This window comes from Pleurodeles waltl, chromosome 12, assembly GCF_031143425.1.
Source record: "Pleurodeles waltl isolate 20211129_DDA chromosome 12, aPleWal1.hap1.20221129, whole genome shotgun sequence".
In the NCBI taxonomy this organism is placed as follows: Eukaryota; Metazoa; Chordata; class Amphibia; order Caudata; family Salamandridae; genus Pleurodeles; species Pleurodeles waltl.
In genome coordinates, this window is record NC_090451.1 from 550,634,397 (window position 1) to 551,211,112 (window position 576,716).

The following is a 576,716-nucleotide window of genomic DNA, read 5'->3' on the forward strand; positions in this document are numbered from 1 at the left end:
CATTGCGTTGAGTTACACTGCATCAGGTAGGGGTTACATGGGTGGAGCATGGACTTTCCCATGCATTCACCCATGTGTCCAGATGCCATACCAGATTGACTGAAAGCAGTAAACCTGGGGTTGCCCCAAAATGGTTCTCCTACTTGAGGGAGGCAAAACAAGGAGAAATATCTTCATTTCTCCTTGTTACTTCCTCTTTCTATGTGTGCTACATTCTGCAGAACAGATAGAAAGAGGCATATGCCTCCAAGGATTGTTTTTGCGCAATGAGGTATCTCTTCCTGCATAAAAACAATAGTGCCTGTAACGCAGGCACCCTTGTATCATGGCGCAAGTGTTCCATTGTTGGCGCTACGCTGCTTGAAGTGTGCAGTGCAATCAGAGAGGAGAAGTGCGCAATACCTTCGTAGATATGGTGCATTTCTGCTCTTTCCCTTTCATGCAATGCCGCCCAGTAAGTTGGAGTTAGTAAATCAAGGCCCATGTCCAAAGATCTTACCTGCTATATTGTTGTGAAGACTGATATCATAGTTGAACCGAAAAAGTAGGGCTCTACTAGATTGTGCGCGGCTAAAATGTTGTCCTTGGAATAAGACATAACTTTTGTTTCTATTTAGTCAACACGAAGAATTATTTATGGTGTGGTTTTTCAATGGAAGGCGAGTGGAACAGTCTGTACTGCAATGGTCTATGATCTATAACAGTAATAAAAAATAAGTGGTGCTTCTAAGAGTCTGCAGATAAAAATAAGAAGAGTTTGACGTATTAAAAGTTTAGAAGTTTGTGTGCTATTGTACGGTGCATCCCCAAGTTGTAAGGCAGCGTGTTGATGATTATCAATACTTATTCAAGGTGCCCCTGATCGGATATATTGGTGGCAGCACAACAGTAATAGTGGAAGGTCTGGTGCTAGCTGCTGCACACTATCAGTATGGTCCTTACAGCCATGAGTAGAAAGGAGATAGAAGTAACTAGGGCTCCTTATTTCCTAATTAATGCCAAAGAAGGAAAAGGAAGTAAGAGCGTGAAGAAGCATAATTTTGCAAATGCGAGTCAAATATTCTACATGGAGTCCAACTGTTGTAATGAGGAAGGGCAGCGGATCTCAACCTGTTGACTGCTGTGGACCCCTACTGAATCACTAATGGAATCCAGGGACCCTCACTAAATCATTTATGGAATCCAGGGACCCCCACTGAGCCACTACTGGAAACTGAGGACCCCGGGCCTGAGCAATTTCTATCATTTGAACCTCAAAACAATACACAAAAATACAAAAACAAGTATACACCAAACAAATGCTTAAATAGTGAAATATTTTGTTTAATTGACAACCAAATGTGGAAAACATATTCACATTTTCAATGTGGCTTCTTCATTTGTCTTTAAACTATTCATTTATTTTAAATTATTGATTATAATATTATTACATTTTGAAAAACATCTGCGGACCACCTTAAGAGGCCTTATGGACCCCCAGGGTCTCCGGACCACAGGTTAAGAACAACTGACATATGGTGCAACTAAGAGGCACTGCATATTTGCCAACATGTAGAAGATTGTACCACAGATGTGACACTTTTAAAGTTAGTGAGGTCGACAGTTAATTGTGGCTGGATATTAAAGTGTTGTAACACCAAGGTGACTGCAAGACAGTTGGCAAACAAATTTAATATTGTGGCTGAGTATCCTGTTATTGCCACCTGCTGTCATCATGGTACAAGACATAAGTGCAGCTTTACTTTTGTGTTGGTACTGTATAAATGCTTTACACATTGCCCTACATTAAGCCTATTTACTCTGTGCCATCCCTACCAGGGGCTGAGCTCAGATGAATATAGTGACTTTAAGGGTCAACCCTGACAAGGAGTATTATTCATTGAAGAGGCAGTTGCCCACCCCCAAATAATAATTCACTTTCTTACAAGCAGATTTTGAAAATCTTTGTTGATGTTTGCCCTGTGGTGCTTTGGACTCACCTTGAGCCAGAGTCGGAACCCTGAAGCCAGGCCTCTTCAGCCACACTTTCCTGACTTTTAGTTTGAGCATAGCAGCGTGCAAGCACTGATTTTCTGATGTGTTGGTATTCATGCGGGCTTTTAACCACGCCCATCACGTTCACTCGTTGGTGACTTGCCTTTCAAAAATGCTTTATCATTGGTAAATGCTTTACGTTTGTCCCTCCTTGGGGCAGTTTTGTTACCGCCTTGCAGATTGACCCTGTTACATGAATAATTGCACTTTTGCAGATACATTTGACTGTGAGCAAACTTCTTTTTCCTTGTGTGTTTCTCCTTCGCGCTCATGGCGGATGTGGCGCTTTGAATCGGCTCCCTTATGTCATCTGTTTTACATTTCATTGTCAATTTATGTCGCAAGAAAAGTCCAGTTAGGAATTTACATGCTAATAGCTATAACTCGAGCAAACACGAGACCCATTGCATTGCAAATGCTTGTTATCTGTTTTGTAAATTAATGATTTGTGATGGAATGCGCTTTGTAGCACTGTTAGTAAGACTTAAGTACTACACTCTCTCACGTGTAAGATTTCACTGTCGATACTGCACTCTCTAATGAGAATTCTCACGTCTTTTTTTTTTTATTTAGACTCACAGTAATGCACTCTCTCACAACTAAAATGTCACTGGTAGAACTGTCCTCTCACAGGGAATTTACTCTTGGTACTGTGCTTATCATTACTGCCTCACTAGTGAGACTTCGCTTGTAGTGCTGTCCTCTCTCACTGAGAATGGGCTCTCATTGCAGTCCTGCTCCATCTCACTAAAGACAGTCCACTTTCAATACTGCGGCTCTCACAGTGGTCACTTTGCCTGCCAGCAGAAAGGAACCCTGACATAAGTAAGGCTTTTCCTGAGTACTCTGCTCATTAGTGAAACTTCCCTGATAGTGTTAGGCCATTTTACAGACACTTCACTCAAAAACTGTGCCTTCACACTTATGGGACTTCACCTGCGGGACTGTGCACACTTTTTAGTGACCCTACATTCACAGTAATGCGCCCTCTCACTTGCAAGACTTTATCCGCATTAATGTGTAAATGGGTTAGTGAGACTTTACTCACTACTTCGCCCTTTCATTAATGAGACTTCACCAGCAGTACTGCGCCGTCTCACTAGTCACACTTGGCCTGCAGTACCGTGTACACGTATTACTGAGACCTCACTCAGAGTACTGAGTCCTCTCATTAGAGAAACCTCCTGCAGTGCTCTGCAGCTTGTCGAAGACCTGTACCCTTACATTACCGAAACGTCGCCAGCAGTAGTACGTCCACTCTTTAGTGGGATGTGCCCTACCGTAGTGTGAGCTCTCACTGCTAATACTGTACACACTTATTAGTGAGAAGTCACTGGTTCTTTATCCTATCACCAGTGAGGCTTTACTTGGAGCACTGCACCCTCTCACTAGTGGCACTGGGCGTGCAGTGCACACCTATCAGGGAGCGTTCCGTCAAGGTACTGCCTCCTATCAGTAGCGAAATCTCCCGCAGTATTGTCTACACTCGTTAGTGAGGCTTTACTCAGTACTGCATCCTCTCATTAGAAAGGCCTTCTTCACTTCCTTGCACACCCATTGGTAAGGCATCAGCCTGATTACTGTGCTCTGTCACTAGTGGGCTTCACCTGCAGCACTCCTCCCTCTCACTAGTGACACTTCGATTCAGTAGTGTGCACACGTGTTAGTGAGGTTTCACTCGTCTCTTTAGAGACACCTACTGCAGTGAGACTTCATACATTGATGCACTCTCTCATTGGAGAGACCTCTTCCTGCTCTACTGTGCACACTCAGTAGTGAGTTTTCCCTCGGTTTACTGTGCTCTCCTACAGGTGAGCCCCCAGCTGCAATATGGCGCCCTCTCGCTAGTGCAGGGCACGCTTAATGAGGCGTTAATATGTACGGCGCTTGACAGCTCCTTCACTACCTAGCACCTACGTTAGTGGGAGTTCTCTAGCAGTACTGTACTCTCTCACTGGAAAGACTTCGCCTGCAGTACTGCGCCCTCTCAGTACTGACACTTCGACGCAGTACTGAGAACACGTATTAGTGAGACTTTATTCAGTACTGCGCTTCACAGCTCCTGCGCTCCCGTGCACACTCATTAGTGAAACGTCTTCGGGATTAGTGAGCTCTTTTCCTGGCGAGACCTCACCTGCAGGGCTGCGCCCTCTCACTATTGACACTTGGGTGCAGTACTGTGAGCACGGATCTCGGCGTTGTTCGTCCGATCGCTGGAGGCCTAGCCTCACGCAGGGGAGGAGAGTGGGGCGCGGAGCTGCACTGAGTGCTTCCAGCGCGGCTGTGACCCGGGTTAATGAGTGAATGTCAGCGAATCTGGGCACAGATGCCGAGTGACCTCCGACACGCGCTGCTGAGCAGCAGCGAACAATACACGGGACAGCAATGTTCTCTGGTCCCAGTACACACAGAGCTGCAGAGTGCACGGAGCACACGTGCGCACAAGGCTTGGAAACAGTGTCAGACTGGCCAGAGCAGCAGGGCGTCCAGATCAGTATTAGACACTGAGTATATTGGAAGGACTGAGCAGCAGAGTGCACGGAACACAAGGTCGTGCAGGAAGTGTGCACAGAGAGGAAGTGGAGCGTTCCGAAGTGTGCAGACACAGCAGTTGGAGAGCAGTGTGCACTGATTTCTCAGGGAGCCCCAGAGCGCCGACCGTGCCGGGGAAGGGAAGAGGAAGGAGCTGCTCTGAGAAGCTCTTAAACTCCCAGCCCGGCTCCTCCCTTCTCGCACCGGCTGCTCTCCTGCATATATACAGAGACCGGCACTGCGTGCACAGCTCTCCTCTCACACCAGTCGGACCTGGGGCTGCTCGGGCGACCCGGATTTGCCCCGCACGAGGGACTGCTCAGCTGTCCCTGCACAGAAGGGTGGTCGCTGGCCCCGCCAGAGAGGGGCGATCCCCTGCCACGCCCCCTTGGATGGTCGCCTGGTCACTTGCCCTCTGTACCAGCCATATCTACCTGCTCCCTTTCTCCCCACCCCACCCCATTCAGCTGTGCAGTTCTAAGCCCACGTGTACTTACCTGCCCTTTCACCCAGTGTAGCTAGGTCACCCCCTCGCCCAGGTGTAGCCAACGCTCCAGTCTCTGTTACTCACCCTTCATCTGTGTGTTCCGGTCTCACTTCCATCCCCGGGGTGTACCATCTCCCCTGCTGCCCATGGTCGTTCTTAGGAGCCTCATCACACGCCCTTGTGCACTTACCTGACGTCGTCGCCCAGGTGGTGTTGCCATTTTAGTGCAGCGGCTAGTGGGGTTTAGCTGCCTCGACTTACCCTCAGTGTGTCGAGCAGATTCCCTCCCCCAGACGTACACACCTGCTTCCCTCCTGCCCCACAGGTGTGTTCGGCACCCCTTCCTCCGCCCAAGTGTACAAACAGAACTCTTTAAACTTCCCCCCTGCTGTTTCGAAGCCAGAAGTACTCACCTGGCCACTTTCACTCAGGTACACGCACCTGCGCTCGTATCCTTCCGTGGGCGCTCCTGCCCGCAAACACCTCCACTCTCCCTGAATGTAAATGCACTTTAAGGCGCCACGCCCTGCTCCCTGTGTACTTACCTCCTACCCACATGCACAGAGGTGTACTTGCCTGTAACCACTGTCCACGGTACACTAAGTTGCCTTAGCTTAGCTGCCTCCTGTTCCCAGGTGTGCCTTCCTGCCCTTCCTGCTCCCACTGGTACCAAGCCCCGTTGCCATGGAGGCAGGCTCCCTCTCCCTGGGGGTGCATGCCTGCATCCTTCTGCTCTTCGGCCTCCTGGCCCTGCTCAGGATGTGCAGCCCCGCCGCCCTCCTCACCCCGGCCCGCCTGCTGTACCTCGTGCTGTTGGTGCTGCTGCAGTGGCTGTGCCACACCTACCTGCCCCCCGCCCTGAGCATCGCCCTCCTCAGCGTGGCCTGCTGCGGGGTCATCGGCATGTCAGCCCCCGGCAAAGCGCTGCCCGTGGCCGGAAAAACGGTGTTCGTCACAGGTGAGAGCCACGTGTATATTATGCACCTAAGTTACTTATTTTGTAGTCTCCCATGTATGGCCAGTACCACTGTTCTGTACTGTGACGTTCTGTACACTGCATGCTGCAGGGGGTGTGCCACCGTTCTTTAATCTACCGCTCTGGGTACTCAACGCTGCACAGTCAACACAGCAACTCTTTCTGAAGTCCTCTGTGCGTCCCCTTCTGCACAGATATTGCTCGGGCCTGTAGGTTGGGTTCGGGCCTTTACCAACCATTATTGCCCTCTGTAGTGGCCTATAATTTAAATTCCTAATGCAGTTTCAAGACTGGCAATGTGGTACAGTACTCTACTGGTTTAGTCCGTATATTGCAGGTACTGCCCCAGCTCATTAGTGATTGGTACCTTTCACACCAAGTGTACTAACCATCGCTATTTGGTATCTCAAAGTTACATGTTGTTGCTCTACCACTTAGGATAGAACATAACCAGTTTAAATACCCGGGCAAATGGGCCTCTAGAGATGCTGTGTCTCCCTCTGAGAGGCCGCCTTGGAGAGAGATGTGAAACACTGGAGCACGCTGCCGCTCTCGATAGTGGGAAGAGCGCAGATGTTTAAAATGATTGCACCACCTAGGCTACTTTATGTCCTACAAAAAAAGCCCATGGGGGATCCAAGATGCCTTCTTCGCCAAAAATGATGCACTACTGAGGACACTACTGTGGACAGGTGGTCCCCTGCTTAGGGCATTGGCTGTGTTGTAGCATCCCAAATATGACGTCGGGGTAGCCCTGCTGGAGGTCGGAAAGTCGTACGAGGCATTTCAGGTTAGTGTAGTTAACAATTGGGCATACGTAGGAAAGGACGACACAGCCTTCGGGGTGGATGGACGGGGTATGGGCAAAGAGAGCTATTAACAGGCCTTATATGGGGGTAGACAGGGCCCCATGCCGCGGTCAGCCACCTAGAGGGCGATGGAGGTGTGGTGCTGGCTGAACAGAGAAATTAAATGGGTTAAGGGGTTGACCTAAAAAATGCCAGACTGGGGCTAACTGGCAGGCTGCAGGGTTTCCAGCGATGAGTCGGCCTCTCTAGGCTGGTTGAGGTATGGGATGTGAATGGTATAATCCCATGTGAGCACTTGCACAAGGAATATCGGATGTCCGCGACACAATAGCTCAGATATAGACAGCTGAAGCATGCTCTACAGGGTGCATATCCAGGGACAAGGCGACACAAGAAGAGCCCCGTTGGAATTGAGGCTATTGGAGGGCTCAAAGGCAAATTCATTTATATTTGGGACGCTTATGAGGGACACACAGGCAGCTGGTGTTGGGGCAAATAGGCAAGTTGCAGGCACAGGCTCCCAGACTGCCCTGCGGCCAACCCTGAAGGTGCTCTCATGCTGCTGGCAGCATGAAAGTAGCATCAGCATTGGCCTGTGCACCCTCGATTTGTGCTCCCCAACAGACTAGGAGCCTGTCTCCAACCTGGCAATGCAGCTCGGGTTGGAGACAGCTCAGTGCACATAATGGTTTGGCTGTTTTGAGATGGCTGTCTAGATCCATATGTGCACTGACAACAGTGCACATACCACTCCCCCTTGTGCCTGTCACCCCCATGAGCCCGCCCCTAGACTTGACGCTATTGAGAAAAATAAAACGATAATAAACATGCTTTATTATTGGTTTAATTTCCACGTTTTGTAGCTGCTGCTGCTGCTGGCAGGGGGGCAACACTCCTCGCCATAGTGGAGGAGCCACCGCTGCACGCAGGGGGCACTGGGGAAATTGAGGGAATGGTGGGAAATAGATCTGGGTGGATTAGAGGAGGAGAACCGGTGTACAGTGCCGGACTTCTCCTCTGAGGTGGTGAATAAGGCACTGTATGGGCTAATTCAGCTGCAAATCTTGCGCAGAGTGTATTGTACGAGAACCCTGCTGTATAGAATGGGAAAGGTAGGGGACGCGAAGTGCCTCCAAAATTGCGGGATACTTCTTTCACACCTTGTGGTGCTTCCCTAGGGTGCACCCTTCCTTGCAGAGGTGGCCACCTCACTGGGAGATGCAATTGGGCGACTAGTTGACATGCAGGCCAAACTGGCACTACTGGGGATATAAGAGCCCACAGATGCGACCAGATGTGCAAAAACTTTAGTGAATATCAGGTGTATGGGGGCAAAAACAGATATAGCCCAAAGATGAGGCAGTGGGATCACACCGAGTGTGCAGGATTGGGTGTCAGGGATGGACAGAAGCATGCAGATGGAGAGAGAGGTGTAGAAAGGCAGAGGCTGCCCGCAGAAGTTTAGGGAGATGTGGAGGGTCTGGGAGTCGGGCAGCGGCAGACGAGTAATTGTGGAGGGAAACCGGGACACCTTGGAGAGGGAGAGTGTGAGATGTTGAGCACGCTTTGGGGTGGAGGGATGGGGAGGGCATACGCAACGGCCTCGAGCCGAAGAGCTGGGACGTGTCTCTCAGCTTGAAACAGTGTTGCTGGAATGGGGACTGCATGTTTTCTGTTCAAGGTTTACTGGCTGTGGGGACTGGTGGGGAGCGGGAAGGTCTGCGATGGGGTCATGCTCTGCATGAAGTGTCATTGCATTGTTTGTTGACTGTTCCAAGTCACATAGCTTTATTCGGTTACTTTCAACCATAAAAGCAAACAACCAACAATTGAGTAAAAAAGAAAAAGAAGTTTAGTTAAAAAAGGGATAAGAATAAAATAGAATAACATATGTTCAGCCTTAAAACACATAAAATTACTTGCCATCAAAATCAAAATCAAAACGCACCTGACCCCCTAATATCTATCATTTAAATTAAACATGGGGTTTTATTTCAATCTTAGGTGCATAATTAAAATTTAGCAGCTAAAACACTTTTTCTTATGTTTTTTTTTTTTTTCCTTTTAAAATTTGTTCCTCATCATCGTTTTTCCCCAGGGAACTGATACATATATGCCAAGCAGCTACAATAAACTTGCTAACCGCACAAGATAGAGGGAGGGACGTATCTGTTGACTGTTGTCTATCTATAACAAACATAATGAAACAATTACAGTTTGTGACATGTGGAATTATCCACAGTTTTTCTTTGTACCTATGGAATTTCTCTTAGCTGGCACTTCAGGCAGAGAGAACATACAAACCACAAAAAAAGAAAGGAAAAAAAATGACTGAGCTAACAAGAGAAGTCTGCATTTCTGAGGTCACAGACATACCAATGGATGGAAAACGACACAAAGTTGTCATGTTTTACACAGTCCCACATACGTGTGAAAATTGTGATTTTTTAGAGAAGTTATCTCGCAAGAGGTGAACAACCAGAGAAAAATTCTACATTCATTTGCCCATAAGCACGGAAAAACAATAACATAGGTACATTTAAAGAGAACAGTTCTGCATACACCTGCTGCCTTGGTTTGGCCTAATTAAGAGAAATCTTTCTTGTAATTCACAGAAAAACTGCACAAGTAAAGGCAAAGGGAAATTTCACTAACTGAATAAAGCGTGAATATTAGGAACTGTGCAAAAGTTTGTAGCTGCGGAAAAAAACTTTGTAAACTCGATTGCATTGGGGGCGGAGGTCTTGGCATCAAATTCCACACGCTCAGGAGCGAGGTGCAGAGGAACAGAGGCTCTGGCGTCAGGACACAGATTCAGGGGACACAGGATGTGTATGAGAGGTTCAGAAGATCTGACATCAGGGCACACACACTGAGGAGCAATCTGTATGGGGGGATGGAAATACTGGCATCAGGCACACAGGCTGAGGAGCAATGTATATGGAAGGATGGAAATACTGGCATCAGGGCACTCAGGCTGAGGAGCAATGAATATGGAAGGATGGTAATACTGGCATCAGGGCACCAAGGCTGAGGAGCAATGTATATGGGAAGGATGGGAATGCTGGCATCAGGCACTCAGGCTGAGAAGCAATGTATATGGAAGCATGGGAATGCTAGCATCAGGCACTCAGGCTGAGGAGCAATGTATATGGAAGCATGGAAATGCTGGCATCAGACACACAGGCTGAGGAGCAATGTATATGAGAAGGATGGGAATGCTGGCATCAGGCACACAGGCTGAGGAGCAATGTATATGGGAAGGATGGGAATACTGGCATCAGGCACACAGGCTGAGGAGCAATGTATATGGGAGGGATGGGAATGCTGGCATCAGGGCACTCAGGCTGAGGAGCAATGAATATGGAAGGATGGGAATACTGGCATCAGGGCACACAGGCTGAGGAGCAATGTATATGGGAGGATAGAAATACTGGCATCAGGGAACTCAGGCTGAGGAGCAATGTATATGGAAGCATGGGAATGCTAGCATCAGGCACTCAGGCTGAGGAGCAATGTATATGGAAGGATGGGAATGCTGGCATCAAGCACACAGGCTGAGGAGCAATGTATATGGGAAGGATGGGAATGCTGGCATCAGGCACACAGGCTGAGGAGCAATGTATATGGGAAGGATGGGAATACTGGCATCAGGGCACACAGGCTGAGTAGCAATGAATATGGAAGGATGGGAATACTGGCATCAGGGCACTCAGGCTGAGGAGCAATGTATATGGAAGCATGGGAATGCTAGCATCAGACACACAGGCTGAGGAGCAATGTATATGGAAGGATGGGAATGCTGGCATCAGGCACACAGGCTGAGGAGCAATGTATATGGGAAGGATGGGAATGCTGGCATCAGGCACACAGGCTGAGGAGCAATGTATATGGGAAGGATGGGAATACTGGCATCAGGCACACAGGCTGAGGAGCAATGTATATGGAAGGATGGGAATGCTGGCATCAGGCACACAGGCTGATAAGCAATGTATATGGGAATGGCAATGATCCTAGAATCATGACCGGCCTTGACAGGGATGCTAAATGTTTCACATAGCTTTCTTGCTAGATATTCTCAGATATGTAAAAATATGTAAATACAGTGAAATTAGTAATAATAATTTGGATTTTTCCCCACTGAACTGAGAAATATGTGCCTATTCACTTTTATGTATGTAGATTTACGTTTCTCCTCCTGTACAATTCAAGGGTTCTGCAAAGTTCAGGAGAGGATACAAATCTGAAGGACTAAAGAAGAGGAGTTCTGCTTTTGAGTCATATGTGAGGGCAGGTATTAGACACCGTCCTTCTTAGGCTGAACGGTTCCCGGTGATGAGGGAACCAGATGCATTTGGCAGCCACACACTGTAGAAGGATGCTAGAGCCAACTACTTCCCTTAAATGCACCTACTTCCTGTGTGGGCTCCGTCCTTTGCTTTTACCAACCCGGTTATTCTTCGGAAAGTCCACTCATAGATAAACCAAGCATTTATTCCAGCCACTGTGTGTGTTGAACGCACCAAGGCCCTATTTGCCCAGGGCAAACCAGCTGCTTCTCTTGTTCACCCAGGACTCAGATGGCTTCTAGCCCCATCTCCAGGCCCTTTACCCCAGTCTTTACCTCCATCATTGGGTCTCGCTTGCACCGAATCACAGCCCCTCAAAAGGGAAGTAATTACACTTCCAATAAACACACATTGAAAACGTCAAAAGGTTTGTCTTTTGTACAATACTTGCACACAGAGGCACACTGGATGGGGTGCCACATGCACACAGATTCCCAACAACACGTTCAAAGGTCACCATGCACAAGGACAACACACATGCAGGCCCCAACCACAGTGATGGTGCAGGGAAAGCACAGCTCACATACATGCATCTCTGCCTGGCTTCCAAGTGAACTAGTGTCATGTGCCATGTTAGACCAGTCTTGGAAGAATTAGTGAAGCTTGACACTGGACCATGTTCCTCTGATGCTCAACCAGTCACGAGGTCGTCCATTCCACATAACACTCCTCCTGTATCTCCATAAGGATCTGAGCTGAACCGAAATGAGTTTTGCAAAGCACACAAATACTCAAGGGGTTCGTGGCCCTAGAGACTCAAAGTAAGAACTTCTGGATTTTAAAAAGGCCATAGTATAACATATCCAGGTTATGGAGAGGAGAGGGCGGGAGAAGGGCAATTCATTTTGAAAAAGCCAAGTCTTGACTTTCATCCTGAATAAAGCATGATTTGGCACAAATGAATGCAGCAACTGAGAGCCATAAAGCCAATCCTACAAAAAATCTGGACACTTTAGACCCAAACAATTTCATACATATTGCAGTGCTGGCAGACAGTGATCTGCAGCCATACAGCCCTCTGCGTTATTGTAACATTCTGGATCCCTATCGGCTCTGGTTCAGCCAGGCCATGGGCCAGAACCAGCTTCAGAACATCTGAGACAGCCTCACGAGGACTGCCAGCGACAGGAAGGGACCGTGTGGTTATTCTCAGTTTTTCCCACTGACTGCTTTTTGCTATAATATTCGACACCCTGCATGTATACTCCATATCACATGTTTGTGTTCTAACATTCTCCCTGCTCCTTCGTGCTCCTACAACCCCCCAGAGGTGTATCACATATCCTTTGCTCTGCTCCATCTGTGTGTACATACGCACCGACTCTTCCCCCCTAAAGCCTGGTGTGTTTTGATTTCCCCAGTCTCACGGCAGAGCAAACATATTTCGATCGCTCGGCTCTTCCTTAGGGTCGCCAGGCAGATCTCTAACTCTAAATTAATCCTGAGTGTGCACATTCCTAAGGCTCCAGATGGTGCTTTGTGCTTCTATGGCTGTTCTTGACTCTCCCGCTGCTGGGATTTCTTTGCACTAAACATGGTGTAACCAAGGGAGGTGTGATGTGCTTGCTTTGCCCGTGGGATACTCGGATGTGTAATATGTATCCATTACTATTTCTGGAAAGCAGAGATGTGATATTTGAATGCTGCAGTACTCTACACTAAAGTGTGATATGTTCAGTTGCCGCTCGCTGCTGTTGGTTCTTGTTGTGCCCCCAGCCTTCCTCTGCTTCAGATCTGGTCAGACATTACTCACGGGCTGTGACCCAGGACTGCTGCATTGCACCCGGTTGGGCCCGTCAAGCTTATCTTGCCTCTCTCCTACTGGATCGGCTACGTCTCCCGCCCCCCACACCCCCCAACACACTGCAACAGACTTGGAGCATAAGAATCAGGATTTGGGAATTACAGACGGGATACATGTGTACGGGGAAAATGGGAACGTGGGACACAGGTCAGGCCAGGTAGAAAATTGTTCAGACCCCAGAAAGGATTTGAGTACGGATACCTAGCTAGAGAAGGCGCCACCAAGGAAATGATCAGGCCACTCTGCTTTAAGCAAGCTCTGGGCTCAGCTCAACAAAACTATACAAGCGCTACAAGCAACTTCTTCCCGCCTGCCCTCCACTAGCAAAATCAACCATCAAGGATGGTGGGGAGTAAACAACCCTTAGGGCATGAGGTCTGGTGGATCCCCAAGCAACGAGCTACAATTAACCCCTGACCAGGCTAGGCGCAGGGTCAGAACATCTCCCCCTCTGTAGCACACCTTGCAGAGCCAACTCGCATGTATATGAGGTACACACAGGTTTGGGAGGAAGGTCGCTAGACCCCATTTATAGTGAAAACTCTTCACTCATTCTACTCCACACTGACTGACTGATCCAGGGCATGTGCACGGACACCCCGCCCACCTTGAGGCCCGTGGCCTTGGGCAGCTCTGCACCAAACCACAAGGGGTCCAAGGATGTGGCAAAGATGCGCTTTATAAAACATTTCATTTTTACACATTATGGGCCTGATTATGACCCTGGCGGACGGCGGAGGCCGTCCGCCAAGGTACCGCCGCTGAATGACCGCACCGCGGTCAAAAGACCGCGGCGGCCATTTAGACATTTCCTCTGGGCCGGCGGGCGCTCTCCAAAAGAGCGCCCGCCGGCCCAGAGGAAATGCCCCTGCAACGAGGACGCCGGCTCAGAATTGAGCCGGCGGAGTTGCAGGGGTGCGACGGGTGCAGTTGCACCCGTCGCGTATTTCAGTGTCTGCCTAGCAGACACTGAAATACTTTGCGGGGCCCTTTTACGGGGGCCCCTACCGTGCCCATGCCATTGGCATGGGCACGGCAGGGGCCCCCAGGGGCCCCGCGGCACCCCCTACCGCCATCCTGTTCCTGGCGGGCGAACCGCCAGGAACAGGATGGCGGTAGGGGGTGTCAGAATCCCCCATGGCGGTGCAGCAAGCTGCGCCGCCATGGGGGATTCTAAGGGCAGCGGTAAACCAGCGGGAGACCGCCGGTTTGCCTCTTCTGACCGCGGCCGAACCGCCGTGGTCAGAATGCCCTGCGGGGCACCGCCGGCCTGTCGGCGGTGCTCCCGCCGACCCTGGCCCCGGCGGTCTTAGACCGCCGGGGTCAGAATGACCCCCTATATCTGTTAAACTTTCAGTATTATACGTCAGGGCTGCGATCTCTTTCCATTGACTACTTCTCGTCTGTGGAAGTTGATCTGTTTCCAGGAGAATATTTGTTTCTGTGCGTGATCGGCCCCAACGGAGTGATAATGTCTAATTACTCCTCATTTTGTTCACTGGCCATTACACATCCATGTTTCCATCACCGTTTGGCTTACTTGGACCCCAGCCCATTAAAACAGCTGTCTCATGTCAGGTTAGCACGCTGCTCTGTTCTACCTCCAAATGCTCTATTGGTCATACAGCTCACTCAGATTCTTCCCATAAATATTACCTTTCATAAGTCACAGTGACACCCATGCAGGTACTGGTCTACTCGTCGTCTCCGCCATACACCCACGGCTCGCTTGTCAGGAGGGAGTGGTGTTGCTTTATTGGGTTGCAGGTCACCTGTCGCACAGGCCTTTGTGATCTCTGATAGGTTAGTCTAAGTTCTCTGTGCTGTCTTGTACAATTACAGGGACACCTTAGACAATGGCTGGCTAGTCCTTTCACAAGGAGATGTGCTTGAACTGGGAATACATGCAGTCCTCTGCCTCTGATCTTCCTTGAGAGCAAAATAGAAGAAACCATGGGATGTCCAATTACATTTCTTCTCGATGGGTCTTTTTTCATGCTTATACAGGACAGCATCCTCACAAAATAACATACCTAGAATTGCATACTCTAGCATCTCATTGAAAAAGAATGAGAAGATGGTAGTTCTCACCTCTTCTGTTTTTGACCGCAATGTACATTAATCAATACGAGTGAAGATGTGAGCTTCTGCACTGAAGGTGGGGCCAGGTATCTGATCTCCATATAGTCTTCCTGGGGACAAATGGAGAAGTGATTTGATTGAGAACTATTGCAACACATCTGCAACTGTCTCCAACAAGTAGCTCATGAGCTACTAGTAGCTATCACACTATCCATAAATAGCTCTCCTGTTTGTAACCTAGCCTACAAAAACGGAAAAGTTTATATTTAAAACAAACATGTAGACTTGTCTGATGTGGTTAGTATTAGAATTCTAATAATATTCGTAGCTCTCGATGATTTTCATCAACATAAGTAGCTTTTCCTACAAAAAAAGTTAGATACCCCAAAGCACAGACAAAAAAATCACACTGACAGGAAACTTAATTCTCCATTAGGCAAATTTACTGCTAGATAGTTCACAGAGATCCATTGATCTCTAGCAGCTTTGCAGTAACCGGAAAGATGGCCATCTGAATTAAGGAAATGAGTTGAAGTGACCTGGACAGAGAATCCATCAACTAAAGACATGGAATATTTCCAATCTGTTGTGTAAAAAGGAAATAGTTAAAACCATATGTTTTTAGCTGAGGATAGCGCTACCTGTAGTGATGAACTGAACTGGTGTAGGTTGTGTACGGATATCAGGACTGTGGTTGTAAACTTAAATCACAACACATTCTACAAATGCATTAGCACTACACTTGTGTTGTCATGAGTTTCCACAAACTTCATTGTATTGTTTAAGATGCCTTAATTAAATTTGTATTCCTTTTGTATTAGGGTCTATTAGGAGGCAACGAGGGTAATAAATATTTTAATCTATGTAACACAAAACATTTTATGTGGCATCCAACTAATAGTTGTAACCTCATAGTAGTTACAATAAACTATGTGGAACATAACTAACTTTTCAAGAACAGTGTTAAAGTAAAAATGTGTCATTACTTTTGTTTCGGAGGTACTAAAATTGTGTGTGATGCAGTGTCATACTTCTGTATACATTTTGTAATAAGGCTTTATCAGCAAATATACAAATACATTGAGAGTTATATTTGACATAAATATTTAGGCCTCTGTAGGGACAAGTGTCCTCGAGCTCTGTGGAAAGCCATACTATACTATCCATGCTGACTTTTTCTGAAAGATCCTGCTTTTATCCCAAGTGGACTCAAAGACTTTCAGCCTGCTTGAGGGGTTGACTGCTCACTAGCAAGTCATAGAGCTCTGTTGAAATGGAGGTGCACTCAAAGATTACTTTATTTCACAGAAGAGGGTGACTGCTAACCCCCTGCCACAGGTTATTCCCATGGTCCCCTCATGGGATTTCACCTGAACTACATCTCAATTACACAATGTGAAGTAATGGAGTAAACCGGGCTTTTTGCGTAGTAAAGTGAAACACTGGACATTAGGATTGATTATGCCAGTGTGAATTAAATTTCGCCAAAGCCTATTTTTAGCCATTTCCATGCAATTTTCCACCCGGAAGCGACTGGGTGAACAATTTGTAATGCAAGCTAATTCCACAAGTGTTGTAATCAGAATAGGAAGCGTAATTACCGTTAAAGTCCCTTCAAGATTACCAAGGCACTCCCAATGAGACAAAAAATCATGCTTGCCCTTTGTCCTGTAATACAAGGCATTGGTTATTTATCTGTCTCACCCGGAAGTGACACATTCAGTTCTGGTGCCCTCAGCGGCGCTGTTTGCCTTGTGTGACTACATGGCTGTATTCAGTACTATTACCCTGTAGTGCCTGGGTACATATATTTTGATTGTCCTACAGTGCGCTGAAAACTTCCCATGCCCACTCGTGGTTGCACTCAGTTAAATTGCTTTGCAGTGTCTTGGTTGGCTTGTGGTGGCCTGCTGTGGATGTATACAGTTGACTTATTCTTCAGTGGCTGTACTTAGTTCTGTTGTCCTGCTGTGGCTTCATGCAGTACTTTTTCCCTGAAGTGCTCTAAATATTATTCTGCTATACTCAGGTATATTGCCCTCCAGTGTGTCTGTATTCTACTACACAGCTATGCTTTGGTTAGAGTCATTAACGTTGCCCTTTAGCAGCTCTGCGTAGTTATACTGTCATGCAATGAGTGACTCTGTTCCATTGGCCCTCAATTGCAGTACTTTCTAATAATGCAATGCTATTACTTTTTTTACTCTACTCAATTAGTTTTCAGTTGCAGTCTTGTGATGACTTTATCCAGTTCCATTGCTAGCAGTGGCTGCGTACTTTTTGTCTACACCGCATTAGCAGTATTCTGGGTGTTTTTTGCTCTATTTGCAGATATGATGTTCTGTTGTACTAATCCTTATCACCCCGGGGGGACACTGCGCTGCTACAGCCCTGCTGAAGTGTGTGCCTTTCTGCTGTCCGGAAGTGGGTGGTCCCGTGGTTGTGTTCTGTGCAAGTTTAGAAGGGTGCAGTACGAAAAAGAAACGCCCGCAGCGGGCGTCGTCACTCCAGCGGCCCCTCTGCTGTCAGCGGCCATTGCTTTGCCCCGAAGAGCAAGCGTTACCTCCGAACGCCACGTGGGACTCATTCGTTAAAATAAAGCAGGAATGTGCCCAGGTGTTCCGGGAAGGGACAGGGCGCTCTTATTTGCATTTCTGCCAAAAGAGTGATTTCATCCATCACACGTCAATGTGACTGAACCTTAAATTCACTCACATCTCCTACAGATAAGCACTGGGAAACGTAATCGGTCTGCTATTGGTTGCCAAGTTTGCCAATGTATGTCAGTTTAAAAAAAAAAATATATAAAGGGATTACTTATTCTGTGCAAGTGCACATTGTGCAAGACATTACTGCTGTCACTCACAGTGAAGTTAGGCAATAGCTGACTTGTGCTGACCCTGGGTTCCATACTGTCTACTGTGGTGGACATGACCAAATGTGAATGACACTCTGACAGACCAATGGATGAAGGGAGATGGTTGAAAGTCTCTGTGAGAAGTGTATTATATATATAATAATATTATATATATAATAATGTTTACATCAGAGGACCCTATTAACAACCAAATGGAAAACAGTACACTAGGAGTATGGAAATAAGCTCCACTGAAGTTAAATAGTCAGAAAGAAAGTCCCTCAGGACGTGGTGTGCTTTGTGTGACTATTATTTACTGATTTTTTGTGGAATGTGTCTGTGCACTGACTGTGGTGAGTTTTTGTCTGCAGAAATGTAGTCCTTCCGACAAGGACCAACAGGGAAAAAGAAGAAGTTATGGCTCTGTTTTTATACGAACCCCACAATACACTGAGGGAATATAAAGCATGATTTCAATTAACTGTGTGCGGGTTGAGCGAACTGTACCGAGAAAATCCTGAGATGATTGAGAACAAAGAGGGCCTCTTACCACAACATTTCTCAAAATTGTTGCAGACAGTTCTGAAGAGGAGACTAACGAACTATTCCAACAATTCAAAGTCTGTCATAGTACCCAGCAACAGTACTTCCATGGGTTCAGTTTGGTCAGTAAGATTGTTGGGGGGGTGAGCTTCGGAGTTCCCAATAATCATGCTGCACATAAGGATCTATTTACTAGATTCTCACGTAGGGTAGAGCAGCAGCAATAAATGCTGCACTGCATGAGACACAGAGGGTAAGAAAGAGCCATATTTACAGAGATATGGCACTTCCCCTCCTCTCTCTAGCACTGGTGCCCAATCAGGTAGCTGTGCACCACGCACACACCTTTGCACCATAGTGCAAGGCTGTCTGCATGAGTCTGGCATAGGTTTTGTACAGGGAGGATACCCCCCAGTACAAAATGAAATGCTTAGACTAACTTTAAAAAGTTTCCCTCTTAGTATGTGTGCTGTGCAGTACACATGCTGTTGGAAAAAGTCAGAAAACAAAGAAGAAATAAAAGCATTTTGTCCTGATAGTGCCTGTTTGAAATGGCACAAAACTCTATGTAATTGTTTTTTAGTAAATATGGTTGTGCATCAAAAACGGGGGTGGTAGCATGGAAACACCCATGCACCACCCATGGAACTACTGCTTGCTGCTGAGTAATGCAGAACAGCTTTTTTTCCTGATTTGCCTTACTATCAGCAAAATGTTTAGTGAAAAACAAGTTTTGGACTGGGAAGTAAATTGGGGAAAAATATTTTGCATCGATTTGTGTCAGTTTTGTGATACAAACACAGCAAAATATCTTAGTAAGTATACCCCATAATGTTAAAATGCATTATAGGACAAGCAGGGGCACGAGAGGGGCTCCAATGGCAGTGAAAAGGGAGAGAAATGTGGATCGGTAGGGATACCAAATGAGAGAAAACTCATTACTTTGTGAAATAACCAACATTTTTATCATTTTTTTTCTAATCCGAGAGAGGGAGAGTGTATGTGCGTTTTAAGTCTGTGTGTGTAGAAACATCTAGTAAAAGTAACAGACACCTCACCATACCCGACTCAAAGCACCTGTACACAACTATTCAGCACAAAATACATTTATTAGGGAGGTGTAACACTCCAAACATCCTGCCTGAAGCTACGCTTCTGACTATTTCTCAATGGGTGTGAAGCTTCCACACGCCTGTAAGGCATTTGTGTGCTAGAAAATACTGGGTGTATAAAGAACAGTTGATGGATGGAATGTAGACCAAATCAAACATTCACCCCCAGTCACAGATCTGGGTTAAATCCATCAGTTTTTTTGCTCACCATGCTGTTCCAATTTGCACCTATCCATATGCAAATCAGTCTTGACCCTGTTCCCCATAGGAACAGTACAGCCCACACTGCCAGGCCAAGTCCTCCCTGAACCAAAAACAAGCATCCTGGGACCGATTTCGGGGTATCACCCCTCTTCAGCCAGGTTAGCTTAAATCTGGTGGCATAGTGAGCATGGGACCCACGTCTGGGCATACCCTTCCCACTTGGGGCAACAAATGCAAAAAGAAAAGTTGATGGACGGAATGCAGACCAAATCAAACATTCACCCCCTGTCACAGATCTGGGTTTAATCCATCAGTCTTTTTGCTCACCATGCCGTTCCAGTTTGGACCCAGCCATGTGCAAATCAGTCTTGACCCTGTTCCCCATGGGAACAGTCCAGCCCGAACTGCCAGGCCAAGTCCTCCCTGGACCAGAAACAAGCATCCTGCGACCGGTTTCGGCGTATCACCCTTCTTCAGCCAGGCTAGCTTGAATCTGGTGGAGATACCCTGAAACCGGTCCCAGGATGCTTGTTTCCGGTCCAGGGAGGACCTGGCTTGGCAGTTCGGGCTGGATTGTTCCCATGAGGAACAGGGTCAAGGCTGATTTGCATATGGCTGGGTCCAACCTGGGGTGGCATGGTGAGCAAAAGAACGATGGAATAAACCCAGAACTGTGACTGGGGGTGAGTGTTTGCATTGTTCAGCACTCCGTCCATCATCCTTTTGTGCTGATAATACTGAGTGAGCACACAGGAAAATTTATTTGTGCTACAGAGAAAGTAGTGCCTATTGGATGCAATATTTCCTAGGGGAAAGGATGGAAATCAAATATCCTATGTCAGTTCTGTGGGTTTCAAGGTTTGCAGCTGGTACACTGCATATAACCCCCCCCCAAGGCTCCATAAATGCCTTTAACACTCAGTGAGCAAGTTGGTATACTTATGAAACTGAATAAACCTAACCTACGGGGTGAATATACTATTTTATTTTAAAGTTGGATGGAAGCCATCGCCTGTATGAAGGGCAGCTGCTTCAAGCTCAACTCTGACAAGACAGAGATCCTCATCCTTGGACCGTCCATATGATCCACATCAGCCTGGGATGACTCTTGATGGCCGCCGACCCTTGGCACCCCCCCTCACCCCTACAGACCATGCACACGTCTTCAGCGTCATCCTGGACTCATCGCTCACCTTGACTCGTCAAGTCAACTCAGTCACATCCTCTTGCTTTCACACACTCCAATTTCTCTGGAAAATCTACAAATGGATCCCAAAAGTCTGCCACAAAACTGTAACCCATGACCTGGTTACCAGTAGACTCGACTATGGCAACCCCCTCTACTCCAGTACCACCCATCAGAACCTCAAGAAGTTATAGCACATCCAAAATGCCACCTCCATTCTCATCATGGACAGTCCCCGCCACAAACATATCTCCAATGACCTAAGAGACCTCCACTGGCTCCCTAATGAGAAGAGAACTAACTTCAAGCTCCTCGTTCACACCCACAAGGTCCTCCACGACCTAGGACCCACCTACCTCAACCACCGCATTACCTTCTACCTCTCCGCTCAGCTCAACAAGCACTAGCTACTGTACCCGGCATATGGAAGACCTCAGCTGGTGGGAGATCCTTCACCTACCTCACGGCAAAGAGCTTGAACACCTTGCCCCTGCACCTCAGGCAGTCACCATCACTACCACAATTCAAAAAGGACCTTAAAACCTGGCTCTTCAACTGAAGCTCAGAGGACAAGTCCCTTAGCACCTTGAGACCCTTACGGGTAAGTAGTTGCACTTTATAACCCTGATTTGATTTTATAAGTTCCTCCTTGCTGATGATATTCAGGCAGCTATTCTATAATAGGGAATTGTCAGTAGTTCTCTAAACTTTCCAATTTTCAGAAGCTTTTGTCAAAACAACCTGACTGCTTGATGTAGTGATTTAGTTCCCTGAAACCTCGCAAATAATTAATTGATACTTATGGTATCAATTCATTATTTTCAACAGATGAATAGTGCAATTATATTTATACTTATTTTTCTAATGACATTTATGTATTAAGCTAATCATCATATAGCTATGTATGTATGTATGTATATGTAAAGTTCATGGAGCAGATGCTGACTAGCTTCCAGCACGCCGGAGGTGCAACACTGCGGGTGCCTTCCCTAAACGCACCAAAATCTTCAAGCTCTGAAAGAATTTTGTGATGCACACAGAACTCCAGATATCAGGTGTTCAAAACCAGTTTATTCGGTCAGCGTGAGGAAAAGGTAATGTGTTTCGGTTGCACCCACAAGCTTGTTCACGTCATATCACGTCCATTGTGCCCACCCTCAGGAGGATGGAGGAAGCTGTTTGCTTTTGCTTGGCAGGAGCTGTGATAGCTCCAGCCGAACAAAAGCAAACATAACTCTGCTCCCAGCAAGCGGGAGCTAGAAAAGTGCTCCAGCTTGCTGGACGTGGAGTTGTTCCCACATGCATGGCGCTGCTGTAGGCCCTGTGGCCAACCCTTGTCATGCACAGCCAAAGGATGTGCATTGGCATGGGGTTGGGTGGTAATAGAGGGTTGGCTGCAAGCCATGCAGCCAACCTCTACCGCACATGGCCAAAGGCCGTGTGTAGCCTGGGGTTGGGTTAACATATAGTAATTAAAATTAGTTTACCTTAAAATAACCATAGAACTTCACTGAAAAAAACAAAAGTTAGAGGGATGTTATAGTTAAGAAATAGAATTAAAAAAAAATAGAAAGTGACAAAAAAAACAAAGGTTACAGGTACATTATAGTTAGGCTCACATTTTAAACTTACAAAACCATGGAAGTTCACCTGTTATAGTTAGAGTTATATTTAGTAACTATAACTTGTTTCCTAAGGTAATTATAAAGCATGCCCTAACTCTGTGCACTGCTAAGTACCCTGGATATTACAGCACTCATGACATGTTTTATAACATCATTGGTAATATCACTGAAACATTTGCAGCACAATTTTTGATGAGAAAACTGTGCACTGTGCATAATAGTTACCTTAGGGCATGAGTTATAGTTATTTGAAATAACTTTAACTATAACTGGGGAATTCCTATGGTTTTGTATGTTTAAAACGTGACGCCTATAAATAATGTCCCTGTAACCTTTGTGTTCTTTTAGGTGTCAGGGCTTTCCTTATACATAAGGTTGATTTCTGGGACTTCCGGAACACGGCCTGGACCGCTGCGCCACAGCTTCCACATTCCGAAAAAGTATTTATATATATATATATGGTTGTAGCCACTCTGTAGTTATAGTTGTGATTCACAGTCCCGGGTATAGGAATTCCCTGGATTTTGTTTATCTGTTGTGGCTGTAGTTACTTGAAATTTCATGGAATTTTAGGAAACTACTGCAGAACATAGTGATGACAAAGCTTTATGTGATTGGCTAATGACTGCCTTTACTAAAGTTAAAGGCAGTCATGTTGTTTAAAGTACACTTTGGCTGTGCTCTGTGGGCCCTTAGATATGGGTAAGTACTAGGTTTTATATTTTTTCTTACCTAGTACTACTTTATTAAATTGGCAAAGGTAGGGAAAATTATTTATTAGTTTCTATATTTTTTTTAAAATGTACCACTGTAGTTCCTAGGAAGTACATCATTACTAAAAAAAAAAGATGTTTAAAAAATTTAAATACACTATACTACACTATATTTTACCAATATAGTGTGCTACAATGTACTTTATTTTTTTTTACATAGATAGGCCCTCCTTACAACCCTGGCGGACGGCGGTAAAATTGATAAAAGTACTGCCAACAGGCTGGCCGTACTTTTCCCCATAATATGACATTGGCGACTTGGCTCAAGCCAAACCGCCATTCTATGACTCTGTCCTCCATGGCGGTAACAGCCGCCGGGCTGGAGACTTCAGTCTCCAACCAGACGGCCATCACTAGCCCACCCACAGGATTATGACCCCGCCTACGGCCATGGTTTTCGTGGCTTCCTTACTGCCACAAAAACCATGGCGGTAGGCACTATCAGTGACAGGGAATACCTTCCCTGTCACTGATAGGGGTGTTCCCTTCCCCCTCCCTCTCCCCAGGCTTCCCCCCACTACAGACCCACCTCCCAACATACACGCACCTTCATGCACCATCATAAACACTCATATACACACTCATGCCCACATTCATCCACGCATGCATACATCCATTCACACACACAGCCGCTGTGGGTGCTTGCAGTTGAGGGGGTGCATAAACACTAAGCAGGGCGATATCTGTCCTCCCCCAGAGACCCTGAACCTACACATACACGCCCTGCGGTCAACCCATGTGCATGTCACCTGAAAGGGTGGAGTCTTTCTTTTCAATATGGCTAGGCCCCCGATTCTTGATGTAAATCTGGCCTGTGGCAAGGTGGTATAAACCTAACTTCCCAAAAATTGACAGTAGGACCCCAGGAGATGAGTCTCTAGAAGAAGGACTATGTCTGTGCAGAGATGGCAGAGGTACTGTACTACCATCCTCTGACCTTGTTCCCCAGCCCATTAACTTTCCACTTTAAGACTGAAAAGTGTGGTTCAGCTAAAACCCTGATGTGTGCCAAGGGTGTGATGTCTCACAGTATTCATAAGCATATCTACAATGAGTCCCTTTGTGATGTGCGCACGCTGCTCTCTCTCTCTTGTGAACTAAAAAAAACATACACAACAAAGACCTGATCCCTCCCCGACTCCCAACACCAATCCAGAAGCACAGAACCCCATTCCACAAAAAAAAAAAAGCTACTCGCGAGACAAGTATGAGAGGTCTGTTGCTGAATCAACCCCCAAAGAACAGCAACCACCACAGATGCACCAACAAGCTCTTAGTCATTCTTGCCATGGCTCTAACACCACAATGCCCAACACATGTCTAAGCTGCCCTCCTTGAGGACTATTGGGGTTTAGCATCAAACGGCACCTGCATTTTTAGTGGCAATCTGGTGCCAACTAGTAATGGAGTTAGGAGAAGTGACTTTCTGGTGATAGTTTTAATTTTATTTTTTGTTGGAACGTACCATTGCCTAAATTGAAGGGGCTTGGCTCCTAAGAAGGCTTGAGTGTCTGAAGGGAGGGGATCTTAAAGAGAGTTAGTGTACAGGGCAAACACTGTACACATCAGTGCATGCCCACGTGAGAGTGGTTAATTCCTTACAAGACATCAGCAATTCACAAACTGTTCAGTTCAAAGCAATTGCTGTTCATAGTTGCTGTTTGGCCACTAATGTGGTATTGAGGGAGTGGAGTCTCCATTAAGGAGTTGTGCACGGGTAGAACAGCATGTGCAACAGGTACTTACCTACACATGTGTGGTTGGTTTCCCATAAGAGGTCGGCTAGTCATGAACAGTTCAGTACAGTATGAGTACTGTGCATAGTAGGGACTAGGCCAACTAAGGGGACTTGACTGTCTGAAAGGAGTGGGCTCTTCGTGAAGACTTGTGTACTGGGCGAAGTCAATGAGAATGGGCTTGGGCACTACATCTGATTGATTACCCACAAGAGGTTGGCTTCCTACAAAGAGTTTGGCACAGGACGAAGGCTGTGTATAGTAGGGGCTGAGCCACCTGAAGGGGCTTAGGTGTCAAGAGGGAGTGGGTTGTTCATCACCTGTGCCCACAGGAACTTGTGTTTTTTTCACTGGTCCCTTGATACTGCTTTGTGGCCCACAGTGGACCTCCATGTGATCACACGGGAGTCCAGCTGGACCTCATGGGGTCCATGCTAGATCCCAAAGGATTACCATGGGCCTGCTGACAGAAAATATTTCTTTTATATTTTTCTGGGAGGGGGATTTGAGGGGGGTCCCTTTGGTACTCTCCCGTAACTGTAAGGGGCCAGTGTAACGCTACCCTTCCTCGTATATCTTCTTTTTTTCCCCACTTTTAGCACACTAAAACTGAGTCACCTTGCCCTATAATGGCGACATCTCTGTTTGTGCTGCGTTCAGCCAAACAGATTGCTCAGTCCTACTGGACTGATACTGAGATGGCCAACAGGAAAAGAGCCTCATTGCTAATTAGATTGCTCTATTTTTCCAATTTACAGTACAGCTGGAGAAACAAAGGACTCCCGGTAGGACCAATCGTCCAGATATCACTAACTTTTTACATAATCTCACAAAAATGGCTGAACAAATCACAAAATGTTCACTTTCTGTGTAAAGATCTTGCTTTTTGCAAGATTTAGTGTAATTCTGTTAACCTGTATTTTTCTTAAATGCCCTGAAGTATGCAGGTTTGGGCTGTACATACACTATAGATGTTGTACTAGACCAGTTTATGACCACACAGTTTTCCAATTTGATGTGTGATGGTGCCGCACCAAGGGTATTTCATGGCGGAGTTTCACACGTCTGACTGGCACATCTGAATGATATTGCTGTTATAGAGACAGTCCTACAACTTGCTGCCAGTGCCTCTAAAAGGCTGACAGGATGAGCGCAGAGTTGAACAATACTCTATTATACTGGAGGCTGACAGACTGGTCCTTCTGAATGCAAACAAGACTGGTATTGAGTCACTTACAAGACAAGCTGTCAGGCTGGTGCCTCAGAAGGTAGTCTTTTTCCCCTATTCCAGGAACACCGAGACGGGGCAGGTGATGCCGCAAACTTCGGACAGGTCCCAACTCAGTAGGAACTCCGTTACTTGGTGCTTTACCTGATGCGGCCCATCCACTAGTATGAGGAGGGTCCCTGCATTGTACTAATACTCCTTATTATAGGTTATATTTACACATAGGATTAGGTAGTTTAGGTCCTGAAGAATCGCGTTAGATCCATAGGACATCAATAGCGAGAAACATGTTGACCTTCTGGTGAATCGTACAGGGGATCCTGTGCGTACAATTCCTAACCTCAAATTGAGTGAGGAAGTGAATAATATTTTGGGGAGCGTAGACTTTGTTCTTTTCTCTCCCCGCTCTTTGGTTTTAATCATGACAGTGGTTGGATTATTTAATAAAATTTGCCTAACCTCTAGTTATTTTTAAATAGAATTTTTCCAATCCTATACCCTATTCTTTCTAAACCGGGCATATATCTCAAAAGATCTCCGGCAAAGAGCCCCCCTTGAGGGGCCCGTCAGGCATTGCAGCGCCGGCCTGATGTGGAGCAAAGCCCGAGGATGAAGCATGTCACCTTTGGTGAGTGAGGGCTCTTGTTCCAAAATAATTAATTTTCCAGGGACCTGGCTTTCTTTCTTCTTTCTTCTCTCTTTTTTACGATCTTTTCCTTAGATCAGGACCCAATGTGGTTTTCCTGATTATACTTACGTTGTGGAACTGTGTATACCTTGTTTTTGTACAGTCTTTTTCCTTATTCATCCTTTTTCTTTCTCCGAAAGCAATTGAATCACTCTTCTTAGAGATCCCCTTGAACCAATTTTCCAATGCACATTCTGAACCTTTACCACCTTTCCATTATTCCACACACTCCTGCCATTCTATGTCTTGACTGACCATTTTCATATGTTCTGAAAATTTAGACTCCCCTGATCTTTTTATGCTGTGTTTCCTGACCTTCACATATCAGAAAACCCTTTGCATTGACTGCTTGGGCATCCTCAAATTTCTCAAACTGCAACTCCAAAATAAAGCTTCCTTTACACTCTCTGTGCCCTGGTCCGCACTTAACTCCAACATTCAAGGTTGTTTAATAATACAGACTGCAACCCTTCTGCCCATCTGTCAAAAATTGATTGTCACCACAACTCTCAGAGTATGGAGATAATCTGATTGAGTTCTTTAACTGTATACTTTACATTTGTCAATGTTGGCTGAACTCTTTATTTCAAGACTGTATCCACTTCTGTACAGTATCATTGCTCTGCAAGAAGTACATCAATGTTATCTAACCCATGACTGGATAGGATCAACTTAATTTCTCCAAAAGTTAGTTGAACTTCATTGTCTGTTACCAGACTTTAAGGAAAACTCTCTCTCTCTTTCAAAAACGACCATAAGAAACTTGATAACTACCTTGGAAGTTGCCTTGTCCATTCCTTTAAGTTCAGGCCATTATGCCCAGTGATTGATTATCACTACAGTTAGCTTCTGTTAGACCTGGCACCTCTTGGTGTGGTTTCCCTGTACTTTTAGCTTCGGACCTCCTGTTTTTGGATCCTGTGCTGTAGTTTGTTTTTGCTGGTTTTGATACCCTGGGCACTTTACCACTGATAACCAGTGCTAAAGTGCAAGGACTCTCTATCTAAATGATATTGGTAATTGGCTTTTGCATGATTGGCATATTTTATTTACTGGTAAGTCCCTAGTAAAGTGCACTAGGGGTGCCCAGGGCCTGTAAATCAAATGCTACTAGTGGGCTTACAGCACCGATTGTGCCACCAACATGAGTAGCCCTGTAAATATGCCTCAGACCTGCCACTGCAGTGTCTGTGTGTGCAGTTTTCAACTGCCAGTTCGACCTGTCAAGTATACCCACTTGCCAGGCCCAAAGCTTCCCTTTTACTACATGTACGTCACCCCAAAGGTAGGCCCTAGGTAGCCGCATAGGCAAGGTGCAGTGTATTTAAAAGGTAGGACATGTACTAGTGTGTTTTACATGTCCTAATAGTGAAGTACTGCTAAATTCCTGATGAGTCTTCCTGGGCTAGAGTGGGAGGGAGGAGCTGACACCTACACTTGAAAAGGCTGTGCCTGCCCCTCACACAGTACAGTCTCCAACCCCCTAGAGTGTGCCTGGGGCAGGGCAAGAAAGAGGCAGGGTCTTGCACACTACAAAGACTTCCTCTTTGACTTTTGCCTACTTCAAAGGCAGAAATGAGTATAAGTATTGGACTGCTGACCCCACAACTTTAGATTTACTGCTGGATCAAGAGGAACCTCTGCCAAGGAGAAGAGCCTCTTGCTTTGCTGTGTTGGTCTGCTGCTTCTGCCTTAAGAGGGAAGGTACTGGACTTTGCTTTCTGAAATGCTGCTTGTGACGTTTCTCCAAGGGCTTTGACTTAGCTTGCCCCCTGTTCTGAAGTCTCAGGGCAATTCAAATACTTAATCTGCCAGCACCTGGGCTCTCTTGCTGAGACTCCTACCCTGCCAAGTGGTGCCACATCCAGGCCCTGGGCAGTTGAAAGGAGAAACTGGTAAACCCAAAGTGAAAATCCATGCACCAGATCCGAGTGGCAAAAAAATAGATGCAGCACCTGCACAGAGGCTGAAGAAATCGACGCATCACTGGTGAAAGTGACTTATCACCAGTTCAGCGCAGATTCCTCAGAGGGTAATGTCCACGGCCACTGTGTCAATTTTCTTAGTTAACATCTCTCAGGAGTCTTACGTTGCAGCCAGTACCTCCCTGAGCGAGGGCTCCCAACCATCCGGTGCCCTTTGTTCATCTTCTCTGGGCTGCTGGGTCTTGAATGCATTGTGGTCCAGTCGGTTGGCTTGGGTACTCTTTTTCCCCTTGTCTCGGCCCATTGTCCCTTCAATTTCTGTAAGGGGGTGGATGCCTGAGGGTCACATCTTACCTCCATTATCGTACAGTACTCTTATGCTGGTGCTCTGGGCCAGGCAATAGTCCCTCTCCAGAGTCCTAAGAGCAAGAGAACATCGGGTGGATGATGGGCTGCCAGCTCGTTTTGGGTGCTATTGGGGTGGGGCCTCAATAGGCCCCAGGTGTCTCCCAGTCTTACCAGTAGTTGCGGGGGGTATACAGGCTGATGCCCTCGCTTAACACTTCACGGACAGCCCCTTTATCAGGCTGCCACCTTTCAAGACAGGCAAGGAGGTGATGGGTGCCACCCAAGGCCCGGTCTTTGTAGTCTGTTCCCGTCCAAGGTCAACCAGCAACTTTGTTCTGTGCGGCTGAGGTTTTTGCCAAGGGGGTCAGGCTGCACCCCCATGAAATATGCTGTCACTGCAGTGGAGCGCTGTAGGGGTATATGGACTCACTGTGGCTCTCCCCTGACTGGGCATTCTTCTCACAGTAGACCCACTGGTCTCCGCCCTCTGAAGATCTCATGGCTGGCGGTTCTGTGGCATCACTCGCATCAGCTCTGGGTCACGTGCTGTCTCTTTATGGCACTCCAACTCCCAACTTACACGGCCAAGCTGTGTGGCCGGATGCTCTCCAGAGGTCCCAGGTTGGTCTTGTTCAGGACTGCTCGCTTGGGGGTGAAGGATGCCGCCAGTCATTGTCGAAGCATGAGGTGCCATCTTGGAGGCAAGCTTTGAGATTGGTGCCCCAACTTAAAAACAGAACTTTACAGATTCCTCAGGTGTTCAGTCATTCTGGCCGCCTCCGGTTGCCGCTGCCCATCGCCAGTCAACAACAAGGGCGTCACCAGCCTATGGGAATCCATGATAATACATTCTGGTTCCACCGCCGGTCAGAGCTAATGACGGAAGAGTCATCTTGGATTGGCGTTGTAGTCGCACCCTCATGAAGTTAATTTCTTGTTTGCACTCCTCGGAGCACATGACCCTTTTTTCTCATCTTTCTCATCTGTCTGTCCTGACAGCAACCAACATAATAAATTTAGCATAACAATCGCCCAAACCCAGAAATAACCTAAATTGGTCTATGTCTTTGGGTCCCGATGCTTCCTTAACAGCGTTCTCGAGGTTTTTGTTTGGAGCCATACTATCTTTCTTATGGGTATGCTATAGATAGTCAACTAATTCTACCTCAATTTTGCAATTCACTTTGGTGTAGTTAGTATGTTATTCTCAAAAACTGCGAAAACCTTACAAAATGTGTTGTTGTGTTCTTTCCTGTCCTTCCCAAATACCAGAAAGTCATCCTGAAAGTAGACACAATTGTCTACCCCCTTAAAGAGTTTGTACATAATGCATTGAGACTCAGCTGAGGTGGAAATCAAAAGAATGGTATCCTTTTGTATTGATAGGTCCAAAGCACTCACCTCCTTTTTTTTACTCCAGAGCTGAAGTCCTCATGCAAAGCCACCTGCTGGTTGTAAGCTGTGAAGTCCAAAATGGTGAAAACAGTATCCCCATTCATCAACATCAACATTTTTCTAAAATTGTGTAGAAGGTGGTGTTCCACTCACACACATTTGTTTAAGTTTCCCAGATTGACATACAAACTATACTTTCTGTACCGTTTGTGCACAACCACTAGAGTTGATAACCATTCCAAAGACACAGATGTTTCTAAAACATCTACACCTGACAATCTCTCCAGTTCCACATTTAATGCTTCAATCACAGATTATTTTAAGGACACATTTATGCAACAAAACCAAAGTCAGTGAAAATACTCTAGGAAATATTTTGCCCTGCTACACAATCGGTGTATCCTAACAAACCATAGAAATTAAATTGCTGTAGCCTAAAACATGATCAGGATGGCTTAATGACATAATCGATTCTAGTTGTTATGGCCAACCCAAAAGGTATGATCCCTCTCTCGCTAAATATGTCCTGGCCTTGATTTCCCTTTATTTTCCAAAGTAGAGACAAAAAACATACCCCATTAATTACTTTGTTTCCATAGGTCATTAGCCTAATGCCAGGAACTGCTAATGTAACATAGGGCTATTTAGCCATCATGTTAAAGCCATTTAGTGTATAGTACCCCCAAATAAACCATGATGGATAAATCTTGTACCCCAATTTTAATCAACACATTGGCACACCCTTCTTTAACTTCCCCACTTCACTGGTCTCCAATATAAATTGTTCTGTAACAGTTTCTTTGACTTGAGATACTTCTCGTTTTTGTCCACCAATGTCCCAATTACTGGCCTTCTCAGTTCTTGACCCTCTAACTTTGTTTTTACACATCCTGGCAAACTGGTGCCTACACTTACAAATTCTTCAAATTTGACAAACGGCCAGACATGTCTTTTCAGTGAACACGTCTTGGATTTCAATATTTACAACTAATAGTGTTGTTTTCGATGAACCTCCCTTGTCTAAGTAGTTATAACTTCAGTTAGATCATTTCTCCTCACTTTTGGCGAAGCAGTATCGATGACTAATAACTTGTATATGCACACCCTTTTTAGGGTCGAGCCTGCGTCGCATGCGCTCACGCATGCGTATCGCTAGCGAGACGCTTTAGGTCTTAGAAAAGGGCTCGGAGCCCCGTCGACGTCACGTCAGTGTCTTTCATTGGTAAGTTGGCTTGCCTGGTAGAATCCGCTTCTTATGATTAGTGGAAGGCACGCATTCGTCATGCCTTTTCCGGGTGGTTAGCCCTCCTCGAGCGCAGCAAGCAAGTACAGAAAACCTGCGAGGCTCGCTGGGTTTGTAGCCTACTTTTTCTCTGTTTTCGCAGCGCGATCTCGCTGGGCAGAAGTCCAGCGCTTCGCATACTATCGACCTTGTTACTCAGTTAATTGCACTTTTGCCGATAGGTATTATTAGTGTGAACTGTAGCAGCGTGATCGCACTTTTTTTTTTTTTATTGCAAGAAAAATCCGGTTGGGGGTTTACAACTGTGAACAGCTGTAACTCTGACAAATGTGAGACCCTAGTGCATTGCAAATGCTTGTTGTCTTTGAGCGAATGCTGTCTCAAGCTCAACACCATTTCTTTAAATTGGTGAGCCATGGTTATTACATTATGTAATGGCAAATCATCTACATAGTAGTTTCCCTTAAAGTTTGGAATTCTTTGTTCCTTGTACCAATTGATCACGTGTCATTTGACCTTGAAATGTCTCATTAGATTTTGTTGCTAGAACGCTCAGCTCATTAACAGAAGAACTCCTAACCAGCCCATTAATTTTCTTACCAAAAGTATTTTCCCATAATTTTATAGCAGTTTCATATGTCATGTTCCTCTTCATCTTCCCCTAGTAGCGTTGCGGAAGATATTTGAACTTTTTTCTGGCCTCTGCCCCCAAATAATATTTTAGCATGAACAACTTTTGTTTAGCATAATACGTCTCCCCCTCCAGTTTCAACATATGCCTCGAACTCTTTGTGTCTAGTGGCACAAACTAGTGCTGTTAAATATATTACAGATATCCTGTCCAGAAGAAGTACATTCTTTGAACTGCATTGATCACTGGTTGCATGTGCAACCAGTCGGTAGCGTATGTATCACACTAAAGAAAGTAAAGAAATTCAGTGATTACATTATGCCCCCTACAGCTCAATGGTTAGACCTGCAGACCTTGATGCAGAAATCTGTCCTGGGACCAGGGTTCAATTCCTGCCTCAGCGGGTCTTGGACTCAATTTCCTCGGACCTGATAATTCTCCCATTGGTGCCTAATCTAATTCATGGGTCCCACTCTGTAACTCTGGGCAATAGCTTGCTTAACCTCCACAACGGCCCCAACAGCGCTGGGATGCCTGGCTTCACCTTGGAGGTTGCCCAGGAGTGGGCACCTCACAGGGAAAAGCCAGGAGGGGTTCCACAGCGGTATGCGTACAGCGCCTTGAGACCCTAACGGGTGAGTAGTGCACTATACAAGTACGAAGTTTACAGCCATATATGCAGTAGTACACAAACCATTTCCTTTAGTGAGTGTATCACCTGAGCATAAATATTCAGCTTGCATGCCACGCAGAAGGTGTGCGCATCACCGAACGTTGTGAGTATACCTCAAAAGTTGTCAAAAACATCAAGGATCTGCAGAGCAGACGCATTTGGTAAAATGATGAACTTACCAATTTACCTTAGGTCAAATGGTCAACTGACCTCTTTGGCAGCCTCCACTCAGACCATGAGTCTGCTCTCTAACACTATAACCTCTGGAGCCACAACTTCAGCCCAGTTCCATTGCTGACTCCTCCAGCAAGACTTAGCCCTTTCTGATGCTGGTTGCCATGCAATGGCCCACTTGTTTGCCTCACTGGAGACAGCCCTTGTGAAGGTTCCCCTTAGTGACCAGCTAGTCGCCCGTACATTACTTCAGGTTATGCAGCGTAATGGTTGCTATATTAGTTTTGTCCAGCGTAAGAGACAAGCTCTCTCCAAAAGAGTAGAGGTGGACCTCAAGCTCTGCTCTGCTGGTGGAGGTAACAGAGTTTTTTGCACTCTGCTTGGAGTGCGGAGTTCACCCAAAAACTCCACTAGGCCCACCAGCGGAGCGGAGCTCGGCATGTGTGCACTGCAGCCTAGTTATGGGCCACACAGCGCAAGCGCAGACTGTCTGTGCTTGTGCGGTAAAGCCCGTAACTGGGCTGCAGTGCGCACTCACCCGACGTCAATGGAGATGCTGTCTGGCAGCTCTGGAATGGATTCCGGGTGCAGGGCAGAGGGAGGCAGAGAGCCAGGCCACGGCGCTGGCAACGAGGATCCCCTGGGAGAACTCAGGTAAGTCATTGTTTTTCATTATGTGCACACTAGTGCATAAGAGGCCTGATACACCATGCTCCTTCGCTGTCTACAGCCCTGGCCTGAATTCAGGCCAGGGCCGTAGGCAGCCAAAGTTGCCATTTGAGGTCTCTTGCGCACCAGCCTGACCTGTGTGCCGTGAACACGGAGCAGGCTGGTGCACAACAGGCCTGAAAGAGCAGCTTTCACTGCCTACGGCCCTCCCCTAGCAGTGTCGGGGCTAACTGGGCCCGACACTGCTTAGAGCTTCCGAGACCGGGCGCATTCGGGAGAGGGTGCCACTGCGCGGCATACAGAACTACGCCTCCACGGAATTCCACTGAATTTTTTATAAACTCCGCAGAATTCCGCGGAGTGGAACTCCGTGAATTTCACCCAGGCCTACTGAAGAGGAGACCCATAACAACCGATCCAATTGGAATGCTGTGTTTGAATGAAAACATTTCACACCAGTGTTCCACTAGAAGGGATCAAAGTGCTAATTTAAGACACAGGGACTGATCACTTAACATTTCTGACTGGCGCTATTGAGGTAGTCCTTGCTCTAAACATCTTCTACTATCTTATTATCCTGGAGGTCATAAAGTGAGAGAGGAAAGTTTGTGTACATTTTGGTGTGTGGCATTTTGTTCTGTTCTGTTGTTTTTTTGTGCTACTCTTTTTTGTGTTGTAGTATTGCTATGTGCTTTTTGTTGTACTTCTTAAATTGTGTTGCCTTCTAATATAACTGTTTTGTTGTGATGTCCTATGTTTTAATTGTGGGAGGGACTATGTTGCTTTGTGTATGTCAATGTGTTATTTTTACTTGCTTACTTTAGTTACCCTGCTATATTTCTTGCAAATGCAGCACTTACCCTGAAAGTTCTTGTGACGAGGAACTATTTACCAATTTGCAAGGGGTAAAATAGCGGTGCTGCAGCTCTTCAACCATTTAAGACATCAGTCAGTATTTTGGCTGGAAATATAGCAGCACAACTGAACATGACAAATCGCATACGGAAAGAAACACAACACCACAATTAAAATATTACAGGACACATGGCAAAAAAACAGTTACAACAGAACTCAACACAACAAAAGCAGCACAGCGCAAACATTTACGTTGCAATAATGCAGCGCAAAACACAGTAGCACAAAAAACAGAGCACATCACCATCACAACAAAATGACATACAACTAATAATATGTGTAAACGTTCTTGTCACGCATTACCACCTCCAGACTCCTGATTTCATAATAAAGTGCTTGGAGCAAGCAGTGCTTTAATTTACCGCCAAGTACACAAAATAGCTCCAGCCAGAAATCTTTTGTGACCCCTCCCCCAGTTCTTGGAAAGTTTCCAGGTAGTAACTTTCTCAGTAAACTAAACCTTTCCAGCCAGCAGGGGAGGCGCGAGATGGTGGGAGCGGTCCATAAACAGACTCAGCCATTCTAACCTACGAGTAATGTCCATGGGGAATATCAGGTCGTGTTTCCTTTTCTTTGTGTTGCTTTTTCACGCATTTGAAGCTTTCCAGAAAAAGAATTGAGTCAGCCCCCAAGCACCGTCTGCAAGGGACGGTGAACGGAAGAGTACCCATCTGTACCTTGGGGGGAAAGGAGGGGGCAGGTTATTTAAAGTATTCAGAATTCTAAAAAAGCTGGACGTGTATTATTTTCTCAAAAAAATAATTTATCAAAAAAGATGCTGGAGTGAACAAGCTGTTCCCTGGGTTTCTAACAACTTCTCTGCTAAGTGGTGGTTTAAAAAGACCCGCACGTCAATTCACCGAAATGCCAATGGGTAGCAGGAAGTGACATCAGAAGCCCTTTGAACTTCAACTTCACATGCAATCACTTACACACACATTCACACACTAACTCTCATGTAAACACACACACTAACCCGCAAGCACGCACGCAACATACATTTAAAAGCATTTTTTGACTTACCTCAACTGCCAGGGAAGGTCATATTCCAGCTAATTGTACATCATGTTTTACTACACTAATAGTGACTAATAGAACATTATTCACTACTAGTGTAATAAAAAATGAGAAAAAACAGTGTGGAGCCCCAGCAGAGCCGTAAGTACTAAGGAAAAGCTGCCTCGATGTAGGAGGCTGGCCTGGCTTGTAGTGGGTACCAAGGGGTACTTACACTCTGTACCAGGTCCAGTTATCCCTTATTAGTGTGGAAGAGGTGTTTCTAGCAGCTTAGTCTGATAGAAGGTAGCTATAGCAGAGCAGCTTAGGCTGAACTAGGAGACATGCAAAGCTCCTACTATACCACTGGTGTCATATGCACAATATCATAAGATAACACAATACACAGATATACTAAAAATAAAGGTACTTTATTTTCATGACAATATGCCAAAAGTATCTCAGTGAGTACCCTCAGTATGAGGATGACAAATATACACAAGATATATGTACACAATACCAAAAATATGCAGTATTAGCAAAAGGAAGTAATGCAAGAAATGTAAAGTTACAGTAGATTGCAATAGGAGCACATAGGTATAGGGGCAACACAAACCATATACTCCAAAAATGGAATGCGAACCACGAATGGACCCCAAACCTATGTGAGCTTATAGAGGGTCACTGGGGCTGTAAGAAAACAGTGAGGGTTAGAAAAATAGCCCACCCCAAGACCCTGTAAGGTAGGTGTAAAGTGCACCTACAACCCCCAGAGAGCACAGAAGTCTTGATAGGGGGATTCTGCAAGGAAAACCAACACCAGCAAAGCAACAACAGTGGATTTCCGGACCTGATTACCTGTAAGAGAAGGGGACCAAGTCCAAGAGTCGCGACAGTGTCGAGAGTGGGCAGATGCCCAGGAAATGCCAGCTGAGGGTGCAAGGAAGCTGCCACCGGATGGGAGAAGCTTGGTGTTTTGCAAAAACGAAGAGGACTAGGAACTTCTCCTTTGGAGGATGGATGCCCCACGTCGTGAAGAAGCTTGCAGAGGTGTTCCCACGCAGAAAGACTGCAAACAAGCCTTGCTAGTTGCAAGGGTTGTGGTTAGGGTTTTTGGATGCTGCTGTAGCCCAGGAGGGACCAGGATGTCGCCACTTGGATAAGAAGACAGAGGGGGCGCCCAGCAAGTCAGGGAGCCCTCATAGAAGCAGGCAGCACCCGCAGAACTACCGGAACAGGCACTTAGAAGAGGAGTGAACCGGAGTCCACCCGAAGTCACAAAAGGGAGTCCCACGACGCCGGAGGACAACTCAGAAGGTTGTGCACTGCAGGTTAGAGTGTCGGGAACCAAGGCTTGGCTGTGCATGAAGGAAATCCTGGAAGAGTGAACAGGAGCCAGAGCAGCTGCAAATCACGCGGTACCCAGCAATGTAGTCTAACGTGGGGAGGCAAGGACTTACCTCCACCAAACTTGGACTGAAGAGTCACTGGACTGTGGGAGTCACTTGGACAGAGTTGTTGAGTTCCAGGGACCACGCTCGTTGTGCTGAGAGGGGACCCAGAGGACCGGTGATGCAGTCTTTTGTAGCCTGCGGTTGCAGGGGGAAGATTCCGTCGACCCACAGGAGATTTCTTCAGAGCACCTGGTGCAAGGAGGAGGCAGGCTACCCCCAGAGCATGCACCACCAGGAAACAGTCGAGAAAGCCGGCAGGATGAAGCGATACAAGGTTGCAGTAGTCGTCTTTGCTACTTTGTTGCGGTTTTGCAAGCGTCCTGAGCAGTCAGCAGTCGATCCTTTGGCAGAAGGTGAAGAGGGAGATGCAGAGGAACTCTGGTGAGCTCTTGCATTCGGTATCTGAAGAATTCCCCAAAGCAGAGACCCTAAATAGCCAGAAAAGGAGGTTTGGCTACCTAGGAAGGAGGATAGGCTAGTAAGAAAGGTAAGAGCCTATAAGAAGGAGTTTCTGACATCACCTGCTGGCACTGGGCACTCAGAGCAGTCCAGTGTGCCAGAAACACCTCTGTTTCCAAGATGGCAGAGGTCTGGGGCACACTGGAGGAGCTCTGGGCACCTCCCCTGGGAGGTACAGGTCAGGGGAGTAGTCACTCCCCTTTCCTTTGTCCAGTTTTGCACCAGAGCAGGGCTGGGGGATCCCTGAACCGGTGTAGACTGGCTTATGCAGAGATGGGCAGCATCTGTGCCCATCAAAGCATTTCCAGAGGCTGGGGGAGGCTACTCCTCCCCAGCCTTCACACCTATTTCCAAAGGGAGAGGGTGTCACACTCTCTCTCAGAGGAAATCCTTTGTTCTGCCTTCCTGGGCCAGGGCAGCCTGGACCCCAGGGGGCAGAAACGTGTCTGAGGGGTTGGCAGCAGCAGCAGCTGCAGTGCAAACCCTGAAAAGGCAGTTTGGCAGTACCCGGGTTCTGTGCTAGAGACCCAGGGGATCATGGAATTGTCTCCCCAATGCCAGAATGGCATTGGGGTGACAATTCCATGATCTTAGACATGTTACTTGGCCATGTTCGGAGTTACCATTGTGACGCTATACATAGGCAGTGACCTATGTATAGTGCACACGTGTAATGGTGTCCCCGCACTCACAAAGTCCGGGGAATTTGCCCTGAATGATGTGGGGGCACCTTGGCTAGTGCCAGGGTGCCCACACACTAAGTAACTTTGCACCCAACTTTCACCAGGTGAGGGTTAGACATATAGGTGACTTATAAGTTACTTAAGTGCAATGGTAAATGGCTGTGAAATAACGTGGATGTTATTTCACTCAGGCTGCACTGGCAGGCCTGTGTAAGAATTGTCAGATCTCCCTATGGGTGGCAAAAGAAATGCTGCAGCCCATAGGGATCTCCTGGAACCCCAATACCCTGGTTACCTCAGTACCATATACTAGGGAATTATAAGGGTGTTCCAGTATGCCAATGTGAATTGGTGAAATTGGTCACTAGCCTGTTAGTGACAATTTGTAAAGCAGAGAGAGCATAACCACTGAGGTTCTGGTAGCAGAGCCTCAGTGAGACAGTTAGGCATCACACAGGGAACACATACATATAGGACACAAACTTATGAGCACTGGGGTCCTGGCTAGCAGGGTCCCAGTGACACATAACAAACATGCTGACAACATAGGGTTTTCACTATGAGCACTGGGCCCTGGCTAGCAGGATCCCTATGAGACAGTGAATACACCCTGACATACACTCACAAACAGGCCAAAAGTGGGGGTAACAAGGCTAGAAAGAGGCTACTTTCTCACACTCGGTGTTTCTAGTACTGAGTTTGTCACCTCTGAGGCCAGGGATCAGAAAAATGAGTGGCAGGAGTTGCAAGGTAGGGTGACCACCCATCTGTAATTTTCACGGACTGTCCGTAATTTAGCCCTTCCATACATTGTCCATGATGAAAGGCTTAACGGACAGCATTTGTCCTTAATTTTAGCCTTTCAGTCAAAAAACAAATGCAATTAGGACAGTGTAGTTTCCTCAGCTGGATGGAAAGGCAGGGAGTCTCCTGTGCTCTGATCCCAGGGGATGGGCAGACAGATAAGAAAGGGGTCTTCCTTTCAGAGTGTCTCCTTCCCAAAAGAAATGCAAATGTGAACAACTGGTAAATCTGCACAGGGGTTTGGAATTCTGTATTGTCTTTAATCAGGACTCACTTGAAGCTTTCTGATGGCAAAGTATTTTCTTTTAGAGAGGTACTGTAAGGGTGTTCCAAGGTGAGCTGTGGATTGTGTGGTTTTAATGGACTGTTATAAAAAATGTTTGCACTAGGTATAAACTGTATATGATTGGAATGTGTATTTTGGAAGGGCTTTTTAAATTTATCTTAAATGTATTTGCACATTTTGAGGCAGCCTACAGGATCCTGTGTGTAATGCATATTTAAAATAAGGATTTACACATTCACAGTGCTTTTAGGGACCTCAGCACCTCATAGTACTAAGAAAGATTGGTAAAGCCAATAGGTCGTGTCTACGCAATAATTACTGGTTTTGCCAATGTGTTTTAGCCATGTTATACACCAGAGTGGCTGCTGTTCAGCAGGGCTGAAAGTTAGTAGCACAGAGGAGAATGGTGTGGAGTGTTGCAGAGTGGAATGGTGAAGAGTGGCCTAGAGTGTTAAGGAGTGGCAGAGAGTGTTGTGTGTAGGAGTGGCCTACTGTGGAGTCGCATAGAGTGGCATATTGTGGGGTGGTATACAGTAGAGTTGACTGGTGTGGAGTGTTGCAGAATATAGTGGTGTAGAGTGAAGTGGCATTGAATACAGTGGCATAGAATTCAGCAGCATACAATGCAGTGTCAGAATGCAGAGGCATAGATTAGACTGGCGCATAGTAGTTTAGTTTAGTTTCTGGACTTATAAAGCGCATAATTACCCTAAGGCATCCCAGCGCTAACATAACATGACTACTGCCAGAGACAAGGAAGATCCAGAAAATTAGCTACAAAAAAGGATAGTTTTGAGTTTCTTCCTAAAAATCTGTTCTGAGGGTTCATGACGGAGCTCAGAGGGAAGAGCATTCCAAAGGCGGGCGGCCTTGGTGGAGAAGGAATTGGCTCCCCAAGCTCTCTTGAACCGAAAGATATTAACATGTCGGAAGGAGGAAGATCTCAGACTTCAGGAGGGGACATAGATAAGGATCCGTTTTCTAAAGAACATCGGACCCTTATTATGGAGGGCCCTGTGAACAATGCACAGGGCTTTAAAGTGGGTGCGTTGCTTGATAGGGAGCCAGTGGAGTATTGAAAGAGCTGGCTTTGCAGACAGATGTCTGGGAAGATCAGTAAGAAGCCTGGCTGCTACATTCTGTACTGTCTGCAACTTCTTTATCACATAGGCCGGGGAACTGAAAAACAGAGAGTTCCCATAGTCAAGGCGGGAAAGAATCAAAGTTTGAACAAGGATTCTTCTATCTGTGGAGGGTAGAAGGTTAAAAACCTTCCTAAGGACTCTTAAGATACCAAAACATGTAGAAGAGACTTTTTTAGCTTGAAAATCCATAGTCAAGCGAGAATCCAACCAAAAACCAAGGCTTTTTACCTGAGCCTTGGGGGGGAGGAAGGTTGTTAAAAACCTCTGAGTGCGATGAGAGGGGGGAGGCTGGGGAACCATTACCCAACACAATAACTTCTGATTTTCCATCGTTAAATTTACGCTTGGATTGAATCATCCAGTCTCCAAATCCTTCATACAGCAAGAAAGATTGGCCGCGGATGAATCCCCAGAACTAGATAGTGATACCACAAGCTGGGTATCGTCGGCATAGGTGACCAAGGAAAAATTATAAGGAACAGTCACTTTAGCCAGTGGGAAAAGATAAACATTGAAAAGAGTCGGACTCAGGGAGGAGCCCTGAGGGACTCCACAAGTAAATGGAAAAATCTCAGAGAAAAAGGCTCGATCCAAAACTTGAAAGGATCTTCCTTTAAGGAAGGCAGAGAGCCAAGACAGGGCTAAACCTCCTATCCCTAATTCAGAGAGCCTGCAGCAGAGAAGATTATGGTCCACCGTATCAAAAGCTGCGCTAAGATCAAGTAGAATGACGGCAACGTAAGCCCCTTGATCCAAAAGTTGACGGGCTGACTCCGTCACTGTAAGAGAGCTGACTCCATATATTTAATATAATAAAATTCTCCAATAAAGAAGGATCCAGCTTAGGCTTTTTTAGAAGAGGCTTAATAATGGCGTGCTTGAAAGATGAAGGGAGAGAACCTGAAGATAAAGAGTGATTCAGTATTTTTGTGAGGAGGAACAACAATATCTGAAACCTGCGAGAGAATGGATGGGGGAGCGGGATCAAGGGGAGAGCCCGATTTTATTTTGAGGAGGAGGTTGGCTGTTACGGCATCCGTAAGAGGTGCAAAAGCAGTTAGTGAAATTCCAGAAAAGGTGGGGTCCATAGCTTGATCTTCTGATGACTCCTGGGGAAGAGAGGAAGAGAACCCAGAATATATCTTGATGACTTTATCATGGAAATAAGATGCCAAACGGTTACTATATTCAATGGAGGCCTCTGTGGGAGGGGCTGGCATAGGGGTTATGGTGAGTTCTTTAAAGATCTGAAAAATGTCCTTCTGTGAGCAGGAAGAGTTTTCTATTTTAGTGCCATAGTAGGTGGACTGGGCGGCTTTGATATTATGGTGATAGAGTCTGATGGATTGCCTATAAACTTCTTTGTCGGAGGGGCTATAATTCTTTCTCCAGATTCTTTCAAATTGTTTACATTTCTTTCTCAATTCTAATAAGAAAGGAGAGAACCAGAATTTAGCCTTATGGGATAGCTTATTGACTCTTGATTTAATAGGCAGAATACCATCCGAAGAGGAGGAAATCCACTTATCAAACGAATCTGCAGAGGCAGAGGCAGGAAAGCTATTGAACCTAAGGGAGGCTTGGAGAGCAGCTCGCCACTCACTGGAAACCAGCTTTGACTAGATGCGCCCGGAGGTTAAAGAGCTAGATTGCAGATCTCGCATGACATTATAGGGGAAAGAAAAAGATAGAAGGGAGTGATCTGTCCAAGTTAGAGGCAAAGGAGAGAGGGCAGTAAGATTAGGGAAATTGCTGAATATAAGGTCCAAAGTATGGCCTTTGATGTGAGTGGATCCAATTGCATGTTGAGTTAAGTCAAGCGCAGTGAGAGAAGCTAATAGTAATTTAGATTGAGGACAATCTTCAGAATCAAGATGGATATTGAAATCCCCAAGGATAGTAATATTAGGCGATTTACAAATGAGACTGGCTACAACCGCAGGTAAAGTGTCTAAAATGCGAGTCCCGGAGGCCGATAGAGAAGCATTCCAGAGAAAGTAAAAGTGGGGGACAGATAAAGAGAGAAAATTAAACTTTCACAGTCTGGAATGTCAAAGGAGGATGTGATGCACCTAAAGGTGTTTTTATAAATAATGGCTATACCGCCACCTCTTCCAAGGGGTCGATCCACGTGTGCTATAGAGTAAGTAGAGGGTAAAGAGTTGTAGATGTCCACTACAGAGTCATCACCCAACCAAGTTTCAGTAAGAAACAGGGCATCAGGAGAAAGGTCTTCTAAAAGAGTATAAATGTGTAAGGAGTGAGCTGGCAGAGAGCGACAGTTAAGCAACAGCATTTTGCTCATTTGGGGAGAAGGGGTGCCAGAGGGTAAGGAGACCATGTGAGGCCAAGAACAGCCAGAACAAAAATGAAAGGCGTGGGGCCCAGAAGTACCTAAAAGGGATGGACAAAACCCTGTACTTCTCAGTGCCTGGAGCTGCGAGGAAGAATAAACTAACCTATTTATAGTAGAAGGAGCAGCATCTCTGGGCTCTGGGCACTTCGGGGTGCAGACGGGCTTGCCTTTGGCGCGGCCGGTGGCCGGCCGGCATTAAGTGCACCAGGGAAGCCAATCGAGGCTCAGAGGACAGAACAACTAGACCGCTAACCAAAATGTCGGTCTAGCAAGTCCCAATCAGGAAGTAAAAAGCTAAAAAGACGGAGCTACCGCTAGCCACTGAACACGGGCTCCGATGCTCCAGTCGAGCAAAAACGATGCCCCCAACAACATAAATGTACCCCCAATAAAAAGTAATTCCAAGAAAAAATTGTCCTTTCTAAAAAAAGTAGCCCCGGCAAAAGAAAGAAGGTAAAAACATATAGCCTTCTAAAAACAGGGGAAAAACAGCAATATCAGTTAAAAACACACAATAGGGAAATTCAATTGGCAGCTAAAATAATGTATTATTAATAGAACAGGATTAAAAGTGCTCACAGAGTCCTGTTATGGTGCCCGACCGACGTCCGTCCAGCATTAAGTGCACCAGGGAAGCCAATCAAGGCTCAGTGCACAGAACAACTAGACCGCTAACCAAAATGGCGGTCTAGCAAGTCCCAATCAGGAAGTAAAAAGCTAAAAAGACGGAGCTACCGGTAGCCACTGAACACGGGCTCCGATGCTCCAGTCAAGCAAAAACGATGCCCCCAACAACATAAATGTACCCCCAATAAAAAGTAATTCCAAGAAAAATGTGTCCTTTCTAAAAAAAGTAGCCCCGGCAAAAGAAAGAAGGTAAAAACATATAGCCTTCTAAAAACGGGGGAAAAACAGCAATATCAGTTAAAAACACACAATAGGGAAATTCAATTGGCAGCTAAAATAATGTATTATTAATAGAAAAGGATTAAAAGTGCTCACAGAGTCCTGTTAGTAGAGTGCAGTGGTGCAGAGTAGAGTGGCATAGAGTGCAGTGTCATAGAAAGGCGTACAATAGAGTGGTAAAATGTACTATAAAGTGGTGTATAGTGCAGTGGCGTAGAGTGCAAAGTAGACTTGAGTGGCATAGAGTGCAGCAGTGTAGAATGGAGCAGAGTACAATAGCATAGAGTGGTGCAGTGCAAAGTAGAGTATAGTGCTGTAGGGTGCAGTGGCGTAGAGTGCAGTGTTGAAGAGTAGAGTGTGAGAATGCTGTGGTGTAGAGTGGCATAGAGAGTAGTGGCATAGAGTACAGAGGTACAAAGTAGAGTGCAGTGGTGCACAGTGCAGCTGTTTAGAGTGCATTGGCATAGAGTGCAGTGGCATAAAGTGTCGTGGGGAAAAGTATAGTGACAGAGTACAGTGGAGTAGAGTGGCAAACAACATAGTGGAGACAAACGTAGTACTGTGGAGTGGTGTAGAGTGCAGTGGTGTAGAGTGCAGAGTAGACTTGAGTGGCATGGAGTTCAGTGGTGTAGAGTGGTGCAGAGTAGAGTAGCATAGAGTGGTGCAGTGGAGAGTAGAATATAGTGCTGTGGATTGCAGTGGCATAGAGTGGAGTGATGCAAAGTAGAGTGGCCTAGAGTGCATTGGTGTAGAGTGTATTGCCGTAGAATGGAGTAGTACAGAGTAGAGTGGTGTAGAGTGCAGTGTTGCATAGTAGAGTGTCAGTGCAGTGGTGTAGAGTGAAGCAGAGTGGCTTAGAGAGCAGTGGCGTAGAGTACAGTGGTGCAGAGTAGAGTGCAGTGGCCTACAGAGCAGTTGTTTAGAGTGCATTGGTGTAGAGTGCAGTGGCACAGAGCAGTGTGGGGGCAAAGTAGAGTGGCATAGAGTGCAGTGGATTAGAGTGCCATACAATAGAGTGGCAGAGAGTGGAGTAGAGTGGTGCTTTGTATAGAGGCATAGAGTACAGTGGAGTAGAGTGGCGTACAATAGAGTGGCAGCAATACAATAGAATAGAGTGGCGTACAAGAGAGTGGTGAAGTGCAGAGTAAAGTATAGTGCTGTAGAGTGCAGTGGCATAAAGGGGAAAACAGTACTGTATGTTAAAAAAAATACTAATTACATTTTATATCTTTCTCATGTTCTTAAATTTTGTTTGTGAAATTTATATCCCAAATATTTTGAAGATTCTATGAGTACTTTAACACTTAGATATAGCTCAATTGCAAACTTTAAGGCATGGGCAGAGTGGGCAATTGCCTTGCACAACCTTGCAAGTGGTCTGGCCACTGCTAACCCTTCAGAAGCAGGAACAGCGGACCATTGAACCCGAACAGTTTGCCAGGGTGGGTAGGTGCTTCTTGCTCAACTACTTGACAGTGCCTCTTCTGTTTCTCGCCTATCTGCAGAGACAACTCCTCAGGTGCGCAATACCTTCCGATACTCTTGGTCGACCCACCTTGTCTGATTTTTGGAATTGTCCCACCTTGTTCTTCTCTTCCTTATTTATCCAGTTCTTAGCAACAACCCTTTGAATTAGTTATTGCGGATCTCCCATCTGATCCAGATAAAATCCTCATCTTTTATTGTCTTTGATTGGTAGTCTGGGCACACAGCTCTGAGATAAATGTAGAGTCCCGGACATACACTCTAGTGTCCTGAGACGACAGACAAGTTGTGGGTACCTCATATCCTGACATTAGGTGTGAGACTATTGCCCACACCATCTGCTTTGCCTCATAAATGTTTTTAGGTTGAAAGTCCCTTGGAGGTTTAGGTGAGCAAGATGTTTTTGTTCAACTTGTTTAAACTAGTATAAGGTTACTCACCTTAATGTTTCCCAAATTGTTTGCCATAGGTTTTAAAATGTTTAGAAACATAATCAAAAGTTTGCTGTTGCTTTCTCTCCAAGAAAGATTGGGTAGATTTGGGTAGTGGTGGTGGCCTTGACACAGTGCTGAAGGGCATTAGTTTACTACTGAACAAGGATGTTATATGACACATGAATGTGGCATACCAGGAGGCAATCACAAAAAGACCACAGTGAATAAATAGTATTTATGTAAAAAAAAAAGAGTAAACAAGTTCACTGATAAAGTACCATGGTATGGCCTCTCTTGGACGTGTCTGTAAAACTGACGTTTGTTGTTGAATTTTTGTTCTGAATTTTCACCCTTCGTCCTGAATTTTTGTCCTGAATTTTGACCCTTTGTCCTGAATTTTTTACAGTCCAGTCCAGAATTTGCCTTGTTGTCAGGTTGTCACCTTATTGCACGGACCAAACTAGCAGTCGCAGATGGTGACCCCTAAATGACGTCAATGGCTGGCACATTCGGTATGTTTGTTTCCAAACGATAGTAGTCTCCAGAGAGTTGGTGTAGACTCTGCGTGTATTCTCAACTCTGACTCATTTTCATCTGTCTGGAAAGGGGTTACAGTCTTCCTAGAGCCTTTTTGCCCGTCTCCAAAAATGTAAAAAGATGGACAGGCTGCTGGCTGGGCGAGTAGACAATAGCATGCACTAGAAAAGAACAGACACAGACGAGGTAATAGAGAAAAGGTAATGCAGCCTTACTGTTTACAAATAGAAAAGGGAACCAACAACTGACAAACATGCTGTGGTGTCACTGGGGGTGTACACAGGTAAATTAAAAAATTCCCACAAAAACAGAGAAGCTCTGTATCACTAGCCACTTTGTGCCTACAGATAGTTACTATCCCCAGTGGCAGCTCCTCCGCTAGGGTGGAAGAGCGTCATCCCTCTCCCCCCACCAGTAGCAACCTCTGAAAATCCTTTAACAAGGAAAGGATAATAAACTACATTTATAATCCTTTTCTTGTTAAAGGGTAGGGAATGTGGGGTGACGAGCAGTGAGGGGAGAGCACTGTGTACTCCCCTCACTGCATATGTATGTTTGGCCAGCCGTCTTGGGCCGGCCAAACAAACATGCGGGGTAGGCTCTCTTCAGCGCGGCACCACAGTTGCTGGGCTGGTGAGAGCTTGCACAGGCTCCCAGTCTGCCTGAGAGCACCCTGGCTGGACGCTCCCAGCCAATCCTGATGCTGCTCTGAGCCACGTCAGGATTGGCCGCAGGATAGGCTGGGAGTCTGTTCCTGCAGAGATGGAGGATAAGAGCGGCACACAGAGCGGCGGTAAGTTTTAAAAAACTTTTTTTATTTTTATGTTTTTAATGGCCCCCCTCCCCTACGCGCCGGTTGCCCCGCCCCCTGTGAGCTCCACAAGGCGCGACTGACTATCCCAGCCCCTTAGGAAAAGGTCAGTGGTAGTTCTTCTGTACCTCGACACTAGGACACAAGCAATGATAACACACAACAGAAGCTCCTTTAGGTCAAGCCAGAAACACAGCAGAGAGTGGCAGAATAGTACATGTAAAGATAAATGATGCAGAATGGTACTGCCTCTTGGAATCAGGAGTGAACTACTGTTCAAAAGCTATACAGATTTATATAGGTGGAGGCAAAATATAACAAAATAGTTTGAGGAACAAGTAGTGTACTTTCTAAAGCACTTAGGGAGTCATTTAGAGTTTGGAGGACGTGTACTGGGGCATTCCTACAATGTGAGCTATTTGGCGGCTTGGCATTACTATGGGACTGAAAAATGTTCTGGCTGTCCATATTTATACATTTATACACTTGTGACAGTAGTCTGGGAATTCTGGAAAAGAGTTCCATGTGCCTCTAGAGCTTCTCTTTTTTGGACACTTCATCCTCTTCATCAAGGGTCTTCACTTTAGAATCTGAAAAGATGCAGGGCTCTCCCTCAGCCAACTGTTCTGATTTGATGGAGAAAGATAGATCACTTTTTCATTGGCTCTCCAGGAGGATCTCTTGAGTATCAAACATAGAGTCCAATATTTGCTTGTTTGAAGCTCTGCTAAGGTTATGTTGACTTTCTTAACTTTATTGTGGCAACGGTCCAAGGTCAAGAAATATTCAAGGTAGTATGTGGACTCCATCTATCCCTTTAGAACTATGAGTTTCATTGCTGAAGATCTGAGATTATCCCATCAACAGTCCTTTAACGCTTGTTGCTTCACCCTGTCTCTCTTGCAATTGCTCTCTGTCACACATCATTCTTGATCTTTGGTTTCCTGCACTGCTCTATTCAGTGCCACCCGCTTCTTTACAGTCCTGCTTCCAACTGCTCTGCTAAATAATGGTGTTCTTTCCCCAATTAACTTCTTTCATTGATTTGTCTGCCTTTGAAGGGTACAGGAGGGTGTCTATCCCGATTTCAACCACGTCCTAGTTATCTTTTTCAAGATGTTCTGAAGCTCATGTAATGGACTGGCTGATAGTCAAGCCCCTCATTTAACACGGAGCCATCTTGACGGGGCTACTTGCTTATTAGCTAGATTCTTGACAAACCGAAGAACAGTTTGTGAGATTTATGTATGGTACCATTTTTATTTGAGCTGGTAACAGATTTTCACTGAAGAAACCTGCAGGATCAAAACATCTTGAAAGCGAGCAACATCACAAGCAAAGAGGTGGCACATGAGTAGTTGTCACAAACCACATTCCTCTGTAAAGTTTAGAAGCCATTAACCGTGCTCTCTTTAGAGGTTTATGTGGTGTCTTGTGTTATGTTCTGGAATCCGTCTGGATTCCAGAAAGGAATGTGTGAGAGAGAGCGAGGAGAAGGAACTCGCGGCAGAGAGGTGAAGGTTGAAAGTGTTGGTGGTTGGGGTCTTCTCTAGGTGGATAAATTGAATAAACCTTGGATAAACATTATGGATTTCTACGTGTGATCCTTTATCTTCGATCACCACAGTTTACTGCCCCTGATATGGAATCCCTGGCATGACATGTCTATCTTGGTCAAAATAAAACCTGGCAGAGAAGTAAGCGTGCAAGGTTTCAACTGTACTAAAAAGATTTAACAATATATCAGATTTTAGCCAATAACTATGTCAAGGCCAATGCATTCAGTGTTTAAATTGGTATCTTTGTTAGATAATTACACCACCCTGCATTAAGTAGCTCAACCAATTCACTGAACCCATCTTGTATAAGGATCTGAAATACACAGTGAAAGCTCTCATTAGCCAGAGCAAACAAGTGGAACGAATAGTGGGGCAGGGTCCATGACTTTGCATGAAACATATGTGCCAAGATTATACAGGGAAAGATGTTGGGTGGTTGTTTTGTAGGTTCTCATACAATATACAGATGCACAGAGTGCAATATGCTGTTTAATATTATTGTGGATTGTAGGAAAGCCAGGATTCACAAGAGGGGAAGCCTCAAGAGGGCCATGATGTCCCTTTCCTTCTTGAACAATGGCAATACACCGAATATAACCCTCAATGGATCTGCTTGTATGGTTTACATTATGATGTTTTTCATTTGTATTAATTATGAACTGCAATGTTAAACCATAATAGAATGCAAGGGGGTATAGCCCTGCAGTGAGATAAAATGACAATAATTAGGCCTTGTGTGCATGACACCCTGTTTTCCTATGCGAAGTGATTCTAGAATGGAAGCAGTATTGACCAGTAATCTCTCAGTCAACCACACTCTGCGGTGATAAAACATCTTTACACAGTAGTAATATATGTGAGACAGTGTTTATTACACTTGTATGAAATAACGTGTTAAAACACCTTAATGTATGTTTAGAAACACAACTGAAAATCACCTTGAAGTCCCGGGTTAAAGTGAAGTTATGGTTGGTTACAACACAAAACATATGAAATTCACCACCTCTGATGAGCTCCACAATCAATATCACAGTGGCCTTGTGAACCATAATTTACACACCAAATGCAATTCCCATGCCTTCACCCTTGATGTGTAAAACGCAATTACAAATTTCATAAATAATCGTACAGCTGAGATTACATATCACATGGTCCTTCGATGCTCCAAAAGAATGGATTATCAATTTACTATCATGCTTAATTTTGCGTATATTTTGGTACGTGATGACATTGTGCCTTTTGATGTTGTTACTTATTGGTATAAATACTGTGAGGTCATAACCAGTGCATTGGTTGTACAAATTAAGGTTTACGTGACAAATTTCAAGGGGTTTTTGTTTTTGTTTTGTAGGAATAACTTATCTTCTAGTATTGTTTCTTAAGTGACTTTTCTGAGTTGTTTTAATATGGGATATGTTGTTCTAAATAATGCTAAACATAACAGCACTTTAATCTTGTTTTTTCAGTGATTTTCTGTTTTTTTTTTATCATATACTACATACAACACCTCTGAAAGTTCACTCTAACTCGGTGTGTATAGCCTTTGTCTGTACACAAGAGTTGGTTATTTTTCTTTTAAAAAATATTAAGGATTTGCGGACCTGTTATGGTGTTTGTTGACTATTGCCAACTTGTGACCCTTATTGGACTGTAAGAGGGGTCCGAGAACCTAGAAATAGGTCCATGAACCCAGAAGGAGGTGCAAAAAGAGTCAAAGGCCCCTTTGCCATGCGTTTGCAAGCCAATGACCATGGTTCATGAATCTCGGAGGGTTGGCTGGGGTCCGTGAACACAGACAGCAACCCATGCAGTAAAATAAGCATTTTTTTACAGCCAGGGGAGGTGCTTTTGATTCGTTTGCACATGAGCCAAGGGATAATGGGTGCTCCCTTTGGTCCCTTACGGCTCCTTACTTTTCTTCTTTTCAGGATGTGGGGCCAAGTTCTAGTACCCGCTATTCGCGCACCACATTTTTCTTCAAGTCGTGGACAGCCAATCAGATTTTTCTAGGCTCATAGATCCAGATTTGGGTACATGAACCTGCAATCAAATTTTTGTATATTTCACAATTGAGGTTTTGAATGGTACTCAAACATGGATTCACAAAACATTTGCAAATTTTACATCTCTAACTTGATTGACAGGCCACATGAATTCCTGGCCCTCCTGAGGCACTTTTCTAGTGCTACCTTCTCAAAAACGACTGAACAAAGTTATTGTAGCCAAGTAGAGGCACTTCCTTCAGTAACGTTCTATCTTCATGCCAAGTTTGGTGTAATTCATTTCACCCATTTTTTCTACAGTGGATAGAACATATTTATGTGGGACTTAAAATATGAAATGTCACTTATTGAAATTCCTCCCCCATCCCACTGTTAGCCTACTTCTTGATGGCTCTGCATGAAACATTCCATTCTAGATCCAAATCGGATGACCTTTTTTTTTTTTTTTTTTTTTGTGCAGGTTGGTTAAAAATAAACCTTTCTTTAACGGAAAGTAACATCTTACCATAGCAATACAGATGCTGTAGAACCAGAATTGAGCCATTGAATATGAATTTATGAAATCTAGGATGAACTATAAGGAACAAGATGAAAGGAGGAGATCGGAGGTGAGTTCTGGTTAGAAGAGTCTAAAGGGAAACAGAGATAAACAATATGAACATAATGATAGACAGAGGTCAGAGATGAATGGGAAGAGTAATGATGGTAGAAAGCGATTACAGGTGAATACTGATGAGGCGCACTGCATACACAGACCATAGATGAGCTATAAGAAACAGTGTCGTGGAAAGATACTAGATAACAAAATAAGATTACGAATAGTAGAAAGTGGCCGGATGCAAACAATAATATTTGGGACGGTAGGAATGGAAGACAGAGACCAAAGGTGAAACATAAGGAGCACGAATAAAAGAGACATGAGAGGAATTATAGGAATATGGTCGATAGAGTGCGGAGATTAATAAAATGGTCAAGGATGAAGCAAAAGCAACCGGAGATGAGTGATAATAATGCAGAAGGATTACTGACCAGAGATGAACAATGAAGGGCGAGATTAAAGGAGCTCACAGATGAACGATTAGAAATGAAGGAAACAGACTGAAGATGGACATTAAAGAGTGAACCAGCGTGCACAGCGGTAACAGAGGAGCAGGGAAAACGGACATTTAAACATGAGAGTTTATGGGGTGCATGAATGGTATTGTCAGGAAAGCAGAGAGAGGAAAACAATGGCCCTGATTTAAGAAAAGTGGCGCCGCCCCCAGTGCATCACCACTTTTCTGGTGCCCCTTAGTGCCCCCCCTAATGCCACCATGAGTGTGCCGTATCTAAGATACGGCGCACCATGGCGGTGGTTACAGGAACTAGCGTCAACATTTTTTACACTAGTTCAGAGCTTTGCAGGATTAGCGAAACAAATTGTGATGCTAATCCTGCGAAGGCCCATCGAGGCCCAATGAAAACAATTTTATGCCTCTTAACGCCTGATCTGAGCAGGCATTAAAAGTGACGAAAAAAATCACGCTAAGAAATCTTTTAGATTTCTTTGCACCATTCCTCCCCCCCCAACTAACGGGGGAATGCCCCCTTTGCATACATTATCCCTGGCGCAATCATAATGTAGCTCAAAGGGTTATAAAGTGGCCCAATGCATGCATTGAGCAACTTTGTAAATTTGGCACTGCAATTTTAGCATCGTTAGGCCGCATTAGCGTAAAAAAAAATGACACTAATGTGGCACAAACAGATGCTAGAGGCTCTTAAATCAGCCCGATGTATTTTATGGTGAACAGTTAATGTAGATAGATCCGACAGACAAGAATGGTTTTGTTAATGAATGAGATAGAGCAGTCAAACTGAAGCTTGTTTTGGAGCTTTGTGTAGGTGTGAGATAAGTAGGAGGAAAATTATGTGTTTATTTTTTATGCCATGAGCGTCAGTCCCGAAGAGCTACAGGGCAATTTGCAATAAAACACTTTCCCATTAAAAAAGCCTAGTGCATTTAAAAAAAAATATCACCGACCTGTTAAATTCATCAAAGTGCCATTTAGTTGAAACTCTGCCTGACTATGGCACTTTGTTTAAATCATTCTAACAATAATGTTTTCCAGGTGATGAATGGACCGCCTAAAAAAAACTGAGCGATCAAGTCACAACAAGCACGGGCAATGCCACGCAATCATGCTTACCTTCACAGGGCCAGGTGTGCTCCACAAGGCAGCAAGGTGGATCCTAGAAGGAGAATGTGACCCCGGACACATCCATTCTTGTGGACATGGTGTCTGTTCTGTGGGGGTGCTATTCAGGTTGAGGCGAATAAAGGGAGCAGCGCCTTCCAAACCAGATATTAAATGGGATACAAACATGGCACCGAATACACTAATGGTTACTGCAAAGTGTCTATTAATTGCCTTGTTATATTTTTAAATTGGGGGATATTTACAAACATTTTTTATAATATACTGTGCTTCAAAGTATCTTTGAATTAAACTGTTTCTTCCAACAGATTTACATCCACAAATTGCATGCAAAAATTCTCAACCTGGTATAACCCTTAAAATCCTGCATGAAAAACTAACCTTCCATCACTTACTTTTTTTAAAATCTCCCTCTGCTTCTTTTTACCTTCTGTCTCTCTCATTTGTATACAAGTTACTCTAAAAATCTAATGCCTATCTGCCCTATCTGCCTTAACGCTCTTTGGACACCATAAATGTTGTTGTTGTACAATATTAATTCCAGCTAGTAACTGTGTCTCACCTAGCCCATTTCTAATGATCACATCTATGACAACAATTACCACAAAGAAACTGATGTGAATGCATGGAATGAGCATGCAAAATTAGACCCAATAACCAATGGACTGACCACTAACTAGGCTCTGGGTAGCATGCTACTCACTCTAACGCGCTTTGATGCCTCATCAGGAGTAGTAAGCGCTATGCAAATAAAATTTATAACAATTTATTTATAACATAAGCAGGACCAATTGGTTTTGTCAGTGATTGTTTACAATAGCCTTCTATGTCTGTCAACATGGATAACATAGCAACACAACAAGATGATGGACGGAGTGCTGAACCTTTTAAAACAAACACTCACCCCCAATCACAGATCTGGGTAAAATCCATCATTCTTTAGCTCACCATGCCACCCCAGTTTGGATCCAGCTGTATGCAAAGCAGTCTTGACCCTGTTCCCCATGGGAACAGTCCAGCCTGAGCTGCAAGGCCATGTCCTCCCTGGACCGGAAACAAGCATCCTGGGACCGGTTTTGGGGCGTCACCCCTCATCAGCCAGGCTAGCTTGAATCCAGTGGCACAGTGAGCTAGGGACCCATGTCTGGGTATAACCCTGCCTCTTAGGGTGAACATAGCAACACAAAAAGATGATGGACGGAGTGCTGAAACTTTTCAAACACTCACCCCCAGTCACAGATCTGAAAAATGGATATCATACTGTTGTATTTAACTGTCCAAGTCGGAATTGTAGTTATGATGTTTATTTTCTGTGCCAAAGTTCAGCGCCTCCCTCTTGCCAGCTCCTTGTAACTGCCACAATCACCGGAGCAATCTCGGAACCGTCAAGAGCTCACGCGCTGGAAATACATGAACCACATTACAACATATCTTCTTCCTTTCATTATCTAAACGAAGTTACTACAATATTGAATATTAGTATCTGTAAGGGTTAACAGAACAAAAATGTAACACACAAAATCAAAGAAACATATATTGTTATCTGATTGATACATATGTGGATAAATATTAACCTAACCATACATGAGGGTAAATTCAATTAATTAGTTTTTTACTTTACATAGTCAGCCAGATACGCTGGTGTTTTTTTAACTCTTTGTGGTCTCTCCTTCATTACTTCACCCCTGGATTCACTAAACTCTTTTTGTCTCTCTCTACCATCTTCAACACCACGATCACAATGGTCTGTAAAGCCAGGCACCATATCACCTGTACATCGAGTGTGCTGTGCAACGGGTTTCCTCTCCAGCTCATCAAACATAAATCCACTGCATTCATCACTGATCTCTTCTTCTGTAACAATGTTTTTTGTGTAATTACACTTAGCCACTCTCCTGAGATTCCATCTCTCACCATTGCTCAAGATCACGTACCAAGGATGAACTTCCTTGACTTGAAATGGACCTTTGAAGTTATTCATCCCTCTCACAATTCTCCCAGACTTAACTTTCACCCAATCACCCGGCCAAATTTTGTTCTTATTTTTTCCACCATCTGCAGAACTTCCACATTTATTCTCTCTTCCAGATGCTGCCACATTAACGCTAGCCAGTTCTCTCAACCAAAACAGAGTCAATTTAGAATTTGGTCTTCTACCCCTCATCATGAAAAAAGGTGAAAATCCAGTTGCACCATTAACAGTGGTGCGATATGCCCACACAACGTTCGCAACCATACTTTCCACATCCATACCACTAGCCAGTGCTTGTTGTATGGCCCCCTTAACCATCCTGTTGGCTCTTTCCACCATTCCATTCCCCTGCGGATTATAAAGTGCTGTCCTTGAATGTTTAACGCCACTCGATGATAGGAACTCTCTCATTTCATAAGAGGTGAATTGTGTACCATTATCCGTCACCAAACATGCCGGGCATCCTTCTTCCTTAAATATCTCAGACAAAACTCTCACTGTAGATGCTGTGGTTATCTCTGACATAAACTTCACTATTAACCATTTTGAATGAACATCCATCAAAACAAATGCAAACCTTGAAATGTGTTTAACTCCACATAAAGGACCAATGAAGTCCCCACATTCCGTATACTTGACCTGGATCCTCAATGTGACCTATCAAGGATTGTTTGCCTATTCTCAGACTCTTTTCACTGCGCACACACACATCACATCTCTCCACCCAGTGTACAATGTCATCGTCCATTCCTGGCCACCAGAAATTCTCTCTGAGCCTCCTCTTCATCAATGTTTGCCCTAAATGACCCTTATGGGCAATATTGAAGATTTTCCTCCTCACACCTACAGGAGGAACACATTTTTCACCACGAACCACAACATTGTCACCAACACATGAGAGTTCATCTAATATCTTACCATACGTCCATACATTTTTTGACAGTGTACTCTCTCTACGTCTACTACTCACTATCATTCTGATCACTTCCCTCATTACCTCATCACATGCCATGGCTTGACACCATTCCTCTTTACTCAATGCTCCCGACGACCATTGCACCACATCTCCAACACTTGCAACTAGATCCTCACAGTCTTGAATACCACTGTACACTTAACCAACAATTCACAGTCTTGTGATAGACGTGAGAGACAGTCAGCTTGTACATTTCTCCATCCCGGTATATACTCTACAGTATAGTTGTACCCCTGAGACCCTGCTGCAAGTCTAATTAGTCTGGAAGAACCTTTCTCAGCTCCACCTGGAGTCAACACCTTTACTAGAGGTTTGTGATCAGTTCGCAACTTGAATCGTTTTCCCCAAATGTACATTCTGAAATGTTCCATGTTCCATGTCGCAGCTAAAGCCTCCTTCTCTATTACAGAGTAGTTACGCTCCGTCGGTGTCAAGGAATGTGACGCAAATGCAATTGTTCTTTTCTTTGAACCATGCCTTTTTGATAAAATAGCACCTATCCCTGTGACACTACCGTCTACTGTAACAATCGATTCCTTTTCCCCATCAAAGGGCACTAGGATGACAGCTTCACAAATTTCTCTCTTGATTGACTCAAAACACAGTTTTTGTGTTGCACCCCATTCAAAGACCACACCTTTTCTCAATAATTTTTTAAGTACCTCCGTTTTCGATGCAAAATTCTCCACAAATTTGGAGTAATACTCCACTAAACCCAAAAATGACTTCAACTGATCTTTATTCACAGGATATGGTACCAATTTGATGGCTCTCAATAGATCTCTCTTTGGCTTCACCCCATCTTGCGACAATGTGTGACCCAGATATTCCACTTCCTTGGCTAGGAATATGCACTTCTCTTTTCTCAGGGTTAAACCTGACTTTAAAATTTTATCCAGAACCAGCTTCAGTGTCAAATTGTGATTCTCTACAGTGTCTCCAAAAATTAGCATGTCATCCTGCAAGTATATAACGTTCAGAATTTCTTTGAGTAAGTCATTCATCACCCTTTGAAAGACACTTGCGGCTGAACACAAACCAAAATCCATTCTGGTGAACTGAAACGTGCCTTCCATTGTAATAAATGTAGTTAAAATTTTTGATTCAGGATGTAACTTTACTTGATGATACGCATGCTTTAAGTTAAGTTTTGAAAAAAACTTTCCTCCTTTCAGCATCAAAACAAGCTCATTGGCATTTGGTAGAGGAAAATTGTCCATTACAACATTCTGATTCAAGCTTCTCAAATCGACACAAAATCAAAGTTTGCCATCAGCCTTCCTCGTTATCACAACTGGAGATACCCAATTTGATGCCTCCACTGGCTCAATGACACCACAACTTAGCATTTCACTTATCAAGTCTTTGACCTATCCTCTAGCTCATATTGGTATTCTCCTGACTTTATGCCGTACTGGGATCGCTCCATCTTTGAGGTTAATCTTGTGACAGTACCCTTTTAATTGCCCCATTTCCTCTCGAAAGACATCTTTTGCATCTCTGAGAATATCTTGCAATGTTACTTCTTCTACAACTAATATTTGCGTTTTAGCTCGAGGATTGATGATGATATGAAGATCATATTGATGGATCCATCCCAGGATTGGTGGACCTGATTCAGCTACATATACTTTCCCCTTGGTGCTCCTTCCTCCGAATTGGATATCAGCCATCATATAACCAATGAGATCTATTTTCTCGCCTTGATATCCACCAGGACTTATATCTCTAGGTAATAATCTTGCTTGTGGCCATTCAGAAGTGAACAATCTTCTTGGAATTATGGTATATAAGGATCCCGAACCCACCATCAATTCAACTGGTTTTCCTCGAATCACAAATTGCGCCTTGGGTCTTTGTTCCTTGGGTCTTTGTATTCCTTCATCCTCAACAGCCAATATTATGTCTGTACTTAGATTTGTCTCACACATGCTATTATCCACCTTTTCTTCCGAGAGTGTTGCCACTTTATTATTTTTTCTTAAACCGTGACACATTCTTGCAAAGTGATCCCTGAGCCCACATTTCCTACACTCCTTCCCTATAGCAAAACAAAACTTTGGTTCCGACGTGTGATTAAAACTTCCACATTTGTTACATCTCTTATTCTTTGTTTCTCTTATAGATTTACTGTTGCCGGTCTTAACTTTGTTTGAAAAAATGTCCTGTTGCTTGCTTATGACCGCTACTTCATCCTTTGTCTCCCGTTTTTCCATTGCTCTCATACAATACTCAGATTCTTCCACGACTTTTGCTATATCAATTGCATCCTTCAGTGTGGGATTCTTTGCTGCCCATAACCTCTCTTGTATTTTCCTGCTTCTAGATTGGACTATCAGTTGATCCCGAATCATTTCATCTTCCATCTGACCAAATTGACACTTGACCGCTAATTCTCTCAACCTAGAAATAAAATCATCTATAGATTCTCCATCTCTTTGAGGTTGGGTATACAATTTGTGTCGTCTCATCACAACATTTTGAGTCCTAGCAAATCTTAAATCTAATTTTTTCCGGGCGTCTGTGTATGCATCCACATCTACTTCATCACCCTGAACTGGTAAGTCTGAAAGATACTTATAAATGTGTTGGCCTTCTTTTCCTAGAGCATTTAATAAAATAGCTTTCTTCCTGCTAGGGCGAAACCTTTGACCATCCAAAGCTTTTAAGTAATTATCAAAAATATCCAGCCACTCCTCCGATTCTATTGCTGGCTGTCCTGGTACTGGCAAGAATGGAGGAGCTGCTGTGATTGTCGGCAAATCCATTTCAAAACTTAGTTCACAGTTAGATTTCCATGAAACCAAACTGTTTGTACATTCACAGCATTGGAATAACCAAATAAGTAAAACAAAAATGTTCCAAGGCAGTCAAGATACCTCACTAGGTACTTTCTTCTAATGTCTCTCTGATATTTCTTAGACCTTCCACTCTTTTCACAAGAGGAGTACTTAGCTAGGTACTTTCCTCTAATATCTGTTTTCGTCCTTAGTAAAATCGAGGCAGTATTTCCAGTGCCGACCCAGGAACTAGCACAAGTAAGAAGCTCTTGCACACAGCTCCCTCCGATCCTACCGCCTCCGTTACCTTCACTGTAAACGCAATGCCGTCAATGAGCTACCACACGTGTGGTTCGAATCTGCTGATACCTTGCCACACAACTTCTACAACCGGCAAGTCGTCGCCATAAAATGTTGTGATTAACTGTCCAAGTCGGAATTGTAGTTATGATGTTTAATTTCTGTGCCAAGGTTCAGCGCCTCCCTCTTGCCGGCTCCTCGTAACTGCCACAATGACTGGAGCAATCTCCGTGGTAACAGAACCTCAGAACCGCCAAGAGCTCGCGCACTGGAAATACATGAACCACATTACAACACAACACATACCTTCCACACTTCTGCTGCAGGTCTTCTGTGACTACTAGGTGGTACTGAAATGCAGCAAACTGATGTTCTTCAAACATGGTACTGTTTTCTTAGATGCAAAGCGGCATTCGGAGCAGGATAAAAGGCAAATATACCAATACCAAAACCACAAAGCTCCTCTGGATGGGTGAGTGGAACACAGAAAGGGCAGAAAGCAAGAAATCACAGCAAGGCAACTGAGAATGACACAAAAGCTATCCAATCTTGAACAAGACTAGGCTCCCTGGATAATTGAGACAGCAAAAAGGGTCAATTCTGTGCTTGCTTAGCTTTGCACCTACAATCTGCATCAGGCTCCTCATTTCTTGAGATTTATAGATCCCCAAGTTCTACATGAAAAACTATAAATCTCAACCCCACTCATGCTGATTATTCTTAAACATAGGACGAGGACGATTGTGCAATTTTCATGTTTTATTTTTATGTTATGTTCTGCAGTGGTATTATTCTATGGTACCCTTGAATGGTTTTCATTGGCCCTTTGGGTATATTTAGATTTTCTAAATATGGTTATACGTTGCCAGCAACAGACGTTTCCTGATGAGTGTTTTACAGTGTGAGAGCCACACCTTTAACTATTGCCTAATTGCAGTGGAATGTCTGAAGCGTACAGCATTTTTCTCTATTAGACCTTTGTACACGGGTTGCTCCAACTCCGGGGGTCTTCAGGACGGTGGGTGTCCATGTGTTTTAAGTCTTGCTTTCTTTGTGATCACTCTCACTTTGCAATAAAGTCTAGTTACGGGTTATCATCATGTAATCTGTGTTTTCAAGGGAGCATTGCGTGGCTGCTCCAACCATGATAGTATCTTGTACCATCCAATTAAACTCTAGTGAGTATGGCCAGTTCATGTGTCTATGTGGGAACCTCTATGTTCCAGGATCTAATATTCTAATATCCTTGTGTAAGAGTATTTCCTCTTCCAGGATTGGTGTGTTCACATAAGTGTACCCGGGAAGTCTGTAGGGACTGGCAGACTGTCCTGCTATTTGATAAGTTTTGTTTTGACCAATGACTTTGTGTTTCACCACTGCGCATTTTAGTTGCTCAATGTTCACCAGTAGCACATGGTATGTTTTGTTCAGTTTAGCCGCCTATGGGCTTTGACATTGCATTAGTCTGTATTCTGCCTATTGGCTTTGACATGGCATTAGCCATTACTTTCTGTATTCAGTTGAGCCGCCTATGGGCTTTGACATTGCATTAGTCATTACATTCTGTATTCTGCCTATTGGCTTTGACATGCTGTATCCAGTCTAGCCGCCTATTGGCTTTGACATTGCATTCCTATTGGCTTTGACATGATGTATTCAATTTAGCTGCCTATTGACTTTGACATGCTATTAGATATTCTGCCTATGGGCTTTGACATGATATCATATATTACATTTTGTATTCAGCTCCGCTGCCTATTGACTTTGACATGATATTATATATTGCATTTTGTATTCAGCTCCGCTGCCTATTGGCTTTGACATGATATTCAGCTCCGCTGCCTATTGGCTTTGACATGATATTATACATTGCATTTTATATTCAGCTTAGATGCCTATTGGCTTTGACATGACACTAGACATTGCATTTGATATTTAGGTTAGCTGCCTATTGCCTTTAACATGACATTGCATTTGATATCTAGGTTAGCTGCCTATTGCCTTTAACGTGGAGTTAGACACTGCAGTTGAGAATCCAAGCTGTATTTTTCCAAGCTGTGTTTTTGCACCAGATGAACCAAGATGTTTTGCTCTCACAGTAGACTAGACCTGATAAGAGAGAGTACATGGGTGTTGTTTTTTCTTCCCTTGAGCTTGGGAACAGGAGTAGTCTTGGAGACCTGGCCAGTCTGAGGGGAGGGGGCACACCTTTGTAACGAATGTAACAGGCTGCAGAGAGTCAGATTCGAATCTGCCGGACCTCGTGCTGGAGCTTGGCGCCAGCTGCCAGCATCCCGTGTGGGTAGATGAAACTCTTTCTCGCGGCTGACAGGGGTCATCAGCTTGCAGACCTTAGAAAGATGTAGCTGTAAATAGTTCCTACACGGTGAAGTATTTGTTTTGCTTTGCATTCAATATCTTATAAATATAACCTGCTGTGTATATTGCAAACTGATATATTTTGTTTGATTAACGCGGACTGGAAAGCTACTAATTCGTCATTCATATAACAACAATAAAAGTCTTCTTTGACCTCAGAAGTGCATTTCTGTTGTGTTATGTTAGTGCTTAGAAACTAAATAAGAGGAAAGCACTACAATTGGTACCAGAAGTGGGGCGTCGGTCATTAAGAGGTGATTAAGAAGGGGTTTGACGAGTTAGTAGATTTCTAAGTGCACACTTTAAAAGTGTAATTGTTTTTTTGTTGTTTGGAGAATTACAGAAATTGTTTTCTGTTTGGAGAATCACAGTAGCACGGCAGACCATGTCTGAGAATACATGTGTTGATGAACTGCCTGATGGTGCTAAGAAAAACTGTGAATTGTTTTCTGTTTGGGGAATTACAGAAGAAAATGCATGTGTAGCTAAAAGGCCTGATAATGTTTTGAGAAATAATTCCTGTTGTATATATGTAGAAAACGTGTCTTTTGGAAGTAATGATGACAGAAAGGTCTGGATACCTTTATCTGCTTACAGAGAAATGCAGGAGAAATGTAGGAAGTTGGAACATGAAAATAGGAATTTACGTGAGCAAATTAGCCCGACTGAAAGTTATAAAACTGCTGTTTTTGAAGAATCTTTCTTGTCCCATTCCAGTAATGAGGGGGTTGAGACAGCTCCGAGCTGCACTGAGTTTCTGTGTGAGCCAGGGTTTTTGGCAGACAAAATGCAGTAAAACGAAGGATTTTAGAGCAAGACACCCCGAGTTTCATTAGCTTGTTTGATTTTTGGAAAAAGAATAGCCCTCATTTGAGTGAAATCCTAACACTTTTGTATATGGTCACTGTGAAAAATTATATGCAGCTGCGCGCTTGTGATTTGGCAAATGAAATAATGCAGACTTTAGGTGAAGTATTTGTTTTGCTTTGCATTCAGTATCTTATAAATATAACCTGCTGTGTATATTGCAAACTGATATATTTTGTTTGATTAACGCGGACTGGAAAGCTACTAATTCGTCATTCATATAACAACAATAAAAGTCTTCTTTGACCTCAGAAGTGCATTTCTGTTGTGTTATGTTAGTGCTTAGAAACTAAATAAGAGGAAAGCACTACACAGACTCATCCTGCCTTCTCTTCCTAAATATTTAAATTACCTGCAGAGCTCAGATTTGGGGAGAGAGTCGAAAAGAGAGACAGCTGGTTGTAAACTCACTCATTTCTGTAAGAGTTTGGACTGGAAGCATATGGACATGAGGGTTAAAGGACTGGTTATTGTCAGTGTGCCACAGAACCCACAATGACACCCTCAGATGCCTGAATCTTAGGGCTACCATCCCTCTATTCCAGCTTCCAGTGTTTCTGCTCCATTGAGGACAAATTTGTCTGGACCTTTTGTATATTATGCCCAGAGAGGGCTGTATAGTCACTGAGAGCATGTTTAGGCACTACATGGAAGATGCAAGGTGCAGAATTATGCTTGTACTGTTACAGGAGCAATAATAAGTTGTCATTCTCAAAGCTAAAATCGCACAGCTCAGTGGACGGCCGACCCTGCTGTGCACAGTCTTCAGTTGAATGCAGCATGGGCAGGTGGCAGGGTCTGCATACCACCCTCTGCCGATGTCCCAACCCCTATCTGCACAGCCTTTGGCCATGGCTGTACACCACACTCTCTATAGATGCTTGATTCCAAAAGTTGCACACCTGTGAGGAAGCAGAATGTAGGACCAGGCCCTGTACCCAATGTTCCACAGGCACCAAACTTCATGGTACACATAAACATTGTTAACAATTTTGGGAACCATGCACCCCAGTTTTGATTTGCAGTGCCTTTCTAGTGAGTGTCACTACTTCGGCAGTATCGTCCCATGCAAGTTTTCTTGCACGCAACTGAGCTACCATGGTAGGGACACTTGCTCCCGTGAGCCTTAGGTAGGACTTCAAATACACAGATGGATCGCACTGGTTTCTGCAGTACTAGGCACTGGTGCCAACGATTCCACTATAAAATTAACTTGAAAAAAATAAATAAATAAACACAGGACATCCCTTTGGAATCCTATATGGGCATGGGGTCAGATTCTGCTCACCCTATCTTCTTATGAACCCTTTCAACTTTTTTTTTGAGACCCGAAGATTGAGTCCTTGAGTCCTGTAATGTTGGCCACAGCATTTTCTCCAGAGGTTGCAGTCAACCAATCAGACCTGTTGGTACTGCGGACTGCAGTGCTGAAATAGCTCATGGCAGAAAAAGCTACCTTGGCCAATCAAAATTCAGTATTTTATACTAGTTCCATTGATCCTTTCTGATTTAACGGTCTAGATAACTTTTTCCGAAGGTTAACCCCTTCATGCACACCACAGATACCTTTTTAAGACCCTAATTTCCCAAAAACTACTGGACGACTTTACTCCCACAAATTGACACAAAACTATCCATGAATGCCCCAAAGTGAATGTAGTTTGTTTCGGAGACTTTTGTTCAAATTTCTCAAATGGCACCAGAGTTATTAAGAAATCAAAAATGCCTTTCCTGTGAAAGCGCAGCCCTAACAATAACTACACTGGTGCTATCACCATCATAGTTTTAAATATATATATATATATATATAGATATGTATAAACAATAGATATTTGAATTTGAAAATCCATTTAAAAAATGGCACACTATTTGACGAGGGAATGTTTTCTCCTGTTTTCTACCGCATACTCACCAATGCGGAAGTGGATCTGCAAATCTGTGATGCTCTGATTGGCTGACCATTACAGAATTTTTTGTTGCTGCTACCATTTCCCAACATGGTGCACTGAGCACCACGTTGGGAAGAATATGGAGCGTGGAAGAGGGTAAGGTGAAAATACCCTGACTCCTAGACCCACATTGGTGTCCAAAAGAGACTCCTGGTAGTCAAGTAAATAGTAAAATTCAGGGACAATTCAGGGTTCACAAATCCAGCATAGGGTTAGTAAACCCTCTAAAAAAAGAATGGAAAAAGTATTCAATGCACTTCGGCTGTACTTTGCCAGAGACTACATTTTAGCTTTGGCCGCACATAATGGGTTGGGAGCAGGGCCTTCTACAGTCCAGTAACTGCTACCAATCCCTTTGTACAGCAAGGGTTGGCTACCTGTGGCCAAACTCTTGTGCAAACAATGAGGAGGTTTGTGTCAAAGGCCAGCCTTGTGGCTCACCCCAACGACATTCATAGTTGTGCCTGTGATAGTAGTAAGGATAATGTGACATACTATCTCACCTATAAGATGATCTACAGCATTTGTTAATGCTTCTGTGACATAAAGAGTGACGGCATGAGCATTGCATTTGGTTGAGATGTTATGCTTTGCCAAGCTGTTGTTTTAAGCTGCTGCGCTAGCCACAACTGGCGACAGTAGCACAGCACCCTTTTCCTTTCAACTTATATCCACAGCTGCACTTCAAATGTACTTTGAAAGTGAATTTCCCAGGTTTTTTAAGCATATATTATAACCCAAACTTAACCTTTGTTTCATATATATATATATATATATATATATATATATATATGAAATGTTCTTCCAAATGCGGCGTAAAGAGTTTCATCACCTGCGGCATAGGTGCAGGAAGACGCACCCCATATCCACCCAATATGCAATAGGTTTCTTGCAATGAAAAACAAGTCCACAATCCAGCAATCAGTGAAATCTAGTTTATTGATTGTGACACATATCTGCAAGAAATCTTCTGTGCCCAATGTAGGGGTCTTGCCAAAATGTGTTGCACTCAATAAATGAATAAATTGAATTGCACGGATTCCTGGAGTGCTGGCTAGTCTTTCATTGCGAGAAACCAGTTTTTGTGTGTGTGTGTATAAAATTCACTGGAAAAAAACAAAGGTTACAGTGATGTTAGGCTCACATTGTAAACATAAAAAACCATAGAAATTCACCTGTTATAATTATAGTTATCTCAAGTAATTATAACATGTGGCCGAAGGCAACTATAACTTGCGTTCCCGCCATGCACAGTTTTTTCATCAAACATTTTACTGAAAATATTATGTTGATATTAACAATTATGTTTTCAAAGATGTCATGAGTGCCATAATTTGTGGGGCAATTAGCAGTGCTCAGTGAGAGCATGAGTTATAGTTACCTTAGGGCATGCAGCCCACTGCGTAAAATTGTACATTTGCCTGCTTACAATTCAATCATTGCCCCAGGGTGGTTGTGGTCCCCTGGTGGGGGGGGGGGGTGGCCAGATATATTTATTTGTGCAAAGCGCCAGGGAGGTGGTGGACCCTGCATAATACTGTATATTGGCCATGGGGAGGTGGCAGTCCCTCGCGCTCTGGGTGGAGGCCCCCGCATTCAATAGGTGTAAAGCTCAATGGGGGTGGCTTTGGTAAGCCCAGGAGGGGGTCCGCTTGTGCCCCCCTCCTTAGTTTTTGTCATGCCCCTGAGACTTGGTCCACCCAGGACTTCATTAAAAGGGCAGGAACCACCCTTTAAAAAAAACAAAAAAACATTGGAAACATCCGCGGATCCATCTGCACATTTTTTCAATGTTTTAACAAAAAATGCTGTTAAGCCCTGTTGGGGTCCCTCTCAGACCCCAGCACCAGTGCTGAGGGTCAGGGTGTCCCTACCCTGGACCCTTTTCTCTTTTGTAATCCCCAACACTTCCTTGTTGAAGAGTTGACAGCCAATCAGATATCTGCACGGGGACAGTCAGATCCTCAGAGTTTCCACATGCCCAGATATCTATATTTTTTCATCTCTAATTTCTCCAAAACTACTGAACGTATTTATACCAAATTATAAAAGGTGTGCTTCCAGGACCAAGATCTAGCATTCTGCCAAATTTGGTGTAATTCTGTTCAGCGGTTCAGGCTGTAGTTGTGTTCAAAAATGTGAAAAATACAATTGACATAGAATGGGGAAAAAGTGTTTTGGGACCCCCTCCCCTTTTTCTCTGCCTTTGCTTGACGGATCTCCAATAAACTTTCAAGAGATCAGCTGAACTGACCAAAGTCTCAGTTTTTTAAAAATGTTGTGAAGATTCATCAAACGGGGCCAAAGTTATTGGCAAAACAAAAAATACTCCATCTATAGTAAATGGTAAAAAATGGTCCTGGCGACCGCCACTAAGTCATATAAATATATATGTATGTGTATATAAATAGATGTGGATATATATATATATATACATATATATATATATATATATATATACATGCAAAATACAAGCGAGAACTCTGGGTAGTTTCCATATTTAGGTGGAGAGCAGCTCCAATAAGGAGCACTCTACAACACCAGCGACACTCTAGATTTGCTCACCTCAAATGTCTATATATATATATATATATATATATATATATATATATATATATATATATATAGACACACACACATATAAAATGTAATAATTAATATATATAAATATATATATATATATATATATATATATATATAATTTTAGATTTAGGATTGTGCATAAGTAATTTAGGCAACAATTATTTTAGGGGAGCTATTTATTTGCATTAACTTGACTGACACTCAATAACACTAAAATATATACTCAGTAAATATTTTACTTTAAACCACACACATTGCTTTGCAGTTTGGAGTTGCAATATTTATGTTTGAAAATATTTATATTGAATATAGCTGTACAGAGTTTGGCTAAAAATTGCATATCTAAGATTTTCCATACTGCTTACATAAGTGTGTAAAGTTACTTATTTTAACAGATGGTGATATGATGTTAAAGATATATAAATCTATACTGCTCTGTTATTTTACATGCACTCATGTATATGCACAGCCACTTACGTTTGGTGTTGTTCTACCCTGGTGTGAAGGCATCAGGTCGACTTGCCCTCAGGTTAAGTAAGAAATAGGGACCACGGAAAGTTGGATATCAAGAGAGCTAATTACATGTTAAAAAGAGAAGATCATAGATTAATTTGTGAAGTGGGCTGCAGAGTTAGAGGTACCTGTGTAGACCATGCTAATCACATACGTAAAATAGTCGAAAGACTAGCTACAATTTCATCAAAGTAACTTTATTAAGGCATAACGGGGACATTGGCATGCAACATTTAGGACAAGTTGTCACATTTTGTTTGTCAGTTTCTACGATCATCATTGAAGTCTCAGTAAACCTGCTGCTGTGTAGCTCCGTGCCTCCCTGCTATGTCCTGTCTGTTGCATCAGTAGCTGCAAGGGGGTTTTCTGTTGATGGTCTGTCAAACAGGTGCAGCAGGCTTCAAGAGAAATAGTGCAGCCCAGCCTGGGTTATCTATCTGTCTGGTCAATGCACCTAGCATTCTCTCTGTTTCTCTGTGTATCTGTGTAATTATCCATCCATCCATCCATCACTCCTCATATTTTGCTTCAAAATCCATACCAATCTTCAATTTCTACCTTCTAAAATTTAGGTTAGCCGCTTCTCCAATGCAGTGCTTGCCTGATATAGTAACCTGTTTATCATGACAATTGATTCAAATTCATAAATCTCCACCTAGCTATATTCACTCTTTCTCCATTGGTTCCTTTAAAAATAACCTTTACATGTTTCTGTCACTTTTTCTCAAGTTAAGTTCTGCTCCAACTTTTTTAGGTCCTTCCTGGACCAGGATCTGGACATGGTCCCTAGAGCACATGTCTTGTTGAATCTTAGCCAGGGAGATAGGCTGTGGCAGAGAGAGAGTGTGATATATGCATGCATGCCCTTCCTTCGCTGAGCATAATTGAAAGCTTCAAGCAGTTGTGTCGTGCCCTCATGGATGGTAGAGTGAAAGACTAACCAGGACCTGTGCTCCACAGAACAATGAAGCCTGTGTGCAGCTGAGCTCGAGCACCTGCAAAGGATGGGGTGCAGAGCCTAGCTGGACGTTGGCAGTAAACAAAGGTAAGGCCAAAGAACAATTTAATTTACAATATAATGAAAAAAACTGAAATTCACTGAAAAAACATAATAGTAAGGTATAGTATTAAGATCATATTGTAAGGTTAAACGATAAAAGATAGAAATATTCATTGAAAAAACAAAGGTTAAAGTGACTTTATAGTTACTCATGGTAATAATAAAATTTAAAAAATCCCTCAGAAATTCACTGAAAAAAAGGTTAAAGTGACGTTATGCTTAGGTGAAAATATAGGTTAAAACATAACATTTTAAACTAAAAAAGAAAACCGTGAAATCACCAGTTATAGTTTACTGAGCTAACTAGAACTTGTGACCCCACCTTGGCCAGATTTTGTCGTCAATTAATCCCAGATCCCTGATATACCTCTATAAAAAATTGTTGTCCAGGGATTTTCATTTTTGATTTGTGTTTCTGGCTCATTAGAGAAGTAATTTAGGATGGGTAGACATTGCTGATCCAGGATGAATATTTCTGGATGACGTTTTTAAAAATGGCGGATGTGTTGAAGTAATGATGTAATATTTCAGGAACCATTAGACCTATATACTTCATTTTGGTGTCAAAACATAGGTTTTGGGGGTCAAGTAGTCTTGTAGAGACAGAAAATAACTCCCCAAAGCAACCCTTTCACCATTTTCCAAAATGGAGGATATAACCGAGGAAGAAGAGACATATATAGAAATGGAAAAATAATAATGGTCTTTAATCCTTTTATGTATGCACCAAACAATGTTTATGATCTGATTATGAAAAAAAGTAATGTTTATCACGCCTGTTTTAGATACATTTTCATACTTCACTTTGTTTGTTTCGACAATCGCTCATGGTACATTTGCAGAATTCTGAACATTTGAGAAGAGCATATCGACAGAAACATCTTTTTGTGGCACAGGTTTTGCAAGAACATGTACGTGTAAGTTCTGTGGGTAGAAGCTTTAGAAATGTTGTAGGTTTTAGCACCCCATCAATATCTCCCAAATTAAATTCACACAAACCTTTCTCTACATATGCATGATCCAAAACATTTACACATATTCTGATCAAGTAGGACACTCATTTAATATGTCCAAAAACCGAATACAACATCGGTGGAAGGTCATTTAGAAGGATTGATTTCTTGAACTCACTGTACCGAAGATCATCAAATGTGTGACAGTCAGGACTCTTTTTCCACACATGCACAAGGTGTTTTTCTACATCTATAAAGTCAAACTCTTCTTCTGTCTCAGCAAAACCTCTAAGATAATTCACAGGTTGAGCAGTTAAAGCTCCAAGCTTTGTTCCAATTTTTCTCATAGTATTATCACCCGTAAGAATATGTGATTTGATAAGAGCACCAGGCATCTGTGGGTTAAGTTTATTAAAGAGAATATAAGGCCCTCATTATGACTGCAATGGTCTTTTGCCAAGACTGCCGCAACTGCGGCCGCCGGAAGACCACCAGTGCTGGCAGTCTTCTGACTGCCATTTTATGACTGTCACTGGATATCTGCACTGCCGGAGGACGGATATCCGGCGGCAGTCATCACGGCGGTTGGCAACACTTAGGCGGCTCCACTGCTGGCACCGCCATACCAGAAAAAGACCACCCACAGAATTACAACCAGTAATTCTGTGTGGCAGTATTCTGGTGGTGTGGCGGTGCCGGCAGTGGAAGCACCGGGTGCCTTCCCCTCACGGAGGAGCACCTCGCCGGATGAGTTAAGTGTTGTCCGCAAGGGGAGGGGATGGGGAGTGTGAACGGGTGTGTGTGAGTGTCTGTATGCATGTCACGAATGTGCGGGGAGGGAGCGGGAGTGTCTGTGCGTGCATGCGTGTTTGCCTGTGTGTAAATGTGGTGATGGTGATACATGCGTGTATGCATGTGGATAGGGGGTGGGGGTGTGTGCATGGGTGAATGTGTAAGGGGTAAAGGGGATGTGAGTGAGTGCGTGCAGTTGTGTGTATGTATGGATGTGTATATGGTGAGTTTATGTGCGCATGTGTGATGTGTATGGGTATGTATGCGTGCAAATGGGGGTGAATGTTGTGAGTGTGTATGAGAGTGGGGGTGTGTGTGTATGATTGTGTGTGTTTGGGTGCATGCATGCGTGTGTGTGGAGGTGTTTAGGGGGTATCCCGGAGACAGGAACACAAGGTCCTGTCGTCGGGATACCTTTCCGCCAGCATTTTGTGCGATGAGACCGCCAGGAAAATGCTGGCAGTGTCCCTAGTCAGAATACCCCAGCGGTTATCTGACTTCCACCGGACTGAAGGTGGAAACCTCCAGCCCGACTGCAGGTGGAAACCTCCAGCCCGGCGGGCTGCGATAAAGCAGCAGGATGGGCAGGGATGTGGCTGTTTGTCAGTGGCCAAACCGCCGCGGTCGTCAAATGGCGGTCTGCACTGCCAGTCACAGGGCAGTGAGACCGACATAGCAGCCCTGGTGGTCCATGGATCGCCAGGGTCATAATCGGGGCCAAAGTGTCTTTTCTTGACTGTTCAATAACGTATCTATACCTCTGGCAATTCTTGTCTGATGAACATTGCAACAAATCTAAGTAGCACAATAATAACATCTGTGTCATTTGACAGTACAATGACTCGATTGGAACCATTTGGTAGAGCCCACTCAACATGTGGCACAACACAAAGGTCAGCTCCTTCCAATTTGCCATTAAGTTCTTGAACAGTATGTTCCATACCTTTTGAATATATCTCTGCAGGCGCCAACTCCTCATTGACAATCATTCCACTTGCAATGATTGGAAATTCAGTGTTCACTGAAGCATAAGCAATGTTTTGGCGAGTTAACATCTGCAAATCAAGTTGCACAGGTATACGTGTTGAGTTTTTGATGCAGGCAAGGTCAGTTGTTCCACTTGTAGACATTCGTCTGATTCTCTCACATTCTTTGACAGATAGTTCAGGATAACTGTCAACGACAATGTGCTTCTTGCAAGGTGAAAACTGACTTTGATATCTGTAGAACAGTCTGAATGACCTTTTCAAAGGTTTGCATGGATGAAATCTTGACCATTCGCAATTGTGACATATAGTCCACAATAATAGCAGTTTTCAATGAGAAGATCTTTTTTAATTGAAATTCTTTAGATGAAAGTTTTTTTTAAAGATCTTGTATGAATTTGTGCTTCACTGTCAAATAATGCATTTGTTGGAAAAAACCATGTGACAGAATGTCCTTGATAAATTCGCCCCTTTCTTTTGTTACGTCCAACTCTCTATGTGCTTCCGAAAGTTTTATTTTTTCGAGCCTGTTTTGTATCGGCTAGTTGGACGATACTCTTGCTATGGCAATTAAAGTGTGGAAGTTTAGCTTTAGTGATTATGCCAAATAGCTTTTTCTCTTTCAATACAAATCTCTCCTGATTTAGTTCTACACATAGTTTTGATCCATGTTCCAGGACATCTTGTAAACGTGTCTTTATATCATTATCCACATATTGTTTGGTCACGAAGTTGTGTAGTCGCATAGGTTCAGTAATTTCAAAGGGGTTTACTTTTTAGTGCATGAAATGAAGAAGGCTGTCAATATGTTAATTAAAACATTCCCCTCTCTTTCCCACAAGTCCGTGGTGAGGAACAGTTTTACGATGGTCCATTAATTTCGAATTTGTCATCTCTCTGAAAACAATGCAAATAGAAAGGACTTCATGGTAAACTAGCTGCCATTGAGCAACATATTTACTTTTATGTGTCTGACCAACGTTTCCCTTGGAGCTTTTCTGTGATCTCTGGATCGTCTGTTCCATTTTCATATCTGGAGCCACAACATTGAAACTTCCCTTTCTGTCTTTCACCACAAAATATCTTTGGATGAATTTTCTGTAGCGGTGTGGGAGCATTTTATAATGCCCTAGCACCACCTTGCGCCACATTAACGACATTATTTTTTACATTAATGTGACCCCACCTTGTGCCACTCTGTAACCCTTTGCACTACATTATGCCTGTGCCAGACATAATGTATGCAAAGGGGGGCGTTCCCCCGTCAAGGGAGCAGGAAAAATGGCATAAGGAAATCTATGAGATTTCCTTGCGCCATTTTTTCCAGCACTTTTAACGTCCGCTCAAGAGCAGGCATTAAAAGGGGGCTTCCATTCTTTAGATTGGGGCTCTATGTACTCTGCAGGAGTAGCACCAATATTAGGCACTACTCCTGCAGAGAACATCAATAGCATCATGAATAATGACACTATTGCCCCCTACCCTGCCGAAAGGGGGTGCTAAGGGGAGCAGGGAAAGTGGTGCTGCACTGAACGCAGCACCACTCTCCATAAATCTGCCCCATGGTTTTTCAACCTCTAGCTGCTTCACTCTTTCCAAATACCAGGATCCATTACAGGTAGTATATGCAATTGAATTCGTGAAACACAGTAATAAATGACTCCACAGGCTTCAGCTGCAGCTTCCAATCGCCTTCCTGATCAGTATGTACCACGTTTTTCACTAGAGCTATTGTGTGTAAAATATTTCCCCAGTATTTGCAAAGTTCTAATTTTTCTTCACAATCTTTGACAAACTCTATGAACTTGGTTTTCAGGTTTTCTGATTTTGAACTGAGTGCATTGAATGTTGCCTGGCTTTGCATTTTGCATTTGGAATGACCTGCACCCTGTGCCTTGTTTACTTCTGAGATAAAATATGCAAAACCTAATTTGTCACTCTTGTTCCAGAAAGCATTCCAGCACAATGTTTCTATAGCCACAGATATGATTAGTATACCTTGTAACGAGCTAACATAATGAGTTCCGCTCAATACTAATGTCTGTGCCACACCCACTGAGATAACTTTTTGCACACCACAACGCAACTTTTGTCATGTGGAAAACTTCCCTCATTGTGAAAGATCATCAAATTCTACTGGATGGCTCATAAAAATGTCAGCTACAATATGGAAAACCCCTTCATCGCAGAAAATTGGCCGGATAGGCTGGTCTTCAAGCTGACCATACACATTTTGGAAATTCTTTTGAGCTTTGTATGCTGTTGCGTAGTTTGTGAGTGGGGAGGGTATTACTGGTAACAACCCAACCCTCTTCAGTGGGATGGTATTCTGGGTAATCAGAGCATGAATTCCAGCCCATAGAGGAACTGGCTTTTCTTCATCCTTCAGTCCGCACCGAAGAAGTGATAGGATAAATTCAGTTAAATCAGCTTTGAGGCCCGCATCATCAGGTAGAAAAAGATCCATCTCCTCAGCCACTTTAACACTTTCTGGTAGACTGTGATGTGTTGAGGATTGCAGTGATTTTGCACACGTTGGCAAGTCAGTTGAGTTATAAGTTTGCAGCTTTGTTTATTTATGCCCACAGCTGACACAGCTTGTTTTCCAGCAGCTACTTCAATTGTACAGTCTTGAAAAAGCACCATGGCAGTAGCATGTGTACTGAATGTTCCAGACAAAGAAGAGCTGTCTTCAAGATCAAAATTATCAAGAGCAGCAATTGTAAATCCTTTCCTGGTAAAGTGACTTGGGCATGGTGTGCTGTCGGATTCACAGAATTTTACAGCATGAACTGCTAACACGTTCCTGCTCCGTTCTATGTCATTATAACATGTTGATACACCAATCCTATTAATTGAAGTGATTGGCTCTCTAACTTTGCACTTATTGTAGAGTGCGTGAGCTGTCATCATGTGTAGCAGAGTTTTCTTTTTGCCATGATGTAATTCATAAAACATTATTTGGAAACGACAGTTCTTTTGCACAAAATATCCCTGTAGGTTCATGGGATTGTCTTCCACTTCTTCCCTTGTATCTTCAAAACCATCATCAATGTTGTCAGCTTCTGTTCCGAACTTGGAACTTTAGTTTGTAACAGTTTTGCTTTGCTGATATTAAACAATGATGTAAAAAATGTTAAGACAGGATCAGGCATTATTGTTGACTCCCATGATTTGCGTAGCTCTGGGGGGCATCAAAGAAAATGTCATTAAGTCCAAAATCTAAATCTTTCAGTATGTTTCTTAAAATGATTCCTGATGATTTTACTGCATCCTCTGATCTTATGTTGGCAGCAAGGACTTCAGGAGTCAAATCAATTGAGAACACCATAAATGGCTCATTCCTTTTGTTAGACTGACAACAACAAATTCTGTCATTGTACCTTCTCGTCAGAAAAATCTTAATTTTCTTATTATGGATCAATACAGTTTCATTAATGTTGACCATTATTTCGCTGATCTAACATGTGAACCATCAAAGAGTGCAGACTTAACTGAAGGCTGATGGTTATGTTGTTGCTGGGAGTTCATTGTGCATTCATATTTTTGAATGTATGCATGCATGCAGTTCGGGTGGGCATACAAATCTGCTGCAAATACATTTACCTTGCTGTTTAGATCAGCTACTTGTCTGAAAACTTTAACTTGAAAGAAACTAGCTGCAGATAAAAACATGTTTGCCCTTTGAGACTCACATACTCTGTACTTTGTCATTTCGTCAATCACCTTGGCCCTTTTTCGGCTAAACCACGTATAACACATTGAAGATCCCCTGCTTTCTTATCAGTTGTTGGAGATGGACAAGGGGTAGCCATCGATCTTGTAGCTGGATGGGCTTTGGGTTTGGTTGTCATTGCTTTCTGTGAAGACTCAGGTTCTTGTTGCAATTCACTGGTTTCTGCTATTTTTTGTCAATTTTTTTCCAGGCTTTTTTCCATTGTATACGACTTGTAGCAGTTGTTGTTACAATGATAAAATAATTGATCCTCTTCACCCATCAATTTCAATGTTTTGTCAACTTCGTCCTGCCATATTTCTGCAGAATCTTGAACTCTCTTCTTTCCAGCTGCAGCTGATGTTCGCTTTTCTTTCAGATTAGTTTGGCATATGACTCATTTTTCTTTGTTGAAGGAGTCCTCAGATTTTGTAGTGAGCAACACTGCCAGGAGGTAAAGATCCTCTCCTACCACCTACTTCGCTCATATTTACAAATTTGAATCAATGGAAAACCTGAAATAAAAACAATATTCAAATAAATTACTAACATGATGGCTAAAACACATCATTAGTAAGCTGCCATTTTAGAAAATGGTGGAAAGGTTGCTCCGAGGAGTTATAGTTTGTCTCTATAAGACTACTTGACACCCAAAACCTATGTTTTGAAACCAAAATGAAGTATAAAGGTCTCATGGTTCCTGAAATATTATATCATCACTGCAACACGTTGTCCATTTTTAAAAATGTCATCCAGAAAAACATGGCCTAGATTTACAATGTCTACCCAAGCTAAATTACTTCTCTAATGATAAGAAAATAAATCAAAAATGAAAATCTCTGGACAACAATTTTTTTACAGAGTTATATCAAGGGGGCAGGACTACAATATTGCAGTTGTGGATATTATCAGTGATGTCATCAGTTATGTCATTAACCATGCCATGAGTGATGCAATCTGTGAGGTCATAACAGAAGGACTAGTTGGCCATGCACAACGGGGGCTTTAAAGTATGGCCTGGCCATGATCCGCACCCAACCATGCTGCATATACCTTCAGCCATGCACAGCAGAAGGTTAGCTGCAGCCCAACCATGACACAAGCAGCCCCAGTACCCCACTACTTTTAGCCTTAAAGCATGTGCAGCAGTGGGTTGGCTGCTCGGCCTGGACTCCAGCAAGGACCTGTGTCTAACCTACTGTGGCTGGCCAACTCCCATGGCCTACAGCTGTATGCAGCAGCAGGTTGGACACAAGGTCAGCTCGCACGCCAGGCCTGCATCCTTCTCCCCGGGGAGGCCAACCCTCTACTATGCATGGCCTTTTGTGCAGTACTCCTGTGGTACTGATGCCCAAGCATAAATGATGTCATAGAACATGTCATGAGTGATGTAATGTGTGAGGTCGTAAGCACTGCATGTCGGAAGCGCAAGTTATCGTTAGCTCTGATCAGATCTTTTCATCATACCTACCAATAACATTACTATAAATTTAGTTTTTTTTCAGTGAATTTCTAGTGGTTTTTTTTTTATGTAAAGTAATATTTAATTACTGTATGTAAATGAACCTCCCCTTTGGCTGTGTGCAGGGAGGGGGTTGGCTCCAGCCCCCTCCCAGAGCCATAAGTGGCCAACATCATTAAATAAAATTGAAAAAAAATGTAATTTGAACAATTTTGGCCACAGGGATTGGCTCCCTCGGGTCTTTAGTGACTCGGGGATGGGGGGCTGTGTGGCCAACCTCCCAATTTTCCAAAATTTTAACCCGAGGGCTGGGCTCCCTGGGCTAGTCATGGCTTGGGGGGGCATGCTCCCAGAGCCTCTGATGGCTCGGGGAGGAGGACTGTACATCCGCCCTCCCCATACACAATATGTTTGTCCCGGGGTGGTAGGTTTCTGAGGCCTCTGATGGCACGAGAAAGTGCCTCCCCCTCCCCAGTATCCCCCCCAGCGCCTTGAGACCCTCACGGGTGAGTAGCGCGCTCTACACATTTCTTTGATTGATTGATTGAAGAAATATACAATTACTTTTGTCCCTTAATTTCTCAAAAAATACTAAATGGATTTACACCAAATCACAAAAATCACAATGTGTGGACGAAGATTTTTTGTCCTGAGAAGTCTGGTGGAATTCCGTTCACCAGTTTTTGCTGTAGCCCTACTTAAAGAAGTCTATGGAAAATGCATGGAGATTTGCGTTTTGGGACTCCCCTTTTTTCTCAGCCCCACCCTGAAACTTTCCAAGAAGGAGCTGAGGAGGATGAACTTTGTTTTCAAACGTTTTGTGAAAGTTAGTCAAAAGGAGCCAAAGTTATTAGCAAACCAAAAAACGCTCTTTCTGTGGATGAAACAGCAGACCATATAGGTCTGCTGTTCCATCCACAGAAAGAGCGTTTTCTATGGCTGGAACAGCAGACTAAGAGCGTTTTTTGGTTTGCCAATAACTTTGGTTCTGTTTGACTAATTTTCACAAAACTGTCCAAAATAAGTTCAGTCACCTTAGCTCCTTGCTGGAAAGTTTCGGGGTGGTCTGATCCGTAAAGCGCAGCCGAGAAAAAAGGGGTGCATATATCAGTCTGCTTTAAGGCCTTTCTTTCAGTTTCAGTGTAATCTCTGTACTCTGCCTATCCATCATACTAAGATATTAAGTTTCTGTTGCTCTCTGTATTTCAAACACTTCCTTCGTTTCCATAAATATGACAGGTAATGCAATATATGTGCCCTAGAATCCCTTAATAAAGGTCTAGCTAACTGGCTTAGAGAAATGTAACTATTTTCATTAATCATTACAGAATATTCAGAATTGTATTTCTAAAAAATCAATGTACGTGCTTTCTTCCATCTCGAAGATTTATTTTTAAACTAAAAAAAGAATTATCCTTTCGACATCGGTTCAGCTTACAAGGCTATCCCACAAATCACATCAGCCTCTACATTGAAATACCCATTCAAGTTCATTGTTGGCTGCTCAAGGGACATGGTGTACTGTTTTCTTTTCGCCAGGAACCAAAAACCCTTATTATTATAACACATTGGAAACGTCGCCATTGAAGTGTCTGTTATCTGTTTCTACCAGGGTCACGGTGACTGGTCTCAAATCTGACTTACTGTTCCTTTATCTGCCCACACACAGGACTTCAATCCAATGTTCCGAGGACAAGCAATGAAATCCCACGTGACATTGAATCTTTTGAATTTTATCTGCCCAGTTCCTACCGGCAACCCAGTGAAACTGATAGAATCAGTCTCAAGCCAATAAAACATTATTCCAAGTGTGCATTTCAAATACATAATATTAAGCAATTCTTGCTTACAATAATACACATCTGCTTGTGCTTTGCTTTAAAGTATAAAGTATATGTACATTATGAAAATGCACCACATAAATCATGAACTTAAAACTTCGGCAGCACACACTGTTTATTCTGAAGTTTAAATGCAGTTCTAAATAATTAATTTGCTCAATATTGAAATGCAGACGTTACGCTCTACATGTCATCATATTAAAGTTGATGAAATGAGGACATTACTATTCCAATATGGCTACTACATTAAGGGCCACTCACCATGTAAGGATTTGGCAGTTGCTATTATAACCCTCAAAGTCTGCGCAAGTATACCACGCAGAACCAGGCTGCCAGGCCTTTTCAGTGGCAGCAGTGGTGTGAGGGGCTCCTTTCTCTGAGGGACCACAGTGCCAGAGGAAGTGCTGTACACACTCCACGCATACCAGAGCTTGTCTTGTCACCTCACGAGGACTGCAGCAGGATCCTTACTTTCCACACTTTGTGGAGTGGTGGCTGATGCAGCAGGTGCTGGGTATGTTGGAGAGCATGCCTTGGGACATACAATCCCCTCATTAAAGATGAGCGTGCACTAGGATTAATGAGTGATTGTGCGAATATGGGCATAGAGTAAAGATTTCCAATTAATGGTGCAAATGTGAGTCAAGCTCTAGTGCATTCCTCGCACTGGATTGATACTGGGAGTTATCTGTTTTTTCTAATATTAGCACTAGTTCTTTTCACCTGAGCCAAAACGTTTCATGAAACGTATCTGCATGTGTCCATATACTAACTCACCTAGCCTTCCATTTATGTACTCAATCTTTCATCTAGCTATATATTTATGTACTCACTGATTCAGCCATTGATTCAAGGATTCGCCAGTTCATCTACCCATGCAATGACATGGTCATCACTTATCTATAAACTCACTCGCTCACTCACTCATCCATCCACCATTGACTAATTCTCCCATGCACTCTTTCACACATCCGCGCAACAAAATAACCAGACCTATAGACATTGCCATGAGATGTTTAATTTGAAGCCCTCTCATTTAATCTATAAAGTTGTATGTGATTTTCATCGTTTCAACTGAGGGCTTTTAATGTGACCATAACTTGTCTTTTTAGCTCTCTGACGCTTAATAAGATTTTCATTTTATGATGGTTGTTTTTTTAGAGTAGGAATGGATGGCCTTGGGGGCAGCACAGCTCATTTTTAATGTTGATCTAGACTGCTAGTGAAATCAGTAAAGACTTTGAGAACTGGTATAAAATGATCGGAAACTTAGGTTCGGAAGAATACAAAATGTATTAATTAAGGACAGAAAAGAGTTAGGAAGGCTGCTATTCATCAGTTAATATAAAAATAGGTCGCAGGTCTGTAGAAATGAAACATGATTTATTCATTCGGAGGATATGGATCTTAAAGTTAAATACAATTAATTCACATATCTAGCAAGAAGTCAAGTATTTGCATGTAAAGCGAGCTTAGAAGGGGAAGGTTGGGATGTACAAGCGGACAGGAAGGGAGGTTGGCAGTGGTAGGTTCTTGAAGTATCAGGGGCTGGAATCCAAGCCTTAACCACAGAGATGGTGGTACTGGAAAGAGGTGTTTTCTCTTGATTTCAACACTGATCCTTACTAAGTTCTCCATTCAAAATTAGAGACGCCAAGTGAAAAAGAGAAAAACAGAATATAAATAAATATAAAATCTAGCAAAACGTCAGGTGTCTAACATTTAGAGCTCTAATTATGGGTGAAATACTTAAAAAAAGAACTTCTTGGGCAACGTTTTGTGTGCAGATTACTCAGTCTAACGAATGATTCTGCTCAGCACAAAATAGCGTTTATTTTCATTTTGTATGTGCTTTAATACTGTTTTTTTTTTAATTAGTCACCTGTTATGCTTCGGTGCTTTCAAAAGGATGCCAATTACATCTCATTATCAATCCACACATGACAAAATTTGATTTTGGCTTTTTATTATCTTTGAATGATGTCTGTCATACTTGATAAAACTATTTATTAAAGTGACACGATCTTTAGATTAGAACACAAAGGGGCAGATTAAAAAAACGTGGCGCTGCACCCAGTGCAACGCCACTTTCCTTGCGCCCCTTAGTGCTTCCGTACCGCCATCATGTGTGTGCGGTACTTAAAATACTGGGCACCATGGCGCAGGGTAGGGAGCAATAGTCTTTTTTATGCTATTGATGTGCTCTGCAGGAGTAGTGCCAAAATGTTGGCGCTACTCTTGCAGAGTACACAGGGGCCCAGTATAAATAATAGAAGGCCCCTTTTAACGTCGTCTCTGAGCTCGGGTTAAAAGTGCAGAAAAAAATGGCTCAAGGAAATCTCTTAGATTTCCTTGCACCATTTTTTCACCCCCATCAACGGGAGGACGCCCCCTTTGCAGACATTATGCCTGGCACAGGCATAATGTGATGCAAGGGTTTACAAAGTGGCACAAAGCATGCATTGAGCCACTTTGTAAATATGGCGTAGGGAAAATGTCACTTTAGCGCCGCCTTCGCGTAAAACAAATGATGCTATGACGGCGCTAATGGGGCACTAGGGGCTAAAAGTCAATAACCACTGCCTCAGGATGCATTCTGTGGTGGAACACTCCAATAAATGACTGCTTGAGCGATTATAAATTATCAGGGGGAAGGATATGATTACTTATTGGTAATCTGCATTACTGGAGGCTGTATAGGACACATACCAATAGGTTTAGACACAAACTGTGCAGCATGCAACCAATGTATCTGACCACTTTGCTGTTCTCCATGGATAGGAGTAAGATTCCAGTTTAAGTTCTACTCCGGACAGCGCGCACTCACCTCTGTGTCATGGAGTGAAGCTGCGTGTGACTCAAAACAGAGTTAAACTGTCAACTAGATTGAGATATGTCTACACAGACTTAGACAGGCACGTTTGTACTTTTTTCTCTTTTGAAGCCACAGAGAATGTTTAACCAGAAGATATCATGGATGTCATTTTGGGGTCGACAGGGGTCGCAGCTGCGACCCCCAGTTTGCCCCTTGTGACCTCTGGCACTGCCTCTGTGACCCTTGGCCTTGGAGGTAGCAAAATCAGTGCCAAAAGCCCCACTTCCTTGTTTTCAATCAGTTTTTTTATTACAGCAATAGTGAATAGTACATTACTCATTATTAGTGTAATAAAACATGGAGTACAGTTAGCTGGAATTTGAACCTCCTTGGTAGCTGAGGTAAGTAAAAAACACTTTTAAATGTATGTTGTGTGGGTGCTTGCAGATGGGAGTGTGTTTATGTGAAAGAGATTGTTTGTGAATGAATGTGTGTGAATATGTGTAAGCGTGTGTGTGATTAAAAGTACAGCTGAAATGTCGTGTGATGTCACTTCCGCTACCCCTGGCATTTTGGTGAATTGTCTTCCAAGATATCCTGGGCTGCCAACAAGCATAGACCAACGAGTTATAGGAGGAAAGTTAATAACTGTAATAAAGAAGAGAACGTTTGGATGCCTGAAGATTACTTGTAAACAATCAGATCAGTAGTGTCTCATTACTCTTCTTCATTCAAGCCTTAACTGGTTTTAGAAATATACAAGAAGCAATGTTACCTATTCCTGTACCTAAACACAAATCAATCACAAACACATGAACCACTTTCATTAGTGCAGTGTACTGTTAATTCCACACATATCCACTGACTCTTGGAGAACAGTTTGCAGAAAAAATGGTAACCAAAGATACTCTCCCCAAACTCCTCATACTGTAACATATACTGCTAAACAAACATAGAGGGCATGACCAAGCTATAGAATTCAAGTAGGGAACCCCCGTACCTCTGTCAAGGTACCTGTTTTGCTCCTGCCCAAGCCATTCTACACTTCGTGAGAGCCGAGACTAATGTAATGGCCACCCAAGACACCTGCAGAATTTGACCATAGATGGCTTCATATTCATTAACGTACCACCAATTTTAGTAAACATGCTGTTCACCTGCTTGAATTACTCCACCCTAGAAAAGCAGACCATATATTCTTGATTAATGTCCAGGGAATGGAGTCAGGCTTTCCCAGGAGAGGAAGAGTTATTGAAAAAGGAAGCAGCAACAAAGTCACAGACAGTCTCCTAACCAAGATCAAAAGGAGTGTTTACTATAGCAAAAAAGAAGTCACAGAAACCATGTGCTGAAAGGTTGATGTGAAGAAAGGTGGCCAAGCATGAATAAGAATGCAAATCAACCAGACATTGAGCAGACAACATTGCCATTAATGCAAAAGTCTTCAAAGTGAAAAAAATAATATCCACCAATATTAAAGAGTGATAGATTGGATCCTCCAGTACTGTCAGAATAACAGCACTAAAAACTAGATACACCTATGGTGACTCCTGAGTCACTGGCTATCAATGGACACCATAAACCCCTCAGAATGGATGAGTGGTAATATACACTGTCAAAGTTCACCTTGAAGAAGATTGTCTCTAAATTTTGATGTTGAAATCCAGAACAAGGTAATTACTTCGACACCTTTTCCACAAGGAACTGAATGCAGAAAACAGCGTCCCTGCTTGGCTCGGGCAGCCTGAATGACAGTGCTTGAATACGTTTCTACCAAGAGAGTCATTCATGCTTATGGCTCTGCTGAGGAAACCTGGGAAATGCATTTTGGAAGGAGAAATGGAATAGAATGATATGGAGTAAGGCCTTTTTGTGATGCCCAGCAACAAAAATCCAAACTCAAGCACACCATATGCACCAGACTTTCGGATGCAACTACCAACTGGAAGACCATGGGGGTCTAGCATCTCTTGACAGTTAAGACTAAGACATCTCAGGGGAATTTTCCAAATTAATGGACAATCCCTCATTCTAAGGTGAACAGTGTGGTCGAAAGCATGACATTACAAACATATAGAATACTTGGATGGTATCTACTGTTACAAGGAGAATGTGTGGGCATAATACTTTGGTTTTCTTCAGAATGCTAGACAGTGCTTCCATTCCGTGAGTTAAAGTCACCTTTATTGAAGATTAATTAACATCAGTCATGGCTCGCAGGAGGGAAAAGGGGTGAGGTGGCGCTTGGTGGGGGGGAATGAAAAAATATAAATTAAAACATACCTTTCTCGCCGTGCGGTTTCGATCCACTCATCTGGCTGCCAGAAGTTACAGACTCCCAGTCTGACCTGTGCCAATCATAACACTGTTTTCATGCTGCTCCCAGCATGAAGCAGCATTAGGATTGGACAGGCTGGGTGCTCCGAGGCAGAGTAGAAGTCTCTGCCTATTGTCTCCAACCTGGCAACACAGTGCCTGGTTGGAGAGAGCCTAGTGCGCATGTGTTTGGCTGGTCAAACATACATGCACACTGAGTGGAGTTCTGTGCACTCCCCCTAGGTCCCTGTAACGCCCCATGGCCCACCCCTTTTACAACAACACCATAATAAACATAGTTTATTGTGGTTTTGTTGTAAAAGTTTTGCAGCTGCTCCTGCTGACGGGGGTGACGCTTCTCCGCCATAGCGGAGGAGCCGCCCCTCATAAACATAATCACATTTAAAAACGTAAGAAAACCAAACTATGATTGGAACACTAATGGCTTTATGTGTGCATGGTGGGTTTCAACATTATCTCAGTCTTGAACTGGATGAATTTGGAGTACTTACAATATGCCTCTTAATATGCCTCGTAAAACAGTGCTCCAAAATGTGTACATCAAAAACAAGGTGATGGATGGAATGCTTGAATTAATCTCAGCCACTGGCAATTATTTATGGTTGTATTCCAATCCATCACTTTTTATCCACCATGCCATCTCGATTTGGACCCACCCATATGTAAATCAGTCTTGACCCTTCTCCAATGGGAACAGTCCAGCCCGATCTGCCAAGCCAGGTCCTCTGCAATGGAACAGAAGAAACCTTCAGACTAGTTTCACACTTTGGTTTTAGTTCATCAGACAAGTATTACCCCCTTATTGTCGGTTACTTAGGGATGTTGTGCAATGGAAGACTGTATGTTACAGCTCAAATATACTACAAGGGGAAATCTTTGCTTCATTCATGGTTCATGGAATAGGCTCAGTTGTGAAAGAACTAAGGTTCAGAATGGCCAGTACATGTTACCTTGTGGATAGTTTCCACATGTGGTATTGGTTTATTCCAACCTTGTGAGATATCAAGCTATGCTGGTGAGTCAGTTGAGGCTGAAGACTCTCGCCTAAGTAGAACCACCACCTGTTATCAGAGACATTTACTATGCCCTTATCTTCAGCCAGCAAACTGCAGATTCATCAAGTGCTGCACTTCTGCTTTTGATAATCTGGGAGTACTCAATATGATTTTGGTTGTCTGCCCTTGCTTTAAGATCTAGCAATGGAAGCAGGATATAATGTGCTTGCTTTGCTTGAAATATTACTTTTTCTGGACCTTGTATTTTTCTGGTTTGGTATCTACATACCTCTCTTTATGCACAAAAGTCAGCACAACGATGTGTGAGAACACGAAGCCCTTAAATACTCACTCAGTGGCTCTTGATTCATATAGGTGGTTTCCACTTTGTCGAGTAAGTCCTGTTGCTACTGGAAGAACTCTTCAAAGCTGGATCAGTTGTGCACATTTTAGGTTGTGCCACTGGACCACACTCCATTTTGCTGTGTCTACAGAACCCTCCTGGTGGTGAAAAAATACCGTACTGCTAGAACCCGGTGTGCAGGGATTCCCACTAAATCTGCTGAGTCTGCCATCTGTGTAGCAATCCAACATCCATTGTATTTTACTTTTCAAGGACCCAACAATACTGCCACCCTTCTGGGCTCTGCGCTCCATCCAGCTAACCACAAAGCCATGCCAACCAGTACTACAAAGCGTGCTGCAAAGTAGTATTCACAAACTATGTGCAGAGTTTACACCTCTGCATTACCTATTCTTGCGTGGAGTTGTCCGCCCCAGCAGCATAGTCTCCGCACACGTAAGTATATATTTAAGTGGTAAATGTGGAAAGGACTGCTGGGAGGAAGAAAGGGGCAGACTAACTACAAAAAAGGATGGAATGGTTTAGGGGGATTCAGAGAGGGTTTATGGCGGTATGTCACCCACCTATACAAGAATAAGCCACCTGTTTTGAGACATGTAACTTATACTATTGTATTAAATTCACATGGAGTTAGTGAACAGCGAAAAATAGTAAACTTACTCCAAAGTGTAAATTATATCAATGTGTAAATTATTGAAGAGCAAGCCTATTGCCTTCCTACAGCCCGCAAATCACCTACAGAAAACCCAACGGAAATCCAGGTCCTCCTGCAGATGCTGCTATTAAATATATTTTCATCAGGAATAAAAACCAAAAGCAAATAGACAACTTGCAAGAGTTAAGAAGTAAGAGCGCTTCAAGATTGTGCAAAGATGATTTGCCTCGACAGCCCCACAGACCTTTGGTGCATACCTGATCACTTTTAAAGAGTCTTCCGAGGACGGGGAGCTAAAATTATAAAAACATTCCATTGAGAAAGAGATATGGGAAATGAAGGCCTCCTCGGGTATTCTGAGATTATCTGAATCCGGTAATGAAAGCAACGAGGAAAAGTCACAAGAAGCCATTGGTTCTATTGACCCAAAATTCTTAAATATAAAGTTTCTCCTCCATCAGCAATTTATACAGAAGCAGTTGATTTCACTTGTTGCGCAAGCAATGAAGGGAGTTCACATACCTTTGTTTCAAGGTTGTCACCTCTTGCGTTTCACTTTTATCACTTTAACTTTCACCTTTTGCTAGTTTGAACTACACCTCTTGTTTGCTTTCCGTTCTGAGAATTTTGGTTTCTACTATTTCCTTCTCCCCAATACTTTTAAAATCGTGAGCTGTTTAGAAGAGGTCATAAACCTTTAGCAGAAAGTCTTGTCAGTGGAGCAAAGATTGCTATTTGTAATATGTGCCCGATATTGTCAGGACAAAGGGTGCTAATAAAAAGAAGGTCTGTGGAGATTGGGTGCCCAGACGGAGTGGCAGGGGTCAGTGTCACAGCCTACCTGGCTCAAAGCTTTTTCCACTGATAGGCGTAGTTGCATAGAAGGTACAAAGTTGTACCTATTTGTATGTGGCAATCAATTCTGCATAAAACGAATTCTCAGAGCGAGCACAAAACTAGAAAGTTAAAAATAGTGGTTCGGGAATTGGCTGGGTTGTGCTAAGCCATGCATTTGTGACAGGGAATCTCTCGTGGGTAGAACATTGATCGGGACAGGAGAAGATGTGTGAAACAGTCAACTTCGAAGGAAATTTGGGGAAATATTCACTGATGGGAAAGCATGCAAACTAAGTGGGGTCATTGAGTGTTTGTAAGTTGTGAGTGACCCACCAAGAAATGGCAACTGTCTGGATCACCTATTTAGAAAGTATACATACATAATTTAATCGGAAAAACACAGCTAAAGGTTAGTTTGGTGCAGTGAACAAAAACAAGCATTTGCAATGCAGTGGGTCTCACGTTTGCTTGCGTTAGAGCTATTAGCGTTGTAAATTCCTAATTGGGCTTTTCTTGCTACGTAAATTGAAAATGAAATGTAAAACACTTGGCGTAAGCGAGCCGAGTCAAAGCGCCACGTCCACCATGAGTACGAAGGAGAGACACAAAAGGAAAAAGAAGTTCGCTCACAGTCAAACCTATTGGCAAACAGGTAGATTACAACAGGCCAGAGCACTTGCACGCTCAACCTAATAAGGAAATCCTGCCAAATTGCAATGCACAATACACTCCATATATCATGCACGCTGCCATGTTTTGAGGTTAGCTAATAACCTTTTATTTATAGAAGGCTGTTGGGCAAAGGGATGTATTGAGCACGTGGAGGCACGAATTATGGAGAGAGACGGGCATTCCATACCGCAATTGGAGAATCTCATAGGTTTCTCAGTGTTGTGTTCACTGAACTACAACTAACTTTTAATTGTGTTTTTTTCCAGTAAGTTTCTGGGTGTTTATGGTATGCTGCATTCACCCTGCGGGTACCTATTTTTAAATCTCCTTTTAATTTTGACCACCTGTCCTCATCTGATCCGAGCAAATCCTAATATTCTTGCCCTGGGCTTAGTTTGCCAAATTTCATGCAGCCAGCAACAAAGTTATTAGTGAATGAAACTATTTCTGCCCAATTTACCAATTTATCTTTGCTTTGCCTTAACAGATCTGCTCAAAACTTGATATACCTACAGAAAGCTAAACTTGCTTAACATCTGCCAAATGTCATGCCGATTCATCCGATGGTACCACATTTATTAGGCAATCAGCACCTGACTGTTCTGCCCTCCTAAATATGACTCCCTTCTTGACGGACCTGCATTTATCAAATGGTGCCAAATTCTTAATAAAAATCAAAAATCTTTTGTCCTCACTGTTTTTACTTTACCCCCGCCCTCCATTAAATCTCTTTGAAACCTGAAACACCTGGTCTGCGTAATTTGCTAACTGTCTGCCATATTTCGTACAGAATTATCATGATTCAGATATGTCAATGGGGATCAAAGTGATAGGCAAAAACAAAACCCCAGGTAATTATTTGAGAGACAATTTAAAGCCCTTGAGCTGTGAATATTTCATAGAAATGTTTTTTCACTGTCGTAGATGAATGTTCAATTTCAGAAATTTTGTTTTCATTGCCACTGATGCCCGTCAGACAAGATAATACATGACAACCGTGATTCTTCATACAGATTAATTTATAACAGTCTTTCGTAAATAACCACTTTTTCAGGGCTGTTCCGAAAAATAAAAAACAAACAGAATAGTATCTAATTAATTATGACTGCTTTAACTATGGTTAAATAACTATTATTATAAAATGATATTATTTTTTTCCATTGAACTAACATCAATTTGTTGTGTCCACCAAATAGTTCCTTTATGACATCCAATACTTTATAACGTAGAAATAACATAATACCTTACAGAAAATCATATGTCTACAAATCTTTCATAATATTCTCTATCACACATGTTGGAATGCAGCAAAGTTTTGTTGTATGGTCCCTCACGTCTCCTGTAATTACTTAACCTTTTCCAGTCCCCAATTTTTAAAGAATTATTTGATAAAGCCTGAGTTAAGGTCATTTATATTTCAAAAGAGTTGCTCCTTCTGGTTTTCACTCTCGTTTACCTTGAGATAAACAAAGTAATTTAGCTTTATATCTGATCTTTAATCGACATTTGTGCACAAATGTACAGGAGACAACATTACTTTCTTAATATTCATTTTCAAACGTAACCTAACCATATTCTATCAGGTTAGTATGACCCCTGGGGTATATCACATTTTGTTATACATTTATATATCTGTGTTTTGTCAGTCAATCAATCTTTATTTCTGCTACATAGCCATAAAAGAATATGTTAAAATTGCAATACAACAATATAAACCAATAAATAAGCAATAAAACAGTTCACATTTTAAAAGCTCAGCAATTAAGACACAAATAGAAGTAATGTACAAACGAGGGGGGGCGGTATAAAAACCTGCACCACTTTCTGCTTAAGCCTCCACATGTGCAACAGAAACCGAGAGACAGCAAAGACAAGAGGCTGCCTACTGTCACTCCAGAGTACTCTAAAGGCTGTCCTAAAATTCCAAAACCCCAGGCCACAGCTAACAGGAAGAATCCATTTTGTTCTTGCCCCATGATAGGAAGGGCAAAACAACAAAGCATACTCAGGTGATTCTATCCCCCAGTGGGTGGTATGCACAAAAATGGACACATTTGCCGGAATGGATTTTCCCCAAGCGAAATTTAAGGTATAAGCTCTTCATAAAGAGAGGTTCAATCTCATCAAAGAACTCTTCAAACTGACATACCACTTTAAACTTTACGGAAGATGCCATAAGGGACCCGACCCTTGAAGTGGGCATATATGAGTTGTCAACACAGCTCCAGTAAGCACCTTTTAGGTAAGACTTAGACACTGAGCTAATGGCTGCAGGACAAGACCATAAATGCTCCAACCAAATCTGGCCCAAACATGTTTTCAGAGACCTCAACCAGGGAATTTTACAGCTCCATACTGCCCCACCACATCTTCCAGGGCTTCGCAGATAACAATGAACTCAGGAGCTGACCAAAGTCTCTGCCAGTATGAAAGTGGTCTTAACCCAACTAGGTCACTAACCCACCTCAGGCCACAATCCAACCGCAAGGGAACAAGTGGAGTGCTAGTGAGAAGACTGACTAAACTTCTCAGAAAGCAATTTTCATATATTTCTAGGGCTCCTATATCATGAAATTCCCAAAGCTTCCCACTGTAGAAGGTGGCCCCAGAGCAAGGCATTTGTAGATCTCAAGGGCCAGTGACACTGGTTGGAAAGAGGAGGAGTGGTGAGTCTTCAAAATACCTCCACGGTATTCTCTAGCTTAAGTCTCCACAATTCGGCATGAGGAGACCAATCAAAGCTTTTGATGATCATAACCCCAGGTAGTCGAACACAGAAACCCTCTCCAGTGGCACCCCATTAAGGGTCAGGATTAGAGTGCGAGTTCAGACAGTGGTTAAAAGCCATACATTTTGTCTTGCTGGGTTTAATCTCTATCTGCTGAACGACATGAAGCAATCCAAAAGCTTTTGAATCCCCATTGGGGACTTGGATAGCAAAAAAGTGTCATCCGCAAACAGGACGGCAGAAGTCTTAACCCCCGCAAAATTGGAGGCGTTGCCCTCACCTAGCCGTAGCTATGATACCATCTCATTAATATACAGAAGGAAAAGAGTTGGGGCCAACACGCACCCCTGTCTTACTCCCCTATTTAGCAGGATGGACTCAGTTAGCTCGCCATTTGGCCCACATCTAACTTGAGCATAATTGTTGAATGTCATCTAATGAAAGTGCTCAAAAGATAAAAAGGAACTCCCAGCTCTTCAATGACTGCCCACAGAATACCTCTGGGGACAAGATCAAAAGCAGACTTAAGGTCCACAAAGATAACATGAATTCTGCCTCCCCCTAGTGTTACATATTTCTAATATAGCAGTTGCAAGTGGAAAACCAAGTCAATTGTCCCGACACGATCTCTGAACCCAGCCTGAAGCGGAGTAAAAACATTAGAACTGGAAATCCACTCGGTCAGCCTATTCAGAATGATCCAACTAAACAGCTTTTTCAAGCTGTTGATAAGACTGATTGGTTTATTATTAGGTGGTAAGGATCTGGATCCCTTTTTTGATTGGGACAATTTTGGCCCCTGTCCAAGTAGAAACAATAGGTGCGGCATTCAATATGGCACTAAAAAACAAGGCTAGGTAACGGCACCAGACATCTTTATATGACCTAAATCATCACAAGGCATCTTATCTAATCCAGGAGCCTTATTAGGTGTAATCCAGTCTAATGCATTTGGAAATGTTAGAATTGGAAATCTGCTCGGTCCTGGATAATGCTGTTGGAATGGGTCATCCCATCAAGGGGAATGCAGATAATTGATTACTTAATACCCCTGAGGCCTCAATAGAGTGGATTGTTAGCACCAAGCCCTGGTCCTCAATGACTGAGTATACCTTAGAAAAATGCTCTGCCTAGTCTAAGGCCAGAATATTACTATCCAGTGGAGTCTGATTACCAGTGGCACCATCAGCAACAATCCTCCAAAAAGAGTGATAATCCTTATCTTTTATGGCACCCAACATTATACTCCAGTGAGAACACTCCCAGGTCCTCTTAGCTAGTAACAGTAGCTTTATAATGTAGTCTAGCCCCTCAATTTGCTTCTGTCGAACCAGATTTAAAAGCTTGAGAGAGGGAGAGAGAGAGAGAGAGAGAGAGCTCATTTAGCAACACAACATGCTCTTGAAAACCAAGAGGCCTCTTTGGTCCTCTTGGGTATAGACCTAGAGTTAGTGAGAAAAAAAAATATTTTAAGGACGCAAACATAGTAATGTGAATATTGCTTAGTCTCACCACAGCGTTTGGTACACCAAGGAGCATAACTTTGTCTGCCACTGTAGAGAGGCTATTAGAGACAACTTCAAAAATGTTCCCCGGGGTTTGTACTGAACTTATCATGGTACTCCATTTTAACTTACACCTGTTGTGAGATGGAATCAACTTTCGGTCAAGTGATTCATCTGTGCTCAGCATAGTATTACCCAAACTGTCACTGTGAGGTCCAGAAAATTAAGGTCACTATGTTGTCTGGGGGTTACAGTCATGTCAACCAGTGGGTGCCAGAGCTGACTATCAAGAAGGATATAATCAATAAGGCTAGTACAATGCAGGCAGTTGATTGTAAGTGTGGAAACCCTCCTGGACTCCAGTTGCATGCCTGAAGACAATGACCAAGTCTAAATGCATTTAGTTGGAAAACAACAGAAGACCACCTCCTAACAGGGGGGAGGGAGAGGGTGGGGACACCCCAGAGCTGATCATCTTCGCCAATAGAGGAATCCTGTTCAACAGCCAATGGCTCAAATCTACAGTTAAAATCTCCTGCCACGATTTTAAATGAGCATGGTGAAAAATCAGCCATATGACTACTAATTAAATGAATGACATGCAGCTCAGCACCCCTGATTGAATGTCTGAAATACACATTGTAAGTGTAAATTACCCTCCCAGAGGAAAAGGATAGAGATACACATAGAACATCAGGTCAACTCATATCAATCACCTTGGAGTTGCAATATGGTCTTCACCCAAATTGTCAGCCCTCCAAAGGGTCTATCCTTCCCAGGCGTTGTAGTGGGAATAGAAAAGTAGGCAAACCCTGCACAATGTTGCTCAGCTACCGACCCGGTCTCTTGAAATAAACATGTGTCAAATAAATCAATAAACAAGCCTCAGCTCAGGGAATCAAGTTTAGAGACTAGGACTGCAGCTTTCCATGATGCAAGTTTGGTATGACAGGGTGGAAGTGCATTAACATCCCCCAGTACCACAAGCTACACCACTGGGATAGAGTTGATCTCAAGGGGTGCCTGCCTAACAGTCATGGCACTACTATTACTAGTTTGGAGACCCGGCATCAGTCTAGCTCATCCAACTCCACAAGAGGGAGATATCTATTGGAAACCAGGAGAGTGGCTTCAAAGTCACCAACCGCCCTTGAGGGAATAGACATTGGGGCCACCTTAACCCTTGGAGCCAGGTGGCTATTAAAAGGGAGACTATGTTGATTTTATCACAAAACTGTTTAGCCCTGAACCCATTCCTCAACAATTAAAATGCCAGTTTGGTGCTCCTACAGTTGATGGCTATGCAGTACCTAGTGAGATGCTTAGCCGCGGCCGACCCACCTCACCCTCCTGGCAAACAAAATATCACTAAAGTCATTAGTTCTAAACTCTGCATTATGTGCAGCCAGTGGCACACCTTGTTTTTAAGGGTCACAACAGTTTCTTCTTATGTGCCCTGAAATGGAGGAACACCAGTTAAAACTGCCACATAAGGGCATCAATTGGGGGAGAGATTAAACCTGGGCTAGGTACAAATGCTAGAAACCTGAGGTTGCAAGCTAGATCCTTCGCAGAACACCATGTTTGTATTCCTAAGGTTCATAAGGAAGCAACCCATTCTGAGATCCTGTCCCAATCTGGAGCCATGGAGGTGTCATCACACACAGTGGGCCTCGGCAAGCCCAAACCAAATAAGGAGGAATTTTCGACATGCTTCTGTTGGCCAAAGTTTTGCTTTGCTCTTCTTTGCTGTTTGGCACAATCCCCATGGTTGTGCCTGCAATTCCTTTTAGGACATGGTTCCCCATCACTGGTGTTCATACGATCAGGAGAACTGGAAAATGTGGTGGAACCTAGAGTAGGGCTCTGATCAATGACTCTGTCAGAAGCAATGACCAAATTTGGCAGGGCAGTCATTCCTGTCCGGTGACCCCGACAGGAAACCGTGACACTGGTGCTAGGAGAGCACTAGGTGCTGTGCCAAAATCCCAGGAGAGCCTCATTTCAGCCAGTTCAATCTCCTTAAACACAACACTATTTGCATGAAGCATAAAGGAGTCCAAGGTATAGGGGCCAGATGGATTAATGAAAGTACTGACTTTTTTGGTGCTTTCCACTTGACCATTTTGGCTCCCACAAATCGGCAACTGCAAAGAAGTAAAAAATGAATGGAGTCTCAGACCAATGGGCACCAGCACCACCAATGGGACACCACAGAGACTCTAACAGAGGAGGGTAGACCTTTGCCAAACACAAAAGAAGACTCTGGGAGTAATTAACCAACCCGGGTTGGTGCAAGAGAAAGCTTGTGCCAGAGAGACCACCCATAACTGCCCTGTGGACATCTGCTGGAAAGAGAGCCAGTCACTTTGCAGTTAGGGCACATCCACAGTCATTGCCCAACGACTGCAATGTGAGGTGTGTGGCCCAGCCCAGCCTCGACCGGCTGTGGATGGGCACAAACAGGCCCAACCTTGGCCCGGCTTTCGCCCAGTCATGCACCTGGGTGTGACCTGTGCATGTCCAGTGCAGCAGGAGTGAAATCTCACTTTTAGTGTGTCAGGCGGACCCCCACAGGCGTCACAGGCAAGATGAAGGCTGGGGGATGTAGTCCCACCCCAGCCGGGGCAATGTCAGGTGTCCCACGCAGCGGGAGTGAAATCATGATTTTAGCGTGTCAGACAGCCCTCCTGTGGGCATCTGTAGTGCTTTACTCTTAGCTAGTTTCTAAGCACTAACATAACACAACAGAAATGCACTTCTGAGGTCAAAGAATGACTTTTATTGTTGTTAATTCTTAATATTTATGAATGACGAATTAGTAGCTTTCAAGTCCGCGTTAATCAAACAAAATATATCAGTTTGCAATATACACAGCAGGTTATATTTATAAGATATTGAATGCAAAGCAAAACAAATACTTCACCGTGTAGGAACTATTTACAGCTACATCTTTCTAAGGTCTGCAAGCTGATGACCCCTGTCAGCCGCGAGAAAGAGTTTCATCTACCCACACGGGATGCTGGCAGCTGGCGCCAAGCTCCAGCACGAGGTCCGGCAGATTCGAATCTCACTCTCTGCAGCCTGTTACATTCGTTACAAAGGTGTGCCCCCTCCTCTGAGACCTGGGAAACTGAGCAAGCCTTTTGGAGACTGGCCAGGTCTCCAAGACTACTCCTGTTCCCAAGCTCAAGCGAGGAAAAACAACGCCCATGTACCCTCTCTTATCAGGTCTAGTCTACTGTGAGAGCAAAACATCTTGGTTCATCTGGTGCAAAAACACAGCTTGGAAAAATACAGCTTGGATTCTCAACTGCAATGTCTAACTCCACGTTAAAGGCAATGGGCAGCTAACCTAAATATCAAATGCAATGTCATGTTAAAGGCAATAGGCAGCTAACCTAAATATCAAATGCAATGTCTAGTGTCATGTCAAAGCCAATAGGCATCTAAGCTGAATACAAAATGCAATGTATAATATCATGTCAAAGCCCATAGGCAGCTGAGCTGAATACAAGATGTAATATATGATATCATGTCAAAGCCAATAGGCAGCTGAGCTGAATACAAAATGCAATGTATAAGATCATGTCAAAGCCAATAGGCAGCGGAGCTGAATATAAAATGCAATATATAATATCATGTCAAAGCCCATAGGCAGCTGAGCTGAATATAAAATGCAATATATAATATCATGTCAAAGCCAATAGGCAGAATATCTAATAGCATGTCAAAGTCAATAGGCAGCTAAACTGAATACATCATGTCAAAGCCAATAGGAATGCAATGTCAAAGCCAATAGGCGGCTAGACTGGATACAGCATGTCAAAGCCAATAGGCAGAATACAGAATGTAATGACTAATGCAATGTCAAAGCCCATAGGCGGCTAAACTGAATACAGAAAGTAATGGCTAATGCCATGTCAAAGCCAATAGGCGGCTCAACTGAACAAAACATACCATGTGCTACTGGTGAACATTGAGCAACTAATATGCGCAGTGGTGAAACACAAAGTCATTGGTCAAAACAAAACTTATCAAATAGCAGGACATTCCGCCCTTTGACCAATGAATTTTTGTTTCACATATCTCATATTTCAAACAAACAAAAAAGAAAACATCAGAATGATCAAAACAATCCCTGTAAAGCAATAGAAGTGGATTAACACATTGATTTCATAACCTTTCACATCAGATACATCTACATAGAAAAGACTGAGCAATTTTTTTTCTTCTGAATAAGTCTCTAATTCAACAGTGTTAGCAATTTGATGTGGCATGAGTACTACTCATGTAAAGGTGCACGGTCCACTTGAAAGGTTTGCTGGAAGATAAGCAAAAGTCAGAGTTCCATACGAGAGGGAAAAAAAAAAATCACAGAACTGAAGGCGCAGTTTGCGCAAAATGGATCCATGGTGCTGGCACTTTACTCAGCCAGGTTCAGGTTGGGGGTTCGGTCCCTTCCCCGACCCCACACGCACACACCGGAAGGGGGACCACACAGCACACTCAGGGACAGTGGCGAAACGTGGTAGGATCTGCAAAAGAAACAAGTATGACTTTTCTTGCAAATAACATTTTTCATTTAAACTGCACCCTTCCTCTTTCTTTCCCTGTTTTATAATCAGCAGGACGTTTTTGAGGCCCTTTGTTATATTTTCTGCAGGTTCTGGAGGGTCACTTGGGGCTTCAGCCCACACATCAGCACTGAGGTTTTTATCTGCTGCGCCACAGCTTCCCTTTTCTTGCACTGTCAGAAGGGCTGGGGCAGACTCCTTCTTTAACAAACCTCCATTCACTGCACTTTTGCCAATTTGGGCCATTCTGTCTCCAATTTGTATGAATAAATCAGATTATTTTCTAGGTATCAGCATAATTTCGATTTTTCCTTGGTAATCTACAGCAATCACTCTCCCTAAAACCTGATCAATTTGCCATTTCTGTCCTGGTAACTTTCCTCTCCCCAACTGCTCTGTGACTGCTTGCATGACAAATTGCTTTTGTGCGTGCTGCACAGTTTTTATCAAATCTAGGGGAATGTGCATCTCTCTCATCTCTGCCCACCTGTAAGTGGCTTTTTCTCTCAGCTGTTCACATTTCTGGGGCACCCACTTAGCCATCCCCACTAAGGCAGAATTCTGGGTGTACACTTCTCTCTCTGAATTTTTCTCATTAACATCTGCAAGGTAATTGAACCAGTTAGGTACAAGCCATATGTAAAAACAAACAGCTAAAACATTAGCAATAAACCAAAAATCAGCGTAAAAATGACACATCTCACGTAGCTCTTGCTTTAAAATCTGACACACATTATACAACGCTGTTCCTTCTCCTGTGCCAGAAAACAACATTTCAGTCAATGAATCATTAGTAAAACAAACATGCTTTTTATCTTCAGTGGACACGCATTCAAATGGTGCACACAACTTCATTGGTAACTCTTTTACCTGTGGTACTCTAGCCCTGTCTTGCAAGTACCAGATCCATTGTATGATTCTAGCTAGGGGCACTATTTTCTTTCCTTGTTCATGATTTAAATGTACATAAGTATTTCCTTCTTGCACTGCGCAGAAACCTAAAGTCTGCATTATTTCATTTGCCAAATCACAAGCGCGCAGCTGCATATTATTTTTCACAGTGACCATATACAAAAGTGTTAGGATTTCACTCAAATGAAGGCTATTCTTTTTCCAAAAATCAAACAAGCTAATGAAACTCGGGGTGTCTTGCTCTAAAATCCTTCGTTTTACTTGTGCATTTTGCAACGGTAACTCGTAAATCACATTCTGGTCTCTCTCGTCCGTGTTATCAGTTAAGGAATGCATTTTGGCTGCCAAAAACCCTGGCTCACATGGAAACTCAGTGCAGCTCGGAGCTGTCTCAACCCCCTCATTACTGGAATGGGACAAGAAAGATTCTTCAAAAACAGCCCTTTTATAACTTTCAGTAATTTGCTCACGTAAATTCCTATTTTCATGTTCCAACTTCCTACATTTCTCCTGCATTTCTCTGTAAGCAGATAAAGGTATCCAGACCTTTCTGTCATCATTACTTCCAAAACACACGTTTTCTACATATATACAACGGGAATTATTTCTCAAAACAACATCAGGCATTTTAGCTACACATGCATTTTCTTCTGTAATTCCCCAAACAGAAAACAATTCACAGTTTTTCTTAGCACCATCAGGCAGTTCATCAACACATGTATTCTCAGACATGGTCTGCCGTGCTACTGTGATTCTCCAAACAGAAAACAATTTCTGTAATTCTCCAAACAACAAAAAAACAATTACACTTTTAAAGTGTGCACTTAGAAATCTACTAACTCGTCAAACCCCTTCTTAATCACCTCTTAATGACCGACCCCACTCCTGGTACCAATTGTAGTGCTTTACTCTTAGCTAGTTTCTAAGCACTAACATAACACAACAGAAATGCACTTCTGAGGTCAAAGAATGACTTTTATTGTTGTTAATTCTTAATATTTATGAATGACGAATTAGTAGCTTTCAAGTCCGCGTTAATCAAACAAAATATATCAGTTTGCAATATACACAGCAGGTTATATTTATAAGATATTGAATGCAAAGCAAAACAAATACTTCACCGTGTAGGAACTATTTACAGCTACATCTTTCTAAGGTCTGCAAGCTGATGACCCCTGTCAGCCGCGAGAAAGAGTTTCATCTACCCACACGGGATGCTGGCAGCTGGCGCCAAGCTCCAGCACGAGGTCCGGCAGATTCGAATCTCACTCTCTGCAGCCTGTTACATTCGTTACAAAGGTGTGCCCCCTCCTCTGAGACCTGGGAAACTGAGCAAGCCTTTTGGAGACTGGCCAGGTCTCCAAGACTACTCCTGTTCCCAAGCTCAAGCGAGGAAAAACAACGCCCATGTACCCTCTCTTATCAGGTCTAGTCTACTGTGAGAGCAAAACATCTTGGTTCATCTGGTGCAAAAACACAGCTTGGAAAAATACAGCTTGGATTCTCAACTTCAATGTCTAACTCCACGTTAAAGGCAATGGGCAGCTAACCTAAATATCAAATGCAATGTCATGTTAAAGGCAATAGGCAGCTAACCTAAATATCAAATGCAATGTCTAGTGTCATGTCAAAGCCAATAGGCATCTAAGCTGAATACAAAATGCAATGTATAATATCATGTCAAAGCCCATAGGCAGCTGAGCTGAATACAAGATGTAATATATGATATCATGTCAAAGCCAATAGGCAGCTGAGCTGAATACAAAATGCAATGTATAAGATCATGTCAAAGCCAATAGGCAGCGGAGCTGAATATAAAATGCAATATATAATATCATGTCAAAGCCCATAGGCAGCTGAGCTGAATATAAAATGCAATATATAATATCATGTCAAAGCCAATAGGCAGAATATCTAATAGCATGTCAAAGTCAATAGGCAGCTAAACTGAATACATCATGTCAAAGCCAATAGGAATGCAATGTCAAAGCCAATAGGCGGCTAGACTGGATACAGCATGTCAAAGCCAATAGGCAGAATACAGAATGTAATGACTAATGCAATGTCAAAGCCCATAGGCGGCTAAACTGAATACAGAAAGTAATGGCTAATGCCATGTCAAAGCCAATAGGCGGCTCAACTGAACAAAACATACCATGTGCTACTGGTGAACATTGAGCAACTAATATGCGCAGTGGTAAAACACAAAGTCATTGGTCAAAACAAAACTTATCAAATAGCAGTACAGCATCACAGGCAAGATGAAGGCTGGAGGGTATAGTCCCACCCAAGCCGGTAAAATGTCAGGCATCCTGAGCAGTAGGAGTGAAATATCGCGCTTTTAGCCCATCAGGTGCCCCCCCGCAAGTGTCAAAGGCAAGATGAAGGCTGGGGAACGTAGTACCACCCCAGTCCGTGCAATGTCAGGTGTCCTGCGTGGCTTGAGTGAAATTGCGTTTTTAGCCTGTCAGCACCCCTCCACACATACACACACAAGCATCACAGGCCAGATAAAGGCTGGGGGGATGTAGTCCCACCCCAGCCAGTGCAATGTCGGGTGTCCCATGCAGCTAGAGTGAAATAATGATTTTAGTGCATCAGACAGGCCCCCCCATGGGCATCACTGGCAAGATATAGTCTGGAGGGTGTAGTTCCTCCCCAGTCAGTTAAATATCAGGCATCCTTCCCAGTGGGAGTGAAAATCGTGCTTTTAGCTGTCAGACGCCTCCGTGAGTCTCCCAGGCAAGATGAAGGCTGGGGGATGTAGTCCCACCCCAGGCGGTGCAATGTCAGGCATCCTACATGGCTGCAGTGCAAATGCGATTTTAGCCTGTCAGCACAAGCAAGCGTCATAGGCTAGATGAAGGCTGGGGGATACAGTCCCACCCCAGCTGGTGCAATGTCAGGTGTATCTGGGATATATTGCATTTCTGTTGCATTCTGGCCTCAACTTAAAGCCAGTGATAGAGCTGGCTGGCTGGATACTAAGTAACAGTAGAGATAATAGAGATAAACAACATGCATAGAAGAAGAAATAATGCTTGAAACTAAGTAGCGGCTAGGTTTAAATGTAAAATTAGAATTACTGTTAGTAACTTGATTGCCAGATTGAAAATTGCTCAGGTGTAACTGTTTCTAAAAATGGAGATCTTGAGATTATAACAGAGTTTGGATGTCCTTAATGCACAATCATGGAAAACTATGTTCTTCATTGAAAGTATTTTCTTCTGCATGCCTCTCAATATTTATCCTTGTATGAGAAACCACAAGTTTGAAAGCGCGATAGCTGGGAAATAATTGTAGGCTAATACCTCAATTAATTACCAGTAATCTTCATTACTCCGAGTCCTTGTTTCTTTCTGTGCATGACTGAAGTAGAGCCTCACGAAGGAAGGACTGGAACAAGGAGTTCTGACGCGGAGGTAATTGTGACAGAGTGACCCTGAGAGGAGTCCTCTTGGTTTGTTAGCCGTTCTGCCTCGCCACAGAACATCAGTGTTGACCTCGCTTTTCATGAAGCTTGTCACTGCTAGATGGGCTATCTCGAAAGGACCAGTGTGTAGGCCTTTGTTTTTGGTCATTTGGTCTGTGACCAGACTACCTCAAAGGCCAGTCCAACATTGCACAACACCCACCACAGGCTGCAAATGTGCCATTTGTAGATATCCTGCATTATACAGGTCCTTGTCCTTTAACTATTTGGCCAAATTCCGGCCTACAGAAGAATCATAAAACCGGTTAAATGTGCAGCAGACCACACATTCTAAAATAAATAATATATATTCATCCACTCATTCCTAACCAAGCCGCCAGTCTACCACGGCGACACATAAGTGAGGCATCTGATCATAAGCAGCAGCAAGACTGCTCAGCCGGGAGAGGCCTGCCTGAATGATTTGTTTCCCCAGCCGCAGGCTGCTAGTGCCAGCTGTGGCAAGTTCTACCCAGCAGAGCTGGAGCGAGCAGATTCTTGGACGTCTTGTGATTCGCGAACTGTCCTACAAGATTCATATGGTTCATGGCAGCCTTTGTACAAGTCAGACATTGTTACCAAAACATTAGCGCCTCTTTCATATAAATAAACACGTTCAATGAAAACCAGCTCTAGAAGTGCTGAATATAAATAAATATGCAGAAGTCTCGCACATCTGTATTATTTCAAATGGCACACAGCACTTTAATTTGGGTTCACCTGCCACACACCCTAGCAGTCATCCTCATCACCAAAAAACGAGGAGTTCTTTACTTCGGGCATGTTAATTGTGAGTTGTGCAGCACAGCAAGTAAAGTTGCTACGTCCTCTCTACTAAGAAGTGTTGCAAATCTGCTCCCTCCCTGCGCTGGAGCACTTGTGGCTTTCATGCGCTAAGATAAACACACCTTGCAGCATGGAACAAGGTTGTCTGCATGATTTTTTTGCAGGATCTGTTCCCTTCCTGCACAAACAATGGGGCATATTTATGAGCCCCTAGCGCCAGAGAAGCCTCTCTTTTCGTGACACTCTGGTGGCGCAATGCCCTGCGCCGTATTTACAAGGTGGCGTTAAGCCACTTTTTGTGGCTTAACGCCACCTTGTAAGTACATCCCCATCACTCACAGCCCTTTGCGTGGAAGGGGCGTGCAATGTGTGTTGCTGTTGGCGTGCCACAGCAACACCCATTGCATTTTGACGCTGCCTCAGATTTACACGTTTTTGAAAACCTGAGGCAGCACCAAAATCTAACGCCACCCCAGGTGTGGCGTTAGCAAGGCACAACAAGGAGGGATACATTCATTCCTCCTAGTTTTTTGCTTTTTCTATGTGTGCTGCATTCTGCAGTACGCATAGAAAGAGCAAAATGCCAGACGTGATTGTTTATGTGCGGGAAGGTGTCCCTTCTTGCACATAAACAATCATTTCAAAATTACACTTTGGCACTTCTGTGTGTGCTGCATTCTGCAGCACGCACAGAAAAGCCAAATTACCATTAGCGATTGTTTATTGTGAGAAGGGACACCTTCCCACAAATAAACAATCAAACCCCTCCACGCAGACATCCTTGCATGATGGTGCAAAGATGCCTGCGTTGGTGCTAGGCAGCTCAATATGGCGCCAGCGCAGAGGACAACACAGGGGTGTGCCTTATTCAATTAAATACGTCACATCCCTGCATTGTGAAAATGACGGAGCGTGGGACTGCCAATTTTGGGGCAGCATTGTGCTCGGTCCTTTTCCTTTAAATGTGGGCTATTATGCTTTAGAGCACATTCCTCTTTGTATGTATGCTGCAGAATACAGCACACATTCAGAGTAGGAAAAAACAAGGAGAAATGGAAATATTTCAACTGGTTACTCCTTCCTCAGGGAGCCGCAGTGTTTTGGTGCAAATCTCTGCGTACAGTTCTCTAAAGAAAGGGATTTGCGTCAAAACCCATAGGTGGTTGCATGGAAAAACCCGTTCACCACCTATGGAATGACCCTTTGAGGCAAAGTAATGCAAGACAGTGCATTGTGCTACCTTGCATTTTTGGGGTTACAAACCAATTCAAATCATGATTGTTTTGTAAATCCAAGCAGATGACTTGGCATTGGATTGCAATTAAAAAGTAATGCAAACCTGACAAAGACTTTGTAAATCTGGGCCTAGGTTTTCTGCTGCCACTCAGGTGGTGCAAAGCCATGCAGTGCATCAACTTACTAACTATTATAAAGCACGAGGACATGGAGCAGAACTGTAGATTGCTGCCTGAGAGCCTGCACAACCCTCTTAAATCTAGGCCAAAATTCACTCTTTCAAGTGCAACCGTAAGTGCAGCCACAAAATGTGTCTGGAAAGCAGTTGGATTAAAAGGTGGAACAGCGGTTTAAAACCAGTGGTCCACCTTTCAATGCAGAAAGTCCAGCAGAACCTGGATCTCCCACAAACTGGTGCAATATGTGCCTGGGACCCAGTTCCTCCCCTAAGTGGCATCCTCAAGGACAAACTAATGTGGCGCACAGTAATTGCACCTAATGACAGCCTGTTTGCCCCTGCAGCCTTTTTGATAATATACATGGGTGCAGGCATATGCGTAAAACAGTCCCCTGCAACACCCCAGGAGACCCCTATTCCTTTAGGGGGCCCCATTTAGCCGAAGTTAATGAATAGCTGTAAGATTTGAGATTCCCAGGGGCCCCTCTTCATATTCTGCAGGGGGTGGGGGCAATATTTTGCGTTACACCACTGGGTGCAAGAGCAAAAGTGTCCCCCTATTAGCATGGATCTACACCAGCATGTGAAAGAGGGAACATCCCCTTGTGCAGATGTACAATGTGTGACTACCTAATCCACATTACAGAAGGGGCCTTGCAAGCATCTGCAGACCGTTCTTAAACTGCCCCGGGGTGTATAAAAAAGTCACAAAAGCCCATTCTGCACCAGAGACACGTCCATAATATGACACAATTGTATTCAGGACTGAGATTTGAAGATTTTGAACCAAATATTACAATTTTAATGAAAAATATTGTTCCAATAAGTAAGACTGCCTCGAAGTTAAAAGGTGTACGATACTCAGTTTAGGGAGTTTGAATTAGTCAATATAGCTAAAAGACAGTAGTCCTTACTGCAAATGTGCGAACGTTATCTGTTGGGTTTTGGCCCTGGGAAAAGCTTTGATAAAGAGCTGCAAGGAATGTGTCTTTTTGCAAATAATTTCTATATACCAGTCCTCCCTGCGCTTAGTCTGCACTGAGTCAGTGCTGTTAGTCCTGTGGAGTTGGATCAGCCCCAAGCAGGGTAGCGTGGTCAAGCATTTCTCATCCCTGAAGCCAACAGCATGTGCCCTCTCCCTGGATACCATTTATTACAATACTTGTATAAGTCACACATCGAAAATTATTGTACTGCATTGTATTGTGTTGACATTGCCCTTTCTCGCTGCTTGTATGCCAATGGCGCTTTCTTAGTAGACAGACAAGCAATTATATACTCAGTTTGCTGTGCACAGTTGAAAGATTGTGATTGAGTTGTTGCCTACAGAAGACACATTTTGGTTTTGTGCTTGAGGTTTGGAGGTGTGCTCCACTTCTGTTGCAGTAGGCATGTGTAAGTGCAATATGCATGAAGAATGAGCAAAAGAGGTATACATATACCCATCTGTAGTTCAAGAAATTTATGTCCATCTAATATTATGTTTCAGTAAACAGATAGATCTTTAATGTCCTTTGAAATTTTAGGTGATTGCTGGTTATCCCTATTTTCCTAAGGAGGGTATTCCCGAGTTATCCTGTCTGCACAAAGAAGGCTCATGTTCTTTTAAAGGAGGGGTGATCTATAATAGTCTTTCAGCATCTGAGGTTCCTTTTTTGACCATATATCAGAAGAGCCTGATATTTGATTGTAGAAAATATGTCATGTCCGCCTTTGAATGAGGTTCTTCTAGCAACAGGGAGCCCGTGAAGAGCCCTGATGCACGGATAAAGCATATTGGTTTAGGTTTACTACTTGTCCAGCTGTGGCAATATGGTTTTGTTGTAGTTTGCTAAGTAGGTATTTTGGGAGCTTAACATAAAGCCCAGTGACATACTTGAAGACTTCATAAAAGTGATGGATGAAATGCTTGAATTAATCTCAGCAACTGGTAATTACTTGCAGCAGCATCCCAGTCAATCGTTTTGTGGGCACCATGCCGCCACAGATAAAACTCAGCCATATGCGAACCAGCTTTGCTTTTTCCCTAAACGGTGGACTGAAATGAAACCCTGAGCTATCGTCAGTGGCTGAGATTAAATTGAAGTACTCCATTCATCACCTCATTGTTTGCTGAAGTTGATGCCCTAAGTACAGTGGGCATGCCCAGAAGTGGCTTCTAAGCTCACTGTGCCATAGCACTCAAGCTACACCCAAATGACAAGCTCCAAAAGAGGGAGGAAACAGACTGTTTCCAAGAAGAGCTGGGTTAGTACTGAATTACATAAGGTGGGCCTTTGTCTAGAGTGGTCTGATGGGCAAAAAATGGTGGACTGCAATGGAGCCTGAGCGATCACCAGTTGCTGAGATTAATTTGAGCATTCCATCCTTCACCTTGTTGTTTGTTGCAGTGGCATAGTTGAGGTATGAAAAAACTAAGGCTCTGTGCCAAGATGTTATTTGAACTGCACCAACTACACTCCTGAGTTCATCAAGTGGCAAAGCTCCTTTTTGGCAGTTTATCACAGCTTTATTTCTGAATGCACTAGAGTGAATAGTTTTACAACAAATCATTAACAGTGTAGTTAAATTAGTTAAATGATATTAACTTTGATCTCCCGAGCCTGCATCTGAATTACACCATCAAAGACTATCTTTTAAATGCAATCTTTCCTTGAGTACTGAACTTCAGTTCCACTTGTGTGGGCACGATTTCATCCTGGCCATGTTAGTAAAGTTTCAATTGGATGTTGTTGGATATTAGATTAGATTAGATTAGATCAGATTAGATTAGATTAGACACATGTTCCTCGTATGCTACTCAAACATCAGGCGTCAGCCAGTGACCTTAATTATAGTATGTGCATTTCTGTAAAATGGAGTTAGTGCGAATGATTTTTGGCAATAAGAGTCTGCATGTAAATATTGGAAATGCATGTGGACAGTGAACAACTGGTAGGATAAAAAACAGATGGTATCAGAAGGTGGAGACAAGAAAGGACTAATTTAACCCTTTATTTTATTTGCCGCAAAAAAGAGGTAAACCAAATTAAGGGCAGCCTGATCGGTTCCTGCCACCAAAGTGAACAAACCGTCCAAATAATGTTGGTAGGCAATGTCAAAGGGGCGAAAACATCCAAAAGGTCGAAGAACTCTAGCTCATTTGCATCATTGAGCCATGGAAGATTGTTCACTACATCCATCAGGGCTGTCTCCATTCCATTGACTGCAACCTGTCAAGTAAGCTGGTGGGGTATGCTCGAAGATGACTTGTGACAATTTTCTCCATAAACTTACGCACAAATGGAAGGCCATCAAGTTACTGTAGTTAGGTGAGGTGAAGCAATTAGGAAAGGGCTTGTTCAGACAGTTCTTGAAATAATTACGAGGGCCTAGCATGCTCTGGAAACTGGTACTGGTTGCTGAAATCAAACTTCTGTTTGAAATCGAGCATGTAGGTCAGATCTAAAATTGTGACAACGTTGGCCTTGTCCTACAGACGATCCATCGCTACTTCTGTAGCTCGGTCCAAGAACTGGGCATGGGGAAGCGGTAACCTGATCCAAATCTCACATCCTAATATGCAAAAAGAACAATAAGTACTTTGATATTTTGTGCTTATCTGTACTTCTACTGCCTGCAGTCTGTTTGATACTTAAAACTTAGAATGTGTGATTTGGACAGTCTCTGAAGGAGAAGGTTGCTATGAATTAAATGGTACTCGTTGATGGTTGCTGATTGGTCCTGAGCACATCAGTCTACAGCTAACTGAGAGAAAAATAACTTGTAGTGGCCCCTGCCCCAGAAATACACCACTAGGCTAAGAATTACCAAAAATGTGTGTAACACTGTCTGAAAGTAAGCAGTGCTGAGTTGCTCCAAGGGGTAATAAATTGCGCAGCTGCTTTGTTAATAATAGCAGTGCGTCACCTGCACTCGGGCTAATAAGTTGTCTTAGTGCAATGCTAAGTATTTACTGTGGCACAAAGTGAAGCTAGTGCTATCTTGCGTGAGATTTATACACAATGTACACCTTAGAGTACAAATTGTCATTGCCTTTGCATCACGCAAGGCAAGGTGACACAAGGCAACACAAGCCCTTAACTTGGATTTACTAAGCTAAGCAAAGCCACCTGACGTTGCTCAAATGGGCTTGGAGAATCCAATGTAACACAAGGCAGTGCATTTTGCTGCCTTGCATAATCTTTCTGCAAGGAATTGTTCCATGGGAGCAGTGTGGGTGTTCCCACGTACACACCCATAGATTTTGGCCCACCTCTAGATTTACAAAGAGTTGTTATCCTTGGAATGCGCCAAAATGGTACATATGCTGCACCCAGCCAAAATGAGGAAAAATATATTTATTTCTCCTCCTTACTTCCTTTTCCTATGTGTAATGCATTCTGAATCACATATAGAAAAAGGAAAATGCTTTTAAGGATTGTTTTTGTGCGGGAAGGTGTCTCTTACTCAGACACCCTTGCAACATGGTGTAAGGGTGTCTATGTTGGTGCTAGACAGGCACCAGTGCAAGAGGGCAGCAGTAATGCACTATATCCTTGTTAATACGGTGCATTTCTGATGACTCCTTTTCCTGCAATGCAGCATATCAAGTTGCCCTGCTGTACTGCATTGCATAAAATGTTAGTAAGTCTGCCCCACGTGTTTATCCATTGTTTGCACCTGGTTTCATATGTTGTTAGGATTCCACGCAGCGCCAGGTCATGCTATTTTAGCAAATTTGTTTTGCACTGTTTCCACCGTGTCCATCATTTTACATCATCTTTTCATATATTGATTCCTCTCTTGCATCACGCAAATGATTGCACTAAAAGTATGTCAATACGGGCCTACTGATTCCTTACACCATGTGCTTTGATGAAAAGCTCAAGCAGTGTTTCTTGCCCTTTGGTATATTGTCAAGGGTGAAGGATCTCATGTGATAATGCAACCAGCTAATTTATGGTGGTAAATGGCTTTCACACACACACACACACACCTTGATTATGAATGTCCTTATAATTCTGATGGGGCTGGTAACATCACTTACTGGAACATCACATTTACTAGATCTTTGAGAATACTGCTGATCCATTTTGCTTCACCAGAGGTGTTCGGCTGCTGAAAACGGGGAGAGAAATTCAGGGAACTCATAATGAGGCTGAATGTTCACCTCTGCGTAACACATAGCAAGTTCAGTGGTAAAAATATGATGAATTCAGATACAAAATATGTCAGCCTTCAAATGTTTTTTCCGACAAGCTTTGCAAACTTTATTTGAAAAAAAAAAATTCGTAACCTTCATGAAAGTTTCTTGAAGTTGAGAAGTTTAAAAAAATCCGAAATGGTAGGTTTTGTTGGAACAAATTCGTGCATAAAGCCCACTTTTTAAAAAAAAAAATGCATTTTACGCAGGTAAACACTTTATAAGTTAAAGTACTGAAATTTCGCTGACTAAAGTAAATACAAACATCTTTCCTTGCTTGGCCAATGAAACGAGTGGGCACCGAGTCGCGTAGAATGCAAGAAAGTCTCAGTGTACAGTGTACTGCATCTCCCGAAGCCCCTAAAGGACTCATAAAATGGTTCCTTCAGTACAAGGGGAATGGGTCACCGTGAGTGAGTGACTTGGGGCTTCATGGGAAAAGAGGTTTCTCAAAAGTAAGACGGCGTGTTAATCAGTCACGGTTTAATGAAGCTTGTATGTACATAAAGTTATTGCTATGGTAATCCCACAACTCCCTGCTTGACGTGGAGCACTGTTGATACAGTTGTATCTGTTTGCCTTTCTGTAAGCCAGCCTTATCTTATCCTGCTGTTCAATGGATACCTGCGGCCCTATCTCACCGCTCTTTAAATCATAAAAGAGAATAGGCCAGATGTTCTAAGCGTCCATTGACGTCAGGGGTCAGCGACACACAGCAGCTTGCTGGCATCCAGCATTACTAAAGAGTCATTTCTCATTTGCGATCCAACTGGGAAAACAGCTCTGTGTTCTTTCCATTTGGAGTAAGTGTGTGTGAGCACCCGCCTTGTTTTTATTCGCTGCCTTTTGCTTTTGTACAGCGCATAATGTGCCGCTGGTCTGGCATTGCTGCACATTCGCTAGTCTGGGATAACCTTCTAAAAGGTTCCAACTTACCAACGACTGTGATTTTTCGGCTCGCTAAGGTGTTGTATCAGTAATGTGAGCTTATACATTTGTTATGAACACCCAGCGTGAAAACTTCAATGAGATCTGGGTGGATGCTCTGTGCCAAATCACTTAGATATCCTCTAAGATAGGAGACATTGCAAGTGGTCAGTAGAAGTACAGATGTGGGAGACAGTTGCTTATCAATGGATGCTTTTGGGTGGTTTAATAGGCAATAAATATCTGTACTCTCATATAACAATGTGTTTTCTTAAATTAATGCATGCAGTGCTTAAATGGTAAAAAAAAAAAAAAAAAAAAAAAGAAGTGCCAGGGCCCAAGTCAGGAGCCTACTGCACTTTACACTATCCATTGTCCCTGCCATCACTGGCAATGACTGTCCCAACACAACTGCAAACCATCACACTCCTACAAGCTAGATAATTAAGTTCATTCCAAGACCCCAAAGCCAGGGGCTGCTCCTCCATTAGGGCGAAGGAGCATAGCGCCCCCAGCAGCAGCAGAAGCTGCAAACCTTTCACCTGGAAGGGATAATAAACTATGTTTATTATCCCTTTATGGTGAAAGGGGAGGGGCCATGGGGGGTGGGGGGGTGACGTGTTGAGGGGAGTGCACTGTGCACTCCCCTCAGATGACATGTGTGTTTGGTTGGCCACAGGTCGGCCCTGAGCAGCGTCAGAATTGGCCGCAGAGCAGGCTGGGAGCCTGTGCCTGTCTGCAGCTACGACAAGGGAGCGGTGCGGCAACGGAGGAGGTACGTTTTTATTTATTAACTTTTTTTAATTTAATGTTAACCCCCCCAGCACTGCACCTGCCCACCCCTTTACAGTTAAGTGAGCCACGACTGCCCAGAGCTATTAGAGTGCCTTGAGCTGCAGGTATTAGACATTTTTAATGTCTAAGGCATTTATAAACAACTGTTGTGCTAATCTGTAAATTAGATGAACATTACCACGATGCAGCAGACTATGATAAGTGCTGGTGTTGCCATTTTCATGCTGGTGCAAAGAACCAGAAATCCCCAGCTTCAAATTAAGCACTGTGTGCATGATGGATCCTGGTGGAGAGTGCTGTTGTAAGCACTGTTGTAGGAAGGTAGCGTCTTTCTAGCCTTGTTACCCCCACTTTTGGCCTGTTTGTGAGTATATGTCAGGGTATTTTTACTGTCTCACTGGGATCCTGCTAGCCAGGACCCCAGTGCTCATAAGTTTGTGGCCCCTGTGTGGTGCCTAACTGTATAACTGAGGCTCTGCTAACCAGAACCTCAGTGTTTATGCTCTCTCTGCTTTCTAAAATTGTCAATGCAGGCTAGTGACTAATTTTACCAATTCTCATTGGCACACTGGTACACCCATATAATTCCCTTGTGCATAGTACTTAGGTACCCAGGGTATTGGGGTTCCAGGAGATCCTTATGGGCTGCAAAATTTATTTTGCCACCCATAGGGAGCTCAGACAATTCTTACACAGGCCTGCCACTGCAGCCTGAGTGAAATAACGTCCATGTTATTTCACAGCCATTTTTCACTGCACATAAGCAGCTTTTAAGTCATCTATATGTCTAACCCTCACTTGGTGAAGGTTGAGTGCCAAGTTACTTAGTGTGTGAGCACCCTGGCACTAGCCAAGGTGCCCCCACATTGTTCAGGGCAAATTCCCCGGACTTTGTGAGTGCGGGGACACCATTACACGCGTGCACTAAACATAGGTCACTACCTATGTATAGCGTCACAATGGTAACTCCGAACATGGCCATGTAACATGTCTAAGATCATGGAATTGTCACCCCAATACCATTCTGGTATTGGGGGGACAATTCCATGATCCCCCGGGTCTCTAGCACAGAACCCGGGTACTGCCAAACTGCCTTTCTGGGGTTTCCACTAAAGCTGCTGCTGCTGCCAACCCCTCAGGCAGGATTCTGCCCTCCTGGGGTCTGGGCAGACCCAGCCCAGAAAGGCAGAAAAAAGGATTTCCTCTGAGAGAGGGTGTTACACCCTCTCCCTTTGGAAATAGGTGTGAAGGGCTGGGGAGGAGTAGCCTCCCCCAGCCTCTGGAAATGCTTTGATGGGCACAGATGGTGCCCATCTCTGCATAAGCCAGTCTACACCAGTTCAGGGATCCCCCAGCCCTGCTCTGGCGCGAAACTGGACAAAGGAAAGGGGAGTGACCACTCCCCTGACCAGTACCTCCCAGGGGAGGTGCCCACAGCTCCTTCAGTGTGTCCCAGACCTGTGCCATCTTGGAAACAGAGGTGTTGGGGGCACACTGGACTGCTCTGAGTGGCCAGTGCCAGCAGGTGACTTCAGAAACCCCCCTGATAGGCTCTTATCTTTCTTGGTAGCGAATCCTCCTTTCTTGGTAGCCAAACCTCCTTTTCTGGCTATTTGGGTCTCTCCTCTGGGGTATTCTTCAGATAACGAATGCAAGAGCTCACCAGAGTTCCTCTGCACTTCTCTCTTCGACTTCTGCCAAGGATCGACGCTGACTGCCCCAGGACGCCTGCAAAACCGCAACAAAGTAGCAAGACAACTACCAGCAACATTGTAGCGCTTCATCCTGCCGGCTTTCTCGACTGTTTCCTGGTGGTGCATGATCTGGAGGCTGTCTGCCTTCACCCTGCACTGGAAGCCAAGAAGAAATGTCCTGTGGGTCAACAGAATCTCCCCCCTGCTAACGCAGGCACCAAATGACTGCATCACCAAACTCTATCCAAGTGACCCTCACAGTCCAGGGATCCTTCAGTCCAAGTTTGGTGGAGTTAAGTCCTTGCCTCCCCATGCTAGACTGCAAACCTGTGTACTGCGTGATTTGCAGCTGCTCCGGCTTCTGTGCACTTCTCCAAGGATTCCTTTGTGCACAGCCTAGCCTGGGACCCTAGCACTCTGTCCTGCAGTGCTCAACCCTCTGAGTTGGACTCCAACGTGGTGGGACCCTCCTTTGTGACTCTGAGCCAGCTCCGGTTCACAAATCATCTAAGTGCCTGGTCTGGTACTTCTGCGGGTGCTGCCTGCTTCTGTGGGGGCTCTCTGAGTTGCTGAGTGCCCCCTCTGTCTCCTCCTCCAAGGGGCGACATCCTGGTCCTTCCTGGTCCCCAGCAGCACCCAACAACCTCTACCGTGACCCTTGCAGCTAGCAAGGCTTGTTTGTGGTATTTCTGCATGGAAACACTTCTGCAACTTCCAGCACGCCGTGGGACATCTTCCATCCAAAGGAGAAGTTCCTAGCCCTTTATGTTGTTGCAGAATCTTCAGCTTCTTCCACCCAGAGGCAGCCTTCTTGAACCTTCATCCGGGGTTTCCTGGGCTCCTGCCCCCCCGGACTCTATCACAACTCTTGGACTTGGTCCCCTTGCCTTGCAGGTCCTCAGGTCCAGGAATCTCTATTCAGTGCTTTGCTGGTGTTTGTGATTCTTGCTGAATCCCCCTATCACGACTATTGTGTTCTATTGTGGTAGTAGGGGTACTTTACTCCTACTTTTCAGGGTCTTGGAGTGGGGTATCTTGGACTTCCTGACTGTTTTCTTACAGTCCCAGTGACCCTCTACAAGCTCCCATAGGTCTGGGGTCCATTCATGATTCGTATTCCACTTTTGGAGTATATGGTTTGTGTTGCCCCTAGACCTATGTTCACGTATTGCATCCTATTGTAATTCTACACTGTTTGCATTACTTTTCTTACTATTACTTACCTGTTCTGGGTTTGTGTACATAGAACTTGTGTATATTACTTATCTTCTAACTGAGGGTACTCACTGAGATACTTGTGGCATATTGTCATAAAAATGAAGTACCTTTATTTTTAGTAACTCTGAGTATTGTGTTTTCTTATGATATTGTGCTATATGATATAAGTGGTATAGTAGGAGCTTTTCATGTCACCTAGTTCAGCCTAAGCTGCTTTGCCATAGCTACCTTCTATCAGCCTAAGCTGCTAGAAACACCTCTATTCTACTAATAATGGATAACTGGACCTGGCAGAGGGTGTAAGTACCTCAAGGTACCCACTATAAGCCAGGCCAGCCTCCTACAACTGTGATATCAAAATATATGGTATGTAGCTGCAGTGATGGATGTATGTATTGTGTACTGTTGGATAATGTGTGTGTGTGGCCTGTGATCAGAGATGTGTGCTGTCACTAGCAATGTGATACTCAGCTATGAGTTATGCATTCAGTGTGGTACATGGGTGGTGTTTTACATGACATGTTCTTGCTGACAGCCTTTGTGCATTGTCCATGCCCAGAATTTGAGGCCTGAGGAAGAAAGACATCCTTGGGATAGAAGGTTCAGTCATTCCCCTCATCCTTTGAATGTTAAGGGAGGGTCAATGAAAACCAAAAATGTGCAATATACAACACAAGATAATGAGATGGCTGCTGATTTTAATGCAATTTTTAATGTGCAATATTACTAATGCTCTGAGGGGGTGTCTTTATATATATATATATATATATATATATATATATATATATATATATATATATATATATACACACCCACACACACACACATAAACGTATACATTTTAAATTTGAACCTCCTCTCCAAAGCTCAAAATATTCCACAACAAGGATAAGAAGTAGGCAGCACAGCAACCCGTAAGTTGGGTACAATCAAATTTTATTTATTTCCCTCTGCATTGCAGATTTGGCCAACGTGTTTCCGCATATGTCTTTCACTGGACCATAGAGTCAACATGCACAGAGAGCCTATTTGAAGGGATAGTCAAATCCCATCACCACCACCATTGTTTTTTTAAACACAAGACCCCCTCATTACTCTTTATTTAGCTTCACTATATGTCACCCGTTTTGTACTCCCTTTTTGTAATCCAATTTTGACATAATGTCCCCAAACTAAATATATTCTTTCCCCACAAAATATGGCAAGATAATTATCACTTTCATTTAAACGTCATTTTTGCTTTGTTCATTACCTTTTTAACAGAAATAGTGGCATATATTCGGTGAAGTACCCAAATTGCTATATACAAAGACAGAAATGCTAGCTAAAGTCCTGATTCTAATATTTAAGCATGTGCACAATAGTAGCATCTACAATCCTTTTCTCCATGTATATTATGATCTGATCTCATTAGAGACTTTGGGAATTCTCCACTCTGTAAACCCTTGAGCCACATTATGCCTGTGCCAAGCATAATGTATGCAATGGGGTGTTCTGGCACTAAGAGGCCCGCAAAAAGTGTGCAGTGAAATTTAACAGATTCTACTGCGCCATTTTTGGCATAATTTCAACGCCTGCTCAGAGCAGGTGTTAAAATGACGCTCCCATAGAAACCTATGGGCCTCCTTGCACTTTGCTGCACTAGTGTCAACATTTTTGATGCTAGTGTAGCAAAGCATAACAATATCATAAAAAATTATGACACTATTGTGCTTACGACCGACACGGTTCGCAGTATTATAAATACAACTCAAACGTGGTGTTGTTAGGTGCCGATAAAGGGGGGGGGGGGGGCAGAAAAAGGGCAGCACTTTTTCGTACATTTGGGCCATAGTCTTATAAAGCACAAGTTATGTGACATCATGCATCTTTCGTCAACATATTTTCTTCTTTGTACTGTGGTTGATATAATCATCTTGTGTTAAGATGCATGTGCCTCCAAAAATGGAAGAACAAGGTTAACAGTCCCTATATTTTTTTCTAGATCATACTCCACATTTTACTTCTTATAGGTGCATTTGTATTGAGTCCCCAAGGGATTTCTGTTCTTATTTGAATGATCAGGCTTGACTCACATCTTCTTAAAATGAGTTCCAAATCACATCCCCTGGGTTTCTTACCGCTGTGTTGGATATCATCATACTACAAACCCGTTGTACCTCCACTGTGTGTGTCCCAAATGTGTTTTGCCACTGTGTATGAGAAACGTTTATTCCTGATGACACTTATATGTTGTAAGATTCTCAATTTTAATTTGTTCACAGTGCTTCCCACCAAATTTTTTAACACGTTCACATTCTAAAATATACACCACATGTGTGGTTTCACAGATGATGCGTTTCTTTATTTCCTTCTTCTGTCACATAGTTCAAATCTTATCATGTTTTGACCAAATTAATGTGCTTTACATCTCAAACATTTCCAGAAGTCCTTTTGCATTTTGTCTGCCTGAAAGGCTATTTGATTTATTCACTTTAACACTTGACAGAAAGCTGTGTGTTAATAGATCTCCCAAGGACGCTACTATCTTGTATGTTCTGATAAAAAAATAAAAAAAAAAATATATATATATATATATATATATATATATATATATACACATATGTGTATATCCAAGAAAGAAGTGACTCAACAGATGATTTCACCAAAGAACAAAAATATATTTCCACTACAACGTTTCAGCTACCGCCTTCCTCAGGTCGTAGATTCCAATTGGAATGTGGAATCAATGCAGACCTGAGAACTCTTCAGATATGCAGAAATCAGGTGGTATTGTCAATGATGTTCAGTCCATTTTAAATGATACATTCAAAAGTGTTCTCTAATGTCCAGTAGTTCTTCCTTTAAGACATGTTCTACAGGGAAAATCTTCAAATCTGATAGTAAATGGTCCACAAGGTTGAAATGATTGGCTACAGGCTGGTCAAGTTTCTTGTTAATTATTGCTGATGTGTGGTTCCTGAATCAGGTACGGAGGTCATTCACTGTTTGGCAATCATATTGTTTTTTACAGCTTTGGCGTTGGCACGGAATCACATAAATAATGCATGTTGAGCGACATGTAAGATGCTGCCTTATTCCATAGGTCCTTCTTGTAACAGAGTTACTTACTGATGATGTTTGTAAAAGGTAATCACATGTGATGAACTTTTTAGAATCACAGCAATAAACTCCTGCATTTGTTACAGCTTGCTTAAGTTCTGCTCTCACAATAAGCAATCGTAAAGTGGGAGCTCTGCAGTAAGCAATGACTGGTGGTTTTGGAAAAAGCTTTTCCAATTTTTCACAAGTGGATAGTAGGGGAAAAGATGTTTGTATTACATTTCTGTAGTTGGGAGCTGATGAATGATAGTCAACCACAAATAGGATTCTGTCACTTTTGTTTCTTCTGTTGGAATTCCAAATAAGTGCTTCCCCGGGTAGCTGCAAATCCAGCAGTGTTGGCAGTGCAGCCACTGAGCAAACCATCTTGTACTACCTGAGGAAGGCAGAAGCTGTAACGTTGTAGTGGAAATATATTTTTGTTCTTTTTTAAATCATCTGTTTGAGTCACTTCTTTCTGGATATTACATTTTCTTGTGACTAATTGCATCCTTTGGGATCCAGATTTGTTTCACTGGCTGGCTGTTGATTTCTTGTGATCCTTCATCCTCTAGTATATATATATATATATATATATATATATATATATATATATATATATATATATATATATATGGATATATATATATATATATATGGATAGATATATAGATATAGATATATATACTGAAAGGTAAAGCAGTGATGGAAGAGCCCTGAGGAACTCCAGAGCTCCATTAGTCCTTGATGATTAAAATGGGTGTATGATGCCAGATGTGGCTCGCAGGAGGGAGAAGGGGTGGGCTGCATGTTGATGAGGGGGAGTGTTGTGGGGGGTGACCAAAAAAAAAGAATAATAAATAAAAAAAAGTTACCTGTTTTGCTGTGCCGTGCCACTTCCGCATCGCTCCTCAGCTGCAGGCACAAGTTCAGACTTCCAGCCTGCCCTGCATCCTAATGCTGCTTTCATGCTGCTGGCAGCACGAAAAAAGCTGTATGATTGGATGGAGCACCCTGGCTAGGTGCTTCAAGGCAGAGGGGGTGCCTCTTCCTGCTCTCTCCCATCTGGCACTACATTGCTGGGTTGGACAGCGCCTAGTGCGCATGTGTTCGACCTGGCCCCTTTTGCAGGGTCATCCCCAAACTCTTTGCCTTACTCCTCCTATTTTTTCTGACCTCTTTTTAAAGGCTTTAGTACTCTGAGCACTTTATCATTGCTGATCAGTGCTAAAGTGCAGGGGCTCTCCCTTCTGAAGTTGGCATGATTGGCTTAAACCTAATTGGCGAGCGGTAAAAATTGAAAAAAAGAACGAAGGAGAACGTGGCCTCGTGAATGAGAATAAACACAGATATCTTACTGGAGGATACTGGATTTTAAATATTATATAAAAGAGTTTGAAAAGTAAGGAGACTGGGAAATCTCTCACCTTTCTGAATATCTTGAAAACGATAGACAAGATTGGAATAGGATTATGGACTTGTGATGATTTGTGACCAGTTTCTTGTCTGATACATGATGGATGCAGATTTGAACAATAGATGTTGAGAACATATCTTTTTGTCCTGAAGAAGGTGATGGAAGAATCTTGATTTGACCACCGAAACGCGTCAACACTAATTGGATCGCTGGACCTATTGGAACAGGCCTAAATTGAAATAGAGACTGTGCGCAGAAATTGATTGGCGTGTACATACCAAATTTGGGACAGCTTCAAGACATTAGATGACAACAGATGCTTTTTGCTTCTCCTATATGTGTGGTGTTTTTAAACGTCAGGGTTTTTATCTAACATTTTTATATTTATATGTTGTAGGTAGGATGTGGATTTTATGGATTGATTATATGAATTTGGGGGATTATTTTATTTAATTAAATAACATTTTTTACTGATTCTTTTGTTGGAGATTCATCACTGCAGTGTTGACTGGATGTGATTGTTTGCTGTGCACTTAAGAATGTATGATTGGAGCAAAGGGTGAACTGATTGGTTATTGTATATTTTGGGGACTTTCTCTTTTTCTCTAAACCTAATTGGCACATTTAATTTACTTGTAAGTCCCTTATGCAGTGGTATCTCTATACCCAGGGCCTGTAAATTAAATGCTACTAGTGGGCCTGCAGTGCAGCTTGCGCCTCCCATAGAAGTAACATTTCAAACCTGTCTCAGGCCTGCTAGCGTAGGGCTTGCATAAAAATGTACTACTGCAGGGACTTGGCATCTAAATTTACTTGCCAGGCCTGGAAACACCCCTTTTGCTACATGTAAGTCACCCCTAAGGTAGGCTGTAGCTATTCCTATGGGCTAGGTGCTATGTATCTAGAAGGCGGTATATGTGCCTAGTATTGTGGCCTGTCCTGGTAGTGACAAACAGCCTTTTTGGTTTCTCACTGCTGTGAGTGCTGCCTTACTCATAGGATTGCATTGGAAATGCCGTGCCATATGTCTAGGGGGTATTGTCTAATCTATGAGGGGTAGCATTGGCACGTTTGGTATGGATGTAATGGTAGTGAGAAATGCTGCTTACAGGTGTAGGTTCTAGCAAGTGAGCATTTCTCTGTGCTTATGACTCTGGTGATTTGAAGTTTGACTGCAATCCACGTCTGGGGCAGGGTGACAGCTGGGCTTTGTGCATACTTTTCAGACAGCCTGTACACAGGGAGGGTGGAGGTGTCACAGAGGTGCATCTGCATATTGAATGGTCCTCGTGGGCTGAGGGAAAGAGAGGCGGGGCACACCTGCATTTGTATAGGCCGTGCTCTGGCCTCACACAACAGGCTAGTTTACCCCAACTAATGTCTGGAGCCTGTGCTGGAGGAGAGAGGGGACACTCCTGGAACCAGTTGGAACTGGTCGGTTCCTCTTCTCCCCCTTGATGTGAAAGCATGTGCAAAACTGAGTATAAGTACAGGGGGTTTTCCCTATGTTAGAGAGACACTGATGACCTAGTGAAATGGACACAGGATGCTACTGGTGGGACTCACCAGGAACCACCTTGGACTGCTGGTGTTGTGCTGACCTGCTTGGTTACTAGGGGGACTGCCATTGACTGCAACTCTTTGTGCTGGCCTGTTAGCTTGGGCCCTACTGCCCTGTGCCCTCCACTTGCTGTCTCCAGGGGCTGGGTGCTGTCTCCCCTGTCATTGTATTGCTTAAAGAGCAAGGAAAGAGTTATTTGTTTTTAATACTCCTATGTTAGAGCGTAGCGCATGAAGAACGCTTTGCTCCCCTTTTAATTACTGGAAGAGTGTGAGGAGCACTTTGCTTTATTTGTTTGAGTGCGTTAGGAGCGTTTTTCTTCGTCTCCCCGGGAAAGTAATCACGCCGCGACCCCGGCGTATCTAGCGCATCCAAACGTGCTTTGTGGAGTGTCCCTGGGGCACAGGAAAACAGAGTCTTGAGTGATCGCACTCCGTGTAGTGCCCCGGGTGAGGAGTGCTGTGAGGAGTGCCCCCGGGGCACAGGCAGGCACCTACTTCGGTGCGTTCACAGCCACGACCAGGGCAACACAGACAAACCAACGAGGGAAAGTTGCTGCTTGCAGTCAGGAGCTGCCACGCTGCTGGTTGAGAGGCAGCGCCCTGGAAAACAGAGTGGAGTGACCCGGGAGGCCTTGGAGGGTTCGGGCATGCACCATAAGCCTGAGTGGCTGGAGGAATTCCCCCAGCCAGGTAGGAAGTTAAGGAGTCCTAATGGCCTGGCGGAAGCGTGGGGATTTGTGCCCCCAGAGCCAGGAGGCTCTACAGGAATGTGTAACTCTCCTGTTTAGGGAGCTGGACATCCGCAACCGCACCTCGAGAACAAGAGCGGCTGCCCCTTGACTTGCTGGTGTTGGGCCCGACACAGGAGACCCAGAGAGGCCTCCCGGCAGGCTAGGAGGTATTACGTGTGCCCCTCCCATCTGTGTCAAAGATGCCCGAGATTCCATGTGGGGGCATATTCCAGACCATCTCTTGATCTGCATAAGTTTCATGCCCCCACAACTGGTGATGTGTTATGCCCTCAGGGGATATATGGTTTTCTTGCTAGGATAACAGGCATGCTTCCAGGGCTGGCATAATATCAGAGGGAGGGTAATGTGACTGTGATGGGAATGATTTCCTCATATGTGCAGTCATGATGGTGCATTCAAGATAATGTCCTGGCATTTGTGTGTAATGTGTTTACTAGGACATGTGCATTTTTGGTAACATGCTTACTATGACTTATTCATTTCTGGTGATATGTGTTTTACCATGATATGTGCATTTTAGTAACAATGACAATCTGAATACTGCTTATATTGCAGGATAACCAGTAACCTATGTGTTGTATGTGACTACTGCTGGCTTTGGCACAGTACTAGTAACTGAGTAATGTTTTGAAAACTGCTTGTGTAGCAGGATATTACTGACATGTTGTGTTGGTCTAATGATGTGTTCAATACAGTTTATTTTTATATAACTTGGTGTTGTGTTTCCTTTGTGGTTAAGTAGTGCATCACATGTGTCGTGAAATCGCTTTACACATTGCCTCTAGTATAAGCCTGACTGCTCATGCCAAGCTACCAAGGGGGTGAGCAGGGGTTATCTCGGGTGTTTAACCCCCTTGCCCTGACTAGAGTGTGTGGGTTCTGCCTGGCTTTGGTGTATACCCTAGCCAACCAGAAACCCCATTTCTAAGAGCATGTATGTTTGGGCGGCCCGAGAATGCCGGACAAACATACATGCGCACTGAGGGGTAGTGCTGTGCACGCCTGTGGCCCTGCCGCCTTTGCTGTAACAACATAATAAAATGTTGTTTATTATTCTTCTACTATAAATGTTTTGTAGCTGCTGCTGCTGGTTGGGAGTGGGAGCGATGCTCTGCCACTACAGCGGAGGAGCCACCCTTGTATGACGCTGACACCATCTAGTCATTCAAACTAGTGATTACATCTATTGATATACTGGCCAGTGATAGCAACCTCTGGTTTAGGACGGCCGTTTGAATGCTACTGTCAGGTCTCAAAGCACTAGAACATAGAGAAGCAACATGCAGTAATGCTTTCGTGCAGATTGTTCATAAATGAGGAAAAAAATAATCCATGTGCTAGCTGGACTCCTTATTGGAGTGGATTGAAGAGTATCTGATTTTTCACAATATCTTGAAGTCAACAAATGTCAACTTTCTTTAATAATTTGGCTACAAATGTTTTTTTGACTAGGTGAATATGAGGCAATGGCAGGTCTCAAGATAATAGAGAGGAGAGGGAATGTGATGAAACCTTATCAAGAGAACTTGAGTAATGGGGGTACCAAGCACAGTAAAAGGAACAAATTTACCAGCAAGGCAGATGCAAAAAGGACTAAGTTGAAGACTGGTAGGTAGAAATTTGGATTAGGCATCAAAGATGGATCCCAAGAATGCTGTTAACTTCAGAGCCTCCTACAACAAGGCCTATTAATTGGGGTAAAGAAGAATTTGAAAGGTCTGCTGTTAAGGCAGATTCTGAAACGCTGTTATAGTAGAGATATTTTTTAAATCTGTCTACGTTTGTTACTTGTCGTCTAAAATAGATTTGGATTTCATTGCACCACCTTGGTGAACTATTGTTTGCACTGTCGTTTTACTTTATAGTGAGCTCAGTCTAATTGTGCAATTACAAGAGACATATTGAACCAATGGTATTACTTGCCTTGTTCCTCTCTCTGGTACCTTTACTCCAGGCACGTTTCAGATTTGAGAGAAGGTGTCTGAACTATGTTGAACCTGGGGACCCGGATGCACTAATTTTTCATGCAACATAGCATAGCAGCCGATTTGCTGCATTGTGTTGCACAAGTTGGAAAACATAGCTCAGTGCCATATGAACTAAGACTGGTCTGCTGCTGCTCTCGTCTCCCGCATTGGCACACTTACAAGGCTGACTTGATGACACACAGTCTTGCACCATGGTAAAGGGGTGAGCGCGCACTGTGTATCAAAGGATTTGTACTGGAAGCATATCCCTCCTCTACAAACCCCTATGCCCAGGAAAACGCAGAAGGATGCCAGGCAATGGATGTGTGTTGTGCGCTGCAGCACACGTGAAATGTGTTGTTTCTTTATAAATAAACAAAGCTCCCCTATTTCTACCACGCATTAGTTACTGATGCAAAGCCTGGTCTGGCTACTTTAGTAAGCTGGTCTGTGCATCTCACCTATTGGCGCTGATCCTCACCAGTTTGAAACCACTCTAAAAGCACCAGACATCACTCGTGTTTGATGGTTGGATGTCATGTGGCTAGTTTGGCTCGGACGTTGAATGTAATCTATGAGTCGTAGAACCATGAAGTTAGTGTGTCAGAGAGAGTGCTTTAGTATATGTCAAACAGGAATGCACATTGAAATGTAGGCAGGAAGTCTTTCCTAAATCTAAAGCTGGGATAAAGTTGAAACTGGAGTCTGTGAGCTTTGATTGTAAGGTATTCCATTGATTAAGCGGACATTTAATTAACAGAGACAGTTAGTGTTGATGCTGGAAATGTCAAATCCGCTCAATTGGGCATTATTTGTATATCCATTTTGCAAGCATCTGACACTAGAGTGTGAATTGGGCCTGGCTTCCACTTGCATCGAACAACGATGTGGTGATATCATTGTTGGCTGGCCATGCTAAATACCAACCCACATGCTCACTCTCTTCGTTGCTGAAAGTATATAATTTGATTTACTACTTTGATAGCCATGAAATGGTCGTTTAAGTATTGTCGTGCTTGTGGTCGATTCGATCTCGTTGTGGATGTATGGAGTACAGACTCAGCAAGAGTAGGGGCGTTTAAAGCAGACCGTAACTGCATGGCTAACCCTTTGCTTTGGCTACTGACTTACACTTTAAAAGAAATTGCGTCGCCCCTAATAAATGCTTGCAATGCACCCCAAACGGAAAATGAGGAAGCGGTACAGATATTTCTCATCAAAAAGTCCTCTATTGCGGTGTGCATGTTTTCAACCCAGTTTTCGTCAGAGTGACCTATTAAAACACCATCTAGGCCACTCAGCCATGCGATCCTCAATCATCAAAGCAACGGTGGGGGTTGAATGATCAGAGAAGGCAATAGTTAGTACATCTGTTTTGCCTCTACTCCAATTATGGGTTACCTGGAAGAAACCTATCCTGAAAGCTGAAGTACGCACTTGGAAAACCAGGAATATACTTTACGCTGAGGGTGGAAGACCCACCATGAGTCTCTCAATGCAAGGATGTATTTTAACTTTTATAGAAAGTGAGATGAGCTCTGCAACTTTTGTTGTTTATTTGATTGTGAACTGTCCAGTCTAACATCTTAAATTATCTTGAAGTCCCCCCTAAGACAACTAGCCCCCTTGACAGCGTGGTGAGATTGTATATTTCGGTAATAGCAGAGATCATCTTTAATAGGGCCAAAATAACTTATGAAGTGAGCCATTTGCTGATAAATGTAAATGGTGACAGAGCCATCTTGCCCCAAGATCCCTTATCACCTGCTGGACTTCACACTGAACCTCCCTTGCGATTAGTACAGCTACCCCTCTGACTGCTTCATTGGCTGATGAAAAGAATGCATGCAAGATATACATTGGAATACTTGCCTGGTTAAACGCAGATTTAAAATGGATCTCTTGCAAAAAATGACTTGTACTTCGGATGCTTTTAACCAATGCCTATATAGATGTAAATTTGACCTTGTTAATAATTCCATTGACGTTGCAGGAGGTGACCCTCCTAGTTGTAGAATTCATGATTGCCTTATCTATAGGGGCGCAACCTAGTTAGACTCTGAATAATAATAATCAAAACTTTTGGCGACCCACTTTCTTGAATTCTCCCTTAATGTAAATGATACTGCACTAACTTACTATCAGTCACTTATCATGAATATACTCAATTAGGACTTTTCTACTTGTCTTTTGTTTGTAAACTGAAACCCTCACCCACCTGATGACCCCTCCTTCCCATTCCAAAAATGACCCATGCGATGATCCGAGTACCCTAACCAAGGTGCCCACAAAATCAGCCTTCTCCCCAACTCCCAACCACCCACTCTAACGCTCCTGTGAATCTCTCCCCAAATTAGGGGCCTTGGTGTAGCACCCAGTAGTGGTTACACAGGCTTGCAAGCGTAGACAACTTAGGATATGGCTACATTTTATAACGCCTGGCTCGTCAACTTCTCCTAGTGGTCAAAAGTAGAGATGACGTTAAAGAAAAGGAAAAACAAATATCAAATATTACCAAAGCTTTCCTTGGCCTAACTGCTGCAAACAAATATGGTTATGCCTATACTGTCAAATGCTAACACAATACTCAGGCAAAGCACATTTGTTGCAGACTGAACAAAATGAATTGCAGAGATTGCAAAAAGACGAGGCACATAATTTAAATCAGAAACATAATTGCATTGATAAAACACATATTAAACATATAGGGCCATATTTATACTTTTTGACGCAAAACTGCGCTAACGCAGTTTTGCGTCAAAAAATTTAGCGCCGTCTAACGCCATTCTGAAGCGCCATGCGGGCGCCGTATTTATTGAATGGTGTTAGCCGGCGTTAGCCGACGGGCGCTGCCTGGTGTGCGTGAAAAAAAATGACGTACACCAGGCAGCGCCGGCGTAGGGAAAAATGGCGTTTGGGCATCCAAAAATGGGGCAAGTCAGGCTGAGGCAAAAAAATCGCCTTAACCCGATTTGCGCCATTTTTTTACGACGCCCAACCCCCATTAACATGACTCCTGTCTAAGCAAAGACAGGAGTCATGCCCCCTTGCCCAATGGCCATGCCCAGGGGACTTATGTCCCCTGGGCATGGTCATTGGGCATAGAGGCACGTGGGGGGCACAATTCAGGCCCCCCTATGCCACAAAAAAATAAAATAAAATATTTACCTGAACTTACCTTAATGTCCCTGGGGTGGGTCCCTCCATCCTTGGGTGTCCTCCTGGGGTGGGCATGGGTGGCAGGGGGTGTCCCTGGGGGCAGGGGAGGGCACCTCTGGGCTCATTCTGAGCCCACAGGTCCCTTAACGCCTGCCCTGACCCAGGCGTTAAAATCCGGCGCAAATGCAGAGTTTTTTGCCCCGCCCACTCCCGGGCGTCATTTTTGCCCGGGAGTATAAATACCACGCACATGCCTGGGAGTCATTTTTTTAGACGGGAACGCCTACCTTGCATATCATTAACGCAAGGAAGGTGTTCACGCAAAAAAATGACGCTAACTCCATGAACTTTGGCGCTAGACGCGTCTAACGCCAAAGTATAAATATGGAGTTAGTTTTGCGTCGAATTTGCGTCGAAAAAAACGACGCAAATTCGGCGCAAACGGAGTATAAATATGCCCCATAGTTTAGAAGTAAATCAGACTTATGTGCAGGTGTCAATTACATATGAAAAGGGTACACCCAGTTCACAAACACCCAAAAGTACATCATGCGACCCAGGTCCCGAAGGGGACATAGTGCCTCCCGCTTTTCACCTGCAAGCGATTGATTGAAAAGGTTCTGAATCATTCTGATGTAGTTCAAGGCTTAGACTAGTAATGTGCTATTGCTGTCTCTAATTCTCCTGAAAGATGACATCAAAGAAAATGGTTGTCACATACAGGATGATGTTAATGTTTGGAGGAGCTGAGGCTCTTCAGAAATTGGGTGGTGAACTAGACAGTAGAAAAGTTGTGGAATCACCTGTTATGAATGACTTTGTGTTCAGCCTGTTAAACTAGTCCTGCTTGTGCTCCAGCTTGCTTAGAAGAGTTGATCACTGATTTGAATTCCTTGAGATGACGAGCTGTAGATTAGGACATGTCGGAAAAAATGTGAAAGAAATGTTATGGGCAGTCTGAAAGACCTTGGTCTGTAGGGCCTTATTAAGAATTTGCTTTTTGATGAGATAGTCTCTGAGATTCACAAGGAACTTTCTATGATATTTAGATTTGGAAGGCAAGTGGCCAGGGACCCGGTGGACACGCCTATTGGAAGCCAAAAATTCCAGAATTATATATGATTTTATCAATTTGGTTAATAGGCTCCAGACCTCCTGGTCTTTCTTCTGGAATTCAGGCGTGTCAACAAAGAGAAGGTTGAAGCAGCAGGCTTTATCTTCCATTTCCTCCACCTTTTCCTTAAGATCATACATATACTTTTCAGACTGAGTAGCGTTGTATCAAGCTGGTTTAATTGTCTGCTGAATCTGAAACCCACTGCAGCTTGATCCAGATGGGCATTACACTGATGCAAATTTTCATTTATGGCTTGTAATTAATTACTGATTTCTTTCTTTGCCTTAGTTTCAGCTGCTCACATTCCTTGAATATCAACAAGCAATGAAGAAGACTCTAGGACAGTTGATGCTGCCTGTGTTGATTGCTGCTGAACTTGTGACACAATCTCTCTTAAGAAATAGATTGGTTAAGCTCCTTACATAAATCAATAGACTGCTGAAGGAGGGAAACCTGTGGAGAATGTGGGCTCAGTAGGCCATTACCCAATTGCCTATTAGTAGTCAGAATAAGGCTTTCTAGAGATAGCAGTGTTGATAATGGACCCTTGACCCCAGTAGGTGGTACAGCCTTAGCACAAGAAGTGGCATCTGCCGGAGACATATTTTTGGTAGAGTCTTTTGAGAATAATGCGCCATAACTTGGTGCAGGCCTGGCAGTATACAGTGACATTAGGAGACTGCATACTACCACTTAGCTCAGGCACCGGCCCTCTCTGAGTCAAGCTGTTGTCAAGTTGATGCTGCCTTAAAACTACTCCACCCACACAATGATGATAAGATAATGGCAGATAGCAAGTAGGTTGACAATAGCTGAAGCAGGTCCCTAAGGAAAGGCAGGGAATGCGAGGGATTGCATATGCAGGGGCTTCCGGAAAGTTGCAAGTTGCACCCAATCTAATTAGGCCACTTCTGAAACCCCCCAGTGGAACTTCTGCCCAAGAGGGAGGTTCCTATGAACCCCTTCCCCAAGTGCTCATCCCTGACCTTCTCACACCAAAGTGCCTTGTGCCTACTGCCTTATACCTTGTAGATCAGGGTTTGTCCATTTTTCTTGGCAGGAAGCCATCCACTTAACCTAATCCAGTCAATACTGTCACAGCCAACGTTAGAGGCACAATGATAGGCGTCTCATGAAACCCACCAGAAGCAACATGATACTGAGAGTACTGGCCAGGGCCCATCAGCAGAATAAATAATTAGCAAGAGTTGCTGGATACAGGAAGCTTTCCAGGGAAACAGAATGAAACAGGATGAAAGTACACTCCTCGTACCTTTATAGTTGTGGTAACAGTCACGGCTGCACTCCTCCAGAAAAATATAGTTCCTACCTGACAGAGGACTCCTGGCAAGCCCTTCAAGCCTTCTTAGGCTCTACATGTCCTTGATGCCTTCAAACGCACCAATCCAGAAGCAAAGCTATGCACGGAAGAGTAGAGCAACATACAAGCCATTCTCCTTGCCTCGTGTTTCCTCGGTTGTAGATGCCATAGCCCGTATACACTCAGCTGGATTTAATAGGAGAGGTTTTCCTTAAACTCTATGCTGAGCTTTTTACAACAGCAGACAGCCCAACTCCTGAAAGAATCAACAAGTCTTTGAATTCTATTCAGCTGCCAGTTTTAGCAGATGATTGCCCAGTCATGCTATCAGAGGTGGGGGATGTGATAAAAATGTCCCCCAATGCAAAGGCTAGTTGGAGTGATGGCTTACCCGGAGAAATATATAACTTGTTCAAAAACCAAACGAGGATATTTCTGGTCACCCATTTCAATTAAACCTTAGTAGTTAGAGAGCTGCCCAAGGCGTTCACTGAAGCAATTATTATACATTTTCTGAAAAGGGTAAGCCTCCTGATTGTCCAGGCTTATATCACCCCTTTAGTCTGTTGAATAGTGACCACAAAATTGTCGCAAAAATAATCACAAATGGTTCGGCCTTGTCTGTGCAGTATGGTCCACCGAGACCAAAATATCTTTTTACCTACCAGACTGATCTCCACCACCACTAATTATTTATTACATGCCCTCAACTACTACTAGTTAATAGCATCAAAGCAGCAATCTTTATGTTAGATACGGAAAAAGCCTTTGATCTGATTCAGTGGGGGGTCCTGTTTGTTGTATTGATGACATTTGGGCTCTCCCTGAAATTGGTTATTCTGCTGCAGAATCTGTATAAGAATACTGATGCCAAAATTGTGATTCATTCTATAGTAGTTGGACACTGTTAGAAATGGGGTCTTTGGTTGGCAGTCAGGTTACCCCCAGTCCAAGCAAGGACCCTCACTCTAGTCAGGGTAAAGGAGAATCACCCTCAGTTAACCCCCGCTCATCCCCTTGGTAGCTTGGCAGGAGCAGGCAGGCTTAACTTCAGAAGAAATGTGTAAAGTATTTGTACCAACACACACAGAAATTCAGTGAAAACACCACAAAATGACACAACACACGTTTAGAAAAATAGGGAATATACAAAACAAGACCAAAATGACAAAAATCCCAAATACACAAGTCAAGCTATGAATTTTCAAAGAATAAGAGTCTTAGGGGGTCATTCCAACCCTGGCGGTAAAAGGCGCTTACCGCCGGTCAGAAGACCGCCATAACACCGCTGCGGTCGCGGTAAACCGCCACGCTCATTGTGACCCGCTACCTGAAAACCTCCAAAAACCCGACAACCACAAAAGTCTGCCACAGCAAAGGTCAGCGAAAAAATGGCGATGACCAAACCTCCACCGCCACGCCAACAGAAATACGCCCATGCCATTACGACCCACGAATCCACGCGGCGGTCTTTCAACCGCGGTATTCCATTGGCGGTACACACCGCCGCAGTCGAAATACACACACCCTTACAAAACACAACCACATTGGACAATTTGAAACACACACACCTGAAACACATATACACACCACTCCCACACACCTAAGACAATATAAAACACACACCCACATCACCCACAAACCCCTACGACCACAATTGCGAATCAAGGACAGAGAGAGACAGCACTGCTTAGAGTAGACCATCACACAGAGGCTAATCACAACATCACCCACACAATTACAACGCACAAAACACCATACACCACCACACACATCACACTCCACAACACATACAACATCCCTCACCTCATCCACACCACCCCATGGCACCCCAAAGACACCCCAGGTTCTCTGATGCAGAACTCAGGGTCATGGTGGAGGAAATAGTACGTGTAGAGCCCCAGCTATTCGGGGCACAGGTGCAGCACACCACAATGGCTAGGAAGATGGAGCTATGGCAAAGGATAGTCGACAGGGTCAACGCGGTGGGACAGCATCCACGCAATCGGGAGGACATCAGGAAGCGATGGAACGACCTACGGGGGAAGGTGCGTTCCATGGTATCAAGGCACAACATTGCGGTGCAGAAGACTGGCGTCGGACCCCCACCTACTCCCCCAGAATTTACAGCATGGGAGGAGGAAGTCTTACACATCCTGCATCCTGAAGGCCTCGCAGGAGTAGGCGGAGGAATGGACTCTGGTAAGTCAATGCTAACTACTACTTCCCACCCCCACCCCACCTGCATGCCAGCACATACCCCCACCCTCACCCCCACCCCCATCACAACAACTCCTTGCAAATGTCCCACCATCACAACCCACCCATCCCAACACCAAGCCCTGCATGCGACCACAAAGCATGGACACCCATCACCAAAGCACGGCCACTGCACACACACATCACCCCCACAAGCCACCCTCACAAAAGCCCCCACAAGGGAATGCCTGCACTTGGGTACACGGACACCCACCCATCACACGAAATGCCACACACAGAAGCAATAACCATACCCTTATACCCCTGCAGGACCCGAACGCCACCACACCGCCACGGAGGGTACAGAGATGTCCATCCCACCCCCAGAAGAGGCCCCCAGCGATGACAGCAGCTCTGTCTCCCTGGACCCAGATGACCAGCCCGGACCATCGGGGACCTCTGGACAGTCGGTTCCCCACACACAGCCACAGGTTACACCAGACCTAACCCCCTCTGGGAACACCAGCACAGCTCCCACCCAGCGGCCCATGCCTCTGTCTCCAGGACACGTCAATCAGTGGTGTGTCCGCCACTACAGGGTACCCAGGTTGACCCACCACCCCAACAACAACAGGGACCTGGGGGCATTGGTAGTGGGCACACCGTCCAGGGGACAGAGGCCCAGGAACACAGGGGAACTAGGAGGGCTGCTGTGCGACAGGGGGGGGACAGGCCCAGGGAACCCACTCTCCAAGAGGCCCTCACCACCATCATGGGAGCATACCATCACTCCCAGGAGACGATGGCGACGGTACTGGCCAGGTTCCAGGAGATCCAGGCACAGCAGGAGGAACGGTACATGGGGTTCAGAGAGGAACTGAGGAACATTGGTTCCACAATGGGGACCATAGTCCTGGCCCTTAACCAGATAGTCACCACATTGCGGGACCATGTGGCACCCCAAAGGGCCCCTGTCACTAGCCTGGACCAGGAACAGCCTACCACCTCCGCCGGCGCTAGTGGACAGGAGGCCCCCACACAACGACAGGCCACCAGAACCCCACCTCCTGCTGAAGAACAACCACCCCGCAAGCGGAACCTGAGATCTCACAAGAAGACAGAGTAGGATTGCAAGACCCCCGCCAGTATAAGATTCCCCCTGATGTCATCCCACTGTCCCACATTGTCACCCTGTCCAACCTTAAACTGCCCCTGCTCCATCCTTCCACAGGCATATGGACAATGCACCTCTGAAACTGAGAACTGGACTCTGCCATGGACATTACTCCACCCCCACCCATCACCGTTTTACCATCATGTACCTATATGTAGCACTTGAAATAAATCACTAATTGCACTTAAAATAACAGGAGTCTGCTTGTATTTTTCACAAATGTATTACACATAACGGTGCAATAATGTCCAGTTACATTGTGATGACAACATACCAAGGTCAATAAGCTGTAGTCCATGGGCAAACAAAGCAGAAGTCACGCAGTGGGTCATACAGCTCTGAAAAGGGAAGGGAAAGTCACAACTCAGTTAAAAGGAACTGGGAGGAAACACAAACAGTAGAGACGCAGGAGGCCTTAAGTAATTGTGAAATGGCATGGATGATTCATACTTGTGTGCTACTGAAAATATTGTGCCCTGTTGTCCGTGTCGTCCCCGTCGTCTTCCTCCTCTTAACTCTCCACAGGCTCCACAGCTGCTACAACACCACCATCTGGACCATCCTCCTGCAGAAAAGGCACCTGGCGTCGCAAAGCAAGATTGTGAAGCATACAGCAGGCCACGATGATATGGCACACCTTCTTTGGTGACTACATTAGGGATCCACCTGTCATATGCAGGCACCTAAACCTGGCTTTCAGGAGGCCGAAGGTTCTTTCTATAATCCTCCTAGTACGCCCATGGGCCTTATTGTACCGTTCTTCTGCCGTTGTCCTGGGATTCCTCACTGGGGTCAGTAGCCACAACAGGTTGGGGTAACCAGAGTCACCTAATAACCAAACACGGTGTCTCTGTAGCTGTTCCATCACATAAGGGATGCTGCTATTTCGCATGACATACGCGTCATGCACTGACCCAGGGAATTTGGCATTTACATGGGAGATGTACTGGTCAGCCAAACAGACCACCTGGACATTCATCGAATGATAACTTTTTCTGTTTCGGTACACCTGCTCACTTCCACTGGGGGGAACCAAAGCCACATGGGTCCCATCAATGGCACCAATGATGTTGGGGATATGTCCAAGGGCATAGAAATCACCCTTCACTGTAGCCAATTCATCCACCTCAGGGAAAACAATGTAGCTCCGCATGTATTTCATCAGGGCAGACAACACTCTGGACAAACCTTAGAAAACATAGGCTGAGACATCCCTGATGACATGGCCACTGTTGTCTGAAAAGACCCACTTGCCAAAAAATGGAGTACTGACAGAACCTGCACCAGAGGGGGAATCCCTGTGGGTTGGCGGATGGGGGACATCAGGTCTGGCTCCAGCTGGACACACAGTTCATGTATAGTGGCTCTGTCAAGTCTGTATCTAAGTATAATATGTCGTTCTTCCATTGTCGACAGGTCCACCAGTGGTCGGTACACAGGAGGATTCATCCTTCTCTTCGCAAGTCCCAGCGGACAGTGCCTAGGAAGGACAACATGGAGCACAGAGTCAAGCAAACCACAGGTTTGTTCACACAGCTTGCACAGTAAATGATTCGTAATGCATAGAAAGGCTTGTATGAGTGGCAATGCACGGCCTAGGCCTGTGTGACACAGTATAAATTATGCCATGTGGGCCCTTGAAATGGCGGCTGCCTGACCTGTGAAGTGTGACAGTGGGATGTGAGGTCAATGCGCTGGCGTGGCACACCGTGGCAGTAGGCGGTCGAAGACCGCGGTGCCAAGCCGCATTGGTTAACATTGAAGCCTATGGGTTTCAGGAGCCAATGACGATGTGCGCCGGCGGTCGAGGTACGCACCGCCGCGGTACGCACCGCCGTGGGCATGACCGCCATTTTCTATCTGCTTAATCACTCGAGACCTTATCATCCACAGGAGAGGACCTATACTGCAAGTGCTGCTGTGACCTCGGTCTGGAAGAGACAATGGCTGCTGCGACTGGGGAAAGGGCCCCTGCCTTCACATCTGAGGAATTGGAGAAACTTGTTGATGGGGTCCTCCCCCAGTATGCGCTACTCTACGGTCCTCCAGACCAACAGGTAAGTACACTGGGAGCACGTAGTAAGGGCTATGCCTGTGTTGAGTGGGGTGGATGTAAGATGGTGGGGAGGGGAGCGAATGAGGAGTGCAACGCACGACAGATGAGAGCATGTGCCACATGGCAAGGTTGGGGAGGGGGGGCCACTCACATCGACCATGCAGAAAACTGATGATATTTCCTTTCCCTCCCTGTACATGTCACATGGGTGAGCGCCCATCAGAAGATCGAAATTTGGCGTGCCATCGCCAAGGACGTCCGGGCCCTGGGGGTCCACAAGACAGGGCACCCACTGCCGAAAGAGGTGGGAGGACATCCGCCGCGGGACCAGAAAGACCGCTGAGTCTCTGCTGGGGATGGCCTCCCAACGTAGGAGGGGTGCCAGCCGCCAATTCACCCCCCTGATGTCCCGGATCCTGGCGGTGGCCTACCCCGATTTGGATGGGCGCGTGAGGACATCACAGCAGACACAAGGGGGTGAGTATCTGCACATTCTGCTATCTTTGCACGCAGTCGAGGTGTCTGGGTTGGGGAGGAGGGCTGTGGGTAACTCTAGGCCAGGGCGCTTTCTGTAGGCTAGGCCCCTCCGTTAGGCATGATCCTGTGCCCCCGCCCGCCACCTCTGTAGGGTGCCAAGGACAGCTATCCATGGTCCTGCATCACCCATGTGTGCATTTGTCGTCCATAGACGTGTAGGCCTAGTCACAACAACTGAGTAGTGTACCCCGATTGCGCAGCGTAGTGCTGGGGGCTTCTGTGTCTGTCCTCTCCGCCAATGGTGTGGCCAATGCATGCACTCAACCTGTCTTTATTTCTCCACCCCCCCATTTTCTTTGTCTTCCTGTGCATGTGTGCTTTAGCATCATCAGGCGGAGGAGAAGTGGCATCGGCGCACGAGGGAGCTGCATCTCACATGGCCCCGGAGGGCCATGCAACAGACTCCGAGTTCATCAGTGAGACGGAGGGCGAGGGGAGCTCCACAACGGGGACTCGTGGAGACGTCAGCGACACCGACACGTCCTCGGAAGGGAGCTCCCTTGCGGTGGCGGCAACATCCGTGCCCACCGCTACAACAGGTACAGCCGCCACCCAGCGCACCAGCCCGGCCTCCCAGCAGCCCCTCAGCCTTTGCTCCGTGCCCGCTCGCCCAGGAAGGCGGGCATCTGCTTCGCCCCAGGCACCTCAGGCCCTGCCCCAGTTACCCCTGCTGCCCTCAGTGAGGAGGTCATTGACCTCCTGAGGACCATCATTGTTGGGCAGTCTACCCTTTTGAATGGGAGGTGCATCGGAGCAATGCATACCTGGAGGGCATTAATTCGGGTCAGGCTGCCCATCAGCGATCGTTCAACGCTCTGGCCTCAGCACTGACGGCAGCCATTGTCCCTGTCTCCAGCCTCCCTCTTCTGACTCCCTCCACCCAGTCCCAGTCTCCTGTTCCTCTGCCTATCCCATCCACACCATCAGACCAGCCTGCACACACCTCAACACCCAAGGGCAGCTCATCCAGACATAAGCACCACAGATCACACAAGCATTCACCCAAGCAACATCCAGATGCAGACATGGCAACAGTCACTACCACTTCTGTGTCCCCCTCCTCCTCGTCTCCCTCCTCCCTCCCTGTGACGTCTCCACTCACACCGGCATGCACACCACCATCAGCCAGTACTTCCATCACCAGCACACCCTTCAGTACAGTCCGCACACGTGCAGTCACCACCCCCACTGCCATTTACACGTCCCCTGTGTCCTCTCCCAGTGTGTCTGTCACCCCCTCTTCCAAACCACACAAACGCAGGCAGCCACCCACCCAACAGCCATCCACCTCACGACAGCCTACGTCACAAGCACCTGCACCCAAAGACAGCACACTTGACTCTCCTACAACCACATCCTCTTCCTCCACTCCCATAACCACTACACCTACCCGTCCCTGTCTTTCCAAATTGCTTTTCCTTTCCAACCTTGACCTCTTTCCAACCACTGACCCACACCCTCCATCTGGTAAGAGTCCAAAGAGCACCTCAGCCACCACCAGCCCTGCATCTAATATGACCATAGTGCAGGGCTATTGGAGTCCACCAGCTCCTAGGGCAGGGACATCGCCCAGCAGCAAGAGGACAGCCAGCCCACCCCCTGGGAAGAGGACAAAAAAAAATAAGGGCCGGCGCGACAAGCCTGAGACGGCTGCCACCAAGGAGAGTGGCCTTGCCCCGTCACCTGCCACATCATCTAAGGGGGGCAAGGGCTAGAGAGCTGCAGCGAAGGAGGGCAAGGGCAGCAGGGCGGAGAAGAAATGCAGCAGGCGAGCGCACCAGGAGGGCCCCACCAGCCCCATTCCGGGTGTGACGGACGACACCCACGGGCCCAAGACTCCATCACAGGAGGGCCCCGCAACCGCAAGGTCGGAGGGCGACTAAGCGGGGAGTCTTGGCCAGGTCTGGCTCCCTTGAAAGACAGGACAAGCACCGCTGAACAGGGCCCCGCCGTGAAGACAGGCACCGCTGAACAGGGCACCGCCGTCTCAAGCACTGCTCCGCTGGGCACCGCCGTCTCAAGCACTGCTCCGCTGGGCACCGCCATCTCAAGCACCGCTCCGCTGGGCACCGCCGTCTCAAGCACCGCTCCGCTGGGCCCTTCATCTCAAGCACCGCTCCGCTGGGCCCTTCCTGTCATGCACCGCTCCGCTGGGCCCTTCATCTCAAGCACCGCTCCGCTGGGCCCTTCCTGTCATGCACCGCTCCGCTGGGCCCTTCATCTCAAGCACCGCTCCGCTGGGCCCTTCATCTCAAGCACCGCTCCGCTGGGCCCTTCATCTCAAGCACCGGTCCGCTGGGCCCTTCCCGTCAAGCACCGCCCCGCTGGGCCCTTCATCTCAAGCACCGCTCCGCTGGGCCCTTCATCTCAAGCACCGCTGGGCCCTTCATCTCAAGCACCGCTCCGCTGGGCCCTTCATCTCAAGCACCGCTCCGCTGGGCACCGCCGTCTCAAGCACCGCTCCGCTGGGCCCTTCATCTCAAGCACCGCTGGTCCATTGACAGTGCCGGTTCTGTGTCGAGCAGGTGTTCACGAAGCACTCTGGGCATCATGCCTCCTCCAATACCAGTGGAGTCGGTTATCCATCTGATGGACTGTGGCTTTGCACTCCCCAGGATTGAACAGTGGGCAACCCTCCCACTGTATAGACTTGAGAGACTGTGGCTTTGCACTCCCCAGGATGGCCCAGTGGGCAACCCTCCCACTGTAGAGACTTGAGAGAATGTGGCTTTGCACTCCCCAGGATGGCCCAGTGGGCAACCCTCCCACTGTAGAGACTTGAGAGACTGTGGCTTTGCACTCCCCAGGATGGCCCAGTGGGCAACCCACCCACTGTAGAGACTTGTGAGACTGTGGCTTTGCACTCCCCAGGATGGCCCAGTGGGCAACACACCCACTGTAGAGACTTGTGAGACTGTGGCTTTGCACTCCCCAGGATGGCCCAGTGGGCAACCCACCCACTGTAGAGACTTGTGAGACTGTGGCTTTGCACTCCGCAGGATGGTTCAGTGGACATGGAGGCCCCTCGTGGATCTGGCGTCGTGGACTCATGTGGCTGAGGTGCCCCCCTTTCCCTTTCCCCTGAGGTTCCTGTAGTTTTATCATCTGATGCCCCTGCAGTGTTCTCTCCAATGGTGTCCAGTCTCCTGTGTGGGCTTTGCCCATGTGTTTGTACACATTGGCCCACGGACTATGGATATTTAACGGACAGTGCAGGACTTATTGACTATGTTTATACTTTGCACTATGTTCATTCTTTCTTTGGTATATTTCATATGGCATATTTACCATGACTTCAATTAACCTATTTTATACATAAATTTTATAGTTCTTTTTAATTATGTCTTTGCATTCTTCCGAGGGGTTTGTGTGGTGTCACTCTGACTTGTTACTCTGCATTGGTGTGTAGATAGTTGGGGGGGGGGTGTGTCGCGTATGTGTGTGGCCGTAACCTTTTCTCGTCCCCCCTCCTCTGTGTCGTAGGTGCAGTACTCACCGTTGTCGTCTGCGCTGGCGTTCGTACTCGTGGTAGATTAGCAGGTAGACAATAGCTGGTAGGATGTTTAATTCGGGTTCCATGCTGTCCAGGTTCCTCGTGGAGTGCATAGAGGTGAGCGTTTTCCCGTTCGTAGTCTGTTTCCGCCGTGTTTTTATCGGTGGGGCTCCCGCCCCGGAAAAGGTGGCAGATTGGTGAGTTGTGATAGGGTGGGCAGTACATTGTCTGCCGCCTGCCTGTTGGCGGTGATTGCCGCGCTGTTTGTGTGTCCCGCCGTGGCGGTCGGAGTGTTAAAGTGGCGGGCTGTGTTGACGGTTCCCGCCAGGGTCAGAATTCCATTTTTTGGACCGCCTGCCTGTTGGCAGGTTGGCCGCCGCTTTAACACCGACCGCCAGGGTTGGAATCACCCCCTTAATCTTTAGAAAATAGTGAGAATGCTATTATTTCACAAAAGTACCTGGGTAGCGTCAAGATAAAGCAGCACAGCAGTGTGTCGATTTCTCACTCGCAAGCGAGACCGTGCGTTGTTCCTCCTCCGGTCGTCGTACGTTGTTTCTCCTCTCCTGCAGGAGAGCGATGCGTTGATCCGGACAGGCACCTTGTATCTGGGCAGGCTTTGCGTTGTTTTTCTGCACCGAGCGATGTTGCATTGACAATACGGTTGCACGGTATCACAAAACCGCCCTGCGAGGGGTTTGTGTCATTATCAGCTTCCGTTAGCGGGTGTTGCGCGTCGTTTCTCTAGCCCCATTGCGTCGATCTTCCAGCCGCGATGGAGGTGGAGCGTTGATTTCAGCCATGAAGATGGCGGCGCATCGTTTATCAGCTGCGTCACAGAAGGTGCATCGAAAATTCCCCTGCACGGTGTTCTGTGCATGGATTTTCAGACTTTGTCTGCCAGCTTCACTTTTCAAGGGCCCAGGAACTGGATAGGGCACCACTTGGCAGGGCAGGAGTCTCAGCAGAGAGTCCAGGTGCTTACAGGGGAAGTCTTTGATGGCCCTGGGACATCAACGACAGGAGGCAAGCTCAGTTCAAGCCCTTGGAGATTCTTCACAAGCACAAATGCACAACAAAGTCTAGTCTTTGTCCCCTTTCACAGGCAGAAGCAGGAACTGCAGGATAGATCCACAAAGCACAGTCGCAGACAGGACCACACTTCTCCTCAGCTCTTCACCTCTTCTTCTTGGTTAGGTTCCTCTTGATTCCAGAAGTGATCTAATATTCCGAGGTTTTGGGGGCTCTTCTTATACCTCTCTCTTCCTTTGAAGTAGGCCTACTTCAAAAGAAAGTCTCTCTTGTTTGTAAGATCCTGCCTTGCTCAGACCAGGCCCCAGATACACACCATGGGGTTGAGACTGCGTTGTGTGGGGGCAGTCACTGCCCTTTCAGGTGTGAGTGACCACTCCTCCCCTCCCTCCTATCACAGATGGCTCATCAGGATATGTAAGCTACACCCCAGCTCCTTTTGTGTCACTGTCTGTAGAGAGGTGCAAACAGTCCAACTGTCAAACTAATCCAGACAGGGAATCCACAAACAGGCAGAGTCACAGAATGCAAGAAAACGCCTACTTTCTAAAAGTGGCATTTTCAAACACACAATCTCAAAACCAACTTCACTAAAATATGTATTTTTAAATTGTGAATTCAGAGACCCCAAACTCCACATGTCTATCTGCTCCCAAAGGGAATTAACACTTTAATCATATTTAAAGGCAGACCCCATGTTAACCTAGGAGAGAGATAGGCCTTGCAATAGTGAAAGTATTTCACTGTCAGGACACATAAAACACATTAGCTATGTCCTACCTTAAACATACACTGCACCCTGCCCATGGAGCTACCTAGGGCCTACCTTAGGGGTGTCTTACATGTAAGAAAAGGGAAGGTTTAGGCCTGACAGTGGCAGGTCTGAGCCATGTTTACAGAGCTTCTAATGTGTGTGGCACAACCAGTGCTGCAGGCCCACTAGTAGCATTTGATTTACAGGTACTGGGCACCTCTATTGCACTAGGGACTTAATAGTAAATCAAATATGCCAATCATTGAAAGCTAATTACATATACATTTTACATAGGAGCACTTGCATTTTAGCACTGAATAGCAGTGGTAAAGCGCCCAGAGTAACAAAAACAGCAAAAGCAGAGTCCAGCATATATCAACACCCTGGGAAACAGTGGCAAAATGTTAGAGGAGACCACGTCAAAGATGCCAAGTCTAACATGCATATTGTAATTAAGAGGGGGTGAGACAAGGGTGCCCATGCTACCCATTCTGTTTGCTTTATTTATTGACCGCTAAATTAAGGAAAGATGTTAACATTGTGGCTTTGGTCAAAGGCACGGCGAAATTAAAACTTTTTACAGATACTATACTTAGCCACTGACAAGAAAAATATACAAAATACATGCATAGAAGAATACAAAATCAATCTTTCAAAGTGTGAAGCTCTGTTATTCAATAGTTCCCCCTCAATCCTTCCAGTTAAAATGAGGGCTCATTAGTCTAATGTTTGTCCCTTTAGATATTTGAGGATCCATGTTAGAACCAACTTCGCTGACCTGTTTCTTCTAAATTATACCACTACTCTGATTAAAGTATAGGGATTACTTAGTCAGTTGCATTCATTGGCCCTTTCTATTATTAGCCAGATTACACTAATCAAAATGGTAATTCTCCTTCTATTCATATTCATCATTTCAAATGTTATGATTAAAGTCCATCAATCATTGATGAAGTTGATAAAATGATACACCACTTTCTATGGCAGAGTAAGAAATCTCATACTAACCTGAAGACATTACAGCTCGATGTAAAAGATGGAGGGCTGGCCCTTCGGCGAGTCAAAATGTGGTATCAGACTGCTCTTTTGGATTGGCTAGTTTGAGCGGAAACCACCAATGCTCACTATATTTCTATCTTGAAGCGATGCTCAGCGAGGCAGATATTAAGCTCCCCACTTTTCTAAAGATATCTAGGCTGCCAAATCGAACGTGAAGATACCCCAAGCGCTAGCTTTTCATTATGATAAAATATGGTATGCGTTTGAGATTCCTTGGTTCCATCTATCTTTAGAATTAAGAGATTGTCATGTATTAGGTTCACAGCTAAGGGCCTCGTCTATAGTGGACTGAGAGAGGGCAGGCTACAGTGAGCGTGGAGATGTTATCTTAATTCAGGCAAGAGGTATTTAATAACCATCCAGAAGTTGCTCCCAGTTCGGAGTTTTCATATCTATAAATAAGTCATTTCCTTTGAGAGAGGGGACAGGCATCTGGTCATCTAGCTGAAAGTATTAGTAAAGCCTACTATGCCTTAAAGGCATAGGTAATTGGTATCATCCACTGTATCAGAAAATACAGGATGAAGTGGTGCCTCCACTTCATTGCTGTCTCTACAAACTGCAGGACTGATTCTCACACCTGGGCATGGTATACCCAAATGGCTCATAAATCCATTCAACCTGCCAATTGTAGACGGGTGTTCTTTTTCTCAAAGTGGATGCTGTATTATATGCCATATCAAGTGCATAAGATGTACCCAGACTCTTCAGCAAACTTTTGTAGACGTGGCAATGTTAAGGGTGACTGGTTGCACACATGCTTCACATGTTTGTGTCTTTATCGTTTATGGACCACATATTTCAATTCATTAGCTAAAAGCTCCAGGTGAGTTTACGGTCAGACCCCTATGGTGCTCAGATCTTTAAAGGACGATATTGTTCTGATAGATAGGACCGATCCTGATGCAGATGCTGTCCCTGACCTCAGAGTCTTTGAATTCCACATTCCCGATCAGATTAATAGTGTCTTTTACATATCTGATTCCATTTTTACATTCTAAAGCCAGAAGATACACCATTATCTTTGCCTTGAAAAAGCCCCACGCCTCTGTGTCAACTAGGGGGTGAAACACGTATTGGCTAGCGTAAATTCAACATGATTACTTTAAATAAATTATGTCATTATCAACAAGATTGACGAAAGACTTTACTCAACAAAAATGACTTATCCTCTTATATGCATACTGTCTACCTGAAAGCATTATTTTTTTTTATTGCAATAGAGCATACACATGCCCATTAGGCATATGTGTGATCTACAAGGGGGACATTTTGCCCTTTGCCCTTTAATTAGAAATCACTATTTAGGAAATGGAAAACTGGCCCATTGACTAAAATGCAATGGAATTCCTTAATACCGATTTCCTAATAGCGATTCCTACTATCGGTATCTTTGTACAAAGCATTTTGCATTTCCTAATTGGCGATTTCTATGAAGTCGCTATTTAAGAAATGCAAAATTGCAGTTTTGTACATCTGGCTCATTGTGAGCTGCTGCTTCAGTTGCATGGGTCCTTCCTTCGTGCCATAAGACGAACACAGATTAATTAATATGTGGCTTCTTCTGGCCAGGATCTAATTTGAAGAGGCAGGGAGTTTAATCGCTTGGCTGCTAAGAATCTAATGGAACATCCTCCAATCCATGCCTTTTTTGCAGTAGGAACAGATGCCTCAGGAGTTCTTCACTGTCTGGTAGGAACATAGGGCTTAAATAAAGGGTGCAGATACTGGTGACCCTCGTTCCTAAGGATCCTATGACAGTAGCTCATGGCTTTAAAAGTAAGTAGTTTCTCAAGCGATAGCTCGTGCAGTTTCGAAACAGCAGATCCCATAAAAGGCCACCTGGGAGATTCAATAGCAGACAAGCTGCTACAGTCTGTAAATGCTGAAATCTCTTTAACTGAGACTGCGTAACTCCCAGGTAAAGGACTCTGCAGTAGTCCAGCCTTGAAATAGCCAAGGTCTGGACTACTGTCCTTCTGGCAGCTTCAGGGAGAAGAGCAAGAATCTTAATAAAACAGCAGTGTCAGTTTCCCTCTGTGACAGGGTGATAATCAATTGCGTATCATTGTTGTACAAAATTATGTTAAATCTGTACCGTTCGATGATGTCAGCTAGAGGACGCATATACAGACTGAATACTGTAGGGCTCAAAGAAGAGCCCTGAGGCAACACCTGTTGTAGTGGGAAAACCTGATATTGGAAAGGTTTTAACAGCATCTAAAAGAACGGTCTTGCAGATAAGAAGCTAACCACTGCAGGGCTGTGGCCCAGACACTGCATCTCCACACTGGTTCAAGCAGAAGGTTGTGTGACATGATGTCAAATGCTGCACTGAGATCTAGCATCAGCACTGCTGCTGTATCGCCCATATCTGTGCTTTGACAGATGGACGCTAGATGCAGTGCTAAATCTGTGCTATGGAGGGAGCGAAAACCTAACTGAGTTCTATGAAGAAGCTCTTCTGTCTTAATGAAAATGGAGAGCTGCTGATTTACCCATTTCTCAGCGACCTTAGAGGCAAAAGGGAGCAATGAAATTGGCCTGACGTTTTCAAGCTTAGTTGCATCCAGACATGTTTTTTACGGAGAGGAACCACAGTGGAATGCTTCCAGCACAGAGGAACCTTACCTGCCTTGAAAGAGCCAATCAAGAGGTCCCAAAGCATGGGTGCTATACCTGACATTCCTCGCTCCAGAAATCCTGGAGCAGCTGGGTCACAGGGGGAACCCGACTTAACTGCTGCCACCCAGGAGGACATCTCCTCATGTTTAATGGCTTTGAACAAAGACAGCCCTGGGCTTCCAGCAGCAGTTTAAACCACAAACTAAGGCATGGGCCATCCTTGGATGCCTCAGGGAACATAGAATAAATAGATGTAAAAAACTGAGCTATTGCATTACAACGTTCCTCTGATGGCTGAGTAGCTGCTGACACTCAATCGAAGGAAGATAAGGATTTAACAGTTGAGGAGATTTCTGATGTGAAATTTAGGGCCATATCAATTTTGCCAGCATAAAAAACACCAAGTCATCTTAATATCTTTGTGATATCCCTTCGAGGCCGTCTGATAGTTGGGCTTGTCAGTAGAGTCAAAGATCCTGCACCAAATGCACTCTAGTCATTTACAGTTATTTTTTAATACAAGCAGATCATCACTAAGCCATTCCGCCAAAGGTTTAGACCTTTTAGAAATATGGTCAACCCATGGTGCAACTTGATCATGTGCACCAGTTATCCAGCCTTCCAGTTGTGAATTAGCTATATAATGCAATTGTCTAAACTACAGGCCGTGGCCACCCGTGGCCATTTCCGTGTCCTTATGAAACTACCCCTGAGCAGGTGTAGGTAAAGAAATAACAACAGGGACCTGAAATGGTATAGCAAAATGGTCAGACCACATGAGGAGAAGAGGACAGTCCACTGATAGGCTGATCAAGTACAAAAAACAGGGTCTGGGATGTGACCCTGTTTATTTGTAGGGGACATAACCAATTGAAGGGCTCCAAAGTCTGCAATCAACGAAGCCACCACAGGGCATGTGATGTTGTCAGGATGGAGATTAAGATCTCCAATGGCCATAAAGTTAGAATAACATAAAATAAAAGATGGCAATAATTCTATTAGACAGGCTATAAAACTAGCTGCTAGTGCTGGAGGCTGGTAAATCAGGAAACCAGCTAGGTTAAGTTTGCTGGAAAGGGTGAGAGAAATTAACACTGCCTCGCACCCTGAAATGACTTGCTCTGTAACTGTACACCTGGCTGACTGTTTAAAAACAATGACCATCCCGCCCCGTGCGACTGCCTATCTTGCCTAACAATTGCATAACCTTAGGGGACAGCAGAGAGTACATCAGGTGTTGAATTCTCATTCAGCCAAGTTTTTGATAAAAAAGACTGCATCTAGCAGATATTCAGGCAAATAGTTGAAAATTTCGTACTTGTGTTTAGCAAGTGAGTGACAATTTAGAGAATAAAAATGAGCTGCATGAAGGGGTTGCAGTGTCTCACTCCCTTCAGTATCCAACACCAGCTAGGACAAAATGGAAAATCTGCATTGCCAGCAGCAGGGGCTCACCTGAGTCAGGTTCAATTAGTGTTTGCACTTGGCTGAAGAGATGGGGGCCAATAACCAAAGCTCCCGTGAATCCGACCTGGACTGCCACAACCAGGGGTCCTGGCCCCTGACGCCGTCCAGGCACGAACAGGCGCAGATGGGCTTGTCTTTGGTGCACCTTTGGTGCGCCAGTGGTGCACCTGCTGCATGCGTCTGCTGCGCTTTCAAGCTCTGGCCTGCGGTATATAGAGTGCTGGCATAGAGGAATGCTACGGCACAGCACTAGACCACTGACTGGCCCAAAATGGCGGCCAGCATGGCAAAAACAGTCAAAAGCCCTCCAACAAAAAAGTGCAAGGTGTGAGCAACGAGATTCCAAACAAGATTCCCCCCACAAAACAGTTCCTCCAGTACCCAAATTAAAACAATTTAAAAAGCAATTTGTCATCGATCAAAATCAGGGCTCACTTTACAAGTGGAGTCCGTGCACCAGCCCACTTTATATAGAGTGCCGGCATTAAGGAAAGCTTCAACTTTAGATCACTAACCAGCCCAAAATGGCAGCCGGTGCAGCAAAATCAATTAAAAGCCCTCCCTCAATAAAGTGCAAGGTGCCAGCAGCGTGATTCCCAACAAGATTCGCATCACAAAACAGTTCCTCTGATACCCAAATTAAAACAATGTAAAAAGTAGTTTATCAGCAACAATTTAAAAAGCAATTTGCCATCAGTCGAACATCAGGGCTCACTTTACACGTGGCGTCTGCACACCGGTCCACTTATAGAGGAATGCTATGGCATGGCACTAGAATGCTAATCAGCCAAAATGGCGACCTGGGGGGGTTTAAAAGCAATCAAAAGCCCTCCCTCAATAAAGTGTAAGGTGGGAACAACGAGATTCCCAAAAAGATTCCCCACATGAAAAAGTTCCTCCGTTACCCAAATGAAAACAGTTTAAAAAACAGTTTATCAGCAACAATTTATAAAGCAATTTGTCATCAATCAAAGAAACACCAGGGATCACTTTACAAGCGTTGTCCGTGCCCCTGCCCGCTGTAAATGGAGTTCCGGCATATAGGAATGCTACGGCATGGCACTAGACTGTTAACCGGCCCAAAATGGTGGCTGGTGCAGCAAAACCAATAAAAACAATTCTAGTATTAAGAATTTTTCAATTCTATTAACGACATGCGGAGTCATCCAAGTAGTACTCTTCACCAGCCTGGCCTTCATAACCAGCCATGCTGTAATACAGCAGATAAGGCTCAAAAGGAGCAGTAATACAGGAAATATATAAGGGATAGGGCAGAAAAAGCAGTATATATATATATATATGATCTCTAAAAAATATAAAGAATCATATATATATTATGTCATTAAGATGTGGAGGGAGCTGCCCCAGAAAAAAATTAAAAAATCAGGCCAAGCCTGAATAAATATCTTTTGCAACCCCAAGCGTATAGGCACTGGGGTGTAAGAAGGGGAGCAACAAATCAGGCCAGTGAGATGAACACACGCGTCTCGTCGTGTGCTGACAAGCACTCGATAACCACGAGCGCACTAAAAATAGAACTCGGGGAGTTCAATAGAGCTGACTACACGCGACTCCTCACGTGATGGAAAGACGCTAGGCAAAAGCGCAAGCGCTAAAAATAGAAATATAACAATAAAGGCCAGAAACAGAAAGAGGACTGCACGTCACGCCGCGCGTACTCACTCCCCTGCTCCCACTCCACAAAGCAAGGGTGCGAGCCGATCGATCGCCCCGGGAGGGAAAAAAACACTCCTGACAAAGAAAAAATAACACATGAATACACACAGCGCTAAACGTGCATACCATTAAATACAATATGCAATAAAAGCGAAAATGCACTTAACTGGCTGCGAAGCAGCAAAGAAAGAGTCCTCCTCTATGGTCATCATGCGTTGCTGGGACTTTTGGGAAATGTAGTTTTCTGTTGTGGTTACTTTTGATTGGCTGCTGTAAAAAAAAGCATAGAAAGAGAAGCATAATCCGAGACTCCGGTCTTGACATAGAATCAAAATCCCTCCCTCAATAAAGTGAAAGGTGCGAGCAGCGACATTCCCAACAAGATTCCCACCCCAAAACAATTCCTCTGTTACCGAGATTATAATAATTTAAAAAGCTGTTCATCAGCAACAATTTATAAAGCAATGTGTCATCAATCAAACACCGGAGCTCACTTTACAATCTTATATGTACATCTTAAAATCTTATACAATCATATATATTTCTATGATTAAAAAGACTTTGGGAAAACATACAAAGTAACAGCAGTTTTTACTCTGATTAGGCTGCCTCAAATATGCCCTGCAACCAGTAGATAACCACGAAAAGTGATATAAGACAAACCAAACTGGGAACTGCATGGGTTTTATGAGGAGATAATACTGAGAATGGCTTATTCCACATTCCGGAATATCGGAAGCTAGTTATTGTAAGCAGGGAGACATGGAAGGGTTGCAGCGGAGGAAGCGCATTGGGTCCTGATTTGAATTTTCTGATGATCAGGGGTCAGTGAGTAGCCGCAGGATGCGCTAAATGAAGAAGGTGTAGCCCCAGGGAATAAATATGTATGAATATAACCTAATGGATGGGAAAGGTGCGAATTATCACAGAACAGCTACCAGAAGCATGTAGAGAAGCTGCCACTTAACACAGCATTGAGTGATAGTATGAGTCTGGGAAGGCATGATATCATCGCCTGGTGCTGCCTTGAGATTTTCCCATACCACATCCCAATCTCTAGAGATGAGGCGTTTCCATAATTCATGACTTTGTTGTAGGTTTGAACCAAGCAAGTATTTTAGAAGCATGTCACAGTATGTCAGTAGGTGCATCACTCCTTTTTTTTGCTACCAAGCCCTCTATTTTGCATGTTGCATCACTGCTACTACCATCAATACCACTATCACTAGTACTGCCACTGCTACTACCAATACGTCACTACTACTACTACATCCACCATGATCATTACAATTACCACAATCTAGACTACTACTGCAACCAATATCACCACTTCTAACCACTATTACCTTCACCTTTACCATCATCATCACCACCACTGTCACATCATCACCTTGACCAAAACTACTGCCTCTATTACCACCACAACTACACCACCACCACTGCCTTTGCCACCAACATTGCAACTGTCATTACCACCATCATCACCATTACCACCCCTATTACCACTACCATCATTACAACCGTTACCAACACCACAACCATCATTTTACTCCCACCACTATTACTAGTATTACCATCATCATTACAATTAGCACCATTTCCTCCACCACCTTTATCACCACTACCAGTATCACCATCATTATCCTCCATTACCAACACAACCATTTCCGCCACCAGTATCACCACCATCACCACTAAAATCACTCTAACCCCATCACCCCTACCATCACCATCACCACCACTACCATCACAGCTGCTGCTAGCAATCCAGTACCATCATCTCCATCACCACTGCCATCACTTCATGTTTGCTTGTTTGTGTGTAACATCATTGTGTGCTGGCAGTATGGGGTGTGTGTGTATGTGAGAGAAGGAGGGGGATGAAGGTGTGTGTGTCTTTATGAGAGAAAGGCCAGCAAGTACTTGTTGGTGAGGTGGTCTAGGGGCTAAGCTGCCCCATTTAGAATCCCCAGACCACTGGATTGACTCCTGAGGCCAGTAACGTTTTGAAAACTGTGGTTCTGGAAAAATCACTTAATCTGCCTGTGACTAAAAAAATAAATAAGTGAAATGTAATTGTAAATATGTACAATGTAATTGTGCAATTCAAAGATGTAAATTATAACTTCACATACATCATTTTATATTGTCTCTCAGCAAGCCCTATCCTGACAGTGCTCAGTTAATGTTGTGCTATATATATATATATATATATATATATATATATATATATATATATATATATATATATATATACATACACTAATACATACATACACTAATACATACATACACATTAATTGTAAACTAATCCTCCAAATCAATCATCCTGAGATTCTGAAAGAGACTATCACTTTCATATCAGAGAAAATGATCCATAGGTGACAGCTATGTAGCAGTCAGTGATACACCTCAAGAGTTGTTGGGGATGACGTTTTTTGTTTGCTAATGCACTATTGGTGGGGTGGCAGGCTATGAGCATGGGATTAAAAAAAGCAAAAAAACTGGGTCTATTACTTGAATTAATCTCAGCCACTGGTAACTTCTCTGGGTTGAAATCCATCTGGCAAGAACCAGCCAAATGCAAATCAGAGCTGGTTATACTCCACTAGGAACAGTTGCACCCAAATTGCCAGGCCAGGTCCCTTCTGAACAGGAACAGAAGCAGCAACAGACCTGTTTCGGCCTAAATAGATGCCCTAAATGCCAAAGGGATGCCTATACGTGGGTTGCATGCTTACTTTGTCGCAGGACTCAAGGTGTACCACACTGACGAGACCTAAATAGGTCCAGATTGATCTGGAGTTGCTTGTGTGCCTGTTTGGAGGAGACCTGGCTTGGTAGTTCAAGTTTAGACTGTTCCTGTTGGAGCACTACCAAGGTTGATTTGCATAAGGCAGGTCTCTGTCTAAAGTGGCATAGCAGATGAAAAATGATGGTTTGAACAGGAAAGCTCTTTTGCAATGGCGAACGAGCGCCACCCAACTAGCTAAGCCAGCACCCGAAAAATAAAACAATATTTGACTATTGTTTTATTTTTCAGGTGGTGGCTTAGCCAGCATGTGCAGGGAGGGGCGGAGCTGGGCCAAGGGAGAGGGAAGGAGGAGTGGAGTGCACCTAAGTGCGATTGTTAGTTTGGCTGGCCGTCTTAGGCCAGCCAAAATGACATGCTAGGTATAGCATGAGAGTAGCACCAGGATTTCATGGAGAGCTTGTGCTGGTGTCCCAGAGACTGCTGGGACAATACCATCATAGAGGGAAGAGGAGTGAGGTGGCGGCAGCAGCAGCAAAGGTACGTTTTTTTTAATTATTACTTTATTCCCCCTCCCCTCCCTCCACCCCCTTGAGATTTACAGCGGCCGACTCTGTTTGAAATACAGCTCAAATGATCACAAGTGTCTTAGATTAATTCAAACAATTCTTTCCAGCCCGTTGTTATTTATTTGATGTTATAAACACCTTAAGTGCAATAGGTATGCCCAGACCTGGGTCCCATGCTCACTGAGTCACCCAGACTCAAGCTATACCTCACTGCCCAGTCCTAAGCATTTTAAAAAAAAGTCTGGATTTGCATGTGCTTCCTTCTGGAGGGAACCTGGCCTGACAGTTCCAGCTGGACTGTCCCTATTGAAGCAGACCAAGACTGAGCTGTATGCAGCAGGTCTTTCTCTAGAGTTGAAAAGTGGGTAGATTACAACAGCCTCGCATGTGGCCCAGAGCCACTGTCAGTGGCTGAGATTATTTCAACCATTCCTTCTATCATTTTGTTGCTTGTTGTAAGAGTATGGGCGTGACTGTCATCCTTTCTGATTAAATAGATTTGCTGGGAATGAGAAATGTAATGTATTACTGCTAAGAGAAATTTGCATGTTACCCATATATTCGTTTTTTTTCTCAATACAGATGTAGGTTCTGATTTAGGATTGTCGGACGATAGTCAAGCGGTGAGCTTGGTGTAGGGCATTGCCTCTGTCTTCGTGACGGACTACCGTCCCTGTACATTGAAGGAACTTCCATCACACCTGTTTATTTCAATATACAAAAGGTTTGGTAGACAGATGTTGTCTGTTTGATGGCCAATCACCAAACTTTCCAAACATTTTTTTAAAAAAAGGACCTCCACACCTTGGAAGTCCCACAACACCAGCTTTTTGCATGGCAGTGGCAGACAGAAAAATAGACATTACGCCATTGACCATACACAGAAATGACAACATAAAGTTCTTCCTTTGATCCCTTTTACCCTCTTGGGCCACTGGAGGAAGTTTCCTGTTAGCAGTGTCTCGACGATGAAACATTTAGGGGCAGATTTAAGAAAAGTGGCAATGCACCTAGTGCAACACCACTTTCCTTGTGCCCCTTAGCCCCACCCCAACTGCTACCATGTGTGGGCCGTATTTAAAATACAGCGCCCCATGGGGCAGCGTAGGGTGCAAAAGCATCATTTTTTTTATGCAATTGATGTACTCTGCAGGTGTAGCGTCAATATTTTGGCGCTACTCCTGCTGGGTACATAGGGGCCCATGATAGATAATGGTGTGCCCCCTTTTACCGCCTGCTCTGAGCAGGCGTTAAAAGTGCAGAAAAAAAGACACATGGAAATCTCTTAGATTACCTTGCGCCATTTTTTCGGATCCCCAATGGACGAATGCTCCCCTTTGCATACATTGTGCCTGGTGCAGGCATAATGTGGCGCATGGGGTTACAAAGTGGCACAATGCATGCATGCATGCCTGGGAAAAATGCCACTTTGTGCCACCTTAGTTTAAAAAAAATGACACTATAGAGGCTCTAAGGTGACGCTAGGAGCTCTAAAGTATGCCCCTAAATGTCCACCCATCTCTAAATGTGGAGGGCAGTCTGAGCGTACCCTGTCCGCCAAATAAATATCACTGCGTGATCTTTCAGTATCCCTCTTATATCTTTTTGGGACGTGTGCCGAGAGAAAAAGCATGATTGAGTGGGAAACATTAGTTGCTACTACGTCCCCAACACATGTACACGGATTGCTTATTTCTACTTTTAATATGCCGCCCTTAGATTTGAAATAATTTATATGTATTTTGTATACATGTTGAAGGGTTTTGTTTCATGTTTTTCTGTAGTGTGAAAGCCTATGACATCATGTCTTATGTTGCCGTGAAGATGCCACTTCTGGCAATGTGGCGAAGGGGTTTAAGGATCAGGTCACGTCCATTAGCTCCATAATTATGGTAAAATGACCTGACCAAAATCCCCGTTAGAGAATTGCGTCAAAGATCTTCTACCTGCACCCCCACCTAGGACAGAATATGCTTACTTCCGGAGAAAGATTGTTACACAACGATTCACATCTGCATGAGCAATTCACCAGAGAAAAGGATTTTTGTTTGTTATTTTTAGGTTTATCTTCTATAAGCTATAATGTTTCATGAATAACAAAAGAAGTTCGCTCAGAGAAAGCAAGTGTTCGTCTTGTTGCCGCGTGCCGACCAGAGTGAAGGCCAAACACGCCTCCAGCCCAGGCTCGCGCATGGGAACATGGAGTTCAGCGCACGAAAATCCCTCGCCCCCTATTCTACTTCCCTGTGGTTAATATTAGACTAGCCCACATGAAGGACAATTAATCTCCCTCTGTCGGCCTTGCTCTCTGATTACCTAGCCTTACAGTCTTGGACTGGTAAGCGTCTCTGCTGGCGTCCAAAGCCAGCTATCAGCTCGTTCAGTACAAGCTGTGACTCGCTGACCTTCTTATTATAACTGAACACAAGAAGTATGACAAGAATACACAGTTTCATTGTTTTGGCGAATTAAAAAATGTCGAAAACCCTGCTCCTGAGTGGAGAGGAAAATACATCTCGCCTGATTATCTGCATACTAGAAGGGGGCGGAATTGCGAATATTTTCACTTGTAGAACAGTCGTTTCCCCCCCCCAAAAAGGTATGGCTTTTACGCACATTATAGGCGAGATGTACGATCTCGTAGAAAAGTCATTCAAAAACCTACTCAATGCTGTTTCATTTACCCATCCGTACGCACTTACATTTTTTACATGAACCAGATTCCTACAAACACAAAGGGGCATATTTATACTCTGTTTGCGCCGAATTTGCGTCGTTTTTTTTGACGCAAATTTGACGCAAAACTAACTCCATATTTATACTTTGGCGTTAGACGCGTCTAGCGCCAAAGTTCATGGAGTTAGCGTCATTTTTTTGCGTGAACACCTTCCTTGCGTTAATGATATGCAAGGTAGGCGTTCCCGTCTTAAAAAATGACTGCGATGCATATGCGTCGTATTTATACTCCCGGGCAAAAATGACGCCCGGGAGTGGGCGGGTCTAAAAAACCCGCATTTGCGCCGGATTTTAGCGCCTGGGTCAGGGCAGGTGTTAAGGGACCTGTGGGCTCAGAATGAGCCCAGAGGTGCCCTCCCCTGCCCCCAGGGACACCCCCCTGCCACCCTTGCCCACCCCAGGAGGACACCCAAGGATGGAGGGACCCACCCCAGGGACATTAAGGTAAGTCCAGGTAAGTATTTTTTTTTTTTTTTTTTGTGGCATAGGGGGGCCTGATTTGTGCCCCCCTACATGCCACTATGCCCAATGACCATGCCCAGGGGACAGAAGTCCCCTGGGCATGGCCATTGGGCAAGGGGCATGACTCCTGTCTTTGCTAAGACAGGAGTCATTTCAATGGGGGATGGGCGTTGAAAAAAAATGGCGCAAATCGGGTTGTGGCGATTTTTTTGCCTCAGCCTGACTTGCACCATTTGTGGACGCCCATACGCCATTTTCCCCCTACGCCGGCGCTGCCTGGTGTACGTCGTTTTTTTTAACGCACAGCAGACAGCGCCGGCGGCTAACGCCGGCTAACGTCATTGAATAAATACGGCGCCCGCATGGCGCTTCAGAATGGCGTTAGCCGGCGCTCATTTTTTTGACGCAAAACTGCGTTGGTGCAGTTTTGCGTCAAAAAGTATAAATATGGGCCAAAATATTTAAAAGTGTAAGCATGCGACAAATTATGGAAATACGCAATGCTTGAAATGGAAAAATAGAAGTTTCTGAGAAGTGCAGGTACTCTCAAATTAAAAGTATTGCGTTTTTCTTGAGAAGTGCAGGTACTCTCCCTGGCAAAACAAAAAAGTACTGGTACTTAGTATCGGACAGCACCGGCCCATTTAAAGTACTGGAAATACGTGTAACCTAACAATCATGGTTTATGCAACATTAAGCTTGCTCAAAAAAAGATGCCCCCAGGTCTCTTACAAAATCCTTGTGGCACTAAGATGCAAATTTGCAATGGTTTGGAGCCTGCAGCTCCTCAAGGCTCTTTGCAGCACTGTCCTGCATCAAAAGAAAAGGGCAGGAAAGCGCTGTATTTATAAGATACATGCATTCCTGTGCTCTTCCTATGTGCTAGCACATAATAGGCTGCCATGCCCCAACGCAGGCACCCTTGCACCATGATGCAAGGATGCTTGCATTGTAGGAATGATTGTTTTTGTAAAGGAAGAGATACCTTCCTGCACAAAAACAAACAAGCTCCTATGTGAGCTGCTGTATGCAGCAGACAGAGAAAGAGGAAAAATCAAGGATAAATAAAGTTATTTCTCCTCGTTACGCCTCCATTGGAGGAGAAGGCTTTTGATGCATTTCCAGATTCGCAAATCTTTGTAAATCTGGGAATGCGTCAAAATCCATGGGTGATGCATGGACAAAACCACTGCAGCACCTGTGGAATGCCTCTTAGACGCAGAGCAAGGCAACACAGCGACTTGTGCTGTGTTGCCTTACTCCATATCTATTAGGCCATGAAAAGCCATAGAAAGTGGCTTTGCGTGGCCTTGAAGATATGGGCCTGCAGCCTGCGCTGCTGATGAATTAAAAAAAGTGATGCACCGGCGGTGCAAGCTGCCTGTAAATATGCCCCTAAAGAATTTTTTCGAAAGTGGCTTTGCGTGGCCTTGAAGATATGCGCCTGCAGGCTGCGCTGCCGATGCATTAAAAAAAATGATGCATCGGCGGTGGAAGCTGCCTGTAAATATGCCCCTAAATATTTTTTTTTACTTACAACAGAATCAAGGTATAAAATTCAAGCTGTGGCCACAAATGCAGGCAACTCACACAAGGTAAAAAATTGTTCCAGCATTCTTGTAGCATTTATCATCCACTCATCAAGAAAACACTTTCAAAAGTCACCAGGGCCTGCTTTAGCACTGGTGACGCCAAGAGCGACAATTTTTGTTGGTTCCCCTCAATGACCAGCTTTGCCATGGTCTCTCTCATTACCACCCTTTAACAGTGCCCTCAAGTCTCCATAAACACTTGCTCTCAGATGCATTTAACTCATACTAGTGTAGCATGTCAGAGCACTGTACATTACAAACACATTATACAGAGGCAAATCAATCATATGTGTGTAAGTTAGTGTATAGGAAATGTTACTTAAGACAGAGGACTACATGGTGTAGGAGTCACATCGTCCATACTGGTAGGCAGTATAGTTTAAGGGTGCTTGATTTGGAGAAGCACAAACTCAGAATTTAAAAAGTACCACCATGGTTGGGGTTGTTTTTTACTAATAAGAATTGATTTATACCCAAATGAACCCTTTTTGCCATATTGGGTTAATGAAAGCCTGGGAAAGAAATCATAACTCTCTAACTTATACCTTTCAGTTCCCATGCAGCTCGTTGACAGTTTCTAGCTCACTGTTAGGATTTTAACTTTTAAACTGCAAGTAAACAGAGTTTCTCTCTGACAAAACAGTAACCAACTGACCTATTTACATTCTGTGCAGTTTGTGATGTGCATGGTACACATTCTTTGCAGCAGGCATATTAACCCTTTGTGCTAAATTACGATGAATTAAAACTTCCACTAGACGAAACTCAATATCTTTCCAGCAGGTCTGTTTTCACCAGAGGTATATTGACATTTTAATTGCTGAAATTGCTAGAGTGCTAGAGGCAAGGAAGGCAGCAGCAGGTGCTTTTAAAACCATAACATACTTGCAAACAATGTGCCCCCAACGGAAGTCATGCCCAGTTCGGTGGCACCAGTCGCACTGCCTTAAAGCCAGCCCTGAAAGTAACTTCAGGTAGTCGGCCGTGAAATGATGCTGGGGTGTAGATATTGCTTCTGCCAACTTCTTTTCTCGAGCATCTTTGTACGTAGTCATGGGGAGACAAACTCATTGATCCTGTGCTCTCTGTCTTTCTCCTTTTCCTGAGTGTATTCCTCTACGAACTATGTGCCTGTGTTCATCTATATGTACATGTGTGTACACATGCATTTTTTAAAAAATCATGAGTTGCTACCTGAAAGATTCTGCTCACACAAGAGGGAAGACAACAATGGTGTACTAGGCCAGTTCTCTGGGGGTCTGATGGACATTGGAACAACAAGGCAAACCTTGTAACCAGCCATTTACCCTAGTTCTCTTGTCTCTCCAAACTTGAAATCAACTCTTACTTTCAGGGGTCAGTGCGGTCAAACAGTCAAAGCTTGTTCCTGGAGACAGGTTTTAAGATAGAATGTTCATATCAACTTGCAAGATAAATATACATATATTGCATGTGCCGATGCTTGTATTGCATACAATATAGTGGTATAAAACCCATACTTCACAGGGAACTATGATATATGCGAAATGTTTCACAGTTGCCTGTGAAATAGAGATTTTGTCATAAAGACAGCCCCCAAACCATTATACAGATAAAACAGTGTTAGGAATAATAGTATTATGTGGCAATGTCGACCAAATTAAGTGAAAAAGTTATCAAATAATGCAGCAAAATAAATAAATTATGCAGCATATATTTTGTCAGGATCATTTTCATTAATTCATTTGTGAAATTTGCAAATTTGGTAAATTATTCAGCAAATTAGCAAATGCAGTAATGCCATATTTATGTGAAAAACGCTGCAACCAAAGATTCACTAAACCTTCTGACCGTCACCATTGGCCATTGTCTCATTAACAAGTTATTCAAGCAAGGTAAACAAAGCCTAAACATTCTAATTCAAAAAAATAACCAGCTGCGCTTTGAAGAAAACCATTTTTCAATCTAACGGGCCAAATAAAACATGTAATATAAAAAAATCTATAATGGGGCTTTAATCCAAAATGGGGCTATGTATAATATGGTCCTACCCTGCCATCTCAGGTGTCTAGTGACATGTGCAAACCACTCGGCCTTCGATCTTGTTGTTTATGATGTCACCAATACCAAAATCCATCAGTGGCAATATTGAACCATACAACAAAGTTACAGTTTATGTGTTCTCTCCCTCATTTATTAGTATGTTTTATCCATTTTTCAGCCACTCTCACTTTACCTCCCAAATTTATTACTAAAACATATACCTACATATGGAGAGATCTTCGCCACCATGGTAGAGACCTACGCAGAGATAAAAAGGAGGCAGAGGTCTCCAACCGTAGGTTTGTGAATAGCATTTTGTAGTACTTGAGTAAAGATATTGTAGTACTACTTTACATGCCACAAAATGTGGTATTTGAATCCACCCCTGTATGTTTACTTCAAAAGGAGAAATGTTTTTTATACACTGAAATAACATCAGTGCTCTTTAAACACAGTATAATGTGCTTTTTGTGATGGATTGTCCAACTGTCCAAACGAAGAGTACTTTTTATGAAAACTTAAATACAAAAAACGGCAAAAACCTGGCCAAGATAATTTACTGTCATGAGAAGCAATCAAGTGCTCCTTTCGGAAATCTTCCAGAGGCTCAATTTCACATTAACTGGATATGAGTGCACCAATGCCTAGTGTAACATCACACTAACTCTTACTATTGAATGAGAGAAATGAGTGGTAGTGTGATATCGCCCGCCAGTAGTGACAATGCATGTGATATTAAATTTGTCACTGATGAGGTAGTACCTGTCTATATGCCGGATTTTGTCTACCTGCCTGTTCTCAGTAACATTGGTCTGGTGTAGTCCCTTTGTGAGCATAATTCCCTGTTATTTTCTCTCTAGTCCTCTTTTCGATTTTACTTTTTTCTCTCTCGTTCCAATCTTTCTTTTGTATCTAATTCACCTCATTTTCATTCTAGCTCTTGTTCAGTCTATCTTCTGCTTGTCTCTACTTTCAATCTCCTTCCACTCTTCTGTTTTTAACCTTATTCCCCACACTTGCTCTGTTATCTATTTTGTACTTTCTGTGCTACAAATACACATCATGAGCAATAGATACTGCTAGGATGTAGGAATCCATAATTCAAAGCAATGGTTATCTTCCCGAGCCCCTCACAAGCACCTGAAGTCTTCAAAAGGTGGGCAGGCACCAGTCAAGCAAGCCTGCGCTATATCATGACTGTGACCCTACCCAGTCTGGCACCCGACACATGTGAAGGTGCAAGACAATGTGCTTGGTCGGGTCCTACACTAACACAAAAAGGAATCAGGTCACCACATGTTCTCTTCCTTCCACACCCCTATATGAAGCTCTGTACCGTCTCTTCGATCCCAGAGACCCTTGCTCTTTTTAGTTTACACAAGAGGATATCCACCTGCCCTTCTAGGATGTCCTCCAAGGCAACTTTCACTTTACTAATTAGTAGAGGATGGCATTTCAGGGTACACATGAGCCAATGTAATGAAAAGACTTAACCAGTCTCCATTCATTCAGCTAGAACAGCAACATGTATAGATTTAGAAGTCCTCAATGTGTTCAATCGTTGCCCAGGTTTTCTCAGACCTATCAGGCTTGCAAAAAAGTTTACTTTCTTTCCAATTTTCTCTGCCTGGCCCTAACCCTGCCCCCCTCTCTCATTAACTTGACAAGGGGTATTTGAAAAATAGTAGCCAGATATGTTTCGTTCCTGGTTTTTGACAACTCCTAATTCAGCCTCATGAATACTGGAGCCAGACATCAACGTGTATTTAGAGTCTGCTGGACGTTGCAGTTTATATCTGTCCTTAGTTGAATGCCAGAAATTAATAACAAAAATATTGTTTTACATATATATTGTAGTCCTAATATCATTTATAAAATATCACTGTGAATTTTTTTAAATAAGGCCTAATAGGGTACATTTTTGCAAACAATATTAAGGCCACAATATTCTAGTAAAATATCCTGTCATGAGAGAGCAGATTTTGTCCACCTCATTCAACCAAGCATTTCGACCATGCCACCAGCTAGCCTTCCTGATTTCTGCACGCTTGGCCCTAATCCCACTCACCTTACCATTGCAGAGGTATTACCCCCAGCCTCCTGTTATCAGCATTTGGAGTTGGAAATATGTTGAGTCCTTCCAAATACCAATATTGCAGGGAAAAAACCTTCCAGTTTAGCTGGTCACAACGTCTCAGGCCAGCCTTCTTTAATTCCTGAGCACCAGGGGCCATATTGTACATGGGACACACATTCCTGGTGCACCGTTAAATGGGTGCACCCTATTACGGTTAATGCAGTGCTCCCATGGCCCGCGTGAAATAGCACCTACCCTTTGGCCAGTGTGGAAATCGAAAGTGGTGCAGCTGTTTGAAGCATTTGGTCTCTCTTTCACTGAACAGAAAACAAGATGACCTGTCTTTCAAATAGATCCCCCAGCAGGTGGTTGAAGTGAGTGACTGCAACCACCAGCACAGAGTGTCTGGGTGGGTCCTCAAGGACCCTGATTACCACTTGTTAAGGGTAACTTCAATTGTGGGACACAGCCAATGTACAGCCAGACAGCTTCTTTGCCTCCACACCAGAGTCTATAATACCGCACAGACTCAGAAGCAAAGTGTACCCTCCTAGGCATGGGCCATGCCCATAAACACATGCGGGAACACCACTTACCCTGGCATACATGTAACACAAGTGCAATTAGTATTACAGAAGGGGCTACACAAACCTTGGCAGTCCCTTCTGCAATACCAAAGAGCCCCAGAGTCACCGAAAGTGGGCACGATTGCCCGTTGTGCCCCCAGGACACAGAGTGTAATAAGGCCCAAGTCCGCTGGCCCATAACGTTGCAGAAAGATCACCTTAACCTGCTTTTATCAGCATTTGAACTTAGTATGCACCAATCCCTGTCAATTCACAATCAAGCTGATCTTCAAAAAGTGAAATAAGCACAGAGCCCGCATGCGGCAGGCGCCCTGATGTGACATATCATTGCCTGCGGAGCGTGTTGATAGTTTCCCTTTGCGATGGTTTTTGCGCAGTTTGTTTTGTGGAGAGTTGCACTGCCGCTTTAAATGAGTGTGTTATACTTTCTCTTGAGATGACTGGATACAGTTGTTAACTTGAGTTCCTTGAGAAACTACACACCCTTTTCCACACCCTTCTTTCACAAAAGTAATTGATGAATAACCTTTGTGTCCTTTTTTGTGGCAATAAGCACTGCCTTCTCTATAAATGCATCTGGGTGTTATCCAGAGCGTTAGAACGTAACGAACAGAATTTGAAAAATAGGCTCTTCGGGTTTTTAGTTCAATAAAGCTATCCTTGTTGGCTCTGACAGTGCCTTTTCAGTTGGATCTTATTTTGCATGATATCAGTTTCCTTGAACTGTAATGTGCTGTGGTCTCTGTTGTTATGGTCGCACGTGGAACAAGCATTGGCAATGCCAAATAGGTTTGAAGCTCACTCTTGCACGCTGTAAAAGTAATTAAACAATCCTTCTGCAGTGTGAAACAATTCAAAATAAACATTGGCAAAGGCAAATGTTTCACCATGTGCTGGTCAACCATCTGCCAACTTCTCGATAAGACAGCAAAATGGCATGCAGAGTGGATGGGAGGTCACAGGGTGGATTCTCAACCACCTTTTCTATTCTATCATGACTCAAGAAGGATTATTTTTCTGCCGCACATGAGCTCTAAACTACATCTTTGACGGAATGACTTTGCTCTATGTAATTGACATTCTTGAAAATCATGTGCTACGTTCTTATTTCTAGTTGTTTGGTTTATTAAGGTATTGGATGGGTAGACTATTTAATTAATTTTATGTTAATTATTGTTGATGAAATTGTTGATTACAGAGGCATAACAAAGGCCGCCGGCCTCCAGAGGCCCCCCCTCAGCACAGTACCTTCACCTGAGAGCTCCTGCTTGAGTTCGGATGGGGACCCTCCATGTACTTTAAAGGGGGGCCCTCAAGTTTCGTTATACCACTGGTTGATTGTTTTATATATTTTTTATGCATTTGTTTACAAGTTTATAGAGTTTCCTATTTATGTACTAATTTTCAACTTTCTTCTGTAGGGTTTACTAGGGGATTGAGTGGGTAGTGTTTTAATACAATATTGAATAATTATCTGATTAATAATAAATACTTATGCTTATGTTTAAATTGTAATTAAGCAAGAGGTAGCTGGTTAGTGGTCAGTCAAAGCATTGAGATCTATTGTTCCTTAAAGAGGTCTCTTGAACCTGACTTGCTGGATCATCTACGCAGTTGACCGATTGTGTATCATCTGCATATGTCATGAAAGTGAAGCCATAGAACCTAATAACGAAGCCAGGGGACCGACGTAGATATTAAACAGGGTCAGGCTCAGGCTTCGAGAAGAGCCTGTGGAACTCCATGAGGCATTGATTTAATTGTGGAGTAATAAGAAATCTACACAGATGGAATGCAACATCGAAGGTTAAAAGGAATCCAATCAAGTGCAACGACCCTGATCCCAATATCATAAAGCTGAGAAAGCAGAATGCCATGGAAGATGGTGTTTAAGGTGGCAGAGAGGTTGATCAAGATCAGGACTGCTCTACCACCTTCAACAAGCATCCCGTAGATATCGCCCACTATTTCTCCAAAGACTGATTCAGGACTTTGGTCTTGCTATGTGCATTTCGGGCATGCATGTGCCTATGGAATGACACAGCTGCCAGCAGTGGCCATATTATACCACCCTTTCCCCCTTTTTGCCAGTGCTATATGGGAATGATGATAAGTATTTTGCTTTGTACAGATGCTGCACAGCATCGGTAAAAAGCAGTGGCAAAGCGAAATGCTCACAAACCCGTCAGGACCCATTCAGTCAGTCCCTATACTGACAAGACCCTTTCAAAGAGCAAATACGGTTAAATGCATCGAAATTCTGAGTTCAGGGTAGTATGACCATGATGGAAACAAAACCTTTGTAGGGAAACGGCTATCAACATAGTCCTTCATAGCTTTGCCCTCCTCTTTGGTCTTCCAAGGCATCCCAACTGTTTCAACATATGACAGCAACGTAAATGAACAATCAACTATTTTGACAGTTTTGAGTTAGGGAATTTAGTTCCCTAACTACTGCCATCGTGCTCCCTAACTTAGATACATTGCACACATGGTGGCATTAGGTGGGCGCTAAAGGGTGCAAGAAAAGTGGCCCAATATGTTTACGAATAAACATCCTCTTCATAATAATCTCAATGCCAGATCACAATAAAATGTCTGAGGGAAGGTGAAATTGACTTTATTCATGCCTGAGTGCTACAAGATTGAAAACCAGAGCATAGAGTAATTGACAAGGCATGTCTTGATTAGTCAACAGGTTTTTTCACTGAAAGAATTGCCTATTACAGGTTAAATACATTCGTCTAGACTGTTTATCTTAGGCACAGATAAAAATAAAGTATGACTTTATGATTCTTTATTAACAATCAATCAAAAGGACAAGTGACCTCCAGTCCATCAGTATTCACATGTACCAAATATTGCTACCTGCTAATCCTATTACTTAGATGTCCTTTTGCGGAAGAAACCTGCTTACTCAAGTGATCCCTGCCTTGGCCTCTTCTCAAAATGCATTTGTCCGGCAATTCTTGAATGTTTAAAACTTCTTCTTTATCTGTCCTTACTGCAAGCTAATTTTGCTGGCCCATTTAATCGAGTGTAGAGTATTCGTATCCTAAAGCAATCTGGCACTGATTCTCTGAGTTCGCTAAATATCATCCGACTTTGATTCTCCCGACGGCAGCTAAGCTATTATAAGGTCATATTACTCATCAGCTCCATGGTCCTCGAGAACCATTTACTGAGCCCGGGCAGTGTTTTTTTCATTTAATCAGTTCTGAAAGCACTGGAGGGTGGTGCTGGATAATGGTGTTGTCAGTGTCCTGATTTTACTTGATCTGTCAGGAGAGTTTGAGAAAATAGAGAGCACCATCCTGACTAAGCAGCTTTAGGCTGCTAGAATCTGGTTCTGCTCTTACATGGTTATTTCTTACCAAATGTTTAATCTGTTAATGACTCTTCCTTTTTCTTCTAATGCCCTACACTATTTGCGGGCAAGTCTGGGAGTGGATGGGTGGTCACTGGCTCAATCTGAACTCAAGCAAAATTGAGGGACATATTTACAAGCCCTATGCGCTGCCAGTGTGTTTCTTTTTGTGATGCATTGGCAACGCATAGTGCAGGCCCATACCTACAGGGCCACCCAAAGCCACTTTGTGTGGCTTTTCATGGACTTGCAGATATGGTGAAAGGCAACACAGTTCATGTCGCTGCGTAGCCTTACATTGCATCAGGGAGGCATTTCATGGGTGACACCCATGGGCTTTGACACTGTAGGAAGTTGGCTCTGTATGTGCTATTTCAAAGTAAGGAATAGCATGCACAGAGTCCAAGGGTTCCCCTTAGAGGTAAAATAGTGGTAAAAATAGATAATACTAATGCTCTATTTTGTGGTAGTGTGGTCGAGCAGTAGGCTTATCCAAGGAGTAGTGTTAAGCATTTGTTGTACATACACATAGACAATAAATGAGGTACACACACTCAGAGACAAATCCAGCCAATAGGTTTTGTTATAGAAAAATATATTTTCTTAGTTTATTTTAAGTACCACAGGTTCAAATTTAACATGTAATATCTTGTTTGAAAGGTATTGCAGGTAAGTACATTAGGAACTTTGAATCATTTCAATTGCATGTATACTTTTCAAGTTATTCACAAATAGCTACTTTAAAAGTGGACACTGCAATTTTCACAGTTCCTGGGGGAGGTAAGTTTTTGTTAGTTTTACCAGGTAAGTAAGACACTTACAGGGTTCAGTTCTTGGTCCAAGGTAGCCCACCGTTGGGGGTTCAGAGCAACCCCAAAGTTACCACACCAGCAGCTCAGGGCCGGTCAGGTGCAGAGTTCAAAGTGGTGCCCAAAACGCATAGGCTAGAATGGAGAGAAGGGGGTGCCCCGGTTCCGGTCTGCTTGCAGGTAAGTACCCGCGTCTTCGGAGGGCAGACCAGGGGGGTTTTGTAGGGCACCGGGGGGGACACCAGCCCACACAGAAATTTCACCCTCAGCGGCGCGGGGGCGGCCGGGTGCAGTGTTAGAACAGGCGTCGGGTTCGCAATGTAAGTCAATGAGAGATCAAGGGATCTCTTCAGCGCCTCAGGCAGGCAAGGGGGGGCTTCCTCGGGGAAACCTCCACTTGGACAAGGGAGAGGGACTCCTGGGGGTCACGTCTGCAGTGAAAGTCCGGTCCTTCAGGTCCTGGGGGCTGCGGGTGCAGGGTCTTTTCCAGGCGTCGGGACTTAGGTTTCAGAGAGTCGCGGTCAGGGGAAGCCTCGGGATTCCCTCTGCAGGCGGCGCTGTGGGGGCGCAGGGGGGACAGGTTTTGGTACTCACAGTCGTAGAGTAGTCCGGGGGTCCTCCCTGAGGTGTTGGTTCTCCACCAGCCGAGTCGGGGTCGCCGGGTGCAGTGTTGCAAGTCTCACGCTTCTTGCGGGGAGTTGCAGGGTTCTTTAAAGCTGCTTCTTGAAACAAAGTTGCAGTCTTTTTGGAGCAGGTCCGCTGTCCTCGGGAGTTTCTTGTCGTCGTCGAAGCAGGGCAGTCCTCAGAGGATTCAGAGGTCGCTGGTCCCTTTGGAAGGCGTCGCTGGAGCAGAGTTCTTTGGAAGGCAGGAGACAGGCCGGTGAGTTTCTGGAGCCAAGGCAGTTGTTGTCTTCTGGTCTTCCTCTGCAGGGGTTTTCAGCTGGGCAGTCCTTCTTGTTGTTGTTGCAGGAATCTAATTTTCTAGGGTTCAGGGTAGCCCTTAAATACTAAATTTAAGGGCGTGTTTAGGTCTGGGGGGTTAGTAGCCAATGGCTACTAGCCCTTAGGGTGGGTACACCCTCTTTGTGCCTCCTCCCAAGGGGAGGGGGTCACAATCCTAACCCTATTGGGGGAATCCTCCATCTGCAAGATGGAGGATTTCTAAAAGTTAGAGTCACCTCAGCTCAGGACACCTTAGGGGCTGTCCTGACTGGCCAGTGACTCCTCCTTGTTATTCTCATTATTTTCTCCGGCCTTGCCGCCAAAAGTGGGGGCCGGGGCCGGAGGGGGCGGGCAACTCCACTAGCTGGAGTGTCCTGCGGTGCTGTGACAAAGGGGTGAGCCTTTGAGGCTCACCGCCAGGTGTTACAGCTCCTGCCTGGGGGAGGTGTTAGCATCTCCACCCAGTGCAGGCTTTGTTACTGGCCTCAGAGTGACAAAGGCACTCTCCCCATGGGGCCAGCAACATGTCTCTAGTGTGGCAGGCTGCTGGAACTAGTCAGCCTACACAGATAGTTGGTTAAGTTTCAGGGGGCACCTCTAAGGTGCCCTCTGGGGTGTATTTTGCAATAAAATGTACACTGGCATCAGTGTGCATTTATTGTGCTGAGAAGTTTGATACCAAACTTCCCAGTTTTCAGTGTAGCCATTATGGTGCTGTGGAGTTCGTGTTTGACAAACTCCCAGACCATATACTCTTATGGCTACCCTGCACTTACAATGTCTAAGGTTTTGCTTAGACACTGTAGGGGTACAGTGCTCATGCACTGGTACCCTCACCTATGGTATAGTGCACCCTGCCTTAGGGCTGTAAGGCCTGCTAGAGGGGTGTCTTACCTATACTGCATAGGCAGTGAGAGGCTGGCATGGCACCCTGAGGGGAGTGCCATGTCGACTTACTCGTTTTGTCTTCACTAGCACACACAAGCTGGCAAGCAGTGTGTCTGTGCTGAGTGAGAGGTCTCCAGGGTGGCATAAGACATGCTGCAGCCCTTAGAGACCTTCCTTGGCATCAGGGCCCTTGGTACTAGAAGTACCAGTTACAAGGGACTTATCTGGATGCCAGGGTCTGCCAATTGTGGATACAAAAGTACAGGTTAGGGAAAGAACACTGGTGCTGGGGCCTGGTTAGCAGGCCTCAGCACACTTTCAATTGTAAACATAGCATCAGCAAAGGCAAAAAGTCAGGGGGCAACCATGCCAAGGAGGCATTTCCTTACAGACACATTTCCAAATTTACAGGAATCTGTAAACCTGGGAATGCGTCACAATCTTGCGCCTCCCCATGGGAGGCGCACTGAGGAGAAATATATTTATTTATCCTCGTTTTTTCCTCTATGTGTGCTAAAATCTGCAGCACACATAGAAAAAGGAAAAAGCCTCCATGGAATGTTTTTGTGAAGAAAGGTTTCCCTTACTGCACAGAAGCAATCCTGCCTGCAACACAGGCTTCCTTGCGCCATGTTGCAAGGGTGCCTGCATCAGTGAAGGGCAGCTCATAGTGCACCAGCTCAGGGGAAGAGGACAGAAATGTGCTGTAGCTTGTAGATACAGCACATTTCTCCCCTCTCCCTGTGGTACAGGGCAGCACAGCAAGGGAGGTTTGTAAATAAGCCCCTCAGATTTTTGTTGTGGGAAATGCTGGAACCTCCACTTTTCTAGAGAGATGGAACCTTCCCTCCTCCCTGTCAGCATTGTCTATCAACTTGCCTGAAATTTGGCTCCAATGTGCCACTTTGATTACGCATGTTTTTTTTGTTGTTTTTTTAAATTCATTAACACTGCTTTTTTTCCAAAGTGATGTCCTTTCCAAGTGGCAATGGCAAACATCCTGCCATTGCAGCCAATTTTGGCTACTGACTTGAAATTTTTGTAAGCCACAGGGAGAATATGTGATTTGCCCAGAATCACAGGAATGTGGGTCTAGTCCTGGCCTCGGCTCAACATACTGTGATTCTGGGCAAATCCCTTAATCTCCTAGTACCTAAAAAATGTGTAAAATTATCTGGTGCTTAGGTAAAGCTCTCTAGTGCCATTGGGCCAAGTTCATGTGATGTAAAAGTGCAAAAAAGACTATGCTATGTTCTTGTATTTAGGTGATTCTGTGTTTTTGTTCCTATCTGCTCGCCAGGTTCCTAGTTTGCCTCATTTCAATCATGTCAAACCCATTGTACCAGTGCGGCATTGCCTCCACTGCCCAAGATGATATCACCTTTAAGTATCTGTATATGACTTACCATGTTATGGATGGTCATGCCGCACTCTTTATTTAGAATAGCATTCATCTCTAAACTGTCCCATGATGATTTAGTGCTTCCTGCATTTTTTAATCACACCTCCTAGATTTACCGAATTCCAACTTGGAAAATACAGTTTATTTATTCTCGCACCTGCACTTCAGCTTCAGTTCTTTTACCTCCTTGCTCACCCATGCAGCGAACTCAAGGCTTGGCACTAAATGGTCATTTTTAAAATAAGGACATCCTTTTTCATTTTTTCTCCCTGACACAAAGAAACCCTTAAGGACTCTGCAAAAGCTCTTTTTGACACAACTTAAGGACACAATAGACCTCTTTAGGTGCATTTTGAAGGTGAATTTCAGGCAGACATGGCATAGGCAGAAAGATGCCCCTTTAGCAGTAGGCTTAGGGTCAGGACTTGGTTTAGGCAAAGGTGTAAGCTTACCATTAGACTTACATTATATTGAATGAGCAGTAATCTAAAGTTCAGCATTGGTTGATTACAAAATGCATTTGTGCATTACATTTTCAAGATTGTAGATTTTAGATATTTTAGGCCTTATTTACAAGGCCATTGTGCCACCGCTGCATCATGTTTTTTGACACAGCGGTTGTGCAAGCAGTGCTCTACAGTACTCAACATTTACAACTGGCCCATTGGTCCCAATGTGTCAGCTTGTGAAGCCTTGTATCACATTACACTTGTGCCAGGCATAATGTATGTAAGGTAGGCCATGCAGAATGATGCAGGAAATTTACAACATTTCACTGCATTATTCTATGACTTCACTGCATCAGAATTTTACCGCCTGCTCAGAGCATGTGTAAAACTAATGCAGGGCTTTTCTCAATGTAGGCCTTCTGGCATTGCAGGAGTAGCATCATTTTTTTGAAGCTATTCCAGCAGTGTTGAGTTTAGTGCCACCGATGTGCTAAAATTTCTGATGCATCTGTCAAAACGTGTCATGGAGGTCTATACTGTAAACACAGTGCATCCATGACGTCAGTAGGGGGTTCTAAGGCAACGCAAGAAATCTGTCGCATCAGAGCCAATGTGTCAGATTCTTTTAAATGAAACTCTTTGTTTTTAATATAATTGTTTGGAAGTATTGCAGTTAGGTCTTCTGACCCACAACCATTTGCTCTCTGATTGCAACCAGGCTATCCAACTGGCTATGTTAATCAGTAGGCAGCCACTAAGTGAAACTGAGAAACGTATTCAAACCAATTCATTAAAATCTACATATGTCTCTGTGGACGTTCAAGGTGAGGATAGGCAGAACAGGTGGCATTTCACAGATTCCCTGCACTCAGGAATAATTAGGCATGAGCACATCCACCCTAAAGGTGTGCCCATGAATAAAGGGACAGAATTACAGCGTCCTGTGGCTTTTCAGTCATTTTTTAAAGGCAGAATGATGCCTGCAGAAGAGACTGTTTAGTGCAAATTTGTAATGTTGTGGAACTCATCCTATATCTGTTTTAAGTCTTGCCTGAGTTAGCACATGCACTGTCACTTGCAAAACATTTTGTTAACCAAAAGAGGCTTGCAGCCTGCTCATTGCTCACCATTTGTTTGTTTCATTGTCAATCTCCTTTCTTTGCTTCTCCTTAGTCAGCACGTGCCAGCTTGTCTTTCTCTTCATGTGTTTGTGCCTTCATTGGAGCATAGACCTAGTACTGACTAAATGTTTTACTGTCCTTCCACTGCTCACATTTGGATTGAGGTATTTTTTTCTTGTTGCTTCCCCTGTTGTTGTTACTTTCTCATCATCATTGCTTGTACCCTGTCGTTGTTCGCCACCATCCCTCTTTGTATCATTGTTGCTTGCCTTCCTCCCCAACCCATTGTTGTTGCTTGTCCTACTGTCACCGTTTGATCCCCTTCCCATTGCTGCTTCTTGCCTCTCATGTTCCCCCTCCCATTTTTGTTGCTTGCCTTCACGTCATCGTTGTTCGCATCCCCTTCACCCTCCCATTGCTGTTGCTTGCTTCCCCTCTTTCCACCCTCCGTTCGTTGATTCTTGCTTCCTTTCATTGTGGTTTGTGCCCCTCCACACTCCTCCCATCATTGTTGCTTGTCCCTCTTCTTCCAGCCAGAAGAAAAAAATGCATTACAACGGTGGCAAAGCTGCCCGTGTCATAGCACTTGCAGTGTCTCTGCCTCCTTCCTGCAATTGGTGTTGCTTGCCCCACTCTCCCTATAGCCAGCAGAAAGTTCTAAGACATGGTCGCTACTGGTTACGTCATATCACTTAGTGTTCTAATGTTTAGCCATGTTTCACAGCAGTCTGTCCTGCTGTACAACATGGCTAAGACACTTTGACAAAACCAATAGATGTTATATAGGAGAGGCCTACTGACTTTGCCAATGCTTGGTATATGTTACTGCTGCCTAAAAAGAAAATGAGATATAAGAGACAAAAAGTGCTCGCTACCCCTAAAAGCACTACCGGGTCAGCATTGTATTTCAACAGTGTAGGAGGCTGGACTGGCTTGTAGTGAGTACCAAGGGGTACTTGCACCTTGCACCAGGCCCAGTTATCCCTTATTAGTGTATAGGGTGTCTAGCAGCATAGGCTGATAGATAATGGTAGCTTAGCAGAGCAGCTTAGGCTGAACTAGGAGACGAGTGAAGCTCCTACAGTACCACTAGTGTCACTTGCACAATATCATAAGAAAACACAATACACAGATATAATAAAAATAAAGGTACTTTATTTTTATGACAATATGCCAAAGTATCTCAGAGTGTACCCTCAGTATGAGGATAGCAAATATACACAAGATATATGTACACAATACCAACAATATGCAGTATAGTCTTAGAAAACAGTGCAAACAATGTATAGCTACAATAGGATGCAATGGGGACACATAGGGATAGGGGCAACACAAACCATATACTCCAAAAGTGGAATGCGAACCACGAATGGACCCCAAACCTATGTGACCTTGTAGAGGGTCGCTAGGACTATTAGAAAATAGTAAGGGTTAGAAAAATAGCCCACCCCAAGACCCTGAAAAGTGAGTGCAAAGTGCACTAAAGTTCCCCAAAGGACATAGAAGTCGTGATAGGGGAATTCTGCAGGAAAGACACAAACCAGCAATGCAACAACGATGGATTTCCAGTCGAGGGTACCTGTGGAACAAGGGGACCAAGTCCAAAAGTAACAAGCAAGTCGGAGATGGGCAGATGCCCAGGAAATGCCAGCTGTGGGTGCAAAGAAGCTGCTACTGGACAGTAGAAGCTTAGGTTTCTGCAGGAACGACAAGGGCTAGAGACTTCCCCTTTGGAGGACGGATCCCACACGCCGTGGAGAGTCGTGCAGAAGTGTTTTCCCGCCGAAAGACCGCCAACAAGTCTTGCCAGCTGCAAATTGTGTGGTTAGTGATTTTGGATGCTACTGTGGCTCAGGAGGGACCAGGATGTCGCAAATTGCGAGACAGAGGGGACGTCGAGCAAGACAAGGAGCCCTCTCAGTAGCAGGTAGCACCCAGAGAAGTGCCAGAAACAGGCACTACGAGGATGCGTGAAACGGTGCTCACCCAAAGTTGCACAAAGGAGTCCCACGTCGCCGGAGATCAACTTAGAAAGTCGTGCAATGCAGGTTAGAGTGCCGTGGACCCAGGCTTGGCTGTGCACAAAGGATTTCTGCCGGAAGTGCACAGAGGCCGGAGTAGCTGCAAAAGTCGCGGTTCCCAACAATGCAGTCTGGCGTGGGGAGGCAAGGACTTACCTCCACCAAACTTGGACTGAAGAGTCACTGGACTGTGGGAGTCACTTGGACACAGTTGCTGGATACAAGGGACCTCGCTCGTTGTGCTGAGAGGAGACCCAAGGGACCGGTGATGCAGTTCTTTGGTGCCTGCGGTTGCAGGGGGAAGATTCCATCGACCCACGGAAGATTTCTTCGGAGCTTCTAGTGCAGAGAGGAGGCAGACTACCCCCACAGCATGCACCACCAGGAAAACAGTCGAGAAGGCGGCAGGATCAGCGTTACAGAGTTGCAGTAGTCGTCTTTGCTACTATGTTGCAGTTTTGCAGGCTTCCAGCACGGTCAGCAGTCGATTCCTTGGCAGAAGGGGAAGAGAGAGATGCAGAGGAACTCGGATGAGCTCTTGCATTCGTTATCTAAAGTTTCCCCAGAGACAGAGACCCTAAATAGCCAGAAAAGAGGGTTTGGCTACTTAGGAGAGAGGATAGGCTAGCAACACCTGAAGGAGCCTATCAGAAGGAGTCTCTGATGTCACCTGGTGGCACTGGCCACTCAGAGTAGTCCAGTGTGCCAGCAGCACATCTGTTTCCAAGATGGCAGAGGTCTGGAGCACACTGGAGGAGCTCTGGACACCTCCCAGGGGAGGTGCAAGTCAGGGGAGTGGTCACTCCCCTTTCCTTTGTCCAGTTTCGCGCCAGAGCAGGGCTAAGGGGTCCCTGAACCGGTGTAGACTGGCTTATGCAGAAATGGGCACCAAATGTGCCCATGAAAGCATTTCCAGAGGCTGGGGGAGGCTACTCCTCCCCTGCCTTCACACCATTTTCCAAAGGGAGAGGGTGTAACACCCTCTCCCAGAGGAAGTCCTTTGTTCTGCCATCCTGGGACAAGCCTGGCTTGACCCCAGGAGGGCAGAAACCTGTCTGAGGGGTTGGCAGGAGCAGCAGCTGCAGTGAAACCCCAGGAAAGGCAGTTTGGCAGTACCAGGGTCTGTGCTACAGACCACTGGGATCATGGGATTGTGCCAACTATGCCAGGATGGCATAGAGGGGGCAATTCCATGATCATAGACATGTTACATGGCCATATTCGGAGTTACCATTGTGAAGCTACATATAGGTAGTGACCTATATGTAGTGCACGCATGTAATGGTGTCCCCGCACTCACAAAGTCCGGGGAATTGGCCCTGAACAATGTGGGGGCACCTTGGCTAGTGCCAGGGTGCCCTCACACTAAGTAACTTTGCACCTAACCTTTACCAGGTAAAGGTTAGACATATAGGTGACTTATAAGTTACTTAAGTGCAGTGTAAAATGGCTGTGAAATAACGCGGACGTTATTTCACTCAGGCTGCAGTGGCAGGCCTGTGTAAGAATTGTCAGAGCTCCCTATGGGTGGCAAAAGAAATGCTGCAGCCCATAGGGATCTCCTGGAACCCCAATACCCTGGGTACCTCAGTACCATATACTAGGGAATTATAAGGGTGTTCCAGTAAGCCAATGTAAATTGGTAAAATTGGTCACTAGCCTGTTAGTGACAATTTGAAAGAAATGAGAGAGCATAACCACTGAGGTTCTGATTAGCAGAGCCTCAGTGAGACAGTTAGTCACTACACAGGTAACACATTCAGGCACACTTATGAGCACTGGGGCCCTGGATACCAGGGTCCCAGTGACACATACAAATAAAACAACATATATACAGTGAAAAATGGGGGTAACATGCCAGGCAAGATGGTACTTTCCTACAAACAGGTCTAAGCAAGTTATGCAGGCCTTACTGAGTCAACCTCAGAAGCCACAGACACATGGATGCCTACATTTACAGTGGCTGGGTTACAAATAAATACATTCTCACTTAACTGCAGACTTAATATTCTGCTCAGAGCCTTGAGGTTTGATGCCACTTTTAAGAGTTGGCAATAAGTTAACCTACAAGGTGGTAAGACTGTACATTAAAGCTCAGTTTAGAACCTTTTGTTTGTTTAAAGGGAAATTTATATTGCTGTTTCATAGACCAGGCACTCCCTTCCATAGGTGTGCTCCACCTTGGCAGTTGTGATGCACTGCTGAGCGAGAATAAAATAACCGTGGGCTACACCACGTTCTTAGTGGTTCACTTACACCAAATAAAGGCAGGAGAGTAATAACGAAGAGTTTCACACTTGACAAGCACTGGATCTCTTCCCGGGTAACACGTGAAAGGACCTGTAACCAAATACAAGCATAGACATTAAGGTTAATAGGTGCTCAGGAAGGGCTAAATTCACATTGAGTCGGATATCCTTCTGGCCTGGTCCCACTGTGCCTCCATTTTGTAATTTTTAGGACAAGCGCACAATACACTTTAACCTGTTGTAAGTATTGTGGGCCTTTAACCATGCCCACCTCACACCCATCACTTTCACTTGTTCGTGAGCTTGCCTTTCAAAAATCCCTTGATGTCATTGGTAATGGCTGTATGTTTGTCCCGCCATGGGGAGGTTTTGTTACCGCCTTGCAGATGTCTCTGGTACATGGATAATTGCACAATTGCCATATATTTCAGCGTGGACAAACTATTTTTTTCTTTTGTCTCTCCCCTTTGTGCTCCATGGCAGCCATGGCCCTCACAGTGCTCACAGCACTAACACAGCGAACTCCATTGGTGGTATTGAAGTGCTGATTACATTGTTCACACTTTTGCCTAATCAGAGATCTTTCTGTGGCTTTCTACTTTGCGCTCCATAGCTTTCCCAAAAACACGTATAATTGATAAATGCTTAACTAAAAAACACAAAAATCTGCAACGGGCTCTCCTGGCACAGCAGGAGAGCCAATATTACAATATTTACTGCACTTGGGAAAAGTCGCCCCATAATGCTTTGCAAGCATTCTTTTTCAAAACATTTTGCCCACAACTCAGCCTGTGGTGGTCCTAAGACAATGGCACCACCACCAAAACATTCAGCGTGACACACTCTTTCTGTTTAGGTCATTTCTAGGTCCGCACACTAGGATAGTGGGGGCTCCAAAATAATAACCCCTCCCACCATTCAGTCCCTCTTCAAGTTCTCTTATGGCTGGAACTTTTGTTTCATTGCTTGGATTAGTTTGTGTTTAACCCCTTTGCTGGCAGGCTTTTTTTTTGCCTATTTGGAATAGTTCTCGCTTAGGCCCTCATAACTTTTTGTCCACATAAGCTACCCAATACTGTGAAAATTAAGTTTTTTTTTAAAAAAAAGGGTTGTAGAAGAAGGCTTGTGGTTTTTCCCTGAAAATGGCATCAACAAAGGGGCTTTCAGGAACAGGCAGACTTGAATCAGAAAACCCAATTTTTCAACACAATGTTGGCATTTTACTGGGACATACCCCATTTTTACGATTTTTTGTGCTTTCAGCCTCCTTCCAGTCAGTGACAGAAATGGGTGTGAAACCAATGCTGGATCCCAGAAACCTAAACATATCTGAAAAGTAGACAAAATTCTGAAATCAGCAATGGGTTATCTGTGTAGATCCTACAAGGGTTTCCTGCAGAAAATAACAACTGAAATAAAAAAATATTGAAATTGAGGTGAAAAAAACAGCCCTTTTCTCTACATTTTACTCTGTAACTTTTTCCTGCAATGTCAGATTTTTTAAAGCAATATACTGTTATGTCCGCTGGACTCTTCTGGTTGTGAGGATATATAGGGTTTGTAGGTTCATCAAGAACCCTAGGTACCCAGAGCCAATAAATGAGCTGCACCTTGCAGTAGGTTTTCATTCTAAACCGGGCATACAGCAATTCATTTGCTGAAATATAAAGAGTCAAAAATAAGTATCAAGAAAACCTTTGTATTTCCAAAATGGGCACAAGGTAAGGTGTTGAGGAGCAGTGGTTATGTGCACATCTCTGAATTCTGGGGTGCCCATACTAGCATGTGAATTACAGGGCATTTCTCAAATAGATGTATTTTTTACACTCTTATATTTGGAAGGAAAAAATGTAGAGAAAGACAAGGGGCAATAACACTTGTTTTGCTATTCTATGTTCTCCCAAGTCTCCCAATAAAAATGGTACCTCACTTGTGTGGGTAGGCCTAGTGCCCGCGACAGGAAATGCCCCAAAACACAGCGTGGACACATCACACTGTTCCACATAAAACAGAGGTGTTTTTTGCAAAGTGCCTACCTGTGGATTTTGGCCTCTAGCTCAGCTGGCACCTAGGGAAACCTACCAAACCTGCACATTTTTTAAAACTAGTGACCTAGGGGCATCCAAGACGGGATGACCTGTGGGGCTCTCACCAGGTTCTGTTACCCAGAATCCTTTGCAAACCTCAAAATTTGGCTAAAAAAACACTTTTTCCTCACATTTCGGTGACAGAGAGTTCTGGAATCTGAGAGGAGCCACAAATTTCCTTCCACCCAGCGTTCCTCCAAGTCTCCCGATAAAAATGGTACCTCACTTGTGTAGGTAGACATGGTGCCCGCGACAGGAAATGCTCCAAAACACAATGTGGACACATCACCTTTTTCTACAGAAAACAGAGGTGTTTTTTGCCGTGGCCTACTTGTGGATTTTGGCCTCTAGCTCATCTGGCACCTGGGGAAACCTACCAAACCTTCACATTTTTTAAAACTAGACACCTGGGGGAATCCAAGATGGGGTGACTTGTGGGGCTCTCACCAGGTTCTGTTACCCAGAATCCTTTGCAAACATCAAAATTTGGCCAAAAAAACACTTTTTCCTCACATTTCGGTGACAGAAAGTTCTGGAATCTGAGAGGATCCACAAATTTCCTTCCACCCAGTGCTCCCCCAAGTCTTCCAATAAGAATGGTACCTCACTTGTGTGGGTAGGCCCAGTGCTCGCGAAAGGAAATGCCCCAAAACACTATCTGGACACATCATAATTATCAAATACAAAACTACCTGTTTTTGCGGGGGCACCTGCATTCTTGGTCCTGGGCTCAGCAGCCATACAGGGAAACCTACCAAACCCAGACATTTCTGAAAACTAGACACCCGAGGGAGTCCAGGGAGGTGTGACTTGCATGGATACCCCACTGTTTTCTTACCCAGAATCCTCAGCAAAACTCAAATTTAGCTAAACAATCACAATTTTCCAACATTTTTATGTGGTATCACCGCACCAGGACAAATTTCCTACCACCCAACGTTCCCCTCAGTCTCCTGGTAAAAATGATACCTCACTTGCGTAGGTGGGCCAAGTGCCTGTGACAGGGAAGAGCCAAAAACATGTCAAATTTGAGGGGGAACCAAAGCGGGTCCAAAAGGGCAGTTTGGAAAAAAACATTTTTAGGCTGACAAGTGGGGCAGAATTTCTATTAGTATAAATGAGACAATGCTGGGTGGTAGGAATTTTGTGGATTCCTGCAGATTCCGGTAGGTTCCATCACAAAAATGTGGGAAAAATGTGTGATTTCCAGCAAAGTTGGAGGTTTTCAGGGCATTGTGGGTAAGAAAATGGTGCGGGTGCATGTGAAGCACACCACCCTGGACTCACCCAGATGTTTAGTTTTCAGATGTGTCTAGGTCGTGTGGATTTTTCTACATGGCAGCGTCCCAAAGTCCAAAAAGTGCAGCCCTGACCATTCCAAGTGGGACGATTTTGAGAGTTAGCCAAGCTCTCATGGCCCAAATGTAAAACCAAACCCCCAAGTAATCAAATGTCTACTTGCTTGCTGTGGGATAAGATGTTTTAGTGTGCGGGGGAGAGCTGAAAGACTGTTACCCCCTTCAGTTGGGGTGGGGGCATAACCATGCCCATACTGGTTGGTAGCCACCACCCCACTATTTTTTTATTTTTTATTCCCTGGCATTTAGTAGACTTCCTGCCCCCCGGGGTGTGGATTGGGGGTAAATGCCCCATCTGCCCACTGGTGGGCAGAACAACTTTGGCCCCATTTATTTGCGGTGGGGGTATGGCCATACCCCGCTGTCTTATTTTAAAAAAAATTCTTCCCTGGTCTCTGGTGGGCTTTCTGCCCCCCTTGGGGGCAGATGGGCCTTCAAAAAATAAGCCGATCTGCCCCCAAGGGGGGCAGATAATGGCCAACAGTAATGTGCCCCCATGGGGAGCGACCCTTGCCCAAGGGGCTGCCCCCCAAACAAAACACACACACCAATCCCTGGTGCCTAAGTGGTTTCTGCCCCCAAGTGGAGCAGAAATGACCTAAAATAAATTTGCCCCCCAAGGGGAGCAACCCTTGCCTAAGGGGTCGCTCCCCTTGACTGAAATTGGCGCAAAAGAAAATCCCTGGTGCCTAGTGGATTCTGCCCCCCTTGGAGGCAGATCGGCCTAATAAAAATAAGCAGCTCTGCCCCCAAGGGGGGCAGAAATGGCCTAAAATAAATTTGCCCCCCAGGGGAACGACCCTTGCCTAAGAAGTCGCTCCCCTTGCGTGAAATTTTCACCAAAAAATAAAAATCCCTGGTGTCTAGTGGTTTCTGGCCCCCCTGGGGGCAGATTGGCCTAATAAAAATAGGCCGATCTGCCCCTAAGGGGGGCAGAAATGGGCCAAAGATAATTTTGCCCCAGGGGAGCGAACCTTGCCTAAGGGGTCGCTCCCCACATATAAAAAAAATAAAACAAAACAAACAAAAAAAATCCCTGGTGCCTAGAGGTTTCTGACCCCCCCCGGGATCTGCCTAATTACAATAGGCCAATCTGCCCCAGGGGGAGCAGAAATGGCCTAAAACACATTTCCCCCCCCCCCTCAGGAGAGCGACCCTTGCCTAAGTTGTCGCTCCCCTCAAGTGAAACTGACAAAAAAAAATCCCTGGTGTCTAGTGGTTTCTGCCCCCCTTGGGGGCAGATTAGCCTAATAGAAATAGGCAGTTCTGCCCCCAAGGGGAACGACCCTTGCATAAGGGGTTGCTACCCATAAATAAAAAACACACCAAAAAAAATCCCTGGTGTCTAGGGGGGTTTCAGCCCGGGAGGGTCAGAAACAGGCAAAAATAAATTCCCACCCTGGGAGCGGCCCTTGCCCAAGGGGCCACCCTCCTTATCGAGTAAACAAAAAAAATAAAAATTCCCTGGTGTCTAGTGACATTTCTGCTGCCTGTTCGCATTGGAGAAAGGCCTTTCCTCTCCTTTCAGGCTTTCCTGCCCCCTCCACATGATCGGAGGAGAACGGGCACTGGAAGCTGAGCTTCCAGCGCCGGAGGGAAGGCCTCTGATGAGGTCAGCGTGCGAAAGCGCGCTGACGTCATCAGACGCCACAGGGGGGTCATGGGGGAGGCGGGGGTGGAAGGGGAAGCGATTCCCCTTCCATCCCTGCCCAGGGGAGGGGGGTGCCTGGACATCAGGGGGAGCGGCCCCGAGGACGAGATCACCTCGTCCTCGGCACCCAAGTGGTTAAGGGTCTTAGTTTTGCAGTAGACCTGCCAGGCCTGAAAATGTGTAAGTCTCTATATCTGCTAGAAGTTAAATATATGGTAGCACTGCAATATTTTGTGCTATCTGTTTTCATGTGATTATGTGATCTAGAAGCTAATTATATGGCTACATGATGATGCTTCTTAAAATTATATTTTTATTTAGGTGTTCTGTAGGGGCTGTTCTGTGCATTACAGTTAACATACTCCAATATTTGCTGCACTCGGTTGTCCCATAATGCTTTCCAGGGCATTATTTTACAAAATATGTTTCTCATAACTCAGCCCGTAGTAGTCCTAGGACAATGGGACCACCTTCAAAATGTTCACCACAACCTGCTTTTTCTGTCTAGATCATCTTTGGGTCCCCCCACTAGGTTAATGGGGACTCCAAAATAATAACCCCTTCACCAAGTAGTGTCTTTTTAACCTTTTATGGTTAGAACTTTTGTTTTGTAGTTGAAAGTAGTTTGTGTTTTAAGGGTCTTGTGTGTGATATCACTGCAGTATGCCTGCTAGTCCAGAAAATGTGTAATGCCCTACACTTTCTAGGAGCTAAATATATAGTTACACTATAATACTTTGTTATTTTTTCCCCGTGGTTATATCCTATAGAGACTAACTATATGGTAACATGAATTCTATTTTCATTGTGGTGCTCTCTAGGGGCTGCTTTGAGCATTACAGTCTAGTGCTAAACATTTCTTTCTGATAAAGTTTTTGATTGGGTTTATATAATAATTGTATGTGTTTTATTAATCTTGCCTTCTTGCAATTATGACCATGAATCAGGCCAACTTAACATCCTTATTAGACTATGACAGTTTGAACACTCTTGACATGTTTGAGTGACCCTTCTAATGTATTTATTGTGTTAGCCAGCCAGCAACTCTGATGGTGGGGTGCCATACGTGGTATTCTATAGGAATTAGCATGGCAGATTTAAATTAGGATGCTAAATGGCAATCTTTATCATTTGTGGCTGCAGATAGAGGAAGAATATAAATGGAAGTGCTTTAGTTATATGCATGGCCACTGGAATTATGTGGCAAGAAAAGGCCAAATTATGAGGAAGGGTTGACCAATTTCTGTGGCAAGAAAAGTCCAGTTATGAATTTACAATGCATATAGCTCTAAATCAAGCTAATGTGAAACCCATTGCATTGCAAATGCTTGTTGGCTTAGTTGTTATTGTAACAGCTCAGTGTACTAGTATTAGGAGCGCCCTGAGAGGCGTTCTATACTCTGCTGGCCTATACATAGTGCATTTTTTACAAACGTTTTGTTCAAGAAATGTTTCCGTCATTTATCACGTTGGCTGTCGTCCACACTATAGAGTGTATAGGTTGGGTCAAGCAAAATGGGTTGTGGAAGTGTTTGTTTTTACATTGTTCCCTATAAGAAAAGACTCAGGGCCTGATTACAACTTTGGAGGACGGTGTTAAACCGTCCCAAAAGTGACGGATATACCACCTACCGTATTACGAGTTCCATAGGAAATAATGGACTCGTAATACGGTAGGTGGTATATCCGCCACTTTTGGGACGGTTTAACACCGTCCTCCAAAGTTGTAATCAGGCCCTCAGTTTCTCTGTTATGGAATTGAGAGAGGTATCTTGGTGGAACTGATCACTCCTAGACATTTTAGATATATGTAAAAGGTGCCCACAGCATTATTCATCCCTAATGATGAACATTTATTCCTCCTCTGCTTGAAATCAATGTGCTTCAACTAGGGTGACCAGATTTTTAGGAGCAAACACGGGACAGGTCAGACATAAAAGAAGGACTAAAGACGTTACTCTCATTTTTATATCTGGCCTGTCCCATTTTTTGCGTAGCTTTGTGAATGTGTGCCTATACATGTGTGTGTTTATATATATATATATATATATATATATATATATATATATATATATATATATACACACACATACATACACAGATTTACAAGACTCCGTATATAAAATTAGCTATGGCTTGACCTCCCACCCTGCACTCCCATCCTTCACCCCCTATGGCAGATAAAAATAAGACCAAACGTTTACACCAGTAAATCTAGCTGAGTCTGTGCCGATGTAAACCCGGAGCTTCTCCAAATACAAATAGAGCAGTTAGAAGCACTTTTGGTGGAGAGAGAGGCCATCAATAGGACTCCTACTCTGCCAAATACTCTAAATGAGTCCTCAATTGTGCCAAACAAACTCCAATATTATTCGCTATGTTCCAGTATTTAAATATCTAATCTGGCCTAAGAATATTATACCAATAAACAATTTAGTTCAGCCATCTCCTAACTAAAAATGTCGGGTACAGTGGCTGAGATGGAACGGGGGCTGACACTGGACTTTTCAATGCCCCAGTGACACTCTTTGTGGGGTATGGGACACGGGACAAAGCATTTAAATGTGGGACCGTCTGGTAAATTGGGCTCCGCAGCCCTCCTTTTCCCTCCTCTCGCAGAACAGCAGCATTCTCCCCCCCCATGCCCGCCTCTGCTACAAGCTGCACCAGCCAACGGGGTATTGAGCCAGACCCAGTAGGGTGCAGGAGATTATAGCGCTCCCAAGAAGGAGCAAACCTCATCACATGGTTTTGCACAAGGCAATATACTCATCCATTGAGGATGAAACCTCCCCAGGCTGTTTCACACAAAGAGAGTTACTAAACTACCAATATATTTAAAATGGTGTGGACATAGTTCCTAAGAACAGAGAGTTTTACAGAGAACATTTTTATTATGCGATAAGGATCTCAAACATAAGGTGCTGGCACAGAACATTGTGCAGTCAGGGGTCTGGTTGAGACCAGATTATAGCATTCACATGGTGATGTCGAGGTGGAGTGGAGATGTAACTAGGACAATGATTAACACCACATTGCATACATGGATTTTACATATTTACTTTGCACATATTTTCGATGTGAAGCACATCAATGGCCACTACAAAATGCACGGTCAGGGACTATAAACGGTTTTACCTTAACTGAGACTTGTTCTGGTCCCTCTTTAATGGGCCTCGCCCTCAGGGCTAAAAACTCACATCCAGATACCTGAATAGTACTTACTAACTGTTGAAAAGAAAGAAGTGCATGTATTTGATTGCATCCTTACCAGGGTCGTATCAGACTGCAGAACCAAAGGGTCCGTCTAACAGGCCGGTGTGGGCCAGTTTTGTGACTGTGTGTGGGCCAGTTGCGTGTCTTTGTGGCTGGTGTTGTGGATGTCTTTATATAAAGACTAGGAGGCAGAAGCAGGTACCACTGTGTAGCCAATAGTAGGTTGCACTGGGTGCACTGAGCAGTGTGGGATGTTTGTCTCACATGGTATCGAAGGGGCTGCATCATGTCATATCAGACGTGTCACAGCAAATGGTCCAATCCTAATTTTAAAAAATCAACTGCCTCTGGCCCCCAATAGCTGCTGCACAAGTTCCCCAAGTTTTCCACTCCCCAACTCTATCTTCTCCCTAGATAGGTAGATGCAGTTACACCGCAGGTCGGTAATTCGCCCATGTTGCCCCATTCTCATCCTGCGGGGAAGCTTGCGGCCCGCTTTTTTGGCACGCCGGGCCTGCCGCAGGAAATTTGTTTGCCCGCAGTGTCCAACTCTTGCCAGAGGCAGGGTCGGACGGCCCGGGTTGGGCCACAGATCTTGCCGCAGTCGCAGTGTGCTCTGTCTTTGAGTCGCAGGTGGCCCCCGTGATGCCTATATAATACTCATCTGTTTTTTTGGCTTTTGGCTGTCTGCCCTTTTGGCCAAGGGGCCATGCTTTCTTAGTCCCAGAATGCTTGTCTATCCTAGTATGCACTGCTCTTTCCTTTTACTAGTATCTTTCCAAGATGGTGTTTCTCCTATTTTGTCCTATGATACTTTCCTAACTTAATATGGCGTTTTTCCTTTTTCTGTTTGATCACTTTCCAGTTTTAATGGTATATAAGGGGCTTGAGTTTCTTTCTTCTTTGCATTGCAACACTCTGATTTGGTGGTCCCCGCTCCTGTTTGTCCCTGCTGTGGATTGCTGTCTGCTTCGCTTTCCTTGCAGCATCCTGATGTTCCAGTTCTTGGAGTCCTGAGTCCTACTGTGCCTTTTCTGATTTTCTGGAGCTTGTTTCTGGAGGTTTTTTCCCTTGTGGGTTTTCCTCTGGAGCTCCTTCTGGAGGGCACGGTCTGCTTGGGCTTTTATCTTGTCAGCAGCACTGTGGCTACCGGAAGGGGTCATCCTTATCTTTGCCAGACCAGGACGTAAAAGATCCGAAGCCGTACTCCACCTACATCTGACAGAGGTAGTAAGGGAAGGGCAAATCGTGACAGATGCTGAATGTGACAATGAATATCCATTGCCATACCACACCTGAAATGCCAGCAGCAGCTAGATAGGTAGGACCAGTGGGCAAGTGCACCATGGTTGCTTGCCTGTGCAGCGGGATCTCTACAGAGGCATCATGAGAGAGGTGTTGGCTGCCTGGCAGGTCTTGTCAAGCAGTGCTGTATCGCGGCGTCTGAAACCTCAGTGAAGGAGTTGCTGAGGCAGACAGACACATAAGGTATTGTTTCATAGGCATTTCCTTCTTCCTAGCCAAAGTGTTTAAATGTTTTGAAAAGAGCACCCCCTAATGTTTAGGGAAAGAGAGACATTCCCCGTTGTTTAAGAACCGTTTTCTCACCCTAACTACTTCAATAGTCTCTACGCTGGATTCCCTAAACAAACAGAATCAATAAACATGTAACATATCAATGAACTCAGGAGCTGTTCAATGTTCATCAACTTGTAAACCACAAATAAGTGATTCACTCTGATGTATATGCATGGTGTCTGCACTCAATGGTCTTCATCTGCCCATGTCATTAACATCTTTTGTTAAAGGATCAAAGAGAAAATTAAATAACGTACATCCCATGGAAATCACACAGGGTTAGAACATAGATTATGATGTGTAAAGCAATTGGAAGAAACAAAATGTATGCAGTATTTTCTCTAAAAAGAGGTCAAGAAATGACTCAGAAGATCACCTTTCCAAACAAATAGGAAGTAAGTAAAGACACGTGCTTTCTCTAAAAAGAGGCTAAGTCTGATTGAAAATGTTCTGCAGTATTGACCTCATTTAATACTTTCAGACCCTGGTGATAGTCCTGCCCTTAATATGGTAAATCTTGCTCTCAGTGTATAGAGACAGTAATCAGGGAGAGAGGCAAATGGGCCAAAGCACATTCAGTAGTTTCCCACCTACTCTGACACCAGCTATTAGGCTAGTAGATTACACAATGACATCAAGCCATCTCTCAGTCACCACCTCACTAAAACTGCTCAATCAGCAAACTAACATACACACTAAAAAAATAAAAAATAAACTTTTCTCCCCCAATCAACTAGGACACAATGTCATGATCATCTCTTTAGCTGATTTCAACAAAAACATCTTACCAGGGATCCTGTCCAGGCCTTATCCACATCAAAGCAGTACTCCACCCCACAGCGAGATTAGTTTCAGCCACATTGAATGTAATCTCTATTGCTTTGTCCAGAGCCCAGAATATAATTCAACGCCAGCTGGGTAACTCACAAAAGCTGTCCATCAGTGAAGATCCAGGTACCTGACAAACCTCTTAATTCACTCCAGTGGCACTAGAGACTCCCCCACTTCTATAATCACCCGACAGGTCACTCTCAGGATCAGTAACACGATTGTGGAACTCTACCAGTCAGTGGCGTAACACAACTGTAGGGGGGGCTCCTACAAAGAACATGGAGTTTCCCCCACCAATCCCCCTCCAGACCCACTCCTGAGCTCTCAGGACAGGGTGCTGTACAGAAGCGGGCCCCCTGAAGCTCAGCCCCACCTCCACACCTCAGGGGCTGCGGGGGGCTTTGTTGCGCCACTGCTACCAGCCAAACTGTCTTGCCCTCTTTCAGAAGGGGCTTATTCACTTTCCTTTTCACAACAGACTCAACTGAGTATTCCTTAACTGCTACTGAATCCCATAAAGACAACTTTGGTTGCTGTGCTGCTCTAGTTTTAGCAAATGTGCCACAAAGAGAGTATGTGTGGGTTGAGGACGGTCGACAAACAGAGGGACTAGAGAGGGAAGGGAAGCATGCCGAGGGGTACAGGGCAGGTGGAGGCAGACATGGGGTCTGCACTGGGGTGAGGGGACACCCAAAGGGCCAGCATGGCAAGGCGTGGCACAAGGACTGTAGAGGAGGGCCTGTACAGTTTTTGCATATATACTGGTTTGTAAATGTGTCACCAAATTTATAATTGTTATTTAAATCCCAAGACGGTTTTACTGCACCATAGCACACATTACCCAGTATGTACTTGTTATAATTTCATTTTTATTTCCTATATATTGAATTAACATAAAGATGGTTTAGATCAGGGCCACCCATAGGTTCTCCAGGGATGGTCGAATCCAGTCCAAATTTTCAGGACAACGACTAGCGATTTGAATGAGTTACATTGAAATTCACTGTATGAAAATGCATCTTATCTCAGTGGTGGCTGCTGCTGGAATGGGCCAGAGGTGCAGCACATGCAGCGGGGGAGGGTGGCAGGGCGCAGGGGGATAAAGAAAAAAAATACTTACCTGCAGCTGCCGGAGGCCGCCTCGGTGCTCCTCTGCTCCTGCCACCTCGGTGCTTCCCCTCCCCATCCAATCCAGATGCTTCTCGCATGCTGGTATACTACATGAGAGAAGCACCAGGATTGGCCTTAGTGGGCTGAAATGCTGCTCAGTGAGGGAGTGGGAGCATGAGCTTGGTCTTCACCCGGCTGTGAAATACACCTCGATGGAGAGTTCTAAGTGCGCATGTCAATTTGGCCTGTCTCAGGAGGGGCACTCATTCCTGGTGAGGTGGAGGATGCTGGCCCTGCCTCACCCTACAGTCCGGAGAAAAATAAAATTATAATAAAATAATTTTATTAACATTTTCTTTTTCTGCCTTTCAGCTGTGGTGCAATGCTCTTCCGCCATAGCGGAGGGGCTGCCCCTGTCTTATATGACACTTGTGAAAATCTGGCATGAATCTAACCCTGTGGACGTACTTTGTACACCCATGATTCAAACGGTCCTCTTACGGCTGGCAATATATTCTGTGTGCTGTCAATTGAACCTAATACACTTGTCTGCTAGCCATATATGGCGGTTTCCTGTCCTCTGCCCTTCCTCTTTCCCACTACTCACTGAATTCCGTCAGTTGGAGTCTACACTGTACCCCTCTGTCACACCCTCCTTATCAATGCTCCTTATCAGTATAATGATTACAGACCAATGTAAACCGTTCTGGTGAATATGGGTGCTGGCAGAGCTCTTCTGTAGCTTTCACAACATTCCCTTCCCTGGCACTTTTAAAATACTATATTCACAGCTCCTTTATTTGGTTTTGGGCAGCAGCAGTGCTAAACTCGCCTTCATGTCACACATTCTTATAATACATTTTGTGAATATAAAATGTGGCATCAGGATCCAACAAATACCTTTAAGCCTGGGTGCAGAGCACTGTTTCAATTCTTGTGTTTGGGTTTCAAGGAAGAGTTTGCACTTAACCTTAACAAACCCTGGTAAAGCCAACTCATCTCGCCTATGCAAAAGCTATTGGCTTTGCCAATGTATTTTAGCCATGTTGTACACTAGCGTGGATGCTGTTCAGAATGGCTGAAAGTTAGTGACGTAGAGGAGAGTGGCGTGGTGAGGAATAGTATAGATTCACGAAAAGGGACATAAACTGAGTAGAATGAACTGGTGTAGAGTGCATTGGCATAGAGTGTTGTAGAGTACAGTGGTGTAGAGAGCAGTGGCCTTGAGTGCAGAGGCATTGAATTCATTGGCGTGCAATGCAACCTCGGTGAATGCAGTGGCGTAAATTAGAGTGGTGCATAGTAGAGTGCAGTGGTGCAGAGTGGAGTGGAGCAGAGTGGAGTGGCACAGAGTAGAGTAGAGTGGCAAAGAGTGCAGTAGCTTAGAGTGCAGTGGCAAACAGTAGAGTGGCATTGAGTGGTGCAGAGTGGAGTGACAGAGTTGAGTGGCTTCAAGTAGAGTTGAGTGACATAGAGTAGAGTGGCCTAGAGTGCAGAGTAGATTAAAGTGCAGTAGAGTGCCGTAGCATAGAGTGGAGTTGTGCAGAGAAGGGTGGTGTATATTCAGTGGTGGAGAGTGCAGTGTTGCAAAGTAGAGTGTCAGAGTGCAGTGGTATGGAGTGGAGTAGAGTGGCATAGAGAGCAGTGGCGTTCAGTGTAATGATGCTGAGTAGAGTGCAGTGGTTAGACAGCAGTGACATAGAGTGCAGTTGTGTAGAATGCATTGCATAGAGTGCAGTGGTTAAGAGTAGTGTGGTGTAGAGTGCAGTGGCATAAAGTGCAGTGGTGCAGAGTTGATTAGAGTGGTGTACAAAGCATTGGCTCAGAGTGCGGGGGGATAGAGTTGAGTGTTACAGAGTAATGTGCATTGGCATTGTGTATTGACATAGAGAGCAGTGGCATGGGGTTGAGTGGTGCAGAGTGCAGTGGCATGGAGTGGTGTAAAGTGGAGTGGTGCAGAGTAGAATGGAGTGTCATAGAGTTGAGTTTTCATAGTGTGGTAGCACACTGCCATTACAGACAGCACATTTTAAACTGAAATAACCATTACATTTGACAGACATACAGTTTTGCTAATAAAACTAAAAAGTGCACAAAGGAAAATGGTAAAACTTGCATCACCTAGTGTAATGATTTGTTTTGATCATATTAAAGTATTTGTTTCCAACACACTTCAGAAATAACAAACAGTGTGCTTCATTTGTGTTCCTAATTCTGATATATTCTGAAATACTTACACAGTTCATTCAAAAGTTGTTGTGTACTAGGAAAAAAACTCTTTCCTACCCCCAGTATCCAGCAAGATTGTCACATAAATCCTCTCACTTTAAAGTCAGAGAAGGAAAAGTAAATAAGCGCCCTCAGAAGACAGAGCCTGGCATGTGACCTCGATCTTTGAATGCACAGAAAATATGACGAGATAAGAACAAGATTTACAGGCCTGAAAGGGAGCACTTGGAAGGACACTGTCAGTAAGTTGGGCAAGGGATGGTAAGAAGTCAAGCTGGACAGATTAAAGCAAATAAAGCCAGCAAATGAAAAGCAAGAAGATGTGAGTTACAAAGCCAAGGCAAGCAACGGGCAGAATACATTCCTAGGTCAGCTTTCTGAATGTTTCCAGTATGTCTTTAGCAAATGAGACAGCTGCGTTATCTGATAGGCTGTGACCCAAAAAGTGGATTGTAACTACCTTTGCCCTATGTGTTAGAGGCTGACATTTGGCATTAATAGAATGCCATGAAATCACTGTTTATAAATTGTAAAATACTTTGCATTGCAGGATATTGTTTTGAGGTGAGTTCCTGCCTTTACCTTTGTGTGTGGGTGTGTGTTTGTGTGTGTGAGAGGGAGGGGGGCAACTCAAAAAGTAAATTTAGGTAATTAATCCCATTCTTAGAGCTAGGTATGCCCTATAAATGACAAGGAGAAATGTTAGATCTAGCATTACTAAAACAATTTGATTTTAGTGAAAATATGGATAGTGTACATATGTGGCCTTTTAGTCCTTCCTCTTCATGTATAGATCTGTTATTGTGTCAGTTAAATTATTTTGCTGCCCACCACAGCATACAGCCTGGGGCAATATATCATTGGACTTCCCACTTTAGCCACCGCCTAACTTTGCTGTCAGTGATGCCTTTATTCTCTTTTACAAGGAGCACATCCACATAAAAAGTAGTTCCCTTGAATGCCAAGTACAACCATGGCAATACTTAATCTTTGAGATCAAAAAAATATTTTTGCTTTCAGCAAGCATCACTCCAGACAAAACAGTTTTACAAAAAACACGACAAAAGTGTTATTGATGGAGCCAAAATTCTTACAGTAAACGCTAGACCCACATACTTTGCCAATACTTTTTTCCTTTGAGGATGAGTTTGGCACTTTTCAACAGTGAAATATAATTTGTTAAGAACATTGTTACTGAATTCCTTGTAATGACTCTTCGTAGGTACTGGATTTTGTCCAAGAAGATCTGTATACTGATGCAGTTAGAATTGTACATTCAAAGAACATCTTCCCACCTGAATCCAGAGTAGAACTAATTCTTATCCATGCAGCACCAGTTTTTCTTGCCCAATTCCGAATTGTAAGTGGTTTAGTGGGCATTTTGCCTTTTAGAGTAGAAACAAGTGGAGTGAAAGAGGTCTAAAAGAGCATAAGCAACCGGGGACAACCTTCCTGGTTTTTCGGAAAATTCGAACTTTGTCACCCTACTATCCTTTTACCCGTCCCATAGAGTGTCTGGACACTTTTCTTTAAGTGCGAGCCACGTGGGTGGTAAAAGCAGTGAAATCGAGAGTTTGGTTTTATAGTATTCACTCGGTATAAACCCTAGGTGCATTGGGTGGATTAGACGTGAGATTGCTTTGTTTGGGAGTTGAGCCACTGTTATTAACTATATTTTTCTATCTGTTAATCAGGCAAGTTAAATGGTAAGAGTGACATTTCCGCCATCTGTATCATTCTTAGTGGAAATTATGGCGATTTTATCAAGTCAGGTTGCTGGTCCAGTTATCTGTCTATTTTGCGTTTTATGTCGGAATAAGAACAGTTTGGAGGGATTTGTACAGTTGAATAGGGATGACACCTAGACTGCAAAACTAATGAAGCACACTTCTTTCTTAGTGAATGGCAAAGCAAGTTAATGTTGTTGTTGAACATTCACCGCTGGCAATCCTGTGGGTCTTCAGTAGTCAAGTAAACAACAGAACATACCACAACAATATTAGAAATTGGATCACTAGTTGGCAGAGGCATACACCCTTGTCCAAGTAGGGACCACAATCCTAGTCATGGTAAGTCACTACACAACTTAAATGATCCTGTGCTCACCCTCTGGTATCTTGGCACAGAGCAGGTTGGCTTAACTAAGGAGGCAATGTGTAAAGTATTTGTGGCATACCTCATACAGTAACATAGTGAAAACACCACAAAAGTACTCCACACCAGTTTAGGAAAACAGATAATATTTATCTGAATTAAATAAGACCAAAATGTCAAGAATCCAAAGTACACAAGTAAAATATGAATTTTGCAAGATTAAATAGTATTATGGCACTTAAAAACACAATAGCTCCAACTGGGGCCATTACGACGTCGTGGCAGAGGCGCTCCCAACAGGCTGACACCACTCACAGGGGAGTGCAGGCCACTCACAAAGCCACATGGACATCAGGCACAGTACCTCTGGTAAACAAGAAAACAAAGAAATTGCACGGAGTTGGGGGATGAGGCATTGCTGGGGCTGGCGAGGAGTTGGTTCCTGGCTGAGGCCGGGGAAGTGAGGCATCCGTTCCTTACTCCTGCGCAGGGGAGGGGAGGCGTCAGTTCCATCCCGTTGCAGGGGAGGTGATGCAACGTCGGTGGTGAGGCATCAGTTCCTTGTGACCCAGCGGGATCAATGAGTCCAGCAGGTCAAGACGCGATGTATCAACTTTGCAGTGTTGCGATCACACGGCGGGACTTCGTCAGAGTCGCAGATGCATTTGGCTTATGATGAAGACTGAGGTCATTGCATTCAGAAAGGACAATGAAGTCAGAGTAGGCAACGGTACAGCGTCTGACAGCTTTGCTGGTTCTGGAGTCGCTGAAGTTGATGAACTAACTAGGAGCTAGTAGATGAAGATTTTGTTGGCCTTGGGACTTCAGAACAGGAGGCAAGCTCAATCCAAGCCCTAGCACTTGTGGAGGAAGGCAGAGTCCTTCCAGCAGGGTCAGGGGGCAGCAGGCATCAGGGCAAAAAGCAGGATAGCAGTCCTTCTAGAAAAGCAGCCCAGATGAGTACTTTGGGCAGCTCAGCAGTCATTCTGGCAGAGTCCAGTTGTAGAACCAAAAGTGTCTGATTTTGGAGGGTCACAGACCCAGTATATATACCCAAAATGCCTTTGAAGTGGGGGAAACTTGAAAGGGTGGGTTTGAAGTGCATGAGGTCCCCTTTCAATCCAGCCCTGTCTGCCATAATCCCTGTGGGAGGTTATCAGTCCTTTGTGTGGTGTCAGGCCACTGGCCTTTGAAGTGAGAGCCCCTCCACCCTTCCTGCCCAGGGAGACCCATTCAATATGCAGATGAACGCAGATGTGACTGAGTGTAATGTGTTTATGGCTGTCTGGGTGGAATGCACAAGGAGAGCTGTCAACCAGCACAGCCCAGATGTGGATTGGAGCCAGGCTGTAAGGCACAGAAGGCAGTAAGTGCAGGGAAGTGCCCACTTCTAAAAGTTTGCATTTCTAAAATAGTAATGTTAAATCCAGCTTCACCAGTAAGTAGGATTTTTTATTACCATTCTGGCGATACTAAACATGACAGGGTTACTCCTTTCAGATCAGAATCTACCACTTAAGAGTATATAAAGTCAATTCTAATGTTGGCCTTAGAGAGGAGCAGGCCACACAGTAGTGAGAAAAAAAGTTGTGAATTTTTCACTACCAGGACATGTAAAATACATTGGTAAGTGTCCTGCCTTTTACCTACCTACATAGCACCCTGCCCTAGGGGTTGCCTAGGGCCTACCTTAGGGGTGACTTATATGTAGAAGAAGGGGAGTTTAAGGCTTGGAAAGTAGTTGTGAATGCTAAGTCAAAGTGGCAGTGAAACTGCACACACATGCCTTGCAGTGGCAGGCCTGAGACATGGTGAAGGGGCTACGTATGTGGGTGGCACAATCCCTGCTGCAGGCCCACTATTAGCTTTCAATTTACAGGCTCTGGGCACCTCTAATGCATTTTACCAGGGACTTGGAAGTAAATTAAATATGCCAATTGAGTATGAGCCAATGTTACCATGTTTAGGGGTGACAGCACATGCACGTCAGAACTAGTCACCAGTTGGAAAGTGAATAAAGTCCTAAAACCAGCAAAAACAGGAGGGAGGCAGGAACAAAGCTGGGGGAAGACCACCCTAAGGCTTTCAGGTCTAACAATCAACATAAGCCACATAGACATAACATCACAACTAAAACATAACAGGGCACAACACAATAACTTAGTCAAGAGAGTGTGTACTTGGTTACAGTAGGTGCATCATAAACAGCATGCTGTTTTGCAAATTGCTTCTGTATCTCACATGCTGGAATGGAATGGTATTTATAAAGCACACTAAACCTGAAGGCTTTAAAGCCCTAGAGCTGGTAAGAATACATCCACAGAGACCAAAGAGCTGCAATCAAGGAGGTGAAAAAAGTCAGGTTTTGATTTGCTCATGAAATATTAAGAAAATGTGCAATGTGTACAGGCAGAGTGTTCCTTAAATTAAACAATGCTACCCAAAAGGAGAAGCCGCCCCACCAGGCTTTGCAGAATCTGGGTATGGTCACCTTGTTGAAAGTTGACAATCTGAGCAGTCTTTTAGGGATATACCAGTGGAACAATGTTCTGAAAGGCACATGCCCTTGATGGTGAAGAGCCAATTATAGACAGGAGTCATTACCACTAACCCAGTGCCCACCACAGTGGAACAGTGTCCCCAGGTCAAGCACAACCTACTTAGTGCCAGGCAGGGGACCCCATGTAAGGGGCCCCAAGTGGCACACCACACTTACTCACATACACTTATCTACAACTTACCTCAGATGTGTGGTAGTGATGTGGGGTTTGGGGTGGGCATCCTTGTGCCATTCCATGGTGTTTCCCCATGGAAATGGGCCTACCAGCACATTAACATCTGGTCTGACCAGGCGTTAAATAATGATGCTAAACAGGCTTAGTTCCATTATTTAGGTCTGCCTCCAAGTTGCGCATCGTTTCTGTGTCTGGAGTTGAATATGGCACTGGGTGGCTAGCGTCCATTTTTAGGAAGGGCATGCATACCTTACATCTCAATGATTCAAGGTGGGTTGGCACTTCCTCCAATATTTTCACGCTAGGCAGGTCTAGCGTCAAAATATGAATATGGAGTAAAGTTAGCACTGCTTTAGCATCAAAATAAATGACTCTAAAGCAATGCTAACTTTCCATAAATGTGGGCCTAAATATCTGAATGTATTTCAACATATCTAGCCTGCAACCAGGCTCAGAGAGGTAAACAGTTACCATTGACGTCTACCATGACCTGTAAATCATGGTATGGAATTCAGGGAATGAAACACAGCATTCTATACTTCGTGAGTCAGTAATCAGCATATGTTTGAAATAAAGAAAGTGATATTACATTTGTGAGATCCCTCAGTGAGCTCACACGATTGCTTCAGAGATCTTTGTACAACCTGCAAAGTATTGAAAGTCAATGTATCACCTCAGCATTTTATCTGTCATTCACGAGGTGATAAAATTAGTACTATTGCATTGGATAGATTAAGTACATGTAGCTTACACCACTGTGGAACTGCAAGATCTCTGCAGTATGTACAGTGAGCATGTTTGTTGGACCTGGCCCTTTTTGCAGGGTCATCCCCAGACTTATTGCTTTATTACTTATATTGTTTCTGACCTCTTTTTGTTGGCTTTAGGACTCTGGGCACTTTAGCACTACTAACCAGGGCTAATGTACAAGTGTTCTCTCTCTAAAATGGTATTGGTAATTGGTTTATCCATGATTGGCATATTTGGTGTACTAGTAAGTCCCTAGTATTGTACACCATGCTTGCCTAGGGCCTGTAAATCAAATGCTACTGGTGGGCCTGCAGTACTGATTGTGCCACCCACACGAGTATCCCTGTAAACATGTTTCAGACTTGCCACTGCAGTTTGTGTGTGTGTGTGTGTGTGTGTGTGTACAGTTTAATTACAAGTTCGACCTGGCCCAAACCTTCCCTTTAACTACATGTAAGTCACCTCTAAGGTAGGCACAAGGCAGTGTATGTAAAGGGTAGGACATGTACTAATGTGTTTTACATACCCTTTTGCAAGGCCTATCTCTCAGATAGCTCAACATAGGGATTGTCCATTGGGAGCAGATAGAATGTGGGGTTTCTAAACTCAAAATTTTAAAATACATATTTTGGTGAACTTGGTTTTTAGATTGTAAGTTCAAAAACAACACTTTTAGAAAGTGGGAATTTTTTTGCTTAACCCTTCTGTGCCTCTGCCGGTCTGTGGAATACACGCATGGGTCAGGATGACAGTAGGGTTGTTTGTGAATTCACTCTAGACGGTCCCACGAATGGAGCTGAGGTGTGCCTTGCGTATCCTGATGGGTCTTTCTGGGCTAAAGTTGTGGGATCGGTTGACACTTGCACCTGAGTAGGGCTGAGCCTGCCCTTTCACAAAGCAGTCTCCAACCCCCTGTAGTGTGTCTCGGACCAGGGCAGGAAAGGCTGAGTCTTGGCACTACCAATACTTTCCTTTGTTTGCGTACTTCAGAGGTAAAAATGAGTATAAGTACTGGACCTGTGAGACCATATCTTCAGAACATTTCTGAACTGAGGACATTCTGCCAGGAAGAAGAGCTGGATTTTAGGACGGACTGCCACTCTGCCTGTTGCTTTGCTGTGCTGGCCTGCTGCTTGCTGCTTCAGTCCTGGTAGTGAAAGGACTGGACTTTGCTTTCTACACCCTGCTTTTCAAGGTTCTCACAGGGTTGAACTGAGATGGCCTCCTGTTAAGAAGTCTCAGGGACATCAAAGACTCCATCTGCTGGCCCCTGGACTTTACTGCTGAGAGTCCTAACTTGCCAAGTGGTACCAAATTCAGTTCCTAGGCCCTTGGGAGCGGGTTCTGGTGAAATCAAGAAGAAACCAAGTGCATCGACTCCAGAGTGACCTCTTAACAGGCATTGCTGTCTGACTCCATGCCCCTGCCGGCACCAAGAGCCGTGGTCCATGCTGAATGCAACGACTGCCACCTACACCACAGGCCCAACACCGCTGCAGCGTCTCCAAAGTCCCGCCACAGTGTGAATCCTGAGTGGGGTGTCCCCGATGTCTGGTACACCCGACTCCACCGCAGCACCTGTGGCCCCGTGCTGTGATCGTGACACCATGAAGTTGATGTGACACATCTTGACATGCTGGATTCATCGCCCCCACCGGATCGTAAGGAACTGACGCCTCACCACCCATGCCGCATCACCACCCCTGCAACCATAAGGAACTGATGCCTCAACTCCCCTTCGTTTCAGTAAGGAACCAACACCTCAACTCCCCAACTCCGTGCAACATCTTTGTTTCATCGTTTTCAAAGGTACTGTACCTGGGGGTCCGTGTAACTCAGAGATCAGCCTGCACTCTCTTGTGAGTGGCGATAAACTGTTGGGAACAACTCCCTCAAGGACGTTGTGATCACTCCACTTGGAAATATTGTGTTTTTAAGCATTATACTGTCAGAAAGTAGCCTCTTTCTAGCTTGGTTACCCTCACTTTTGGCATGTTTGTCAGTGTGCTTAACTGAGTCTACTGGGATCCTGCTAATCAGGACCCCAGTAGTTATGCTCGTTCCCTTCTATTTTTCTGGACTTTGTGAGTGCGGGGACGCCATTTCATGCATCTACTGGACATAGGTCACTACTGTGTCCAGCTACATGATTGTAACTCAGAACATAGGCATGTTTGGTATCAAATATTTTGGAATCATACCCCAAGGTATTTGCAAGCATTGGTTGTATGATTCCATGCACTCTGGGGGGCCCTTAGAGGAGCCCCAGTATTGCCATTTCAGCCTTCTGAGGTTTTCCAGGCAGCCCCAGATGCTGCCACCTCACAGACAGGTTTCTGCCCTCCTGATTCTTGAGAAGCTTGAGCCCAGGAAGGCAGAACAAAGGATTTCCTTTGGGAGAGGGGTGTTACACCCTCTCCCTTTGGAAATAGGTGTTTCAGGCTTGGGAGGGGTAGCCTCTCCAAGCCACTGGAAATGCTTTGAAGGGCACATTTGGTGCCCTCCTTGCATAAACCAGTCTACACTGGTTCAGTGACCCCCAGTCCCTGCTCTGGTGCAAAACTGGACAAAGGAAATGGGAGTGACCACTCCCCTGTCCATCACCACCCCAAGAGTGGTGCTCAGAGCTCCTCCAGCGGGTCCCTGGGTTTTGTCATCTTGGATTCAAGGTTGGCAGGGAACTCTGGGAGCATCTGAGTGGACAGTGCCAGCAGGTGATGTCAGAGTATTCCCCTGATAGGTGCTTACCTGGTTAGGTGACCAATCCCCCTTTCAGGGTTATTTCGGGTTTCTCGTTTGGGTGGTTCTTCAGATTCAGATTGCAAGACTCCAGCAGGAATCCTCTGCATCCTCCACTTCAACTTCTCATTGAAGAAACTGCATTTGGACCCTCCAGGAACTCTACAAACTTCAACAAAGAAGCAAGATGCCTTCTACAACATTGTATCTTCAGCTCCTGCCAGCAATTGCAACTGTTTCCTGGTTGTGCATCCTCTAAGGACAGCCCATCTTCAGCCTGCACCAGAAGAGTCAAGGAATCTCCTTTAGGGTGAAGGAGTCATTCCCTTGCTTCAGCAGGCACCTACTGCAAAGACGACTGGCTATGTGGATTTCCTCTCCTGCTGAGCTGTATGGATCCTGCATCACGGTGGTAGATTGAAGTGGTCCCAGTGGTCCTGATGTTCCACTGTCCAACTTTGGTGGAGGTAAGAGCTTGGCTCCCCACGCAAGACAGTACCCCCGTGAACTGTGTGTTTTGCATTTGCCAAGACTTTTTGGCATCCTTCCACAATGTTCTTGCCCCTAGCACTCTTTCCTGCAACACACGTCTTCCTGGGTGGTTTTCCGGCGGTGTTGGAGCCTCTGTCGTAGTGCTGTGTGGGCCTCCTTTTGCACATTCCTTGTCTCTGTACTGTGGGAATCCTGTGCCTGCTGGCTGGCCTTCTGTGGGCTTTCTCAGTTGCTGAGATCCCTCTCTGGCTCGCCCTTCTTGGTAGAGTCCACCTGGTCCTTCCTGGTCCTGGGCAGCACCATTTTCCACTAACCACAAGCTTTGCGTGTGCCAAGGCTTGTTGGTGGAGTCCAGCAACGCAAACCAGACTAAAATCCTCCATCCGGCGTAGAACATCCTTTGCACCAGCCAGGAATCTGACTCTGTCTTATTCAGTGCAGTACTGACTGCTCTTCACCAGTGGTTCTTCTTTTGCACTTTCATCCGGTTTAGCAGGGGCTCCTGTTCTTCCTGGACTCTTCTATGCTTCTTGGACTTGGTCCGCTTCTTCTCAGGTCCTCAGGTCCAGGAATCCACTGTTGGTGTCTGGCAGACTCTTCTGGTTCTTGCATAATCCTTCTTTTCGTTTCTGTGTGTGTTCTGGGAATGTTACTGTGTTTGACTCCTGCTTTTTTGGGATCTGGGGTGGGTTCTATTACTTACCTTTGGGGTTTTCTAGTACTCCCCACACTCCTCTACACACTACACTTGCCAAGGTTGGAAACCGACTTTCACATTCCACTTTCTTAGTATATGGTTTGTGTTCCCCCAGGCCCGTTTCTAACTATTGTGATTTTCACTAATTGCACTGTTTTCTAACTGTTTTATGCCTATTTCTGCATACTAGTGTATATAATTTGTGTATTACTTACCTCCTAAAGGAGTATAGTCTCTATGGTATTTTTGGTATTTGTGTCACCAAAATAAAGTACCTTTATTTTTGTAACACTGAGTGTTTTCTTTCATGGGTGTGAGTACTGTGTGACTACAGTGGTATTGCATGAGCTTTGCAAGACTCCTGGATAAGCCTTGGCTGATCATCCACAGCTACTTCTACGAGAGCCTGGCTTCTAGACACTGTCTACATTTCGCTAATAAGGGATAACTGGACCTGGTATGAAGTGTAAGTACCATAGGTACCCACAACAAACCAGGCCAGCCTCTTACATATACTGAAGTTTAATCTTTGAAAATGTGTATCTTTGCATGTGAATGTTGGATTTCTGTTGTTTTGGTCCTATTTTACTAAGATAAATATTGGCTATTGTTCTAAACTGGTGTGGAGTGTTTTTGTGGTGTTTTCACTCTATGAGCGAGAGAGAGAGAGAGTGTGTGTACACATATATTTTACACATTACCTCTGAGATAACTTAAGCCGGAATGCTCGTGCCAAGTTACCAAGGGGGAGAGCAGGTGTTATCATAGGTGTGTGCCTCCCTTACCATGATTAGAGTAAGGGTCCCTACTTGGACAGGTTGTAAACCACTCCCAACTAGAGACCCCATTTCTAACAATTATTATTCTTAGATTATCCACAGCACAAACAGTAACAGGACATTCAACTATCTTTGATACCCTACTACTATCAGTCCTTGGCCACTGGATCATCTGTGTACAATTGCCGTATGATGTGTTTTTTTCAGGTTTTGGCAGAAAGTGTTGTACACTAGTTGCATGTAATCTCTAAGAGAAACTCGTAAAGTACCAATTTTCAGGATCCATTTTAACTCACCTCATCGAAAATTCCAAGATATGTGAAAGACATGTGAAATTTACCAAAAGTTAGAATACAATTCAGTGAATGCCTTTTATCTCAAAATTGCATTGTACATGTTTGTTTTCATGGTCTGGCTCGACAGTGGAGCTGTTGCCACAAAGTTGTGTAAGCATCACTACAGAGGGGCTTTTTCCCCACCCACAGGTTGGGAGCCAGGAGCACATGTTTTGATTGGGCATTTCCACAAAAAGTGCTCGCCTTTCCCACAGTTGTGATCATTTTTTTATCCAGTGCCTAGGCTTGAAATTTCAGGGGCATATGAATCAGAGTGGAATGCTTTTAAAGTGTCTTGGATAACTAAATAATGTATGTTTTTTTTCTGGCAGCAGCTTAGATGGGAGGAGGATAGTCATTGCATGTATTTTGTGGTCTGACTTGACAGTGCAACTGTTACCTGCCCTTTGAGCCTCCACCAATATTATAACATTCCTTTAAAGCCAGATCTATTTGCATTGCCAGTGCTTATTGATAAAGGAGGCCCACTGAGCCCACATCTAGCCTTTCCCCTCCTGTCACTCCTTCCCCTTTCTCATTCATCTTTCCTCCACTATTCTCCTCCCACCTCCCTTCAATTTTTTTGTCTTTTGGGAGGGATCCATACTTGCTAACACCCATTGTGCTCACCCACACAACCTCTATATTTTTGTGTTTTTTTTTCTCCTGAGTTTCCCTTTCTCAGTTTATCTCTATCCCTCTTTTTTTGTAACAAATGAGCCCTAGAAAAATGACCCCTTTTCCCAGACCCGAATAATGCCTGTCATTACATCTTCCTCTGTCAAACCTAACAATTTGGTTCACTTTTTCCTTCTGCTTTTTAGTCATCTATGATTCCTTCATTTTAAGACGTTTGTGGAAATAGAAAAGGGACTAAAGGGAACCTAATGTGCTACTTTCTCATTTCTTCATTACTTCCCCTTTAAAAAAAAATAACAACCACAGTCTTCCAATTCCCACTTTTTAGGAACTGTTAGTAGCTGTGTGTATGTTTTAAACTTTGATATCATTAGCTGGGCCGGGCATCAGATCGTGGTATTTTCTTCCTTTTTAATTCATTTTGGAATCCTTATAAATTGAATTTCTCATAAAAATTGCTGACGTTTTGGATCCTATCATTTTGTATTCTTATAACTGCTTTTTCTCTTAAACCAAATATTAAATATTTTGCAAGGCAGATTATGAAGAAACTGAGAGAATATTAATAGGGCATACACAGCCTTGTATTAATAACGTCAATTGATTTATTGAGTGTGCATTAACAACAAGCACAAGCTGAAACACAACCCAATTATCCTTATATAACAATTGAAAAATGCCAAATAGGCCTGGCAAATTTTTCAATTTGAAAAAGCTTCTCCTTGAAGACCTTCTGATTCACCTAATCAATTGCAGTTTGGAAGCCCATGAAAACACAGAACTGCTGGCCATAGTGTTCATGGACTTCTGAGCTTGAAACCGTAGAGCAAATTTTTATTTTATAGATTGGTCTGAACTCTGCCTGCTCTTTTGTATTAACTAATTTTCCACAACCCAGGCTCTATGCGCTGACAGTCAGAACATAGTTATTGCTTGCTAGAATCTTAATATAAAAAGACTCAACACATTCTTAACTCCAGAAATTGGCAAACACCTGCTTTCAGGCAGTGCTCCATGTTCCTGAGAAAGATCCCTTCTGGCTGACTCAGAGAAACGCATGTACAAGTGGTGGTGGCTTTTGGTGTGCTGAAGATCAACTATTGTAAATGCATGTACTTCGGACTGAGCACACACTCTTTTATTACATTGCAGATGACCTAACGCTCTGATTCGAGGGTGGTGTCTATATATGGCCACCAGGTCTGTTACAGGTATGACACATCTGAACTAACAATTCTGTAAAAAATGCAGACGAGAACCAGTTAAATATTTACATCCCCGTGCATCAAGAAAGAAGATTCTGATGGGGAAACCAACCCTCAAACTGAGGAACAGACTGATGTATAAGTTGAAAGATTTGGCAATTTCTTACGATTTCGTAAGGTTCTGAAAACAGTCTTGTCTTCCTAAGATATCTTGTTGTTTAGCATGGTATTGACTCTTTTAACACTGTAAAGCCTTGTAGGCTTACTCTCTACAGACAAAAATACTCCACACGATTTCATTTATATGAAGCACTAATAATAGCTCAGTTATTCAGTGTTAAGTGAAGAGGGTAAATTGGTTTTGAACTCAGGTGCCCGAGACCCGAGGGAGTTTGGACTTAACATGGACTTTTGCTCTGTGGACAGAGAAGATGTCCAGTGAAACTTCTGGAATTTTCAGACTTCTTGGCTTCAGTGACGCACTCCACTAGCATCTTTAAAATGTTTCAAACGATTGAAACACTTGTCTTAAAGTCTTTCTATAACGCCGAATCGTCCAAGGAATTACTTCACCCGGGGAGTCAGCAAAAATTGGATTCCAGAGTGAACTGGGCTTTTGCCTGAGATACTACATCAGGCAAAGCAGTGGATCTCTCTCGTAGCCCATTATAAGACGCCGGTGTTAGATGTCGAAATGTTTTTACAATGAAAAGTCACAACAATTGTAACATAAAATCATAACTAAGTAATATTAAAATACCCTTTCGTCCCTTAAAGCTTTTTTGTGGAGTTGTTTGGGTTGACATTGTGAACACATTGGGGCTGTCTGGGGTTTAGTTCTTGAAAGCTAGTGTCTTCCGCTATAGGTGGTACCATGTGGAGGCGCAGGCCTGGACACGCTGGCAGGCCTACTTCACCTAGACTGGCTTTTCTGCTACCCATCCACCTGCAGCGAACTGGCAGGAGTGGGCATGGCCTGGCCAGCCGCTCTTACTGAATTAGCTTCCAAGAGAAAGTACATTAGGGCCATCGGTGTGCGTCATCACGCTCCCAGTAGCCTCGAGCACAGACACACTTTGTTTTCGTCCGGGCTGCATTTCGGTTAAACCAGTTCTTCCTCATGGCAGCGAAAGGGCAAAACAGCAGTGCTTCCGACTATCACGACAACTTCTGCTCATTGTTTACGTAGTCTATGAGGTGCAATCTCTGGCAAAGACAATTAGAAGGTCTTTTACGATTTTATGTACAGTTTTTCTAATATATATATATATATATATATATATATATATATATATATATACAAAAACATATGAAACTTAGTAGCTGCAGCAAAGTTTATACAATTTGGAACTTTAAATTGTTGACCCAAAACCATTTTGCCGTTTTAGGTCTCACCTATCACACACTGCAAACTGCCTGGTTGCAAAAGAAAGATTGTAGGATTACCAAAAAACTACAACAGGTTTACAGTACCCCCATTTTACACCATTGGTTAGCTTTTTTTGAGCTTCTTGATCAAAGGCTTGCCTTCTATTCCTTGTGATTGTCACTTTCCTGGAGCATATCTTTTTTAGCCTTCTTTTGACTGGGTCACGTGTATCCTTCCACTGCTTATGTTGGGGTAACTACTTTTCATGGGCGAGCGAAAAGCGCTCCACCCATAAAGTAATCTTTCTTTGGGCTTCAAACCACGCCCAGGTCACGTCAGTCTCTTTCATTGGTTCCTGGGCTTCCGCTTTAAAATCTACTTGCTTTCATTTGTGAAAGGCATGTTTAGCCCGCCTATACAGCACCGGTAAACTACTAGAAACATATGAGGCTCGGTGTTTTGAGCCTGGTTTCTGGACTACTTTATCTGTTAATTTTCTCCGCAGCGCGATCGTGCTAAAGTTTACATAGCGCGATCGCGCTCTGTTTTTTCATTTTCAATTTCAGCGCGATCGCGCTGCATTTTACATAGCTCGATAGCGCTGTGTTTTTTTCCTTTTAATTTGTGTGGCAAGAAAAGTTAGGTTAGAAGTTTACAATCCAAATAGCTCCAACTTGAGCAAATGAGAGCCAAGTTGCATTGAAAATACTTGTTTCTTTTTAGTTAAGCACGGCATGAAAGTGCCTCCCTCATGTGCTTCATTCTCTGGCAAACATCCACATCTCCACTCCATATTACTCTAAACCTTATGTGTTTCTTGCTCTTTTAATGATGTGCTTCTGCAAGTGTTTTGTGTTGCTCTCTCTCTCACATGCTTCTGCCACCCACAGTCTCCAGCTTTTACTTCATTTCTCTACCACCTCTTGAGGTCCTTCACATTTATTTATTTTTGTTTATGCTTTTTAGGAGCACTAAGCAACTCTCATTTGCTACCAGAATTCTTCTCTTTAAGAGATGTGCTTTACTACAACTGAAAATTAATTTCCTTATTTACCGATCTAAGTGGTATCAATCATCTTGGATCAGTACAAAAAAAAATGTAGGGTCTGAATTAGAGTTTGACAGACAAGTTAATTTATCATGTACACAATGGATATCCTGTTTGCCTTATTACAAGCACAATAAGCGGTAATGGACTTGTAATAAGGCAGACAAAATATCTGTCACATTTGTTACAGAGTAACCCATCCACTAAACTCTGTATCAAGCTCTAAACCCAAAGCATTTTATGCCTAGTGTTCCTTACTGACATCAACCAAATCTTGATAAAAGGTTAGTGTGATGTTGGTGAATCTATTTTTGATGAACATCTTAATTGACGATCTATTCTTGATGAATCCATTCTCAAATATGTTTTTAAGACTATGAGGTTGTTGAACCCACTCTGTCAAATGCTTACTTTATGACAATCCATTTGTTTTTTTTGTTTTTTACTAGAGGGAGGTCTCATTTCTTTTCACTTTGCCTTTTCCAGTCATCATGCTCCTGTTATCTTTAGGTTGTTTTTTTGCGTTATGAAGGAAACACTCACTCCCACATAGCACCTATGATATTCCCACCGATTCTTGTCACTTTTCCTTTTCTTTCCCCTATCGGCCCACTACTACCTCTCCTTCATCCAGATTTGTCCCTCTTTGATGCATTGGTTAATCTTCATACCACTTTTTTTCCCTTCATTCTCTTCAGCCCTTCCTTTCTCATCTCCCCACCCTTATTGCCCACTTTGCTATTTCATCTTACCTCTTTTCTACTCTAATCTGTTCTGTCCTACCTCTCTGTTCATTTTTTTGCCTCTTTTTCGCATTCTTCTTTGACTCATAGAAGAAATAAAAAAGGAGTGCTGCACCCATATTGTGTATCAGTCAAATAATTTGTCTCTTAAAATTGTTCTAATGCTCAAATAAGTTGCCTGTTTTAAAATTGTTTTATGCCTGACTGCCTAGATTAAAGTAAAGATTAGATCAAAAAAACGTTGGAGGGAATTTGCGCAGAGTGCTTGGGGAGGGACCTACAGTTCATGACTCAGGCTGTAAAGTCAACCATTCCGTGGAGCGAAGGAATGCTATCCCTGGGCATTACTTGTGCATCTAAAGTTGCCTTTGGAGTAAAACTTCTGCTGCTCCTAAAGAAACCTAATGTGGTCCCCAGTGTACTCCAACTTAAGACCCATCTCACTGCTCCTAGAAAGATCCTGGCAAAGTTGGTAAATCGCCAACTTTCAACCTTCATCACAGCAAACTGCCTGCTTCACAACACTCAACCTGGCTTCTGTGCTGGATATAGCATAGAGACGCCTTATTGGAAATGTTGCAGTCCATAAGAGAAACCTTGGATGGCGATGCCTCTGCCTGGTGGTATTGTTAGACCTGTCTGCAGCAGTCAACTCAGTGGCACACTCCAACTTGTTGAACAGATTAAGCATACTTGGCTTTCAGAGCACTGTTCTGTCCTGGATTCGATGATTCTTGGATGAATGCTTCCAACGTGTTTTCCTCCACTGTAGGTGGCTGGCATGGATTATAGTGGGTACCTGATGGTACTTACACCTTGTGCCACCTCCTACACAACCACCCCCAAACGAGGGGCAATAAGGCTAACCTTGCCCAGATGAGTCTTCATTGTCTAAGTGGAAATATCTGGAGAGTCCATCTGCATTGGAGTGGGTACTCCCAGGACTACGTTCCACTGTATAGTCCATTCCTTGTAGGGAGATGGACCACCTCAACAATTTAGGGTTTTCACCTTTCATTTGTTTTAGCCATAATAAAGGTTTGTGGTCTGTCTGAACAATAGAGTGAGTACCAAAGAGGTATGGTCTCAACTTTTTCAGTGCCCAGACCACAGCAAAGGCCTCCCTCTCTATGGCAGACCAACACTTTTCTCTAGGGGTCAACCTCCTGCTGAAAAAAGCAACAGGGGGATCCTGGGTCTCAGTGTTAAGCTGTGATAGAACTGCCCCTACCCCTAATTCAGAAGCATCAGTCTGGACTATGAATTATTTGGAGTGACAAGGGCTTTTTAGGACAGGTGCAGAGCACATGGCCTGTTTTAGCTCATCAAAAGCATTCTGACAGTTAGCTGTCCACAATACCTTTTTAGGCATCTTCTTGCTTGTGAGGTCATTAAGAGGGGCTGCAATGGAGCCATAGTTCTTAATGAACCTCCTATAGTAACCTGTGTGGCCTAAGAAGGCTCTCACCCGGGTTTGAGTTGTAGGGGTAGCCCATTCCATAATGGTCTGGATCTTCCCCTGCAGTGGTGCAATCTGTTCCCTACCTACCAGGTGGCCCAGATAAACCACTTTCCCCTGCCCTATCTGGCACTTTGAAGCCTTGATAGTGAGGCCTGGCTTTTGCAGGGCCTCCAAAACCTTCCATAGGTGGCCCAGGTGATCATCCTAGGTGGAGCTGAAGACGGCTATGTCATCTAGATATGCTGCACTAAAGGCTTCCAACCCTTGCAGGACTGTGTTCACCAACCTCTGAAAAGTGGCAGGTGCATTTTTCAAACCAAAGGTCATAGCAGTGAACTGATAGTGCCCTCCAATGGTGGAAAATGCTGTTTTAGGTTTAGCATCTTCTGATAACTTAATCTGCCAGTACCCTGCAGTTAAGTCAAAAGTGCTTAGATACGTGGCAAAAGCCAGTGCATCTAGTAGCTCATCTGCCCTGGGTATAGGGTGAGCATCAGTTTTGGTTACTTGATTGAGTCCCCTATAGTCAATACAAAACCTAATTTCCTTTTTACTATCTTTACTGTGAGATTTTGGGACAAGCACCACTGGGCTAGCCCATGGGCCCTCAGAAGGCTCAATCACTCCTAGATCCAGTTTATTTTGTACCTCTTGTTTTATGCAATCTCTGACCTGGTCAGACTGCCTAAAAATCTTACTTTTGACAGGTAAACTGTCTCCAGTGTTGATTGTGTGCTCACACCAGATAGTTGTACCTGGGATCAGTGAGAAGAGGTCAGGAGATTTATACAGTTGTCCTTCTGCTCAGCAGTAAGGCAATCTGCAAGCACCACTCCCTCCACTAAGCCATCAGCTTCAGTGGTGGAGAAGAGGTCAGGGAGAGGGTCACTCTCTTGCCCCTCATCAGTTGCCCTGAGCAGGGGTAAGTCAGCCTTGTCATAGTAACGTTTCAGGTGATTGACATGGAGCACCCTAAGGGGACTCCTGGCAGTGCCCAGGTCTACCAAGTAGGTGAACTCACCTTTCTTTTCAACAATGAGATGGGGTCCACTCCATTTGTCGTGGAGTGTTCTTGGGGCCACAGGTTCCAATACCCACACCTTCTATCCTGGGTGGTACTGGGTCAGGACAGCCTTCTGGTTATACCATTGCATTTGGAGCTCTTAGCTGGCCTGAAGGTTTTTACTGGCCTTTTTAATGTACTAAGCCATCCTAGATCTCAGGCCAAGGACATAATCCACAATGTCTTGCTTGGGAGCTTTTAAAGGTTGTTCCCAACCCTCCTTCACAAGAGCAAGGGGACCTCTTACAGGGTGTCCAAAGAGGAGTTCAAAGGGGCTAAAGCCCACTCCTTTTTGGGGCACCTCCCTGTAAGCAAAAAGGAGGCATGGCAACAGGACATCCCATCTCCTTCTGAGTTTTTCAGGGAGTCCAATGATCATACCTTTGAGAGTTATTAAACCTCTAAACCAGACCATCTGTCTGTGGATGATAAGGAGTAGTGAACTTGTAAGTTACACCACACTCCTTCCACATAGCTTTTAGGTATGCAGACATGAGGTTACTACCTCTGTCTGACACCACTTCCTTAGGGAAACCCACTCTGAAAAGGATTCCCAGAAGGGCTTTGCCACTGCAGGAGCTGTAGTGGTCCTTAGGGGTATGGCTTCAGGATACCTAGTGCCATGGTCCACTACCACAAGGATAAACCTATTACCTGAAGCTGTTGGAGGGTCAAGGGGGCCAACTATGTCAACCCCTACCCTTTCAAAGGGCACCTCAACCACTGGCATTGGAATTAAGGGGGCCTTAGGTGTACCACCAGTCTTGCCACTGGCTTGGAAGGTCACAGAGGAGCAACAAAACTCCTTAGTGTCCTCTGACACGTGAGGCCAGTGAAACAATGGAACAAGTCTGTCCCAAGTTTTACTCAGGCCCAAATGACCAGCCAAAGGAATATAATGTGCCAAGGTCAGAAGAAACTCCCTATACTGCAAAGGGATGACCAATCTCCTGGCAGCTCCAGGTTTAGGGTTCCTTGACTCAGTGTAGAGAAGGTTATCTTCACAATAGACCTTATGGCTATCAGTGATATCCCCATTCTGCTGTTTGACAGCTTGCTATCTTAAACCCTCTAGTGTGGGACTGGTCTGCCGTGCCACACTCAGCTCTTCCCTAGCAGGCCCCCCACACCCAAAAGTTCAGCAGTGTCTGCTGCCAGCTCATCTGGTGTAGGTTCTGCACCTCAAAAGGGGAATATCCTGGAGAGGGAGGGATAGTGGGCAAGGATTTACCCTTTCTACCCCTAGCTTTTGGGAACACTTGGTCCATTGTTTCAGGATCCGAGCTTCCCTGTCCTCTTTGCTTCTGGGCCTGAGCCCTTGTGAGAGTAAATATATGCCCTGGAATGCCCAGCATTGCTGCATGAGCCTCCAATTCCACTTCAGCCCAAGTTGAGGTCTCCAAAGCATTGCCTAGTAAGCAGTGTACAGGTATATCAGTGGCTACCACAACTTTCTTTGGACCAGTAACCTCCCCCCCCCCCCCCAGTTGAGATTCACAACAGCCATGGGGTGGCTAAGTGTGTTGTTATGAGCATCAGTCACTTGGTACTGCTGACCTAGTAGGTGTTGATCAGTATGAACCAGTTTCTCAATCACCATAGTTACACTGGCACCTGTATCCCTGTAGGCCTCAACCTCAACACCATTTATTAGGGGAAGCTGCTTCTACTTACCCATATTAAGGGGACAAGCAACTAATGTGGCAAAGTCAATACCATCATCACAGACTAAAACAGCCTCTGTGGTCTCCCTAACAAGACCAACCCCAACTACATTACCAATGGTGGGCTCAGCCACACCCTTTGATTGGCTATTTGTAGTAGAATTCCCACCACCACTGCTATTACTAGGGCCACTAGAGGACGCAGTTGGGGTTGTGGTAGTAGGAGCCTTGGTTTTTTCTTTGGGAAGGTGGAATCACTCCCCTTTCCTTTGTCCAGTTTCACGCCAGAGCGGGAACTGGGGGGTCCCTGAACCGGTAAAGACTGGCTTATGCAAGGAGAGCACCATCTGTGCCCTTCAAAGCATTTCCAGAGGCTGGGGGAGGCTGCTCCTCCCCAGCCCTTAACACCTATTTCCAAAGGGAGAGGGTGTAACACCCTCTCTCAGAGGAACTTCTTTGTTCTGCCTTCCTGGGACTGGACTGCCCAGACCCCAGGAGGGCAGAACCCTGTCTGTGGGTTGGCAGCAGCGGTAGCTGCATAGAAAACCCCAGAGAGTTTGTTTGGCAGTATCTGAGGTCCATAGTGGAGCCCCTGGGATGCATGGGATTGGCACCCCAATACCAGATTTGGGATGGGGGTCAATTCCATGATCTTAGACATGTTACATGGCCATATTCGGAGTTACCATTGTGAAGCTACATATAGGTATTGACCTATATGTAGTGCACGCGTGTAATAGTGTCCCCGCACTCTCAAAGTCCGGGGAAATTGCCCTGAACTATGTTGGAGCACCTTGGCTATTGCCAGGGTGCCCTCACACTTAGTAACTTTGCACCTAACCTTCACTAAGTGAGAGTTAGACATATAGGTGACTTATAAGTTACTTAAGTGGCTGTCCTGTGTAAGATTTGTCTGAGCTCCCTGTGGGTGGCAAAAGAAATGCTGCAGCCCACAGGGATCTCCTGGAACCCCAATACCCTGAGTACCTAGGTACCATATACTAGGGAATTATAAGGGTGTTCCAGTGTGCCAAATTGAATTGGTGAAAATGGTCACTAGCCTATAGTGACAATTCTAAAGGCAGAGAGAGCATAAGCACTGAGGTTCTGGTTAGCAGAGCCTCAGTGACACAGTTAGTCACTACACAGATACACACATTCGGGTCACAAACTATGAACACTGGGGTCCTGGCTAGCAGGATCCCAGTGAGACAGGCAAAAACAAACTTACATACATGTGAAAAATGGAGGTAACATGACAGGCAAGATGGTACTTTCCTACATCCACCCTTTCTCTTCTTCTTCCAAACCCCTGGTCTGAGGGATGTCTCAGGGTTCTGCACTCAGTCTGCTGCTTTTCAACCTTACGTGGCCCATTAGCTGTTAAAATCTGGGGAGTGAAGTTTTTCTCCTTTGTGGATGACACACAACTGCTGCCCTCGTTCCGTGAACACTCAGAAGCAGCCTTCCTCATATATGAAGAGTCTCTAAGAGGCATAGCCAAGTGTGTGGATTCCAATTTTTTAGACCTGAACACAGATAAAACAGACGTTCTCTTTTTCAGCCAGAAGGCCCCTCTCACCGCAAACCTCTGGTGTCCCACTGAACTGAACCACCTTTGGTGCCGTCCTCATCGACTAGAAACTAAAGGATCCTGTTTACTTTCAACCTCGCCTTTGCGACTCATATCAGGCAGATCTCTTTGATCTGCTTTCTGAAGTTAACATCAATTAGGAAGCTGTTACACTTGCTCCCAGAAGAGACCCAAAAAACTGTAATCAATGCTCTTGTGACCTCACGTTTGGACTACTCCAACAACCTTTTTTTGGGTCTCCCTGCTTTTCTGATTCATAGACTTCAGATCATACAGAATGCAGCTACCAGGCTGATTAGATGTGTCCCTTTCGGCCACCACATCTTATCTAATTTAAAGCAGCTTCATTGGCTGCCTGTCGCAAAAAAAGATTACATTTACAGGCCTCACATTGAAATTCAGAGCCCTTGAGGGCAAAGGACCTTGCTACCTGAGAAATAGACTTGGCTAGTACCAACAGGCAAATCTTTGGGATCTCATCACCTCCATCTTATGCGTAGTCCCAGATTTGCTAAAATCCGTTGGGGCTGTAAGTCATTCCCAGTGCGGACAGCTAAACTTTGGAACACCTTACCTATCCAACTCTGCATGGCTGAGACTGAGCACTGCCTCAGGAAAGAACTAAAAACCAGCTCTTCAGATTTAGAAGGTGTGGGTGGGTTTTTGGGTGCTGTTGGTGTGGCTTCTGCGGGTGTTGGGGTAGTGGGGGTGGTGGTGTTTGTGAAACTGCAGGAGGGGCAAGTGAAGGCTCCTTCCATGTTGTGAGGTTTGGTGCTGCATCAACAAGAGAAGTAGTGGCCAGAGTTAAGAGAGTGGAGCAGGGCAGAAGGGTAGTGGTGAGCCATGGGAGGACTAGTGTTTCTGGTGCCAAATGTTGTCCAAACTCAGTTGTGCACACATGGGCTTGCCTTTTGCACACCAGCAGCACGTCCGCACCGCTGCCACCATTAAATAGTTCCTGGGTGGAGGAAGGAGAGCAGAGAGTGGTGGACGGAGCCGGGAACAGGACAGTGGATGGGAGTGGGAGAGATCGAGTAAAGAGACGTTCAACAAAGAAGCGGTTAAGGAGTGGTAAGGTTAGAGAGGGTTGCAGAACAACAGGAGCACAGAAGAACAGAGGCAAGGGCATAGAGTTACTAAATAATCATGCAGCGCAGTGCAGCATTGGAAAATGCTGCACTGCGCTGCGTGACAGGGAGGGAGGAGGAGAACACTATATCTACAGAAATATGACTCTTTCGTTTCCTCTCCCCAGCACCGGTGCTTGTTTTAGCTGTTGTGCGTCACGCACACACCTTCGCGCCATAGTGCAAGGCTGAGTGCATACATTTAGTATAGGTTTTGTACTGGAAGGGTATCCTTACAGTACAAAACATTAAGCTTAGGCACACGTTAAAACTTTTTTCACGTTGCATGTGTGCTGCACAGTGCAGCAAACAAGCAAAGTCGGAAAAGAAAGGAGAAATGAAAAAATTTCTCCTTTTTACATCAAAACATATGGGTGGTTGCATGGGAACGCCCATGTACCACCCATGTAATGCTCTCTTGGCACTAAGTAACGCAAAGCAATCCTTAGCACTACTTTGCATTACTTTTATGGTACTTTCAAGCGCAACACTAGTTTTGCACTAGAAAGTAAGGCCCTGATTTATTCAAAAGTGGCACAGCATGGTGATGTCAACACAAGCATCCTTGCACCATAGAGCAAGGGTGTCTGCTTTGAGGGAATAGATTTTGTATGTGCAGGAAGGTGTCCCTTCCTGCACGTACACAATCTATAATGGCAATTTGGCACTTCTGTGTGTGCTGCAAAATGCAGCACACATAGAAGTACCAAAGCGTCATTTTGGCATGATTGTTTGTGCGCAGGAAGGGACACCTTCATGCACATAAACAATCATCCATGGCATTTTGCTCTTTCTTTGTGTGCTGCAAAATGTAGCACACATGGTAAAAGCAAAAAACGAGGAGGAATAAAAGCATTCCTCCTCGTTTTGCCATGCTAATGCTAACACTGGGGTGGTGTTAGTTGTTGGCGCTGTCACAAGTTTACAATTACTCATAAATCTAGGGCAGCATCAAAAGCAATGGGTGTAGCGGTGGAACGCCCACTGCAACACCAATTGCACGCCCGACACAGAAAACTACATCGGAGGGGCCCATATTTACAAGGAGGAATAACACCACAAAAAAGTGGCGTTACACCTCCTTCTAAATATGGAGCAACGGTTAGCACCACCGGAGCGTCACCAAAAGTGACCCTGCGGTGGCGCTAGGGGCTCTTAAATCTGCCACTAAATTTGTAAAAAACATTGGGTGCTGATCAGCGTCACATTTGTGATGCCAACCCGGCGCAAAATGTTTGTAAGTTTCCCCTACAGTGCAGGGCACAAAGACAAAAGCGAGCACAAAAATAGACAAAAGGCAAAAATGAGAGGAATGTAATTAAAAAGAGAAGCTGACACGAAACAGGTGCCAAGCAAAAACACCAGCATAAAAGAGACAAAAGGTAAGAAAGAAAGGGGTCAAATGTAATCAGAAAAATGCTGGCAGTAAGCAGGAGAAGGGCTAAAACAGGGTTGCAAAGAGACAAAAGGCAAGAAAGAAACAAGTGAAATGGAGTCAGAAAAACGCTGGCACGAATCAACAGATGGCTAAAAATGGGCAGTATAAGAGATAAAAAGGCAAGAAAAAGATGGCTGAACTGCAATCAGAAACACTTATAAAAAAAATGTGATGGAGCACACAGAAAGTACATCACGTAGGGTGAAAAATACTTTGATAACATTCTTTTGGCAGTGAATCTCAGAGTGGCGTGGCCACAAGTGCAAAGTGACATCTGATTAACCCATTCCTCTTCCTGATGTAAATCTCTGGAATACAGATTTGGTTTCTCCCTTTAAAAGTCAGTCCTTAACTCTTCCAGATCCTTTCGAAGTGTATTTAACTGTACTGGTAACACTTTTAGCCTTTGGACTGTTCAGCTTTAGCCCTTTTCCCACCGATGTCCAGTGCGTGGAGTGGTGTTTCAACCAACAGACTTCTGGCAGTCAAATGAGATTTCTGTCAGTCAAGTCAGAGTTTCCCACCCCAATGACACTCACACTCCCTTAAAACCCGTGCACCCCACCTCCCCCTGTCTCACCGCCATCCACTGCCTCCTTCCAAGTGCTGGAACCTACAAGCTTTACCATGAGTGTATAAGCTGCAGCAGGCCTTTACATACAAAACTATAAGTGGAGGTGCTCTTGAAATTGAGCTATGGGTGTAGCTAAAGGGCTGTGATAGGGGTGCAGCTGGGGACTGGCTACACTACAAAGGCATTTCTGCCTTCTGTTGAGTGTCAATTTTGTGATTGCATTGCCCTTGTTAGTAGTATCAAATTTGTCATATGTGCAGATCCCCTCTGCGCATGTGGTGCAGCTATTAATTGTCAGTCTGCTGCTTTGAACCACTAAATTATGTAAGCAGCTCAATTCATCTGACTGATCTTGACCTATACTGTGTGGTCTTTGTCAAGAGATGTGTGGATTTGGCTCAATGCTGTCTGCTTTTAAGTCATCCTAATCTGATCTAGATGAGCCATTGCTGTGATTCAGGCCAGCACTGGCTGATATTAGACCACCAATGTACCAGCCAGTGACCTGGGGTCTTGGATCAGCCCTGTCTGATTTGGCTAAGCCATTTCAGATCTTTGCTCAGTGCTTTAATCCCCACAAAGGACACAGACTATGAAAAGATAAGGGTGAGATCACCAACATTAGCAGAAACGTATTAAGTAAGGGGAAGACTGTTTCCTTCATTCTAATGAAAGCTAACTAGAAAATAAAATTATTGAAATTTATTTTCATAAAACATACAATATGTTGCAATCTATATAATGATGGGTGAGCACAGATGGAGTGGGTAGCTCTAGCACAGCAGCGTCAACATACATACATACATACATACATACTTATACATTTCTACTTTCCCATTTATTTCAACCAGGTAACACCAATCAATATCTGTTCTTCCTAGACACGACCCCCCTTTATCATTATCCTCATTTTCTGTTATACACAATGGGCGTAGACAAGCAGTTCATTCTCTATGTACGAACTCGCCACATCAGACCATGCCAAAGTAACCTCAGAAACAATTCGAAAGATTAAAAACTGTGCACGTTGGTCATCGCTGTTGGTGATGAACAGACCTGAATAGTGTTGTGGGCCAGCATTATGTGATCTCAGCATCTTAGGATGTTGGGCAGTGGTAGGATAGTATGCTAATTTGGGTCATTAGTGTATAATGGACAAGTGCTGTGTCATATTGGGTCTGCTCTTTGTGATACGGGGTCCACATTGTGTGATACTGCCAAATGCTGACTGATCATCGTGGCCTACCACTGTGTATTTAGATGGACTGGGCCAGCAATGTTTATTGGTAAGGGTCCTTCTAAAGCACCAAAACTGGTTTACATGTATTAGATTAGAATTAGAAATTGAGAGCACTCAGCATTGGTGGCCCAAAGCTCCTTCAGAGCCCCAGACTGGATGTAGCTGCACACAGTAAATAACATGTGAAAGGGTGCCTTTCTTGCAAGCTGCCATGGGATCGACTTTTACCTTTATTTGGGCTATTAAAGAGTGGTGTGAACCTCTATAGCACGGATGTAGCCATGCCAGCAACAGCACTATTTGCAATAATGGTTAATGGCCAGTGTCCCTCTGGGATTTGGTGAATGAGACTTTGGAATAGCACCTTTAAATATGACATATACATACCAAAACATGTGATAAAAGCATTAAAATAATCAATAAAAGGTTGGCCAAATATGGTTTGTGGTACTTGCATCTTCCTGGTGTCATACTGTTATTATTTGTTTGCTCTGAGCACAATACTCATATATTATTGTGTGCACATTCACAATCACACAGAGGTATAAGCAGACATGCACACACACAACATTCCACACATTTCCTTTAAAATACCTTCGAAGAGATTCTTTCTTGTCCTCTTTCGCACACAGACAAATGCAGGCACAAGCAGACAAACACTCACACAGAAGGCCCAGACAGGACAAAATACATCTTTTTAAACACCTACCTTTCCTCATTCCTTCTCTGAGTGGGCTACTTAGATTCCTGTGTATGTACAAATGTATTCAGACAGTGTGAATGTTAGTGACAGTGCAGGCCCTGCAGGGCCATACTATTAGTCATTTTATTTGTGTGGTAGATAAAAACCATTACAAAATGTGTGCAATTTATAGTAAAATGACTACCCAGGTGCCCCCTTCCCCCCCATAGGTATATATTTGTGTCTGCTAGCATAAGAATGGAAATATTATCTGATTGCTCAATTCATAATAATCACATGATACCATTATTTGAAGGATTATCAAGTTCAATCCTATAAATTGGTATCTCAAAATAGATAAGGTACCAACCATGTTAAATAAAACCATCAAATTAAAAATGCTGCGGATCAATTAATAAAAAGTACTAAACATACAGTTGTATAAAAACCATTGGAATCAAAAGTTGTTTCTCCGTCCACATCATACATTTTCAATAAAATTTATCAAGGATTGCAATAGTTTACATATACACAACCTCAAATCACAAGTGGAACAATCGGAGTTACAGTTGTAGTCGATAAAAACATATAGCACCATAAAATCCACATAGAAAACAGAAATACATGTTTGAAGGGGAAATTCAACAGCCAGAAAGACAATGCATGGTTCTGCAACTGTAGTATTTTCGAAAATCACACAATCATGCAAACGCAAGCTTCCCTTCTTGCTTTTGAGTTCTATGATAGCCAAGTCCAGATAGTTGACAAGTCTACAAATTAGTTGTGTGTCATTGCCAGAAACACAGGCTACACGAGAATATGTTATTGTGCGAAGCCTCAGTCTTAAAAAAATAAGGTCCAAGAAGTGTCTTGTGTAAATCAATTAAATATGGTCGTACACAAAATACTGTGCAACGATTCAACCCTATATCAGTATCCTGCACAGCAGTTACACCCCAAGAACTTTTTGATTTCCAACTTGCTCGTACATCTGATAAAGGAGGCAAGTGAAACCTCATTTGCATGTATTTCACTCTAATAGATGGTTTCAAATGGACTTTCAAATACTTTGAAGCTGTAGCTGATAGAAAAGATGACAACAAAAGCTCACCACTTCAATATTTTGAAAGCTCCTTTACAGATTCCATATGTGACATCGCTATTGTTGGTTCTTTCACTAATCTCTTAAAGGAACTGTAATTTCCATTAATATTTTTTTACTCATTCAACGAGGGACAATTTAAAATTCTTTTTTTTAACATGATATGCCTTGCTCTGAAATTCTAAGGATGTCTTAACTTGTGCAGTACTTTACAAATTATAGGTCTATCATCCCGGTGGGATGCCAAGTTCCAGCCTTGGTTGACTAACTACGGAATGGTTTAGCCCATGGGTACTCGCAAACATTTTCCCAGGGGCCAAAAAGTTTGATCTGTGATGTGCACGGGGGCCGCATTAATGCCAGAACAGTGGCGGTCGGGTGGGGTGGCTGGGGGGATTGGTGGCAAGATAGGTGTAGGAGAAGCGAAGGATATACATCTAGTGGCTGAAATAAACAATGGGGAACCAGAAATCCTGGAATTAATCCTGGCTTATCCACTTTTCTAAATTGTGTGAGCCTAGGCAATTGTTTCATATCACTTCCCCTCCTTTTTCTGCATTATCACATATGAGAGGACCTCGAATTACATGATTTCATGGTGTGCGCTGCTTCTATGTTTCATTTGCTGCTTCTAACCTGCTTCTATGTTTCATTTAATAAACTATAATGTTGTTCATGTATGATAGGAACCCAGCCCACCCATAAAGTGCACATACCAAGTGACTTGTCTCTTTAATTTACTACTGGTGCTGTTATCAGGGTAAGGGAAAGAATTTCTTTTAAAATGTATTTAAATGTTTCCAAATTTATGTTTGAAAACCATCACTTTTAAATGAATACATCTCAATGCACTGATAAAATAAATTGTTCTAAGGTGAAAAAGTTCTGCATGTTAACGCAATACACTTTTTTAATTTTGAAGAGACTGTCTTAGTTTATTACACTTATGCTTCAAGATGTCTTTAAAAAGGAAGGTGTTTCTAAAGTTAAGTGAAGGAGTCCCTAGTTATTTCCTTTCTTTTAAGTTTGAAATAAATGATTGTGTGTCTATTTAATATTTTTATTGTTAGTGTGGAGTCGAGCAAATAGCTGCTCAGTGCTCCTGTTGGCCAGGGGGCCGCATGTAAAGGTCAGAGGGGCCCATGAGGCCCGCAGGCCGTACTTTGAGTATCCATGGTTTCGCCAATCAAAGACACGTCTCACCTCTATTGACACTATTCTTTCTAATTCATTATAAATTCTACAAAGGAGAACTATATGTATTAGCCGGGAAAAAGTTAGCTCTAAAGAGCTCAAGGATAGATTTGCAAATAGGAGCTATTTAAGCTAATATACATTTGGACTATTTTATGCTGCGACTAGCATGATCTCTTCTTTAGTGCCTGAAATTGACAATTTTGGCCCATCATGCAATTCAGACAAAAGCCCAAATATTGATAGGAATGGACTTGTTCTATTCTTTCACCAGCTATCAACCATTTCAGTGATTACTTAGGTTTACCAAATTACATGATTTTAGTTTTATTCACATTCAGTTTTAAAGTGTTGGCAATATTGCCATCATAGTGCTAATGAACTGCTAATGACCATAACAAGGCAATGGGAGTATGATCCAAGAGAACTGTGTCCTCAGCATACTGAAAAGTAAGTATATGCGAAGTGCTCAGTTATGGGAAATAGGCCTTTGCCTTCCTTTTTATTGAAATAAGATCAGCTGTGTACAAATCAAACGCTAACGGAGAAAAGCACAACACTGCTTAAGCTTACAATCAGTAAGAAATGTCTAGGTACTAAAGCCCCATGGCCTAACTTCGTTCTCACCGAGGTCTGCCTTGTTAAAAACAGCATGAGGGTGAATTCCCAACACTCGGACATCCCAGACATAATGCAGATGAGCTGCTGCTGAATGAGTCTGAAGCAGCTCAATACAAGGCTACTAAGGGGATCTGGTTGTCAGAGTGTCCTTCAGAGAGGCTCACCTCAACAGCCTTATCCTCAGCAGCCCTAGCTCTAATGAGCCTACCAATAATGAGTAATGGTGATATCCTTGGAGGTGGAGAAGTGTTGATACTTAAAAGGAACAACAATATGAAGTGTTGATGCTCAGCAACTGTCTGTACCAGCCCATTTAAAAGCACTCAGCAGGTCTTTACTTACCACCAAGTTACATTTCCAGTCTCCTGCAATAGGACACATTTACAGTAACCCAGCCTTGTCTATTGAACCTCCTACTACCTACCGTTTTATGTGGGGTAAACCTATGACTGTAGGTCAATGGGGAGCATTTTTTTCTCTATCACGTTTCCGTCTAACAATCTAAACCTTTCCTCGGAGTTGTGGTATTGGTTCTCTCCAATTGAAGCAGCTGTCTTACAGTGTCAAAGTACAACACTTTCTAAAACACAGACCTAGGAGCAGATGCTGGGAGTTCTAGTGACATGGACTGATATCGTTGCCCTAGTTGCTAGACAAAAAGTAATTCTGAAAATAAGCCTTGAATTTCGTTTCTGTTAGCATCTCCACAAAGGGGGCACCCTCAGAGGTCCTCTAAGCTTTACAGTTGCAAATTATCATGTGTCAGCAAATGCTTTTATACTAAAGCCTTCAAATCGTACTCCTAGGAGCTCTGACAGGTGAGATCTCTAGGTTCGAGAAGAAGGGTCTGATTCACAAAGGTAGACTTACACTTTAGGATAAGTTTACTATTTTTTCAGTATTCACAAGCGACGATCTTGATTTTACCAATAATAATTTTACCACAAGACACTCTGCAGTCGGAGAGGAGAACTCCACACAGAAAAAGATAGGACAGGACTATCTTTTTATGTGTGGGTCTCGCAGCCATAAAATTACGATTAGTAAAATTAAACTTGTAGTTTGTGAATACCAAAAAATAGTAAACATACACAAAACTCGAGGTTTACCTTTGTGAATTAGGCCGAAAGATATAAAATTTACTACTTGCAGACCACGAAATGTGAACCCTGAAAATAAAGAAGGCCTCATTCACTGATCGTGGGCAGGATATTTAAATTAACTTCAATATTTTGAGCAGGTGCCATTATACTCAATTAATTAATATTTGGGAAAAGGATAATTGCATTTGGAAAAAAGTCGTTTCTAAAACATGACGGTTCTCATTTCACATCTGTAGGAATCTGGCTATCTGTGTAGTGCACCAATGTATGGGGCCTCTATGCAGATAGTCCAGACAACCCTTATTGGTTTACAGGGTTACAAATGACAATCCCAAAAGCTCTTGTTTGTGGTAGTTTGGGTGATCAGTTAGGCTTATCAAAGGGTAGTGCTAAGCATTTGCTGTATTCACAGAGGCATAAATGAGACACACACTCAAGAAGGAACTCAAGACCAAGTGTTAGAAAAATAGTTACTTTGTTTATATTATGTTTTATCACCAGAGTACTATTGCAAGAACAAATACTGATGCAGTATGAAGAAAACAAGCAAAATACTTGGTGTCTTCTAGGCGGTAATGCAATCCTATGGAGCAAAACGCATGTATTGCATAAGGGCATTCAACAGTGACCTACAGGACCAGTCTTTAGGAGTTAGAGTAAATATGGGGCACTGATTAAGGCAGCACCAACAGATCCAGGTGCAGAAGTGCTTTATGACGTTGGGTGCCCTGTCTGTTTCAATGGGAAACGGTCTTGGGAAAAAAAAAAGTTGCAAGTGAGGACTGGGGGCCATTTCAACTGAACCAACATGGGGGCTCAAGTGTTGCAATGCTCATGGACATAGGGACACCTTAGGTCCTCTTCTCCTCGGTTCAGGGCGGCCTGGTGCATAGGTGTCATGAGGTGTTGGGTCTTTGTCACTGGAGATGGTTGCGGTAGAGGGGGCCTGCACAAAGAGGCTGAAGGCAGCATTGGGGAGTCCACAGTTGAGGAACTCAAGGTGGGCTTGTTTCCTGGATGGCCAGGGGAACATGCTAGCACCATTTGCCCACTTTGACTCAGGCTGGGGGCATGGGTGTAGTGGTGCTTTCTGGCTTCAGGTGTTTGGTGGTCCATGGTTCGCAAAGTTCTTCCTTGGTGCCTGCCGAGTGCAGGGAAGTAGTTCCACTACCCCTCTGGAGATCCTGGTGCTTCTTGAAGTGCAGGCAATCCACCCAGGCTTCTGGAGGCAGAGCAGCTGCATGATGAGATGGCTTTTGCGCAATTGTCGACGACTGCAGAGAGGCTGACAGTGTCAGGACCAAGTCAGTAGCTGCTCGTCAGTTCTTGCTTTTCACTGCTCTTTGGTGTTCTTCTTCTTCTTGTGTTCAGAGAATCTGTCTTCTGGTGTTAGAGAAATACTGAACTTTGGGGTGTGTAGTGTAGTATCCAATAGATTACTTACCCTTTGGAAACCTACTTCCCTTCTATGACCACTTCCTGTGAGGGTGAGCATTTTCCTATCCCAGAAGGCCTAATTCCAACCAAAAACATGATAGTGGAACCCTTCCATGAGTATCCACCTTGGACAGCCCACCTTAGGGGTGTGGTTAGTCCAGTGGTGGTGCACACCTATTGACTCCTTTTTCTGCCTGTCCTGATGCCAAATGGGCCTCAGAGCAGGAAGTGACTACACGCAGGTCTGGGGAAGCCACGTGGTTTACATACCAAAGACGGCAGGGCTTTTGAAATCCCTGGCCTTGGTATGCAGGTGTGCTAGCCATCCTGCTGGACACCCATCCTGAACACGCCTCTCCCGAGCAGGCTTTGTCTTTGACTTCCGAGAGCACGGGCTCTCACCTCCAAGGGGCCAGACACCTGTCTGTAGTGGCAGGCTGGTCAAGGCCAGTCATCCAACACTTAGGGGCATATTTATACTCTGTTTGCACCAGATTTACGCCATTTTTTTAACACAAGGTTGGTGTCAAAATATTAGAGTTAACATCATTTTTTGCCTGTGGAAAACTACTTTCCATCAATGAGATGCAAGGTATGCGTTCCCAGCCAAAAAATGACTCTAAGGCCTTTGCGCCTTATTTATCCTCCTGTGCAAATATCATGCACGGGGAGGAGGGCCTTAGATAATGGCGCTAAGCCTGCTTATCACAATTATTTAACACCTTGGTCAGGGCAGGTGTTAGAGGACCTGTGGGCCATTTTCCATGATCAGAGACCATGGAAACAGTTCACAGGTGCCCTTCCCTGCACCCAGGGACACCCCCACCCACCCCACCCATACCTGGAAGACACCTAAGTATGGGGGACCCATCCCAGGCAAGTCCAGGTAAGTTTTGGGAATTTTTTAGGGGGGCCTAAATATATGGCACTGTGCCCAATGGAAATGCCCTGGGGATGTAAGTCTCCTGTGCTTTGCCATTGGGCTGGGAGTATGACACCTGTCTTTACTAAGACAGGAATCATGTCCATGGGGGTTGTGCGTCAAAAAATGATGCTAGTCAGGTTAGAGTAATTTTTCTGAATCTAACCTGACTAGCGCCATTCTTTGACTCGCAACTTCCTGTTTCCCCGTCGCCTCCCCCACTCGGTTACTGTCAATAATTTTGACGCTAACTGGGCCTTACCGCCAGTTAGCGTCATTGCTTAAATATGACACCCAGCTGGCATCCAGGAATGGTGCTAGCCAGCGGTAAACATTTTGACGCAAACCTGCGCTAATGCAGGTTTGCGTCAAAAAGTATAAATCAGGGCCTTAGAGACTATTGGGCTTCAGAGGGCACCTCCAAGGTGCCCTCTGGGTTCATGTCATGATAAATCCGAGGCTGGCTTCAGCCTGGATTTAGTAAGATGAGGTGTTTGATACCAAATACCATAGGGTTCAGTGAAGCCATTATGTGAGTGCGTAACTGGTGTGGACAAGCATACACCACATACCTTAAGATGGCTTCCCCTGTTCACTTGCAATTCTCAACAATGGGGCTTGGCATGATGAGTGCATATCTGCTTTTGCTTTCTCTACCCATGCCCTAGGTACCAGGGATACCACCTACTAGGGGTTTAAACAGGTAGAGTAGTGTGCCAAGTGTTACTTTTTTGGGGGGAAAGAGCAGTGGCATGGGAGACCTATTTAGCAGGGACCCAGTGCACCCAGTGGAAATACCTCAGTACCAGTGAGCAAAAAGTGGGGGTGGCCATTTCAAAATGGGCATTATCCTACAACAACAACCAACTTTCTTGAGGTAAGGGGCAGGATATCAGGCAATTCATATTTTTACTGTAATGTTTTTTAATCAATCCATATACTGTGATTGTAGCAATACTACAAAATGGGTCTCATAGTTCTTGACACCGGTGGTACAGGCAAATACACACAGGGTAATGATTACACTTGATAGTGATGGATGGTCATGAGAATGTACTCCGATTCCAATTTATAGAATGAGGGTCCAAGTGTGATGCAGTTTTTAGTACTTAGGGTTGGTTTGCAATACATTAGGGGTGCTTGCATCAATTTATACTAGCTAGAGTTTGGAGGGTAGCTGGGTAGATTTGTAACACCTGGAGAAACATTTTGTACACTTTAGAGAGGGCACTGGTTTTATTTAAGTGAGATGTGATATATTAACTGTTAGAAATGGGGTCTCTAGTTGGCAGTGGTTTGCACCCTGTCAAAGTAGGACCCTCAGCCTAGTCGAGGCAAGGTAGCCACACAGCTGAGATAACTTCTGATCACCCCCTTGGTAGACTGGCATGAGCAGTCAGGCTTATCTCAGAGGCAATGTGAAAAGTGTTTGTACACTCACACAGGACCACAGTGAAAACACCACAAACGTTTTCCACACCAGTTTAGAAAAATATCCAATATTTATCTGAGTAAAGCAAGACCAAAACACATTAGTTCCAACTGGGGCTATCACAACGTCTCAAGATGTTGCACGGAGTCTGGGAGGTGAGGCATCGCTGCAGCTGGTGCAGCGTGGGCTCCTAACTGCTATTAGGGAGATGAGGTGTTGGTTCCTTAATGCTGGACAGGGGAGGTGAGGCGTTGGTTCCTTATGATTGCAGGGGAGATTATGCGGCATCAGTGGTGAGGCGTTGGTTCCTTACAACCCGGCGGGGATCGTAGAGTCCAGCAGGTCAAGATGCAAGGCATCCAAGATGTCAGGGACAAGGCACCCTGGACTCACGCTGTGGCTAGATTTCAGAGGTGCTGCGAGGGCATCGGGCCTTTGGCGTCGGTTGCAATTGTTGCACTCAGTGGGGACCACAGCCCCGGTGCACGCAGTGGCACGGAATCGGACAGCAGCGCTGGTTCAAAAGTTGCTCTGAAGTCGATGTGCTCAGTTTCTTCTTGGTTGCACCAGAACTCACTCCCAAGGGCCCAGGAACTGGATTTGGCACCACTTGGCAAGTCAGGACTCTCAGCAAGAGAGCTCTGATCCTTTGGAAGCCAGATGTAGAAAGCAAAGTCCAGTTCTTTCACTCCCAAGACAGAAGCAGCAAACAGAAAAGTAACTGGCAGAGTGGCAGTCCCTCCTACAGCAGCCAGCTCTTCTTCCAGGCAGAATGCACTCAGTCCAGAAGGATTCTAACTTTATAGATTCAGATCTTGAGTATTTACACCCATTTCTGCCTTTGAAGTAATCAAACTTCAAAGAAAAGTCTTTGTAGTGCACAAGATCCTGCCTTTCCTGCCCTGGTCCCCGAAATACTCCAGGATTGGAGTATTGGAGACTGCTTTGTGGGAAGACAGGCACAGCCCTGTTCTGGTGCAAGTGTCCACTCCTCACATCACTCTATCTCAGGAAGACCCATTAGGACATGCAGGTCACATCTCTGATCCCTTTGTGTGACTCTCTAGAGTGAATACACAAACAGCCCAACTGTCATCCTGACTCAGACATGTATTCCATAGACAGGCAGGGGCCCAGAATGATTAAGCAAAAATATGCACACTTTCTAAAAGTGGCATTTTCAAACTTACAAATTAATAACTAATTCACCAAAAGATGTATTTTGAAATTGTGAGTTCAGAGACCCCAAACTCAATATCTCTAACAGCTCCCAATGGGGAATTATTATACTTAAAAGATATTTCAAGGCAATCCCCGTATTACTGTACAGGAAAGATAGTCCTTGTAATTGTGAAACCCAAATTTAGCAGTATTTAACTATCAGGACATGTAAAACACACTAGTACATGCCCTACCTTTTCCATACACTGCAACCTGTCCGGGGGGCTGCCTTGGGCCTACCTTAGGGGTGACCTACATGTGATAAAACATACAATTTGGGCCTGGCAAGTGGGTGCACTTGCCAAGTTGAAATGGCAGTTTACAACTGCCCAAACGGACACTGCAGTGGCAGGGCTGAGACATGTTTGCAGGGTTACTCATTTGGGTGGCACAATTAGTGCTGCAGGCTCACTAGTAGCATTTGATTTACAGGTCCTGGGTACACATGGTGCATTATACTAGGGACTTACGAGTAAATCAAATATGCCAATCATGGATAGACCAATCACCAATACAGTTTAAACAGACAGCACTTGCACTGGTCAGCAGTAGTAAAGTGCCCAGAGTCCTAAAGCAAGCAAAAACCAAATGCAGCACACAGTCAACAACAGGAGGTCAGAGGCAAAACTTTGGGGGAAAACCCTGCAAAAAGGGCCATTTCCAACAATAAAGAAAATTGTCATTCGAAATGGAGGTGTCTAAGACGAAGTTGACTTGCAGTAGATAGGCTGAATAGCAGGGTGTCACTATAGCTTGTGAATCAGCGGCGGGGAAGTCCATGAAAATTGTATTTGCTTCCTGAATGTGGCATGTGTTTTTTTGATCATTTTAAAGTGGAGCGATAGGATATTCTGAGAGGTACAAAAGGTTACTGTGATTGATCATTTGCTGGAGCTCTCGGTTGATGTTATTTGCACTTATCTATCATACCAAGTGAAAACACAAGCTTCTGCAACTTTGACCACCACTTTGCTTTAAAGAAATCCTTTAATTTACCTGCTGTAGTTTCAATTTGTTCTTTTTCCTAAAGCTTTGGCCTGGAGGAGCATAATGGAGTGAGGGTGCCTTGATATGTATCATTGTGATACCAGCTGTCAAAGTATGGGCTCAGAATGAGGCCAAGTCCTGGCAGAGGCCAGACCTCAGTGGTGTAACATAAACCCCCACAGCCACTGTGGTGCAGGGACCCCCAAGCTCAGCAAAAGTGTTAGGTGGTGGGCCAGGGAGTGTTACCCCCTTCCATGTATTTTTGCAGGGGGTCCATCTTAAGTTTCATTACTCCAGTGCCAAAACTGTCCTATCTCTTTCTTGCTGGAATGGGCTGTTTGAACCAGCCAGGGGCCAAATATATGCCCAGGCTTGCCAAGGTGTAGCCTTGGGGTACAGCCAATGTCATGGTGAATGGCTCAGACTCACGCGATGAGTGCTGGTAGATAAACACTCAGGTGTTTTGGTAAATATTGAAGTAAAGGTATAAACAGACAACTCTCTCTTTAATGTGAAACCTGTGCCAGCTGAGTAAACCAGAACAGAGTTCAGGCTTATGGTTGGATTCAGGGATGGTCAGACACACCTGTTCAATGACCAGGGAGCCCTGCGAATCAACATATAACTGGATCTTTTTGGCTGGTGTATTTCACAGTTTAGTTCATATTTAGTGTGCATTTTTAATGTAGGATGCACAAAAAACAGTAACTCTTGCACTAAGTAAAAACACTAATTAAGCATAAACAGACATTGGCAAAGCCAATCGGTCCAGAGTTAAATGCCAGTCATTTGGCTTTGCCATTGCTTGTTTTAGTTTGTCTCAGTTACAGCAAAAATATTACTTATGTCTGAAAAAAGCAAACATCATCATGGTAGTCTCTGGCATTAAACATAACTACTGGGAGGATGTGCTCCTTGTGAGAGGACAGAATGCTGTCACTCAAAGTAAAAATTAGACAATGGATGAAGTGGACTGGCCCATGCTTCATGCTGTAGTGGTTGGAAGAAAAGGTGAATGACATAACAACAGATCAATTAATGAAAAGGACTGCCAGAAAGCAGCTATGAATATGTTTATTACATATGTGATTCTAATGAAATCAAAAGCTCTTATCTAACACCATACCTAATGAACGGGCTACTGTGCAAAGAAGTGAATATTCACAATATGAGCTAACAACAATTATTCCACACAGCAAACTCTGTTACCCAACGTCAAAGTTGTGTGAGTAAATTCCCTTGCTCAATAGAAAGTTAAGAAAGTTTGGGCCATATTTACAAGGTCCTAACGCCACCAGAGCGTCACCTTTTGTGCAGTGTGCCACATTTACAAGGTGGCTCTAAGCCTCTTTTTGTGGCTTAACGCCACCTTGTAAATATGGGCCCCTCCAACGCAGTTTTCTGCGCCAGAGGGGCGTGCAATGGGTGTTGCTGTGGGCGTTCCACCGCAACACCTATTGCTTTTGACAGTGCCCCAGATTTACAAGAAGGCATAAATCTGTGGGAGCGCCAAAAACCAACACCACCTCAGGGGTGATGTTAAGATAGCGCAACAAGGAGGAATACTTTTATTCCTCCTAGTTTTTGCTTTTTCCATGTGTGCTGCATTCTGCCATTCTGATCCCAGGAGGGGCACCAGGTTCTGGCCAAAAGAAGCATTATACTGATAACAGTGTTTTGTTTTAGTGAGCGGCAGTGAAAACCCTCTGTAATGGGCTATCATTGACATCTTTTCTCATTTATATCCTGGCTGGGAAAAGGTGTGGGAAGGGACTTTAAATATTCTTCAAACCCCTCCCCTCCATTTCTAATAATCACACTGTAGATACTTTTACGGGTTATGCCTGACCAGAACAATATGTTTGGCAATCACGTATTTGATTGCAATTTTAAATCTGTAACACAACTTAACTGTAATGCTTAAATAAGTCTAAAGTATTTAAACGTTGATAGTTTAATAAAATTAGTGTTAAAAACGTTGAGAGGGGCATTTTTTTCCAGGGAGGGGCGGCACTAAATAGTTTGAAGACCCCTGCCACCCTGTCACACGTCCTTTGCATACATGACCAGGGGTTGCCATTCCACAATGCAAAGTATTTTTGGCAGTGCTCTTGTATCAACATTTGGAGCAATACCAGAAAGTTGATGAGAACTTGCATCACAAAGCACAGCTTGTCACAGAACAAAGGCTTGCAAAAGAACAGTAAAGCTGGGCCCAGATTTAGTGAACATTGCCAGTGATAGTCTTGACCATAATGCCCAATGCAGTGTAGGTTCCACCACAGTTCGTATAAAATACAGAAACCAGAAGTCATAACCTCTTTTGGTATGCAGTTTAACACACAAAGGTGGAGAATGTACAGGCCTGGAATGTTAATCGTAAAACCTGCTCTCCTGCTGAAAGATGTCTCAGTACTGGAAAAAAGATTCTCTGGTGGCACCATTACTAGGCATCTTGAAGAGCACCAAGTGGTACTGTGCCCAAACTTTAGGACCTTGACACTGACTGCCTATGCTCAAAAAGTGAACCTTAAACATGGAGCATAGGCCAGAAAATGCATAAGTCCACAGATAGCCAAACAAACAGAGAGAACCCGGCCAACAGTTGTGGAAAGTGCCTACGAAAAGCACGTGCAGAACCCGGGCCAGTAATCGATCCAGACAATCCTTAATAATCCTGGTAGAAAAAAGAACATGAAAAACAAACATCAAACAGCCTTCAGACAAGCAGAAAATGGCACATCAAAGTCTGAGAAATTCTTGTGTGTACCCACACAGAAAGAAGTAACAAAACAAGAGTGTCCTCGAATGATCAGACATGAGGCAGATGTGTGCCACTCATGGCAGGGGACATCAAATGGCGAGAAGACAAACCCGAAGATGTATCCTAAATTAAAAAAGCTTTTGTTGGGGCTACGTGTGCACACTATTTTTTCCTTTTTTTGCCAAAGTTCCTGAGCTTGCGATAGAACCCTGATGCACCATAGACGCCAGCACCCGAGAGATTTGCAAACTATGATGAAGGAGACACAGAAACCTCCTCACTGAATCTCAAGAGAAAATCATAGACCTCTGTGATAGCACAAAGCCATGGATGAAGCCCTGAACACACACAAAAAAGGAATAATACTAAGGGTAAATCCAACTTTCAGGCCACCTATTTCGGAATATAGCACTCCCCTGAAAGAAAAATAAAGGAAAACGCTATGTCTGCAAGAGGAAAATATGCGAGGCGTAGACAACACAAGTCTATATGTAAACACCGCTCCAATCGTGTATGAGACTGACGAGGCCACAAAAGTACTAGTCCTAACTTTACTAACACCTTCAAGAACAAGAAAATGATTATAGATTCAAATATAGCCTTGAAGTATTCCATCAGCTCACTAAATAATTTCTCCTAGCAGAGTTTTAGGCGAGCATGTTCTTTCTCCGGAAGATGCCACATGTTTCACAATAAAACTGAATGTCACAGTGCCCTAACTGCTTCCTCTTCATTCATGCCAGCTACCTTGGATTAGCATTTTGATATTCATTCTCAGACGGTACCTATCTCTTGCACCAACGTCCAGTCTATATTGTGACTCGTTTCATGGCATAGGTTTTTGCCCTATAGTTTGGCCCTACTACCTGGAGAGATATGGATACATGGGACATTTAGTGGTCTCTCCTTATGGTTTTGTGGATACTGAGAGGGCTCTTTGGCAACTGAAATCGTTGACCCCCAGTAATGTCTGTCCTGCTGATGCTTGTATTGGACTTACTGAAACAAAGAATTGTGTTGTCTCAGAAAAAGCACATTGTCATAGCTTGGTTGCATCTGATAAAGTCAGTTTTTAAAATGTTGACTATATTAAAGGCGTATTGAAATTGTCGAGGTAACAGTGTCCTGATTGACAGTCCCAAAACTGTCGATTTTTAAAGCAATTTTTATAAAATCCATTCTTTAATTTATCTAATTGTACTCTAATCACCGCATGGTGTCCCTTAATGCTTCCTATCCTGAAGCGTTAAAATGTTACTAGCCCTTAATGCTAACCTTGCCTGGGCCCTATAATTCCTTCACTATCCCTTAATGCTACCTCTAAACACACTTTAAAGGCCCTTGCTATCCCTTAATGCTACCCTTCCCTTAACCTAAAAAAACCTTTTTTCCCTTTATTGCTACCCTTTCCTGAATGCTAAAAAAAACCCTTTCTATCCTTTAATAATACCTTATCCTGAATCCAAACAATCATATTATGATTTTATGCTGACCATCCCTGAATCCAAACCCCCCCTCAAACCATGATTAATGTGAACATGCCCTAAATTCTAAAATCCCCTCACTATCTCTTAGCACTATCCTTTCCTAAACCTAAAAAAACCCACTTTCCTCACATCCCCTTACTCTTTCCTGGACCCTAAATAACCCTTACTACTTTATGATAGTGCCCTTCGCTGATAGTGAAAAAAATGCTCATGACGCTGTGAAGCTATTCCTGAACCCTCACTACTTCAAGCCACCCCTTAATGCTTCCCTTCCCTGAACTCTAACTACCCTGCCATGTTAACCAATCCATGAACCCCACCAACTTGTTACTATTCCTAAATGCTACCTGTTCCTGAATCCTACAAACCACTCACAGGTCCCCCACCCCTTCCCACCCCACTGTGCTCCTTTCTATTTAAGCAGGAGGGTTCCGCGTTGACTTTGCTCTCAATCAGTAAACTTCTCTTTGTAGATATTTTTCGACTTTTTTTTGTAGCCTCGACTTTATTTCATTCTGGTTTTTCAGAAAACCACATTTTTGGCACAACTTCTTTTCAGTCTATTTCCCGCTATACTTTTTGCAAACCCACGGCTACTGCTTATGGTTTGACCCTGCATTGATAATCGTCGCAAAAGGGTGTGCGGAACAGATGCTGGATATACAAAATGTGCGTTCATATTGCACACAGGAAATTAAAGAAGCTTTAAGGAGTCACAGGTGCTTGGGACGCAGAGTTCAAACCTAAAGGGAGCTTAGAGGTATGGCCAGAATTTACTTTGGAGACTTTAGAAGAGGACAGAAGATCCCACACCCTAGACTTACGTCTTGATGATGTGTGCAGTAAAAAGCTTTTAGACACTGGCAGGCGTGCATTTTATGTCCTTTTATTCCTTACAGTGACTGACACTACTCAGCTGTAGTAAAAAGCACGTGGGAACATTACGGAGACTTGTAACAACAACAATTAAGACTTACTACTGGGCGGCGCCCTGCACCCAGCCTCTCACTCAATGTCCTTGAGTCAGTTCCAAGAAGGCTTCTGTCTAGGAATAGAACAAGGGGTGGGGACAGCCCACAGCATGCCAAACCCTCAGCTGAAGCAAGTAATGTTGGAAAAGAGCAGGGTACGGATGGCGTGTGAGAACCCGGAAGAGGACAATGTTCACTGCTCCATTCGCTACAGCCGTGGCTGGAGTTTCAAAGGACTGCAAACCATACAAGTGCGGTGGGTGCTTGGGAAGACACCATCATACCTATTCAAAAAAAGAGGGGGAGAGCACACTGCCTCACATACCAGCACCCACCCTGCCCAAATGCATCATGGTAAATGTAGTGCATAATAGCACTTCAATGTCAGCCTTTAGTATTTCACCCTTGTTGGTGCAGCCAGTGATGTGTATCTCTAGACTCGTGTTTCAGGACAGTTGTCCTTCTTCAGTACACAGCAGCTCATTATTTTGGGGGTGCTGGAAATGCTGCCCAAAGTCTTTTCAAGTCTCCATACCACTCAGTGGGTGCAGGTACATCAGCAAGAGCACGTCAAATTTTTACACATACAGACAAAATGCGCACATTTTTTTTTTTTTAACGCTAAGGTGGCCTTTTCCGCTTACCAGATTTACAAAGTGGTGCAATGCTTGCATTGCGCCACTATGTAAACCCTTGTGCAACATTATGCTTGCATCATGCATAATGCATGCAAGGAGGGCATTCCAATGCGGGGAGGTCCAAAAAAATGGTACAGTGAAATTTACAAGATTTCACTGGGGCATTTTTTCTGTCATTTTTAACGCCAGCCCAAGGCAGGCATTAAAGTGACGCACCCATAGTAACCTATGGGGCCGCCCTATGCGATGCTATTGCAGCAAAGTGCCACAGTAGTGTCACAATTTTTTACTGTATTGTGATAACGATCGCCATGGTGTGCTATATTATAAATTCAACGCAACTATGGTGTTGTTAAGTGGAGGAAGGAGGACACAAGAAAAGTGGTGCATCGGGAATGATGCGCCACTTTCTTGTAAATCCGCCCCTTTGTACCCCTATGGATGCACATTCCTCTCCCTTTATGCTGCCCCTTAAGCCCTTCTCTTGGGCCCTACTTGTCATATAATGTATTTCAACACAATGTGCCAACGTGATTGTTAAATCTGAAGCGAACATCCCCCAGTCTTACTAACCAAGCTATGCCCCTGCTTTCTTCTTCTAAAATGTTGGCATGTGTGAGTTGCGGTCCATGTCCCACTGCTTCAGAATGGTGTGGTTGCATATGCTCAACATCCCTCCGTGTTAGAGCGCAGGCTGGCTGCTTGTACTTCTGATCTATATCAGATTTCAGTGTGTCCGCTAGCAGGGTCCTAGCTATGAAGGGGCAGCAGGAGCAGTGGACCTGGATCAAGTGACATGAGGGCCCCACAGAACCCTGATCGTTGCTCCATTTTCTCCCTAACCTACAGTGGCTGTGTCCCATTTTCTCATACATGCCAACTCACCCGATTCAGGTGAGAGACTATTGATTTTTACATTTTTTTAAAATGGCTTTAATTTAGCTGTCTCCCGCCCAAAAAATTACCTTGACTTCAATGTAAGTCAATGAGAAAAATAAAGTCCTCATAACTTGCCATGTGTGTTGCTTGCACTAAGGCGTTCTTGCTACTCTGCTCTATGCAAGTGTTCCATATCCCCTCATAGAGCTCAGACTGTCTTTGTGTTTATTTCATTATTAAGAGTTTGGAATAGAGCAAATATTTCACATTCAGACACTTTAGAGCACTGTGTTGGGACACACAAAAAACACTTAGCATTAGCGACACAGGCTGTGTGCCAGTAGCTGTGATTTCCAGATGCCAGGTTACAGGGAGGTGGTGCTGGTTCTCGGTGTGAGTCTAGAAATGGCACAGTAGCAACTTAGCGCAATAGGTCAGCTGTAGATGAAGTCCACCAGGTCCCCTTTACTGTCTCACATCGCTGTAGGCTCACAAGCAATTGGGTTCAGACCTGTCCTTGTGATTTATCTGTTCAGCTATGTCTGGCCTTTGCATTTCAAGTTTCCAGTTCTCAGTTGGACCCTAATGAGATTTATTTAATGTTCGGGAGTATTCGGTGGCATGGGTAGCCAGGCAGTGCGCTCGGGATGGCAACAGCTCTTTCTTAGCCTTTGACCCTCCTGTACTAGGGGATTGATTTCATTTCATTGAGTGCCAATGCATCTATTACCAAACTCGCGTCCATTTTATCTACCATCCTTGAATCTAGAGTACTGCCAGTTTCATAGTCCCATTCCGTTTACTTCATAAAATGAAAGACGCGAAATAATGCACAGTATTGAATTCACCGAAATTCGCGGTATTCCCTCGCTGAAAATGCATTCTGTTCAATTCACTGTCATGCACAGCATTCAATTCACTGTAATATATGGCATTCTATTTACTGTAATGCATGGTATTCCATTCACCGTAATATGGGAAATTCCATTCACTGTAATGCATGGTATTCCATTCACTGTAATTTATTGTATTCAGTTCACTGTCAATCAATCAATCAGTTTTTATAAAGCGCAACTACTCACCAATGAGGGTCTCAAGGCACTGGTGGTGGGTCTGGGCCTCATTCGCAGAGCCATGTCTTGAGGTTCTTCCTGAAGATGGTGAGTGATGGGCTTTGCCTGAGGTGCGTGGGCAGGTTGTGCCATCTCTTAGCGGAGAGGTAGGCGAAAGATCTTCCTCGGGCGATGGCTTTCCGGATGCATGGGATGGTGGCTACTGCCTGCAGGGCGGAGCAGAGTGGTCTGGTGGGGTTATGAAATGCGATGCGATGGTTCAGGGTAGGCCGGTCCGATGTAGTGAAGGGCCTTGTAGGTGTGGGTGAGTAGAATTAAGTAGATTCGCTTCTGCACTGGGAGCCAATGGGGGATCCTCAGGTTTTGGGAGATGTGTCCTGAGGGGAGGGGCGAGGTTCAGGATGAGTCTGGTGGTGGCGTTTTGGATGAGTTGTAGTTTCCTGATGTTCTTTGTTGTGGTGCCGGTGTAGAGTGCGTTGCCGTAGTTGAGCTTGGTTATGACTAGAGTCTGGGTGATTATCTTGCAGCAGTCAACCGGGATCCATTTGAAGATTTTACAGAGTTGGCGGAGGGTGTGCTAGCAGGAAGAGGTGACTGTGTTTATCTGTCGGGTCATTGATAGGGAAGAGGCGAGGATGATTCCAAGGTTACAGGCATGGTCAGTCAAAGTAGGCGCTGTGCTGAGTGATGTGGGCCACCAGGAGTCGCCCCAGGCTGAAGTGGGGTTTCCGAAGATGATGAGCTCGGTCTCGTCTGAGTTGAGCTTAAGCAGCTCTCCCTTATCTAGGTGGTGAAGGCTTTCATTCTGGTGTGAAAGTTCCTCTTAGCTTTGTCCGGGTCTTCAGTGAGGGATATGATGAGTTGTGTGTCATCGGCGTATGACACAATGTTCATTCCTTGGTCTCTGATGATGGCTGCAAGCGGGGCGATGTAGATGTTGAAGAGTGTTGTGCTCAGGGAGGATCCCTGAGAGACTCCACAGCTGACTTCTGTTGGTTTGGATATGAAGGGTGGGAGCCTGACTCTGTGTTCTTCCGGTGATGAAGGAGTGAATCCATTGCAAGGCTTTTCCATGGATTCCTGCGTCATGGAGTCTGGTGCATAAGGTGCTGTGGGCGACTGTGTGGAAAGCTGCTGAAAGGTCGAGGAGCATGAGTGCTGCGGTGTGGCCGCAGTAGAGGAGTGTGCAGATGTCATCGGTGGGTGCAAGAAGAGCAGTCTCTGTGCTGTGGTTGCTGAGGAAGCCAGACTGCGAGGTATCCAGAGAGTTGTTGTCCTTGAGGAATTTTCGCAGCTATACATTTATGGTTTTTCCAAGACTTTGGCTAGGTAGGGTGGCAGCAAGATGGGCCTGAAATTCTTGAGCTCTGATGAGTCGGTTGTGGCGGACTTCGGCATGTTTCCAATCTTCGAGGAAGGTGACTGCTTTGATAGAGCAGTTCAGCATCTTGCAGAGTTCGGGGGTTATGTTGTGAGTGAAATAATCAAATTCCCCCAGGGGAAAACCAAAACAATCACCCCACACACTCACAGTCAATGAATCTCTCTAATGATCAGTCTCAAGACAAAGGAATCTAAGGTATATATTTAATATAATCCCAGATAAAACCGCCAAATCAGAATATTAACAGGACTAAAACATCAATCAAAACCATCAATAAAACCAAGTGAAATTCAAGGGAGACAATAAAAAGACATATACAATAGTCTATTAAAATAGAACTGTCCCAATTCTGGTAAGTATAGGCCTATCGATTGTTGTCATCAATCCTTATTCGATAACGGCCTCCTCCTGTTGGTCCAGTCAAAATAAAGGGTCAACGTGTTTCGGTGGACTTCCAAACCTTTTTCACCACCTTCTTCAGGACTAAATACTATACTCCCCGAACTTGTTCAACCAAACCTCCATAAATGCCAAATCAAAACATCCACACCAATCCAAATATAAGCATAGATACTTTCCTCTAAATCCGCAGTCTTTTGGAAATATATTTAATGGAATCCACATATATTGCAATATAATGAACCAGGACTAATTATTATTGGTCCGGTTCTAGCCTTAATTCGTTCAATCGACGTTATTATGTTTAGATATCCTCTTATTATTTTATAGGTAGATGTTGTGAGGACAGAGGTCTGTGGGAGCTCCGGAATGAATATTGTTCATGATGATTTCAGTCTCTTCTGTGGTAAGAGTGGACCAGCTGTGAATGGTTTGGGTGGGTTCTGAGGGGCTGGGTCGGTCGTAGGTTCTGACGCTGGGTGGGTTCTGCGGGAGAAAGCTGTCATAGATGTTCTTGATCATGCAGTGAAAGAAGGTGGCCAATTTGTCACAGAGGGCTTGCAGAGGGATGTTGGTGGCTTCGGAGGGACGATTGGTGAATTTGTTTATTATCATGAAGAGTTCTCTTGTGTTGCGTGGGGAGGTGTTGACGCATTCCGGGAGTGCAGCTTTTTTGGCGTTCTTGATGTGTTGGTGATGGGTGACAGTGGCGGCTCTGAAGGAGGCAAAGTCTTCGCTGGTTTTGATGTTTCTCCATTGCTTTTCTAGGCGCCAGCAGGTGCGTTTGGATTCTTGGAGTTCAGTGGATCTTGGGATGCGCTTGACTGAAGTTGATTGGAGGGCGGCTAAGGAGTTGGCGCATTCAGTGATCCAGGAGTTGAGGTTGCGTGCTCCGGCGTTGTTGTAGTCTGTAGGGGGTGGGAGGGATTAGGCAAGGGTCATGGTGAGTTGATCATCAGTGATTTTGTTCCATTTCCTGTGGGGGGCCCTGGGGACGTGGAGGCAGCTGTTGGGTGCAGTGATGGCGAAGTGTAGGCAGTGATGGTCGGTCCAGTATGGGGTGGAGATATTCTTGATGGTAATCCAGTTGCTTGAGGTTAAATTTGGTCTAGTGTGTGACCTGCGGCATGCATGGACGCGGTGACCAGTTGGCTGAGGGTGGCGAGACTGTCAAGTAGGGAAGTGCTGTTTCAGTAGTTGCGGTCTTCAAGGTGGAAATTCTAGTCACCCAGGAGGAGGCAGTCGGTGGACGCCAGGGCGCAGGGGGTGGCGATGTCTACAATGGCTTCGATGAAAGCTGAGTGTGGCCCAGGCGATCTTTAGACCAGGGTGCTGCGGAGAGAGGAGTTGTGAGTGGCGTGGATCAGGAAGTGTAGGTGTTCCATTGTGGTGCAGTGTTCCTCCGTGTTGAACGTGATGCGGAGTGAGGGCTTGTGTACGATGGCCAGACCTCTGCCCGGGCGGCTGGTCGTATTCTGTTTACTGTAATACATGGTATTCTATTCATTCTCATGGATGGCATTTAATTAACTGTAATACGTGGTATTCCATTCACTGTACTGCTTGCTATTCCATTCACTGTAATATGCGGTATTCCATTCACCGTAATACATGATATTCCATTCACCGTAATACATGGTATTCCATTCACTATATTGCATGCTATTACATTCACTGTAGTACACAGTATTCCATTCACCATACTGCACGGTATTCCATTGACAGTTATGCATGGTATTCCATTCACCGTAGTATATGGTATTCCATTGACTGTAATGTGCAGTATTCCATTCACTGTAATGCGCGGTATCCCATTCATTGTAATAAGCGGTACTCCATTCACTGTAATGCATGGAATTCCATTCACAGTAATGCATGATATTCCATTCACTGTAATGCGCTGTATTCCATTCAACATAATGTGCAGTATTCCATTCACTGTAATATAAGGTATTCCATTCAATGTAATGTGCAGTATTCCATTCACTGTAATACATGGTATTCCATTCACTGTAATACATGGTATTTCATTCACTGTAATGTGCAGTATTCCATTCACTGTAATGCATGGCATTCCATTCACTGTAATACGTGGTATTCCATTCATTGTAATATGCAATATTCCATTCACTGTACTGCATGGTATTCCATTCACTGTAATACACAGTATTCCATTCACTGTAATGTAATGTGCGGTATTCCAGTCACTGTAATATGTGGTATTCCATTCACTGTAAAGATCAGAAAGGAACATTTGGCCACCTTAAAGTAGAATGGTCCTCACCTTTAATAGAAGCAGCAATATTTTGGTTTATTACTAGTAGTGCTGTTTCTGCTTTTATCAACGCAGTATGAGTGCCACCATCTGTGTCACAGCGTTGTATGAATAAAGATGTTGATATTTATACAGCTCAAATCTCATTAATGAGCAAATGGAGCTTCTGCATTGTTGAGGGTTAGGAAACAAAGCCAACTTGTTTACCTGAAATGTGACTTTACATATTTGAAATAAACAATATCTCAGATATTTGGAGTCTTTTAAGGCATAGTGAATGTAAATATTTACCGAGAATCACAACATTTTTCCAGGGTTCAAAAGTTATCACTTCCTTCAGTAGATCATATCTTCTCCTGCTGCACCTACTGTTATTATTAACTATTACTATTTGTGCCAGGACTGTAGGTACTACTGGCATTAGTAGTATACCAAGTGAGATTGCTAATACATGTACTATTATTACTACTACAGGTGCAACTTTTCCAAGTCCCACTAGTAGAACTCCTGGAACTAGTGTTTCTACTGTTATTACTATAGTTATAAGTACACTAAGTAAGATTGCAAAAACTGGTACTATTATTACTACTACTGTTCCAAACGTTACTAGAAGCAGCACACCACACACTACTCCTGGAATTCGAGTCACTATTGTTACTATTATTGTGAGTAGTAAACAAAATATTTTTGCAAATACTGGTACTATTTTTATTTCCACTTGTATCAATGAGCTACTGTTACCACTTCTCCTGCTATTTTTACAAGAGATATCTCTGTACTAGTTCTCCCACTTATTATTGTGAGTGATGCCATGACTGTTGGTCACACCATTACATTTAGCATTACTACTAACAGTAAATTTACAGATACCACCATGTATGGCAGATCACTTACTTCCACCATCTTACTTTATATGGTTGTCTTTTGAAAAAAAAATGCTAATAAAATGTAATTCTTTGAGAAAGTATTTAGCTGGATGGGTTACTCTGTGCTAAAGACCATAGTCTATGGACGCAAGCAAGAACAAGCATTCACAAAGGCAATAGGTCTGGCAGAGGCTGCCAGCCTTTTGGCTTTGTCAGTGCTTGTTTTTTAGTCATAGTGGTTGCAGAACGTTATTGTTGGGGAAGCTGGCAGTCCCTTATCAATCTTAAAAACAACATTGACTAAAATTGAAAACACTTTTTTGGTCTCAAAAAGACGCACATTGCCATAGTAGTCCTTGGCCCTTAGAGGAACTACTTTGTTTGTAGAAAGGGCAGAATGCTGTCACTGACAGTTGATGTGGCCGGTGGGTGGAGTAGACTGCCCGAATACCCATGCTACATGCTGTAATGCGTGGCAGAAGGATGTGAATGCTGCAATAACCGACCAATGGGTGATGTGAACTGGCTGAAAGCCCCTATAAGTAACTATGTATAATTGTAGTAAAATCAAAAGTTCATGGCTAACATTGAACCCCGAAAGGAAGTGCACTGCTTATTGGGTATTCTAGGACTTTTGCAACATCTTTGATAAAGTAAATCAATCATGGGATAAAGTAGTGGCAGATTCCTTTAGTTTTGCTTTATTTAGCTGTTGAAGTTTATATTTACTGCATTTCAGCTACATACCCTCAGTGTATCAGATATATAAAAAGCAAATAATACATGTAGAATAAAGTTAACAAAGATTAAAATGTAAAACAAAGTTTATGCAAGCAACAGAAAGGTAAATTAAAAAGCAAAAGTAGAATGTAAAGCCACCTTCGTGCAAGAAGATGGAAGACGTTGTTTCTGGTGACCTCAGTCTTGGTGGAATTGGGGGCAGACAGTCATTTTATCTGTGAGTAAATAAAGGCAATAGTGGGGGTGGAAAGAGTAAAGGTATTAAAAGAGAGAGGAACATTTCTGCATCAAAGATGCAAATGTGTCAAGTAATCATGAGGAGACTTAGCAGAACTTATGATAGGGCAAAGGTACACTGACAGGAAGGAGGAAGACAGGTTAAACAGCAAGTGGAGCATTGGACAGAAGGGTGAATGTTGGAGATAGCAGCATTCAGTTCTTAGTGTTATGCTACAGAGCCAAGTTCCCAGTCTCTTGACCCTCAACATGACAAGAGAGGTTTATGCACCTTACTCTACCAACATATTTTGTGGTGCAGGCTTCAAGCGCACAACAGTGTGGGCCTAAAACATGCCCTGAAAGAGAAAAAAGTTCACTGCCAAGGTAACAAATCAGAAATTGACTTTGAGAAGTTAGAAATAAAGGTGTTTGGGAGAAGGGACAAACTGGGGGCCTCATTGCCATGCCCCTTGCACGGCCGCAGCATCATTTTTTCTTGATGCAGCGGCGGCGCTAGTAGTGCACTACACAGCTCCATAACTGATGCTTTGGGCCCAATGCGTCAGTTTGTAAAGTCCTACGTCACATTATATTGGTGCTCGGTACAAAGTATGCAGTGTATGCGTTCCCACAGAGAAAGCCAAAACTTTTCACTGCATCACTCTACACTTCACTGCATCAAACTTTTACCACCTGCTCAGACCCAGCATAAAATTGACAGCGTTTTCCAATGCGTCTCTCCTCGCATTGCTGGAGTTGCGTCAGTTTAACAAGGCAACTTCAACAACAGGTCACTGTAGCACAAACAAATGTATCAGACTTTGTGACATATCTGTGAAAGCATGCGCCATGGAGCTCTGACATCCATGGTGTCTTTTGGGGATGTACAGCAGGCGCAAGAAATCTGGCGCATCAATGACGATGTGCCAGTTTTTTGTAAATGAGGCCATAGACTCTGGAATTTTTAGAGTTAGGAAAGCAGGGTGTAGAGAAACATTCCAAGCTGACATAGGCTCAACTCAGTTTGTTTAAGGGTCTACAGGTATTGAAATGTAGGCTTGTGTGCGTTAGAGAACACAACAGGTCTTCAACGCTAAACATATATCAACGCTGAATTTCATTGCAGAATTAGAGTACAGGGTCAGGGAACAATCTTAAACATTTTAGAAAGGAACTTTGTAAAAAAGTGATTTTCTCTAAGGAGCATCATAATTATGGCACTGCTAAAGTCAGAATTTCATGTTGTTCGCAAGTGATGGCCAGCCTTCCTGAGGGTTGTTTATCCAACCCTTGCAATTGGTTATTAACAATAAGAAAGATGCAACTTCCCGCTGCTGGTACTTGAAGCACTCTATGGACTTGTTTTACAATGTCAGCAAACACACTGGGAGAGTCTTTTTTGGCAAAAAGCACAGAGAGTTCTTGAAAAAACGGAATTAGGCCGTTCTCGGTAAAAAAGAAGTCAGAAAGGCCTCCCACCAACATGTTACTGTCTTGATTGTGAGGTGAAACTGTAGATACAGCAAATCATATGGTATCTAAGTAAGTGCGGCTATGGGTACAAAGAATAAAGTAGTTTGATTAGTGTGGTAGAAGGGAACACAAAGGGGAGGTGAAGAAATGTGCGCTTACGTTTTGAAAGGGCACCAGAAAAATGATGGCCCTGTTTTACTAGGGTTTGACAAGGCGCAACGTGGCACATAGTATTTAAACCCAGCATGCGAGGTGTTTTGTGTTTGAAAGGTGACCTTTTCTTAGCACAAAACGCGCTGCCTTACTTTGCGTTAGTTTGCATCAGGGGACATTAGTGGGGTCGATTAGCACATACTCCCAATAGGTTTTGACAGAAAACCAGACCCAGTAAGATAGCCAGACCAGACCTTGTGTTAACAAGAGACAGGCCTAGCCGAGAGGAAATCCTGTTCATTTCTTTAATTAAAAAAACACAATGAATTGCATTTGTGCTGCTGGGCATAGCACACATTCCCTATGTGGGATCATTTTGACTTTATCTAGGCATAAGCATTTGTACTAGAAAAGTGCGCCTTGAGTACAAATCTGATGCCAAATTGTGTACATACATCTCTGTATTATGGTGCGAGGCTGTGCAGCAAACAAAACAACCTTGTGAGAGAGCCAGCAAACGGGGTGACAACAGTAGCCAGTCAACTTTTTTAGATATGGCTTTATGTGTGATTCCTTTGCACAACTCAACAAATCTTTGTTGCGCTGTGTTGCAGGACAAGTTAGTAAATATGGGCCCAAGTATACTGTTATTAGTTTCTCTTATGGATTAAAGTCACAAGGGAGCAGACGCTAATGGATTGCTTCGCTGAATAGTAAGCAATATAAATATTTGTTTGATATTTAAGCTGAAGTTCATCAATGTTCTTGGGAAAAAAATGATTTATGTTATTTCCTTCCATTAGTGAAACTGGGATAAGTTTTAAAATTATTGATTGATGTACATAGGTTTATTTCGATTTTTTAGACTATTAATTAAAACTTCATAATAAGAGGTTGATTAGTGTTTCTCTGTACCCTAGCACTACAAATTCCTTTTTAGGACAGTCAGGGAAAAGGCAGCTGTCTCTCAGCCTAAAGACACTTCATGATGTTGGTTCGGTTTCATTCCACAACAGTCAGAGCTGAATTTAGCAGTATGTGTCAAACATACCAACTTTACCATTGCCCCATGTGTCTACATGTGTACCCTTCACATCGTACCCGAAAGCCAGAGCTCAGTGTGTGGTCCTCTTTTCACATCCCTCCATATCAGGGCCCATTGTGTCAGTCCACCCATATTGGCCCTCAGTGTTTGAAGGTGTTTCAATTCCATCTGAACACATCATAACTGAATGTGTCTGCTTTTTTTCTCAGATCCCTTCTTAACAGGGGTCACTGTGACTGCATGTGTTCTTCGCATACAATCTTATTAGACCCAAAGGTAGGGTGACCAGAAATGTAAAGCCAAAAACCGGGACATTTCAGAAAAATAGAAGAAATACAAGTTTACTTCAACCAAGTGCACAGAATGACAGCACTCATCAACACAGAATTATAGAAGAGGCACTAAGAACGTAAATAAAATGCAATTCTTAATGCCAGTGTAATGCTTTTTAATTAAATTGCTTTCTTATAATACCTGCTAAGTATCTCTATTTTGGAAAACAAAACAAATCACTACCCACCACCGTTTTCATGCGACCCTCTTTAAAAACCGGGACATGAGGTAAATTTCCTGAAACTTGCTGGTACAGATGGGGAAAAAAACTGGACTGTCCCAGCAAATCCGGGACACCTGGTCACCCTAGCTAGAGGTGTCTCTACTTCTTGCACACTCTTCACACATCAAGGCTAAGTGTTTCTGCTTGTTCTCGCATCCTATGAACTGTGAGAATCAATGTGCTACATCTGTGTCATCACACCTTGTGGGAGTTCATAGCCAGCATGTGTCCAACATCCAGGACTAGACTGGCTGTACAGGACTCGGGGACAAACACTGGTAGACTCCAGGATAGTGGGGTGAATAACCTTCAGCACACACACCCTTAAAAGCAGGCCTCAACTTCTGATCTGGAACACGAATCTTTGACTTTTCTTTGGCGTGTCTCGAACTGACCCTGTGGGGGCCACTCTGAGTTCACTGCCACAGCACTCACGGTCTCAGGTACGTCTCTGACTTAATTGTAAGGGTTGGTGTAACTCACGTAATTTACTGCAACATAATTATAGCAAAATTATGGGGGATTACAACGAATTACACAAAGAGCATACCCCAGCATTTAGCGCTATTCCCTTAGCACAATATGTACCCTCTTAATTAACGTGGACACAGGGATGCAATTTGCACTAAGAAAATAGTGCTAAATGCAACAGAACACAAACTGCAGCAGCCAATCACGTTTGCTAAGTTTGTTGAATCTGTGCTTTTGGGGTAAGAATTTTGTGCCAAATTGCTCATAATTACACAAACTGGTGTAATCACATCATGTTCAGTAATGAGAGTTTAGGGGACCCCTCCACACATCCTGCAGATGGACCCCATCATTTTAAGTTACACCACTGATCTCTTTGACCCCTCTCTCAGCTTCTTTATGCCCCACTTCAGCATCCTTCTTTTCTTTTCAGTGCCAAGGGTTTGGGGAAAGGCAAGGATTGGAAATTACACAAGTTAAAAACAGCACCAAGCCTAGGGGCACCAGTGCCACTGCACCTGCTGCACCATTGACAGCTGTGCCCCTGACAGGTACAATACTGGGAGAACCAAAGGATGAGCCAGGGCTGGGAGTACTTCCATCGACCATGCGCGGTGGTAATAACACTCCTTCCTAAACCCGGAAAAGACCCCTTGCTCTGTGGCTCCTCCAGACTGCTATCACTATTAAATTTTGATAACAAAATCTTAGCGAAAATACTGCCAACACAGCTCTCATTACTAATGGATCAAATGATATCCCCAGCACAACCTGGTTTCATCCCTCATCGCTCACCGGCGCTTAATCTTTGCACTGTGTTCTCGGTGCTAAATAAAATATCCCTGGACATGTCTGCTGCCGTTGCCCTCCTGGATGCCGAAAAGGCATTCGATTCTTTGAAATGGCCTTTCCCAGGTGCTGGGATTCATAAATTGGGCATACCCCAGAGGTTTTCTTCCTTGATAAACCTGCTATATGACCACCCCATGGCACGTAGCAAAGTAAACTGCTCTATCATTGACCCCTTTCCCATATTGAAAGGTGCTCGACAGGGTTTCCCCCTCTCACCACTGCTTTTTGTCATAGCCTTAGACCCCCGACACCTTATTCTTGACCACTGTCATCGTGGTCTTCAGTTTCAGCCTGGCCCCTTACTTATTTCCCTCTACACGGACAATATCCTACTCTTTATTCGTAAGCCTGAGGAAAATCTTACTTCCCTTTTTAACAAGAGATGATGAGGTTTGTAACCTTGTCCAGTCCTCGGATTAATTGGTCCAAGTCTGAACTATTCCTCATCCCCTCCAATACTCGGAATGTCCAGAGTGATTATCCCCTGACATGATGCGATGAGTCCGTGAAATATTTGGGAATCATCATACACAAATATAAAGATAAAGTACTGGAATTAAATTATGGTACTGTAAAGGACACGTTGTCGATGCAAATTGAAAGCTGGAATAAACTATCACTGTCTATGGCTGACAGAATCACCATTATTAAGATGGTGGTTCTCCCCCTGTTTCTTTATTTGTTTATTAATATTCCAATCCCCCTAACTAACACTCTCTTCCTTACACTTCATGGTGTACTTACTAAACTCGTCGGGCCGGCCAGAGATCACAAATCAAATGAAACACATTAATGCTACCCTATGAGAGGGGTGGATTTGGAGTATCACACTTTCAACTATAGTACTTGTCCGCACAAACCTAATATGCACATTCTTGGTATTAGTGGATGCTCAACTGATATACTCCAAATCCCAAGGTGGATCTTGCGCCACCGACCCCATTGGCTTCATTACTGCCCCACTAGATACCCTATCTACGACTTGTTGGGCACGGGGGAAACTTCAAATGCTCCTGAGTGGATCTCTCCTTTATTCACAGGCATTAGCACTTGCAGACAACACATGGCTCCCTAACACATGCGAAACCCTGGTGTAGGAGGTGTTTGTAGTGGGTACCTAAGGTACTTACACCTTATACCAGGTCCAGTTATCCCTTATTAGTGAAATGTAGTCAGTGTCTAGAAGCCACGCCGTCTAGAGGTAGCTGCAGTCAGAGTAGCCAAGGCTGAACTAGGAGACATGCAAAGCTCTTGCAATACCACTGTAGTCACAGTACTCACACACATGAAATACAATACTCAGTGTTACCAAAAATTAAGGTACTTCATTTTAGTGAAACAATGCCAAAAATACTTTGGAGACTATACTCCCTTTGGAGGTAATTAAATTACACAATATATATATACTAGCAACCAAACACAGGTAAGTAAATAGTCAGAAAATGGTGCAAACAGTGAAAATCACAATAGGTTGCAATGGGCCTAGGGGGGACACAAACAATACACTAAAAAAGTGGAATGCGAAACTCAAGTGCTCGTGCTGTCTCTGTTTCTAAATTTGTCACTACATATTAGTGACTCAGTATTTCACTCTAAATTGACATACTGGACCCCCCTTATAAGTCCCTAGTATATGGTAAATAGCGACCCAGGGCATTGGGGTTCCAGGAGCTCCTTATGGGTTGCAGCATTTCTTTTGACAACCATAAGGAGCCCATATAAATGCTTCTTCATGACTGCCATTGCAGCCTGTGTGAAATAGTGCATGCACTATTTGACAGCCATTTTCACTTCACCAAGTCACTTATAAGTCACCTATATATCAGTTCTTCCAACCCTGAAGCCTGGGTGCAAAGTACCTGTGTGTGAGGACACTCCTGCACTAGCAGAGATGCCCTCACATCATCCAAACCCATTTTCAAGACTTCCTGAGTGCAGGGACACCATTTTAAGTGTGCACTGTACACAGATGCACTGCTTCACAATGGTTACTCCAAATATGGCTAAGTATGGTGTCTAACAACTGGGAATTGTACCCCAATACTGATTCCAGTGTTGGTTGCAGAATCCCATGCACTCTGGGGGCTCCACAGTGGACCCCCAGTACTGCCATACCAACCTTCTGAGGTTTCCACTGCAGCTCCAGCTGCTGCCGCCTCAGACAGGCTCCTGCCTCCTGGGGCTTGAGCAGCTCAAACCCAAGAAGGCAAAATATGAGGTCAAGCATTTCCTAGGAGCCCTGCCCATTGGGTTAAGATTACAAGCGAGCTCACGCCCTTCCACCTGGCAGAACACAAAGTCCTGCCAACGTCGTGCCTTCAGTTCACAACCGGTATCCATGGAGGGCTCAGTGCCAACAGTTCCCTAGGAATGGACGCTGGCCAAAGCCATGGGAACTCTTGCCTCTGATCTCCAGGTAAATACTGGGAGCAGTTCTCCACACGCACATCCAGGTGTAATCACGTCTGCCCAGCCCTGTGGTACTTTGAGGTGCACAACACTCATCTGTGGCATGGAAACTGCACAATATGCTACCTAGCTATTCTCTTGCCATGCATGTCGCCTGCATCCAGTCATATGACTGCAGTTCTGCAGCAGCCATTTTAGAGTCTTGTGTATGACGTTTTTCCACCTAAAACAGGAACTTAAATCAAATGTGTTTTCTTTTTTAAGAGGGCAGTGTTAAGGATGAGTTAAACCAGCTTTCCGACCTCAATTGTAGTATTGTTTTTAGCGGAGTCAAGGTACTTGAGGCATTAGAACTCAGTGAACAGGGGTTAATGGTGTACAGCCCTCAGGTATAGGCCTCCATTCCGAGGTTAGTAGTAATTGAAGGTGGAACTAGCAAGCCAATAGAAACAGATTCTAGTTGGTATCAAAACTTATATCACATGAAACTCCGACTTCTTCAGCTCAGAATGGAGAATAACTTGCTAGACCAGTATTTACAAGATCCACAACCACATAGGATGGCTTCTGTGCACATTTGGTTTTACAGGTGCATTCCTGTACCCATTAAAGTGTGTAACCATGAGGGGCACTATATTGGGTCCCTCTGCACCGACACCGCACTAGGGTGATACTGGTCCATCTGACGCGAAATGAGGCCCATAAAAATACAGTCTGAGCCTGGATATCAAGAAATGTGCAACAACACATTCATGTAGGGATATTAAATGTAACTTGCAGAGTAAAATGTGTACAGAGTAGTTACATTTATATATCTATTTCATAACAGTGAAAATATTTGTGGTCAGAAAATGAGTTTTTTTGAGTATGTGTAATAATAAACACAGATTCGGAAATTTAGTACTACAATGAAAAGTTCAAAGCCCATTTTTGTCATAGTAGAGTAGAGATGCATCTCCTAGATCTTCCAGGCTAGGATCATCTTATAGAACTTTACAGTGTCACACTGTGGGGCAATGCAATAAGATTGTGCTCCGAGTTCACTTCAGTAATTATGCTTAAACCTAATCTACATGAAAAAAAGTGTTGTGGATCCATTTTAGTTAGTCGCTTGGGCACAGTGATAGCTTAGGCTTGCGGCCTGTTCCCCTTTACCCAGTTATTATGTTCTGTATTCCTGTATTCATTTGTTTTACTGGTTCTTTTAGTGACATTGTTTTAATTTAATTGCATTATCAGCTGCTATTCTGCGAAAGCGTCATTATCAGTGTTATGGATAACATGGTTTGCATTATGTTATTTTCCTTAGAATCACAAGAATGGAATGCAAGGCACACAGAATAAAATGTTGTATTGCCAGCTCAAAGACTGAGCAAACAGTCCAGCGCTTAGGTACATACCCGCGGCAGGCTTCTGTGCATGAACATAAATATGTCCCCTATAAAAACATCTTGTAGTATAAAGGACATTAGAGGAGGTTCCAGGCAGAATTTCCATTCATACTCCATGCTGGTTTTTGGCGACCTCAACCTTTGTATCTCCACGGATCCTGCGGCCTGACCTTGTACCAAGGTAACAGGGTTGGGATGTGCTTCTCATGGACACTGTACGGACAGATTTGCTTACATCGCCATGCTCTCAGTTAGGGGCTGAAGGTTAGACTTTTAGGTAGAAATTGTATACTCATGAAATTAAAATATGTTGGTGTTGTTTACATTTGCATCTCTATTTTTCACAATCTTGATTTTGTTATTCCTCATTATCCTAATCAATGCAGCCCATGCATTTTATCATAGATTGCAGTTTTTGTCAATAAAAGTATTGAAAACTGTCCTGCATCTCCTTTCTTGCCCATGTGTGTATGAGAGACTTGTATGTGGAAAGAAAAGGGCAAGGCTTGTTTTACCATGATTTCCCTGGGGGCGGATCTTCTGAGTTCCATGCACAAGGCTGCCACAAATCACCTTTACCAGTTGGCTTTTGGTGATGTGCTGCTAGAGAGCTGGGAGGGTTGGGCCAACAGCTGCCAACTGGTGTGGAAGTGACACAGTTGCCTACAACACAGAGTTGCTAACGTCCCAAATCCAGCAGTCTTGATTGAGAACGATATTCCTTATGACAAAAGCTTGGCATAATCAAATATGGAGACCCCTAGAGAGTAATATACTATTTATCACCATAATTGAGTCAGATGAGGGTCATCACAACCCAATCAGAATTTCACAGAAATGTAGTTTCCAGCACAAATGGATAATTCCATAGTGCACTTATACAAAACAAATGTAGAAATCATTATTTCATTAACTAGTATCCTTTTGTTGGTACATCTGGAGTTAGGTATTTGAATTGTCATACATGTGGAGTAAGATATTTGAATTTTTTTTCAAATGTATTGCCTTTTCTTCATCTGTATTCAGTGCTTCTGGACTTAATGGTTCTAAGTCCAATGTGTGTTACAACTCTTTTTCTTAATTCTGTGTTCAAGATTTAAATCCTCCCTCTTTTTTGGAATATGTTTGATATCAAAAAAATGTATCAACTTCTTGTTACTTTAGTGAATGTTTGTGTAGTGGTGTTCCACTTGATATGTACCATCCCTTTAAGTGATTACTCTGGTATTGTTGTATATTCTTTTTCTTAGTGGAATGATAGTGCTTCTAACATGTTGTTTATGGGATGAACAGCACATTATATAAAAACACAATATTGTGATCTATGTGATTTTCTGCCTAATTTTCTTTTGCTTTTGATGTATGCGGTCTGTTGGCAGAACAATCTTTTGACTAAGAAACAGAATGTGCATAAAATTCAAAGGTTTGCTTGGGAGCCAGAGCACCACTTTAACTGTGATTTGTTTCAATGATTTTTGTATTTTTTTTAAAAAAAGACATTAGCATTTGACGAACAGCCACCACCCAAGCGTACAGCCCCAACAGCCTTTGGAATTGTCCTGCACTCAACTGACCCTGTATCTAGCTACTGACAAAGTCTACCCTTGAGTGACAGGGTTGGATACAGAGCTTGGCTTGCAGTAAAACCCAGCACCCACCCACCCATGAGCGTTCCACTACCAGCTCACAGCTGTCTCAGTACTATTTATTAACTGTGATAAGTGGGTTGGCCTTGTTTGTTTAATTGCTCCGAAGCATTTGATATTTCTAATCAGAGTGTAGAGACTTGTCGTGTTGATCATTGTAAGAATGTAAGCTGGTTGCCAATAAACATTTCAGAGCTTGCTTAGTATTTCCTTTGCTCTTGTTTGTAGGATCAGAGGTCCCCTATAAAAGATGTAAGTTGGAGATCTGTGTATTTTCCTGTTTTGAACAGACAGAGGGCCTGATTACGATCTAGGCGGATGGAATACTCTGTCACAAACGTGACAGATATTCCCTCTGCAGTATTACAATCTCCATAGGATATAATGGGATCGTAATACGGTGGATGGGAAATCCGTCACATTTGTGACTGAGTTACCCCATCCACCAAGATTGTAACCAGGCCCAGAGTCTAGTTTCAAAATAATGGGGTGACTGGTGGAGGGGAACCTCATTTTAGTGTTTTGGGGTCCAAGTAGAATGTTGCCATGACTAAGTGTTCCACGAATTTAGTTTCTCTTCTAAAGTGATAAATCTTCTGCAGTACTTAATTCCAATTTTGTTTCAGCCCTTTTGTGTTGTGACAGTTGGATTGTGGTTGAGATCCTTGCAGCAAGTCATCAGACAGTTGTCATTTTTTCACTCTCAAATCCAGTCATCAGTTTGGAGGATGACTATATTATTTCCTTTGTCTGCTTCTTTAATCAAAGGTCTTGTTTTTTTCAGGTTTTTAGTTATATCTTGTTCCTGTGAGGAGGTGTTTTTTAGAAGGAATCATTTTCTAGTTTAATATTTTCAGAAAGGTACTGTCAGATTCCTCTTGAATAGCAGTCTCAAATAAATCTTCTGATTTGCCCAAAGGAGATGTTGGTGTGAAGTCTGAGTTCCTCCTCCTTGGTATGGAAGATAGGTTCCTGTATAAATTCGTCTAGATCAGTTTCTTTAGTGGAGACAAGAGCAGACAGATTGGTTTGGAGTTGTATATCGTCTAAGTCTTAGTGAAATTTGTCATCATAAGGAATGTTGTCATTGGGCTGGTCTTTGTCTACCTTTGAAAAGGGAACGGATTTAAGCTTAGCAGCCTTTCATTCCTATTCTGCTTACATCCATGTAATCATGAAGTCTTCTGCCCCTCGTTTACTTCCCATTCTAATGCAGGGACCCCCTAGAGAACAGATCCCTGGTGCACAGGTGGGGTGTAAAGCGAGGGAAATCAATACCTCAAATACTCTTGCCTCTCTACATGAATGATAGCTTATTCGGGACAGCACTTATGGGTAGATAGTTTGTGGTTAAAAGCTATAAAACAGTATAAATTGTTTGCTTGCACATTGGGTATAACAATGTGGGAGGCGATAACTACAACATTCAATCAAGCATTAACACTGCAGATGGTTATGACAGTATAACCAGGGTTAGCAAAGATGTAGCTTCATGGCTGCCTGGTTGGCATGATCAATCATGAAATATTTGTACGTTTTAGATATTGGCTGGACCCCTTAAGTCATTATGTCATATGCCTTAATTTTGTCTGTCAAGGTGTTTATTGGCTAGCCCTCCTTTTCTCAGGTTTGGGCTTATGAATGCCACCAAATGTCATTCGGGTATGCTAAAGCCTAAATAAGGTGATATGGAACTTCTATGTGTGAATGCAGTAACTGGCTTTGCTGTTGGTTGGACTGGCATCCTCATGCTTCAGAAATTGAATTCTGCTCGTCACTGCATAGTTTGTATATCTTTTGATGTTTTAGTTCGCCTAGCACCAGTAGAAATTAAATATGGTTTTCACAGAAATATTTTTAGTCAATCAGTGGATTGGTTGACCAAGTTTCTAAGGGACTCTGCTGCCTTTCCCAGATATCATCACTATAATTTATTACATAAGGCCTAGTGTTTTGGGAAAAATGTATAGGAGTGACTGTAAATAAACATACCTAAATGAATTGTTTTGAAAATGTTCCTTAAGACATATCTTTCCAGAATGTGGGTTCGGAAAATACAGAGAACACTTTAAAGCAGTCGATCAAAAACGTGTCGAATTTCCATAAAAGATGACTGCCTTTAGAAATCTTCTATTGTTATTTGTGGCTGTCAAGAGGCCCACGCCTTAAATGATCTATTCAGCAACTTCTGACCTTTAAGCCAAAAAGCACTTAATAAGAATCTCTTTTTGCTTTTGTCATTTTAGGTGTAGGCTTAAAGTCCCAACATGTAAAATGTTGCTGACCAAAAAACCCACAAGACTTGCTGAAGATGTCACACATTGATGTGTTCCTCCTACAGTACCTCACTGCGTACCTACGTTGTACGCCACACTGTGCCCCCTTAATGTACGCAGTCTTCTGCTCCGGAACCTGCTTCTCTAAGTGCTCCTCTGATGCACAACACAATGTTCTCAAAGGAGACACCATCCCTTGCTCCTTTGAGGCTCAAGGCCAAAGCTCTGCTGAGACACAGCGCACATCTTTCCCCTGAGGTGCATCACTATTACTCTCATGACCTCATTCTTCCATGAAGTGGCCATTGCCTGAATACAGTGTGATGGGTGGTGTCCCGCCACTTTCCAGCTTTTATATAGTTGCAGTTTTTAGCTAAGCTGAAGGCCAGAACCCAGGCACTGTAGATTACTAATAGCTGCCTCAACCTACACAGGTCCGTGTAGCTAGAGGAAACCTTGGCAAAGACAGACACTCTTCATGAATATTTAAAAAGCCTACAGCTTTACCAGTATGAATGTCCTTTATTTCACGAGCCCTCACACAAGCAAAGACCTCCCACAGATCTCTCCCTCCGTCTCTCCTCTACAGTATTTATAAGCCGACACTGCCTATGGTTCTCAGTCAGGAGTGGAGGATGAAGGATTTATGGCACCAAAAGCAAAATCTGTTACATGCTTGCCAGGCCTGACTGTATGTAAACAAAACCACAGTTAATATTAGATAATGTGCGGTAGTCCTATATCCTAGAAAAGCAGGATACCTGTTTGAATTGTAAAGCTAACACATATGTGGCCTATCACCACCTATACTCCATGCTTTCTGACACCATTCAAATTAACAAGGCAGGAGGGAAACTTTCCACTTCTCTGGTGCATAGCCGCAGCTGCAATGGAAAATGACCCAGAGAGCGTCTTGCAGGGAAGAAGAGAAAGTCGCATCAGCTTCTGTGGCTTCGATACGTCTCTGCAAAGGGGTATCATTTGCACATTTTTGGAGCAAAGCAGGCGCCGATCATGAGTGATCCCCCGCTGTCCTTAAGACACCGCTAGCAATGAAGGTACCCGTACATGGATGGATTAGACACATGGACCAGTCGCTGAGGGGAGATGGTGGGCTGAATTCCAACTTCTTACCCGGCGACAGCCTAAGATATGCATTGAAACTATAAAGGGCTTGGCATGCTTAGGTTTCAGTGAATTAACACAGCCTTATACGTTAGATGGCAGGCAGAATTTAGACAATTCAGCTCTGGCCTAAGGTAATAGATTAGGGATGTGTGATGAAATATGATCAGGGCATATGTACAATGTACCTTGATTTGTAAATTATATGCTGCGTTGTTCATAATACTCATAATCATTCTGATACATACGATTTGCAAACACTGTTGAATAAATAATTACATCATAGTAAAATGGCAGTCAGTGCATGTGCATGTTGATTTTGGGGTACAAGGGCGAGGGTACAATTATCATCACCTGCATATAAGGAATTCTCTACAGGTTTCCCTGACTCTTAATACATCCTTTCTAACTGAGCATAACTTATTGAAAAAGAAGTAAATAATACCTGCTAGTTCCACTTTTCTTTGAAAAATACATTTCTTTTGGAGCTTTCTTTGGGGATCTACAGTGTATGTACCCTGAGTGCTGGGTGAGCATGACAAGAGTACGCATGCAGGTCTGTATTCGAATGAAAGGACATATGAAGCTCGTCTCTATAATGCCTGTGCATGCTTGTTGGGAGAGGGGGAGTTGTGCCATGGCAGAAACTAGCAGCTAACCTCTTGTGGACCTAGCATAAGCTGCCACCCGTTGGTATATTTTGCTTATCATAAGCATTATGATAGCTACCCCTGGTTTAGTGGCGGCCTTGGTATAATGTGGCCCTCCTTGGCATGGTATGAGAATCCACACTATTGTTGTTGCAATCACAGACACTAGCCATGCCTGGCATATTGGTACATATGGCATCGGTTGGCCATGCAAACCATCTGATGAAGAGTCTGAAGCCAGGGTCCCTTTTTTGGCGATGTTGTGCTTTACAAATGCAAAATTAATCAATTAGATTGTCAATTTCTGCAAAAAGATAGGCATGTATGAATAGACTTCAATTCACCGAAATGCCAGGGGTAGCCGAAGTGGCACCACATGCCCTTTGAATTCTACTTTTACTAACACACCTACACATAACACAGTTTCACACTTGCGTACCCTCTCTCTCACATAAACACTCTCTCACCCACAAGCACGCACCCAACATAAATTTAAAAGCATTTTTCACTTACCTCAGCTGCCATGGAAGGGCATACTCCAGCTAATTATACTCCTTTTTGATTACAGTAATAGTGAATAGTATATTATTATCCACTATTAGTGTAATAAAAATTGACAGAAAACAAAGAGAGTTGAGCCCCAACTGACGTCCATAAGGACGAGCTGCCCAGTGTCCCTGGCACACAATTTGCTATCTCTTAGGCCAGGGGATGCAAAGGAAGTGCCAGGGGTGGCACAGGGCAAGCCAGGATTCACATCTGCAACCCCTGGCAACCCCTATATGACGTCAATGCATCCATATTACTGGATGGCTACAACTTGCATATGAATGGACTCACCAACTTGGAGTTGTGATATATTGAAATGTAAGGCATCTCTATTTGCATATTTATTAGTTTCAATAAGACAAGTACAAACACCTTAAAATCAGAGAAAACAACACTAAAACCTCAATTAGTCTAAGTTAAAAAAAATCCAACACACACAAGATTGTCCCAAAACAAGTACCATATCCGTATGTTTCTATCTGCTCAGGCGCTCTCTAGCCAAAGAGCGTTTGTTACAGTAATACTGAAAAAATAGTATGCAAATATAAATGGTGCAAATTTAAAAATAGCAATCAAAGATCAAATGAGTTATAGAATAAACTAAATTTAATGGACGATGCAAATACATCGTCCTCCGTTAGCCCTAAAGACTGGGGTAAACACTCTAATAAGTCAGCTAGGATTAAATTATAGCCAATTTAGGGAGACCATGGCAATTCTTAGACTTCCATATTTTGTGTATGTGGTATAGATCTGTGTGAGTGCTTGATGAAAATTGCAAGCTGATAGTTGGAGACTAAGCTTGTACATTTTACTAAAAAATAAAAACTATTTGGCAAGAAATATTTTCAGAAAATGAGAATAAGATATTGGTGAGTAAAATGTGTGTATGCTTTGAAAATGTAAATCTGATTTTGGAGGGTAAAATTATTGTTTCCCTCAGACTTATATGAAGCTGCTATTTGGGTGATAATTCATGCTGCGTAGTTGCAACCTATGATTATTACCTTGGTCGCCTAGGGAATTTGCTGCTATTTCATGCTTTAAGTGGAGTTAAATGCAGCAAACATGTTGATGGACAGAATGCATGAGCCTTGAAAGTAGGCTGCAGCTTGTGTCCTACGGCACAGTAAGTTTGGAACCATGTCTAAGCATACTGGTCAAACTTTGAGCATCAACTGCAACAAACAACAAGATGATGGATGGAATGCTTAACTTAATCTGAGCCATGGACAATTGCACATAGCCACATTTAAATCCATTATTTTTCACCGATTATGCTACTCTGGACAGAGGCTCACCCTCTGCAAATCCGTACTGATCAAGCTTCTCATTGGAATAGTCTATCCCTGAATTGCCCAGGAAAGCTCCCCCCCACCCCAGAAAGAAACACAAGCAACCTCAGACCAGTTTCAGCTAAAAGCTGACCATAATTCAAGCATTCCATCCATCACCTTGCTGTCTGTTTAAAGCAGAATTACATCATCCTCTTTACTAATAAAACGTTTTATAACATCAGCCACACTACTTCTGTCTAAGACCAGAGGCAGCAAGAGTGGTGTAACCTCGCCTGAACTTTCAAGCTTTCTGTAACTGGCAGTTCTGTGTCTGTGACTGTAAGGTCTTTCTAACACAGATGTCAGCTATCTGTGTAAAATTTCATTTCTTTCCATTGTGCCTTCTGCAAGTAGATTTTTTTTGGGGAAAAGCTAAGCTAAATCTCTAGAATCCCACTGATCAGTGAGATGAAAAGGGAAACCACTTTTTTTATTTTAGGGGTTACACAAAATAAATCCATTCTCCCCCAAGACCAGCAGACTCTGTCTAGACTTCAGGATTGTACAGAATCCAGAAATGCCCCTAACTTCTACCACTAGACTGTAAAAAGCTCATACTGCTACAGAAAGTTTACGACCACATTTTTTGGGGGGTTATGCATCTTGTTTCTTTTTCTTGGACTTCTGTCCTGAAATTGATATTTAATTTTATGCACTACTATCTTGCCATACAAAATCCAATACAATATGTTTATTTGAATAACATCACATTTTGTTGACTTAGACAGTGTCATTTAATGCCAATATATGTATATGTGTATGCATGTTTGTATGTACGCATGCGTCTGTATTAGGAGTTTTAGACAGCGCTACATATTTCCTTTCGATTACTTCCGAGTGCTTAACAGAGAGAAAGTACAGCTCACTGACAGAGGCGGTTAGAATCCATTGAAACTGGGCTGGAGAAGAGTGTTTGAAATATGTTGCTCAGAACTCTTCTGTATTTAGTTCAGTTAAAGGTCACACTGAAAAATGTAAGTTTCGGAATGGTCTTGATGATCGCCTGGTTGGGTGTGGATCTCAACTGTTAGCTGAGGGCTTTCCAGAGTCCAGGGCTTTGCATGCTCAGTGACCCGCCTCCAGGTTGAATGGTCATTATTTCATGAAATCATGGAGAGTGAGGGAAGGGCTTTGGTTGGGGCATAATGTGGTACAAGCTTCCATAGGCATGCTAGGCCGTTGTCTTACTGCTTTGAGTCCGCAGGATTGGTTATCATGGAATTCTCTTTGGTGGGAATGCACAGAGTTGCTGCTCATAAACAATCATTGGCGAGATATTGGGGAAAGGTGACACAACCAGCCCTGCAAGCGTACAATGGTAAAGCCGTCACGGCAGCCATGTGTGGGGCTGAACTCAGGCCATGTTAATTTTACCAGGCTATCCATGAACAAAAACTCTTATTCAGACAACAGTTCCTTAAATGCCAGTGTGTAGCAAGTAAAAGTCTATGTTGTTCAGAGATCCTGCTCCAGGTATTCGGACCTCTGGGAACGGCTGCAGTAAACCCATTTCTGTGACCTCATGGGGGTTTCTTCCAGGTACTGTTGCTGCCTTCTAGTAATGCTGCCCCAAACCCGCTTGGCTACTAACAATGTGGATCTCACCATGTTCACCGCCGCTGAGTGGCTCAGTACCAACCTTGTGTCCTGAGAATATGTCTCACCCCAGGCTCCAGTGAAAAATGGGGATTTGGGGGCACTTTTGTTCACCCAAGAGCATGAAAATCGAGAGGCCTGTGGATGTTCGACTGACCTCACTAGACAGCTGCTTATGGGACCTAAGGGAAAACGCCCTTTTAGAAATTTCTAGACAATGACGGGAACCCGTTGACAAATGGCAATCCCTATCTCCACACAACCCTGCTGTCATTCACAGTGTCTGACAACATAATGAGCGCCTAGAAAGTGGGAGAATGTGCCTGCACAGCCATGGCTCGTGCGGGAAATGAGAGAGACTGTGTAGCAAGGCCGTGGTTCCGAATATATTTGTTCTTCTGGTGTATTTAGATTTACCTGCACCACCTTCTTTTCTTACACAAGATATCGAATCAGTCAGTTCATATTTATTTTTGAACGTTTAAAATCATAAAAACATACAAATAAATAAAAACAACACACAATTCAAAATACACATCTCAAGATGCCAAGTTAGTGTGTTACCAATGACAGTGGTGTAGAAGCTCTGACACGCCATTTAAAAAAAAAAAAAAAACACATGCAAAGCCAATTGGTCTGGTGGTGGCTGCTATCCTTTTGGCTTTATCAGATCCTGTTTTCTTCACATGGTTTTTGCCAAAAGTAGTTGTTGGGAAAGCTGCTGAGCCCTCATCATACTAACAAGAAAATGGTTAATACAAACATTTTTTTTGGCCATCGTTGTCCTTGACGCTTAAAAGTACTACTTTGTATGTGGATGTGCTCCTTGTTGAAAGGGCAGAGTGCCATCATTCCCATTGAAGGTAGCTGTTGGCTGAAGTGGGCTGACCCATTACCCCATGGTATGAGCTGTAGTGGGCAGAAGAAACATGTGAATGACACACTAACTAATCAATGAATGGAGAGGGCTGGCTGAACCCCCCTTTAATTAAGTACATTAGGAATAATTTTATGAAAATGAAAAAGTTCTTGCCACTGAGCCTACCAAGGTGTGATGCTATTTCTGTCAAGGACGGTGGCAGTTCAGCTGCAGAGGTAAACCTGCCACCATGGACAGCGAGGCAAAGTTTCACAAAAATATACATTCAGTGTCTTTAATATGATTGGAACCACTCGTCTCTGAATATTAGTCAGACATGATATCAGAGCTTAAATTGAGGCAGTGGGGCCCACCGGCCCTCATTTATGGTAACTGGTACTTTTGGGCACCGACAATCATTCTTTTACAAATAAAGCATTGCACAATATAATGATACTAGAAAAGTGCCCTTATATCCAGTGTTCACATTCGATGACATTCCATCATTCTACGTGGGGTTGCCATAATGTTTGATAAAGATTCACTTGTTTTCCCACCTCTGAAGGGTTCTTCCTTTGGTTGAAGTGGCCCATTTGGTGGGGAAAGTTCCATTGCCATGGTGGCGCTCAGACAGTATATTTGAATTTCCACTAAAAGTATGTCAGGGGACCTGGGTCACGCAAACAGAATTTCCACCAGCGCAACTCTACATCATCCTATATGCATTTGGATCCATTATGTTCATTGGACAGAAATACTAGCTACAGGGGCAGAAGAGTGCCAGATAAAGAATTTAGGGTGACAGCCTTGGATCTCATTTTCAGGGGCAAGGATACATGGGTAAAGATGAAAAGGCACTTCAGTGTCTTTAAAAATATGCGCCTGTCCCCAGTCGCAGCTCACTGTTATCTAAGGGGATGGGGCAGGGCGGGTGCAGTGCATGGGGAAGAGAGGGAAGCGGGACATTTAATATGAAAAAAATAATAAAGAAAAAAATATACCTCCTCCGTTGCTGCTGCTCCTCTGTCCTTTGACGCTCCAGCTGCAGGCACAGGCTCCCAACCTGCCCTGCGGCCAATTGGCTGGGAGCACCTAGCCAGGGCGCCTCAGGCAGCCTGGGAGCCTGTGCAGGCTCTATCTAGCCCAGCAACTTTGTTGCTGAGCTGGAGAGAGCCCACTGCTCATGTCTGTTTGGCTAGCCCGAGCAAACACACATGCACTCTGAAGGAAGGGCTCTGTGCACTCCCCTCTTAGGCTGTCATCCCCAATACACCACCCCTTTCACCACAAAGGGATAATAAACCTAGTTTATTATCCCTTCATGTTGAAAGGGTTGCAGCTTCTGCTGCTGGCGGGGGGGGGCAACACTCCTCTGCCCCTACGGAGGAGCTGCCCCTGCCTGTCCCTTGAACTACTATGGCCAGGGTAAAAAATAGCTGCATGATAAAGCATTCTACAGTCATCACAAACAAACTACTATTATCGCTGACAGAAACTTCACACTGATAAGAACAAGGGTCTCTCAGCCTTGCGATCATCATCAAACACTTGCATGAAGCATATATACTTTTACTGAAAATGTATTGCCACACATGGGAGACTGGCCCAGGAAGAGATCAAACATTGCCAAATTATTTGTCACCTGCCTTACCCAGGACAACTCATTCAAATGCTGGTCTGCGTTCAGTGGTGTAGTAAGGGTGCCAAGGGCCCTAATGCAAGCAAAGAGCAGCACACCCTCTTTCTACTGGTGGTTGATAATTGCCAGGCATCATTGGAGTGCATTAGGCCCCTTAAAACCCTGGGATTTGGTACAACGGCACCTACTCCGATATTGATAACCACGCCCCTAGCAGCGTCTCCTGTGACAACTCTCCCACTGTGCACCCCCTTCTCCCTAGCTACCAGATCTGACACACATATTCTCTTCCACTGAGCCATCTCTCATGATATTATGCCTCACCATGCCCTCTGGCCTAACATGGTGCACTCTTTACCTGGCATCTTTCTGTGAACCATAAGGGTGGCTGAAGAGGAGGAAGACCTGCATTGAGTCTAGAACCGTCTTACCCTCTAGTCCAGCTTGGAAAGGGTTCTACCCTAGGGTTGGCATGCTAACCAGAAAGACACCCGAGTCCTAAAGGAGGGGAATGGTGCAATGACGGAAGACCAATAAACAGACAAGCATGCTGGACCCCCAAACAAATGGGTGCTGCCACCAAGTCTGACAGTAGGTTAACATCTATCTTAGGTGCTAGGCCAGAAGACTTGGTAGCAAATACATGTTTTTTCCTTTGATAGTGATGGGAAAGTATACCCTTAGCCCAGTTCCCACAGGTCCTGCATCATCCAGCCCATGATGCTGATCTCCTGTACCCATAATCCCTTGAAGGTACCTCTGCTGGAAGCTGCTAGTACATACCAGAGCCTGGATAGCTTTTGCAGAACGCCCTGAGGAAGAGCAAAGGGATTCAGAGGATTGTTTCTGTCTCACTCTCGGTAGCCTGTAGAAGGAGAGTGACTGGGTACTGTAAGGCTGTGTCTTCCCCATATGGACATAGTTGACCTGTTTGGTTGGTCATGAAGGTCCTCATTTGTTGATAAGGATCACATCATATTACCAGTGGGAATGCAGCTTGCATCCATTTGTGTAACCCCAAGTAAAGTAGTTGGGCACTCTCTACATGTATCTGTGCTCATTGCGGAAATTAAGATGCATGGCCCAGACTGCTAAAATTCATTGCGATGCATTCTAAATATAGCTTGTGCTTTGTGACCACAGCACATGGGACCACTCAGTGCCATCACCCAGACTTGAGAAGCCTTTTCCTGTTGGGCAGTCCTTCCCATGCTAACAGGGAACTATGTCCCATGGTGTCGCCCTCTATTCAGAAGCCCTTGTTGAATTTGAATGAAAGAAGTCCAAAAACAGGGTGCAAATGGTTAAACAGGCAAATGTCAAACCACCTATCAAAAAGAATCTATGTTCCAGGTGGTAAAGTTGCCTCTGATCTTTTCTCTATAAATCGTGCCCAATTGTGGCATGAGGCATGCATACCCATCATCATGGTCGATACCCTGAAGCTGCAGTTGTACCAGACTGACTCACAGGCACCAAGGGGCATATTTAAGAGCCCCTAGCACCACCAGAGCATCACTAAAAGTGATGCTCCGGTGGCACCATGCCTTGCGCCGTATTTACAAAGTGGCGTTAACCCACTTTTTGTGGCTTAACTCCACCTTGTAAATACCACCCCTTAACACGCAGCCCTTTGCATGGAAGGGGCGGGCAATGGATGTTGCTGTAGGCGTGCCACGGCAACACCCATTGTATTTTGACACTGCCTTAGAATTATGAGATTTCGTAAACCTGAGGCAGCGCACAAATCTAACATCACCCCAGGGGTGGCGTTAGCAAGTCGCAACGAGGAGGAATACTTTTATTCCTCCTTATTTTTTGCTTTTTCTATGCATGCTGCATTCTGGAGCATGCATAGAAAGAGCAAAATGCCAGAAATTATTGTTTATGTGCGAGAAGGTGTCACTTCCTACACATAAACAATCATTCCAAAATTACCCTTTGGCACGTTTGGGTGTGCTGCATTCTGCAGCACACACAGAAGTACCAAATCACAATTAGTGATTGTTTATGTGTGAGAAGGAACACCTTCCCACATATAAACAATCAAACCCCTCAATGCATACATCCTTGCACCACCTGTGGTGGTGCACGCAGCTAAATTTAGCGCAAGCGCAGGGGGAAATGCAAGGGTGTGCCGTATTCTAATAAATACGGCACATCCCTGCGTTTCCAAAGTGATGCAGTGCGGCGCTGCCAATTTTCGTGCAGCACCGCGAGGCACCACTTTTCAGTAAATCTGGCCCCAAGAGCATTTATTGTCTATTTCATTTTCTCTATAACAGATTAGACTGGGGAAAGGTTCTGAAGACCTCTTAGAAAATTCTGACTAGTCCACTTTGCAAATCAACAATACCATTTTCTGAACAGAAAGGAACAGTGCAGGTCGGTTTGAACGTAGGAGGTGTGTGATGTTGTTATTACCTAGGTGAACGCTCCCATAGATTACCATTATTGGACTGCACACTGTTAATACAGCTTTTCAAGTTTCTTACATTTACACTGTAGTGTAGTCTGTCACTTTGCCAAGACTGGAAAGATTTCCTCACTAGAGATAGTGGGCGGTGAAAATGGATGTGTTGTTTTCGCATCAAATATCTTTAAAACTATGGGCCAGATTTACTAAAAAGTGACGCAGCACGGTGCTGCACTAAAATTTGCAGCGCCTCGCTGCATCATTTTAGAAATGCAGGGATTAAAATATGGTGCACACCTGTGTTTTCCCCCCTGCGCCAACGCAGGCACCCTTGTACCATAGTGCAAAGGTGTCTACATTGAGGAAACTGATTGTTTATGTGCAGGAAGGTGTCCCTTCCTGCACATAAACAATCTACAATGGCAACTTGGCACTTCTATGTGTGCTGCAGAATGCAGCACACATAGAAGTAGCAAATCGTAATTTTTGAATGATTGTTTATGACCAGGAAGGGACACCTTCCTGCACATAACCATTTATTCATGGCCTTTTGCTCTTTCTATGTGTGCTGCAGAATGCGAGGAGTAATACAAGTATTACTCCTCGTTGTGCCATACTGATGACACAACTAGGGTGGCGTTAGTTTTTGGCGCTGCCACAGATTTACGCCTTCTTGTAAATCTGGTGCAGCATCAAAAGCAATGAGTGTTGAGGTGCAATCCCCACAGCAACACCCCTTGCATGCCCCTGTAATACAGAAAACTGTGTAGGAGGGGGCCATATTTACAATGTGGTATTGAGCCACAAACAGTAGCCGGAATACAGGCGATTAGAATAACTTTCACACCCTGATTAGAAGTTTTCCCCACAGCAGTGACTCACTCTGTGGGGGCACTCAGCTTCATCAGGAAAGGGGATCGGAGGTCAGGTTCCACTCAGGACCCAGACTATGTGCTGGAATAATGAGGCTATTTTAAGCACAGAAAAAACTAAAAGCTGAAAGTGGAATCAAAATAACCATTAACATATGCATGATTGCGACTTGATTTACGGTAAACAGAGAGAACATGTTTTGACAAAAATTGGCACCATTTAACTCTCTTATGTGCGACCACCGATGGGCCTGGTGATTAGAAGTTCAGGTCTATTTATAAAGCTAGAAAGCAAAGCTTGGACTGCTCGTTGGAAATTAAGATATAGCAGAACCCGAAAGGCTCTTAAGGACGTTCCTGGATTCTAGGCAGAAGTTAAACAAAGGAGTAAACACAGGCCGGCTGCCTAGAGCCGCTGAAAGTGGTCCACAACAGAAGAGCCCAGCTGGATGACCTAACATGACATGAAAGTGCTGCATGGTTTACCTAAGAGAAGCGAGGCAGCCTCTCAGTAGAAGTGGACAAGCCGTGAAAGTGCTGCTATGGAAATCGAGACTTTCACTCCTCTCCAAACACTAATGAAGAGCCTGTTTTGGCTTACCCAGGCGTCCCTGTATTCTGAAAAAACTGTCAACCAGCTGACACTGGACAGAAGCTATAGCTCAGCCTAGCAAGAGAAAGGGCCCATGGGAAGGTAAAAATCTGGTACAGATGAAATGCAGGTGCGGCTCCTTCCCTAGGGCAGAGAAGCGTCACCCACCCGCCCAGCAGCAGCTGCTGCAAACCTTTTACTAAAAAACAATCATAACCTACGTTTATTTTTGTTTTTTGGTAAAAGGGGCAGGGCCACTGGCTGTGACGAGCAATGAAGGGGAGTGCACAGCAAACCCCCTCAGAGCGCATGTGTGTTTGGCCGGCCATTTTGGGCCAGCCAAACACAAATGCGCAGTAGGCCCTCTCCAGCACAGCAATACAGTTACCGGACTGTAGAGAGCATGCACAGGCTCCCAGTCTGCCTGGGGACACCCTGGCTGGAGGCTCACAGCCAATCCTGAGGCTGCTCTGAGCAGCATCAGGAATGACCACAGGCAAGGTTGGGAGCCTGTGCCTGAAGCCTGCCTACATTAGAGGAGCAGTGTGACAGTGACAGCGGCAACAGCGATGAAGGTAAGTTTTAAAAAAAAATAATTACACCCCCGCATGTCGCCCTGCCCCCTGTTGGCACCACAAGCTGCTCCTGACGACATGGGAGAATGTGCTATGCAAGCACCTTCATGGTAGAGTGTAAGAAAGTGTACATAGCTTGAAGCCAACGCCTTGCACAGAAAATGGTCTTCTCAAATCAGATCAAACGCACATGGCCTTGGTGTAGAGTTCTTAGACAGCTGATCTGTGCCAGCTCCTGAATTGTGCTCTCCAGTGACTTACCACCTCTTTCAAATGCATGGACTGCGATCATGTTGCCCCTCACCCAAGCAGAATCCTTATTCAGTGTTTTATTTTGTAAAGTGATAAGCGCCGGTGGCTCCTCAGACACCCGTGGCCAGCGCTCTAACATATCAACCAAGGGTGCGTAGTACTGAATGCACCTCAGGCCTCTTTAATTCGCTGTCAGACACTCATTGTCCCTTTATCTCACCCTTACAGGTTTCTGCTTCTCTTTTGGTGACAGATTTTTTCTATCTTTCACTTCCTCTGTCTTTCCATGTTGTGCATTTTTCCCTCTCTTGCTCTCCAGAAATGTCTGATGAGGAGGAATACGTTCCTGTGGCTCTGGCTTTATTACTTTGTTTCATAGCTTGGATTTGTTAGCCTCATGGAGATAGCAAATTCTGAGTCCTTCCTACACCATGGTCACTACTAGTCCCCATCATTTGGCAAGTACAAGCCATGAGCCAGATGTACTGAGAATTAACGATCACAAACGTTCCGATTTGACGATTGTGACTGTTAAAATGTGTTTTGCTATGTAGTAATCCATTCGTAAAAGTTGAGAAATTGTTTTCTTTCGATTGGTTTTGTTTTTTAGCCATTATTGTGTGTTTGAATTGTTTGAATTGTGTCTCAAGTTATTGTAATTCAGAGCCATAATAATGTCTCTTTGGACCAATAAAAGCATATTTTCCTGTAATTCACAATAGAACTAATAAAAAGGGTTTCTATACCTGTATTGTGTCTGCATGTTAGGAATAATATATACTATAAAACAATGGCATGTTTTTTTTACTTCTTTTTTTATAGCATATACTGGCTAAAAAAAACAAGCAATGACAAAGCCAATAGGTCTGTCAGTTGCCAGCCCCCTGGCTCTATCAATACTTGTTTTGCTTCCTCATGGTTTCTGCAAAAGCTTATTCTTAGAGAAGCCATGGAGTCTTCATCTAACAAATAAAAAATAAAAATTTAAAAAGCAAAAATAGTTTTTGGTTTTGAAAACCACACATTGCCATAGTGGTTAATGGCATTGAAGGGGACTACTTCGTGTGTGGAAGGGCAGAATGCTGTCATTCACAATGAAGTATCCATGGTCTGAAGTGGGCTGACACATTGCCCCATGCAGTAGTAGGCAGAAGGAAAATGTGAACAACACAATAAAAGACCAATAAATTAACAGGGCTGGCTGAAAGCTTTTATAAGTATATTATACATATGAGGGCAGAATTAATCATTTTGGTGCAATGCATCAATGTGAAAGGCAAAAACAGTGCTACATCTACAGAGATATGTAACTGCTTTTCTTCTCCCTAGTGCTGGTGTACTTTTGGCTACCATGTGTCAAAGCAGACACGTTTCCACCACAGTGCAAAGGTGTGTGTCTTCTTTCAAGCATGTATTTTGAACTGCAACAAGACCCTTCCAGTACAAAAACGATGCTTTAATACTTTCCCCACTTTATCTACTTGCTGTGCAGTGCAGCAGACATACAAAGTTTGAGAGGTTTGATAAAAGAAAACGTTTCCCAAAGGCTCCGCCTGCCTCAATGAGGCAAACCTTTTTGATGCAATTCCCTATCAATGTTAATAGATGGGGATTTCCATCAAAACTCTTGCATGTTTGCATGGGAATATCCTTGCCCCACACATGGAGCGTCCCATCGACTCAAAGTAGTATATAGCTCTATTTTGCAATGTTCTGACGCAAATTAGTAAATGCTTCGAAACGTAAATCTCAAATGAACATGTTAGGTTTATGATGCACACAGTGCAAGGAGTTGATAACTTTCCCCGTATTAATAGTAAAATCAAAAGATCTTGGCTAAGGCCAGAACTATTTGTTTTGCCAATGCTTATTAAGTTTGGCTTCATGAATGCTGTGTGAGGTATTAATATGCAAAATCTAATTAGCGAAATATGGGGAGTATGGAGTCTGAAATTCCAGACTTTGCAATTGGCTGAATGAGAGAGGAATGCAATTGTCAATGCCTCATCAATTGGGTTTGACCTGTGTACAATGTAATTTGGCATCAGTAATTTTGCAGATGCTAGAAAGACATCATGTTCAGCTAAGAAAGCACTGAAACATGCAAAACCGACAAACACATATTCATTTGAAGATGCTAACATGGCACAAAGGGCCTGAATTATGAAAAGTTAGCGATGCCTTTGCATCATTTTTTGAAGCAAAAGCGGCACAAACTTTAATTATAATTTGCAAGTTTGTGCCGCTTTTGCATCAAGAAATTAAGCAAAGGCGGCGCTAACTTTTCATAAATCAGGCCCAAAGTGTGGGCAAAATTTGCAGAGATTTATTTACCATTATAAAAGGCAGTCTACAGCAGCACAAGAGCGCCTGCATAATCCTTAGTAAATAACTTCCATAAAACTGATTGTTGGATTTGGCCCTCTCTGTAGTGTTATCCCCAAACATTTTGCCTTCAGCCATCCGGTTTTGTGAATTAATTTTTGCTGAGAAAGGGCTGCACCGGAAGGCAGTTGGAAAAGCTGTTGTTTCTGTTTTTATCCAGTGAATTTTTTTAATTCATAATTTTCAAAAATAATACTTTTAGCATTTTGGAGGGATCTTTCTGTGTTAATTGTTGAACTTGAATTGCTGACTACGGTAGAAAAACTTAGTATGCATGGAGCACTTTACTAGAGTGTCCACAACCATGGAGATGCCAAGCAGGTCGCCACTCTAGTCGTTACACTCTGACAACATAAAATGATGGCAGGGCAGCAGGTGCACAGCTGGGAAAGAGCTGCACCATGAGGCAGTCAGAAAAGATGTTTTTGTTAAATTTTTATTTGGTGAATATTTTAAAATAACACTTTTTAAAAATAATATTTTTTAACATTTTGGGGGGAACGTTGTAGGTTAATTGTTGAATTTGAATGCCTGACTACAGTGGGAAAAGTTAGTACGCACTGAGCACTTTACTAGAGAGTCCACAACCATAGAGTTGCCAAGCAGGTTGGCGGTCTAGTGGTTGGACTCTTACAATATAACATGACATTAGGGCAGTGGGTGCGCAGCGGATCCATACATCGGGTGCGCTGATTGTGCACCAAAGGTGTGCCAAAGACAAGCCCATCTGCGCCCATCCACACCTGAATGGGACCCCAGGGGCCATTAACCTTGCCCCTCTTCACCCCCATACTGAGGCATGCTCCAGACAGCAACTGTTTGAGCTGAAAGGGTCCCACAACAATAAGTGCTCCCACTCTATTGACTTGACTAAGGGCAACTTGATATGAAAGTACTGTTGCTATACTCCCCTGCCTGCCCCTTCATCCCAGAACACCCCGCCCCTCATTAAGGTAGGTTGGAAAATGTTCTAATTAAACTGTAGAGCCATCCCACACCTTAAGTTGGATATCTTCTCTTTTCTGGAAGAAGTAAAACCTGATATGGTCTTCTTTACAGACGCCTGGCTCTATGAAAAATCAGGACCGGATATCATCCAGGCCCTGCCCTCGACTTTTATGTTATGCGCAGAGAAAAAAAAGACAGGAGGGGTGGTGGGCTCACTAATATTTTAAAGTCCACTCTCACTTGTCTCACCAATGCCCTCTCACTCACTAATTGTGAAAGCCTTACATTTCTCATCTCCTTGTCCAATACACATACGTTCTCTGGAGTCCGTATGTACCGTCAACCCAGTCCAGCAAGCCAATTCTCCCAGATATTACCAGAGTTTCTTGCCAGTCTGGCAATCAAGAAAACTCATTTCATGGTCCTGGGAGACTTAAATTTACATTTTGACAAGCTCACAGATACTCTAGCTACCGGCTTCATGTCAAGCCTTGCTGCCATCCAACTGGTTCAAAAAGTACAGAGCCCCACCCATGTAAAGGTGCATCTGCTAAACCCCATTATTACAAATAATACCTTGCTACAGGTCCTGGATCCTTTACCTATCAACCCCGCCTGACCATACCCCCCAAACCAATCGTGAGGAAGACAAGAGCTGGTCTCACCTAAATTAGACAATTAATCTCCGCAACACTACAACCTCTCTGGGCTCTGATACACACGTAGGATTCCGAAATGGATGAACCACACCCTAGATCAAATCATCCTCAAGAATACATTTATACAAAAAAATTTAAAAAATAAGGCGCCCCCCTGGTGCTCCCTTATCTTAGTACTCTTAAAAACAATTGCAAGTCTGCTGAAAGGGAATGGAGGAAGGAGTATGGGGGACTTAAAAAAAAAAAATAGAGAGAAACAGTCAGGGTTTACCATAAAGATATCAGATCTGCCCAAGCCTCTTACTATGAGACAAGAATTTATGAAGCTGCCAATTCCCCTATGAAGATGTTTTAAATCACTAAAGTATTGCTGGAACCCATTTCCAACAAACCACCCTGTGAACCCTTCTAGGCTCTGGCCACCTATTTTGAAACCAAAACATCAGACATCTACCTCTCCTTTCAAGAGGCGGAGCAAAGCCCAAATTCCACTCCCTGTAGTAAGGAAACTACCTTATCCAACCTTGCAAAATTCCCCCCACTTACCTTGGAAAACTTTGCTGCACTTTTTAGCAAAATCAAATCTGGATCCCCACTCGATCCTGCCCCACCCCCTAGAATTCTTGCCCTTGGAGCAGAAATAATTTTCCTCACCCTACTCGAAATAGTCAATCTCTCTTTGGAGAGGGGATTGGATCCTCAGCAATGGAAGCACATCATAGTTCAAGCCATCCTTAAAAAGCCTAATTTTTACATCTCGTGCCCTGGGGAATGTGTGTCTAATTTCCCTGCTACCAGCAATAGGTAAAGTAGAAGAAGGATATGTCAATGGAATTGCTCTGAATTTATTGAGGGCAAGTCCTTCCTGCACCACTCCCAAACCGGTTTTCAGCCCAAACACAGTACCAAGATTGTGCTCTTATCGGTGGTGGAGGATGCTTAAAAAGACTAGATCAAGAGGGTATGGCTGCCATCAATCTCCTTGATCTCAACGCGGCATTTGACATCATCAATCATACATCGCTACTGGATAGGATCCGCAAGGTTGGTGTGTAGGCAAAACCCTGAGCTGGCAAAGCTCCTTCATGAAGGATAGATCCTTCTAGGTATTTGAGAGGCTTTCTCAGAGATGAGATTCTGCCGGTTTCCTGTGGAGTCCTGCAGGGTTCATCTTTTAGTGCCACATCGTTTAACATGTATCTGCAACCCCTGGTGGATATTGCAACTCCCTTTGGGATTTCCATAGTCCCCCACGCAGATGACACCGAACTGGTTTGCTTGCTCATCCCTGACTCAGACTCTTCAGTTCCCACTTTGGAACAATGTCTAGAGCTAGTAGCCAGCTGGATGAATAAATCCTGTCTTAAACTGAAAGGAGATAAAACTGAGCTTATGATCTTCGGGAACAATCCCTCACCCCCAACTGGCCCTGAACTAGCTGGTATGTCTGAACCCGCAGCTGACCCCGAAAACGGCAATAAAAAGTTTGGGGGTTTGGTTGGATAAATCCTTACCCATGGAAACCAAGGCTCCCAAACTATCATCCAGCTGCTTCGGAATCCTGCATGTGTTGCAGAAGATTCTGCCTCTTCTCCCACAGTCCTCAAGGAGGCTGGTTGTCCAGGCATTGATTCTTTCTAGCCTGGACTACTGCAACTCGCTCTTCATAGGGGCCCCAAGGGAGTTATTCAGAAGTAACAAGTTGTGCAGAACACTGCTGCATGCATGCTGTTAGTGGTCCCTAGACAGGAGTCAGTCAGACAAGGTTTGGTGGATCTCTACTGGCTTCCAGTTGCCCAAATAATTGAAATCCACACCCTGTGCACTGCACTTAGAGCACCACATGGGCATGGTCTTCCCATTCTCCACCACCTTGTCTTCCCCTACATCTCCAAAAGACTACTTAGATCTACCAACCCCAACCTGCCCACCATTCCTACCATGAGAAGAGCCAGAAATGGAAGACGTTCATTTGGCTAAATGCAGTCAAATTGTGGAATTCCCTCTCATTGGCCATCCGATCCATGGACAATGAGCTGTGCTTCCGAAAATGACTCAAGGTCCAGCTTTTTAAGATATGATCCTCCAGGTGGCACCTCTGGGCTTAGTGGAACAGTTATTTCTCAGTTAGCACTGGGATGTCTATGGGTCGTCATGCGCTCTATAAATCCCATAGCATAGCATATCATTAGGACTCTGTGCACTTTACTACTGCTAACTAGTGCTAAAGTGTTTGTGCTCTCTCCCTAAATCATGGTACAATCGGCGTACACCTACTTGACATAATTAATTTACTTGTAAGTCCCTAGCATATTCTACTGCATGTACCTAGGGCCGGTAATTTAAATGCTACTAGTGAGCCTGCAGAATTCATTATGCCACCCACTAAGTAGCACTTTAAATCATTTCTCAGACCTGCCACTGCAGTCTTCAGAGCAGTTTGAAAACTGCCAATTCGACCTGCCAAAACAAACTGTTTGCCAGATCTAAGCCCTCTGGTTTTTTTAATACATATCAGTTACTCCTAAGGTAGGCCTAAAAAGCCCTTAGGGCAGGGTGCACTGTATTTAAAAATTAGGTTTGTTTTTCACTACTGTAAAGGCCTATCTCCCACAGGATAACATTAGTTTACCTTATTACAGTGCTACGTTTTGATTAGGAAAACATAGGGATGCCAAATTTTGACTCATATAAATTGTAATTTAAAATCCTTTTTAATGGTAAAGTTGGATTTTAAGTCAGAATTCTGAAAATGTCACTTTTAGAAAGTTAGCATTTTCTTGTCCTAACCATTTTATTCCTGCTGCCTGTGTCTTGGTTCACATGACCATGAATATTTTGGAAGTTGGTCTTTGTGTATTCCTCCCAGTAAGACAAAGGAGAAGTAGGTGTTGGCAGGATGGGTGAGGGGAGCTGTTCCCTGCCCCACTTACATTTCAAAGGGGCTTGCCTACAGCACACACAAAGAAACTGAGACATTTTGGAGCCTTGGCAGGGAAAGAAGGGATCTTTCCTGAACCGGATGTTGGGGTAGCCTAAAAGACTCTCCCACCTCATTGGCTGACACCAGGTATAAATATTGGAACCTCAGAACCGCTCTTCAGTACACTCCTGGACATACAGACATTACAGAAGGACTGCCTGGTTCCCTAGAGGACTGCCCTGCTACTTTAGGCCTGCCCTGCTGCCTGAGAAGGAAGACTGGACCCTCTCCTTTCATTCCAGGCTACCTGTGTGACCCCAAGGGTCAGTTGGCTGACCTCCTGCCTAAGCTACAGGTACACAACAAGCTCCAGAGACCTCGCTGCAACTACCCAGCTGACCTGCTGCACTGGACCTGTCTAGACCTGCAACTGGATCTGCCTGAGCGCTGAGGGCCTCTGCTAGTGTGCATTACTGGTCTCAAAGAAGTGCCTTTCGGGTCTTGGACCCCTGGCTAGCATCAGATGAGCTTCTCCCCTGAAAAACTGAGAAATCCTGAAGCTTTGGGCTCTTTGCGACAGCAAACATGCCCATTTGTGCTGAGACTCTACCCCCCCGTGATGACCGCCACTGAGAACTCTGGTGAACCTGACTCTTCGTGGTACAGTGACTGCCAGTGACGACCGATAACGCAAGATCTGTACTTTGCACTAACATTGATAAAATGATTGACCTATGAAGTCAACCCTTTCCAATGGGCAGTTGAGAACTGCTGAATGTTGACAGATTTATTGCTATGAACCTTCTCTGCTAATATGTAAGAATAAAGTTTACAAGGCAAGAAGACTGAAAGATAAATACAACTCTCGGATTGTGTGAAGCAAGCTACACAATACCAAGACAATAGGAAGCCCTCTTTTGAAGAAGAAAACCAAAATAATTTAAAATGCAATTCCCAATTATTGTATAATGATCCCACTCTGTACCCCTGTGCAGAAGCTGATAGGGGTACGCGTATATTTCAGATAGCATTGCACTGTCCACGCTGTATACACTAGCTAAGTAACTCATGATCTGCAAACACCACAGCTCAGCAACATATAGCGGTGGTTGCTTCTCTGAGTGTCCGAGCTATGCGGTCTACAGATCATACACTAACTAACTCTTTGAATTGTCCAGTTAGCCTTTGCAGAGCAGGGAGAGAGGATGGGCACCCGTCTGTTCCTGTACATGGACTCATAAAGCATTCATGGTACAACCCAAGGGCCTTATCCTTGAATGTGGCCTTTTAAATAACCCGACTGCCCTCTTGCACTTCTCTAAACCGCTAGGTGTGTTTGTATGTGTGTTCTACAAACATTTACAGCGATTCGGTGCAGAGTAGGACATCTCGGTGAACAACATGCACTGTCCACTTATCACACGCTATATAAAAATAATGAAATGCTTTTTAAAGAAACACTGCCTGTTTCAGAGTGATTAAAAATTGCTTTGAAATCTGAAATGTTATGCTACTATATACCCATTTACGTTAGGTATGCCACGACCAGCTTTTAGACAGATACCACAGGTTGGCAGATGACATCCAGTCCTGTGAACTGTCCTAGAGTCTCTGGTTCCCAATGCACAGCATCATGGGCACGCATGCGTATTTTACTGCAGGAGAGACATAAATGTTTGAATTTCCAAAACAGAAAATCGAAAATCGGGATGGCTCATGGCACAAGTTCCCTCTTATTAGGGCTGTATTTCGAAGAAGTGAAGCAAATTGTTGGCATTTCCTGGTAGAGATGCGGGGTCTCCCCCGGCCATGCTGTCTTAATTTCCTTGTCTTTTGCAGAAGGCCATTTGGAAACCAGCCTGACAGGTGGATGGGCTTCTGAAGGTAAACACGCTTTTTACCTAGGCGGAGGGCACAGTACATCCAGGTACAGTTTCATTGAATTACAGAGATAGCTGCCCTCCCAGAGAAAGGACATGTCTAAAGATAGGAGTGTAATCAGCAAGGCTTCATGGTCAAAGCCTGCTATTTCAGTAGAATTTTACTCCTTATCTGACTGGTCTAATCAGGTTTCAGTCACATTCTGGGAAAGTGAGTTTCTAAAAAGCTGACCGCCTGGGGAATTCTGAATGCGTGTGCGGGCTACTGTTCCAGGACAACATATAATGGGTTCTGTATTTACCAGGTTAACTACAGTATGGAAACTTCGTGATTTTTGTGTATTCTCTGAATTGTTTCTTGTGATTTAAAATAAATATATGTACTTGTTTGACTGCTTGATTTAAAGGCTGCGCACCAAGGGCATGAGCTGCATGATACAGATAGCTAAGAGAACATGCTCACCCCACTTCACCACGCGCATCTGTTTGCACACACACCCCCTTACTCGGTGCTTAATATGTAAAAACAACGTGCCGGTGCTCAAATCCCTCCTCTTAAACACGCGTCTGCTCCAATTAAACGGGCGAGCACGGAATACTGAGGCTGCGTAATCCTGAAGCCATTTCGGGCCTCTTCAATGCATTTACAGACACTCCCTCCCGCTTCAGCTCACTCTTGCAGCTTTCTGCTTTTCCCCTTTCTGTAGGGTGACCCCCTGGCATTGAGGCAAATTCTGGACAGGACTGTAAAAAATTCAGGACAAAGGGTCAAAATTCAGGACAAAAATTCAGGACAAAGGGTCAAAATTCAGGACAAAAATTCAAGAACAAACGTCAGTTTTACAGACACAAGCAAGAGAGGCCATGCCTCACTATGTTGTCAGTGCATTTATTTACTCATTTTTAACATAACACTATTTATTCACTGTGGTCTTTTTGTGATTGCCTCCTGGTATGCTACATTCAGGTGTCACATTACGTCCTTGTTCAGTAGTAAATGGATGCCTTTCAGTACTGCGGCAAGGCCATCCCCCCTACCCATATCTACCCGATCTTTCTTGAAGAGAAAGTAACAGCAATAGTTTGAATATGTTTCTGAACATTTTAAAACCCCTGGCAAACAGTATGGGAAACATTATGGTAATTAACCTTATGCTAGTTTAAACAAATTGAACAAAAACATCTGGCTTACCCCAACCGCCCATGGACTTTCAACCTCATTTTTTTTTAAAGAGGCAGGGCAGATGGTGTGGGCGACAGTCTCACGCCTAATGTCAGGATGTGAGGTACCCACAACTTGTCTGTAGTCTCACTGCACTAGAGTGTATTTCTGGGACTCTACATTTATCTCAGAAATGAGAGCCCGGACTACCAATCAAAGATAATAAAAGAGGAGGATGAAATCGAGATCAAATGGGAGATCCACGGCAAGTAACTCAAAGGGTTGTTGCTAAAAACTAGATAAATAAAGAAGAGACGAACAAGGTGGGACAATTACTAAAATCAGACAAGATGGGTCCACCAAGACTATTCAAAGGAATTGAGTACCTGGGGAGTTGTCTCTGCACACAGGAGCGAAACAGAAGAGGCACTGTCAAGTGGTTGAACAAGCGACACCCATCCACCTTGGCAAACTCTTCTGGTGCAATGGTCCGCATAGTACACATAAAATCTTCTAAATATTTGGGATGTAAATTGCACAAACAAAATGTAAAAATTTTAAAATCTAATTAGTGTTTCTTTAACATATGGCACTGTTTTCCACTTTATATACAATTAGATCTCATGTTGAAATGGGAGCCAGTTACCTTTTGATACCTAGTGATTAATATCTACCATTCTTACACTGATTTCCAGGATGAAAATCTCAGCAGAGCGAACGGTCCCTCCAAGTGAAGATGGTGTGCTACCCCAATGATAGTATTATTTTGCAAACCTTCCCCTGCTCGTCCTTCATTCCTTCTTCAGACAGGCCACACATCTGATGTGGTCGCTGGGGCGCCATCGGGAGCTCTTTCCACTTTAAAGCTACCTGTGACTGCGGGTGGATTAGGTCTTCTGGACTTAGAATGCTATTATTCAGCTGCACAGGTCCAACGGGTGGCTCACTGGCTTTCGGCCCACCTCCCTGCATGAGATGGGGTTTACCAGTAAATACTTTTAAGGAAGGCTTAATGCACTGATCATTGTTTCCTACTGACCATTCTACGGATCACTATCTGGGGTTATCATGCACGGCTTTCTCTTGCCCTGCCAGAACCTGTAAACTCACTGACACGAAGAAACCCTATGCTCCTGCACTACCTGATGGAGAGTGCTCAGAGCAACTCCATCAGTGGCATGTTGCAGGTGTCTTAAAATTGGGGACTTTGCCACTGTTCTCTATACCACTCTACACCACTGACACTCTACTCTGCAACTCTGCACTCTACACCACTCTACTCTATGCCACTGCACTCTAGGCACTATACTCTACTCTACACCACTCTACAATACTCCACTCTGCACCACTCTACACCATTGCACTCCATGCCACATGAGTCTACTCTGCACTCTGACACTGCACCACTCTGCATTACTTCACTCTCTGCTACTCTTTTATATGCCACTCTATGCCACTGCACTCAAAGCAACTGCACTGTATGCCACTGCCCGCTGCTCTGTACTACTGTACTCTACGCCACTGCTCTCTTTGCTACTCTACTCCACTCTACATCACTGCACTGACACTCTACTCTGCAGCGTTGCACTCTCCACCACTGTACTATACACCAATCTACTATGTACTACTGCATTCTATGCCACTCTACTCTGCATCACTCCACTCTACAGCACTATACTCTACTCTGCACCACTCCACACTACGCCACTGCACTCCCTACAACGCGAGTCTACTCTGCAATCTATGTAGCTGCACCACTCTACACTACTGCTCTCTCTGCCACTCTATTGTATGCCACTCTACCCCACTGCACTCTATGCCACTCTACTCTTTCCCACGCCACTGCACTCTACGCTAACACACTCTAAACAACTGCACTGTACCCCACTGCACTGTACTTTGCACCACTGGGGTCTACGTCACTGCTCCTATGTCACTCTACTCTACTCCACACCACTGTGCCACTAACTTTAAGCCATGCTGAACAGCAGCTACTCTGGTGTATAACATGGGTAATGGTTAAAACACATTAGCAAAGCCAATAACTTTCGTAGATGAGACCTATTGGCTTTGCCAATGTTTGTTAGTACTATGAGGTACCGAGGTCCCTGAAAGAACTGTGAAAAATACAATTACATCATAATAAAGGCTGCTACAAAATGCGCAAATACATTTCAGTTAAACAAAAAAAGTGCTTCTCAAATACAGATTTGAATAATATACAGTTTATACCTAGTACTAAAAGATTTTATAACACTCCATTAAAAGCACACACTCCACAGCTCATCTTGGAACACCATTACAATACCTCTCTAAAAGAAATATCTTTGCCACCAGAAAACTTCAAGTGACTCCTTTTAGTAAAGTCAATGCAGGTTTTTAAGTCCCTTTGCATTTGCAGATTTACTAATTGCCCACATTTGCATGTCTTTAGGGAAGGAGACATCCTAGCAAGAAGGTCTGATTCGTATCTGTCTGCCCCTCCCTCAGAGCAGAGGAGACTCCCTGCTGTTCAGTCCAGCTGGGGAAACGGATCTGCCTGTAATTTCACCCTGCCTCCGTTGTCCTTTTGGTGAAAGGCTAAAATTACGGACAAACGCCGTCCGTTAAGCCTTTCATCACAGACAACGGATGGCAGGGCGAAATTAAGGGCAGTCCATGAAATTTACGGACGGGTGGTCACCCTACCTTTCTGACGCTTTTTCTTTTTTCCCTTCCTCCCTATTTCCCATTTGCATAGGGTGACCAGATTTTGAGGAGCAAAAACCAGGACAGGTCAGACATAAACAAAGGACTAAAGACTTTACTCTCACTTTTATATCTGGCCTGTCCCGTTTTTTTGTGTAACTTTGTGAATGTGTGCCTATACATGTGTGTTTTTATATATATACAGTATATATATATATATGTATATACATACACACTCACATTTACAAGACTACATATATAAAATATGCTATGTTATGGCTTGACCTCCCACGCTGCACCCCCAACCAAGGCTCACCAAACTCTCTCTGCTCCCCACTCCATCTCTCTGCTGGGAGCAGACAGGGGACTGTGTTGCCTCACAGTAACAGATACATTACTTTAATTATTTCATACTTTCTAGGCGTCTTTAACTTATGCTTCCCTAGATGATCTGCCCTTTGTCCCAAAAACCAGGACATTTATTTAATAATCTGACCTTTTTCCCAAAAAATGGGACATTTATTTAAAATTAAGAGAAGCGTCAGTACATCGGAATAGTCCTCTAAAAACCGGGACTCTCCAGGGAAATCCGGGATGTCTGGTCACCCTACATATGTATCTTTTGCTCACAGTAAATGATTGAGGCAGAAAAATAAGTGCCGGCCCTCAAAAATAAGTGCTGGTGCTCCGCACCGGAAACAACAAACCCAAATTAAGCTTAGCTGTCACTGACACCTGAATGTTTACACACCCACAATCCATCGCCGAAATTCAGCACCATCCCACTTTCAGGCATAGGGACCAATGTTTATAGATCCTGTCCAGCTGTGTCACACTAAAGCTAGAAAAAGTAAATTTTTACATGTGGAACGTATAACTGATGTAGGCTTCATTTACTTGTGTATAAAGTATGCACAATGTGGAGAAATTATGCAGTTGTAAATATATATAGGTAGAGCATTCCCAGGGGAGTGTGAGGCAAGCGGTTAGGAAAACTCTGAGTTGGCAAACACTACCCTCAGCCAGAACCTTGTTGCTTTTTTACAGTTTTGCACCGCATTCCACAAACTAATCTGTTAATCCAACATACAGTTTAAGTAGCTGTGTAGTGGAGGAAAAATATGCACTGAGAAAGTGCAGTGGTGTCGTGGGGAGGAATACTGTACAAGGGAAACGATTCTGGGAATACTTACAGGGCTATTTAATGTGATTATATCCCATTAATCAGATTAAAAAGTTTGTACTGGTTCTGGTTAAAAACCTTTCTTTATAACTACCACACATAAATAAAAATAACACACTATAAACCAGGCAGTAATGTGGTATATGTTACCCTAGTTGGGAGAGAGGAGAGGTGCCATGGCCAACCTATGGTTAATATTCTTCTGAGTTATAAACTCTTCCAATGCTCAACAAGCCCAATAAGGTCATCAGTAGTATATCACACTCTGAGAATCAGCAATATAAGATAGATAGATAGATAGATAGATAGATAGATAGATAGATAGACAGACACATACGCTCTCTCTGATGGATACTCTATCTAAATGCAGATTTCTCAGCTTTAGAATAATCCCCATGTGTCCGACTGGATCTGGAAGCATTTCAGTGCAGTGCTTTTGCATGCTGGTAGGTGGCATCATGCAGCTCCTCACTAATTTTGTTCCACCCCAGAAGTGACGACGCAGAGCTGATATGAGCCCAGCCTTTGCAAGCTGACGTCAGTTGCTTTTTTGATCCTGTCTCCACCCGCAGATGCGGAGGCCAAAACTTAAACAGATGTACTGGTTTGCAGATCTTTGAATTGGAACCTTTTAGATGGGAAAAATACCATTCAACAGAATGGGTAAGTGGGAGGGCAGTGTTGAATAAAATAGTGTGGAAACAGATAGAGTATACACAAGAATGAGCCTTAATAAAGGTAAGTAACTTGTTGGATACTTCTAGCCACAGGTTCCTCACTTTCAGAATGGATACCAAAGCAGTACCACTCCAGAGGCCTGAGAATGGACTCAAACCAAAATGTCCTGCATGACCAAACAGACAAAATCTTCTTCCTGTCCCCCTAGTAGTGTTCTGTGAATTGCATTTATGCTCATGTCGCAGCCTGACAATTATCTAGAACAGGTGGTGTGAGTGTCAATGCAGGGATTGCAACCTTGGCCCTGGTGAAATGAAGCCTCAGTCCTTCTGAGGGGTGCTTCATGGCCAGTGCATCACAGGTATTATTGCAGAAAACTATCCAGCTGGACAAAGTTTTTTTCTGCACTATCTTGCCTTTCTTTGTCCCAGAGAATCCTACTAAGAGCTGATTATCCACCCAATTTTCTTTGGTGCAATTGGTGTAAAAGCTCAAAGGGCTTTTGCGATCCAGCTGATGGAGTCTCTCCTCCTCTTTAGAGAGGTGAGGTGGAGCGAAGAACTTAGGAGAGTGATCGATTTCTTAACATAAAAAGGAGTCATGACTTTTGATAAAAAGGTCACTCTAGTTGTCAACACTAGTTTGTCTGGAAAAGAGGTGGTGTAAGGCACAGAGAGGGCCTCAAGCCTCTAACACAGCGGGCTGAAGTAACCTTGACATGAAAAACAGTTTTTATACTCTTGAGACACAATAAGCAACTGTGATTCGGCATCAAAAGAGACCACATGAGAAAAAATCAGAACCAAATATAGGGGGTTATTCTAACTTTGGAGGAGTGTTAATCCGTCCCAAAAGTGACGGTAAAGTGACGGATATACCACCAGCCGTATTACGAGTTCCATAGGATATAATGGACTCGTAATACGGCTGGTGGTAAATCCGTCACTTTTCCGTCACTTTTGGGACGGATTAACACCTCCTCCAAAGTTAGAATAACCCCCATAGACCCCACTCTGGCATCAAAATGAGTTTTTGACGAAATTTATGTATCCAACCTTTTAAAAATGTAATCACTAAAGGTGATTTAAACAAGGCAATTCTGACTGTACTGTTACTATTCAAGCAGTCAGGACTTATTTGTATATGGCTGGGTTCAAACTGAGGTGGCATGATGGGCAGAATAAAGATGGGTTGGAATGCTACCCGAACACTTGTCAGTGATTAGACAAATTGCAAGCATTCATCCCATCACCTTTTGTGTGTTTGATGTTCCACCCTAAGTGGCAAGGGTAAGTCCAGACAAGGGTTTGCGGCTCGTTATGTCGCTGCAACAAAGCTACGCCCAACTGATGAACACCAATCAGGGGTAAACCAGTCGTGTTACGTTTGTTCTGGTTTAGGGAGGACCTGACCTGGCAGGTCTGGCTGGACTGTTTCTATTGGATCAGGGTTAAAGACTGGTTTGCACATGGCTAGGTCCAAACTGTGGTGATATGGTGGGCAAAAGAATGATGGGTTGGAATGCTATTCATTGCAATTGTCAGTCCTTAGACAAATTACAAGCATACCTTCTTAGTGGAGAAGTGTGGCTCAATGGTTAGAGCGGCAGACCCTGAAGCAGAGATCTGGCTCAAGACCAGGGTTCAAGTCCCGCTTCGGCAGGTCTTGGGCTCAATTCCCCTTGACCAGATAATTCTCGCCTCAGTGCCTAATCTAATTCATGGGTCCCACTCTGCAACTCTGGGCAATAGCTTGCTTAATCTCCACAACGGCCCCAACAGCGCTTGGATGCCTGGCTTCCCCCTGGGGGTGCTCAGGAGTGGGTGCCTCACAGGGAAAAGCCAGGAGGGGTTCCATAGTGGTATGAGTACAGCGCCTTGAGACCCTAACGGGTGAGTAGTGCGCTATACAAGTGCTAATTTTACTTACTTTCCATCACCTTTTGTGATGACTGGTCCGGCAAACGCAGAAAGGTTGAAAGGGCTGACAGATAACCTTTAATGGTGCCTACTGCAAGGCCCTGCTGGGCTAAAGAGAAAACAAACAGTAAAACATCAGTAAGATTAGTCTGCAACAGGTCCATGTTGAAGGCTGCACCCCAAGCCATAAATATGTCCCAGCTCCCCAGGATAAATGGATTTTGTAGACAGGCACTGGATAGCAAAGATAAAGTCCATGATCTCAAGAGGCAGATCAATCGCTGATGCTCAAATCTCCACACATGGAGGTGAAGATTGCGTGAGCCCGGCAGCAGATCTTTGCAATGCTGCTGCAACAGAATGTCCCCCGAATAGGCAGCCTGTTTGAAGGGCAGATGCTCATGCAAAGAAGTTCTAGGTACGACATTTTCCTGGTCCAATCAGGGGTCAATAGGATGATTTGGACCCGATCACTCCTAATCTTCTTCAGAACTCCAGGCAGGATTGGCAGCAGTGGCAAGGTGTACAGGAGTCCTGTATACCACTCTACCCTGAATGCATCTCCCAGAGAGACCTTTCTTGGGAATTCCAAAGTGCAAATGTTGTAACAGTGTACATGCTCAGCAATGGAGAAAAGATCTATACAGGGTTCTCTCCATTGCTGGGAGACTCCCTGTCACACCTTGGGATGCAGTCATTCGCTATCCACCAGGCATTATCACCCGAGTTTGTCTGCCCTGACATTCAAAGATCCTGCAAGGTGCTTGAAGACCAAAGATGTGCCCCAATGGTACAGCCAATTCTGGAGTTGAATAACCTCTTGGCACAGGACCCAGGAAACCACTTCACCCTTCCTGTTGCAGTACCCCAAGGTCGGGGTGTAGTCAGTGAGTACCTCCACCAGTTTCCCCATTATCGATGGCTGGAATGCCTTTAATGCCAGTCTGATAGCTTTGCACACAAACAGATTGATGTGGAGATGGGTTTCAGCCAAAGATCAGAACCCTCTGATCTCCATGTCTCCAAGATAACCACCCCAACCCAGCAATGATGCATCTATCACCATTGTCAACTCTTGGAGGAGAAGAACTCTTGCAGTCTTCTATGAAATGTGTATGGAATCTGACAGATTCCCTTTGTGCTGAGCCCACTGAGACTTCAGATCCCGCTGCAGAGCCAGCATGTGCCACCTAGCACCATTGGTAAGCCAGATGCAGGAGGCCGATAGGCCAAGAAGCATCAAAGCCACTTTCACTGAGACCATGAACTGAGGCTGAAACATAGGAATCATAGTCCAAATATCCTGGACTTGTTGTGATTGGAGGCAAGTCCAGAAAAGCAGTATCCAGAATGGCTTTGATGAAATGGAACATCTGCAAAGAATTCAGGTGTGACCTCAGAACTTGATAGTGAACCCCAGCAATGCCAGTTTGTTTGCAGTTGACTTGAGGTGGCCTACAGATCTGACAAGCCCATCTTCATCCCTCAGTTATCAAGGTAGGAGAAAAAAAGCTATCCTCAAACTCCAAAGATGTGCTGTGACCACAGCCATCACTAATGAGGCTAAAGGGAAGAAAGACAAGTTGATAATGCTCCTGGCCTACCTATTGTGAACCGCAGGTAATGACTGTGGGACTTCAGGATGGGTTTATGAAAATATGTATCCAGAAGGACGAGAGCTATCATCCAGTCATCCAGATCCAGGACAGACAGAACCTGGACAAATGTGAGCATCTTGAAGCTGTCCTTTCACAGGAAGGCATTCTGAAGGTGAAAATCCAAAGTAGAATGAAGGCCTCAGACTATCTTCGGCACTAGGAAATAGCAGGAATAACACCCAGTCCCTATTTCTGAGGCCAGCACCCAGTCTATTGCTCCCTTGGACAAGATAGCCTACACTTCCTGCAGTAAGACAGCAAGACGGTCCTCTAAAAGTCACTCTGGTGTGGGTGGAAGATGCAACAGGTCAAAAAGGAATTGCAGGGTTTAGCCAATGTTGGGCAACTGGAAGATTCCATCTTTCTGGTGTAATTTGTTGCCTCCCCTGGAAAGATTGTTGGACTCCTACAGGGTGGTTGCGAGCCACTAAGGGCAATTCAAAGTGGCTTGGAGGCTGCTGTCACAAGACTAAGGGACTGAGAAAATTGGCATTTCCTGAGTGCTGGGTAGGAGGTTAAAGGCCCAAGGAATGTGCAATGGTTCTGCTTTTCTTAAAGCATTTTTAATGCACAATCCACTTTCTTGCTAAACAGGTGAGAACTGTCAAGTGGCATATCCATAAATGAGACCTGGACATTCCCAGAAAAAACAATAAATCTCATCCCAGCGTGATGATGGAGGGCCACACTGGTACCAATTGTGTGAACTAAGCACTCAGTGGTATCCAAGCCAGTCCAAATGACATTTTTAACTGCATCCTGGTCATTCTGAATGGTTTGTGCCAGGGAAGGCCAAAGGTCTTAAGGGGCAGCCAGCAAGCTCTTGCTGACCATGTCCCAAAGGGTGTGTGTAAATCAGCCATGAAAAACAACTGGTTTGACCAGCCTCAAGGCTGAGCTGTCTGAGAAACCTCCTCATTTTTTATTTTCTGTCTGTGGATGTCTTATGGAAAAAGAAAGGATTCAACTTGCTGGTGGAGGCTTGAACCAGGAGGCTCTTAGGACTGGGATGCTGATTCATGAAATCAGGGTTGCCTGGTGTAGGAGGCTGGCCTGGCTTATAGTGGGTACCTTGTGGTACTTACACCCTGTGCCAGGTCCAGTTATCCCTTATTAGTAGAATAGAGGTGTTTCTAGCAGCTTAAGGCTGATAGAAGGAAGCTATGGCAAAGCTCAGGCTGAACTAGGAGACATGCAAAGCTCCTACTGTACCACGTATATCATATAGAACAATATAATAAGAAAACACAACACTCAGAGTTACTAAAAATAAAGGTACTTTATTTTTATAACAATATGCCAAAAGTATCTCAGTGAGTACCCTCAGTTAGAAGGTAAGTAATATACACAAGTTATATGTACACAAACCCAAAACAGGTAAGTGACAGTAAAAAAAGTAATGCAAACAGTGTAGAATTACAATAGGATGCAATAGGTGAACATAGGTCTAGGGGCAACACAAACCATATACTCCAAAAGTGGAATGCGAATCACGAATGGACCCCACAACTATGGGAGATTGTAGAGGGTCGCTGGGACTGTAAGAAAACAGTCAGGGTGTCCAAGATACCCCACCTCAAGACCCTGAAAAGTAGGAGTAAAGTTACCCTACTACCCCAATAGGACACAATAGTCGTGATAGGGGGATTCTGCAAGACGGATTCCAGGACCTGAGGCCCTGCAAGGCAAGGAGACCAAGTCCAAGAGACGCAATAGTGTCCGGGGGGCAGGAGCCCAGGAAACCCCAGATGAAGGTTCAAGAAGGCTGCCTCTGGGTGGAAGAAGCCAGAGATTCTGCAACAACGAAAAGGGCTAGGACCTTCTCCTTTGGATGGAAGATGTCCCACGGCGTGCTGGATGTTGCAGAAGTGTTTCCACGCAGAAATACCACAAACAAGCCTTGCTAACTGCAAGGGTTGTGGTAGAGGTTTTTGGGTGCTGATAGGGACCAGGAAGGACCAGGAGGTCGCCCCTTGGAGAAGAAGAAAGAGGGGGTGCTCAGCAACTCAGAGAGCCCCACAGACAGCAGGCAGCACCTGCAGAAGTACCAGAGCAGGCACTTAGAAGATTTGAGAACCGGAGTCAACTCAGAGTCACAAAGGAGGGTCCCACGACATTGGAGTCCAACTCAGAGGGTTGAGCACTGCAAGACGGAGTGCTGGCGACCCAGGCTAGGCTGTGCACAAAGGAATCCTTGGAGAAGTGCACAGAAGGTGGAGCAGATGCAAATCACGCAGTACACAGGTTTGCAGTCTAGCGTGGGGAGGCAAGGACTTACCTCCACCACACTTGGACTGAAGGATCACTGGACTGTGGGGGTCACTTGGATGTAGCTCCTGTGTTCCAGGAACCACGCTCGTCAAGAGGAGAGGGGACCCAGAGGACTGGTGATACAGTCTTTTGGTGCCTGCATTAGCAGGGGGAAGATTCCGTCGACCCACGTGAGATTTCTTCTTGGCTTCCAGTGCAGGGTGAAGGCAGACACCCCCCAGAGCATGCACCATCAGGAAACAGTTGAGAAAGCCGGCAGGATGAGGTGCTACAATGTTGCTGGTAGTCGTCTTGATACTCTGTTGCGGTTTTGCAGGCGTCCTGGAGCAGTCAGCGGTCAATCCTTGGCAGAAGTCGAAGAGGGAAGTGCAGAGGAACTCTGGTGTGCTCTTGCAATCGTTCTCTGAAGAATACCCCAGAGGAGAGACCCTAAATAGCCAGAAAAGGAGGTTTGGCTACCAAGAAGGAGGATTGGCTACCAAGAGAGGTAAGAGCCTATCAGATGGGTCTCTGACGTTACCTGCTGGCACTGGCCACTCAGAGCAGTCCAGTGTGCCCCCAACACCTCTGAATCCAAGATGGCAGAGGTCTGGAACACACTGGAGGGGCTCTGGGCACCTCCCCTGGGAGGTACTTGTGAGGGGAGTGGTCACTTCCCTTTCCTTTGTCTAGTTTCACGCCAGAGCAGGGCTGGGGGATCTCTGAACCGGTGTAGACTGGCCTATGCAGAGATGGGCACCATCTGCGCCTATCAAAGCATTTCCAGAGGCTGGGGAGGCTACTCCTCCCCATCACACCTATTTCCAAGGAGAGAGGGTGTAACACCCTCTCTCAGAGGAAATCCTTTGTTCTGCCTTCCTGGGCTGGGGTTGCCCATACCCCAGGAGGGCAGAATCCTGTCTGAGGGGTTGGCAGCAGCAGCAGCTGCAGTGGAAACCCCGGAAAGGCAGTTTGGCAATACCCGGGTTCTGTGCTAGAGGCCCGTGGGATCATGGAATTGTCCCCCCAATACTAGAATGGTATTGGGGTGACAATTCCATGATCTTAGACATGTTACATGGCCATGTTCGGAGTTACCCTTGTGAAGCTACACATAGGTAGTGACGTGTGTAATGGTGTCCCCGCACTCACAAAGTTCCGGGAATTTGCCCTGAACAATGTGGGGGCACCTTGGCTAGTGCCAAGGTGCCCACACACTAAGTAACTTGGCACCTAACCTTCACCAAGTGAGGGTTAGACAGATAGGTGACTTATAAGTTACCTATGTGCAGGGAAAATGGCTGCGAAATAACGTGGACGTTATTTCACTCAGGCTGCAGTGGCAGTCCTGTGTGAGAATTGTCTGAGCTCCCTATTGGTGGCAAAAGAAATGCTGCAGTCCATAGGGATCTCCTGGAATCCCAATACCCTGGGTACCTAAGTACCAAATACAAGGGAATTATATGGGTGTACCAGTGTGCCAATGAGAATTGGTAACTTTAGTCACTAGCCTGCAGTGACAACTTTAGAAAGCAGAGAGAGCATAAACACTGAGGTTCTGGTTAGCAGAGCCTCAGTGATACAGTTAGGCACCACACAGGGAACACATACATGGCACATCCTATGAACACTGGGGTCCTGCCTAGCAGGATCCCAGTGACACAAGGGCTAAAACACACATACATACAGTGAAAATGGAGGTAACATGCCAGGCAAGATGGTACTTTCCTACACCTGGCCCAGCCTGTGCCATCTGGCAACCTGGCTGTTCATCGGTGGGCATTAACAAGCCTATTCTCATGCCAAGCTATGTATCAGTCAGTACCTCATTAAAGGACAACAAGGCCTCAGGGGAAGCCTGCCCTAACTGCAGAACATCTGTAAAGACATTGCTTTGACCTCCACAGAGAGAACTTTTACGTCCAAAACCTCCACTCCATATTTAATGACCACAGTGAAGGAAACACATTCTTCAGTTGATGGTCAAGGAGTGGGAATTAACCAAGTATGAGGGGATGTATCAAAACCACTGGCCTCCTGTGAGTCCAAATGCAGATTGTCATCCTTGTTCTGTGGGGACAACACAGTCACTTCATTAACATTAGCATTAGCATTTCCAAATGGTGGCAGACTCTGGTCAGAGTCTGAACCTAAGATTTAGTGGAGCACCTGAGGGCAGCTTGGTTTCAGGAGTAGTGTTCTGTCAGAAACAGACTGAAGGGGGATCGGCACCTCAAAGTACATTTCAGATGATTTTGGTTTAAGTAGAAACAAATTTAACTCAGAGACACATACTGAAATCAGTATAGGTTCTTCCCTGTCACCCCTAGCACTGAAGGGAACTTCTTTGTGTGTTGATGTACTCTTTGTGAAAGGGCAGCAAACTAACTCATAGAGAAGTATGCCAGTGGTTGAAGTGGGCTGACACACTTCCCCTTGATGCATGCTACAGTGGGTGGAAACAAAATGTTAATGACAGAACTATAGACTAAAGGATGAAGGCTGGCTGAAAATCCCTAAAAGTAACTGTGTAATACATAAGGCTCCCAGATTTCAGTTTTTACTGATTTTTACAGAAAAATACAGACTGAAAACAATGTGCTTCCTTTCTGTATTTATTTTTAAAAGCAGAAACACCGAAAATTGGGCATGTTTGAGTGACTCTCCATGCTGTCATTTATGAATTCCAGGCAAATAGCTGAGCAGATTAACCGCATGAGAGCCTAAAAAAACAGTTTGAAATTTCCTCAAATCAATGCAAATATCAACATTTATTTGTTGTATAATTCTACAAGTTTTCATTTAGGTGTATTATTTCATTATATTTGGCTATGGAATGTTTTAAAGAATCCACGGCCTCCTAGCATGCATGCCTATTTATAAATGCCGTTAAATAAATGTGAAAATATTCAAGTTCCTACTTAATTTATTCACAAAACACAAAATAATTATGGATAAGTACCAATAAGGTGGGGAAAAAAATATGGATGACTACAGACAGAAATGCTTTAAAAATAAATACCGTAAACCAGGGGGCCCCATTTATACACATACATTTAGTAAAATTGAAAGGTCTGGGTTGTAAAGATGGAGCACCTTCATGAACTTATACTAGAGTTCATATGAGCAGGTGGTATGGTGTGAAAAAAACAGAAGAAAGATAAACAAAGGTCACTTCAAGAGGAATTCACAACAGCATTGGCAGGAGACAGGAAATGTTAACACTGGAATGTGCCCTGTGGTCTCATCTGGTAGAGAGCTTTCTGCTGTCACATCATGCTCCACAAACAAAGGTGTCACTAAAGTAATAATAAAGTTAAAACAAAAACATTGGCACCACAGGAAACTACCTTGTGTGTGGATGTGCTACTTATGAAAGGACTAAGGCACATATTTATGGGCTTTGTGGTGTATGGCAGTGCAGCAAGTCACCTTGCTGTGCTGCCCTGCATCACAGGGAAAGGGTAGGATTGCACCATATTTATCCAATACGGCACATTCTGGTTCTTTCACCCTGTGCAGGTGCTATTTTGGCAGCTTAATGTCAACGCTGACACCCTTGCACCAAAGTGCAAGATAGTGGCATTGCATGCAGGATTGTTGTTGTGCAGGAAGGTGCCACCCTCACCTGGTTCCAACTGCGGAGTTGACACTTGAGCCCCTGCTAGGCCCCCACTCCCAAATCTAGAAGAAGCTGGGCCGAGGGACAGTACTCCTAGTACCCACCTACTTCTAGAAGGCAGAACGGACAAAAAAACGAACAAAAACCTGCAGTACTGTTTCTGTTTTGCAGTGGTGCTACTCTGCCTAACAGGGTCGTCACTTCTTGACCTTCTGATTTAATCGAGAATGGGATTTGCAGGTCAGCACTTCTGGTTATTGTAAAACCACAATACACTTAAAACAACAAGCAAAGGCAATTACCATCAGTACATAAATTTGCTAAACAGTTTACAACACAGTGCTTTTAATTTCTTCACACTTGCAGGTTTCTTAATCATAACATGGGAGCAGATGAATCAGATAGTGGAGTAGAATCTTCTGGAACTCTCTTGAAGAAGAACTTGAGGTACTAGTTAGAGTTAAGTCACTCAACGTCACTCTAGGACATAGACTGGAGTTAATTGCCCTCAAAACCAGCACTCAGTACATCTTCGGGAAACAAAGACATTCACAAAGAAATAGAAAACCAGTTTACTCTGGGCATGTAGGTTGGAAGTTAAACACAAGTTATATTAGAGACCAGGTTTTTCTCAGAAATGTATTACATTCAGAACTACATGAACTTGAAACAAGACTAGATGAGACACAAGGTTGGGATACTGACTCTCCCAAGGTTGTGTTCTGTATATAAGTCAGAACTCGATCACGTAAGTTCACATGAAACAGAACTGTTCTTGATACAAGCTTGGAGTTATCAACACTCCCAGGATTACACTCCATACATTGACATATGCTTAATAACACAACAATATATGAAACACGGTTACATCATGACACGAGGTTGGAATTACTGATACTTCCAAGTTTGTGCTGGGAACATGAATTGGAGTTAAGAGGCACTCCCAGGGTAATCCAGAAACAGGAGTGCTTTTGATACACAGGTTGGAGTCAAGGGCACTCCCAAAATATACTAGAAAACATGATGACACTGATTTCAAGGCTGGAGTAGTAAACATTCCCAAGGTATGCTACAAAACACAATTACACTCAATACATACATTTGAGGTATAGGTTGGTTCAGGAGATTTCTCTAGTCCATAAGCAATACATTTCAGAAAACCAAGACTTGGAGAAAGAGTCCAGAGGCAGAAGGATGGAAATAACAGACAGGCCTGCAATTACAGCTAAAGATTAGTGTACACTAACTTGGGGGCAAGTACATAACCTGGAAAGCTCTTTACAGATGTTCAGAGGTAGCAGGTGGGTCGTGGCTAGAAGTTAGAGAAGATGTGGAATCGTACCCCATGGAGGGAGACACCTGGGAGGTCTCGGGAGTCAGAATCTCAAGTCATTGGAAAGGACCTGGAAAACTGGAATGCTGAGTGGTTTCTGGAAGACTGGGCAGATGGTGCTGGAACAAGGTTGTACAGCAACAAAGCGAGGAAGGTCCAGGTAACTCAGGAGATGAGTGCAGGAATGAAGCTTCTGCTGAACAGGAACACAGGAGATCCAGGCGACTCAGGAGGTGAGTGAAGGAAAGCTGTTTGTGCAGGACTTGAAGGAAATTTTGTCTCGGTTTCGGGCGGGTCTGATCAGGACTCTGGTTGGGACACCCCTTGAGGCCACCGAATATCCTAAAGAGGTAGTGTACTGGGGCAGAAGAACAGCTAAAGGCGTACACGGAAAGGACAGCTATGGACAGACACAGGAAACAGGAAAGTAAAAGCAGAGCAACCCTTGTGTGAACAAATAGGAAATGGATTACTAGTGGACAAACAAGCTGGGGTTGTACACAGAGTAAGGCGCAGAACATCCCACAGTGACAGGGAACCTTAATGCCTCTGTGCAGTTTGCTCTTACAGATAGTCACCCTGCCAGCCCCATAGAAAGGAGGCAGCAGAAGCGATTCTGTCTCTGGACCCTAGAGCACAAACAAGGATAGTACTCACATACACAGGACACGCTCTTGTGGGTCCAGCTGGAAACACAGTGGCGATTCCTGAGAAAACAGCAATAGCACACTGTCACTTTTAGGCACGAAAGACAACGTATAAGACTAGACAAGGATGGGGAATGGAATTGCCTCCTGGAAACCAGGAGCCAACCCCAGTACAAAGGAGGACATTTATACACTGGTGAAGACTGATAGAACACTTACCAGACACAAAGAACCAAGAAGAAACAGAAACAGAAGGGAACAAACAAAGAGGCAGAGGCAAGAACTGGGAACAGGCTCAGGCTGATGTAAAGGCAGGAATAGGACTTGAAAACAGGGTGCAAACATCTGGCTGGAACAAACAGAGATAGGACTGGAAAACTGAGAGCAGGCTCTGGCTGGAACAGGCAAGGACAGGACTGGAATACAGGGAGTAGGAATGAGTAGTAAACAGGACTGGGAAATAGAGAGCAGGTTCAGGCTGAAACAAGGCAGGAGCAGGGCAGAGAAACAGGGAGCAGGCTCTGGAAGAAACAAACAGGTACAAGGCTAAGAAGTAGGGAGCAGACTCTGGCTGGAACAATCAGGAACAGGGCAGAGAAACAGGATCAAGCTGGAACAACACAGGAACACCATCCGACAAGGGGTCTGTAACACAAAGAAATCTAATTCCAAATGCACAACGGGGAGCTTGAGGAAATGGCTGCTTATAAGCAGTTCCAAGCTGGGCTGCACAGGAGAGGTCACAGGTGTGTGTAGTTTCAGACACTTGCAAGTCCTGGAGGAGAGGATCCGGTGAAAAGGAGCAACTGGACTTCTCCCATTGAAAACAATGGGAAACAGAATCCGGGCTTTCCTGACTACCAGGCTGTGCAATATGGGATTTGCAGTCCCAGGAAGCAAATGTAGTACTACACAAGTGTACCATGGTGAAAAGACAAACAAACAGGAGTCAGCAAGGGACTCTAGATAAGTGTTTAAGGTGATTCACAGGCTTCTGACAGTCCCCGTACAGCGCCCCCTAGAGATGGGACGACTGAGTCGTAACAGTATACCCCCTCCCACCAGTCTGCTCAAGAAGAGAAGGCGAGCCTTTGGCTGAAAAAAGTTGAAGAGGAAAAGCCACAGCAAGAAAATCCAACACCAACCTTGGTGGATAAGTTTACAGTACTGCCACAGATGAATCATCCAATGAGCAGAGCATGTATTAATGCCCATATGGGCTCCGATGTCTTTCCTCTTTATTGTTCGAGTGATATGGGAGGAGTGCATGGAGTTGGTTTCTGGTGAAGTGGATTCAGGAGCAAGGAGATCTGGAATGGCAATATGGGCGGTATTCTTTATGACATTAATTTCCTGTTCAATACTTTCTTCTTTGGAGGAAATAATTGGCGTATTAGTAACTGTCAGGTCTGTAACCCCTTCCAACAAGCAGGATATGTCAGTTTCTCCAGCAGTATTTGCAATGGTTGTGGTCTGAGGCTTGCAAATCATAGAGACTTGGGAGACATTGGTAACTGGTGTTCTCAAGGTAAACATGAAAAAGTCAGAATTTTCTTTCATCTTGGATGACTTCGGAGCATAAAATTCAGGAGCAACAAGAGTTTTCATGTCTTTAGAAACTGAATTGACATCTGAGAATGTAGAAGTTCCACAAACTAATACTTTGGGGTGATCTTCAGACAAGACTGGGATTTCTTCATTGCAAGTGCTCTGTGGTGTGTTCGTGGTATCAGAAATGGTTTCTTTGCAAGGTGTTTCTACTACAGGTAGTTCATCTTCAACTCTGTTAACATTGAAAGGTTGTTCTTTGGAAAGAAATAGAACTGGAGTCTCTTCAGAAATCACCTTTACACTGTTACCTAAATTTTCAGCTCTAGCCTTTGAATTGATGATGGTTTCTTGCAATAAAACACTAAGAACAGTACTGATCATCAGATCTTCTAATACAAGATTCAAATTCAAGTCTTTAGTTTCAGTGGGAAATATTACATCTTTCAGTACTTGAGCTTCGTTTTCAGATTGCTGGTTTTCAGGAGTCTTTAGTTTCAGGGACACAGCAGGTGACGTTGGTGTGGCTGGTTTTACATCAAGATCAGATACCGGTAGATCAAAGATCTGTTCTTCAGTAACCGTTGAGCTGGAAACAGGATACACAGTGGCAATGGACCGTAAGTCAGGATCAGTGGTTGAGGCTGCAACTTTGTCCAGTTCGAGGAGAAGGCTCTCATTTCTTATGACAGGCTGTTTAGTTTCAGATTGCTGGCTTTCTTCCTTGTCTGAAATCGCCACGGTTTGCTTTGACACAAAAGAGATTTTTAAACTTTCCGAGAAGTCCATTACATTCTTAGTAATTGCGGGTATTTCTTCACGGTCAGAAAAATCCATTAGTTCACTTGAAACAGGAACTGTCTCTTCATTATCTGAAAATTGTATGATATTGTTTGAAAGGGCAGGAGTATCCCCACAATCTGAAATTTCTGGTGTGTGCGCCATTTGAACAGCACTATCTGCAGGTTTGTTCACGGCAAGGCAGGAACCACTGTCATCACTAGATTCAGATTCTTCAACACTGTTGCACAACTTGCCATTAATCTCCAGTAAAGTCATATCTTGGTTTCTTAAGGTGCAGCTATTGGAGTCTGCATCAGAACTCTCTTCTTCCTTTGGCTTTATTTGTTCTGATAGAGGGGCTGAGACACTTCCCTCTGAAGACTCTGATCCTTCCTTTGAATCAAGAGGTGTCAAATCTCTCAAAGATGTCAGAGATTCAGTCAACTGTACAGGAATTTTCACTGGAGAACTAAGGGCTGAGAGAGAGTCTGAAGAAGAGGCTGATATATTTATAACTGGAGCTGTCTTTTGACTGTCATTAATAGAAGGGACAATCTGCTCTATGGAAGTCTTTGGAGAGGCACACAAAGTAGCATACAGTTCTTTAAGCCAAAGCTGGTGATCATTTTCTTTTTTCAGGTTTTCAAATTGCCTTGCAGTAGTTTCCATCAGCTGCTCTGTTACTTCTTCTACTTTACAGATAAACACAATGTCTGGTTCTGGCAACAGTGAAATATGCATTGATGAAAAGAGCCCACGTGCACGATTTCTTGTGTATGTTACAACATATTCATCATAGAAGTCCAATATCTGCCTTTTAATCTGCCAAAACTGCTCTTTTAGTGTATGTATGTCCATATTGTTATCAAACCCACTCAGAATAGAAAAGGGTTTAGCAGAGCTTTTAGGGATTGAGACTGGTGTATTATCATCCAGTTTGGGAAGAGCACAAGCCTTTTGAGTGGAACTAAGGAATCCCACAGTCTTTACTGATCCGTTTGATACAGGTTCTATCCTGCTGACTTGAAAGCTCTGAGGGACTGGTAGGTCTTTATAAGAGTCAGCACTGCACTTTGAATTCTGAGAAACTGGTCTAGATGGGCTGAAGCACTCAACAGAAAACAAGGGAATCCCTAGTGTGGCTTCTTGAACAGTGTCAGGGTTCTTTGTTTTGACAGAGTCCTGGAAGTGAATTTGGGATGCACTAGCATGAGGCGAGGAATTAACCGTCTTTTCTTGAGAGTAAATGTCTTGTGCAGAGGTAGAAAAAGCACTTCCATGGTTACGAACATACTTACTGGCTTCAGCTAATAGACACTGCAAAAATTCATTACGTCCTTGTAATTCTTCTACAGACAGGGACTGGGGGTCATAGCCACAAATAACATAATAGTCTATCATTGAAAGATTAGCAAGCCACTCAGTGTAGTACTGAACTTGCAAGTTATGGTTTTCTTTAACAAGTCTATCCTTTAAACTAAGGCCTTTCTTAGAGGTCTTCAGAGAATGTATAGGTTTAGAAAGGGGTGTCTTAAGATGATAGGAAAGCCCTCTAGGTTTGTGTGTGCCTTTACTGCCAGGGGAGCTTGAAATGTTTGTGTCGTCCATTCTGTCACGGTTTCGGGTGGGTCTGATCAGGACTCTGGTTGGGACACCCCTTGAGGTCACCGAATATCCTAAAGAGGTAGTATACTGGGGCAGAAGAGCAGCTAAAGGCATACATGGAAAGGACAGCTATGGACAGACACAGGAAACAGGAAAGTAAAAGCAGAGCAACCCTTGTGTGAACAAATAGGAAACGGATTACTAGTGGACAAATACGCTGGGGTTGTACACAGAGTAAGGTGCAGAGCATCCCACAGTGACAGGGAATCTCAATGCCTCTGTGCAGTTTGCTCTTACAGATAGCCACCCTGCCAGCCCCATAGAAAGGAGGCAGCAGAAGTGATTCTGTCTCTGGACCCTAGAGCACAAACAAGGATAGTACTTACATACACAGGGCACGCTCTTGTGGGTCCAGCTGGAAACACAGTGGCGATTCCTGAGAAAACAGCAATAGCACACTGTCACTGTTAGGCACGAAAGACAACGTATAAGACTAGACAAGGATGGGGAATGGAATTGCCTCCTGGAAACCAGGAGCCAACCCCAGTACAAAGGAAGACATTTATACACTGGTGAAGATTGATAGAACACTTACCAGACACAAAGAACCAAGAAGAAACAGAAACAGAAGGGAACAAACAAAGAGGCAGAGGCAAGAACTGGGAACAGGCTCAGGCTGAAGTAAAGGCAGGACTAGGACTTGAAAACAGGGTGCAAACTTCTGGCTGGAACAAACAGAGATAGGACTGGGAAACTGAGAGCAGGCTCTGGCTGGAACAGGCAAGGACAGGACTGGAATACAGGGAGTAGGAATGAATAGTAAACAGGACTGGGAAATAGAGAGCAGGTTCAGGCTGAAACAAGGCAGGAGCAGGGCAGAGAAACAGGGAGCAGACTCTGGAAGAAACAAACAGGTACAAGGCTAAGAAGTAGGGAGCAGACTCTGGCTGGAACAATCAGGAACAGGGCAGAGAATCAGGAAACAGGATCAAGCTGGAACAGCACAGGAACAAAACTGGAACACCATCCGACAAGGGGCCTGTAACACAAAGGAATCGAAGTCCAATGCACGACGGGGAGCTTGAGGAAATGGCTGCTTATAAGCAGTTCCAAGCTGGGCTGCACAGGAGAGGTCACAGGTGTGTGTAGTTTCAGACACTTGCAAGTCTTGGAAGAGAGGATCCGGTGAAAAGGAGCAACTGGACTTCTCCCATTGAAAACAATGGGAAACAGAATCCGGGCTTTCCTGACTACCAGGCTGTGCATTATGGGATTTGCAGTCCCAGGAAGCAAATGTAGTAGTACACAAGTGTACCATGGTGAAAAGAGAAACAAACAGCAGTCAGCAAGGTACTCTAGATAAGTGTTTAAGGTGATTCCCAGGCTTCAAACAGTCCCCGTACAGCGCCCCCTAGAGATGGGACGACTGAGTCGTAACAAATTTGTGCAAGTCTGGATACAGGTACGAGGCCTAGCCCCGATGCAAGTTTAGTGGGGCTATTTACACTGGAAGCCAAGAGTGTTCCAGAAGGGCATGTGCCTCATTTGGAAGCTTCCAAAGGAACCTGGGAAAAGTCATGTGTTAATACAAATGGACATGGCTTAGAAAGCAGCAGTGCAAACAATAACTGACAACAACAGGTACTACAGAACCCAAGTGCATGATGGTACAACCTAATGGTTCTCAGTGAAAATGTGAGAATCCAATGAGGGCAAGTGATATCTGCAGTCCGAACTGTATGAAAATTGCATAGCATCACACACTGGAGGGTCAATGATTCAGGCCTAACTGGAGGGGAAAGTCATGGAGCATTTGAAGCAGATAGCCGCCACAGTGAAAGGAATAACATGAGACCTGCGAGTAATATCCACCATACATAGGGCACAAGATTGAGTCATGACAGACCCCCCCTCCATACCCCTCCCCAACCAGCAAAGGATGACCTATGGAGCATGGTTTGTCAGGGAGACATGCAAAAAATGAGCAATCCAGGGTTAGGGCATGAGTGTCACAAGTTGGTTCCCACAAATTTCTATTTGAACCAATTATTTTCCATGGAATTAAATAAAACGTGGAACCCTTAACCTGTCTTGAGATTGGCAGCCTCATGACGAGGCTTTGTGGGGCTTTGGACTGCCCAGGATTCAAGTCCGGCGATGCTTGCAGGTGCACAGCGAGGCTTTGCAGGCAGGGCTATACGGTGCTTCACAGCAGTTCTTATGAACACCACAGAAGGTAGAGCACCTCAGGCAGGACAGACTCACAGCTTGTAGAGTCCAGGTACAGATGGTTCAAGTCTTTGATGTCCCTGAGACACTTCTTAATTCTGAATATCATGACTGGTAATTTTCTTGGGAGGTGCATGGTAGAAGTCTATCAGTATTACAGAAATATTTCTGTCTCAGGCAGTATAACAGAGCCAGACAGGTTGTACAGGCACACGCACCAGTGCTGTCACCTTTTGAGGTGTAGATGGCACACACTAACCTTGGGGGTTCAGACATCGGTATATAAAGATACATTTATAAACTTAATAACTTTGTCCTCAAACATCAGCTTGTCAAGTTAGGCCCCAAAATGCCAGTTATTACTACTATCATGCCAAGGCCAGTATTTTGACATTGGGGCATCATCATGCCATGGATACTAAGCAGGCCACCATCTTTACCTCCTTAATCCCTCCTTCACCCGGTCCTTGCCTTAGTCCTCTAGCTTTATGCTTTAGTTCCCCCTGCACAACTGGGCTAGGACACCACTGCCTTAAACTTAACACTTCAATTTCCCACTAGAGCCAAAGTCTGAATCCTGAGTGTGAGTCAGAGGTGGAGATCAGTGGATAGACAGGAACATTTACACCAGCTTTGTCCATCCATATAATAGACGTAAGTGATTTCACGACCTTCTCCTTTACAAGGGGCAAAAATATCCTTAGTATTGGCATCCAGGGAAAACATTAAGGCCCTGCAGGGAAGGGGGAGGGAGTTCTAGGGGTGGTGCTGTTGACTGATTGGGATCATACTGTAGGCAGGGCAGACCCCACCCAAAACTGTGTTCACATGGCAGCAGGAAACAGTGGTCCTTCCAGCAGGGCCTAGATCGCAGTCCTTCTATTCCACTGTCACTCCCATTCCACATGACAGTCCCTGAAATCTTCAGCACACTATGCTTCAACTTAACATGCACAATGTCTCTATTCCACATTAGATTGCCTGTCATTCCAGGATTCACTGTCCCATCTCTTTCACAAGGCCAGTGCCTGTCATTCCCAGTAGTGCAGCTTCAGGGTGGGGGGTGCTACACCAAATCAATTTTCTGATAAATAGTTGGGTACAGATGATTTCAGTCGGGTATGGTGAGATGTCTGCCAGATTTCACCAGATTTTTTACATACATTCAGGCAAAAATGCACACACACTCTCTCCCTCTCAGTTTTTGAAAGCGTCAAAAATATTGGTAATTTTAGAAAATATTATGTTTTCCCTCACTTAGTACCCTTACCAGTCCACATTCCTCTCACTTTCTACTGCCCCTTAGCCCCCCCCATGCACCCTGCTTGTCGTATAATGTATTTAAACATTACATGCCATTCTGATTGTCAGAAAATCCGAAGCTCAACCTCCTCCCCAATCTTACTGACCAAGTTACGGCCCTGGTCATTCTTCAGGGCAGAACACCTCCAACGTACACACCCAAACCTACAGCATGTGAGAGCCTGAACCGAGGTCAGAAGCCTAGATGCAGAAGAGACAGTGAACTCAAATACTTCTAAGGGGGACATTGGTGTGCATTGGTATTTAATCCCTGCTCCCCCATACCCTCGCTGGTTCAGCAAAAAAGTGAATTACCTCAATTTTTCTTATCGTTCTGGAGAGACATGCAGAATGTTCTCCTGAGAGCTTCGGAAATCAGCAGAGAATCCGCCTTCAATGCCACAGGTTGCAGAAAATAACAATAATAATAATAACAAATGATAATATATATAAAGACACTACTATTTCTTACTATTCTTGAATTCTTGACAAAAAGTGCTCCTGTTTAAATTACGTCTCTACCTTAAAAAAGTCAATATTAAATCTCAAAGAAAGTGAAATGGGAATGTACATGTCACCAGTGCCTTCACATTTTTCTAACTTACCATGTAAACTGCAGTGTATGCCACACATACAAAGGGGGAATAGTATTAAGGCATAGTTTTTGTACTGGAAGGTCCACTTTAGATGAACCCTACAGCCCTGTGTGAAGAGAGTGAACACTGACGACCGAACTGTGCTTGAAGAGCATACGACGTGCTTGGATATAGTCCCAAAAATAAGTGTAACCCTTTCCTTGCATGATCTACCTGCTGCTAGCATTGGAGTGTTACAGAGGTAACTTGTGATCCATTCCAGAGCAGTGGTATCTCATCAATAGAGCGAATAAGAGCAGTGACGCATCACATCAAATCACCTTAATTAATCGTAGGTGTAATTACTGTAGTGTGGAGGCCAAGCCGTTGTAGCCTATGAGAAGGGGTGTGGCCGTCACATAGGGCCTCATTATTTTGGCGATTGTACCGCCAACAGGCTGGCAGTACAATCTGCTTCATTACGACCGTGGCTGAATGCGCCACGGTCGCACCGCCGGGACCGTCGGTTTACCGCCATGGTTGTCTCGGCGGTTTTAATCCTCCAGGGCAGCGCTGCCCAGGGGATTACGAGTCCCCTTCCCACCAGCCTGTAGAGACCGCCATGGAAAGGCTGGCGGGAAGGAGAGTCGCGGGCCCCTGAACTGCCCATGCACTTGGCATGGACAGTGCAGGGGCCCCCAGGCACAGCCCTACCCTGCACAGCAGACAGTGAAAAGCGCGACAGGTGCAGCTGCACCCGTCGCACGGCCGCAACACCGCCGGCTCCATTAGGAGCCGGCTCCCATGTTACAGCCGACATCCCCGCTGGGCTGGCGGGGATCTCAGAATGTGGGCGGCGGGATTGCGGCTGCATTGGTGGCCGCTCAGCAGTTAAACCTTGGCTGGCGGCCTCCGCCACCCACCAAGGTTGTAATGAGGGCCAAAATTTTTATGGCAATTATGCCGTGTAATTGAAATGTGCATGTCAATCTGATCCATGCCTTTTTAACCGCCAACTTGACATGCGTACTTTACATCTGAATTAATGCAGCCCCTCAGTCTCCGGTAGAGCGTATTGTTAACATGCCCTTACCAATCACAAAGCTTCTGTCATGCTCTTTACTTTAGTAAACAGCATTAAAGCAGCATCAGGATTGGTTGTGATGCATTTTGTGGTGCGCGGCAAGTCCACTCACAATGGAGCACACCAGTGCAGTGGCCTGTCCTGCGTGCTCATTCCTGGATGCAGAGCAATGAGGAGTTGCAAGCTGTCCTTGTGTGCTTTAATCTGCACTGCAGTTGGTCCCCCTGGGCAGGTGCACAGGCCTTGGCTCTCACTGCCTATTACTTCCTTTGATCAGATTATACCTTCAAAGTTGCAGTTGGTTAATATTGTTTTGCAGCAAGATACAAGTGTGTACATTTTTTTAGTTAGAACCGATCTGCCTACCGGATATTTTCTTTCATAATGTCTGTCTCTAATTAAATTGTCATTAGGATATAATTGAAAACCTACTTACAAACGCTGTCATAGGTGGTGGAAACATTTTTTCTTCAAAAAAGAAAAGATTGCATAAATGATGAAAGATTCATATGTTCATGGGGGATATTAATTGCTGATGGCATTTGGCTGCATTTTATTTAATGTAATTTCTCCATTCGCTTCAACCCTAAAATGATAATTCCTGACATCTTTATAAATATGAAAGGACAAGAGTTCGCGAATTCAATACCTTACTGATGTATTTGCATGTCAGACTAGCACAAATGAGGTGAAACCTGTGCAGAAGCTGTGTTAACATGTGAAAATGACAAAATCATGAAGTAATACTATAACAAAATGTGCTTCATTACATCACATATGTTGCCTATTCCTGCCTCATAATTTGGTCCACCCCTGCCTCATAATTCCAGTGGCACTACATATAACATAAAAACAGCAATATTTTAGATCCTAGATCTTCAGTTCTTCCTAGATGGAGATTTGTTAGTCCACACCAAAGATTCTGTCTGGCCACACTACAGTCAGCAGCCACAAAAACACAGTTGTGAACAGTGTGAGAGATGCAGTGGTATTGGACGCCGGCGTGTGAGGGGCATTCTGCATCTTGTAGGAGGCTGGCCTGGCTTATAGTGGGTACCTGATGGTACTTACACCTTGTGCCAGGTCCGGTTAACCCTTATTAGTAGATTAGTAGTGTTCTAGCAGCTTAGGCTGATAGAGGTAGCTATAGCAAAGCAGCTTAGGATGTACTAGGAGACATGCAAAGCCCCTACTATACCACTTATATCATATAGTATTATATCATAAGAAGCGCAATACTCAGAGTTACTAAAAATAAAGGTACTTTATTTTAGTGACAATGTGCCAAAACAATCTCAGAGGATATACTCCCTTAGGAGGTAAGTAAAATACACAAAATATACACGCAAACCAAAATCAGGTAAGTAAACAGTTACAAAAGTAGTGCAAACACTGTAGAATACAATAGGATGCATTAGGCCTAGGGGAAACACAAACCATATATTAAGAAAGTGGAATACGAACCACTTAGGAACCCCTGGCCTAGTGTAGTGTGTAGAGGGTAGCTGGGAGTGTAAGAAAACACTAAGGGTGTCCAAGATACCCCACCCCAAGACCCTGAAAAATAGGAGTAAAGTGATACTACTTCCCCAGAAACACACTAAAGTCGTGATGGGAGATTCTGCAAAGACCACAACAGACTACAAAGCACTGAAGACGGATTCTTGGACTTGAAGACCTGTAAAGGAAGGGGACCAAGTCCAAGAGTCACAAAAGTGTCCAGGGGTGGTAGGAGCCCACTAAACCCCAGATGAAAGTGCAAAATGGCTGCCTCCGGATGGAAGAAGCTGAAGATTCTGCAACAGCGAAAGATGCCAGTAACTTCTCCTTTGTGCAGAAGATCAGAAGATGTCCCACAGAGTGCTTGAGGATGCAGTGTTGTTTCTTTGGAGAAAGACCACAAACAAGCCTTGCTAGCTGCAAAGGTTGCAGTTAAAAAAAAAAGGGTGCTGCTCGGGCCCAGGAAGGACTAGGAGGTCGTCACTTGGAAGAGGAGACAGAGGGGGCCATCAGCAACACAGAGAGCCCACGCAGAAGAAGGCAGCACCTGCAGACGTACTTAAACACGGGTTCAAGAAAACAGAGCACAGCAGTCATCTCAACACTACAAAAGAGGGTCCCACGAAGCCAGTGGTCAACTCAGCAAGTTGAGCAATGCAGAACAGAGTGCTGGGGACCTGAGGTAGGCTGTGCACAAATGATTCCTTGCAAAAGTGTGCAAAAGCCCTAGAATCTGCAGTTCACACAGTGCAAAAGATTACTGTCTGGAGACGGGAGGCAAGGACTTACCTCCTCCAAATTTGGACAGTTGGACCACTGGACAGTCTGGGTCACTTGGGTCCACCACTTGTGTTCCAGGGGCCACGCTTGTCAGGATGAGAGGGGTACCAGAGTACCGGTGATGCTGAAGTTTGGTGCCTGCTGGAGCAGGGGTAAGATTCCGTCAACCCACAGGAGATTTCTTCATAGCTTCCAGTGCAGGGTGAAGGCAGATAACCCCCAGAGCGTGCACCACCAGGAAACAGTCAAGAAAGCCGGCAGGATTAGACGCTACAACGTCGCTGATAGTCTTCTTGCCACTTTGTTGCAGTTTTGCAGGTGTCCTGGAGCAGAAAGAGGTCGATGATTGGCAGAAGTTGAAGAGGGAGATGCAGAGGAACTCTGGTGAATTCTTGCATGTCGTTATCTGAGGAAAATCCCACAGGAGAGGCCCTAAATAGCCCTCAGAGGAGGATTGGCCACCTAGTGAGGTAAGCACCTATCAGGAGGGGTCTCTGACGTCACCTGCTGGCACTGGCCACTCAGAGGCCTCCATTGTGCCCTCACACTTCTGCATTCAAGATGGCAGAGGTCTGGGACACACTGGAGGAGCTCTGGGCACCACCCCTGGGGTAGTGATGGACAGGGGAGTGTTCACTCACCTTTCCTTTGTCCAGTTACGCGCCAGAGCAGGGGCTGGGGGATCACTAAACCGGCATAGACTGGCTTATGCAAGGAGGGCACCATCTGTGCCCATCAAAGAATTTCCAGAGGCTGGGGGGTCCAGCCCTTAACGCCTATTTCCAAAGGGAGAGGGTGTAAACCCTCTCTCTGAGGAATTTCATTGTTCTGCCTTCCTGGGACTGGGCTGCCCAGACCCAGGAGGGCAGAACCCTGTCTGTGGGTTGGCAGCAGCTGTAGCTGCAGAGGAAACCCCAGAGAGCTGGTTTGGCAGTACCCGGGGTCCATGGTGGAGCTCTGGAGATGCATGGGATTGGCACCCCAATACCAGATTTGTCATGGGGGGACTATTCCATGATCTTAGACATGTTACATGGCCATATTCGGAGTTACCATTGTAAAGATACACATAGGTATTGACCTATATGTAGTGCACGTGTATAATGGTGTCCCCGCACTCACAAAGTCCGGGGAAATTGCCCTGAACTATGTGGGGGGACCTTGGCTAGTGTCAGGGTGCCCTCACACTTAGTAACTTTGCACCTAACCTTCACTATGTGAAGGTTAGACATATAGGTGACTTATAAGTTACTTAAGTGTAGTGTAAAATGTCTGTGAAATAACGTGTGTTATTACACTCAGGCTGCAATGGCAGTCCTGCGTAAGATTTGTCTGAGCTCCCTATGGGTGGCAAAACAAATGCTGCAGCCCATAGGGATCTCCTGGAACCCCAATACCCTGGGTACCTAGGTATTAAATACTAGGTTATTATAGGGGTGTTCCGGTGTGCCAATTAGAATTGATGAAAATGGTCACTAGCCTATAGTGACAATTTTAAAGGCAGAGAGAGCATAAGCACTGAGGTTCTGATTAGCAGAGCCTCAGTGACACAGTTAGTCACTACACAGATACACACATTCAGGCCCCAAACTATGAGCACTTGGGTTCTGGCTAACAGGATGAGACAGGCAAAAACAAACTTACATACATGTGAAAAATGAGGGTAACATGCCAGGCAAGATGGTACTTTCCTACACATCCCAACTGTGGTGTTTTCTATATGCAAGCAGGTGGTAGAGGGGGCCCATTTTCCTTGATTGACCACGGGCCAATGGCACCCTTTCTATGCCACTACATAGTCATCACAAGTTTATATTCGATCACACTCACTTGCTCTTTGCAAGTTCAGAACAATTTTACGCCCCATCACTTTCATATTTCACCAGCCACCACACTGTTTCAGAGTACTGAAATGTCTTACACTGCTTTAACTTTCCTGAACATATTAACTTAATGATATACAAAATTCATATATTTTATGCTAAAAGAACAGTACTGCTAGGACATTATGGGCCTGATTACAACTTTGGAGGAAGGTGTTAATCCGTCCCAAATGTGACGGACATACCACCAGCCGTATTACGAGTCCATTATATCCTATGGAACTTGTAATATGGCTAGTGGTATATCCGTCACATTTGGGATGGATTAACACCTCCAAAGTTGTAATCAGGCCCTATATCTATTTTGAGTGATGCATGAGTGATGCATGTCCTGTGTCAACCAGACATTCTCCAACCACACCGCCCACACCCCTTCAAGAGCAACTAGTGTCTATTCAACTTCGGTACCCACTGCAAGTCAAAGCTTAAAGAGTAGGTTATTGACAGTTCAGTGAGCTTGCAGAAGTATCTGGCCCCTTACTTTCCAAGGACAGTGGAAATACTTGTAGCAAGTATTATTATCTAACTTCTCTAATGTCAAACAGACCTCGGAGCCCTGGTCTGACAGCGGGGAACTTTGATATCCGAAACCCATTGCAGTGCAGGCGGCATGGATCTATGTGGCTAGAGAAGCTCACTATTGGATGTACTGAGTTCCCCATGTTGACAATGGCACAGTTACAAAACATGGTTACAACACAAAGCGTGGTTCCCTTCACCATGTTTTGAAGAGGGACCCATAAGTTCGCGTCATGCTACCAGTGGCAGGTCCTCCCTTAGGGCGGAGGAGTGTAACCCCCACCCCTGACCATTCCTCCTCCACTGACAGCGCACCAAGCATAAACAATGAAATAGCAATGAAGAGATTTCATTACCATGTTATTTTTCAATTCAGCTGAACTGAGTGGCAGGGCTGGACGTGGCCATAGCTGCTCACTGCGCCTGTCACTTTGGCCAGCTGCCATGCGACAGCCAGCCTGACATGCACATTTTAAACCTCCCTAATCAGCTGTCTTAGACAGCAGGGTAGAAAGCAGGCACTGCCCCCCCCATGCCTGAGGAAGCATCAAGGGAGCCCACTCCAGCCAATCCTGGTACTTCTCTCATGATGCCAAACATTATCAGCAACATGAGCGCAGTATCAGGATTAATTAGGGGAGTGGCTACGAGACACCTTGCTGAAGAAGCAAGAAGAACACGGGGACGAGGTAGTGGTTAAGTCATCTATTTTATTTTTTAATAAAACTGCTTTCATACCCACTTGCAGGCAGTGTAAGCAACTAGAACTGCCTTCATTCAGTGCCAACTCCATATCTCTCAATCATGGCCCATTATAAACACTGTTTATAACCAGGGCCACTGGAATCCTGTGATTGTGTGCACACTCTGATTTTTGCATAGTTGTAGATTTGCTGCATTTACCAGGTACGTCATCATCTGCCGCATAATCAGTAGATTTAGACAAAAAAAATTGTTTCCAGCTCAACTAGTTAAAAAATTACTAAAATTGCAGAGACACGTGTTTCCATACAGTGGAAGGCCCTTTGCAAAGGTTGACTTGTCAACTCTTTGTTGCTCATTGCTATATGTGTGTGTTAAACTGGTACTAATGAGGTGCAAGGAATGCCCAGACAGTGTTAACAAATTCAACAAGCATTGGCAAAGCCAATAGATCTCAGTAATCCGCGCGATTTAGGCACTGGAAATGTTAATGCCTATAGCTCTAGAACCCCTCCAATCTTACTGATCATGCTACGACCCTGCTGATAGATTTACTATTTTGCCTTTTTTGTGTTATTGTTTAGCATTTTCCATAAGCAGACGGGTATCTGGGTACGGGGCAATACAATATGTGTATGTATATATATATATATATATATATATATATATATATACACATATAAAAGTAAGAAAACAGTAAGGTAGGTCACAATGATAAAGAAAGGGTGAGCAATGTTGTCTTTTGATAAGCAAAGGTAAAGTGGCAGGCTTTTAAAAAACTTTCACGCCACTACCCATTTTTTTTCTAAAATTAAGCACTGGAGAGGCGAATGGAAGAAATGTCCTTCCAATCCAGAGGGCCTTGCTTCAAAAGTGAAGTTCTAATGCAAGGGGTACTGCATTGTTTGCCAAACGTTTTGCTACACTCTTTGGTGATGGCGATATTGCCCACTTTCTGCTTAAGCACCTGCCATCTGTCCTTCATTTATCCAGCTGAGAGACAGATAACGTTATTCTGAACTAAGCATGCTTATGATTAAGGAAACTGGTGGACTGCCACCACTCCATATGAAGGGAACTGAACCACTTACACTTCATGTCTCACAATGCTTAAAGCTACAGCAAAGGGAAAAAAGAAAACAAGCATTTACAATGCATCGGGTCTCGCGTTTGCTCATGTTAGAGCTGATCGCGTTGTAAACTCCTAACCCGATTTTTCACCTATCGGGCAAAAGTGCATTTATGTACATAACCCGAAAAAGTGAAATCAAGTATGTAAAGCGCTCGACTTCTGCCAAGCGAGATCGGGCTCGTAAATTAGAGAAAAAAAAGTCCACGAGCCCGATGGAAAACAGGGAGCCTCGCATGTTTTCTGTACTTGGTCGCTACGCTGGAGGAGGGCTAGCCACCGGAAAAGGCATGACATATGCGTGCCTTCGACTAATGAAAGCAAGCAGATTTTATTAGGGAAGCCCACCAACCAATAAAAAACACTGACGTGAAGTTGACAGGGCTCCGAGCCCTTTTCTAAATACAAAAGAGTCTCCCTGCTAAACGCATTCGCGAGCGCATGCAGCACAGGCCTGACCCCAAAAAGTGGTAATAGATTAACATTCCGCTGCTAAAGGGCTACACTAGAATTAAGTATCAACACATCAGATCAAAATGACACCGACCTCTGCCACAGCATGGGTTCCCATGTGTGGCTGGAAAATGTAGGCAGGACATCACTGCAAAACTGTGGAACCCAGACTCCTCCCATCTTCAAGCAGTCGGGGATTTTCAAGTTACCAGAACATGGCACCCGAGTAGCTGTCTGCATATTCGCAGCCCAGGGTCTTGGATGCATGAGTTGTTCACAGCGCCTAAGCAGCCACTTGTAACACTGCTCATGAAGCCCAACCAGCCTCCTGGAAGAGGTACATGGTACCCAGGCAGCCCCCAACATAAGCAGGCATGGCGCACCCCAGGCAGCTGCTTGAACAATGAATAAGCGACGCTCCAGGTAGCCACAAAAACAAACAAAGAAACTGTGTCCCGGGCAGCCGCTTGAACAATCAATACATTTTGCCCCAGACAAACAAAGATGTGGCACCCCAGGTAGCCGATAATTATTCAATATGCTGTACCCCAGGCAGCCACATAAACAAATGACCCTTGAATATTAAGTTTGCAGCACCCAAGCAGCCCCTTGAATAATACAATATGCGGTGCCCAGGTGTTAGAAATGGGGTTTCTAGTTGGCAGAGGTATACACCGTTGTCCAAGTAGGGATCACAATCCTAGTCACGGTTAGTCACAACACAATACAAATTGTCCACCCTCTGGTAGCTTGGCATTGAGCAGTCAGGCTTAACTTAGAGGGCAACGTGTAAAGTGTTTGTGCAATAAATCATACAGTAACACAGTAAAAACACCACATAGGTTTATAAAAATAGATAATATTTATCTGAATAAAACAAGGTCAAAACAACAAAGATCCAATAAGCACAAGTTGAAATATCACTTTTAATAGGTTTAAAAGAGTTTCAATCCTTAGAAATCTATAGTTGTTTCTTTGTAACAAACAGTACGTTTCTTTCCACGCGGCTTGGGGTTGTGTCGTTTTTCTGGTGCACAGTCTTAGTTCCTCACTGCGATGAGGAGATATTTTGATGCCCAGGGACAATGAGTTAAAAATCCTTGACGCGCTGGTAGAAGGTGCAGGCATTGCATTGATTTTCAACACACAAAGATTTTCTTGAGATGTGAAGTCTCTGTTGGCCCTGAGACTACAGAAACAGGATGCAATCTCAATCCAAGCCCTTGAAGAGTACTTCTGGAGTAAGTCAGAGTCCTTCAAGCAGAGTCAGAGGCCAGCAGGGCAGCACGTCAACAAACAGGAAAGCAGTGCTTCTCAGCAAAGCAGTCCAGACACGCATTTCCTCTTACAGAGTACAGGTGTAGGTCCAAAAGTGTTTGAAATAGTGGGGTCAGAGAACCAGTTTGTCTACCCAAAAATGCCTTTGAAGTGGGGAAAACTTCAAAGATTGGTTTTGAAGTGCACAAGTTCCCCCTTTCAACCCCGTCCTGTCTGAAAGGATCACTGTGAGGGGTTATCAGTCCTTTGTGTGAGGGCAGGCCACTGGCCTTTGAAATGTAAGAGAGCCCCTCCACCCTTCCTGTCGAGGGAGACCCATTCAGTATGCAGATAAAAGCAGATGTAACTGAGTGTTCTGTGTTTATGGCTGTCTGGGTGGAATGCACAAAGAGAACTGTCAACCAGCACAGACCAGACATGGATTGGAGACAGGCTGTAAGGCACTGATGTCAGTAAGTGCACAGACATGGCTTTTTTCTAAAAGTAGCATCTCTAAAATAGTAATATTAAATCCAACTTCACCAGTAAGCAGGATTTTCTATTACCATTCTGGCCATACTAAATCTCACATGGCTACTCCTTCCAGATCAGAATCTACCACGTAAAAGTATACAAGGGCAGTTCTAATACTAGTCTATGAGAGGAGCAAGCTTCACAGTAGTGGAAAACTAATTCATGAGTTTTTCACTACCAGGACATGTAAATCACAAAAGTCCATGCCCTGCCTTTTACTTACACAGCACCATGTCCTATGGGTTACCTAGGGCCTACCTTAATGGGGACTTATATGTAGAAAAAGGGGAGTTTAAGGCTTGGCAAGTAGTTTTAAATGCCAAGTCGAAGTGGCAGTGAAACTGCACAGACAGGCCTTGCACTGGCAGGCATGAGACATGGTTAAGGGGCTACTTGTTTGGATGACACAATCAGTGCTGCTGGCCCACTAGTAACATTTAATTTACAGGCCCTGGGCACATGTAGTGCCCTTTACTAGGGACTTACATATAAATTAAATATGCCAATTGGATAGGAACCAATGTTACCATGTTTAAGGGAAAGAGCATATGTACTTTAGCACTGGACAGCAGTGGTAAAGTGCGCAGAGTTCTAAAACCAGCAAAAATTGTGTCAGAAGAATGGAGGAATGGCAGACAAAAAGTTGGGGGATGACCACCCTAAGGCTGTTAGCTCTCACTCCAGGCAACCGCTAACGTAAGGATTTGCAGAGCGCTGCTTGCACGCCTAACCTGTGGCGGGACCGTCATCCATTTGAAAACAAAAAAAGTAGTCTCCAAATCATGCGTATGTTTAGCAGTAGTTGGGTGGTGCACTCGGAGAGGGCTAAGCCCCAGAAGAGGCATGACGTATGCCTGCCCTTGCCAAATGGAAAGAACGCAAAATGGAGCGATGATGCTACCAGCAAATGGCAAGCCTGCCGACGGGCTGAAGACCACGATGTAGAAACAGCATGTCTCGGCTCGAGACAGGGCATGCATGCCATCTAGAGCCGAGACCTAAAAATGACTAAGTAATAAAGTAATACTGCCACAAAATGTGGCTCATAATGCCCCATAATTTGCCTTTTCTTGCCACATAACTTACTCAAACCTGCAGCTTAATTTAACCCTCTCCTGCCGCATAATTTTAGTAGCGCTGTTTATAACGGGCCACAATAGAGAGCCTTGCTGGTTTCTCACAGTGCCTGTAAATGGGTCAAAAAATTCATCCCACTGTTTTATAATGTAAGTGGAGGCTACTGCATGCTACTTCCCTACGGTATTTGAGGCTCCTCTTTTCTCAAGTGTGTCCACTCTTCTTTGAGGTGAGGCCCCTTCCTTAGTATTCACCAGTCTTCTGAAGTGTGGCATGGACGCTCTGAGGTGGCACTCCGCTTGAGTTTAGTTCCTCTATATAGGCACAGTCTCCTCTTCAAGGAGTTGCATGTCCATGGAAGTGGGACCTCTCTTTGTCCGAAGTGGCCATCATGGTCGTGGACTTTTTGTTAGCCCTCAAACATCACTCACGGTGCTCTATCCAAACAACGACAGACTTGGATGCTTCACACTTCACTTGGCACCGGGCAGTAAACAAACCCCAGCTGGCCCCAGAGTTCTGTTAATATTCACCACTGCACGGGCATAAAACGTGCTCCCTGTCGACAGCAGCAGCAACACCAGGGCCTGCACAATCAGCGCCAGCATCAGCACATTATGTTCTTTCCAGTGCTAAGAAATGTACTCACAGCCGGTCCCCGCCCGTCTATCTAGCCTCTGTCGCCACCTCTCTCCCGTGTACATCTCTTCTCCCTCTCTCGCAGCAGGGATTCGTCCCTCCACCCGTAATGGTATCAGTATATCGGACCGTTTCCTCTACCTGCCTCCCTTTTCTCCTAATGCCCGATTTTCCCCTCCCTCTTTCTTAAGCTGCTTTCTCCTCTCTCCTTTTCTTATTCTGTTTTTTCTTCCTCTCATGGTTTATTTGTCATTCTTTGCCCCCCCCCCATCCAGTCCCCCACCTCTCTCCTTACAGGTAGGGTGGACAACTTGGGCTGGGATCCAAGAGTCCAAGCACCAACCGGGCTCTGAAAATGTTTGGCATAAAACTGTGCAGAGAGCCCTATATAAAAATATCATAAATTAGACTCTTCAAAATAGAAAAACACCGTATTCCTTTAGCGTGCAGAAGAGTGTCAATCCACCATGTCAGATTATGCCACTGCAGTAATAGCCATTTATTAAAAGTCAATTTTCAAACTTTAACTTAAAAATGTTCATGTCCCTACTCCCGCCACCGCAACAATGGAATCAGTGAATTATGAGACAAGTAAGTTGTCATGTGCACCCTATAGATAGCCTAGATTCGTACATTTAGCAACATAATATTCTGTTTAAATCATGCACAAGGTAGGTGCCTGTAAAGCACGCACACTGAGATCCGGTACTAAAAGTGCCTTCATAAGCAAAAAGGAGGATGAAATACCTGCATTGCCCAGAATCACACAGTTAGGTCAAGTGGAGAAAAATCCCAGATTTTCTAATTTTACATTGTGCCATTCTGGCACTAGATTAATTTCTCTTTCCCTGTCCTGTTTTACATCAAAGGTTTATGTTTTTGCTTTAATTCTTTGACCATTAGGCTACAGAGTAGGCTGTAGGTAGAAGCCACATGAAATATCAGCTCGTTTTGGGCTCGCGGTCCAAAGAGTACTTCAAGCTGAGCCAGAGTAGGCATCTGGCTCGGGATTTCAGTGGTTGGTCCACCTGCATCTCTCCTTCCTCTTTCTTTTCTGTCTCTCCATCATTTCATATCCTTTTCCTGGTTCCCTTGATCCTGCATCAAAGCTCTTCTCCAAACCCTCTATTCTCACTCTCCTAGTTGTTCCCCTCTCTTACACCTATCAGCCTCGCATCGACTTTCTTTTTCCCCTCGTTTACTACTTTTCATCCCAATTTCTGTAACCCGTCGGCCCTCTTCTTCCTCCTCTTGAAGCTCGTTACGAGTCAACCATTTTAATATTATATTTATGAGGCATTTTTGTTGTTATAATATTATTGCATTGTCATTTACCGGAGGGAACCCTAATTATTCTGATGAGTATTTGCTTAAAAAGCTATCAGCAAGTTGCTTTTTATTTTGCTAGCATTCAGTTCAGAGACTTTGTTTTATACTAGAAAAAAATCGTTTTTGCTGTGCTCGAGTGTGAAGAGGCTTGTGCTTTCCGCCCTCTTTAAGAGACCTGGAATAGTGAGGGGTGAGGGGATGGAGGGGGGTACACTGCCTCTGGCAGGTGGTGCTCAAAGTGGAGCAGAAAAGGAGCAAAGAGGCGTGACTCGGAGTCGGCCAGGTATATACACCTGACGCCCCAACCAAAGACACTCTCATTTGCAACCTGACCCCTCCCACTGGAGAAGCCTGCAGAGGCCCCAGGAAGGAAAACAACATAGGAGGAAATGCCAAAGGAAGTGGTGGGAAGGTAAGGACAAGATGGAGGTGGTGTGCGTTGGTGCCTACCAAGCCCGCACTTAGGTAGGTCACCTGCTCGGGCCACAAGATAGACTGAGGCCCATTTTTCAGAAAAAGGGTGGCATCAGAGCTGATGTTTTTGTACAGGGCTCTACTGACAGTTCTGGACCTTTAAGCAAAGCACCTCCTTTCTATGATGAATCCAGATGTTTCACTTTGGGTATCCATTCGAGTTAGCCAAAGTCCTTAGTTCTCTTGTTCTGTAGGAGATTAGCCAGGGCACGCTTCACTACCCTGCCTCAATGTGTGATTTCTGTAAGTCATCCTTTGCTGGAGCCCCATGCACCATGTTCACTCTTCTGGGCTCCAGAAAATTTTTAGGGACCCTTGTGCGGGCACCGAAAGTAAGTACGACTTCTGGTTTAGCCTTCCTGGTGCCCCCCCTTGCACTTTTCGATGGACAGGGCTCTGCCAGTGCATGCATTTCAGAACATTCGTCTTGGCACAGTTATTCCTATCTGAGATCACTAGTTACGCTCCCCACCCACCAGCTTTCCTTTGTTTAGTTGTCTTGGTGAAGTCTAAGTTTGTCTTTTTTCGCTGTTTTACTTTCATTTCAATAAACACAAGTGAGATGAGGGGTCAGTTAAATAATCAACATTTCTTTTCAGAAAGCTGTGTAGCCTAAAGTAGGGTTGTAGGTTTGTAATCAAATTAGGCTGAGGTTTATGCCTTAAATGACATGTTTTTACTAGAACTATGACATTCAATGATCTCTACCTTCGTGAACTATTCAAGGGTTGGGATGTAGCCGGTCTCCCACCATAATTAACCTGGATAACCTCATACAACTGAAGCGAAAAATAGCTTTTTGCTAGTCAACATGCTTATTTAATCAAAAGGTTTAAACTGTATTATAGGGGACAAAACTAATTATTATTAGTAGTTCAAACTACAGTCCAAACTTACTAAAGTTTTGCAGGGGGTGCTAGCACAATGCATAGTGGGGCAAAGTGGCACACACAATCAACCATCCAGCACAAAAGGTGTTAAGCCCATGAAAGGTGACCTTTTCAAAGCACAAAACCTGCTATGCATCAAGGATGTATTTGTGTGGCAGACCAGCACGAACACACATTGGTTTTTAATGCAAAGCCCAGTCTACTAAGAGCCAGATTGCGTTTTATGTCAAAATCCAATCCCTACTTAACATGAGATTCAATTCACTAAACTGGCTGAGGTTAGTGGAAGTGAAATCATATAACCACACTTTAGCCCAAAGACAGCACAGGAAATGACAGCTGTGGGGACAGAAAATTGCTCCACATGGGAAGGGCCTTGCACCCCTGCCCCAAGTGCCCCAACTGTACTGAGGTCTGGATCCCTAATGCTGATTTTTGTTGTCATGTGCAAGCACAGATCATGCATGTGCACCATAACATAGGCCTGTCTCACAGAATGCAGTATATTTGAACGAGGAGAGGCACCCAAAGATCTACCTTTAAAGTGGTGAAAGGCTACTGCCGTTACCAAGAATTAAGCAGCACGAGTGCTGTCGTGGCAGAATACTGCTTAGTGATCAGTAGGAGTTTACAGGTCCTTTTTAGGGTTGAGCTTGCGATAGCATGCACTAGCACATGTCTCACTACGAGATAGTAATGTTAACAAAAAAGGGTTTGGAGCCCACCTGTTGCATACCATTTGTGGGCTTTCTTAGCACTCTTCTTCAAAGCCTTGGTCATTGGTCACCACAGGCCAAGCATACATTCCTTTCCTTTCTGTGGAGCAGGGATCAAGCATTGATTGATTCAACTTAATCAGTGCCTGTCCACTGCTCCTACATGATTGAGGTACTATTTTGTTATTGGTAACTTCTAGTGCCTGCAAACAAAAGTCGTGTGACTGGCAAAAATGTGCCCAGCAGGACAAACACCATTGCAGAGTTTTATTTTCTATGTTTTCTTTCTTTTATTTTGCCAAATCTTCTTTGCTCACTTTGCAGACTCATGTTTTGTTTTTTTGTTTTTGCTTGTGGGTGATGTTCTCAAAAGATGACAATTATCTTGTTTTAAATATTGCAAAGCAACATTGTTTCTTTTTTATTTGTAATTTCTTAAATGGTGATTTAACACATAATCGTGCAGTACACACCAATCCACTCCAATCCAATCCACCCGTTCCAAACCACCTCACACCAATCCACCCCACTCAATCCAATCTGCCCCACTCAATTCAATCTACTCTATCCAATCCAATCCGCCCCACACCAATCCAATCCCATTCATGCCAACATTTTAGGACAGGAAAGTGGGAGATTAAAAACATATAATTGAGGAATGCATTTCTCCCATTGACTTCTGTTGAAGGGGATAGCCAAAATAAGGCTTTTTGCTTAAAAAATCGGAGGTCTCCCTCTTGAATCGGGTCTATTTGCATGTATGCAATCCACTCCACACTAATTCCACCTACCCCACTTCAGACTACCCCACAACCCACAGCACTCCAATCCATCCCACTCCAATCCAACCCACTCCACCTCACTGCAATCCCCCAAACCTCCCCGATCCAGTCCACCCCACCCCAATAGGCCCCACTCCAGTCTGCCCCAATCTATTCTGCCCCAATTAAATCCAATCCACCCTACTCCAATTCAATCCATCCCACTCCAACTCAATCCACCCAACCCAGTCAACCCACACCAACCCAATGCACCCCTTCCCCAATCCACTCCACTCACCAATCCACCCCACTTCAATTCAGACCAATCCAGCTCAATCCAATTCATCGCACTCCAATCCACCTCACACTAATCCAACCCTCCCCACTTCACCCAAATTCACTCACTCTAATCCAACCCACCCCAATATACCCCACTCCAGTCCAGTCCACCACACTCCAATACACCCCACTCCAATCTAATCCACCCCAATTCAATCCACCTTCTTTAATCGTCCCACTTCAATGCAACCTACCCCAATCCACCTCACTCAAGTCTAATCCACCCCACTCCACCCCGATACACACCACTCCAATCCACCATACTTCAGTCAATACAGTCCACCCTACTCCAATCCAATCCACCCACTCCAATCCTTTCTACCCCATTCTAATACAATCTACACCCACCCAATCCTGCCCACTCCAATCCACCCCACCACAATCCAGTCCACCCCACCTCAATCCAATCCATCCCAATCCACCCACTTCATCCAGTCCACCCCTTCCCATCCACCCCACACACCCCACCCTACTTCGCTTCAGTCCAATTCAATCCACCCCACCCCACTCCAATCCAGTCCAACCCACTCTAGTCCATTCTACCCCACTCCAATCCGATCCACCCCACTCCAGCTCAATCACCCTACTCCAGTCTAATCCACCCCACTCCATTCCAATCAACCACACTTCAAACCACACCAAGCCTCTCACTCTACTCCTATCCACCTAACTCAGCACAATCTACCTCACTCTACCCCACTCCAATCCACCACACTCTACCCCACTCCAATCCGACCCACTGTACTCCAATGCAATCCACCCCACTCTACCTCAATCATGTCCCCCCATTTATACTTCAATCTAACCTAGGCCACTCTAACTCAATCCACTATAACCCACTACATCCTATTCCACCTCACTCTACACCAATCTAATCTAGGACACTCTCTGCCACTGAATTCTACTCCCCTCTACTCCACTCTGCAACACTCTGTTCCCCCACTCCACTCTGCGACACTTTACTCCAACATATCCACTCTACAACACTCTACTCTACCACTCCAGTCTACAACACTGTATTCTCCCACCTTCACTCTACGACACTCCTTGCCACTAACTTTTAACTATGCTGAACAGCAGCCACACTACTGTACAACATGGCTAAAACGCATTCTTGCATAGGCAAAATATATTGGCTTTGCCAATGCTTGTTAACCTGTGTCACTGGAGTGAGCGTACAGGCACACTCATTCTAAGTTCTGCTGCTGTGTGATTAACTCACCCCTTGGCCTACATTGGTTGGATGTAGAGTGCTGCACAGCACAAGTGTTGTACCTATGCTGAGTGTATGAGTTTATGGGAAGGGTAACAAATAATGATAATGCAGTACTGTGTGGTGCATGCAGATTGAATGCATGTGTTGGGTGTATGTATGCCTGCAATCGGTACAATACATGAAGTGTTTAGTGCTGTGCGGTCTTTGCATGTTAAATACATGTGCTGGGAATATATGTGCTTGTGAGTGGTACACTACATAAAGGGTGTAGTGAAGTGCATTGCACGTATATTGAATACATGTGCTGGGTGTCTGTGTGCCTGTGAGTTGTGCAGTACATGAAGGAAACAACACTGTACAGTACGTGTATGTTTAATGCATGTGCTGGGAGTTTGTGTGTCTGTAAAGGATACAATTCATGAAGGACTTTGAGTTCCATTTTGAGAGACCCACGGCTGCACAGTGAAACATGAGGAGGGATGGTACAAGAATCCCCCCAGACAAATGTGTGTAGAGCGGCATTCCTGTAAGCTGGGTGGGACATACTGGAGAAGGGGGAGAGAGGCACATTCCGGCATTAGGAGGCCTGAAAAAACGGCGCAGTGAAATTTAACACCCATTTAAATCTATGGGACTCCTTGTACTTTGCTACACTAGCGTCAAAATTGTTTACGCTAGTGTAGCAAAGCACCACAATAGCGTCAAAAAATTTGACACTGTTGTTCTAACTACCACCATGGTGCGCTATACATTAAATACGGTTCAACCATGGATTCATTAGGTGACGGCAGGGGGGGCACTGAAAAAGTGACGCATCAGAGCTGATGCACCACTTTTTCATCAATCTGGGCCTAATTGTTATCTACATTTTAAATAGGGTGGCTGACATGATAGGAACATTATGTATTTCTGTTTTTCGTTGCATAGAAAATGATGTGCTTGTTAGAAGGTGTAGGAGGCTGGCCTGGCTTATAGTGGGTACCTTGTGGTACTTACACCTTGTGCCAGGTCCAATTACCCTTATTAGTAGAATAGAGGTGTTTCTCGCAGCTTTGACTGTTAGAGGTAGCTATGGCAAAGCAGCTTAGGATGAACTAGGAGACATGCAAAGCTCCTACTATACCACTTATATCATATAGCACAATATCGTAAGAAAAAACAATACTCAGAGTTACTAAAAATAAAGGTACTTTATTTTAGTGACAATATGCCAAAAGTATCTCAGAGGATACCCTCACTTAGGGGGTAAGGAATATACACAAATTATATGTAAACAAACCCAAAACAGGTAAGTAACAGTAAGAAAAGTAGTGCAAACAATGTAGAATCACAATAGGATGCAATAGGTAGACATAGGCCTAGGGGCAACAAAAACCATATACTCCAAAAGTGGAATGCGAATCACGAATGGACCTCTGCAACAACGAATGGTGTGAGGAACTTCTCATTTGGTGAGAAGATGCCCCACGGTGTGCTGGAGGTTGCAGAAGTGTTTCCACGCAGAAATACTGCAAACAAGCCTTGCTAGCTGCTTTTGGGTGCTGCTGGGGCCCAGGAAGGACCGGGATGTTGCCCCTTTGAGGAGGAGACAGAGGGGGCACTCAGCAACTCAGAGAGCCCCCATAGAAGCATGCAGCACCCGCAGAAGTACCAGAACTGGCACTTAGAAGACCTGAGGACAGCGGTCGACTCAGAGGCACAAAGGAGGGTCCCACAACATCGGAGTCCAACTCAGCGAGTTGGGCAATGCAGGACAGAGTGCTGGGGACCCAGGCTAGGCTGCGCACAAAGGAAGTCCTGGAAAAGTGCAGAGAAGCCAAAGCAGCTGCAAATCACGCAGTACACAGATTTGCTGTCTGGCGTGGGGAGGCAAGGACTTAACTCCACCAAATTTGGACAGAAGGGCCACTGGACTGGGCGAGACACTTGGACCCAGCTCCTGCGTTCCAGGGACCACGCTTGTCAGGATGAGAGGGGACCCAGAGGACCAGTGATGCAGAAGTTTGGTGCCTGCGTTGGCAGGGGGAAGATTCCGTCGGCCCACAAGAGATTTCTTCTTGGCTTCCAGTGCAGGGTGAAGGCAGACAGCCCTCAGAGCATGCACCACCAGGAAACAGTCGAGAAAGCCGTCAGGATGAGGCGCTACAATGTTGCTGGTAGTCGGCTTGCTACTTTGTTGTGGTTTTGCAGGCGTCCTGGAGCAGTCAGCGGTCGATCCTTGGCGGAACTCGAAGAGGGAAGTGCAGAGGAACGCGGGTGAGCTCTTGCATTCGTTATCTGAGGAATAGCCCAGAGGAGAGACCCTAAATAGCCCAAAAAGGAGGTTTGGCTACTGAGACAGGAGGCTTGGCTACTGAAAGAGGTAAGCACCTATCAGGAGGAGTCTCTGATGTCACCTGCTGGCACTGGGCACTCAAAGCTGTCCATTGTGCCCCAACACCTTTGAATCCAAGATGGCAGAAGTCTGGGACACACTGGAGGAGCTGGTCAGGGGAGTGGTCACTCCCCTTTCCTTTGTCCAGTTTCGTGCCAGAGTAGGGCTAGGGGATCCATGAACCGGTGTAGACTGGTTTATGCAGAGATGTGCACCATCTGTGCCCATCAAAGCATTTCCAGAGGCTGGGGGAGGCTACTCCTCCCCAGCCCTTCACACCTATTTAAAAAGGGAGAGGGTGTAACACCCTTCCTCAGAGGAAATCCTTTGTTCTGCCTTCCTGGGACCAGGCTGTCAAGGCCCCAGGGGGTTAGAAACCTGTCTGAGGGGTTGGCAGCAGCTGCAGTGGAGACCCCGGAAAGGCAGTTTGGCAGTACCCGGGTTCTGTGCTAAAGACCAGGGGTTGCATGGAATTGTCCCCCCAGTACCAGAATGGTATTGGGTTGACAATTCCATGATCCTAGACATGTTACATGGCCATGTTCGGAGTTACCATTGTGACGCTACATATAGGTAGTGACCTATATGTAGTGCACATGTGTAATGGTGTCCCCGCACTCACAAAGTCAGGGGAATTTGCCCTGAACAATGTTGGGGCACCTTGGCTAGTGCCAGGGTGCCCACACACTAAGTAACTTGGCACCTAACCTTAACCAAGTGAGGGTTAGACATGTAGGTGACTGATAAGTTACTTATGTGCAGTGAAAATGGCTGTGAAATAACGTGGACGTTATTTCACTCAGGCCGCAGTGGCAGGCCTGTGTAAGAAATGTCTGAGCTCCCTATGGGTGGCAAAAGAAATGCTGCAGCCCATAGGGATCTCCTGGAACCCCAATACCCTGGGTACCTAGGTACCATATACAAGGGAATTATAAGGGTGTTCCAGTGTGCCAATGAGAATTGGTAAAATTAGTCACTAGCCTGCAGTGACAATTTTAAAGCAAAGAGAGAGCATAAACACTGAGGTTCTGGTTAGCAGAGCCTCAGTGATACAGTTAGGTACCACACAGGGAACACATATAGGCCACAAACATATGAGCACTGGGGTCCTGGCTATCAGGATCCCAGTGACACATATCAAACACACTGACAACATAGGGTTTTCACTATGAGCACTGGGCCCTGGCTAGCAGGATCCCAGTGAGACAGTAAAAACACCCTGACATACACTCACAAACAGGCCAAAAGTGGGGGTAACAAGGCTAAAAAGAGGCTACCTTCCTACAGAAGGCAAACAAAAAACAACACTAGCAAGCACAATTATTTATAACACAAATGTACGTGATGTAATGCTTTTCCTAGTGTATACTTCTTGAATAAAATATACAAGACCAAAAAAAAATTGAAAAACAATAGTTGTTTTGTCCATGTATATTTCTTCACCTAGCTCATATATTGAATGTAAACTTATGGAGATAAATTATTCCTGAGCATTGTATACGTTTTTATAAGCATCACATCTAATACATTACCTTAAATTAAAGCACAGAGCTGAGTTTTTCATTCAACACATCATTGTCCATGTGTTCACAATAATTAAAACCTGCAAAATGTATATTATTTATCTCATTTCTTTATTCTATTCAGGAAAGTATCATTTGAGCTGCTGCATGTATTTGTTTTACAGACCTAAGAATTCAAGATCTGAGATTGCAGTTGGAGCAGCAGAAAGTAAACTATGCATATCAAAGTTGTCTACCTTCTGTTCTTGACATCCCCTTTGCCACCTCTGAGGCTAGGGGTCACATAGGCAGTGCCAAGGACTCAAGAGCCAAGCCAGCTAGGACCCCTGGTGACCCCAAAATGGGGGTCCATCCTACTTTAAGCATATGCAAATGGGGAGAATTCTTTAAAAAAAACTATTTTTCTCCTATCTTGTTACAACAGTTAAGACGTTTCACCACCTTTGGTAATGTAATGCTTGGGGTTTTTCAAGACTGAAAAAATTGAAATTTTACCATTAATTGAATATCGTGAAGTCGTAAATTTGTCTAAAAGCACCAAATGTTTTCAAAAGTCCCTTGATATAACTTTACCACAAGAAACAAAACACATGTTGGCTTTTGCAACTAAATTGAATTTCAATAACCTATGAACCCGAGCATTTCGATTAGTTCCACAAATCATACTATCCAAACAACCACCATAGTCATTATCAATATGGCAGTTTCTTTTTTTATAGTTTTTATTAAATCGGATTTAATCAGATCACATACAGGAAAAAACACGCATTTGCAATGCAATAGGTTTTGCATTTGGCGGAGTTGGAGCTATTGAGATTGTAAATGCATAACTGGACTTTTCTTGCCACATGAATTGGTCAACCTGACACATAATGTGGTCCTCTCTGCCGCATGATTGCAGCCCACAGATTAGATTACAACATGTCGAAAAGCAGTGCTTGCGCGCTGCTCTGCTCTGCTCAACCCAAATAGTGTCATATCTCTCTGAAGAGAAAGGGAGTGAGAGACGGGGAGATCATCGTTTTCATATTTATGTGACATAAAAATGCAGGATGGGCATGGAGAGAAGAGTTCATGAGTGCGTATAAGCAGTGGGGTCGCTGGAGGGGGGTGGGGGCGGGGGGGATGGCTGGCTGGTGGTGGTCCAGCTCTAAATGTTCCCCGGCCACAGCTGCAACTAGCACAACCTGACTCTACCCTCCCTGACCATGAAGAGCACTGTTTCTGTTGACATTTGACTCACACTTTTATCCCTATGTGTAGTTGCTTTGATGTGTTTCTGTAGTTTTTTTCAAACAATATGTAATTCATGTATAAGGTGTAGTGTGATGAGAGTCTCTCCTATGTAGCTAGGTGAGTACAGGTTGTGGGTTAGCCACAGTTGAGATCTGTGGACTTCAGATTTAATGGAAAGTGAATTTCTCAGAGTGCCTGTCTGTGGGGATAAAGGGGTCGAAATACATACTGGTCCAGTCCTCGGCCGCTTTGCAGAACTCGCATGGGAATGCTCTGGTGCACCAACTGTAATTGTGATTATATGCGAAAGCATGTGATGGAGATACACAGCTGACGGGGGGGAGTTAAAACGTGCAGTGCATACAGGTGAGTGGGCGCATTGTCTGTGTGCGAGGAGAGTGGTAAACTGAAGGAGATGCAAGAGAGTGAAAAGGGTGTGCAGAAGGTGAAGGGGCTGTGCGCATGCGCACAGTCTGCCTGGTTCCAATTGAGGGTGGCCCAACCAGTATGATTTGTGGGCCCTTCTGTGTCCCTCTAAAAACCAAATCCAGAGAAGCCACTGCGAGAAAGGAAACTGTATTTTACCTCATAATTACAGATTCAAATTCAAACCTGTCAGATAACACCACCCTTTCATTCATCAACGGTCGATACAATCAGTACCTGGAGACTGCAAACAGTAAACAGCGGTTACCTGTGTATAGTGCTAAGACACTTCTGAGTGGTGAATGCGCGCTCCACAAATACACTGACCTGGTAAGTCTGTAGAGACAAGAAAGCACCTTCTCCTTGCCCCAGCGAGTTCGGTGAATTTTCAGTGTTTGGGCCTTTCACATACTGAACCTACTTGCACCTTTAACATCCCACTCTAAACCCAACGGAATACACCCCGACTGCAATCATTTGAGCGAAAATATTTATTATAAACACAGGAAGTACACAACACTGTCTCTCAAATTCTCTTTGTTTTGTTTCTGACTCTCGAGAAGTTTCGTCCAGACGGCAGCGGTATTGTACAAGGACGTATTGAAAAAATGCTCAAAAGCTTTTAATTGCACATTTGATTGAGTTAAAATAAATGTATTATTATTTAAGAACATTATAGTGCTCTGCACTTTTATATTTAGAATTATGTTTTACTTGCAATATATGGGTATAATGCATCCTGACTCGACGTGCTTTAGAAAATGTAAGAAAAAAAAGCAGAAAACAAATAAAAAACGTATAGGTATTTTGTAACCGAAAAGGGTATGGCCGGAAATCTATAAAATATAGTTTAAAAAATGTACATTCGGCATGGATGTGTTTTGGGCTGTGTAAGGAAGGGAACCAATTTTTACACAGAGCAGACTTTATTATGAGGGCAAACCTAGACAAAAACAAAGATGGGGAGAGGTGCACTGGTGTGCCTGCCCCTAGCAGCCGAGGGGATCTCAGACACATCACTATGTCGTCTGTGAAAGATGAAAGCCGTGTCTATATTCTTCTTGGAAGACCGCAGACGTCGTGCTACATGGGTGGCGGAGATGCCATTACCTTGTTTCTGTTGTATTTATGCTCATTCTGCAGCAGGAACGGCATGGCTTGCCCCCTCCCTGCTCACAGAGCTCTCTATAAAGTCTCTGAAGTGATGGGTGAGAGAGGGAGTGGGAAGGGCAAGGGGAAAGACAAATGAAAAAAGTATTTCACCCATTCAAAAGTATATGGCCAATCAGGCAATAATCCATGTAACAGGGCCAGTCTGCAAGGCCTAACAAAACAGCCTTAAGGTGGAACAAACATAAAGCATTTACCAATGATGTCAAGGGATTTTTGAAAGGCGAGCCCAGGAACGAATGAAAGTGATGGGCGTAGTTAAAACCCACAGAATAGATTACATGTCGAAAAGCAGAGCCCACCAGAAGCCATTGCCATAGACTACAAGGGATATGTCCAATGGAGGTCCAGATGTCCACAAAGGATACATTTACTGGTAATGATTCTAAAAGAAAATCAATTATATAACTATTAGTTATAGTTCAACTGGACATGGATACTGCCTTTCTGGACTGACGGTGGATCCACAAAGGCACTATCCCCCAGCACCTTCCATGCCGTTGCCATCCTGAAATGCCAGAAAAAATATGAAATATTTTACCATGGTGCTTCAGACGAATGAATACGCCTAGTCTACACAGCGGCAATACAGAGAAAGAACCTTGGAACCACAACAGTTTAGAAACACAGTAAGTTCACACAAAGCTTTTTATTCATCATAATGGAAATAAACCATTACATCAGCTTGCCTCAGCTCTGCAGAGCTGATGATGAGAGAGAAAATGTGCAGAGGAACAAGATAGTAGGTGAAAGAGCAGGAGTAAATGTCAGAAACAGCATCAATCTTATTCAAAATGGTTTGTGCACCAGAAAAGTGATCTAACTAAAATATGGTATTATGCACCTTTTTATATACTCTAATAAACTCGTGTCAACTGTAATAAGATGAATTCAGCATTTACGACTTGGATCCAGCATAATATTATTTTTATTCTTTAATATTTTATTGCACAGACTTATCGATCTAGAAAAGACTACAACAGCATTCTGCATTTTTGAACAGTCACTGTTAGATTTGAAAAAAAAAATCATATCTTTTTTTTCCATATTAAATCAAACTGAACCAAATTATAGAAACAAAATCAAATCCTGGTTCCTTGTGAATTACAAGCCTACACTGCCACCTCTTGGTTCAGGGGGCATTATTAAACCACTCGACCTTTGGTTTTGTAGTTTGTGATGGCATCAGACCACCTGGAAGGTATTATTATGCTCTTGTAATGGGCAGATACCCTTGTTCATTCTAAATAAATGACAGTTTAGCGTTTCAATACCAAACAACAGTGGGTAAATACTGTTCCTCTGGTGTTTGTAATTTTGTTCTGATTAAAATACATCCCCATTTTACTCGTGAAAAAACCTGTTTAGAACTGGCTATGTCATGATTGTCTATATCATTACAGCTTCCTGCCTGCCTTCTCCCTTTAAAGTAAATACCTGTGTCTGATTTGAAGAGAAATATGATATAACGTGAGGAAAATAAAATAAAGATATTGCTTGAATGAAAGACAAAAATGTCAGAAAATTATTTCTACAACATACCCAAGCAAAAATGTAAACTAAACTATAAAAAGAGGCCGGACTCCGTTTTAGCATGACAGCGAGGCACAAATAAGGTCACACTAGGCACAACATGTGATATGAGGTGAGAAATAAAGATTTACAGGATTAGACAAGTCAGTTCAGACCCATGGGTCATACGATGTGTGACAAGGTTCACCACAGGTATGTTGTGGGAACACAGCTTCCCGTTTCTATTCACACTCACAGTGTATGTTTTTTGCAGTGCTTCAAATGTATAAATAGAAGTGCAGATACTCTGTACTAAAATACTTGTTTATTTTTGGGAAGTGCCGGTACTCTCCAATTAAAAGTATTACGTTTTTCTTGAGAAGTGCCGGTACTCTCCCTCTCAAAATAAAAAAGTTCCGGTACTCGGTACCGGGCAGTACCGGCCCATTTAAAGCGCTGTTTTTTTGCCAATATCTACGAGATAACAAGAGCGCGAGCGCTTTAAAGCCTTACAACATTCCGTGTTTTTTTCTGATACGGAAGACTGTGGTCCTCTCCAGGCCTCCATACCAGACCCAGTATCCGAGGGTGATGATGGAGCCACTATCATGATGAGGAACTGAGCGTTCGCCTCGACGTAGGCTGATGGGCACGAGGGCAGCAGATGTGCAACAAGTGCATATACAGCCTGAGCATTCACCTGGACGTAGCCGATGGGCATCAGGCTGCAGATGTGCAGCACGTGCATACCCTGCCTTCAACTCCTCCTCCTGGGCCGGCCGTATTTTCGTTGTCCACAGGGTGTCTGATGACTTCATGTCCCCAGCGGAACCGTATTTTCAGAACTGTTCCAACTCTTTGCATTCGGTTGTAGTCTGCAATATTGCCGAAAGAATATCGAGTAGTCACAATATTGTGACCAAAATATTGAAAAAACAAAGTTTAAAGGAAGTAGGTGAATAGAGGGAGGCATAGATTTCCTAATCTTAAATCTACTTCTAGGTACCATGAAGATGCATGTGCTGTCACGATATCGGTGGAGTAAGTTATGAAAAATCTGTACAGACCTGTTGATATTTTAGTCCTCGATATTCTGCGCATCATATTCCTTCAGCGATATTCTGGATCGACACCTTTGTATTTTAGGAGCAGTGTCATCTTGTGGCTTAACAAGGAAAAAGTGTGTTAACCATGACCATATCTGTTCCCTGACTTGCCATATTTACACTTTAACAGCAGTACTGCTATGGGTGATGCAGATTTACTGCATCAGGAATAAAAAAAACTGGATAATATGTATTTAAAAACATTTGCTGGTAATTGCAGAGGGAAAATGATAAGCAACAGTGTTACCCCATGTTAATTCACATTTTTTGCCTCAATCTCTAAACGTGGATGGAGATAATATCGAGTGGTAATGTAATTATAACCTACAGATTTAAAGTGGATCTCTAAGTATATATATCTGAGGTGGGTTCTTTGCCCAAACTGTTCCGGCAAAGAGCTTGGTGTCCTATATTTATCCCTTATCTCTAAAGATAATTCCTAGCTCTGACACTGTGCACAGGAAACCCCCTGAGTGCCAGGTTGTTCCAAAAGCAGCATCGGGCCAAATCCTATGGCATCAAATAACCCCTTCATGAGCAGTTTGCAACCATTAAATGCAGGGCACATGTTGGGGGTACATGCGGGTACACGGCGCCCATCCACTATTTTCACAGGGTGGACGGTGTACGCCCTGCAGGAAGTGGGCCCCTCTAAAGTATGCTGAACTTGCCCAGGTGTCATTTTCAGACACTGGGACACATTCAGCAGCGCCTGCAGGATGTCTGCTTTAGTTTCGAGCAGCAACATGCAGGGGGCGAGGAGGCTTTCAAATTCTAGACTCCAGCTGGGCCCAACAAAGGCCGAATTGAAGGTGCTATTAGGCCTCCTTTTGTTGGGCGCTATCTGAGCCTCCCACCTAGAAGGAATGCAAGGGAAGAGAAACAAAGGCACACAGCTGGTTGTTATCACTTCACCAGTACCTGAGAGGCTGCTTTTTAGGTTGTTCAATCCCCATACATGACCATATGCATGCACGGTAAGAATGCCAGATGTGTTGTCTGTTCCATTCTTTACACAATTAACATTTTAAGTACCACTGTTTTGTTTTATTGTTTTTTTACAGTGCTACTCATCCCAATGCAGGGTGTTAAAGCACTTTACAACCCACATACATAAACTATATTGACAATAAATCCTATAAATGTGTAAATAATTGTACACAATGTGTTAGATAAAACAGTGAGGATTACAAAGTGTAGGAGTCACATGTCTTTTACAGCTCACTGTGCTATATTAGGATTACAATTAATGAACTGTGAGTAACAAAAGGATCCCCGTGTTAAAAGCAGTAACTCGCTTACCTAACTTCATAAAATAAAAATCTGTCATCTGCATGATGTGCTTTGCAAGAGACACTTAAACCGTATATGCTAATTTGCGTCAAAACTGCGATGAGAGAAAAAACAGGCCTCTCCAGCAAATGCGTCACCCTCAAAGGTTATCTTACTATCATTATTGTTACTCACGATTTACTGGGCAGACACAGATCTGTGCAGCAGGTGCCTTAACCCCATAGGATATTTGAAAATGAAGACTTTGCAACCAATTTTGCAGTGTAGATTTAATGCTAGATTTTTTCTTTGTTGCCAATTTATTTGCGGCAGAGTTTAAAAAATAAATAAAGAAATATATATATATATATATGTATATATATATATATTTTTTTTTAGGCCCACATTTTGCGTCGGGTTGCGTCACTTTTTTGGCACAACCCAGATGCAAAACCTCATTTGTTAAATCTCATAATTCGCTCAAATGTATCCATGACAGGCCTGCAAAATGTGTCTGAAGTGTTAAGACGTGATGTCACTTCTTGTGATGTTAGTTCCCCTGAGGTCATGGGTTGTGATGTCACTTCCTGTGATGCAGTGATGTCATGCTGTGATGACATGCACCATGATGTCACTTAAATACTACCTATCTTGGTTAGTCCCGTCACTTCTTTTTTCAGGACTTGTGCCCTGACTAAAGGGCTGCATCAAACCATGGGATGGATCAGATGTAAAGGCCCTAGTTACCGCAGAGGCAGCTGCCAAATATAGGACTGCTCAAAGAGCAGTCCCCAGCAATGGGATCTTTTTGAATGCAACCTATATGTGGGGTTGTTTTGAGGGGAGCCCCCAGCTGTTTCGAGCGTAGCTCGTGCACACTACTGTACTGTTTTAAGGACATTAGATAGCCATTTACAGTAGAGCCCCCAACTCAAGGGTTTTTCCAAGGGCAGGCCTCTTCAGGCTGTTGTGATCTGGCCATCTGTCAGCAGACTAGCAGAGGCTAGTTAAAGATTAAAAGTGTTTGCACAACTTGAAAGGCACGAGCATTAACTTTTTATGGGCAATGCTTTACTGCTGTTTCGATTTACTGTCTAGGAACAAATTGCACATTTATTCCCATATCAGACCACATCCAATCTGACAGCATAATAAAAGCAGGTCACGCAGAAAGAAAGGGAGGTGGTAGTTAGAAATCTCTTGTTACTGACCTGAAATATGACAGCCAGATACAGGTGAAGGGGCAGGGTAATCAGAAACTGACTTACATGGCTCAGTGTGACACATGGGCCATCATTGACTAAAGTTTTGCAATGCTTCTCACCTGAATTTACTTATTATTTTAGTAGTGTCACCCAGGCAAGGCTTATTTTATGGGCCCTTGTATGGAACACATTTGAATATTGCTCATTTCTTGCTAGTTAAAGCCTAGCTGATGCCAAACAATTCTAGATTACATGTTAAACTTTAACAGAGTCACAGAAAAAAAGTTGAAGTATGTCTTACATGGTACCCACAAAAATCCTTACGATGAAAGGAGAGAGAGGCAGAGGTAGAAATATGCAGAGAGGGATAGAGATTAAGGTATGGAAATTGAATAGATGGAGATGAACTAGAGAGAATGTTCATTATCCCTGGGTTCCTTTAGAAGGTGGGAAACTAGGCAAGTGCCCACTTTGCCCACACCTTAAAACATCTCTGATTACAAAGTTCCATGTGCGCAGTGAGAAATTCCATTGCGTCAGGTGAATGGTGGGGAAGCCTTTAGCATATGCCCGTCACAATGTCAGGGGTGGCTGGAGGGCAGGAGCGTCACTGTTGTGTACGCAGGCGAGTACGTTGTCATTTCACAGCCGTAATAAATTGCACATTTTCAATATAACTCATCATCTGATGCACAATCAACAGATTTCACGAAGCACACCTTGCTCAAAATGACTACAAGAAAGAACCCGTCACTCAAGTACAAGCAGCGGTGTCACTTTGCAAAAGTTAACTCATTACGTATCAGTGTTGATTGCCGGATTCAGGACTGTCGTGGGGGAGGTATTACCTCTAATTTAGGCCATGATAGGTTGAGAGAATTTCAGTTGTGTATGTCTTCATAGGATAACACAGCCCCTAATTGCTTAAGTACATTTATTTGAAACATGGATGGAAAAATAATTAATTTGGTGTCTTGAAAAAGTCTAGCAAGGTTTATTGCTGAAATCGACAAACAGGACACAATACGAAAACACAGCGTCTGCTGCATAATTAAGTTCTTGCTGGGTGAATATCCTGCATAATGGACCTCTGTAAATGACTCTTTTCCCATGCGGAAAAGGTTCATTTGCACTAGTCTGTGCTGTTCTGTTTCTTTTAGTGCCCTGTCCTTGTACTAACCAGTGCTTTCGTTTACTGCTCCTTCACAAGCATGATTGCATTACACTATTCTTAAAGTACGTTTTTTATACCAAACAAACAGTGCGAATTTGGCAAAATTCAACATTTTAAAAGTTTTGAGGTCTGGTGTGTAGGATCTTAAAGCTCCTCCTTGTGAACACCACACACAATACATATATATCGTACACACTGTTCTGCATGCTGAAAAAGAGTACACATGTATGTGTGTTCTGAGGAGGGCAACGTTATATGATTTTTTTCTAAAATAATTTAGTTTAAGAGGTGAAGGGGTCTTCCGAAGGGCGGTATAAAAAGGGTGGGCCATGCTTACACGCAAGACAAAATCGTTTATTTTGACGAATAACATTTTGTAAAGCATCAGCTGACATAGTTAGGTTTCTTTTATAAATTATCTCTGTATTTTGTTACACACTGAGGACTATTTTCACCTATACCTAGCATGTTAAGAGGTCACACCAACCATATAATAATGTCTCTACCTGTGGCATCATCTCCAGTTAATCGCATACAATGCTGTTTTACTTCATTTTTCCATGCTGCCTAACTCATTTAACCCTGCTGCATAGCTTGGTCCAGTATTGCCGCATTATTAAAGTGCCCATAAATAGATACCTGTTGGGACTGAAGATGCCATGAGGGATACATCCATTGAGATGTTGCTCTAATACACTATGGGGCATACTTACTAGAATAGTGGTGCAGGGCAGTACAGCAAGTGACCTTACTGCGCTGCCCTGAGCCAGAGAAAAAGGCAAAAATATACCGTATTTATAAAATACGGTGCATTTCCGTCCCGTCCCCCTGGGCTGGTGCACAATTTGCTGCCTAGAGTCAATGGAGACACCATTGCACCATTGTGAAACAGTGCCTGCGTTGCATAGAGAATTGTTTTGTGCAGGAAGGAGCACCTTCCTGCACAAAACAATCCACTGAGGTGTTTTCCTCTTTCTATGGGTGCTGCACAACGCAGCACACATGTAAAGAGGAAACAATGAGGAGAACTAAAGATATTTCTCCTCGTTATGCCTCCCCTATGGAGGCATACATTTTTGACGCATTACCAGGTTTCCATGTCCTTGTAAATCTGAGAATGCATCCAACACATGGGTGTTGCATGGGATATCCCCCCACAATGCCCCTGGAACGCCCTCCTGATGCAGAGTAAAGCATTGCACCGACTTGAGCTACTTTGCCTTACTCCACATCTATGAGGCCATGAAAAGCCAAGCACTGTGGCTTTGCATGGCCTCATAGGCATGGGTCGGCACTCTGCACCATTGGAGCATCAAAAAAAGTGACGCTCCTGCAGCGCACGGTGTTTGTAAACATGCCCCTCACCCTTTAAGGATGTCACACTTTGGTCGATGAGGACCTAAGACATGATAGACTTTCAGGATAAGCACAACATAAGTGAATATAATTTAGGAGTGGTTATTTTGGAAATCTGGAATGACTCCAGCCATTGTAAACCATCATTTAACACCCAGACACGTCCTTGCTTGAGCTCAAATGCAGTAACCCAACCTTCGTCCACCCATCCTCCTAGACTCCCAATCAAACTCTAGGCAAATGCTTGCATGTTTTTAGAGACTGTCAGGGCTGGCACTAGGTGTTGGCCTAAAAGCAAAAAATTGTTGGGTGGAATGACTAAATTAATTGCATCCACGTCGCCTGGCGGTTCTAGCTGGATCATCCTTTCTGGGACAGGGCTATGGCTGCTTTGCATATGGGTGGCGTCTTTCTGTAGTGTCACAGATGAGCTAAAATACAAAGGACTATAACGCTGACTCAGATGATTCCAAGTTGCTGAGAGTATTGCAAGCCTTCCATCAATCACTCTTTGTGCTAAATAGGTCTCCCTAAGTAGGAGGGGTGTGTCTAGTCACGTACCTCCATCTCTCTATGTATAGGCCTCAAGCTCCACCTCGCTGATGCAACTCATTAAATCTAAAATGAGCCTGGGGTTGATTATGTTCCCGTTCAGAGGAGAAAGAGGAGGCAATCTGGCATGAACTGTACCATTTGGTCCGAGGATGAGACAGATTTCCATCTAAGTGGTCCCTGTCTGCACTGGCACAGAAAAGCTTAAAACATACAGGAATGGTGCCTCCAAGTAGTTAGCAGTAGCTGAGAGTGAGTCATCCATGCCACCAGTCAGTTTAGTGCCATCGTGGTACTGGTCCTAGGCAATAGCCTGTCCATACCAGCCAAGTGACCAGCTGCGTGACTTTTTCAGCAAATCCATACATTTAGATTAATAGGACTTTATGAGAAGACACGATTTGTAAATTTGTATTGGCTGTCTTATTTGCAAGACTTTTTTTGTGATCTTCAACTTCAAACTCCACCAGGAACATTTTTCTGAAGGAACATTTGTGTTTTCTACAGACTTGCAGGGGCCCTGTATGAATACAAATGTCAATGAAGCTGATTTATTTCTGAAAACGTACCTATTATTTTAGGAGCAATTGTGTGTGCAGGAGTGGTGCTTTGATTTATTCAACAGGGTCTCGGGTTGCCTGCCAAAATGATATCCTATTAGAGGTTAGTCATGAGAAAATAAAAAGGTGTTTGTAAAAGTAAATGCATTTTTTGGGTTCAACCACTTTTATTGATCAGTGCAGATGAGGCATAGTGCAAACTCAACTCACAACAATTTCACAGTAGCTATCTCTACTCCACTACGCTGTAATATTAGAACGACAGCTTATTCTTAGCTTCAGTGCAGGAACCCTGCCTCTGTATGCAGACATGCTCAAAACAGAAACACATTACATACACTTTGCAATAAGCAGATCCCGCTGGCTCAAAATGCCCATGAAGACAGAAGGATGGGTTTAGAAGAGAAACATCACAATAAAATCTTCACTAAAAACACATTCTCCTGTTCCACACATGCACACACCGCAACAGAAATGGCCCTCTTCTAACCAATGGAAGCTGCCCTAGTCTCTGGATCGAATGTTAACCTCCTCAATTACCCTACCTCAACCAAGACTAGACTGACAACGACGAGTAATACTGGACGTTTTCCAATCAGCTAGGCTCGCTTCCTCCCTTTTTCCTATTCATCATTCACTGTCATTTTCTACCTCTTTCTCTCTATCTTTTTTATGTCTCTCTCTAGTGCCTTCTCTCTTTTGTCTTTCTCTTCTATTTGCCCCAACTCACTATACCTTCCTCATAATTTCCAGGACGCTGAAGCCATCAATCTTCAAAATTCAGCATTTGATGGCTTGAGCCCCGAAAGAAACGCCAAATGGGAATAATGTCCAGTCCACTTCTGTCCTCCCCACTAACCCCATCCATCAATGCTCCAGCCGCCTTTACCTGAGAAAAACATATTCCCGGCCCCGAAGGGCCACCTTCAGTTTAACTGGGTACCTAAACGAAGCCTTAATAAAAAAAAAACCTAGCTTTCAAGTCTTCCTTTATTAGAGTAATCTTTTTTTCTCGCTAGGCTGTCTAGAAAAAAAGTCTACATTGTTCTTACTCAGCATTACAAAATGCTTTCCAAAGGCCAGATAGCTTTGCTAAACAGTAAAATTAGCTGCATTCAATTTAACAGATTCTTATAATACAAATAACTCATGGGAAATTGGAACTCTGCAAAGATGTGAGCTGTGTAATACCCCCTGCTCTACAGCATTCCCAAAGCATCTCGTCTCAGTTGTGTGCATTACTCCTATCACCCCTTTGCAGGCCCTCAGGGGAAGTGGCAGTGCTGCCGCTACACTTCTGTCAGTTGTGCCGGAAGTAATAGATCTGGGGGCGATGCCACACTCTACTGTGCATCTGGCTCAGATGTTGCTATTGCTATGGTTCCCCCCTCTACTATATAGTTGATCAGCTTTGTTGAGAGCATTATGAAAGCTGTGCATGTATCACTCACTTGATTCCTCTAGTACTATGGAAGATTGCAATTAAAGTACTCATGCTCTTTTGTGAAGTTTTAAGTCAGCCCCTTGCCGCTATCTTGTTGTGACTAACACCACCTCTACTGTTTTTTAAGGCTGTGATACTGGGTTTGGAAACGCAGTAGCCCACAAGTTTGACTCGCTGGGATTCCAAGTCATCGCAAGCGTGCTGGATATGTCAAGTCCGGGCGCAAAGGAGCTCCGGCAACGTTGTTCTGCAAGGCTCACACTTGTTCAGGTGGACCTCACCAAGGCTGAAGATATACAAAAAGCTTTGCAACTCACAAGGACCTTGACGCTTGAGACGGGTAAGAGATGCTGTAAAGCATCACACCATTGATTCTAAACAACAATATACTTTTCTAACCCATAAAAATGTGCAAAATCTGAAAGAAGAAATCCTTATGTTAAAATAGGTGTGCTAATTTGGGGTGGTATCCTCAGAACTGTATTCTGATGTTTCTGTAGTTAGAGACTCACACATACAGGTGTGACCACCTTGGTCAATTATCAAGTAACTATCAGGTACAATACGAGCAATGTTTGCCACGAGAACTTTCTCGTGGCAACTAAATATATCATAGGATTTTCTTTATGTGATCCTGGAAGTCTGTGAGCGAGAGCCCGATTGAAGTGCCAGAGACTTTTAAATACATTAGGAGACAAACGTATATTCTGGTGGGCACTATAGGCCGGGGACTCATCTGCTCTGGAGAAATATTCCAGTGAGATGCAGCCTGAGGAACTTGAAAGACTTAGAATATTTGTGGTTACTTTCTAAGAGACCCAGGCCCTGATTCTGAGTTGAATTCCTATCCATGGTCAAGCATCGGCTTCTGCAGGGACCAGAAGTTCAAACACCATGGCAATTATCGCACCTGTACGTTTTTCACTCAATAACTCACCTGAAAAAAAATGGCAAAACACAATCAGTGTTGTAAACGGTTATTTCACATATTATGTCTCATTTGCACCTGGAAAACGCAGAATAGAAGGTAAGAAACACACCCAGTAAATCCCATTAGATTGAGGTAATGTCGTTTAAGAGTGTGATAAAAAAAACACCCCTCTTTCCAAACATCTTGGAATCAGGCACTTGATTTTGTAATTTAAGTCCACCAGGGACAGACTGTGACCATTTTCTTTGTTGATGATGATGAAGGTAGTTTTCTGCCTAAGGACGCTTTGTAACAGTCGTGCCCCACTGGACCGACTGACCATGTAGTCAGATGTGTGTTGCTTTTTACAATGCATGAAGTAGGACGTTCCTTTCAACAATGAGCAGCTGGGACAGTTTCTTCTTTTTCAATTTTTTGTTAATTGGGATTTTAGGGCCAGATGTACGAAAGGATTTTACCCATTCTGTGTCTATGGGAAAAATCTTTCGTACATATTGCCCTTAGTTATTTACAATACAAAACTTGTTTTTAGTCATTCACTCTATCTGCACATTGTTGACTCCCAAGAGCTGCTGACTACAGTGAAAATCCAAGGCCTTTTAGAGAAGTATGGCATGTTTACGTATTATGTAGAAGAGAGAGTAGGATCTTAACGGTGGCTATGGATTCGTTTGTGTTCATGTTTGAGATGATAGGAAAAGCCCAGGAGCTACATTGAATGGCTCTGAGCCAGGAAGCAGGGAAGCAGATAAAGGAGACAATACCAGCACTGAAATGTACGACAAGGAGGAATGCAATAAGTAGGAAATAAGTAAAAGTAAACTTGGAACCATGGTGCCAGAATTATTGATGATAGCTTATGTAAAAAAATAACATATGATTGTGATCAGAGTCTAACAGGTAAAATTGAACCCAAAGGCCCTCATTTCTTTTGGGCAGCCAAGCCAGCCAAGGCAGCCAAGCCACCAAGCCCAGTGGTAGAAGTCTCCCCAGTTTAGAATTACCCACCTAAGAACTTCTGCTAGAAGTACTTCCTTGTCACAGAGTGAGCACTTTCTTCAAAACTTGACATTGCCGACTCGCGCACCTTGCCATGGGAGACGGGTTAGCATTTTTCTTGTTTTCCAAAAGCAACTTAAAATTGTGGCTTTGTTCTTGGAAATACAAAAAAGTCACTGAGATGCTGGAAGTTTACTTTGTTCTTGTGGAGGGCATTTTCACATTCTTTCATTCATGGGTCTATCTTGGTGTGCATACCAGTTTCTTTCATGGGAAAAAGTATGACTTTGGAGGTGCATCTTCAATGAGGCATTACCACCCAGCTGTAAATGAAGTGCAAAGATTGCAAAGTTGCAAAAGAAGTTGGAACTGAATACACTAGTAATAAAGGGAGGTTATGGAATCCAGGATGAACATGGGAGAAAATCTAAGCCTGGAACATAAATATTGTAAGTGACTGAAGATTGGGAGCTAAAACACAAAAGATATTGAAGGCTGTTCAGTATTGCGAGAAACGATTTGTAGACAACCCAAGAGCAACAACACAGTCATTTTCACTAGTCCCAGGTCCCCATACCCAGAAATTGTTAAAATAGAAAGGTTAAAATATATGGTCTGTCTATGCTGTATAGCAATTCTCCAAAAGTTTCATCTGTAAGTTGCCAGGAGAGGTTAGTATAGTGTCCAAAGGGGGCAGATTTATGAAAAGTGGCGCTGCATCTAGTGCAGTGCCACTTTTCTTGCACCCCTTAGCATAAAAAATTCCAACGCCTATCCTGCAAAGCACCCAAAGGCCCATTTAAATTAATGGGAGCCTCCTTTAAAGACCTGCTCAGAGTAGGCGTTAAAAGTGCCAAAAAAACCCCACAAAGAAATCTCTTAGATTTCTGTGCGTCATTTTATCGGGCCCAATAAAGAGGGAATGCCCCCTTTGCATTCATTATGCCTGGCGCAGGCATAGTGTAGCACAAAGGGTTACAAAGTGGTGCAATGCATGCATTGTGCCATTTTGTAAATTTGGCATGCCGATTTCAGCCTCTTTGGGCCACATAAGCGTAAAGAAAATATTACGGTAATGTGACGGAAGGAGGAGCTATGGGACTCTTAAATCTGCCCCAAAGTCCCTTTCTCATAATTTTACTCTACCCTACCTTTGTTTCTAGGTCTCTCAATAGTTGTTATAGATGATTATTACTATTGTTATTTTTTTTTTTAAACACAAAACTGTTCATCCAAAGGAACAGGTGGTCGTGCTACTAGATTTCCAGGCATTGCCCTCTTAAAGAAAAAAAGTCATTTTAATCTACTTTTAGCATTTACTCAGCTGCTAGTATTGTATGCGAATAGTATAGATGGAATGAGAAGACTTTGCTCTACTTCTAATTTCTCGGGCTTTTGAGTAAATAATGGCTGACTAGAGGGTCTGGCATAAGGCAGTCCCAATATGTTGACCAACATATCATGGTCTCCTTGCCAGCCACAAGTTATAGCCATATCATATGTACGATTTGCTGTAGCCAGTCCTCTGTATTTGAAGTCTTCTTAATATGTCCCCGATTTGCAAACCAATTCTTCGGATAGCACAACAGTAAAAAGTTTAAAAAAAGACATCTACCTTACTCAGGTTCCGATAACTTTCTTGTACTCTTACATTGAAACTTGCTTGATGTACATCTTAGTCAATGGCTTCATTTAATATTCTACTTTCATTCTTCTAGAATTCACTTTACCTTTCACAGAAGATGAACAAATGTATTTCCGAACCATGGTCCTGATTACGATCTTGGCGGATGGACTAGTCGTCTACAAACGTGACTGATATTCTGCCTGGTGTGTTACGATCTCCATAGGATATAATGGAATCATAATACGGCGGATGGGATACCTGTCATGTTTGTGACAGAGTAACCCTATCCACCAAAATTGTAATTAGGTCCTAAGGCATCTGGCATTTCATAAAGGTTCTTTTGAAATTTAGCTTCAGCTTACTCGTTTTTCTATGTTCTTGTACAGCCAGTAGGCTGAAAAAATATGATTTCTTAGATACAGCCATCTTCACCATTTTATGTCGAGTATTAAGGAAAGCTTGCCATAAAACTGGGATACAGGGCATTGACAAGAAGCCTTAGCGCAACATATTCAAATCATGGAGCCACTTATACCACTGTGACACTTCTTTTTTTATTACAAAATGGTCTTGTTCACATCCTGCAACTGCCATCATTTCTTGCATTTCTGGCCTTCATTTCAAGGAGCAGCAACAACAATTCAGTGGTCCCAGTTTGCAGTCCAAAATATCTCCATTTGCTTTATCCCTAATGCCAAAAGCTTTTACATCTGTTAGGTGGGCAATCCTTTGAAACTTCCCAGTAAGTTTTAGTTTACTGAGGAGCATGGCCAGCCATGGATGAAGATGGCAGCACACTGAGGCTGCTCTCTCCACCAGCAACCAACCCCCAGGTGATACCAAAGGCTGGATCCCTATTGGTCATGGGCTGAGGCAGGGCTCACCTAGGAGCATCGGTGGACACCTGCTGTGTGTCTGGATAGTGAGGGAGAGGCGCAAATACTCAAGTCGGAGGAGTTGCATCAGCCAAAGTGTGACCTCCAAGATGACCGACGGAGGCAATAGGTGCGGCAACTGAGTGCAGCGGCGTTGGGCACTCAGGGATTGGAGGCAAGAGTGCAAAGTTCTGAGTTGCTCTCAGTGATTGGCAGCCCACGAAGGCAGGCCGACTCTCTATGCCATATGGGGAAGGAGGCGGCAACAATGCAGGTAATCCTGAAGCATGATGTGGTGGGCCTGGGCCAACCTAAGGAGAGACAGCACAGCGAAAGTGGAGGAGGATGCCTGGAGGTGGCTGGTGCAATCTGCGGCCCGAGCTGTCAATGTTGGGCTACACCACCAGTCCAGCCGTCTTGGGCATTGTGCAGCTATATGCCTTGGGGGCCGCTGCTGCCTCCATAGATGTGTAGGGGTGCCCATACAGCATGCTGGACTATTTTGGTGGGACCCCGATAGCATCAGACAAGTAGACTGGAGCAGCAAAGTTATGAGTGAGTGCAGGCTGGCGGTGTCCCAGCTAGGGATGCCACAGAGCAGGAGTGGAGAGGCAAGGATTTGCAATTCGGGGGCACTGGAGTAACGTGGTGCTGCGGGGCGCCTCCTCCTGTGGGGTGAGTTGAAGGGTGTTGGCTGAGAGTCTATTTCCCCGAGGAGTGGTGACCTCTCCTGATCTGTAAGGCGTGAACTGCCTGTTGTGGATATAACCTGCAGTCGTGTGACTGGAGTTGGAGTCTCTAACCCCTGCAGCTGGCTTGGAGAAAAGTTAGAGGAGATTACTAGGCCACTGTCGGATGAACCAATGAAGGGCAGAAGCGACAGACGCAGCATCCTCTTTGAGACTTTCCGCGGGGCATGCCTCAGAGGATGAAAGTGCAGCATCCACCTCAGAGCATCTGGACTCCGATGCCTTACTTGAGGACTTCACAGGTAGACTGCACACAATACCCAGAAAGGTGGATGACCTTTGATATGGCGACTGCTTCCTCCTCAAGCAAAGGACTCTGCAATATTTGCTAACTATCTGCAGAGTTGGATTGGTCTGCGATTAGAGCTCATGGTTAATGTGGTGCCAGTAAAAGGACCTGGAGGCCCTTCCTTAACAGTTAGGGAACAGATTAACTCTGGATTTGTATGATCCTTCAGTCTATTGTAGTAGAGGGGATTGGTGGCGGAGAACTCTCACCATGAACATACTATGGCAGCCAAACCTCTTATGGAAACCACCATACCACCTGTTGGTACTGGAAGTTTCGGTTTTAGCACAGAATTTGACTGTCGGTTTTGGCTGGAATGCTGTTGTGACTCTGACCTGGGGGAGGGGAGTTGTGAATTGTTTTACTGCCTACGCTCAGTGTGCATACATGGCTGCTACAACAGATGCCGCAGAGGAAGTGAGGTAGGAAGGGGTGTCATGACTCCTTATAGCAGACATGATTGACAGGTCAATAAAATATACATTTATGACATGGAATCTGTTCTGTCAGCAAGTGGTTTAAAGTCCTGGCTTCTTTGAAAGGGAGAGGGGTGGACATGGTTCTCCTTGAGGAGACCCGCCTGACATGACCTCAAGCCCTCAAGCAACAGAGGTGATGGAGGGGGCGGATATATGCAACCAGTTACTCGGCATGCTCCTGAGGGCCCTCATTTGGGTCAAGTCAGGAGTTCCCTTGGAAGTCCTAAGGACCCATGTCGATGAGAGTGGTTGGTATGTAATGGTGGCAGGGAGGCTAAACGGGCAGCCGATATAGATAGGTAATATCAATTTATCCTTATATAGGACAGTCATAGTTCTTTGCCGCATTAACAAGAGTCCTCTCCCAGGACCCTGAAGCCCCATTGCTGCTGGGCGGTGATTACAATTGTGTGGCAGATGTGGGGTTGGATAGATCAACGCCCATGGATTCACTGCAGACAAGATTGGCACCGACCTTCTATGACTGCCAGAGTTGCTGGGCCATGCGGGATGTATGGAGAGACCATAATCTGAATATTCCTTCTTCTCCCCTGTGTATGACCTACCTGTTGGCTGGACACAGTGTTATGCACTGCAGGACTCGCAGTGTGGGTTGATATTGTTGAGTATCTTAGTCGTACTCTCACTGACTGAAATCCCCTGCAGTTGGTACTGCAGTAGAATTGTCCAGTAGTGCCTATACCGACTTGGTGACTTGAAGATAACTATTTTACAAACCCACTTTTAGGGATCCATTGGCTGAGGTGATCACAGGTTAATTTGCCATTAATGTAGGCACAGCCTCCCACACTAATGTGGAGTGAGATGCACTTAAAGTGGTTGTTTGGGGATTTATCTTAGCGAGTCGGTGGGAGTGGCATGCTCACTACAAGAGACACTCTCCAAATTGGAAGAGACTCTCAGGCACTTGAGGACAGAGAGTGCAACTCATCTGCATTCCTTGCGGACCCTTGAAGAGGCACATGAGAAACACAGAGGTATAGAGTAAACTCCAGTCTATGAACTGGTGGGATTACCTCAACACGGAACACATGAATGGGGAACGAGCAGACTAGGGGCACCCAATCAAAACAAATTACCAACTCACAGGTTGCCAGAATGTATCCACCGGCAAACATACATGCAGTGTTCACAGACCATTATAGGGAACTGTACAGAGAGGGGAATTCCTCTTTGGGAGAGGTGCTGGAGTCCTTCTTGGGTAGGGTGACCCTCACACAATTGCTGGGGACAGTGCAGGAGTGACTGAGGGCTCCCCTCACACCACCTGAAAATAAAGCTGCCATAAAAGAGCTGTCTTGTGGCAAAAACTAGGGACAGATGGCCTGATGGCTGGATTTTATCAGACATATGCTGCCGAGATGTACACCAGCACATTGGCGTGTGGTGCCTACTGGACATGACCAGATAGGCCCTTATAGTCTCTGTACCCAAACTCTTGAGCAACAAGTTAGATGAATCAGCCTACTGGCCCCAGTCAATGCTAAATATAGACTATAAGATTCTTAGCAAAATCCTGGTGAACTACCTCCAACTGCACTTCTCTTACCTAATACATGAACATCAGAATGGGTTCAGACCCAGTCGTAAGACCTCGTTTAATATTCGGCAATTGCATTCTCGATAAAACAAAACCCAGAGGCGGTGATGTTCTCAGTGGATATACGGAAAGCCTTCAACCCCCTACAGTGGCCCTATCTTCAGACAGTTGTGTGTCAGATGGCATTGGGGGAGGGATGAAATAGATAGGTGGGACTATTTTATGCAGGTACAAGGGCCAACATGTGAATTGTCAGGTGCATCTCAGAGGCGTTTGAAGTCTGCTGAGGCACACAACAGGAATATCCTCTCTCCCCTATGCTGTTCTCCCTAGCAGTGGAACCATTTGGATGTCTGCTGAGGAGGGAAGAGACAGGGGACAGGGATCCAACTACATGACAGGAATAATAATTTCGCTCTATGCAAAAGATATGCTCATATTCTTGAGGGATGTCAACCGGGGAGGGGGGTCCCCATGGAGTATATCTTAACTAGAGGTGTTCGGCCAAGTTCCCGGGCTACAAATTGGTACAAATATCTTCCCCGTGATCCTGGGATTTGCGGATCTACCAGAGGCAGTGCAGGGGACCAGTTCGATAAGGGCTCCTAGGATGCGCAGATACGTGGGGATTAACAACTACCACACATATACTGACATCAGAGAGGGCAATCTTTGTCGGGAGGGGCGCTGCATGCCCTCGGAGGCACAGTGGCATTTTGGAGGAGCCTGCAGCTACCGTTTATGGCACATTTTGCGTTGTCTAAAATCATCATGTTGCCCAGGGTTCCTGATTCTTTTGTTAACCTATCTGTCTGGGTACTAGAGACATGATTCAAGTCCCTCAACAGTCTGCTTCGGCTTCTGATTTGGGACAGGCAGTGCTACCGAGTGTCTCTGCGCACCCTCAAGTGTCTGACCCTGAGAGAGGTACTTGGGGTCCCAGATTTTGAACTTTACTACTACACTGCACAAGCGCAGAGGATTGCTGCTGGTTTGCAGGGCTCAGCCTGGCAGAGCAGGGGGACCACTGAGCAAGAAGTAGAAAGGGGGCACAGATGGCCACTGTCTTGGGGGTTACAATGACCCAGCCTAGAAAGACAAGGCTCCTTTGTATTGCTCTTAGATGCTGGGGAGGACTTTGGCGTACAGTGGGACCAATATTGCTTTATGCTCTGGCGATGTAGTTGGTGGAGTTGCCGACGGCTTGGGGAGTATATTTTACCACCCAACGACTGGAATCATGGACAAAAGCAGAAGTGGAGACTCTGGAGGACTGCTACTCTGATGCGGCATACTGATAGGTGGAGCAACTAGAGATGAAGAGGGGATGCCGAACATCTAATTCGTGACCTAAGGAGCATTGTTGAGGGCAGTTAAACAGGTGTACCAATTCACAACCTGCTGCAGACATTGCTGACTTTTCACCCAGGAGATAATCTGATTTTTTGGTTATATAAGACAACGTACATCATGAGAACATGGGGAATTCAGCTTGGTAGAGCCTTTGCCAGGAAAGAGTGGGGTTACATTCTAGAGCACGCATACAAGTACACCTGCAATACATAGTTTAAGTTCATACAGTTCAACTACCTACACTGTACATACCTTTCGTTCCATAGGTTGAATGTTATGCTCCATACTACAGACTTGAGTCTCCAAGATGTGCCCAAATTTACACAGATTTTATTTCATATGGTTTGGGGCTGCCCTATCATCTAGTGCTTCTGTCTGCAAGTTGTAGGGCATCCGGATCAACATCTGGACTGCCAGTATTTCCAGTCCCCCAGTATATGCTCAATGGGTTTATACAAATGGTGCCCAGAAAAGAAGGCAGGTGATAAATTCCTCGTTTTGACCGTGGGTGTGGCCGCAGAGATTTTGCCCAGCACTGGAAACGTCCCCAGGAGCCGCCGCATAGCCGGTGATGAAGTGGACACTTGAGCTATAACAGAAGGTGCCGCGCTCTGTGCAGAGAAGTGTAGCAGGCTGGGCAGACGACCACTGGCAGACCTGTGGGAGGAAGTAATGATGGTGACTAGCTTTCTAGATAGTAGGCACTGAAATGGAGGCGTGGTCGGATCTCAGGGCCCATGACATGCTCCCTGGCGAATGCGGCCCTAGTAAAGTTAGGGTAGTGTCAATATAACTCTAGCTGTTTCCCTGTTACACCCTTTATAACCTGGATGACACATAGGAGGAAAAGGGGAGGACATTTAGGCGCACAAAAGGTGATCAAGTATAGTAACTTACACTGAGCAAAGCTTCACGTTAAAAGTTCTCCACATTGTTAATGTGTTTTATTTGTGGCCAAGTCGAGGTATGGACCCGAAATACAAAATGAATATGCAGATGATCTACCTCAAAAGCCATCAAACACGTTTATGTGAATAGTAATCATTCAGTGTAAAAGATGGTATTTGTACGCATGAAAAAAAAACAATAAAGAAAAACTTAAATAGTTTCAGTTTATTACATCACTTATTCAGAAATGCACCCAGAGAATCTTATAGGGACTTGAAGCTCCACAAAACCAAGTCCAGGCTTCTTTATTTATCCCATAGCAAGGATTTTGTTCAACACCTACAGCAATGTTATCTGAATTGGGAAAATTATAGGTGAAGCGTTGTATGAATAAAATAGTTGGCCATGTAAGATTCCACTTTCTTCTCCCGGCTGTCACTTTTCCTCTATATTTCTCACTCTGAACTACTAGTAGCCGGTAAACAAAATGGAAGGAAAAGGTCGCCCTTGTCTTGTTCTTCTGTGAATCACAAATGGATCTGTGAGCACTCTACGCACCAGTGTCCTGGCTCTTTTATTCAAGTTTGGTTCATGTGCAGGGCTTCCATTCCATTCAGAAGATTTCCTTTACAATACATCTCGGATAAGTTTTTTTTTTCTTTAATTAAAAGATGAAGTGAAAGTTTTTCTGTTTCATTATAAGAATATTTGCCTTAACTGGTCATTCTACTGCATGCATGCTATCATAAGTTAGCGTATAACATATTCCTTTTTATCATAACTATCCCCGATTTAGAGATGTCTTGTTGGACGTGGGTTATTAGAAGTGATAAGTATGAACCTACCACTGGCAATAAGGCCACTAGCCAAATATAGGTTCATTAAAGGTCTCAGTAAATTAGCCTCTTGCTCAACCCTTGGTTGCTGTAACCGAGCACACAGGCCTTAGGAGGCAAGAGTGTAAAGCATTCAAAAACACCAATGCAATAAATAAGTGAGACACAACATAAAATAAAAATCCCACACCAATTTATAAAAAAAAAGGTTATAATTATACGAGTAAATAGATACCAGAACAACAAAAATCCAATGTGGGGGATGTGAATTTTCTAAGAATAAACACTTTCTAGTGCTTAGAAACACAAAGCTCCTACTTTACCAAAATTCTCCAAACTTCTCCAGACTTCAGGAGTTGTTTCTTGAAGTCATCCTTGCAGGTACAAAGGGTCCAAAACACAAATGCAAGGGTGTTGAAACCGGTCCACAATTCCCACAATGCACATGGCCAAATCCTAAAAAAAGTCCACTGGATGCACTCCAGGCTGGGGCCTCTTGCTGGAGTTGATGCAGGTGAAGCACTGTTAGCCTGTAGCTGCAGGGAGTCCACTTCTGAGTCCTTCTTGAACCAAGGCACCATCCCCAGGGCTGTAGTACCAGATTGCGCAGTATGCGCAGTCCACTCAGAAGTGCAAGCCAAGGGTGCTTATTCATATTACAGCAGGGTAGTCCTTCTTCCAGTTGCAGTTTCAGGCAGCAGATCTCAGAGGCTATGCACCTCTCACATATTTATTCCCAGATCCTAGCATCGGGAAGGGGGCGCCCCTGATGAATAGAATGCAGGGTGATACTCAGATGCATGACCACTTCCTCCAAAGTGTGGCATTTTCCTGTCCCAGAAAGCGCCATTCTTCCAAAGTCCATGATAGTGTCAGGACCCAACAACTCTAACTAATTTTGTCAACATCCTCAGGGGCCTTGTTTTAATCATATGCGTGTAGCACCACTGGGTTGCTTTTAACGTCATTGTACTGTCTGCATTTCAGGATAGATATTGCCAATGTTTGAGATGTACTTGATGTTACCTATGTTTGTTGCAGTATATAGTTGTTTTCACCAATGCTAGTTGCACTATATAGTTGTTTTCACCAATGCTTGTTGAACACGTGACTGTGTCAAGTCCTCCTGCTTCTAAATGTGTCAGATTCAATTGTTTATTTGTTGCCAGGCAACCACCATGCTCCCAAGGTCTCCATGAAGCAGGTGTTTTCAAAAACATGAGTCATTCTGGCTATAAATACTCTTGCTGTGCACATGACTCTGCTTGGCTTTCTTCCTGCCTGGCAAGGAAAGCCCTCTGCACTCTGGAATTCCCTCCAGGCCCCACCGCTGCCCCCTGGCAGCAAAGAGCCTCAGCAGAGATCTTCTGGAAAGAACACACTTCTGTCAGCTAAGTGGAGCATGCTGTCTGAAATCTGTTTGTGTACAATTTTATTATGGTCGCTTTGTTTTTTGGTGAAAGCTGAAAGCTGAGACTGATTGCACTCTACCTTCTTGAATCTTTGAAAGGCCTCTTCTAAGGACACAGACATGATTTATGAGTGGGGGCCTTGATGAGGGTTGACTAACAGATTTAGCCCAGGGCCTTGACAACTTTTGTTTTGTAACTGAGAACTGTGACAGAACTTCACTATCTTCCACTTGTTTATTTTTTGTACTAATAGTGATTACGCAATTCAGTGATAGGATTACTTTAAGTGTGAGTTTACTTGCTTTTGGTATTGCAATTCATTTTATGTTAATATTGAATATGCAATTCAGTGCTAGGAATACTCTAATGTGAGTTGTCTTGCATTTGAAATTGCAACTCATTTTATGTTGTAGTTTTACCATATAAAAGTTAATGTGAAAGTGCAGATCCATGAAAGAGGCTTGCAGAACTTCCTAATTTGTTTAGAGATGTTCAGATTTCGTCACCTTTTGTATATATTAATCCACGAGAAGAGAGAGAGGGCCAAGTTGCTGATATTACCAGATGAATATGTTGTGATAACCAAATTAGACAAACTCAATGAGATCAGTGCATGCCTTTTTTAATGATGTTTAATGAGACCAGTGCATGCTTTATTGAATGTTGTGAAACAGTCTCTTAATAGCACATAGCTTCACCAATACTGTAATTCATCAAAGAAAGGCAACTTCCAGGGGCTCCACTGACAGTCCTCCATAACCTGAAGAACTGCACCCGGCTGGATCCGGTGAAAAGGAGTGCAGTGTTTCTTTCTCTCTTTTTCCAGAGCCCCTTCACTTTTGGGGCACCTGCCGGGGCTCCTGGTGCAATCAGTAGCACCGAGTGGTGCCTCAGGAGGTCAGGAGAACAGTCATCGCCCCTGCAGACAGCCTGGTTTTAAGGTGAGTGGCCATGCCATAACAGATAGCTGAAATTTCAGCAGAGCAGTAAGAGCTGACTAAACCAACCCCCAGTGTGGTTAATTTCTATGGCTCCTCTCCTCTTAAAACCTGCAAATTCCTTCCTTAAGCCTGGCATCTGGCTGAGGGATCCAGAAGGTGATCTGGCATTCTCTGCCTGTCCTGGTCTCCTTTGAGACTTGGGGGGTCATTATGACCCTGGCGGAAGGCGGAGAAGCAGCGGTAAGACCGCCAACAGGCTGGCGGTCTTACTTTGTGGAATTATGACCACCATGGTTACCGCCATGGTCATCCGCCGGTTCTCCGTTCCACCTGCCCGGCTGTAGACCAGGGTCTCCAGCCTGACGGGCGTCACTATACCGCCGGCGGTATTTGGACCCGGCTGACCGCCATGGATTTCATGCGGTTTGAAACCACCATGAAATCCATGGCGGTAAGCACTATCAGTGCCAGGGAATTCCTTCCCTGACACTGATAGGGGTCTACCCCAACACCCCACCCCCACCCGACTCCCTCCCCTATCCCCCCACCACCCCTGCCACCCCCCCAAAGGTGGCAGGACCCCCCTCCCCACCGGACTCCCAACATCATACACACATACTCACCCAACACGCACGCAGGCACCACCAACACACATACACGCACACACACCGACATACATGCCAACATCCACACACACAGTCAGACACGCACACCCACATTCAAACATACACGCACACATCCATAAGACATACCTACAGACATACACGCACTCATTCCCAAACACACAGCACCCCCGCAAGCATACACGCACTCACACACCCCCTCTACATACACACATACACACCCCCATGCACGCACACAACACACAACACCCCCCCACCCCCCTCACGGACGATCGACTTACCTGGTGTGACGATCCTCCAGGAGGGACGGGAGCCATGTGGGCTGCTCCGCCGACACCACATCGTCAACAGAACACCGCCACGGCGAATCACAAGACGTGATTCACTGGGCGGTGTTCTGTTGGAGTGGCGGTGGAGGTGGAGCAACCTCCACTTCCCCGCCTCCCGCCAGTATGGCTGTTGGCAGCTCTCCGTCCGTAAAAGGACGTAGAGCTGCCAACGGTCATAATAGGCCGAGCGGCAACCCGCCACCACTGGCGGTCTTCCGCATGGCGGTCCCTTGGCGGTCTTGGAAAAAGACCGCCGAGGTCAAAATGACCCCCTTGATGTTTTATTACCCCTCCCCCCTGCTCTGGCATTCCTGTGTAGCTGCAGAGCTACCCTTCACCAGATAGCCTTTACCCTGGACATCACTTATCACCTAATCAAAGCAGGTCTGCTAATCCTGTTAGCACTGACCAATCAGAGGGGGGCTTCAGAAGGCTGGATTTTGGCTAACAGAAAGAAAAGCCTCATAACTTATTTTCTGTACCAGTTATGATAAATTCACCAATATCAAATTGCGGGATTTAATCAAAAACAAATCTTTTAATTCTTTGAATGACTTTTCTACACTTTTTTTTACTATATTTATAATAAAATACAATATTGCAATAATAGCCTATGGAACCCAGTATCTACAATAGAGAAAAATGAAATGACTAGTTTTTTCCTCACCAGGGTTTATAAACATCTTTTTGACCTCCACACCTAGGCACCTAGGGGAGACTCTGGGGGTACCGCCTATGTGAAAACAAGGAAGATCGTCACATTTAAAGTGCCCATAGCACAAAAGTCAAATTAGGACACCAGTTCCATTTAAATGCAGTCTGCAGAGTCAGACTTTATTTACAAATTACAGAAAACCTCCAGCAGTGCTCACATGCAAAGGGCAGCAATTCTGCTGCCCCTCTTCTTCCATGCCCTATTATGTACTAGGGTCTTATAGGTTGTTGGCACCCACTTCCCATATTATTTACTAGGGACTTATAGGGGCTGTCATGCAAGTGGTATGGATGTAACTTTTAAAGACAGACTGCTAGTCAGGCCTGAATTTGGAAGGTTAAAAAGCACACAGCAGTACACACTTGCAAGTGCAGCAATTATGCTGTTGATCTAATCTCCATGCCCTATTATATACTGGGGCCTTACAGGCAGATTGTACCCCCTTTTCCTATTACGTACTAGGGACAGTTAATCAGTTACCATCAGCACCAGTCAGCAACAAAAAATGGGGGTGAACAGGGCAAAAAGATGACTTTGCAACAGGTCTGAAATGGGTTAGGTCCCTAATATCCCAAAAAGAATTTTGTAGCATGGCTGTTGTACTTCAAGCAATTAGCAGATGAATACACTCTAACAGCAAGTATGTGATATACCTGTCAGCTTCCCTTCTTCTACAGAAGACACAGCTATGCCTATATGTCTTGTGGCCATGGAATGTCTTGGGGGGCCTGGAATTCACTCCATTCCTGGATCATTGAAGAGGAAAGAATTTGGATTACCCTACCATCCACAGCAAGCATTCTGAAGAACATCATTAAAGAGCTCATTGATATTATATGATCGATGGGGTTTAAAATATAAACTGCAGTTTAAGTTCCAAGTTGGAAGGTTTCACTAAATTTAGATGTCCGACATGCATGAGTACTTTTTAGGTTTAAATCTGGACGTGGGGGACAGCAGAAAGTAGATGACAACCACCAATGAGTAATAAGTGATAGAAAAGCTAGGAGGTAATGGACGGGCAGGTACGGGGCTAAGCAGAGAGGGAGAGTGCTTGCTCAGTGGTTTTTGAAGTAAAATGAGTAGGACGCCTAGGTGGTGGGAGGAGGGGAATTACTAGAGAGTTTCACATTTATGTTTCAATCAGCAGTCTGCATGAGGCGGAGTATTCATGGATATGCTGGATAGGTCAGCTTCCTGAACTTGTGAGATATAAACCGTATAGAGGGCCCCCAGATTCTGTTGGACCATGGCAATGTGTGAGCCTCCATTGCTGTTAGTTTCTCCATTTCCAGGAGTTCTCTTAGTTTGTGTAGCCAGTTCAGGATTGTCAATGTTGTGTCAGCACTTCAGTGGGATAGGAGGACCTGTGTAGCTGCACCAAGTGCTAGGGTGGTGGCTTTCCCCGTGCCAACATCAAAGGATATGTTTATGCATTTATAAGGCCTAGTAAAATATAACTGGGAAACTTGAGTAGCTCAGTGTCATATATTTCATTGATGTTTGCCAAGACCTTCATCCAGAACTGATGTATTTTGGGGCAGTTCCAAAGAAGATAAGTCAGTGTGACAGACTGTCCACATTGGCTCCAGCAATTGACATCTCCATCTGGCTTTCATTTGGCCACTCTAGCTCACATGTGCTACCAATAGTGTGTTATTTTGAGCAACATTTCCTTGCCAGATGCGCTGCAAGTGGTGGTACAGGCTCTATGTAAGATGTCATAGCACTCCCTGGGAGTGAATGTGCGTTCACATTCCAGATCCCACCGCCGCACCGCTGTGCCGGTGATTTGGCAGGAGTTACTGATGTAATGAGGAATGCATAAATGTCAGAGAGATTGCATTTGTCAGTAGAGTGCATGAGGAGCCATTTTTCAAATGGCGTACGGGGCCGACTGCCATCTGGGTGAATGCGGGGGTTCATAATTGTTAGAAATGGGGTCTTTGGTTGGCAGTCAGGTTACCCCTGTCCAAGCAAGGACCCTTTCTCTAGTAAGGGTAAGTCACACACAATCCAAATTATACTGTGCCCACCTTCTGGTAGCTTGGCATTGAGCAGTCAGCCTTAACTTAGAAGGCAATGTGTAAAGTATTTGTGCAATAAATCATGCAATAACACAGTATAAACACCACAAAAGTAGACAACACAGGTTTAGAAAAATATAGAATATTTATCTGGATAAAAAAGGTAAAAATGATCAAGATTTGATAAGTACACTTTGAAATGTCACTTTAGAGAATGATAAAAAGAGTGTTAAGTTCTTAAAAGCAATAAGACCCTCATTACGACCCTGGCGGACGGCAGTAATTTGGAGAAAAGTACTGCCAACAGGCTGGCGGTACTCCTCCCCAGAATATGACATAGGCGGTTTGGCTCAAGCAAAACCACCAGTGTACCACTCCGTCTGCTATGGCGAAACAGCCGCCAGGCTGGAGACTTCAGTCTCCAGCCAGACTGCCGTCACTGTCCCACCCGTGGGATTATGACCCCACTTAGCCTACCGCCATGGTTTTTGTGGTTCTCATCCTCCCCCTCCCACTCCAGACACCCCCCACGATAGACGCACACATTCATGCACCATCATAACACTCATACACACATTCATACCCACATTCACCCACGCATGCATACATCCATTCACACACACATCCACACACACTTACATACATACAAGCACCCACGCATTCACACAACACAACACACACTCACAACCATACATGCACACACGCATTTCACCCACCACACACCCACATGCACGCACACACAAACATACACCCACAACCCCCCACACACACACAACGCCCCCCTCTCCCCTCTCCTGTCAGAGCACCCGACTTATCTGATTGCAGGGGTTCCTCTGGCAGGAGACAGGATGGGACGCTGCTGCCAGCAGCAGCCTCCACCAACAGAACACCGCCAGACCGTATCATGGGTCATGATACGGTCTGCGGCGGTCTACTGGCGTGGCGCTGCTGATGACAGCAGCTCCACCTTACCGCCATCCACCGCCCTGGCTGCAGCCGGAATTCCGCCATCCTTCTGGCGGAATTCCAGCTACGGTCATAATATGGTGGATGGCAGGTAGCCGCGGTGATGGTCTTTTGGCGGCCGTTGCCACGGCAGTAGGCGGTCAATACCACCGTTGTCATAATGAGGGCTTAAGTGTCTCTTGCAAGCACAAAACACCAGGTCTGCGTCTAAATTATCCTCAAGGGACCGCAGAGGAGGAGATGCGTGGAAAACGGGGAGTGTGCGTCGGTTTCTCCGGGCGCACATAGATGATGCGTTGATATTTTTCACGCAGCCAGGGCCTTGCATCGATTTCCAGCGCATGGACTTGGATCCTCTTCGGGTTTCCGGGTATTTGGATGCCCTGGGGACGATGCGGAGAAATCCTGGGCGTGCAGGACGAAGTCACAGGAGCTTCGTCAATCCAGTGGGCGATGAGGGGAAATTTCTGTCACATGACAGGCGCTGCGTTGATTCTTCTCGCAGGAAGTCATGCTGCATCGTTTCAGCTCAGCTATGCGCCGATCCAGTGGGCCGTGTGTCAAAGTTCCAGTCGCAGTGCTGACACTGCACCGATCACCACTCGGGTCTTGGGCTGCGTCATTCCGGTCCAGCGTGCAGTGATTTTCTTACTGCGGTGCAGGCTGTCCGTCATTTCTGGCCAGCTGTGGGTCAAACTTTCTCTGCACAAGGAGTTCTTTACAGAGATGAAGACTTTTTGGCTTCAGAAAACAGGAGGCAAGCTCAATCCAAGCCCTTGGAGAGCACTTCTCAGCAGAGCCATAAGGCAGCAAGGCAGCAGGGAAACAACATGGCAACAGTCCTTTTCAGCAAAGCAGGCAGGTAAGTCCTTTGGGCAGCCAGGCAGCTTCTCTTGTCAGTTTGCAGGTTCTGGTTCAGAGTTTCTTCCCCCGTGGTATCTTGTCCAGAAGTGTCTGAAGTGGTAGGGTCAGAGGCCCAAATGTGCCTTTGAAGTGGGGGAGACTTCAAAGAGTGCCTTTGAAGTGCACACGGTCTCCTTTCAGTTCCATCCTGTCTGCCAGGGTCCCAGTAGGGGGTTTGGCAGTCCATTATGTGAGGGCAGGCCACTGTCCTTTGATATGTAAGTCTCAGGCCATCCACCCTCCCAGCCCAGGAAAACCCATTCAGTATGAAGATGAGTGCAGGTGTGATCCTGTGTTTGGGGTTGTCTGAGTGAAATGCACAAGGGAGCTGTCAACTAACCCACCCAGACGTGGGTTGTAAGGCACAGAAGGATTTAAGTACAGAGAAATGCTCACTTTCTAAAAGTGACATTTCGAAAATAGTAATATTAAATCCCACTTCACCAGTCAGCAGGATTTTGTATTACCATTCTGGCCATACTAAATATGACCTTGTTACTCCTTTCAAATCAGAATCTACCACTCAAACAGTTTGTGAGGGTAGCCCTAATGTTAGCCTATGAAAGGAGCAGGCCTCACAGCAGTGTAAAACACATTTAGGAGTTTTACACTAGCAGGACATATAAACTACAGAGGTACATGTCCTGTTTTTTCCCTACATAACATCCTACCCCATGGGTTACATAGGGCCTACCTTAGGGGTGACTTATATGTAGAAAAATGGGAGTTTAAGCCTTGGCAAGTAATTTTAAATGCCAAGTCGAATTGGCAGTGAAACTGCACACATAGGCCTTGCAATGGCAGGCCTGAGACATGGTTAGGGGGCTACTTATGTGGGTGGCACAATCAGTGCTGCAGGCCCATTAGTAGCATTTAATCTACAGGCCCTGGGCCCATGTAGTGCACTTTTACTAGGGACTTATAAGTAAATTAAATAAGCCAATTGGGTATGAGCCAATGTCACCATGTTTTAGGGAGAGAGCGTATGTACTTTAGCACTGATTAGTGGTGGTAAAGTGTGCAAAGTCCTAAAGCCAGCAAAATTGAGGTCAGAAGGAGAGAAAGAGGAAGGCAAAAAGTTTGGGGGTGACCTTGCAGAAAGGACATTTCCAACAATAATCCAGTGGCGAATGGTGATGAACTGTCAGTATGCATTGGAGGGGAGGCAGTAGTTAGACTGGACTTGTGTCAAGTCCATGGGCCCATTCAAGTGAAAAATGTCCCCCACCCTCTTACAGTTAGCCTCCTGCCAGTGTATATAGGGGGACGGTTGTAATGCTGGGGGGAAATCCGGGTTCCCTATAAGTGGGGCTTGGGGTGGGACGCGGGAGGAAAGTCATTGCGATTCTTTTACTCTGTACCATACATCCATTGTTGCCCGAATTACAGGGGAAATATAATCCCCTGGTGGTCGATAGCATTCAGGGCGTCAAGGCACCTTCAATATGTGAATTCCGGCAATAGCTTTGTCTATGAAGCGCCAGTGATTCTCAGTAATAGGTGTAGCCTATTTCTCAAAATACCTAAGTTGAGAACCTGATAATGAGGCACACCCACACCGCCTTTGTCTGAGTCAGTAAAGTTTGTTTCCTCGCCTTGTGGGCCTTTTTGCCAGCCCAGATAAAATCATCTATGAGGTGCTGCATTTTATCAAGTATATGTGTGGGGGTTGCAAGGGAAGTCATTTTGATCACTGCAAGTCACCCTAGCCACAAAAGGAAATGGTGTATCTCTTCCAGGAGGAGAGCACAGATCGGGTATTAGAGAGGACTGTGGTGTATTTACTGTCAGCGGTGCATCATGGCATGGAATAGATCTGCAAATTCAGATACTTGACTCCATGACTTCCCCATGTAACTAGAGAAAGACGCTCAAGGTTGGCCTGGTCTGCTTTAAGAATAGTAAGGCTGAGTGCCTGAGATTTCTAGAAGTTCATTTTGAATCCAGATGTCTGTCCGAACTCCTCCATCTCAAGCATAAGTGGTGGTAGGGAAGTGAATGGTTGTGTTACAGCTATCATGACATTGTCAGCATATAGTGACAACTTGTGTTCTCTACCCATCCCTTCCCCCCCATTGGCATGCCTGTAATGTTGAGGTTTCTGTGTACTCATTCAGCAAATGGTTCCATGTAAAGGGCAAATAATAATGGAGACGGGGCAACCTTGGTGGGGGCTCCATGCCACCCAAACCGTCGTGACATCAGCCCATTAACCCTGACCATTGCTCTAGAATCTGTGTAGCTACACCAAATCCAGTGTCAAAACCATGAGCCTAGCACAATTTTAGTGAGTACCAAGCGGAGGTATGGCCAGTGCGCGCTGTTGATAGAGCGGTCCGTAGTAATAATTTTACCTGTTTTCGGACGCTCTTCCAGGCCGATGAATCTTTTGACTAAGTGGGAACTCTCTGTACTCTTAATCGATCAATTTCATCAAATCAATAATCAATAACGAACATAAGCAATACCTTGATCAACATAACACTTGACAATTAATCCAGAATACATTTCGGCGGACCCTGACCTTTCAGTCAGGAATAATCACACCAGTTTATTCAAAGTTAGTGAATTTTATTTCCCTATATTAACAAAGCTAGCACAATATAAATGTGTCTCAACACCAAATGATAAGCATATATGAACATTAATAGCTGTCCATAGCGGCGAAACAAGTGTAATCTATGTAGCATTTGAATCACAAGGCATTCGATAATAGCTATGCAAATCACTAATACGAAAATCTGTAATGAACTAATGGCATACATTTAGTCAGCATAACAAGATCTCAAATTGCATCGTGCGACATATGGGATCCTCATCTAACCTCAAATTAGCATCAGCATGTGGGACTTCATGCAAAAACGATTTAGCAACATTAATTTAGAAAAACTCCTAACTAGGGACCTTATCAAAATCAGCAGTTGGTTACCTAAAAGAAACACAATGCAATTTTACAATTTCCTTTCATATTTACCAATTACGATCAGCAATCAAGGAAGTCTTCGTCTCACAGGTACCGTTCTTCGGTCAGCATGGGTACCGTTTCGATCAGCATAGGACAGGGCAAAGGGACAGGGGCGGACGGGGCAACTGCCTCACGGCGGCAAGGTAGAACTACTACTTCATGCAAAGGGACAAATCAAAGTTAAAGTCTCTAGGGCAAGAATCATTTAAAGTCTCTTTCTCTCGATTAGAGAAAGCATCAAAGTCTCTCAAAATGGCGTCGCAGCAAAGTGGGCCATAATAGTTACGAAGTCTGCAAAATGGCGGGTATCGAGCTGGTAATGGCTACTTTCTTCTCGTGCACCTGGTTTTTATAGACAACAGTTCAAATCCAGTAGGGTCTTCCATTGGAGGGTTCATAGGTTAGCTTCAAATTGTCCAATCAAAAACGACAGTTCTCAAGCTTTTACTTAAGCATACATTATCCTTGGAGATGGGTACGCAAGTTGCAACATTTTATGCCGATTAACTCACTTTCAGAGCTTCCATTGTCCGCACCTGCAAATCGACCTTGGAATAAAGAGAAATATGCCAGGCTGGCACGAAACCTTAAGATAAGCATGTGAACGATCTCAGTGGAAAAGTACAGCTTCAAGCAAAAATACACGTTTATTAGCACAGTGGAAAAATACGAGCATCTAAACTGTGAGACCAGGCAACTAGGCCAAAGCCTCCGCTAAAGTCATGCTAAGCTAAAACATTTCAAACAAGCAAATCGTAGCACACGTTTATGATTATGTCGGATTAGTGCAATTCTAGTACACCACGTTATATAAAGCACGCGTATAAATGTTGGCAAACTACTCTGAGGGCACATTTTGTCCCCGTACAATCTTTATTAGTTCGGTTAAAGTCACACATGATTATTTCACACTACGTTTACGCTCTAATAAATGTAAAACCTTCATTTTCTGCTTCATCACTGTCAAAGGCCTTCTTGGTGTCAACAAATAAGCTAAATTAAGTCAGACTGGAGCGTTGTGTTTTATCAAGGAGGTGGCATGTGCATTTAGTGTTATCAATGCAGCCTCTCTCAGGTATAAACCTGGCTTCATTGGGGTTAACTAGGCCTTGCGTTTAGGGGGCAAGACAAGAGACCAAGATGCTGGTAAAGGTCTTGATGTCACCATTTAGGAGTGAAATGGGTCGGTATGATGAACAATGTGCTTGGTCGTTACCAGGCTTAAGGAGGATTGTGATGGTTGCTGTTTTCAATGTGCTTGTGAGAGTGCCAGTGGTGCTAAAGGAACTATACAGACAAGCCAGGAGGGGAGCAAGCGAACCTGCAAATGTTTGTAAAAATTAGAGGCATAGACATCTTGACAAGGCACTTTGTGTGGTTGCAGGTGTTGAATGGCCATGAGCACTTCATTAGTGTGGATGTCCCTTATCCAATTTTGAAGCCTCTTCTTGGGGCAGTTGGGTTAAGGGTGCCTGTTCCAAGTAGGTCTCAGCGTTTCCCAAATCAAGTGTTTCTGCTGTATATAAAGTAGAGTAGAAGTGTTCAAACTCCTGTGCAATTTGCTCATCCTGATGCACTCTATTGCTCTGTGGTCCCTCAATCTCAACTACCCATTGTCATATGGCTTGAGAGCAGAGCTTGTAGGAGGCTGACCTGGTGTGTGGTGGGTATCTATGGTACTCACACCTTATACTAGGTCCAGATATCCCTTATCAGTGTCTAGAAACCAGGCTCTCTAGAGGTAGCTGTAGATGAGCAGCCAAGGCTTATCTAGGAGACATGCAAAGCTCATGCAATACCACTGTAGTCACACTTAGGGGGTCATTCTGACCGCGGCGGGCGGCGGTCGCCGCCCGCCAGGCGGTCACTGCCGAATGACCGCACCGGCCATTCCAACTTTCCCGCTGGGCCGGCGGGCGACCGCCAGAAGGCCGCCCCCCGGCCCAGCGGGAAAGCCCCTTCAACAATGAAGCCGGCTCGGAATAGAGCCGGCGGAGTTGAAGGGGTGCGACGGGTGCAGTGGCACCCGTCGCGATTTTCAGTGTCTGCACAGCAGACACTGAAAATCTTTATGGGGCCCTGTTAGGGGGCCCCTGCACTGCCCATGCCAGTGGCATGGGGAGTGCAGGGGCCCCCAGGGGCCCCACGACACCCGTTCCCGCCATCCTGTTCCTGGCGGTAAAAACCACCAGAAACAGGATGGCGGGAAGGGGGTCGGAATCCCCATGGCGGTGCTGCTAGCAGCGCCACCGTGGAGGATTCCCTGGGCCAGGGGTAAACCGGCGGGAAACCGCCGGTTGCCCTTTTCTGACCGCGGCTTTACCGCCGCGGTCAGAATGGCCCAGGAAGCACCGCCAGCCTGTTGGCGGTGCTTCCGCGGTCCCCGGCCCTGGCGGTCATGGACCGCCAGGGTCGGAATGACCCCCTTAGTACTTACATACATGAAAGAAAACACTCAGTGCTACAAATAATAAAGGTACTTTATTTTGGTGACACAAATACCAAAAATACCATAGAGACTATACTCCCTTTGGAGGTAAGTAATACATAAATTATATACACTAGTATGCAGAAAAAGGCATAAAAACAGCTAAAAAACAGTGCAAATAGTGAAAATCGCAATAGTTTGAAATGGGCCCGGGGGAGCACAAACCATATTAAAAGAAAGTGGAATGCAAAAGTCTGTCCCCCACCTAGGCAAGTGTAGTGTGAAGAGGGGAGCTGGGAGTACTAGGAAAGCCAAGAATTAAGTACCACAACCCACCCCAGCGACCAGGAAAACAGGAGTAAATCACAGTACGTTTCCAGGGGGCACACACAGAGAAGTAAAGAAGAATATTACAAAATCCAGAAGAGAATGCAAGACACCAACACGGGATTCCTTGAAAAGAAGACCTGTGGAAGAAGGGGACCAAGTCCAAGAAGCACAGAAGCGTCCAGGAAGGGCAGGAGCCCCTACTGACCTGGATGAAGGTGCAAAAGGTGAACCACCGGTGAAGAGGAAAAGTCAGCACTGCACCTAAGAAGAGGAAGTCAGGTTCCTGGAAGGTGCAGGTGATGTCCCACCCCAGATGGAGGAGTGCAGTCGGATTTGCATCGTCGGAGTCCGCCAACAAGCCTTGGCACACACAAAGCTCACGGTTAGTGAAAAATGGCACTGCCGGGGACCAGGAAGGACCAGGTGTGCTCTATCCAGCAGGGGAAGTCAGAGAAGACCCTCAGTAACACAGAGAGCCCACAGAAGACCAGGCAGTGCCCACAGGAGTCCCACAGGATGGGGACAGGAAAGTCGCAGAAGAGGCCCATGCAGCACTACGAGAAAGGGTCCCACGCCGCCGGAGAACCACTCAGGGAGCTGTGCGTGGGGGCTGGAGCTTTAAGATGCATGAAGACCTTGGAGGAAGAATGGCAACAATCTTTAGTAGCTGTAAATGACGTGGTGCACGGGGGAAGTGTACTGCGTGAGCAGGCAAGGGCTTACCTTCACCCAAGTTGGACAGTTGGAAGAGAGGACTGTTAGGATCACTTCAGTCTACCACTCATGATGCAGAATCCACACAACTCAGCAGGAGAGGGAATCCACACAGCCGATCGTCGTCTCAGTTGGTGCCTGCAGAAGCAGGGGAGTGACTCCTTCACTCCAAGGGAGATTCCTTCTTTCTTCTGATGCAAGCTGAAGACAGACTGTCCTCAGAGGATGCACAACCGGGGAAATGTTGCAGTTGCTGGAAGGAGCCGGTGATACAATGTGGCAGAAGGTGTCTTGCTTCTTTGTTGCAGCTTGTAGGGTCCTGAAGAGTTCAGATGCAGTTTCTTCGGTCAGAAGATGAAGTGGAGGGAGTAGAGGATTCCTGCTGGAGTCTTGCAATCCGAATCTGAGGAACCACCCAAAGGAGAGACCCTAAATAGCCCTGAAAGGGGGATTGGTCACTTAGCTGGGTGGCCACCTATCAGGAGGGGTTCTGACATCACCTGCTGGCACTAGCCACTCAGATGCTCCCTGAGTTCCCTGCCAACCTTGAATCCAAGATGGCAAAACCCAGGGACCCTCTGTAGGAGCTATGAGCACCACCCCTGGTGTGGTGATGGACAGTAGAGTGGTCACTCCCCTTTCCTTTGTCCAGTTTTGTGCCAGAGCAGGGACTATGGGTCACTGAACCGGTGTAGACTGGTCTATGCAAGGAGGGCACCAAATGTGCCCTTCAAAGCATTTCCTGTGGCTTGGGGAGGCTACCTCTCCTAAGCCTGTAACACCTATTTCCAAAGGGAGAGGGTGTAACACCCCTCTCCCAAAGGAAATCCTTTGTTCTCGCTTACTGGGCTCGAGCTTCTCAAGCAACAGGAGAGCAGAAACCTGTATGGGAGGTGGCAGCATCTTGGGCTGCCTGGAAACCCTCAGAAGGCTGTAATGGCAATATTGGGGGTCCTCTAAGGAGCCCCCAGAGTGCATGAAATCATACAATCAATGCTTGCAAAAGCCTTGGGGTATGATTCCAACATGTTTGATACTAAACATGCCTATGATTGGAGTTACTATTATGTAGCTGGACACAGGTAGTGACCTATGTCCAGTACACACGTAAAATGGCATTCCCGCACTAATGAAGTCCGGGAAAATGGGCCTGGAGTTTGTGGGGGCACCTCTGCTAGTGCAGCGGTGCCCTCACATACAGGTACTTTGCACCCTGCCATCTGGGCTAGAAGGCCTACCATAGGGGTGACATATAAGTGACCTGGTTTAGTGAAAAATGGCAGTCCTGCTGAAGCCTTTGCATGGGCTCCCTATGGGTGGCAAAATATATTCTGCAGCCCATAGGGATATCCTGGAACCCGAATGCCCTGGGTACCTGGGTACAATATGCTAGCGACTTTTAACGTGCATGTGAGTGCCAATTGTGGATGAAATACAGTGATTACAGTTACCAACAACTACATTTGAGGGAGAGAGCATAACTACTAGGGTCCTGGTTAGCAGGATCCCAGTAGACACAGTCAAACACACTGGCAAACTGGCCAAAAGTGGGGGTAACCAGGCTAGAAAGAGGCTACTTGCCTACAGAGCTGATGAGCCATTTGGCGGCCTGCTTTGTTATCCCCAGTATAATATTTGTTTTGTATGCAAAAGAGCGTACTCAGCCTTGTCCGTATCTAGATCTTTGAGTTGTTTGCAGGCTGTTGTAAGTTGATTCCGCAGTTTAGGGGAGTCAGTCCATTTATGTGTATTCTCTAAGTCTCTTATTCCATCCGTTAATTGGGAGTGTTGGTCTCTTCTATTCTTGTTAAATTGAACTGCAAAAGCTATGAAATAGCCCTTGGTGACCGCCTTTACTATGTCACACAACAAGGTAATAGAGGTATCCTGTGTATAATTGGTGTCTAGGAAGGTATGTATGACATCAGTTATTTCGGATATGGTAGCTTGGTATGTGAGTAGCTTGTGGTTGAGGCCCCAGTTGCATTGTTGAGGTGTCAGATCAGGTAAGTTTAGTGTGATGACAATAGGCGAATAATCAACAAGTGCAGCCACCCCAATATCTACTGCAATAGTGGCAGTAGTGAGGTGTGGGGAGGTCAGGAAAAGGTCTATCCATGCGTATGTCTGGTGTGCTGCTGAAAAGAATGCATAAGCTTTCACTGTCAGGTTACATTTTGTCCACACATCTGCCAACCCCATGTCTGCCAGTTATTGTCGGCTCTGTAATGTAAGGGCCCATGCCTGTCACATCCTTTGGGCTGACCTATCCAGTAAGGCGTCAGGGTTGAGACTCAAGTCGTCCCCTAGAAGTATCTCTGCATCTGATGTGGCCACCACCCGACCCTGTACATCCCCAAAGAAGGCCCCTTGGTGGTCATTCAGAGCATATATATTTGCAAGCGTAAATGTATAACCCTTCATTTTCAGGCCTAAGAATGAGTCTGCCGGGCAGCTCTGATTGTGTCTGGATTACCCTCCCTGGGAAATGCATGGCTATTAATATTGCCACACCCGCCCTTTTACTTGGTCCGGAGGAGAAGTATTGACGGTCTAACCAAAGTGACCATAACGGTTTCAGTCGGTGAGTAGGAGGTTTGTTTCTTGAAGTAAGCAGATGTGGCAGTTAGAGTCCTTAAGGAAGGAGAACAGTGCCAGTCGCTTTACTGGTGGACTGAGGCCCCAGACATTAAGGCTTAGGGACATATTTAAGAGCCCCTAGTGCCACTTTAGCGCCACCATAGCATCATTTTTTATGCTAAGGCGGGATAAAGTGCCATTTTCCCCGCGCCATATTTGCAAAGTGGCTCAATGCATGCACCAGGCATAATGTATGCAAGGGGGGTGTTCTCCCATTAGGGAGGCCAAAAAAATGCTGCAAGGAAATCTAAAAGATTTCCCTGCACGATTTTTATCAGCACTTTTAACACTTGCTCAGAGCAGGCGTTAAAAGGGGGCATACCATTATTAATAATGGGCCCCCACCTACTCTGCAGGAGTAGTGCCAACATTTTGGCGCTATTCCTGCAGAGTACATCAGTAGCGTAAAAAAAGATGATGCTATTGCCCCCTACCCTGCACCATGGTGCACCATATTTTAAATATGGTGCACACATGTTGGCGGTAGGGAGGCGCTAAGGGGCGCAAGGAAAGTGGTGCTGCACTGGGTGCGGCACCACTTTCCTTAAATCTGGCCCTTAAAATCTTAACCATGTGTTAGTGCACATAAGGTATCTGAGATGGACAGGATAAAGAACGATTTACAGTGGTTCCCCTTGCATTTCTGTGTAGCTAGCAGTGCCTGGAGTGTGTATAGTAGGTCTGAGATCTTTGAGATTGGCGGAAAGGGGAGAGAACATATGACAATTTGACTTTTTGAGAAGAGGCAGCAAACGGAGGGGGGTTGTAGAGTCCCAGTGCCCCTTGTTCTAAAGTTTAAATGTGACACGTCCTGCAGGGGCAAACCCGCTGCTATTGTTCGGTGGCACAAAGACCGAGTCCTCTTTATTCATTATCCGGGTCTGATACATTTTCTTGATGCTGCATTTTTGACGCTGTAAGACAACCCTTTCCTTATGGCTCTCTGTTTCTGTGGGTTTGCTAAGTTGCTTCTTGGTAGAGTGGGAAGAGTGGCGAGTCCCCACAGGAGGTCTTGCAGATTGCTGTGGCAGAGGATGCATGGCATCTTCCTCCTGGGGCTTGTCCATATCCAGTGCTGAGCGGGCCTCTTCCAGGATGCCGGTACTCCAGATTTCATGGTTCCACACAAAAGGAAGTCTAAAAGGGTGGCCCTACTTTTATCTGATTACTTTTTTCAGCAGGAAGTTGGTTATGGGCGGGAGTGTTCTGTGGTGCTACGGTGTTATAGGGGAGGGATCTAGGTACAGCCATACTTTTGTGCCTTATAACTCAATAGAGTTTCTGAAACGCACTGCTGCCATGATGGTTTCACTCTGGCGATAGAATTGAAGACAAGTGAGGATGTCCTGTGGCATACCGGGGGATTTGGCTGGATGACCTGCTCTATGTGCGCAATCTAGCACTATATCTTGTTCCGCAAGGCTAGGGGGCACGTGGTGAAATAGGCGGGTGACATAGTCCTCCAGTTTTCCAGAGTCTGCCTTTTGCGGGACTCAATTTTTCAGATATTGGAACGTCAGTATCTATTTTCAAGATTCTCCAGATGGTAATGAAGCTCACTGTTTTTGTCCCTCATTTCTAGCAGTTCATGTTGATGATCTTCCAGTTCTTCCTTTCATGAATCATTGACTTGTTCCAGGGTATTGACTATCTGGCCCAATTCACCAATGACCCTCTTGATATCTTTTATGTCTGTTGCTATGTAATGTTTTAGGGCTGCTAGGTCTTCTTTTAGGGCACCAAACAGGCTTTCCAAGAATGCCCGAGTGACTGGCACGTCCACCTCGTGTGATCCTGAGTCAGGTACCAAGGCAAGATTGGGTTAGGCAGGGAGGTGTCCTCATTGTAAGTGGGCTTCTTGTAGGAAGTTTAGTGAACATGTCTTAGAGTGTGGCGTCTTTTTTGCTGTCAGGGTTGGAGCACATGGTGGTTTGGTGTGGTGTCGTCAGTTCAGGAAAGTATGAGTCCTTGTTCTGGGAACCGCAGTTGTGGTTTCCTGATCAGATCCTGTGGCTTACCTGTAGGTAGGGGTCTTGGCTTTTACTCAGCTTCCCAAGTGGGCAGTTTGCACAATGAGATGAAAAGGGGGACCAGCTGGGGTCCTCCCAAGTCAGCAGGCTCTGGAGCTGTGTGGTGTTGCAGTGGGCATGTTGTGGGTCCCAAGATAACCCCAAATAGAGCAGGTTTTCTGTTGGTAGAGTGAGCGTTGTAGGTGGCATCCCAAAGTTGTGGATCCACAGAGCAGCAGGCATGCCCCAGGTTTGCTTTGATTTGCTGCCAGGTCCCAAGACTGTGTGACTTCTCAGGGAGTCCAATATTTATAAATTACAGCCAGGTATAGTAGATATGCAGGCTAGTTAATATTTTCCACTGAGGCACAGCTGGACAATAAAGGCATTGGGGGGCGCATGGTGTTTCAGGAGAGGTGGATGGCACCAACCGGCTCCCCCCAACAGTGTGCTTTGGATTAGTTGACCCTTCCTGGGAGGGCCCGCTTACGGCAGTGTGCCTATATTTGCAGGGGGCTCTCAAAGCAACCGCATCCTTTAGGTAGCCAGGTGCAGTGGCCTGGCCGGGTCCTCAGGCCTTTCAGCTCCCAGGAAGGCAGCCTGATGCAGCTTTGGTCTGTTGCTATCCTTCACAGCACCACTCAGTCAAACTGTGGTGTGTTTCTTGTCCGGTAGAGCCCGGGCTGCTCCCACAGACACCCAGCACTAACGCCTGCAGGGTCACAGCTCTCGCTGCTCCACACTGCCTCCGATACTGGGCCCTACTGGTGTGTCCGTGCTGCTGGGGTTTGTTGCACAGCACTATTACCTTGGTGTAGGGGGGTGCCATAAGTGGACTCTGACTTGTGTTAATCAATGTTGTTTGTGGCATGGTTGGCCTTCCGAGTGCAAGAGGCTGATGTGGCTGCCATGTTGAGAGTGCAGCTGATGGTGTTGGCATGTCTGACCTTAATAAGTAAACTTACAAGGGGACACAAAGAGGTCGATGAACTTTTTGACTCACCTTTAAGATACTGTATTGGAACATATTACCAAATTAGAAAAAGAGATCAAGGAACTCACAAAGGAGATTCTAGATGACACTGCACTGACAAATGCTAACAAGGGATTCGAAGCCGTGGAAAAAACCTAGCCTAAGTTTACATATATTACTCAACAGAAAAGGCTGGACAAGTTAGCCAAAGACCTGGCCAAGTACGATAACAAATTGACATATCCATACATAGATGGGGACTATTATACACAGGATGACACAGGCAAATATGTAAATAAAGGATGAGGGGGTTACAAGAAATATGTCACTTTCTCAGACACTTCAGTCTCGGATAGCTCAGACAGTGAATTACCTGGTCCGAGCACAGGAGGAAACCAAGGAGGACTAGGAGGCCCAACGGACCCTACTGTTTTTAGGAAGGGGCCAGGGAGAGGGGGTCCCTACAGAGAGAGAGGGCAGAGGTGCACAGGGCGAGGCAGGAACAGGGGCCGTGCCTATTATCAGGAGTCACACGGGGAACGACAGACAAGACGGCAACAATGCTCCTGGTAGGTCAATGAAACCTTACTGTACCCATACCAGAGGATACCGCCTCTCTCATGACAATACAAACTAAAGCAATCTCTGAGCCCTCAGCTTCCACCAATACTAATATGACTCCAATATGCAATCTATCAAGACACAGTCTGACCCCTGATGAGATATCTGTTTTTAGCTGAGGACTTTCATTTGTCCCTACAGCACGTCTCAATTTTTTCAAAGTCAAACTTGAAATGCAAAGGTGTTTAAGAAAGATAAGATTGAACCTCTTCATCATAGGCAACACCCAGGGTACCAATCTTGATTTGACGGTATTAAGATTACCTTTTACATTTACACCGGCCTCCCATATGATGCCAAGCGAGGTCCTGTCCTTTGAAAAACTGGTTCTGAAAGACATAGACAGTTTAAGCAAACAAAGAAAATACATCAAATACAAGCTCACCTTTATTGAGAGCATGGCCATAAAAGAACTTAAAAACAATACATAGATTGTAATAAAATCAGCAGACAAAGGTGGGGGTATAGTGATTCAAGATATTTCTGACAACCGACAAGAGATCCTTAATCAATTAAAGGATGTAGGTTGTTATAAGAAACTGAAAGGAGATCCCACTGGTACCCTTTAAAAAAGAGATAGCTGAACTTATAAAGCAAGGACTGACCAGGGTTTTATCAGCAAGAATGAATATTTATTCCTCAACAGGGAACATCCGAGGATGCCAGTAATATATACCTTACCCAAGGTACATAAGAGATTAGACAGCCCTCCGGGCCGCCCTATTGTATCTGGATGCGGCTCCATTTTAGAACCATTATGCCAATATGTAGATTTTTTTCTAAAATCATTGGTGCCTAAAACCAGATCTTTTATTAGAGACAGCATGCAATTCATAACAGACTTTGAAGGTATGACATTTAATGAGTCAACGGACCTACCAGTCACCATGGACATTCAGTCCCTATATACCAGTATCCCACAGACAGAAGCACTACAAGTGGCAGAGGAAATATTGGGATCCCGTTCGCAACCTGTACAAGTACCCACCTGGTTCGTAGTAGAAATGATGAGAATTGCAATGACCAAAAACTACTTTCAATTTGAGAATGATTTTTATTTCCAAATCAAGGGAGTAGCGATGGGAGCAAGCTTTGCACCGGACCTAACTAACCTCTATATGGCTGACTTTAAAGCACATCATATCTTTTCTCCAGATAATCCATTTGGAGAACAGATAAGAAAATGGTCACGTTATATAGATGACGTTTTTTTTATTTGGAGGGGCACAGCCTCTGAACTACAGTCCTTCCATACATGGCTCAAAATGAGATCCGCAGATATTACATTTACAATTGAATACAGCAAAACAAGTATCCCTTTTCTGGATTTGAGGGTGGGGACTGATCATGATAAGATGTATGTGTCCATTTATAGGAAACCCACAGAGAGAAACACTTTGTTACATTACATCAGCAATCACCCTAGAAGTTTAAAAGATAATCTACCATTTGGTCAGTTTTTACGCATTCATAGAAATTGTACCAAGAAGAGTGATTACTTTAGGGAATCAGGAATACTCATGAATAGGCTTGTAGAAAGAGGGTACCCCAAAAGACTGCTGAAAAGAGCTAAAAAAAGAGCATGGTATAATCGTAGGGAATTATTATTGCAACCAAATCAAAGAAAAGAAGAGATGGACAGATTAGTTTGTATGAGCACGTTCAACCCTGCTAGCAATGAAATAAGAAAAATCATTGAACGACATTGGGGTTTGTTAGAAGACCATCTAAACAATAAAGAACTACTGCTATTTTCATTCAAGAGAAGGAGGAACTTGAGGGATGCCTTAGTGAGAGCCAAATTACCGTAAACACCTAAAACAACTCTAAATGCTTTGTGGGGTCTCCCGGCAGTGGTTGGACACTGTTAATGTGGGTAGTGTCTGGCTCGTAGGTTTAGTTTCAACACCAATGATTTCATTCATGATAACATTATGAATAATTTAAATATGTTCACTAATTGTAATACGAAAGATGTTGCTTATGCTACATGGTGTCCATGCCAACTACTGTATGTAGGAAAATCCACACAAAAAAGTGAAAAGTAGAATTCTCCAACACAGAAGTAGGATCAAATGCGGAACCATTGGAGCACTACTTGTGGGACATTACCAGAGCCTACAGCATATCAATGATGACATAAAGTGGCAAGTGATTGAACATGCCAGGATGGGACCAAGAGGAGGCGACTGGATGGGCAGGTGCAACACAGTTTCATGAGGATTGAACACATTGGGGGATTGTAGACAAGCTTCTGCTACATAATAGGATCATGGATGTTATCATCTTGGCTTGTGAGAAGAGCTTGGACTGTATTTTGGTTATGAGTAGGACTCCTTTATCTTTATTAAGTATAACAGAAGGTATAAATTCATATAATATGAACACAGATACACCTATTTTAGAGGATTCTATTATGGGAACTAGGAATACAATATTTCATTCAGGGCTGCTTTACCAATTCAAGGGCTCTGTTTATTTAGCATTATTTGATAGCTAGTGCCCACATACACTGTGAACTAAGTATATGCCCAAGTCTACTACATGATGGACTTTTCATAAGAGTTTTCAAGATAAAAATATCTTTAACAATTAACCTGGCCTTAGGTTAACTATTAGCTGTCACAAACATATTAGCAAGAAACATCACAGCTTGGATGAAATCACAGTCGGTAATTAATACAGACAAAACCTTAAGATACATTCATGAAAATGGTTCAGTATAGAATCATAACCTGGATTTACATAGAGGGTTATGTTCTGTCACTACATAATTTAGGTTTGCCTTCATTGTCTTTTTGGCCCGAGTAATATAATTCATATTTTGTTATTCGTAGAATAGCAAAAGAATAGCCATTATAACACTAGACTTTCCTTATTTAATAGAGGAACAATCTATTTTTGGCCACTAGATGACAGCAGAGGATAACCTTGTTCACGGTATATAAGTCTGGCGTTCTCATCTATAAATAGGATGAAGTAGGCAGCAGGCAAAGACTCATTTATCTGACTTCAATATATATTTTTTACTTTCTTCCCAAAACTAGAACATTTAACCTGATTAGATCAGGGCTACAGATCCTTAACTTTAACATAGTACCACACCAACTTGTTTTTAAAAGGACTTTAAACAATTGGCTCATTTTCATGGAACGATCTAAGACCTTCCTGAAGCCATTAGGTAACTATAAAGCAATTTTCAGATTTATTTAACAACCCTATTCAGTAGCCTCGACCTTGGAAACAACAATAAGACAATTAATTATATATATATAATTGTTCTCTAGATGGTAAAGTAAAAAAGTGATATTAGTAACAACACACCAGGGCTACGTGAAATGCAAGGTGAATTGGTATAGTTTTATTGTGAACACAACTAGGATGTGTCTGAGTACAATCAAATAGGGGTGAGTACATCTTTAAATTGGTTTATTTTCTAAATTAATTATGTCAATTTTGTTTCTATCTCTTAAGAGGTCGACTAACTATCACATAAAGAAGTAGTGACTTCATGTTAAATATGGATTTGATAATATAACCATACAATATTGTGTACTGTTAAATTAATAGATGCTAACCAGATGGAAGGCAAAGTACTGATACATGTTGTCTATATTAGATTCTAGGTGCTTCCTATTTCAATATTTTGTCCTGGTGATGACCCGCCTGAATTACTTTCTTTAATTGGGGTCGTAACGTCAACATTGTATTAGAATATGTGGATTGACTTTTGAAAAATTCAGCAGGCTCACAGTACATATGGTTATAGGTGCTTATTTGAGACCTTATGCTTTTAAACACAGTTTGGTTTTAGTTTTCATGTAAATAGCACTGCAACACTTATACTAACACATAATTCACTCACACTGCACCGTTATTCAGGAGCACCTCGATTACTTTACTTTAAATTGTGGAATTTAAGTTTCTAATAAATGTGATAAATTACTAACTAACTTTATCGATATAGAAAGTTCTTTATGGTACAACCACTGTTGTGGAGGTTAAATCATATCCTTCCCCCGGAGGGACCAAAACATTTTTCTGTTACATTATTCACTTACCCAGGTGCCAGGGTACTGGGTTTCCCCATTTTTTCAAAATAATATATTTGCTGGGGGCTCTAAAAGCAACAGCATCCTTTAGGTAGTCAGATGGAGTGTCCTGGCAGGGTCCTTAGGCCTATCAGCTCCTAGGAAGGCTGGCCTGATGCAGCTTTGGTCTGTCGCTATCCTTCACAGCGCTGCTCAGTCAAACTGTGGTATATTTCTTGTCCAGTAGAGCCTGGGCTGTGCCCACAGACACCCAGCACTTACGCCTGCAGGGTCATCTCTCTCGCTGCGCCACACTGCCTCCGATGCTGTGCCCCACGGGTGTGTCCGTGCTCCTGGGGTTTGTTGCACAGCCCTATTACCTTGGTGCAGGGGGGTGCCATAAGTGGACTCTGACTTGTGTTAATCAATGTTGTTTGTAGCATGGTTGGCCTTCCGAGGGAGAGAGGCCGATGCGGCTGCCATGTTGCGAGCGCAGCCAATGGTGTTGGCGCATCTGACCTTAATAAGTAAACTTACAAGGGAACTCGAATAGGTCAATGAACCTTTTGACTCGCTTTAAGATGTTCCCACCATAATTTCAGTACATGCAGATCAATAATCAATAACTAATCACTAACATCAATAATCAATGATAATAACATTTGTAATCAATAGGAGGCAGTCATTATCACACACCATGACTTTTTATGCATGAATAACCACACCTTTTAGTAAAAGTTAGAATATTTATTTCCCTATATTAACAATGCTAATGTCATATAAACTAATTTCAAAATCAAATGATACACATACAGAAACATTACTGGCTGTCCAAAATAACGAAAGAATCATAATCTAATCAAAGCTTAAACCACTACACATTATAAAGCTATAGTACAAATCAATAACAAGAATAATTGCACAAACTATGTCACATACATTTAGATTCAGCAAAGACATAGAACGTTACTCCCTATAACAAATTCTCATTAGTGAGGATCCTTATCTAACATCAGATTAGCATCAGCATGTTGGGCTTCATGCAAAACAATTTAGTCAACCCAAATTTAGAAAACATCTAACTACTGCTCTATCAAAACAGTGTGGTTGGTACCTAGAAAGAAAAAGCAAATAGGTACAACAAACAAATGGGTAAAAGTATACCTCTCCTCAAAAGGATTGGCAAGCTAAGATAGTCTTTGTCATGAGGACATCAGTTCAGTCAGCAAGGCATCAGGATTCAGCATCAAAGTTCAGGAAACGCAAAGTCTTTAAGCAATTTGAAAGAATCAAGGTAAACCCTCAAGAAGAACGAGGAGAATGGCTTGTGGCAAATGCACAATGACAAATGGCAGCTTCTTCTCAGTGCAGTCCGGCTAAGTTAGATTTCCTAAAACTACTTCCCAAGTCCCTGTTGGTCAAGGGATCACATGTTCACAATGCTCCAAATCTATGATTTCTACTAGTACACCAATCTCATGTCGCAGATTGGCTCCTCTTGTAATGTCCTCATCATCCGGCTCATCAGGTAACTATATTGTTGCAGCTTATACTCCAGTCAGTGGCTCCATTGTTCTTCTCCTGAGAAAGTCAGTCTTACACACATTACACTTATAATGTTACATTTAGCAAGAACAGCATCTTCTAGCAATCGGTTCTCATGAGAAAGACTTTTAGCTACGAGCACATTTGGACAGTACAGTGGAAAATCACAGTTTACTTCTCTAAGCAAACGTTCTATTAATCGGTTTAGAAATGCAGTTTGGCATGAGGCCATGCAACTAGGCCAAGACTTCCGCTAAGTAAAGGCCTACAATTAATAAGCTAATACATTGATACAAAACCCTCAATATGACATATTACTACATTAATCAAAGCTCCATATTTTATATTAATAAGCCATTGATAAGTATACTTTTGTGAATGTTGGCGACCACTCACTGTGATCACATTTTCAAATATGTGCATTATTTTCTCTAGGTTAATACATTTTCTACTCAAATCCATTACTCAGAATTCATGAATACTCATTAATATTTCCATTAGAACACCAGCGCTAGCAATTGCACCCATCAGCCTTTCCTTGTTGCTGGGAGAGAGGCGGCAGTGCCCAGGGATCATTCTTACTTCCCCACCAGTCACTGACAGATCCCCACCAGAGGGCAGTTAATGTGGGGACCAGTGACATGCAGCATCCTCCTCGCTGAGATATGTAAGCGGTGGAGTTCCGAGGGAACGCTGCTACTCAGGCCCCATCTTGGACAGACCCCGAGTACTTTTTGAGAGAGCAATATAAAGCACCACTATGAAAAATGTGAGGATGTTGTTAATAACTTAGAAAATGGACCGAATGGGGGGCGACTGAGAGGGGAACGCAGAGGCCTCACTCGTGGGATCCCCTGAGCTTGCATAGAGGCACGTGTACCACAATCACTAAGTCACCTCCACGGTTGACACAACAAGTGCCGGTCAAGGGGTTGGTTTACACAGAAATTATTGAAAGCCCAATAACACAGGAGAGATACTACACCACAGTTGAGTAATGACTGGAAAGAAGTGCCATGAGGTGTTGAGTGCCGAATCCTCGTCAGGGTACCTCTGTGTAAGACAGAGCATACAATTGCTAATGTGGCCTGTAATACTACACTGGCAGCACAAGCCATATACTGTGACCAAGAATGGGAGACAACCTGTGGCTTTTATCAAGAAGCTGCCATGAATCAATAATACCTCGAAAGAAAGCTCTAGATAACTGTCAGCCACCAATCAATGATGCCTCTCAAAATCCCCATTCCAGAAAGGTGTCTATAAAATGCGGTTTTGAAATCATTCACCAATCCTCTCTATTGAACATACATGCAGCAAATATGAGATTCTTAAAGGCCCAACAGAAAGGAAGGGCCCTCTCAAGGGAAGGAAGCTGCTGAAATGCATTGCAGTGTACACTGAGGCGATTTTCCCTTTGTAGAGGATTCAGACAGTAAATGGGTCACATAATATCAGTGTGACTTTATAAACCATGCCACCTCTGTCTCTAAACAATATCTGATTGCACTGATTCAGTTTGGCTCACCAACTTTCTTTCTAGGCTTGCCTCTCTTCTTCACTGCATGCTCCAACATGCACTCTCCTATGACTAGTTGACAGCACCATGCTGTTTCCAGCAGCTACTTTCAAAGCACATATGTCTGCTTCCTCTCTGCTTCTTACAGACATCACGCTAAAGTCCTTCATAGGTCTGTATAACCATAGGTAGATGTTCTCTCTCTGCAATCTTGTTGTACGATAGGACCTGGTACACCATAAACTCCAGTACAAATTCCTGCACTTCCACAGTTCAGATCCCAAACCAGCACTAACACTACTGCATGCACCAGAAACTGTCTGGCATATGTAGTGCTTTTTCTCTTATCTCGTTTTTAGCACTTACATAACATATCAAGAATGCACTTCTGAGTTCAAAGAAGACTTTTATTGTTGTTAATTCTTCCCCAACCGCAATTTTGTGAATGACGAATCAGTAGATTTCAAGCACACGTTCAATGAAAACAAAATATATCAGTTTGCAATATACACAGCAGGTTATATTTATAAGATATTGAATGTAAAGCAAAACAAATACTTCACTGTGTAAGAAACTATTTACAGCTTCATCTTTCTAGGGTCTGCAAGCTGATGACTCCTTGTCAGCTGCGAGAAAGAGATTTATCTACCCACACGGGATGCTGGCAACTGGCGCCTAATTCCAGCACGAAGTCAGCCAGATTTGAATCTAATTCTCTGAAGCCTGTGACATTCGTTACAAAGGTGTGCCCCCTCCTCTCAGACTCGGGAAAACTACGCAAGCCTTTGGAGACTGGCCAGATCTCCGAGACTGCTCCTCTTCCCAAGCTCAAGCAGAGAGAAAAACAACCAATGTACCCTCTCTTATCAGGTCTAGTCTACTGTGAGAAGAAAACAGCTTGGTTCATCTTGTGCAAAAACACAGCTTGGAAAAATACAGCTTGGATTCTCAACTGGAATGTCTAACTCCACGTTAAAGGCAATAGGCAGCTAACCTAAATATCAAATGCAATGTCTAATGTCATGTCAAAGCCAATAGGCAGCTGAGCTGAATACAAAATGCAATGTATAATATCATGTCAAAGCCAATAGGCAGCTGAGCTGAATACAAAATGCAATGTCTAATATCATGTCAAAGCCAATAGGCAGCTAAGCTGAATACAAAATGTAATGTATAATATCATGTCAAAGCCAATAGGCAGCTGAACTGAATACAGCATGTAATATCTAATAGCATGTCAAAGCCAATAGGCAGCTAGACTGAATACATCATGTCAAAGCCAATAGGCAGAATACAGAAGGTAATGGCTAATGCAATGTCAAAGCCAATAGGCGGCTAGACTGGATACAGCATGTCAAAGCCAATAGGCAGAATACAGAATGTAATGGCTAATGCAATGTCAAAGCCAATAGGCGGTGAAACTGGATACAGAAAGTAATGGCTAATGCCATGTCAAAGCCAATAGGCGGCTCAACTGAACAAAACATACAATGTGCTACTGGTGAACATTGAGCAACTAATATGCGCAGTGGTGAAACACAAAGTCATTGGTCAAACTCCATTAGTGGCATCACAGCATACGTAAAACCTCCTTTGAAAGCTACAACTTCCAATTATACTCATACCCCCACTCCGCTATGAAGGCTCTTCCAAAATCAATTTAGTATATAATAAATTGATGACTTCCCACACTGACTGTTGGACTTTTGCTTTTGCAGGGTCATCCCCAGACTTTTTCGCCTCCTGCCTCCTATTTTTTTCTGACATGTTGCTGTTGGCTTTTCAACTCTGAGCACTTTACCACTGCTAACCAGTGCTAAAGTGCATATGCTCTCCTGTTTAAATTGTATGTAAGTGGTTTATCCATGATTGGCATATTTGATTTACTAGTAAGTCCCTAGTAAGGTGCACTAGAGGTGCCAGGGCCTGTAAATCAAATGCTACTAGTGGGCCTGCAGCACTGGTTGTGCCACCCACATAAGTAGCTCTGTAATCATGTCTCAGACCTGCCCCTGCAGTGTCTGTATGTGTATTTTTACACTGTAAATTCGACTTGGCAAGTGTACCCACTTGCCAGGCCTAAACCTTCCCTTTCCTTACATGTAAGGCACCCCTAAGGTAGGCCCTAGGTAGCCCCAAGGGCAGGGTGCAGTGTATGGATAAGGTAGGACATATAGTAATGTGGTTTATATGTCCTAACAGTGAAATACTGCCAATTTCGTTTTCACTGTTGCAAGGTCTGTCTCTCTCTCATAGGATAATATGGGGGCTACCTTTAAATATGATTAAAGTGTAGATTCCCCTAGAGAGTAGATGGACAGGTGGAGTTTGGGATCCCTGAACTCACAATTTAAAAATGCATCTTTTAGTAAAGTTGATTTTGAGATTGTGAGTTTGGAAATGCCACTTTTAGAAAGTGAGCATTTTCTTGCTTAAACCATTCTGTGACTCTGCCTTGTTTGTGGATTCCCTGTCTGGGTCAGTTGACAGTTGGGTTGTTTTTCACCTCACACCAGACAGTGACACAAAGGGAGCTGGGGTGTGATCTGCATTCCTGATTAGCCATCTCTGCTAGGAGGGAGGGGTGGAGTGGTCACTCTCATCTGAAAGGACTGTGCCTGCCTCTGACAATGCTGTCTCCAGCCCCCTGGTGTGTGTCTGAGGCCTTGCCTGGGCAAGGCAGGATTTCACAAGAAGGTGTGAGTCCCCTTTGAAGGAAGGTGACTTCAAAGACTAAAATGGGTATAAGAAGGGCACCCAAACTTACAAACTTTAGAAACACTTCTGGAATCAAGGGGAACCTCTGCCTGGAGAAGAGCTGATCGCTGAGGAACAAGTGCTGCCCTGCCTGTGACTGTGCTTTGTGGAGCTTTCCTGCAGTGCTGCTTCTGCCAGAGTAAGAGGGCAAAGACTGGACTTTGTGTGCCTTCCATCTTGAAGAAGAAATCTCCAAGGGCTTGATGTAGAGCTTGCCTCCTGTTATTGAAGTCTCAGGGATAGCAAAGACTTCTTCCTGCCAGCACCTGGAGTCTCTGGAGAGACCCCTACTCTGCTCTGTGGTGCCCTTCCAGTTCCTGGGACCCTGAAAGGAGAGGCTGGCAGCCTAAGGACAAAAATACACGCACCGAGCACCGTGCGGAGAAAAGATCGACGCGAATCCGATCGCGGCTGAGAAAACGACGCGACGCCGGCTCCGCAGCTGAGAAACGACGCCGCTGGAAACGCGACCGGAGAATCGACGCCCGGAGCAGGAGAAACGACGCGCAGCATCGCTGACGAAGGCTGAGAGATCGCAACCAGCGCCGCGGGACTTCGGACCGTCGCGTGGCTGGCTTTTTCGACGCGCCTCGCCGAGCCGAGCTGTTTTCGATGCATATACCCGTGCCGGGTTATTTTCGACGCACACCGCCCGTGCGGGGTTATTTTTGCCGCAAACCAGGTACATTTTCACGCTAGCAGCGCTAGTGTGTTGTTACAACTACCTAAAGACTCTTTTTATTTTAAACCTTTAAAAAATCATAACTTGACTTGTGTATGTTGGATTTTTGTCGTTTTGGTCTTGTTTTGTCTAGATAAATATTTCCTATTTTTCTAAACTGGTGTTGTGTCATTTTGTAGTGTTTTCATTAAGTTACTGTGTGTGTTGGTACAAATACTTTACGCCCAGCACTCTGAGGTTAAGCCTACTGCTCTGCCAAGCTACCAAGGGGGTAAGCAGGGGTTAGCTGAGGGTGATTCTCTTTTATCCTAACTAGAGTGAGGGTCCTTGCTTGAACAGGGGGTAACCTGACTGTCAACCAAAGACCCCATTTCTAACATTGGTGACCAGCGGTCGGGATTGGACTTGTATTTGTACTTGACATACAGTAATTGAGTGTACACTACTGTTTTGATCTCAGACCACTACGTGACCACATACTACTTGTTTGGTGATCTTTTGATTTTTCTCTTAGGGACTCTTTTTATTCTACTTCCATGATTTTGCTGATCCCTTGACTGATTCTTTTTACTTCATTGGGAAATTATTTTTTTCTGCCTTTGGAACTTTACACTTGTGACCATCATGTCTCAATCTGGAGATGCAACAGCTGGAGCTGTGTTTGAAATGGAGAAACTGAAGGAGTACTCAGTTGCTCAATTGAAACAGTTCCTTAAAGATCTTGACTGTCCCACTGAGAGCTCCACCAGGGAGGGGGAGCTGCAACAGGCACAGAGGGCCGGGGTGACAATCAAGAAGGCTGGAGGGCACACAGAGGAGGAGAATGTGGGTGGGGAAGTGCAGAGGATACACAGTGGTGTAGTGGAGGTACCTGTTACGCCTGGGGGGAGGGTCCCCAGGAGGGATAGCAGGGTGTCACCCAAGGGTCTGACTCCTGAAGAGTTACAGGACAGACGGGCAGACAGGGCTCGCCGATTCAAGAAGTTGGAAGAAAGGAGGAGGGACTTAGAGATTAAAAAAATGATTTATGCTTACGAGCTTAAATTGAAAGAGCTGGAAGTCATGAGGGCTGAGTCCAGCTGGAATGGTGGCAGCAACAATTGTATATCCAGTGATGCTGCAGAAGTACACATGCCCAGAGAGGTGGTGCCCTACTTGAAGGAGGGAGTTAACACACGCCAGGAGGTTCAGGGGTATGAGGTAGCTCCAGTGATGCACAGGGTCTCTGAGGTAGATTGGGGAACTGGCATGGGGAGTCATATTCCTACTGGTGGGAGGGACACTCTACTGACTCTAGTTGAGAGTGACAGGGAGAGGGGTTCCCCCCAGGTAGAAGTCCTGGTTATGGAGTGTGAAAACATCCCAGAAGAGTGTGGGTTGAGTGTCAGGGACAGTCAGGTACTGTCTCACCAGTCTCAGGAGGGTGATGTGGGGTGCTTTGTCAAAGCAGAGTCACTGGATGGTTGGGTGAAGGGTACTTTGGTTAATTCATGTGAGGGGCTGAGTGATGTAATTGCTGGAGAGCATATGTCTAGTCCTTATGTTCCAGAGCTATGCCAACACCAGGTGGAGTGTGAGTTCTCTGACCCCAGGGAGCTTACAATGGAGGCAGACTTCTGGGTGAGTACCAGAGAGTCTGAAGAGGCATTTGGGGGTGCTCCTGAGAGGAGTGGTCTAGGTAGTTCCCAACCAGGTGAGGTAGGGAAGGATTGTAGTGTCCCAGGTAGGTCCCAGTGTAGTGGGATGGGTGAGGGACCCCATGTCCAGTCTCAGAGGAGAGGGAATGGGGATGGGTTGAGGCCCAAGGTGCCCGAGATCCGGTCCCAGGTCCTGGAGGGTTCCCTGCGGGAACACCAGGAGGGGAGCCTAGCCTGTACCATAGGGCCATCTGTTGAGGGAGACCCCACCGTGTCAGGAGAACTTGGGGGGGCCGCTGTAGCCAGCGTCCCACCAGTTCTGGTGTCTGGCAGTACCACTCCTAGTGAGGGGGTGCAGAAGTCCAGACAGAGGGTTGAGAGGGGGTTGCGGACCCCAGTGGAGAACCTGGAGGGTCAGGGGTCAGCTCTGAGAGCAGAGCCCCCCATGAATGACCTTGGTGAGACCATTTCTGGGTTGGGGGGAATCCAGACTCTGTCAGATGGGCAGAGGTCAGGAGACCTGCGCCAGCCAGACTCTTGTGTGGCCCTTCGGGACAGTGTGTCCCTTGAGGGGGGTAAGTGTGCCCCCCTGGAAGTCCTGGTGTGCCAGGCAATGGTTCAACCGCAGGGTGGTGACTCTGGGTTGAATGATCAGGTTCAGGGGGTAAACTCTGACCTGATGGGGGGTAAGTGTGCTCCCAAGGAAGTCCTGGTGTGCCAGGCAGTGGTCCAACCGCAGGGTGGTGACCCTGGGTTGGATGACCAGATTCAGAGGGTAAACTCTGACCTGGTAGGGGGTAGGTATGCCCCCCAAGAAGTCCTGGTTTGCCAGGCAGTGATCCAGTCTGTGGGTACAGGCCCTGGATTGGGAGGCCAGGTTAAGGGTGTCCCCCCTGACCTGGAGGAAGGGGCTACTGCTAACAGTGCCCCTACCATGTTGTCTTCTGGGGGGGCCGCTCCTAGTTGGGTGGTTCAGGACCCCAGAAGAGAGGGCAGGGGGAGGGAAGCCTCACCCCTGGCCCTGGTCCAACCTGAAGGTACAGACCCCAGGTTGGAGGATCAGTTGCAGGTTAACATCCCTGCACTGATGGAAGAATTGTGCAGGACTGCTTCTACAAGCACCCTGACAGTTTTTGACTCTGGGGGTGCCGCTTCTGCAGGGAGGGTACAGAGTCCCAGAGGGGAGGACCAGGGTCAGGTTGTCATCCCTGACCTGGTGGAAGAGAGAGTGGTCAAAGGGTGCCAGGCACCTGGGGCTACCACCCCCCACTCTCCACAGTCACAGTGGGTAGAGAGGCCTGAGGTCGGGCTCTCATCCCTGACAGTTGTCTGGGGCCACTGTGGCTTGCTGTCCTGGTGGACAGAGTTGCCCCTGGGGGGGGAAGGACGAGAGTCACACCCCAGGGGTGGAGTGGGCAACACCATTGTGTTGGCCCTGGTGGTACTATCTGCCCATTGCAATACATCTGTGAGCAAAGTAAAGTTAGGTGTTGCACAGATGGTGTCTGTAGATGTGGAGAAGGGTTCCCCATGGGTTAGCTTAGTGGGCCCTGAGAGTATGGACAGAGAGATCCAACTGGAGTCAGGAAGGCGTAGAACTGGAGCATGCCCCTGCTGTTGTGGGCCTGGGTCCCTGTTCTATCGCCCCAATCAGGGAAGTACATCAAGGTATTGATTGTTCTCCCCTGGCTTTAGGCTGGTAGGGGGTCGTGTTGGACTTTTGCTTTTGCAGGGTCATCCCCAGACTTTTTCGCCTCCTGCCTCCTATTTTTTTCTGACATGTTGCTGTTGGCTTTTCAACTCTGAGCACTTTACCACTGCTAACCAGTGCTAAAGTGCATATGCTCTCCTGTTTAAATTGTATGTAAGTGGTTTATCCATGACTGGCATATTTGATTTACTAGTAAGTCCCTAGTAAGGTGCACTAGAGGTGCCAGGGCCTGTAAATCAAATGCTACTAGTGGGCCTGCAGCACTGGTTGTGCCACCCACATAAGTAGCTCTGTAATCATGTCTCAGACCTGCCCCTGCAGTGTCTGTATGTGTATTTTTACACTGTAAATTCGACTTGGCAAGTGTACCCACTTGCCAGGCCTAAACCTTCCCTTTCCTTACATGTAAGGCACCCCTAAGGTAGGCCCTAGGTAGCCCCAAGGGCAGGGTGCAGTGTATGGATAAGGTAGGACATATAGTAATGTGGTTTATATGTCCTAACAGTGAAATACTGCCAATTTCGTTTTCACTGTTGCAAGGTCTGTCTCTCTCTCATAGGATAATATGGGGGCTACCTTTAAATATGATTAAAGTGTAGATTCCCCTAGAGAGTAGATGGACAGGTGGAGTTTGGGATCCCTGAACTCACAATTTAAAAATGCATCTTTTAGTAAAGTTGATTTTGAGATTGTGAGTTTGGAAATGCCACTTTTAGAAAGTGAGCATTTTCTTGCTTAAACCATTCTGTGACTCTGCCTTGTTTGTGGATTCCCTGTCTGGGTCAGTTGACAGTTGGGTTGTTTTTCACCTCACACCAGACAGTGACACAAAGGGAGCTGGGGTGTGATCTGCATTCCTGATTAGCCATCTCTGCTAGGAGGGAGGGGTGGAGTGGTCACTCTCATCTGAAAGGACTGTGCCTGCCTCTGACAATGCTGTCTCCAGCCCCCTGGTGTGTGTCTGAGGCCTTGCCTGGGCAAGGCAGGATTTCACAAGAAGGTGTGAGTCCCCTTTGAAGGAAGGTGACTTCAAAGACTAAAATGGGTATAAGAAGGGCACCCAAACTTACAAACTTTAGAAACACTTCTGGAATCAAGGGGAACCTCTGCCTGGAGAAGAGCTGATCGCTGAGGAACAAGTGCTGCCCTGCCTGTGACTGTGCTTTGTGGAGCTTTCCTGCAGTGCTGCTTCTGCCAGAGTAAGAGGGCAAAGACTGGACTTTGTGTGCCTTCCATCTTGAAGAAGAAATCTCCAAGGGCTTGATGTAGAGCTTGCCTCCTGTTATTGAAGTCTCAGGGATAGCAAAGACTTCTTCCTGCCAGCACCTGGAGTCTCTGGAGAGACCCCTACTCTGCTCTGTGGTGCCCTTCCAGTTCCTGGGACCCTGAAAGGAGAGGCTGGCAGCCTAAGGACAAAAATACACGCACCGAGCACCGTGCGGAGAAAAGATCGACGCGAATCCGATCGCGGCTGAGAAAACGACGCGACGCCGGCTCCGCAGCTGAGAAACGACGCCGCTGGAAACGCGACCGGAGAATCGACGCCCGGAGCAGGAGAAACGACGCGCAGCATCGCTGACGAAGGCTGAGAGATCGCAACCAGCGCCGCGGGACTTCGGACCGTCGCGTGGCTGGCTTTTTCGACGCGCCTCGCCGAGCCGAGCTGTTTTCGACGCATATACCCGTGCCGGGTTATTTTCGACGCACACCGCCCGTGCGGGGTTATTTTTGCCGCAAACCAGGTACATTTTCACGCTAGCAGCGCTAGTGTGTTGTTACAACTACCTAAAGACTCTTTTTATTTTAAACCTTTAAAAAATCATAACTTGACTTGTGTATGTTGGATTTTTGTCGTTTTGGTCTTGTTTTGTCTAGATAAATATTTCCTATTTTTCTAAACTGGTGTTGTGTCATTTTGTAGTGTTTTCATTAAGTTACTGTGTGTGTTGGTACAAATACTTTACGCCCAGCACTCTGAGGTTAAGCCTACTGCTCTGCCAAGCTACCAAGGGGGTAAGCAGGGGTTAGCTGAGGGTGATTCTCTTTTATCCTAACTAGAGTGAGGGTCCTTGCTTGAACAGGGGGTAACCTGACTGTCAACCAAAGACCCCATTTCTAACACTGACCATGAAAGAATTGTGTTGGATACCCGTGGCACAAAGAAAGAAAGTTTTAACTCTGCATTGTTTTGTACGTTTGGTGCTGGTACTTGCCAAACATACCACCAGTCACTTTTCAGAACAGAAATATGAGTTTCAGCAAAGCTAATCTAAGTGTTCAGTCCATGTTAAAGTTGTCGTTGGTAAACTAAATTTGGGTTAGGAAACCACACATTCCATGTACCTAGCTGATGATGCCATTGCCACAGAGAGAAATACTGAGTGGAACACACACAAGCAGGGAACTAGCCAAAGGTCCTAACCAGCCAAACATTTTTGAAAATCATGGATTAGTTGTGTATGAAAAAAAGTACTCTGTCATAAATGCACCTCACGTGGATGTGAGGTGCAAGGCATTTGGACTGGCAAAAAAAGGAAAGTTGGCCTTATTAAGAGGGGAGTTGGATCAGACTACTGATGCAAAATGAAGTTGAAACCAAGACCGAAGAGTTTGCTGGTTGCAATAGCAGATGACACAAAGTAACTTCTGATGTCTTTTACGACTTCTACATCCTAACACGGCACCAGTGGTATTTGGTGTGCTAACCAGAGGATGAAAAAAAGGTTTACTGAGGCACTTGTTGCCAATGTTAGTATTGGGGTTTTACAGATTCCTTCACTATGGAAGGATTCCCTACGGAGTTAGCATCTGACTATTGACTTCACTTTACGTCTTGTGAAGGTAAAGATTTCTTCATACAATGACAATTTCCAACATGTGCAATTTCTTGTTCGATCCCACTGGATGGTTTTTTAAAATCTGTACAATACGCATAGAGGACGGATGCATGTCCCATTACGCAGTGTACTCCTTTTTTAGATTAGTGAGGGCAAGGGAAGCAGTTTTGTTATCGAGTCCACCTTGGATGAAGGCATGGGTCAATTGTCACGGTAATTTGAGGGTTGGAAATCAACTGACTATCAAGCTAGACATGATTCTAGTTTAACATCATTTAAGGGAAGTGATAAAAGGCAATGCTTTGGTTGAGGCTGATATTGTGAGCTGGTCAGGAAGGGATTATCCAAGTGCAGAAAACTTGTTGCTGTAAAAGGGTTTACCTGTAAAAGCGTGCGAGTACTGCGGAATGGATGGTGAGATGCAGGTGCATAAAGAATTACGCTTAGACTAACTTTTAAGTTTTTCTCGATTTGGATGTGTGCTGTAAAGTATTTTTTGATGCAAAACCTGCCAACTTATTTTTTTTAGTAGATAGGGTTTTGTGTCGAAAACCATGTGTGGTTACATGGGAACACCCATGTACCAAACATGATATGCTTACTTGATCCAAAGTAATGTAAAGCAGTGCTCAGCATCGCTTTAGTTTACTTTCAGGGACTTTTCACCGCAAAACAAGTTTTGCACTGGAAAGTACATTTCAAATAAACATTTTGCACTGATATGGTCACTTTTGTAATTCAAACCTAACCTGTGCAAAATGTTAGTAAATATACCCCATAGTGTCTGTGGAATGAAGAATTAGTGTGCATCATTCTACACCTGTTGGGTGGTCATTGACACCTGGCTGAAATCTTACTCGTGTTTGTTTTCCTTGATAAATACACATAGTTAGATTGCTTCTTCTTTTTAACAATTTAGAATAAAAGTATTGTGTTCTATATCCTGTTACTATGGCCGGGAAATATGTTGTGTGCAGCATGTATGAGTTGTGTGTGTGTGTACAAATGTAATCGCATGGAGCTTTGCATAGATTGGTGAGTATGTTGCATTGATGATGTTAAACGATAGACTACATGCTTTGTTATTACAGTGCCTCAGAGATTACTGGGGACTAAGGCCCATATGTATAGCCTTTGTGGTGCAGGGCAGTGCAGCAAGTCACCTTGCTGTGATGCCCTTTGTCACAGGGAAAGGGCAGGAATGCACTGTATTTTTCCAACATGGTGCATTCTTGTCCTTTAACCCTGTGCTGGTACCCTTTTGACAACCTAGCACCAATGCAGGTGCCCTTGCACCATGATACAGGTATACCTGTGCTGCATGCAGGATTGTTTTTGTGCAGAAAGAGACATCTTCCTGAACTAAAACAATGCTGAGACTCTTTTTCTTCTTTCTAGGTTTTGCGTTGCCCTTCCCCCCACCTTATATGGCACCAGGGCAACATGAAACCTTGATAAATCTGGCCCTGGGTTTTTGAATATTTACTCTTACCTCTCCTACTGTAGCTTATCTTTCTTTTATGCATATTATTAAAGCATGCACATTTGGTGACGAGGATCAGGACTATTGTCAGCGTCCCCCAGCCATTGTCAGTCCTTGGCAGAAGAGCACAAGCCGGTCCTCTTTCTCCTCTTCAGCGTGTGTTGGCTTCTATGGGGACCAGTCAGGGAGCCTGATACTTGCTCCCATGACTAGGTCACCACATTCTATTACAGCTTTACTGTGGAATCAAGGAGGTCACTGGTTTAGGAAGTCTTTGTTGGCGCTGGCGAAACAGCGATTGCCACACACACTTTGAGGTTGGCCTGTAGTGAAGCATGTAAGCTGCATTGGTTCTTATAGTCTGATTTCAAAGTGCAGCTGTCACTAGAGAACTATGTGAGAATGAGCAGGAAAGGGGGCTTTGATTCCGTTCACATGTGGGGAGCCAGGAGTCCATGTTTTGATTGGGTTGAAGTTGTGCTTCTTCTGAAAGAGTGCTTGTATTACACTCCCAGGGGCTGTTGGAGGGTTTTCCTTCACCTAACATGGCCTCCGTGAAGCACATGAAGATGAGTTGACATTCAAGGGAAACCCACAATAATGCTACAGCCCCAGTGTGTGCGTATCTCTCCCTGTTAACACCCCCCAGAGACATTCTTAAAATGTATGTTTTTACGTACTCCTCTCTGCTTATTTAGCTGTCAGGCTCACATCTGTAGCTCAATGAGTATGTCCCCTAATTATCTCAGCTGTCCTTTTATAAACATTGATCTGCAGGTCTTTCATAGTCATGGAGGTGTGTTTTTCCCCAAGCTGTCAACTGTTACTTCCAGGCAGGGGTGTTATTGAAGTGTGCCTGTAAATTGAACTTTGTCTCTGTGTTTTTTAGGTCGAGCCTAGGCAGCACAAGCGCTGTCTCTCCGAGACATTTAGTACATTTAGTAATCTGTATGGGTTGACAGTACGCCCACTAGCTTTTCATTGGTTTAACTGATTGTCTTGTAAAAATTCTTCCTTTGTAGAGGTTAATTTGGCTTTAGCCCCTCCTTGTAAACTTGTTTGGTAACACCTACACAGCACCATCTAACTACAGTAAACTTTCCCCTAGTGTGTTGAAGTATTTGGTTTGGAATTATATTTTATCTTTGTTTGCTTTTGTTGAACTTGCATCCAACTTTTGTTTTGGTTGGGTTTGTAATCAAAATGTGTTTGCACTTTTCCGATTTTTTTGGGTGGAAGGAACATGTTTGTATTTTGATGAACTAGTGTGTAATGAATGGTCGCTTTTTTTGTAAATATTACGGAATTTGGTGGGAAAGTAGTTACATTAAAGGGAGCTTTAAAAGAAAGTGCTTTGATAGTGTATGGTATTTATAATAATTTGTTAAACCTGTATGCCTCTTATTTTTGCTTATTTGGTCTATAGTTTTATTTTCTTATTTTACTGTAATGTGGTAATAACAAGAGACGCTGCATTGGTAATTGTATTTGCAAAGTGGAGAGGTCAGAGAAGTAGATACATTAAAGGGAACTTTAAAAGAAAATGCTCTTATGTTGCAGCATCATTTAATTTTTTTTTTTAAATGTGCATGTATTTTATTTTGGCTTGGGTCTGTAACTGAACATTTGTTTGTGTGTTACCATTATTTTTTAAGTGGAAGGAACGTGTTTGTATTGTGAGAAATTGGTGCGTAATGGAAGTCGGGTTTTTTTGCAAATATTACTGGAGTTTCTTTCCCTGTTATGTAAGTGGGCATTGGTTAATGCATTGTAGGAATGTGTTTAAACTACCTTTGTGCTATTTTCATTATGTTCCAAATTTATCAAATTTTTGGGTATATTACTATTTTTCATGTCATTAAGTTATATGCATTGTTCATTTGAAACGCTTTGCCGGCTTAATTATCAATGCCACTAACACACTGGACAGCAATTCATTCCAGTTAAAACAAAAAACACAATAACACCTATTTTTATCATCATCATCATCATCAATTTCCTTTATTCGGTACAAAAAAGACTATAAAAGACATCCAATAGATAACTAAAACATACAGATTTCTTAATCATAAAATTACTAAAAACGTTATAAATACATGTTTCGAATTCCATAAGCACCGTATATAAAATTTAACACAGCCCGGATTATATCCACATTTCCCAGATTGTGTATATATAAATAAGCAAGCTGGTTAGTTCTAATACTTTCAGATAAAAATAACTGACATAAAAACCTTTTTTTCGGAACAACATAGAGAGTGCAAAAGAGCATAAAGTGCAATGTACTCTGAGATGTCTTACCATCACAACAACATGGGGGAAGATTCTTGAACCAAGTTCCACGTACTGGAAATGCTACCAAATAATGTAATGTATTTCACCATAACCTCGTGAGTAGGAACCTTTGTCGCTCAAGATTAATGGTAGTCAGATATAACTTTGGATGCAATAGCTGTGTCTGATTGCTCACCAATGTTCTATTTGAGCCCGGGGTTGACTCCATGTCATGCCTTTTCTGCCAATATATATCTATTACCTTTTTAATATCCCGTTTTGTTAGAATGTCAGGTTTGAGGAAAAAATCTCCTAATCATAAAGATAGTAGGGAGGAGAGGACATATCCAAGCCAAGGTATATCCAAAAATCGTGATAAAAGGAGACAGTCCTGAATCACCTTTCTACATAAGGAGGCTTCTGGCTTAGTCCAAATTTTTAACCATAATAGAACGGGTTGTAGCTTTATGTAACTAGATATGCATCTCAAGCCTACTTCCTTGTGGCAGAACGTCACTGATGTTGATTGGGGGACTGCTAATAGCCTTCTTAAAAACATATTTTCTACAATCTGGAGGCTCAAGCAATCTGCATGTCCCCAGACCCCGTCTCCAAATGCTGCAATAGAAAGACATTTGGTGGAAAAAACAGTAATCATTTATTTTACAGGTTTGTATTGCAATCTTTTCGCGAACCTAAAAACTGCTTCTATGGCTTTTTGAAATTGTATTGTACGTATATTTACTAAAAACTTCCAATTAAAATCTACATCAATGGGGACCCCCAAATACATAAAGTGTGGGGCCTTAAGTATCTCGTGCCCATCTAAGGCACATTTTTTAGTTTTTGCCAACTTGGGCCCAGTCTTCATCACAAACGACTTAGATCTATTAATTTTGAGCCAAAGATTACCCATAAATGTATTGAAAGCATTCAATAAAATCTGGAGGCCATTGGCTGTCCTTGAAATGAGTACAGCGTCGTCCACGTACAATAATACAGGAATTGGGGAATTTTTTATTACTGGAGAGTCCTTCCCCGATTCACAGAGAAATTTCTCTAACCCATTTGTATATAAAAGAAAAAGAAAAGGGGCCAGCACGCATCCCTGCCTAACCCCCTTTAATGAGGAGAACTTCTCTGTTAAACCACCCTCCCGGGAATAGCGGACCCGAGCCACTGTGCAGGCGTGGAGTCTACTCAATAGAATGATTATGTCTTTGTCCACACGCATATTCAACACGACCTTCCACAGTTTTTCTCTGTTAACTGTATCAAAGGCACAGGACAGATCCATAAATGCTCGATGTATGCACCCCCCTTTAACTTTACTATATTTTTGTACTATAAGGGTCAAATTGAGAGTTTGTTCTACTATGCCCACGCCAGGCCAAAAGCCGAATTAGACTTCTGAAAGAGAGTGAGAATCAATCGCCCAATTTTCCAACTTATTTAGGATCACTTGGCCTAAAATTTTAATTGAGCTGTCCAGTAAAGAAATAGGTCAATAGCATAAAGGATCTGCCCTGTCCCCCTTCTTGAAGATCGGGACAATAATCGCCTCTCTCCAAGTATCAACTAGTGGGCCTGTCACGACAGATCTCAAAACGTTAGTGAGCAATGGCCCCCAGAAATCCGGGAGCGCTTTGTATAAATCAGCAGGGATTTTATCTGGGCCAGGAGCTCTCTCAGAGGGGCAATCTTGAATAGCTTGTATTACATTGCCCACACTTATGGTATTGCTGAAAGCCACACCAGACAGATTGTTTCCTCTTATCTTCAAACAATTCGTCTTTTCTAGTTGAACGTTAGGCTCTGTTGCAAAAGATACCTATTTTTATTTTAAAAATTGCCCACTTCAGTGTACTTTCCAACAAGTTTTCACTTCTGTAAATCCTTGTGTTTAGTTAAACTTATTTCTTACTTCACTATATTAAATGTGCTGCTCTCTCTACATGGTTGGCTTCAGCAATGACTTACAGTCTGTGTGGGAAGCTTGCCATCCTGCTGTTTCTGGCAAATCAGGTACTGTGTATTCCCCAAGTGCAACAGACACTAAGATACAGATCTTTACAACAAGCATCATTTGCGCTTGATTATCCCTTCCCTGTTTCCTTTCACAACATAGCTAGAAAATATTGGAATGTTTCACACTACTCCGGATTTATAGGTGAACCTTTCCTTCTTTTTCAACCAAGTGTAAATCCCTTACAATCAGCTTATATTGTAAAAGCAGCCTAAAGTGAACGTTATATTTTAATTCTCATTAGAAGCTTCTTGAGCAAACAGCGTTGCTTTCTTTTTGGTGGGAGAACTCGCGTTCGCACATACAATTTATTTACTTTTGTTTTCAATTATGTGGCAAATTACGTTTATTGAAATTAAACGCAACAATTTTTTTTCAACTTATTTATTTTCAGATTACAAAACAGTTTACTGCTATATACAAGGCGTATGTTGTTCTTTTCCCTATTTTATGTAGCTTTCATGGTTTATTGAAATGCTTTATTGCCATTGAAAGTGTTGCGTGCAGGGCTGGTTCTAGGGAGGGAAGTGTGACAGGTGCCACCGCACCGGGTGCCCACTTCGGATGGGGGCACTGTGTTTGTAAGTATATTATGGTTTTAAGCACTATTGCCTTTCTTTGGCTCTAGCCACTTTAGGCAACAATAAAAATGTTCAGATAACTCAGGTGATTAATGTTGTTTCTGCAGAGAGATCGCAGTCTTGTGGTGTGGAACTTTGAACTCTTGATAAGGTAGCAGTGAGGGTTAATATGCCTCCTGCACATCACAAAGTGTATATAGCTTACCGCTTTTGCTGTAGAGTTTATTTTGGTAATTGCGGTTTGTAAGTGTAAATCTTAATATAGAACAGAGAGCTTTTTTGTCCTTAAGGAGCTGTCATAAGAGCAGGAAGATTTTTCCTAAATCTTTTATTATCCCAATGCGCAAAAAGGGTTTATGTCGGTCGAATATATATATATATATATATATTTTAAACGAGCCCCATAAAACACCAAAACACGTAACTAAAACATTATCATTTACAATGCCAATAACTCTAATTCTAACAAATGCGAGACCTATTGCATTGCAAACGCTTGTTTCTATCGGTGTCACGAGAGAGAGCATGGCCCCCCTTCACTTGCTGGGAGGGATGGCATTTTAAACAGAATGAACACTCATATGTTTCCTTGTTTGCTTTGAGTGCCGTAAGCTCGCGCTTCAGAGCACTATAAGCTGTCGTTGTCATATGTCCACTCGTTCGGTTCCGAAAAGGGGTTGTGCTTTGTTCTGCAGCTTTTTCTATAAATTCTACACATCCTTTTCTCTCTATTGGACTCTTCGTTGTTTACAAGCTACATTACCTCCTCCTAATGTTTTCCTCATTATTAATTACGTATTGAGGCCACCACGCCTCACTTAATTATGGGGGAACTTACTCGGAGTAATTCAATTACTGAAAGGTGGCTGAATCATTATTTCACACAAATGCTCCGCACTATTTCCATCACCAGATTGTTCACCATATTAAATTTAGATCTTCAGAAAGCATGATCAAATCTTCAAGAATTCCACTGTGTTCTTGTTTAAAAGCACAGGCTATTCTTATATGTTTTGCAATAGCTAGCAGTGGGAAATAACATGCTGGGTAACGAATAAACTATACAAATATGTTTACTCTGGTTTTTGCCTGGTTAGTTTTTATAATGCATCAATGCTATTACCATGACATCGTAGCAATGTTTCCCATATTTACACAGTTGTGAAACTGAGGTCTGGCGGTGCATAGGATTAATAATTTTCTTCAACAAACCCAGAAGCTGCTGGATTTAGGGTAGGGGTCTGATTTTCCTTCCAAGTGCCCGTGTTTCAGTGGGAGTGAGATTTCCGGTGTGGGTCCAAGTCACAAACCTTGTCCTTTGGGAGAGTCTTACTCCAGGTTTAGCTGTGATCTACAGCTAAATAATCCAGGCCTGATTCACAAATCTCATTCTGTGGGTAGGTATGTCTAATTCCTGCCTTAAGTGCCATTACTTGTTTATTTCTAGAAGTACGACCTGCTTAGTCACAAGTAAGCTTGTCTGACTTGCCCCTGTAAACTGCCTTGTGGATCTTTTTTGGTTGTATAGGAAGTTAGAGCAACTAGGCTCCTAACCCTCGCACCGCCCTACCCCCGTAATTTGGCGTGGAGAGCATCACTACATGCAATACCATGGAATAATAGGAATTAAATGGAGGGGGCCATTTTATGTTGGCTCTTCCTGCTAATCTGAAATCAATGGTTCCTCTTTTTAGAAGTGGACTGTTTAAGGTTACAAGCTGACATCATGTCAGTGGGAACAACACGTTTAGCCCTTGTCTTTACTTTACAAATGATTTTTTCCAGTAAATTAGGCCAAATGTTTTCCTTTAAATAAACTAATACTGCAACACCCAGAAAGCATTACGTTGTTGAAGAAAAGCTTAGGACGGGAGATTGTGCCCCTAATGACACAGGGTCCTCTGGTAGCCTTTCACATTATCACCTTCTAGCCAAAATGCAACCTAGTAAAAAGGTAATTCAAGCTTCAATATTTAAAAACATAGGGGCATATTTAAGAAAAATCGTGCTGCACAGAGTGCAGCACCACTTTTCTAGCACCCTTTACCGCTCCCCTATTGACACCATGTGTGCGTCACATTTCAAATATGTCGCACCGTGGCGCAGGTTAGGGGACAATAGCGTCATTTTTCACAATGCTATTGATGTACTCTGCAGGAGTAGCGCCAAAATATTGGCGCTATTCCTGCAGAGTACATAAGAGCCCATTATAAAAAATGGAAGCCCCCTTTTAACGCCTGCTGTGAGCAGGCGTTAAAAGTGCCGTAAAAAATGACACAAGGAAATCTGTTATGTTTCCTTTCGCTATTTTGTCAGCGCCCTGAATGGGGGAACGTCTCCTTTGCATACATTATGTCTGGCGCAGGCATAATGTAGCGCAAAGGGTTACAAAGTGGCGCAAAGCATTCATTGTGCCACTTTGTAAATGTGGATGCGAGGATTTTGGCCTCGCTGGGCCACATTAGCGTAAATAAAAAAATTACGCTAATGTGGCTCTACGGGCTTGTTAATATGCCCCATAATGTTTTAGTGCTTTTTTGAACAACGTACCGTATACAGTTCATACAGTGTTATTAGTTGTACACGCATGACCCATTGTGTTAGAACTACTTGCATAGCTGAGTGTGGGTATTCTTAGGTCGAGTCTAGGCAGCACACATGTGCTGTCTTGGAGACATGGAGTATTCAGTCTGTGGCCTTCGATCACACCCCTTGCATTCCATGTGTTCCTTTGTTTCATTGCACTTCTTTTTGGTTTCCTTTGGCTTGTGCAGTCGGGCAGTTGTGCTATTATGTCCCTCCACAAAACACACCAAATCAGAGGCAGTTTGGCTTGTGTTCTCTGCTTGCTGTGTCCCCGTTTGTGATCAACAAAATGCACTGACATAGATCCCATTGTATCCTGCTGTGTCAACTGTGTACTAACCATGCGTTCAGTGTGATTACCCTCGTTTCTTTCTGTTCATGCTTCTCTGTACCTCGACCAATCCAAAGCTGAGAAACATATACTGAGAATGAGACCACTCCCTCCCCGTGGAGCGAGTCCCCCGCTGTCACACTTCGAGCCCCAAAACACTTCGACCCTGAGAGCAGGAGCCAACCCAGGGTGCCAATAGGTTCGTCCAATTGGAGCATGCACCTTTCAGCCACTCTACAACCACTCTTGTGAAAGCTTTGTTTAACATGCTCGGGTACCAGAGTCTGCCATAAAAAATTTAAAAAATCTATATTTTTGCTAAGAAAATGTGAGGGTGTTTTAAAACTCTTGTAACTTATTGCAGGCATACTAAACAAAAACATTCTAAATCAGTTTCCCTACCTGTTTGCCCTCTGCGGTGCTGTGAAATCGCCCATTTCTAGATGGTGACTCTGTGGCAGTGGAGGCCCAGCCTCGAAGAACTAACATTAACTGCCCTCAGTCTACATGGGACACTGAGTTTGCTGAGCTTGCTGTCATGTGAGCCCCACTCACATGACAAACCCTGTAGAAAACTGGTCATAGAAGTTCACAAGAGACCTGGGCCACAAGCATATCAGACAAGCCCCTTCTGCCTTTGCAAGGCACAAGTGAGTCTGCGTACAACATACTGAAGTTCGCATGATGGACCGTAGCATGCCCACCTGACCTCGAGGCTGAGTGCAAGCCAGCAGAACACCTCGCCAAGTGGCAGAGCGTCTCAGAAAGACCAAATCCCATGTGGCTGGGTGGCAACTATACCAGAGCCAGGTCTTTTCACTCACTTCATGCTCCTTTCACAGTCTTTTACTTCGGGGGAAGCATGAGCAGGAATGACATTTATTACATGGTTCCCACAAAAATGTGGTCAACCAGTTTCCAAGCGCAAAGCCAGGTGCCTAAAAAGAATGGTAATGCTCAAAGTCTGCGGACAAAGATGAAGATAACCACATCATGCATCTTCATCTTTTCAATAATTTTCAATGTATCCAAGAAGTGCATGTGTCCGTATTTAATCTAAGTAGTGTAATGTATCTGGATAGCACTTCTCACCTCTCCCTCTCACTCTCACTCTCACAACCCTGTCATCTCTAACCCGCAATCCCACGGCCCTCTCTCACCTCTCCCTCATACTTCCACCAACCCTGTCATCTCTCCCTCACATGCCGCCCTCCTATCTGTCCCTCACAGTCATACTCCCACACACTACCCATCCCTCTCTCTCTTCCTGTCCATTTATTCTGTGCACCTGTCAACCATATCTGTCCACCACTGCCCTCTATTCATGGTGCACACAGCCCGCTCCGAACCTCCCTCCTTGCTCTGGCTCCCAAATGCTATATTTGGGACCCCAGTTCAAAGCCCGGGTGCATTAAGGCTGTCCTGGGCATCGCTATGCTGGTAACCACCATCCAGCTGTTTTGAGAGCACTGACACCGAGGCAGTGGGTTGGTCTCTCTCCAGAGCACACAGAACAATTGTCATGTATTCCAGTTTCAAATTAAATTCATTGTAAATGTGGGTGAAGGGGTGCACAGAGATCAAAATATTTAGAAGGAAAAGCAAAATGAAATAAAGTGCTTAAATGTGAATGAGTGCAGCGTATGTTTGGGGTGGTAAAATGAGGAAGATGTGAGGGAGTGCATTTAGGGGAGAGGGAAAAGAGGGTGCTGGAGAGGAAAGAGAGGAGGTTCAAAATGTGCGGATGGATGAGATGTGAAGAGAAACAGGGCATACATATCTAACATAAAGCACACCTAACTGAAGGTCATACTCCTTCTATTGACCTCAATAATATTTAATTCACAGTCTCACAATTTCAGAATTGAAACATTTCCAATGTTAATTATTGATAGCTAATCATTGCTTCTACTCATTTTTTCTTAAACAGTTAACAACCATTGACAAATCCAATATTACTGACAAGTTTTAGGTGTATGTCAGTTGTTGTGTTACATTTCTGGATGCAATAACATCTCAGAGAGAAACCAAAATACAGGCCGGGTGACACTCTATGGGAATCACAGAATTGTGTTTACTTGTTTCCTTTTAGAGAATCCTTACTTTTTTCATCCCACTTAAAGATATGCCTGCACATATTTTTGTATGATTGATTACAGCCAGCAGCTGTGGGGGCTTCTTGATCCCTGGTTGGAGCATTTTCTTCCAAAGCTGATGCTGCATGCAGTGCAAGACACTGGGCAAGCACACACTTTAAAAGGCCTGAAGCTATCGTGCTGTACAATTTGTGTATAAAGTAACTGTTGAACATATTAATGCAGTAAGATATGGAGCAGTTTTTAATGTGTTTACATTTTCAAGACTACAGGTTCCCACTGCTTTATAAACCTTGCTTTCTCCCTAAATTAATTTGCTTTCAAATGCACCATTTGTCAATCTTTTTTCAGTTTTTTCTTCGGAGGAGAACTCACTGCTTTCAGTTAGTATCCGATTCCTAGCATTTTCCCACATAGTTTTTTACTACACTAATTATCTGTGTTTAAATTAATTAGGCCACCAAACATATATATGCAGCTTACTTACCGGCCCAACTGCTAACTAGAGATCTGTTTTCACTTGAGATTACAAGTGAACCATTGTTGAGTGTCTGAGGTGCATACATTGAACAAAATGTCTCCTGGGACACAGTTACCCAATTTGAAGGTAAACCTATTGACCTCTGGAATAGCAATAGCATGCAACTCATGATCACTGCTGACACAATGATTTTGTTACTTGCTTTTATTTAGTAATCCAGTGCATTGTGGTAAATGCAGTCTCTCGTCAAGCAGTGTGCTTCTCTCTCCTGAGACATGCGGCATTAGAAATTTACATACATTGTTAAAAGACAGAAAATAAGTGGAACTGACATTAAGTGGCAAACTGAAAATCTGCAGTTGTAGGTCGGTTTATGGACCAACAGGGTTGCAAGTGTTGGAACATTTTTAAGGGGTCACCAAGTAATCAGTGTTTAATGACCTCAGATTGTGACAAATAGAGCCTTCTACCACTGGTGTCCCAGTGCTTTTCTGTTGGAAACCGAAGCTGATCATCAAATATGCACTTGACTCTCTGGTAAGAGAAGTTGAAAATTCCAAAGATTGATCACAGAGTTGCGATGGGGTGTAAAGGGTTAAGAATATAACAGAAGTCGATTAATTGTCTTGCCAATGCTTTTACTTATAAATAAAAAGTACTTTTTTCACAGCACACCATGAAATACTACACGCATAAAACATGTAGGGCCTAATTCCCAAAGGGCCTCCACACTCATGGTGGAAGTCCAGCCCGAGGGGTGGGACCTCAAAAATGGGAAACTGCTGTACAGGGTCCCGCCACAATTGTGGGACCACCGCTATGACTGTGGGGCCTCCGCTGCATTTGTGGAGGCTTATTGTCAATTGGGCCCGCTGATGGCAAGGACATATAGATGCAGATCTCACCAGGGAGTCTGTAATACTTTGCAATTACTTCTCGGTTCTTCCACATAACGTCACGGTACTGGTGCAACACCACAATCAGTGGCTTCAAGTGCTGGTAGAGTACAGTCTCCATTCATTCTGTTCCATGAAACAATAATTAAGAATACAACTAGGAAAAATGCATTAAGTGCCTAGTGCTTTGAAAGGAGACATTATCACAGGGACATTTGGCACTGTAGAATTCCAGTCAACCTGTCTGGGAAATTCCACTAAAAGTGGATGATGTTAAAATGAAATTTTGTGAGCTAAAACCTGGGCTTGATAAGGACACCCACTAGGTAAAACTCACAACCCAGAAACTGTTTGATTAGACTATAGTTGGTAATGCAACACAGTTTATCACATGTCTCATGATTATTTCTTGCTTGGTTTTCCAAAACATTTCTTTCACCTTCATCTTTGTTGGTGCGTCTGTGAACGCTGGGTTATAAAGCAACTCTGGCAGATCTAGTTTTAAAAAAACACTTTTAAAATAGATAATCCAGAGAAGTGTTGTGGCGTTGTCTAAAGCTAGACAGTCCACTAGCAGCTCTCTCGTGAAGTGCGCAAACTCTGATACAAAGAAGTAAAGGGCTCAATTTTATCTTGTCCACCTTAGGATCCAGTCCTACCTCGGAGTAACACATGAAGAATGGTGTGGATTGAGGAACAGCCAGGGGTGTACGTGCACATTTATTTTCAGCCTGGTGTAGTTGATTGGCACCCTTGTACCACCCATACGCCAGCTCCATACATCGCCAATGAAAAACACTTGCTTTTATAGATATTGACTAACTCCTTCACTGGTTTGTGATCAAATTGATGAGCAAAGCTGAAAATGACTCTATGGCTCTTTGGCATTGAATTGCCCTGGAGTTAAGCAACCTACTCCAGTTTCATTTTGAATCAAGGGGTTAACCTAAATAAGTAAACGTTGTTACTTTAGAGATTACCGACCTCCCTAATTTAAATGTTCTTGTTTTAGCATTTCTTAGTCCAATACGTATGGCAAATGATTTGCTAAGGTTGTTGTTTTTTTTTAGATCCAGCCCCCGCCCCACAAGCCCCCATAACAGCATTAAAAGCATCAAGAAGAAATTGTAGGCTGTTTGCGTCTTTTGAGATTAATACTGCTTCCTCTGTTTAGAGTAAAACTGGTATTGCACATTGATTTCATTTGAGGAAGATTGTTCCCTATATTGCACAGATATTGTTCTAGGCCATTCACATCAATGAGAAAAGCAATGGGGCGATCACACACCTCTGATGAACCTCTGATGAATATTTTAGTGTAGAGGAAAGTTCTCCCTCTGTACCATATCTACTACTTGCTAAAGTATCTCAATGCATCCTTTGAAGTAGTCAATCAGGGCCCGGTCAATCCCCACCATTTCCTTTATAGCCCAGAGTTTCACCCTGATCACCATGTCAAAGGCACATGAGAGGTCCATAAACGCAAGGTGAATGGATTCTCTCCTGGATTTGACATATTTAGCAATTATCAGCTGAAGTTAAGGCACTGTTCCACCATGCCTACCCCTGGCCGAAAACCATACTGACCTCTGAATAGGGCCTATTTTCCCACCAATAAAGCCTCTAATTTGGCAGACAGAATCCTACCTAGTATTTTAAAAGAGGTATCTGGGAAGGAAATTAAAAAAATAGCAACACGGGGAATGTCTCTTCTGCCTTTTAAAAATGGGGACAACCACAGCTTCCCTCAAAAATGGAAGAGTTTGCCCCTTCGTTATTACTGCCCTGAAGCCATTGATTAATATTGGAGCCATAAGGCAACATTATCTCTGTTTAAATCTAATGGCATGATTCAGCCCAAGGGGCCTTACCAGGGGGACTCTGGTTAATAGCAGCAATTACATCCCTGACTTCAGTAGTCTGACTAAATTGGGCAAGGGCCTCATAACTGCAGACTGCGACTTCCCTAATTTCTCAAATAGTATCCTTGTTGCCTGGGTCAAAAATGTTGGTGAAATTGCTTACCCAGGCTTGAACAGGTATAATGGAGTCGCTTAAAGGCTTTTCTTACCCAGACAGAAAGATTGATTTACGACCTTCCAAAAGCTGCACTGTCCCTCAGAATGGCTGCCTTTTCTAGCCTCTCCTATTTGTTGATTCTGAGCTCAGCTTTCCTAACCTCAAGGATTTCTTATAGAATCTTCTACCACACATAGGGCCAGATTTACAAGGCCCTAGCGCCTCCTTAAGCTGCACTAGCATAATTTTTCAAAGCTAATGTGGCTCAAGGAGGCAATTTTCGCTGCACCATATTTACACAGTGGTGCAATGTATGCGTTGTGCTACTTTGTGACCCCTTGCACATGCATCAGGGATAATGCATGCAAGAGGGGTGTTACGGCGCTAGGAGGCCCGCAAAAATGGCATAGTGAAATATACAAGATTTCACTGCACTATTTTTTGCCTCATTAAAAACGCCAGCTCAAAGCAGGTATTAAGGTGACGCACCCATTGAAATTAATGTGCCTCCTTGAACTTTGCTGCATTAGCATCAAAATGTTTGACACTAGTGCAGGAAAGCGCCACAATAGCATAAACTTTTTTGACACTATTGGTCTAATGTGCACCATGGTGCACCGCATTGTAAATACGTTGCACCCATGGTGTTGTTAGGTGGTGCAGGGGCAACACAAGAAAACTGGTGCATCAATGCTGATGCGCCAGTTTCTTTTAAATATGCCCCATAATGTTTTCCTTTGGATGCAGGGTTTTAGATAATGCTAGTTTTAAGCTTTTGTGGGCAAATGTGTATACATGATCAAATCAATCTCCGGAGGAGTTAAGGAGCCAAGAGTACAAGGCCCAGCATTACCCCTTGGAAGGGGGTACAGCCCGACATCAGTGCCAAGTGGGCACTTTGTTTAAAGCCTCCTCTGTTTCCCGGAAGAGGGGACATGTGTGGGACGCGCCCAGGCGAAGACCAGGCCAGGAGTGGGCCTGTCTGCATCCGGATGAGGGTGAGCAGGGCCCTCTCTCTTGGGCGGTACACTCCAAGTGGCCGACAGGCTGCAGGAAAGGATTGATATTTGCTATTGTGGTTCACTGTCTGCTGTCTTAAAAACATTTGCAGCCACTAAACAGTATGGGCAAAAGAAAAGCTAATTGCCCATAAGAAAGTTCCTTAATTAATGCCATTACCAATTATTTAACTACTGCTATGGGGACCATACATTCTGAGATCAGCTCTGTGGAAGGAAGAATCTGTGCCGCTAAGAAGGCCTTATTTGAAGTGCATAGGACCAATTCTATTTAGGCCACTTAAGCCATGAGCCAATCCGATAATTGGTTGGGTAAAGAGGGGGAAGCAGCAGCCACATCATGGGTTTATCTAAGTAGTAAATCCAGGAAAGAGGGTTATTAATTGGATGGAAGCCATTTAACATCTACCTCTCCCCACTGAGGAGGTAAAAAGGGGATGGTACCCCATTAAGGATGTTCTTGCAGTTTGTAACTCTAGCTCTGAATTAAACTATAGGGGAAAAGAGAAGTCCAGAACTGTTCATAAGAACCACACTATTAACCAGAGGGCCTCCCCTGATAAAGATCTAATAGATTTGGAATCCCATATTCCAACTAACTTTTCAGATCAGCTGGAAAACTGGAAGGTGTGTTTATTGACTTTTGTGTGAAGTTTTTGGCGAATTTGAAAAAACTTGATCACAAATTAGACAATTTAGATGCCCCTATTAAACAGCTCGGCAAACTTCAAGAAATCTGCTTAAGTTTCAGGTGAACCTCCTGCGATTCGAGGATATACCCATACCTCCTGCACAAGCCATAGAGTTGAACAATCCTGTCATAAGGAGCACGTCAGTAAATCCCCCTGGAAGTAACACGAATGAACCTTTTACTAATGGTGATGGCCAGGACGACTTTCAGAGCAAGGGAAATACATTCCTGCAGTTACCCCCCCAGCATATACTCCATACTTAATCATTCTAAAAGATGTTCCAATATTACTACCATCTGTGAAAGAAGGGCACACAGCCCTAAAGAATATGTTAGTTCATTGCTTAAGAAAAACTTCTGGTTGGCCTTATGATCTCTCAGATGAGGTATGGACGGTAAGAAGAACATCATGGACTGGCCCAGGAAAAACAAGTATCAAGAGACTGTGTGATCATTAATTTTAGATTGTTAAGTCACTGCTTGGCTGCCAGTATGATTGGACTCTGGACGCAGGATATTTTTTACAGACCTCCAGTTCTCCCAACTAAAAATGCTACTACAAATGTCTCTTGTCCTGCACTTAACAGGTCAACTTTTAATGTGGAAGTAAGAAACTCATTTGATGTATTGGCTTACTTAGAAGATCTGGATTGATTTTGTCCCAATAAGGGTCTTGTGGCTCGGAATCACATGAACTTTGCAAAAGTCAGATGAGGAGATGTTATGAGCTAAACCCACGATGTGGCTCCTGGAGGTATTTGTGTGTCAATCCTAGCAGCTGCTTTGGTAATTCCGAGAGGGCCGCTGTCTGCACATTGCAGTCTCACGTTTCTTCCATGGAGCTCTGTGCTATCCCATTCAAAGCTACAAATCCTGTGTGGCTATTGGTTACTAATAAAGCAGACATTGTATCTCTGCTAGAAACATGGGCCATGGCGGTCTTCAGTATGAACAGTTTTCAATCTATCTGTAGCCCAGCCTTGCCATCCTACGCAGACTTAGCCAAAGGGGGTCTGGCCATTTAAAAATCTGTGAGGTTAACTGCTCTGCTGAGAAAAGTAATTGCCTCCACACCTCATTATCAATTGGCATTACTGCAGATTTCCAACTCTTTTGATGTATTATTAGCTAATTTTTACAGCACTATACAATAAGCTAACAGATGATCTTGAGGGCAGTTTAATGATTTTTTTGATGGTCATTTAAGGACGGCCGTATTTACGTGGGTGGAAGATTTTAACCTGCAATTGTGTAAGAACAGTAAATCATCAACCTGTGGTTCTAATGTGACGGAGGGGATGGATATTTTATATTTTTAGCATGTCCTTTACGGGGAGGCTCTGAATAGGATTTTACTGTCCAAGAACCTGTCATTTGCTAAAGAATTTAGGACAAGTGAGACACCTCTCCCCCCAACTTATAAAGCTGCTTACAACAAGAGTAAGATCGACTACATTAGTCATGCTATTGTGTCCTCTGATTTAAATGTATTATTGAGGGACTACAATATTGAAATTTCCTGTGTTAGCACAGCATTAGTGAAGAATGTACAACATGTTGATGAGCCTAACAAAGAGAAACCAGAAGGTCAAAAAAAATGAATGAAGGGAAAACAGGAAGACATAATACACCCAGTGAGGAGTTTGTGGCAGATGTGGCACATTTGGGTATTTGGCTTACTGAAAGAAGTGCCCACCTCTAAACAAGAAATTTCATAATTGTTCAAAACTGAAATATACCAGGTTGTACCAGGCCCTAGAAAGAATTATATTATTTAAAAAAATATATTGGAAAATTAGTTGTGGTATGGTAGGAATGATTTAGGGCCCTATTTAATCATGGGTGATAATGGAAGATCCTCCAGTTTCTGGAGGAAGTGCTAAACTGGGATGAGAAGCCACTGGTGTACTTTCCTCCACCATACTAGCTACATGGCAAAGGAAATTCTACCAGTGGATTCCTCTAAAGATTTAGCAATTCTTCCAGAAATCAAATATTTCTCTAATATCACGCCAAGCTGCGTCTTTTCCAGAATGCAGGGATGCGTTGTATGTACAAGGATATGGTGCATCCCTGTGTTCACCCCTGCCCCGGTGCTAAATTAGCTACCTAGACCTAATGCAGGCACCCTTGCACTATAGTGCAAAAGTGCCTGCATTGCAGGGGTGATTTTCTATGTGCAGGAAGGTGTCCCTTTCTGCACATAAACAATCAATAATCGCAATTTGTTACTTCTCTGTGTATTGCAGAATGCAGCACACATAGACGTAGCAAATCACCATTATTTAATGATTGTTTATGTGCAGGAAGGGACACCTGAATAATGGTGTCTGTTCTTTCTATGTGTGCAGCAGAATGCAGCACACATAGAAAAAACTAAAACAAGGAGAAATAAAAGTATTTCTCCTCTGTGCAGCATGAAAACACCACCCCTGGTGTGGCACTAGTTTCTGGAGCTGCCTCAGATTTACAATATAAATCTGGTGCAGTGTCAAAATGCAATGGGTGTTGGGATGGAACTCCCACAGCAACGCCCATTGCACACCTCTTTCATGCTAAGTGATGCTTGTAAATATGGTGCAGGGCATTGTGCCACCGGAGTGCTGCTAAAAGTGACGCTCAGGTGGAGCAAGGGCCTTGTAAATAAGCCCCATAACACTTTGAAGAACAACAAACTTATAAAGATGGATACAAGTCCTGTGATGTATGGTGATAGTGCCATTAAAGCATTATTTTTTTAGGCAAAGGTATAATCTATGTGGTAAATAAAGATTTAACCTTTTGGAAGGGGCCTATGGAAATGATCTGTCTTGAAGCCAGACCCAGAAAAGGAAACATACATTCATGCTGTTGGTGTGCACTGTGTGTTGGAGGAGTATAAAGACATTTTAAGGAAGAGGTTAGGTACTTTAAAAGGATTCTGACATGGAATGAAGTGAAAGTATACTGCATTCCAGGAAAGCATAAATTCATGAATATACAGTTATGAGTGAACAAGGAGCGGTCTCATTTTTTGTTTTTTAATAGGTGCACAATATGGCGTTTGCAAGCAGTAGGGACCTTTGAAAAAAGGGGATTGTGAATGGAAATAGCTAGGTATATTGACATCCACCTCAACACATTCAAGAGATGGTAGACAACCTGGAAAAAAACAGATAACTTTCTTCCCTAGATTTCATGTCTACATGAAAACAATAGCACAACACCTAAGTTATCCTCTATTTTACAATGCCATACTATATCTGTTTGCTGTGGAAGCTTATCATTAAAGAGTGGTAAATTAAAATCACCCCCAAAGCTCTTGGGAAATATTAGGATGAATTTAGAACTGTGTTTTCACAAGTAGTAAAAAAAATGCACATTTATCACAAAATTAAACTTTTAAACAAAAATGAAATAATTCCCCAACAAATATACTTTGAAAAAATATAACAGTACAATTATCTTTTAAGGGTATATCAAGAAACACATTTTCAGCTGATGTTTATTGTGGATAAATGTTTTCTTTATTTTGCCATCACATCTCCCTTTGTAATACTGACTAAGCACAAGCTTTTTGCTATATGCCTTTTAAAATATGCTTCTTTCATTGGTGATACCAGTAGACGCACATTTCTGTTTTTATACAGTGGTCTAACCAGTAACTTACTTTCATTTGGGTTTTTTTCTGAACTTGCTGAGAGCAGAAAATATGAGAGGTAATGATAGCTGGAATCATCCTGCTGAGTAACTACTAACAAATATGTCTGCAAACAGTAGGAGAGGTAAATTAACAATCTATAAGAATGGATAAATCACACCAAGCATCTTAAATGTCAAGTGCTGGCAATCATTGATACTTTGAAGTTCACAGCCATTCTGGCTCTTTAACAAATGGTGCAAATTCTTGGTGCTCACGAGTGATTATGAAGTTAATCATTTTCAGAGATTCCATAACCTCTACTACCTACATAAACTACATTGATGGCTCAACAAGACCCAGGCTGTTTTCAGTACTCAAACACAAAAGTATAATTGGATAATTATCAACTACACAAATATTGATTTTCTACACAACCAATGTAACAGACAATAATATTGACAAAAGAGGATAACATTGTCAAAACAAATATATAGACAACAGCATATTGAGAACAAAGATATTGTTAGTACTAAAAACACCAGAACATAGCTCAATGTCGAAATGAAGCTCTCAAAAAATAGAAACCCTAAAATACAATAATTTCTACATTACACTAAAAAAATCTATGCTAAAACATGCATCTAATATAAAAGTAAAATAATCACAAAACAAATGAAAACCAGAATTGTCAAATTAATAAAAACATTTACCTATTATTATTATTATTTAGAAATGAATCCATTTCAATTAATGTATTTTTTATACACATTTACTTTGATTAACTAAAGGACTATACCATTCTATTTTATTAGTTCTAGGATAAAAATAAAATATTTATATGAATTTCCGTTTATATTATACACTGAAGTATTTTTATTACTTGTTTTAAAGAACAATAATCTTTAATAGCTTTCCCTATACTTTCTCATATGAAGATCTCTACCAGAGTGACAGAGATCACCACCAGCAGGTGCTGAGTAATTAGTAGGAACTTTACACGTGGAAAGTTTGTTGTGATGTGAGGAGGTTGAGATATGTAAGTCTACACCTAGGTGTAACTCTGAACTTAGAAATGGTGAAGGGAAAAAAACACCAACACCACCAGGCTGCCACAAGCCGGTAGCCCGGCGGTCCCATTGGTTTTCATCTTCCGGGGCAGCGCTGCTGAGTCCCCATACCACCAGCCTTTCCATGGCGGTTTACACCGTCATGAAAAGGCTGGCAAATGGGGGTGTCGGGGAGCTCCTGGGGGCCCCTGCACTGACCATGCACTTGGTATGGTCAGTGCAGGGGTCCCTGAATTATGGGCAGTAGAATGTGCGACGGGTGCTTCTGCACCCGCCGCATCGCCACATTGGCGCCGGCTCCATTAGGAGCCAGCGTCAATGTTAAGGTCCTGTTCACCACAGGGCCGGCGGGCAGAAACACTGTTTCTGCCCGCCGGCCCTGTGGTAAACTCCTAATAGGGCTGGCAAGGTTCAGGCCGCACAGGCAACCTGAAGGCGGGAACAGTTTGGCAGGTGGCCTCCGTCGCCTGCCAAACTCGTAAAGAGGGCCTAAATATTAATCAGGCACCCCATATATAGTCTACACTAGTAACAAAACACATACAAAGTGGCTACTAATATACTCTAACCGATACATCCACAAACAAGATTTTACACTTGAAATTATAAAACTAAACCTAGACAACATATCTACTGCAAATCATATCAAAATAAAAATGTTCATATCTGATCCAATGAAATGGAAGTCTGCAGTCACATCCCTCGCCATCCGATCAGCTATGATATAAGGAAAAGACTTCACAAAAGAGCTATTTGGAAAAAAATGTCGTAACAAAAAAGGAGACTACAAGTGCATGGAAATTAATGTAAAAGTGTTAATGTTTAAAATTTGAAAAAATATAGAAATGTCTGGAAAATGTATACAATTTTTCTAAGGGTAAATTAAAAGTAATTTACTAAAAAGTATTATACAAGTCAACCAAGACAAAACTCCTGAAATTTGCCAACAACAGACAAGAAACCTGGCTCAATGACATTAACCTTGACATCTCCAAATTTCAACTTTCACAGAATTCTCATTCACTTAGATTCATCCAGGACACTAACCTCACCCTGAAGAAAACCATTGCCATAAAAACAAAGGCAGCCTGGTACCTGATATCTCTTAGGAAAAAAGTGAAACTGTTTCCTTCCTGAAAGCAACTTCAGAACTTCTGTTCGAGCCCTCATACTCTTGCATCTGGATGGTGGTAACACTCTGCTCAATGGCCTACTAGATTCCGCTCTAGCATGTTGTAAGGGCATCCTGCAAGTCACAGCACATCTCATTCTTGGCCTGAAGAATTATGAGCACATTACCCCCATCCTGATGGAATTACATTGGCTCCCCTTGCTGGCCCGCATCATCTTCAAAGCTGCATCATTTAAAAAGCCATCACTTTCATACCCCTGCTTATCTTCCAGACAATCTCACCATCTATGGTGGCACACCCACGCTAGAACACCATCAATCTGCAGACTAAGAAGTGTAACAAAATGTAAAAATGAAATAAGAAGCCAGTCAGGCTTATCCCTCAGTGCACCCAGGATGTGGAACAATATTCCCATATCCATGCAGACAGCCCCAATGCTGCTCCACTTTAGGAAAGAGTTGAAGATGCACCTCTTTAAAGAACAGTAAATCACACAGTGTTAACAGTCTACCAATTAACTACCCCGCCTATCACTTGTTGACTTTATGCTTGTCTTTGATCTTGTACAGTGTTCTGCTGCCTTTCAGCTAGGTTCACTCTATAGAAATCCCACATATATACATACATACAATAAACTGTAGAAAATGTGATGCTAAAAAACATTATTTTTTTACTTTAACATCTATCTAATTCTGTTTCACATTTCTTATTTCATTGCACTTCAAATTCCGTAACTAAGTTACTTTTATCAGTTGCCCTTAAGTCTTGATTTAAACTTACTGTTTTTAGTTGTTTCATGTTTTTAAGATAAATAAAATTTACACATATGCCTCTTTAAATTGTTCAAATTTAATTAAAATATTCTACTTCTTATATTAATTTGTATTTATTACTTCTAATTTAGTTAATTAAAATATTTTAATAATGAATTATATTAAATTGTTACTTTATTTAATGTATGTTCAGTCTATAAATGTTTAGAAAAACTACATAAATTGAGGTGCTGAGGTTTTCAATTTTTACACCAATTCACAGACATATGAGAAAATGCAAAGTTTTACGATGTAATATTTACTCTTCTAATTCTTTTACCATAAACATTGAAAAGTAAAAAAATTAGACTATTGTAACTCCAGTTTCACGAAGTGCTAAGATTGGGAGGAGGGGGTCAAACCTATTTATTCTAACTCCTGTTCCATGAACCCTGGAAGAAGTGCAAATGAATGTTAGGGGTGAGGTGTATTTAGTCCCCCAGTCTTACAAACACTGTGGAGAGGGCAAACATTAGTCCAGAGTAAAAGTTATAATTCTAATTCCAGTCCAACATACATTGTGGTCAGTGCATAAATTAGGGAATGACAAGGGTGGTACGATTTACTATGCTAACTCAAATACGACAAACACTTGGGAAAGTGCATACATGGGAGGGGAACAATATACTATTCTAACCCAGGTCCCCCAAATATAGGGTATGTGTGAAAATTAAGTGGGTTACATTTACTATCTGAGCACCACATTCACAAACATTAGATGAGTGCAACAATAAGAGGGGGTAAGTGTGAAAATTACGGAGTGAGGTTTAAGTCACTATTCTAACATCAAACCCACAGACATTGGGGGAAGCTAAAAAATTAGGAGGGTAAGATTTGCCATACTAACTCCAATGCCACATACCTTGGGGAAATTATAAAAATTGAGGTTTGGTGAGTTATACGATTTACTATACTAACACAAGTTCAAGAAATATTGGAGAAAGTGTTAAAATTAAGGGACAAAGGGTAAGATAGAATATTCTAACTCTATTCACACAGCACAGAGGAAAGTGCAAAAATTAGGGGAGATAACGTTTACTTTTTAAAATCCAGTCGCAAATTGCAACCGCAAAACCTTGTGTACAACAGTGTACTTTACACTGTTTGTGATTCGCAATGGGGTTGCAAATGACCTACCTCATGAATATTCATGAGGTAGGTCGCAATTTGCTACCCCATTGGGAATGGCTGCCCTCACAGGGATGGTGGCCTGCTGGAGACAGCAGATCACCATGTCAGTGACTGCTTTTAAATAAAACAGTTTTCTTTTTTTTTAATGCAGCCCGTTTTCCTTAAAGGAAACAGAGATGCATTTAAAAAAAAAAAAAAAAGTTTTCTTTTCATTTTTTCAGAGCAGGCAGTGGTCTGTGGGACCACTGCCTGCTCTGAAAAAATATTTTCACTGCCATTCACAAAGGGTAAGGGGTCCCAGGGGGACCCCTCCCCATTTGCGAATGGGTTAGCACCAGTTTGAAACTGGTGCTAACTGCGATTGTTTTGTGACCGCATTCACGGTCATAAAACAATGCTACATCACGCTGCGACTCGCAATTAGGAGGGGAACGCCCCTTCCTAATTGCGACTCGCAAACCTATTTTGCGATTCGGTAAATAGATCACTGAATCGCAAAGTAGGGTTTGTACATACCAAAATGTTTGTTTCCTGTCGCAAATGGTCCGATTCTGCAAATCGGGCCGTTTGCGACAGGAAAAATGGTACGTACATGTGCCCAATATTACTAGTCTGCCACCACATGCACTAGGATAAGTGCCCTTAAAATAGACCTCATTTTTCTAAATATAAAAACACCTGTGACCCAGACATGTTTCAAACTCATTGAGTAAATATCAGTAATTTCGATACATTTTGGATTTAATGTTGGGTCAAAAGCAACCCCAGCTACATTTATCTCATGAAACAAAACCAACCCCAGATATGGTTCAGAGCTATTCCCAGATGAATGGCGACAATCAGAAATTTCAGGGTACAAGTTCTGCTTTCTATACTGAGATATTTTCTGTGTGTCAGTGGCATATGAGTAAAGGAGGACATGCTGATACCTTCTCTGTCTTAAAAGGGCTGGAATGGAATGTCGAATTGAATACGGATGATGATCTAGAATTCTGAAAAGATAGTAAACACACAAAGAATGCCCTGCCTTTCTCTCTGGCCAGCTAATTGCAGTAAAAGATGTCAACATTAGGCATTCACATTAGTCAGTTTGTCTCTGTCCTTTTCCTGAAGCTTAAATCAAAACACTAATATATCAGAGAAAGCTTAAGATGGCCCATACCAATGTAAACACAGTGGTATGTGATACATCATTACAGATGTACTAATTCAACGTAAGCCACTCTCCTCCAATTTGATTTATTTTGGTATATTAGTCAGAACTGTACATACCAAGACATGTCCGAGACATTTTAGAGTCAGATTCTAAGTTAGGTAATGCAGTACCCTATCTCTCCACTCTATTTACAAAAAGCAATCATTTAGTGATCTGAGTGGAAGTAGCAGGAACAGAGCTGCACTCTCTTAGTTTCCCAATGAAATGTTATCTGAGGTCCTGCAGTCCCTGATAACCAGCTTATGGAAGAATTACCTATACAGCTTTCAGTGGTAACTGAAGTAATTTTATCTACAATGGTGCCACCACTTCACCCAATTAGATTTTTACATAGATGTTTATTGAAATGCTTGGATAATCACTGAAATGCATTGCACATGAAAATATCACAATGCATATTAAAACATAATAAATCATGCATTTTAAACAGGTATCAGGTTAGCAACATATTAGGCAAATATGGATATTATAAACGATTGCTTCTTGTAAATAAATACAATGCAGTATATATGTCAGAGATTGGAATAATTGATGTTGGAGGTGGGTAACACTACAAACCTAATAAATTACATCTTCAACTTTGTTTCAACTTACGAATGTGAACTATACAATATAAAACACAGAGAATTGATTCTATAAAATCTCATGCAATTCAAAAAACCATGCAAAAATAATATTAACATAGCACCAATTTAGAAATTAGGGAATCATCTTGAACCTATGACTTACTATCACCATAATAAAGCTGTACAATAAAAACATTTCTCTCCAATCAAGTAAAACTAGCCAATCTTAAGAGTTACTCTAATCAGGAAATATTTTTAAAAAATGAGGATTAAACACAAATGCTTCCTACTACCCATAGCTGTGCAAATATGTAATAAAGTGCCTATTTGTGGGCAGAAAAATATAGGGAACACTGTTCTTCGCTTAAAAACAAATTTTAAAAATCAATAAAGATGCAGCTCTCATAAATTTCCATCAGATACAAGTCAAACTCTGTGAAAAATGTGTAGTAATAGCAAAGATGTAAGATAGATTTCAGCAAAACTTACTACCCTCAACTGTTCAAATAAGTTCAAAAAGTGCTTGTACTCAGTGCTATTAGATTGTGCTTTACTAACGGACCCACTTAAAACTAGGGATGGAATTAAGCTGACTCCAATCGTAGTAGACAGGACCCCCTGCTCTAGCCAGGGTAATAACTAGAAATGATATAAACATTCCCCGCCAACCTATATTTTTGACCTAGCTTGTAGGACAGTTTAGTTTCAGCCATCAACACCAGGTATACCCGAGGATTTTGAAAAATTGTTAACCACCCCAAATTATCCAAGACCTTGACAGATGGGATGGGGACCAACATTAGCACTGAGCATTGGATCGAGCATTTCAAAGCAATTTATACACTGCCAACTGATATAGTTACTGCCCATATTGTGTCACCTATTGTCTTCCCCTTGAATATTAGATTTGATGAGCTGGAGGTATACAAGGCAATTTGCATGTGTCACTCTAGGAGGGCCCCAGTCCAGATGGGTCTCGATTGATCTCTACAAAGAAACCTTGGGCTTCTGGGTTCCAGTTATCACTAATGTGGTTAACTCAGCTGTAAGTAGCGGCCTTCTGAACTCATGGCACTCTGCTGTCATAGTTCCCGTCTACAAAAAGGGCTGCCAACAAGATCCCCGTTGTTATCACCCTATATCTCTTTTAGATTCAACGGTCAAAATCATCAGACGAGTTGTCCTCAATAGAATTAAGAATTGGACAGCTGCTGACTAAGGGCCAGAGGAATCAAACTATTTTGCTTTGGCAAACGGTGCGAATTGCAAAATTACACTGTTTGCGAATGCAAAATAACCTTTCGGGTTTTATGAAATCCTTTGAAATCCATCTCAAAATGCATTTTAAATGTGCACAATTTCTTTGGGGGAGTGCATCAAAGGGGACCTTAGGCCCCCAACACCCTTGGATTTGCATTACCTAAGTTGCAAATTCCTAACACAAATTCGCAAATTATGAAATGCAAAACCATTCAAGCCCATAAGGATGAATTGAGTCCCATTCCCTAATAGCGATTGTGAATTTTAAGAAATCGCTATTAGGGATTCGCTATTTTCTTACATCCCATTTTGCATTTCTCAAATAGCAGTTTCTTTAAATTCGCTCTTTAGGAAATGCAAAACGGGTCTTTGATACATCTGGCCCAAAGTGTTTACCCCTGTACAATATGGATTTACAGAGGGGCTGGGCTCTGTAGAGCAATGTCTCAAACCTATAACTTATAATGAACAAATACACAACAGCCGGGGGGTGCTGCTTCTGTTGTTTATAGACATTAGTAGCACCTTCAACAGGGTTGAGTGAAGTGAACTGTGGTTAACATTTTTGGAGCTGGGCCTTGATGAGGATCTGGTCAATTTCATACAGGCTCTACATTGTGGTGTTAACACCTCCATATGGTACGGGGTGGGCAGAAAATGTACTTGTACCTTTGACCTAAGCGTGGTGTCCGACAAGGCTGTATCCTTGCACCCATTCTGTTCCTCAGATATATATGAAGGTGATTGAATGACATATTACAAATTGCTGGGAAGGATCTCCCTAAGATTAATTCTACCCTAGTCCCAGCTCTACTTTATGTAGACTACGCTGTCATCATATCAAACACCCCCCGCAGTCTGCAGGCACTAATGAATTGTTTTGTCCCACTTTTATGGATAACTTGGAGTTAGATTTGAATATCACAAAAATGAAATACATGGTATGTAGCTGGAGAGTTGTTAAAAACGGCTCTTTTGGGATCAAGGGTAAATGCATAGATGAGGTCACCAACTTTCCCCACAGTGGTATTTTGTTTGACTCTAAAAGTTCCTGGGTTCCATGCATAGCTAATCGTTCCATGCGCTTCAACCAGTCAGTGAGGGCCTTATTTGATTTTGCCCAACAAGTTGTCAGCAAGCCGATTAAGCCAGCTTTGGAGGCATACTCACAAAAATGTTTACCAGTTTTAGCATACAGTGCTGGGATTTGGGGCTATTAGGATGTCTCTAAACGTTATATACACAGATCTTCTTATTTCTGGAAATAACTGGTCCATGTATCATTCATAGACAGGGAAGGGCTTAAAGGTTTGAAATGCAACACTAGCTTGCCTCTCAACTGTGCAATGTCCTAAACTGTGCAATATTATATTTCCAAAACCTCTCTTTTATTAACTGCACTTGTTGAGGGCACAGAGGCAGAATTAGACTAAACACGGATCAGTCTATGACTTTAAAAATACCTGCTGTATTATCATCCCAAGGTAGTTTAAAGGACTTATTGCTTAACCAAAGCTCACAAAAACATTTTCAAATAACTAATCAACTGAGGTTTTGCCCTATACAAAATTGATTTAAGTGCTAGATGGGAGTCTACAGAGTCCATGCCCAACTCCAGCCTATGAGCATCCATAGGTATCCCAGTCCTAGACAATGTATGCATTGCAAAAAGCGATTCTCAGTTCTCACCAGGCTAGCAGCTTTCTTATGCCTCACAACTCAGCTCTAAAGATGCCTGTAGCTAGGGCCTTTGCTCAATACGCCAAAGAAGACCGGAGGCAATGAATTTACTAACACAGTTGCTCGAAAATCTTTGAACTACATTGGCATATTGGCTCATTAAGACTTTGCTTTTTAGTAACTGATTGGACCATAAGTTTTTTTGCATCGAATCTGAATCCAACTAGTCGTAGTAGTCCACACGATGGAGTGATTTTCCATAGATTTTAAAGGTGTTCCTCGGATTACACCTGTACTTTAGGACCATATACGTTGTTTTCTCAGTGTTAATTGTGAGATGCTTTAATTTGTAGTAGTCTTCAAAGCCTCAGAGAAGTTCATACATTGATAATTCAGTATGAATCAGAAGAACTGAGTCATCTGCAAATAATAAAATAGAGGGTTTAGCACACCACAAATAGAAACGTCAAGGTTCAAAGTGAGCAAAAATGTATTGACATCAATAATGAAGATGTTAAATAAAGCTGGTGTCAAGACACAGCTGTGTATGACACCTAAGTTTATGGCAAAGCTCAATGTTGTTTCTCCCCTGCTGCCTAGTCTAACTGATGATGAGTTTTCGGGTAGAGAAGCTTCATTACAATGAATACCAAGCGCAGCTTTAAATATCATGGCTTTAGCAATTTTGCCTTGGCCTTTTCTGAAACCTGTCTGCACTGGTGAGATAATCTCATTGGCCTCGGACCAGTGATCCATACGGTAAAGTAGAAGCTTGGCAGAGATCTTTTTGACTCCATCAATCCAAAAAATTGGGCGATAGCCAGCAGGATCAGTTTACGACCCTTTCATATGAAGTGGCATAATACCTATTGCTTTCCAGGACACTGTAACCTCCTCTTGCAGCCATATTGTGTTGTAGGCAGTAGTTAAAATATGTGCTTACACTGATAAATCAGATTGAAAAATATAGGTTGCTACTGCGCCTGGGTCAGGATCCTTTGACTGCTTTTGGGTAAGAATAGCCAAACAGAACTCTCTTTCAGTAATCTCTGAAGAGGGCTTTGAAGTGACTTCTGCTGTAGAGGTAAGATATGTTAAACAAGTGTGCCACTTCTTTCAGACAGCAGATGGAATACAGATATCCGATTTTCTAGTGTGGCCTTCACAGCCCCATTTGACCAGTTCCCAAAATCTGGTGATATTCTTGCCCCTTAATGAATCTTTGAGGGCCAACCGTGCTCCTATGTGGAGATGGCTTCTCTTATGTTGAATAAGATGTTTATACTCCATCCTCCATGCTCTTAGGAGTGATTCCCAGTCAGGTAGGGAAAGCCTGTTTTTTATGGTATTTGTTGGAAAATGTGTTATTGGCAAGGGCAGGTAAGTACCTACACTTAGCAATAGGCCACTAACCTACACTTAGGTCCTGTTAGGTCTCAGTAAATTAAACCTAGCTCAACCTTTGGTAGCTTGGCAACGAGCGACAAGGCTTAACTTATGAGACAGAGTATAAAGCATTCAAATATCACAAAACAGTAATTAAATGAAACACAGGAAACAGTTTAAAAATCCAAAGCCAATTGATAAAAATAGATTATATTTTTATCTTTAAAATGACACAAAAATGAATAAAATCGGATAAGGGGAACTGGAAATATGAATTTTTAAAGAGTTATTGTTCTCTAGAGCCTAGAAACAAAAAGCGCCAATCTGGTCATCTGGTCGCACCTCGACAGGGGCAAAGTCAAAGTTTAAGGCCGACCGGGATGGAGCCCGGCTCGGCTACAGCTACAGCCCGCGGGAGGCCTCGGTCAAAAGTTTACCTTCGGACTTAGTCGTTTTTCTGAAGATTTTCTTCAGCGGGACGAACCTGCCAGTCCAATCCAACCTCCTGGAACTCTTCTCCAGATACGCGTTGCGGAAGCTCTCGGTGGAGACTTTTACCTTCGGACTTAGTCATTTTTTCTAGATGAAAATTCTTTGACCGTGGCAAACCTGGATCTTGATCCAACGTCGTTGGAGCCCTCCTCGGATACGCTGGCTGGGAGGTCCCGGTCAACTTCCTACATTCGGACTTAGTCTCTTTTTTGGAGATTTTCTTCACCAGGACAAACCTGCAAATCAGGCCAGGTCGCAGTGGAGGCAAGCCGGCTAGAGTTGCCGCGGCGGGTTGGTCCCTCTATGGAGCTTTTTTTCAAAAGTTCTCCAAACTTCTCAAAACTTCTGGATCTTCTCCCAGATGTTCCTTTAAGGTTCTTTTGGGGTCCACAGCTCACCCCAAGGTTCCAAAAGCTCTGAGATGATCCTTGGGGGTGTGGACTACAACTCCCAGAATGCACCTGGCGCAAACTCCTTTTTGGCCACTGGACAGTAGTCAGCTGGTTGGTTTCTTCAGGAGTTGGTGCAGGGGTCTCTGGTTAGCAATTTTGCACCTGTAGCAAACAGGGAGTCCCTCCTTGAACCAGTTGAAGCCAGGCAAAGTCCTTCTTGTGGTGAAGCCCAAGTGTGCAGCTGGTGCAGTCCTTCAGAGTGCAGGGTCCAGGTGTAGGCCAGGGGTCCAGCAGGGCAGTCCTTCTTCTTCTGTAGTTCTTCCTGGTAGGGATCCGGTAGGGAACTGAGGTGTGGGTGCAGGTCTGCCAGTTTTATCCCTGCTCCTGGGTGAAAAACAGGGGGGTCCTGGTTCTCCAATCAGGTGCAGGGTCCTTCCCCCTGTGATGACCACTTCCTGGGAAGTGTGGCAAAAAATCAATCCCAGGGAGCAACATTCCTCAAAAATCCAACATTCTAAACACACCCCTCTGCTGCCCTTCCTAATTTAATCAAGGAGGCACCTAATTGTCTGGGTTTGCAGGATGTGGGGGTGTTGCTGGGTTGCTCCAAATGTCCTTCTCTGCCTTTGAATACCATTTTGGCAGCCCTCCCCCTTCCTGCCTCACCATCTGCTGAGGGGAGATCTCCTCCCACAGGCACTTCTCTTTGTGTGAAGCCAGGCCACTTCACACCTCATCAAGGCAGCCTGGCCAATCTGAGCACAGCAGCAAAAACACTGCAGGGCTGAAGTTGGCAACTTTTCAAGTAAAGTTTAAAACTCTTTACCTGAACAAGTTATATTAAATCCCACAACTGGAAGTTGTGGGATTTATTATAACAATTAATTTGATACCAAACTCTTGGAATCTGTTACTTAAGGGGACTTTTAAAATTAAAATAAAGTCTCCCCATTCTAGTCTATGGAGGCCATTCACTACAATGAGGGAAAATGAATTTGGTTGTTTTTACCTCACCAGGGCTTACAAAACTATTTTTATAAGGCCCCTGCTTATAGTTACATGGACCCAGCCCTAGGGGCACATAGGGCACACCTTAGGGGTGACTTATATGTACAAATAAGGTAGTTTAAGACTTTGGAACTACTTTTAATTCCAACGTCGAATTTGCATATAACTTTAATTTAAAAGCAGCCAGCAAGGCAGGCCTGCCATCAAAATGACACTGGGCACCTCAGAAGTGCACCTATGGGTGCCCAACCTATGCTGGGGTCCCTAAACCTATATGCCCTACCATATACTAGGGACTTATAGGTAGGTTGACTTAGCCAATTATTATTAGCCTAATTTGCATACTGGTTTTATACAGAGCACAGGCCCTGGGACTGGTTAGCAGTACCCAGGGCACCGTCAGAGTCAGGAAAACACCAGCAAAAAGTGGAAAATGGGGGCAAAAGGTTAGGGGGCCTCTGCGATCAACCCTGTTCTCTCACAGTATTGTTTCAGCTTTAAACATTCCCTATCACACCAATCAATTTTCATTGCAGTAAAGTTCCCCATAAGGCTATAAGACGGTATAGCTGGGAAGGTGCCCACTCTGCGGGTTGCCTTTTGTAGTATTTCTGGCTTTGGAATTATATCTTTGTCACAAGTGTATTTGCTTTCTGATCATTCTTTATATTCAAGATGCCATTAGTTATGAGCTAATTGAAGCACATTTTCTTTCTGTTAGTGCAGCAGATTTCGGAGAGCCTTTCATTTGTCAGAGACTCCATGAGAAAATCTAAGGGAGGCTATAAGGTGGTCATGGTTGCTTTCAACTTTTCTGTGGACTACAAAATAATTGACCAGCTGTCATGATCCCAAGATTGCGCAGGAGAGTCTGAGGGCACACTCCTATTCAGAGGACTTAAAATATTGCTGAAGCCCGGGCTTCAATTTCCTGAAGGTCTGAAAGTCAGAATGTGGTACGACTCATGCAGCTTCCTCTTTACACACCTCCAAGTCTACCAGCAATGCATCAGGAATGGCGTTAAAGTCTCCATACACCAATATAATGTGTTCTTTGGCTTTGAACATTGAGGCCTGTGGTTGAACAAAAGGATCTAGTTGAAGAGCATTAATACACCTTTCTAGCTCCTGTATGTGCACACAAAAAATGTATTCGATTTCTGGGTAACAAAAATACATTATGTCAGCTCCACATTTCGTGGGTAATCCACAATAGTTTAATTTCATTGCTAACTTTACAATAATACTGTCTTACTGGACCCAGTCCTTGCAAAACCCACATTGTTCAGCCTCCTTTCTGTTTACCTTTACTTTTGCAAAGCCATGATGTTATAAGAACAATAGCCACCCAGGCCAATCTCGTCCAAAGCCCATGTCTCTTGGAAGCAGAAAATAGTATTGGTTTTAACAAACTAACGGACTGATTTAAGAAAAAGTGGTGCTGCACCCAGTGCAGCTCCACTTTTCTTGCACCCATTAGCGCCCCTAACGTCACCATGTGTGCACCGTATCTAAGATGCGGAGCACTATGGCAGTAGTTAGGGTAACTAGCGTCAACATTGTTGGTGCTAGTTCTGAGCTTTGCAGGATTAGCTTAAAAAATGTTGGTGCTAATCCTGCAAAGCCCATTGAGGCCCATTAAAATAATGGTGTGCCTCCTTTGAACACCTGCTCTGAGCAGGCACTAAAAGTGCTGAAAAAAATGACGCAAAGAAATCTTCGATTTCCTTCCATCATTTTTTCAGCCCCATAATGGGGAACACCCCATTGCATACATTATGCTTGACACACGCATGATGTAGTGCACGAGGTTACAAAGTGGGGCAATGCATGCATTGCGCCACTTTATAGATATGGTGCGACATTTTTGTCCATCTTACGCTAATTACGCTAATGTGTCGTTATGATGGCACTCGGGCTCTTAAATCAGCCCCTAAATACATTCTTTGTCACCAAGTTTAGTTCTCAGACCTGCTTTGTTCCAGCTTACATCTGTTCTTTAAATATAGAGCAAAGGGCAAGAGATCAATCCGCTGAAAGTTGGATTGGTAGCATTGATGTGTATGCCACTGGAAAAGCTAGTGGTCGTGGCCAAGTATTGGAGATATTACTGGGATGCAAGGAGTTACCAAAAGTAATCCTTAATGTATTTTCAGTATGCAAATATACACCCTTGCCCGTCGATGAATGTACATATATGTTTTCAATTCTGCATTTCGTTCCTACAATTAATGCTAGTAGAGCCTCAAGCCTTCTTGAGCACAGAAGCCCTTTGATATTGCTATTTGGGATGTATGTTGATCAGTAAAAGACTCAAAAGTAAAAGGGTAAGGTTCTCGTATTCCTTTAGATGTAAGTATTATCCAATTGGTCAAATCCCTGAAGTTTTATTCGACCACAACGTTATGGTAGTTTGTCTTTTGTCATTAGTAGTTGACGTTATCAAGCTCACATGGAATAACTAACAAGAAGACACTTGTCTAGAATGGGTAATTACTTTATTACCCTTAATAGATTACTGTCATTCACTATATGATGTTGCCCTCTGAAATGACAAGTTGAAATTATTATTATAATAGGATAATCAATTGGCAAGTCTATAGATACTTGCTTGGATAATTGACGCCTGGGCAAATAGCTTTTGGCACGGGTCCCATCAATACCTAACTGAACTCCACTAAGGTTATCGGTTTTAGATCTTAATTGGACATCAGATGTAAAATTAGTTACAGTGCCTGTCTTATCATGTATTTGCTCGGGGTGAGCTTTTCTAGGTGACGGTGAATAGGCATTCCTGGTTTTATGATAGACTTCGGTATTTGACACCATTCTAAACAAAGTAGTAGGAAACCAAGGGGCTAAGGAAAAACCAGTAGGATTAGGGTAATCTCTTCCGTGACCCATGGAGCTGTCTGTTTAGGCCATTAAATTGCTTTCTATACTGGAACGATCCAGTGACACAACAATAACGTTGAATGTGACAATGTGATGGCCTTGATACTTCAAAACGAAATGCACCCCATCACATGACACTTGACAACACACCACACAAGGCAACCCCTAGCAGGGTACTTGCCACCAACTCACACTGACTCGGTGGCTGCCACCAGCCGCACCCAACTCTACATGAAGCCAGCTACGCGAAGCCGAAGCATGATAGGGCATGAAAGGAGTACATTGGGCCGCCAGAGATGGGGGATAGTGTTCACCCCCCAGAAACATGGGCACACCAGGATGCTTCCATAGCTGTTTTACTGTTTGTAGCACAAACCGACTAGACTGAACTGAGGTGACCTCTGGACCTTCACAACAGTCAGAGCCTTCTGGACCCTCTGAGACGTATATGACATTCATCTCTTATGCACTAAGCCACTTCCCTTAGTATTGTAACAAGGCCTGGTTGTTCTCTGGGCCAAATAAATCATAGAACGTCCTACATAAGGCTTAATTAGCCCCCTGCTTCAGCTTTTCACCACCTATCAATGTTTCAACTTTCAGTATCTAGACCTCATTGCATCCCTCTTTGCCCCCTTTACTCCATTAACCAGCTTTCTGATGCGTGCTGACTCCGGCTCTTGGTCGACTTATCAGCCCCCTCCCATGATGGCAATGGCACTGTCCATGTGGGCGCCAGGGGATGCGCTCTGAGTGGAGACTGGGGAAGCAAAATCTCAGGGAGAAATTATTAATTCTGGCCCCGTCTGGCTCTGCCTGGCCTGGTACTATCCTAGCCAATTGAGAGTATTGGCAGTTGAGTAGGGCCTAGCACAAGTACATTTTCAAGGGCCTGAGGGGTGGGGCCCCCTCTGGCGGACCAAAGCAGACCTTTCTGGCCTAGGATGAAAATCAAGCATGCCAGGAGCTGTGGGTGAGTGAGGAGTGGAGGGCGGGGCTAGTGTGGATGTAGCAAGGGTGTAGCCCTTAACTTAATTAACACAATCTGGTTAGGTAACAGCTCAGCTCCAAGAAAATCTGTTTAAGGCCTAGTGTCTGTGGTGCATGCAGAAGGCAGTTTCACTGTGAAATTCATGTAAGTTCAAGCACTATCCAGCACCTCTAAACTAGAGGGAACAGTGGACATAGCTGATTTTTTAATCTTTCTGATCAGCTTTTCCCAGGCAAATTTCATCAGTTTTTTATTTCCTAAGTGGTGTGCATAGGCAGAATTCTTGGAAGTGTGATAGTTTCCCAGAAATTGTAATTTGAAATCAGGCTCCAACACCTGTCTGTGCCCACATCAGAATTATTGAACCACATAGGACAAGGACGATAGTAGGAAATTAAGGCCACATGTACAAAGCATTTTTTTAGTTGCAGCCCAAACCCCAATTTTGGTTATGCGATTCGGTATTAGGAAGGTGCGTGTCCAGGGTTCCGTTCCTAATACCGAATCTAAATGGTATGTATGATTGTTTTGTGACCGTGAATGCAGTCCCAAAACAATTGCAATTAGCAACAATTTCAAATTGGTGCTAACCCATTCGCAAAGTGAATGAATGTGAAACGGACCACTGCCTACTCTTAAAAAAAGAAAGTGAAACTTTCATTTTTTTCTTTTCATATGCAGTCTGTTTTCCTTTAAGGAAAACGGGTTGCGTTTAAAACAAAAGATTGCTTTATTTTCAACAATCACAGACATGGTGGTCTGCTGACACCTGTGATTTTTGCGATTCCCAGTGAATCGCAAATTGCGACTTACCTCATTGATATTAATAAGGCAGTTCTATTTACAACCCATCAGGAATAGCAAAAGAAACTCAGTGGAGTTTCTTACATTTGCAAATGCGATTCCCTAATTGCAATTCGCATGGAATCGCAATTAGGAAATCTTAATTCCAAATATACGTACATGTGGCCCTTAATGACGGTGCATGTATGTCCTTGCTCTCTATTGTGTTGTGTTGCTCCTGTCCCTGCCCATTACTTCCTATTACTTTCCCTTCGCCATCCGCCCAACCTGATCCCATGTTGCTCCCTGATCCTTTGCAGTAGTTGTAATTCTTTGGGACGGTCCAGCAACTGCCATTTGCTGCCAGACCACACCACATCGCACAAAAGCTTTTGTACTTTCGTTGCTCCCTTGCCCGGTCCCTATTGTGCCCACCCCATTATGCCCTCATCTGCTTCACCAGCCCTCAGCAGCAAAAAAACGATGGATTTAGGCCCAGATCACTGTACTGGGGGTGAATGTTTGACAATGTTCAGCATTCCGTTCATCACTTGTTGTTTTTGCTTTGTCACCAGCCCTCACAGTCATTTATTTTATTTATTTTTACGTTTTGTGCAGGGCCCAGTAGCTGACATTTACTAGCAAGCGAATCTGCCACACGAAAAACATTTTCATACAAATACAATTTCTTTTTTTATTTACTGATCTGCGTGTCTTTTGTTTTTGTACAGCATTGGCATAAAACATTCTGATTTCTGCCAATGCTTCACAACATCGATAAAAAGTACTGGCAAAGCCAATAGGTCAACAAGTCAAGACCAATTGGCATTGCTAGTGCTTATTAGATTTGGCTCTTTGGTATGCTTTTGTGGCATTTATTCTTATCAAATACGTTAAGAACTATAATGATAAGATTATTAGATGCGCTGTTTGAATTTGTCTCCTTTGGAAATGGTTGACAGAGAAAGGAATGCAAGCATCCTTCTTTCAGAACATAGTGTATCCTCTGTACCCTCGCCACCTTTCTAATGTTACATTTGCGGTGTACACTGGTGCCACAGGTAGAGAGAAACCTGGCCCTCATAGATGTCTTTGAGAATAGGCACTTTAAATAGTCTGCGTGTTTTAGATAGCAGTGGTTGTGCTTTCAAATTCAGTGTGGGCCAGTAGCTATTTATGAAAGATCCATTTGACACATTTGTTACCTAGTACTCGTCAAGTCTCCAGGAAAATATAACCATGTAATAAAAATGATTCATCGGCAAGAAAGTTAAAAACTGGAAGCACTTTTAAAATGAGGAAAACTAAATTAAGTGAGATTGCCAACATCGTAAACACGAAATGTAGGTTTGGTGTCAAAAATTCAACTTGATTCTGTTAATCCATGCAGACTGCATTATGCAGCCAGGGTAACTAGATCTCCCCATGTACAACGAGCACAGCATTTATTTTCCTGGGCTCTTATAAACAAGTGAGTGCATTTTAGTTTAGTTTTTGCTGAAGCTGAAACTTTCCTAACACACTTGCTAACACTGATTTGCAAAAGGAAAGCCCAGAACTGTCCAGGACTGAATACGCTATTCGTTAAGCAAGAGTGCGATGCTTGAAGCTCTGCTCAGAAGCCTGTGGCCTGGTGCATTGAGTACCAAGACTGGTAGTCTTAAATCCACATTTTGCCTCTTTAATTAACTGCCAGGCATTCCTTGACCCTTTCTTTCTCTTGCAGTTTCCTGCTTTCGAGGTTTTTGACGATCTTTCAGTCTTTCTCTTCCTCCATCTTTCTGATTTGTGTTCTCTTCCCTCTCTTGCTCTAAAAAAAAAAGAACGCCGGTCTTCACCGACAACCACCGGAACAAATTTAGCACTGGATGATTGGGTGATCCCAGTGCCTCTCAGGACCACTCCTTCAATCACAATAAGCATACAACTAATGCTTAATCTCTGTGACTGACCAACCCATTTCATGATGAGGTTTAGGATTTGGACAATCATTTTTATGAGTTGTTCTATTGTTGTCTAGATGTCTAATTTCATTATGTTCAATCAGTCTCTGCTGATTTTGAAATGTGAAAGCCATTGAGCTGGTGAAACAGAGTTCAAGCCCCCATGCTCACCTGATTAATTGGATCTGTAGTGCATGGGAGTAAGTCCATGTTTCTCTTGTAAAACGTATCTTTTCATATTCAAGGCTCTTTAAGTTTCGTAGCTTCACAATAATAATAATAACCTTGTTTTTGTGGTACTGCATTACCTGACACTACTACCATCAATGAGTGCCATATATATAACATGCATTGTTAATACCCACCTTTGTGATACTCAATTTACTGCTCTACCAAAGATAGAAGGCTAACTTGGCCTTGCAGGATTTGGACTGGTGATCTGCTTTTCACCAATTCAACCTGCAAGTTATTGAAGATCAAAATGCTTCCACAACTGTACCATAACTGTAGTTATATCTTTTTTTTGTTACTTGACATTTGTATACAATTCTACACCCTTCTGTTTGCAACCAGATGTGAAAGCACGCTCACTCACATAGTGTCTCAACACTCCCGTTAGTTGCACACACGGCTAATAAAGGTGTGCACACAAACATTCTGTTGCTGCACACAGAGAAAAATAATTGGAGGGAACATTGCTAATAATTCAGACAACTGATTGGTGCCATTCATTAGTCTTACATTTGCTCTTTTTATATACTTACTGTATAAGTGAAGAATATTATGGGCCCTTGCCCATATATCTCCCCCAACTCACTTTGAACTGCTGAAGTATCTCGAGCATCTCATAAACAACTGTGTCAGTGGCTCAGAAAACAAAGGCCCTGATTTAGGGTTTGGTGGATGGGTTAGTCGATCACAAATGTGACAGATATTCCGTCCACCTTATTACACTCTCCATAGGCTATTACGGGATCGTAATATGGTGGACGGGATGTCCATCATGTTTGTGACAGAGTAACCCCCTCCACCAAAGCCTAAATCAGGCCCTCTTGTCATTCCCCCTCATCAAATTATTACAAGTGTCTTGGAACAACTTTGTTGCAAGTTCAGTGAAACACAGACAACCCTCAACAGGGATGATAGGGAAGAGGCAAAACATACTGATGTATCTAAAATTATAAACATGTGGAAGGAAGAACACTTTATTTGCTGTGAAGAGTGAGCTAGAAATAAAAAATGTGTTAGTGCTGAAAGCAGCATGTTAAGTTTCATACACGGGCCAGTGACAACAATGAAATCTGTTTCCCTTTAGCTCTCTTACACTCCCTTAAATACGTCACTGTGGCTGTTTGGTGTGGGCTCCAGAGACCACAAATCTTGTTATTCCGAGAATCCCCACACACGATGGGCAAGTGTCCAGAACCTATTGTTTGATATCCTCCATAAATGTGGAAAATCAAGGACAAGGAAATGTGTTCACACAGCCCTCGAAGAAGCAGTAAGGCACATATTTATATATTTCTTTGTGCCGCATTTGCGTAATTTTGTGATGCAAGAGAGTTGCAAACTTACATAATAAAATTATATTTTGTAAGTTTGCGTCACTTTTGCATCGAAAAATGATGCAAATGATGCATGAAAACAGTCTAAACATGGGCCTAAGTATTTAGTACTTCTGTGTATGCATACACCTTACAAAATTTAACAAAGAGACCTCGTCATTACCATCCTCCTTCATTAATCTTACTGTCCAATTTCACAAGTGCACTTACAACACCCTGTACGATGAACACTGTGTAAATCATAACTCAAGCTCTTATCCTTCTGAATAATAAATTAATGCATGGCCTGTAACTGGATTAACCTAAGCACACTCAAAGATTATATATTCTTTAACGTGTGGGCATAGTCAGGCCTCCTTCCATGTCCTGAGGCAGTCATTGGTTAGAATTGGTGCTCTAATAAGTAAAAACTATTTATTTACCTCAAACTGTGGTTCTCCATTTTTCACTGGACAAGGTAACTTATAAGTCACCTATTTGTCTAACCTTTATTTACTGAGGGCTAGGTGCAAAGTTACTGTGTGTGAGGGCACCCTTGCACTAGCAAAGGTGCCCCCACATTTTCAGGGCCAATTCCCCGGACTTCGTGAGTGTGGGGACACCATTATAAGCATGCACTATATATATGTCAATACATATAAGTAGCATCACAATGGTAACTCTGAATATGCCCATGTGAGGTGTCTAAGATTGTGGAATTGAACCCCTAATCCACATCTGGTATTGGGGGGCCAATTCCATGTACTGCCAAACCAGCTCTCTCAGGTTTCTACAGCAGCCCCAGCTGCTGCCATCTCACAGACAGGTTTCTGCCCTCCTGGGGCTTGAGCAGCTCACTCCCAGAAAGGTAGAACAATGCATTTCCTTTAGGAGAGGGGTGTTACACCCTCTCCCATTGGAAATAGGTGTTACAGGTATGGGAGGGGTATCCTCCCAGAGCCTCTGGATTATGCAAGGAGGGCATTGTTTGTGCCCTTCAAAGCATTTCCAGTCTACACCAGTTTATGAACCCCCAGTCCCTGCTCTAGCACGACAATGGACAAAGGAAATGGGAGTGACCACTCCCCTATCCATCACCACCCCAGGGGTGGTGCCCAGAGCTCCTTCAGTGTGTCCCTGGCATTAGCCATCTTGGATTCCAAGGTGTGGGGACCCTCTGGAGACCTCTGAGTAGCCAGTGCCAGCAGGTGATGTCAGAGACCCCTCCTGGTAGGTCCATACCTGGGTAGGTAGCCAATCCCCCTCTGAGGGCTATTTAGGGTCTTTCCTCTGGGTGTTTCCTCAGATTCGGTTTGCAAGATTCCTCCAGGGCTCCTCTGCATCCTCTGTTTCCGCTTCTGAACGTCGAATCAACCGCAGACTGCTCCAGGAACCACTGTAACTGCAACAAAGTATCCAGGAAGATTCCTATGATCTGCAACTCCAGCTCCAGCCAGCAATTGCAACAGTTTCCAAGGTATGCGCGCTCTGAGGACTGCCTGTCTTCACTCTGTACCAGAAGAACCAAAGGAATCTCCAGTGGAGTGATGGAGCAACTTCCCTGCTTCAGCAGGCACCTCTCTGTGACGAGAACCGGTACTCTGGGACTCCTCTTCTGTCGACGAGCATTATCCCTGGAACACAGGTGGTGGACTGAAGTGACCCAGACTGTTCAAAGGTCCAGTTGTCCAAATTTGGTGGAGGTAAGAGCTTGCCTACCCATGCAGCAACAGTACCCCTGTGCACCGTGTCTTCTGCAGCTACTTGGGCTTCTGTGCACTTTATCCAAAAGTTCTTTGTGCACAGTGTAGACCAGGTCCCCAGCACTCCATCCTGCAACGCACAGCTCTCTGAGTTGTTCGACGGGCGGCGTGGGATCCTCCAGTGTAGTGCTGCGATGACAGCACTTTGCAGCTCCTTTGTCCCCATGTTCTGGGACTCCCGTGGGAGCTGCCTGGTCTTCTGAGGGCTCTCTGAAGTGCTGAGAGCCCCCTCCGTCTCCTCAGTCTGTGTAGAGACCCCCAGGTCCCTCTTGGATTCAGGCAGCTACACTTTGACGCAAACCGCATACTTGCATGAACCAAGGCTTGCTGGCGGAATGCAGCTACGCAAATAGCCTGCTTCTAATGACTCGACATGGGACATCTCTTGCACCAAGCAGGAACCCACAGCTATCTTCTTTGGTGCATTTCTGTACTTTCTTCCAACCAGAGAATTCACTTTTGCACCTTCTTCCAGGTGGGCAGGGGCTCCTGTTCTTCCTTGACTCTTCTTTGACTTCTGGACTTGGTCTCTTCTCTCCACAGGTCTTCAGGTCCAGGAATCCACCACTAGTTGCTTGCAGTCTTGCTTGGTTCTTTCATAATTCTTCATCACGACTTCTAGTGTGTCCCGAGTAAACATGCTGTACTTTACTCCTGCTTTCCTGGGCTCTGGGGTGGCGTACTTTACTTACCTTTGGTGTTTTCCTACACTCCCAGCGCCCCTCTACAGACTACACTTGCCTAGGGTGAAATTCGACATCCGCATTCCACTATTTTAGTATATAGTTTGTGTTGCCCTTAGGCCCATTGCAATTTATTGTATTTTCTACTGTTTGCACTATTCTATGACTGTTTACTTACCTGATTTTGGTTACTAGTGTATCTATTGTGTATAATACTTACCTCCAGAAGGAGTTTTGCCTCTAAGATATTTTTGGCCTTGTGTCACTAAAATAAATTACCTTTATTTTCGGTAAAACTGAGTATTGTCTTTTATTGTGTAAAAGTACTGTGTGACTATAGTGGTATTGCAAGACCTTTGCATGTCTCGTAGTTCAGCCTAAGCTGCTCTGCTACAGCTACCCCTAGACAGCCTAAGCTGCTAGACACTGCCTACAGTTCACTAATAAGGGATAACTGGACCTGGTATAAGATGTAAGTACCTTAGGTACCCACTACAAACCAGGCCAGCCTCCTACAGAAGTCCTCAGATTAACAAGCATTGATAAAGTCAATAGGTCTCGCTGCTACACAATCTATTTTCTTTGTCAGTATGTTTTTTTATCCATGTTGTACTGGTATTGGGAGGGAGGGGCGGTGAACATACCACTTACCGCTTGCATAGTGTGAAAAAGGCTGCTTTATTGAAACAGGTGCACATTACAACTTAACCTGGCAAACCACCTTACAAAACTGCAACCTCACTATACAATGAACTATCCACCAACCTACCCCCACCCCTACTGTTCCACCCACATAGCCCACCCAATAACTATCTCATTCCCATTGTGGTGCATTTAAAAATGTCCAACCTTATCTTCCCCCCTGCATCCTACAACTACCTATATTAACTTTTAAACAGTTAAATGTCCTATGCTTAAATTTGAACTTCCCGCCTACCCTTCCTTCCTACGTGTTTCACTGATGGCAACGCCAATCAAACTTCTGTCAATTCAAGCAAAAATCATGCACATTTTTTTAAGTCACCACCCAGAAAAAGGCTGCCCTCCCCAAGCTCCTGCTCATCTACTTGACGCCCCCTATTTTACCTGCGGACATTCAAGGTCCTATACAACAATTCCCTCAATTATAACAAGTACAATTCCATTCCAACTCTAGACAGATGCACACCATCACTCCAAAAGAACTCAGCATTGTCATATTTGATATCTGGGAGGCAGATAGGACCATAACCTTTTCCCTATAAAACCGGCAAAACTCCTTGTTTAACTTCCTGATGCCCTATCTACCGTCAAAGGTTTCAGTGCCCCCTCCACTGTCTATCAGAAACAAACTCTGTTCAGACAACAAAACAGCCTGACCACTGGGCCTTAATCAGCAATAAATCATTCTACATGGCCCTCATCAATACCACGCCTTTTTCTGAAACAAGGTCGTTCTCCCCCAAGTGAATCACCAAAAAGTCTGGGCACCGACTTCCTTCCATCATACCAATTAAACACCTGGTCAATTCACACCACCTAATTCCCCATTTCCTTCTCTATGGAACAGGGAACAATTACCAATCAAAACCCAACTGAGTCCGAACTCCCTTTGAGACGCTTGCCGTTCCACCCATTTAATTTATTAATGTCCTACAACCCAAATGGACACTTTATCTGACTCTGGAGCCTCCAGAGAACCTGAAATGAGAAACAGCAGTAAATATTCAAACAGAACCCCCATCTCGTCACCTTCCTCCCCGGGTGCACGCACATAACACTGAAAGCAACTGGATGTCCAATTCCCCAACTGCATTATGTCCATCCGCACCCAGCCACCATTGTCTGCCTCGGTCGCATCGTCGATGGAGGAGTGTGTTCCATATTCAGCCGGGGTTAACCTCAGAGCCACCAGTGCTTTGCGTAGGACTGCAAGAAGTTGAAAAGCTGTGACCTTCATCCAGACTACTGGCTGAACATTGTGAACTGGCTGCCCTAGTGCACTGCTCACATGTCACCCCAAGTCACTGGGCATCGACCGGGAGCAGGTTAAGCTTGGAGATCCACTTTCTACCCCTGCACTCTTTGATCAGTCTTACAGCAGCACAACTATACTTCAACCCTGTAAATAAGTCTTGTAACATCTTCCCACAATACTCCGACCCAACCTCTACCACCCGACCTTTGAGCATCCTCTGTCCCAATTCACCCACTGATAAAGTGCAGCCCCATAACAGTTTTCACATGAAGGCGATCCCAGACAGTTTTCTCACAATCGTAATCTGTGATAGACTCTTTTCCATCAAATCTAGTATAAACTGAGCCACATCTCCTGTCTTTTGCCATGCCATCAACCTGCGCCCCTGAAACCCAGAATTCCACCCATGTCTGCCCATGTGCTCTCTTCGTGTATTGTGCTCGGGGTCCTGCCACCAATTTCACCATCCTTTGTTGCCTACTGACCAGGGACGGGTGTCTTGCATTTGTCTGCGTCTTTGGCCAGCCCACAGAATCTCTTACACTGCAAATGAGATAAAGCATCTGCAATGTCATTGTCTATGCCCTGAACAAGATATTGAGTCTCAGGAAACCCAGAACAAAAACCTGCAGCACTTTCAGCACCTAAGCATCCCTGGCTGACTGTCTATTCACAATCTGCACAACCTCCATATTGGCAACCTGGAACAACACACTCTGGTGCGCCAACTCAGATCACCACAACATGACAGCCACTACCAAGTGGAAATGCTCCAGAATTGCTATGCTCCTGCCCCCTGCCTTTCAATCTGTCAACAATTCCTCCACACACCAATGACCTTGGCAAAACAAAACAAATCCCAGCCCACCTGCTGCATCCGAAAATATCTGCACATCCCACACCAGTCTCCCTGCCTGACCCAAATAATTCCTTTGAATGAACTCAGAGAAAACCTCCACATTCTGTTGACTCCTGCTGAAATCCACACATGGTGATGTGGCAATGATGCAACTTTAAGTGCCAGGCCTAGTCTACCGCAGAAAGTTCTACTGACCCTGACTACTCTGCAAGCAAAATTGAGGCGTCCAAGCAGAAATTAAATCACCCTCACCTTCGCTTTTTCCTTGACCACCATGTACACCAATAAAGCATGTGGCATCTCCAGTTTGTTCTGTGGCAATCTTGCCTTCATCAGTCAAGTTCAATACGCAGAAAGGATATCACTGAGCCTGGGTCCACTGTTATTTCTGGAGCCAATGGAATGCTGAGCTGGGTGCCCCCACAAAAAAAAATCCATAAAGTGCAACACCAGTGTGTGATCTGTGTGCTATGTGAAGAGCCACTGCAGGAAAGAGCTGAAACACTCAAAGAGTGTGCATGATATCGCACAGCCTATCGGCAAAGCCTTGTCACATACTATTTTCCTTCAAAATGTATGCCCAATAACTGAAAATCGTCCTGGTGAACCGGGCACATACTAAAGGCTGATTTCACATCGCCTTTGCCATTTGCGCTCCTTTCCCTGCTGCCAATACCAAGGACATTGCTAAGTCCACCAATGAGTATGACACAGATGCTGTATCTTCAGCTATGAAAGCATTTACTGACTCTATTTTCAGCCAGGACAAGGGCTGAATCAATGGAAATGGCCTTTGCTCTTTCTTGGGCACTACGCCGATAGGTGACACAATCAAATCAGCCATTGGCCACTCATAAAAGGGGCCGGTCATCCTGCCTTCTTCAACCTCTCTGTCCAGCTTAACCTGCACTGCCTGCCTGTGTTCCCTCGCAGACCTCAAAATCTCCGCTAACATTTAGCTTGAGGTCCCTCGTAAGCCATTCAAGATCCCAATCTAAATCCCTCCCGCAAAATCCTCACATACCATTTGTGTCTGCCTTCAAGCAATTCATTAGAGTTCCACAGGAGTGTTCCTGGCTCAGCAATAGCAGCAATCACCAGTTTTGTGAGCTTCCATCCAGTTGCAAGTATGTGTTCTGTGCCGGCTCAGTTCAGTGGTGACCTGAAAGCAGACATATCCATGATTAAATCAAAAGAAAAAGATCCGTTGGGCAAGATCTATTTAAATCCGATAGAGCTGGGACACTGGTGAACATGGACGTCAATTCACCAAAATGCCAGGGATAGTGGAAGCGACCTCACATGCCATTTGACCTTTGCTTTCACTCTCACATGCACACCCTTGTCTCTCACATAAAAACACTCTCACCTGGAAGCACTCACACAACATACATTTAAAATAGTTTTTACTTACCTCAGCTGCCAGGGATGATCATATTCAAGCTAATTGCACTCCATTTTTATTAAACTATTAGCAAATGATATAATGTTATTCACTATAAGTGTTATAAAAAATAACAAAAAACACGAAAAGTGAAGCCCCAATGAACATCCATAAGGACGAGATGCTCCTGTGCTCCTGGCACTGATTTTACCACTTCTGAGGCCAGGGGTCGCAAAGACAATGCCAAGAGCCGCAAGAGGCAAGCCAGGCGTCGCATGCTGGTGTGACCCAGTTTTGGGTGAGGCACCAACATCAGTAGAGCTCTAAATATCGTCCCTTTTCCCTAACTATTCTGCACTCGCCAAATTATTGTGAAGAATAATCACAATACATGGAAGCAGCAGACGCACTTTTTATAGTTTTTACCTTTCAAACAGTCCTCAAAAGAGCCTAACAACTCTATCACAACCCTACCACAACTCTACCCTTTCCACCACCATCCCTACCTACCCCAAACCACCACTACCCTACCCTAACCTCCAATCTACCCTAACCACCACCACCCTAACATCACCAACCTCATCACCCTCCCATCACTACCTACTAACTCCCATCACCACCCCCTCACCACCACTAACGTCAACACCACCCTCACCACCATCACTCCTCACCATCCTCACCACCCCTAACAACCTACCACCACCCTCACCAGTCTTATCACCACCACCACCCAAACCTCCCTACCCATACCACCACCAACCTTTGACTAAACATGGCTGTCAGTTCCTGTATAATCTCTTTTAACAACCGTTTTCAATTCATTAGTTGATTGTTATATTAATGGAAAGTTGTGGCCAGCATTTGCATTTGTTTACTCTTGAGTAACTTGTTCTCTCTGGAAACCAGCCATCTAACTATCCAGTAATGCTAATTCGTATCAAAGATTAAGAAACATTTACATGTTGTCTGTAGCTGTCTACCAACCTGTCGACCTTATCTATACAAAGCAATGTGTGAAAGTTGAGAAAGAAATGTATGGTAGGAAGTTGCTAGGGTGAGTACTTGCTGGGCAGATTCACAGTTTCAAAAACTTCATATTTGATTGCTTTGAGCATTTTAATTCCTGTTTAGTGGTAAAAAGAAAAAACAGTGTTCATCGCATAATGTGGCATTCTTTTAATAAAGCAACCTACAAACACAATCAATGCTGATTTAAAGACTGGTTGTGTAGGCTTTCATTCTTCTTCTGCATTTTTCACTCCATTGGAGCATTGACTCATTACTTGTGTCCTTCCACTACTTACTTTTCAGACACTCCATCATTATTTTTAATTAAGCACTCAAAGAGAGTGCTTGTGTTTTCCATCTAGCTCCCTTGTGTACTTCTCCTCACCCCTTCTTTGCGCTACATGGTGATCTTGCCCATGTGCTTGTTCCACATGCCCCTCTGTGTTGTGTTTGCATTTCTGTGCTTCTCCCCTGCATTTCTTTTTCACCTTTATGCTTCCTCTGTTCCACATTATGCTCCTGTCCCCTTTGCTCTTTCTTGTCGTCATCAATGTTGCTTCGGACCCCGTCCTCTGTAACCCTTTGCTCCACCAGCACCCTCCAGGTTGCTTCCACCCCTGCTCTCCTTGTTGTTTCCTTTCATCCACTTTTTAAAAATGCTTTACCACTATCTTTTTCCATTTCTTTTGTAATTTACCAATCCAATTTGTATTAGTAATTAAATAAAAAAAGACCCTTCCCCCTTCCACACACATTTTACAGGTCCTTGCATGTTTGGTACACACACATACAAAATCACACAGCAGCTACGACTGTGTCATAGCACCTTTTTTCTTCAGTTTCCTCTTTAGCAATGCTGCACAGGATCACTAAAAAACACTGGCAAAGCCAATAGTTCTGAAAGGTGAGGCCTATTGGCTTTGCCAATGCTTGTTTATCTTAGTATGTAAAAACTCAAACGTTTGCCTCTATTAGTTTAAATGCTCACTAGTCTCTTAGACAAATGATCTCTTTCCATTAATGATTTCATCAATGATGTCAATTAATATGTCATGAGTGATGTGAGTCCTAAAGCAGTTTGTGACAGGGCACAAGTTATATTTAATTCACTAACTATAACTGGAAGTTTTCTGTGTTTTTTCGTTGTTTTTAAAGGTTACTTCGTAAGTCATTTTATCACCTAACCATAATGCCACATTACCCTTTGTTTTTTCGCTGTCTAAACTATAATTGTTGAATGGGCATAATTAGGTCAGTTTCAGCACTCCTGTTTGTCTTCGAATCTTTGCCCAATTCATATACTAATGTTTAATTACTTTTTGTGACATAAGTACCATTTGCGCACAAGGGCAGCAAGCGTTTTATGCACAATATCTGTTGTACCAGTTGTTGAGAATTAGGATACTTTGACATCAGTGAAAAATCCTGCAAGGCAATGTAAACTAATAACATTTGTTTAGTTACTATTAAGAGGCAGTGTGTTTTTCTAGATCAACTGAGAACCTTCTGAACTAGTGTGGTTCACTGGGTAGCGACGTTTCAGAATTGGTTTATAGGGTATCTCCTGTTCGATATAGAAATTGCTCATCACACATAATACTGAAACACTCTCACGTGGCCAAACTACCAGCTCTCACCTTTCCAACCAAGCACAACAAGCAGACTATTGTGTTTCAAAGCATGCCAGCGCCCCATCAAGAGTATAAAGAGGTATCTAAATGCTCAACATCTGGACAGCATGTGAAGAGCAGAGTACAGGAAGACAAACATCATTATAATGAGGGCAACAGTCTCCTCTCTATCCTGGGACAGGGATGGTGACAGCCTCTTGGCTTCTAATCACACTGGTATGGCTGCTGGCCTGTCGCTCGTCTCCTGGTGCCATAATTTTCATCACTGAGCTGCATTGGTGTCGATCATCTTCAAATATTACAACATTATGTAAATATTACAATGGTTGCCACCTTCTAACAGCCTGCATTTCTAATATGCATACCTTCAGTATGATGACAGAACATGAGTGTTCTTCCGGTTCTAGTGGGCGGCTGGGTAGAGAGAGGACCAGGACACGCAAGTTCACCCCCTCCCATCACAATGGATGAAGTGATCAAACTTTTCAGGAAGGGTCACACACCTGAGAAATTAGTGGACCTGTAAGTTTGACATTCACCTGAACACCTCCATGTATGTTCTTTATTGGGTAACCCTGAAGTATTATATAAACTAATATGGAAAAATGCATATTTATCCTGGCACTGTATCAGTGGGCAATGTTATCCTGCAAAGTAAGAAGGGGGTATTTATCCTGTAATATGATGTCAGGTTTTAGTCTTGCTATCTAAGAACAATACTAGTGAGATTTGTTAGCATGTACACTTACGTAGCTCACTGTACACATTAATTGCTTAGCACTTGGGCTAATGATATTTGGTTTTAGAAGATATATAGGTTATTGTATCAATTCCGTTCAGAGTTTGATTGAGGGGCTCACTTTAGGGAGTGTTTGAATATAGTTTATTACAGATAGTTTTTTTATGTTATGGAATGAAGTTTAACATTAGGTTGGTAATGTTTACAACTGTTACTTGCTGTGATGTAATTCCTTGAGTTGTCAGTAGTTTTCAAAGTTAATATGATGGAGAGGTAGCAGCAAAATGTGTCCATCCTCAGGGGAACCACATTACTTCTGCCAGCCGTAGTGCAGATGCAAAACTTAATAAATGACTTCAGGCGGAAAAACATACAAAATTTCAACGGTTAGTGGACTTAAAGTGTAACTATCAGGTCGGAGTAACTGCTGGCTAAGGTCTTCCCTTCACTATGCCTAAAAGAACCTCAACTCAGCAGGTTTGTCTGAGGAAAATAGATAAACTGTAGTGTGCAATAATTTGCTGACATTAAATGAATGCATGTGAAACACACTTTTTACCTGCACTTTAGTGAAGAAAAGCCCATATACACCCTACAACACTGCCTACAAAAAGTCGTGACTATAACTTATGGGCCCCCTTGTTCTGAGACATGGTAAATGCTGCCCGCGCCTCCTCCACCCCGTCCTTGCAGCAGCCACGACTGAAGATTGCATCTGATAATCTCACCTGTCTTGATAAGGGTCAGTCGACCATAAACCATATTTGCAGCCCTTTTCTACTGCATCAAATAAAGCCATGAAGTCCTGGGGACCTGAGTTAGGTATTTGACAGCAGCAGGCTCTTTTCAGGGAATTTGCAGCTGTGTCAGTTGTTATCCGAATCCCTGGCCCTGTGCGGGCTTCTGGTACCAATATGGTAAAACATGAAGTAAGATATAGTTCTTTGCAATGTGAAGTGCTCCGCAGTACCACTGAACTATGAAGAGAGAGATTTACTAACATTTGCGCTGAGATTGCATAAAAAAAGTTAAGCAAACCAGCACAAAATGTGCATTTGAATTTACTTTCCAGTGCAAAACTTGTGCGCTGGAAAGTGGCCTGAAAGTAACGCTAAGTCTCTGGTGTGGAGGTATGGGGATCCTCCAACAGTAATAGACTAGCTCTGGGTGAGAACAACTTTGCGATGGCCTTGATTGCGTGCCCTCACAGCACACCATTGACTCCAATGTTTTTTGATTTGGGTCTAAATCGAGTAGCTGATTTAATCGCTTTGAGAACCTCTATTATATTGGGTAAGGCTTTGGACTGTTCCCGAATTGGATATTTACAAGTCTTCACTTCTCAATTTATTAAGGAGACCAAATGCGGCTACTATTCCTTGGGTTAAGCATGTATCCAATTGGTTTAGCATTTTGGGCTTAGGAAAGTACTGGGAGAGTCCCAATAATTTACAGAAATCTCACAAAAAAGTTTTTAAATCTGTATACTGGTCACATGTAAGAAATGATTAAATTTGTTGCAAATCCCATGGCCGATTAACTAACCTTTTTATTGATTTTAAGTGGTACCCACAGTATGAACCTTACCTAGATATGATACCGGATTTATTGGGTAAAGTTCTATACGCTAGATTGGATTTTGGGTCCTTGCCTTTGAAGTCTTTGACGAACAGCTAGGGACCAACTGCCATGTCTGATAAATGCCCTGTGTGTGGTGTTGCCTCTGAAGCAGTCGAACATTTCATGTTTTTTTGCCCTGCTTATTCATCCCCTAGGTCAAAATGGATCTGTAAAATCTGTCGTGAAATGAGGATGAGTACATGTGCCATAGCTTTGAGGGTTTTAAAAAGCCACAGGTCTATCGTGTTAATCTTTGCCATTAGCAAGTTTTTAGTGGCAGCAAGGTATATACGTAATTCCTTTGTAAACAAGGAGGCATGAAGAATGATTGGTTGGGTTTTAATGTGACTAATTAGGGTTTTAAAAGTATTTATTATTCACCATTTATTAGTTTTAATTCGGGATTTTATATGTTTTTTTTTGTATTATGATATTTATAATGTATTGTATTGCTTTGGTGGTCTGCTGACCGAATAAAGCTTGTGTTGATGATGATAATGAGCGCTAATTAGCATTTTATATTACTTTGCAACTGGGAGATTCCATGGGAGGTACATGCGTGTTCCCATGTAACTACCCATAGGTTTTGACGCAAGTCCTATCTAATAACTGTAGTAGGCAGGATTTTGCACAAAAAAATAATGCCTTTATGAGATTGGCATTAACTTGGAGAAATGCTTTTATTTCTCCAGACTTTTCCAACTTTACATTTGTGCGGTACTGTTCAGCACACGTCTCAAGTGGTAACATTTTTTCAATTTATCCTGGTATATTGGCCTAGATTTACAAATTCTTTGCATCTGGTTTGTTTTACCCAGACCCAACTCAAAGTGGGTTGATATTTACAGTGCAACACAAAACATGATATGCACTGGATTGCCACCCAAAGTAACTCACCACAGCGCAGCACAATGTGGAGCCTGGTACTACTTTGCATCATCCGTGCGTTCCACTCTTACCACCTATTGGGTTCTAATGAAAATCCCTATTTACAAAGAATTGGAGACATGGATTGGCATCAAATTCCTGTGCCTCCCTGAGGCAGGTGTAATGAGGAGAGTAATGAGGAGAAATATTTGAATTTCTCCTTGTTTTTCCCTGTTTGCATGCGTGCTGCATTCTGAAGCGCACATACGAAGAGGATAATGCCTTAAAATACAGTCTTTATTCAGGATGGAGCCCTTCATGCACAATAGCTACACTTACCACAATGCAGACAGGCTTACACTATGGCGCAAGGGTGTGTGTGTTAGTGTATGGCAGCCAAAAGTGCACCAACGCAGGCAGAGCAGAGCAGCGTCACATCGTCATAGATAAGGAGCTGTGTTCTGCTTTCTCACGTCCTGCAGCGCAGCACAGCAACTTTACTAGCTGTGCTGCATTGCCTGATTTATTACTAAATTTAGTCTAGTATTTCGTACTGGAAAGAGTACCCTTCCACCACAAGACCTATGCTAGACATGCCACACACCCTTGCACTATGGTGTAAAGGTGTATGTATGGCGCGAGGCAGCCAGATTGTGCGCCAGCTCTATAGAGAAAGCAAGAAAGTGCTATATTTCAGTAGATAGGGCACTTGCCTGCCTTCTCACTCAAACGTAAGGATGCCCAGCAACTTTGGTTGATGTAGTGCCTGATCTTTTAGTAAATTTTATACCTCTTAGTTTAAACTTCGTCGTTTTCTATGGTTTGATCTTTTTTTTTTGTCTCCACTTGGCCTCCAGATGTAGCTCTGTCTCCTGGCAAGCTCACGTTCCCTGGGTGTTTAAGTTTGTTTATCTCTGCCTGCATAGTCTTTCCCCACCTCCTAGTCGAAACTGCTGCAGAAACACACACCAATGCCAAAATCGGCACCTGCCAAAGAATCTGCTTATTTTAGTAACACAGTATTTTAAGCTTGGAAGTCGTGCACAGTGAGCTATTGGATGCTGCCTTCCAACTACACTGTGTCAAAAGTAACAACTTTTCACTGCCAACAACACACGGGGCTCAATCAAAGCGGCCATCGAGCGAAAGATGCCACATGTCTGAAATGGCTCCTAGGCATCATGCAGCTTAGAAAACACTGAGGAGCTCTTCCTGTTGGAGATGCAAGAGCACGTTAACAATGCATGTGTATATGAGGCAGTCATCTGAAAGGGTCTGCGATGGATCTAAAATCTTCACTGTGCCATCTGCACAGGGCTCGTCTTTCAGTAGTACACGAAACTGCGGACTGGGACCGCAGAAAAGTATCCTTCCAGATATTTACTTCTGTGTTAGTATTTCTATTCCAAGTAGAGTATGGCCATAAAAATAGGCCAAAAATGTCTGGGAGGTTCCTTTGGTCATAATGCTCCTTGTCAACAGGCACTGGGGTAGTTAAGCACCCAAAACTCCAACCACTAGTGATCACTGAGTCGGTATGTGTGTCCAGCAGGCATTAAGTGCAGGGTGTGAACGTCGACCCTGCACAGTGATCACGGCAGTCCAGGCATGCCATGCCGAAGCCCTGTGAGCAGTGTATTATACCATCAAGTGTGGCCGCGCCCACTAGCTGTGCTGTCAGTCCTGCTGCACAGAGCCTACAGCTGTGCCCCATTGATGCTAGACACAGGACATGTGTTCTCACTCAGTACTCAGACCACAGTCCAGCGGTGTCCAGACAGCACCAGACAGAGGCAGAGGTTTTGTGGTACTAACCTCACCAATATGCCACTTTCTTCCAAACTGTTCTCTTTCATCTCAGCACCACTTAATATAAACATAGAAATCGAGTGATTATGTACATTTTCTAAGTTGATAGTTAAATCAACTGCAGGAACTTAAGCTGTTCCTTGTTAGACTGTGGCTGCAGGCGCTCAGAGAAAAAGTATATTTCAACATCCTTTATCAGATAGTCCTTTTTTACCATGTCCACAGAGCTGTGGGCACAGCAGCAAGATTACCATCTGATATATAGCCAGTGCTTAATTTGAGCATTACCAAATGGGTGTCACCTGCACCCATTTTTACAGACCGGCACTTCTTTTTTCTCATCAGATATTACCGAGAGCAAGAAAGGTAAAAATAGACAAATGGAAAGGAAGGGGGAAGTGAAAGAAGAAAAAAAGTAAGAAAGGGAAAAAGCAGGAATCTGCAAGAGTGGGATAAAGGAACAGAGAGTGCCTGGTGGTGGATTAAAGAGCCATGAGGTGGATTTAAAGCTATGCAGCATTGGTATTCAGTGTGCCGCAGGGTACTAAAGAAAGCTTTGGGCACCGGTACTCATTCTTTATCAAAGTAAGCCCTTGTATGTAGCATATCACAGTAATGTCCCTACTTTCCTAGGAGCCGAAGATTTAAACCCAAAAGATCTCACCTTTTTGATCTATTGACTTTGCCAGTGGTTTTGCCAAAGAGCAACAACAAAAGAATACAAAAAAGGTGCAGTGACACAAACACACATGAGCAGCTACAAATCATGATGCTGCTTGCGACTGCACTATTCTAATAACGTAGTTGCGCATCTGCATCATAAAACATGACACAGACTCAATTTAATATATTTTTTACTTACGATCCAAAATGGATTTTTGCCTGCACAAAAGTGTTTTTTTTAAAGTGCAGCAGCCCTGTAGAAAACAGCAGCTACTTGACCGATCCAGAAATAACAAATAAAATACATTATTTTAAGCACTGCAAGAGGTGAGGACTGCAAGAGGTGCGAAAGCCATCGAGGAGATGGGGGAAAGTAATAGGGAGGCGTAGGGTGAGAAGTGGATGGGCTTTAGATGGGGAGGTGGAGGAATAACATTTTTTTAAAAATAGGTCAACATAGGGGAAGCGGAGAATTGGGTGTGGGAAGGATACTAACAGGAGAAGCATCACATGGGGTAGAGAGCAAGTGGCGGAGGAAGGGGATACACAAGGAGCACTCAGGACAGGTATTTTGGGGAGGGGGTGGAAACAGCACACAAAAAAGAGCAAGAAAACACATGCACTCTCTTGGAGTGCTTAAAGAATCAAGTAGTTCCCAAAATGAGAGCAGTGGAAGAATACAAGTCATTCTGACATTCACTCAAAAAGATGATAAAGAAGCTTTGCTCCAGGGAGGGGAGAAACAGAAGAACAGGGAGGAAAGCCATCAAATAAGAAGCAAACAAATGAGAGTGACCAGACAGCCAATCAAGGGTAAACATGGGCAGGCTCTAAGGCCACTGTCAATTCTTGGTGGCAATCCACCAAAGGTCTTTCACACACAGACATCAACAATATGTCAGTAGACAGTACCTTAAAAGTACCTTAAGGAATAATAAAGTGCCCTATCAAAACTCACTGGGGAAACAGTTCAAAGCACACTCTCCATAAAGTACTCACAGCATTTCCATTCTGATTCTAGATCAAAAAATAGTCTTGTACTGCCCATAGTTCCACTATCAGGAACTGGAGGAAGACTAACAGACAAGCACTATAGATTCAAGATTATGCCAGTTAAACATTCACAAAAGGTGCAGGCAACTTTATATGAATCCAATTAGCAAAAGGTAATTTTATATAGAAAATATACACATCTCCCAAATACCAAAGGTAGAAGTGAGTTAATAGACAGGATTATTGTATGCCTAATCAATCAGTCAATTTGTATAGTGCTGTTTATCACCCAAGTGTCTATCCAGGCAGTTGCTGGGTCCAAGGTACTCAGTGAAATAGCAAGGTATTTAGCACTTCTGGGAATTCTGCTGGAGAAGGGGAGGTCCGCAGCTGCAAGGGGGGTTAATTCCATGTCTTTGCTAGAGGTAAGAGAAGGAGCATCATTCACTCCTGCTTCACGTGAAGTTGGGAGTGTGGGCGAGCAAGAGGGACATGGAACATAACAGAGTTCATGATGGCTGTGGGGTCCTGGGGGTGAGCAGGTTCCAAGTGGTCAATTGACAGTCCGCACTGGTTGCAGTGAGATTGTGTAGGTTGAGGAAGTCTGTAGTCTTGGCCCGGGTTACAAAGTGTTTGTAGATAGTGGCAACTTTGTCATGGAAGAAGTTAGTGGACTGTGTGGTCTCTTTGAGGATGATGGTGATTCCGCTTTCTGGGCATTGATGCAGTCCCAGTGGGTGACCTTGTATCCATCGGGTACTGCTGTGGTGATGTCGGCAGTGGACGAAGGGTTGAGTCAAGCCTCGGTGAGAAAAATTACATTGGGTGCAAAGGTGATGAAGAGGTCTTATATCTCAGTGGTGAGTTTGCACAGTGAGCATGTGTTGAGGAGGATGCAGGCAAGCTGGTGGTGAGGTGCGGTGTGGTGAGAGGTCTGCGTAGTCCCGGGTGGTGCATTGAAGGGCGTACTGCGATAGGTGAAGTTGCAGTGGGTGCAGGTGAAAGGGACTACTGTTGAGTGGGAAAAAGCACAGCAGCAGTGTTTGCTAGGGTGTCCGGGTCTAGGTCATGGAGGTTGGCAGCGGTGTAGCTGTGGGGAGGCCGGGTCCGGTTATGGACGAGAGCAGACAGGTTTGCCTTTCGCCTCCAGCGGCGCACCCACTGCTTGCAGCCACCATTAAGTAGGTCCTAGGAGGTGGGAGGGGCACTGGGTGTTGGTAGGCTGTGCTAGTGAGAGGCGGGAGCAGTAGCAAAATTAGGCACCGAGCTCAAAGGAGGCTGGAAAAATGAGTCAGAAAAGGATGAAATTTGGCACAGAGGAAGGAAAGAGAAAACAGATCAAATGGTAGATTAAAGAAGAATGAGAAGCAAGGCACAGATGATGGAAATGAGGCACAGAGGAAGGAAAGAGTGAGCAAAAAGCAGGTTAAAAGAAGGATGAGAGGCCAGACACAGGTGAGGGAAACGGAGTTACCAGATGCTGAAGGCAGAGGACAGAAAGCAGCTGAGGGAGAAGGTGCTGGGTCACAATTGTTCAAGGGCATCACATCGGGGGGTGAGACCTGGACCTAGGGAGGAGTTATGTTCATCATCATCATCGTTATCATTCGTATGACTCGCTCACTCTCCGAAAACAGGGTTTTTTGTGAGGCACGGGAACTGAGAGGATTATTATTGCCCAATTAATTTGTTCTGGTGGTCCCACCTCAGTCAGAGACAAGTTTTCACATATCCCTGCTAGCCTATGTAACATCTTTGTTGATTGCCTTATGAAAGCAGGGTAAAGGTACATTTGTTTGTTGAGGTGATCATACTTTGCTGTACTCAGTGGACCTTGTGTTTCAAAATATGAAGACTTCTGTTTCTAAAGCTCACCAGAAAATAAACACAATCTACAACCCATAAATACATTTTGAATTAAAACATTTTTTATATGTATGCAGTGATGATCGTGAAGATATCCCTGACACTCACCTTTTGCACTCCTCTTATTCTGCAGGACTGTGGGCACTGGTCAACAACGCTGGTATTTGTGTCCACTTTGGAGATGCCGAGCTCTCACTCATGTCCACATACAGAGGATGCATGGAGGTCAACTTCTTTGGGACTCTTGAAATCACCAAAGCCCTTCTTCCTTTGCTCCGGTGCTCCAAAGGCAGGATTGTGACAGTTAGCAGTCCAGCAGGTAATGAGGCTACTTGAAAATAAGACACACATAAATTGTATTGCAATGTTATTTTTAAAAAACAGTGAACCAATCTATGAAGCAAAGAGACCAGAACTTTGCAATACAAGAAAATGACTATTGAATGTTCTTTCCAGCTGAAGCTTCAACTTCGTCACTATTCCTTTAAATTATCCAGAGCATAATTTCATTCTGCTAATTTTCTGGCCAGGGAACCTTTTTGATTACTGTCCCTGTTTTCTCTGTGCCTCTTTCACACAGGGTTATCAATCCTTACATCAAAAGCATAGAGGTTATCAGGATCAACCCTGCTGTGGGATCTAAACACCAAGGTGTGATTAAGTGCAAGTTACTGGGAGTGTTGAGTGAAGTTGAGAGTTTTTAGGAGATCAAAATGTTTGCATTATTTTTATGGTGCTGTCTCCTGGCAGGAGGAAACACATGAGTACATATTGTTAATGTCGTTGATGGCTATTTCTGTGAGGACAGATGATTAGGTTGAAATGGATGGGTTTTGATGCAGAGACAAGGGTGTGGCGGGAGAGGGGTCCATGAAGTAGACTGTGAAGGATTTTTGAACTTTAAGCCAGTAAGGTGGATGGATAACAGCACAACTCCACCGTTCCAGTGTGCATGCATTCTGTAGTTTTTGCGTGAGCGTCAAGGGACAAGGACAGAGAGGTGATGGTGTCTAGGTTAACGTTGGCTTCTCCCTTATCTGCCTCAACATTGAGACCATTAGGGCCCCATTCTATAAACATGGGGCCAAACCTGGGTTACCGCTGAGGCAGTAATACCACACATGTTCCCTGCATGAATTTCACCAGGTAAATTTGTACAGGTAATATGTTGCACATTCTGAGCTTTGTACCTGAGAATGGGAAAAGCTTGCAATATTTCCACATCACCAGGCAGGAAACCGAATTGGAGTATGGTGGCTATTATGGGCAGCATAGATCAGGTAAATGTTTTAGAGGACTTTCTTTCACAGGCCTGGAGCTGCCTCAAGAAAGTAGTGAACAGTAATGCGTTAGGACTCGGCAAGTGCTATTTTCACGACACAGGAGTAGACAGATGTGCCTCAAAACTGGTAGTGTCCTCAAGTTGAACACATTAGGCCCAGTTAACGGTAGGAACCACTCCCAACTGAAGCAGTAGAATTCTAACGTGTGGGAGAGTTTCTGGCATTTATGGCCACTATGAAAGCCTGACTGGCATTCCCACTATAAGTAACAAAAAATCTTAGTGACGTTTTGGTCCTCTTTAATCCATTCACTCAATGAGCATAAAATTTTGGAGCTCTTCACACATCCACATTATATAGAATATCGCCTGTTTTACAATTTTATAATCGAAGGAAGGTGGTCATGAAAACTGCCCAAGGTACAGCGATTGAAAGTTCGTCAACATATGTATTCTTCATGTCGAAGACCTCGCATCTAAAAACAAGCTTGGCAAAGCCAATTGATGTGACTGACACTCTCAAAAAGCGAATTTAGCTAAAATGGGCTGACCCTTTCCTGCAACTCATGCTTGCTTCTGGACTCAACATTCCACTGAGACCCCAGACAAACCAAAAACCAAAGAGGACTGACCTAGAGACCCTTTCTTTTTGTAATAACACTACTAATATGATTTTTTAGACTACATTACCCTGGTGAGGCAGATGGCAGTCTCCTCTAGGCTTGGCCTAGAAGGCATTTATAAGTCACAGGCTGGGAAGTGTTTAAAGCTAATGTCTGCATGGCACTACCACAGTCAAATCCCTCCCTGGATGGGAATCCATTACATGCAAGCACAGCAGATATTACAATGGGATCTTAAAAATTGTACATTAGGCCTCCTAGCATTAGAAAATATCTTATTAATGGGCTTTGAGTCGGGATTTCTTTACTTTTGCAAAACAAACCCAACACAACATATTACAGTGGCATTTACATTGAATACTATCCCATGGTACAAGGAAATTGCGCTTGGTTTGTCTTACTTTGCATCAAGCAGGCATTCCATGGGTGGTGCATTGGTGTTCACATGTAACCACCCGTTGACTTTGACATAGTCCCTACCTATTTGCATTTGCAGTCAGGGATTTACACCACAATCCTTGGTCTCCTTGAGGCAAGCACAACAAGGTGACATTTTCTCATTTCTCCTCCTTTTTAGATTTCACTTGCCCTATGCTTGTGAAATCTATTGTATTCAATATAAACCTTAAATGGGGCTTGCATCCAGCCCCTCTGCTTTTCATTGGTTCTTGCGCTTTGCAAATTGGGAAATGCAAACAAATCGCAAATATGGGCCTACTGGCCCATATGTGCGAATGGGGCCGGTATCACAATTTGCGATTCGGTAATAGCATTTGCGTTTTTTAAGAAATCGCTATTACCGAATCGCAAATATGATACATAGCATTTCGGGAATCAGAAATAGCGATTTCTTAAAAATCGCTATTACCGATTCGCAAAAGGCCTTTTTGATACATCTGGCCCAAAGCTCTCCAGCGTCTCTTCCTTATCCCATTTCCAATATATTTTTTTCTAGTTCTGCATTGGTGTGGCCAATAGCTGCTGAACCACTCTTTTTGAAAATGTGCTTTTGTGCTGCGTTAATGTGAAGCTCTATCCCAAGATCGCAACCCATAAGCTCCAAAAGGGCCTATTGTGGTCACCAATTAAATTCTAACATTTAAATTTTGATCAAAACTTGAAGTTTAGCACTATGCCGTTGAGCAGGCTGAGGTTTATGGTCTACGATCAAGAACCATGGCAATGATAGGGAAGATGAAAATGTAATTGTACTTTCGTTTAAATCCTTAATCTACAATATGTTCTTTATCCTGGGTGCCGAGTGCATGCTGTTAGGTTGATTGATCTGAAAGAGCTAAAGTAGTAAGTGACTCAGCCTATGCATCCACCTCTCAAATGGCAGCCAAGAACCCTGAACAGAGCAAGACTTGCACAGATGTGGGAGATGGTGATAAGAAACTCCTGTCAGAAAATTGATTCCTGCGATGTAGTTTTTTACCACAAAGGGAAAATCAAGATATAGGACCGCCGCCCCTTCCTTGTTTTCAGTAAGTTTTCACATATTCCTGTGTTCTAAATCCGGAGAGTTTCTGTAGACTCAAGACTCCAAAGAATCAATAGCCATTAGAACAATGAATCCACTTTGCAAAACCAGAATCCGTACAAAATGTCCAACAAATTACAGCAGAAAGTGGGGGCACCAACCGTTGCACCGACCACAGACGGTATGCCAAAGGTACATGTTGGTATCACTGACGTTTAGCACCTCTAGAAAAGAATCGTTGTATGTGTTTCACAAATTTGCATAAGCTGCTGATCCAGCTCTGTGCTCTGTGTCGCCAGCAGTCCACAATCTCTAATGATTCTTATGGTTCCCAGTGATCCTTATGCAGTGTAGTCAATGGCTGAATGTATATGTGTGATCCTGCACTTTTGACTCCTTCCCTTATATGTTTCCCCTTGCCCATTCATTTAACCTGGAGAAAACTCTGTACACAACAGGCAGGCACATATTAAAGACCTGCAGTAACAGTAAATAATGTTACCCACAATGTCTCCAGCATGTGTTTGAGCCTGAACATTCAGCAGTTGCCAGACCAAATGAAAAGCAGAGGAAGATGGCACCTCTGTCAGATCACTATACTATGATTAGATAGATGAGGTCTTGACATACACCAAATTTACTCTGCAAAGGGGAATATAATTTAAAACCCATTATTCCAAAATGAAGTCTGAAGGATGTTTCACCTAAATATTGATTAATTCTGGATGTTGGGGTTATTTGGGTCCTGGATGGGTATTACATTTTTCTAAATCATACATGAATTAATATGTTCTATTAATTTGCTGTTCATTTGCTTACACATAAAATACTATTATAAAATCTTTTTCTCACTTTAATTTCAGTTTGTGAGGTTTAATGGGGGACTGGCTGAGTTTTTTAGAATTACACAATACCGTTTATTAATTAATGAATAATGTTTAAGTCATTTATTTGAGTACGGATTTAAATATTTTTAATTATTTAAAAATATATAATTTTACATTGCGGGGCTTATTTGGGATTGGCTGTTTAAATAAAAGATGTATACATTGAGTTTAATTGATTATTGTATTAATTGTGTAGATTTATTTCTCTGTATGTTAATTTTGTTAGATCTGACACTCGGAGGTAGTGGTTCCCCAAGTTTTTTTGCTTTTCTCTAGGAGGTTTTCTACGTTTCGTAAGGGGCCCACAGGCCCAGGACACTTTCCCGCTGTAAGTGCAGTGTGAAAGTGCTGGCGCCATCCTTCCATTCACCTGGAAGTGGCACTATCCTGTGTGTGCATACTGGCACACGGGTGGTTGCCTCTATAGATACTGTATCTGGCCTCACTTGCCAGGGTGTACATACTTGCACACAGGTATTCTAATATAGGAGGTGAACCTGATAACGCAGGCCAGTATAGGCACACTTGCCCTCTTGTGGTGGCTTTAACCTAAGTGTCTAGCCTTTCCCTGTCATAAAGTAACATGGGAGAAAAAGTCTTATTAGGTCTAGCTGCAATAGTGGATTGCAGGGGGGCAGCCTCTTGATGTTTAGTATCATTGGATTCAGAATGACAAACGACCTCTGATAGTAAAGGTGTTTTTGTAATTGGTGCCCTAGAAATGCTTTTAGGAAATGGGCATTTCTAGGTTTAAAAATGCTTTGTGTCCTGTAAATTCAGCTTCATTCCACTGGTTGCGGGGTCATCCAGAATGACAGACCCCTGCCATTTGGGGCCTGTGACAGATCAATTGACAGAGAGTTTTCTGAAACTTGGCCTCTTGGAGCCAGAGCCTTGTCCCACTAAAGAAAAAGATCTGCATTCCATGATCTTGGGACGGGCACCGATGAAATTTCGGGGAGGCATCTTAGGTTCAAAAGAGAACCCTTGGAACCACTCTGAACTTCAAAGGTACACTTTAAAATAACCAGGGGTACTACCTGTCAGCAAGGGAGAATTGCATCTACAACGACGTAGGGCCAGTACTGCTGGACTGCGTGGTGCACATGGCTACAAGAGCCTGTTATGAGCAGGATGATAACCGTCCAAGGAAGGGATCTGCGCACCCTTCCTCTGTTGTGGCTAGTCTGAGCCGACTGCCTGCTGTTGTGTAGTAACCCAGTGTGCTCTCCAAGAGGGCAGGTTGGCCTGCCCTCTGTTCTCTGTGGACATCTCAGGGACATCAAAGTCCTCCCGAGATGGACTTACCTTGTCTGCCGGTATCACCTGGAAAGCGGTGTCCTCTTCCGCACCAACATGGTATGCTGGACTCCACCTAGCAACAGCGGGCTGAGCGTGGGCGAAGTATTGTGCCTGGAGACCAGCATTGCCTGGTGCAGAGCTTGCCAAGTACTGCCCTCACTTCAGATGAGCGGCCCTTCATCAGGGGGACCAATGCACACCAAAACGTCTTGTGTTGTCAATGGGATAACCTGGTGTGGGACCTGAGTGGCCCACTGTTGTTGAGTGCATTGTATTTCTATTGTGTGACTCTCAGCTGCACATGCATTGCATGCTGTGCCCAGGTCACAGGTGGAGACCCTCGGATGTGGGGGTGCAACCGGAGTTGTGCCATACTCTGCCTCGTATAGCACTGCTGAACTTGCATTGATGTGTGACCGGGAAGTCTAGTGCGACTAAAGTCATTGTGTACCAGACTGTGTGCCTCATTCCAAGGACGTACAGAAATGAAGTTCCTTGTGTGATCGGATTGTCTAGACCGACTCAAGTCATCGAGCACTGGATGTGGTCCTTCATTCCAGAGGGATTCAGGGTTTACGTTCTCCATGGGACCAAACAGGATTGTCTGTTGAGGTTCAAGTCATCACGCACCAGACTAGTGCCTTCTTCCGAGGAGGTACCAGATTGAGAATTGTCTTTGGAGAGATTGTATGGTTGGGGTGAACTAGGTCATCGGGCCCTTGACGTTTTCCCTCATTTTTGGGGAGGTACAACACTGACCACTTTTCATGTGGGATCGTGACCGTCTGGTGCAACTCAAGTCTTCGTGCACCAGGCGCGGAACCTCCTTGTACAACCGGAATTGTAAGGAGTGACTCAAGTCAACACGGCCCGGTGGTGCGCCTCCATTCTAGAGGTACTGAAATTGGTAAGCTTGGATTGTCTGGCCTGCACAACGGTGGCTAGCGGGCGGCCCCAGTGACCCTCTCCTCTGAGTGAAACTCCTACGGGGAGTCCAAACGTCTCCTTGCTAATTGTTGCCGGATCAGCTGTTGTCTTTCCTCCCCCACTCACCTTGTCCACAGGAACCTTCACAGTGTGGCTTTGGCCTCAAGCGACCTAGTATCCAGGGGGAGGTTGACTTAATCTTTGGTTTGCAGTTGGCCGGTCTGAGAAAGTAGCCGCTTTCTAGGATGGTTACCCCCACTTTTGGTCTGTTTGTGAGTGTGTGTCAGTGTGTTTTTCTTGTGTCACTCGGGATCCTGCTAGCCAGGACCACAGTGCTCATAGATAAAAACCTATATGTCAGTGTGTTTTGCCTGTCTCACTGGGATCCTGCTAGTCAGGACCCCAGTGCTCTTGGTTTGTGGCCCAATGTGTGTGTTGTCAGTAGTGCTCGAGTGTGTCTCTGAAGCTCTGCTAACCAGAACCTCAGTGCTTATGCTCTCTCTGCTTTTACATTTGTCACTGTAGGCTAGTGACTTCATTTACCAATTTCAATTGACACACTGGACCCCCCCCTTATAAGTCCATAGTAAATGGTACCTAGGTACCCAGGGCAGTGGGGTTCCAGGAGATCCTTATGGGCTTCAGCATTTCTTTTGCCACCCTTAAGGAGCTCAGACAAACCCTTCCTCAGGCCTGCCATGGCAGTCTGCATGAAATAGTGCACACACTATTTCACAGCCATTTTCACTGCACTTAAGTAACTTATAAGTCACCTATATATCTAACATTTACTTGCTGAAAGTTAGGTGCAAAGCTTCTAAGTGTGAGGGCACCCTTGCACTAGCAAAGGTGCCCCCACATAGTTCAGGGCCATTTCCCAGGACTTTGTGAGTGCGGGGATGCCATAACAGGCGTGCGCTACATATAGGTCAATCCCTATATGTAGCTTCACACTGGTAACTCCGAATATGGCCATGTAAGGTGTCTAAGATAATGAAATTGTCCCCCATTCCAAATCTGGTATTGGGAAGTCAATTCCATGCATCCTGAGGGCTCCACTATGGACCTTCAGTACTGCCAAATTAGCTCTCTGAGGCTTGCACTGCAGCTACAGTTGCTGCCACCTCACAGACAGGGTTCTGCCCTCCTAGGGGCTGAGCAGCTCAGTCCCAGGAAGGCAGAACAAAGCATTTCCTTTGGGAGGAGGGTGTTACACTCTCTCCCCTTGGAAATAGGTATAACAGGCTGGGGAGGGGTAGCCTCCCCCAGCCTCTGGAAATGCTTTAAAGGGCACAGATGCTGCCCTCCTTGCATCTGCCAGGCTACAACACCACTTTAGGGACCCCCTGTCCCTGCTCTGGCATGAACTGGACAACGGAAAGGGGAGTGACCCCTCCCCTGTCCATCACCACCCTAGGGGTGGAGCCCATAGCTCCTCCAGTGTGTCCCAGACTTAGCCATCTTGCTTTGCAAGGTGTGGGGGCACTCTGGAGGTCTTTGAGTGGCCAGTGCCACCAGGTGACATCAGAGACCCCTCCTGATAGGTCCTTACCTGATAAGGTAGCCAATCCCCTCTCAGGGCTATTTAGGGTTTCTTCTGTGAGTTCTCTTCAGATTCTACTTGCAAATTTCCAGCAGGAATCCTCTGCAACTACTACTTCATCCTCTGACCTCGGATCAACCGCAGCCTGCTCCAGGAACTGCTGTAACAGCAAAAAAGGATTCACAAGGGATACTTTTCTTCTGCAACTTCAGCTCCAGCCAGCAACTGCAACAGTTTCCATGGTGTGCATGCTCTGAGGACTCCCTGTCTTCACCCTGCACCTGAAGGACCGAAGAAATCTCCCATGGGGTGATGGAGTCACTCCCCTGCTCTCGCAGACACCTTCTAAGTCGACAACCGGTTATCTTGGACTACTCTCACAGCAACGAGCATGCTTCTTGGAACACAGAGGGTGGACCCCATCGACACAGACTGTCCTGAGGGCCTGCTGCTGCAATTTAGAGGAGGTAAGACCTTCCCTTCCCCCAGAACAACAGTATCCCTGTGCACCAAGTCTTCTTCGCCTCCTGAGGCCCCTGTGCACTATTTGCAAAATTCCTTCATGCACAGCCTGGCCCAGGTCCCCAGCACTCTATCCTGTGATGCTCAACTCACTTAGTTGTTCTCCAGTAGCATGGGACTTTCCTTTGTAGTGCTGCACCAACTGCATTTTGCACCTCCTTTGTCCCTGTGTTCTGGGACTCTCGTGGGTGCTATCTGGTGCTCTCAGGGCTCTCTGAAGTGCTGAGAGGTCCCTCTTCCTCCTCCCACAGAGATGAGGCCCCCAGGCCCCTTCTGGGTCCAGATAGCACCTTGTTGATGCAAAATGCAACTTTGCTGGAACCAAGGCTTGTTGGAGGAATCCAGCGACAAAACTCGCCTGCATCCAACTTCATTACGTGGGACATCATTTGCATCCTGCAGGAACCCGCTGGCATCTTCTTAGGGTGCACTTCTGTAGTCTTCATCCAACGGGGACTCTTCTTTTGCACCCTCTTCTGGGTTGGCAGGGGCTCCTGTCCTTCCTGGAACTTCTTTCAAGTTCTGGACTTGGTCTTCTTCCTTTGCAGTTGTTCAGGTCCAGGAATCCACCTTTTGTTGTTTGCAGACTTGGTTGGTTCTTGCAATAATTCCAATCATGAGGTGTAGTGTGTCCTAAGGAAACTTGCAGTACTTTACTCCTGCTTTTCTGGGCTTTGGGGTCGGGAAATTTACTTACCCTTACTGTATTCTTACTCTCCCAGCGATTCTGCACACACTACACTTGTCTAGGGGGGAATTCATGATTCGCATTCCACTTTCTTAGTATATGGTTTGTGTTGCCCCTAGACCTATTTTCCCCCATTGCATTCCATAGGATGTCCTATTGTTTGCACTATCCTATGTCTAATTACTTACCTTATTTTGGTGTCTAGTGTATATATTGTGTATAATACGTACCTCCAGAAGGAGTATTGTCTCTAAGATATTTTTGGGACTGTGTCACCCAAATAAATACCTTTATTTTTGGTAACACTGAGTATTGTCTTTACTTGTATATAAGTACTGTGTAAGTATAAGTGGTATTGCATGAGGTTTGCATGTCTCCTAGTTCAGCCTAAGCTGCTCTGCTACAGATATCTCTATCAGCCTAAGCTGCTAGAACACTGTTACTTCACTAAAAAGGGATAACTGGACCTGGTATAAGGTGTAAGTACCCAAGGTACCCACTACAAACCAGGCCAGCCTCCTACAGCCGGGATAACTGAAGCTGCTTGGTAGGTGGAGGATGGTTTGGGACCCAGGGTGCCTGCAGACACAGTGGCATCCACTAGCCAGATATGAGGGCCCGCATTAGGGTGCCGGGAGTGGGTGCATACGAGTGCCTGTGTGCACGATCAGACTGATACCCGTGGCACCGCACAGTGTTGCACAGTGGATGTGCGGGAGTGAGTATGGGTGAATGTGATGGCAGCACCGTGGTGTTGCTGGTCACGTTTTTCTGCCAGTGAATTCCTGAGGCTGGCATTACAATTTCCTAGTGCAGCCTAGGCTGCAGTGCTACGTGGAAGTGTTTGAAACCTTGTATGTACTTTTTGCTGCTAATTTTGGGAACCAGGGTGCACCCTGAATTTATGTATTACCTTGAAGTTGGCAAAGTTTGGCACCGCATGAAGTTGGGGGAGGAAAAGTATTGTTTCTCACTTGTACATACTATAATTGGTGTTACACACAGTTTGGCCTAATGTTATGAATTCTATTGCTAAAAGTGATACTCATGCTGTGTTGACAATGTGTGTGTTGAACACAATTTTTATGTACCTACACAGTATGTAAAGCCTCATTTGTGTCTCTGCATGGTTGTCGTGGGGAAGTGCTGTCATTGCTTTACCCATTGCCTCTGTGATAAGCCTGGCTGCTCTGTGCCAAGCTACCCAAAGGAGAGCGCAGGTTATACAGCGAGTGTAATCATTCACCCCTGATGGGAGTGGCAGGTTCTGCTTGGCTGGGGCCTTGCATCAACCTCCAACAAAGTTTATTTAATAACAATATTTTACCAATCTTCTTTTTATGAATTGTAGGGTGTACTGGGGTTGAGTGTTTATTTTTTATTTTTAATGTGTATATTGATTTCCGTTAATTGTTAAATGTGATAAATTAGTAATGATGGAGCATGTTATTTAATTTATATACACTTTTTTTAGAAACATAATTTTAGGATGTGGAAAACCTTTGGGGAATGTGTGGGTAGTTTGTTACTATACAAAAATAAGAATAATAACTGTAATGTTTTCACCATAAAATATTTTATTTCATTTCTTTTATGGCTGTGCATTTTGTTGGGAGGCTTGAGGCAGACGGCACATTTTAAATATGATTTATTTATTAAATTGGAAAACATTTCTGTGCAATTCCGATAGATGGGTAACTTGTTAAAAAGTATTTTAGTGCTTGATATATTTGGGATAGTTAAAGTGCTTTTATTTATGAAATAACGTTTAATGTGTATTTATATTACTTGGCTGTAGCGTAGCTGAACCCCCAATGTATGCACTTTCCTGACTGTTTGTTGGCAGTGAGTGATATAACCAAATCTCACTAACCACCCCAATGTATGCACTTACTGCAATGTTTGTTAGACTATAGTTATAAAGGTAAATGTGCCACCTGCATGTATGCGCTTTCCCAATGTTTGTTAGATCAGAGTTACAACAGTAGGTCTGCCACCTTCCACAGCATGTATGCTTTATGCCCAAAGTTAGTCAGACTGTAGATCAAACAATATATTACCCCCACCCAAATATACATTTGTTCCAATATGTGTTAGACTTCAGTTAGAATAAAATCCTGAACTTTCCCTGAGCATGAAATTTCTCAAATGTTTGTTGGAGTGGATTTAGAATACCAAATCTTACCCCATCACAGATTATGCATGCCAGTGATTGTTAGACTTCAGCTAGAATAGTAAATTTACCTACCACCCCACATATACATTTAGCAAAATGGGCCATGAATGTTTTTTCTCCAATATTTGTTGAACTGTAGTTAGAATATTAACACTGACACCCCCACCCATCCCTCACGGAATGTGCACACCAATGATTGTTGGACCTGAGCTAGAATAGTGAATTTACCTACCACTACAAGATCAAATTTAGCACAATGTTTGTTAGTGTGTAGGTAGAAAGGTAAATCACTCAAATGAATGCTTTCTCCCCACTATGTGTTGGACTGGAGTTGTAAAAGTAAATTTGAACCCCTGATGTATGCACCTTCCCCAGTATTTGTTAACTAGGGCTAAATCACTCCCCCTCCTCACAATGTATGCATGTTCCCCAGTGTTTGTAGAATTGCCATTAGAATAGTGTATTTCAGTTGTTTTGTATGTAATTATTTTTCATCATTTTGGATTGGAGATAGTTTACTACATAAATCTTTATTTCTTTAAGATACATTATTTTAATCTATTTAATTTAAATATATATATCTTTAAATTATTTTATTTATTTTAATTGTTTTTCTTCTGCTTTGTTTTTTAAAATCATTTGATATCTTTGTATTTTTATAGTATTTAAAAACATTCGTTTTTTTTAATGTTTTCAAATATTATTTATAATGGTTGAATACATTTAAAATAGTTTTATACTTTTAAGTGAATAACAATGACAGGCTAATGTTATTTTATTTTTATAATATAAAGTACTAATTTGTGGTACTATTATGTTTATGTAAGAATTATTTTTATAAGTATAATGTATTTTAATGTATATTTTATTATTTAAATGTATTTTAATTCAGTGTTTGTAAAAAGATACAAGTGGTTTTAAAAACATTATTTACAGCACATAAATTAATATATATATGTTATTTTTTCCATAAAATATATTTTTAAACGTAACTTTTTAAAAAGTAATGAAGTTACTTTACATTTTAATTATGTTCATTACAAATAAATACATATAATTGCTATCATAATGTCATTATTTTGGACCACTATATTCTGGTACTTGATATTTTTGCACTTTTCAATGTATGTATGCAAAGTTGACATTTTTTGTTTGATGTTTTGCCATGGCCATTGAGTCACCTAAACTCCAGTGGTAGCGGAAGTGACATTATAACCCTTTGACCTTACTGACATCACAGGAAGTGACAGATAACGTTTGACCTTGAATCTTCCCAGGAAGTCATTACATGACCTTGACCCTGATGACATCATGATAATTGACATCACTGAAGTTCCATTATGACTACATGATTAATATAACAACACAACACAGAGACATACCTTTTTTAGATACCACCTCGGTTAAGGTGTTTACCTGATCTCTAAAGGCAAGAATCGTCTATAGTGTGCCGGTATCAGTAGTTTACCATGGGTGCCCGTTATGCAATAAATTACCTCCAGTATTCTAGTGCCAGTATTTTGCCATTTGTGCCCCTTAAAGACAGGAATTACTTTTGGTATGACAGGGCCAACGGAAGATTTGCAAGCATAACACCACATTCTCATTCACTTTCAATCATTCATTCTCATTCATTCCCTTGCACTCACTCTTCCACTCACCTGTTTACACTCCCTCTCATTCATTGTTTCTCTGACTCATTGATACTCATACTCTCTTGCACTTACCTTTACACTCACTCCCTTAATTTAACCCATTTCCTCTCAGTCATCAGTACTCATAGTCACACTCACTCTCACTCATCCATTCGTTTTCATTCTCATTCACCCTGATTAGTTCATTCTCACTCAGTTATACTCACTATCACTCACACTCATTCTCACTCTCTAACACCCCCTTACACTCTATTTTATTCTCAGTCACTGGCAGTCACTCTTGCTAGAACTCTCTCATTCTCACTTTCTTACTCTGACCCGCTTAGACTTACGTGTCAACACTCAATCTCACTCATTCTCACTCACTTTCAGTCTCACATGCACACATGCTTCCACATTCAGACATGCATGCTCACACATACACATGCTCTCTCATAAACAGATTATCACATGCACGTTTGTACACAATGAATTTTTGAAGTATTTCACGACAAAGGTCGTATTACGGCTAAGTGTGCAACATGTATTTATTACATTAACTGTGAATATTAAATTATTCACTATTAATACAATGGTAAGGGGGTAGTAAACAAGGGAAGGCAGCGCTCCGATGCCCCATGGTTTATTGGTACTGATATTGCCACCTCTGAAGCCAGGGGTCGCAAATGCAGTCCCAGGGGTCGCAATGGGCAAGCCAGAGGTTGCGGCGACCCCTGGCAACCCCTATATGATGCCCATGTGGGGTTTTTCCTCGTGATATATTTATACCACAATAAGTTTATGGCTCAAGATTTTGTCATACAACTTCAGAGGTAATCTCCTCCTTCAAAAGTTGAATTTTGTGCATCCTTTAAAAAATTAAAATATACATTTGTAAAAAATTATATATCAGAGAAATATGAATGGGGTTGGCATCATTTTCATGAATAATATGAATAGGCTTAATGAATGGAATTTGCCATTCTTCCCTTCTCTATAACCTGCATTTTTTGTCATTTTTCCTTCATATTTTGTTGTTGCCTTCGGTTACAATATCTCTGCGCGGTGCGAATATATATTTTTTATTATATGCATTTTACCTGTGTCACATAAAGATCAACACATGCACTGCATGATTAAAGGTGAGTTAGCTATTTGACAAACTATGGTAGAATTGTTTAATGTTTTTACCGATCAAAAATCAATAATTTTAAATATGATATGGAGTTTATTTTATAAGTATGGATCATAATATAGAAGTGCATGTTCAAATCAATAGATTATGTTTAAAAGACTGCATTCATGTTGTGGGAAGCAACTCTGGCCTTGCTAGCTGAGCATATTTTAATTTGTGCAATCAGATGGAATGTCACCACATAGGCCTACATCTTCTGCTCAGGTTCTGTTGACTTGAACACCTCCAGCACTAATGCCTGAGGGACTTCTACCTAGTTAGGAATATTTGCAGATTAGGAGCCATATTTATGACCCGGTTTGCATTGCTCCTACACCACGCAATGTGGTGCAAGAGCAACGCAAACCTTAAGTCAGATTTTTTTAAGCCGCGCAAAGTTCCATTGGCATTGCATGGGTGTTCCCACACAACTCCCATGTTATTTGACGCATTTTCAGATTTACTAAACCAGGTAAACCTGTGAATGCACCAAAAATATACGCTTCTTCAGGTGAGGCATGACGAGGAGAAATATCTTTACTTCTCCTCGTTTTTCCTCTTTCCATGTGTGCTGCATTCTGCAGCACACATGGAAAGAGGAAATAGCCCCTCAGAATTGTTGTGTGCAGGAAGGTGCAGGAGAATGTAAATATTCCCTCGGATTCCAGTTTGTGAAACCGGGCTGTCACCTTTGTGTTCCCACTACATTGAGCGAGCCTCTCGATAATCTACTCATTGCATTAGAAAGCACCTGTTACCGTGGTCAGAAGTTGGCTATTCATATCATGTGTCACCATAGTACGAGTGGTCTACTCCACTGGCGCACCAGCTGCACCAAGCTGAAGCTGCTCTGGTGATAAACTCACTGCAGTAGGACTGTACTGTGCTCTTGATGCTCTCACTGCATGAGAAATGTCCTTATCTTGCCTTTTTGTTTCACTCCTAAAGGAGACCATTCGTTCCCCTTCTTGGCAGCCTATGGTTCTTCAAAAGCAGCGCTCAATCGAGTGATGGACACTTTGCGTCATGAACTGAAGCCCTGGGGCATAAAGGTGTGCCTAATCCAGCCAGGGTGTTTTAAAACTGGTAAGTTACATATGTTTTAATTATCGAACTTTGATTGCTTAAACAGCCACAGTTCGTATTTTTTTGGTGAAAAGATTAAGAGGCTTACTTAGAATGTTCTTCTGCCAATGTAGCAGATCTGCTCTTTCCATCACAGCTGTGGTAGAAATTGTGATGTGTTTGGAGTTTGCTGCCATGGCTGCAGAGGTTTCTCCATCAAAGTTGCTGTCTCCAGCTGTCAGAGGAAACACTTTGGCTCTCATACATGAGGATTTGGCATAGAGCAGCGCAGCAAGTCACCTTACTGCCCTATGCTAAAGTGAAAGGAAAGTCAGGAATGCACCATATTTGTGCAATACAGTGTATTCCTGTCCTTTCCCCCTGCGTTGGTGCAGTTTCAGCAGCCCAGCACCAACGCAGGCACCCTTGCACCATGGTGCACGGGTCCCTGTGTTTTCAGCAAGATTGTTTTTGTGCAGGAAGGGGCACCTTCCTGAACAGAAACAATCTGAAGAGGTGTTTTCCTCTTTCTATGTGTGCTGCAAGATGCAGCATACTTGGAAAGAGGAAAAAACAAGGAGAAATAAAAATAATTTTCCTCGTTACGCCTGTCCTGGGGAGGCATAAGGTTTTAGCACATCCCCAGATTTACAGGCTCTCACAAATATGGGAATGTGTCAAAATCCACGGGTGTTGCATGGGAAAACCCACTGTAACACCCTTGCAATGCCTTCCTGACACAGAGTAAAGCAACACAGCAAATTGTGCTGACTTGCCTTACCCTATATCTCTGAGGCCATTCAAAGCCATGCAAAGCAGCTATGCATGGCCTCATAGATATAATTTTGTAGACTGCGCTACTGGAGCATCACAAAAAGAGATGCACTGGGCTCATAAATATGCCCCTCTGAGGGGAACTCTTTGGCAACATTTCTGCCAGTCCCTGTGTAGGATGGTAGAATTTCACCCACCTAACTTAGACACTGGAAATTTTGCCCCACAATTGGTCCTACCTTCTTAGTGACACATGTTTAATCTTTTTGAAATACTCGGGTTCTTTCCCATCCTGATAGGGACAATGTATTCACCTTTAATTCACAGTCCCCCATCCTTTCCATAGTAGGCTTTTCGTGTTGCCAAATATGGTAGTAGTTCTGCCACTGCAGATGGATGGTTGAACCACCACCCACTTTAGTGCCATTGGCAACACACCTTGGAATGCTCAATAGCAGGCCCAGAGGAATCTGTGTTCTCAGAAAATCATCCATATGAGTCCCAGTGAATTGAATGGCTAACGGAGTTGGAGGATTTCACATCTTATAATGGAGTCCTATTTAATGTTCTCTCTAAATCAGGCCAATGTACAAAACTTAAGGGCATATTTATGTGGGGTTAGCACCATGCTTGCAGCACGCAATGTGGTATATGTGTGGCGCAAACCACTAAGTCATATCTTTGAAGCTGCCCAGGACCAGGAGGGGCCGTGTGGACTCTACCCAGGAGGAGGAGTCAGAGGGGGCTCTCAGCAACTCAGAGAGCCCTCAGAAGACCATGCAGCGTGCACAGGAGTCTTACAGCATGGGGACAAAGAAGGTGCAAAAGGAGGCCCATGCAGCACTACAACAAAAGGTCCCATGCCACCGGAGAACCACACAGGAAGCAATGCATCACAGGAAGGAGTGCTGGGGGCCGGAGCTGCACAGTGCATATAGAACTTTGTGTAAGGATGCCAACAAGCCTTGGCAACTGCAAAATACACAGTGCACAGGGGTATTGTCTTGCGTGGGGAGGCAAGCTCTTACCTCCACTAAAGTTGGACAGTTGGATGTCAGGACCATCAGGACCACTTCAGTCCACCACTCATGATGTAGGATCGAAGCAACTTGTCAGGAGAGGGGACCCACACAGCTGGTCATCGATGGAGAGAGGTGCCTGCTGAAGCAGGAGAGTGACTCCTTCCCTCCAAGGGAGATTCCTTTGTTCTTCTGTTGCAGGCTGAAGACACGCTGTCCTCTGAGGATGCACAACTGGGAAACAGTTGCAGTTGCTGGCAGGAGCGGAAGATACAAGGTTGCAGAAGTCATCTTTGCTTCTTTGTTGCAGTTTGTAGAGTTCCTGGAGGGTCCAGATGCAGTTTTTTCGGTGGGAAGGATGCAGAGGATTCCTTCTGGAGTCTTGCAATCCAAATCTGAAGAACCACCCAAGAGAGAGACTCTAAAGAGGCCTGAAAGGAGGATTGGTCAGCTAAACAGGTAGGCACCCATCAGGGGAGGGCTCTGACGTCACTTGCTGGCACTGGCCACTCAGATGCTCCCAGAGTGCCCTGCCACCTTGGAATCTTAGATGGCAAAACCCAGGGACCTTCTGGAGGAGCTCTGAGAACCACTCCTGGGATGGCGATGGACAGGGGAGTGGTCACCCCCCTTTCCTTTGTCCAGTTTTGCACCAGAGCAGGGACTGGGGGTTCCTGAATCTGTGTAGACTGGGTTATGCAAGGAGGGCATCATCTATGCACCTCAAATCATTCCCAGTGGCTTGGGGAGGCTACCCCTCCCAAGCCTGTAATACCTATTTCCAAAGGGAGAGGGTGTAACACCCCTCTCCCAAAGGAAATCCTTTGTTCTACCTTCCTGCGCTTGAGCTGTTCAAGCAAAAGGATGGCAGAAACCTGTCTGAGAGGTGGCAGTAGCTGGGGCTGCCTGGAAAATCCCAGAAGTCTGGAATGGCAATACTGGGGGTCCTCTAAGTGCATGGAATCATGCAACCAATGCTTCCAAAAGCATTGTGGTATGATTCCAACATGTTTGATACCAAACATGCCTATGTTTGGAGCTACCATTATGTAGCTGGACATAGGTAGTGACCCATGTCCAGTACACCCGTAAAATGGCATCCCCACACTCATGAAGTCTGGGAAAATGGTCCTGGAGGTCGTGAGGGCACCTCTGCTAGTGCAGGGGTGCCCTCACACACAGGTACTCTGCACCCTGCCCTCAGGGCTAGAGGACCTGTATAGGGGTGACATATAAGTGACCAATTACAGTGTAAATGGCAGTGAAAGGGTGCATGCACCTTTTCACACAGGCTGCAATGGCAGTCTTATAGAAGCCTTTGCATGGGCTTCCTATGGGTGGCAAAAGATATGCTGTAGCCCATAGGGATCCTTTTGAACCCCAATGCCCTGGGTACCTAAGTACCATATACTAGGGACATATAAAGGGGCACTAGTATGACAATTGTGGATGAAATACTGGATTACCAGTATGCAATAACCATAATTTAAGGGAGAGAGCATAACTACTCGGGTCCTGATTAGCAGTATGCCAGTAGACACAGTCAAACACACTGACAAACAGGCCAAACGTGGGGGTAACCAAGCTAGAATGAGGCTACTTTCCTACATAGAAAAACAAACATGAGATGTGCTTGAACAGAAACAAAGAACAAGCTGCAAAAGTGCAGCACCCACAGTCGAGACCAGACATGTACTGGAAAACTTTTGCGTTGAACGTGTTCAGTACAGTCAGAGAGAAAAGGAGATTGCCGCCAGCTGGCAAGGAGGGAGGCACTACAAGAGTGTGGAAAGATAAGCATAGTAGACAATATGGGCTTACCTGCCCACGGTTAACAACTTCCATCAGTGACTGGATACAAGTCCTATTAGCTTGATGCATACTATAATACTGAAAACTTCTTGCAATAGCTGGGTGCTTTAGACCTTCAAACTCTCATGGTGTAGTTGTATGTCACATGATATTGTCTCCCTTCACGTGGTCATCTAAAGCAGGATACATCTGAATTTTGTGCCCACAGAAGGTTTCTCACTGTTGGAAATGGCCCTTTTTTCAGGGTCATCCCTAAACCTTTTGCCTCCTTCCTCCTATTTTTTCTGGCCTGCTTGTATTGGCTTTAAGACTCTGTGCACTTTACCACTGCTAACCAGTGCTAAAGTGCATATGCTCTCTGTGTAAATTCTATTGTTGATTTTTTTTATCCATGATTGGCATATTTGATTTACTAGTGAGTCCCTACCAAAGTGCACTAGAGTTGCCCTGGGCCTGTAAATCAAATGCTACTAGTGGGCCTGCAGCACTTGGTGGGCCACTCACATTAGTAGCCCTGTAAAAATGGCTCAGACCTGCCACTGCAGTGTCTGTGTGTGCAGTCTTAAACTGCCAATTAGACTTGGCAAGTGTACCCACTTCTCAGTCCTAAACCTTCCCTTTTCTTACATGTAAGGCACCCCTAAGGTAGGCCCTAGGTAGCCCCATGGGCAGGGCACAGTGCATTTAAAGGTGGGACATGTACTGATGTGTGTTACATGTCCTAACAGTGAAATACTGATAAATTCAGTCTTCAATGTTGCAAGGCCTATCTCTCTCATAGGTTAACATGGGGGCTGCCTTTAAGTAACTTTAAAGTGTAGATTCTCTTTGAGGGCAGTTAGAAATGTGGAGTTTGGTGTTTCCGAACTCACAATATAAAAATACATCTTTTAGTGAAGTTGATTTTTAGACTGTTAGTTTGAAAATGCCACTTTTAGATAGTAGGCACTGTCTTGCTTAAACCATTCTATGACCCTGCCTGTTTGTGGACAGCCTGTCTAGGCCAGTTTGACAGTTGGGCTGTTTGTGAATCCCCTCTAGACAGTGGGGCAAAAGGAGCTGGGGTGTAACCTGCATATCCTGATGAGCCATCTGTACTAGAGTGGAGGGAGGAGAGGTCACTTACACCTGAAGGGGCTGTGCCTGCCCTCTCACAATAGAGTCTCCAACCCCCTGGTGTGTGCCTGGGGCCTGGCCTGGGCAAGGCAGGATCTTGTGAACAACAGAGACTCTCCTTTGAAATTTGCCTACTGCAAAGGTAGAAAGGGGTATGAGTAGTGGACCCAAAACCCCAGACTTTAGATTTCTTCAAGATCACTTCTTGAACCAAGAGGAATCTCTGCCAAGGAGAAGAGCTGAAGAGCTGAGGAGGAGTGCTGTCCCTGGGAGGAGTGCTTTGTTGGGCTATCCAGCCGTTGCTGCTTCTGACTGAGAAATGGAACTGGACTTTGTGGTATATTTCTGCTTGTGAAGAATCTCCAAGGGCTTGAACTGAGTTTGCCTTCTGTTTTAAAGTGTCAGGGCCATCAAAGACTTCCTCCATTAACATCTGGACTCCCTGCTGAGATTCCTGCCCTGCCAAGTAGTGTTCTATCCAGTCCCTGGGCCCTTGAAAGGTGAAGGAGGCAGAACAAGAGATGAAAATCAACGCACAGAATGGCGTGTGGGGAACATTTTGACATACCATCTGCAACGCGGCTGATAAATGAAACGCTGCTGACTTTGCGGGTAAAATCGTCGCTCCACCTGCATCGCGGCTGGGAGATCGACACATCGCGGCTGGAGAAATGATGCACAACACCCGCTTGCAGCGGCTGATGACGCAAACCCCATGCAGCGCTATTTTCTAACACCGCGCAACAGGATTTTCCACGCATCATCCCTGGGTGTCAAAGTCAAGCATCTCTGCTTGGATCCATGGGTGGCCCTCTGGAAATCGACACATCGCTTTCTTGCGAGGGAGAAAAAACAACACATCACCGACCCGACCGGAGAAGAAACAATGCACGGCCTTCCTGGCGAGGAAGGAATTGACTCATTGCTGACTTTTCCAATGCATACTCACCCGTGAGGCAAAATCATAGTTTCCATTGTTTTCTATGGAGTAAGACTCTTATTCTTTTGAAAATCCATATTTTAACTTGTGTATGTTGGATTTTTGTTGTTTTGGTCTTTTTGATTTCGTTAAACAATGCCTAAACTGGTGTGGTATCCATTTTGTAGTGTTTTCACTGTATTACTGTGTGTGTTGGTACAAATACTCTACACATTGCATCTGAGGTAAGCCTGCCTGCTAATGCCAAGCTACTAAGGGGGTGAGTGAAGGTTAACCAGGTGTGTTTGTCCTTTGCCCTGACTAGAGTGAGGGTCCTTGCTTGGAAAGGGGGTAACCTGACTGCCAACTAAAGACCCCATTTCTAACACTCGCCAAATGGATACTTTTGCTGCTTCACCTGGAGAAGATTTCTACCTTCAAACCAATCCAGTTTTTAGGAGCTTGGATTCTTCCAGAAGAACAAGACAGCAGGTTGTAGCCGAAGAGGGCTTTACGAGGTTGGATACCTTCTCCATAAGGGCTGAATGAATCAGATTTGCTGCAGAGGAAAAACTCAGAGCAGGAGCCATCTAAGTCTTCGGCCCTGCAGAAATGCACCTTCATGGGATCAGTTTGGCAGGTTGGTAACGGTCATCCAGAGGTATTTGAAGCCAAAAGTTTCTAAGACCCAGGTTTTAAGAACATTCAGGAGGAATACACTTTGACACCAGGAGAGGGGTCAGGGTCTTGAGGACAGTAAATGGCAGTCAAGACTCACTCCAGCAGAGCCGGGCGTCTTATTTATGGAATGGTGCAATCCGGCGCAAAGGTTGGGCTAACGTCATGGAAAATGAAGCTACCCAGGTGGGGGTGGCTGTATGGGAGAAGGGGGTTTTGCACCAAAAAATGACGTTAGGCTGGTTAGAATCAAAACAGATGATTCTAACCAGCCTAGCATCATTTATTGACTCTAAACCTACCATACCACATGACTCCTGTCTTATATAAGACAGGCGTCATGCCCACCACCTCAATGGTCAGCACAGCCGACAAGGGTCCCCTGGGCATGGTCATTGCACCCAGTGCCATGTATGGGGGCCCATTTTAGGACCCCCAGTGGCACTTTTAGAAAAGTCAAAAATAGTTACCTCTACTGACCTATACTTACCTGGCGTGGGGTTCCCCATCCCCTGGTGCCTCTCTGGTGTGGGTGGGGGTGTACCTGGGGCCTGGGGACGGTTCCACCATAGAAATAGACCCACAGGTCCCCTAACGCCTGCCCTGACCCAGGCGTTAAATAATGGTGCTAAGCAAGCTTAGAACCATTATTTAGGCCCGCCTCCCCTCCATGCACGGAAGAATAAATAAGGCGTCTGGGCCTTAGAGTAATTTTTTGCCGGGGAACGTCTACCTTGCATCTCATTGACACAAGGTAGGTTCACGCTGACAAAAAATGACTTTAACTCCAATATTTTTATGCTAGACTAATCTAGCGTCACAATATAAATATGGAGTTAAGCTTGCGCTGAATTAGTGTTAAAAAAATTTACGCTAATTCAGCGCAACAGAGTATAAATCTGGGCCACAGAGTCCACTTCTTTGTCCTGGTTACAAGAGGCAGTTTTAATCCAGTCTTCTGGGCTCTTCACAGTCCACAAACAGTAAGTTCACAATTTTTCTGTTCTTCCATGGGTCCAGAAAGTGTTCTGAAGAGGACACATTCATTCCTGGCACCGGCCTGTGGGTGGAGCAACTCATAGCCAATACCAAACCAATGAATAAAAGTTCCCAGGTAAACCTACCAACTTTGATAGCATTTGCTGTGTGTACTCTTGCAAACAACCTCACAGTGCTCATCTCTACCTAAAACCAATATGACAGACTCTTTCTTCCTGTGTGGTTAGCTCCTGTGCCCATCCTAGAGGTGTGGCCAGGAAAACGAGCAGCCATTCCTCTTTAGTCACTCAGTACCATTTCTGGGGGTAGTATCTCTCCCCTTAGGGATTGGTATCTTGCTGTCCTGAGGGACAAACAAGAGGACCAGCCCAGTTGTTAGTTACATCTTTCTGTGATAGGGTAGACCTCTTTGAAGTTACTTTAGTTCCCGGGCACAGCCCATATGGTCAGGTTACCTACAGAATAGAACAGCTTGCCACTCCCAAGGCTTTTGTTTCAGCACTGGGAGCAAGTTTGCACCTCATCAAGGGAGCTATTCAGCTCCTGGTTGACAGTTGTGGTTCATGCAAAAGGCTTCTAGAGGCTTTATGCAGGGCAAAGGTAATTTTGGAAAAAGTAGTTTTTCCAAACTATTTATTTCAAATCCAAGTTCACCCATGCATTGGGCTTGTAATAAATATTTTCAAATGCCCAAAACAAACTAGTAACTGTTTCCTAACCAAAGATAATGATAAATGTATTATTTTATCCTACTACTTTCCGATGGACAGCAAACCCTTCTACAGTGAAAGTAACATTTTGGGCCTTTTCACTGTAAGGACATGTTTAAAATGAAACTTTTACATGCCCTACTTTTAAAAAACATGCACCTTTTTTATTGGCATTAATGCCTACTTAAGGATGACTTATTAATATTTGAAGGAACATTTAGGCTTGTCAAAAGAGGTTATTTGGCACGTCGCATTTACAGTTCAAATCTGCACAGCCGAGCTACTCATGGCAAGCCTGTAGTCATGTTAACTTTGCCACGGCACTGAGTGACACAATAGGTGCTGCAGCCCACCGGTGACCCCTAGATTACATGTCCTGGGTAATCCTTGGGTACCATATGCTAATTTTTTTAAATGTGACATTTCTCAATTTTAATTATTTCCTGAGTGTGCACTGTAGATTTAGATGCCTATCATGCTCCAATTATAAATGCATGCTTGATGGCAAATTAGTTTAGCTTCACGTGTGGAACCAGGTAGGCAATGTGTTTTTATTACCGAGTATATTTCACTTATTACCTGTTGGGGCTGCAAGTACTCAGTCCTTCCTCTAATACTTGGTTGCACACCCTCCTACTGTCCTCACACCCTTGGGCTCATCCCTACATTACTGTTTCCACCTTCTGAGGTATGAAGTCTTCTGTTCTCTATAAATTATTGCTTTTGTGTTTGTTGTTCAAACACCGGAAGATATGTATTTCTTGCTCTTGGTTTCCACACTCCTCAGGTAACATTTCTCCAACACGATCAGCAAAAGACCATTTCCTGTAAATAGCTCACTTGATATTATTTTCATTATCACAGTTGGGTATGTGTGTGTGTGTTTATGTGCTGCCTTGTTTTATTGTGCCTCAGAGAGGCTTTTCATGGGTGGTGCATGGGTTTTCCTTTGCATCCTCTGATATATTTTGCAGCAAATCCATGTTTACATAGATTTGTAGACATAAATTTACACCAAAACCCTGTGCCTACCTGTGGCTCGTGTAACGAGGAGAACTATCTTTATTATTCCTTCTTTTTTCCTCTTTGCACGTGTGGACACCTTCCTGCAAAAAACTATGCTGAGCACAGTGCAGACACCCTTGCACTATTGTGCAAAGTTGCCTGCATTGGTTCATTAAAGCATAAAGGGGCATATTTACAAGCCCCTTCTGCATCCTTGCGCCACATTAGCATAATTCATTTTTACTCTAATGTGGTGTCAAGGAGGCAATTTTTCTGCACCATATTTACAAAGTGGCGCAATGCATGCATTGTGCCACTTTATAAACGCTTGTGCCACATTATGCTTGTGTCAGGCATAATGTATGCAAGGGGGCAGTCCCATGCAGGTAGGCCCAAACAAATGGTGTAATGAAATTTACTAGATTTCACTGCGCCATTTTTGGCATAATTTTTAACGCCTTCTCACGGCAGTTGTTAAAACCACACACCCATAATCTCCTATTGGCCCCCTGTGCTTTGCTGGACTACTGTCAAAATATTTGGCGCTAGTGCAGAAAAGCGCCACAATAGTGCCAAAAATGTTGTTGCTATTGTGGTATTGTCCACTATGGTGTTCTGTATTGTAAATACGGTGCACCCACAGTGCTGTTAGGGGGGCTCAGGGGAGCACAAGAAAAGTGGTGCATCAATGCTGATGTGCCACTTTCTTATAAATATGCCCCAAAATGTGCCAGCGCTAGGGAGCAAGCATAACAATGCCAAATCGTTCAAGATTAGGTACTATCTGCACTTTCTCTTCATGCAGTGCAAAAACTTCAGTTGTTGCACTAATAATAATAATAATAATAATAGTTTATTCGGTCCAAATTTGGGCCATTTAAAAGGTTTAAAAATATATACATACATACAGAAAGATAAAAACCATAAACCAATACACAGTAAAAGGAACAATAGTAAAAAAAGTAGGGGTCCAGTAGCTGCCTGAGAAAGATTTCATAAATAGGTGGGGTGAAGGAGGTGCTCGGAATAGTCTCTGGATCTTACCCTGTACATAACCCTGAACAGTAAAATAACAATAACGTAAAAACTGTTGTGTTGCACATCTCTATATAAAATCAGGCATTGAAACTCCAGACAGTAAAACCGATTAAAAATTTAAGAAGTCAGACAGTGGTAGATGATGCTCTAGGTTAATTAGTTCTTTTGGGTTAATTAATCCAATAAATTGCATCTTGACAATTATAAAATTAAGTATAATTTTAAATTTATAAAACACTTTAGTTAAAATAACTCAATGTAGCACTTATTCAGAGATACGGTCTTTTGGGCTCAATAAGTCGCGGTTTACAATTAGAGCCCAAGGCTAATATAACAGGATGCTGATTTACTATTTTCTAGACAGCTCTTCAAACAGTGAGTTAAAATCTAAAATAGTCCTATTACGAATTTTCCATGCTGCTGCCAGATATTTAGAAACAGCGCTGATTATCAGTATGGAAGTGTCGTATTTACATATTCTGAATAGACTGTTGCGGGATAGTGGTTGGAGTGTTCTGCACAAGGGAATAATCCACTTCCCTCGGGGACCTTTGTACAGAGGGCAAAAAAATAGGACGTGTTCAGCAGTTTCCTTGCATAAGTGACAATTTATGCATTTGTCCGATGGGGAACTGTTAGTCGACCAACCAGCCGTGTAGCTATTGACCGCCAATGTCCCGTACCTGAGCTGGAGTAATAGAGAGCGAGCACGGGCTGGTATGGGTAGATCCAGGGAGCTTTCAGGGAAGGGAACGTGTTTGACCAGCAGGAATTCTGCTGTCAGCCGACCTGACCCATTTGGACCGAGAGATTCCTCGTTGATTTTTGCCCAATAATGTTCTTTGATCAGGCGTTTAGCACTTCCAGGAATCATCTCGGGGTTCTCCCAGTACTGGGATAGACTCAATTTGGCCCATGCCGCTTTCATCTCCCTAAGCCACCGTACTTTTTCCCATCCGTGATGAGGTGGTAATAGTTCTTTGACTGCTGCCCTGTAGGGTTCAAGTTCATCTGTTTTCCATAGTCTGACCCAATACAGGAGTGGTCTTAGATATGCTATGTCTTTGATACTATTTAAGCCCAGGTCCAGTCTGAGGGGGAGCATTGCAGTTGTTGCACTATGTACATTAATTATTTGTAAATATGGGTCTTAGAGTCAAGATCTGAAAGGTCATTGCCATGCTAATTAAGCATCGTGAAATCTGAGCAACATCAAAATGTTTACTTTTATAATATATAGACGTGGTTCATGTTTCATAAAATTAAGGGTCTAATTTAAAAGCCCCTAGCGCCACCGGTGGGGCTATGCCCTGCACCTTATTTAGAAGGTGGCGTTATGCCACTTTTGTGGCTAAACGCCACCTTGTAAATATGGCCCCTTCACACGCAGACCTTTGCGTGAAATGGGCCACAGCAACACCCATTGTATTTTGACGCTGCCTCAGATTTAAGGGATTTCGTAAACCTGAGGTCGCGCCAAAATCTAACGTCACACCAGGGGTGGCGTTAGCAAGGTGCAACAAGGAGGAATACTTTTATTCCTCCTCGTTTTTTTGCTTTTTCTCTGCATAGAAAGAGTAAAATGCCAGACATGATTGTTTATGTCCCTTCCTGCATATAAACAATGATTTCAAAATGACGCTTTGGCACTTCTGTGTGTGCTGCATTCTGCAGCACAGACAGAACTGCCAAAGCGCCATTAGTGTTTGTTTATGTGCAGGAAGAGACACCTTCCCACACATAAACAAACCCCTCAACGCAGACATCCTTGCACGATGGTGCAAGGATGCCTGCGTTGGCGCTAGGCAGCTCAATTTAGCAGCAGCGCAGGGGACAACACAGGGGTGCGACGCATTTAATTGAATACGGCGCATCCCTGTGTTGTGAAAATGATGGAGCGCGGCACTGCCAATTTTGGAGCAGCGTGGCGCTCCGTCATTTTCTTGCCATATAAAAAAAAAAAACTTAAAATAAAAAACTATTGAAAAGGTATATAAACTGCCATGCTCAGCTATCATGTTTATTCCTGCTCAACCATGCTTGTAATTTGTTTCTAGGTCGATCCTATGACTACACTTCTTGGGAGTATCAGCACAAGTATCAACTGGCCAACCTGACAGAGGAGCTGCTGCAGGACTACGGTGAAGAGTACCTCTCCGAAACAATGAGGCTCTTTCTTGACTACGGTCGCACAGCCTGTGAGGACCTGAGCCCAGTGGTGGACAGCATCACTGATGCAGTGATTGCAGAGCACCCCAAAACCAAGTACCTTTCTGGGAGGGGATTAGGGCTCATGTACTTCATCGGGGGCTACATGCCATTTTCTGTCAGCGACAGCTTTTTCCGGGCAGTGTTCTTGAACAATAGAGTCCTTCCCAGAGCTTTGCAAAAACAGCACTGCAGCACAGATGAGTGAGCCAGCTGTTCCGACTGCAGACATTCTGATATCTTCAGAGCCAGGGATCTCTCTTCAGGGGTACTTGTTACTCGTTTCTTATGTGGCGGTCCAAACTTTGTATCAATTCCCAAAGAGCACCTTCTGATGATTTTGCATCAATTTATTTTTGTGAACTGAGTGGATCAACATAAGCAGCCAGTAGAAGTTCAGGCAACTGCTGCTTAACTGCTTTCGGTATTTATATGGTCTCAGAAAAACAGAGTCTGCACCTCAACCGACACCTCAACAGCACTAGCATTACAATTCATTATTTTTTCATATTGCGCATTGGTTGAGATTCTGCAGTGGTTCTTCTTCTTCTTCTGGGTCACTGGTAGAACATTGCGTAGGTCCGAGCAAGTGGGAGAAGGTTGAGCACGACGGCCATTAGAGCATCATTCAGCCACACTCACCTTGCATTCTACAAGTGCGAAGATCGAAGTTGGCCAAAGAGCTGTAGCTCATTGCTAGTCTGTCTAAATGAATATGTTACATATTTTTAATCAAAATTAACGCAGGTGTTCTGTTTATTTCTAAGCACTCCAACAATTTTAATTTAGGTACACAAAGATAAAATCAACTGCCCATAATCATACAAATTTGTCAAGTGGAGAGAAATTGGGTCAGGAATCGCCTGTTAAATTAATGTAGCAACTAGACCACATCCCCTGTGCTTCAAAATACTAATGCCACATGCCAATAATGCAAACAGCCACCCTCGCTGAACAATGTCAGAGAAGAAGAGCTTTCAGGACCCCACCAAGCTTCAGAGTGTGCCCACTTCCATATTCAGGGTATCATCCAGACCCTACCCTTGCCTTTCCAATAATCGTTTTTTCATTCATTTGCTTTATTTTTTAAGTAAGGACACTTCTTTGTCCATCTCCTCTACAGCCAACAGGAAACCCACAGTGAATGTGTGGGGGAAGGTATAGTGTTTTGTCCATATATCTGGTTTCACCATACTTTGGTCTTCTATGTGGTGAGTAAGAGGTGCATGTGGTGGCTGTTGCCACACTGCTTTGAGTGAACACTTTCTACCTCTTTTGATGGGAGCAGCTTGTGATACAGTTTAGGCAAGGAGGTGCAGATTAACCATTTATCCGGGGTCATGCTGTACGAAAGCCAGGAAGGTGAAAGTGACAATATGTACACAATCGCAGAACTGCTAACCCTTGACTATTGTACAGATCATGAATTGAACGTCAAAAAAGGCAGCTTGAGAGGAGGGAAACATAAAGGAGGAATGCAAGATATTGAATTTAGAAAGTCATTGCAATCACTAGTCAACTCAAATTGCTTGCAGACCCAAAACATATTGTAAAGGACTGAATAGATTTCAAGGTCACATTCCACTCCACATCCACATAGTTTATTTGCTTGTCATTTAAATCAAAACAGTGAAATCCAGTCTAGCACGAGAGCGTTCATAGAGAAAGAGAAAGGAAAAGACTGAAGAAGGGCATAGGATAGGGACAGAGGAAATTCCCGGAAAAGGGAAGAGAATGAAACAGAGAGAAAGTTCTTTGGGACATAGATCAGATGATAAAGACCATTGCCAAGTCTGGAGTGTGAGATAGCAGAAAGGACAAAATGGCTTCAAAAACATCAAACTCTCATTTCCTGCTCATTCACATTCAGTCTGGCTTTAGGCCTCGTTACAGGACAAAGATTGTCCCACTGAGGGTTTATCATTGAGTTGCATCACTTTTGTACCACGCAATGGGGCACAAGAGCAATGCAACTCAAGGCAGAATGGCCTTCCTGGCTTGATAAATCTAGAGTAATGCAACACAAATCTAGAGTAACACAATGTAGCACAAACCCTGGGTGTTCCCTTGCATCCACCCATGGATTTTGGCGCATTCTCAGATTTACTATTACTGGTAGTCTTGGGAATGCAGCAAAATTCTACACCTCTCCAGGTGTGGCGTAACTCGGAGAATATCTTTATTTCTACTTATTACCTGCTCCTTCTATGTGTGCTGCATTCAGCATTCTGCCTCGAGGGATTGTTTTTATGCTGGAAAGGACATCAACCTGCATATAAACAATCCTACTTCCTGCATAAAAACAATCCTTTGAGGCATATTCCTCTTTCTATGTGTCAATTCTACTTACAACACAGGCACCCTTGCACCATGGAACAAGGGTGCCTTCGTTGGCGCTAAGCAGCACATATTGTGCCAGTGCTGGTAAATGACAGGAATGCCCCAAACAATATTAAGTATGGCACATTCCTGTCCTTTCCCTATCATGCCTTGCAACAAGGTGGCTTGCTGCGCTGTATGATTTTATATTAAATATGCCCCTTAGTTTTTAGGATGATTCCCTTAAAAACATTGATCATGGAGCTGCCACGCTACAGATCCTACTGGAAATCTTTGCTGCCTCTGAATGGTCGACCACTAGATATAATTGAGCCAGTTGTCCTCCTTCATGGGGAATAAAAAGAGAACTCAAGAATAGTTTTGATCCTTTCAGGAATATCGTGTTCAATGGATCATGATGGAATCTTCTATATCTAAGATTATTGTTAGGCATCTCACAGCTTGCCACTTTTTCTGACTCTTTTTATTATCTATTTGTTTCCTTGTTTTTATCTATTTAAATATACTGAAGTCTCTGCACAGCCCCACAAATATGATAGTCAAGTTTTAATTCATATCCTCATCAAGAGATTAAAAAATAGCCTTGTCTAATATCCAAATATGGATTATTATAACTCCTTACAGCTCATAGATTCTGAAACAGAGTTTATCATTTTTTGAGCCAAAGACTAAGATATGGTTGCGCATCTTATAAACCCCAAACTTGTGCTTTTATGGTTAATTAGAGCAAATTATATAGCATACTTAACCGTGACTTCTGACTCCGAAGCTCCATGGTCTCCTCAAATTGGAGCAGTAGTTAGCATTTGTTTCTCTTAATTAATCGAACTAAAACCTATTCCACCTCTTATTATCAAATTCTAATGGAAGCCCTGGAATCTGTGTGTCTATTAATTCCCATCTGGAATAGAACAATTATTTTGATAGAAGTTTCCTTAAAAAAACACATTTTGAGTTTGGAAAGAGCTCAAACTTTGACTTTTTGTGTAGGTAAAGAGCTGAATTGAAAACATCACCAGATACGAGGGCCATGTTCTGTCTCCGTATGGCACATTGCATACAATTTTATTCTCACATAAATGCCTTCAACCACCTGGCCATTAAATAGCTAATTTTTAACTTGACACCTAGACAAATTTCAGGGCCCAGCACAGCTCCAGCCAAGCCCCCTTAAACATTCTGCATTTGAATCTTAGGCCCATATTTATGGGCTGTTGAGGCAGGGCAGCGCAGCAAAGTGACTTGCTGCGCTCCCTGCGTCAAAAGCCGTTGAAGTCATCTTGCTGCACTTCCCTGCCCTGCATCAAAGAGAAAGGACAGAAATGTGGCACATCTACAGCATACAGTGCATTCCTGTCCTTTCCCACGACGCTAGTGCCATTTTGGCAGCACAGCGCCAAAGCAAGCAGCCTTGCACCATGGTGCATGGGTGTCTGCATTGTAGGCAGGACTGTTTTGGTGCAAAAAGGGGCACCATCGGGCACAAAAACAATCCTTGGAGGTTTTTACCTCCTTATCTGTGTGCTGCAAATATTTCTCCTTGTTACGCCTTTCCTGGGAAGCTGCAAGGTTTTGGCACATCCCCAGATTTACAAGGTCTTGTCATTCTGGGGTTGCATTAAAATCCAGTGGTATTGCATGGGAACACCCGCTGAAATGCCCATTAAAGGCCTTCCTTGGCAGAGTTAGGCAATGCAGCAATTTGCGCTGCCTTGCCTTACTCCATATCTATTAGGTGACTCAAAGCCATTGCATCACAAAAGGTGAAGCAACAGTGGCTCAAGGGGCTCATCAATGTGCCCCTTTGTGTGAAGGGTTGTCAGCCCTTTTCGGGAAATGGTCCTAAAACCTAGAACACCCTTACTCTAGAACTAAGACTCTCATCCTTGATGATGTCCAGAGGAAAACTTAAGACCATCCTCCTTGGCTAGGTAGCACATGTAGATCTGCACAGGAAGGGACTTTCTGCAGGTGTTGGTGCTAGAAGTGTAGTTAGCAGTCTGGAAATGTTTTGGAAGGGAAAAGGATAAAGAAAAATACATGAATGGTTATGAGAAAGGGGACACTGTGCAAAAAAAGGAAGGGTTAAAAGGAATGGACAGCCCCCAAGGACAAAAAGAACAAGGTATAGTGAAAGGACTGGAAGAGGGGGTAGACAGGAGTAGAGAGGAAGCTTTCCAGTAGACAAAAAGATAGGGCTAGAGGAAACATTTTGGAAGGGGTACACACGGAGACAAAGGAAAGGGCTTGAAATGGCAGGCTTGATGAATAAGACGTTTATAAGGAAAACTAGAAATAGATAATACCACTGGGACAGACTGGAACAGGAGTCCAAAGGGACAGGAAGATTTGCACTAGTGCCCCTTAAAGGTTAAGACCATGTGGCCTCTGCATATCAGAGTCATATTCAATTTTACTCCATATGCAGTATCAGTATCATCAGATTGTCTTATTTTAAAGTGTGTGAGAGTAAGGTTGTGTTGTGATGTTTGTGAATGCATTCTTTGTTCACCAACAAATAGTTAAAGACATTCTTCAGAGTGTAAAATGAGACCTGAATGAGGGTGAGGTGATAAAAAGTACACCAGCTACATTTACTAAGAAATTGTGGCAAATTTTTGCCCTGAAACACTCCAGATACCAGGGCTCAACAGTGATCCCAGGCCATCCCAGCCCAGCTCCTGTGCTGGGTTTTCAATTCAGCTAATATACAATTCCACTTCCAGCTGACCTGGTGTGGGTTGGTGTGGGGCAGTATGTGGTCCTCGCTGTGCACTGGTTACTGTAAATCTGATTAATGGGCAGGCCTAGGAAAAGGGTGGTAAGCACCACTTTCAGAGTAAAAATCAAGATAGGCATTCACCACATTGTTTATGTGTAAAAGGAGAAAATTGGGGTTATGTTGAAATTAAATCATTTACTGCACTGAATTCAGAATTTCTCAACAGCAACAAAATAGTGAGAAATGTCAAAGAGGGAGTAAAATAGTGCGCACACTCACCCATTACTAAAACTTGTTTTTAGTTTTACTTGTTCAAATTAAAAGTTGTATTTTTGTGTGTGTGTGTGTGTGTATATATATATATATATATATATATATATATATATAATATATGTAGACATACACACATATGTATATGTAGATACACACACACATGTATGTGTGTGTGTGTGTGTATATATATATATATATATATATACACATATATATATATATATATGCGCAAAACAGAAGAGAGAACTCTTGGTAGTTCCCAAGTTTAGGTGGAGAGCAGATCCAGTAAGGAGTACCCTGCAACACTCTAGATGTGCTCACCTCAAATGTATGATTTTCTAGCAAACATTTTAAGCATAGGATTGGCACAGTGCCATCCACACCGAGTTAGAAAGTGACAAAATCTTTTGCCATTTGTACAGCAAACTCTTTAAGCATAGGATTAACCCAATGCCATACTTGTTAAGTTTTATTAGTATTACAGTTTTGGATTGGTAAAATACCATCCAAGTCAACCTGGAATGAGTCAAAGCGACCCCTGACACATATTTCAATGTCATTACATCTCTTCAGAGAGGTTTAGCTTTGTCCAGACACAAGGGAGTACCTAGTGTAAGTCAAAACAAAACCCTTTCAAGGTTAGAGTGATGCACAAATTATGCAAAACAGAACAGAGAACTCTGGGTAATTCCCAAGTTTAGGCGGAGAGCATCTCCAGTAAGGAGCACCCTGCAACACCAGCGTCACTCTAGATTTGCTCACTTCAAATGATATATAACATAGTCAATCCTCAATGGATTTCAAGCCTCAACAGGTTCTTCTTCAGGAGGTAAACAATCCCTTTAATATTGTTGTTATCTTAATATACCTTGGGTATATTCAATGTTAAAAAAAATTATATATAACCCAATATTGTAGCACTTTTGGTGTTAACCCTACCTGAACCATGACTTTTTACATGCTGACTGTGCTACCAAATCAACCTCCTAATGCTTGTTGGCATTACAGACCCTTTTCCTTCCCAAGATTCAAAAAGCAACAGTAACTCTAACAAGAAGGCTAGACCTCCAGTAGAAGAACCTGTTGAGGTTCGAAATGCATGTCGCATTGAACCATGATATATACAATCTCAAATTCAAACTAGTGAAACCAATTTTAACAAACAAGAAATGTGCTAAGAAAATTTTAATACTAGAGATCCATGAAAATTCAATGAAAGAGTAATGAATGTTGAATTAATATTGCAAAATAAATCAAGGTCTGAACAAACCTACTCAAAACTGTTTTAAAGTAACGTTTAAGATAATGAATACATGTATCAGCTGGTATGGAATGCATTCAAGCAGGAAGCTTGTTGTATGGAAGATTGATCTCATGGCCAGAAGGCTACATCGTGCCACAAGATAAAAAGCAAGAATTAATAATTCATGAACTTGGCTTTTTGGACTGAGTCCGTCAGACTCATATATATTTATATATATATACTTTACACTTCACAAAGTAGCAGACATCACTGTAGAATCTAAATTTGAAAAAGAAATAAACACATCTGATTTGGTGCTGTAGCTTTTTCTCCCTTCATACGTTTGACAGACCTGAAGCTTCTAATTGTCTGGCTACAACACAGAAAGATCAGAGGTGCTGCCCTTACAATAACCGCAAGCTCGGTCTCATGTCCTAAAGTAGTTTAAAAAAAAGGAACCATGAGAAGCCAGGAGTAGCATTCCCTGGCTCAGGTCAGGTTGGAGGAGAAGGGGCCCTCCATTAGGTTAAAACTAAAAGCAAAATACACATTTTACTACTGGGTTTGCAGACTCAGAGAAAGGGTTCCTGAACCCCAGAAAGGTTCCAATCCCCACAAACCAGGCTCTTGAACTCCTGTTGGACTCATTTCGGTTTTGCAAACACTGATTCACAGACTGCAAACCCGTACAAACTCATGGGCCCTTGTTTGGCCTCCTGCTGGGTTTGAAGCCTGCAGGTAGGTCCAACGGCCCCAAAATCTGTTTGCATTAGTGAGCGCACTACTTGTATTTCCTGCACAATTTTCTAACACACCTTCCCTTAAAGTCTGAGTATTCAGATAGACATTTCATCATAGCACAAGATTCCCAAGGACTATTGATCCAAGCACAATTTTCTGGGTGTGTATTTTGTTTCTTCCATGGTATTCCGGAGGGCATTTTTATTGAGGAATAGGCCTCTAGGTATTTCCTCTGGGTGCATTGATTTTATAGCCATTTGCTTTGAAGCATAGTATTGAAAATATGTTATCAAAGGTCAGTACTCAGAAGGGCATTATTTTTCGCAGCATAGTTCACCATAACAGTTATTGCTCTAAGAAATCATACAAATTAGAGATTATGTGCTGCAACTTTCTGTGTAAGCATGTGTTATTGGGTACCATATTATTGGCACAGTATGATGTGGCCATAAAGTCATGTATGACTCCATAGCCAATAGCCCAACTCCTTTTGTTGAAAAATGTCCGAACCATGAATCGAGGGTCCGCAGACCAGGGCTGTCAAAAGGAAGTAAAAGGTAGAGGGGAAGGTGGGGCATCTTCTGCTATCAGCAAAATATATTCATAGATTTCTAAAGGAAAGGAAATCTTCTGTCTGCATTAATAATGAGGCAGCATTTGTGGCTATACTACTTGACGGGGTCAGATGCCATGATTTCGTATTTTGCACAACAACATTTATTTTAATACTGATGGGCAGATTTGCTGACATTTTGTGCCAAGTTTGCGTTACAGAAGTGACACAAACCAGCTAAAAATGTTTATTTTTAATTTGTTTCTAGCACTAATAAAGTTGCCTGAAAGTATTGCAAAGCAGCGCCAAGTTTGTCTTGTCATAGTATTTTGCACTGGAAGACTACCCATCCAGTCCAAAACATATGCTGGCCTCAAGCAGACACCTATACACTATGGTCCAAAGGTGCATTCTTGGTGCTTGGCAGCGTGATTGTACACCAGCGCTAGGGAGAGAGCAAGACATCTCTATACCTTAGTAGATATAAGCCCAGATCTAAGAGGGCCTAGCACCATTCTAACGATACATTAGCGTCATTTTTTTTACGCTAATGTGGTGTTAGAAGACCAAAAATGCTGCGCCTGATTTACAATAGCATTGTCCCACTTTGTAAACTCTTGCACCACATTATGCCTGTGCTTGGCATAATGTAGGTAAGGGGGCATTTTCCCATTAGGGGGCCTAAAAAATGGCGCAAAGAAATCTAAGAGATTTCTTTGCGTCATTTTTTTCGTCATTTTTAACACCTTCTCTGAGCAGGCATTAAAAGGAGGCTCCCATTGGTTGCAATGGGCCTCTGGGTGTTTTGCATGATTAGCATCCACATTTTTGACGCTATTCCTGCAAAGCACTGAACTAGCGTAAAAAATTATGACGCTAGTTCCCCAACTACTGCGATGGTGCACTGTATATTAAACGTGGCACCCACATGGTGCCGTTAGGGAGGTGCTAAGGGGTGCTAGAAAAGTGGACTGCACTAGGTGCAGTGCTACTTTTCATAAATATGCACCATAGTGCTTTCCTGCTCACTCTCAAAACAGAGCGCAGCAACTTTGGTTGCTAGGTTGCATGAATTTATAGTTAATTTACCAATTAGAAACCAGTGGTTAGTTCACCTGGCAAAAATAGAAGAAGCGTCAAGATGCCCTGTATTAAGCTTTTGCCCCAGGTTTCACAAAATCTCTCACAAACCTGCTGCAAATGTATACCCTCAAATTACCAGAATTACCAGATTACAATCGCTACACAACACTGCACAGTTATGATGACCTAACCGGTAACCTATGAGGGTTAAATATTGACAAGTGAAAGTGAGAGGCACAGGCATTGGTCTATTAATAGCTTTCAAGGCCCAGGGAAAGCCTTCCAGGCCAAAAAAGACAAATGAGTTTCATATCCCAGAAATGAATTGCTAGCAGTGTATTTTAAAAGGTAATTCTGCACCCAGCAAAAGTAAGGAAATTCTCATAGTTTTTCTAAAAAAAACAAAAAGAAAAAAATACTTCCAAGGGATCCAAGCAATGGCTTACTGAACCATATGGAATTGCATTAGTATCATGCTTAGTACACGCTTTAAATGTCCAGAAGTCATAGAATCTCATCACATAAACGAGCCCTTTGTAGCTTTACTGTTATCCTGATCGTGTGGTGTCAATAAAAAACATAAATCCCCAGAAATGCAGATTGTACATATGCACAAAACATGGTGTGCATGGGACAAAAACATGCAAAAAACTACACAACCGAACAGTCGTAAACAATATTGTAAAAGATCTGATATTAGGACCACTTGACACCCACATATTATTGCAACCCAATGCATTTCTTCGGAATGCTACTGTGACAACAGGTGAAGATGTTCATGCATGAGATCAGTATAAAATCCATCATGCCCCATATGTACAATAGTGAAAGTGGTTATATTTAGTGATCCCTTTATTAAGTCCGGGACTGGGGGGGTGGTTTGGGGGGGGGAGATTTACAAACATTTTGCACTGGGTTGGCATCACAAAAGTGAACATCCTAGTTTCTCCTTTCTTTTCTCACTTTGCATACATATTGCACTGTGCAGCACACATACAACGTCGGAAAAGTTTTAAAGTGTGTCTAAGCATTTAAGAAAACCTATGCTAGACTCTCCTTTACACTGTAGCGAAAAGGTGTGTGTGTGGCACAGGGCAGCTAAAATCTGTGCTGGCACTAGAGAGAGGGGAGGAGAAAGAACAGTGTTTAGTTCTTTGAAAGGTGTAATTTGCTTTTATTGCAATGTGAGGCCGCAACAAGTTGCGAGGATCACTCTCTAATGACTGGAGAATGTATTTTACACACTGTGTTATTCTTCATCCAAAGTTCAACCTGTGGTTTCTAGAGACTGCCACTGAAACAGGCAATGTAGCTCCCATAAACCTACAATACCTCGTGAGTATGAAGCTGTGCACCAAAAACCAATGAAGGACTAGTGTGTCCTGCCAAGAATATGTCATTTGTTCACAAGGAAGGGGAAAGCACAACAGCCTATCTTTTACTGCGACCCTCAGACTTGGAAAAGGCGAGATGTGCTGCAGATGAGACCAGGTTTTGTGTTGAAACAGTTTGATGAAGAGATGATTTCTTCAAAGTCTGCCAACATGACATCAACCTATCAGAAAAACCTACCCTTCGGGTCATCCTCAGCAGTCATTCAATGTGCAGCCTCACAAAAAGAAGTGCGTTGACAAAGACTCCTCATCTTACAAGTGCTTTTCCGAAATTGTGTCCCTGAAGGAAGTGAACCAAGTTGCAGCCAGTTGGCTCCCACCTAAATACGTGGCTCCCAAATCTGTGGGAAGTTATAGACCAAGGCTTGGGTAGCGAATGCATGAAATATTTTACTGTGTAGAATAAAGTGAGTTCATCTATACAGGTTGGGTCAAGTCCACCAGTGTGCAGCTGTCGGGATGGGCATACTGAAGGACGTTACAGGTGACCATGTCAATAACCCTCCTCCATCATTGCATTTGCCCTGATAGAACTGCCTTGAGCCCTGATGTAAACAATAACCAAAGACACAAGATGAAGTATGGGTTGAAGATGTATCTGGTTTTCTCTGGCCAATGGTTTTCGACAGAAATAGGCTCTTAATTATTTCTCTCTATGCCTCTTGGTCTGTCCGATTTGCCGTCATTACGACTTATGTGATCTGTTTTATTTTGTACTGTAATATTGCTGTTTGGCTATGTGTCTGAGTACGAGATAACTGAGTATTGATACGTTTCCTCTGCATAAGTTTGAAGAATGTAATTATTTTGCTGCTTTGAACATGGGCACCAATCAAACATTCTGATCAAAGAGACCTGCAAACTGTTCTTTTTTGCACACAATAAATTCTACGATTGACACTAACAAGATATCCTGTTTCTTGAGGCGTTAGATGTCTTGTGCCAAGGACAATGTTGACATGCAATATCAGTAAGTTCAGAAAGGATACAGGTGGGGAAGAGAAGGGATGTGTCTTCGATGAAATGGATGGACTGATACCTAATGCGGGAGAAACATCGGGTGTGTTGGCAAGATGCATGGTATCATGGGGTTGATGTGTCAGCTTTATTCGATTTTAATGTGCTTTTTGTGCCCTACCAAAATAATACTAATAAGACTTTTTACATTTTACAACGTCTCATTTTCCATCACAAAATGTCAATGTTGCTATATTTTAAACTAAGTTAGTTTACCAACACAAGGAGCATTGTTGCGATGTGCACACTTTTGCTAGATAACTCATTCAAACTCCGCTCAATTGTTAAGACTTGAATTAAAACATTTAGGGACATATAAGAATGTGACGCAGAGCAACGTAGCGAAGCAAATCACCTTGCTGCACTGCAGAGCGCCACACGGAGAGGGCAGGTATGTGCAGTATTTAAATAAATACCCCGTATTCCTCTCTTTGTCCCTGCCCTGGCACCGCTGTGCAGCCTAGCTCCAACACAGGCCCCCCTGCACCATGGTGTAAGGATGCCTTTGTTGTAAGGTGGATTGTTTTTGTGCAGGAAGTTGCCCCTTCCTGCACAAAAAGAATCCCTGAGGCAAATTCCTCTTTCCATGTGTGCTGCAGAATGCAGTACTTATAGAAAGAGGAAGTAATAAGCAGTAATACTGAAGAGATTTCTCTTCATTACGCCTCACCAGAGAAGGCATTGTATTTTGCTGCATTCCCAGGTCTACCACTCCTGGTAAATCTGAGAATGCATCTGTAGGAGGCTGGCCTGGCGTGTGGTGGGTACCTAAGATACTTACAACTTATACCAGGTCGAGGTATTTCTTCTTAGTGTAGTGTAGTCAGTGTCCAGAAGCCAGGCTCTCTAGAGCTAGCTGTGGATGAGCAGCCAAGGTTTGTCTAGGAGACATGAAAAGCTCATGCAATACCACTGTAGTCACACGTAGGGGCATATTTATACTCTGTTAGCACCGAATTTGTGTAATTTTGTGTACGCAAATTCAGAGCAAACTTAACTCCATATTTATATTTTGACACTAGACATGTCCAGCATCAAAATATTGGAGTTAGCACCATATTTTGGATGTGTGAACCTACCTTGCATCAATGAGATGGAAGGTAGGCATTCCCATCTAAAAAATGGTGCTATCCCCATAGCCCCATAATTTTCCCTCCATGCTAAAATGACACACGGATGGGAGGAGAGACTAAATAATGGTGCTTGCTTTGCACCATTATTTAACGCCTAGGTCAGACCAGGTGTTAGGGGACCTATAGACCCATTTCCATGGCCGCAGGTGCTCAGCCCAAGCCCTAGGACCACACCCACCCACACCAGAGGGACACCAAAGGATGGGGGACCCCATTCCAGGTAATTAGTGTAAGTATAGGTAAGTATTTTTAGTTTTTATTTTAAAGTGCTATTTGGGGCCCTGATAAGGGGCCCCTGCATGGCACTGGGTGCAATGGCCATGCCCGGGGGACACTGGACCCTGTGCTGGCCATTGGAGTGGTGGGCATGACTCCTGTCTTTTATGAGACAGGAGTCATGTGTTATGGATGGCTGTGCGTCAGGAAATGACGATAGGCTGGTTTGAGGCATTTTTTTTGCCTCTAGCCAGCCCACCGTCATTTTTTGATGCTCAACCTCCATCTCCTCTCCCGCCACCCCTACCCGGCTAGGGTCATTTTAGTGGACACTAGCCCAAGTTTAGCGCTGGCTTGCGCCATTCCATTAATATAGCGCCCATCTGGCGCTCAGGAATGGCGCAAGCCAGCACTAAAGTTTTTGGTGTCAAACTGCATAAGCAAAGCTTTACACCAAAAAGTTTAAATATGTGCCTTAGTACTTACGCACATGAAAGAAAACACTCAGTGTTACAAAAATAAAGATACTTTATTTTGGTGACACAAATACCAAAAATATCATAGAGGCCATACTCCCTTAGGAGGTAAGTAATACACAAATTATATACACTAGTATGCAGAAATAGGATAACAACAGTTAGAAAACAAACAGTGTAAGTAGTGAAAATCACAATACAGAGAAATGGTCCTAGGGGGAGAACAAGCCATATACTAAAAAAGTGGAATGTGAAAGTCGTTCCCCCACCGAGGTAAGTGGAGTATGTAGGGGGAGCTGGGAATACTAGGAAAGTCCAAAGGTAAGTACCACAACACCCCCCAGCGACCAGGAAAGCAGTGCATGGGGTCATACAACCAATGCTTGAAAAAGCACTGGGTTATGTTTCCAACATGTTTGATACCTATGTTCGGAGTTACCATTATGTAGCTGGACTTAGGTATTGACCTATGGCCAGTACACGCGTAAAATGGCATCCCTGCACTCACTCTCGGGGAAATGGGCCAGGAGTTTGTGGGGGCACCTCTGCAAGTGCAGGGGTGCCCTCACCCACAGGCACTCTGCACCCTGCCCTCTGGGATAGTAGGCCTGCTATAGGGGTGACTTATAAGTGGCCTGGTGCAGTGAAAGGTGGCAGTGAATGGGTGCTTGCCCCTTTTTATGCAGGCTGCAATGGCAGTCCTGTAGAACCGTTTGCTTGGGCTCCTTATGGGTGGCTAAATATATGTTGCAGCCCATAGGGATCAACTAGAACCCAATGCCCTTGGTACCTAGGTACCAAATACTAGGGACTTAAAATGGGGCACCAGTGTGCCAATTGTTGGATGAAATACAGAGTTTTGGGAGAGAGCGCAATCACTGGGGTCCTGGTTACCAGGACCCCAGTGAACACAGTGGAACACACTAATATCAGGCAGAAAAAGAGGTAACAATACCAAGAAAGAGGGTATTTTCCTACAGCATCAAAATCCATGGGGCCGATTTATGAAAAGTGGTGCTGCGCCTAATGCAGCGCCACTTTTCCTGCACCCATTTGCGTCCCCCTAATGCCACCAGGTGTGCACCATACTTAAAATACGGCGCACCATGGATGTAGTCAAGGGTACTAGCATCATAACTTTTTATTCTAGTCCGGAGCTTTGCAGGGTTAGCGTCAAAAATGTTGAGGCCCATTGAAAACAATGGGAACCTCCCTTTGAAGCCTGCTTTTAGCAGGCGTTAAAAAAGGCTGATAAAAATAACACAAAGAAATCTCTTAGATCTCTGTGCACCATTTTCTCGGCCCCGCTCGTGCCGGAATGCCCCCCCTGCATACATTAGGCCTGGCACAGGCATAATGTGGGGCATGGAGTTACAAAGTGGAGCAATGCAAGCATTGCACCACCTTGTAATAATGGTGCGACTTTTTTGGCCTTACAACACCACATTAGAGTAAAACAATTATGCTAATGTGGCGTTGGAATGGTGCTAGGCTCTCTTAAATCTGGGCCCGTGAGTTTTGCATGGGAATGGGAGATTCATGAAGCCACTGAGGGCCATGCCTGGTGTGCTTATACCACGAATGCACCACGTTGCGTGGTGCAAGAGTGACGCACCCCAGCTTTAAAAATATTTCCCTTAACCTGATTTCTTGAAATTTGTGAGGCATATTTAACAGACGCTCATGGAACACAGGGCAGCAAGCGATGTTCTGGCGTAGGTAGTTAACTACTTGTCCAGGTGTGCAGATGTGTTGCTTCTTGAAGTCGTTAATGTGGGTTTAAAACATTTGCAGGACACGGTGGGGAGCCAATGAAGTTCCACCCGGCTTGGGGGGATGTACTAGTACAGTAGTGTGTAGGGCTCTTTTAATATGGCCAATGTAATGTCAGGAAGGCTGTAGAGAACAGAATTGTGCCTCTTTACGTAGTAGAGAGGGCAAGGACTTGAATAGGCGTGTTAAAGTTAACTATTTACTTCTTAGATGGAGAAGAGAGAGTAGTAGTTTAAACAGAGATCAGAGTATATCCTCCCAAGGTAAGGTTAACACAAACACTATACTCTCACGCCTTCCTAAGGTATGAAAGAAACTGACAGAGACAAAATTGTGCCTATGTCCAGGCTCTGCTTATTCGTAACCTAAAGCATTTCCAAGACGGTCCCCTACAGAATAAGCACACCCTGGTCACAGGCACAGTGATTATCGGGTTCAGTTCCCCCACTGCCTTAAGTATGAGTCAGATTAACTCATTCAAAAGTTAGCTTCATGTTAAAACATTTTCACTTTCTTCAGGAGTGCGAGCTCGTCCCATGCTGGTGATAACGCGTCCCAATCTGGATAATTTATTCACTCTGGGATTCGTTTTAGGACGATGAATCTTTTGACCCTGATTGAAGACACCTTAAGACGAGATAACTAATCTGCATAGCAATCAATAGATCAATAACATCATCAATATTCACTATAGCAAATCGATTCTATTTGGATATTGGCATAAGTAAGAATCCAAACACACCAAGATCTCTCAGTCATGAATAACCACACAGAATTTAGTAAGATTTATAATATTTATTCCCTATTGATTACACTCTACTAGCAGGTTTATTAGTCTCAAAACCAGAAAACACATCAACAAAGTCACAATATGGCAACTCGAATAAGATTTAATCAAAGCAAAAATCATAAACATTGGGACAAAGCACGACATCAACATGGTTTAAACTTAACAGAATATCATTAGCGCATTATTCAACAAAGCATAGATTCAGTCATTTGTGTATTTGTGTCCGTTTAGTGAATTCCTTAACTAACCTCGAATCAACATTAGGATGTTGGGCTTCATGCAAAACAATTTAGCAACACAAATTTCGAAAACATCTAACTATGGTCTCTATCAAAATGTAGCAGTTGGTACCTAGAAAGGAAAGGCAAACAGACAATTACAATGTTATCATTATATTGTTACACTCCGTAATGAGTCAGCATACAGAGTCAGTCTTCGTCCTCAGGACGTCATATGATTCGCCATCAGCCAAGGAACACAGCAAAGTTGAGCAAGACGGGTAATAAGGGACACTTCCCTCATAAGGAGGAAAAGTATGAATCAGGCAAGCCAAAACATGGATGGTTCGAAGAATTTAACCGCAAAGTCTTTAAGACAGAGTGGCAAAGTGTCTAGGCAATAGCAAAGGCACGTAGTAGCTATAGCAAAGGAATGGCATATAATGGCTATAGGAAAATGACTCGGAATGGCTCCTTTCTCCTTGTGTCAATGGATTATATTAAACTAGTTGTAAAGTCCCCTAATGTCCAATTAGGCAGGTTTTGGTGCACCATTATCTCCATCCAATGTTTTACTTGTCACCTCATTAATATTGTCACCTCATAACAGTTTTCACGTACTTTATTGGTTCCTTGGTTTGACGCCTCCAACGGGTAGAATGTCAGGTGAGGAATAAGTGACATTTGTTACTCAAGTCAGTAGTCCCATTGTCTTCCCTAGTCTAAATGACCTTGTACCTGTTGCAAATTACACTGTTGCGCTCCACAAGAATGTCTCCTTGAGCAAGTCGGGTTCTCATGAGAAATGATTTACTACGGTTACACACATCTTCTTCTAGCTTCTTGAAAAGTACAACTACATGTCCTTCAGCAAGTCAGCACATTGCATGTTAGAAAAACACATTTAATATGAAGACCGGACAGCTAGGCCCGACTCATGCTAACTAAGGCCTAGTGATTAATTAGCAAAACCTTAACATATAACTCTTAATACTAATACAAATCATACATTAGTACAGTACTATTTCATTATTAGTCAATTTCAATTATCATCGTATAGATTGGTGGCCACTCCCCATGGGCACATTTCAAACAGACGTTTAGTAAAAGCACATTAATAAATTTTCTATGCGGCATCATTATGCATTAATTCGTAAACATTTCATGTTAATTTTGATTTTAAAACTACACTCCAACAATCCCTTCTCTGATGACACTTGTCATCACACAAATCCTTTCCCTTCACAACATTTCACTTTATTATTTCCTTCATTTCAATTTGTTCCCCCATTTTTGACTTTTTGTATTTTGCTTTGAATATTTTCTCCCTTTTCTTTTCTTCTCTCCTCATATTGCGTTTTGCTAACTTTTCTCTAATTCTTTTACTAATCTTACATGATAACCATAGTCCGAATAAACAAGCTAAAACAATCAATATTCCCTCTATTATTTTTGCAAATATCCCATGCCAAATATTACTAAACCAACTTCCCACTTTAGCGAATCCCTTTCCAACCTTTTCCCAAACTCCAGGTTCCTTCAGCTCCTTCAAATCTGTACTATTGCTTGTTAGGTTAGTAAGCATACTTCTAATCTTATTACTATTGTCTGGAATATAAGCACAACAATGGCGCTCATCAAGCATCTTACAGACTCCGCCACTTTTCATTAAAAGAATGTCTAAAGCAAGCCTATTTTGAATAGTCATAGCCGTCTCCGCAGCAAGTTCAGTATCCATCAGGAGTATAGCTCCTGTGAAGTTTGTCAGCATGTTATCCACAATAGTAGACAACTTTCAAATCTTTATGGAGTTTAAGATAACTCCCACTGAAGGAATTATTGCTCCAAATATATCACCCACGACAGCAGCAACTGTCTCTCTTTTCTGTCTAGTATGATGTAATTCAGACACTTTAGGAAACTTTCTTAAGTCATCAAATTGGTAAATCTTTTGAAAAACTATTCCTAAATAACCTGTCCCATACCATCTCTTTGGAAGACGGTAATAAGCATTAAGTCCACAGATGTAATAGATCCCTGGGATCGCTGGATCCCGTCCATTTACCACGAACGTCCATTGACTCTGAAACAAAAACACATGTCTGCACTCACTCGTTCCCACAAATAAAGTGTCATGGTAAGATTTTGGCCTATATATACAAAGCTTTTCCCTACGTGTAATGCATCTAAAGCTAATTTGCCTTGTGTCTTTATTGCACTATAAGCATAATCATTTGCTCTAATCCCTTTTCTAGCTTTTCTTTTAACGCTTTCCTTCTATCATCAGTGTGATCTAAAAAGCTCTTCTCTACAGGCGTTAGTATGCAGGTTAGATTATTGCGATGCGCATAAGCCGGACCAAATGTCAGTGTGGGCTCAAAGAAACCCCTAACTATTTTTATACTATGATCTCTAGCTACCTTACTCAAATATTCATTTATAGGCACAAAAGAAAACACTACATCTAGATTAGAATAGAAGAACTGAATATATTCTTGATAATAAAACCTTGTTAATAACAAACTACAACTTATCCCGTATGTTAACGGCAAACTATGATAGGTAACCCCTTCTTGTACTGACGAAGGAATTTTTGTGCACACATAACAATTCTTCGAATCCATTGTTTCAACATACTCATTCAACAAGCGATGGAAAACATTAGTAGATAGTTCCCCTTTTGTGTTAGTTCCCTCATGCAAATATTTAGTATCGTGCTCAAATCTCTCCCATGGTGTTAGTGTAGCAGTCTCAGGAATTGTAGCATTGTTAGTCTCACTCTTATCCACCAATGGCATTCCCACAATCACAGCTATGATTACTATTGCACACACAACACCCAAAATAATACCCAACCATCTCCAAATCCTACTCCCCTTATTATTATCTCTAGTATTAATCATGATCTGTAAAGAATCAGGAAGCAGAACAATATAAAGGCAAACAATCAACTGAGGAAGGTCTAAAGCTCTTTTTTTTTTTTCTTCTCTCAAGCAAAGTCTTTCTTTAGCAAGTATTTACAGTGTTTCACTCACTCCCAGGATCCTTGTCAAATCAGGTTAGCAGCTTGTCAAAATCATTTTTTCAAGTCAATTCAGGTTAACAGTGACACATCCAGTAATTTATCAGTCTCTTTTTCTCTCAGCTTTTCAGCTTTATTTCAAATTTAACACAATCTCTCTTCTCTGTGGTCAAGTTCAGGTGCTGTAGTATTGACCTGGAACCTCTCGATCAAAACAGAATGCCAAGAATTCTTGTTGCCACTCAGCTGATGTTGCATACGCCCACTCAGGACCTGTGTACCTTCTGTTGGCTATCCTCTTTCTTTTCAGCTTTCGCTCTCCCTGCAATTCTCCATTACTAAGATCTTCTTTCCTGGTCGTATCGACTTCCTCTTCTATACTTTCATTATCAACCACCTTTCCTTTGGTTACTCGCAATTCTGGCCACTTGTCTCCTTTCAGTACCTTTTCGACTTTTCGTCTTTCTTGCGGCTGTTCTCCGCCCTCCTCTGATTCTATGGTGTCTTCACTTGATGGACCTACAATTTGCTCAGGAGGAGTCTGCCCACTTTGCTTCTCTCCTGACTCTTCCCCTTCGCCTTCTGGGTCTGTCACAGGCTCTACTACAAACCTGTATCCGTCTGCTTCTGGGAGAACCTCTCTTTGTGTCGGTTCTCCTGGTGCCTCAGATGAGATAGGCTCACCGTCACCCCTCTGGGTCTCAGCTCTTGCTGGAGTGATTAACCCGTCCTCAACGGGCTCTCCTTCTGTCTCAGTTCCCCTTTGATTATTCCCCGGCCCTGAGACTTCCCTTTCTGTAGTTGTAATTTTTGACAGTTCAATTTCCTCATCAGTTGGGCACGTCACCTTCTTTGTGTGACTGGCATGGATCCAGTTTGGAATTCCCGCACATTTCACAGCAGTAGTAGTTGTCAGTATCACTTGATACGGCCCCTTCCAAAGTGGCACCAAACACGACTTCCTCATGTGTTTCTTGACAACAACCGAGTCACCAGCTTTCAGATTGTGACCTGGATCATTTATCAGTGGCAGTGTGGTGGCTTCCACCTGGTGATAGAAAGAGAGGACCAAGTCAGCCAAACCCTTGCAGTAGTCCAACAACATGTCATTCGTGATATTCACAAGAGCATTTGCAGGCACTGCTGGTAATCTCATGGCTCAGCCCATGAGAATTTCATGAGGAGACAGTCCTGTTTTCTTGTTGGGTGTATTTCTCATTAACATTAGCACTAAGGGCAATGCATCTGGCCATTTCAAGTTTGTAGCTGCACACATCTTTGCCATTCTCGACTTCAAGGTACCATTCATCTGTTCCACTAGTCTTGAGGCTTCGGGATGGTAGCTGCAATGCAACTTCTGTTCAATGTTCAGTGCGGCACACAAGAGCTTAACCACCTCATTGTTGAAGTGACTTCCTCTATCTGATTCTAAAGAGTTCGGAAACCCAAAACGTGGTATCAACTCCCTAAGCAGCAACTTCGCTATTGTGAGACTGTCATTCCTACGTGTAGGGTAAGCTTCAATCCAGTGACTAAAGATGCACACAATCACCAACATGTACCTCAGACCTCCACACACAGGCATCTCAATAAAATCCATCTGCATCCAGCTAAATGGACCTCCTGCTCTCCCAATGTGGCTCAAATTCACCACGGTCCCTTTCCCTGCATTCATCTGTTGACAGATGATGCACCTGTGACAGATTACTTCTGCTGCTTGTCTGAATTTTGGATTGAACCAATCTATTTTGAACAACCTGATCATGGCGTCTCTCCCAATATGTGCTTGTCCATGGTAAAACCTTGCAAACTGTGACAAAAGGCTGTTTGGCAAAACCATTTTCCCCTCATCTGAAACCCACAAATCATCAGGTCTTTGTACACATTGCATTTTAGCCCAAGCACGTTTCTCATCTTTGCTAGCACGTCCCTGCAACAATTTCAACTCTTCCATTGTGTCAACCACCCTCAATGCATAACCCGTGCATGTCTCATTTTCTGTTTCCGGTAACAATTCCCACTGATATTTGAACGATATACAGTTCAATGCACAAAACCTTGCGACTTGATCTGCATATCCGTTTCCCATTGACACCATTTCTTGCGATTTAACATGAGTGCTGCATTGCACCACGGCAATTTCAAGAGGTAACTGAATCGCGTGCAACAATTCCTTAATTCTTTCGCCATTTTTCACCGGAGAACCAGAAGAGGTCAGGAAACCCCTCTGGGACCATAATTGGCCAAAATCTGGACAATCCCAAACCTGTATCTGCTGTCAGTATAGATAGTCACTTTTAGTTTGTCAGCGGCATGGCATGCCCTGGTAAGAGCAACCAATTCAGCCACTTGAGCAGAATACACTCTCTCGAGCCAAGATGCTTCCAGGATACCGGTGATTGTACACACAGCGTATCCGGCTCTTAGTACTCCCACTGAATCCCTCAGGCATGAACCATCAACAAAGATAATGTAATCATTTTCTTCCAATTGGGTATCTTTAATGTCAGGTCTTGGTTTGGTGCACAGTTCTGTTACCTTAAGACGATCATGTTCTACTTCCTCAGCATCAACATCTGTATTCTCATTAGAAAGTAAAGTTGCCGGGTTCAACACAGTACATCGTTTCAGTGATACATTAGGTGACCTCAATATAATCGTTTCATATTTGGTGAGTCTCGCATTTGTCATATGCTGGGTCTTAGTACGAGTCAACAAGATCTCGACTGAGTGTGGACCATGACTGTTAAGGGATGTCCCATCACTATGCCTTCACACTGAGTAAGGCTTTGGCCAACTGCTGTAACTGCTCGCAAACAACCCAGTAAGGCTGCTGCGACTGGGTCCAAAGTAGCTGAAAAATATGCTACAGGTCAGTTTGCACCTCCATGGACCTGTGTCAGGACAGACAAAGAACAAGCATCACATTCATGACAAAACAGTACAAAAGGCTTTGTGTAGTCAGACATACCTAAAGCTGGAGCCCTGCACATGCACTCTCTCAGTTCAATAAATGCCCACATTTCTTTCTCTGACATAGTTAGGGTATCCGGGCCATCCTTAACCTCCTTGACAGTCAACCTCACCAAAGGCTTAGAGATAATCGAGAAGTTAGGAATCCACTGGCGACAGTAGCCCACCATTCCCAAAAACATCCTCACGTCTCTTTGATGTCGGGGGACTCATTTGTAATATGGCTGTCACTCTTTCTTTGGATATTCTCCTTAACCCCTTTTCAATCAGGTGGCCTAAGTACTTCACCTCTTTCTGACAGTACTGTAGCTTCTTTGGGGACACTTTATGTCTGTTCTTTCCCAAATGATTTAGTAGGGCAATAGTATCATACCTGCAGTCATCTTTATTTTTGGATGCAATCAGCAAGACATCAATGTACTGTACTAGAGTCTAATTAAAAAGCAGTTCCAATGATTCCAAATCTTTCTTCAATATCTGATTGAAGATGGTAGGTGATTCTGAGAGCCCTTGAGGAATTCGACACCAACTGTAAACTTTGTCCAAGAATTTGAAACTGAAGAGAAATTGGCTATTCTCATGAAGAGGCACCGAAAAGAACGCTTGAGACAAGTCCACAACCGTGAACCACTCTGCATCACATGGGACCTGAAACATGATCACGGCTGGATTTGGCACTATGGGGCAACATTTTACCACTATCTCATTAATTTTTCTCAGGTCTTGGACAATTCAAACTTTCCCACAAGGCTTTCTCAGTCCCATTATTGGCGAATTACACGGGCTGCTCATCACTTCTTTTAAAACCCCTTTTCTTCACAAAGTCTGCAATGATCTGTGTCACTTTTATGAGAACATCTTGTGCCATGTGGTACTGTGGTACCTGGGGTAACACAGCATTTGGCTTCAGATCAACTTTGACTGGTTCTATGCCTTTGATCAGTCCCACTTCCTTTCCTGTCAAGTCCCACACCTTCTCTGTTACTGTTCCCTGTAATTCTGTTGGCAAATCGGTCACTGTGAACATTGGGAAAAAGCTTATCAAAGGGTACTCCTCATCTGTGGTCTCCGTCTCTGGCTCTGAGATCTGACCATCGTCTCCTTCATCATCACTGTTTGTCTGCACCTTAATCCCTTCATTGGAACAGGTGATCGAACACCTTGTTTTACACAGTACGTCTCTTCCCAGTAGGGATACGGGACTCGAATCACAGACTACAAACCTGTGTAATCCCTGAAAGGTACCAATCTCAACTTGGACCTGATCCGTAATCGGATTTGTCAAGAGCTGATTTGCTACTTCTACCACCTTTATGGTACGCCCCGAAAGTGGCAATTTCGGAACCTCTGCACTTTTGACTGTAGAGCGTGTAGCTCCTGTGTCAACCAGGAATGAAACCTTGTGACCCATCACCTTCCCCTGCACATAAGGTCCCCTCTGATCTACTTCTAGGGATGCGGCAAGCCTGCACTCCTCACTATCTGAACAATCATCCGACCATTCATTGTTTATTCCATTCTCACCACACAATGGGAACTGTTGTACTGTATTATTTTGACTCATTGTTTGGCCTGTGACCTGTTGAGGAAGCAATTCCTGCTGCTGTCCCATCGGAGCTAAAGGCAACTGCATTTGCTGTCTAGGTACCATGGGAATCTGCTGTTGTATTTGCTGCAACTGCGCTGGTTGAACGCGTGGCATTTGCATTTGTTGCATAGGCTGGAGACCCTGCATCTAAACCACTTTATTCTGGAATTTCGAATTTGGACCCCTCATTCTTGGACCCCTCACATTTTGAAATGTACCGACATCATTGCTTTGTTGAACAACACCATCCTGCACCATCATTGGGCACTCCCGCTTCCAGTGCCCCACGCCCCGCACACATGGCATGGCGACATCTTTTTCATCCCTTGCACGTCATTTTGAACCACAACAGTATTCAAGTCTGGACCACAGTTCACAAAACCTCCCCGACCTCTGCCTCTTGTTTGCGGTTGGAACATTCCTTTCCCTTGAGGCTGCTGCTGCACCATTTGCTGTACTCCATTTCCCTGCATCCCTGCCTGAGCTGCCTTAATTTGCATCACCATCATCTTCTCTTTCTGCTTTCTCTGTTTCAATTCAATCTCATCGCTACAGTATTTTGCATACTGCAACACCTCATCAATCGGCTTCGCTTGCCAACAGATCAAATGATTCTTAATCATCTGGCTAATCTCTGGCCTCAGTCCTTCAACGAACCTGAACACAAGGTGATTCACGTCTTTCTGTTCTATGACCTCTGTGCCACTATAGTGTTTAAATGCCTTTAACAACCTTTCATAGTAGGCATGTATCAACTCTTTGCCTTCTTGTGCTGTTCGATCGATTTTCTGCCAATCAGTAACTTTCGGCGACACCTTCTGTTTTAAAAACTCAATCACCTTATAGTAGTACCTCATTACTTCAGGAGACGGTGCTCCAGTAATCTTGTCCCTTGCCGGTTCCTCTGTCGGCCAATCCACACCCCTCTTCCACTCAAGCCACAAATCAGCTGGGACTATAATCTCAAACAGGGTATTCAAGTCTTCCCAAAGACATTTCGCAAGCTTCACAAACCTGTCTGTCTGCTGATACCACTCTATTGGCTTTTCCCTCAACCTGGGATAATCGTTAGTGAATGACAAAATGTCACCTCTAGACCATGGTACATGAACTAGAACCCCTCCAGCTGTTTCTCTCATTGGTAACATCTTTATTGTTCCTGTGTCTGGTGCAGCTTTTGCTTGCTGCGGTTCCAGGCAGTCACGTTTCCTCTTATCTCTCTTCTTTGCCGATCTGCCTTCCCACTTCTCTAATGCTCCCCAAACCTGCGGACTCTGTAGTATCTCCTTGAGGTGTGCCTTCATTCCAGTTGATCTCATGTGATCAAAATATTTAGGTTCAAAGTCTAATCTATAACTCCTTTTCAGATGCTTAGTATTGTGTAAGTCTAGGCCGTATTTGTCTGCCACGTTCGCTAACCTCTGGTGCACCTTACTCACTTCTTTGGTTATTTTCGAGCACTGATACCTCAGTTCTGCCTCCGTGTATGATTCTAATCTGTTCACTCCCATAGTCCCTTCAACTAGCTCAGCTGCTTCCCCACCCAACCTCACAAAATTCAGGTATTCCTCTCTCTCTGACCACTCTGCTGTCACAGGAGTAGTCTGTGGAGTGTTAAGCTTGCCTAACCACTCAGTCAACTGTTGAGCCGTTAAGCCTTGCAACAAGATATTTCCAGCCTGCACCGTTAGTGTCTGTGACGTGTTTGCTCCCAATACTTGTGGTGTCAGTAGACCCAAACCTGCTTGTCTCATGGTCTCTAAAGGAACCCCAATTGGACTGAAGTCCAACAAAGATCTAGATCCCTCGACTGTCTGTTCTCCCGGTGTCATCCCTTGGGAACTTCCTGTGAACCCTCCTCTTATCACCTCTTGAGTCATTACTCCTTGATCGCATACAATAGGCTTTGCCAGCGCATACAGCGGTACTGGCGGACAAACGGTAATCGGCAATGATATAGCTGCTGGAGCCTGTCCGTTTCCCAATCCCGGTAGAGCGTTACCTCCCATGGCTTGAGATATCATAGGCGCTGTAACTGACTGCGGTCCTGTGACCGAAGTGTAATTTAAGACCATCTGTTGCTGCGGCTGGGGCAGCAATTATGGAGTTGGCTCAATATGTACTAATTTTGATCTTGTGTATACTGGATCAGGCGGCACCATCAAACTCGTAGTCGTCTCTAATACTGGGACATCAGGATAGAGCCTCTGAACTGGTGGTGGTTGCAACCGTATCTGCGTGTCTGGTGCGGTGGATACACTACCACCATCCTGTATCGGAGCTGATGTGATAACATTATTTGCCTGTACTGTATTCACGATCCCCTGATTCTGTGACGAATTTTCAGGAACTGCACTAGTACTCGGGCTATTGTCATTAATGGCATATGGTGGCGGTCGATCATGTAACAACTGATTTAGAAACAAATCATCATCAAAATCGTCTGCATCTAACCAAGACTTCTGAGTCTCCTTCTGCTTGCTAGAGCCTTTGTCTGTTTTACAAGTGGCCTTTCTTCCCTGTGTTTCAGCTTCTTGAGTTATTGCCGGAAACATCCTAACTCCGTCTATTATTTCCCTTCTCCACATCCTGGTCTCACTATCCCATCTAGCTTCTGCTAGAGTCTTTTCTGCCTTTCTCATTCTCCTCTTGAATTTCTGTTGCCTCTGTCGTATGGCCATTAATTCCCAAATCGCTAACGCCTCAAACTGATCTGGTCTCGGAGGCGGCTTCTGCTCATTTAACGCTTTTCGCAAATTTTCTAGGACCCCTAGGTTAAATGTTCCATTTTCTGGAAACGCCAAACACCCATCTTTCTCTATTAATTTGCACCTATGCTTTAGCCAAAGGCATGGCACGACTCCCTTCTCCTCCATTACGGCATAAGCCGGAGTATCCTCTGGTGGTGTAAGCTCCCCCACACTCGCTGTAATGTACGCATCTCCCCTCAAAGCACTCTTTAAAGCCTTGAAAAACTTAATTTTCTCATCTTTTATTTTGTTTAGAATCTAATCAGGAAGTGACTTTAGTTCCCAGAACACTCTTCGCCTACCTTCTCAACCAATTGCCTCTCGCGGACGGCTGCCGATCCGTGCGCGACCCCTCTCTGCAACTAACCTATCCCAGAGCGGCTCCAATGACGTCACACTTGCACACACTGTGACTGACAAAGTCTTGCGGCTTGTCTTCTTCACTCTCTATTCACACAAAAACGAGAGCAATATATTGCAAGCACTTTAACACCAAAACCCAAATTTGCCAGTTTACTACAGGAAGGGTAACACAATCGCTTCAGAACTTCACAGAGATTTGACTTGAAGCCTCGGCCGCTACTCTCTCCTTCTCCGATCCCACACCCGCAAGCAAAATTTGACCCTCAAATTTCACTCTCTACTTGTCAATGGTTCGTTCTAGTGCACTTTAGAACTTGCCAAATCTCCATCGAAGGTTTCACTCACACAATTTGACTTAAACTCGACTCGTCAACCACGCCCGATTGACCTATTAAACCGCACAAATTACAACATAAACCAAGTGTCTCATACACTTATCAATATACTCCAGAGTCTTAGACCACGCTGGGTCCGTACATCACCAACAACCATGTGGACAATTTTTGAGCACCAAGCAACACACTCACATGAAGTTGGCCGACTTCCCTACTCTCATACTGCGGAGTACGCCCACTCCTACTAAAACATTACCTGGCCTAAATTCTCACAAACCTCACAATTCACATGCAATATGCATAAGCTGAGCAAGCGCAGATTCTACTTCACTCATACTCTCACTAGAACGCCGTGAACATACCCAACTCACTTCGGCAAGCTCCGAAATTTCCGGGAAAGTCATTTGGGATTTAGGGGCACATCATACCTCCAATTTGCATTATCTCAAAAAAACAATTCCAAAACAATGATCCCTCGTCCCAGGGCCCCAAAGGGCCTAAACCGTCCTCTGCTACCAGAACTGATAACGTGTCCCAATCTGGATAATTTATTCACTCTGGGACTTGTTTTAGGCCGATGAATCTTTTGACCCTGATTGAAGACACCTTAAGACAAGATAACTAATCTGCATAGCAATCAATAGATTAATAACATCATCAATATTCACTATAGCAAATCAATTCTATTTGGATAATGGCATAAGTAAGAATCAAAGCACCCCAAGATCATGAATAACCACACAGAATTTAGTAAGATTTATAATATTTATTCCCTGTTGATTACACTCTACTAGCAAGTTTATTAGTCTCAAAACCAGAAAACACATCAACAATGTCACAATATGGCACTCAAATAAGATTTAATCAAAGCAAAAATAATAAACATTGGGACAAAGCACGACGTCAACATGGGTTAAACTTAACATAATATCATTAACGCATTATTCAACAAAGCATAGATTCAGTAATTTGTCTATTTGCGTCCGTTTAGTGAATTCCATAACTAACCTCGAATCAGCATTAGCATGTTGGGCTTCATGCAAAACAATTTAGCAACACAAATTTCGAAAACATCTAACTATGGTCTCTATCAAAATTTAGCAGTTGGTACCTAGAAAGGAAAGGCAAACAGACAATTACAATTTTATCATTATATAGTTAACCCCCGTAATGAGTCAGCATACAGAGTCAGTCTTCGTCCTCAGGACATCAGTTGATTCGCCATCAGCCAAGGAACACAGCAAAGTTGAGCAAGACGGGTAATAAGGGACACTTCCCTCATAAGGAGGAAAAGTATGAATCAGGCAAGGCAAAACATGGATGGTTCGATGAATTTAACTGCAAAGTCTTTAAGACAGAGTGGCAAAGTGTCTAGGCAATAGCAAAGGCACGTAGTAGCTATAGCAAAGGAATGGCATATAATGGCTATAGAAAAATGGCTCGGAATGTCTCCTTTCTCCTTGTGTCAAGGGATTATATTAAACTTGTTGTACAGTCCCCTAATTTCCAATTGGGCAGGTTTTGGTGCACCATTATCTCCATTCAATGGTTTACTTGTCGCCTCATTAAGATTGTCACCTCTTAACAGTTCTCACTTAGTTTATTGGTTCCTTGGTTTGACGCCTCCAACGGGTAGAATGTCAGGTGAGGAATAAGTGACATTTGTTACTCAAGTCAGTAGTCCCATTGTCTTCCCTAGTCTACATGACCTTGTACCTGTTGCGAATTACACTGTTGCGCTCCACAAGAATGTCTCCTTGAGCAAGTCGGGTTCTCATGAGAAAGGATTTACTACGGTTACACACATCTTCTTCTAGCTTCTGGAAAAGTACAACTACATGTCCTTCAGCAAGTCAGCACAATGCACGTTAGAAAAACACATTTAATATGAACCGAACAGCTAGGCCCTGACTCATGCTAACTAAGGCCTAGCGATTAATTAGCAAAACCTTAACATATAACTCTTAATACTAATACAAATCATACATTAGTACATTAATATTTAATTATTAGTCAGTTTCAATTATCATCGTATACATTGGTGGCCACTCCCCCATGGGCACATTTCAAACACACGTTTAGTAAAAGCACATTAATACATTTTCTATGCGGCATCATTATGCATTAATTCGTAAACATTTCATGTTAATTTTGATTATAAAACTACACTCCAACAATGGGATAGATGTTTTACTGGTAACAGGGGAAATTGTGGTGAAGACAAATCCAACATATTTTGCGTTCAGTGTAGCTGACAGAGTAAACGTTCAGTTTCAGGTCACAGAAGAAGACTGCACTCAACTGAAAACAAGTCTAATTGTTTGAATGCCAATACCAAAATACAAAGGAGAATTACCCCGTATGCATGATGAACATAAATGAAAGGAGCATCATATACAAAACAGAATTTTTAAATATTGACACTTATTTACATAAGAATTTCCAGTACTGATATGGACCCAAGTTGTGCCCAGCCATTACATCTGGGGCTTGATTTATACTTTTTGCCACAAAACTGCCCAAACAGTTTTGCAGCAAAAAGTATAGTGCCGGCTTGCACTATTCCACAGCGCCAGCCTGGCACCATATCAAAGCAATGGCACAAGCCGGTGCTAAACTTGGGCTAGCTTCTTCAAAAAAGAAGGAGGGGGTTGTGTGGAAAAGAATTACACTAGCCTGGCTAGAGACAACAAAATGCCTCTAACCAGACTAGCACCATTCCCTGGCACACAACCACCAAAAACATGACTCCTATCTTAGGAGAGACGGGAGTCATGCCCACCACCCCAGTAGCTAGCACAGGGGAAAAGTGTCCCCTGGGCATGGCCATTGCACCCTGTGCCATGCAAGGGCCCCAAGTTAGGGCCCCAGATGGCACTTAAAAAAATAAGTTACAGAATACTTACCAATACTTACTCTACCTACCTGGGATGGGGTCCACCATCCTCCTGTTTTCCTCTGTTGGGGGTGTTCCTGGGGCTTGGGGAGGGCACCTGTGGACTCATTCCATGATGTTTAACATTGGAAATGGGTCCATAGGTCCCCTAATGCCCAGTCTAACCCAGGCGTTCAATAATGGTGCAAAGCAAGCTTTGCACCATTATTTAGCCCCCTCCTCCCACTCACGCTTCATTTTAGCATGGGGGATAAATATGGGACTATGGGGAGAGCACCATTTTTTAGATCGGAACGCTTATCTTGCATCTCTTTGACGTGTAGACATGTCTAGCATCAAAATATAAATATGGAGTTAGGTTTGTACCAAATTAGCGTAAAAAAAATGACACAAATTCAGCACAAACAGATAATAAATATGCCCCCAGGTGTTTTTTGGTATACAGCACATGGCATGTAATGCAGGACAGCAGCTGATGACCTAGACCTGAAGTACATAGTAAAAGTTCACACAAAAGTGCCTTGGCGAGAAACATAATGAGATGTGCCAAGTACAAGTAAGAGATGAGTAGATATGAAGTGTGGGTGAGCCAGATCAATTTTATGTGATCATCATTTTCATGTTTACAAACAAGCCTTTGGTTGATATCTGTGAGAAAGTGGATTATTAGTCGGGAAAGTTGTGAGTCCTCACCAAGTGATATTGTCACTATTCTGTATCCAGTTAAGTCAGTGATGCTGGAACAATTATCCAAGCGGGGGTACCACCATCTTTCTTACATTACCATAGTCATAGGGATATTGAAAAATCCAAGCATCACACAAAGAAAAAGTGTAGCAACTGAGCCACACCTTACCAGCAGAAAAGTAGTAAGGGTGTGGTATATAGGCGGAGGTGCATTCTGATGCTCACTGTTGCAATATTATTAATATAGTATGGTATGGTACAACACTCTCATTTACAGACAGTACAATTTTCATTGAAGTGGCCCCAACATTTTAACAGGTGTGCAGGTCTACTGGTAAAGGTATATAGTGCACAAAATACACTGTATAGCAATTGGGTTTCAGCGACTAATTGTCATTTGTACACCACTGTGTAAAGTGTCTTAATTTGTTTTGATACTATTCCAAATCTTTGCTTCCATCACACTTCAGAATTACAAAAACAGTGCTTCATTTGTGCTTTTTTAGCTACTAGTATAATTTGAAATATTCATACAATACATTTATATCGATTTACATTTTATTGAGGTAGAAAACATTGATATCCTACAGCATTTCTTTTCACACTGCTTGTACTCCAGCAAGACTGACACTTACAAAAGCCTCTCATTTTACAGTCAGAAAATGAAAAGTAAACGCCAATCTCAGTGTTTTTTGGCTATTTGGGGTAGTTTGTGCATCACCTTTTGTCCACATAAGTTACCCATGCCAAATTTTTGTCAATTTTTCCAACATCATAGGGATTCTAGAGGCACCCAGAGTTTGTAAGTTCTCCTGGAGGAGACCAAGAAATTAGCCAAAATACAGCTAACATTTCGTTGTTTTTTTTTTTAAATGGGAAAAAAGTGCTGCAGAAGAAAGCATGTGTTTTGTCTCCTGAAAATGGCATCAACAAAGGATTTGTGGTGTTAAAATCTCCATCTTCCCAGCTTTCAGGAACTGGCAGACTTGAATCAGAAAACCACATTTTCAACATACTTTTGGCATTTTACTGGGACATGCCCCATTTTTACTATTGTTTGTGCTTTTAACCTCCTTCCAGTTAGTGACACAAATGGGTGTGAAACTAATGCTGGATCTTTGGACAGCTAAACATTTCTGAAAAGTAGACAACATTTTGAATTCAGGAAAGGGTCATTTGTGCAGACCCTTCAAGCGTTTCCTACAGAAATTAACAGCTAAAATAAAACAAATATTGAAATTGAGGTTAAAAAAAGAGCCATTTGTGTCCATGTTTTCTTCTATAACATTTTCCTGCTATGGCAGAGTTTTTAAAGCAATGTACGTTACGTCTGCTGGACATTTTCTGGTTGCAGGGATATATAGGGCTTGTAGGTTCATCAAGAACCCTAGGTTCCTAGAGACAATAAATGAGCTGCACCTTGCATTGGGTTTTCATTATATACCGGGTACACAGCAAATCATTTGGTGAAATATAAAGAGTGAAAAATAGGTATCAAGGAAACATTTGTATTTCCAAAATGGGCATAAGATAAGGTGTTGAGAGCAGTGGTTATTTGCACATTTCTGAATTTCGGGGTGCCCATACTAGCATATGAATTCCAGGGCATTTCTCAAATCGACTTCTTTTTTACATATTGTCCTACACTTGGAAGGAAAAAATTTAGAGAAAGACAAGGGGCAATAACACTTGCTCTTCTATTCTGTGTTCCTCCAAGTATCTCAATATAAATGGTACCTCATTTGTGTGGGTAGGCCTAGTACTCACAACAGAAAACGCAACATGGGCACATCAAATTTTTACATTGAAACCTGATGTGTTTTTTAGAAAGTGCCTAGCTGTGGATTTTGTCCTCTAGCTCAGCCGGCACCTAGGGAAAAGTACCAAACCTATGCATTTTGAAAACTAGACACCAAGGGGAATCCAGGATGGGGTGACTTGTGGGGCTCTCACCAGGTTCTGTTACCCGGAATACTTTGCAAACCTCAAAATTTGTAAAAAAAAAAAAAAAAAACTTTTTCCTCACATTTCGGTGATGGAAAGTACTGGAATCTAAGAGAAACCAAAACATTATTTTCGCCCAGCATTCCCCCAAATCTCCTGATAAAAATGGTAACTCACTTGTGTGGGTCGGCCTAGTGCCCGAGACAGGAAATACCCCAAAACACAACGTGGACACGTCACATTTTCCCAAAGACAACTGACCTGTTTTTTGCAAAGTGCCTAGCTGTGGATTTTGGCCTCTAGCTCAGACGGCACATAAGGAAACCTAGCAAACATATACATTTTTGAAAAGTAAACACCTAGGGAAATTCAGAATGGGGTGACTTGTGGGGCTCTTGCCAGGTTCTGTTACCCAGAATACTTTGCAAACCTAAAAATTTGGCAAACAAAAAAAGTTTTCCTCACATTTCGGTGATAGAAAGTTATGGAATCTGGGAGGAGACACAAATTTCCTTCCACCCAGCATTCCCCCAAGCCTCCTGATAAAAATGGTACTTCACTTGTGTTGGTAGGCCTAGTGCCCGCAACAGGAAACAGCCCAAAATGCAACATGAACACATCATCTTTTCAATTGAAAACTGACATGTTTTTGGAAAGTGTCTAGCTGTGGATTTTGGTCTCTAGCTCAGCTGGCACCTAAAAAAAACCTAACAAACCTGTGCGTTTTTAAAAACTAGGGGGCAAATTTATACTCTGTTTGCGCTGAATGTGCGTCAAAACTTTTGACGCACTTTGACGCCCGAGTTTGCGGACGTCAAAATTTCTCCGTGTGTGTCATTTTTTGGATGCGGTAAACTGCCTTGCGTTAATGACATGCAAGGTAGGCGTTCCCGCCTAAAAAAATGACTTTAAGGCCTGTGCCCCTTATTCATACTCCAGCGTCATTTTGACGCACAGGAGGGGGCAGGCCTTAAAAAATGGCACACAGCCTGATGTGCGCCGTTTTTTAACGCCTGGGTCAGGGCAGGCATTAAGGGACTTGTGGGATCACTTCCATGGTCTCTGACCATGGAAGGAGGCCAGAGGTGCCTTCCCTGCCCCCAGGGACACCCCCAGCCACCATCGCCCACCCCTGGAGGACACCCATGGATGCGGGGACCCATCCCAGGTAAGTACAGGTAAGTTGAGGTAAGTATTATTTTTTATTTTTTTTAAGTGGCATAGGGGGGCATAATTTGGGCCCCCCTACATGCCACTGTGCCCACTGACCATGCTCAGAGGACAGAAGTCCCCTGGGCATGGCCATTGGGCAAGGGGGCATGACTCCTGTCTTTGCTAAGACAGGAGTCCTTTTAATGGGGGTTGTGCGTAAAGAAATGACGCAAGTCCGGTTTGAGGCATGATTTTTGCCTCAAACGTGACTTGCACCTTTTTTTGATGCACAACCCCCATTTTCCCCTATGCCGGCGCTGCCTGGTTTGAGTCATTTTTTTTTACTCAGACCAGTCCGCATCGCTGTCTAATGTAATTCCTTAAATAAGGCGCCCGCATGGCATGTAGGAATGGCTTTAGCCGGCGGTAAAACTTTTGATGCAACCCAGCGCTGGTTTGCATCAAAAAGTATAAATATGGGCCTAGATACCTAGGGGAACCCAGTATGGAATAACTTGTGCTGCTCTCGACAGATTCTGTTACCTGGAATCCTTTGCAAATCTCAACATTTGCCAAAAAAAAAAAAACTTTTTCCTCAAATTTCGGTGATAGAAAGTTCTGGAATCTGAGAGGACCCACAAAGTTCTTTTCACCCAGCATTCCCCCAAGTTTCCAAATAAAAATGGTACCTCACTTGTGTGGGTAGACCTAGTGCCCGCAACAGGAAATGCCCCAAAACACTATGTGGACACATCAAAATTATCAAATACAAAACCTCCTGTTTTTGCAGGGCGGGGGGACCTGCATTTTTGGTCCTGGGCTCAGTAGCCATCTAGAGAAACCTACCAAATCCAGACATTTCTGAAAACTAGACACCCGAGGGAGTCCAGGGAGGTGTGACTTGCGTGGATCCCCCAGTGTTTTTTTACTCAGAACCTCAAATTTAGCTAACAAATCACATTTTCCCCACATTTCTGTGTGGGATCACCACACCAGCAGAAATTTCCAACCACCGAACGTTCCCCTCAGTCTCCCGATAAAAATTATACCTCACTTCTGTAGGTGGGCCATGTGCCTGTGACAAGGAGGAGCCAAAAACATGTCAAAATTGAGGGGGAACCAAAGTGGGTCCAAAAGGACAGTTTGAAAAAAAAATGTTTTTAGGCTGACAAGTGGGGCAGAATTTTTATCGGTATCGATGCCACAATGCTGAGTAGTAGGAATTTAGTGGATTCCTGCAGATTCCTGAAGGTTCCATCACAAAAATGTGGGGAAAATGTGTGATTTAAAGCAAAGGTGGAGGTTTGCAGAGCATTGTGGGTAATGAAATGGTGCGGGGTGCATGTGTAGCACACAACCCTGGACTCAGCCAGATGTTTAGTTTCCAGATGTGTCCAGGTATTGTAGATTTTTCTACTGGCAGTGTCAAAAAGTCCAAAAATTGAAGCCCTCACCATTCCAAGTGGAACGCTTTTGAGAGTTAGCCACGCTCCCATGGACCAAATGTAAAACCAAAACCCAAAATAATCAAATGTCTCTTGCTTGCCGTTGGGATAAGATCTTTTAGTGTGGGGGCATATCTCTCCCCTTACTGGTTGGTAACCACCACCATACTATTTTTTTTTTTTTTTTTATTCCCTGGCATCTAGTAGGCTTTCTGAACCCCAGGGAGTGGATCGGGGTAATTGCACTATCGGCAGAACAAATTTGTCCCCATTTATTTGGGGTGGGAGTACGGCCATACCCCCACCCTCTTTATTGAAAAAAACTTCCCTGGAGTCTAGTGGGCTTTCTATCCCCCTTGGGGGCAGATGGGCCTTACAAAAATAGGCTGGTCTGCCCCTGAGGTGAGCAGAAATGGCCAAGAGTAATGTGCCCCCATGGGGAGCGACCCTGGCCCAAGGGGCTGCCCCCCCAAACAAAACACACACACACCAATCCTTGGTGCGTAAGTGGTTTCTGCCCCCTTTGGAGGCAGATGGGCCTAATAGAAATAGGTCAATCCTCCACCAAGTGGGGCAGAAATAAAATTGTCCCCAGGGGAGCGACCCTTGCCTAAGGGGTCGCCCCCACTTGTGTAAAATTGGCATAAAAAGAATCGCTGGTTGGCCTAAACAAATGCCCGAAAAGACATTTGCCCCCCCCTTGGGAGCACCCCTGCCTATGAGGTCACTCCCCTGTAGTAAGAAATTAAAGTCAATAATCCCTGGCTTCTAGAAGTTTCTGCCCCCCATGGGGGCAGATGGGCCTAATTAATATAGGCCGATCTGCCCCCGAAGGGGGCATAAATGGCCAAGAAATAAGGGGCATATTTATACTTGTTTTGCGCCAAATTTGCATCTTTTTTTTACACAAATTCAGTGCAAAACTAACTCCATATTTATACTTTGGCACTAGACCTGTCTAGCGCTAAAGTTGTGGAGTTAAAGTCATTTTTTGGATATGGAAACCTACCTTGCATCAATGAGATGTTCCAGTGCAAAAAATGACTCTATGGCCTTAGCGCCTTATTTATCCCCCTGTGATCAAATCATGTACGGGAGGGAGGAGGGGTCAAATTATGGTGCAAAGCATGTTTTGCACCATTATTTAAAGCCTGGGTTAGGGCAGGCGTTAGGGGACCTGTGGGTCTATTTCCATGGTGGAAACCCTTGCCGAAGGGGCTGCTCCCCTCATGTCCATTTCATGGAGAAAAAAAATCTCCCTGCAGCACAATCGCTTAGCCTTTCCTTTCCTTTGATACCTCTCTGATCTCCCCACCCCCTGATTGGAATAGAAATGAAAGCATCTCAGATTCCAGAGCAATGGAGGTGATCTCCGATCACGCACTGACTTCATCAGACGTCACTGGGGGCTGGGGAGGGGGGTTGAGGGTGGAAGCGAAAGCGATTCCCCTTCCATCCCTGCCCAGGGGAGGGGGGTGGGAGGCCCACGGGGGGAGCACTAGTGCTCCCCCTGTGAACCGAGTGCAGGACAAGCTGTTTACATTCTAGGCACACAAGTGCTGTGGCCGAGGACGTAACCAGCTCGTCCACGGCACCCAAGGGATTAAATAAATAAGCAGCAATGTGCCAGAAGACACATTTGACCTCTGGCTTTGAACTCATTTTAAACGTAAGAAGATAAAAAAAAAACATTTCAAACCATCTTTATTGCTCATTCAGCCTCTGAACTCCAGCATGGTTATTTTGCACTCCAACTTCCAGTGCTTATGAGTTCAGGTAGGTTTCCTTTATCAAACCTTAGCTCAGTCTTGGGTAGCTGTGGCATGGGGCAGTCTGGCTTAACTCAAAGGAAAAGAAGTGTCAAGCATGAAAAAAGTTTCTTACTTATTGACCAAGATGGTCCATTAGTAAGAAACACAAAACAATAAAAATCTCACACCAAGTTATAAAAATAAATATATTTTTATCTTTCAGTAGACACAAAAACAAAAAAGAATTGATGAAGGAAACTGAAATTATGATTTTTAAAAGGTATTCAGAAACTACTGCACTTGACTCCAAAAGGTTTTGTAAGGAACTACTTTTCACTGTTAGCAGTAGTCCATGAGCCTCGAATGCAGTGTCTGGGAAAAGTCAAGGTTTTAGCCTGACCATAATGGAGTTTGTGTCAGATGTTGGTCCCAGTTAATAGTTTACCTTTACTCTTAGAACCATTTTCGATTTTTTTTCCCTGATGATGGACTTGTTGGCAGGGACTTCTGCAGCTTGAGTCCTATGTTGGGTTCGACATCGATGAACAGACAAAGGTGGTCATTCTAACCCTGGCGGTAAAAACCGCCAGGGCGAATGACCGCGGTAGCACCTCCAACAGGCTGGCGGTGCACCGCTGGGCATTCTGACCGCGGCGGTTCAGCCGCGGCCAGAAACGGAAAGTCGGCGGTGTGGCGGTAGGGGGTGCCGCGGGGCCCCTGCGGGCCCCTGCAGTGCCCATGCCAATGGCATGGGCACTGCAGGGGCCCCCGTAAGAGGGCCCCACCTTGTATTTCAGTGTCTGCTTTGCAGGCACTGAAATACGCGACGGGTGCCACTGCACCCGTCGCACCTTCCCACTCCACCGACTCAATCCTGAGCCGGCATCCTTTTGGCGGTCGCCCGCCAGCCCAGTGGGAAACCCAGAATGACCGCCGCGGTCTTTCGACCGCGGTACGGTCTTTCGACCGCGGTACGGTCTTCTGGCGGTTCCCGCTTGGCGGGCGGCTCCCGCCGCCCGCCAACATCAGAATCACCCCCAAAGTCCATTGGTCTGATGGATGCCTGGGTTTTAAACAGCATTAGAGGCTACCAAGGAACTGACAAGTAGCTGTAAGTATGGTCTCTGAGTCTGTGCCCAAAAACCATTGCCTTTTCCTTTATACTCACAATTGCAATTCTGTGGGGAGAAACAGTACATTCTAGCACTAGCCGAGGGTCCACGACCTTGGGGAAACCTTTTGTCGGAATGGGACTCAATTTCAGAGGCTACACCTGGGGAGTCCAGGGCATGTTAAGTGGCAACTAGTCTGCTGGGAACTGTGCAGGTGCAGGGCTCCTTTAGTTTTTGTGTCTCTTAACAAGAAGCAAGCCAACTAACTGGTCCTTGGCACAAGTGGGAAATGGTTCGCCCCTTGGAGTCTCTCACCATGGGTTCAACAGCAGGAGCAGCCCTTCTCTTTCGGAGGTCCTGCCTTGGTTCAGCAGATACAGTCTTCTTGATGCAGCCTTACTTCCTGAGGTTCATCAGGGGCCGCCCTTCTTCTGTGGCTTCTGAGTCCAGTAGTGTTCTGAGGCTGGAACCCATAGGTGCCACCTTTCCTTCAACTGTGAGGGTATAGTGGGGAGGATCCCCGAACCAATGGAGGCCAAATTCCAAGTTGGCAACCCTACCCACTCTTGCATCACTTCCTGGGAATTGGCACTAAACAGTCCAACAGTGCATCTCTGCCCAAATCCAAGATTCCAGATGCCTTCTTCCTCCAGTCCGAGCTACTGGCAAACCCCTAACGTGTGTCCAGCATAATGAGCCACCCCTCCTGGAAAACTAGTTCTTCAATGGGTTTTCCCTGTCTGAAAGAGATGCCAGCCTTTCTACCTATGCAGCAGAGTGGTAAAGTTAATGTGTGACTAACATTTGCCTCTCAGATGCCAGCCTTTTTGTAGCTGGACCATCTGTTGCCACAGCCATCTGGCCATTCTGTCAGGAGGAAGTCACAGTTCCTGCCTCTAACAGGCCTTTTGTTCCCTATTCCTGAGAGCCAATCACACCTCCTGGTGAGAGAGCAGCAGGCTGTCATGGGTGGCAACTGCTGCAGTGAATCAGAAACGGCTACAAAAACTAGGGCAAAAAGTGGTGGCTTTTTAAGGTCACCTTCAACATAAAGGTTTTCTGAAATTCGACTTCAGCAACAAGTCAGTTTCAATGTGATAAATAATTTGATACCTTTTAGTATTATATTTGGCGTTATCCAATAGAAGTTAGCACTTAGCTACTGGGCTAGTGAAATCCCATGTTAGCCAATGATACCACCAGTCTTTCTACAGTGGAAATGACAATGGCAATATTTGACTGTCAGAACATGTGAAACATGAAAGGAATATGTTTTTCTTTTATATGTTGTGCTCTGCCTTATGGGCTGCCAAGGTCTTCCTTAGGGGTGACATACAAATCTTAAAAAGGAAAAACCAGGTGTTTTGCAATTGCACATACACATTGAGGGGTCAGAGCACATGTACAGGGGCCTGGTCAGCAGGGCCGAGTGAACTTCAGAGTCGAAAAAAACAGCAGCATTAGTCCAAAAATACAGTAGTAGAAAAGGGGGTGACCATAGAAAAAGAATACTTTCCTTAAAACACCCTTACTGCACATATGAAACGATTAATGTCCTTTCCATTTAGTATAAAATCTGATGCTCAAGGAGCTAGAGCATGTAAAGGACTGGACAAGGTAAAGGCCTTTCAAGTTTCCTTCTTGTTTGCCATAGAAAAAGTCAACTATTTCCATTGGCCACTGTGCCAACTTGCACAATGCTGGTTTACTCTTTCAAAGCTGATCAAATGAAACACACATCATTAGAAAAGAAGCCTAAAGAGACGACTCTTCTTTATTAAGAGCGATCAAAAATTTGTCAGGACCCATAGCACCTGAAGTGTGAGCACCTTTAATAAATCCCTCAATCTTCTTTCAAGAGGGCGGACCAAATAACTACAGATATTCTGCTTTAGTACTATAAACAAGCTGATCAAAATCATTTGAATAACTAGCATATAGATCCGAAATGTACAGCGTCCAGGCAGTGTCTGAATTCAAGATTGCCTAGGCCATGACTCTTAAGTCACAATATTTCGCTATTAATATTTATGTGAGTTATATGACACAGCTGCTTCCTTCAAATCAAGCCATTTCTTGTCTTCCTCCTTCCTACATTCCAAAGCCTTCAGTCTTGTTCTCTTCTGCTAAAGGCGGTTAATTTCTCTTTATCTAGAAGGCATATAAATCTTAAATTGTTCCCTGACAAGAGGATTTATTTCTTGATTTACCTTTTTCACAGCCCAGGAGACCTTAAAAATAGAGTTAGATAGATAAACACTTTCCTTACTCCCCAAAGGTTCAAATGAGGTCCATCTGCTTTTCAAACCAAGGGATCGGATCACTAAAAGACAGATCAGAGGGCCACAAGCATGCAATTTCCAAATTCAGGCCAAAACACTTCATACTATCATGAACCCAAACAATGCACCCATTAGTTTTATTATATTCAACAGTAATTTTGCAGGGTTCCAATCATCAAGAGCCATGAAATCTAAATCAACAAACACAGTAAGAATAACATGATCACACAAATCAGTCCGTAGAAGCTGAGTACAAGCATTGAAACTTTGATATGACACCACAACATAATCAATTAAGAACTATCCTCAAGGACGATGAAAATGTATAAGAGGCAGGAGAGTCCTCAGGACATCTGCCATTTAAAAACACAATTTCATTAGATCTCATACTTTCTAAAAAACAAATACCCCTACTATCTACTCTGTTTTTTTCTGGTAAAACCACATCTGGAATACCCCAAGCCTCTTCTATTTCAAAATCACTTAGTCATACAAGCTGAATCAGACACCTTAGCAATAAAATCACCAACAATTATTATCAAGGGACATTCCTCCATATTACTAATATTACACACAAAGGAAAGTGTGGAATAGACTAAATAATCCTTTACCTTACCAGGGAGGATGTAAACATTTGCAAGCAGAAAGGATGACACACCACCACATTTGTTAATTGTTGATAGCTTTAAACAGAGGCATAAGTTAGAGGGATGCACAAATACCTTTCTGTTCTAATTAATGTTATTTTGAAGAAAAATTGTAATTCCTCCACTGGCATGACCCTTGGCGGAGGGTGCCGCTCCACAGAAGTAAACAAAATAATTATCAGCTGAGAAATCAGTACAAACCCAAGTTTCCTGCAAACATATAATTAACGGCAATAGGCACTACATAATTCATTTTTACATTAAGTTGGCCTAAGCCAGCCATGTTCCATGAAACTAATTTACCCTGAGGGCTAACTCCGCAGCACCAGAAGCTTTGCATTGTTTCTCGCCCCATTTAATGTGCCAGCTACCCAATTCCAGATGGAGGACTCATTTTCCCTCCCTGGGGTCCAACCACAATGCATATTACTCTCCTCCCCATATCTTTCGCTACAGAGACAGTAATATCTTTCAGGTTAACAGATCCTCTATAGCATGCATCCTGCACAAAGTCCTAAGAATTCCACCTTGAACTATTATATTTTAGCTCTTTGCATGGTTCTCCACAGATAATATCATTCCCTCTCTTCCCAAAGTAATCAACATTCTCTAAAATCAGTGACACCATGATCATAGAGTAAAATGTTACCTGTGAACTCAGGAAAATAGCAGATGGATTTATGTGAACAGTGTCAATGTCTTTACTTGTGATCAGTCTCAAAGCCTCAATTTCACATAGCAAATGCAAAATTAATTGTCTATTCAGAGGACCAAGTTCCCCATCAAACAAAGATACAAAGTCCAACCTATTTGAATTTGGACCATAACCTTCCTCGCCCTCCATGGACTTACCAGCAATTATCTCAGGGCCAAAAAAGAATTAAACGGGGGGAGGTTGTGCCTTACCATTGAGAGGTCTAGGAGCCATTAGTTTATGCCGAGTGGATGTAATCCCCAGAGGGCAAACCAAAGGGGGCAGCATGTGATCCTGTCTCGCCTCTTAGGGACCCCTACATATTACTTAGGCCCCTAGGCCCTCATCTCGACCAACCACCTCATTCTAATGATCATCCTGTATCTTAATTGAGCCATCTTTGATCTTGGCAGTGAACTCTCCGTTAGACCCCATTTCCTGTTGGAGAATACTTAACGGGGGTAAGGGATTTCTAGCTCACAGGGCAGAGAGCTCAGGCTAAGCAGGGCATCAATCAACCTTACCAAGTTTCCGTGAGACTCTGGAGAGGTGGGCTCAACAAAAACACTTGCAAACCTTAACTTTCTAGATTTCACAATGCGCTGTTTCTTTTTCCTTTTTCCCTTTGGAAGTTTTACTTTGGGACCCACAGAGTCAACCAACGTCCCCTGGGGGGCTCATTAACAGGTGCTGGGGAAGAAGTGACACGAGAGTGAGAGGGAAGGGGTCGAGCACCACCAAAGGAGGCTGATTCTTTGGTAAAGATTAGGACTACAGGTAAAGTTTTCCCCAACAGCTGGTCTTTTAGTTCTTCCTGATCACATCCCTGAAATATATATTTTAATGAATACACATTATCCTCCTCTAATTTAGGCTTGTTTTTTCGTTAATACTTTTGATGGAAACTCCCCTACCAGGCAGGGCTTACCCACCTGCGTGCCAGTTTCTTTTGACCCTTGCCCCCCACTGACTGCGTTATTAACTTGGGTAGCTTGCAATTGTGTCTCTTTTGCATTTTGGCCCTGCAAATGACCTTAACCTGAGGTAGTAAGGTGTTGTATCCCCAAAAGGATAGAGGCCAGCACATCCAACACATTATCAGAGTTAGAAACCAGTCTTTCCAGCCAAGATAAAATAGACGATAATACTTTCTTGATGCAGAACATGATTTCAGATAAAGCCTTCCTTCCTCCCTCCCTCCCCATCCATATGAGGTTGCTGTGTAGTTTCTTGTGAGCCTTTAAACACAATAGAATCACAATTTAACAGGCGCGGCCAGTCCTTTATGGCGGAGGGGCTATGTCCCCCCACCTTTTGCCCCTCATGAAGAGTGTCTGTCAGGCTGAACAAAGGTCAGCCTGACAGACACTCTTCATGTTCAGGTCAGGCAGCCAGGAGCACACATAAGCGATTTGCGTAGACTCCTGGCTGCCTGAGCTGAACTTTGCTGGGCTGAGGAGGTCACAGCTCCTATGGGTGTGACCTTCTCAGCTCAGCAAAGGTGCCTCGAGGCCCTCTGCTGGGTGACAAGGAAAGCACCACCCACTGACTTTGACCTGGGCGCTTCAGGTTTAAGCCCTGAAGCGCCCAGGGCGAATGTCAATCAGGGACTCTTCGTCACAGAGTGGGGTGGGGTCAGCAGTCTCACTGACCACATCCCACTCTGTGACGAGGCTGGGACTGCTGCCTTGCCTCATTGGCTGACCTTAGGGAAGGCAGCAGTCCCAGCCCTCTTGGGACCTCCCATTGTGAGGGAAAAAGGTTCGAAAGTGGATTAACAACTTGATCCCTTCCCATATCCGTTAACATTCCTTCCCCCTCTTTATTCCTTGTTAAAAGAAAGCTTGTGATGGAAGGATAAAACTTCGGACAATTGCGACTTCTTGTGACAAATGGATCTTTTTAATGCCAATAAGTTGAAGGATGAGTTAAAATCACCAATCAAACACCCATATCGAAGATTCCTCAATGTAATTTTTAGCTCCAGGCACAAAAAAAGGAGGAACAAGCCAGACAAGCTGTTACCACATTCACCTGTACATCCCCTGGGACTTCTTGCTTCTTTGCGGTCTAAAACTCATTTAACAGCTTTAGCTCCTTTGGCAACTTCCAGATTAGGTACTTAAAAAGGGGAAAGGTTGTTTGAATCGCAGGCACCACACCAAGGAGTTGGGGGCGAGGGCAAAGTAAAAATGTAGGCATGGTTATAAGGAGTAGGAAAGAGGGAGGCTCACCCAGTCCACAAGCCACACCCGGACCTATCCGGGCCGTCTCCGTGGGTGCAAGGCTCAACCACAATAAGCAGTATCTGAACCACGGCTCTCACAATTTGCTCTACCTCCAAACACCCTTCAATCGCTCCTTGCACCTCCTTGCATTCCTTGCGCTGCCCAGCCGCTCTCACAATGTGCCAGCAGCAATGCCACCTTACCTGGGTTACCAGTGCTAAGTTGATCCATGTGCCAATGTGAACCTCAATAATATTATCAGGGTCCTCTCAGAGTTCTCTCAGTTTTTTTGAAGTATTGCACTGTAATATAGTATATATATTATAATATATTATTAGATGAGGGCCAAAGAAGGGGCTAAACAAACTCCAAATAAACTCTGGGCCACCCATCCCCCTGTCCTCAGTGCCTGTGTACCACATGCCATGTGTACCATGGGGCATATTTAGGATCCCCCAGCCCACTGGAGCGTCACTTTTTGTGACGCTCTGATGGTGCAATGCTGTGCGCCATATTTACAAGGTGGCGTTAAGCCACTTTTTGTGGCTTAACTCCATCTTGTAAATACGGCTTCATCACAATCAGCCCTTTGCGTGGAAGGGGCGTCCAATGGGTGTTGCTTTGGGCGTGCCACAGCAACAACATTTCATTTTGACGCTGCCTCAGATTTACAGGTGTTCATAAACTTGAGGCAGCGCCAAAACATAACGCCACCAGGGGTGGTGTTAGCAAGGCTGAACAAGGCAGATACTTTTATTCCTCCTCATTTTTGCTTTTTCTATGTGTACTTTTTAGTGAATCTGGCCCCATGTGTGCCATGCACGCCGGGACTGAGATCGCCGGTGCAGACAGAGCTGCTAAAACCACCCGCCTGCCACCTCTTCTGCTGCATCACGTGTGCAGCAATAGAATGGACCCAGGTGGGCCGGACAGACAAAGCAGCAGAGTAGCTGGAGGCAGCTGAGGACTAGACAGAGATGGGGGCATAGTCACCACGTGGCAAGTGTCAGTGCAGCGTCCTACTCCTCTCATCCGAAAATCAGAACTGGAAGATGTCAACACAGTGGCACAAAGTGAACTTTGCTACCGTGCACAATAATGTACAAGTGAAAGTTTTCTCTAAGAAAGCTCCAGTTAGATAAAAAAGCCGCAAAGGACAGAAAAACCTTGCCAAGATCGGAAAATCTAAATTGTACTTGGTAGCTGATGCAGAAGTACCAAAACCAGTCTGCAGTAAGGCTTGATGAAGAGTCCAGCATTAGGCAATACGAAGTAAGTATACCAAAGGAATCGGGATGCAGAAAACCAGTGACGAATTGATACTGAGTCGACAATTAATTCCATGAAAAGTCAAATGGCTGACCCTGTATTGGAGTGGGCACTTCATGCAGCAAGCAGTGGAAAGCTGACCATCATGGATAGTCATAGATATAAGGCTAGTCATACCTAGTTTTCCAGGAGAATGGGGATTCCCCAAAATGGCAGCCTAAGGCAGAAGACCCCATGTTTGACATCCCTAGGATCTTTGCATTGTATCGCCTACCTATAGTACTCCACAACACCCATAAAACATCTTGCATTGTAGCCGCAACCACGCAGATGCTGACTCCAGCCCAGCATCACAAGGGGACACCTCCCATCACATGCCAGAAACTAAACAGAAAGACATACTGCTTCTCGTCACATGACTTAAGGCTTAGGAAACATGCAGATACAAGTATGTCCTGTTCTGAGATGTAGCAGAGCATTTAGTAAGCAACTGACCACTGAATATTATACATTTCCAGTAAACCAGAGATGTAGTTTTAAAGCTAAGTTGTGTTTCAGGAGATCACAGCTGCTGATTAATCTCGAATCTTTACCAACCAAGATATCTCCACCAGAACCTGTCTACAAGGAGTTTGTCTGTTGTCAACTGGTATGTTATTGCAGTTTTCTATATGGGTTGCATCAACCTTTTCTAAGGTCAAGAAGTTTTTCGCAGTCTCAGTGATAGAGCCATGACACTGACATGACCTAAACCACATTAAAGGCCCCCTTTTGACAGAAATGGCTCATCATTGAGAGGTTTGACACTGAAATGTTGAGAAGCTTCTCTTGATGTCGGGGATAATTGCAATAGGCCTTAATCGACTTTGAGGGGCTTGTAAAAATGGCTGGATTCCTCTGATGGACAATTCCTGAGCTATCAAAGGAGACAAATGGATTCGGCACTGGTATATCCACTAAATGATTTGTTCACTGTCCTGACCTATTCAATGTCCTGATCTACAATACTGGAGAAGAAACCAGTCAAATTGTCGATGGCTCTCAAGCCCAGCGATTGCTGCATGCTTTTTACCATCACAAATTGTAACTTTATTGAGATCTCTTCTTAAAGGAAAAAAACCTCAAAGGTGACAAATCTAGTGAGGAGCCTTTTGAGAAAGTCTTATCCTGAACAATCCTATGTTATTTCTCTCAGAAACCACTGGGGGTCATATTCACCATTATTTCATGCAGCACCGCAAGCCACCTTGGTGTGCTGTGTGAAAGGGCAGGAAAGCACCATATTGAACATTATACAGCAAATTTTTGTCCTTTCTTATACTGGCACACTTTTGGCTGCCTAGCGCCAACATATGCACTGTTGCGTCATGTTGTAACGGTGCCTGCGTTGTAGGCAGGATTGTTTTTATGGATTGAAGGGACTCCTTCTTGCACAAAACAATCATGAAGGTTTTTTTCCTCTTTCTAAGGGGCATATTTAAAAGGAGCTTGCGGAGTCACTGCATCATTTTTTGATGCAGCGCAGTACACACTCCACACTGTTCCATATTTACAAACTGATGCATTGGGCCCAATGCGTCAGTTTGTAGAGGCCTGCGTCACATTATACCTGCACCAAGTATTATGTAAGCAGGATAGGCAATCCCACGTAAAGAGCCATGTAGAACTGACGCTAGCAGTGAAATTTACAACTTTTCACTTCGCCACTCTACAACTTGACTGCATCAAAATCCTTATGCCTCTCTTAAACCAGGTGTAAAGATTGACACAGGGCTTTTAAAAAGGGACTCCCTGCTTGCATTGCGCATCTTTTTGACACTAGTGTAGCAAAGAGCCACAAAAGCATCAAAAATGTTGACGCTATTGTGCTAATGACCACCATGGTGCGCCATATTGTAAATATGGAGCAACTATGGTGTCATTAGATACTGGTACGGGGGGTGCGCAAGAAAAGAGGTGCATCATCTATAATGAGCCACATTCTTGTAAATATGCCCCCTGGTGTTCTAAGAAAACTGCCTTGATGTGACAACATGTATATTTCTGTGTATGAGAGTTGAGGACACGATGAACGCTTTGTGCCAGCAATAACCTGTAACTTAACACATACAAATTTGAATGAAGCACAGAATGAAAATGTTGTGCAGACAAAAGAATAATAGAAGTCTGTGTAAAAGGCCAAGTAGATAAAATAATAAAAACATCTCCACTAAAACAAGGCTTCTGCTAAAATAATAGAAGAATAAAAATGGTTGAAAGGGCCTCTGCTAAAATAACGTGCCTGTGAAATAGCTAAAATAATCTCAGAACATCCTCCTCGTTGTCGGTTCGCAGTGTTGATGTTCATAATAAAGCCTATAGCAGAATTGCCATTTCTACACCTATAACCTTAAAATCAAGTCTAAAATGTATACAATGAAATGTCTATGTTGACAAGCAAAACAGACAAAAGCGAGCCAAATTTCAATAAGTCAGCAATAGCCATGGTCCTTTAGAAAATCGCCAATTTCATAAATTTTAATAGAATCCAGGAAAGACCCCACTTCAACAGATGTTCCATTGCCTCAGCTCTAGCTGAGGCAGCAGTATCCCATGCAGTGCCAGGTATTGTAGCACCAAGAGACACTTGGACCCATATTTATGGTTTTTGACGCAAAACTGCGCTACTGCAGTTTTGCGGCAAATATATTAATGCCAGCTAATGCCATTCCTTAGGGCCATCTTAATGCTATATTTATACAATGATGTAAGATGGCGCTAAGGAATGGCTAGCGTCTGGAAAAAAGACGCTAGCCGGGCAGTGATGGCATTAGGGAGTATAGTGCTAGTGGGTCAGGATTGACTTGCGGCTGGTTAGTGGCAAAATGTATGCGGCTTACCAGCCTAGCATCATTTTCTGACACATGACAGTTGCCCCCCAATGGCACACCTACAAATTTATAAAATATACTTACCTCTTGTTACCTGGGATGGGGTCCCCCATCCTGTGGTGTCTCTCTGGTGTGGGTGGGGGTGTTCCTGGGACTTGAGGTGTGCCCATTCCATGGTGTTTGACCATGGAAATGGGTCATCAGCCAGCCTAACGATTGGTCTGAGCCAGGCATTAGATAATGGGGCTAAGCAGCCATTATCTGGGCCAGCCTACTCCTCGGGCGTGGTCCCTGCGCCGGAGTATAAATATGGGAGTAGGGAATTAGAGTCATTTCTAGGACGGGAACGCCTACCTCGCATCTCTTTGACACAAGGTGGGTTGGCGTATCCTAGGAATAGCGCTAAGTCCAATATTTTGATGCTAGACGACGCTAGAGTTAAAGTATAAATATGGCGTTAGGCTTGTGCCATTTTAGGGTCAAAATAAATGACGCTAAAACAGCGCAAGCAAAATATAAATATGCCCCTTGGTCTTCAAAGGCCGATTTAGAGGAAGCTTCCTGCAACAAATGCAATCTCAATGTGCATGTCTGGTAATGAGCCTTCAGCGAGAACATGAACAGATCAGCGTTCAAAGAAGGAATGCGCTGCATAGCAAGACATACTTCTGGTGCATGCTCGATAGGGCACCACAAGCAGCGAAGGACAGGCTGCACACAATTCAAAACCTGGTCTGAATGACAGTGGCCAATTGCACTCCAGCTCTTCCAGGTGTTGTGCTCCAAAGTACTGCATCATGCGTTCACGACACAGTTGGGCTGGTGGAAGCGCTATCAGACATCCTCGTTGACAAGGTGCAGCCATTGCGTAGAAAGAACAGCAAAATGCCGCTATTTAATGCCAAAGTTATAGGGAATCACCTGACAACACTTGAAAAAGTAGAGTGTATGGCTGAAGGTATGATGCCAAATATAAAGGAAAAGGTGCTAATTAAACCAAAACCAACACCCTTAAAGAAATGTACAATGCTAGCAGTGTTCAAGGAATTAAAAATGTGCCCAATTCATTCACTGAAATGTTTAAGAAAGACATATTTAGAAGCCCCTTGAGCCACATTAGTGTCATTATTTTTTACGTTAATGTGGCCCAACGAGGCCGAAATCCCAGCGTGATATTAACAGAGAGGCGCAATGCATGCATTGCATCACTCTGTAACCCTTTGAGCTACATTATGCCTGACCCAGGCATAATGTATGCAAAGGGGGTGTTCCCCCGTTAGGTGGGCCAAAAAATGGCACATGGAAATCTATGAGATTTCCTTGCACCATTTTTTACGGCACTTTCAATGCCTGCTCAGAGCTGGTGTTAAAAGGGGGCTTCCATTCTTTATAATGGGCCCCTATGTACTCTGCAGGAGTAGAGCCAACATTTTGGCGCTACTCCTGCAGAGTACATCTATAGTGTCACATTGAATTACGCTATTACCCCCTACCCTGCGCCATGGTGTGTTGTATTTTAATTACGGCGCACAAATGGTGGCGGTAGGGGGGCGCTAAGGGACACAGGGAAAGTGGAGCCATGCTTGGTGCAGCGCCACATTCCACAAATCTGCCCCTTAGTGTTTAAAAAGGACTGTATCTCTGCAGATGACCTCACCACTTGGAGATCATAGGTCTCACGGCTGCAGATGTAAGCACCACGTGTTTTTGAAACAAAAGAGCTTTCAGTCTGCTTAGCTTGTCAAAATTTACATTTGAAGTAGCAATATGAGGCCATATCTCTGCTACTTTCGTCTGTTGCGTTGAAGAAAAAAGCACATTACCACAACAGGTGACAATTTGGGAGACCAAAACGACGAGGCAATTCCGGCTGGCATTCCACAACAGTTCTCTTTGTTCAGAACCATATAGCTCCCATTCAAGAGCATCTGGAATGTTAGACAAATCAAAGGGACAGGAACTCCCTTCACATAACATGCTAAAATTGCATTACATGCTCTGTGCAAGGACAGCTGTTTACAGATCATCGAATGGTTCACAGAAGTCTCACACTTGATTCCGCTAAGAAAGACCTCTTTCATGCCATTGAAACATTTGTACGAGAAGGGCAGCTTCCATACCTCATGAATGTAGCTATCTCCTTGTAACGCTGCGCTCTGACGCGCGTCTCTTTCTGTCCTCGCGGGTGGAACGCGCTACCGATATTCGGAGCACCGTTCCCCGCGTTTTTTGACTATGCTTTCTGGGAAGCATATATTTCGCTTCCGGTCGCGCTACACTTACTTGTAGCCTTTTTTCTTCTTTTGTTGTTGGTGGTGGGTTTTTTGTTGATCCTTTTGCCTGTCTCTATCCATGTTGTGTCCATCTTGTCTTCTTCATGTTTTTGTCCCAGCATGCTCTGTTTTTTTTTATACTACTTCCTTTTTCCTATACTGGTCTATGGGCTTTTCCCAATCCAAGATGGTGTTACTTCCCTTTCCTGTGATGTCACTTCCCTTTTCTCAGTATATAAGTCAGCCAGTCTTGTTCCTCCTTGCATTGCAAACACTTCCTTCTGGTTGTGCTGTTTGCTCCTGTTCTTTGTTCCTGCTTTTTTGCCTTGAGAGATTTATGCCTGTTCTTTGTTCCTGCTTTTGCCTTGGGAGATTTTTGCCTGTTCTTTGTTCCTGCTTTTGCCTTGGGATATTTTTACCTGTTCCTTTTTTCCTTCCTTTTACCCTGGATATTGCCTATTTTTGTTTCCTGTTGTCAAGTCCTGCTTTTTCTTGTTTTCCTTCCGGAGTTCCTGTTAGAGGTTTTTTCCCCAGTGTTGGGGTTTTTTCCCTCTGGGACTCCTTCTGGAGGGTACGGTCTGCTTTGGCGTAGCCTGTCAAGCGGCACCGTGGCTACTAGAAGGGGTTGCCCTTATCTGGGAGTATCCAGGACCTGTAGAAGACTTGGTGTATTCGCCAATCCGAAGTCCAGCGCAGTACGTGACAGATTGCAACGCCAAAAGATTCTGCGTTGCGAAAGCGCCATGGAAGATCCACAGGGAGAGGCATCAGAAAATGCTCAAGCCATGTTACAGACTGTCCAACAACAAGCTCAAGAGTTACAACAGTTACGGGCAGAGAACTCTGCGCTACGACAGGTCTTGTCTTCCCGATCAATGGACATACCACCCGTATCTGCTACTATTCCCCGATATTCCGGAGATCCTTTAAAGATGAAGGAATTTTTGGACGCCCTGATGGTTTTCTTTGCCTTTCGTCCACTCCAGTTTTCTTCGGATAAGGCTAAGGTGGGCTATCTGATCAGCGCCTTGTCTGGTCCAGCGGTTGCTTGGGCGACTCCTCTGGTTTCTGCAGATGACCCAGTCCTGGCTAACTATTCCGCTTTCCTGACTGTTTTCAAACAAATGTTTGAGAGACCTGGGGTAGAAGCAGCAGCTGAAGAAGCCTTATGTGACATTCAGCAGGGTAATCAGGATGTACTGCAGTATGTAACCCACTTCAAGCAGCTGGCAGCTGAAACCTCCTGGGTAGAACGCACCTTCGTAACCCTTTTCCGCCGAGGCCTGCGTGAAGAAATTAAAGATGAGCTTGTACACTCTTCTCCAGCTTGTTCTTTGAAAGAATTAATGGATCAATCTATGAACATCGAGTATAGACTTCGAGAGTGCAAGATGGAAAGACGTAGAACTAGAGCTCCATACCAGTCCGGTACCTTCTGTGCTAGCAGTCGGCGAACGGAAGATAGTCCATCTGAAGCCTCTCCACCTCCCCATGAAGAGCCCATGCAGATAGATCTGGTTCGTGGGCCATTGACGGAGTCAGAAAGGGAGGAACAACGATGAAGGGGACTTTGCCTATACTGTGGTAAGGCTGGCCACCTGATCCATAGTTGTCCGGTTCGTCCCTCAAGGCCTGCGGGAAACGCCAACTCCCGTCCCCTGTAAGGAGGAAGGAGACGGGAGGAGCTGAAGTACCATCAATATGTTCCTCCAAAGAAAGCATGTCCACCCTGTTTATCCTCTCGGTCAAGTTACAAAGTTCACAAGATCAAGAAGAACATCTTCTGGCTCTCCTTGACTGTGGAGCCAGTGGACTCTATCTGGATGAGACCTGGGCTACGAGTAAAGGAATTCCCCGCATTCCTAAAGAAACTCCTGAGCAGGTTCACACAGTGGATGGCTCTCCGTTAACCTCAGGACCTGTGGTGGCCTCAACTCCTACTCTTTGTTTGACATTTGGGGGGCATCAAGAACACGTTGCCTTTGATCTCATAGCCTCCCCAAATCACATCATGATTTTGGGAATTCCTTGGTTAGCCCGACACAACCCCTATATCAATTGGGAAACACGAACTATATCCCTAACGTCTTCATTTTGTCAACAGAATTGTTATTCCACTACTTCTTATTGGACTCCAAAAATGTCCTGTCAGTCAACTAAGGATTACACTACCTCTATCAATATTATCCAGGGGGTTCCAGATTGTTATCAGGAATATATCAGGATTTTTCAGAAACCTAGTACTCCTATTTTGCCACCTCATCGCAGTTATGACTGTGCTATTCCTTTGATTCCTGATGAAGTTGTCCCCTTCGGTCGAATGTATTCTCTGACAGACCAAGAAATGAAGGTGCTAATGGAATATTTAGACGACAACTTACACAACGGTTTGATTGCTCCTTCCACATCCCCCGCTGGGGCTCCTCTCTTCTTCGTCCCTAAGAAGACTAAGATTCTGCTTCCTTGTGTGGACTTTCGTGAACTCAACAGAATAACGATTAAGGATCGATATCCACTGCCTTTAATCAGAGATATATTGGATGCCATTCAAGGAGCCAAGATATTTACTAAACTAGACTTACGGGGTGCCTATCATCTCCTTCGGATCAAGGAAGGAGATGAATGGAAGACTGCTTTCCGTACCCCTTTTGGGCACTATGAGTATCGTGTTATGCCCTTTGGACTGACCAACGCCCCTTCTGTTTTTCAATGATTTATGGATTCAGTGTTCTCGGATGTACTCAATCAATATGTAGTCATTTATTTGGATGATATCTTGATATATTCCCATGATCCTGAGCACCATGTAGATCATGTCCTGCAAGTCCTGGAAAGACTCAAGAAGAACCAATTGTTTTGTAAACCTGAGAAGTGTGAGTTCCATAAATCTGAAGTAAGGTATCTCGGGTTTTGTATTAATCAACACGGAATAGCCATGGATCCTGACAAGGTCAGTGCCATATTAGATTGGCCTTCTCCAACGTCCATTAAAGAAACGCAATGTTTTCTTGGTTTATCAAACTTTTATCGTCAGTTTATTCATAACTTTGCCCACCTGCAAAGTTTCATAACACAAACAATTAAGAAAGAGAACCTGAAGAAGGGTTTCATTTGGACCAAGGAGGCTGAACGCACGTTTCAAGAATTAAAGACAGCCTTTACCCAAGCACCCGTGTTGCGTCATCCTGACAATACCAAGAATTTTATCGTCGTGACTGATGCCTCAGACAGAGCTATTGGAGCAGTTCTGCTGCAGAAGCAAGACAATGATGGATTGGAACATCCTATCTTTTATCTGTCTCATATTCTATCAGAGGCTGAACTAAATTATTCTGTACTGGAACGTGAACTACTCGCTCTCAAAGTAGCTTGTAAGTAATGGAGGCATTTCCTGATGGGTTCCAGAGAGCCTTTTGATGCAAGGACTGATCACCGTAATCTCCAGTGTCTTCGGAGCTTTCAGTGTCGCAACAGTCGTCAGGCTCGATGGGCTTTCTTCTTTAGCCGGTACGATTTCGTGATCACGTACATACCTGATTCCCAGAATTTAGTGGCAGATGCCTTATACCGCAGATATCCTGACATAGCCCAGAACTCCTCTCCACATCTTATTGAGGCTAGCAGGATCATCGGAGCTACTCAATCTTTTCAAGAACGCATTCAATCTGAGTACCAGTTTCAGTCTGCTTCAGAATGGGATAAAGTGACTCCTTTTTTGCAGAAGAAGGACAACTACTTCTATCATCAACATGCTCTTTTCCTACCTACCAAGAAAGTGCAGACAGAAGCCCTGAAAATGTGCCATGATTCTCCTATAGCCGGTCATCAAGGTATCAGGAAGACCCAGGAGCTGCTTCAGCAATCTTTTTGGTGGCCTTCGCTAAAGACAGACACTGAAACCTATGTGTCAGCATGCCCAGTCTGTGCCCAGACTAAGACACCCCGAACTAAGGTGGCAGGTTTATTAAGACCTTTACCGGTTCCTTCCGCTCCTTGGTGTACTCTATCCACGGATTTCATATGCTCTCTACCTACCTCCTCTGGTAACCAAGTAATCATGGTGACTGTAGATTCATTCACCAAGATGGCCCATTTTTCAGCCTTGAAGAAACTACCAACGGCCCCAGAAATGAGTCGCATTTTTCTACGGGATATTTTTCGCCTCCATGGTCTTCCTCAAGAGGTCATTTCGGACAGAGGGCCTCAATATGAATCATGTTTCTGGGTCCTTTTGTGCCTTCTTTAACATTGAGATTTCTTTATCCTCGGGTTTCCATCCACAAACAAATGGGCAAACTGAATGAGTGAATCAAGAACTTCAGCAGTATCTGAGATGTTACTGTAATGCCACACAAAGCAATTGGTCGCAATATCTTGCTCTTGCCGAGTTCTCCTATAACAACACAATACATAGTGCGACCAAGACCACACTCTTTTATTGTACTTATGGATTTCATCCGAGGACTTTCACTACTGTTTCTCGAACATCCTCTTCTGTGCCTGCAGTCACTTCTTTTTCACGACAGATCCGTCGAATCCAGGGCCTACTTCACACAACTCTCCTAGCTTCGAAACAAGCTATAAAGCGAAAGGCGGATCGTTATCAGCAAGCCGCACCTTTGTATCAAGTGGGCCACAAGGTATGGCTTTCTTCCAGATTTCTACCATCCCGGTTTTCCACCAATAAGTTCAAACCACGTTTTTATGGACCCTTTCGAATTTCGCACATCCTGAATCCTGTAGTTGTGCGTCTCCGCTTACCTCATACCTGGAGGGTTCATCCTGTTTTCCATGTGTCCCAGTTAAAACCCTTTGTTCCTGATCCTTACCATCGTCAGTTCCAACGCCCACCTCCTCTTTCTATCAATGGACAGCCTGCGTATGAAGTCCAGGAGATCTGTGATTCCAGAATTTTTCGATGCAAGCTACAGTTTTTGGTCCATTGGAAAGGTTACCCCCTCAGTGACTGTTCTTGGGAGGATGCTTCCTCCGTCCATGCTCCCCATTTGGTTTGCCTGTTTTTTGACAATCATCCTGACAAACCTGGTGCCTCGGGGAGGGGACCTACTGTAACGCTGCGCTCTGACGCAGCGTCTCTTTCTGTCCTCGCGGGTGGAATGCGCTACCGATATTCGAGAGGGTACGGTCTGCTTTGGCGTAGCCTGTCAAGTGGCACCGTGGCTACTAGAAGGGGTCGCCCTTATCTGGGAGTATCCAGGACCTGTAGAAGACTTGGTGTATTCGCCAATCCGAAATCCAGAGGTGAGAAGTCCAGCGCAGTACGTGACACTCCTAGCCTTTCATATCTGCCTATAGGAATGTGCTTCAAGTATGAGGTGAACTGAAGTGTGGAACTAGGCAGATTAATAATCATATGAATTAACCAGACAGCAGATGATATTTCTGCCACAGTAAAAGGCAACTTTTCCAACTTTTCGATGTTAAGCATGATATAAGTTGCTTCTTTCCTAGCCATTATTTGTTGCTATTGCGTTCAATTAAATGCGGCAAACAGGTCTTTTGAGCTAACATATTGCCATGGTACGTGACCACTTTTTAAGTCTGGTTACGTCCAACCTAACTGCATAATGGACCTTATTTGGATTTATCCATACTGTAAAGACGACACATCATTTTGTATAATGTCAATCTCAGAAGAAATTATGTTGTTGATGCGATTGGACGAGGTGTTCATTTCATTATCTACAACAGCTACTGCTTTCTGTAAGTTTTCCTGATCTATTTGCCCTAACTGTGCTGTGGCTTCTATCTGGGAAAGTTTCCAAATTTCATATTAAATTGCATATATGAAGTGTTTTTTTCCTTGTTTTATGGGGCCCAACAGAAAATCCTATAGACTTATATCTTCTGATAGGAGACTGAGGTGTTCTTTTACAGCTGCTAGGGAGGAAGATTTCAGCTCCTGTTGGCATAATTTTTCTATGCTATATGTGGTGAGAATATCAGAGTATTGTGATGATATGTAATGAGGGTCAGGTTGGCTTGCTCTAAAACCCCCTGTGGAGTTTACAAAACGTGCATCACAACCAATTGTGTCCGTTGGCCACAATAACCACCCTTCAGGACCTGAAAGTGTTGTGGTAAATTTTCCTTTCTGGACCCATCTTGGAAGCTGTTCTTCAGTGACATTTATTATTTTCTGCCAATTTTTAAATTTAGCTGGTGAGGGAATACTGGACGCATTCAGTTACTCAATTTTCGCCAAGCCTAGCCAACTAGTTTGCTGGATGGTGACATTTAGAAAAATAATTCGCAACGAAATAAAGCATGCTCTAAACAAAGCTTCCTTTCCCTGCATTTGCCAAAATTTAATTCTTCAAACTTTTTTTATGTCAATCGACTTTAACCAGTATTCATAACCTTCTATCACCAACTGGGAAACGAAGGAATCAGAATAAATCAATCTAGTATTTCTTCACAAAATATTTTGCAGTTTCATAGGAGGTAATTAGAAGTGATAAGACTCAGCATTTGTTACATCGTGCCCAGTAAAATATGCAAATTTTTCTATATACATTTTAGAACTCCCCACTGGTAGGGACAGACAATGTTCCATATGTGTTTAATTATAAAAAATCTCTCAGGGTGCTAACTTTTTGTATGAAATTATGTCTGTAATTATTTTAACAGAACATATCGCCATAATTAGCAGTTTTTTGATAAAAATCTTCACTTTCAAATTCTTTATAATATTCAAGCTCAGAAAGCATAGAATCAAATGTTTTTGCATCCCAATCATCAGAAACTACTCCCAGTGATATAATATAATTCATTGAAACTTTAGGTACATATGGTATTTGAAGGCACTCCGTCGGATGAAAGACATCAAAAGATACTTTAGCCCAAACAATTCCATAAGGAATCGGTATAGCTCAAATGTTCACTAGGGACAAGTATCTCTGGACTTTATGTGAAGACAAATATAATTTTAGGACCTTATCCACCAGTTCAACAGCGGAGAGTTGAAGATAATGACCATGTATCAGCAAAAGGAAAACGATGACAAAGCCAACCCAGAGAAGATAAGCAAGCACAGTTAATAGGACCCACAGGATAGTTCCATGGACAAACCAGAAAGTTAGTTTTAAGGTAGGTGAACAGCTTACTTGCTCTTGATACAGGTACTGCAGAAGATGGAGAAGAATCAGTGAAAGAATCATTGGTGTTGGCAAAATATCCAGAGGCAGTCCGTGCAAATACTGGATCCAGTGTCGGAAAGGTAGAACAGACAGATGTGTCCCTTGGTTGTTTGTAGTAAATTACGCCATCCATTTGTGTGGAATTCAAATAACACTGGTCAGAAGTGTGGATGTTTATTGTCACAAAAGAAGTTACTGGTACTAATGAAAGATCATTTTCCACCCTCCCCAAGCTCGAGGAAGTGTCCGCATAGTTGGATAAAACTTGTAGAGATATGTCCTGGTTGGTAGTGAGAGGGGTTCGGGAACTACCCAGGAGCCCTCTAAGACTGCTGTGTTTGATCCGCCACATGGTGTAGCTTGAAAGTTTGTTGATGGAAACAAAGCGGTTTCCTTTAGAACCAGGCAGGGGTGGTAAGATAACAGTTCTGGTACCAGGTATTCTCAGGACTGAAACCAGTGCTCGATATGATGGGCCTAATTCTATACTAATATTCTAATTCTATACCACAGCAACCTTTTCTTACACTAGATCCCCAGCTTTTGGAATCCAGCCCATCGGTGTTATTGGTGCATCCCTTATTCCCAAGGTGGTAACACATGCAGATGAGTTTCATCACGGAACTGTTGTAATTCCTGCAACACATTGGCACGTTCATTTACTTCAAAAGGTCTGTCTGTCGCCACCACGCCAGAGCCATCAAGATCTGGGACATACATAGGTATGCCAACTTATGGGGTGCACCCTCCCAGGGACCTTCTAGGCAGATTATTAAGTGTGCTCTGGACTCCATGCTGGTGATTAAGCCAACTACGACCCATACCTAGTACTCTCGCTGTTAAGGATTGCTTTAAGTCTTGTTTTTTTCATTCCATTATACAGTTCCCCTCAGAATGATAGGGAGATGAATAATTCAATTGGACCCCCGATGTCACCATGGTGTTCTGTATGCCCTTGAGACAAATGGAGGGGCCTAGTCTGAATTAAATATTATAAACAACCACAGAGGGTAACCCTATATCTCCCCAAAGGGGTATGGGTCTAATTAATTACAAAACAACACCCCCAGACATATAACTAAAGCACTTACATATACATACATACCATTACCCTTCAAATTCTTTCCCAAAAAATATTTATAATCATAATTTACCCCATAATTAATTTCATTTAATACAGTTCATAACCCCCCATTCTATCATAGAAAAAAGAGAGAAAAGACCAGTGTAAAAATGTAAAGTGCTCATGTGCAATAGTAAAGGAAAGGAATTGAAACCCTTAAAACCATTCCAAGAAACAACTTTTTTAAAAAAAAAAAACACTTAAAAGACAAAAAAGCCTGTTGGTTCAACTTTTCACCACATTTAAATCAACCTATTATTTCTCCCCAAAAAATATATATATATGGAGTCCTATCCCCCATTCTAAATTCTCTCCACAAATAGTCCAAACCAATCCAGGCATGAGCAATATCGTCGACGGTTCGACCCCTTAACGCTCCTCGGCCAAATCAATGCTCCATCAGTGTCTTAATCAGGACTGATAGTTAGGGGAGCCTATAAATAATCCAATGATATAAATCAATCTCCAAATACATCAAAATCATTCTCCAGGTAATGCCTCTTTCTCAACATACTCACCAAAAACCACCATAAATTATCATCTCCGTCTCCACCAACACATCCTTCCAGTGTCCAACATCCTATAAAACATGAAAACTCCAAATCAACCCATAAAACCTACATCACTTACCCACATATAAAGTCTAAAGTCCATTCTTACCTCAACTCAAAAAGATACGCACACATTTCCATATTTACGGTGTCAATAATCCTTCCCTCAGTTCTTTTAAACTTTCTTAAGACCACCTCTGCTATTCCAATTTTGCATCCTTGAATAAAAATATTTTGCAATCAATATATAACTGCTTGTATCACAATATATAAATATATAAATACTCATTCTTAAATATAGATTTCCAAAAATACACAACTTGTTATATCGACCAAATTCCACCTACTACAAAGTATTGAATACTCTTCAATCTAGTTACACTCATCTCATTCTTAATCTCAGCCTCATATTCCTAAAATAATATGGAGAGGCCCCAATTTCAAACTCACCTTATCTTTTCATTAAACGATTCTAAGGAAACGCCGAGACTGTTGGCTCCATAATAAAATCACTTCCGTGTATCCGTCACGTAGTACGTCATACACGGAAGTGATAGAGTGTCTCAAATCCACACATGCGCGTTCGTGAAGGCGCAAACTATGTGTAGTATCTCCAATCTATACATGCGCACTTCGGGGAACATCCGAGCACAATCCTATGTTGAAAAAAGAATATATCCATATACGTGCATCACAGCGCGGCAACACATAAAAACCACAGATGCCGGCCCAGTATCTTCATCTTGCAACTGTGTGTTTTCGACAAACAATTAGTTAATTTTAAATATATAAACTACACATTATTTACTTAAATTAGTCGCAAGGAGCGATCACCCATTGACCTAGATGTTATATTACATGTATGGAAAAATCCTCATCATCAACCTGGAAAGGAAACTAGTCTGAATGAAATGGCACAACTGCATATGTCTGGATAAAGACATACAAATCTTTAATAACAGTTCGGTGTCAACTGATCGTTTGTGTTGCTCTGCTTTGAACTAAGAGGAAACGATGCCAAAGAATGCAGCACTCTTAGGCCCATATTTGTACTTTTTGTCGCAAAACTGCATGAACGCAGTTTTGCGGCAAAAAGTATAGTGCCGGGGGAGGGGGTTTTGCCTTAAAAAATTACACTAGACTGGTTAGAGGCAAAAAAATGTAATTAACCAGCCTGGTGTCATTTCCTGACGCAAAACCATCCATACCACATGAGTCATGTCTCTTAAAACACAGGAGTCATGCCCACCACATCAATGGCCAGCACAGGGGACCAGTGTCCGATGGGCATGGGCATTGCACACTGTGCCATGTGGGGGGGCATTTCAGAGCCCCCAATGGCACTTAAAAACTTTTGATAAAAATACTTACCTATACTTACACTATTTACCTGGGATGGGGTCCCCCATCCTCTGGTGTCCCTCTGGTGTGGGTGGGAGTGTTCCTGGGGTTTGGGGCAGGCACCTGTAGGCCCATTCCATGGGGTTTGACCATGGAAATGGGTCCATAGGTCCCCTAAAGCCTGCTCTGACCCAGGTGTTACATAATGGCATTAAGCAGGCTTAGCACCATTATTTAGGCCTGCCTCCCACCCATGCACCTTTTTTGCACAGGAGGATAAATAAGGCATTAGGGCCCGTATTTATACTCCGTTTGCGCCGAATTAGCGTCGTTTTTTTCGACGCAAATTCGGCGCAAAACTAACGCCATATTTATACTTTGGCGTTAGACGCGTCTAGCGCCAAAGTATGGGCAAATAGCGTCATTTTTTTGCGTGAACGCCTTCCTTGCGTTAATGAGATGCAAGGAAGGCGTTCCCGTCTAAAAAAATGACGGCGACGCAAATGCGTCGTATTTATACTCCCGGGCAAAAATCACGCCCGGGAGTGGTCGGGTCAAAAAACCCCGCATTTGCGCCACTTTTTAACGCCTGGGTCAGGGTAGGCGTTAAGGGGCCTGTGGGCTCAAAATGAGCCCACAGGTGCCCTCCCATGCCCCCAGGGACCCCCCCTGCCACCCTTGCCCACCCCAGGAGGACACCCAAGGATGGAGGGACCCATCCCAGGGACATTCAGGTAAGTTCAGGTAAGAATAATTTTTTATTTTTTTTAATTTTTTTTGTTGGCATAGGGGGGCCTTATTTGTGCCCCCCTACATGCCACTATGCCCAATGACCATGCCCAGGGGACATAAGTCCCCTGGGCATGGCCATTGGGCAAGGGGGCATGACTCCTGTCTTTACTAAGACAGGAGTCATTTAAATGACGTCTGGGCGTCGAAAAAAATGGCGCAAATCGGGTTGAGGCGATTTTTTTGCCTCAACCTGACTTGCCCCATTTTAAGACGCCCTAACGCCATTTTCCCCCTACGCCGGCGCTGCCTGGTCTATGTGTTTTTTTTCCACGCACACCAGGCAGCGCCGGTCTGCTAGCGCCGGCTAACGCCATTCCATAAATACGGCGCCCGCATGGCGCTTCAGAATGGCGTTAGACGGCGCTAAATTTTTTGACGCTAAACTGCGTTAGCGCAGTTTAGCGTCAAAAAGTATAAATATGGGCCTAGGGGCTTTGAGTCATTTCTTGGACGGGAACGCCTGCCTTGCATCTCATTGATGCAAGGTGGTTTCACGCATCCAAAAAATGACGTTAGCTCCTATATTTTGAAGCTAGACAAGTCTAATGTAAAAATATAAATATGGAGTTAAGTTTACACCAAATTACGTCAAAGTCAAAAAAATTACTCAAATTCAGCGCAAAAGAGTATAAATATGCCCCTTAGTCTTAGTAATGAATTCATTAAGGCACTTCCAAGATATCAAATAAAAGCACACACAAATATGAACATGAGCATTTAACTTGAATGCAGTGAAACATGTGTAATTGCAAAAATACTCACAGCAGTTTAACAATGATAGACAGAAAATGTGCAACACATCAACAAGGAATATATGCAGTGAATATATATATATAGTCAAGCTAAATAATTAAGAATTAAAATACATCACCATGCGGGTCAACTTTGCCAACATCAACCAGAGGAACCCTGGATGGCTGAGGCAGGAGATCTTCCCAACTTGGGACCCTGAACCCCTGAACTGTGCGTCCATGTTCAGGCGAGCTCCTTCGACATCAGTGCCAAGTTTCCCTCACCTTATATATCTTAAGCAAACTCAAGAGGAAGATTCTGCCAATTTCCCCTTCCCTTCGATTGTGAAATTCAAGTGCTGGCTGTACTCAGTCTGTGTCGAAAACACGCAAAGGAACAGGCCATGCCCAATGTGCATTCCAGATACAGAGGAGCTGTAATTTTCCCTGATGAAAACATTTCCAGGCTGAGACTCTCTTATCATGTCTACCTTTCACATCCCCCATATTATGTTCCTGCACAGTCTAACCCGGTGCTCATGAGAAAAAGTGCAAATACTTTCTGTGTGGAAAACAAGCTGGATGTAGAAAAACCCTGCGCCATCGCTGTGACAGCACTTGAAGCTAAGCACAAAAATGAAGTCAGTGGTCAAAATGGAGTTGGTGGTCAAATATAGATAGATAGCATTACATCATTGTGTCAATACCCATAGGAATCTGGAGCAAGAGTCAACAGCGACTAAGATGTAAATGCATGCACCATCAGGTGTCAAAGGACCGCAATGGTCCAGGTACACACTTTGCATTGGTTTGTTGTAAATTAGCAGGTGTGTATATGGTGAGAGCTTAGCTGTGGATTCTTTTACTTGTTGACAGATGTCACAACAAAGGACATACTATTTGGTCTGTTCATACAGACCTGGCCACCAATAACATTTTTGCAATAAGGAAATAGTAGCCACCCCACTTGAATGAGCAGAAGCAGCTCCCTCATGCGCTGCTTTAATCAACTTTGGTCTCAGATCCTGGTTGAGGATCACAAAATCACCCACCCCTGGTATTGTTACAAAGGCAATGTTCTGTGCACTTATGTGGTAGTAATATTTGGCAGGATACACCTTTGGCAAGGTCTTGCTGTCTGCGGTGGCTTTCACAGCAGACAGTGTTTTATCATCCAATCTCATTCTGGAACGAGTAATTGCAGCAACATAAGCTGTGACTACTGCTGATTTGGGGGCTTCATCAGGCAAGGTATTGCCAGCAACGTGTATCCCTACACGTTAAGGACCCATTGTATGAACTACAACGGCATTAGGTAGCATTTCTTTCAGATCTGCTACTTTCCCCCCATAACAATTTGTGTTTGATGGTGTTCCCTTTTGAATCGCTGAGCCCATCTTGGCACCAGTAATGCAGATATTCATTAAAGGACTGGACACAATAGTAGGAATCACACACTGTTAGTGTTATCTGTTTTGGAGCCATGTGTTCCAGTGCCAATACCAGAGCCAGTTGTGCAGTGCAATCCACTAGGGCCTGTGTGTAAGCATTCTGAGTAAGGAATTTGCCATCCTCCATGACACCATTCACAACCGAACGGGCTGCAGAGAACTATTGTTTTGTGCCTACCACCGACTGTACTGAACCATCAGTAAAAATTAATGTTTGCTATTGATCAAGAGGCACAATATTTGTTGGTATTGGGTATTCAAGCTCATATTGAAGGAATTCTTGAGTCTGAGGTTTTGGGTCAGAGACATAGGGGGTCATTACAACCCTGGTGGACGGTGTTAAAGGTGCGGTAATACCGCAAACAGGCCGGCGGACAAAAAAAGGGAATTATGACTGTGGCGGAAACCGCCAACATAGACAGCCACTTTAACACTCTGCCCGCCACGGCGGTACAGACAAGCAGCGCGTCGGTCACCGCCAACAGACAGGCGGAAGACAATGTACCGCCCACAGTATCACAACCCGCCAATCCGCCACCTTTTCCGGGGCGGATTCACCGTGGATAAAAACACGGCGGAAACTGCTTTTGCAATGGGAAAACGCTCACCTTAACACACTCCACGAGGAAGGAGGGCACCATGGAGCCGGAACTACAAATACTCCCTGCCCTTGTGTTCCTGCTCGTCTACGAACACCAGCAACGGCGGCGCCGAAGACAACGGTGAGTAATGCACCTACGACATAGGGGAGGCAAAAGTCAGGGGGACACACACGCAACAACCCCACCCTCGCACATTACACCACACACACCCCAATGCATTTCCAAACATCACAGTAACAACCCACAACCCCCCCGGAAGAAGGCAAAGACAAAAGGAAATCAGTTCAAACATTGTAATGTATCAAAATACAGTTACCAAAAATATACAGATATATATACACATTCCAGATTTTATACATTACGAGAAGTAGTGGAGGTATGCACATATCAATGTCCGTGCACCACTGGGCCCAAAATGCATGGGCGAGGCCCACTCTAGATACCTGTCCACAAACGGAGAGAACACTGCAGGGGCATCAGATAGAAATACAACAGGCACCTCAGGGATGGGGAAGGGGGGGTACCTCAGCAGGATTACAGCACCACGCCAGATCCACGACGGGGCTCCATGCCCATTGATGTATCCTGGGGAGTGCAAAGCTACAGTCTCTCAAGTCTCTACAGTGGGTGGCTTGCCCACTGTACCATCCTGGGGAGTGCAAAGCCACAGTCTCTCAAGTCTCTACAGTGGGTGGCTTGCCCACTGTACCATCCTGGGGAGTGCAAAGCCACAGTCTCTCAAGTCTCTACAGTGGGTGGCTTGCCCACTGTACCATCCTGGGGAGTGCAAAGCCACAGTATCTCAAGTGGATAACAGTCTCCACTGGTTCTGGAGGGGGACTGGTGCCCAGACTGCATCAGGCTCCCCGTGACCGTTCCTGTTCCGTCACTGTCCCAGCTGCACATGGGATAACGATGCTTGATGTGGTGGTTTTTTCCCTGTCCAGCGGTGCCTTGGCATGTCGGTCTGTGCCCTGTTGAGCGGTGCTTTGCCCTGTTCAGCGGTGCTTTGCCCTGGTCAGCGGTCTTCACCATGGCGGTGTTTTCCCTGTTCAGCGGTGCTTTGCCATGGCGGTCTCTGCGCAGTTGAGCGGGGCTTTGCCCTGTTCAGCTGTGCTTTGCCCTGATCAGCGGTCTTCACCATGGCGGTGTATTCCCTGTTCAGCGGTGCTTTGCCCTGTTCAGCGGTCTTCACCATGGCGGTGTATTCGCTGTTCAGCGGTGCTTTGCCATGGCGGTCTCTGCGTAGTTGAGCGGGGCTTTGCCCTGTTCAGCTGTGCTTTGCCCTGATCAGCGGTCTTCACCATGGCGGTGTATTCCCTGTTCAGCGGTGCTTTGCCATGGTGGTCTCTGCCCTGTTGAGCGGTGCTTTGCCCTGTTGAGCGGTGCTTAGCCCTGTTCAGCGGTCTTCACCAAGGCGGTGTTTTCCCTGTTCAGCGGAGCTTTGCCATGGCGGTCTCTGCCCTGTTCAGCGGTGCTTGCCATGGCGGTCTCTGACCTGTGCATTGGTGCGTGGCATGACGGTCCCTCATTGCCCAGCGGGGCTGTGGCTGCCGGGGTCTTCCTGGGCACTGACTCTGGCGGTGGTCTCAGGACCAGTGACGATTGTGCTGCCCTCCTGGGCAATGACTCTGGCGGTGGTCTCAGGACCAGTGACGATTGTGCTGCCCTCCTGGGCACTGACTCTGGCGGTGGTCGCAGGACCAGTGACGATTGTGCTGCCCTCCTGGGCAATGACTCTGGCGGTGGTCTCAGGACCAGTGACAATTGTGCTGCCCTCCTGGGCAATGACTCTGGCGGTGGTCTAAGGACCAGTGACGACAGTGCTGGCGGTGGCGTCCCGGCCGCCGGGGAGGATGACGCGCTTCTCCGCCGTGCTGCTCTTCCCAGACTCTGCAGACTTCTTCTGGCCCTTCACCACCTTTGGAGGAGTCACAGCTGACTCTGCAATCCCCCTGGGACCCTTGTGAGCAGTTTTGCTGCCAGGAGTGTTCACCCTGTCCCGTTGGCCACTTTCCAACTTGAGGTGCTTTACAGGGGGTGGACTGGCAGTGCTTTGGCTCTGTGTCACACTGGCTGCCCTGGTGGCTGGTGCACTCCACACACCTTTAACACGCACCACTGGTACAGGACTTTTTTTGGCTGAGGTGCTACTTCGGGACCTATCAATTGGAGGGGTGGGGGTGGGGGTGGGGGCAAAGAGGTCAACGTTGCTGAGGAAGAGTTGCTGACGAAGACTGGGATGGGTAGCTGGAGGGGGTCTGGGAGTGGAGGAAGAGGAGATGGTTGTAGGAGGTGTAACTTTAGGTGATTTGGGTGCAGGTGCAGGTACTGGAGGCTGTCGTGAGGTCGATGGATGTTGGGTGTGTTGGTGCCCGCGTTTGTGTACTTTGGGAGGGGGCGTCACAGACACACTGGAAGTGGACACAGGGGACGTGTAAATGGTAGTGAGGGTGGTGAGTGCAGGTGAGCGGGGTGTGTTTCTGGTTCTTCTGGTGCGAGTCCTAGTGCCTGTAGATGTAGTGCATGCAGGTGAGAGTGTAGACGTCACTGGGAGGGAGGAGGGAGACGAGGAGGAGGGGGACACAGTGGAGGCAGTGGATGTTGCTGTGTCTGTATGTGGGTGATGCTTGCATGAGTGCCTGTGGGTTGTGTGGTGCTTATGTTTGCCTGAGCTACTTGTGTGTGTTGAGTTGTATGCATGCTTGTCCGATGGTGTGCTTGGGATAGGCAGGGGTACAGGGGATTGGGTCTGGGGGGAGGAAGTTGGAGGGGGGAGGCTAGACACAGGGACAATGGCTGCCATCAGTGCTGAGGCCAGAGATTGCAGAGTTCGATGAAGGGCAGCCTGACCAGAATGAATGCCCTCCAGGAATGCATTACCATGTTGTAACTCCCTTTCTACACCCTGGATGGCATTCACAATGGTAGACTGCCCAATAGTGAGTGACCTGAGGAGGTCAATGGCCTCCTCACTGAGGGCAGCAGGAGTGACAGGGGCAGGGCCTGAGGTGCCTGGGGCAAAGGTGATGCCCACCCTCCTGGGTGAGCGGGCACGGAGCGAACGCTGAGGGGCTGCTGGGAGGGCGGTGCTGGTAGGGGAGGTGGCGGCTGTACCTGTAGAAGTGGGGGGCACAGATGGTGCCGCCACCACAAGGGAGCTCCCATCGGAGGACGAGTCCATGTCGCTGTTTGGTGATCCGGTGACCGACGTGAAGCTCCCCTCGCCCTCTGTCCCACTGGTGTATTCAGAGTCTGTGGTGTGGCCCTCCATGGCCTTGTGGGATGCAGCTCCCTCGTACTCCGGTGCCACTGTACCTCCGCCTGATGATGCTGATGCACAAAAGAACAGGGAGAGCAGAAAAAGGGGGGGGGGGACAGAAGAAAGACAGGTTGAGTGCATGGCTTGCCGCTACCGTTGGCGGACAATACAGACACAGCAGCCCCCTGCACTACGCCGTGCTCTTGGCCTCTACAGATGCAATTCCTGGGATCTGGCCTATATGGCTATGGTGGACATCTGCACACATAGATACCACAGGGGCATTAATGCCTGTACTTGGCACTCTACTGAGGTGGGGTGGAGTGCCACATGGCCTGCATTATGGAGGGGCCTAGCCTACGGAACCCGCCCTGGCCTAGGGAAACCCACAGCCCTCCTCCTCCACCCAGACCCCTCCACTGCGCGCAAAGTCCCCAGAATGAGAGTGTACTCACCCCCTTGTGTCTGCTGTGATGCCCTCAAGCTCCCATCCAACTCCGGGTAGGCCACCCCCATGATCCTGAACATAAGGGGGGTCATGGTGCGACGGGCACCCCTCCCACGTTGGGAGGCCATCCCCAGCTGAGCCTCCGCCGTCTTCTTGCTCCAGCGGCGAATGTCCTCCCATCTTTTCCGGCAGTGGGTGCCCGGTCTCTTGTGGACCCCCAGGGTACGGACGTCCTTGGCGATGGCACGCCAAATGTCCTTCTTCTGGTGGACGCTGACCTACATGACATGCATAGGGGAAGAAGAGAAGTCATTACCAACTGCACCGTCAATGTGAGTGGCCCCCATCCCGACCCTTGCCATGTGGCACATGCATTCACAGTCCTTCATGTTCCCTGAACTCTGCCCCCTTCCAACTAACATCCAGCCCTCTCCACCCAAGCATAGCCCATACAACATGCTCCCTGTGTACTTACCTGTTGGTCTGGAGGACCGTAGAGTAGCATGTACTGGGGGAGGACCCCGTCCACGAGCTTTTCCAACTCCTGATCAGTGAAGGCAGGGTCCCTTTCCCCAGACGCAGCAGCCATTGTCTCTTCCAGACCGAGGTCACAGCAGCACTTGCAATGTAGGTCCTCTCCTGTCAAAGATCCGGTATCGAGTGATTGAACAGTTAGAAAATGGCGGTCACGTCCGCGGCGGTGACGTCCGTGGCGGTGCGTATCATCACCGACGGAGCACTTCATCATTGGCTCCTGGGACCCATAGGGTCCTATGTTAACCAATGCAGCATTGCGCCGCGGTCTACGACCGCCTACCGCAACGGTGTACATCGCCAGCGCAGATACCTCACATCCCATTGTCCCAGTTTAGAGGTCAGGCAGCCACCATTTCAGGGGCCCACATGGCTTCATTTACTACTGCGTCACACATACCTAGGCCTACACTCAACACACATACAGGAAGAGTTTTGTGTTTGATGTCGTGTTCTGTGTATCTGTGGGTACATACCTGGAAATTTGTTGACTCTGTGGTCGCTGTTGTCCTTCCTAGGCGCCGTCAGCTGGGACATTTGAGAAGATGGCGGAATCCTCCGGTGTACCGACCGTTAGTCGACCTGTTGACTATGGAGGAGCGACATTTAATCATCACCTACAGGTTTGACCGTGCCACTATCCAGGAACTATGTACCCAGTTGGAGCCAGACCTGATGTCACCAATCCGCCATCCCACTGGAATCCCCCCTGACGTGCAGGTGCTGTCAGTGCTCCATTTCCTTGCAAGTGGGTCTTTTCAGACAACAGTGGCCACGGCATCAGGGATGTCCCAGCCTATGTTTTCCACGGTATTGTCCAGAGTGTTGTCTGCCCTGCTGAAACACGTAAGGAGCTACATCGTTTTCCCTCAGGTGGAGGATTTGGCTACAGTCAAAGGTGACTTCTATGCCCTTGGACATATCCCCAACATCATAGGTGCTATTGATGGCACCCATGTAGCTCTGGTCCCCCCCCCCACAGGAGTGAACAGGTGTACAGGAACCGGAAGAGTTATCATTCTATGAATGTACAGATGGTATGTTTGGCAGACCAGTACATCTCCCAGGTAAATGCTATGTTCCCTGGCTCTGTGCATGACGCCTACATCCTGCAGAATAGCTGTAGGAGGCTGGCCTGGTTTGTAGTGGTACCAAGGGGTACTTACACTCTGCACCAGGTACAGTTATCCCTTATTAGTGTAGAAGAGGTGTCTAGCAGTTTAGGCTGATAGAAAAGGGTAGGTTAGCAGAGCAGCTTAGGCTGAACTAGGAGACGTGTAAAGCTCCTACTATACCACTGGTGTCATATGCACAATATCATAAGAAAACACAATACACAGATATACTAAAAATAAAGATACTTTATTTTTATGACAATATGCCAAAAGTATCTCAGTGAGTACCCTCAGTATGAGGATAGCAAATATACACAAGATATATGTACACAATACCAAAAATATGCAGTAATAGCAATAGAAAACTGTGCAAGCAATGTATAGTCACAATAGATTGCAATGAGAGCACATAGGTACAGGGGCAACACAAACCATATACTCTAGAAGTGGAATGCGAACCACGAATGGACCCCAAACCTATGTGACCTTGTAGAGGGTCGCTGGGACTGTAAGAAAACAGTGAGGGTTAGAAAAATAGCCCACCCCAAGACCCTGAAAAGTGGGTGCAAAGTGCACCTAAGTTCCCCAGAGAGCACAGAAGTCGTGATAGGGGGATTCTGCAAGGAAGACCAACACCAGCAATACAACAACGATGGATTTCCAGGAGAGAGTACCTGTGGAACAAGGGGACCAAGTCCAAAAGTCACAATCAAGTCGGGAGTGGGCAGATGCCCAGGAAATGCCAGCTGTGGGTGCAAAGAAGCTGCCACAGGATGGTAGAAGCTGTGGATTCTGCAAGAACGACAAGGGCTAGAAACTTCCCCTTTGGAGGATGGATGTCCCACGTCGTGAAGAAGCCTGCAAAGGTGTTTAATTGTAAAAAGACCACAAACAGGCCTTGCTAGCTGCAAGGGTCGCGGTTAGGGTTTTTGGATGCTGCTGTGGCCCAGGAGGGACCAGGATGTCGCAATTGCGTAAGGGGACAGAGGGGGCATCCAGCAAGACAAAGAGCCTGCTCAGAAGCAAGCAGCACCCGCAGAAGTGCCGGAACAGGCACTACGAAGTGGAGTGAACCGGAGCTCACCCGAAGTCACAAAGGCAGGTACCACGATGCCGGAGGACAACTCAGGAGGTCGTGCACTGCAGGTTAGAGTGTCGGGACCCAGGCTTGGCTGTGCACAAAGGAAATCCTGGAAGAGTGCACAGGAGCCGGAGCAGCTGCAAATCACGCGGTACCCAGCAATGCAGTCTAGCGTGGGGAGGCAAGGACTTACCTCCACCAAACTTGGACTGAAGAGTCACTGGACTGTGGGAGTCACTTGGACAGAGTTGCTGAGTTCAAGGGACCTCGCTCGTCGTGCTGAGAGGAGACCCAGAGGACCAGTGATGCAGTCTTTTGGTGCCTGCGGTTGCAGGGGGAAGATTCCGTCGACCCACGGGAGATTTCTTCGGAGCTTCTAGTGCAGAGAGGAGGCAGACTACCCCCACAGCATGCACCACCAGGAAAACAGTCTAGAAGGCGGCCGGATCAGTGTTACAAGGTCGCAGTAGTCATCTTTGCTACTTTGTTGCAATTTTGCAGGCTTCCGGAGAAGTCAGCGGTCGATTCCTTGGCAGAAGGTGAGGAGAGAGATGCAGAGGAACTCTGATGAGCTCTTGCATTCATTATCTAAAGAATTCCACAAAGGAGAGACCCTAAATAGCCAGAAAAGGAGGTTTGGCTACTTAGGAGAGAGGATAGGCTAGCAACACCTGGAGGAGCCTATCAGAAGGAGTCTCTGACGTCACCTGCTGGCACTGGCCACTCAGAGCAGTCCAGTGTGCCAGCAGCACCTCTCTTTCCAAGATGGCAGAGGACTGGAGCACACTGGAGGAGCTCTGGGCACCTCCCACGGGAGGTGCAGGTCAGGGGAGTGGTCACTCCCCTTTCCTTTGTCCAGTTTCGCGCCAGAGTAGGGCTGGGGGATCCCTGAACCGGTGTAGACTGGCTTATGCAGAAATGGGCACCATCTGTGCCTATGAAAGCATTTCCAGAGGCTGGGGGAGGCTACTCCTCCCCAGCCCTAACACCTTTTTCCAAAGGGAGAGGGTGTAACACCCTCTCTCTGAGGAAGTCCTTTGTTCTGCCTTCCTGGGCCAAGCCTGGCTGGACCCCAGGAGGGCAGAAACCTGTCTGAGGGGTTGGCAGCAGCAGCAGCTGCAGTGAAACCCCGGGAAAGGCAGTTTGACAGTACCCGGGTCTGTGCTAGAGACTCAGGGGATCATGGAATTGTCTCCCCAATGCCAGAATGGCATTGGGGTGACAATTCCATGATCTTAGACATGTTACATGGCCATGTTCGGAGTTACCATTGTGACGCTATACATATGTCGTGACATATGTCCAGTGCACGCGTGTAATGGTGTCCCCGCACTCACAAAGTCCGGGGAATTTGCCCTGAACAATGTGGGGGCACCTTGGCTAGTGCCAGGGTGCCCACACACTAAGTAACTTAGCACCCAACCTTTACCAGGTAAAGGTTAGACATATAGGTGACTTATAAGTTACTTAAGTGTAGTGGTAAATGGCTGTGAAATAACGTGGATGTTATTTCACTCAGGCTGCAATGGCAGGCCTGTGTAAGAATTGTCAGAGCTCCCTATGGGTGGCAAAAGAAATGCTGCAGCCCATAGGGACCTCCTGGAACCCCAATACCCTGGGTATCTCAGTACCATATACTAGGGAATTATAAGGGTGTTCCAGTATGCCAATGAAAATTGGTGAAATTGTTCACTAGCCTGTTAGTGACAATTTGGAAAGAAATGAAAGAGCATAACCACAGAGGTTCTGGTTAGCAGAGCCTCAGTGAGACAGTTAGTCATAACACAGGTAACACATACAGGGCACACTTATGAGCACTGGGGCCCTGGCTGGCAGGGTCCCAGTGACACATACAACTAAAACAACATATATACAGTGAATTATGGGGGTAACATGCCAGGCAAGATGGTACTTTCCTACACAACCCCCCCAAACGAAGGACAATAAGACTAGCCATGACCTGATGAGTCTTCATTGTCTAAGTGGAAATATCTGGAGAGTCCATCTGCATTGGAGTGGGTACTCCCAGGTCTATGTTCCACTGTATAGTCCATTCCCTGTAGGGATATGGACTACCCCAACAATTTAGGGTTTTCACCTTTCATTTGTTTTAGCCAAAGTAGAGGTTTGTGGTCTGTCTGAACAATGAAGTGAGTGCCAAACAGGTATGGCCCCAACTTCTTCAGTGCCCAGACCACAGCAAAGGCCTCCCTCTCTATAGCAGACCAACGCTTTTCTCTAGGGGTCAACCTCCTGCTGATAAAAGCAACAGGTTGATCCTGGCCCTCGGAATTAAGTTGTGATAAGACTGCCCCTACCCCTAATTCAGATGCATCAGTTTGGACAATTAATTTTTTGGACTAACAGGGGCTTTTCAGGACAGGTGCAGAGCACATGGCCTGCTTCAGCTCCTCAAAAGCTTTCTGACAGTTTGCTGTCCATAATACCTTTTTAGGCATTTTCTTTGAAGTGAGGTCATTAAGAGGGGCTGCTATGGAGCCATAGTTCTTTATGAACCTCCTGTAGTACCCAGTGAGGCCTAAAAAGGCTATCACCGGAGTCTGAGTTGTAGAGGGAACCCAATCTATGATAGTTTGGATTTTCCCCTGCAGTGGTGCAATCTGTTCTCCACCTACCAGGTATCCCAGATAAACCACTTTCCCCTGCCCTATCTGGCACTTTGAAGCCTTGATAGTGAGGCCTGCCTTTTGCAGGGCCTCCAAAACTTTCCACAGGTGGACCAGGTGATCATCCCAGGTGGAGCTAAAGACAGCTATATCATCTAGATAAGCTGCACTAAAAGCCTCCAACCCTTGCAGGACTGTTTTCACCAACCTCTGAAAAGCGGCAGGCGCATTTTTCAAACCAAAGGGCACTACTGTGAATTGGTAGTGCCCTCCAATGGTGGAAAGTGTAGTTTTTGCTTTAGCATCCTCTGATAACTTGATCTGCCAATACCCTGCAGTCAAATCAAAGGTGCTTAGATACTTGGCAGATGCCAGTGTATCTATTAGCTCATCTGCCCTGGGTATAGGGTGAGCATCAGTTTTAGTTACCTGGTTGAGACCTCTGTAGTCTACACAAAATCTCATTTCCCTTTTCCCATCTTTGGAATGAGGCTTTGGTACAAGTACCACAGGAGAGGCCCATGGACTTTCAGAGTGCTCAACCACTCCCAGTTCAAGCATTTTCTGCACCTCTTGTTTTATGCAGTCTCTGACATGGTCAGGCTGCCTATAGATCTTACTTTTGACAGGCAAGCTGTCTCCAGTATCTATAGTGTGCTCACACCAAGAAGTGGTGCCTGGCACAGTAGAAAAGAGTTCAGAAAACTGACCCAGGAGATTTATGCAGTGGTCTTTCTGCTCAGCAGTAAGACAATCTGCCAGAAATACACCTTCCACTAGAGCATCTTGTTCTGTGGAAGAGAAAAGATCAGGGAGAGGGTCACTCTCTTCTTCCTGTCCTTCATCTGTTGCCATGAGCAGGGTGAGATCAGCCCTGTCATAGTAGGGTTTCAGGCGGTAGACATGGAGCACCCTAAGGGGACTCCTGGCAGTGCCCAAGTCAACTAAGTAGGTGACTTCTCCCTTTTTCTCAACAATAATGTGGGGTCCACTCCATTTGTCTTGGAGTGCTCTTGGGGCCACAGGCTCCAAGACCCACACTTTCTGCCCTGGTTGGTACTGAATCGGAACAGCCTTCTGGCCATGCCATTGCTTTTGGAGCTCTAGGCTGGCCTGAAGGTTTTTACTGGCCTTTTTCATGTACTCAGCCATCCTAGATCTTAGGCCAAGTACATAGTCCACTATGTCTTGCTTAGGAGCTTTTAAAGGTTGTTCCCAACCCTCCTTCACAAGTGTTAGAGGACCTCTTACAGGGTGTCCAAATAGGAGTTCAAAGGGGCTGAAGCCCACTCCTTTTTGGGGTACCTCCCTGTAAGCAAAAAGGAGGCAAGGTAACAGGACATCCCATCTCCTTTGGAGTTTTTCAGGGAATCCCATTATCATTCCTTTGAGAGTTTTATTAAACCTCTCAACCAGTCCATTTGTTTGTGGATGATAGGGTGTGGTGAACTTGTATGTCACACCACATTCCTTCCACATGGCCTTTAAGTAAGCAGACATGAAGGGGCATATTTATACTCCGTTTGCGCCGAATGTGCGTCAAACATTTTGACGCACTTTCAGCGCAAACGTTGCCCCATATTTAAACCCTGACGCCCGATCCGGCGCACCAGGAAAATGGCGCTATGTGCGCCAGTTTTTGGAAGCGGCACCCCGCCCTGCGTTAATGACATGCAGGGTAGGCGTTCCCGTCCAAAAACAGACGCACATAGCGGTGCGTGGTATTTATGCTCCAGGGCAAAAATCACTCCTGCGCGGCAGGCGGCGCAAAAAAATGGCGCAAAGCATGAATATCGTGAAATTTTAACGCCTGGGTCAGGGCAGGCGTTAAAATGGGGCAAACACACCTGTACTTAATCAGAACACACAGAACAAATAACAGAGCAGCAGAGCAGCAGAGCAGCAACAGGGAGACATGGAGGTGCTTTTTCTTCAACGTGCACGTAGACGCAGAGCCCTGCAGCAACAACAGCAGCCACAACAACAACAGCAGGGACCCCAAAGACAGCGCAGAAGGCAGGAGAGGATATTCCGCCCAAGAACAACCCTGCATGGCCTCAGGGAACGAGACATCATCCAGAGGTACAGGTTGAACTGGCAGGCCATTCAGCAGCTGCTGACAAATATTGAACAGCAATTGGCCCCCACTTTAGTGACTCCACGCACTATCCCAACCGAAACAAAGCTGCTTGCCGTACTTCACCTGCTGGCAAGTGGCTCGTTTCAGACAACTGGTGCCCTGGTTGGTGGAATCTCACAACCATCTTTCTCCGCATTCCTGCCTAAAGTACTGGATGCCATCATTGGACTGACACCCCGCCACATCTGCTTCCCTAACACAGTGCAGAAGCAGCAGGAAACAAAACAGGGGTTCTACGCCATCAGTGGCTTTCCGCACGTCCTTGGTGCAATCGACTGCACACACGTACGCCTTGTGCCACCTGCTGCGAGTGAACACCTCTACCGCAACAGGAAGCACACACATTCCATCAACGTGCAGGCCATAGTCGATCATTAAGGACTGATCAGCAACATTGTGGCTAAATATCCTGGGAGTGTACATGACGCATTCATTTTCCGTTACTGCACCATCAACCAACACTTCCAGGATGGACGGTATGGCAATGGACTACTTGTTGGTAAGGACAAAAATCTACTTATATACTCACTGCACAGAAACCCTCTAGGATAAACAACACATACACCACAATAGAAACACCTAGACAGGAACACACTGAGGTACTCACATCACTAGCCATGTGTCACAAGTCACCATTGAACCTCTCACACATTTGAATTTACTCCACAGCTTAGTGTGAAGACATTCATGACTGTGGTTGCCTAAATGTCACCTTGCAAATTGGAAGTCTCACAATAACCTGTACACTAATACAATGCATAACTTTTAAGGGATGGGATGGCCTGGGTATGTTCATATGAACGTTTCTAATACCCTTTCATGTTTCAACTCTGCATGGAACTATCATCACACCCCCAGTGAGGACACACGGACACCTGTGTCACAAGTCACAATGCAAGGGAGGGCACACTGTACTTGAGAAACCAATACATCCTGCTGACAAACAGTTAGACAAAAAAAACACTTGCTCAGCAAAGGAAAAAAAAGCAATGCCAAAGTTTCCACCAACAACCATAGGTTGTCACATTAGTACACAAAATAGTCACCGACAACACAACACAACTACTGCCATCAAAGATACGTACAACAGTGCCTCCTACATCTAATTGATACCATTCTGTGTTTCTCTTTCAGCTGATCAGGGGTATGGCATCCAGCCTTGGCTAATGACACCATATGGGATCCCAAATACTGCTGCTGAGCGGGCATACAATGACGCCCACAAGAGGACACGCAGCATTGTGGAGAGGACCTTTGGGATCCTAAAGTCAAGGTTCCGCTGCCTTGACATCACTGGCGGAAGCCTACTATACTCCCCAGAGATGGTCTGCAAGATCATACTCACTTGTGCCATATTACACAATATTTGTGTAAAAAGGAACATTCCCCTCCTTGAACCGGACCCAGACATGCCTGAGGATGATGATGAGGAGGATGCTGGCCTGCAACAGGAGGGGGAACAACCTAACACCACAGCAGGAGTGCGTAGGCGCCAACAGCTTGTGAAATTTTTTTTTACTTAAGTTATTATAATCACTTGTATTCCACACTTGTAAATAAACACAGATAACAAACACCACATCATGCTTTGGCCTATTCATTTCTGACCACCTTTAGTTTGAAATAGCTGAATATGAATGTCGTCTCATTGATCAAGAATGCCATTAAAATTCATCACACCAAAAATAAACATCACAACTGTATGCACAGAGGGTAGGATGTGACATGTTACATTACCACACACAGAGCCCAACAAGAGTACAAATGTGACAATTACACATGCCGGATCCAAACAACTGAAACAGTCTCTCATCCAGCCCAAAATTGGAGATCATTTGAAAGTCACATCACATGTGTTCAGAGACAGGGTGGGACCATCCATGTGTACGTGAACATGTCATCAATGGCTTCTCTCAAGTGTATGATGTGAGCAATACACAATTGCAACAACATCAGCTGCCACTAACTCAGGAGGAGACCTTGAAGTTACAGTGACAACATACACACAGACAGGTCATACTGGATCCACATTCCCACACACATGTACACATATGTCATACAACCAACCTAATATTTGAAAGTAGACCATCACAGTTGTGTCCCAGTTTGAACCTAGCAGGAAGATTGTAACATGACACTAAACCAGTTTATGCAGAAAGGGACACAGACAAGCAAAAAATTATTCGCATTATCACATCGTGAACGCTGAGAGTCTTGCAAACTTAGTCATATGAAAATGGTATGGAACTTAGCTCCAAATCATCATTACTGCAAACGTCAAATGGGCTAATGAGATGAATGAATGGTCAACAGTCATTCATACCATATGGCCTTACATTCGCCCGCTGCTGCAGGTTTGCCATGATATGATAAAAATACTCCATGGATACAGTAGCTATTCTGGATGGTCAAATCCTAGGGTGCTGGGGGCCTAACTACACCTCTACCACCCCCAAAACATACAAGAATCATGTACTTGTGAACTAAACACATGCATAAGGCACATGTGTGGCCTCCATGTCACAAGTCCTACACAAATATGAAACACAAAATCATAATGGGACATGGTCAGCCCCATAAAAACTGAAAGTGACTCTCCCACTCCCTGTTAGGACTACAGATAAAAGCATCCCCATCATAAAGGTGGGCACATTTTGGAGACGGAATACATAATGGTATCAAAAACATCATTTCAAAATAGCCATCAGCAATTACACCAAATATGTTGTCAAATATGGTCAATACATTAGTTAACGTATCCCAAACATCACAGTGTGAAGGCCGTCTATACATAAAAGTACGGACATTTGTCATATACAAAAACAAATGTGTCTCACATCGCACCGTTTGACCATGACAAATCACCTTTCCAAAGCTAAACACATGAAGACATTTGGATAAATTAGCTCCATATTCTACGCATACAGCATGGCCGTCATAATTTGTTCACGTACATGAGAGCACACAATGCAGAGTCAGATACAAATGTATCCAAAAGTGTATTGATATTTCGCCTTCAAAATATTATTTACATCCACAATATTTTTGACTCTGCATCATGTGCACTACTGTACGTGTAAAAAAAAACACGCCCATGATGTATGCGTGGTGAATTTGACGCTACATGGACAATATGTTGGTCATTTCATGTACAGTATTAATTATTAATATTCATATCATATTTTTTCACTCCTCATCATGTGCACCACTGTACGTGTAAAAAAAACGACGCCCATGATGTATGCGTGGTGAAATTGACGCTACATGCACAATATGTTGGTCATTTCATGTACAGTATTAATTATTAATATTCATAACATATTTTTTCACTCCGCATCATGTGCACCACTGTACGTGTAAAAAAAACGACGCCCATGATGTATGCGTGGTGAAATTGACGCTACATGCACAATATATTGGTCATTTCATGTACAGTATTAATTATTAATATTCATATCATATTTTTTCACTCCGCATCATGTGCACCACTGTACGTGTAAAAAAAACGACGCCCATGATGTATGCGTGGTGAAATTGACGCTACATGCACAATATGTTGGTCATTTCATGTACAGTATTAATTATTAATATTCATAACATATTTTTTCACTCCGCATCATGTGCACCACTGTACGTGTAAAAAAAACGACGCCCATGATGTATGCGTGGTGAAATTGACGCTACATGCACAATATATTGGTCATTTCATGTACAGTATTATTTATTAATATTCATATCATATTTTTTCACTCTTCATCATGTGCACTGTAATGCGTCATAAAAAATTGACGCACAACTGTGTATGCGTGAAAATATGACGCATAACGGGAAAATAAAAACGGCGGCCATTTTATGCAGGAAGTGATGTAATAGGATATCCTGTTTACAAAATCTGTACTGGGAGGTAACTTTCACTTTCACTTTGCAGTCTCAGATTTCTCTAGACTGTGTGGTTGTGTGAAAGGTGTTGTCCTGTGTTTTACTGCTCTAGTGTCCTGTGTGCCTTGTATTTTGTCTTAGTGTCAATCTATTATTGTTGTATCACATTGTCTCAGTCTGTTTAGTGTTATTTTGTCTATACCTGTGATAGTTTGTATTGTCTGTGGGAGTCTGTTGTGGGTAGCATAGTTTGGGGGGTTAGTTGGGCTATTTTTCTACTTCTACTTCTCCTTTTTCTTTCACACCTCTACCTTTCCCCATTTCCCCCTTTATATTTTATATTTTGTTGGTACATTCTTATCCCTCTCAATATGTCAGGTAGGCCTCGCCTGTCCAGGATGGGGGAAGACGAATTGGGGGGGTTCATATGGCTCATAAGCCATTTCCTCCCACTAATGCGGGAAGCTGGGGGCCGTGTGATACAGGGGTATCACACGGAGGCCAGGAAAATCCGGTGGGAGAAGGTGCGCCATCACCTGGTCCGGGTCTATGGGAGTCTCAGGAATGTACACCAACTCAAGCACCGCTGGGCAGATCTGATCACCAGGGAACAGGACCTGCTGGACCACCTGGGACTGCAGATTGGTGGCCATGTTGGTGAGTAAAAAACAATTACATGGGAATGACAGAAATCGGTGTGTGAACATGTGATGATTGTTAGCGAATCTGCAAAATAAGTAGCTGAGTGTGTGTAATGCCAGGGAAACCTAGGCCCATGGTTATACACATTAATCCCCATTCTTGCAACACGCAATGACAGCTTTATAAATTCAACATCTATTTGTATTATGCTAAGTCGCCCCCTCTCTGCGTCCCAAAATGTTTCAAATGCTGCGCTACAAAGGTATACATATGTGTCCTAATGTGTATTTGTTGCAGAATGTGTATGAAGACCTATGCTACCAGTCCGATGGATCATTTTTGCAACACATACCAGATGCCTGTAGCTGCATGTAATGTAGTGTTGCCTTTGTGTCAGAAAAGCAACACGTGAACGGCTCTATTTGTACTCCACTGGTCATAATGGCCAGTGAGTACGTCATGTAGAAACAACATACCTACATATGCAGACGCCATAGCTAGACAGAAAATTGGAAACACATGATGATGCTATAAATGTGTGTTGCCGTCACGTCACATGAAGTTAGTCATGTTGTTCACACATATGTCACATGTGTGTCTGTTTGCTGTCTGTTGACCCTGTCCAAATAGCCTGTTTAATTGTGAGTGGTCATGCAGTCCTCATGGAACCAGTTTTGGAATGTCTCTCGGGGATGCACATGCTGAGATGTATGGATAACATTATTGTTGGGGCATACTAATGGAGGATTAACTTGGACGACACCTGACTGTCCTGACCACTGCATGAGTGTAGTAGGGTGTGACACTGGAGCAGGAGACTCATCCAATTTTAATGTTGAATACAAAGTGATCCATGCAGGATGAGCATGTGTGAAAGTCTATCATTACCATGTCATTTTCACACAGTGTCATTGTAACAGAAATCTTTTGTCCGTTCACCCAGTCTGAGTATAATTTTTGTTTCATGCTTTACAGGTGGACCAGCCCCGTACACCGTGGGAGAGGTGGCCCATTTTGACGACCCCGATACCTACAGTGAGTGTCGCCTGAGTGCTATTTACATTGTTTGGTAATGACGCATGATGGATTACTGTGTGTTCAAGAGAATTCATGATTTGATGTGCTGGCCGTTCATTGGCTTTGTTCTTTTAGTGTGATATCAAATTAGAATTATGTTTCTGCAAAGCAATACGTAGTCATCTCTCAGATTGAGGGGCTGTAGCCCATTCAATTATGGCGGCAATTGGGAATGGTATGACTCATTTCGAATAGACTGGTCAATGTTAGACTTGGTCAGGGACTTGCCATGAACTGAGTCTGCATATCAGACTGACAGTCTCCCAGATAGCTTAGGCACATGGCATTGATGACAAGTGTTTCTTCCTAGTTGAGGATGGACTGTGTACACTGTAGGTTGGATCTTCCATGGGCATGTACTTCCACAAGGTGAACTCGAAGTGTGTTTGACTTGAGTGCAATGCCCTAGGTGTTCAGTTGAATCATGTGAATGGGTGTACTACCTCCCCTGTGTGTGTTGTTAAACATGCCTCACTAATAGTATGTTATGTTGGGCTAAGTCATAACATTTTGACATGTGTGGACCTGGGATGTGACAAGGTTGGGCTGACTACAACGTGTTGCTAGCCCTTCATAGGTGTTGTGTGTGAAGGCACATAATTGTTGAACTTTCTGTACACTCCTGGGTGTGCATTGAACATGGGATTGTTGGTTGTTCTTCCCACACCACCCACAAAGACTGGGATGTTACTGTGAAACAGGGTACCTAGGACTGTAGCAACCAGTATGTTACACGTACTTAACACCTTTTGTGACTTGAGTTAGTACCTTGGGCCAGAGTGAGAAAAATGTCTACACGTTGCAAATGGCATAAATATCTGTGTGGGATTTGCAAACGTCTGTTTCCTAATCCAAAATGTCTTTGGTGGTCATGTACATATGAGTAAAATGCTTTTCAAAATTGATATAATGAAGGGTTTTACCAGACCTTCTTGCAAATCACAGTGGTAGGCAATCCCATTTGCAACCGAGTACGTGGTTGCAAAGTGAGTAGCTGTTATCATCCACTTGAAGTGGATGGTAACCACCTTGCTGACTGGAAGGGGTCCTCATTGTAAAGCTTCAGCCTTTGTGAGTGGACTAAAAAAATCCTGCGCAAAAAAGCCAGTGGTCTAAGGGACCAATAATTACAGTGAAAATTTCCAAGTACAATTGTTGTGATTTAAAAATAATTGCAGCTCATTTTTCTTTCCGGTAAACGGCCTACACTTGGGGAGAAATAACTTGCTTAATTTAAAAACAGTCACGTCTATGGAGTTCTGCTGGTCCCAGCAGGCCACCATCCCCGTGAGTGCCCATGTTGCTAAGGTGGGGCAACTTGGAACCCACATCATTGATGTTCATGAGGTGGGTTTTAGGGACCCCATAGCGACTCGCAGACGGTGTCAGAGACACCGTTCTGCTTTGCAATTTGCTAGTTGATTTTCCTAAATTCCTACATCTGACACCTAGTGTGGACACATGATTCTGGGCCAGGGGTTCAATCTTAGCACACAACTAATTAAAAATGCTATTGAGTGAGGAGTGTGAGTGTAATCACATAGAATGACATATGTACTGAAGTCAGTATGCGGAAGAGCTGGTGCCATAATGTCAAATGCCTTAGGTATGATTTGGATGAGTAGTTTAGGGTGATGTCATCCATCATGTAGAGACATGGATATGCTAGGTGTGATATGACCTTAGGGATGCATGATTCACATGTACTTCCTCTGAGCATTTCCGTGAACTATGTTGTAACAATTGCTGCATACAATATATTTCTAGTAATGGACAAATGAGCCATTGTGGGATTCAACCCACTGTAAATTCAATGCTCAATATTTCCCTTTTCTCTTCACAGCTGCAAACCTGAGTGCCGCAGAGCGCAACCATTTTGAGCGCAGGGCAATGAGGTACAGGCACATCCTGCAGGTGCAGAGTGGGTATCGGAGGATGGCCCGCAGATACAATTCCGATCGGGCCTCCGGGGCGTGGTATGCCACACCACAGGCTCCACCAACGGGGCCACCTACAACCACCAGGTCTGCCCAAGGGGACCCAGCGACGGACCAGCCATCTTCCTCAAGACCTGGACCCAGCCGTGTGTTGGGAGCAGGGCTGTCCCGTGGCCACTCCACTCCAGCGACAATCTCCACCTCCACCGGCACGCAGACCAGCAGTGACCCTCCAATTGACCCTGCAGCCTTCCAGGCATTGTCTAGGAAACTGGACAGGTTAATTCAAAAGGTGGACAACCTGACGGAGGACATGGTGGAGGTTAAAAAGAAGGTGCGCTCCATCCGGCGCACACTTCAGAGGGCAAATCTTTAGTTATTTTGCCCTCCTGAACTTTTACCCCTCCCCTCTCCCCTCTTTCCTCTTTTCATACTGTTAGTTGGGTTTGGGGGGTTAGTTATAGGATAAGTATAGGTAATTAGCTTAGTTAGTGTTAGGTAAGAGGGTGGGGGGTCCTTATACTTTCTATCTAATATTTTTGTGTGGGTGGGGGGCAATGTTGGGATTCCTGTTTAATAAAAAAAAAAATATATATATATATATATATATGTTTGTTTAGGATAGTATAGTATGTGTGTAGGTTAGTAAGTGTTGTCCTGCATGTGTCTTGTCTCTTAATGGTGGGTGGGGGGTTGATGTTTAGATCGTTTTGTTACATGTGTAGAGTAAGTTTAGCTTAGGTTAGTTAGGGACAGTTGTGGGTTAGTAGTAGTCAGGTTAGATTAGTGTAGGTTTACCTTTCCCTTAGTTGCCTCTTTTATTACTACTTTTAAATAAAAAAAAATGTAACCCTTTACCTGATGCGTTAGGTGCTACCTTTTCATGGCCTTGACATCAGTGTAGCAGAAATGTTAAGTATGACATTTGTGTTCCATGCTCCCTATCCCCAGGCTTATGAGGTTTAACATGCCAGCTACCCGTGTGCTAACTTGGTAAGTATCCACCATGTTGGAGAGCCACCATTGGTAGTGTGCATTGATCATCAAGGTTTGGGGTTGGTATGTATCCTACTTCACAAAGAGTGCTTCCAGACTTGTTATTGTAGGTAAATAGATAGGTCGGACAGCATTGTGAAGTTCAGGGAGAGCTTTATAGATGATGATTTGTTCACACTCTTGTCTTGTTGCTATCATTGCTGACCTACATCATGTGTGTACTGATTCAGCATGACTTTCCTTCATGGAAGTATACGCCGTAAGGGTGATTGATGCAGTGTAATTTGTTTATCATTCCTTTCATTCTACAGCATAATTTCAAATTTTAGTATTGCATGGTGCCTACATTTCTCAGCCACCATTAGTTGTGTAGAATAGCTATAGATGGTGCATCATTCTGTCCAACACAGCATGATTGTGTGTACTTAGTCCCTTCATCAGTTATTTTCCTCAGTATAGTAAAGCTATGATGCAATCCTGGCCACTGCACAGATGATTCAGTATACATGAAATCAGGACAGTAGTATAGAGAATCGACATGGTTTCCACACAGCCACTTTGGAGTTATCTACTGCACAGTTGAATTTTGAAATGACACAGAGACACAATAGGTGTGCAAGTGATATTTATTTATAAGTGGTGTTGTGCAAAATGTCCATTCACCATGTTTGCTGACTCCTTTCTGGTGCATTATTACATGGTGATCCTACAGAAGGGGTGTGGATGATGCTCCTGACATGCTGGGGTGATGTCACAGACAGTGCAGAGGAACATGAAATGCCAAATGGTAGGAGAGAAACATTCACTGGCAAGGTGGACAAGTCATACAGTGGATTGCCGAACAGTCATTGAGGTTAGTTGTAGTGAGACTGGCATGTGTCAAAACGTAGGACCTTGGTCAGAGTAGGGCATGGTGCAGGGACTAGGGCTTCCGGGTACTCTTGCGTGTGAATGTTATCTGTTCCATGTCTTCTTCTTCTGATGTGTGTGTTGCCTGGTGTGTCCTTGTTGTTGTTGGTTGTGAAGGGGCAACACACACCTCAGTGTTAGAAGACATGGAGGCAGACATTCCGGGGGCTGATCCCTGTTGAGTAAGGAAGGGCAGTACTGCAGCAAGGATTGCCTGCTGGTTTTTCAGAATGGCAGCCACATCCCGATGGTAGACAGCCAGGTCGGCCCTGAGGGGTTCTATGTTGAATTCGTGCACACGTTGAGTGGCTTGCAGTTTGAGTTGTTGTGTCAACTGGATGACAGCTGTGCCAATTTCCTTCAGTGTTTTTGAAATGTCCTCCAAGAGAAAATTTCTGGCTTGCATTGCAGCTGCCTGATCAGCAGTTGACAACATGCACGAACGCACCCCCTCAAGGCTGGCTGCCATATTTTGCATCCCCACCCGCACCTCCTTGGCCAGCTCCCGCTGGACCCCAACGACAGTTCTTTCGAAGCTGGTGCCAGTGTCGTCAGAGTCCTCAGCTGTGTTGGAGCTGGCAGTTCTTACAATTGGGGTGGCGGGTGGTTCTACTGTGGTGGCTGCTTCTTCTGTGCTCCTCCTTGTGACTGAAGGTGGGGTTTGGAGGCTTTCAAGGACCATGTCAATGGTCTCTTGTGGGAGGTTGATGGTGTCGTCATCCATGTCATCAGGGAACTCATGGACAGGCAGATCAGCAGGAGATCCGTGTTCCTCTGCAATGAAACAGGGTACAATTAGTGTGTCTGTGTTGTGACAATTTTGCAGTAAGATACAAGCCTTTGGATGCCTTAACATTGTACTCTGTGTTTGTCTAGGTATCTGCTGTCCGTCATAGGGCATTGTTGTAGGCCTATGGCCCACCTGTGTGTCACATGTTTGATATGGATCTTTCAGACATGTCTGCCAGGTCGTCTCTAGGTGTTGCTTTGTAATTATTTAGGAATAGGCGTTTTTTTCTCCTACTCCTCACTCGGTGTTTCACTATTGTTATGGAGGGACATTTTGTAGGGTGGGCTCTCATTATCCAACATGTGATTCTTGGCTTTCTAGGCAGCAGGATAGCTAATGGTGTGGGGGACTAAGTTTGACCCACTTGAAAATAACTCTGTCACCCAGATATTCAATTTAGCTAAGACTAACTAGCAGTGCCTCTGGTCTCCCACATCAAAGGAATGTTTAGACATCCGAGCGCATGACATCTTTGGAACTTCTCAGGGAAGTGGTGGTCACTCAGGTCCTACACATTTGTATCTTTTCCGGTATGTTCCCATACACAAATGACATAGACAGTATTAGTTTGATATGAAGTTTCATTGTACAACTGACTTGTAGGAATTTAGGTGTGAGCCCCAATTACACAAACAATACACACTGTTAGAATTTAAATAGTCCGCAGGAGAGTAATACATTAGTACACAGCTTTCATGGTGCCTAACTGTTTCTACTCTCCCCCTGCATGTTCTATGTATAGCACAGCTTGTTAAGTTTGGAGGTTGCCTGTCAGAATCACAGGGGAGACATCATCCCTCATATCAGAGGAATGGGCTAGGATCTGGTTGTGCATCAGCAGCAAGGCAGGCAGCATCTAGTTGTTATTTTCTGTTTGGAAACTCCCCCATGCGTGTCTTGGGACAAGGGAGTGAATGTAAAAGACATATGTCATGGTGATGACAAAGTTTCCCTACGCAGGAATGCAAAACCTTGACCCCTACCACATCTATCAGCAACGTACCAGACGGTATCCTTGACTGGGGCACAGAGTGAATATGTTCTGGCAAACTCCAGTGCAGAAGTAGGCAAAACAGTGTGATTTGACTAATTGACAACACCTTAGGACTGACTATTTGCTACATTAACTGATAGGAAGGGCAATGAGAATCATTTAGTGCAAATTGCTCTGAGGCACTTAGATGTGAGCAAATGAGTATAAGTACATTCAGGGTAAGATGCACAAAGGCCTCCAGCCTGAGGCTAATGCGCAAAGTATACGTTTCACTTGCCACACTACACTTTGACTGACTGTGGGTGTTGTGACTGCCCTGCCAGCACACTTGCCTCTCAGGCCCTGCCCCATACACTTTTTATTCACATTGCATGATCTGTACATGTAACGTGGCATTACCTGTGCATGTCAATGTTAGGATGTGGTATGGATGTAAACATTCTTGATGTTTTGAGATGATGTTGGGTGATGTGTTTTGAATTGGATTGGCCTGTTTATCGTATGACGGTCCTATTTGTTTGTCCGACTTTGCAGGTGTGTTTCAGTGACCAGTTGCCTGTGTCCCCTCCTCAATGTTGTTGTCTGAGCAGTATGACATTAGTGATGTAGCCTTGTTAGCCAGGCACGTGAGGGACCCTGACGTATGCAGCATGTGTGTATCGTTAGTGCTGTGTGGCTCCTATTGCTGTTTACTTAGGCTTATGTATGTGTCAGTTATGGACATTCGGCATTTGAGTGTACTGGTACCTTTGTCTTATTTCTAGGAGTAATTGCAGATGTCACCCTCACCCCCTAATTTAGGTATGTATGTTCCAGGGTGGGGTTTCTGCCATTTGGTACTATAGCTGCACAGAGATGAGAGGTGTTATTGTCAACTGTGTTTGCAGTTAAGTTACAGTTGTTGTATTTGCTACTGCATTACAGATAGGGACCTAGTTGATGTAGAATAGATTTTGCAATACAAGTGCCTGGATGTGGATTTGAGGTAGTGTCCTTCCCACCTGTCACTGCTTTCCCTTGGCTCTCTTGTTGTAATTACAGGATGTCCCCGTGGGACTGTTGTTGTTGCTGTATTTTGTCGTGCCCCAGCTTCGGTCAGTACTGGGCATGCCCCCCTGCCATGCCCCTTTCCCCATGCCACTTCATATATGTGCTGACTTACATGCATTGTGTAGTAGGTATCCCCCCCCTGCTTACAGTCCCCATTATTGTATCATGATTCCCCATGCGACTTACCCTGCATGTGCGTAGTGTCGTGGTAGTCTGTGCTGTCCAGTCCTTGAATCCCTGTGACGATCTCCTCCGGGATGACGGCTGCGACCATCTCCTCCATGTGGTCCAGGGCCTCCTGTTGTGCTGGACTCCCCCCTCCAGTCTGCATTGCTGCCTTCCTGTTCCTGGCCATTTTCTCTTTGGTCCTACGTTTGCAGTCATGCCAGCGTTTCTTACACTCGGTGACTGTCCGGCGTTCTTCAGCCACACTGTTAATCTTGTCCACAATTTGTTTCCAGATGGCCTCTCTCCTACTGAGTGGCAATTTGGAGGTGATGAAAAGTTGGTGCTGGTGTTCCGTCACCTCTTTCACCAGGATTTCCTGCTCCTCTGCACTGAAGCAACACTTTCTTTTTTTTTAAAAAATGTCCTGGTTCCTGTATGCTTCCTCCTGGCTGGTTCCTGGTCTGCTCTCATCCTCCTGGGGTCTGTTGGGGCATCTAGGATCCATTTTGGGTCTCCTCTCCTGAAAGGGCAGTTTTCGCGCAAAAATGTGATGCAATTGCGTGAAAAAAAACGGCGTTTTCACGATTGCGCTGTCGTAAATCGACCCACAGTGATGTGCGTCGCATTTACGTTGGTTTCCTTTACGACAGACCGACGCTGTCTGCGTCACGAAATAATGACTCCCACCTGTTGGGTGCGCCGCCGTACGTCAAAGTATAAATTTGACGCCCGCATGGCGCATCCAAATGGTGTTAGACGGCGCAAATTTTTTTGACGCAAAATTGCGTTAGCGCAATTTTGCGTCAAAAAGTATAAATATGGCCCGAAATTCCTTCCCCTGTCTGATACCACCTCTTTTGGGAAGCCCACCCTGGAAAAGATTCCCAGGAGGGCCTTTGCCACTGCAGGAGCTGTAGTGGTCCTTAGAGGAATTGCTTCAGGATATCTGGTGGCATGGTCTACTACCACCAAGATAAACCTATTGCCTGAAGCAGTAGGAGGGTCAAGGGGGCCAACTATGTCAACCCCTACCCTTTCAAAGGGAACCCCAACCACAGGCAGTGGAATAAGGGGTGCCTTTGGGGTGCCACCTGTTTTGCCACTGGCTTGACAGGTGACACAGGACTTACACAATTCCTTTGTGTCCCCTGACATTCTTGGCCAGTGAAACAAGGGAACAAGCCTGTCCCAAGTTTTCATTTGTCCCAAATGTCCAGCCAGGGGAATGTCGTGGGCTAGAGCTAGGAGGAACTCTCTGTATTGCAAGGGAATGACCAATCTCCTGGCTGCTCCAGGTTTAGGGTCCCTTGCCTCAGTATACAAGAGGTTGTCCTCCCAGTAAACTCTGTGAGAGTCACTGACATCCCCATTTTGCTGTTTGACAGCTTGCTGTCTTAGACCCTCTAGTGTGGGACAGGTCTGCTGTGCCACACTCAGCTCCTCCCTGGCAGCCCCCCCTCCACCCAAAAGCTCAGCAGTGTCTGCTTCCAGCTCCTCTGGTGTAGGTTCTGCACAGGGTGGAAATTCTTCTTCCTCAGAAGTTGAATCCACTGTAGAGGGAGGGATAGTAGGTAGTGTTTTACCTTTACTAACCCCAGCTTTAGGGAGCACTTGGTCCATTGTTCCAGGATCCAAGTCACCCTGTCCTTTTTGCTTTTTGGCCTGAGCCCTTGTCAAAGCAAAAATATGCCCTGGAATGCCCAGCATTGCTGCATGAGCCTCCAACTCCACTTCTGCCCAAGCTGATGTCTCTAAATCGTTCTCTAGTAGTCAGTCTACAGGTAAATCTGAGGCAACCACAACTTTCTTTGGACCAGTAAACCCCCCCCCCCCAGTTGAGGTTCACAACAGCCATGGGGTGGCTAAGAGTGTTGTTATGAGCATCAGTCACTTGGTACTGGTGACCAAGTAGGTGTTGTTCAGGGTGGACCAGTTTCTCTATTACCATGGTAACACTGGCACCTGTGTCCCTGTAGGCCTGAACCTCAACACCATTTATTAGGGGAAGTTGCTTGTACTTATCCATATTAAGGGGACAAGCAACCAAGGTGGCCAAATCAATGGCACCTTCAGAGACTAACACAGCCTCTGTGGTCTCCCTAACAAGACCAACCCCAACTAAATCACCAAAAGTGAGCCCGGCTACTCCCTTGGATTGGCTATTAGTAGGTTTGCTCCCACCACCACTGCTATTACTAGAGGCACCAGGTGTAGCAGTAGGGGTTGTAGTGGTAGGAGGCTTGGTGTTTTTCTTTGGACAACTGGGATCAGTTGTCCAATGGCCTTTTACTTTACATAAATAGCACCATGGTTTCTTTACTTGATTTGAAGAGGATTTGGGCCCACCACCCCCACCAGAGTGTTTTTGTGGGCCTGATGAAGACTTATTTTTAGATTTGTCCCCACCCTTGTCTGAAGACTTACCATCCTTCTTCTTGCCATCCTTGTCACCCCCTGTCTGAACTTTTCTGTTCACTCTTGTTCTGACCCATTTGTCGGCCTTCTTTCCCAATTCTTAGGGAGAGGTCAAATCTGAGTCCACTAGATACTGGTGCAACAAATCAGACACACAATTATTAAGAATATGCTCTCTCAGGATTAAGTTATACAGGCTTTCATAGTCAGAAACTTTACTGCCATGTAACCACCCCTCCAAGGCCTTCACTGAATGGTCAACAAAGTCTACCCAGTCTTGTGAGGATTCTTTTCTGGTTTCTCTGAACTTGATCCTGTACTGTTCAGTGGTTAAGCCATAACCATCCAAGAGTGCATTCTTAAGAACTGTAAAATCATTGACATCACTTTCCTTAACAGTAAGGAGCCTATCCCTACCCTTTCCACTGAAAGATAGCCATAGGATAGCAGCCCACTGCCTTTGAGGGACCCCCTGTACATTACAGGCCCTTTCAAGTGCAGCAAACCACTTGTTAATGTCATCCCCCTCCTTGTAAGGGGGAACTATCTTGTGCAGATTCCTAGAATCATGCTCTTTTACAGGATTACTAGCTGTAATACTGCTGCTGCCACCATGGGGTCCAAACCCCAACCTCTGTCTTTCTTTTTCTAAGTCAAATGCTTGTCTGTCTAGATCCAGCTGTTGCTTCTTGAGCTTCAGTCTGGATTCTTCCACTCTCAATCTATTGAGTTCCCTTTCTAACATTCTGTCTTCAGGGAGGGTGGGTTGGGCATGCTTTGACACAGAAGAATGGTGTGAATGAACAGAGGGAGACCTGTCCCTAACAGATGGCACTCTAACAACCTGGCCTAAAGGAGTAACCTCTATATTATGATGAGACCTCCCTTCAGTACCAGCCCTGCTAGGTGGCCTGCTAAGGGCAGGTTGGGAAGGTTCCCTTCTAACCCTTTTACTGGGGCTACCCCAGAATCAGTGTGTGAACCATCAGCTAATCTCTCACCAGAAGTGCCAACCATGGTCTTATCTTGTTCAATGAGCATATTAACTAACAATTCTCTTGAGGGATTCTTCCCTACCCCTAAACATCTTGCAATGCAGAGACTCCTTGCTCCTTTCCAGCTAAGGTGGTGATAAGCAGTTCTGGTCAGATCCAGAGTTTGACCTGTACCAGACATGATAGAAAAGGTTTAAGGGACAGAAAAAGAAAGAAAAAGTTTCAGAACTTTCAAAGAACAGAAAAAAAAACCTTTTTCAACTTTTAAGAAACTTTTTGAAAGTTTAGAGGTACTTTTCAGCACTTAGCAAAGGAGTAAGAGAAGAAAAGCAAAACTTTTTGGTTAGGAGTACATACACTGAACTTGTTTTGTATATTTTTCTCTTATGAAAAGTACAAAATGACAAAGTGGTAACTAGTTACAAGTACTTATCGCACCGCTGCACAACCAATGTAGGAGGCTGGCCTGGTTTGTAGTGGAACCAAGGAGTACTTACACTCTGCACCAGGTCCAGTTATCCCTTATTAGTGTAGAAGAGGTGTCTAGCAGTTTAGGCTGATAGAAAAGGGTAGCTTAGCAGAGCAGCTTAGGCTGAACTAGGAGACGTGTAAAGCTCCTACTATACCACTGGTGTCATATGCACAATATCATAAGAAAACACAATACACAGATATACTAAAAATAAAGGTACTTTATTTCTATGACAATATGCCAAAAGTATCTCAGTGAGTACCCTCAGTATGAGGATAGCATATATACACAAGATATATGTACACCATACCAAAAATATGCAGTAATAGCAATAGAAAACAGTGCAAGCAATGTATAGTCACAATAGATTGCAATGAGAGCACTTAGGTACAGGGGCAACACAAACCATATACTCTAGAAGTGGAATGCGAACCACGAATGGACCCCAAACCTATGTGACCTTGTAGAGGGTCGCTGGGACTGTAAGAAAACAGTGAGGGTTAGAAAAATAGCCCACCCCAAGACCCTGAAAAGTGGGTGCAAAGTGCACCTAAGTTTCCCAGAGTGCACCGAAGTCGTGATAGGGGAACTCTGCAAGGAAGACCAACACCAGCAATGCAACAACGATGGATTTCCGGATGAGAGTACTTGTGGAACAAGGGGACCAAGTCCAAAAGTCACGATCAAGTCGGGAGTGGGCAGATGCCCAGGAAATGCCAGCTTTGGGTGCAAAGAAGCTGCCACTGGATGGTAGAAGCTGTGGATTCTGCAAGAACGACAAGGGCAAGAAACTTCCCCTTTGGAAGATGGATGTCCCACGTCGTGAAGAAGCTTGCAGAGGTGTTTCCATGCAAAAAGACTGCAAACAGGCCTTGCTAGCTGCAAGGGTTGCAGTTAGGGTTTTTGGATGCTGCTGTGGCCCAGGAGGGACCAGGATGTCGCCAATTGCGTGAGGAGACAGAGGGGGCGTCCAGCAAGACAAAGAGCCCACTCAGAAGTAAGCAGCACCCTCAGAAGTGCCAGAACAGGCACTACGAAGTGGAGTGAACCGGAGCTCACCCAAAGTCACAAAGGCAGGTCCCACGACGCCGGAGGACAACTCAGGAGGTCGTGCACTGCAGGTTAGAGTGCCGGGGACCCAGGCTTGGCTGTGCACAAAGGAAATCCTGGAAGAGTGCACAGGAGCCGGAGCAGCTGCAAATCACACGGTACCCAGCAATGCAGTCTAGCGTGGGGAGGCAAGGACTTACATCCACCAAACTTGGAGTGAAGAGTCACTGGACTGTAAGAGTCACTTGGACAGAGTTGCTGAGTTCAAGGGACCTCGCTCGTCGTGCTGAGAGGAGACCCAGAGGACCAGTGATGCAGTCTTTTGGTGCCTGCGGTTGCAGGGGGAAGATTCCGTCGACCCACGGGAGATTTCTTCGGAGCTTCTAGTGCAGAGAGGAGGCAGACTACCCCCACAGCATGCACCACCAGGAAAACAGTCGAGAAGGCGGCCGGATCAGCGTTACAAGGTCGCAGAAGTCGTCTTTGCTAATTTGTTGCAGTTTTGCAGGCTTCCAGAGCAGTCAGCGGTCGATTCCTTGGCAGAAGGTGAAGAGAGAGATGCAGAGGAACTCTGATGAGCTCTTGCATTCGTTATCTAAAGAATTCCACAAAGCAGAGACCCTAAATAGCCAGAAAAAGAGGTTTGGCTACTTAGGAGAGAGGATAGGCTAGCAACACCTGGATAAGCCTATCAGAAGGAGTCTCTGACGTCACCTGCTGGCACTGGCCACTCAGAGCAGTCCAGTGTGCCAGCAGCACCTCTGTTTCCAAGATGGCAGAGGTCTGGAGCACACTGGAGGAGCTCTGGGCACCTCCCAAGGGAGGCGCAGGTCAGGGGAGTGGTCACTCCCCTTTCCTTTGTCCAGTTTCGTGCCAGAGCAGGGCTGGGGGATCCCTGAACCGGTGTAGACTGGCTTATGCAGAAATGGGCACCATCTGTGCCCATGAAAGCATTTCCAGAGGCTGGGGGAGGCTACTCCTCCCCAGCCCTAACACCTTTTTCCAAAGGGAGAGGGTGTAACACCCTCTCTCTGAGGAAGTCCTTTGTTCTGCCTTCCTGGGCCAAGCCTGGCTGGACCCCAGGAGGGCAGAAACCTGTCTGAGGGGTTGGCAGCAGCAGCAGCTGCAGTGAAACCCCGGGAAAGGCAGTTTGGCAGTACCCGGGTCTGTGCTAGAGACTCGGGGGATCATGGAATTGTCTCCCCAATGCCAGAATGGCATTGGGGTGACAATTCCATGATCTTAGACATGTTACATGGCCATGTTCCGAGTTACCATTGTGACGCTATACATATGTCGTGACATATGTATAGTGCACTCGTATAATGGTGTCCCCGCACTCACAAAGTCCGGGGAATTTGCCCTGAACAATGTGGGGGCACCTTGGCTAGTGCCAGGGTGCCCACACACTATGTAACTTATCACCCAACCTTTACCAGGTAAAGGTTAGACATATAGGTGACTTATAAGTTACTTAAGTGCAGTGGTAAATGGCTGTGAAATAACGTGGACGTTATTTCACTCAGGCTGCAATGGCAGGCCTGTGTAAGAATTGTCAGAGCTCCCGATGGGTGGCAGAAGAAATGCTGCAGCCCATAGGGATCTCCTGGAACCCCAATACCCTGGGTACCTCAGTACCATATACTAGGGAATTATAAGGGTGTTCCAGTATGCCAATGTAAATTGGTGAAATTGTTCACTAGCCTGTTAGTGACAATTTGGAAAGAAATGAGAGAGCATAACCACTGAGGTTCTGGTTAGCAGAGCCTCAGTGAGACAGTTAGTCATAACACAGGTAACAGATACAGGGCACACTTATGAGCACTGGGGCCCTGGCTGGCAGGGTCCCAGTGACACATAAAACTAAAACAACATATATACAGTGAATTATGGGGGTAACATGCCAGGCAAGATGGTACTTTCCTACAATAGCAGCATCCCGTATGTCATGGGTCAACTCCAGAGGCACCGTGTGTGGCTATTGGGGGACTCTAGTTACCCTAACCTGTTCTGGCTATTGACCCCAGTGAGGAATCTCAGGACCAGGGCAGAGGAACGGTACAATGAGGCCCATGGGCAGACTAGGAGGGTGATCGAACGCACCTTCGGCCTCCTGAAGGCCAGGTTCAGGTGCCTCCATATGACAGGTGGTTCCCTATTCTACTCACCGAAGAAGGTGTGCCAGATCATCATCGCCTGCTCGATGCTTCACAATCTTGCTTTGCGACGCCAGGTGCCTTTTCTGCAGGAGGATGGTCCAGATGGCGGTGTTGTGGCAGCTGTGGAGCCTGTGGACAGTGATGAGGAGGACGCTGAGGAAGAAGACATAGACAACAGGGTGTCAGTCATACAGCAATATTTCCAGTGACACACAGGTGAGAACATTTTATTTTACTATTACATTCACTTTCACACTTCTAGCTCTATCCTGTCTGTCATTTAGTAGCAGTATTTGGTAACTGAGTTGTACCTTTCCATTACGGTTTCACAGGTGTGGTTACCAATGTGTGTCATCTGCTTGCATCCTTCATGGACTTGTGATGTGTGACATAGGTATGTTGGCTTTACAATTGAACACGCATTTTGACACTGTCATTGATAATACAATTTTACCAAATCACAGACTGACTCCAGATTGCTTAGTGCTTCAAGGGTGTTTATTTACATGCTCAAAAATGGTGGGGGGTTGTAAAATGGTGATGGGGGACGGTGGAGGAATGTCCATGGCAGAGTCCAGTCTATTGGTCACACAGGTGCACTGCCCATATGGGCATAGGAAGTTGAGCTGGGGCAGTTTAAGTATGGACAGGGTAACAAAGTGGGACAGTGGGAGGACAATCAGGGTGGTCTCATTTCCTGGCGGTGGTCTTGCCATCTTGTTCAGTCCTGTTCCTGAATCTCAGGGACCACTTGCAGGGTGGTTGTCCGTCTGCAGGGGGTGGGGTGCTGGTGTGGTGGCCGTGTGGCGGGGCGTCCTGTCCACTAGGGCCGGCGGAGGTGGTGGGCAGTTCATCGTACTGGCTAGTGTCAGGGGCCCCTTGGAGTGCCACTGTGTCCCTCATGGTCTTCTGTATGTCCTTCAGCACCCCTACGATGGTGCCCAGGGCGGAACTGATGGTTCTGAGCTCCTCCCTGAACCCCAAATACTGCTCCTCCTGCAGGTGCTGGGTCTCCTGAAACTTGTCCAGGACCGTCGCCATCGTCTCCTGGGAGTGGTGGTATGCTCCCATGATGGAGGAGAGGGCCTTGTGGAGAGTGGCTTCCCTTGGCCTGTCCGCCCCTGTCGCACAGCGGCCCTCCCAGTTCCCCTGTGTTCCTGTGCCTCCATTCCCTGGACTGTGTGCCCACTACCACTGCCCCCAGGTCCCTGTTCTTGTTGGGGTGGTGGGTTATCCTGGGATCCCTGTAGTGGTGGACACACCGCTGATTGACGTGTCCTGGGTACGGAGGTATGGGCCCGCTGGGTGGGTGCTGTGCTGGTGTTACCAGAGGGTGGAAGGTCTGTGTTGGGCTGTGCCTGTGCAAGGGGAACCGATTGTCCTGAGGCCCACGATGGTCCGGGCTGGTCATCAGGATCCAGTAGGGCAGAGCTGCTGTCGTCACTGTGGGCCTCTTCTGTGGGTGGAGTGGAGATGTCTGGACCCTCCTGTGTGGTGACGTTCCGTAGTGGTCCAGCAGGGATATAAGAGCATGATTATTGCATGTGTGTGTGTAATGGTGTGCAATGGGTGGGTGTGCGTGTACCCCAGTGCAAGCATTCCTGTGTGTGGGTTTGTGTGATGATGGTTAGGGGGTTGTTATGGATATGTGCAGTGAGCATGCTTTGGTGAGGGGTGACCATGCTTAGTTGTGTCATGCAGGGCGTGGTGTTGGGATGGGTGGTTTGTGTTAATAGTACATTAGTGAGGTGATAGGGGAGGGGGTGAGGGTGGGGGGGTGTGATAGCATGCAGGTAGGGTGGGGGATATGATAGTTAAGATTTGACTTACCAGTGTCCATTCCTCCACCGACTCCTCCGAGGCCCTCTGGATGCATGATGGTCAAGACTTGCTCCTCCTATGTTGTTAGTTGTGGGGGAGGAAGTGGGGGTCCGCCTCCAGTCCGCTGTACCGCGATGTTGTGCCAGGAGACCACGGAACACAACTTCCCCCGTAGGTCGTTCCACCTCTTCCTGTTGTCCTCCCGATTTCTTGGATGCTGTCCCACAGTGTTGACCCTGTCCACGATTCTTCACCATAGCTCCATCTTCCTGGCTATGGAGGTGTGCTGCACCTGTGAGCCAAATAGCTGTGGCTCTGTAGGAAAGTACCATCTTGCCTGGCATGTTACCCCCATATTTCACTGTTTATATGTTGTTTTAGTGTATGTGTCACTGGGACCCTGCCAGCCAGGGCCCCAGTGCTCATAAGAGTGCCCTGTATGTGTTCCCTGTGTGATGACTAACTGTCTCACTGAGGCTCTGCTAACCAGAACCTCAGTGATTATGCTCTCTCTGCTTTCCAAATTGTCACTATCAGGCTAGTGACCAATTTCACCAATTCACATTGGCATACTGGAACACCCTTATAATTCCCTAGTATATGGTACTGAGGTACCCAGGGTATTGGGGTTCCAGGAGATCCCTATGGGCTGCAACATTTCATTTGCCACCCATAGGGAGCTCTGAAAATTCTTACACAGGCCTGCCACTGCAGCCTGAGTGAAATAACGTTCACGTTATTTCACAGCCATTTACCACTGCACTTAAGTAACTTATAAGTCACCTATATGTCTAACCTGTACCTGGTAAAGGTTGGGTGCTAAATTACTTAGTGTGTGGGCACCCTGGCACTAGCCAAGGTGCCCCCACATTGTTCAGGGCAAATTCCCCGGACTTTGTGAGTGCGGGGACACCATTACACGCGTGCACTAAACATAGGTCACTACCTATGTATGGCGTCACAATGGTAACTCCGAACATGGGCATGTAACATGTCTAAGATCATGGAATTGTCACCCCAATGCCATTCTGGCATTGGGGAGACAATTTCACAATCCCCTGAGTCTCTAGCACAGACCCGGGTACTGCCAAACTACCTTTCCCGGGGTTTCACTGCAGCTGCTGCCAACCCCTCAGACAGGTTTCTGCCCTCCTGGGGTCCAGCCAGGCTTGGCCCAGGAAGGCAGAACAAAGGACTTCCTCAGAGAGAGGGTGTTACACCCTCTCCCTTTGGAAAAAGGTGTCAGGGCTGGGGAGGAGTAGCCTCCCCCAGCCTCTGGAAATGCTTTGATGGGCACAGATGGTGCCCATCTCTGCATAAGCCAGTCTACACCGGTTCAGGGATCCCCCAGCCCTGCTCTGGTGCGAAACTGGACAAAGGAAAGGGGAGTGACCACTCCCCTGACCTACACCTCCCAGGGGAGGTGCCCAGAGCTCCGCCAGTGTGCTCCAGACCTCTGCCATCTTGGAAATAGAGGTGCTGCTGGCACACTGGACTGCTCTGAGTGGCCAGTGCCAGCAGGTGACGTCAGAGACTCCTTCTAATAGGCTCTTACCTGTGTTGCTAGCCTATCCTCCTTCCTAGGTAGCCAAACCTCCTTTTCTGGCTATTTAGGGTCTCTGCTTTGGGGAATTCTTTAGATATCAAATGCAAGAGCTCATCAGAGCTCCTCTGCATCTCTCTCTTCACCTTCTGCCAAGGAATCGACGGCTGACTGCTCAGGACGCCTGCAAAACCGCAACAAAGTAGCAAAGACGACTACTGCAACCTTGTATCGCTGATCCTGCCGCCTTCTCGACTGTTTTCCTGGTGGTGCATACTGTGGGGGTAGTCTGCCTCCTCCCTGCACTAGAAGCTCCGAAGAAATCTCCCGTGGGTCGACAAAATCTTCCCCCTGCAACCGCAGGCAACAAAAGACTGCATTACCGGTCCTCTGGGGCCCCTCTCAGTATGACGAGCATGGTCCCTGGAACTCAGCAACTCTGTCCATGTGACTCCCACAGTCCAGTGACTCTTCAGTCCAAGTTTGGTGGAGGTAAGTCCTTGCCTCCCCACGCTAGACTGCATTGCTGGGTACCGCGTGATTTGCAGCTGCTCCGGCTCCTGTGCACTCTTCCAGGATTTCCTTTGTGCACAGCCAAGCCTGGGTCCCCGACACTCTAACCTGCAGTGCACAACCTCCTGAGTTGTCCTCCGGCGTCGTGGGATCTTCATTTGTGACTTTGGGTGAGCTCCGGTTCACTCCTCTTCGTAGTGCCTGTTCCGGCACTTCTGCGGGTGCTGCCTGCTTCTGTGAGGGCTCCCTATCTTGCTGGGTGCCCCCTCTGTCTCTTCACGCAACTGGCGACATCCTGGTCCCTCCTGGGCTACAGCAGCATCCAAAAACCCTATCCGTGACCCTTGCAGCTAGCAAGGATTGTTTGCGGTCTTTCTGCGTGGGAACACCTCTGCAAGCTTCTTCACGACGTGGGACATCCATCCTCCAAAGGGGAAGTTCCTAGTCCTTTTCGTTCTTGCAGAATCCACAGCTTCTACCATCCGGTGGCAGCTTCTTTGCGCCCTCAGCTGGCATTTCCTGGGCATCTGCCCAATCTCGACTTTGTCGCGACTCTTGGACTTGGTCCCCTTGTTCCACAGGTACTCTCATCTGGAAATCCACTTTGGTTGCATTGCTGGTGTTGTTCGTCCTTGCAGAATTCCCCTATCACGACTTCTGTGCTCTCTGGGGAACATAGGTGCACTTTACACCTACTTTTCAGGGTCTTGGGGTGGGCTATTTTTCTAACCCTCACTGTTTTCTTACAGTCCCAGCGACCCTCTACAAGCTCACATAGGTTTGGGGTCCATACGTTATTCGCATTCCACTTTGGAGTATATGGTTTGTATTGCCCCTATACCTATGTGTTCCTATTGCAATCTATTGTGACTGGACATTGCTTGCATTACTTCCTTTTGCTATTACTGCATATTTTTGGTATTGTGTACATATATCTTGTGTATATTTGTTATCCTCATACTGAGGGTACTCACTGAGATACTTTTGGCATATTGTCATAACAATAAAGTACCTTTATTTTTAGTATATCTGTGTATTGTGTTTTCTTATGATATTGTGCATATGACACCAGTGGTATAGTAGGAGCTTTGCATGTCTCCTAGTTCAGCCTAAGCTGCTCAGCTATGGCTACCTTCTACCAGCCTAAGCTGCTAGAAACACCTCTTCTACACTAATAAGGGATAACTGGACCTGGTGCAGAGTGTAAGTACCCCTTGGTACCCACTACAAACCAGGCCAGCCTCCTACATTGGTTGTGCAGCGGTGGGATAAGTACTTGCAACTACTTACTACTTTGTCATTTTGTACTTTTCATAAGAGAAAAATATACAAAATAAGTTCAGTGTATGTACACCTTACCAAAAAGTTTTGCTTTTCTTCTCTTACTCTATTGCTAAGTGCTGAAAAGTACCTCTAAACTTTCCAAAAGTTTCTAAAAAGTTGAAAAACGTTTTTTTTCTGTTTCCTTAAAAAGTTCTGAAACTTTTTCTTTCTTTTTCTGTCCCTTAAACCTTTTTCGATCATGTCTGGTACAGGTCCTACTCTTGATCTGGTCAGCTCTGCTTATGACCACCTTAGCTGGAAAGGTGTAAGGAGTCTTTGCATTGATAGAGGTTTAGGGGTAGGGAAGAATCCCTCTAGAGAATTGTTGATTAACATGCTCATTGAAAATGATAAGGCCTTAGCTGGCACATCTGTTGAGAAGTTAGGAGATGGTTCACACTCTGATTCTGGGGCAGCCCCAGCAAGAATGTTAGATGGTATTCTTTCCAACTTGCCCCTTAGCAGACCACCTAGCATAACTGGTACTAATGTGAGTTCTCATCACAGTAGGAATGTCATTCCTGCAGGTCAAGTTGTTAGAGTGTCAACTGTTAGGGACATTTCTCCCTCTGTTCATTCACACCATTCTTCTGTGTCAAAGCATGCCCAACCCACCCACCCTGATGACAGAATGTTAGAAAGGGAGCTCAATAGATTGAGAGTGGAAGTGTCCAGGCTGAAGCTTAAACAGCAACAGCTGGCTCTAGACAGGGAAACTTTAGACTTAGAAAAAGAAAGACAGAGGTTGGGGTTAGGACCCCATGGTGGCAGCAGCAGTATTACAGATAGTAATCCTGTGAAATAGCATGATTCTAGGAATCTGCATAAGATAGTTCCCCCTTACAAGGAGGGGGATGACATTAACAAGTGGTTTACTGCAGTTGAGATTGCCTGTGTTGTACAGGGGGTCCCTCAAAGGCAGTGGGCTGCTATCCTATGGCTATCTTTCAGTGGAAAGGGTAGGGATAGGCTCCTTACTGTTAGAGAAAGTGATGCCAATAATTTTACAGTTTTGAAGAATGCACTCTTGGATGGATTTGGCTTAACCACTGAACAATACAGGATTAAGTTCAGAGAAACCAGAAAAGAGTCCTCACAAGACTGGGTAGACTTTGTTGACTATTCAGTGAAGGCCTTGGAGGGGTGGTTACATGGCAGTAAAGTTTCTGACTATGAAAGCCTGTACAATCTGATCCTGAGAGAGCATATTCTGAATAACTGTGTGTCTGATTTGTTACACCAATATCTAGTCGACTCAGATCTGACCTCTCTCCAAGAATTGGGAAAGAAGGCAGACAAACGGGTCAGAACAAGAGTGAACAGAAAAGTTCATACAGGGGGTGACAAGGATGGCAAGAAGAAGGATGGTAAGTCTTCAGACAAGGGTGGGGACAAATCTAAAAATGAGTCTTCATCAGGCCCACAAAAACACTCTGGTGGGGTGGTGGGTCCAAATCCTCTTCTAATCAAGTAAAGAAACCATGGTGCTATTTATGTAAAGTAAAAGGCCATTGGACAACTGATGCCAGTTGTCCAAAGAAAAGCACCAAGCCTTCCACTACCACAACCCCTATAGCAAACTCTAGTGTCCCTAGTAATAGCAGTGGTGGTGGGAGCAAACCTACTAATAGCCAATCCAAGGGAGTAGCTGGGCTCACTTTTGGTAATTTAGTTGGGGTTGGTCTTGTTAAGGAGACCACAGAGGCAGTGTTAGTCTCTGAAGGTGCCATTGATTTGGCCACCTTGGTTGCTTGTCCCCTTAATATGGATAAGTACAAGCAACTTCCCCTAATAAATGGTGTTGAGGTTCAGGCCTACAGGGACACAGGTGCCAGTGTTACTATGGTAATAGAGAAACTGGTACACCCTGAACAACACCTACTTGGTCACCAAGTGACTGATGCTCATAACAACACTCTTAGGCACCCCATGGCTCTTGTAAATCTCAACTGGGGGGGGGGGTTACTGGTCCAAAGAAAGTTGTGGTTGCCTCAGATTTACCTGTAGACTGTCTACTAGGGAATGATTTAGAGACATCAGCTTTAGCAGAAGTGGAGTTGGAGGCTCATGCAGCAATGCTGGGCATTCCAGGGCATATTTTTGCTTTGACAAGGGCTCAGGCCAAAAAGCTAAAAGGACAGGGTGACTTGGATCCAGGAACAATGGACCAAGTGCTCCTTAAAGCTAGGGTTAGTAAAGGTAAATCCCTGCCTACTATCCCTCCCTCTACAGATGATTCAACTTCTGAGGAAGAAGAATTTCCCCCATATGCAGAACCTTCACCAGAGGAGCTGGAAGCAGACACTGCTGAGCTTTTGGGGGGAGGGGGGCCTGCCACGGAAGAGCTGAGTGTGGCACAGCAAACCTGTCCCACATTAGAGGGTCTAAGACAGCAAGCTGTCAAACAGCAAAATTGGGATGTCAGTGACTCACATAGAGTTTACTGGGAGGGCAACCTCTTGTATACAGAGGCAAGGGACCCTAAACCTGGAGCAGCCAGGAGATTGGTCATTCCCCTGCAATACAGAGAGTTCCTCCTAACTCTAGCCCACGACATTCCTTTGGCTCGACATCTCGGGCAATTTAAAACATGGGAAAGGCTTGTCCCCCTGTTTCATTGGCCTAGGATGTCAGAGGACACAAAAGATTTTTATAAGTCCTGTGTCACCTGTCAAGCCAGTGCAAGACTGGTGGAACCCCAAAGGCTCCCCTTATCCTCTGCCTGTGGTTGGGGTTCCCTTTGAAAGGGTAGGGGTTGATATAGTTGGCCTCTTGACCCTCCTACTGCTTCAGGCAATAGGTTTATCCTGGTGGTAGTGGACCATGCCACAAGATACCGTGAAGCAATTCCTCTAAGGACCACTACAGCTCCTGCAGTGGCTAAAGCCCTCCTGGGAATCTTTTCCAGGGTGGGTTTCCCAAAAGAGGTGGTATCAGACAGGGGTAGCAACTTAGGGCCATATTTATACTTTTTGACGCAAAACTGCGCTAACGCAGTTTTGCGTCAAAAAAATTAGCGCCGTCTAACGCCATTTTGAAGCGCCGTGCGGGTGTCAAATTTATACTTTGACGTACGGCGGCGCAACCAACAGGTGGGAGTCATTATTTTGTGACGCACACAGCGTCGTTCTGTCGTAAAGGAAACCAACGTAAAGGCGACGCACATCACTGTGGGTCGATTTACGACAGCGCAATCCGGAAAGCGCTGTTTTTTTTCACGCTATTGCGTTACATTTTTGCGCGAAAACTGCCCTTTCAGCAGAGGAGAGACAAAATGGATCCCAGATGCCACAACAGACCCCAGGAGGATGAGAGCAGACGAGGAACCAGCCAGGAGGATCCATACAGGAACCAGGACATTTATAGAAAAAAAAGAAAGTGTCGCTTCAGTGAAGAGGAGCAGGAAATCCTGGTGAAAGAGGTGACGGAACACCAGCACCAACTTTTCATCTCCTCTAAATTGCCACTCAGTAGGAGAGAGGCCATATGGAAACAAATAGTGGACAAGATCAACAGTGTGGCTGAAGAACGCCGCACAGTCACTGAGTGTAAGAAACGCTGGCATGACTGCAAACGTAGGACAAAAGAGAAAATGGCCAGGAACAGGAAGGCAGCAATGCAGACTGGAGGGGGGAGTCCAGCACAACAGGAGGCCCTGGACCACATGGAGGAGATGGTCGCAGCCGTCATCCCGGAGGAGATCGTCACAGGGATTCAAGGACAGGACAGCGCAGACTACCACGACACAACGCACATGCAGGGTAAGTCGCATGGGGAATTAAATTGCAATAATGGGGACTGTAAGCAGGGGGGGGATACCTACTACACAATGCATGTAAGTCTGCACATATATGAACTGGCATGGGTAAAGGGGCATGGCAGGGGGGCATGCCCAGCACAGACCGAAGCTGGGGCACGACAAAATACAGCAACAACAACAGTCCCATGGGGCCATCCTGTAATTACAACAATAGAGCCAAGGGAAAGCAGCGACAGGTGGGAAGGCCACTACCTCAAACTCACATCCAGGCACTTGTATTGCAAAATCTATCCTACATCAACTAGGTCCCTATCAGTAATGCAGTAGCCCAAACAACAACTGCAATGTAACTGCCACAACAGTTGACAATAACACCTCTCATCTCTGTGCAGCTATAGTACCAAATGGCAGGAACCTCCCCATGGAACATACATACCTAAATTAGGGGGTGAGGATGACATCCGCAACCATTCATAGAAATAAGACAAAGGCACCAGTACACTCAAATGCCGATTGTCCATACCTGACACATACATAAGCCTAAGTAAACAGCAATAGGAGCCACACAGCACTAAGGACACACACATGCTGCATACGTCAGGGTACCTCACGTGCCTGGCTAACAAGGCTACATCACTAATGTCATACTGCTCAGACAACAACATTGAGGAGGGGACACAGGCAACTGGTCACAGAAACACACCTGCAAAGTCTGACAACCAAATAGGACATTCATACGATAAACAGGCCAATCCAATAAGACACACATGACCCAACATCATCTTCAAACATCAACAATGTTTACATCCATACCACATCCTAACATTGACATGCATAGGTAATGCCACGTAACATGTACAGTTCATGCAATGTGAATAAAAAGTGTATGGGGCAGGTCCTGAGAGGCAAGTGTGCTGGCAGGGCAGTCACAACACCCACAGTCAGTCAAAGTGTATTGTGGCAAGTGTAACGTATACTTAGCGCATTAGCCTCAGGCTGGAGGCCTTTGGGCATCTTACCCTGAATGTACTTATACTCATTTGCTCACATCTAAGAGCCTCAGAGCACTTTGCACTAAATGATTCTCATTGCCCTTCCTATCAGTTAATTTAGCAAATAGTCAGTCCTAAGGTGTTGGTAATTAGTCAAATCACACTGTTTTGCCTACTTCTGCACTGGGGTTTGCCAGAACATATTCACTCTGTGCCCCAGTCAAGGATACAGTCTGGTACATTGCCGATAGACATGGTAGGGGTTAAGGTTTGGCATTCCTGCGTAGGGAAACTTTGTCATCACGATGACATATGACTTATAAAATCACTTCCTTGTCCCAAGATATGCAAGAGGGAGTTTCCAAACAGAGAAACACAACTAGATGCTGCCTGCCTTGCTGCTGATGCACAACCAGATCACAGGCCATTCCTCTGATATGAGGGATGATGTCTCCCCAGTGATTCAGACAGGCAAGCTCCAAACTTAACATGCTGTGCTATACATAGAACAAGCAGAGGGAGAGTAGAAACTGTTAGGCACCATGATAGCTGTGTACTAATGTATTACGCTCCTGCGGACTATTTCAATTCTAACAGTGTGTATTGTTTGGGTTATTGTGGCTCACACCTAAATATCTACAAGTCAGTTGTACAATGAAACCTCATATTAAACAAATAATGTCTTTCTCATTTGTGTATGGGAACATACCGGAAAAGACATAGGGGGTGATTCTAACCCTCGCGGTCGGTGATAAAGAGGCGGCCAACCCGCCAACAGGCCGGCGGTCCAAAAAATGGAATTCTGACCCTGGCGTGAACCGCCAACACAGCCCGCCACATTAACACTCCGACCGCCACCGCGGTACAGACAAACAGCGCGGCGGTCACCGCCAACAGGCAGGCGGCAGACAATGTACCGCCCACAGTATCACAACTCACCAATCCGCCACCTTTTCCGGGGCGGGAGCCACGCCGATAAAAACACGGCGGAAACAGACTACGGACGGGAAAACGCTCACCAAAACACACTCCACGAGTACGGAGGACAGCATGGAACCCGAATTAAACATCCTACCTGCACTTGTCTACCTGCTCATCTACCACGAGTACGAACTCCGGCGCAGACGACAACGGTGAGTACTGCACCTACGACACACGGGAGGGGGGAGGAGGAAAGGTTACGGGCACACACATATGCGACCCCCACCCCTCCAAACTATGTACACACCAATGCAGAGCAACAATGCACAGTGACACCACCCAAACCCCCCTGAAAAATGCAAAGACATAATTAAATTGTGAACCAAATTTTTATATAAAAAATAGACTCTGAGACGTATCGGCAACTATGCAAAATATCCATAACAAAATAATACTATACACACTGCCATGGCGAACCGAGGCAATTAGTCCGCTACATCCAAGTCAAATGGAACAGTCCGTGGGCTACAGTGTAGCGACACAAGGGCAAAGCCCACACAGGAGACCTGAGTCCTTTGGAGAGAACACTGCAGGGGCATCTGATGAAAATACTACAGGCACCTCAGGGGGAAGGGAAGGGGGGGGCACCACAGCCACATGAGTCCACGACGCAAGATCCACGAAGGGGCCACCATGCCCACTGTGCCATCCTGGGGAGTGCAAAGCCACAGTCTCTCAAGTCTCTACAGTGGGTGGGTTGCCCACTGTACCATCCTGGGGAGTGCAAAGCCACAGTCTCTCAAGTCTCTACAGTGGGTGGCTTGCCCACTGTACCATCCTGGGGAGTGCAAAGCCACAGTCTCTCAAGTCTCTACAGTGGGTGGCTTGCCCACTATACCATCCTGGGGAGTGCAAAGCCACAGTCTCTCAAGTCTCTACAGTGGGTGGGTTGCCCACTCTGCCATCCTGGGGAGTGCAAGGCCACAGTCTCTCAAGTCTCTACAGTGGGTGGGTTGCCCACTCTGCCATCCTGGGGAGTGCAAAGCCACAGTCTCTCAAGTGGATAACAGTCTCCACTGGTCAAGGAGGAGGCATGGTGGGCACAGTGAACCATAAACAGTGCTTGAGATGAAGGGGCCCAGCGGAGCGGTGCTTGAGATGAAGGGACCCAGCGGAGCGGTGCTTGAGACGGCGGGGCCCAGCGGAGAGGTGCTTGAGAAGAAGGGGCCCAGCGGAGCGGTGCTTGAGATGAAGGGGCCCAGCGGAGCGGTGCTTGAGATGAAGGGGCCCAGCGGAGCGGTGCTGTAGCCAGCGGGGCCCAGCGGAGCGGTGCTTGAGAAGAAGGGGCCCAGCAGAGCGGTGCTTGAGAAGAAGGGGCCCAGCGGAGCGGTGCTTGAGATGAAGGGGCCCAGCGGAGCGGTGCTTGAGACGGCGGGGCCCAGCGGAGCGGTGCTTGAGATGAAGGGGCCCAGCGGAGCGGTGCTTGAGACGGCGGGGCCCAGCGGAGCGTTGCTTGAGATGAAGGGGCCCAGCGGAGCGGTGCTTGAGACGGCGGGGCCCAGCGGAGCGGTGCTTGAGAAGAAGGGGCCCAGCGGAGCGGTGCTTGAGATGAAGGGGCCCAGCGGAGCGGTGCTTGAGATGAAGGGGCCCAGCGGAGCGGTGCTGGAGCCGGCCGGGCCCAGCGGAGCGGTGCTTGAGAAGAAGGGGCCCAGCGGAGCGGTGCTTGAGAAGAAGGGGCCCAGCGGAGCGGTGCTTGAGATGAAGGGGCCCAGCGGAGCGGTGCTTGAGACGGCGGGCCCAGCGGAGCGGTGCTTGAGATGAAGGGGCCCAGCGGAGCGGTGCTTGAGACGGCGGGGCCCAGCGGAGCGGTGCTTGAGATTAAGGGGCCCAGCGGAGCGGTGCTTGAGACGGCGGGGCCCAGCGGAGCGGTGCTTGAGAAGAAGGGGCCCAGCGGAGCGGTGCTTGAGATGAAGGGGCCCAGCGGAGCGGTGCTTGAGACGGCGGGGCCCAGCGGAGCGGTGCTTGAGATGAAGGGGCCCAGCGGAGCGGTGCTTGAGACGGCGGGGCCCAGCAGAGCAGTGCTTGAGAAGAAGGGGCCCAGCGGAGCGGTGCTGGAGCCGGCGGGGCCCAGCGGAGCAGTGCTTGAGAAGAAGGGGCCCAGCGGAGCGGTGCTGGAGCCGGCGGGGCCCAGCGGAGCGGTGCTTGAGAAGAAGGGGCCCAGCGGAGCGGTGCTTGAGACGGCGGGGCCCAGCGGAGCGGTGCTTGAGAAGAAGGGGCCCAGCGGAGCGGTGCTTGAGATGAAGGGGCCCAGCGGAGCGGTGCTTGACAGGAAGGGCCCAGCGGAGCGGTGCTCTTCTGCACGGCGGGCCCTGTTCAGCGGTGCTCTTCTGCACAGCGGGCCCTGTCCAGCGGTGCTCTTCTGCACGGCGGGCCCTGTTCAGCGGTGCTCTTCTGCACGGCGGGCCCTGTTCAGCGGTGCCTATCTTCACGGCGGGCCCTGTTCAGCGGTGCCTATCTTCACGGCGGGCCCTGTTCAGCGGTGCTCTTCTGCACGGCGGGCCCTGTTCAGCGGTGCTCTTCTGCACGGCGGGCCCTGTTCAGCGGTGCTCTTCTGCACGGCGGGCCCTGTTCAGCGGTGCCTATCTTCACGGCGGGCCCTGTTCAGCGGTGCCTATCTTCACGGCGGGCCCTGTTCAGCGGTGCTCTTCTGCACGGCGGGCCCTGTTCAGCGGTGCTCTTCTGCACGGCGGGCCCTGTTCAGCGGTGCTCTTCTGCACGGCGGGCCCTGTTCAGCGGTGCCTATCTTCACGGCGGGCCCTGTTCAGCGGTGCCTATCTGCACGGCGGGCCCTGTCCAGCGGTGCTCTTCTGCACGGCGGGCCCTGTCCAGCGGTGCTCTTCTGCACAGCGGGCCCTGTCCAACGGTGCTCTTCTGCACGGCGGGCCCTGTTCAGCGGTGCCTATCTTCACGGCGGGCCCTGTTCAGCGGTGCTCTTCTGCACGGCGGGCCCTGTCCAGCGGTGCTCTTCTGCACGGCGGGCCCTGTCCAGCGGTGCTCTTCTGCACGGCGGGCCCTGTTCAGCAGTGCTCTTCTGCACGGCGGGCCCTGTTCAGCGGTGCACATCCAGTAGGTTCAAGGGAGCCAGACCTGGCCTGGACTCCGTGCTCAGACGCCCTCCGGCCGTGATGTTCCTGGGCCCTTCAGTGACGGAGTCCTGGGCCCTTTGGTGTCCTCCTTTACAGCTGGGATGTGGCATGTGGGGCCCACCTGCTCCGCGCTCCTGCTGGCTGACGTCTCCGCCCTGCTGCCCTTATGCTCCTTAGATGGGGCTCTCGGGCCCTTGCCTCCCCTAGACGTTGTGGCTGGTGAAGTGGGCGAACTCTGCTCCTTGGGGGCAGCCGTGTCAGTTTTCACACGGCGGCCCTTGTGTTTCCTGGTCCTCTTGCCGGGGGGGGGGCTGGATGTGTCCTTGCTGCTGATGGAGGTGTCACTGCTGGCAAAGGGTGGGCTCCAGAACCCATGCACAACAGTGACACCCGAAGTTGGGCTGGTGGTGGCTGTGGTGCTCTTGGGACTCTTTGCAGATGGAGGGGGTAGGTCATCGGAGGGGAAGAGGTCAAGATTAGCCAGGAATTTTTTTTTAGGGCCAAGGTAAAAGGTAGGAGAAGTGGAGATGGAAGTGGAGGAAGAGGATGTGGTAGTAGGAGAGTCAGGTGTGCTGTCATTGGGTGAAGGTGCAGGTGCTGTAGGCTGTTGTGAGGTGGATGTCTGTTGGGTGGGTGTCTGCCTGCGTTTGTGTGTCTTGGAAGGGGTGGTGACAGACACAGTGGGAGAGGACACAGGGGACGTGTAAATGGCAGTGGGGGTGGTGACTGCACGCGTGCGGACTGTACAGGAGGGTGTGGTGGTGATGGAAGCACTAGCTGATGTTGGTGTGCATGCAGGTGTGAGTGGAGACGTCACAGGGAGGGAGGAGGGAGACGAGGAGGAGGGGGACACAGGGGTGGTAGTGACTGTTGGGATGTCTGCATCTGTGTGTTGCTTGGGTGAGTGTTTGTGGGATCTGTGGTGCTTGTGTCTGGATGAGCTGCCCTTGGGTGTTGAGGTGTGTGCAGGCTGGTCAGATGGTGTGGATGGGATAGGCTGAGGAACAGGAGACAGAGACAGGGTGGAGGCAGTCAGAAGAGGGAGGCTGGAAACAGGGACAATGGCTGCTGTCAGTGCTGAGGCCAGAGCATTGAACGATCGTTGATGGGCAGCCTGACCCGAATGAATGCCCTCCAGGTAGGCATTGCTCCGATGCACCTCCCTTTCTACCCCCTGGATGGCATTCAAAAGGGTAGTCTGCCCAACAATGAGTGTCCTGAGGAGATCAATGACCTCCTCACTGAGGGCAGCAGGGGTAACAGGGGCAGGGGCTGAGGTGCCTGGGGCGAAGAAGACGCCCGCCTTCCTGGGTGAGCGGGCACGGAGCGTAGGCTGAGGGGCTACTGGGAGGGCGGGGCTGGTGCGCTGGGTGGCGGCTGTACCTGTAGAGGCGGGGGGCCCGGATGTTGCCGCCACCGCTAGGGAGCTCCCATCCGAGGACGTGTCGCTGTCGCTGCTCTCACCAGCGGTCCCCGTCGTGGTGCTCCCCTCGCCCTCCTGCTCACTTGGGCCCTCGGTGTCTGTTCCTGTGCCCACCGGGGCCTTGTGGCTTGCAGCTCCCTCGTGCTCCGATGCCAAATCTCCTCCGCCTGATGATGCTAATGCACACATGCACAAGAAGATGAAGAAGAAGGGTGGGGGGAGAAAGAGAAGACCTGGTTGAGTGCATGCAATGTCAACACCGTTGGCGGAGAGGACAGACACAGGAGCCGCATGCACTAAGCCGCGCATTCGGGGCACACTACTCAGTACTTCTGACTCGGACAACAGGTCAGGAGACGACAAGCGCGCACATGTGTGAGGCTGGACCATCAATAGCTGGACTTGTCACCCTACGGAGGTGGGGGCCGGGAGCACAGGGCCATGCCTAAGGGAGAGGACTACACTACAGAAAGCGCCCTGGCCTAATGTCACCCCCAACCCTCCTCCCCCACCCAGACGCCTCCACTGCGCAGAAAGATAGCTGAATGTGCTGATACTCACCCCCTTGTGTCTGCTGTGATGCTCTCAAGTGCCCATCCAACTCCGGGTAGGCCACCGCCAGGATCCGGGACATCAGGGGGGTCAGGGTACGACTGGCACCCATCCTAGGTTGGGAGGCCATCCCCAGCAGTGACTCGGCGGTCTTCCTGGTTCCGCGGCGGATGTCCTCCCACCTCTTGCGGCAGTGGGTGCCCCGTCTGACGTGGACCCCCAGGGCCCGGACTTCCTTGGCGATGGCACGCCAAATCCCGACTTTCTGATGGGCGCTGACCTATGTGACATGTACAGGGTGGGAAGGAAACAATCATCAACTTACTGCATGTTAGATGTGATTGGCCCCCCCTCCCCAACCTTGCAATATAGCACATGCTCTCATCTGTCGTGCGTTGCACTCCTCATTCGCCCCCCACCCCACCAACTTACATCCACCCCACTCCACACAGGCATCGCCCATTCCATGTGCACCCGGTGTACTCACCTGTTGGTCTGGAGGACTGTAGAGTAACGCATACTGGGGGAGGACCCCATCCACGAGCTTCTCCAACTCTTCAGACGTGAAGGCAGGGGCCCTTTCCCCAGTCGCAGCAGCCATTGTCACTTCCAGACCGAGTTCACAGCAGCACTTGCAGTATCATCCTGTGGATGATCAGGTCTCGAGTGATTAAGCAGATAGAAAATGGCGGTCACGCCCGCGGCGGTGCGTACCGCGGCGGTGCGTACCGCGACCGCCGGCGCACATCGTCATTGGCTCCTGAAACCCATAGGCTTCAATGTTATCCAATGCGGCTCCGTATAGCGGTCTTCGACCGCCTACCGCCACGGTGTGCTCCGCGAGCGCAGTGACCTCACAACCCATTGTCCCACTTCACAGGTCAGGCAGCCGCCATTTCAAGGGCCCACATGGCATAATCTCTACTGCGACACACAGGCCTAGGCCTGGCATTGCCACACATACACGCCTTTCAATACCTAGATAACCGTGTGCTATGCAAGCAGTGGTGAACGTACCAGTGATTATCTTGACTCTGTGCTCCATGTTGTCCTTCATGGGCACCGTCCGCTGGGATTTGCGAGGAGAAGGATGAATCCTCGCGTGTACCGACCGCTGGTGGACCTGTCGACAATGGAAGAACGCCACATCATACTACGATACCGACTTGACCGTGCCACCATCCATGAACTGTGTGCCCAGCTGGAGCCAGCCCTGATTTCCCCCATCCGCCTACCCACAGGAATTCCCCCTCTGGTGCAGGTGCTGTCAGTCCTCCATTTTCTTGCAAGTTGCTCATTCCAGACAACAGTGGCCATGTCATCTGGAATGTCTCAGCCAATGTTTTCTAAGGTTTTGTCTAGAGTGTTGTCTGCCCTGACGAAACACATGCGGAGTTACATTATATTCCCAGAGGAGGTTGATTTGCCCACTGTGAAGGGTGATTTTTATGCCCTTGGACATATTCCCAACATAATTGGTGCCATTGATGGGACCCATGTAGCCTTAGTCCCCACCAAAAGACGATGAGCAGGTGTACAGAAACAGGAAGAGTTACCATTCTATGAACGTCCAGGTGGTCTGTTTGGCTGACCAGTACATCTCCCATGTGAATGCCAAGTTCCCTGGGTCAGTGCATGACGCGTATGTGATGCGTAATAGCAGCATCCCTTTTGTGATGGAACAGCTACAGAGACAACGTGTGTGGCTAATAGGTGACTCTGGTTACCCCAACCTGCCTTGGCTATTGACCCCAGTGAGGAATCCCCGGACCAGGGCTGAGGAACGGTACAATGAGGCCCATGGGTGAACTAGGAGGGTCATTGAAAGAACCTTTGGCCTCCTGAAGGCCAGGTTTAGGTGTCTGCATATGACAGGGGGATCCCTGATGTACTCACCAAAGAAGGTGTGCCAGATCATCGTGGCCTGCTGTATGCTTCACAATCTGGCATTGCGACGTCAGGTGCCTTTCCTGCAGGAGGATGGTCCAGATGGTGGTGTTGAAGCAGCTGTAGAGCCTGTGGAGAGTGAAGAGGAGGAAGACTCAGAGGACAACCCAGACAACAGGGACAGAGTTATCCAACAGTATTTTCAGTAGCACACAGGTAAGAATCACACACGCCATTTAAATTTTCCTGACTGCCTCGTTTTTCTCAACTTTGTCTATGACCCCCCAGTTATTTGAAACTGATGTTTGATTCTCCCTTCCCTTTTCAGTGCTGTATGACCCACTGCGTGACTTCTGCTTGGTTAGCCCATGGACTAATGCTTATTGATCTCGGTATGTGTTCAGCACAAAGTTTACAGAACATAATTGATCGGTAATGTGTTTTACATTTGTAAATAATACAGCCTGACTCCAGCATGATTTCAGTGCATTGAGTGATTTATTTTTGGTGCTAGATAATGGTACATGATATAAACACGGTGATGGGTGGGGGTGGAGTAATGGCCATGGCAGAGTCCAGTTCTCAGTCTCACAGGTGCATTGTCCATATGCCTGTGGAAGGATGGAGCAGGGGCAGTTCAAGGTTGGACAGGGTGGCAATGTGGGACAGTGGGATGACTTCAGGGGGTATCTCATGCTAGCGGGGGTCTTGACATCCTACTCTGTCGATTTTTTTGATCTCAGGCTCCTCTTGCGGGGTGGTTGTTCTTCAGCAGGAGGTGGGGTTCTGGTGGCCTGTCGTTGTGGTGGGGCCTCCTGTCCACTAGCGCCGGCGGAGGTGGTAGGCTGTTCCTGGTCCGGGCTAGTGACAGGGGCCCTGTGTGGTGCCACATGGTCCCGCAACGTGTCTTCTATCCGGTGGAGGGCCTGGACTAGGCTCCCCATGGCGGTAGAGATGTTGGTGAGATGATTGTTGAACCCCATGTAGCGTTCCTCCTGCTGTGCCTGGATCTCCTGGAACCTGGCCAGTACCGTCGCCATCGTCTCTTGTGAGCGGTGGTAGGCTGCCATGATGGTGGTGAGGGCCTCTTGGAGAGTCGGTTCCCTGGGCCTCTCCTCCCCCCCCTGTCGCACAGCAGCCCTCAGAGTTGCCCTGTTTCCCCCGGACTCTGTCCCCTGGACGGTGTGCCCACTACCACTGCCCCCAGGTCCCTGTTGTTGTTGGGGTGGTGGGTTAGCCTGGGGGCCCTGTAGTGGCAGACACACCGCTGATTGACCTGTCCTAGAGACAGAGCCATGGGCCCGCTGGGTGGGAGCTGTGCTGTTGTTCCCAGAGGGGGTTGGGTCTGCTGTGGCCTGTGTGTGGGGAACCGACTGTCCAGAGGTCCCCGATGGTCCGGGCTGGTCGTCAGGTTCCAGGTCGACAGAGCTGCTGTCATCACTGGGTGCCTCTTCCGGGGGGGGATGGACATTTCTGGACCCTCCTGGCCGGTGTGTTGGCGTTCGGGTCCTGCATGGGGTAAGAGAGTATGGTTATTGTTTCTGTGTGTGCTATTGTGTGCGATTTATGGGTGCCCTTGTCCCCCAGTGCTGTCATTCCCTTGGGGGAGGTGTTGTGGGGGTGTTGGGGGGGGGGTATGTGCAGAGGTCATGCTTAGGTGATGGGTGTCCATAGTTTGTGGTGGCATGCAGGGGTTGGTGTTGGGTGGGTTGTGCTGGGGAGACATTCTCAGGGAGGATGTGTGATGGGGGTTGGGGGTGAGGGTGGTGGTGGGGGTTGGCATGCTGGGGGGGGGGGTGAAGTAGTTGAGATTGTACTTACCAGAGTCCATTCCTCTGTGTACTCCAGCGAGGCCATCAGGATGCAGGATGTTTAGTACCTCTTGCTCCCATGTTGTGAATTCGGGTGGTGTGGGTGGGGGTCCCCCGCCAGTCTTCTGCACTGCGATGTTGTGTCGCGAGACCATCGAGCGCACCTTTCCCCGTAAGTCGTTCCAACGTTTGCGGATGTCCTCTCGATTTCTGGGATGCTGTCCCACCGCGTTTACCCTGTCCACGATCCGCTGCCATAGCTCCGCCTTCCTGGCTATAGTGGTGTGCTGCACCTGTGAGCCGAAGAGCTGGGGTTCGACTCTTATGATCTCCTCCACCATGACCCGGAGTTCTTGGTCCGAAAAGCGTGGGTGCCTTTGGGGTGCCATGGGGTGGTGTGGATGAGGTGTGGGGTGGTGTATATGGTGAAGAGTGTGTTGGTGTGTGGTGCTTTGTGCTTCTATGTGGTGTGTGTGATGGTGTAGTGTGCCTCTGTGTGATGTAGCTCTCTATTCTGTGATGTGTCTCTCTCTCTCCTTCGTCTATGATCTTCGGTCGTAGGGGTTTGTGGGTGATGTGGGTGTGTGTTTTATAGTTGGTTGGATGTGTGGGAGTGTTGTTTGTATGTGTGTCAGGTGTGTGTATTTCAAATTGTCCAATGTGGCTGTGTTTTGGAGCTGTGTGTGTATTTTGACCGCGGCGGTGTGTCCCGCCAATGGAATACCGCGGTTGAAACACCGCCGCGTGGATTCGTGGGTCAGAATGGCATGGGCGTG

General features: G+C 44.5%; 1 protein-coding gene across 1 annotated transcript; it reads left to right on the forward strand.

The window, feature by feature from the left end:
• Positions 1–4,819: 4,819 nt before the first annotated feature.
• On the forward strand, positions 4,820–466,878 carry HSD11B2 (hydroxysteroid 11-beta dehydrogenase 2). The gene is made up of 5 exons (XM_069217606.1): positions 4,820–6,011; positions 327,900–328,112; positions 434,054–434,239; positions 449,110–449,247; positions 461,354–466,878. Exons 1-5 carry the CDS (start codon positions 5,738–5,740, stop codon positions 461,710–461,712), a joined length of 1,170 nt encoding a protein of 389 aa, XP_069073707.1. The 5' UTR covers positions 4,820–5,737; the 3' UTR covers positions 461,713–466,878.
• Positions 466,879–576,716: the final 109,838 nt, after the last annotated feature.

What these genes read in the sequence shown, in the direction of transcription:
- HSD11B2 (XM_069217606.1), top strand. Translation starts at nt 5,738, where the DNA reads ATGGAGGCAGGCTCCCTCTCCCTGGGGGTGCATGCCTGCATCCTTCTG. An exon ending in AAAAACGGTGTTCGTCACAG is followed by an intron (nt 6,012 to 327,899) that starts GTGAGAGCCACG and finishes CTGTTTTTTAAG; the next exon opens with GCTGTGATACTGGGTTTGGA. An exon ending in GACCTTGACGCTTGAGACGG is followed by an intron (nt 328,113 to 434,053) that starts GTAAGAGATGCT and finishes CTTATTCTGCAG; the next exon opens with GACTGTGGGCACTGGTCAAC.